At 38.8% G+C, this 576,716-nt stretch overlaps 20 protein-coding genes, 3 long non-coding RNA genes, 1 other non-coding gene and 2 pseudogenes across 51 annotated transcripts; 15 read left to right on the plus strand and 11 right to left on the minus strand.

Annotated features, from left to right (window-relative positions):
* The first annotated feature begins 21,026 nt into the window (after window positions 1-21,026).
* LOC148870899 (pentatricopeptide repeat-containing protein At5g66520 pseudogene) lies at window positions 21,027-41,483 on the plus strand (annotated as a pseudogene). Of its 2 annotated transcripts, XR_016106525.1 has the most exons (3): window positions 21,027-23,199; window positions 40,751-41,042; window positions 41,132-41,483. The product of XR_016106525.1 is annotated as a pentatricopeptide repeat-containing protein At5g66520 pseudogene, transcript variant X1 (transcript). The 2 variants fall into 2 exon arrangements; XR_016106526.1 differs by having other exon boundaries at window positions 40,751-41,483.
* A 5,234-nt stretch (window positions 41,484-46,717) lies between these two features.
* On the plus strand, window positions 46,718-57,667 carry LOC148870900 (uncharacterized). Of its 2 annotated transcripts, none has more exons than XM_088967428.1 (5): window positions 46,718-46,907; window positions 47,091-47,256; window positions 47,374-47,482; window positions 47,603-47,665; window positions 57,412-57,667. In XM_088967428.1, exons 2-5 carry the CDS (start codon window positions 47,172-47,174, stop codon window positions 57,512-57,514), a joined length of 360 nt encoding a protein of 119 aa, XP_088823554.1. In that variant the 5' UTR covers window positions 46,718-46,907; window positions 47,091-47,171; the 3' UTR covers window positions 57,515-57,667. The 2 variants fall into 2 exon arrangements, with proteins under 2 accessions (XP_088823554.1, XP_088823555.1); XM_088967429.1 differs by having other exon boundaries at window positions 46,903-46,960.
* A 2,143-nt stretch (window positions 57,668-59,810) lies between these two features.
* LOC148870901 (ABC transporter B family member 1) lies at window positions 59,811-68,238 on the minus strand. Of its 2 annotated transcripts, XM_088969513.1 has the most exons (11): window positions 68,186-68,238; window positions 66,069-66,730; window positions 65,879-65,933; window positions 65,610-65,785; window positions 65,320-65,520; window positions 64,935-65,194; window positions 64,514-64,830; window positions 64,125-64,348; window positions 62,914-63,287; window positions 62,020-62,734; window positions 59,811-61,935 (listed from the first exon to the last, which is right to left on the minus strand). In XM_088969513.1, the coding sequence occupies exons 2-11, from the start codon at window positions 66,507-66,509 to the stop codon at window positions 60,628-60,630; spliced, it is 4,071 nt and encodes a 1,356-aa protein (XP_088825639.1). In that variant the 5' UTR covers window positions 66,510-66,730; window positions 68,186-68,238; the 3' UTR covers window positions 59,811-60,627. The 2 variants fall into 2 exon arrangements, with proteins under 2 accessions (XP_088825639.1, XP_088825638.1); XM_088969512.1 differs by lacking the exon at window positions 68,186-68,238 and having other exon boundaries at window positions 66,069-66,872.
* A 23,919-nt stretch (window positions 68,239-92,157) lies between these two features.
* Window positions 92,158-105,687, plus strand: LOC148870902 (glycerol-3-phosphate dehydrogenase SDP6, mitochondrial-like). Its single transcript, XM_088967430.1, has 4 exons — window positions 92,158-92,399; window positions 98,173-98,464; window positions 105,314-105,458; window positions 105,539-105,687. Exons 1-4 carry the CDS (start codon window positions 92,325-92,327, stop codon window positions 105,657-105,659), a joined length of 633 nt encoding a protein of 210 aa, XP_088823556.1. The 5' UTR covers window positions 92,158-92,324; the 3' UTR covers window positions 105,660-105,687.
* Window positions 105,688-114,434: 8,747 nt separating this feature from the next.
* LOC148870903 (uncharacterized) lies at window positions 114,435-133,977 on the plus strand. The gene is made up of 7 exons (XM_088967431.1): window positions 114,435-115,162; window positions 115,328-115,608; window positions 115,720-116,034; window positions 131,580-131,906; window positions 131,978-132,190; window positions 132,324-132,576; window positions 133,467-133,977. The coding sequence occupies exons 1-6, from the start codon at window positions 114,922-114,924 to the stop codon at window positions 132,564-132,566; spliced, it is 1,620 nt and encodes a 539-aa protein (XP_088823557.1). The 5' UTR covers window positions 114,435-114,921; the 3' UTR covers window positions 132,567-132,576; window positions 133,467-133,977.
* A 4,551-nt stretch (window positions 133,978-138,528) lies between these two features.
* LOC148870904 (uncharacterized) lies at window positions 138,529-140,498 on the minus strand. The gene is made up of 3 exons (XM_088967432.1): window positions 140,123-140,498; window positions 139,857-139,986; window positions 138,529-139,471 (listed from the first exon to the last, which is right to left on the minus strand). Exons 1-3 carry the CDS (start codon window positions 140,256-140,258, stop codon window positions 138,742-138,744), a joined length of 996 nt encoding a protein of 331 aa, XP_088823558.1. The 5' UTR covers window positions 140,259-140,498; the 3' UTR covers window positions 138,529-138,741.
* Window positions 140,499-168,082: 27,584 nt separating this feature from the next.
* On the plus strand, window positions 168,083-171,353 carry FUC1 (alpha-L-fucosidase 1). Its single transcript, XM_088967355.1, has 3 exons — window positions 168,083-169,081; window positions 169,315-169,551; window positions 170,209-171,353. Exons 1-3 carry the CDS (start codon window positions 168,312-168,314, stop codon window positions 170,969-170,971), a joined length of 1,770 nt encoding a protein of 589 aa, XP_088823481.1. The 5' UTR covers window positions 168,083-168,311; the 3' UTR covers window positions 170,972-171,353.
* An 11,656-nt stretch (window positions 171,354-183,009) lies between these two features.
* LOC148870906 (translation initiation factor) lies at window positions 183,010-188,410 on the plus strand. The gene is made up of 6 exons (XM_088972106.1): window positions 183,010-183,483; window positions 183,608-183,705; window positions 186,062-186,133; window positions 186,252-186,376; window positions 187,790-187,862; window positions 188,081-188,410. The coding sequence occupies exons 1-6, from the start codon at window positions 183,171-183,173 to the stop codon at window positions 188,183-188,185; spliced, it is 786 nt and encodes a 261-aa protein (XP_088828232.1). The 5' UTR covers window positions 183,010-183,170; the 3' UTR covers window positions 188,186-188,410.
* A 4,022-nt stretch (window positions 188,411-192,432) lies between these two features.
* Window positions 192,433-195,650, plus strand: LOC148870907 (S-adenosylmethionine synthase 1-like). The gene is made up of 2 exons (XM_088967538.1): window positions 192,433-192,643; window positions 194,079-195,650. The coding sequence occupies exon 2, from the start codon at window positions 194,081-194,083 to the stop codon at window positions 195,254-195,256; it is 1,176 nt and encodes a 391-aa protein (XP_088823664.1). The 5' UTR covers window positions 192,433-192,643; window positions 194,079-194,080; the 3' UTR covers window positions 195,257-195,650.
* A 5,870-nt stretch (window positions 195,651-201,520) lies between these two features.
* Window positions 201,521-206,161, plus strand: LOC148870908 (pentatricopeptide repeat-containing protein At2g29760, chloroplastic pseudogene; annotated as a pseudogene). 8 transcript variants are annotated; one of them, XR_016106819.1, is made up of 8 exons: window positions 201,521-201,767; window positions 202,349-202,470; window positions 202,614-202,687; window positions 202,840-202,865; window positions 202,941-202,978; window positions 203,064-203,105; window positions 203,302-203,404; window positions 203,553-206,161. The product of XR_016106819.1 is annotated as a pentatricopeptide repeat-containing protein At2g29760, chloroplastic pseudogene, transcript variant X6 (transcript). The 8 variants fall into 8 exon arrangements; XR_016106816.1 differs by having other exon boundaries at window positions 203,299-206,161; XR_016106814.1 differs by having other exon boundaries at window positions 203,302-206,161.
* A 4,490-nt stretch (window positions 206,162-210,651) lies between these two features.
* LOC148870909 (bifunctional cytosolic FAD synthase/FAD diphosphatase-like) lies at window positions 210,652-264,856 on the minus strand. 9 transcript variants are annotated; one of them, XR_016107562.1, is made up of 18 exons: window positions 264,603-264,838; window positions 264,356-264,469; window positions 262,966-263,011; window positions 262,705-262,874; window positions 262,493-262,610; window positions 262,236-262,318; window positions 257,903-257,962; window positions 257,448-257,708; window positions 256,269-256,365; window positions 253,057-253,107; window positions 252,843-252,923; window positions 215,101-215,172; window positions 214,052-214,114; window positions 212,923-213,075; window positions 212,676-212,733; window positions 211,511-211,568; window positions 211,317-211,369; window positions 210,652-211,226 (listed from the first exon to the last, which is right to left on the minus strand). XR_016107562.1 is itself a non-coding variant. In XM_088971401.1 (17 exons), the coding sequence occupies exons 2-17, from the start codon at window positions 264,454-264,456 to the stop codon at window positions 211,143-211,145; spliced, it is 1,509 nt and encodes a 502-aa protein (XP_088827527.1). In that variant the 5' UTR covers window positions 264,457-264,469; window positions 264,603-264,856; the 3' UTR covers window positions 210,652-211,142. The 9 variants fall into 9 exon arrangements, 6 of the variants coding, with proteins under 6 accessions (XP_088827527.1, XP_088827524.1, XP_088827526.1 ...); XR_016107561.1 differs by having other exon boundaries at window positions 210,652-211,184; window positions 264,356-264,526; window positions 264,603-264,738; XR_016107560.1 differs by having other exon boundaries at window positions 264,356-264,526; window positions 264,603-264,738.
* Window positions 264,857-277,720: 12,864 nt separating this feature from the next.
* U11/U12-31K (RNA recognition motif and CCHC-type zinc finger domains containing protein) lies at window positions 277,721-284,305 on the minus strand. Its single transcript, XM_088972646.1, has 2 exons — window positions 283,393-284,305; window positions 277,721-278,093 (listed from the first exon to the last, which is right to left on the minus strand). Exon 1 carries the CDS (start codon window positions 284,191-284,193, stop codon window positions 283,423-283,425), a length of 771 nt encoding a protein of 256 aa, XP_088828772.1. The 5' UTR covers window positions 284,194-284,305; the 3' UTR covers window positions 277,721-278,093; window positions 283,393-283,422.
* A 3,262-nt stretch (window positions 284,306-287,567) lies between these two features.
* Window positions 287,568-302,097, minus strand: LOC148870911 (serine carboxypeptidase-like). Its single transcript, XM_088972645.1, has 10 exons — window positions 301,718-302,097; window positions 301,158-301,566; window positions 300,476-300,644; window positions 296,487-296,606; window positions 289,236-289,379; window positions 288,993-289,143; window positions 288,681-288,769; window positions 288,317-288,575; window positions 288,093-288,226; window positions 287,568-287,990 (listed from the first exon to the last, which is right to left on the minus strand). Exons 2-10 carry the CDS (start codon window positions 301,466-301,468, stop codon window positions 287,871-287,873), a joined length of 1,497 nt encoding a protein of 498 aa, XP_088828771.1. The 5' UTR covers window positions 301,469-301,566; window positions 301,718-302,097; the 3' UTR covers window positions 287,568-287,870.
* Window positions 291,537-292,083, minus strand: LOC148870912 (uncharacterized). The gene is made up of 3 exons (XR_016107867.1): window positions 291,961-292,083; window positions 291,755-291,868; window positions 291,537-291,667 (listed from the first exon to the last, which is right to left on the minus strand). It is a non-coding gene; the product is annotated as an uncharacterized LOC148870912 (long non-coding RNA).
* Window positions 302,098-307,242: 5,145 nt separating the features above from the next.
* LOC148870913 (vacuolar protein sorting-associated protein 24 homolog 1-like) lies at window positions 307,243-329,288 on the minus strand. Its single transcript, XM_088972647.1, has 7 exons — window positions 329,040-329,288; window positions 328,759-328,876; window positions 328,457-328,533; window positions 326,030-326,132; window positions 310,072-310,193; window positions 307,640-307,834; window positions 307,243-307,544 (listed from the first exon to the last, which is right to left on the minus strand). The coding sequence occupies exons 1-7, from the start codon at window positions 329,103-329,105 to the stop codon at window positions 307,467-307,469; spliced, it is 759 nt and encodes a 252-aa protein (XP_088828773.1). The 5' UTR covers window positions 329,106-329,288; the 3' UTR covers window positions 307,243-307,466.
* Window positions 329,289-332,005: 2,717 nt separating this feature from the next.
* Window positions 332,006-349,873, minus strand: LOC148870914 (zinc finger protein). Of its 3 annotated transcripts, none has more exons than XM_088971402.1 (5): window positions 349,594-349,873; window positions 344,397-344,662; window positions 341,434-341,521; window positions 332,620-332,686; window positions 332,006-332,531 (listed from the first exon to the last, which is right to left on the minus strand). In XM_088971402.1, exons 2-5 carry the CDS (start codon window positions 344,518-344,520, stop codon window positions 332,478-332,480), a joined length of 333 nt encoding a protein of 110 aa, XP_088827528.1. In that variant the 5' UTR covers window positions 344,521-344,662; window positions 349,594-349,873; the 3' UTR covers window positions 332,006-332,477. The 3 variants fall into 3 exon arrangements, with proteins under 3 accessions (XP_088827528.1, XP_088827529.1, XP_088827530.1); XM_088971403.1 differs by having other exon boundaries at window positions 344,397-344,657; window positions 349,594-349,739; XM_088971404.1 differs by having other exon boundaries at window positions 344,397-344,692; window positions 349,594-349,712.
* An 11,347-nt stretch (window positions 349,874-361,220) lies between these two features.
* On the plus strand, window positions 361,221-369,809 carry XTH32 (xyloglucan endotransglucosylase/hydrolase 32). Of its 5 annotated transcripts, none has more exons than XM_088970631.1 (5): window positions 361,225-361,528; window positions 361,642-361,742; window positions 361,983-362,200; window positions 365,878-365,982; window positions 369,535-369,809. In XM_088970631.1, the coding sequence occupies exons 1-5, from the start codon at window positions 361,333-361,335 to the stop codon at window positions 369,536-369,538; spliced, it is 624 nt and encodes a 207-aa protein (XP_088826757.1). In that variant the 5' UTR covers window positions 361,225-361,332; the 3' UTR covers window positions 369,539-369,809. The 5 variants fall into 5 exon arrangements, with proteins under 5 accessions (XP_088826755.1, XP_088826759.1, XP_088826757.1 ...); XM_088970630.1 differs by lacking the exon at window positions 369,535-369,809 and adding an exon at window positions 366,628-366,887; XM_088970629.1 differs by lacking the exons at window positions 365,878-365,982; window positions 369,535-369,809 and adding an exon at window positions 362,950-363,733 and having other exon boundaries at window positions 361,221-361,528.
* A 2,337-nt stretch (window positions 369,810-372,146) lies between these two features.
* Window positions 372,147-372,239, plus strand: TRNAH-GUG (transfer RNA histidin (anticodon GUG)). The gene is made up of 2 exons: window positions 372,147-372,183; window positions 372,204-372,239. It is a non-coding gene; the product is annotated as a tRNA-His (tRNA).
* A 2,074-nt stretch (window positions 372,240-374,313) lies between these two features.
* Window positions 374,314-447,229, minus strand: LOC148870917 (uncharacterized). Its single transcript, XM_088972431.1, has 14 exons — window positions 446,626-447,229; window positions 442,476-442,554; window positions 442,293-442,373; window positions 442,111-442,176; window positions 428,270-428,308; window positions 420,319-420,418; window positions 403,676-403,737; window positions 402,779-402,889; window positions 402,516-402,655; window positions 402,379-402,418; window positions 397,089-397,151; window positions 393,781-393,974; window positions 374,876-375,357; window positions 374,314-374,706 (listed from the first exon to the last, which is right to left on the minus strand). Exons 1-13 carry the CDS (start codon window positions 447,102-447,104, stop codon window positions 374,880-374,882), a joined length of 1,932 nt encoding a protein of 643 aa, XP_088828557.1. The 5' UTR covers window positions 447,105-447,229; the 3' UTR covers window positions 374,314-374,706; window positions 374,876-374,879.
* Window positions 447,230-457,444: 10,215 nt separating this feature from the next.
* LOC148870918 (uncharacterized) lies at window positions 457,445-461,187 on the plus strand. Its single transcript, XM_088969735.1, has 4 exons — window positions 457,445-457,714; window positions 457,832-457,909; window positions 458,141-458,236; window positions 460,809-461,187. The coding sequence occupies exons 1-4, from the start codon at window positions 457,712-457,714 to the stop codon at window positions 460,878-460,880; spliced, it is 249 nt and encodes an 82-aa protein (XP_088825861.1). The 5' UTR covers window positions 457,445-457,711; the 3' UTR covers window positions 460,881-461,187.
* Window positions 461,188-461,947: 760 nt separating this feature from the next.
* LOC148870919 (uncharacterized) lies at window positions 461,948-465,343 on the plus strand. The gene is made up of 4 exons (XR_016107230.1): window positions 461,948-462,805; window positions 462,919-463,055; window positions 463,173-463,422; window positions 463,506-465,343. It is a non-coding gene; the product is annotated as an uncharacterized LOC148870919 (long non-coding RNA).
* A 1,041-nt stretch (window positions 465,344-466,384) lies between these two features.
* On the plus strand, window positions 466,385-471,181 carry GAF1 (Polymerase/histidinol phosphatase-like protein). 2 transcript variants are annotated; one of them, XM_088967722.1, is made up of 6 exons: window positions 466,385-466,967; window positions 467,085-467,158; window positions 467,258-467,338; window positions 469,125-469,279; window positions 469,374-470,539; window positions 470,891-471,181. In XM_088967722.1, exons 2-6 carry the CDS (start codon window positions 467,138-467,140, stop codon window positions 471,019-471,021), a joined length of 1,554 nt encoding a protein of 517 aa, XP_088823848.1. In that variant the 5' UTR covers window positions 466,385-466,967; window positions 467,085-467,137; the 3' UTR covers window positions 471,022-471,181. The 2 variants fall into 2 exon arrangements, with proteins under 2 accessions (XP_088823848.1, XP_088823847.1); XM_088967721.1 differs by having other exon boundaries at window positions 466,411-466,967; window positions 467,081-467,158.
* A 12,937-nt stretch (window positions 471,182-484,118) lies between these two features.
* On the minus strand, window positions 484,119-485,797 carry LOC148870921 (Papain family cysteine protease). The gene is made up of 4 exons (XM_088970389.1): window positions 485,275-485,797; window positions 485,067-485,186; window positions 484,703-484,946; window positions 484,119-484,560 (listed from the first exon to the last, which is right to left on the minus strand). The coding sequence occupies exons 1-4, from the start codon at window positions 485,752-485,754 to the stop codon at window positions 484,292-484,294; spliced, it is 1,113 nt and encodes a 370-aa protein (XP_088826515.1). The 5' UTR covers window positions 485,755-485,797; the 3' UTR covers window positions 484,119-484,291.
* Window positions 485,798-495,269: 9,472 nt separating this feature from the next.
* LOC148870922 (uncharacterized) lies at window positions 495,270-496,000 on the plus strand. The gene is made up of 2 exons (XR_016107954.1): window positions 495,270-495,353; window positions 495,477-496,000. It is a non-coding gene; the product is annotated as an uncharacterized LOC148870922 (long non-coding RNA).
* A 37,586-nt stretch (window positions 496,001-533,586) lies between these two features.
* Window positions 533,587-550,316, plus strand: LOC148870923 (ACT domain-containing protein ACR10-like). Its single transcript, XM_088973442.1, has 6 exons — window positions 533,587-534,202; window positions 534,323-534,532; window positions 534,850-534,955; window positions 536,791-537,124; window positions 549,440-549,724; window positions 549,841-550,316. The coding sequence occupies exons 1-6, from the start codon at window positions 534,049-534,051 to the stop codon at window positions 549,976-549,978; spliced, it is 1,227 nt and encodes a 408-aa protein (XP_088829568.1). The 5' UTR covers window positions 533,587-534,048; the 3' UTR covers window positions 549,979-550,316.
* A 9,240-nt stretch (window positions 550,317-559,556) lies between these two features.
* LOC148870924 (putative glucuronoxylan glucuronosyltransferase IRX7) lies at window positions 559,557-562,260 on the minus strand. Its single transcript, XM_088967185.1, has 4 exons — window positions 561,520-562,260; window positions 561,072-561,433; window positions 560,687-560,937; window positions 559,557-560,438 (listed from the first exon to the last, which is right to left on the minus strand). The coding sequence occupies exons 1-4, from the start codon at window positions 561,830-561,832 to the stop codon at window positions 559,979-559,981; spliced, it is 1,386 nt and encodes a 461-aa protein (XP_088823311.1). The 5' UTR covers window positions 561,833-562,260; the 3' UTR covers window positions 559,557-559,978.
* Between the last annotated feature and the right edge of the window lie 14,456 nt (window positions 562,261-576,716).

The following is a 576,716-nucleotide window of genomic DNA, read 5'->3' on the forward strand; positions in this document are numbered from 1 at the left end:
GTTGATACGTATTATATTGGGAGTTTCCCGATACACCCCTACAGAGGATGTATTGAGGTTTTGACTGATTTAGGGGTACATGGACCTTAAACTGGCCCCTCTAAACAAGGTTTAAAATAAAAAAAATCTATCAATACAGTCTAATACACCTCTACTGACGCATCGATTTATCAATATTTTGAACCTTAATTAAAACATATAAATAATAAAAAACATAAATATATGCATGCATACATATATACCGAATATGTTAATCCAGCCCTATTATAATTGTCAATGGAGTTCTATTTCGTTACTAACCCCTTCCAAAGTATGATGACCCAATATAATCTGAATCAATTAAATTCAATGCATCCCGAATCGATTTAGTACACTACGTGAGCAAGCTAGATAATTATTAAAGTAGAGGGAATGATGTTGGTACTGTATTTTGGAATGATGTTGAATGAAAAAGAAAATGCTAACTTGTGGGAGCATTTTTCAGATATTGAACTACAAGCCTACAACCCCTTGTATTGACATGTATGCCACTTTATGACCCCGGGTCCTATTTTATGACATCAGCTAGGAATGGCAATGGGTTGGGAATTATATTTTCCATTCCTAACCCTGATTTTGGAATAAATTCCCATTTTTAATCCTAATTTCCGTCTTAGATAAAATTGTCCTCCATCCCCAATTTCCAAGGGGGATGGGTTCATCATGGGGATCCAAATCCTCAAAAATTTTTTAGTTAATATTTTTTGAAAAAATCATTTACTTAAAATAAATAAAAAATTTAAAATATAAATAATATTTTAAATGTATTTTGATACACATACATACATACATATATAAGAATATAATATAATATAATATGAATAATATCACATATATATATTATATATTTAACATATATAATCAGGGTCGGGTGGGGTAGAGACCTCATTCCCCATCCCGAACCTCAACCCCAGTGAGGGATCCCTATTAATCTCCATCCTCGTCCCTGCCCTGCCAAAGCAATCCATATTCCCAACTTTATGGGGTGGGGGAAGTTGGGTACCCATTAAGGATGGGGAAAATTACTATCCCCTAATTTGAACAATCATGAAATAAGAGGCTGAGGTGTTTAGTGCTCCACCACATTAATACACCCCTAAAAGAAAATTCTAGAATAAAATAATTGGAGCAAGTTTTAATAAGTACAAGTATGGTGCACTTCAAAAATTTTACAGCATTTGTATTAAAGGAGTCACATGGCTTACATAATTTTTATTGGTAAAAATATCACTGTGACACTTCACTTTCACTGGATCATTCAGTTTGAGTTATATTGCAATAATTTAGATAGAATGCACCATAGATTTTGCTCATTTTATATGTTTATAGTTGTATTTGTTATTATTTTATTTTAATAAGAAAGAAAACACCACCTACCAAAACTCTCTTTGTTGTTGTAGTTGATCTATTGGATGGTTATTCGATTATCTAATTCAATCTAATGATACTTTTCTTAAATCCAATCCAATTTGATGAATTTAATGGATGCCCAAATCCAACATGATTAGATAGGATCAATTCAAATTTATCAAGTGGATCTGAACCAAAGATGTAATTTGGATGGTTCAAGTTGAACATTTGCTAAAATTTGAATGCATCCAATACTTTTTTCAAGTTGTATAAAATGCTCATCTGGAATGTATTCAATCCATGTTAGGTAAAAATTCAGAAAGGTTGACAAAAAAAAAGACTTACATGAGCCAAGAAATTGACTTGGTAGTGAAGCTATCATTGTTGACTCCGATCTCTTGTTCATGAAAATTCTATCCATGCCCACCCATAAAACATCTCTCCATGCATAATAATATGTAAGAGGATGAAATGTTGCTCATGTGTGACTGTAATGTTATATGAATAATTGCGTTGCCGTGAATAGGAAATCTGGACTCATCATAGCTAACTTGTTCGAAGCAGCACAGTAGGGTTCTCTGAAATGGGCTTTCAAACGAGAACCACTTATGGAACATGACTCTTTTTGTATTTGTAAGAAAAAGAGCAATAGATATAGTAGGGTTCTCGTGGACCATTCAAAAAGAGTCTTACCATATTATCTTCCCTTCTGTAAAGAAAAAAGACCTTTATCATTGTACCTTGCCTTGTTAGTTATAATGGCTTTCTATCACAAAATCAGCCTTTTTTTATCCTAAGGTCAGAACTGATGCACATACTCAACGAAGACGAGAAGGAAAAGGATAAATGATGGTTACAACCTTCTTGATAAAGATGAATAAATTTGGCCAGCAAGTCAGCAAATGATATTTTAATTTATTTATTTTAAAAGAAAACATTTATGCACATTTTTGTTTCTATGAATGTGTTGTGTGGTTACGTAAATTTCGATAGTAAAAAGATGGAAAAAACTGAGGCAACTAGCACTTATTTATGCGAAAAGAGGAAATATTGGCCTGTCATAAAATATTATCAACACAAATTTCGTGTATAAATCCAAACGTACAAAAATGTGGAAGCAGATTCAAATAAATTAATTTTTTATATTTGAAATAATTGGGACACAAATTCTTTGCTTGTGAAACTTTCTTATAAAAGAGATAGCCTATAATTCTCTCTTGATGATTTGCTTCAACTTAAACATTTTGTATGAATTGAAGTCAAGGGTCGTATGATGTGTTCTTGTACTACAGAGATTGGTGGAGATTGATTCCTTTAATTAGGCATTGAAAGCTTGATCAAAAGAGGATCATAGAAAAAACTCTAGGAGTATTGTGACTTTGCTCTTGAGAAGATGGTGGCCTATATACTCCCCTCTTATCTAAGAGTCTCCTTTTTTTACTAATTTTTTAACCAAAATATCCCCTCCCTCATTTCTTTATAGGGGAGCCTCCATTTAGGGAGAATGACGGTTCAGCTCAGGGTCAAAATTTTTAGGCCCAAAGTACAGTTGGGGTGGGTGTCAAATCGGAATTGATGCCAATTCACCAGTGGGCATTGGTGTATAAAATGGGGGTTTTTGACATTATAATCCTTACCATTCATAGAGGGAATGATGTTTCATCCATTATTCTTTCTTTAATCATTGATTAATTTCCATCTATCGGAAGGTATAAGCATTGAGTAAAGATGTGGTTGCCTCTAATTACCTCTTATGGATGAGAATATTGGCAAATTGCCATTTATGGATAGAATGGTCTTCCATTAAGTATTCTCTTTTCATTTGTTAATCAAATTTCCACACATGGGATGTGAGATGTGTCGAGAATATTGGCAAATTGCCATTTATGGAGAGAATGGTCTTCCATTAATTAAAATTCTATCAATCATTCTCTCTTTCATCTCTAATTATATTTCCATCGGTAGAAAATGAGAGGGGCTGGATTTAAAATCCACTGGGATCAGAATGGAATGGCCTATTCCCCTTGCCTATTTGGTTCTTATTAGACCTGTTCATGAGCCGGATCAGGCTTTCACATGTTATCAATGCAATATATTAAGGTCCGAGCCCGAGTCTGGCTTGACCATTGGGCCTACATCTTAAGCCCGAGCCCGGCCCTCATAAAAACCTGAGGCTCGAGGATAAAGCCCAACATTAGTTTAAGATCTGAGTTCACTGCAAGGTTGGAAAAGATTTGAGTTCACTGCAAGGTTGGCGTACGAGAGAGAGAGAGAGACCTGATGTCGCTGCACTATAAATGCCGTTGACCTGATGTTGGAACTTGGAAGTGTTTGGAGCAGGGTAGAGCTCAAAGAAATGGGGACTGGTTGCTAGCTTGCCGCTATGAGGACAGAGCTCACAGAGATGTCGTCGCCACCACTATAAAGGGGATTAGTTCGTACGAAGTTCAAACAAAAAAGAATGAGTTTGAATGAAAAATTGGGCTAGGGTTAGAAATATTATATTTTTAATAATATATATTATTAATATTTTTATTATATAAAATATTGTCAGGTCGGGCTGGGCTTTTTTGCGAAATCCCGAGACCGGCCCAAAATCAGGTCATTCTTAGATAAGAGGGCTCGATCCCAATCCCACGGGCCTAATAATATGCTCAAGCCCACCGCGGTGCCCAGGCTAGGCTGTCAAGCTACCTGGCCCATGAACAGGCTTAGTTCTGACGAGAATTGGAATCAAAATCAGCTGTAATTATTCTCATTTCCAAGGGAGGGGGAGGTAATGTTCATTGCCTCAAATGGGGGAATGCCATTCCACCAGGAATGGAAATGGGGTTCTTATTCTATCCAACCAAACATTTGGAATTTGAATGGGCAATTCCAATTCTGATTCTAAAACTTTATTCCTTTTAACAAAATGGACCCTAAGGCCTCGTTTGATAACCTTTTTTAAAGGTCTGAACTCTGAATTATCTACTTTTCAAATGGCCAGTCTCGTTTGTGTTGCATCTGAATGGGCGATCTGAAATGCTTTTTCAGATCTAAAAGCCATAGACATTGGCCTGGCTCTTAATGTGCTCAGACACATTTAAGAGGTGGCCAAAAGACATAAATACCCCAACATTTTTTAGAAAAGACATGGTATGCCCCATTTTAAACCAAACCCTAAACATCTGTGTTCTTCTCTGCTCTAGGTATGTCTCAAATGCAAGCTCTCATCATTTTCTCCATTTTTTTTATGGTTTTATGACAATCACAAAGAGTTGCATTTGGGACCATTGATACGAGTTCCTCTCACCGTTCTTCCTACTCTTTGGTGCTTCTGTCTCTCTTTCTGTTAGTGCCGCTAGGGAGATGAAAGTACCAATTATCCCTCCTTTACCTTGCCAAGATTCAATTTTCCTATTTCGAGTTCACAAGGAAGAAAGAATGTGGCCTCTTCGATTACATTCAGCAGAATCCAGTTTCCTCAGACCATGATTTCTCCTAGAATTTATAAATTTTCTCCATTTGAATCAAATGGGTATTGATTATTTTCTTTTTTGAATGCTTCTCTAGTCAACCCAATTGAAGATACGAGTCTTTCAAATCCAAGGTCGATGATGGAAATTCCCAAACTTGAAGTACGGAGAAGGTGCTTTATTATTGTACTCGTTTACAGCGATTTCATCATTAAAATATTCAATTTTCTTTGCACTCTTGGTTTTTCTTGTTATCAAATTTGGTTCAAAATTACTACTTGATTGTGCATACAGTTATACCAATTTGTATTATATTCTGATAGAATTATTTTAAGGAGAATGGGAGAAGAATAATAGACCTGACACATTGAAAATCATACTTGTAATCGTCAACTTCAATTGTTAATTTACTAGTTTGTTCGAGTAGAACTGTGAAATGGAGAATAGGAATAGCTTTATGTTAATAAGATGATTGTATTGCAACTTGTAAAGAGAAATTACAATATCAATTGTGGAAATTACAATATATTAATTATTAATTACCAATTATTTTTTTGTAATTATTATTTATTTTATTAATTTTTTGTATGATTTCAATATTATTTTGAATTTGATAAGTTATTTTATATGAAATAGTACAAATTGAGCTCAAATTTACCAAATAGTCTATTTTGGGGGTAAAATAATAAAATCAATACATTTCAGATGTTAAGGGTTTGGTCAAATACAAACAAGTTTAAGTATTCAAAGCCTAACTAATATATATATATATATATATATATATATATATATAAACAAGCTTAATTAAAAAACAAACAAACAAACAAGTCTAAGTATTTAGAGCCTTTAAAAAGTAGAAAAGTAGCAATGCATCTTTTTTAGATTTCAAACACTTTTAATATCTTTTTAACTTTTCAAATTTCAGATTTAAGATTTATCAAACGCCACCTAAGACTTGAAATTTGAAATTGAATTTAAATGACTTTAAGGTGTATTCCAAATGGACTCTCCTCTTCTATTAATGGATTTGTAAAGGCAAGGCTCAAATAGAAAGAACCCACAATAAGATCCATGTACAAATTTGATTTATCTCTAGCTGAAATTTACCCTATCATCATCATCTTCTAAGCCTTATTCCAATTATATGGGGTTATATACATAAATCCTGTTGTGATATTCCAATCTCTTTAGTATTGAAATAGTGCCATATCCATCATTAAAATTTACACCATATTGTGTATAGAAAAAACAAGTTTATAAATAAAATATTACTGGTTTCTCTATTATCTCGTTAAACTGATAAATTAATGCAGTAGATTCACCCTTGAAAAGATATGCCATGCATACATTCCTTATTTAGTTATTTTCACTCTACTTTTCTTTATTTTTTGTTATTACGTTGTTAACTTGTATTTATTTCAATAATAATTGAAATATTAAATTATGGATACTAACCCCCCCCCAAAAAAAAAAAGAAAACTAAGATAGTAAGATTAAATATTAAATTCTTAGTTTTGCAGTGCAATTTCATTTAAACTAGTGCAAAAGTATGGGGTGCAATTTCTGCTGTATTTTTGTTTTAGGTTTTACTCTGTTTTATTTCTTTGTGGTGAAGATGAAGTAATATAAAAGGTAAACCAATGTAAAGTAAAGCCTGAAGCAAAATTTTGTTCATTTTGTCCCCCGTGAATTTACACTAATACAAATGAAATTTTACTGCAGACCAATAAAAAAAAAGGATATCCATCATGAACTGGACAACAATCTACCCATTGTAGTCACGGCCCATGCCTAGCTTGAATTGAATCTCATATGTCACATTACCGATCGTTATAGACAATGATCATACAATACCTAATTGCATCGAATCATAATATATCACGTTGCAGAGAAATTTAGTTCACAAAAATAATTCTATCATGTCAGTGTTGGTGACACGTGCGCACTAAAGTAGATATTTTCTTTGGATTAGATATCTGTCATAAAAATTAAGTTCAAGTACCTAATATTATATGTGGTTAATATTTAACTAATTGCACGGTATAGCATGTATTCTTATATAGTAAATTTTTAAAGTAAACAATTGTTTCGATTGGACAATTTATTATATTATTTAATTTTCATATTTTATTTCCCTTTCCTATTTCATGTTCACTTGTCACACAACCCACCAACGGTTCAATTCAAGTGAATGGGTGAAACTTATTTTCTGAAAAATGGTTTAAAGATAGACAAGTGACGGGGGCATTTATGAGGTATTGAAAATCGAACTAAAGTTTTAAGATAGGATTATTTATGGGTTGGGTTGGGTCGGTTTAATAGATTTTTTTTTAATTGATTTGACTTAATCGGGTTACTTAAAAAGAAAATCGAAAGCAAACTGCCATTAAGCAAAATTGACCCAAACATGAAGGGTAGGTTTGGTATTGTTTGTGAAAAGTCTTATTTTAGTGTAAAATTTTCTACTCAAAAAAGGAAAACAATCTTAAAGACAAAAGTAATTCCCATTTAACTAATATTTTATTGTTCTTTAATGTAAAAAATAAGTAACTAACTAGAAAGAAGAAATTAAGATAGGGATTACCTAGTTAGAGAAAGACGAAGAAATCAGAAACTAACTAACTCCCAATTCGGTTTGGTTCAGTTGGATTTCAGTTTTGGTTTTCATCCAAACCGGATTACCGATTTCTCCCTCTTCACAACCTAAAACCAATCGGTGATGAAAAAAAAAAACCGATCAAATCAGGTTGGATCGGGCTGGTTTAATCAGTTTGACATTATTTGTGAATTGCCCTAGTTTAAGATTAAGAGGAAGTTAGAAAAGTGAAGGGGAGTTTCATACATATTGTTTATCAATCATCAACATAAAAGCCACTGATTTTATTTGATTCCCAAAGGTTCAGCTTGTTTGCAGATTAGTGTAAATGCACGGAAGCACGGAAGTGCAAATAGGGTGAGTGTAAATTTTGGTTTTTTGTTTTGTATTTGATTTTGTCTTATTTATTTGTAAAAAATAAAATAAAGTAGGATGAAGTTAAGAATTGAATTATTTGTTTGGAAATGAGGTAAGAAGCAAGGTGATGTGATCCTTACATTATATAAGAGAGGATTGAAGGAGGTGGTGCAAATTCTGTATCAGTTTTTGAGATATAAAATTTGCACTGCCAATAAATGCAAATAATTCAAACTGAGCCTTATAACCATTTACCCAAAAAAATCAGAGGAATTTTTTGTCAGGTTTAAGTTCAGTAGATGGCTAAGTTTTTATCAGTAAACCCAGTGAAAGTTTAAGGCATTTGACCCAAAAAAAGGAGAATTTGGGGTTTGATTTTAATGACCAATGACCCAGTAATTCAATTGACCAATGGCCTAGTACTCTGCCAGTCTGCCAGAGCTAATCCACTAACCCCCTAACTGGGTCTGGCATATAGATATAGCACTTTGCCTTTGTGGGGGACAAAGCCATCTGGTGTGCCAAAAGAATAATGTTCATCATACTGTGACCCAACAAGTTTTTCAGTTTTTCTGTCCACTTCGAGTCTCATAGCATTTGATGAAAAGAGAAAGAAAGAGGAAAGGTTAGAATTTAGGCAATTTATTCTTCAACCAATAATCTATTCAAGTGCACCTGTTACACCAGTTGCAGCCTTCTGATTTGAATTGATAATAGCTTAGATGTTGTTGATTTTTTTTTTACTCAGTAAATTGTGTATCATAATGAAAATCACATCTATATATCTTATATATATCTTTGGGGTTTTGGGTCGATGATGTGATCATTCAATTCGAACGAACGGTCCATTCTATAATAAAAATTATAGGGAAAAAATTGTGTGAGATCCATTAAGTAGTATCATACGTGTTATGTCATTTGAGTGCATGACTCATACGACCCAAAAAGGAAACCATTGTGGCCATCGTTTTTTGGGGTTGACGGTTCAACCACTTGGGTCAATGGGTCATTAACCAATTCAATGGTTTTTTTCCAGGGATCCAAATTGGATTAAAATGGAACCGGTTGCCTGGACGGTTCCCAATTAAAAAAAAAGTGGTTCGACCGTCTAGTTCGAACGAACGACCCATTCTGACAACAAAAATTATAAACGAAAAATTGAGTGTGTGAGGTCCATTAAGCAGTATCATACGTGTTATGTCATTCGAGCTATGATTCATACGACTTGAAAATGGAATTGTTTTGGCCACCGGTTTTTGGGTTGACGGTTCAACCACCCGGTTCAAACGAATGGCCCATTCTAACAACAAAAATTAAAAAATAAAAAAAATGATTAAACAGGCCAACGGATTAATGGCTCGACTGCACAGGTCAATGGGCCAGAGACTGAGATTGGGATAAAATGAAACCGGTTGCCTGGACAGTTCCCAATTAAAAAATAAAAAACAGCGGTCAAAAACCATTGAACTGGTCGACAGTTCAACTGCACGGGTCAAGGGGTCATTGACCGATTCAACGGTTTTTGTCCAAGGACCGTGATTGGGGTAAAATGAAATCGATTGCCTAGACGGTTCCTAGGTCGAAAACCCCATTCATCTGGGTCAATGACAGTTCGAAAACAATGGTTTTTTATATTTTTGATTTTCACTATTCAAAGGTTTCTTCTATTGTTGGCTTTATTCAAGCGTGTGCAATATGTTCCTTTTTTTCATTTTTTGCTTTTTTTTTTTATATTTGGTCTTCATCTTCAAAATCCTCCAAAACAAGGGTTTACCATCATTTTATTTTTTCCCTTTGGTTTTTTCTTTGGGTTTCTTGTGCAATGTTTTTTTTTTTTTCTTACAAGATGATTTTCTTTGTTTCTTTCTTTGATTGCATGTATGTTTAGCTCCGTCTTAAAGCGAAATTTTGGACTCAATTTTTTTTTCCTTAGTAATTTTTTTCTGTGTTTAAGGTCACTTTGAATTTATCTTTCAAGGTTTTGAAATCCCTTGCAATGTCCACCCTTCTCATAACTATGACTACAAAGTTATTTCGTTTAATTATTGACATCTAGAAAAAATGACCTAGAAATGGAACTGTTTTGGCCATCGGTTTCCAGAACGGATGGCCCGTTCTGAAAACAAAAATTAAAAAAATAAAAAAAAGGCCAAAAACTGTTGAAAGGGTCAACGGGTCAATAGATTGTTAACTAATTCAACGATTTTTTTCCTAGGACTGGGTTTGGGGTAAAACAGAATTGGTTGCCTAGATGGTTCCCTGGCCAAACGGTCCTACTATCTAGGTCAACTAGGAGTTCTTGGTGTGAAACAAAGGTCAGCTATGAAGTACAAAAGTAGAACTTAGAACTATGACTGTATGATCATATTCTTTTATATGAGATACTTTGCTGAAACAATATTTAAAAAATGAATACATGATGATCTCTTTTAAGTCTTTATATAAACTTCAAGACTTAAAGTACTTATAATTACAAGTTTCTTATTTAGAAATCATTATCTTTTTTAATATAACAAATAACAATGTTGTAATTTCATTCCAGCCCCTGCGAAGCAAGGCCCTCTGCTAGTTTAACTTTATTGTCATTGGATATTGACTCCAGTTCTCAGGTCCTCCATCGATCAGGTAATTGCAGCAGGGAGAGTCTACAACCAATTGGCACGGTTGCACTGCTTGTTGGACTTGGACCCGGTAGTCTATCACATGCCCAAACTTGGGCTTTGTTGCGACAAAAGCCCATCAGTGTTGGGACCGCTTCATATTTATTTGGCATGTCTTAACTAAACTTATCCCCTAATCTCCAACAGGTGATAAAATGAGGTTAAGACATCCAAAAAAGAATATCCACAGAACTAGTAAGAAGAATCAGAGGCAGACAAAAACGGACATTGATTGAAGTATGGGTGTCAATGGATCCATTGAACGGATTAGACAGATTTATAAGACATATTGAATTGGATTAGACTTAATAGTCCATCTGCATTGGATTTATATTGGATTTAGTCAGATTGGATCAATATCTAAACCAATATCTGATCCACTCATAGAAAACAAGAATACAAGTGTCAATGAATCTGGTTTATAGTGGAATAAATGTAAATTAAAACCAATTTGAACAGATTGGACAGTCCAGACATTGAATAGGATCAATCCAAAATGGTCCAAAGTATTCATTGGACTGAATTGAACCTGATCAATTTGTAATAAAATCATACTGGACTGGATCAGATTAAACCAAATCCGGTCCAATTGATGCCCCAAAGTTGAAGTAGTGATAATGGATATGGCACTGAATAGATTGGAATGACAAAGTTAGGAAAACCTATCCTAACTTTCCTTTCTTTTCCCTATTGTTTCCTTCAAACCAAACATAGCATAAGGATCGCATCTCTACTCGTAATGTCAATAAATCTACACCCATGCGTGCATACACACATGTATAACCAATGAGGTGGTATTCATCAAAATTCAGAGGAGGTTTTGATGGGTCAAACCTTCTCCAGAAATACCCATATTTACATTGGTTTCATTGCAAAATTATCACATTATAAATACATTTTTACCCTTTTATACGTGGATGACAACTTGACATGTGCCCTTAAAAAAAGGGATTTTTATACTGCACTCTACCTCAGAATTCTGATTTGAATTGCAGATCTACAATAATTCAAAATTATAAACAGCTCCACCAATAATATCCATACCTGTCCATAAATTGGCATCAATTCCGAACTGACACTTACCCCACCTGTATGGTGGAGCTAGGAAAATAATAAACATATCACTATTACTTGGAAAAAAAGAGAAGAAGAAGAAGAACAACAACAACAAAATATTGTATACATTTTTTTTATTAAATAAAATACATTTTTATTGTTTTATATATAGTATCAAGTCGAATTTACACTTGAGTCGGGTTTTTTTGAGAAAGCCCGAGCCCAACCCAAAAAATAAGTCGAGCATAGTGCTTTAGGCCCGAGCCTAAGCCCACGGGCCTAAAATTATGACCAAGCCCGACTTCTAACGGGCCGAGCCAGACCAGCACATCAGGCTACCCGACCCATGAACAAGTCTATTTCCTACCAACACAAATGGACCGAATGATATTACTCTGGTACCACTTCAACATATCAAATTATATCTATTATATAAACAAACGGTGATGTTTTCTATCATATCCAAACAAGAGTGCAAGTCAAGCCAGATTAAGTCTAAGTTGAGGTCAATCATAACCCGATTAATCTAGAATTCCTCAACGGCACACAACTCTAACATGCCAATTCTGACCATGTTTTGACATTAACTCTAATTCAAGCTACCCGAATCAAGGTTCAAAATTTCAATACGTATTGAATTGTATCAGTCGATACATATTATATCATGGGCTTCCCAATACACCCCCTACAAGGGGTGTTTCAGGGTCTAAGCCGGTTTAGGGGTAGACGGGCCTTAAACTGACCCCTCTGGCAGCATCTTTGGTTTCATATTCAGGATATAATAAGTTCATCTGTAATCTTTAACACCAGCTTTGAATCCAACACTTGCTTTAGTCTTTGTTTGTGGTGACATAAGTTCCTACCAACAACTCATGAATTAAGAATTCTCACAACAACAAAGCTTACTCGACATGGATTAGGTGTTAATGGAACCTTTCACAGGAATCTTTCATAAAAAGTCAACTAATATTATCAATTAATCCAAATTGTTATTAGACCATGGTATTTGATTCGCCAAATACATCATTATTGTATACTCTTTCATATGTATTAGCGCAACCCAATCCTTATTCTTCAAGTTTCTAATCCCTTACTTTTTTGAATCTAATATGAGATTCACTCTTGACAATGATATGTGTTGTATATGTAAATCCTAGATGTGAAAATATGCAGAATTCATTTATGAAAAGGTATAAGAATAGAGAGAAATCAATATGTTGAAATAAGAAAGGCCAATGAGAGAAAAATAATGAATCACAAATAGAGTTCAGGTTCAAATTCCATAGATAATATAGATGGGATTGTCTATAATACAGTCCAATACACCATTAAGGGCATATCGTACTATATCGATACTTTGAACCTTGCACAATAGAACACATTTGCGCACCTTTGATGCATAAGACCTCGAATATGTGCTGGTAATTTGGACAAAGCCACCAACATAATTTATGAACTATATGAGGCTGGTTTGCTTTAGTAAAAAATTTGGCCATTTATTTTAAAAAATATATTAATAAATTTAATATAAGAATGATAAAATATTAACACAAGATAACAAAATGATTAAAATTTTATCAAACTAGGTGTCAGCACAATCAATTTCAACCAAACAAATGAGAGACTAAGTAGAAGAACGGACTTACCGCTCATGGACTCCATTGCCTCCAGCCTCATGGCTTGTGTCAAGATGCCGCGGAGAAGTTGCTCGGGCACACCCTCTATTTTGAGCTCATCTTCAAAACGGTTGTTCCACTATGGCATGTGGAGAGAAGGATTGCTGCCTTTTGGCGCGTTCACTCGTGGGGAAGGGGGGATGGCCTGGGTACCCTCCTTCGGGTCGACCACCACGACCTCTTCCTCGGACCGTTGCCGAACTCTCCTCTGCTGTCAGGAAGCCCTCTTGGCAGCACCGCCTCAGACTGGGGCTGGGCCCTCTAAGCACTTCGGTTGCGCCTGTCCAGCCCAGCCCTCATCCGCGAAGGATGTCCTCTTGACTTGCCATCTCAACACCTACACCAAAATAAGCATCCAATTAGTACAAATCATTAGCTCGAAAAAAGAAAGAGATCTAAAAATAAAGAACCAAAGCGATGAAACAGACTGGCCTCCTCGCTTATTGGCCCAACATAGATCAACATCGAGAAGGACATGTAGCGCATCACGTTGATCTCCTCAATCATGCCTATCGCCGTCCTCTCCTCCTTAGTAAGTCAGGCCCAAGCAAGCTGCGAACCTTAGTCCTCGACACCTGGAGTGCGGTCGACAAAGGCGAGCCCCCAGGACAACACACAAAGAAGAATATCTCCTTCCAATGCTTCATCGAAGATGAGGTCCCGACCAGCACCTTAATGCGCTGCCTAGCCAAGAAATAGTAGTACCCTTACTGGTGATGCTTCAGTTGCAAGAAGTAGGTAACCATCGTAAGGGTGAGCTCGATATCGTAGATAAAGTAGTAAGACATAAGGCCAATCAAGAACTTAAAGAGTTCAGCATCAGTTGCACCAAAAATACTTGGTACCACTCAAACACCCCGACTACCCTACCGTGCAAAGGGAACTTCAGCCCGGACTCTAGACTTTTCTCATACACACAGAGCTTGCCTGATCGAGCATGTGTGGGCCTCTCACCATCCCTTGGACACCTCAGCTCGTATTCCTTGGGGATGCAATACAAAACCCGGATCCAAGCCATGTCCCCAGGGTTCAAATGACATAGAGTGGTCCCAAATCAGTGACCAGCCCGCGCAAGAAGCTCGACCTCCATAGTCAATAGCCCCGCATCAGCCTCCTCAGCCTCAACAACCCTAGCAGAATCCACTCCCTCAAAGTCTTCGGCCTCGGCCCCCTGGCCATCAGCCTTAGGAACATCGACAACGGCAACCTCGATGAAAGACCTCAGCTCAGACTCATAATAGGAAGAAGGGAAATTAGAAGAAGATAAAATAGAGGAAGAGGAAGAACGGAAGGACGGAGAAGACATCTTATTGAGTTTTGTGGGCTAAGGTCGCGAAACTAAAGCAAACACCGAGCACCAAAGTCTAGTCCTCGTTGAGCTCTCCAAGTGACTTCTTTTGCAAATGGCAAAGGGGAAATGCTCTTCCTCCCTATTTATAGAATTCTCAACAATCCAGATCAAAGCAAGATCGATGGCAAAGATCAAGCACCGCTCTAACAAGCTCGGGAAGGCCAATTAGCACTACCGCCCTTCGCACACATAGAACCTCGGGAAGAAAAATGATGCATCTAACAACCCATTTCAGAAATGGGACATGCCTTGAACCAACCGGTTCATCCAAAAAAGCTGGTCTGACCTTGAGCCACGTAGTCCGAATTAAATACTCAACCAAACTTCAACTTCAAGTTCCTCAGTCGAGAACCAAAGAACTCTTCCATGCCACACCGTGGCCGAGCACTTCACTCCTCGACTTCGGAACTGGGGGAGTGGTGTTCGGGTTATGGTTGAGCTGGCTCCAGATGCCACGTGTCACCTACATGGCCACCTTATCTCTTCGGCCACGTCAGCACCACGTCACCTTTGCGGCCCAACTTATCTCCTCGACCACGTCAGCATCGCGTCACCACGGCTCCACCTTATCTCTTCAACAACATCGGCGCCACGCCATGTGGATAAGCGCGACCAAGATAGGAGATCATCACGTGATTGGGGACAACTCCGTTGGGGATTAGGTCTTATCCCGAAGACCTCGGCGGGTAACCTCATCCTAACAACCCCAAAAGACTCATCCAATCAGGACACGGATTATCGACTATAAAAAGGTATCTCTCGCTCAAGGTAAAGGGTCCAACTTTTGACTCCCATACTATTACTCTACTCGGACCAATATCATTCTCTAATTGCTCCGCCCAATCACCCAATGCTTTCCACTAACTTGAGCGTCAGAGTATCTACCTGAGGATAACTCCTTGGGCCTCTGACCTTTTCTTGGTTTTAGGTCTCATTGCATGGCTTCATCCTTCCACCTCAACTCCGCCCAGTTGGCAAGGATTATTTGAGTATGACCTTGATTCTTGCACTACTTAGGATCAAGCAACATCAGTTATAAATTTTGCTTTTTCAATTTTATTTAAAGGTTGTTACTTATTTGTTATTTTAACAGTACCATTGTAAATTTTTACTTTTAATTTTACTATATTATTTTTTGTATCTTATTCTAATTTTCAATATCCCATTGTATTTTAAATTTATTTATTTTTTACTCTATATTCATTAAATCCAAATAAAATTAAACTTTTAATATTTTCTTTACAATTCGTTGTCTATTTTGTATTTTGTTAAGTATTTTTTAATTAAAATTTTATTTTCCCCATCTTTAGGCTAAGTTGGGAGTGCTTAAAGGGCCAGGACCACACCAATAAGCACTTCTTTGCATTTAGGAAATAAGCCCAAAATAAGTGCTTCTTTTGAGAATAAACACTTATTTGAGAAGCTCAAAATTTGGGCTTGTTTTTAAGTTCTTATTTCCTTTTTGGCTTATCTTGGCCCATCACATCATTTTAAAAGTATCTATACTACCCCTATTTAAAATAAGTGTTTTTTCACTAAACACTCATGATGTAGTGCGATCTGGTCACTCCCTACTGGAAGGCAGCTCGGATGTCGGACTATTACATGTCTGGGTCAAACCGCAAGAAAGAGAGATCAGAGGTTCTTGGGTACTTTACCCGATGTAGGCACTCCGATGCTTAAGTTATCGTGGGAGATTTGTGAGAGAGTTGATAGCTTAGAATAGCAAATTTCTAGAGCTAAATCGCGCATACCTTATGAAGCTAAAGGTGATGTCTTTATATAGGTGATCTACCATAGGCCTCACGAGATGTGCCCGAGATCACCAGCTCGTCTAATTTGGAGTCCATTCCACACCCGAAGATGGATCCACGTAAGCTGATAAGGCTTATCAAGGTCCATTTGATTTGGGCGAGATAGAGATAAGACTCGTTGGTTTGCAGCATGATCTCGAGGAGATTGGAGACAATTGGCTCGCTTCTAGAAGAAGGCTATGTGGCACATTGACAGGTTGAGTGTGGCGAGCTACTTGGACCACGGTGCTAGCTAAGTGACCCGAGGTGCCTGAGGTGACTTGGACTGCTAAGGTGTCCAAGGGTGCTGAGATGTCACCAAGTCGATGGGTTGCTCCATGTGTCATCATGTCATTGGTCAGGCCAAATTATCCCTCATCAATTGCCCCCCACTCCTGAGCCCAAGGTTATTGACTCCAGGCAGGAGTTTTCGATAAGATGGATGGATTTAGCCTGGTCTCTGGTTCCTATTTGGCCCTATCTCTGGTTTAGTCGAGGTCCAACCAATAGGTCATGATGAGGGGCATTTTGGTCACCCCACACAATTATTGACATGTGGATGTTGTTGGCAACACATCGTCCAACACAGCAAGATAGCTCGACAAGCAGACACGTGGCAGTCAACAGCAAGTATGCGGCTTAGCTAGGGGGAGCTCGGTCCGTTGACAACTCTAGCTCACCCAAAATGGTCCCGCGGGTTGCACTCGCATAAGCACCATTACCGTAACTATGGGAACAGCTCATCGAACCATACGACACAAGACCCATGGGTGACTTGTAACCACCACGCGAATCTAGCAACTGATAGTCCAACATGCCCTAAACTGTGGAAATAGCTCCTTAGAAGACTCAGAGACGTTGCCTGATGGCAACTAAACCGTAGATAGATATAAAAGATCCCAAAATCACTATGAAAGGTATGCGCATATAAGCTCTCACACTCTCTCACATATTCTCACTTAGACCTACTTACTGACTTAAGCATCGAAGTGTATCCCTAGGTAAACCTACCCAGGCTCTCTTACTTTTCTTTCCTTATAGCTACTCTTAGCTCGACATTGTTAGGTTGGAACCCAGTTCGAGCCATATCACTAGACACGAGGGAGCGAGCAGATTATGCATCATCAAGTCAGACTGAAACAAACCAACTAGCTCGACCTTATGGGGCAAGGTCGCATTTTGGGTACACATGGACGTCAGACGATCTATAAATTCTGTGGACATAAAAAATGCACTCAACCAATTTCATCCTCGGAATACGAACAGTCGCACCCTTGGGAGTCATTGGATCCATTCGATCTAGATTGTCAGTGGTTGGTTAAGGCGGCTATAAATAGGGCCCTTGGGAACCCATTTTTCTTCGTCCCATTTTGAGCTCTCGTGCATTCAAAGGTCATGGAGCATGCTGTCGTTGGTGTCTTCGATGTCATCAGGTTTGTCTTTCTCTCTTCTTGGTAAGTCGTCTTCCTTGCTCATTTCATTTCTCTTTGCTTTTCTTTTCGGTATGTCAGGTAACGAGTCTAGTGGGGAGAGGGTTTAGTCTAGTCAGGCCGAGGAGGGCACCTCGGTCCAGGACCAACGTGGCTCCCATAAAAGGGCCTCAACATTCCATCGGGCTTCTAAGTCTAGATTGTCGGACCACTTCAGTCCCACCCAGCTAACTATCGACAACATCTACGGTTTGGAAACTCGATATAGAATTTCAGACCCCTTTGATTATTCCCTTCCATTCGTGTGGTTTCCTTGAGAGAATGAGGAGAATGAGGTAGCGGTCTTTGAAGAGGCCCTGAAGGTTGGTCTCCGCTTCCCACTTCACCCCTTCATCCCTAACATTCTAAACTTTTATGATATCACCCTTAATCAATTGCATCCGAACTCTATAAGTACCCTAATAAGTATGATTCCCCTTTTCTTCCACCTCGGCCTTTCTCTTGACATCACAACCTTCAACAGCCTCTGCCAAATCAAACAAAACCCTACTAGCAGCTCGTACAAGTTTAGCTACTACTTGTCTTATCGGCTTAGATACAAACTTCTTCATGGGTTTCCCTCTAAAGTCCCAGCTTGGAAAAGCAAATATTTCTTTATCACCCTAGGTGGCCTTTCCTGACGCATTGGAGAAAGGGAATCAAAGACGTTAGGGAAGAGTTGAGTGAGCAAATGCAAGACAGGATGCGAGACCTGGTAGAGTGCGAGTTGAAGCTGGACAAATTTTTAGCCGAGGAGAAGCTAATTAGGTCGGGTTGAGTCCTCCTGATAGGTCATCGTCTCGAGTTCGAGTACTCAATTTCTTTTCTTCATATTGATTAGACTAACTCTCGGTTTTCTTGTATAGGTGACATGTCGAGTGTCGTGACTTCGAAGTTCCTCTTTGACATGAGGAAGAAAAAGAAGAGGGAGATGTCTCACAAGGACATGCCTCAGGTATCCATTCCTTAGCCTATTGCACCAGTCGCAGTAGAGGAGGTCCCGATGGTCGACCTTGTTGAGGAAGATTGGGTGGAAGGGCCTGCACAAGAGACCGAGGTGGCCCATTTGTTTGAAGCTTGCCCTCTGCAACTTAGGGCTCCAACTGCGAGGAGGCTCCTGAGGAGAGGCGGTCCATCATGGACTTCAGGATTGCCTTGATCAAAAGCGAGGTGGCCATATTTCCCAAGGAGGTCTTTGATATGACCAAGATGCCTCATGGTGGTAAGCTTTTGAACTCTTCACTATGTTGTTCCCGAGTTGCTTCCTTGTACTTAGCCAATTTCTTCTTCTTTACAGACGAACCCCGTGGTCCATTCTCTTGTAAAGCAGTTTGAGCATCATTTAGCAAGGGGCTAATAATGCCAAGGCAGCAGCAAATGAATATAAGTCCTGAGTGGAGCAGGCTGTTGACATCATCGATGAGTTGAAAGATGAGTTAGTGACTGAGAGGAACCACATCAAGGAACTTGAACTTGACAACGCGAAGCTCAAGAAGGATCTTCAAGAGAAGGAAGCTCAATTCGCTGAATGCTAGGTTCAATTTCTTGATGAGGTCGAGGCTTCTAAGGTTCATGCTATCGAGGAGTTCAAGGTCTCGCTAGGCTGGTTGCAGAAGAAGCAGGAGTTCGACACCGGGGCCTTCTGTTAGGGCTTCAAACCCTCCAAATGCTAGTGACGTCGGTGTACCCCGAGCTCGACCTTGCGCCCATTAAGTCCTCGACTTGCACCAATGAAATGTCCGATCAGGTCAATTTGGAGTCAGATTCTAAGGAGGAGGAGGAAGATGGGGTTCACGAGGTGCAACAGAGGAAGAGGTCAACGTGGAGGCTGCCGATGAGGTCGCCATCGAGGAAGAAGCCGCCTAGGAGGACGTTGTTGTGTTTGCTGCATCATAATTGTAAATTTCTCCTCCCACGTCTGCATTTGCAAATTCATACTGCGGACGTATTGCACCAACTCGTGAAATTGGCACACATCAATCCCCACGAGAACCATAGAGGGATCTATGAGGGGAGAGGTGCGTTCACTTGGGGCAATGGGAAGGTTGGGTTTGGTAGTGCTGAGATACCAAGCAGAGCTAGGGGCACTATGAACTACCCAATGGTCACTGAGGGTACTTCAGGATGGGTGGCGGGCTGTTCTTGCTCCCCAACGACTTGTATGTTATTGTTGTTGGTGGGATGATTGTTGCTTGATGAGGCCATTTGATTAGTGAGTAAGCAAGGAAATAGTGATATCACAACTTTTTGTTTCGTTTCCCACAGACAGGTCCAATTGATGTTGCGTAATCTGCTCGTTCCCTGCTGGAAGGCAGCTCGAATGTCGGACTGCTATGTGGCCAGGTCGAACTACAAGAAAGAGAGATTAGAGGTCCCTGGGTACTTTACCCGGTGTGGGCACTCTGATGCTTAAGTTAGCATGGGAGATTTGTGAGAGAGCTAATAGCTTAGAATAGCAAATTGCGAGAGCTAAATCGCACATACCTTGTGAGGCCGGAGGTGACACCTTTATATAGGGATCTGCCGTAGGCCTCACGAGACGTGTCTGAGATCACCAGGCCATCTAATCCAGAGCCCGTTCCACACCCGAAGATGGACTCCACGTAAGCTGATAAGGCTTATCTAGGTCCGTCCGATTCAGGGGGGGATAGAGATAAGACTCGTTGGCTCGTGACATGATCTCGAGGAGATCAGAGACAGTTGGCTTGCTTTTAGAAGGAGGCTATGTGGCACCTTGGCAGGTCAGTGAGTGTGGTGAGCTGCTCGGACCCCGATGCTAGCTAAGTGACCCAAGGTGACCTGGACTGCTGATATGTTCGAGAGTGCTAAGATGTCACCAAGTCGATGGGTCGCTCCATGTGTCATCATGTCACTAGTTGGGCAAAATTATCCATCAACTCATACGCAACTCATAAGTTCTTATTAGAATAAGCTCTTATTTTTAAGCGCTTATTCAATAAACATTTATTTTTCAAATAAGCACTAAAAATGGAAAAAAATTGGCCTTAGACTTTGCTTAGTAAAAAAGGAAAACAAAGAGTAGCCTGGCTCGGCCCAGCCCACGGTCCGGCACAAATCTACTTGGGCTAGTGTCAGGGCCGTGCCGGGCCTGACCTTTTAGGGGTTCCGAGTCAGTCAGTGGCACGGGTGGTCCGCAAAATCGTGAACGGTACGGCCCACTTTACCAACTAGGCCTTGTTGGTTTGATGACAGGAGTTACTGGCTTGAGGCCGGTGAGTTCGTTCATTCGAGTCTTCTTCAACAAGGAGAGCTATAATGCCTATTGCAGTTGCTCCGGGAGGCACATATTTTAATTCAACTTTGGTTCTGACATAATGAGAAAGTGAAGGTAGAGGCCTGCACCACGAGGAAGCCCAGACTCTTCTTCTTCGTTATGTACTCGATAACCGTATTAACCAACACCCAATCGTAGTCGTAGCTCCCCTGTCAAGGAGGAAGAGGGAAAACTGGGGAACGGAGAAAACAGGAGAGAACACGGCCAGAAAACAGACCATACAAATGCTGGTCAATGCAGGTAAAGACACCAACAAGCCTCCAAAGGACTCTTCGTTCTCTCCTGCAACTGTCCTCTACTGTAAACCACTTGAAGCAAATCCACTGTCGCCTTCTCGTCCTTGACCTCCACCAAGACCAATTCCTCATAACCAATCTCATTACTGTCCTCTCCCAACGCTTTCGAGCTATCAATTATTCCTTCTCCATCTTCACCCACACCCACAATCCTAACACTTTCCTTTTCAACGCCATGATTCAAGCTTTGTCTGAAACACCCGGGTTTCAAAGCAATGCCATTCAACTTTATATCCTCCAAATGCGCTACGGAACTGAACCCACGAGAAGACCCAACCGCTTCACATTCCCCCCATTACTTAAGGCTTGTGTTGCCACCTTCCGTTTGGTAAAACCCATACAGGAAATACATGCTCAAGTAACCAAGTTCGGAACTTACTCAGATGTCTATGTTGGAACCACTTTGCTGGATTCATATTCTAGATATAGTGAGGTTGAGTTCGCACGAAGGGTGTTTGATGAGATGCCGATTAGAAATATAGTATCTTGGAATTCCATGGTTTCGGGGTTGGCAAGGTGTGGGGAAGTATGTACTGCGAAGCAACTATTTGAAAGGATGCCCGATAAGAATTTGGTTTCTTGGACAAGCATGATCTCAGGCTATGCACAAAATGGGTATTTCAATGAGACCTTGGCAATGTTCGATGACATGGTTGCTTCAGGCGTGAAGCCAAATGAGATTACTTTGGTAAGTGTCTTATCGGCTTGTGCAAATCTAGGTGCGCTTGGGCTTGGGAAGAGGATACATTCATTCTTGGAGGATAATGGTTATGGGTTGGATTTGTTTCTGGGAAGTGCTCTAATAGACATGTATTCAAAGTGTGGTATGACAACTGAGGCTCTTCAAGTATTTGATAGGATGCCAGAGAGGAACGTGGTTGCTTTCAGTGCAGTGATTGTGGGGTTGGCAATGAATGGTAGGGGGCTGGAGGCTATTAGGATCTTTGAGGATATGAGGTTCCAAGGAATGTTACCCAACGATATTACCTTCATTGGTGTGTTATGTGCTTGCTGTCATGTGGGTTTGGTGGATAAGGGGCAATATTATTTTCATAGCATGACAAGGGAGTATTCTATAGTTCCCAAGCTCCAACACTATGCATGTATGGTTGATCTCCTTGGTCGAGCTGGCCTTCTTGATCAAGCTTACCAATTCATCACAGAGATGCCTATCAAGCCAGATGTTGTGGCATGGGGAGCTTTGCTTGGTGCTTGTAGGATCCATCGTAACTTTGAACTGGGTGTACATGCTGCACACAAGATTTTAGAGCTAGATCCCCAACATTCTGGAGGTTTTGTTTTTTTGTCCAGTGCATATGCTAGGAGTGGAGATTGGGATGCTGTGAAAAAGGTGAGAATGATGATGGAAAAATCAGGGATGAAGAAAACACCTGGGAGAAGTTGGATTGAAATAAACAACGTTGTCCATCAGTTCTTTGCAGGAGATAAGTCCCATCCCCTTAGTGACAAGATTTATATGAAGTTGGATGAGTTGGCCAGGCTGATGGAGTTTGAAGGTTATACACCTAATGTGGAGTCTGTATTTTATGACATAGAAGAGGAAGAGAAAGAACAATCATTAAATGTTCATAGTGAGAAACTAGCTATTGCCTTTGGGCTGCTCAATAGTCCTGAAGGAACCCTCATTAGAATTGTGAAAAATCTCCGGGTTTGTGATGATTGCCATTTTGCTATAAAACTGATCTCAAAGATTGTAAGGAGGGATATAATATTAAGAGATAGCAACCGTTTTCATCATTTCACTGGAGGGACATGTTCTTGCCAAGACTATTGGTGATAAAGGTCTAAGAACCAGTAAAATTAGTTACTTTTGGCTATGGCCAAATAGATTACTTCTTTCTGTGTCTTTTATGGTTCAATTATTGCTTTGCTGATTTGGATTTTACTCTTCTTTTAGTGTGTTGTTATAACACCTACTGATCATTGATTGAGGTTTTTATTCTAAATGAGGAATGATAGCCAGTAGTCAGCAGCCGAAACTTTAACCTCTGATTGGTCGAATTATTAGTTTTATGATTTAAATTATTAGTTTATTTTTGCTTAACTAGTTATTTTGATGTTAGTAAATCTGCAATACAAATTTGATATTAAAGGAAAGAGAACAACTTTGGTTTTAGTTTCTCATATAAAGTAATATCTATTGGTTAAGTCTGTTATTGTTCTTCTAATTTTATTTTTTTATCAGGTGTTAAGCAAGGATGAATTAGAAATCTTTCTGGAATTTGAAAAGGGTTTTGCTTTTCCATTTTTTTATTTACCTTTCTTATACTTGGATATGCTGGTGTGAAAATTTTAATAAGTTCTCATGCAACATAATTCACTCAATCAAGTGATTGAGTTTTTATTATTTTGGGTAAGGTCCATTCAGGGAATCATACGGATTGTTCCCCTTAATTACATCTCCACAAGAAAGTAAAGAACACCTTTTGATTCTGACTTGGAGAAATGAACGCATAGAACAAAAGAAAAGAACAATAGGGTACTTAAAAAGAACTTTTCATTTGCTTTTCTTTTACATCAAGTGTACAAGAATGAGAAGAAAGAAGAAGAAAATACAATTGAGAAACTATACAGCAGCTATACATTTCTCTTTTCTTTTTAATACAAAGAAAATTTCCTTTTCACTCATTTCTTCACAATAAACTGTAGTCAATCAGATGAAATTCTGATTGTAGACAGCCTTAATCCTTGGAATTTTGCATACAAAAAGGGAACTGTAGTCAAATCAAATTGAATATTTGATTGTAGATGATTTTCATCCCTCTGCTCTTCATTTGCATTTGAAGAGAACCATAATCAGCCTTTGAGAATTAGACTGTAGATGGTTTAATCCCCAACTTTGTCTTGAAAGAGGGACCATAATCAACCAAGTAGAGGCACCTGGTTGTAGATGGTTTATGACTTTATTCCTCTCTATTTCCTTTCTCAAAAGTAAAAACAAAAGAGAGAGAAAGAAGGATACATACCAGAAGACATAAACAGGAAGTATTCACAGAGAGGACTTTCCTTTTTCTACCTATATTAGTGAGACACAGAGACTTTTCCTTCCTTGCCTTCCCTTGAGTACTTCTCTTTTCTTCTCTCCTTATCTTTGCTTTTCTTGAGAATCTCGTGAAAATTTTCTCGAAGAGTCTCTCCATGTGTTTCTAGCTTTCCCTTAAATAAGGGATGGGTTAGTTATGTAACTACCTCCTTCTCTTAGGTGAAGGACACCTGTCCCTCCCACTTAAAGAGAGGGAAATCCCATACGGAATACTTTTTTATAGTTTTAATGATTTGGCTAGCAGACTAGCCAACCCACTTATTTGAGTTCTAGTCTATTTAAATATTATTTGGATTAAAAAAATTGCCTTCAACAGGATACTGTAACTGGAGTAACATGTTGGTGGATCTAGGATTTGGGTTGAGATTGAGCTTGTAGGATTCTGGTCCGTTCTTTCTTGGTTTTTTAATCTTGTTGTGGTAGGAGTGTGGTGTTTGGGGTGTGAGGTGTGAAGTGGGGTCTTCTTTGCTTTCATCTTTTTCGACTGCTTATTTATCATCTAAGAGTGTATTATTCTCTTTTTTAATAAATTTCTTGTTTACAGTGGTGAAAGACTGTGAAATAAATTTAAAAATGACAGAATATATAATATAACAAAAATAAATCAACAAATTGCTTTACTTAATTGGAAGCCATGATACTGGATGCTTAAACATGCTTGGCTTATCATTATGTTGAGACAACATAATGATATAGGTCGGGTAGGGGAAGCCCCTTTCTATCCAGCAATGATGGACTAGAAGTATGGGTAAAGAAGATTTCGGATGTGAGAAAGGATTATGACCTGGACCGGACACTGTAGATTTGAATCTGGGTTTCATATCTGATCTCTTGCAAGTAAAATTCAAGAAAAATTACAAGGCAGCAGCTAATAGGAAAGGACGAGGATTTGTGGGTTAAAGAAGATTAGGGATCTGCACTCTGCAGTAGAGAAGAGTGCAGCAAGAGAAAAAATATGGAATAAAGGAAGAAAAGAAAGAGGGGAGAGAGAAGGCATACATGCCAAAGCAGTACTCAAATAGACACTTTATTTCATGTTCAAATATGAAATCTTGATAAAATAAAATGGTCCTACAGAAACATGCAGTGTCAGCCCGCTTTTGTTCTAGTCCAAAGTCTAAACTCTAAACCTGATTACTGAATTTTATTAATTAATAAAACGTGAGTACAACAAAGTAGGGATCCCAAATAGGGAGGCTGGCCTTGGCTAACCTCCTTACATGAAGACAACAGCCCCTAGCCAACTTGACCCCATTACAACTGATCCCTTGATATCCCTTGCTTTGCTAATTCATATACCAATACATTGGATGCCCTTGGAATCCAAAATCCAAATCGCTTTTGCTTGCCGCTCCTCTATAATTCTTTGTAGCTCCCTAAAGATAAATCTATAATTTCAAGCTAACTTCTGTTCATTCTTTAACCACCCAATGGCTATTTTTGAATCCTTTTCAACATCAACTTCTTTTGTATTCCTTGCTTTTTTTGAGGGAAATAAGGTGTTATATTAAGTATCAAAAACATGTACAAAATGAGCACCCAAAGAAAAATCAGGGTGCTGTTGCTGCTAGAGAAGTGTGCTCTATTTACACAAGATTTTTCCAACATATCTGCATAAGAATTGAATTCTTTGGGAATCCAAGTAATTGAGACTTGCAACTGGAGTGCAAGATCTCTTGCTTCAGCTTGGAAATGATCATATAAAGCCAAGGGCCTCCCTGTTCATTTTAATCCATCCAATGGTGTTGGCTGAGTCTTCGGCAACTGTTATTGGAGAAAGACCTAAGTGTTTAGCAATGTGGAGACCAGTGAGGACTGCTAAGATCTCTGCTTTCACAGAGTTACTATCTCCAATTGGACCGTTGTAAACCCAGATGATGTCACCTCTGTTTGTCAACAAAAGACCACCAATACCAGCAGGACCAGGATTTCCCATGCAGCAGCCATCAAATTTTAAAATAAAATCACTTGTAAAAAGGGGAGAAGCTCTGGGAGGGGTTTGAGCCTGAAGCTTTGTTGTTGTAGAGGAGTGAAGTATCTACAATAAATTCCTGTGTAAGTTATCCAAAGAGATGCCAGCAAATTCCTTGCTTTTGCTCTCCTTAATCCTGCAAGTGCGGCCCAAATCTCTGCCCCTATTGAGGTTCCTGTTCCTAGGGTCCAAAAAAGAACTCAAGGACGTTTCCATTTTCATCCCTGAAAATTCCACCTGTACTTGAAGGCCTAGGATTACCCAAGCTACAGGCCTACAACCATCAAAATTAACTGGCCCAAAGATGGTGGAACCCAACTGACCAAAGGCTTAATCTTCCAAGGACAAGAGCTTGCCATTTGCCTCCAATTTCCGATAATGTCATCTACTATGAAATCAAAATATAAGTGTGCACCACTTTGATTGAGAGGTTGTCGATGATTTCTTCTATACCTCTTTCCTTGTCCTTGAAGAGACATGCATTCCTTTCTTCCCACATGCACCAAAGTATAACTGCCTTGGTACATCTCCAAAGCACCTTCCCTCTTCTCTTTAGATGTAAATCAGTCTTCTAAATCTGATGTAAACTTGGGAAAATTAGAGAGAAAAGAGGAAGAAAATAAGAGAACAGCAGTGCAAGAAAAGGAAGACAGAGAAAAGAGGAGGAGGAATAAGAAGAATTCGAATATGTCTTCCCTCCCTTCTCTAATCCTTTTTACTAAACTTCAATTTGAACATAATTACAAGTATACCCTTAAGTGGGCAGCCAGCTAGGCAGTAACATAAAGAGAACTAGCAAAAGAAATAACAGGCCCATTAGCTAACAAATAAATAAAACATACTACAAGAAAAGATACTAGGGCCCATTCAGCCTAGTCTCTTTACACTTCCCCTCAAGCTGAGCATAGATGTTAATCATGCCCAGATTGCTTATATAGTGTGTTAGCTTCCCTCTTGGAACTCCCTTGGTCAAAATATCAGCCAACTGCTCTTCTGAGGTGATGAATGGCAAGCAAACTTCTCTTGAGGAAACTCTTTCCCGTTTAAAATGTCTATCAACCTCAATGTGCTTAGTTCTATCATGTTGAGCAGGATTATGTACAATATTAATACTTGCTTGGTTGTCACAGTAGAGCATTATTGGCTTTTCATAGTCAACTCCCAATTCTTCTAAAAGGGATCGTAGCCATTCTGACACACCATGTTCCATAGCCCTATATTCGGCTTCAATAGAGGATCTGACAGCAACAAACTATTTCTTACTCCTCCATGAAACAATATTCCCTGCCACCAAAGCACAATAACCTGAGGTGGATCTCCTATCATCAATACATCCTGCCCAATCAGCATCAGTGTATGCTTCCAGCTTCATGTGTCATGTTTGGCAAATAGAATACCTTTCCCTGGAGTACCTTTCAAGTAACACAGAACTCTTTCTGTAGCAGCTAAATGAGTATCTTCAGGAGAATGCATAAATTGACTAATAACACTCACTGCATAGGAAATGTCCGATCGAGTCATGCAAAGGTATAACAACTTCTCAAGCAGTCTCTGAAACACTCCCTTATCAAATAAAAGTTCACCATCTATAGCAAAAAGCTTGTGATTGGGATCAATAGGAGTGGATGCTAGTTTAACACCAAGTTTGCTAGTCTCAGCAAGGAGGTCAAGGACATATTTGCGCTGAGAAATGAAGATATCATCTTTAGATCTAGCAACTTCAATGCCCCAAAAATATCGGAGATCTCCTAAATCCTTGATCTCAAATTCAGAGTTAAGAAATCTTTTGAGTTTACTAACCTCTTGGGTGTCATTACTCGTGACCACAATATCATCAACATAGACTATCCAAAAGGACACCAGAGAGCCACTTCTTTTCAAGAACAAGGTATGATCCGATTGAGTTTGTGTGTAACCAAATGAGACAAGAACAACCTTGAACCTCTCAAACCAAGCCCAAGGAGACTATTTGAGACCGTAAAGAGATTTTTGTAGTTTACACACCTTCCCTTGCATTTCCTTTCCATACACCCCCAGAGGCAAAGACATATAACCTCTTCATGTAGATCGCCATTTAAGAAGGCATTTTAACATCAAACTGGTGGAGAGGCCAATCAAAAGTAGCAGCCAGATATAACAAAACCCGGACTGAGGTCATCTTAGCCACATGAGCAAATGTCTCAAGATAGTCAATACCATACATTTGAGTGTAGCCTTTAGCAACCAACCTGGCCTTAAACCTCTCAATAGAGCCATCAGAGTGATATTTAATGGCAAATACCCATTTGCAACCCATTGGTTTCTTCCCTTTAGGCAAGTCAACAATATCCCAGGTATGGTTCTTATGCAAAGCATCCAGTTCAACCATCATAGCATCCCTCCATTCAGGTTTATATAAGGCTTCTGGTACAGACCTGGGTATCACATGGGAAGAAACAAAAGCAAAAAAGAGTAGTAGGTAGGAGATAGAAGGTTATAAGATAGGTGTTTGGAGATACAATGGGCTGTACACTTCCGCTTGCCCTTGCGGAGAGCAATAGGAAGATCAAGGTCTGGGAAAGATGTAGATGGGTCAGAGGAAGGCTGACCTGTTACCTTAGTAATGATGGAAGGAACAAGAGGCTCTTCTGTAGGAGTGGAAACAACTTGCCCATGTCTGAATTTGTGCCTTTGATACCACCTTTGAAGAACAGGATGAGGAGGAATTATAGGAGGATGAGGTGGAGGAGGAGGAACAGAAATATTGGAGGTAGGCCTAGTGGAAGAAGTGGACACCTCATGAGATAACTCAAAAGGAATAGGAAGAAGTATTGCTGGAGACATAGCAAAGGGTTCCTCTAATTTCTCCCCCTTAGGAGGAATACTAAAGAAAGGAGTAGACTCAACAAATGTGACATCACGAGATACAATATGAGTGCCATTAACTGGATTAAAACAACAATATCCCTTCTGTATGGGGGCATATCCCAGGAAAACACATTTACGAGCCTTAGGTTCAAATTTGTGCCTTTGATGGCTATGAACATGCACATAGCAAGTGCACCCAAAAACACGGAGAGGAAGAGAAAAGAGATCATCATCCGGAAAGAGAAGGCTAAAGGGGGTTTTAAAGCCAAGAACCCGGGAAGGCATACGGTTAATTAAAAAGGTAGCAATAAGGACAACATCTTCCCAAAATTTTATAGGAACATGGGATGTAAAAAGGAGGGATCTGGTAACTTCAACCACATGTCGGTTCTTCCTTTCCGCCACTCCATTCTGTCGTGGAGTGTAGGAACAAGAACTTCGATGAATAACCCCAAAAGTTTCAAGATAGGCTGAGAGGGTTTTTCTCAAAATACTCCTTAGCATTATCAGAACGGAATATTTTGATCCGGGTGTTAAACTGGGTAAGAATGAGTTCATGAAACTTGTGCACAGTAGTTGGTACTTCATCCCTGGATTTCATGAGATAAATCCAAGTGTAACGAGAGTAATCATCAATAAAAAGGATAAAGTACCTGTAACCCCCCATAGTAGGCAAATGATATGGCCCCCACACATTAGAGTGAATAATTTGAAAAGGATAAATAGATTTTTTATTGCTTACTAAATAAGATCGTCTACAATGCTTTGCCAGTTCACGCGATTCACAATGAAGACTTGATAAAGACACTCCCTTAAACATATTTGGAAATAAATGACTCAAAGCAGAAAAAGACAAATGACCAAACCGAAAGTAACATAACATGACTTTGTCAACAGACTCTAACAAGACTGACTCCAAGGCAACTCCATTAGGTGGTCCAAGAGCACAATTAGGTGTGTCCAACAAGTATATTCCGTTCACCTTATGGCCACTCCCAATCATCCTCGGAGACTGTAGGTCTTGAAAAGTACAATGAGTGGGAAAGAAGGTTATGCTACAGTTCATGGATTTAGTCAATCTACTGACAGATAAAAGATTTGTATTAAGTTTAGGGACATGAAGGACAGAGGATAAATAAAGGGTGTCAAAGGTTTTTATATTCCCTTTGCTAGAAATGGGAGCAAGGGACCCATCAGCAATGGATATTTTCTCTTTACCAGAGAGAAGGTGGTATGAACAAAAAAGGTTAGACAAGCTAGTCATATGGTCTGATGCACTAGAGTCAATGATCCAAGGGATTTTATTATTACCTGAAACTGAAGCATGGTTTGCAGAAGCACAAATACCTGAGTGAGCAAATGCTGCTGCTGATGATGTGTTGCCTGAAGAGTAGGATGTAGAAACAGTAGCCTCCAAGTGACTTAACAACCTACCATACTTTTCAAAATTTGCCTCCATTGCTGCCAACTGTTCAATGGTGGACTTCTCTTCACTCTCCTTACTTCCTTCTTCTGGTATTGTGGCAACACTAGCTGTCTTCGACTTTCCTATCTGACTGTCCTTCTTAAAATTGTTGTTATTCTTAAACTGGTCAGGAAGAAGATCAGGATGAAGCTTCCAACAAGTGTCCTTCGTATGCTTCGGTTTCTTGCAATATCCACATACCTGCTCCTTCTTCTCAGTTGGACCCTTCGGCTTTATTCCTTTATGTGCAAAGTGTCCCATAGATGGACTCTGTAACTGAACCTGCCGCCTACTCTCCTCACTACTCACCATAGCATATGCCTGGGCAAGAGTAACATCATCTTTGGCTAGAATATTCTACCTAATGATGTCAAACTCAAGGTTGAGTCCAGTAGAAATTCAAACACCATGTTTCTTTCCACCAACTTCCTAAACATTTCTGAATCATTTTTAGTCTCCCATGCAACTGTCTCCATAACATCAATTTCCTGCCATAAGGATTACAGTATAGAATAGTAGATTGCCACACTCTTCTCCCCCTTTCTTAGATTCTTCACATCACTTTTGAGCTTGTAGACTCTAGCCACATTCAACTTCTGTGAATAAGTTTTAGTAACACTGTCCCAGATCTCCTTGGCAGAGGACATCCAGAGATAGTGCCGACTTATATGAGGCTACATAGAGTTGACTAACCATCCTATGACAGTATAGTTTTCCTGTATCCATTTTTCATATTTAGGATCTATCTCTTCGGGTTTCACTTTACTGCCTGTGAGGTACCCTAATTTTCCTCTACTACAAACATAAATCCTTATAGATTGTGCCCAAGCAAGATAATTTGTCCCATCTAGCTTGATTGTGGTCACACCAATCAAAACGGAATCTACCAAGCCAAGCCCGGAAACTGGCACCTGCTTGAACTCACTTCCGTATTTCTCCATTAATCAAACAAAAATAAAAAAACCAGAATTTTGGTCCTTATAAACTTACTTGAAGTCAAACTAGTACCCAGATGCTTGAAAACTAGGGTTTCACTGCGTCCGACAGTTGGGGAGAAAGAGAGAAGATGCAGCCGCTCCTACCAGAGCTTCCCAATCTCTTCTAAACCTGAACCGCCCTCTTTTAGGAGTCAAAAGACACCTCCCAAGCACAAAGTGCCACACCCAAAGCTTCACTTTTACTTGTAACTTCGAAAATCTCTAATCGGCTAGGGTTTTGGGCAGAAACAGTACAACACCACTTCTTGGCAATATCCGACCAGATTTACACTCTCCAAACCCTCTACCAACTAGGCCAAAGATCCTCTAAACTATAGAGAACCTATCTCTCCATACACTCTTTTAATCGAAAGGTGTATAGGAAAAGAGAAAGAAGAAAAGAAGGAAGAAAGAAACCTGCTCTGATACCAAGATGTAAATCAGTCATCTAAATCTGATGTAAACTTGGGAAAAAATAGAGAGAAAAGAGGAAGAAAAGAAGAGAACAACAGTGCAAGAGAAGGAAGATGGAGAAAAGAGGAGGAAGAAGAAGAAGAGTTCGAATATCTCTTCCCTCCCTTCACTAATCCTTTTTACTAAACTTCAATCCGAACATAATTACAAGTATACCCTTAAGTGGGCGGTCAGCTAGGCAGTAACATAAAGAGAACTAGCAAAAAAAATAACATGCCCATTAAGATAGGCCCGTTAGCTAACAAATAAATAAAACATACTACAAGAAAAGATATTAGGGCCCATTCAACTCAGTCTCTTTACATCTTTGACGGAGAGAATGAGTTGAGGAATAAGCTCAATCCACCAAAGGAACCTAGTGTTGAGGGCCCGGGAATAGGATCTCATCACGGGTCGGTCCATAGGGAAAACCTCCTGTTTTCCCTTGTTCCTTCCTGCTCTTGATGAACCTATCTTGGCGCCTCTTGGTGATTTGTTCAAGAGATCACCAACTCCTAACTCACTTCAACTGAATATTCAATATCTCATTCGATAATGGGGTCTCCTTAAATAGGAGATTACAAGAGTCCTAATCAAAGGGAGTCTCCTTGCTGAATAGGGAGACTTCCAGTTCTATCTTGCTAAGGATAAGATAAGCTAATCCTAATCTGATAAGCTACTAACGAGATAAGATAAGAGATAAGAACAATAAGATAAGAACAAGCAAAATGAGCTAATCTAATCTAGATAAGGCTGCTGTTGCCGAACTGGGTAGGATGAGCATCACTGAATCACTGCTGCTACTGGCGGTGGGTCAGGTTCCTGTTGCTGCCGGCAGCAATGGTACGTCTTCTCGAGGAAGGCGTCCATAACATTACTCCCCTCCTGGACTACGAGCTTGTCCTCAAGCTCAAACTCTGGATATGTGGCTTGGAACTCTGCCAATGGGATCCATGTGGCTTCTGTTGATGGTAAATTACACCATTCCACCAAGACTTCAAGGATTCCACGATTGAAACGAGAACGGGTGACAACTTTAGGTTGGGGGACCAGCTTGCCATCTTTCAAGGGTGGCAGGGAGGGAACTTGGTCCGGGGGAACATCTGTAAATGGCTTCAGCAAGGAGATGTGGAAGACATCATGAATCCGGCTGGTCTTAGGCAATTCCAGCTGGTAGGCCACACTGCCAATCCGTCGTAGAACCTTGTAGGGCCCATAGAACTTAGAGGCCAGCTTCAGGGCAGCCTTGTGGCGCAAGGAGCGTTGCCGGTAGGGCTGGAGTTTCAACCAAACAAATTGTCCTGGATCGAATGACAATTCCTGGTGGTGCTTGTCATAGTGGAGCTTCATGCGGAGCTGGGCCTGCTGTAAGCGAAGGCGGACGTCGGTTAGGAGGGTGTCGCGTTCTTGTAAGGAGTGATCAATTGCTTCCAAACGAGTGGAACCCGGCTCGTAGGACAGCAAGCGGGGAGGATCCCTGCCATAAACGACACGAAAGGGAGTCATGTCGCGGGAAGAATGGTAGGTTGTGTTGTAGCAGTACTCAGCCCAAGGGAGCCAATCCACCCACCGTCGTGGTTGATCGCCTACGAAACAGCGGAGATACATCTCGATTGTGCGGTTAACCACTTCCGTCTGACCGTCGGTTTGTGGCCGGTAAGCTGATGAGTAGGCCAGGGTGGTGCCTTGTAGCCGGAATAACTCTTTCCAGAAGGCACTAGTGAAAACCGAGTCTCTATCGCTGACTATGGATTCTGGTAACCCATGTAAGCGAAAGACATGTGTAAAGAAGGCGAGGGCAACCGAAGTGGCACTATACGGGTGTGATAGAAGAATGAAGTGGGCGTATTTAGAGAAGCGGTCGACTACCACGAAGAGAACTGATTTGCCACCTACCTTGGGTAGTCCCTCAATGAAGTCCATGGAGATGTCGGCCCAGATCTGTGTCGGGATGGAAAGGGGCTGAAGGAGGCTTGCCGGGTGTAGGTTTTCCCTTTTGTGCTGTTGGCATGTGGAGCAATTCTGGACAAAATCTCGAATAGAAGTCTTCATACCTCGCCAATGGAAATCAGTCCGGACGCGGTGTAGTGTTTTTTGAATGCCCTCGTGGGTGGAGTTATGGATGCTGGTGATGATGGTGGGGATCAACGGGCAGTCTGGTGGAAGATGGACTCGTCCCTTATACAGTACCAACCCGTCTTGAAGTGACCAATTGGGGTCGGCGGTGCCAGACTGGATCTTCTGTAGCAAGAGCGACCATTCCGGGGACTATGGTGCTGCCCTCCTAATGTCGTCAAACAGAGAGATCCGAGGTTGGGAAATGCTACATAGAACCATCGCGTCTTCATCTCGCCTAGACAAGGCATCAGTTGTGCGATTTGAGGATCCTGCCTTATATTCCACCCGGAAGTCAAACCCGAGCAGTTTGCTAACCCAATGCTGCTGAGGGGAAGTGGTGAGACGCTGCTCTAACAGGTATTTGAGGCTGTAATGATCAATTTTGACGACGAACGACCGCCCCCACAAATATGGCCTCTAGTGCTGGATGGCTCGGGCTAGGCCAATTAGTTCGCACTCATAGGCTGGAAGCTTCAGGTGCCGGTCGGCCAGTCTGCAGCTGAAGAAAGCAATCGGGTGCCCTTGCTGCTATAGTACGACCCCGATACCCATTCTGGAAGCATCGCACTCGACTGTAAATTCGAGGGCGAAATTAGGTAATTGCAAGACAAGGGTGGAAGACAGGGCATTTCTCAGTGTTAGGAAAGCTTCATCTGCTGCGTCGTCCCACCGGAAGGAATTTTTCTTCAACAGGTTGGTTAACGGGGCTGCCAACACTCCATAGTTCTGTACAAATTTGTGGTAGTAACCCGTTAAACCGAGGAGCCCGCGTAAGGCCTTGGCTGATTGAGGTTTGGGCCATTCTTTTATAGCCTGAATCTTGGAACTATCAACTGTCACACCCTGCCCATGGATGACGTGGCCGAGATAAAGAACCTGTCGCTCTCCGAAGGAGCACTTGGACCGTTTTAGGAATAATTTGTGTTGGCGTAGGAGCTCGAAAACGGTCCTCAGATGGTGGACATGTTCTACCCATGAACTGTCGCTGATATTTAGCCACTGTGCCGGTCTGTTTAAGGTTAATCAGCTCACCCAGTGGGTTGCTGGTCAGTGGGGGTCCGAACCTAAGAAGGCAATGGGACTTAAACTGGGGCCAACTGAGCCCGGGTTCTTCTTGCTCTAACCGATAAAACCAAAGTTGTGCTTCCTCTGTTAAGCGAAAGGCAGCTAGACTTACCTTATCCCGGTCATCTGTCCGGTGGTTCCGAAAAAATTGCTCGCAGCGATACAGCCAGCCTAAGGGGTCTCCGTTGCCGTTGTACGATGGGAATTCCAGCCTGCTGTACTTGGGGACGATTGCGGTTCTTTGGCTAATGGACTGCTGCTCGCCGGAAGACTCTGGCAGATCTGGTCGGCGGCCATTGGCGGCTGTCCCTCCTTTAGAGTTCCCTTCCTTGCTAGAAAGGATTAGCTCCATCAGGCGTCGCAGTTCCCTCACTTCGTCTTTGATCTCACGGACTTCGGTGGTCTCCACGAGTTGGTGCTCGAGGTCGTGGACCCTGGATGGTAGCTGCTCCAGATCACCCATGATGCCTTGTTCTGATACCAAGTTGTTGAGGGCCCGGGAATAGGATCTCGTCACGGGTCGGTCCACGGGGAAAACCTCCTGTTTTCCCTTGTTCCTTCCTGCTCTTGATGAACCTATCTCGGCGCCTCTTGGTGATTTGTTCAAGAGATCACCAACTCTCCTAACTCACTTCTTCAACTGAATATTCGATATCTCATTCAATAATGGGGTCTCCTTAAATAGGAGATTACAAGAGTCCTAATCAAAGGGAGTCTCCTTGCTGAATAGGGAGACTTCCAGTTCTATCTTGCTGAGGATAAGATAAGCTAATCCTAATCTGATAAGCTACTAACAAGATAAGATAAGAGATAAGAACAATAAGATAAGAACAAGCAAAATGAGCTAATCTAATCTAGATAAGGCTGCTGTTGCCGAACTGGGTAGGATGAGCATCACTGAATCACTGCTGCTGCTGGCGGTGGGTCAGGTGCCTGTTGCTGCCGGCAGCGATGGTACGTCTTCCCGAGGAAGGCGTCCATAACACCCAGCTGATTCCAAAAGGATCATAAGGTTTAAGAAATAGAAAGGCTTAAAACCTAAGAGGCTAAGACTTTATTTGGTTAGTGGATCCCACTTAAAAGCAAATCTAGAAAATAAACAAAAATCAACCCAGATTCAAACTGACCCAAAATGACCAAACAACCCCCACATTAAAGATGCTAGAAGGTTCTGAGTGTCTCTTTAGGTTCTGAATATTTGGGGGGTCTGCTTCAGCCACACCTTCTATTAGAGGTCCCTCTAGGGGGCAACTGGACCTGTGTACCCATGGTCAAAACCCCCATTTTCTGAGATTTCTCCAAATTGTGGATAAACTTTTTCCTTCTTTTTCCTTCTCCTCCAGTCCTGCATCAATACAATACTGGTACTGACACTATATACAACATTAATACTATCAGAGTATATTTGTTGTTTTATTTTCATAGGAAATGCTTTGTCACCTAATTCCTTAATGTTATTTCAACAAGAATATGGATACCACACTTTTAGAACTTCATGAATACCAGGGGTTATTAGGGGATTTTTATAACAGAAGAAATAGCTGAACTGAATGATTTTGCTTTGTCTTTTAATGAATTAATTATTACGGACGTTGTGAGCTCCTTAATGGCTGAAGCTGAACTTGGGTTGGTTATGATACATTTGAATATTTTGTTATTTAATTAATTTATTCACTAAAAGAAAAAAAAAACAATAAGTCATTCAGTTAAGCCACTTCAGCTGCTATCACATGACCCCTAAGTATTGAGAGAGGTAGCTAATTTATAAAACTAAGCATAAAATAAAAAGTTCTTGGCACATTGGACTGAAAGATCATATCTTATCCTTGTCCTGGATTTTGAGAAGCTAGGGATCATGCCCCATTTCCCATGTAAGTGTTCACATTTGAATCCATATATGGCTTCATAGATGATAGATTGGAAGCATATTGTTGAATCTATAAGGCAGAACTGGTTGAATAACCACAGATTTCCTTAGTTGTGTACATGTGTAGTCATATTCATAAGATCCCAGACAGGGAATTCATTTTTCACATTAAACAATGTGGAATGTGAAAACTTACATTATGGACTTATGGAACATTCTGAGGCTCCAATTAGTTTTTTTATCAATAAGAGGCTCCAAGTAGTTAAAAGCTTAGACTACATCTTACACATGTTATTCTCACAGTGATTTTATCCCATGTTACCAAGATAACTGTACATGCATAGAGTATTGATATGAAACATGAGAAATACTCAGTTCAACACTGTCTACTGCATGGACAATTCTAGATATACTTAATAGTGTTAACTTTAAAAATATATAAATGCTATGCTATGTTTTAACAAATTATACTATACAAATTCTGTATACACTATGCATTTAGTTAAAATCGGTGAAACATAAGCCTTGAAAAGTCAAATTAGGCTGTATTTGTTTCAATGTAAAAAAAATGAAATAGAATTTTTTTTTCAGGCTGACATATTTGTCATATATTTTCATCCCTTTTACAATTAAAACTTTTGTTTTGCTTGTCATTTACATCAGAACAAACATTGAAGGGGTGGAAAATGAAACTTTTGTTACAAAAGAGGCAGAAGCAATAGTTGAACTATTTCAGTATGAACACTGAAATATTTTACATAGAAACAAATAAAGACTTAGCTTCAAAAACTGGTTAGAAAAGTAGAATATTAGCATATTGATATATTATATGAGATGCCTGTACCTGAATCTGTGTCTAGGATTTTAGGAAATGGAGTCTTACCTTCATTTCAAGCACCCATAGTCCATGTAAGTACCATGTCATGGTATCATTGATTTTATCTATCAGTAAATTTCCTGGTGCTATACAATTTTTTTTTTTCTCCATGTTCACATGTTTGATCAATTAGAAAATCTTTCACTAGATGTAGTTCTAATTTTTGCTGGCATATTCAGTTAATCAGTTCTGGGATGTCATCCCAGATTGTCTTGTGAGGCTAATTACTGCTTCATGACAGTTTACAATTTACTGTAGCAGTGAGATAGATAACAGTCTTTAGAATTTAGAGAAACTGGACCTTATATAGTTCTTTTGGATAGAGTTTTCTCTTTTTCCTTCAGTACTTGATTTCTGCTAAACTTTGCTAGGGGTTCACCACTTGGAAGAAGCTGTCTTTATCTTTAACTTTGACTATGGGCAACTGAAACTGGTTTTCCATGCACATGAGGAACATAAACAGGTACCTAGGGACATAAACTGGTTTTCAAAGTTAAACTTGAACTAGGGGTTGAACTTGGGCAAGCCTGATCTGAACTTCTGTATGGGCTGTTCTTAGATCATCAGGCTTCAGGATTGATCTTAGGCCTGCAAAGTTGGGCCTGACAGTTGGGATTGAGCCTCAACTTGAGCAGACGTGACATTTTCTGATAGATGGACCACTATCTCTATGTGTGCAATACATATTTAGGTCATGCATATCTATGTAGATTATGTACTTGCTCACTAGTTTAACTCCTAAAATATATTTACACTATATACAGCATTAGGCCTAAGCCCATGTATGAACATGGACGTGCACCATGAGCATTATGTGTAAATTTGTGTGTGGTAATAGTTTTATGTATTTTATTTTACTTTCCAAATTGGACTGCAGAGCCAAAATGGAATTATTAACCTGACCAACCTACTCAGGTCCAAGCCCATACCGAGTTCTGCATGGATTTAATTCAGGTGGACTTTGACCAACCAGCTTGGGTTTTACCTCATATGGAGCTGGGCGTTGGGTTAGGACCTAGTTAGGGTTGGGCTTGGGTTGGCTCTAAAACCTGCTTGCCCCAAACCCAATCTATTGGGATGGGTGGAAAATGGTAAAGGTTAGGATAGGGTTGAGGCATCAAATATCCTGATTCGACTGTAATATAACATGTTATATTGTGGTTGGTAAGGTCTCGTGCTGGTTGTAGCGGACACTTGGGATTGAATCCCACCTGCACCTGGGTTGGGGGATAGGCTATCCCCCGTTGTGCTTCAAAAGATATAAAAAAATGTTATATTTTCAGTCATATATCTTTTAAATCTTTGTTTGTACATGAGGGGGAAGATAGAGAAGGGTTCTGTCAGGTAGTTTGTAAAATATTACATTTATCTACTGTTAGTATATTATTCTTGTGTATATAATATGTGTCTTTGCATGTCGTGGTGTGTGATTTAATCCAACCAGTTTAGTATCATAACTGGGTTGGGTTAGGATCAAGAATGCTGGGCCGAAAATCAGGTCAGTTAGGGTTTGGGTTGAGGTTACGTGTTAGGCCAAGATACCACAACCAAATCCAATGCATCTCAAGTTGCATCCCTAACCATATGGTTGTTCATGTGGCATCCTTTATCCATCTGTTAAAGCATATGATCTTCAATCATCTTCTTCTCTGATTAATACCTTTGCTCCAGTGTACAAGTAAGTTCTAATTTTATTATTAATGTATATATTTCTGCTGAAGTCATTTTACCATGGTCAACATGTCTGGCATATTAAATGTGCTAGCAGTTTTTAGTTGTGCTTGAGTATTGGAGCATAAACTGTTTCTTTTACCTTTTCCTTTCTTCTTTATTGGTTAATGTTTCCACAATATTAGGCATGGAACCTAATGTGCTTGCTAGATTTTTATTTATTTATTTTTAGGACTTGCCCTGCTTTTTCCCCCATTTCTTGTATCCTTAAATGATCACAAGCTGTTTCTGTTCTTGCCAAGGATTTGTTTTGGGGTGCTGGGGTTTTGCTAGGGTTTTGTCGTATTTTGCTTTTCTTTTGTTAATGAAACATTATTGAATTGAAAGTTTGACAAAACCCTAGCAATTCATTGGCAAAAATATGACAAAACCCTAAAAGGATTTGGTCAGTCAAATCTAGCTCTAGGCAGGTCTTGTTTAGTGACCAGTCTTGTATAGACAGAAAAAAGATGGAAAAATAGCAAGTAGGAGATGGTTCATGGGTCTTTACAGGGAGGGATAGTTTGCTACATGTCAATAATATGTTTGCCAGAGTTTTGAGTATAGCTTACTATGTCATGATAAATTTAAGTGCAAGTTACATAAAAATGTTGGCACTTTATCATTAGAATTTCCAATGATAAATTGAGTTTTACATGTAAAAGTGCCATGTATAGAAGGGTTGTACTATTTTAGCAAGACAATAATTGTTGAGTTCAATATAGACTGTCTTAATACATCTCATCAAATTTTAGTCCAGTTTGTTTTGTTCTTAAACCTAATTTTTGTTTTCCTGAGGTAAAAGAAAAATTGCAATTTTCTTGGGTTAAATAATTTTGTCAGTAATGGGTTTATCTTTCTTAATAATCCAGGAGTTTGGGATCTAATGATTTTCACGACCTAGTTTCATTTACCCTTTTCTCTTTTTTGAATCTCCAGAATGAAAATCTTTGTGAGCGACTTGCCCACGGATACCTTTTTTTAGAAGCAGAGGTTGCATATTGTGCTTGGCATGAGTTCTGTGAGTCTGCTGTGGATTTCATTGCTAGGAGATCCAGACTTGCTTTTCTTGATACTGATGCAGCAGGCTTGCCACATGTAATTCAAATATTGGCTGCTGAGCACAAGCGTGACAAATCAAGGCAGAAGCAAGAGCTACAGAAGGCAAGGCAATTCTTGGAAGCTTTTAAGTCATGTAAGAATACTCAATTCCATGATGGAAAGCATACAGGTCAGACTACTACTTTTCATATTAATTTGACCAGTTTCCCATTTTACATTTCTGTCATCTCATGGGTCACTTGTTACTCAATTTGGCAGGGCTGTAAATTGAAATATAATGGTCTTTTTGGGAAGCTTAGTTTTTCCATGCCTGTAAACAGTGGTTCCCATGCACAAGAGATTATTAAAAAAATTCCTTACTGTTGATGTGAGGAATGAATCAGTTGTTTTAATTTACCTTGCCATTTCCACAAGTTTGATTCAATGGGTTGGGTTGGTGCCAGCACTGCACTTTCTATATTCCTCGTAATTTACCTGTCTTTGTTGAGGCATTTGATCCTCCTGAAATTGTAAATTTTATACAAATCTGTCAAAACATTATTTTCCATTTCCTGGGTTTCATTTCATTGTTTTCTGTAATTATCTCTTGATGTTTGCTGGATTTTTGGGATACCCTTCTCTTTTTCTTCGTTTTGGGGTGGGGTGGGGGCACTGTTTCATTGTTCCTAATGATTAGAATGGGCAATCGTCTGATTCAGCTTCTGTTCCTTGTGGGCTTTTAATTTTTCTGCATAAATGTGTTGTAATTAAGGGGGTGTTCTTTACGGTAGATGTTCTTTGAATTGCTTGGTTGCAAAACTCACCACACCCATAAAAAAGCATTCTTTTAGGGGTGTGGGCATGTGGCCGAAACCATTTATGAATGGTTTTGAAATGCAATCTATCACAATTTCTCTTCCACAAAGGTAAGGTGAGTGATTAACATATATAATGTAATAAATGACTGAAATGTACATACATCCACACCACAGTGCAAAATACCTTAGTCTCAGTTTGGTAGGAGTACAAGTACAAATATGTAGAGTGCAAAACCTTATATTTTGTATTATTCTGTATGTATTTGTACTGTACATATTTGTATTTGTATTTACACTGTACAAAATACAAGGTTTTACACTCTACATATTTGTATTTGTACTCCTGCCAAACTGAGCCTTAGGGATTGTGGTGTGATTCAAACCATGTAATTTCAACCGCACCACAGTAGGGTCCAATAGATTCAAAGATACAACACCTTATAGAGACCACATTTCTAACTCTACATTTGTTGTTATTTTTAGCTAACTAGTTCTTACTTTTAGGACAACCACACATTTATGCCCGAGATAAGGAGTGATCAAGCATGAACTTGATTGTTATTACGTTCTCATTTTTTATTGGTTGTTGCATTATCTGAGATTAGTGTAAGAGAATGGTTACTGTGGAAGGAAATCATATAAAAAAATGCTTGTAGTTCATAAGTTCTCCCTTGACCCAGTTTGTTGCATCTATTCTCAATATTTTGTTAAGCATAAACACAAAATTTCCCAGTCTAAGTGGATCTAAAATTCATTAAAAATGGCTGTGTTTCTATTACTTTATTAGTCATTCTAAGAAGAAGAAGAAGAAGAAGAAGAAGGGAGTGGAGATGAGCCCACCATCTGTATCACAGTTGCAAACGAGTATAAACACAAGCATTGATATCCCTTGAGCCAAGAATTGAACTTGCAGGCCTAAAAGAATGAAGATATGAAAGAGACTAGCCAACCGGAGGGTACCAGAAATTTGGTTCAAAGTAGAATTCAAGAGCAGAGTTGAAGGAAGAGTTCTCTATACAATCCCAATGATGGGATGGTGTCACGGGGGTAGTTCTGCAGCAGAAGAAACCTGTGCGGCGTCCAGGCCAAGGCAGGTCGGGACATGCCTTTTGTATGTTTAGGGCTAGGAATTGTCCAATGATGGCTCCACCAAGGTCAGTAGCATTGGATCATGACCTCAAGTCGGATGGTCGGGGCTCTTGATTGGCTCTTGCCGGTCCATGGGAGGCGCCTCTTAAATGCTAAAGGGGGAAGGCCATGATGTGAGGCGACTTGGCGCTGATGTGAAGGGTCTCCTATATGTCGATGATGTAGGCACCCGATGTGCCATTGATGATAGGCAACCGCTGGGCTGGAACACACCCGTGCGTTAGGGGTAACGGGATAACACATTCAGCTTAGGCAAGGGGCTGGCGTGGTGAAGGGTCATGCTTAGGCCAGGCCCGCATGCCAAGCCTCCCTTGAGTGTCGGTGGTGCAATGCCGATCCATGCACTGTCCCCATGAAGAACCCTGGTAGTCATGCTAGCCATTAACTAGGGCTGCCCTGCAAGGGATGTTGGTCAATGAGTGCTAAGGTAAAGCACCCAAGGAGGTCAATCACCCCTCCTCAAAGAGTATGTTAAACTTTTGGTGGTTTGCTTGAAAATGACATAAGATTTTCCAATAATCTCACTGACAAAAATGACGATGATGTCTCTTAACATAAAGCCTGCCAAGTATAGACAAGGCTAAGTCTGTGTTAGACCATAACAATGGAGTGCTTCCGATCCATCCTATCGCCAGAAAAATTGTAGACAAAGCAATGGCATTACATGGGTTGGTGAATCAAACTCCAATGATGACAGTTTGCAGAAGCTCATTTGCCATTTTTATGCATATAGTATTTAGTTAATGGAAATGGGACTCAACTTAACTTTTGGCTGCCGGCATCTGCTGCATTAATTACTTGGTTTTGCATTTGCATCGATGCTTACAATATACCGTGGACTGGACACCAATGAAGAAGTCATCGAATTGAAGACCACGTTGCAGTGGTTGTGGTTCAGATCATCTCCAACTTATTAGAGCCAGCTACCCTTTATAGATATCGAGGGTTTTGCTACTGTCGCACTGTATTGAGTATTGAGAAGGTGTGGTATGTTTTTGAAAATTTGAAGAATAATAAAGGGTAAATTTGACATTTTCATATATATATGTTAGTGTTCAGTTATGAAATAAATTAAGGGTATGGGTTATTTAAGGAATTTGTGCAAATTGTATGAATAGTTGAAATTTCCCCTTTTTTTAAGGATAAATTTCTTAAAATATCTTTATGGTTTAGTTAATTGATTAATTTTACCTTTACTATTTATTCATTAACGTATCTTTAGGTTTTTTTGACAATCGACTAAGTCCTTGTCATTAACGTCTGTTAACAGAAAAATGAAAAAGATTATTTTACCCATTATTATTTATTTAATTTTAAAAACGAGACATTAACATTAGTGAATTAAAACCTTTGTAGTTGGACAACATCGACTAATGGAATCGTTGCAGCTGTCGCCAATTACGTCCATCAAGTTGAGAACAGAATCACATCCCTGAATATGAATGGATTGATAGACCTTCAACCCATTGGATTCGCCCTCATCAGATGCAGGTTCAAGTACGGGTCCCATGGCAATAGTCATAGTTGGACCATGAGCGTGTGTCATCTCATCTGTAGCGGGGGCTTCAGTATTATGACTGGAGGTGGGCGTTACTTGCAGATCTTCGGGTGGAGTGATCAACGGGACATGTGCTTTGGTGGAAACGTTTGGAGCAGTGAGGTCCAATCCGGAATTGCTTTGGAATGAGCCATAGATGCATGGGCTGGTAAATGCGTTTGGGTGATTTTTGGCATGGCAGCAGCTGTAGGCCTCACAGATTCGTAGGTTGGTAGATGCCTTGGGGTGAATGACAAATTCTAGGCGTTGGTGAACACGAGAATCTCGTTTAGGAGAGAACGATGGGTGACCTGCGATAAGTGTTCAAATTCCACTATGCAGGGAGAGGAGCTGGTAGCATTTGGCAAGGAGACTGGTTCTGTTCCTCACATGCACATTCTATCATGCATTGAGAACATTTCTCGTACTTATTAGATATAATTCACAGGAGATGTTTCATCTCCCAATGCACGGTGGATGTTACTGTAAGGTGCCCATTTGTGAGAATAAGATCCCATCATGCCAGGAAGGGGGGAGTTGAATCATGTCGACTCAACTACAGGCCCCTTCCTCTTTGATTCTACTTCTTCCACTTCTGGAGCTGCTCTTGCCTCTTCCCTTCATTTCTTTGTTCAACCTGTAACTGGTGCCGACGTTCAGCCTGTAATCAGTTGAATGAAAATCCACCTCACTCCTCAAACCAGGAGAATATAGATGCCATTGTGGAACTAGGAGCAAGGCGCATTTGAACTCGAATCACCACCACTGTCATAATCTGAGGACTTGTGCGACCGGGGGAGAACCAAAATGAGAGATGAGAGAGAAGAACCATAGTTGCAGCAATGTCAATGGCTTCATTTAACGGTCCATTGTGTGCGAAAGAGATATTTTTGAAAAAATATCAATCACGTGATGTAATGTCACATGTGACCGAGTGTAACGAAAAGTTAACAATTGAAGAGGTTTTAAACAATTGTTAGAAAACTTAAGGTCTGTTTGGTTTGAGGGAATAGGACCCTGGAATCGGAATCGGAATGAGTCATTCCATTTCCAGATGTTTGATTGACCAGAATGGAATAGATAGGCGGAATGTGGCCATTCCCGACCCCCTCCCCCCATAATGTGATTCCCATTTCTTTTTCACTTTTTGGACGTGCAATTCAAAAGGAAGATGCCGGGTACACCAGGGTTCCACCTTGGCAAAGAATCTCCCCAATTCCAGATGTTTGATTGGCCAGAATGGAATAGATAGGCGGAATGTGGCCATTCCCGACCCCCTCCCCCATAATGTGATTCCCATTTCTTTTTCACTTTTTGGACGTGCAATTCAAAAGGAAGATGCCGGGTACACCAGGGTTCCACCTTGGCAAAGAATCTCCCCAAATTTGCCATTCGTGCCTTTGTCGAGAATCATACATCCTCTATGATCTCCACCACCACCGTGGCCCAACTTCACCATCATCATCTTCTGCTATTGCTAGCCACCACTACGCATCACTCCTCCAGTCTCTTTTTGAGGGAAAAGCAATCGAGCCCGAGAAGCAAATCCGCGCGCACCTCCTCGTTACGGGCATCGGTTTGAGCACCATTGTAGCCACCAAACTTGTTAATCTCTACTCGGTTTGCAACCATTTACCCCATGCCCACTGCTTGTTCGACAGAATTCCTAAAGACAACGTCTTCCTTTGGAACGTTCTCATTCAAGGCTATGCTTGGAATCGACCCCATCAAGCCACTCTCTCCCTTTACCACCAAATGTTTGATTATGGTCTCCACCCTGACAACTTGCTTTCCCCTTCGTCCTCAAGGCATGCTTCGCCCTCCCTACGCTACAACAAGGGAGAGAGATCCATTGTCACGTCATACGGGCAGGATGGGAATGGGACGTCTTTGTAGGGGCTGCGCTTATTGACATGTATGCCAAGTGTGGATGTGTAATGACTGCATGTTGAGTCTTTGACAACATTCTGGTAAGAGATGTGGTCTTCAGGAATTCCATGCTCGTTGCTTACTCCCAAAATGGGCACCCAGATGAGGCCCTTTGTCTATGTCAAGTGTTGCAACTCTCGTCACCGTCATCTCGACGTCGGCTGACATTGCGGCTCTCCCTCAAGGGAGGGAACTCCGTGGGTTTAGTTGGAGGCATGAGCGAGTATGGGTGGATTAACGATGAGACGGGGGAGATATTTGAAGAAGCGGTGGATACAAGCAAAATTTTTTAATTTGCTACAAAGTTTTCATGCACTTTTTTTTTGAATTTGCTATAAAATTATTGTAATTTTTGCATTTCCTGCAAAATTTTCGGTGTTTTTATGTATTTTTTATTTTTTTATTTTTATTAGAGGTAAAATTGAAAATCATGGCTGATTCCGATTCTAGTCTCTTAATGAACCAAACAGCATCAATCGGAATCCAATTCCTATTTGAATCGAAAGAGAATAGACCATTTCGATTCTGATTTTAAGAGATTCTTATTTCGATTCCGATCACGAATCAAACGGACCCTCCCTTATAATTACTCTAAAACAATAGTAAACAGTAATATTAGAAGGTAAAGAAAACTATACTCTCTTTCCTATTTTTTTCGTTTCTCTACAATCCAAGGTAAAATTCATCAATTAGCTAAATTATAAGGGTAGTTTTAAAAATTTTACGCTAACGAAAATGCACGCATCGAGATTTTGTTTTTCCCTCTCCCACTAAAAACCTTCTATTCTTGTCCGTGTGTTTCTAGTGTTTAAACGCAAGAGACAGAATTCGGTTTCTCGGCTTCAGAGTAATTGAGGGAGAGAGAGAGAGGGGCAAAGAACCAAGCATGGGTGGTAAATGCCCTCATCGGAAAGTGAAGAAGAGAAGGCTTTCTCACAAATCTGCTCGCCGGACCAAGTTCCTTGTCAAAGATATCCTTTTCTCTGTAGAATTTTGTCAATGCCCTCGAATGTTTTCTTGGTCTATGCTTCGGGTCTATGCTTCTTTTACCTAATTCGAAAATTTTTCTAACTAATTGATTCCATCACGCGATGATATGGTTTATGAGGAGCTTCGGAAGCCAGATGGGGAGAAGAAGCCGCTTCCCCTGGATGAAGATCTTCCTGGGATGGGTCAGTACTACTGCTTGCACTGCGAGTAAGACTCGTTTACCCTTTTCTTTCCCGACTTTGTGATATGGGTTTTATTTTCTGGCTCCTTTTTTTCCTCTCTTTCTCTCTCTATTTCTTTTTATTAATGTTGTCTCTTTTTCCTCAGTCGATATTTTTCGAATGTGTCCGTGGGGGACGAGCATTTCAGAACGAAACGCCACAAGAAACGGTAAGCAAGTGGCTTTCTTTTGTATTTTCATTTTAATTATTGGCTCTAACTAGGTCTTGATTGTTCTTTATTATCATTTTCGAGTAAACAAGTCATTGTTACTGGAGGGTCCATATATTAGGACTTATAGTTGGTGGTGCAGTGGAGGATCAGTAACCAAAGAAAGATCTCAATTCTCAAGCGGGATATCCAAAGAGTTGAGGCAAATTTCTCCTGCAGTCTGTGCAGTTGAGAAGCAAATATGTGAATTGGAATGTCTCAGGGCTTCTTGGATAAGAACAATTTTCGTATTAGGTTGGAAACTGATAATTTTATGTCTATATTTTGTTGGGCCCTTATTACTACCCCGGAAATTAGATCATAGCTCTGTCTTGGGTTAGATTGCATGGTCAATTCTATCATCTGCTTGGTATTCAAGGACTCTGGGAATGTAGGATATATTTATCTTTGAAGAGGTGTCCTCTTCTTCCATGAATAGTGGACTTATTATTCTTTTTAATTATTTTCTTATTCTATGCAGGAATGTTATCATTCACTTGTAAATCCTGGTACCAAACACTGTATAGTGAATAATGTATGTCTGTACATATGGTAGATATCCGTGTTCATACCATGTAGTAATATGTGTCTATTAATGGTACTCTACTCTGCATATTCTATTTTGGTTATGGAAGTACTTACATCTTGTTAAGTTGTATTTAGTTTCCATGGCCAAAGCTAGTGATGACTGAAATGTATTTACCTTGAAAGTTATTCCAGGTATTTTAGTTGATATAGTAGCATTATTAATTTATTTGAGGATTTTTTGGAGCAATGTTTGTAGAATGTGGAGGGGGTGTGAGGCATAGTTCAGAACATAAGAGGTGTAAGCCTCCCGAGCACAAGGAGGCATAAGCCTCCTTAAGAGGAGGGGGATGAGGAGGAAGAAGAGTAAGGGGGATTTCATCTTTTTATTTTTATTTTTTGTTTCATTTTCTTTCTTTTCTCCTTTTTCTTTTCTTTCTTTCCCTTTCCTTTTCTTTCTTCCTACCTTTTTCTATGAGGTGTACACCTCCAGCATGCCTCATGCAAAAGGTGTATGAGGCGTGTACCTCATGGACCTGAGGTATGTGCCTCAGAGGCATCACTGCCTCTGGCATACACCTTAGGGCATTTTGGAGGCACCTTGCCTAGAGGTGTGCCTCCAGGTGTATGCCTCCCATGCCTTTTAAAACATTGGTGGCAACACAATTCCAGTGTACACCTAGAGGCGTGCCTCCAGTCCCTAATAATTTTTTGTAATACCTAAAAATACCCCCATGTGACGGTTATACTTTTTTCTCCATTCATTCGAACATCTCTTTTACCAGGTAGCGGCGCACTAGTTGTAGGTCCACCAGCGACCATCGGCGGTGACGAAAAGTGGCCGGCGGACCTGTCATTTGGCCACTTTCTTCTATTTTCTGAAGTTATTTTTCTCATTTAATCATTTTTTTTAGTTTTTTTTTTTCTAACTTGAACTCTCTGTTCTTCGTAGATCTACTTGAATTGTCTGTTTTTTAGCAGATCTACACTTGAACTAACCAACGACAAAAGGTTAATTTTTTTCTGGGTTTCGCAGATCTACATGAAGTTACTTTCTAGTTTTTTTTTTTTTTTTTTTTTTTTAACTTGAAACTCCACAAAGGTCGAATACACTGCCACAGAGATCGAACTCAGGGATCGAAACCCAAATTTGGTTGCTGGTATACAGCCTTGCCACTCACCATTCCTGTTTTTCTTCCTTAGTCCTCAGTCTTGCCATTCGAACTCTGGGATCGCAAATCTGTTTTTTCTTCCTCAGCCATCGTTCTTGTTCAACACCGCCACTCACCACTGTTACTAGTTTGAACTCGCCGCTGCAACGATGATGAAGAACAGGGAAAGGGAAAGAGTGAAGACTAGGGAGAAGAAGAAAAAAAGAAGAGAGATGGTGTGGGAGAAAAAAGAGAGATGAGAGATTGGAGGTGGAGATCGGAATGGATTCACCGTTACTGTTGGTTCTGTGTTGTAAGGAAGATGATGAATAGTGGATTTCGGGGGGGGTGTTCTGAAGAAGAAAAGGAAGAAGTATGAGATGGAGAGGGAGGCCAGAGTATTTATTATTTATTATTTATTAGGATTATTTATAATTGTTATTTATTATTATTATTATTGTTATTATTATTATTGTTATTGTTATTGTTATTTGGTTTACATGGCGATTCACGTGTGGGTCCATGTGGACTCTTAGTTAAAATGTATAGCATAACATGTGAAAAGCATTGTATATATGTATGAGCAAAGTGAGGGTTAAAATTGTCATTTGTGTCAATATAAGCACTTTTCTTTTAACAAGTCCTTAATCATCAAACAGGGCCTTAGGAGAGTTATTCTTGCTCACGTTGATGCTTGATTTGGTTCTAAGGTGGTTGGTTCCATAGATGATGCTGATTCTACTAAAGTTGAGGTCCTAGTGCTACTTGTTACTTGTTATTGCTTCTATTTTTTTTTTTTTTGCTTCAAAGTTAGTGCTTCTATTATCATAAGATTAAGGTTGCCCTCTCTTTTTGGTAGGGGTGCATCATGGATGGGCTCAGGTTGGCCTTTTGTCAAGATTTTTGGGCCCGGCCCAAAGGTTCAAACCCGAAGCAGTGTAAAATGCTAACTTGGGCAAACTCGAGTTGCACCCCTACTCGTTGGAGGCTTTGCAAATTTAACTAACTAGGGGGGGGGGGGGTAGGGGGATTAGCAAGTGTCCTTGGAAGCAGGTGGAAGATTTGTGTTTCCATTTCTGTCCAGGTTAGATGGATATTGTGAGAACTAAATTGGATGGCTGACAGCCTTGCTAGATCAGAAAAAGCTGTATGTGCTGATATTTTTTTGTTTGCTGAGGGATGTGGGCATTATAGCTATAGTCATAGAATTTTGTACATCCTCCCAGCTCCCATGTACATTTTTTGCTTCTCTCTCTCTCTCTCTGAGAAGAGGTAACTCATATCATTCAATAAAATCAAAAAGAGAGGGGATGTACAAGCAGAGCACAAAAACAAACCCAAAAAGACCAACCAAATTACATAGGCATTGAACTTGCAATAAAGCCCAATAACCCTTGCTTTAGCTAGAAAATCAGCCTTGGAATTCAGATCCCTTGGTATCCATCTATGAAAACAAGAAAAGGAGGAAGATAAGTCTTGGATCCCATTAAGAAGATAGAGCCTCCAAGGGTCCTTCTCTTCATGGACTGCCCGGCCAATAGCATTCCTAGAGTCCCCCTTGACCACAAGAGATTTGATTTGGATTGATTTAGCAATTCTCAAGCTAGTCAGCCAAGCCCTAACATCAGCTTCAGATGCATTGGCAGAAGCATTTGCTTAGGTATCTTTCTACAAGGCAGTGACACAAACACAAAAGAGGTGGATGTAAGCAATCTTGATCCTATAGCAAGATATCTGGAGAAGTTGATGGGAGTTGAGGTGATTTCGTGCAAAAGCAAGGGACTAAAGTGACAATCTTGGAGGTGTGGTCCCCTAGGCAAGGTGAAATGAACGTAGGTGACTGTGATAGAAATCCATGGCTTGTGTTGGAAGATGGGAGAATTGTGAATGATTTGCATTTTCCAAGGAAGAAGAACATTTCGGTTGAGAAGTTCATGTTGAGCAAGAAAAGGAAGGTTCTCTGGAAGCTGATTCCATTTGTGGTTATCTGGTGCATCTGGACTGAGGAATAGAAGGGTATTTAATGACAAGTCTCTTAGTCTGGAGGATCTATCTCAGAAGTTGGTGGGCAAGTTGTTTTTGTGGCTGCCTGTGACTGCTGAATTTAGAAATTGTAATGTATCAGATGTGTTATTTTCTGTTTCTTGATGGCTCATGTAATTGCTGTTTTAGATCAGTCAGCCATTTCTGGGACTGATCTCAGCCTCCTGTGTGTATCTTTTTCTTAATAATTATTACTTTACCTTTTCCAAAAAAAAAGTTCATGTCGGATGAAGAGGTATGTGATTCGGTAAGAGCAGAACTCCTAGCAGCAGTCTTTGGGGTTGAGAAAGTCAAGGAATTAGGAGTGAGTAGGCTGATCAGTGAAGGTGATTGTAATTTGAAGATAGTAGTGGAATGACTGAAAAAAGGTATAGGGTAGATTTGGCAGCTGAGGAATGAGTTCAGGTGCTTTAAATGGCTTTCAAAAGATATGAACGTTCAAATTAGATGGGTCAGAAGATCTGCTAACAGCTTGGCAGACACTTTAGCTAAGCAAAGGGTTCAGAGACAACAGATATTCTGGGCACACTTGTAATATAGTTGGGGGGTTAACTATGTAATGGTTTTGCTTTTTTCTACAACTTGTATTCTGTTTCTTTCTAATCTTGGTAAAATTCTGATTTCTGTGTTATTGATCAAAATTAAAGAAAAAAAAAAGAATTATAGAACATGGCCTTTGGTTGATAGTGCTAAGAGTTAAGATGAGGGAGGAGATGAGGATGGACTTGCAGAGGAGGTGGTCTTAGATGAAACTCACTAGGTTGTTGAATCTATTGACATGGAAACTGTTGTGAATACAGAGATCAAAGTCAGCAAAACTTTGGAGTTTTTCTTGGGTGGGGAAGAATTTCCAAGGAAAGTTTTCATGGAGTTGGAAGAAAAAGAGTTGGAGAAAAGAGTTGGAAAGGGATAATGAAGAACTATTCTGTTTTAGTGGATGGGATTTCAATTAAGGTTGGTAATGGTAATAGAACTAAGTTTTTTTTGATGATCAAAAAAAAAAAAAAAAGAACTTGTGAGACGGGGCATTCAGATATTGATTCTATCTTGTGGTCTTTGTGGGAGTGTTTCTGAATCTACAGACCATCTGTGCATTCACTGCCCATTTTCTTCTCAGTTGTGGGACTATTTTCTCAGAGCCATGAACATCAGCTGGACTATGCCAATATTGGTAAAAGAGCTCCTCCGTTGCTGGAATATCAAGGGTCTAAGCAAGAAAAGGAAGTTAGTGTGGAGGTATTCCTAGTGCTGTCTTGTGGTGCATTTGGGCTGAGAGGAACAGTAGTTTTTTTCTTTAATAAGGCTAAGAGTCCAGAAGACTTCATTCAGAAAGCTGTGGGCAAGTTAATCTCTTGGGTGTCAGCTTCTGAGGAGTTTAGAACTTGGATTTGTCTGTTGTATTTTCGTTCTAACTCCTGGTGGAGTATGTAATTGCTGTGTTTATCAGGTTGCCTTTCTGGGTCTGATCACAGCTTGTATGTGTTGCTTTGAATAAATATTACTTTACCTTTTTCCTAAAAAAAAGTTGGGAGAAAAATAAAGATGATTTAGTGACTTGTGAAGAGAAGGGTTATAATGCAAGGAAAAAAGATTCATAATTTATCCATAATTTCATAGTACTGCTTTAGCTCATACGAAGTCACAGGGGAGGTTGCAGAGAGGGCGGAGAGGATGTTGCAAATCAAACCTTTACTAAGAATGTGATTCTAGAGGATCGTAGCTAGTTTGAAGGAGATGAATGAACTTGAAAAAAATTCCTAATGCTGTAGATGTTTCAGAAGGCAGAAGAGTTATTGAACTATTCTGGTTTCAAAAGTCTTTGCTAGGTTGAAAGGGGGTTTATTTGAAGTTGGGCCTAACAAAAAGGTAAGAAATTAAAAATGGTTTTAAGAGGAGTAGAGTGGTTTCTGTTCAAACTGCTAATGCTGAATAGGCAGGTTTTGTCCTGTGCGGTGTTAAGTTGGTGTTTGGTAGCCTGCAGTTGTAAGTGTTTGGTAGCTAGCTTGGGATTGGGTGGTGTTGGTGTTGGATGGTTTGGTGAACTGTTGTAAGCTTTAGATTGATGTGTTTTCTTGAAGTTTTTCTTTTGGAGGCATTTTTAAGGCCATAAGGGTTTCAAGTTGGTTTTGGTTGTTTGTTGGGTTTTATTTTTCTCTTTTCTCTTAGGTGATTTTTTGGCACCTTTCTTGTGTTGTTCTTTTTTGGTTAATAAATTTTATTTTACTTACAAAAATGTACTATTACTTTTGTAGAATGTAGACATAGCTCAAGTTTCCTCAAGGTCAACTTAGCATACAGCTGCATGGAGCATTACTATTTTGAATAAATTTGGTTCATTAATTTTATTACTTTTGTTGAGATTGACAATCATGGAGATTGCACAACCAAACAGCATATAATCAGATTTTTTTTTTTCTTAATTGCCGGTGAGGGGGGATTGGGGACGGTAAGGAAAAAGGCTTTCTAGATAGTGAAGAACATTTTATTTGAAGGTGTCTAGGTGGAAGGAAATTTAAATGGACGACTTTTGACCATGTTGTACCTTGGGCGCTAAGATTTCTGGTAAGGGAAACAATGGCAGTGGCTGCTAATGAACTGCTCATTCAGGTGGGATCTCAAGATTGGTAAACAGCCTGGGTGACAGTTTAGCCAACGGCTGGAGTAAACAAGGACAACCTGGAATGAGGTAATCCAGGGCTGGGGGACCAGTGTAAAGAATATCTTTGTATGTGCTCTGGAGGTTTGGCCTGCTATATATATACTGTCTTTGTATTGTACACAAGGTTTAAAATTTTGATACGATACGCAAACAGATACGGGATATGCATGGAAATTAGACATCTCGTCTTTTTTTCATGCATATCGGACCTGTATAAGACCGTATCAGGGCGTATCGTAGGTGTATCAGGGGTATATCGGGGCGTATCGGTAGCGTATCAACGAAAAAGATACGACCAAAAACTGAAAAAAAAAGGAGAAAAGCAAACTTATTTTCCTTGAAATAAACCTTCTTTCACCCCCAAATGACTCTAAAACTCCAAACCTCATTCCTAGAGTGCTAAATTTGCAAACAACAAGTGTGAATCATAAATTTTATTTTGAAAAATTTTCAAATTTTGAAAAAATATGGAAAAAATAGGTAAGTTTTTTCAATTTTTTATAATATCTTGTGATTTCTTTTTTTCTTGAATGTTTAAATTTATGTTGATCTACATTTCTTACATTCAAAATCACATTTTTCTGTGCTATTAATAAATTTATGGAAATTTCATGGAGATATTTAGGCAAAATATAAATTAATAAAAAATTTGAAAATGTAATTTTTCTCTGCCTATAAAGACTAAATATGTTTTAGATCTATGAATTTATCTATCATATCCATTGAGCAATTGAAATTTCTTCTTTAGTATTTTTTATATTTTTAGAAATAAAAAATAAATAATAATTAATTATATTTTATCATTTGATCACAACAATTGAATATATTATAATTCTATAGATGATCTATCATTTCCACGGACCAATTGAAATTTCTTATCTAATAATTATTTTTTTTATTTTTGTATTTTTAGAATTAAAAAATAAACAAATAATTAATTATATTTTATCATTTGATCACAATGATTGAATATATTATAATTCTATAGAAGATCTATCATATCCACAAAGCAATTGAAATTTCTTTTTTAATAATTATTTTTTGAATCTATTATATAATGTTTATTTATTTATTATAATTTTTGGAAATAAATAATAAATAACTATTGGTTATATTTTCACTTAGAAGTTGTGCCAATGCTTATGGTTGGATAAGAGAGTTGGGTTTTTCCCATGCCATAAAACATTAAAATTTAAGAATTATAATTTATAAATTATAGTTAAGCATAGGATTTTTAATGAAATTATAATTAACTACAATATATTTCTTCATAAAACCATTAAAGTATATTAGTTTATTGTATATACACCTCATTGAGGTCTTATATTTAGTATTATTGATGTATTTTTATGATTTATTAAAGTATTTATAGTGTTTCCAAGCGTTTCTATGTTTATCTTAGTTTTTCTTCGATACGCATGTGTATCCAAAGTGTATCCCGATACGTCTCTTAAAATTGTCTTTCCGATACACTTGGCGCTTCTGATATTTTGAACCTTGATTGTACAATCCGCTGTTGTGGAGGGGGATCTTGTTTTTCAATCTAATAAATACATTTACTTGGTATGGATATAAAATTAAGTAATTTTGTTTGTTTGTTTTACTAATGAGTGAATTTCATTTTTTGTATTGGGAACTCAGAACCTATTTGGTACAGTTTGAGGCATGTCCTTGACTCCCACTTGTGGTATGATACATGGACTAGGATAACAGGCAATCCAGTGTTTTAAAAGGTGTGTGAGGCATATGCCTGGTTGGTACCTCTGAGGCATATGCCTCATGCACACCTCATACAAAAAGACAAAAAAAAAAGAAAGAAAGGAAATGAAAGGAAAAGAAAGGGAAGAAAGAAAGAGAAGAAAACAAGAGAACAGAAAGAAAAGAAAAAGGGAAAGAAAGTGGGCTGGGGGCTTCACCCCCCAGAGCCCCCAACCCCTTTTCAATGCAGCCCTTTTTTTGTGCTAGGGGGTCTGGATCACTCACCTCCACTTCAACAAGACCCCTCCCCCTTCGGCTAGCGTCACACATATTCATTCTTTTAAATATAGAAGATTTTTTTTAAAAAATAAAGGAAAATGGTATCCTCCTTCCACTTCTTCCTCCTCCTCCCCCTCCTCTTAAGGAGGCTTACACTTCTTTCGTTTTGAACTATACCTCATGCCTCTAGGTAGTGGAATGCCTCGCATCACACCTCCGCATTTTAAAACATTGAGGCAATCACCATCACCATTTCCTGAGCAGGTTGCTTTTAGCCTCCACCACATGGTCATGCAGTAAAAATGGTACTAGGGAAACCATAAAGGAAATCATCTTGGATCAAGGTTCAGGTTGTCCTTTAAGGACAAAATTTCAATCTTAAACTCATGCCATTTCTGATTTGCACTTTTTGCAAGTTGACCTGTCCATTTTGATTCCTTGGTTTGGGTTTTGTTGTAATTATCATACCCACTATTGTGCTTTTGATGATCAGGTAGGGGTCTTAGCTGGAGAGGAAAAATTAGTGGGCCACAGTGGCTCATGCCCTAAAGTGGGGTGTTTGGGAAGAAAGAAATATTCGAGTTTTTGATGACAAGGCCAGACCTATTGAATATTTGATTTCCCATTTTGCTTACCTTTGTAACATGAGGGCTGTAAACTCTGAGGTGTTTAGAGGAATATCTGTGAGTGACGACCTGCAGAGGAATGTTGTCAATTTTCTTTACTCCCAAAATTCTGGCCATCCCCCAGGGTCCTTCCTCTTAGCAGGAGAGGGTTTTGAAATTAAACTTTGATGGCAGTGCTTTAGGGAACTTGGGCAATTCTGGTATAGGTAGTGTGATCAGGGGGAGGGTTGGAAGTCTCTGTTGGGTTTTCTATGGCCCAATAAGGACTGTTAACTCTACTAACACTAAAGTGCTGGTGACCCTTACTGGGATTTGAAATGACAGAGCTTGGGTTTCTTGAGTTTAACCATTGAAGTTGATTCTGCAAACACAGTTAAATGGTTAGGAGAAAAGGATGGTCCTTGGAGGCTGGCTCACTACTTGAACAAGGCTATATACATAGGTCAAATTTTGTTTGGATTCTTAGGGGGTTAAATTCAATTGCTGATGGTCTAGCAAATTCAAATTTTGTTTGGATTCCTTGTAATTCAGTGTGCATCCTTTGTTTTCCATGCTTTATAGCATCTCATATGCACACTTTTTGTTTAATGAAGTATCAGTTATTCTTTCTTCAAAAAAAAAAAAAGAAAAGAAAAAAGGCTTTTCATATATAGGATCTTCATATTACGATACCAGCAATAATGACCAATTTATATCAACTATTAACCTGCTTTCATGATGATACAGACTGAAGCAAATGATGGGACCTGCACCCCATACTCAACTGGATGCTGATTTAGCTGCCGGGATGGGGATGCCTGACAATGGGCCAAAGCTGATGTCTATGTGAGGAGCCCAATTTTTTGTTTTAGTTTGAGATATCTGATTCTCTTGTTGAAGATTCCTTACTAGATTGAAATGGTTTGCTTTTATCCTTCTGCCAATTTGAGATCAACAATAGTAAAACTCAATAGAAGCTGTTCTCTTTTCTTTTTCCCTGTTATTAACAGTTCCAAAGGAACCTATGAGGAGCTCAAGTAGTTGTGATAAAATTAGAAAAAGTAGATTAAGATGGTCGTATGCTTAGAATACCATTTATAGCATGCATAAGAAGTGATCTGTTATAAATTGAAGGGACTAAAAGGACTAAGGGCAGACCAAAATGGACATGACTTGTAGTAAGAAGTTACTGCTCATAATATAACAATGGATAGGGTACTAGACAGAATAGAGTGGCAAAACAGGATTCATGTAGCCGACCCCATGTAGTGGGGACATGGCTTAAATGATGATAATAATGATAACAGTGAGCCATTATTTTACGAAGCTCAATGTATTGGTATCTTTTTTTGCTTGCTGGAGCCCTTTGTATCCTATCCTTTGTTGTGTCCTTGTCAATCAGCTTTGTTTGATCCAAACTTTATTCATCAGACAACACAGTCCAGACAACAATAAAGTAATGCATTAAGAAGTATGAGCGGAAGGAGTGGAACATTTAATTGATTTACCAAGTATGAGATAATTGTGGCATATGGTATCCTTGAGAATCCATCAATGTGATTTGTTTTGAAGAGTTTTTACTTAAAGGAATTCGGACGCGCTTGATGGAAAAATTAAACGAACGATTCTTTCTGGAATTGGTAGTTGGGGTTCAACTACTCTGATTGAATTCCGAAACTATTCTCATGGGAAACTTTATTGCATGTGAAATTATGAACCCCGGAGCCAGAAGGGTGAAAATTTGAAAAATATTAAGTGATCCCGTCTTGGGGTTGGGTTGACTGCCTATCTTTTTGCTTTTTTAAATCAGGAGGACCACTTCCATTCCATGGTTCTAAATTACTGAATGATAAATTGGTAATCAAGACAAAGAAACATGCCACGTTTTCTCATTAAGACCAAGGGTTTTGTCATCCACAAAGACTAAAGCAGAGATCAAAACGAGGATGAAATTTAAAACGTTATCCACAACTGCAGGATTAAACATCTAGACCCATTATTTTATCTCTAAGTGTTGTTTGCTTAAATTTTACTGAGCACCAGAAGTTACTCAACCAATGACTTTTTTTTTCTCTTTCAATTAAAAAAGCATACCCGCAACATGCAGAACATGTGTATGCTCGGCTCCAGATAGGTTTTCTTGTTTTTTTCTTTCTGGTAAAGGAGTATATATGATGGTGGGGTTCATTCCAAATTTTGTTTTCGTAGAGTATCTTTTCTTGGGTTCCATCGTGTCTGTAGGCGAGCCGGCCAGCTATCCCAAAGGTTGCATAAATCCAGTGATCCAAGAGTTGCATCCAATGTATGGTGGAGTTTATATTTGGGAACAGTGCCTCAGATATAATCAATCAGCCTCCACCCTCCCTGCAGTAATCCAAGTAAGAAAAATTGCTCCAACTCTACTCATCTCAGACCCTGACCCAACAAAGATTGAAATAAGCAAACTCAAAAAAGAAGATTTGGAGTTGGGAGCAAAGGAGCCGCAGGGTACGCGTACGCCTCCCCCCTTTGTAATGGGCTTGTATTTCCAATGTTTATTTCACACGCATTGTGACCAGGAGGAGTGGAGGACCAACACCCCACCACCGAGGCCAGGTACGAACCCCAGTCACCACTTGTAGTTCTTGGAGTCCTTGATCATGTCATGTGTGCATTCTCCCTGCTTTTACTCAACACGTTCCCCTATCTGGGAGGTTAAACATGTGCTAGCGGGTCAACCACCACATGACCCAAGCTAATGCTGTCTCCTCATCTTATTCCCACTACATATATAAATCCTCATTATTCCTAGCCTAGCCAAACTCAAGGGCACTACCTACGCTACGATTGGTGCGTCTGGATCCAACCTGGACCCTGTGTGCACTCTCAGAGGGTAATTGTGTATGTGCAAAGCAATCACATGTCTGCCACTTCTAGTTGTTCTCCTTTTCTAAATGGAAAAATGAAAGCCACCCCACTGGCCACTCTCACACGATCTTATGAGTCAAGTGAAGCCAACCCCAAGCTACAGTCTCATCTCCCTAGGCCTAGCTAGTTGTCATGGGCCCACCTCCAGCTGGGTTCCCCTTCAGGATTCAAAACTAGATAGGTGTTTTTGGGTAGAGGATAAATAAAGCACACTCCAAGTAGAGTAGAGAGATGAGAGATGTGGGTTACCCGTTTCTCTTCATAGTTCACCAAATAATAATTGCTTACAATAATTACACTGAGAGATAGAGAGAGATCCAAAATTCCTTCCAAATGCCCAAAATATACAGAACCCGCACCAGACAGACACTACTACTAGGCATAGGCAGTGATGCTCAGTCCCTACTGGGCTACTCCCAAGTCCCAACATTAGGATCAGAAAATGATGGGACAGACAGTTTACACGGTTGATGCCATGGCCACAGGCCCACAGTCCACAGAGTTGGAATCACATCACATGTGGTGGATCACTTTCAGCCAAGGTATCTCCATCACAATTCCAATGGCATCATTGAATACGAAAGGGAAATGGGTCCCATGCCCATCCTTGTGATAATTTTGGAAGTAGCAGATGGTGATGGAGTGGACCCGGCACCGATCTTCGGCGATCCTTCCTTTGAATACCCATTACATGGCGGCAGGACAAACTACATACACGAGGGGTGCCTGCTCTCCTTGTCTTCTTGACTTCCAACTTCCAATTCCCAATCGATGTATTGTTATTTTTCCCTTCCGCCAATTTCTTTATATATAATACCAGAACAAAACAAAACAACGCTTCTAGCCTTCTACTTTCTAGCTCTATCTATCTCTCTCTACAGTCTAGTCTCTACTAGGGTACAAAACCAAAAACAAAAGACTATATTACATTACATATCACCAACATATGTTAATATTGTAAAACCCATGCCATGAGCCCAGGAAGGAAAAATTTTGACAGTATTCCAGTCTCCTCCCCTTTCTTTCAAGTTTCAGCGATGTGAAAAGTGAAACTAATTATTTCACTTGGCTTCTCTCTCTCTCATCGTCGTCCTTGGCACGTGCCGAAGAAGTTGAGCCTGGTGCTGGTGCCATTCCTATGGCCTGCCCAGCGTGTGAAAACCTCTGCAACTGGATCATTCGGGCGTAACAACCATCCGGGAAATGATTGAGCAAATGCGAGTGTGACCCTTGTTCTGCCACCTTCCCATCGTCGATCACGGCGATGACATGAGCGTTCCTTATTGTTGACAGCCGGTGCGCCACCACAATGGTTGTCCTTCCGGCACATGCACGCTCCAGGGCCTCCTGGACGCATTTCTCCGACTCGGCGTCCAGCGCGCTGGTGGCCTCGTCAAGCAGCATGATCTCTGCTTTCCTTATAAAAGCCCGGGCTATGGCTACCCTTTGCCTTTGCCCGCCCGACAACTGGACACCCCTCTCGCCCACCCAGGTTCGATAGCCGTCCGGCAGCGATGAGATGAACTTATGGGCATTTGCCAATGTTGCAGCCTCGATCACTTCGGCCTCTGTGGCGGACTCCCGTCCGTATGCAATGTTGTCATGTATGGTGGCCGCGAACAGGCAAGGCTCTTGTGGCACCATTGCCATATGCCTTCTCACTGACTTGAGGTTGTATTTCCTTATGTCCTTCCCATCAATCAGCACCCTGCCTGATGATGGCTCGTAGAATCGCTGCACCAGTGCAATGACAGAGCTCTTGCCGCACCCACTCGGGCCAACGAGGGCGAGCGTTTTGCCCGCTCGGGCACGTAGAGTGAGGTCTCGGAAGATTTGCACGTCGGGGCGAGATGGGTAGCTGAAGTCGATGTGCTTGAGTTCTACGTCCCCTTTTAGGCGGTCAGGGACGGGAGTCGAGTCGGGATCGTCGGGCTCAATTTCAGTCCTGCGGTCGAGGAGGTCAAAGACTGAGCGCATGGCTCGACCTCCCTTGATGAAGTCAGGAGCAAGGGTCAGTGTCTCGGCAGCGCCATTGGCGGACACCATGAGTACCATGAAGACTCTGATGGTTTTTGAGAAATCAGAGATGTCATGCTTTACGAGCCAAGCTGCATACCACAGCCCAAGGGCGTAGGAGGCATAGAGTAAGAATTGTGCTACTCCAAAGCCACTTCCAGCAATCTGTCCCTTCCAAAAGCAGCGACGCAGGGGTGACTCAAGGTTGGAGGAGAAGAGGCTGACGATTTTCGCCTCTGAATTGAATGCAGCCACAGTTCTGACATTTGACACAGCCTCGCCTGCTAGCTGTGTTGCCTTGGCGTGGGCAGCTTCTAAGTCACCGGAGAAGCCATTCATGAACATTTTCTGCAAGGCGGGAAAAACAAGTCGGAACAATTTTTGCTTTGCCAATACAGTGGCATGCATTCACGACAATAAGGAAATCCATACCTGCAGAACGGTGGCAGCAACAACAACAGGGAATACAGCAAGAAGAACCAGAGAAAGGCGCCACTGCAAAACGAACCCTGCAGTGCAAGCAACAAGCATGAGGGCTGAGTTCTGCATGATCACCGAAATCCGATCTCCGATTGCTGATCGGACGTTGTTGGCATCAAGAGATAGCCTGGCTGCAATCCTCGCACTCTCGTTCTCCTCTTGGTCAAACCATGCAATTTCGTTCTTCATTACAGCTTCCAGCATCTTCTCCCTCACCCGCTTCGTGAGATTCTCCCCCACAACATCCCAAAAGAAATGTTGCAGGGTGTTGAAGAGAAGGGCTGCTGATGAAACCCCAATCAAAAGATAGCAATATTTCCCAATCTCTCGACTCATGTAAGCATGGTCTGGGTTATAGTAGACGCTTAGGACAGCACTGAGGACATACGCAAAGAATGCGCTCAGAGAGCCACACACAACCGACCCAACAGAGCCAAACAAGGCGTAGGTCCATTCAGGGGAATTCATCTTGGCAAGGCGCAAGAAGGAATTAGCTTGCTCCTTGAAGGCAAGCTTCTCCATCCGGTAATTGGGATGTGAGGCATCAACTGAGAAACTAAAATCAGAGGTGGAGAAGTCGGAGAGTCGTCGTGAGTAAGGTGATCGGCCATAGGAAGAATTCCGGGCAATAATTGGCGAGCTTACAGAGTTCCTGGCGCTAGAAGGTCTGCCAAAGTAAAACCAAATTTTTACCTAAGAGTTTCAGTAAAATGTAAATCATCTAAACAATATTGGGGAATGACTAAATATATTTGCAGTGAACAAACTACTAAACAGAAACAGAAATTATCGACAAGGAAAAGAAAAAAAATAAAAAAAACACATTGCTGAGTTTGTGGAAATTACCTTGCACTGCTCTTCCTGGCATTGTTAAGAGCAGTCTCATGAGCCATTTCCTGCATGCGGATAAGCTTGGCGTAGACGCTATTTTCACCTTTGGCAATGAGCTCATCATGGGTCCCAATTTCAGAGACACCACCTTGCTGGAGGACAGCAACAAGGTCAGCCTTGCGGATGGTAGAGAGCCGGTGGGCAATGACAAGAGTTGTCCTCCCTATCATGAACCGGTCAAGGGCCTCCTGCACCAGCTTCTCTGACTCTGAATCCAGGGCACTTGTTGCCTCGTCCAGCAGCAGGATTGCTGGGTTCTTCATCATTGCCCTTGCTATGGCAATTCTCTGCTTCTGTCCTCCTGAGAGTTGCAAGCCTCTCTCCCCAACCTGCCATTTTCAAATTATCGTTTCATATAGTTCATACACTTGTTTACTTGTCACCACCATTGATATTCTAGCCTCTAGGAAATCTAGCCTAGCTTCCATTTGGTCTTTCTTTTCTGCAATTTACTTCATGCTTACCATTCCCTCTCAGTAATTAGTACCAAAGATCAAACATTTTTTTCATTTTCTACTGCCGTGTGAACTTTTACTGCTATTTTTAAATGGTCAGTCCAGTCAACTAACGGAATTTAAATTTTTTATTTTATTTTTATTAATTCAACCATTTCAGACTAGTTTAAAACAAGGTCACATCACATGGTTTCAGTCAACAGTACATGTGAATATCAGACGGGGGTTTTATTTATTTCTGCTGAAATGGATACTGAACCAAGTTATTGTCTATTTTAAGAAGGCCTGCCAAAGAGTCATGTCCATGTTCAAGGTTCACCTTCCAAGAATTTGACAAATCTCCCCCTATTAAACAGTACAAAGACTAAGAATGTGCCTAACATATGAAAAAATGATTAAAATCTATTAATTTGAAACTCTAATTTAAGATGGCCATGTATGAGCTCAGAATTTGGATGACCAGACAAGGGGAGAATCCGGACCGCCCAGTTAATCAGGCCAAGTTTAGAAGGAAAACCTAATGCAACCTGACGGCGGTTTAGATCATCAACCAGACTACTTTTACATTTAACCATGATTGATATCAAGGTCTCCATCCTATTCCTGGAAATGTAAACCTGTAAATTATGCTTGTGGAGGTGAGATATTTTAGGTTCTATTGTATTAAGCTATTAAACCTCAACCTAACTCATTGATAAGGTTTGTACTAACCAGAGTGTCATAGCCATCAGGAAGCTTGACTATAAACGAGTGGGCATTAGCAACCCTGGCTGCCTCTTCGATCTCAACTTGGGTTGCTTCTGGCCTACCCAAGAGCATGTTTTCTTTAATTGTGGTCGCAAATAAAGCAGGCTCCTGGCTCACAAGCCCTATCTGTTGCCTCAACCATCTTAATTTGAGTGCCTTTATGTCGTGCCCATCTAGCAGAACTTGCCCTGTGCGGTCCAAAATACCTCTCCATAAGTACGCACATGAAATCCGTGAACAGAATTGGCTTCCATGGCAGAGTAATTAAATTTATTTAATAAAAGGAAGCCTATTTCATTTATTTCATTTACAGTTTTACTGAATTAGAGGAAAAAAAATGGTGTATTAATTACCTGAAGTAGGATCGTAGAATCTTTCAATGAGGGAGACGACTGTGCTCTTACCAGAGCCACTGCTTCCAACCAAGGCTATGGTCTTCCCGGCTGGAACGATTAAGGAGAAGTTCGAGAGGATCTGAATGTCTGGCCTGGAGGGGTACGAGAAATCGACATTCTTCAGCTCCACCTGGCCTGTAACTGATTCCAACTCCAAACCCGACTCACTATTCCTGTCAATACTTGGTTTGTGATCAATGATGCGGAAGATCTTTGCAGCCGCAACTCTTGCCTTTGTGAAGGCTGCCATGCTCGGGGCGGACTGTCCGAGAGCCCTGTGAACCGAATGCTATTCTCATAAAAATAGAAAAGAAAAGTAAACAAATGTAACATTCAAATGGACAAATATGTCAAAGAGGACGCCTGATCGAACACTTACAGTCCACCTATCATAACAGCGAACATGGTGGCAATGGCTAGTCCTCCATTGGTAAAGTGGTGTCTAACGAGATAACCTCCATACCACAAAAGAAGGGCATAGCAACAGAAAACGGTGAAGTATGTAGCTCCAAGTCCTATTCCTTTTGCAAATCCGGTCTTGTAACCAAGCTTCTGAGCAACCCTTAATGCCGATGAGTAAGCTTCTAATGCTCTTGATTCACCAACATAAGACATAACCGTCCGGATTTGAACAATAGTCTGCAGTTTTCCTTGAAATCAGTAATACCCATAAAGAACATCTTCTGTTTCTATTGATTAATGTGCACTATTTTTTAATCCAGTACCCAGAATGCCAAATGGGAAAACTTGCTCTGTTTCTCTACCTGTTCTGCAATGTTTCCGCCTTGGGAAAGAGCTTCCTGACTCTTGGAGGAGAGCTTGGCCAATGTGGTGGTGTGGATGGCTCCAATTAAGGCAATAAGAGGGACGACTGCAAGCGTGACGAGGGCTAGTTGCCATACTGCAGTGAAACCCACCACAAACCCAGAAACGAAGGTTGCAAGGTAATGCAAGAAATTACCCAACTGCAGAAGGAAAGGAAGCAATTGGGTGCAATCAGAGAACAATTGCAGGAAAAGTAACGTAGAATTAGACGTGGGTTTCTCTTTCTTACCTTCTCGCTAATGGCATCTTGGACCAGCACGGCGTCCGTATTAATGGCGAAAATGATATCAGAAGTTCGAACCTCTGTATCAAAGAACTGCACATCCTGATTCAAAGTAGCTTCAAGGTACTTGATCCTCAACTTGGTCGATTGTCTCTCTCCCGTCCACATCCAACATGATATCTCTGCAAGTATTTTCGACTTCTTCCAATTATAATCCAAGTTAAAACAGCAATAAAACTAAAAGCCCAACTACCCAAGAAGATCAAACGAAGAACCTGCCCACGAAGACGCCCAAATTGCTGCTCCTACCACAAGAAAGTAGAATGCGTACTGCAAATTCAAACAGCGAATCAAAGATGGGTTCTCACAATCCATTCAAAGCAAGCCCAATGAACAAACACACACACATACACACACACACACACACTTAATTTCATAAAAACCAGAGCGTTCAGTAATCGTTACCTTGACAACTTCCTGCACCATCTTATCCTGATTGTTAGCATTGGACCCGAATGAATTCACAAGATCGGCGAAGAATCGAAGGAACAGCGGCAACGAGCAGCCATGAACGATAGCACCAGCGGAACCAATCGCCATTAAGACACAATCCAACCCATCTGCAAATCTAAAGAGCTCACCGAACCCTACTGAAGGAGGAGATGAACCGGGCTTCTCCCCGGTATCTTTGTTCCCCTCAGAAGCCTCCATTTTCCCCTTCTCTCCTCTATCCTCACAACCTTGGACTACTCTAGCCTCCAATCTCTGGGCTACTTTCAGTTCTATTTGCGTTGGTTCCACTTCCCCTTTAAATCCTCCCGCCTCAGCTGATGTGAGCTCAACACCCTGCATTTCGGACCATCTCCACTGCTCTACCGTCTTTATCTCCTTAGAATTTTCTGACATTGCAAAATTCTTGCTTTACAAACAGACCCCTCTTTATTTTCTCTCTCCTCTCTCTCTCTCTCTCTCTCTATTTGTCTTTTAAGCAGTACTTCATTTGCAATTTTTCTTTAATCCCTCTTCCTTTTTTTTTAACTTGTTTACTTTCTCCTCTTCTTCTTATTGCACATCTCTCCAAGTGAGTTGGATTTTTACAGTTGACACTCTCCCTCACTTCTTCTCCTCTGTGAATCAGAGAAAACGACAGAAGGTAAGAACACTAGGCGTTTTATAAGAGAAGCAGAGGAACCTTTACCGACAAACATACAGTAAGTGTGAAAGCTTGATAATGGGGTTTTGACCCGAACTAATTACCCTCCCAGAAATCAATTTCTTTTTTCTTGCTGAAGAAGAAAAAACAGTAAAATCATCACGGAAGAAAAGAAATTCAACCCTCCAGCCATACCTCTCTGTCTGTCTCCTACCCTGACTTTCCTTCAAATCCGCTTCTTTTACAGTTGTACTAAGTTGAGTTTAAGAAGCGAACTAACAGACATTAACACAAAAACAACCTCTCTCGGTGAAAAATGCTTTTCTTTTTCCGAGCTTTTCTCTAAAGACCCAGAAAGAACGAAAAAGGAAAAAAAAATCTTTTTATTCACTAACAGAAGAATTTAAGCGAGAAATTGTCTGAAAGAGAATGGATTTTTGTGAGACATTTTATTATTTTCACATATGTTGGCTACAAGGGGAAAGAGATATTGGATTAAAACTTAACCAGAAATTGATGATAATCAAATCGAAGGGGTGTTTTGTTTTTGTTTTTTATGGCTGTTAGTAAAAAAACACGCATAAAACTCCGCTATTTTGTCAGGAAACCGCTGGTTTTAGTGTCTCCGCTAAAAATTACTCTCTCTCCCCACCATTTTTGACTAAAGACCAATCTCTCTTATAAGCTAATTCTTCAATATGCTGCCCCCTGTCAGAATTAATCAAAATAATTGCTCCTCCTGAAACACCGAAGCTCAGCTAATTTAGTCAGCCACGATTTTTGTCGGGAACTCCCGGGATCCAATGAAAACTCGGAGTCAAAATTCCACTGCTTTTATGTCAGAAGAATGAATTCACAGCCTCCATCACCTCCTCAACCACCGCATTTTCCCCTAAAATAAGAACAGCTCTAATCTATCCACAGATCTAACTCAACTCCTTCATTAGTTCCGAAATCCTTTATTTCCATACGTTTTCTGTTCGCGAAAGAGATACGGACTTCCTGATTTCAAATGACAGCGAATTTGTCGGTTTTGATTGAAGTTAGTAAACAATCCGCTCCACGCTCAAGCGGTTTCGAGAGAGGGGAGAAAGTTTGAAGTTTCAGTCAGTCGGAAGACCGTACTGTCAGAACCTAACTAAATTAAGCAGGAAAATCCGAAAATGCTCCACAATGAGAGAGATCTGAAACTCAGATTAGTGGGAGTCTACTTTAATCACGCCTCCGGACTTTTAAAAGCTTTCTATCCAGCTCGTTCTCGCCTAAATTCCGATAGAAAAAATCGAACAAACAAAAAGATCAATACAAGAAAAGCAAACAGACATCTTACTACAAATTCTCCGAAGCTGCAGTAGTTTATACATTCTAACCATTAAAATTACAGTAGAAAATAAAAGAGCAAATGAAGCTAGATTTTCGCTTTATCTACCGTTAGAGATGAAACAAAATTAACTTCTGCGGGGCCTCGTTTTTATCTCCACGCGCTTTCAGTGAGTCAGTGAGTCTCGCGGATAAAAACGGGCGAACTCGACAAAATGACGCTCATGCCTCATCGCCATATAATTACGCTAAGTGCCACCGGATCAACGCGAAATGACAATTCTACCCTCTCTACTGTCGTAGGAGATGTTTGGGATGGATGCTGATTTTTCTTATGAGATTTTTCAAAAAATCATGGATTTCTGATTTCTCATGAATCACAGAAATTGCTTATTTGATATTATTCTTGCCACCTCACTTGATTTCTTAGAAATTGGTTATGAGTTGTTTGGTAGTAATTATGAGTAGTGATTTTTTGTGTTTATAGAAACCATCTTCCCTATTCATTTTAGATACTACATCATCAAAAAATAATCGGAATCAGCTCAATTTTAATAATTAATTTCTGACTGATTTGCCAATTTCTCAAAAATCAGTCAATCGAACAGCAAAATAATCAATGATTCTTGAATCATTGATGTAGTTCTGATGTGATGCCAAGAACTAGTTGGAAGATTAACTGGATACTAGTTGCATAGCGAATTGGACCAAGTTGTAAAACAAAGGATCAAAGAACTCGAGGTGGTTAACCCGACGAGGTCACTCCGATGCTTAAGTCAGTAATGTATTCTAGTTGCAAGCTGAAAGCTTGAATGCAAGTAGGCTAGTGAGCAAGTAATCGTGCCTACCTGGGTCTCAAAGGCTAATGCTCTTATATAGTTGGACTGTCATGGGTCTCACGAAACGTTCCCGGGGTCTTTGGTCCAAGTCGTTGGGGTTTGTTTTGTTCGAAAAGGCAAGAATCGCTAATTGATAGGGATTACCATTTCCCTTTGATTTGGACGGGGTGAAGTTAACCTAACAGTTGCATGGCATGATCTTGAAAGATTCGGGGACAGTTGACAAGCTCCTAGAGATCTGCTCTGTGTCGCTTTGATTAGTCTCAGCTATCCAAGGTGCTCGGAGCTTGATGATGTCCGAGGTGACTGGGACTCCGAAGTAACTAAACTTGTCGAGGTGACTGTGGTGCTGAGTCATCATCTAACTGGTGGGATATATCCACGTGTCCTCTGTTTATCAAGTTGGGCCAAAACGCCCCTCATCACGCATCATCCCAAACACCACTCTAATGGATGTATTCGTTTTTGAGTTTTTGTTTGAAAAACAAAAAATCACATGCATAGACAAACACCCCCTTGGAAACAGTTTTCAGAAAATTCGTTTTAAAATTTTTCAACCCAACTAGAGTGAATATATGAAGCAGCACGTCTGTCACTGTACAAGTGTACGACCTTGTTACTAATGCACAACCATACACGATCGGTGGGGAGCTTCTAGCTTTGGCACTTGGATGTTGTTGTCTACTAAGATGATGTGGACCTACTCTCACCTACATTCAGATGAGATGTAGCATTCTTTTAGGGTGATTTTTTACCCGGTTCTTTTCAATGGTGGGACCCCAATTCGATGCTGGGACCCACAGATCATGGAAAGGTCCTTTTGTGGTTTAGGTTGTAATAAGGCTGTGTTTGGATAAGCTTTAACATTTGTGATTTTTTCAAAACCCAAGCCCAAAAGCATCATGCCCCAATTTGACTTAATAGGTAATTGGCATCCGTGTTGGGACCACCACACCATTTTTTCATAAAAACAGTGCTGGGCATGTATTTTTTGTTTTTAAGCGCTGTTGCTACATACAGCACTAGTTTTATTTGGTACAAGTACTGTAGAACCATTTTCAGCATTGATCATATTATCTAACATGCAAGATGATGCCACATCTTTGCACCACTGACAGCAATGAGCTGTTTCCCAGAAAATGTTAAAATTGGCATTGCTTCAAACCACACATTTCTGATTTTTAAGGCATGGTCTGAAATAGCATTTTTTTTATGGAAAAACTATTTTAAATAATAGTCCATTTTTTAAAGCACCGCTTTTTCTGATGATGTGGTGCCTACATGACACCGTTTTTTCAAAAAACGGCATCGATGCCAAACACCCACTTAATGCTTTGGGACGTGCTTTGTATCTTAAAAATGTTTAGCTTTAGATTGATGTTCCCTTTCAAAGAAATTCTTGCCAAACTTCAAAACACTTTTTAGCTCATTTTTATTTCTTATAACCTAAGCTTAAAAGAAAAGCTTATCCAAATGGAGCCTGATTAGAAAATTAGGCCTTCCCATGCTTCAAAAGCAATAAGTCAGAATAAAAGCCCGTATCTCCTGATAGTAAAAACCATATTAACACTACGAGAGCAAGGCATCTAGCCTCACATTGGGTATTTCTCCTGTAAAGAAGGCTTAAAGTATGATTCCGGATAAAAAACACTTGTAAATAGGTGCATCAGACCCCTAAAGATATATCAGATGTATCATATTAATACTTTGAACCTTACCCATAAATGTATGTTAAATTTATGAAGAAATATTTCCAATGTGCAGCTAGATGTAAGGGTGTCAATGGACCGGTCCGTCCAGTCCAAAATCAATTTGGACGGATTGGACCAATTTGGTCTAAAATATTTATTAGATTGGATTGGACCTGGTCCATTCGTAACAAATTTATATTGGATTGGGTTGGATTAAGCCAATATCTAGTCCATTAATATAAAATAAGAATATATGTCAATAAATCGGGTTTGCGTTGAAACCAATTTAAATCAAAATGAATTTGGACATATTAGATGGTCCAGACATTGAATTGGACCGATTCAAATTAGTCCAAAACATTCATTGGATTGAATTGGAGCTTATGCTCTCAAAGTGTTCTCACGGTTTTTACCAACCATGTCATGCTAAAAAAAATGCCTATAAACCACTAGCCACAGGCTAGTTTACTCCTTGATTCAAGCAGGACATGAGAGAACAAATTAATCTCTTCTTAGTTCAACATTGTTAAGCACATTTAGAAGGTACAAAAAATGATCCATGCATTAAGCTATGTTTGGTTTGAGTTACGGAAGTGAAAGTCATAAGCAAATAAAGGGGGCATGTCATGGTCATAGAAGGAGCCATGTAGAGTCGATTTGCTTACGAAGAATCAAGACTCGTGAGGCTCCATACTCAAGGCTTGGGCATTAAAGTCAAAAGCAAGAAGAAAATGTATTGATTTGGGAAATTAGAACATCTGAAAGTCATCGGAATTAAGTGGTGTAAAGGGCGAACTTCATTCCTTGGTTATCACAAGTTTAGTAAATTAATATTAGGGATGCAATTTTTTCGGATTAGGGTCAACTCAAAATCTCGACCCAAAACAGTGTAAATTGTTAACTCCGGCCAACCTGACTTGCACCTCTAATTAATACACACCAATCTGCCAAATTTGGAAAGTCAAAAAAAGAGAAATCTCTCTCTCTATCTATTTATCTCTATCTCTGAGAAGTTATAATTAGAGAGAGAAATATATATACCTTCCATTCCTTCTTCCATTCTAGCTCTAATGGGGACTAAAATCAAACAGTAAGCACTCAATATACACTCAAATACTTCTCAAAAGTGATGCTCCATGTGACCCTCATTATGCCATTCCATTGTCTTCACCCTGTGGGTGTCTGTTATCTTATTGTTTCTTTTTTCATTAATAAATGTAAGACTATGTAATCTTTCTCATTCTTAGACAATATAAAATGCTGTAACTTCATGTTTCCCAGGTACGACCTTTACTAAGAAATGGTTGTTCTGTGATGGGGTCCAAGTGTCCAAGAACATGTGCCCCTTTATTTCTATTGAGCTGGGATATATCCCACTTCTTTTAACAACAAGATGAATTGAATCCAACCCAGATAAAAAATTATTTCTTTTCTCAACTGGAGCTATCTGATGGTTTCAATGTGTTGATCAGCTATCAGTTCTGAAAGCTACTTCACATGGTTTGATTTGAGTCACAGGACAACATGGATGGTAGCCCACTTCTTTTGGATGTTTACTTGGAAAAAAAATGTGTAAAAATAAATATAACTTTTCTTGGAAGCATTGGGTAATATTTTTATATTAATCAAGGTTCGAAGTATCAATATATATAGTACCATACCATGATATTACTTATTAAAAGCAGTTGAGGAATGCTAATAAAACATTGGGTTTATGCAACTCTTAGATTTCTTTCCTCACAGACATGGTAGGACCCATGAAAAAAACATATTAACCCTAGTTACACTACATCTGGAATCACACTGTTTGAAGGAAAGAATAATGGCCAAGGACTTGTTTGGACCCTCTTGTGAAATGCTATGTTGGTTTCCTTTTCATAAGTAAATTTTATACAATAAAGAGAAATGTTTTCTACTGTGAACAACGACCTTTTCCTATGAAATAGGTATCATTGATCCTCCATAAACAATAAATGAAGTAACCAACTAGATAGTATCTAAAATTTTACCACATAAACTGTGACAAATCTTAGAATGAAGATCCCTAATTTTAGGCACTAAGAAATGAATGAAACATCCAAATTTATAGCAACCAGCTAGCTAGGCCACAGGGATAAAATTTCAGGGGAGATGATGTTACTTTTTCACCTCTCCATTCAGAGAGAGAGAGAGAGTGATTAAAGGGGCCTAATCTACAACACTACACATTCCAACAAAATGGTTATTTGGATGCTATCTCTATAGTCACTACTAATAGACACATAGGCTTTGTTCTAGCACAAATACTAGTATACAGACTACATTTCCAAGGACACTCTATCAAAGAATACTAGAATAGACTGCTATTGCGCTCTAGCATTACTAGGTACCCAAAAGAGTGAAAGTTGCATTTCATGTTTGAACAAAAAGATGTTAGCTTCCTCAGGTTCAGATCTTACTACAATATTGTAACTGATGTTCTATACTAAGGAGCCTGCCTGCCTGCCTCAACTCAGCCAAACACTTCAGTCCCTTGTTTCTTTACATTGGATTGCATCTATTTCCCAGTAAAATGAATGCAAAACTTTTCAGACTGAAAAGTTTCGATTATTATTTTTGCTTTGTTTATAGAATCAAATTTTGTTTTCAACCCTTTTTTAATCTATTTAGAACTCAAAAAGGATAAAAATATGACCCAAATATTTCAGACTGATAAAACTTCCCTCCATTTTCTGTTGGAACAAGTGGAGCTCCAAATTGTCCAACCCACATGGCTTAGGCATCTTCTGATGTGGGTAGCATTTCAATCATTTTATTTATGCCCAAATAAGCTCATGTCCTTGAAATGGTCACTCTATCCCACATCATATGGGCCAACCAGCCAACCCAACTTGCTTGGGTTGGCCAAGTCTAACCTAGTTTAAATCAGAACCACTTTCCAATGGGTAGTTCTCAACTAGAAAACCCTATTTGTCCAGACCCAAGTTGCATTCGAGGGACTAGATTAAAAAATGCCCTATAACCTTCCTTTTTGTACAAGTAAAACTACTGTAGAATGTTGTAAGATCTGCTTGTCCCTTTCACCATAAAGACTTTACTTTCTTCATGTAAAAACCAAACTTTTTTTTTTCATAAAATTGATTCAAATAATTACCAAAAAGTATTTCAATCTGAAAAAAAAAACATCAATTTTACAGAGAAACAAACAAAACAAAGACAGCCTAACCCAATTGAATCAGGGGTCCATGAAAAAATAATTTGGACCAAGACTTTGCAAAAATAAAATAAAACTACAGTTTCATAATTTAATCTAAATAGTGGAGAAAGATGGGGAGGAAATAGAAGGATGTGGAAGAAGAGGAAGTGTGCTTGATGGCAGTTGACCAGAATGGCTAATGACAAAAAGGTTGTGTTGTGTTTTAATGATGATTGATTATTATTCTCATGGTGGAGTTGGTTTCCATGTGTTCATGTGTGTTTAAGTATCTGGTCATTTTTCATCTTCCATTCGGGCCACACCCATTTTGTCCCTTTCATCCATTTTTTTTCAATCTTTTACTTTCCTTTTTCTTCTTTATTTTGGGTTTTTTTGTTTTAATATTAAAAATTTTTTCTCTCTTTTTCTTTTTGTCAAAGCATCTAAGCAATGAAGAACCCTTCCAGTTCTATGAACAGGCAGATGGGGGGACCTCTCTGTCCCTGATGTGACCATTATCTCTGTTAGCTTTAATAATTGAAACCTCACAAAAAGCATGATTAAAAAGAAGTTATTTTTCAACGAGAGCTTTTGGCATTTGGTAAATTCAAGCAAAGGATGCGGCTTTGGAGGCTAACAATTAACTTTAAACAATATAAAACTATGTTTTTTTCCTTTTGAGATCAGCTGTAATCAAATGCTGTGAGCCAAAGCTGTGTTGCTTATCAGCTTTGGACAGCTATTTGGACTAATGGGGATTTGGGGATTCTTAGCACATGTTTAGGGGACAGGTGTCTCACCTTGATTGGCAACATGATATCAGCTTACAGAATTTGTTTATAGAAAATGTATTGACTTCAGATTGTCCATCAAAAACTTGGACTATCAAGACTTTCCCCACCTTAGCCATGTGGAGAGATGACTATGGACAGTTGAACCCATCTGGTGGAAAATCTTCCATTGAATTAGTTAATATACTCAACTCAACTAAGCCTTGTCCAAATTATATATGGCTGGGCTACATGTGTCATTCTGTTTTGTTAAGTGCTACTTCGATAAGCTTAGTAGGTTATAAATCTATTTCGATAACCTTCTGCTTTTTGACTTTGGATTATAGGAAGCAAAAATGAGCCAAACAGTGTTTTCGAACATTTGGTAAGAATTACTTTTAACAACATAACAAATATAACAAACCTAAGATCTTGAGTTGAAAATTTAATTCAGGGCCTACTTGGTTTACAAGCTGGAATTGGAATTGGAATCAAAATGGTCTATTTTCATAGTTTATTTGGTTAAGACAAGAACTGAAATGGGAATTGGAATCAGCTGGAATGGAATTTCATTCTCAAAAAAGGGGAGGGAATAGCCATTCCCTTGAATAGGGGAATGTCATTCCATTAGGAATGGGAATAGGGTTTCAATTCCACCCAATCAAATAGTTGGAATGAAATGACTGACTAACCAACGGCCATTTTGGGCTCTCCAAAATAAGGTTCAAAGTATCAACACGTATTCGTATCATACCGATATCTTCCTGATACACCCCTACAGGGATTGTATCGGGTTAGCCACTGATTCAGAGAGTAACTGGGCCTTAAACCGGCCCCTTTGAACTGATTTCAAAAAACAAAATAAGTAAAATATAAAAAAAAAAGTACCGACATAGGATCGATATTTAGAACTTTGCTCGAGAGTTTTCACCCAGCATAACTTGTAGGAACGCTCCATGTGGGGTTCATCTCAAAAAGCACTAAATTGGGGCTTTGCATGTGCTTTGGGGCTTTAAAAGCAGAAATCATGAAACTTATCCAAACACAATCTAAATCATCCTAGCATGGATAGATATTGGACATCTAGCTTTGTTGATGACGAATCGATTCCTTACTTTTTGTTAATCTCTTAACTCAAGTGGGAAAAACCATGTAATGTCCAGACCAAGGTGGAAGGATATGACACATGAATGGTTGCGACTATTTGAAGCTCTTTCACACCGCCACATAAGCTGCCACCTCTACTTCCAAATCATCTTTGTTCCTTTTTTTCAAGACACCCATACAAGTAAACCCATCCTATTATAATGTAGACATAAACAAAAATATATTGGGAAAAGGTTTCCTAATTAGATGAAATAGGGAGTTCATCTTTTCTACATGACCTACAGTATTTTAGCCACAAGGAGGAATCTTGCAAAGACAATTCAGATTGTTCAACAAAGAGGAGACTCTTTGAATGGAACTTTATTCAGTTAATTATAGTCATCTAATTTTAACTTCTAATTTAAAAATTGCCCATAAAAATGAGCTCATCCAGAGCATGTGGCAAGTATTTTGAGATGAATTTTTTCTTTTGACTTTTGAGTTCGGGCCATGTGGCAAATTCAAGTCTAGAGAATTTTCACAAGGGGTTGTGCACCCATATGTATACTTTTGTTTTTTAAAATGAATAAAAAAAAGCTACATCAACAAAATCTTATTGTTTCTTTTTTCTGATGTTGCAGTTGTTTTTTATTTAAAAAAAATAACTTCATACATATTGGGGAACACCCCATAATGGCCCAACTAGCAAACCTGCCCTTTTTTGCAACTAGAAAACCTGTTTGAACATAAATTTGCATGATTCTTATTTCTACATTTTATGAGTTAGATAAAATTAAAATATTGGAAACTATAATGGCTAATTGGTCGAAAGTCACACACCAATTGTGAAATAATGGCTATTTTTTTAAAGTGTGAAATTTAGATCCATGAATGGGATAAGATAGGACTAAAAGCATATCGATTGTTAGGTCATCCCTTATGAAAAAGCAAAAAAAAAAAAAAAGTGGTTCAGTCCTCTCTATCACACACTACCCTTGAAGCAACTTGGGTCTTCAAATATTCCCTTACAATAACTGTTTACAATTATAATTGTTTGAAAGTTGAAGTACAATGCAAAAGATTGATGATAAAATGGAGGGCCAAAAGTATATCAGCCTTTCAAATTCTCCATCTCTACAGTCTACCCCTCTTGTGCCTTGAAAATTTTCTATTGGCATGATAGCATACAACAATAATTGTTGGAAAGTTGAAGTACAATAAATGTAGAGAATTATGCTAACAGTAAAGTATTTTCAACACAATAGAATGTAAACTGCTTATTTAAGGTATCTAGTAAGGAGTCTCATGGGTCACTGATTTTTTTTTTAAGCTTATGGGGTGTTTGGTACAGCGGCATCGCGTAGCATGTTGAGTTGATCGATACAAATTAATTTGGATTGCCACATCATATATGAATGTCATTTCAACTAAAAAAAATGCATGCATATAAGAAACATAAGTATAAAAAAATGCTTTGGTAATCGCACAAATTTGTATTGATCAACTCAAAATGTGGCAATGCAACATCACTACCAAAACACCCCTTAACTAGTCTACTTGAATTAAAATCTGTTTTATTTAAGATGATGACACATGATGAATATACACTTATGCTTGATATGCCCACTACAAGTATAGTTTGACTAAATAAGAAGTCATTTGGATGTGTGTATGTGTATGTATTGAGGGCGAGCATTCGATATTGAGCGAGCGAGAGAGAGATGCTAAAATATCATGTAACCTAACAATCTGTGGCTTTAACTTCCACTATTCCCTTGTATGTTTGATTTGATAATTATTGCCGACACAAACCCTGGAATGCCGATACCATATCTATTGAAACATCACAATATCAAAGATCCTACAAGGAAACTAGAGGAGGATGTTGTTAAAATTTGACAGTAATACTGTCAAGGAAAGGAGTAAAAAACATCCAAGTTCAACTCATCAGACAACAAGCCTGCCTCTTCATGTGCACAACATGGGCGAAAATATGACCCACAATTTGGTATTCTCTGAAGCCAGAAAACATAGATCATGCATAAAGAAGAATAAAGAGTTCAATAAGTGCAAGGAAAGTTTCATGGAGAAAGTGATGGATAGGTATAGGCGAGAAGGAGGCAATCCTTTACAGGTGATATGATGGGTATAGGCAAAACGACACCCAAATTGTGTCCTAGCAATCACAATTGCTTGATGAAATTTTGGATCTTTACATTGCCAAAGGGTCACCTTAATTCCCCTTTCCCATCCCCAGTGGGATGTCTTCTTCTAGTCTGTTTTTTTGTAGAAATTGGGTTGATGGTGATCAAATAATAGACCATCTGTCATTCTTACGGTTACTCCTGTGAATGGAAGACTAGTTGTTTCCTTCAATATCTCCACTGTGGCCTCAAGTTGCTTAAGGATATGATCCTTGAGTGGATCCATGAGAGGCAGCACTAACTAGCTACCAGACCTTTTCTATATATCCCATGAGAAACTCAAAGCTTCAGCTCTCCTGCATTCAGTCTCTCTTAGGCTCCATTTGGAAGGAGTACAAATACAAATATATACAGTACAAGCAAATATAAGCAGAATAATACAAAATACAAGGTTTTGCACTCTATATATTTGCGTTCATATTCCTTCCAAACCAAACCTTAGAAAGAGCACAAATGCAATCATGTACAGTGCAAATACATAAAAATAATACAACATATAAGGTTTTGCACTCTACGTAGAACACAGACTATAAGTCTCCTTCTAAACTGAGACTTAGCAATGAAACTACGAGATTGAAAAATATCAAAATAGTTCTCGAGAGGGATATTAGATGGACCAAGAAAAAGAGGGATAAGTGATTTTTAGAACAAACAAACAACACTGAAAATCCATACTATGGAAACCTAGAACACAGACTATAAGGATAGCTGGACCAAGAAAAAGAGGGATCAGTAGCTTGTACAAGAAACAATAACAACAAGAGTGAAAGATCCATACTATGAAAGCATACGCACTAGGACTAGGTGGGTGTTTGGTATGGCTGCATTTGAGGTTGAGGCCTTTCAACCTCAAAACCTCCACATGACACCTATTGTTTTGTTTCTGTTGCAACCATAAACCTGTTTGGTTGTGAAAACTGAAAACAGCTGGCTAGACAGTTTCTGCATTATTTTCCCCAGAAATCAAGGTTGGGCATTTATAAAAGTACAAATTGATTGGTTTACCTCGCTACTGCCATGATGTCATATAGCCCCTCAAAGGCATATGGTATTGCTGTTTGAGGAAACTTAAAAAATTGGCTTCCACAAATAGGCATATTCACAGAAGCAGAACCCGAGGCATTGTGCTGTGTCAAACGTTGCAGCTTTCACCATGGATAGGCCATACCAAACAGGTTTCTCTTTTTATATACAGTTGAGGTCTAATTGCTGATGTATCACTGATATAGCAGCATCCAGACCTTAGATGGAAACAAAATCCAATCATAATATCGAATTAGCTGAACACAATAACTGTTTAGCAGGCTGTAGAACCAATGATAACTCTCTACACCAGTCACCCGTCGTAAAATACATAAGGCCCACAACCACCCATTCTCTCGCTTAGCATTTATGACAGGCATGGAGCATTATCATTGGTTCCACAGTCCTCTACACAGCCATGGTGTTGGGCGAATCCCGATTACCAAACATCACCTAGAATATGTGGCAGTTCTTGATGACCCAACCCACCAACATCTCTAGGACACCCCCTTACATGAATTCAGCTAAGATTCAAATTGGGCATTCTTCCAACATTACACCACTGATCTGAATAAACCCACCCAATTCTCCTCGTGGTCTGGTTCAGGATCCAACCGAGTCTGTAATCCCCCTGACCCACCCCAAGTAAAGCTAAGATGATCACAGACTTAGGCAAATCTTGGACATCATCAACATGGATCCTTAAGAGGAATCAAACCATGAAATGGGTCCCTATCGGATGAATGAGGAACGAAAGGTTGTTATCACAGCCAAAGAAGTTACCTCAATCAAAATCAGTTTCAGGCACCAACATAACCGCTCCATATGGCAGTGAATTATTGAGTATCGATGTTATCCAATAAATAAACCCTTCTTTTTCTCTTTGAACTTGGAGTGTTTAATTCTTGATAATGTTTCGATTTTAATTAGCACTCACTCCATAATAAAGTGAAGAAGTGGGCTGATATTCAGCATCATCTTCCGTGGAAAGACCTTTTGCGCTTGTGAAGCTGTTTCATTTATGACTTGTACTACGGTTGTTAGAACAGGAAAAGTGAAAGAAACAAAGCAATTCCAGACAGCAGAGACAGAGAAAGTAATAGAAATTGATGGCCACGACTGGTAGGCCCTTTACAGTGACCAGGAGATATGAGTGAAGATGCTTCTTCTTCCATATCTTCTTCTTCTTCTTCTCGTTTTGCTGTTTAGAACTACCAGTGGTGTAAGCAGCGGTGAGTGGGTGAGTGGGTGAGTGAGTCTGGGTGGGGTGCTCACAAAAGGAGGGGCACTCACTCATGAAAGCTGGTTTTGTTCGCCAACAGTCGGCAGCTTTTTTCTTGAACGTGTTCAATCCGTATCTGATTCCATCTGAGAAAGTTGCCTGAGAGGGGGAAAGTGTCTGCCTTGGAAGAAATGTCAGGAAAATAGAGAAGAAACCTGTGAGGAAATGAACATATGCTAAGCTGCTAATTTTATGTCTCGTTTCATGAGAAAGTGTTAGGGTTTGGGTGATGGAATGGAGCAATAAAATTTCTCACAGAAACTCAAAACCCAAGTCCCAAAAGATTGTTGTCAGTCTTGGAGAGGTGGATCCATGCGTTGAGAGTGGCACCACTTAGGTGCAGAAGCCATTTGATCACCTTTGTGTCTGATCATGTGAAGAGAAGAAAAGAAATGAGAATTTGTTGGGTTGATTTTGAAAGGACAGGAAAAGCCCCCAGATGTTTTACTGTAGAGAAGGATTAGTCTCTCTGCTGCCATGAGCATCCCCAGGAACCCAACTTTGTGATACATCCTCTGCATGTACCTATCTGGGGGGAGCACTTCCTTTTTTCTTTTTTCCTTTCCTCTTTTGGTTCTTTGGTTAGGGACCCAGCTGAGTGATGAAGTGGGATTTGTGGGAGGAGAAATGATTTCGTTTTGTCAGATTGGATGGAATACGCTCAGCTCATCAGCTGCCTCGGCACCCGTTGCCCAATGGTCCGTTTATGAATGAAAGGGAAAATTCTCTATTATCACCCTGGGCCTAGTATCACCTTGGTCTCAGAATTTTAAAACCGGCCATTTAATACCCCAATTTTTAAAATATGTCATTCCAGTACTTATTATTAATCAATCTGCTAAACAATAGTTAAGTATCATTTGAAAAGGCATAAATATCCTTTGAGTATCATCTAATTTTCTTTATCAATCATCTACATGTTGATAATAAACAAATAATCTCAAATTATTTCTTCTTCTATGCAAAAAATATAGGATTACATCTCAATGGACATTCTAGTGATCCCAATTTTCTTGAACAAAAGAGGCAAGGATTTGAGACTGTTCATTCATTTTTTTGTCAATGTTTGAATGATTGATAAAGAGAATTAGATGACACTAGAAGGATACAAAAGAGACAAGGATTTGAGACTGTTCATTCATTTTTTTATCAACGTTTGGATGATTGATAAAGAGAATTAGATGACACTAGAAGGATATTTGTGTCTTTTCAAATGACACTTAGCTAGAAGGTTAAGACTCAGGAGTAGATATTAGTAAGTGTACGACATTTTCTACAAAACAATGTTTTTTAAAAAATTGTCGTGTGAGCCTAGAAAACAAAACAAAAATGGAACACATTTCAACCAGCAGCAAAGTAGCTGGCACCTTCAGACTTAGTTATTTCGGGTTGTTTTGTTTGATAAGGGGTGTTCTTTAATGTGAACATTTTTCTTTTCATATTTTTTTTTTTACATAGCCACATCGGAAAAAACAAAAAAAAAAAAGATGTTTTTTTGTTTTGAAATTTGAATACGAAGTTGGTTTTGTGTTGAAAAAAAAATACATGTTTTTGGGACCATCAAATTAATGGTTTTCAAAACAAAAACAAATCTTGTAGTGTAGAAATTATATGGTTTATGAAATATGATATTAAATAACCAGATGGAAACGTATTTTTGAAACTAGAAATGCAAAAAACATGTTTTTAGTTCAGTTTTGAAAAAAAAAAACATGCATACACAGCCAAGAACATGTTTCTGTGTTTTTGTTTTGAAAAACAATATATTTTCAAACCAGATTGTTTGATGTCGAATGCCTCTTAAGATGTTGGATGCTTAGAGAAATCATGTTGGATGCTCACGAGCTTCATGAACCAAGCTTCATTGGACTAAAGCTTGGGTAGAAGCTTGAATCAAGCTTTTTTCGAGCCAAACATGAATAAGTTATGAAAAGCTTGATTCGTTTCCACTCCTAGTAGCCCATCCTCCATAAAGCATGATATTAGATCTCTAATCTCCGCTACAACCATCTAGAAATCTTACTGAACCACCATAAGTTGGTAGAAATGTACCAAGTCAATCCAAGCTTAACGCCTCCCAGAGCAAGTTTTCATGGGATTAGGATTCCCTATCCTGGCCTAAATTACCTTCCAATCATCCAATCAGGTAGGGTTATAAATGGATTGGACTCGAATCAGGTATATAGATCCAAATTTGATCTGTTAATATTCAAATTTTATCTGATGGATTTAGATCATGTTCAGAAAATTTATTAAAATATCACATTTGATAAAATGAACTGAGCCCTATATAGGGTTCGACTACGATACTATAAATACACATATAATACCCCCAAAAATTATAACCAATCATCTGGTATCATAAAAACAGTAACCACTCAGGTGGTATTCATCAAAATTCACCAGGGGAGGAGAGGGGGTCAAAGCTCTTCCAGTATCATGTTTTTCCGACATTATATATGTGTGTGTAGAGGCCAAGGGAGGATCAAAAGCTCAAAGTTAAACAAAGTTAAACAGCCCAATTTGCATTACTATCTCTCTTGGTAGAGAAATGATAACAAAGAAGCTAACAGCATCCCATTATAACAGTAACAATGTGGAGAAATGATCACAATCTGAACTGACAATCGTTCATATAGCCGACCCCATATAATTTGGACCAGGTTTAGAGGACAATGATGATATATATTGTGAGTTCAGATTGTGATCATTTCTCTACATTCTAACTGCTATAATGGGGGTGCTGCTGTTAGCTTCTTTGCTATCATTTCTCTACCATAGAGAGACTATAGGAATGGAATGCAAATTGGGCCACTTGGGTTTTAGGTTGGACTTGACTTGAGCCCTCCTGAAGCCCAAGCCTGATCAGCCTAACTGGGCCCTATATGTGTTTGTATGCTTATGCCACCACACATTGACACATAATTGACATATGTTTACTCAAAAAAATAATAGACATAAATGAGTTGTAAAAATATGAAAAGAGTTGTATGTATCATCTCATAATATAAAAAACCAGTTTTTTAATCAACCTTTAAAACGGGGAAACTGATTAACCTAACCAAACTGAGCCTAGCCCAGGTTGCTTAGGGCTTTTTTAAGGCAAGATTTGGGCTGGGTAGATTGGGCTTTAATTGAGTAAACCCAAGTTACACGTCTGATGCATATTTCTGTACCATATCATCCATATTTCTGAACCAGGCATGTTAAAAATAAATAAAAAAATAAAAACAGCTATGAACTCTCCGTGCTTGACACGTTGTGACGTTGATCCATATGAATTCTCTGCAACAGTAACAGTTGAGGTGCTGAAGGCAACGCTGTATGTACTAACGTGTCACTTGGAGAGAGCATGTCAGCAGCAGAGGCTGTCAAAGATGGAGAGCAGGCTCGGGTTGAGTTTTGTCAAAATTTAAATGGGCTGGGCTGAAAGCCCAAACACGAAGCACTATAAACTGTAAAATGCTAACTTAGGCCAATCCAAGATGCGCCCTAAGAATGGCATACCTTGAGTTTATAGCCATGTCTTCTCACATCACTGTTGTGGATTTAAAATTCTTCGTGTAGTTTACAACGTTGGATGCATATGGGTGTCAATTGAATCCATTACAGATGGGCCAGGTCCAGTCCAATTCGATGAATACCTTGGACCATTTTGGGCCAGTCCAATTCGATGTCTGGACCAGCCAATCTTTTCAAATTGGTTTTAATTTAGATTGGTTCCAACTTCTAATCCAAACCTGGTCCATTAACATCCATATTCTTATCTTCTATCAATGGATCAGATATTGGTTCAATCCAATATAAATCCATTATGAATGGACCAGATCCAATCCAATCCAGTCTGAACTGGTCCAATTCAATATCTTATTAGTCTATTCAATCAGTCCAAATTGATTTTGAAGTAACTATGGGGGTCTTAGGTATCAGTGATCCATTATTAAAATATTATGGAAGTAACTATGAGATTCATCAGATTTTATTAAATAATTACTGCATTAAATTTGAATAATGAATCATTGCTAACTAAGGGGGTCTTAGGTATCAGTGATCCATTGTGCCTCACTATAGTGTGGTTGAAATCACACCATTTAGATCATACAACATTTTTTGTATCGTTCTGCACCGTGGTGTGAAAGATGTGGATGCCTTGTCAGCAAAAAAAAAAAATCATTTATTGCAAAATTTTATAAGAATGTTTGAATATATTATGATGTAAACTGATCCATAATATTTAAGTGTGAATGAGAAATTGTAAGATAGTGTTGACTATGGATCGGTTTCATGGTATAGTCTCAGAGAATGCTAATAAAGGTGTGGCATGGACGAAACAAGCCATCCATGGCTTCGCCCACAGTATTGAACACTCCCTAAATGATTACTAATTGAAATCATCATCATCTGAGACTTGTCCAACTATATGGGGTTGGTTACATGAATCCTATTTTTGGCTCCTAACTTTTTAACATTTTTCACACAAAGTGGCCATCCTCGGACTTCAACCCCATTCTCACACATAAGGGTGTCAATGGACTGGTTTTGGGTTGGACCCCATACAGTCCAAAATCAATTTGAACGGATTGGATAGACTAACAAGACATATTGGATTGGACCAATCCGGTCCAAAATATTTATTAGATTGGATTGGACTTAGTCCATCTGTAACAAATTTATGTTGGATTAAGCCAATATTTGGTTGATATAAGATAAGAATATATGTGCCAATGGATCAGGTTTTAGTTGAAACCAATCTAAATCAAAATAAATTTGAACAGATTGAGCAGTCCAAACATTAAATTGGACCGGTTCAAATTTATCCAAAACATTCATTGGATTGGATTGGACCTGGGTCACATTGGACTGGATCGGATTGGACCAAATCCAGTCCAATTGACACCCCTACTCACACACACTTGTCACCAAAGATTTTAACATTAACATGGCCCCCACTAAGGAAAATCCAACAAATAAGGGGTTGGGTGCATAAATCCTATTTTACCATTCCGTTCTGTTTTATACCATATTCATTATTGCTCTCTGTGTACTTTACTCAAATGATTTTTAAAAAGAAAAAAGAAAAGAAAATCTGATCAGTTATCAATCAGAGAAAATGGATAAATCAAGACAGAACGAAAAAAAAGACTAGTTTTACTTTTCATCAAATTGGGTCCTGGAACCCATATTTGATCACCTAGCTGATTAGGAGGAAGAGGCTTCAATGTGTCTGCACTGATAACTTGGGACGCAATTCCTGGGACAAGGGTTCCAGTTGAACCAGTGAGGCGAGCTCCTACTTATGGATTCTCCATTGAGACAATCCTATAAGCAACCTTTTTCATCTCAAGCTTTGAGTTTGTACAAGGGCAACATATGTTGGAACCAAAAAAGGCTGTCAAAAAGCCAATACTTGCACGATTCTTTGTTAAACCATAGCCCTGCCAAAAGCCCAATGACTGCATATCTTAAATCACTCCAAACTATTTTTCAGAAACACCATGGTGTTTGTGCTTGGAAACACCAATTAATGCAGAAAGCTGTGCAAGGGCAACTTTCCAAAAGTGAAGCTTCCACTCTCTCTCTCTCTCATGTTCATGGATCAAGATATCTCTCTCATTCATGATCATGTATCAAAGATATGATACGTGAAAGTAATTTCCAAACTTCTAAATATTTTAAAATACTTTCTGAACATAAGATACAACATGACATGGAGTGTATCATATTGATATTTTAGAAGAAACATCCTTTTGACGTTTCTTTTGTTGTATATTCACTTTAGTTCATAGGGTGCCTAATGACACTTATAAGAAAACGTAATAAATAATTATTACATCACATTTCACACTCACACTATGGCAGTGTTTGGTATGACTTTCTGTATTTTGATAAACGGTGTTATGTCATCACCAAATTGGCATTTATCCCATTATGTCGATTTGTATGCATAGATATTTATAAAAGTTGGTCTTGATTTATGTTTGCGCCAACCGTTGGGGGAAGCTTCATTTTAATGGTTCCCCCCAACGGTTAAGTCTTAATTTAATGTTCCACTGATGTGGTGCCTAATTGTGCCTAATGGCATTTAGTTGTCAATAAATTCCAGAAAAATGTTTACCAACCACTTTTTCTTGATTTTAAAAACAAATCAAGTACAAATGTTTATTTAATAAACGGAATTCATGCCAAACATATACTATTTTTTCTCTAGGGAGCACAACCTTAGGTTGAATCCCCTCAAGTGTACCTTCAGGGTAGAATCAAGAAAATTCTTATTGTACCAAGTTGATAAAGAGGAAATACATCCAGAATGATGCAAAGGTCAGAGCAATGTTAGAGTTAACTTACTCCCAAGAACAAATCACAATTAAAGACGTTTTTAGGAAAGGTTTCCTATCTTAGGAGGTTCATCCCGAGGTTGACTCCAGCCATAATTCCGTTATTTACGGTGACAAAAAAGGCCACCTCATTCAAATGGATTGCTGAATATGAAGAGTCCTTTGAATAGATTAGGCAAGCCCTAGCAAGAGCAGCCACCACGTTTCCACCACTAGAGGGAAAAGAGTTTAGGCGCTATGTCGTAAACCAATGAGGAGGCAATGCCATGGGATGTCTTATAAGTTATAACATAGGAATAGGGTTGGCTTAACCCATTTGACCCACCCAATCTATTGGAGGGTCAATATGGGTCGAGTAACCCATTAGGGTCAGTGGAAAAGAGTCCGGGTGGGTTAGGTTGACGGCACCCATTAGGGTCAGGATGGGTTGGGTCAAAATCAACTCTATTTATACTCGTCAAATCTCAAAAAAACAATAATTAAAGTGACTCAAAATCAAGCCTTTGAGCCATCCACATCTCATTACAATTCCAAACCACTATGCAACATCTCATTTTGTAATTAAAAGTGAAATAAAATAGCTTTTATTAACTTTCGTGTTCATATGCAATTTTACACAAAAGCACTTTTACAAAGGCAATTTTATAAAATAATTTTATGAAAAGGACTTACAAAAGAACTTTTACACGAAAGCACTTTATGAAAGTATTTTTATGAAAACACTTTTATGAATGCATAAAAGCATTTTTATAAAAGTACTTTTATGAAAGCACTTTTACAAAAGTACTTTACACAAAAGCACTTTTATGAAAGTACTTTTACAAAAATACTTTTATGAAAGCACAAAAGCATTTTTATAAAAGTACTTTTATGAAAACATAAAAGCACTTTTATAAAATTTATGCATTTTTTGCATTTTCTACACTTTTTTTTGCTATTTCTACATTTTTGTATTTTTTTTTGCATTTTTTGTAATTTTCTGGTTTTTTTTTTTTTGCATTTTCTTCAATTTTTTGCTATTCTCTACATTTTCTGTAACTTTTTGGTATTCTCTGCATTTTTTGCAATTTTTTGCTATTTTCTACATTTTTTGAATTTTTTTTGTATTTTCTATAATTTTTTGTAGGGGTGTTCACGGGTCGGGTTGGGTCGGTTTATTGGGGTTTTCCCAACCGACCCGACCTGGTCAGGTTACCTGAGGTGGAAATCGAAACCAACCCACTGATAGGCCAAACCGACCTGGTCGGTTTGAGTTGGTTTGGGTTGGTTTCGGTTTTGCTCCTGTACAAAAGGACACCTAATTGAATTCTAATTGTAATTGCCTAATGGGTTGCCTATTTGGTTAAAAGATTATAGAAAGTTAGAAACTATGATAGATTGCCTATTCTAATTGTAATTGCCTAATGGGTTGCCTATTTGGTTAAAAGATTATAGAAAGTTAGAAACTAGGATATATTGCCTATTCTAATTGTAATTGCCTAATGGGCCTTCTAATTATAGTAGAAAACTAGTTATAGTTAAGTAGGAAACTACTCAAACTAGGAACTACTGAACTAGTAGAAGACTAGTTCGGTTCGAGTCGAGAAAACCGAAACCGACCCGATATATCGGTTTATATATTTTCCCAACCCGAAACCGACTGGTACTGATGAAAACCCGGTCAACTCAGGTTGGTCGGTTTGGTCGGGTTGGGCATTCTTATGAACAACCCAAATTTTTTGTGCTTTTCTACATAGTTTTTGCATTTATTTCCGGTGTTTTCATGCATTTCCTACAATTTTTTGGTATTTTTTTTGCATATTTTCTGATTTGTTCTACAAAAGTTCTGGTTTTTTTGTATTTTTCGTAATTTTCTGGTATTTTTTGTATTATTTTTTTTGAATTTCTGCAATTTTTTAGTATTGTTTACATTTTCTACTATTTTCTGCATTTATCTACAATTTTTACATTTTCAGGTATACGGTTTGACTTGACTCGTTTTTGTCACGTGGTAGTCTTGAGAGAGATGATTCTCTCAAAAATGTTTTTTTTTGGATATACGGGTCGACCCAACCTATTTCTGTCACATGGCAATCTTAAGATAGATTATTTTCTCAAAATTGTTTTTTTTTTTTCGGGTATACATGTTGACTCGTCTTGATTCTTTCACATCTCATCTTTGAAAGAGATTATTCTCTCAAAAATTATTATTTTGGGTATACGGGCTATCCCAACCCATTTTTGTATTTATAGGTGAGGGTAGGTGGATTAGCATGGGTGAGGGTGGTTAACGATCGATATGGATGGGTCAGAGTGGGTTAGGATTAGGGTGGGTTATAACCCTTTAATAAGGATTGATGATGGGTCATGGTGAGTTGGTAGGTCAATATGGGTGGATTGGTATTCAACCCAACCCAATCCACCCCACCCATTTGCCACCCCTACATAGGAAGGTCCAGACGGGCAAAAACACATCATCTATTATGTTACTTGGACATTGAAAGCATTGAAAAGAACTATTCATTGATAAAACAACAATGTCTGGCATTGATGTTTGCTGCTTAGAAGTTCAAACACTACACCATCGATCAGAAGATCATCCTAAAACACCACGATACCAAACATCACCAAGGATGATATTCAATATTAACGTCACTTACAAAATTTTACCAAACCACATCATAAAATAACAAACAATAGCAAGATGAAATATATACTTGAGTAAATATTAATTCGAGAGTGTGTGCAGATGAAGCAAATCTTAGGGCCTTCATGGGATGATAATAATTGAGAGGTTTGAAATGAAAGCTTAACAAAAAAATTAGTTTTATAGATGGAACAAATCTTAGTGTGGTTTGGATTGGTTTTTAACGTAACTTAGAAAAACCTTTCTCACTTCCTTCTATGACTGGTCTATATTTTGGTTTGGAAAATGCGCTTTGGCAGGGGTGTTTATTCGGGCAATTAAGTTCAGTTCAGTTTGGAAATGTAACCAAATTCGAGCATGATAAGTCACCAAAAGTAAAAGTCGATTAGAATTGAAACTGTTTATGTTCGATCTTCCGGTTTGAATGGACGTTTCATTCTAATCTAAAAATAAAAATGATAAAAACTGTTGAACGGGTTAAACAAGTCAACAGTTTGAGTGTCTGAGTCAGTGGGTTATTGACCAAATCAACAATTTTTGGCCACATAATAAATTAAGGATGAAACAGAACCAATTGCTTAAACGATTCTCGGGCCAAACATTCCAATTGTCCGAATCAATGGCAATTCAGAAATGCTGACTTATACCATCGAGGTCATGTTTTAGCAGTCTACTCCAGTCCCTGCAGAGACCATTGCTTGCTTAAATGGTTTTGAAGTTATCAGAAAGTGTAATATAGAATCGGTTGTGATGGAAGGTGACTTCCAGGTTTTAATTCAAGTTTTAAAGGATGGTGATGCTGAAAAGGCGTTGGATGATTTCTTTTTTTTCTTTTTGCTTTCTGAATCTTTGTTTTTAACCTTCGTCTATGTAAATAAGTTTTGTAATGAGCTTAAATCTCCTGCCCATAAACTGTTCCCACATTCATGTCCACAGGACATTACAAGTGTAAGCCAACTGACCATAGTGGCTTGGTAGGATTTTTGATTCATTGGACTGGAGACGGATCAAATCCCGCTATCACCAGGGTTAGGGGGTCAAAGGGAGGGGGATTTCTATTTGTATTAACTCATTAGTTAGCTTAAAAGGGGTCTATAAGAGGAGCCCGGATGTCCTATTCATGTCTCACTATAGTTGTACATTGAGAACATCTTTAGTATTTGAATGTTAACGTTCATGGAGAGATGTTCCCAATGTACAACTGTAGCGTCATGTGGGTATGTGTAGGTAGGGTTGGACCAGTTGAATTAAGAATTAGCCAGGCAACTAATTCCATTTCACCCTAAAACTACTTTTTGATCCAAAACTGTTGATTTGGTCAGCAATCTACTAATTCAAGCAGTCAAACCATTGACCTGTCGACCCAAACAATATTTTTTGTCTTTATTTATTTATTTATTAAGTCAAAATAGGTCATTCATTCAAACTGGATGGTCGGACCGTTCAACCCAATAACTGGTCCCATAATGGTTCCGTGTCCAGTCTGGTTTTTAAAACCTTGTGTAGGAATTCTGAATTGCTATGAGAGTCCATGCTATTTACAGATGGTGTGCTTGAATGGATTTAATTTGGGGGTCAAGCTTTTACTTGTATAGACATTCTTTCTTTTTTTTTCGTGTGTCTTTGTGTTCTCTGTCAATATATTTCCTTTCTGCCAAAAATTTAAAAATAAAACATGCATAATTTAGTATTTGGCACGGTAGTTTGAAGTGTAAAAAAATTTCAATGTTCACTCTCGGTACAGGAATTTATTCATCATTTAAGAACTTTTACCAAATCACGTTCACAAACTGGATATTCTCTTCAAATAGCACTCCTTGTACCAACTGCACACTACATTGCACTGGCATACAATTAAATATCTCTTGTGCTTATATATTGTCATTCATGGTGAGATGTTCTCAATGCACGACTTCAATGTGCTATGTGGTTGGTGCAAGGAGCGCTGAAATGTCTGAATTCCTTCCATGCTGTGGTATTTGCTGGGTTGGGATGATTTAATGTGAAAAAGAAAAAAAGGCTATTTGGGAAGTGAGAACATTTTGATTAAACCACATCCGTACTTTAGGCTCAGTTTGGAAGGAGTATAAATGTAAATATGTAGAGTGCAAAAACCTTGTATTTTGTGTTTATTTATATTCTTTCCAAACTGAGCCTTAGTTTTTGCACTCTATATATTTATATTTATACTCCTTCCAAACTGAGCCTACAATACGGATGTGGTTTAAGAAAAATGTTCTCACATTTTAGAATGAATAGTTTATTATATTTTTTATATTTGTACTCCTTCCATAGCCTAAGGCTTAATTTGGAAGGAATATAAATGCAATTATGTAGAGTATAAAACCTTGCATTTTGTATTATTTTACTTATATTTGTATTGTACAAATTTACATTTGTATTCCTTCCAAACTGAACTTAAAGTACGGATGTGATTGACAATAGTGGCAAGTGAGTAATTTATTACAAGACAATACATTCATAAAATCGATAAAAATTTATGAGGGGTCAAACTATAAATTTCCCTAATTTTCGAATGGGAAAAAAATCACATTTGAAAAGTTAAAAAAAAAAACATCTAGGCCACATTGGGGGCTCTTCTTCAGTGGGGCTTTTGTGCTTTTCACGTTGGAGGACTGGAGAAGCCAAAACCCAGTCAATGAGTCAATAAATCATTTGGCAAAAAAGCACAGAAATGGGCTTCTTGCTTCAAAAAGCCCGAACAAAAAACTCTATTCAGCTTTTTTTTTTTTTTTTTTTATTTTTTTTTACATTTGCAAGAAACTATTTTGATTAAAAAAAGGTGATCAGCCACACTAAAAAAGTGCTTTTTAAAAAGACCAATTCAAAAACTGGCATTTTTTTAACAAGCCCGCCTAGGACAAATCCCAAACACGGCTTAGTTCTTAGTGTTCACAAAAAAACCATTCTGTACAAAAAGCTAGGAATCAACCAAATACTAAAGCATCTCTCGGAGGACAAAAACATAGTCGGTCCCACTTCCACGTATATAAGATCGGTGGTCCGATAACCGATTCCTCTCTCTCTCTCTCTCTCTCTCTCTCTAATTTGGCGGAGTCTCCTGCTCTTTGTTTCTCCGCCTTCCCTTCAGAGAAGCCTCTGCATCTGTCAAATTGTCCTTTTTCTTCATTTGGAAAATTCTCCTTTCTTCGTCGGCAATCCTCTCGTCTCGTCCGGTTTGGTGCGAAAGATTCCAATGCCGGCGACTTCCTTGGGGATGATTCATTCGGTTTATACCCTTGGGAGTCTCCAATTCGCGACGGTGGTGGCGGTTAGTTGTTGATTTCATCACTTTCTCTTTTCTATTTCAATTGATTTCTTTTTGCCATTTTATTACTCTGTTGATTGGTTGAATTCATTGGCGAGTTACAGAGTTTGATGTTTAATGGTTTTGATTCTATTGTTTAATCCGGATAACTTTCAACCGGCTAGTTTGAAGCTGCACATTTGTTTAATCGTCCACAGTATCTTGTATATCCATGGAAATTTGAAATTTTATTTTGTTTTGTTTTCTTCTTCTTGTTTGCCCATTCTTTTTTTTTTTTTTTTAAGCCATAAGTCAAAGCTTTATTTAATTTTCAACTAGAAGTTTACATCTCATCCAAAATAATAGAGGACCAAGTAAACGTTCAGCTTTGTCTTAGAACAAATTGGGCAAGCCCATGGGCTGCTCTATTACAGGACCAAGGGGTGTGATACCAAGCACAAGATGAGAAGGATCTTGAGATGGTTTTATAATCTAAGGCAACTAACAGCGATCTCCAAGGAGGTTCTGGATCCAAAGAGAGAACTTGGATAGTAACTTTCGCATCACTTTCTATGATAATTGGGTCCATGATGAAAGATTTTGTTAATCGAAAATCCTCTAGAATTGCTTTGAATTCAAATTCAATGGGAGAAGAATTCTTCACCAACAAGGCTCTGGCAACCAGGAGAGATCCAAATTCATCTCGAGCAATGACACTGACTGCAATTTTTTATGGAGTCCATGCTCCATCACTATTGATTTTGATGTGTAGATGAGGAGGTTTGTTCCAAACCGTTGAGGTCCATTAAAGAGAAGAATGAGAACGGCTGAATGAGTGAATGGCTTCCCATTAAAATAGGTTTGACACCTAGCTTTCCAAATTTACTACATTAGAATAGTGCCTCTAGCAAATAAGGAGAGAAACCTTTTAACGTGTTGAATCTCAAGCGTTTTAACGGGCCAGTCTCCAAGGCATTAGATAAAATCTAAGAAAGAATTTCCAAATAGATGATGAAAAGATAGGATTAAAGTGGACACCCTGTCTTAAGCCCCTCTCAGGAGAGAAACCATAGCTTGGCTTTCCATTAATCAAGATTTTCATAGAGTTAGAGGAAATGCATGCCTTAATTAATTTGCAAACAGATTCAGAAAAAACCCAATAGATTCAAATACTGAATGAGGAAAGGCCATTCCACTCATTTGCAAACAGATTCAGAAAAAATAATTTCTATAGCATTACTAATGGAGTTGAACCAAAAACCGGAGAAGTTCGCTTTGAATGTTGCCTTCGAATCAGAATTCAGAGCCACGATGTTGATGTTGGATAGATAACTGAATGTGTATGAATGGAATACCAGGGGATCATGGTTGGTTCATCGATGGTGGGGCCTTTCCAATCGTCATGAAGCCTGAAACGGGTTACCAACTAGAGCCGAGATGTTAATCTTCCCAGTTGACACCTTGGATTCTCATCGGTTACAGAAATTGGCCATAGATAAAGGAGCCTTGGAGGGGTGTGCTCTGTCTAGGTTGTTGCAGCGGTGAATAGAGAGGGGGAATGTAAGAAAAAGAAAAGGAAGAGAATGGAGTGAGGGAGAGAAGGTCCAGGTGAATGAGAGACAGAGGAGAAGATGAGGGAAATTGAGGAAGAGGTGACGGACTGGTTAAGTTCTGAAAATCCAATCGCTGTTGCGGTAGCGGCGGCTTCACAGGGGAATAGAAGGAAAAAGAAAACAGTTAAAAAAATTACAAAGAATAAAAAGAATAGAGAAGGGGGATTTCCGGTGGGGAGATGAGTTGCAGTTTAGTGATGATCTGTATTAGAAGGGGAAGAACTTGGGAAGAAGCTTGCCGCCACTCTCTTAGTGTCGAGAACTTGAAGACGAACAGTGCGTGGGTTCTGGCCGGTGAGAAAGAGAGAGAGAGGGAGAATGAGAGGAAGAGAGACAAAGGAAATGACAGAGGGGAGAAAATGAGAGAAGGGATAACGAGAGAGGTGGCCGGTCAAGGGAATGCCTCCGTTGCTAGAAGTTGCAGCGGCGGTGATCGTGGAACAAAAGATACAGAGAGAGAGAGAGTTGGGGAGGAAGAGATAGAGGAGAGGAGAAGCCAGAGAGGGAAAAAAGAAACTACCGCTGTTGTGCTACAGCGGTGGTGGAGCAGAGGAGGGTGACACCAAAAATGAAGAAGAAGAATTTCTAAGAATATTGGGGGAGGAGAAGAAGAGAGGAAGAAAGAGGGAGAGAGTTGCCGCCGCTAGGTTGCAGAGCTTGAAGGAGATCCCCGGTGAACCGTAGTCCTCGGGCCGATTCCAGAGTAATGGCAATTTCGTAATTTTGTGAAATATAAGGATATTTTGGTCGATTCAATCGGGAAAGGGGTAAATGGAGATACTTTTGGATGAAATTTGACAGCATAGATTTTTTGGGCATTCCGGATCAATTGGTGGAGTCAGGATAATTGGAGGTGCTTGGATGAAGGGAATTTGAAGTACAAGCATTCTGAATGATGAAAAAGCTCAAAATGGAAACTTTGTTTGATGGAGGGGTAAACCGAGAAATTTTAAATTGAAATTTAATAGTTTGAACTTGTTGAGGTGACTGGGCGAATTTGCAGAGTTTGCTCGGCTCGGAAGTGCTCAGACCGGGGGAATCAAAGGTATGGGTGATCTCACCAATAAGGGTGTTCAAAATGGAATCTTTACTGGATGGATGAATTTTGAGCTGAAATTTAACATGATGGTGTTTCTAATGGGTTTGGACAAATTGGCGAGGTTTGATCGGTTCAAAAGTGTTCTGATTGAGGGAATTTGAGGTACGAGCAATCCGACGTACGAGAAAGCCCAAAATAAAATCCTTGTTCGATAGATGGACAGATCGAGGAATTTTGAGTTAAAATTTTGTAGGATTGAATTTCTGAATGTCTTGGATGGATTTATAAGATTTTATCGGTTCAAATGTGTTCAGGTCGAGGGAATTTGAAATACGGGTGGCTCGGCCAATGAAAAAGGCTTAAAATCAGAATTTTTTTCGTAGGAGGGGCGGAATGGGAGTTTTAGGTCTGAAATTCGGTAGATGGGTGATTGGAAAGTTAAGGAAGCTTTTGGTAAGGTTTGCGGGCCTTGAAAGAAGTGTCATTATGTAGATCTTTGATTTTGGAGTAACGAGTGATGAAAGGGCTCAAATTGGAATCTTTTTTATGAAAGGGGTAGAATGGGGATTTTATGCATGAAATTCAGTAGATAGATAATCGAGGGGTTGATAGAGGTTTTGATGGGTTTAGAGGTGTTGGATTTTATGTTACGATGGAAATCTTGAATTTAGAGAGTGGTGACCAATAATTCATCGAACACAAGGAGGTCCCAGATTGTCTTGTGAGGCTAATTACTGCTTCATGACAGTTTACACTCTACTGTAGCAGTGAGATAGTTAACAGTCTTTAGAATTTAGAGAAACTGGACCTTATATAGTTCTTTTGGATAGAGTTTTCTCTTTTTCCTTCAGTACATGATTTCTGCTATACTTTGCTAGGGGTTCACTACTTGGAAGAAGCTGTCTTTATCTTTAACTTTGACTATGGGCAACTGAAACTGGTTTTCCATGCACATGAGGAACATAAACAGGTATCTAGGGACATAAACTGGTATTCAAAGTTAAACTTGAACTAGGGGTTGAACTTGGGCAAGCCTGATCTGAACTTCTGTATGGGCTGTTCTTAGATCTTCAGGCTTCAGGATTGGTCTTAGGCCTGCAAAGTTGGGCCTGACAGTTGGGATTGAGCCTCAACTTGAGTAGTTGTGACATTTTCTGATAGATGGACCACTATCTTTATGTGTGCAATACATATTTAGGTCATGCATATCTATGTAGATTATGTACTTGCACACTTGAACTCCTAAAATATATTTACACTATATACAGCATTAGGCCTAAGCCCATGTATGAACATGGACGTGCACCATGAGCATTATGTGTAAATTTGTGTGTGGTAATAGTTTTATGTATTTTATTTTATTTTCCAAATTGGACTACAGAGCCAAAATGGAATTATTAACCTGACCAACCTACTAAGGTCCAAGCCCATACCGAGTTCTGCATGGATTTAATTCAGGTGGACTTTGATCAACCAGCTTGGGTTTTGCCTCATATGGAGCTGGGCGTTGGGTTAGGACCTAGTTAGGGTTGGCTCTAAAACCTGCTTGCCCCAAACCCAATTATTGGGTTGGGTGGAAAATGGTAAAGGTTAGGATAGGGTTGAGGCATCAAATATCCCGATTCGCCCGTAATATAGCATGTTATATTATGGTTGGTAAGGTCTCGTACTGATTGTAGCGGACACTTGGGATTGAATCCCACCTACACCTGGGTTGGGGGATAGGTTATCCCCCGTTGCGCTTCAAAAGATATAGAAAAAATGTTATATTTTCAGTCATATATCTTTTAAATCTTTGTTTGTACATGAGGGGGAAGATAGAGAAGGGTTCTGTCAGGTAGTTTTGTAAAATATTACATTTATCTACTGTTAGTATATTATTCTTGTGTATATAATGTGTCTTTGCATGTCGTAGTGTGTGATTTAATCCAACCAGTTTAGTATCATAACTAGGTTGGGTTAGGATCAAGAATGCTGGGCCGAAAATCAGGTCAGTTAGGGTTTGGGTTGAGGTTACGTGTTAGGCCAAGATACCACAACCAAATCCAATGCATCTCAAGTTGCATCCCTAACCATACGGTTGTTCATGTGGCATCCTTTATCCATCTGTTAAAGCATATGATCTTCAATCATCTTCTTCTCTGATTAATACCTTTGTTCCAGTGTACAAGTAAGTTCTAATTTTATTATCAATGTATATATTTCTGCTGAAGTCATTTTACCATGGTCAACATGTCTGTCATATTAAATGTGCTAGCAGTTTTTAGTTGTGCTTGAGTATTGGAGCATAAACTGTTTCTTTTACCTTTTCCTTTCTTCTTTATTGGTTAATGTTTCCACAATATTAGGCATGGAACCTAATATGCTTGCTAGATTTTTATTTATTTATTTTTTCAGGACTTGCCCTGCTTTTTCCCCCATTTATTGGATCCTTAAATGATCACAAGCTGTTTCTGTTCTTGCCAAGGATTTGTTTTGGGGTGCTGGGGTTTTGCTAGGGTTTTGTCGTATTTTGCTTTTCTTTTGTTAATGAAACATTATTGAATTGAAAGTTTGACAAAAACCCTAGCAATTCATTGGCAAAAATATGACAAAACCCTAAAAGGATTAGGTCAGTCAAATCTAGCTCTAGGCAGGTCTTGTTTAGTGACCAGTCTTGTATAGACAGAAAAAAGATGGAAAAATAGCAAGTAGGAGATGGTTCATGGGTCTTTACAGGGAGGGATAATTTACTACATGTCAATAATATGTTTCCCAGAGTTTTGAGTATAGCTTACTATGTCACGATAAATTTAAGTGCAAGTTACATAAAAATGTTGGCACTTTATCATTAGAATTTCCAATGATAAGTTGAGTTTTACATGTAAAAGTGCCATGTATAGAAGGGTTGTACTATTTTAGCAAGACAATAATTGTTGAGTTCAATATAGACTGTCTTAATACATCCCATCAAATTTTAGTCCAGTTTGTTTTGTTCTTAACCCTAATTTTTGTTTTCCTGGGGTAAAAGAAAAATTGCAATTTTCTTGGGTTAAACAATTTTTGTCAGTAATGGGTTTATCTCTATTAGTAATCCAGGAGTTTGGGATCTAATGATTTTCACGACCTAGTTTCATTTACCCTTTTTTCGTTTTTGAATCTCCAGAATGAAAATCTTTGTGAGCGACTTGCCCATGGATACCCTTTTTTAGAAGCAGAGGTTGCACATTGTGCTTGGCATGAGTTCTGTGAGTCTGCTGTGGATTTCATTGCTAGGAGATCCAGACTTGCTTTTCTTGATACTGATGCAGCAGGCTTGCCACATGTAATTCAAGTATTGGCTGCTGAGCACAAGCGTGACAAATCAAGGCTGAAGCAGGAGCTACAGAAGGCAAGGCAATTCTTGGAAGCTTTTAAGTCATGTAAGAATACTCAATTCCGTGATGGAAAGCATACAGGTCAGACTACTTCTTTTCATATTAATTTGACTAGTTTCCCATTTTACATTTCTGCCATCTCATGGGTCACTTGTTACTCAATTTGGCAGGGCTGTAAATTGAAATATAATGGTTTTTTTAGGAAGCTTAGTTTTTAGATGCCTGTAAACAGTGGTTCCCATGCACAAGAGATTATTAAAAAAATTCCTTACTGTTGATGTGAGGAATGAATAAGTTGTTTTAATTTACCTTGCCATTTCCACAAGTTTGATTCAATGGGTTGGGTAGGGTTGGTGCCAGCATTGCACTTTCTATATTCCTCGTAATTTACCTGTCTTTGTTGAGGCATTTGATCCTCCTGAAATTGTAAATTTTATACAAATCTGTCAAAACATTATTTCCCATTTCCTGGGTTTCATTTCATTGTTTTCTGTAATTATCTCTTGATGTTTGCTGGATTTTTTGGGATACCCTTCTCTTTTTCTTCGTTTTGGGGTGGTTTCGGGGCACTATTTCATTGTTCCTAATGATTAGAATGGGCAATCGTCTGATTCAGCTTCTGTTCCTTGTGGGCTTTTAATTTTTCGGCATAAATGTGTTATAATTAAGGAGGTGTTCTGTACGGTAGATGTTTTTTGGATTGCTTGATTGCAAAACTCACCACACCCATAAAAAAACATTCTTTTAGGGGTGTGGGCATGTGGCCGAAACCATTTATGAATGGTTTTGAAATGCAATCTATCACAATTTTTCTTCCACAAAGGTAAGGTAAGTGATTAACATATATAACGTAATAAATGACTGAAATGAACATACATCCACACCACGGTGCAAAATACCTTAGTCTCAGTTTGGTAGGAATACAAGTACAAATATGTAGAGTGCAAAACCTTATATTTTATATGTATTTATATTATATATATTTGTATTTGTATTTACACTGTACAAAATATAAGGTTTTGTACTCTATATATTTGTATTTGTACGCCTGCCAAACTGAGCCTTAGGGATTGAGGTGTAGTTCAAACCATGTAATTTCAACCGCACCACAGTAGGGTCAAATAGATTCAAAGATACAACACCTTATAGAGACCACATTACTAACTCTACATTTGTTGTTATTTTTAGCTAACTAGTTCTTACTTTTAGGACAACCACACATTTATGCCCGAGATAAGAAGAGTGATCAAGCATGAACTTGATTGTTATCACGTTCTCATTTTTTATTGGTTGTTGCATTATCTGAGATTAGTGTAAGAGAATGATTACTGTGCAAGGAAATCATATAAAAAATGCTTGTAGTTCATAAGTTCTCCCTTTACCCAGTTTGTTGCATCTAGTCTCAATATTTTGTTAAGCATAAGCACAAAATTCCCCAGTCTAATTGGATCTAAGATTCATTAAAAATGGCTGTGTTTCTATTACTTTATTAGTCATTCTAAGAAGAAGAAGAAGAAAAAGAAGAAGGGAGTGGAAATTAGCAACACCACCAACATCTGTATCACAGTTGCAAGCGACTATAAACACAAGCATTGATATCCCTTGAGCCAAGAATTGAACTTGCAGGCCTAAAAGGATGAAGATATGAAAGACTAACCAACCGGAGGGTACTAGAGATGTAAATCAGTCCTTTAATATCAAGATTAAACTTAGTGATTAGCAGAATAAAACAGGTCGGAATGACTATATAGGAGAAGAAGATTGCGAAGAGAAGAGGTAAGAGAAGGAGTCGAATAATTCTCCATTCTCCTCTAACCCTATTTTATTAAGATTTAAAAATTTGATGATGACAAGAATGCTCTTAAGTGGGCAACTAACTTAGCAGTTACATAAAGAAAAATAAAACAAGAATAAATAACAGACCCATTAAGTGTGGCCCATCAACATAAAATAAAAGATATTACAAGAGATTGTTAGGGCCCATTCGGCCAAATCTCTTTACACTCCCCCTCAAGCTGAGCATAGGTGTCAATCATGTCCAGGTTGCTTATATAGTGTGTCAATTTCCCCCTCAAGGGGAGTGTACAAGTTTCAGTTATTGCTTCCAAACCGTTCAAATTCAATGTCCCTTCCGGTAAGATGTTGTTCAGATTCCAATAAGAATCCAATGTAGGGGGGGCCTGATGAAAGGTCTTGTGTCTTTCGGCCAGCTTCAGGGCGGGGCTGATTCTGAGCTCGTAAGTCCTTGGATATTTTGTCCACCAACATCGCTTCAAATTTAGCCTTAATTTCTTGGTTAGAACAATCTTCAATCGCTATTTGCAGCCTATGTTTTGTTTTACAACCCATTGCTTCATGTCCAATTCTAGCACAAAAAACACAGAATCTAGGGAGACGTTCGTATTGAACGCCAATAGAAATTGTTTTGCCATTTAACAGAGTAAAAGGAGCTTCTTGCACTAGTTGATCAAAAACATTGATTGAAACTTTAACTCTAGCAAATTGACTCCACTTCGGAATATCCTTCGGATCGGGTTACCTATCTCCGATGCAACCTTTTTAACTGCATTTGCTGAGAGATACTCAATAGGGAAGCCATATAGATGCACCCAGAAATCTGCACGATCTAGAATGTAGGCTGTAGGACTCTTGTTTGGTTGCATAGTGATGAGGTCATTTTTGAATAGCCATGGGCCCCGATCCACTATTTGATCACGTTCAAAACTGCTTGGAAAAATTCACTCTTAAAGTATTTGATGTAAACTTTGAAATAGCTAATGGTTTGATTTGCCAAGCTTTTGAAACCATATCCTTTAGACCTGCAGGTTTAATAGGACGGTCGGAGAGGACCCTAAAAACTAACAATCGTCTCCAAGCTTCGTTGGGAAGAGCATCGTCCAAGTTAGCCTCAACTGCATGATTGGATCTAAGGAGAAGAATACGAGATAGATATTTTAATAGATCCTCGTCAGCCATACTAATGAACTGAGGGGAATCGAGGGTATAAAAGTACGGAGAAGCCTGTGCGAAGACAGGAGGGAAGGTGCAAAAACATGTCAATGCACCTAAATTTTGCCCCTGTCCGCCCATTCATGATTTGAAATCTTACTACTTGTAGATTTTCTTATAGAATAATTATAAATGAATTAGTATACAATGAAGAATATAAGCCTTAATTAAGGGGAAATTACGAGACATCGATTGCAAAAACGTATGCAAACAGGGAGATTCATTAGAAGAATTTCACGACGGGAGAGTGCTTATGGCGACTAAAATTTGATTATGTATGAAACTATCTTAAATCTTAATGCTCCTACTTCCGAGCTTCAGGTTTGAATAAACTCCTACTTGGCGTCCACATCTTGAGTATAATCAACCTTTCCATTGCCTTAGGGAAACCTTGTTAACTTTTCAACATCGGTTTTCGAAGAATAGATATTAAGAAGATAAAAAGGATAAATCTGCCCTTAATATACAATAGTATTGTACAAAACAATCTATTGTAGAAAGAGTAAAAGTACAAAAATAGCCCTCGGTTAATTTTCTTTATCTCTACACTCCCCCTCAAACTTAATGTCTATTTGTCTATGAGAAATATATGTCAGTGTTCGAGTCATCATCTTCGTCAATAGATCAGCCAATTGGAGGTCCGAGGACACTTGTAGAAGAGAAATAGTGCTAGAAAGGAGATTGCAAAAGAAGTGGCAATCAATTTCGATGTACTTGGTGTGTTCATGGAATACAGGGTTGGATGCAGTTTTGATTGCACTTACCACTTACATTATCTGCAAAGAGAAGATGCAGTTTTGATTTCACTATTGATGGGCTCATTCAAATAGGAGGCTCCACGGTCCCTCGTCCAGTCTCTTCTTGCTGTCTTTTTCTCATGTCTCAATTTCAGTCTTTAAACGTGGTTTTATAAATGTATCTTGAAATATCACTTTAGTTTATAACTAGAGAATGACCACTCTGTACTAAGTACAACGAGTATAGCTGTAAAGTGGGCCGTGTCGCCCTCCCCGGTGAAAAATCTGGGGGTCGGCCCTACATGGCCCACGGCCCAGGCCCGTGCCATAGGCTTGGGTCGAGGTAGGCTACAAGCCGTGCCGGACTGGGCCACAGGGCGGGCCTTGGGCCTAGGCCGAAGCCCGAACCAAGCTAGACTGAATGGATTATGAATTTACGAATTACAATTACCTAAAAAATAAATAAATAAAACAATTCAAATAGGAATTGTATTTTATTTAAATTTGAATGAATAATGATACAAATTACAAAGAATACAATGATACAAATATTGAAATATACAATGGTTGGATACATCATACTTCAAGACATACTTGGATGAATGAAATATGAAAATGGAATAAATTAATAAATATAAAAAATACAATATAGTTATAAATTGAAAATACCAAAATACATTAATAGCAAATAAATTAAATAAAATTAAAACAAAATTTAGAATAATTTGAAAAAAAATAAAAAATTATATACAACTAGTCAATTATTGTTCATGAATCATGACTTTCATCATATGCTTTAGGTGAAATATACGATGTATGTGGTAGTATCATGCCCTCCTTTGTCTTGTAATTGTAAAGTTGTAATCTATATTTTGCATCATGACTGCATCTAGCCAACCCTGGTACAGTGGTACCTGCACTAAAAGTCTAAAACAACTAAACAAGACTCCAATGGAACTATAGCTTGTAGTCTGTAGACACTAGAGGGGTTAGTAGATCACAGATCATGTGCCATGGCGATTGGCGACGAGAAATGTTCTCCTGCTTTTCCCAATATTTTTAAAATTTATTTTTCATTATTTCAACAATTCATTTAAATTATGGGTTATTTCTTCTTCCTTCTCATGTTTGAGAAAATGTCTACTCAAATGGCCAATACAACCCTTGCTACAATAGCTAAAGTCTTTTCTACATTTTTGACAAACTGTTCTTTTCCCCTTCCCCTCAATATCCTCTATTTTAAATATTTTTCAAATCGGGCTACTAAACTTGGGGTTTTGTGAAGAGCCGACCATTTTTTTAATTCTAAAAAAATAAAATTAATTTAATTGGACTTACCCCGGATTTCCGGTTTAGAATCCCAAATTGCTAACTTGGAGAATCAGCCAATCAACCAATTAAATATCAGAGTTCACTCAGATTGTAGAGAGAAAGTATGAGAGAAACTGAGAAAGGGAAGAGATTAAGAGAATAAGAGAATTGTTGAATATTGATTGTTGAATTGGTGTGATGAGAAAAATGGTGGAGGATAGGATCCCCTCCACAAGCAAAATACATAAATACCCCCTATATAGCTGTTAGGGGGGTATTTATGTAAAAACCTCCCAAAAAAGCTGAAACTAGCCATTTGGGGGGGGGGGGGGGGATGGCTAGTTTTCGGATGGACTGTGCGGGTCGTGTCGTGCCCACCTGTGACGGGTCGTGCCATAAGTTGGGCTGTGTTGACATGCGGGCCGCGGGCGGCACGACAGTCGTGCCGACCTGTGGACTGTGAACCCCCAGCCCAGCACGACATGGATCATCGTGCCAGGCCTAGCATGGCCCATGGGCTGTCGTGCCAAGCCAATCCAATTTCGTGTCAAGCCGTATGCGGCGTGACCCGATTTACACCTCTAAAGGTTGGTATTTTGATCAATTCTGTTTGACACCCATTATTTGTATTGTAAATTTAGGTTAGTTTTAATGTTATATATAGATTTGTTGTTTAATTTAAGAGATTAAATCAATCAAATTTTATTTGTAAACATTTGAAATGAGTTTTTCTAAGTGGATGTAACTAGCGTTGACCTTTCAGAGTGTGGAGGTAACTGCCACTTGGAGCTCATATTTCTTTTTCGTGTGGGTAGATACATGTTTTAAAAAATAATGTTTCTATTTGAGAGTAGAAATATACTCTATTAAAAAATATGATGCCACTTGTCTAAAGTAGAAGCCCTCAGGTCTACCTATCATCTGTGGTGTGGCCATATCAAATAAATCATCCACGGTGTGCTCATATCAAATTAAATCACCCATGCCCATGGTGTATCCATGTCAAATTAAATTGCCCATGTGGTGTGTCCAAATCATTTTTGTGTCAAAACTCAAATAATTTTTAAAGATGTTTCTCATGGAGTCATAACACCATAACGAGAAGTAAAGTGAATGTGCAAAATAAAATAGAAATTATTAATATTAATAATTACTATCATAATTAATATTTATTATAAGAAAATTTTATTATATTGTATTCCTTAGTATGGTCACTATGCAAGATTGTTTGTGTTCTCTGAATCTGACATTAAAACTTAGAAGGCTGCATTTCATTTCAATGACTAGTTTCTCACAGTTTCTTACTTAATCCGTATTTGTTAGAACTATTATCATGATACTTTCTACAGAAAGAATTCAATAAAAAATTGCAAATTAAGTAATAACTTGGGTAAAACTTTCTAGGTTACAGGTTTGTTAGAAAGCATGGAAGCTAATAAAGATTCTCTTCGATTTGTGAACGTCCAAGATTGTCACATATTAGTGAATTTCATTTCATGAACACCCGAGATCACTGTTGTCATTGTAAAAGTTGTAGTTTATAGCATTTCTAAAAAAAGAAATTTTCAAAAAAACAAAAGAAAAAAAGAAAAAAAAAATATGCTTGACAACCTTACTTTAATATAAAGATATAAATTTTGATTTAATGGAACAAGAGATGCTACAAAACATTGAATATTGGAGAGAAGACTCTAGAGGGGTTTTCATTTTTTTATGATTTAATTGTGAGAAACGAGAGGAGGTCTGTGTGAGCTTTGTGGTGAGAGGACGCCTCACCTTCCCTCTCTCCTCTTTCTATATATATAATTTTGCTCTGACTTTCATTTGCATTCATCCCTCTTTTACAAATTGATTTCTTGAATCTCAAACTCAGATGGACATTTCTTCTCAAACATGTGTAGAAGAACCAAGGGAGATCAAAGGCCTCTCAAATATTTCAGCGATTTCAAGAGAGTAATTACATGGATCCCAATCAGGGTTTATGCCATGGTGCACTTTTTGATATTGCAGCAACCAACGTAAGTGATTAGTTTACTTTATTATAAGGGATCATCAAGTCTTGCTTCAATCAATCATTTTAGGGACTTGATATGGGCAGAAGACTCTGTATCTTTGGATTTTGCCGCCCAACTGAGATGCCAAGTGATGTTGTGGAAGACACTGTCCTGGAGCATGGTGGAGAAGTTATTGCATGCCAGTGTGCTATAGAACTATTTTAATGTTTCAATTATTTTAGTTTAGTGATCATGAACTAGTACCGTATAAACCTTATATAGGTTTTGACAAGCAAAACAGGGGCATCTAATGAAAAAACATGACAAGAATTTCTTGGTAACAGGATCAAACATTAGGCTATGTTTGATTTTAGGGAAAATGCAAGAAAAGGCAGGGAAAGATAGGAAAATCTTTACAAACCTTGTATAGGTTTTCTTATCTTTCCCTTCCTTTCCCTATCTTTTCCTTCAAACCAAACATAGCCTAAGAGCTTGGGGATTGTCCCAAAGTTATCTGGCCAAGTATTTGTTATCGAACTGGTTACAGTGATGCTTTAGAATTAATTTATGTGCTGTGCTACAATATAATGGTTATTGTGAACATCAAAAGGTTGGGTCCAGATGTAGTAGGCATGTTAGGTAAGCACAATGAGTGAGCACCTAATAGTTGTGCGACACCTGTTCCAGCTAATGTGCTTTTCATCTATACATTTTTGTTCTGTTAGACAAGGAATTATCTATTATTTTATTATTTTTCTTCTACCATTCATTGTCTTCTCCCTTTGAAGGAAAACCAGTGGCAGTCGCCTTGAACTTCTCCTTGGTGATCCATTTTCTCTCATCCTCTCCATCTCTTTCCCTCATTCTTTTCTTCCCTTATCTTTTCTATTTTTTTTTTTCTTTCCTTTTCCTCCTCCTCCCATGAGCCACAATCGCAGTACGTTCTACATGTTCGTCATTCCCCATCAACAAGAATAGATGACTAACGGAGATGCAATCCTTCTCAGATTCCCCATTCGATTTTAACAGAAACCCAACCTCTTCTGGTCCCATTTACTTCCCTAGTTTTCATTCTTATCATCCCACTGCCGTTGCTCTGTCATTCCAATCATCAATCGAGCTCTTGCTCTGTGAACTCTGTTGTTCGAACTGGTGGCTATCCCAACCGAAATCCAAGAAAATCATCACTAGTCGAGTGCTAGCAATCCCAAATCGGATCAGATTAAAAGTCTCTTGCAGCATCGTTGCTCAAGCCAAAATTTTGATTCAGGTACATCTCTTTTCCTCTATGAATTCCCCTTTTTCGTTTTTTACTTATTAATTCTAACGGAACAAAAACGTTTAAATAAAAAACATATTAATTGGGACATGTGTCACATGGCTATTAAGTGCTCACTCATTGTGCTTACCTAACGTGCCTACTACATCCAGACCCCAAAAAGTCACCTATGATCAAAATCCTTCGTGTGGAAATACTTTTTGGAATTTCACTGGTATATCCATATTGTGATGTTACATCACATTTCCTGCAAGAAGGTTGCATTTTTTTTTTCTATTCTAAGGTATTAGAATTAACCTGACATGATCTGTGATTCTAGCATTACAGTTTGATATGCTATACCATCCTGTTTGGTACCACAACACGTCAAATCATTTTAGTTTAGTTTGTCACGGTATTTGAATCCATGATTCCCATCATAAGCTTGCACGAATAGGGGTGTTCATGAAAAACCGAAAAATCAAATCAAACTGAGAAATTCGAATCATAAAATGCGGTTAATCGAACCGATTGATTTGGTTTCGGTTCAGAATTTTTGAAAAACCGAAGGATCAGTTTGGTTTTGGTTCAGAATTTTTGAAAAACTGAAGGACCAGTTCAGTTTTCGATTTACCTTTAAAAAAACCGACGGTTAATCGAACTGACCGGTATATATATTTACTTGCATATTTTACAAATATTTTTAATATATGTCACATATTTTCTATGTATTTTATATAAACATTTATTCATTATATATAATATATACTTATATTATATTTATAATGATCTATTTACAAATATATTATATATTTTTAAAATATTTATAATATATATATATCATTTATTATTTATAATATAATATTATACATATATTTATATAATATATATTATAAATATAAAAAACTGAAAAACCGAAGAACCGAAGAACCGAACCGATCAAAAATCAAAACTGCCAGACCAATTAACCGGTGGTACCGGTTCAGTTTTGGTTTGGCAAAATGAAAAAACCAGTACTATCAATTTGATTTACAAAAAAGGGCCATGGTTCGGTTAATCGAACCATGGACACCCCTATGCACGAACACCATTTGAGGTAAGACTGTAAAAGGTATTGGGCTCATCGGGTATAAATAACCTCCTAAATATCCATTCATAAGCCAGAAATTTGGTAATAACATTGTAAATTCCTATGTACATGCATGTATGATAACTAGTAGGGTCACGTTTTATCAAGCTGGATAGGGGTAGAACTGTTGACTTGACCCATCAAATCTGGGTTCTGTTCTAGACCCTAAGTAATAGGATTGGATGGGTTTGGGGTAGGAATGACAACGGAGCGGGGCATCCCACCTCCCCATCCCCACCCACCCGCCTCTAAGGTAACCATATCAAACCTAAGATGTATTTTAGAAATGGGATTATAGGAATTTGGAGATATTTTAGAAATGGGGTTATGGGTTCTTAGGGTTTTAAGAATTTGGGGGGAATGGGATTATAGAATCAATTCTATGCAAGGTTTTAAAAATCAAATTGGAATCGGAACTGTTCTGGCCATCGATTTTTGGGTCAATGGTTCGACCGTCTGATTGGAATGGATGGCAAGTTTCAACTAAAAAATCAAAAGAATTAAAAAATATTTAAAATAAAAAACAATCAAAAACCATTGAACAGATTGACAGTTCAATTACCGAGGTCAACAAGTAGCTAACCAAATCAATGATTTTTTGCCAAAGACCGGGTTGAGAGTAAAACGGAATTGGTTGCCTAGACAGTTCCTAGGTCAAGTGGGTCCAACCGTCCGAGTCAACTGCGGTTTGAATACACTGGTCCTATGTCACTTCATATACTCAAGGATATTTTAATAGTTGACCATTAGGTTTGGGGATTATATATTGACCTTGTCCCGCCTCGTTTTTGGTTTGGAGCAAAAAGAATTTCTGTCCTCACCCTATGATACGGAAAAATATGGTATGGTTCTAATTGACCATGTATTTTGATAAATAACACCTTATTGGCTATCACATTTATGATTCTAATTGACTGGTCAGAAGTTTTTCAGATATCATATCTTTTCTATATCATAGTCGAACACCCCACCCCCCACCCCCCATTTATGATCAGGAAATCAGTTTATTCTTAAAACCCGGATTGACCTAACAACAGGAACCGTTTTATTTTTACGTCCAAGCTGGTTTCTATCAATCTGACCAGGTTGTAGAGGCAGCAGTGGAGGTTTGCAAGAAAAACTAACAATGACAGTTTCTGTGCCACTTCTTTGAGGTGTTCCTCCGGCATCAGAAACACTTCACCTTGCCGTCCGAAGTGGTGGAGGGATCGTTGAGAAGATCTTTTGGCAGTGGGACATCATCTGACATAATCCATATATTTTATAGCCACCCTCTTCTCGATACGGTTGTTCAGTATAGGTTTTCAGGCACTTATCTCCTGATTCAAAGGTGCGATACTGCTTTAATTCCATTTCAAGGAGTTCGGATCTGCTCCTTATACCGACCTCGCATCACGTTACAGCCGCACATCAGGAATATCTCCCTAATTTGCATATTGTTACTTTCAAAGACCGGAAGATGCTTACAATGCATATGGTGGGATGTGCTATAAGGAGCAAATCTCCATTCCATTTCAAAATTTTATATTTAGAAAATTGGAACTGATACTGAGAGGGGGTGTTTGGAGAACATGGGTTTTGCTTTTGAAAACAAAAGCAAATGCCATGGCAGCAAAAACGATATAATTGATTGTCGAACGCCTCCTAACTTTACCTAATGTAAAAAACCGATACATATCGGTGGCCGGTGGCCGGTGGGTGTTTTGAGCCATGTCTCATCTCATGTATATTCTCTACATAATATCTGGTGCCTAATCAACTGGACTGGTATTGTAATGTTTGTACGTAATTGTCCATATCTCATTACGTTTTTCTTTTTCGCAGATAAAAAATAAAAATTATTGATAATTTGAAAGTACATGAATAGACCTGTTCATGGGCCGGGCTTTTACTCTTCATAAATATGATTTTGTTAGGATCGAGTTCGAGCCCGGCTCGACCAACAAGCCTATAACATGGGCCCAAGCCCGAAGCCCAACCTAACAGAAGAAAGAACTCATTGCCGATGACTATGTTTGTTGGTGTTGAGTTCGCGTCTTAGAGAGAGAGAGAGAGGATTCACGAGACGATGCTCAGTTTGTGGTGAGACGATTTTGATAATGAAAAGAGGAGTTGGTTCACGTCAGAGAGAGAGAGAGAAAGAGAGAAGACTCACCGCCAGTCTACCGGAGTTGTTGCGCCGGTGAATGTCAGTTTTGCAGCTGCTTGAGAGTGTGAGGAGGATGTGAAGAGAAGAGAGGTTTGGCACTAGGTAGTTCAGCTAACAGAAAATGTGGAAAGAGATGAATGAGAAGGGTTACTTAGGACATTGGGGTTTTTTGGTTTAGTCTATAGGTCAGGCCGGGCCAGGCTATTTTGACAAATCCCAAACCCGGCTTAAATTTATTGTAGATCGGGCTTTTTGGCCCAATGTCAATCCCGAGGGCTCATTTGTGTGTTTAAGCCCGTCTGGGGGTCGGGTCGGGCCACCCGACCCATGAACAAGTCTATACATGAAGCCCACAAGAGTCATATATAATATTTACATCAAACTTGCTAAGAATAGTAGGCAAAGAGATGAGCTAAAATATTCTGATCTCTAGGGATATGTTTTGCTTGAAAGTTCTCAAATTTAGTGATATTGTGCATTATTGTTCTGATATGCATTTGAATTATCCAATTGCCAATGTTTGTTCTTTCCTGAATAGCCTGTATAACCTGCGCATCAGAGAAGAGAGATATATATATTTATAACTTTCTTGATTTGCTTTCTCCAGTCCCTTAACAACTGCCTTGAATTCAGCATCTTGACTTCCTTAAAGTGCAGTGAGAGTTCCTGATGCAAATAGTAAATAATTATCATGAGTGGCTATGGCAAAAGCTGCACTTGCACGATTTGATAATGGATTAAATGATCCACCAGAATAAATTTTGAGATGTTGGGAATCTATGGGTACCAACTCTCTTTGCAGGTTTTTTGATCCCATGGAATCTTAGGTCCATATCTCATTACTAATTCATTAATTGTTCAGCTCTTTTATTATGTTCCAAGGGGTTGTTTGGCTACAAATCAAATTATATGCGTAATATGCTGCTCATATAGCCAATTAAATATTAATTTGTATTTGGAGTTAGAAAAATGACAGCATCATATTCATACCCACCAGAAGATGCGTTACAGAAACTAGACTAGAGCGGAGCCACCTATAAGCTTATGCTTATACCCACTTTTTTTCCTGAAACTTCATAATTAATACAGATGTTATATTTATGGTCTGCCAATTCAGCTGTCAGTGAATTGGGCATTACCATTGATTTCATCTCCAAGCCCAAGCCCAAGCCCAATGTCAGCTATCAAGTCAAACGTGTAAGTGTAAGTGTGTCACTGTGTAAAGCTTAAACAGGTGTTAGGGGCCGTTTGATTTGATAATGGCTGAAACGGATGATTTGTCTTTTGGTGGATAAAACATTAAAGCCTGAAAGGATATAGTAACAATCCGATTTCAGTTTCAGCTTCAGCTTCTGCTATCAAGTGGCTCACAAGTCACAACCTCCTTGGTAGCTTTATTCACATGAAGACAGACAGTGCAATAAGTGATTCAGTTCATCTCTAAGACAGACAATGCAATAACTCATTCAGTTCAGCTACTACAGGCTACAGCTATTGTCATACCATGATGTCTTAATCCTTCCTCTCCCTCTCTCTGTCTTGGGTGTGAATGCAAGCCAAGCCATCGAATATCTGACTATTTGAGCTTGGTTGTTGGTTCACAAAAAAAACCATATTCGTGGGTTCGAACTTAATTGTGAGCCAAACTTCCTATAAAAAAAATTACATTTAATATCTTTAAGTTTTGAGAAATTGACTTACACTGCCTCTATTATATATAAATTGTCTTAAAATACCTCATCCCCAAGTTTTTTAACAATTGATTAGATCTTCTCTTTTGGCTATCATCTATTATCAAAATATTAAAAAAGATTATTTTATTCATCATTCTTCTTTAAATTTTTAAAATGAAACATTTGAATAAACTTATATCATATATGAATGAAGCTCTCTCAACAGCAAAACTGCAACACCCTACTTAGAAGTTTCCCCTTTCTATCTATATTCTGGAATGAAGAGAAGCCGAGAGACATTTGTTGTTAAATTACCTTGTTTTAAACAATTTCATTTCTAGTTGACGTTGGAGGTGTAACAAACAATTTATAGTGTGGAAATGAATCAACATTGCAGACTCTAGAGAGATGTATTACTATACTGAGAATAAGATAACACAATGCCCCTAGTATTGTTTATTTGGTAATGGTATTCAGACATTACATTTGATAAACCGGTAATAACAAGATTTTTAAAACTGGACCCAACAGGAACCATTTTATGGTCTGGTTCCTAGGTTGAACGATCCAAATGAATGATCCACTCTGATAGAAAAAATAAAAAAATAAAAAACAAAAAAAATTGTTGTCCAGATCGATGATTTGACCACCCGATTAATAATTTATTGACCAAATCAATGGTATTTGGTCAAAAAATCGATTTTGGAGTAAAACAGAACCGGTCCCTATTTTTTCTAGTCCGACCGTTCAATCTGGTCCGATTTTAAAAACGATGGACAAAATTATGGTTGGTTGTTGTTATTTCACTTTTTTTAAGTAATTCTATGGGTTACCTATGGGTAGTATTATCATGTTCTAACTGTGGGGTGGGAATTGAAAAATAAATCAAACAGCTCCGATGAGAGGATAGAGAAAGAGCTTTTACATTATGGGCCTTTGGATCAACAAAGCTGAAATCCCAAAAAACAAAAACATGTTTTGCAGATTCTAGTTGGTTGCAACCACGAAGAGGTGGGGGGAGAGAACTTCCTTTATTGACCTATTGAGCTTCGTTTTGAAAATTTGAAGAATAATAGAGGCAAAATCAACCACAAAAAGGGTAATATTGGGATTTAATGTCATGCATCACATGTTAGCAGATTGTGATAGAATATTAACAAACGTTAATGGCAAGGGAGGGTTTAGTCAATTATGAAAAAGCATAAGGATACCTTAAGACAATTTCTAAACAATAGGGGTAGAGTAAATCAATTTCCTAGGAATGATTTAGGAGATTTGTCCTTTTAATTATGAGACTGTTTAGTTGTGTTTGGAATCAGTGTAAAACGTCATCGGTGTAACATTGAACCATGAAAGTGAGCGTTGCTTTTTGAAAATAGCGATGGATGGAAGAGTGTAAAGTTTTATATCGATAAAATTGATGCAGCTTTTACATCAAATATCAATGTAAAACTTTAGAGGTGATGATGTTTTACATTGATTATCGACATAAAACTCCACTCCATCCAAACGCACGCAAAACTGAATCAGAGTGGAGTTTTATGTTGATAATAATTACACCCTTTTCCAAATGCCTACAAAACCGAACTGATGTAAACGTTTTATTAGGAATGACAACAAGGCGGGGATTATATTCCCCGTCATCCCTAATGGAGGTAGGTTTCTCATGGGGACTTGAGTCCCTAAACTTTTTTAATTAACAATATATTTTTTAAAAATAAATTTACTTAAAATAATGAAAAAATTTAAAATTAAATAATATTTTAAATATATATGACAATTGGACACTATTAGATGCTATTAGGTGCCACATAAGCTAAATAATAAAGGAACATAAAAAAATGAGTTTCTCCCAATAGATAACTTTCACACAAATGGGAACAACATTTATTTGGCCAATGTTTGGAACCAATGCCCTTTTATTAAAGAAACAATGTCACATATAAAATCCATTTTTTTGGACTACGCATTGGAAATTGTGAAAATGTATGATTTGAGAAACTTTTTGGTGTTTTCTCATTTTTTACTATTGATAGCAACAACATGCTACGTGACATCGAAAACAAAAGACTATATGGCAAGTTCACATTAGTGCCCCACAATGCCCCATAGCACATCCCGACCTTGTATTGAGAACATCTCCCGATAATAAGTACGGGAGATGATGAGACATCATCGGGAGATGTTCCCATTTCCCAATACAAGGTCGGGATGTCTGTGGGGCGCTGATGTCAACTCCTATATGGCAGCAACATGAACGATCCCAAAAAGAAGCATTTTATGAGAAAACGACGTGCCAATTTATCACACCCTTTTCCCAAAAAAACAATTCTAAACAAATGATTTTAATTGTGTTTGGAATCGTAGACATTTATTGAATAAATATTGTCACAGGCGCCACTTCATCATTTCCCCCATTATGTGAATCCGTATGCATAGGGACATGCAAAAGTAGACTTCGGTTTATATGTATGCCCATGATTGAGAGAAGCTTCATTTTAACACTTCTCTCAACAAGTACGTATTTATTCTCGTTTGCTGGTGTAGTGACTAATGACACTTAAATGTCAATAAAAGGATTTATCATTACTTTTTTCAATGATATAGAAAGAGTTTTGGTCGATCACACCCAAGATAAATAACACCAGATTCACTACCTGTTTGTCATTCCGATTGATTGGTCAAACGTTTCAGATATCATGACTTTTCCACATCATAGTCGAACCAAAAATTTTAATCAATAAACCTCCTCGACTCCAAACACATAATTTGATTTAAAACATATCCTTCGTGTTAAACAATATTTCAAACTCATCGCGAAAACACTAATGTGGCGCTGAACTATCACCATTTTTTTAATAAAACCGAACACCATCTATTTATCTTTTTTATATATTTTTAGCTTTAAAAGTTGGATTAGTTATTGTCTGAGCAGTGAAAATATGCGCTCGGATTTGGTATCTGGTTGACCCTTCAGAAGGAATTCAACCTCTGATATGAAAGTCTGAGGATTGTTGTGGGAGTGGACTGTATTGTATATAATATAAACTGCTAAAATTGGGAATTGGGGAGGTCCTCCTCGGTCCTCGTTGAAATGTGGTTCACTGTGTTGGGATATGAAGCCAAGTGGCGCCTTTAGTCTTGCGTGTGTGGGATACGAATTATCATTTTTGATTTCCACTGTCTTCTATGTTTGTTCTGTTTATCTGAAATTTGTTAGATTCTCCAAGATAGGCTCGTACATAGATAGATAGATAGACAGAGGTTGCGTGGGGGTGATGGATGCGGCGGTGTCGGAGTCACCTCCTTGTGTTGCAGACGACAACCATGGAGGTTGCCATGGAGATCGACGAAGATGGCCGGCAAGGTCCTCTTGGCCTCCAGGTTTCAGATTCCACCCCACCGATGAGGAGCTCCTTCTCTATTATCTCAAGAGGAAACTCTGTCGCCGCCGCTGCCTCAACCTCAACCTCATCGCCGAGACCGACCTTTACAAGTGGGATCCTGAGGATTTGCCCGGTACCGACCCCTTTTACTCAAAACTTAATCTTTTACTTCTTAGCTGCTCAAAATCAGAACTTTTTCCCCTGAATTTTCACATTTTAGATGAAAGCAAACCCTTGAAGTTTTTGGGTTTCTTCTGTTCAATTGAATGAATGGATGGGTGGTTGCTGGAAAATGTAGGGCAATCCATGTTGAAGAGTAGGGATAGACAGTGGTACTTCTTCAGCCGTAGAGACAAAAAGTACCTGAACGGTCCGAGATCCAATCGGGCGACTGTGAATGGTTACTGGAAAGTAACAGGGAAGGTGCGCAACATTATTTGGAACTCCCGGACTGTAGGCATGAAAAAGATCCTGGTTTTCCACAAGGGTCGGGCTCCGACCGGCCAACGAACCGACTGGGTGATGCACGAATATACCATGGACGATGAGGAGCTCAGGAAATGCCAGGCGTACTCTGAGGTTTTTACTTTTTACATCACCCTAAGTTTACACTTTTGTTCTGGTTGGGAGCTCTTATTTTGCTTCTTTTACCTTTCCAAACTCCGATTGTTCTTCTCTTTTTGGTTGCAGGAATCTTATGCTATCTGTAAGGTTTACAAGAAGAGTGGACGTGGCCCAAAAGTATGCGAGCAGTATGGGGCGCCGTTCATGGAGGAGGAATGGGACGATGACGACGACGACGACGAAGATGATGATTCTAATAACCCAGTTGATGAAAACCCCACCAACCGAGAGGGTGTGGGGTGCCAATTGAATGAAATTCCTTCTGTTAATAGCCCTCCAGTATATAATCAATGCCAGGACGAGAATTTTAGCCAATTATCATACGAGGCTGAAGAAACAGAACCTGGGCAAGCCAATGGTATTGCTCAAGAACCCACTCAGGTAGGTCAATCAACTAGTATAAGTGCTTGCATGTGTGGTGTTTTGTTAAATCTAACTTATTTCTATTATTTGTTGAAAAAAAAGAGAGTATTCCAACTTGTACACAGTACTTGTATTTAGACCAATTAAGTTGTCAAAAGTTATTTTAGATCTGCTGCCATTTCAATGTCAGGTAAGTAGAAGACATTGATCCAGTTCAGTTCTGTTTTATATGCTCAATAAATAGTGTTATGCTAGTAAAGAGGGGCAATGTCAACGGAGTTGTAAATTTTCTAGTCAGCGTATCCTGAGGATTATTGGTTGCATTGGAATTTCTACAAATTAAGATAAATTAACACCAAAAGAGATTACAATACTTAGACACTATGTTGCAATTACAACACCCTGATTACCAGTACCATTACATGTCAAAGAGAGAGAACGGACAAGACATATGGAAAGAAAATGCATACTATTTATGAGAGTTCAAATGTTATCTCCTCTAAATTTTTAGTGTTTATTTCTATTTCTTATTAAACAGTAACCTTATATGCTCTGCAAAGGGAGCTTCTGCACCCTCACCATTTTATCCAGTATTTGGTTATATCTTTTATAGGATCTATCTTCTTCATCCACATCTTTTTGGTTCTGCTACTGCAAAGTGATCTCAAGGAGATTGATTCCATTGTTGCTAGTATAGGATTGTTATGGTTGCTTTCTGATGTTTGCTGTTGAATTGGTAACATCTGAAAAACTATTGCCACCATTCAATGTGCTATTTCCATGATCAGAACTTCACAAGATACCTTCTGAACTTGCGGTGGCTGCGGTCATAGACTAAAATGTTATATTTAGATCCCATGGCCTCTTCCAGTAAATGTTGTAACCAAGCAAATGCTCATACCCAAGTTTGGCTGCACTGGTGCTTTGTTGTGAGTTCTCTTTGCTGATATGGAGTTGGGTGTCTACTTCTTTGGTGGAGATAGTAGCACTGTGGACCCACTATACAACCATTCAGGTTTACCATGGGCTCTTTAGATAAGTGGAGAGGTTAGCAAAGTATAAAACGTTTTGGAAGGATCCTTGGTGTAATGACTCACCACTGGGAGTTCTATTCCCGGACCTGTACCAGGTTGCTTGCTAGTAACAAGGAGGCAACTGTAGCTGAATCTTACACTATAGCAGGTGATTGTCCTGTTTGGGCACCTGCATTTAGGAGGAATTTTAATGATTGAGAACTGAAACAGATTTCTGGGCTGCTTTCTCTGGTTTAGGCCCAGAATGCCAACCCTCATGGGCTGGATTTGAGGGAGTGGAAGTGGCATAGCTTTGCTGTCTTTTCAGTTACGTCATTGTACAAAAGTTTGGTCAAAGGTGGAACCCGTGATTTCCCTCACAAAGAAATCTGGAGTACAGTGGCTCCCTCAAAAGTGAAATTCTTCATCTGGCTGGTGGTGCTGGATAAGTGCCTCACCAAGATTAATATGCTGAAAATGGGTATAGCAGTGGACAATTCCTTATGTCTTTTACGTGAAAAGGAGCAAGAATTAGCCTGTCATTTGTTTATTCATTGTGATTATACCACCAGGGTTTGGTCTCACTTTATGAAGGCTATTCAGCAGTCAGGATACCGTCCTTCTTCTGTTCTTGACCTGTTGAGGGGTTGGCATGTGAAGGATATGGACGATGTAGGCAAGGCAATATGGGCTGTGGTACCAGCAGCTGTTATTTGGGCCACTTGGTTTGAGAGAAATGGATGGATCTTTGAGCAGAGAAAGAACCCAGCAGAAGATAAAATCAAACTCTCTTTTGGCTTAACCAAGGACCGGCTTTTGGTTAGCAGGATTTGTATTGGAGAGTTCAATCAGTTGTTTTTGTCATATAGATTTTTTCGGCTGTTTTCAAGGGGTAATGTATGGAATCTCTTTGTATTTGGCTCTTTATAGTTATTTTGATATGTATTACAAACAATACAATGCCTTACCTTCTTAAAGTAAAGAAAAAGAAAATCATTTTTCTCCAACTTACATGTAATTGTATTGTGTATTGTGCTCATGCTGATAATTTGTATTGTCTGCAAATACCTTGGAGAAGAGACATTTCTCAAATTCCTAAAGTAGTTCTATTTGCTGTCAATTCATAAACTCCTATGAGCACTGTTGAATATGAAACTAATTAACATGAGCCAAAGATTGTTGCTGAACTTGGTAAGCACCAATTTTATGCCTTGCAGCACAGCATGCCAGCTGTACTTTCTTTTCTATTCCACTTTGTTTCTTGCTTTGTTTTATTTTTCAAAATTGAAGCTTTGCATCACATCACACATGGAGCTTTGGTGTCCACCCATAAAACATGCTGGCGTATTGTCCAGTTGTGTAGAACATTGGGTCTCAATTATGAATGACGCTGATAATAAACTGGACAAGGTTATCACCCAGGATATGTGACACCTAATAATCAAACATTAGTGGCATGCAGGGGTCATCACCTCTCCTCGTGGTGTCTGTGTATATTGTTTCCCAGAACTGCAAACTGGACTGTCCACACAGTTCCTAGTAATTCAAGTTCAGCTATGATTTTATTATATAACTGATAAAAAAATGATTTTATTATATAACTGATAAAAAAATGATTTTGTTATATAATGACAGTCAAGGAGTCCCTCAATTTAGTTAACTGTTAACAGGCTGAGTTCAAGGTGATTTTTACATGATCAAACTGTTAGGGCATATGCCTAGTAACTAGTCCATTTTGGAATAATCTGAGCCTAATGTATGAACAAAAAGTGAACTTGCATCAATCAACCCATGGACCACATAGGTCCAAGCCCTGGAGCTGGTGGTACCCATGCTTCAATATGACCAAGTTCTATGAGAAAGATGTTTTAGAACAGATTAAGAAGTAAGTATCAATATCACTTTTCTTCAGTTAATAAGAAGGTTAACACTCACCACTTGCTAGAATTCAGAAAAGAATATGTTGGTTAATGATCTTCCTTTATGTTTGCAATGACTCAAAGAAAGCGGTTGCTTTATGATCTCTATGTTTAACTTGTTTTTGGCAGAGGGTGGAATCAGTATACCATCTCTTCATTCGTTTTTATCTAGTTAATGGTTTTTTGGAATTACTTATTCAATTGCCCCTTGTGATGTGTGTGACTTAGCATGTTGTTGGTTCATTGCTTAACCTTTCAAGAGGTGGGAAAACAAATAGTGACATGTTAGTTTATCCATTCTCTGAAGGAGGATTGGAGGAATTGATTTCTAGTTTCTTCTAGGGCTGCTGTTTTTGGGATATGATCTCATTAAGCTAATTATATCAGATTTTCCCGTCAGATGACTGTTTTGGATGACTCCAAAAGGGATCACAATAGATTTAATTGATTCAGAGATGTTCATTCCCTGATGTCCAGATTGGCTAACTCATTAAACTGGTTGCTTGGGTCAGTTAGTTCTTTGGCTGATGACTTTACCAAATCTGGGGTTGTATTTGTGCACATGGGCCTCTTCCTTTTTAGGCTTTATCTATTGTCTGGCTGTTGGGTTAGATGTCTTGTAAGCCTATCACCACAGGAAATACCTTCTTCGATTTTTAATAAAAATCTCTGTTGCTGATAATAAAAACTGAAAAAAGAAAAGAAAGAATTACAGAAGAGAGTGAACCTTATATAAAGATTCTTTATGCAACTTGTTGGGCCTGTATGAAGGTAATGGAACAACCAAGGGTTTAAGGACATACAACAACTGTAAGAAGAAGCAATCTGTTGCAAGTTGAAGGGGATAGAAGCGCTAGGGGTAGACCAAAAAGGACATGGTTGAAGTAGCAAGAAACAATTTAAGTGCTGATAATTTAACAATGGACATGGCACTAAACAGACGGAATGGAAAAACAGGATTCATGTAGCCAACCCCATATAGTTGGGACAAGGCTTAAGGACAGAGAACTCAGACGAGTTGGTGATCAACAGAACATGGCTGATTCAATAATGGACTTTGATTATAAGGGAGCATGGATTCTTTCCCCAATGTTTGTCCCCATCATCCAGGGTCTTGATAGGGGTGGGTTGGATATGGGCCTAGCCTTTGTTGTTTTTTTGCACAAAGTAGCCACTCTTAGACTTAGGTGGTGTTCGGTAGCGCTGAATGGAGCTCCAAACACAGAATTTTTTGCTTTTTAGTGCTTGCGGTCGTTCGGTTGAACCTCCAAACTGATCATCCGAACACTGAAATTTCCTCCAAACTGTTAAGACGTTGATCTACCTCTGAGCGCATTCGGAGGCAGCAGACGAAAATGGTTTTCCACCCATGCCCTTTGATAAAAAACCCAACTATTCATCTTCTTCGTTTCGAACCATTAAAAAAATTAGAGGAATACAAACTGTGACTGGTGACCAGAGATTAGCAACCAAAATTGCAAATCAGATTGAAAACAATGAGCTTCCGGTGACTGGCAACTGACAACTGACAACAAAAATAACAGATTGGATTAAAGACGATGGGCTTCCGATGACTGGAAACCAAAATCATAGATTATTAGACTGACGATTATGGGCTTCTGATGATTGATGATCGGCAACTAGCAGCAAAAATCGTAGATTACTAGACTGAAGATGATGGGCTTTCGGTGACTGACAACTAGCAACCAAAATCACAGACCAGATTGAAAACGATGAGCTTTTGGTTACTGGTGACTGGCAACTGGCAACCAGAAACACAGATTGGTTTGAAGATGATGGGCTTCCGATGACCGGACTGACAACTGGCAACCAAAAATGCAGATTAGATTGAAGACAATGGGCTTCCGATGGCCAGCGGCTGACAACTGGCAACCAAAATCATAGATTATTAGACTGACGGCGATGGGCTTCTGATGATCAGTGACTGGCAACTAGCAATGAAAATCATAGACGGTGGCTCTCTCCTCTGTTTCAACCTCTCTGCCACCAACTTTAGCATACCTTATCTAAGAACCCCTACCAGTACCTGATCAGCAACCAAATCCGTCGTCTTGGTTAAAGACAACCTTAACATCAATGTCTAAGCACCTTTGTTTCAAGTGTCAAGAGGTTGAAGACAACCTCTTATATCATTAATATCATTTTATAATGTTTTATAAAATATTATAATAATTGTTCAATTAATATTTTATATAAACATTATTTTATAATATTTTATATATAATATTATAATATTTCAATTATTTTGGTTTATTATTATTTAAATAACAATTTGATGGGTAAATTTGTAAAATACAACTTTTTCAGATACCACAACATTTAGATAACCGAACAACTCCACTGTATTCAGATATCTGCAAAATCAGAAAAGTAAATTCTCCACTAAATGTTTTCAGAGCTTTTTCAGAGGTGTTTTTTTGCTTTTCAGACTTTGGACTTCAGATTTACCGAACACCGCCTTAGTCTTGCATTTTTGCAGTGGTCTGCCCAAGATTTCAACATTGCACTAAACAATGACCAATATAGATCCTTTCATGATAGGTGGATCCTTTGTTTTTTTTTTGTTTTTTTTGGTAGATGGTAGAAGTATAAATTACGTATGTATTCCTTTCACTAGGACTGAAAAGGAAAACCACCTATGCAAAATATACAAGTTAGTCAACATATATGAGAAATCAGCTATAAATAGTAAATACACTACATGGAAAAATGGGATTTTATTTAATGTTCCATAATTGATGCCTGAAAGTGCCAAACCTCACTACCATAAAAATGGAAGGTCGTTAATAGAAAAATGTTAGTATTCTTTTTTAAATTCTCATCCTTAGCTTACTCTAGCTTTGATACTGAAAGATGAGAAGCAATTCTCTCCAGTAAACCAGATCAAAGGAAAAGAGAACAGATTCTGAAGAATTCTATGCTTAATTCAGAAAGATCAAATGGAAAGTGCAAAATCAATTTAGTAATACCCCATGGTGTGACTTTATTAACATCAGATCATTACAGAGAAGTGAGAAGCAATGCATTGGAACACAAGGGACTGGTTCTTTGTTTTCATTGCACAGATCACACATATTTGAGATGTTTATTCTTAAAATCAGATGACATATTGTAAGTTAGCAAGATAAGCAGTGTGCATCTATCCCTCCCCAGACCCCGCATTGGCAGGAGCATCATACACTGAGATGCCCATATATCAAGATAAGTAGCCATACAAATCTTGGTTGGATGTTCAGGAGTCCATATGTAGGAGTACAGGAGGAAAGTCTTTTATCTGTCAAGAAGAAAGCACAAACAAAAGACCATGTAGAGAATAGAGATGGCCAGTAGGGTCAGATCTCTTCTCCCGTTTATCCTTCCTTCAAGAGAGAGGTTTATTTGGGGCTGCTATCATACATATGGTGATACCTTATCACCGTATTCTGTACACCTTTTTTATTTTAACAAAATTCTCTTTATTCTTAAAAAAATGCCAAAAATCCGACAAGTCCACTTCCCAATTCTTGACATTTCTTCCAAACCTGAGGACCTGAATTGCATGGCCATCCATTAAAAGCATCTTCTTATCACCTGCTCATATGTATAGCTGAACAGTAGAAATTAAGGATAAATTGTCAGTTATAGTAGAAGTCTTAATCAGGGTGGTTGTATATTTTTTGGGGCTATACTGTATATCTTTATATTGGACAATGATGGGTAAGTTTCTCTTTTCCTATTTCATAATTGCCTTATAAAAAATTCCCTATTTCACAAATTAGTAAAATTACCTAATTATTGAAAAGGAAAAAAAATTACTTTTAGGAGAACTAGAGCTTTCATAACAAATGTTATAGCATTATTTCAATATCCAATAATTCCAGGGTGATGAAACAGAACAGGCAAATCATGGTTGGAATTTGGAACAGGAGGATTTTTGAACAGATGCACTTCCAAGGAGAAAAGATAATTAACCTAATTGTCGAGGATTTTAGGGGCTGGTTAAACATGAATATTCTTTTTAAAGAGGATGTTTTATCTTCAACTATTTTGAAAGTTGATTTTTTTTTGAGGGTTCTTAAGGGTGGTCATTTGTACAGTGAATGGACATACTTGGTTACCTTTGTTTTGATTAATTCAATTTTTACCTTACCTGTTCAAAAAAAGTTCAATAACCTTAGTTTCGTCCAGGAAACTTTAGGATGATAAGATTCATAGCTTGGAATAGATTTGACAGTAAGAGAATTATCAATGCTGGAAGATGTAGAAATACCAAAATTTCAATTTTCAAGAGAACATTTGTTCCAAAACCAAACTGATACAACAAGATACAAGGTTGAGTCTTGCTTGTTAATTGTAGGGTTGAAAGGTATCTTGTGCAGTAATGGAGTTATCAATGCTGGAAGATGTAGAAATACCAAAATTTCAATTTTCAAGAGAAAATTTGTTCCGAAATTAAACCGATACAACAAGATAGAAGACTTTGAGACTCACTCATAAATTGCAGGGTTTAAAAGTATCTTGTGCAATTAGAAAGCTCAACCAATGCCACTCTACTTTATCATCTTGATAAGTGTCATTTATGGGGCTGATTTCTTATTGTTTCCATTGAATGTGTATCTATGTGGACCCATTTTCACTCTCTTGAAATTAACTAGATGAAACATCAAATGTGCATGGGTTAAAAACCACATCAAGGGTAGGGTGCCAAATTTAAAATTTTCATCAGGTTGTCTAGTTTTAGCGCATTCATGGTTGTTAAGGTGATACTTGCCAAAAAAAATAGTTGTCAAGGCAATTTTGGGTGTTATTAGGGTGCCTATGTGATAAGAATTTTATAAAATAAAGAACTAAATTATTGCGAGGTCCGTCATGTTATATACCATTCAGCATGCATTTTAATTGAAAGAATAGCAATTGTCTTTATTAAGAACATTAAATTTCCTCCCAAAACATGGCAAATCATCATATCTAAAAGATAAAAGTATTTTAAATATATTAATTTCAATATTCTCAAAAATAATACTAATATAATAAGTGTTTAATAGAGCAATTTCATATCAATTAGCAATTAAAGAAGGCTATAATTTTATATGGTAAAAATTTAAGATAGAAAGTAAAAGAGAAAGAACAAGTGGTGGAGCTACCTTTTTTGTTTAATGTGGGAGAGATAAAGAATAAGAAAAAAAGAAATCTCTTTATACTTTTAATTTTTTCTTTATTTTTCTCTTCTCAAAAGCCTTCGATCTTTTAGTTTTCAATAATAAAACTTTAAAACAAAGTATAAATGATACATATAGGATATAATAGAAAATTAACACATATTAGTAAAATTAATGTTTTAAAACGTGGAGGCTTGACACGAGGTGTTCCAATACCTAGAGGCATGAGGTGTAGTTCAGAACGTAAGAGGCGTAAGCCTCTTGAAGGACCCGAACACAAGGAGGCGTAAGCCTCCTCAAGAGGAGGGGGTTAGAAGGAAGAAGGGGAGGGAGAAGAAGGGGAAGGGGAGGATGAAGGGGGAAGAAGAGGAAGGAGGTATCTCATTTTTTCTTTATTTTTAATAAAAATCTTTTATATTAAGAAGAATAAAGATGCATAGCACTAGTTGAAAGGGGGCAGGGGTGGGGGGTTTTGGGGGCGAAGCCCCTTAGCTGATGGGGCCGAGGGCATACCACTTTCTTTCCCCTTATCTTTTCTTCCCTTCCCTTCCCTTTTCTCTCTTTTTTTTTTTCCTTCTCTTTCTTTCTTTTTCTTTCCCTTCCCTTTCCTTTCTTTTATTTTCCTTTCCTTTATTTCCTTTTTTCTTTTTCTTTTTCAATCTTTTTATATGATGTGTGCATGAGGCGTACGGCTTTTGCACTTGAGGCATACACCTCAGAGGTGTCAGCGCCTCTGGCAAATGCCTCAGGGCATTTTGGGTGTGCCTTGCCTGGAGGCGTTCCTCCAAGCGTATGCCTCCCACGCCTTTTAAAACACTGGTAAAATGTAGTGCTATGAATGATATTGTAATAATGTTATTTTTGTTGCCTAGGATGGCATCTTATCGCCTAGCACTTTATTGCTTTAAGTCAAGGTATTTAGGTGATGCACCCAGCCAACGGTGCCTAGGTGACAACTTGACAACCATGGGGGCATGATTTATGCATTATATTTGCAACAAGAATACTATAGATAACTAGTCTTTGTGGTTTTTCACTAGGAAAGGCATAGATGGCAAGTGAAATGTGATAGTTGAGAGTGGTTATTTGTGAGGGAGGTGGTAGGCAGGTAGAATAACCCTAAATTATAAGCAAGAGAAACTTTAATTTGTTAACATACATAAATATGTCCATACTTGGTCTGCAACATTGTGATTACCATCTGAGCTACTTATCTAAGGAGCATTATTACACCGAAGGAAAACTCTAACATGGTTTACAAGGCACCAAGATGAAGCTAGGCAACAGGGTGACACCTTGTCACCCAGGCGCCTTCTAGACGATGAGTTTTTATGATAAAAAAACAAAAATCATATGGTAGTTCCCTAGATCTCATAGCAATCAGTAGTGCACTTTAATGAATAATTACCATAATCATATCAAAACATAGAGAATCAACATTTTATGGGAAGAAAAAGTATAAACCTCATATCAGAACATATAAGAAGTTCTAAGACTACGTCACCAACATGTCAGTTGAACCCAAACAAATAAGAAAATATTTTAAACCCACAAAATGAATAGTTTAATTCAATACTATCTATTGTAATATTATTATATCATAAAATAATCTATTGTAATATTATTATATTATAAAATAAAGTATAAAAATATTATGTGTGCCTTACAAAAATATGTAGTCAATTAGGTGAGGCGACCCTCCAAGGGTTCCTTGTTTACCTGTGTGTCACCTTGACAATTATGAACTCTAAGAATGCATATTCTAGCCAATTTCACTCTTGAACCTTTTATTTCCCAGTTAGAGCAAGCAGCTTTAGCCAAATTTGACAAGTAAGATTACAGTAACATATCAGGCCCATGACCACTTGGAAGTATTTGGAGAAATGGACTCATTGGAAGGGCCTTATGTCTTACCATTCAGTGAGACTGAGATCTACCCAAGGAATTTTATGATACGAGTCAAAAGTAAAATGAATGGATGAATTGCAAACACGTGGTTTCTTGACATATTCTCTAAATACCATAGATTAGTTCCTGTGATCTTCATGACTCAAAACTCAAAAAGTAGAATAGATGGATGGATGGCAACCTGGTCTTCTGCAAAGGATATTAGATGTCCTTAATCAAGTATGCAGAAACCTCTTTTCCTATTTAAAACAAAGCTATAGTAGGAAATTATTGGGCAGTGAATCATGGTGGAAAACCTTGACTATGAAGGTTGCCCATTCAGGAACTTGTCATTTTATAATGGAAGTCAATGGTAACGGGAAGAGCTTATGATTAACTTCGTCAATTCGTATGAAATTTGTGGGACGATTGGCTTTGTGGTAGGGAAGATATCCTTGGTGCAAATCAAAACAATTGTGCTAGAAGGGTTTCATTGAGAACATTAAACATAGTTTCAAGAGTAATTTTGCTTTAAATCAATATATATGTTATGCAGTATTGGTTTCCCAATCTGCCCTATCCCTACAAGTTGCAGATTTTATTAGGGGCTTTGCATATTAATATGAAAGAAAGTAAATAGAAGAACAGAAATGGAAGGGAAGATAATGTATATTTTCTTCTTTATCGACCTTAAAAAAAATATATATTTCACTACTTTGCCCTAGACTTTGGTTGGAGTCTCAAATAACCAAGGAGGGAAGCAATAGGGTCCTACAACCATTTACAAGGAGCTATGGTACTTGGACCCTATACTGAAAGTACCATGCCAGGTTATAACTCTATATTCTGCATCCATTAAGTCTTTATGACACTACATGAATGTGGTTTATAACTTTATATGCTGGATCCATGAAATCTTTGTCCATTTATTCAAATCCCAAAAATGACTATGGAAGAAATGCAAATGTGGAGATGGATGAGGTGAAAAACTAGGACATGGTCATAAATGAACTCATTCTAAGGAACCTAGGAGCAGCTTCAATAGGTTATAAAATGAGGGAGAGTAGACTAAGATGTTTTGATCACGTGCATAGAAGATCATCTAGAACACCATAGGAAGTGATCTGTTGCATGTGGAAGAGGCTGGAAGAGCTAGGAGTAGACAAAAAAGGACATGGGTTGAGGTAGTAAGAAATGATTTAAGGGCTCATAATTTAACAAAGGATTTGGCACTTAACAGAATGGAACGGTGAAGTAGGATTCATGTAGTCAACCCTATAATAGTCAAGACAAGGCTTAGATGATGACGATGATGGTTACATGTCTAATTAAGTCAGTATAAACTCCATTTTTTTTGGTTTTTTTGATATTATTATCAAAAGAAAATGAATGGAATATGTATCAACTTAATGAGACATGTAACCAACATAGATACTAATTACTACGAAATAATATTGCAATTAGAAGTTGATATTTGCATATGTATAATTCCCAATTAGGAATGCTATTTAACCTCATGCTTCCATGCTACATGGACTTCGAATACGAAATACATGTTAAATTCTTTAATTGTCATGGTACAAGTTGATTTATGCATTCTTTATTTGTTGAGATTTTCGTTTTTATATATTCCAATAATGGAGTGAGTATTAAAATAGCTTTGGGGCACAATTGTAATCAAATATTTCTTCTTAAATGCACAATGTATCCATATATTTGTAAGAATTTCTTGACCAGTCTTAGCCATGCCCCCATATCCCAAGACTTTGGGATTAGATGGATCCTACTTCCAGCCAAATGCCTGCTTTAACAGCCATTAACACAGGAGTAGTACACTATCAAGATCATGTTCTCTGGAGCTGTAGAACTAATCCATCTTAATTGATACATGAAAAAGTTTGTAGCAATTTGTAAGACTTGGAGTGGACAGATAAAAACTGGGGGTGAGTTTGATCCCCCCCAATTCAACCATTTGACTATTCAAATAAAAGTTTTAAGTTTTTAAGGTGTAAGAGGAATGGTGTTATTTTAGGTAGAAAAATTATTTTCAGGAACTTTAATATAATATCAACCACATTGAGGGGTCTTTCTTGTAATTTTTAGAAAATTTTAATATTATAGATAAAACTTCTCAGTACAGAGAGAGAGAGAGAGAGGCATGTTGTATTGTTAGACCCAAGACTTTCCTTGTTCTTTCTTCTCTTTTATCTTTCCCTTCTCTCTATCTTATTATCCACAATAAGATTGTATTGGATTGAAAAGAAGAATTTATTGGTGACAATGAAGTCAGTAGTGATTGGATCTACTAATCAACTTAAGATCTGTTAGCTAAATTCCTTTTGTGTCTTGAAAATTTATTCTTCTGCTACAGTTCATTATTTGTTGTGTTTGTTTTCTTTCAATCACTTCATGTCTTTTTGGTATTTTGGGATTTCTACAAGTTTTTTTAGTTTGGTCTTCATATACTTAATCTCAGCTTTTCTTCTTGTGGTTCTTGTTATCACAGCTGCTTTTACTATAAATAGGAAGATGTGATTCTACCATAAATAGTAATTACAAATATTACTTTAAATAGTAAGTTTGAAGTTCAGTATAAATAGTAATTTCATTTTACTAATTTTTCCTTCACAAATAATAGCTATTAGCTACACCATTCTTTGATCACCTTATTTTTTATTGATTTTTGGAGATTTTCAGGCAATTTTTATGCCTAAATAAGAGTTCTAAAGATATCTCCCCAAAAAGTCAACAAAGTCAAAAATTTTGATTTTTTTTTTTTGTCTGGTTGATGCTTCCCTGTCTATGTCTAACATGCTGTTTAGGATTTTTTCTGATCTTATAAGTTTCTAGGTCCAACAGTTCAAGTTTTGTGCCCTTCTGAAAAATTGAGTGCCCCCTATTTCTCATTCTCTATATTGGTGCCAGGATAGATTTTAAATATAGAATTTGTTGTGAGTGAATACTTGGCAACTATTAGTGTTGGACAGCTGTCCAGCTCATAGATACCTGAGTCATTAATCTGTTTTTGGTTTGCAGTTAACAATCCATGTCTTTGAAAGAACCCGGGTTTTCTAGGGATAGATAAATACACACAGACACATAAGGTAAAACATGATAAAAGTAACTTAAGTTATTCTACAACTCATTTAAGTTAATCCACAATAGCTTTTGCTATTATCATTATCATCATCATCTTCTAAGCGTTATTCCAACTATATGGGGTTGGCTACATGGATCTTGTTTGGCCATTCTGTTCTGTTCAGTGCCATATCCATAATTATGGTATGGACACTTAAATCATTTCTTCTTGCTTTCACCCAAGTCCTTTTCGGTCTATCCCTATCTCCTCTTGCCCCTTCAACTTGTAACAGATAACTTTTCCTAATAGGTGTTGTAGATGGCCTTCTATGCATGCAACTAAAATCATCTTGATCTGCTTTCTCTCATTTTATCACCCATTGGTGCTATTCCTAGATTCCTTTGTATGACTTCATTTCTATCCCTGTCCTTTCTAGTTTTACTACTTATCCATATCTAAGCATTCACACTAATTCTTTAGACATGCTGTGTCTTTAACTGCTCAATACTCTGCCCCATGCAGCACACCTGGCCTTACAACAGTTTTATAGAATTTTCCTTTTGGCCGAAGGGTATTCACCTACCACATAAGACTCCGGATGCACCCCTCCATTTTGCCCATCCTGCTCTATTTCTATAAGTGACATCCTCCTCAATCTCTCCTATGTTATGAATTATTGAACCAAAGTAATTGAAGAGGTAACATTGAGTTATCTCCTGGCCTCCAGTCCTAAGCATACCCTGATATGCTCTCCTATCATTATTAAATTTACATTGCATATATTGCCTATTATTATTAAAAAGCTTTCGCTGTATATGTATCATTAATATTTGTTTAATGATGTAATTAGTTTACTTTTTATTGGGTGCAATATATAAAGTTTTAAGGATATAGCATTGTTGCTATTTCATGTTCATTTTTTTTGACTGGTAACTGTAAACTTTATTATTTCATGTTCATTTTGATTCTTATCCTCACCTAATGGTGTTAATGGAGTATGGGTTGTATACTTAGAACTGCCTTTGCACCCCTAAAATGTATAGATATCAGTAACAAATAGGATTATTGTTTCATTTAGTCAATTACTAAGATGTCTTCTTGCATGTATATGGTGGATAACCATAAAATTGGCTGCACATTGTCAATCCAAGAAAGCCAATTAGTGATTACTTTTGAGTCCCTTCTTGACATGTACTTGTGATCACTTATATGTCTTGTATACGCACTCACTTCTCATATAGACTTGTAACTAGGCAAAGCTTCTCATTCCCCATTGTTAGCATTCCAAGTTTTATTTGTTAGTCTTGACCATTCTCCAAAACATTTACTCATGAATAAGCAATATATCAATTTGATTCACCCTCAATGGACAACCTTCTTGTGTCTTGAAATTTTGTAGAATCATTACTGCATTGCTTCTGCTGCCTTCTATTCTTTATTAGACTTACAGCATGCGAAATTATAAGAAGCAGGTTATACTTTTCACATAGTTTTCTATCTTAGTCCTTTAAATTCATTCTCACCAAGGTTCTCCTGTACCCTAATTGGTAGGACATATGCAAATAGAAGATACGTTTCTTATTATACATATAAGAATCAAATGGGGATAATCAATAAAAATTTAAATGGGGATATGAAATTTAAGTTATTAATGTTAACATGGGAAACAAAAGGATCTGTTTGGTTCGAGGTTGGAATTAGAATCGGAATCGGATTGGTCTATTCCTCCTGCCTGTTTGGTTGAGATGAGAATTGAAATTGGAATTGAAATAAGCTGGAAAGGATTCTCATTCCCAAGGGAGGGGGAGGGAATGGCCATTCCCTTGGATGAATGCTATTCCACCAGGAATGGGAATGGGATTTCAATTCCTCTCAACCAAATGGTTGGAATCAGAATGGATCATTCTGATTCTGATTCCAGACCCCTATTCCCACGAACCAAACGGACCCTAATTGGAGCAGTAGAAACGAAGTAAACACATGAACTGATACTAGGCTATTTGGTAATATGGTGTTCATGGGGGTAACAAAAGACAGAAACAAGGAATTTATTGAATGATAGAAAGTTAGAAACAAAGCCTTCTCTCAATGGAGGGGTATATAAATGTGTGCTTATATCTATTATATAAGTACTATAGTATCTTTTTAATATGACATACTATGTACGTTTTATTTAATAAAATTGTTTCTTTTATTGTGACATACTATCTACTTAACATGGTAACATTTGAATCCTTCCAGAGTTCTGTGTCCAACCTAATTTAAGTATTGATGCCCTTATGTCAAGTCATGCTTTTTACTGGATTGTAGGAACTCTATTATGTATGAAGCTTTTAATTGCTTAATGACTGAGGGCTAATTCTTTCTCAATTTAAGGCATATTTCTCAAATTTGTAATAAGAACCCGTTAACCAAAGTTGGGGTTCATAGCTAATTATGTTACTATTATATTTTATTACAATTATGAAATAATAATCTCAACATCTGGAATGCAACTGAAATGCAGTTGAAAAGGAAGTTAAACCAAATGGAGGGAAAAGTGTCAAGATTGAAATATGAAGAAGGTAATGAAATTTGTGAGTTTCAGAAGAAGATAGAGTCCCTGAGTAAGCAACTGCAAGAGAAAGCAGATGGAATTTGTGAACTTCAAAAGAAGATCGAGTCAGAAGGTAATGAAATTCGTCGACTTCAAAAGGAGGTGGGGTCCCAAAGGAAACAATTGCAAGAGAAAGCAGATGAAATGGAGCATCTGGAAATCCTGAATCGAACTCTTATTGTCAGAGAGCACAAAAGCAACCAGGAGCTTCAGGAAGCACGTAAAGAATTGATTAATGTAAGCATCTCTTGTCTTATCCAACCAAAGAAATCTTTTAGGGCATGCAGCTTACTTACCTTGATATACAGGGTCTGCAAAACTTCATTAATGGTCATTCTGTAATTGGGATCAAACGACTAGGGGAGCTCAATGAAAAACCATTTCGAGATGTGTGCCTGCAGAAACTTCCATCTGGAGGCTGGGAGATCAAATTTTCTGAGCTATGCTCATTGTGGCAGGAAAATATTAGAGATTCAGAATGGCATCCATTTAGAAAAATCAGCGTAAATGGAAAACTTCAAGTAGGTATCCAGTTTGAAAACTTGTTAAGTTATGCCATCACCATTCAAATTTGAGAAAATGGATATTTATGAATTTTGGATGTATTTGTTTATAATATCCTGTATCTGTTGAGGGTAACTTCTGAGCATGCAGGAAATAATAGATCTTAGTGACAAGAAACTTACAGAGCTGAGGGATGAGTGGGGTGAAGCAGTATGTGAAGCTGTGGTTACAGCATTGTTGGAGATAAATGAATGCAACCCAAGTGGGAGGTATGCAGTTTGTGAACTTTGGAACTATAAAGAAGAGAGGAGAGCTAGTTTGAAGGAGGTCATCCAGTACATCCTGAAGCAGTTGAAAAATCTCAAGGGAAATGATAAGCATCAAAGGGAATGACAAAATCTAGGTGAGTATTCTTATCTTGCATTCTGTTTTTGCAAACCCCAAGATGACCTAAACAAGCAGCTAAATAGCTTTAAGTTATAGAACTGCGTACTAACTGTTAATTTCTTTTTTCATGCTCTTTCTTTCCTTTGGCTTTTTCTTTGGCGTTCAATTTGACCTCTGTTTTAGTTTCATATGTAAACAATATAATCATCGGCAAAATAGGCTTGAAATTTACTGGCATAAAAAAGATTGAGGAGATAAAGGTATATGCTAGAAGGCACTCTAAGGTGGTATTTGATGATACTGAACTCTGATATCTGAAAAGCACAAAAGTTCTGAGAACATTCTGATCACTCTATGGTGGCCTTCGTTGCATTGCAATTCATTCAAGTTGGCTTCATTGTTAAGGTGCTTCTTGATTAGGATGAATAGGGATAAAGCACAATAAGAGGGATCTTTGCATGTACTTGAGAATGGCATGTATGGTGCTGCAATGCATCCAACTTATTTGTTTTGCCTGAAGAGTAGTTGGTTCTTAGGTGTTTTTGTGGGAAGAAAAACCATTTTGGTAGGTTTCTTGTCTTTCCATATTTTAGTTGCCTAGGAAAAAGGGAAGCATGGCTAATCCACTTGGTTAGCTTTTCCTTTTCTCTTTTGCATTTATAATTGTATATAACCCTTTCATATATCACAGTGTAAAGTGTACAGGGCACAATTTAAGGTATAGGCAAAAATTGGTTCAGCCTTGGATACATGCAGAGACCCAACCCATGAAAGTATATAAATATTGAACTGCTGGTGTGTTGGATTATATTTCATTTCTTTTTGAAAGTGTAACTAAATATTACCTTTCCCTACCTTGTAATCTATGTGGTTTGCTTTATCACTTAACTGCTGCATTTTAATCAGAAAAGAGGAGCCTGAGGTGTATTGCTTGGCATCTTCCTTATTGGATGTTTGAAGGAAAAACTGCTAGTTGAAAATGGATGTCAGATTCTGAGCCATAACTGCGAAGTGCTGAAAGGGAAAGAACTTGCCAATTTATAGAAATGTGGAACTTCAGACCAGCTTTACAGAATGAGCACATGCAAGGAAAGAATACATCCAGCACCACCAAGCTAAAATATAGTTGATTTTTTTCCTGGGAAATCATCACCTGTTGTACGTTTTAGACTTCAAGAGTAATCTAACTTCCCTACTGAATTGGTGGGGATACCATTGCTGATTCTTGTGTTTGTTTCCACAAGGTCCTTCCCCTGTAAAGGTTGTGAGGACTGAAGACGAGCGTTTTCTTCTCAGGTGTCTTGTGCAATTAAAGGACAGCCAAGGTCCTGTTTTCTTGTTTATGAGGGGTTGTCAGATTGTCACTGTGAAACAATATTGTGGAAATAAATTTGGAGTAATCTAATTGGAAGTAAAACGGTCATCTCCTTGCCAATCCTGACAGAATACCGTCCACTTTCTCTGGTCGCATCTTCAGTCATCTTAAATTCTTAATAAACCCATATGTCATTAATGTAACAAGGCATGATTTCTGGGGGTTAATCCTCAAAGTTGCATGAGATCTCCCTAGAGAATTTTCAGGATCAAAAGTGAACTTGAATGGATGAAGGCCGCTGTTACATATTTTGACCAATGGGATAATGAAGAAAGGATCACCTTTGCCTCTTTAAAATATGGTCATCGTAGAGGCCACCTTATCCCCCAGGTAGGCATGGAAGGCTATTCTTTGGTTTGGAACTCTTCAATTGTTGGTTTGATAGAAGAATACAATTGGGTTTACAAGGAATTTCATGGATCAAAAGGTTGGGGGATCTTCTTTATCTACCTTGTCTGTTTCTGGTGTCGATCTTGCCTTTTCGAATTCCTGCCCACCCACACATGATCCGATCCAAGGTGCATTAGGCTTTATGGCCTTGTCCTGGTGTGATCTGCGTCCCTTGGTTGTAAAGTAAATGATTATGTTTTGATATTTTCTTCCTTTTCTGAGCTCAAGGCACAACTCTCCAACAGTCAAGAGACACACACGGAAAAAAAAGTTGGCAAAATTGGCACAACGTTCTCTTTTTTTGTTGTTACTTTTGGGCGATAGAGTTGCTTTGAGAGCTTTGAATTGCTTGTTTGGGCCGTTCTACATATGAAATTGGCCTTTGAAGGTTTGAATCGCTTCTGAGAGCACTTCTACAGTAAAGTGAGTAAACAAAATAAATGATGAGTCAGCCCTTTTACTGGGTCAAGTGATCAAAACATGCCTTTCAGTTTAGTATTTACATATTGACTGTTGAGCAACGTTAGAAAAGCATACCAACGGATCAACCTGAATTTAACCATCCATTCGAATTTAATCGGCGAGTTATTGTAGTAAACGGTGCGTTGGCCGAGACAGCTAGTTCATCAGCAGGAGAACATTGTAGGTGTTTGGCATCGGTGTTGGGAACATTGCATCGTTTTTTGAGAAAAGCGGTGTTGGGCATATTGAGTTGTAAGCACAACTTTATGAGAAAACGATACCAAGGTGAAGTTTGGAGCAATGTTTTTTCTGGAAAAATGGTACTAAGCAAGAGAGCGTTGTTTGAAGCACTGCTCTCTCTGATGTGGTGCCACATTTTCTCAGAAAAAGGCATCGATGCCAAACACCCACATTGATGCTGTTACATTTAAACCTGTTCTTAGTTTTCCATACATGGTTGAAAGTTCAACAATTCATGGTGTAATCCTTTTGATCTCAGTAATTAGATTGGACTCTACAAAGAACCATTCTACTGTGTCATCTTTCTCGATTTTGTAACAAAACCTCATCTATAGGAATGACAATTTTTCCCATAAAACCAGGGCCCTGATCCACCCCGAGCAGGGTAGGGCCAGAGTCTGTTGATAAATACCCCTAAGCTTAATATTAATTTCTAAAATATCCTTGAATGTATAAGGTGTTGAACATATAGGGCAACAGGATTTACACAATCCCATTTCTCCCAAATTTCTAAAACCTTAGGATCTCATAACCCCATTTCTAAAATACCCTCAAATTCCCATAGCCCCGTTATTAAAATACACCCTAGGTTTGATGTTTTTTAGGTAATTGCTTCAGGACGAGGAGAAGTTGGGGATTCCGGTGAGGTTGGGGATGGGGGTTGAATCCCTGTCCCGCCCTAGCTTGCCACTGAGGATGGGGTGGGGGCGGGGTAGGAGATTTGCTATGGGGCAGGGAGGGGCTCTCCCTCATTGGCGTTTCTACTTATCTAGTAATCTCTGCTAGGTACAAGGGTCCATCTAGACTGTTTAATCTTCAGCACAACCATAGGACTCTGCCAATGCGAGTTTGTCTTACACTGCAGGTCCCACGTCTTAATATAAAAGGAGGGTTGCATGAGATTGGCAGTTGGCTAAAATTTTTATCAAACTCTCATGCCCATAGATCCTTGTGACAATACTAGGCTATCACTGAAGTTCATAAATTCCAAGAATACAAATACAACACCAGGTGTTGTTTCAAACTAGCATAAGCTTTCAAAACTATGTCTACATCCTCATGTTATTTTCTTTTTCAGCTAATCAATTTTGAAGATGAGCGTCAATCCAGGTGCAATGCAAAAGTGCCAACCAGCTGATTGGTAAGGTCTCCTGCTGGTCATAGTGGAGACTTGGGATTGAATCCCGCCTGCACCTGGATTGGAGAGGTTATGGGTTGAAGGATGGGCTACCCCCATTGTGTAACCCTTTAAAAGAAATTAATAAAAAAACTATGGGAAATGTGAAACTTATTCACATGGGGTAGGATTAGGTATATATCCATTATTGTTATTACTTGGGAAAGAATCAAAGAATATTGCCAAAGCATGTTTTTGTGCCATGATACTATGTTAACTTTATCATATTAATCTGGTTGTTTCTTAGGTGTTTTAATTATAATAAAGCTCTACTATTAAAATATATAAAAGGATAGACAGGGATGCCAGTGGGTCTAAGTTAAGTGGTAAATCCTCACTGACCCAACCTTATTGGGTTATTGTCGGGTCAGCCTTGATCGGGTGTTGGGTTGAATTCGGTTTGTGCCAAACCCGATCTCTGGGCTTGTTTGGGTATAGATGCTGAGATGCATTATATATTGACGGGTCAAGTTATGTTTGATGGTCCCTTCCCATTTAATTGGGCCGGGTCGGGTTCAAGTTGAGTCTAACCTTAATCTGTACCGGATCCGATCCAATAGACATCCCTTGTTAGACCTAGGAATAAAACCAAGAATGCAACCCTTTGGATTTTACCTTTTTTTTTAATAATAATAATAATATTGCACATATACTAATATGGATAAAATTTCCTAATAAAAAGTGCAATTCAATGGTTCATTTATAGGGTAAAATGCCACTTTCGACATATGGGACATATCTCCTTTGGAAAGACAAGAATACCCTTTTTGTGATAATGGCAAAAGTGATACAAAGAGGGTAGATTTGTCTTTTTGGTCTAGATAAAAAATATCAATATCCCCCCACATAAAAATAATTCACTCACTGCATATATTAAAAGCTGTGGCAACTGTACTATATAAATACCAGTCAAATCTACATCTTTTTATCTTCTTTTATGCACCTCTTGAATGACTAATCGCTGGTTACAATAAAAAATAAATGAATCTATCGAATCCCTGTAAGTCACAAAAAGAAAAGTGAAACAATGACAAACTTTGATTTTACTTTATTTAGTTCAAATACCAAGCAAATTTGAACCATTAATGGGGCCTCCTCCAGAGCTCTCGAAAGCCTCAATGTCTGTAACAAATAATTACATTAACACCATGATTGCCCATTATAGTTGCTGAATGTTGATGGAAGATTAGATTTACACGGCAATGGTCAATTTCAGACTCCATTAATCAGATGACATTACCAATTAAATCACACTACTCGAGGTCCACTGGTTGGATCTTCATCAAAATCTACACAGAGCCAGCTTCTACCTCCCAGCAAAGAAACACAAATACAAAAAAAAAAAAAGAATGATACCTCTCTCCATGCAAACGTCCAAAGTTTCATCTGTTCATCCTCTTTTTGTTTAGAAAACGTGCATCAGACTTGAAGAAGTAGCCAAAAGAAATAGAAAATTATTTCCGGTTACAGTGGGCTCTTCACCTTTTAACCCTCCTCTTCACTCGAAAAGACATTCCCAGAAACAACTTTCCTCCCCTAGCTTTAGACAATTTCATTTATTAATGATAAATAATTGTGTTTATCTTATTTTATACAGCAATAGCTGGCAAACCCCAGATAAAATAATTTAATTAAATCTAGTATTGAACCCATTATCCCATAGAAGATGCAAACAAAAAGGCTGACGAGAGACAAGGTCAATGGATAGAGGAGAGTGGATACATCTTCCAATATTGATTTTTTATTCAAAGAAAAAGAAAACCCAGAAAAAGCTGTCTCAACCATACAACAAAAGCCATCAACCAATGACCTTCTCAAGGCATCAAAATCCTGCAATCATACATTTTTGGAGCCCTAGGCTGCTTCCCAAGAAGGATTCTCTGTGACTTGCATTCAAGACTTCCTTCATCACCCTTTTTTAAATTATTGGTTCCCCTAGTGGGATTAGTTTAACCCATTTAATTTGTTTTCAAATCAATCTTGGATTCTTGGCCCAATGGTGGGGGCCACGCTTTGGTAGGCATATATCAGCCCTTAGGATTGAAAGATCAAAACAAATTCCTGTTTTGCATTCCTCGAGTGTCACAGTAGTAATGGATTTAGAATCAAAATTAAATTAAATTTTCCTTCTGAGACGATTGAGATCATGATTATCATTTTCCTCGTTGTTTAAGCTTCAATTCCCACGAAATCCAAGGCTTCTACAATGGGCTTGATCAGGTTGAATTTTTTAGAGAAAAAAAAAATGGAACCAAAATAACAGAGTGAATAAAATAATAAATGATAAAAACAGTGCATGCTTGGTTTTGATTCTTGAATGATGATGGCTTCTCTAGTTTCTATGACATTTATTTCTGAAGAAAAACTGTACGAGCACATACATCATTTCCCAAAAAGAAATGCACAAAGGTAACTTTACCATGTACTGTCAAAAGTATTTCACCACAAACATAATCCCTTCCTCACAAATATGGGTCTAAATCTGAATCTGCAACCACCTTACTCCTAAAATCTTCTGATTTTACTTACAGTCAGTGTCAATAGTACACGACCCTCCCTTGTGTCTTGTTTTCATCAAAGAAGCAGCTGTTACAGGCATTACTGGTAATGAATTGCTTAATCTCCTCCAGACCATAATCTAATGGAGTTTCCTCCCACACCCCATTTGGCTTCTGAGTCCACCCATCAACGCCACAGCCACCATTGTTACCCTCAGCCATGAATTTCTGGTCTTCGGAAACACCATTGTAGAAAAAGCTCTCCAAATCCATTTGCTCACTGTTGGTAACACCACCTCGGCCGCCACAGTATTCATACTCCATATCTTTGCCATAGCTGATCTGATTGCAGCTTCCATCAGAAGAGCTGCAACTGGGTTCGCCTCCAAACATGAGGAGACCCTCATTTACTGGATACCCATTATGCATGGAACTCATGAAGCTCTCCTGGGTCTGAAGAAGAGTACTGATTGGTGTTGTTGTGTGAGTATTGGTGCCACTCAGAAGATTTGATGGGATTGAAATGGGTTCAAGCCCTGTGAGAGATCTGCCTGGGTTGTAGTAAGTACCGCTACCTTCATAAGATGATGAAGAAGATGGAAGTGAGGGTGATGATGATGCCGTTTGGAGATGAGTTGGTAAGGCTGGCTGAGATGGTTTCCTCTGAGAAGGAACCATTCCCATGAGTTTCTTCTTCAGCTTCGTGTTCCAGTAATTCTTGATATCATTGTCAGTCCTGCCTGGCAACTGAGCAGCGATTATTGACCACCTGCACCCAGAAGGAATAAGTTCCATAAGAAGAAGAAATGTCTGAGCTTTCTCTTGAAAAAGCTGTACAGTAATATTCATGAGAGATCCAGACTCGGCATGCATGCAGAAGAATTATCTAAAAATAGCAGAATCTTTGAACCATGCATGTTTCCCAGAAAAAAAAGCGATCTACTAAATGCTCTTCTGTTTTTTTTTTTTTCAATTTTGTTTCCTCATCTTTTTCCTTCTTTGATATATGAATTTCGTTAACTTCCACAAAGGAAGAGAAGGGAAAGAGAATAGGGACGATCAGACCAGTTTTGGAAAAAAGATTAAAAATATATAAATAAAAGATCTAGAACTGCACATTTTGAAGCAAGAAGAAAAAATAGAAATGAAGCTACCTGCTTCCAATGCTTGCATACAGACTGCAGATTATCCTATCTTCATCATCAGAAAATTCTCCATGCTTTATGTTGGGCCTTAAATAGTTAAGCCATCTCAATCTGCAACTCTTCCCACACCTCTTCAGACCTGACACAAAGCAACCAATTAGATATATTACAAACAACCCAAAGAGAGAGAGAGAGAGATGGAGAGAGAAGAAAATCAAAATCTTCTAACTGATGAAAAGGGTTTCTTTTTTTTTTTTTTTCTGGTATAATCTTACCAGCTTTATGTGGGAGAGCAATCCAATTCCCACCAGTCCCATGTTTCTCTATGAACTCCTTGAGCTTTGTATCTTCTTCAGGTGACCATGGTCCTTTCTTCACGTTTGCTTTGTCACAGCAAGGAGCCCTCCCCATTTCTCTGCTGAAACTCTTCTGAACCTTTGCTTCTCCTTCAGACCCTCTGAGCAACCAATCTTCCTCTCCAAATGGGTCTTAGTGGATTGGGTGCCTTTCTTTGGAAGACCTAGGTTTTGGACAGTGAGGATATATTTATTGACAGACGCAAGAAGTCAAAAGGATGGGCCTTGTCAAAATTTTATCTACTTCTAACTCATTTCTTATTTCTATTAGAACTTTCCATCATAATTCATAAATAAATCCCTCCCCCATACATTGGAACCCTACATCTAAGCCTTACTTTGGTTTCTTCTTCCTTCTCTCTCCTCCTCTCCCAAAGAATCCAAAGACTAACGATCAGTTGATAAGGATGCCTAGCTCTGTAGGGCCCAGTCATTGGCCAAGGCCAACTATTATTGTTAAGTCCTAGATACACTTGAATATACCCGCATACGTATAAATATACTACTCTATACATGGTCAAAGTTCCATTTCAGTCTAATGGGTGACTGGGTCCCCCCCTTTATATTTAATGTGGCACAATAGTGATTGATGGCTTGATGCTGATTAGGGGATCAAACCCGGTCCGAGTTCCAAATGCCAACCCGGGTTAATGGGTGTTTCATGTTTGTGCAGGTGAGAGAGGGGAGAAAGAGAGAAAAAAGAATTGTAAGGTGGATTGAGTCAAGGATTGCCACGACGACAGACCTAACCTAAAAAGAGACGGGCCCATCGATTGTAAACCATTTGCGCCTAATCGGTAGTTCAGATGTTCCCAACTGTCTAGGCCCATGGCTACTTTTGTGAGTCTGTGACTCTCCCCAACGTCATGGCTACTGTCAAATCAATCATGAGTTAACACCTACGGACAGTGGGGAAACCATTATACCTTATATGGTTGTTGTAATACATTGGATCATTTTGTCTTTCCTGGTGGTCCCTTTTTCTTATACAATTGATATATCAGAAGTGGGGCCCAATGTGACAAATCGTATGGACCTCCTTGTGGAAGATCTCGGTTCCAGAAAAAACCAATCAGACCCTGAATTAAAAAAATCAATCAATCAATGCCATGGTCCCAACCAGCCTATAAGTTGACTTTTTGCTTATCTACTGTAGGAGCAAATACCACCATATCATAATCACCCTTTTATATATCTTGGCTGGATTACTATTTTATTCATTCTAGACTAAGAAAACTCAACAAATGTGGGTTTTCAGTTGCTTGAATCAAACCAAAGTTCCAAACTCTGAAGATGATTCACAAATTAGGTCCTTAATTACTACATCTTTTCACCATAAAATGGTCTGGTTTAGTGAGATCCGGTTCTGTTGGTTCTATTGTTTTACCCAGTTCAGTTCATCATCCGGGTCAAGGTGGATGTAGGTCCAGGTCCAGCCTTGACTCAGGAATTTGCATGGGCGCCCCACAGAGTGTATTCCATGGACACCCCACAGCACATATCAACCGTGTTTTGAGTATATCTCTCCATGACAAATATGGAAGATGTTTCCGATGCACTCTGACAACTTGAGAAGTGCAATGTTGATGGCCCAATAAGGCTTAAGAACATTGGTTTGGAAGTTTGAGTCGACTCAGTCCCATCGTTTCCACCTTATCTTTGATCTGGGCATTGGCCAGACATGTTTCTTTATTGTTGTTTGTCAGTTTCCTTCTTTGCAGTCTCTGTGAGTCTATGGAAAATGCATCTGGGCAGTGGCCATGTTAGGCTTTAGCCCAATGGTGGGTCCATTTGAAAAGGCTAAAAAGGCAGGTTTCAATGAGCTACTAAGACTGGACCCATTAAGGCCACAAGAGCAGGAAGTGGGAACACTAGCCCTACTAGCTTTGCTAGACTAGACAAAACAACATACTCACAGTCTAACAGGGAGAATTGTCTGTAAAAGATGTTGTTGCAACTGGCATCCAACGACCCCTAATGGTCATACATGCCCATCCATCCAAGAGATGGGCCACCAACCACAAAACCCATGTTGGTCATAGTGGGCCACGCATCCTGTATAGTGTATACTGTGTATCCAATTGCATTGCAGTGCCAATCACCCCTGTGTTTAGGGGCTGTTTGAAAACAGTTCAAGTGGCTGAATTGGATGGCTTATTCGCCTAAGCCTGTGTTTGGCGTTTGATTGCGGTGCAAATGAGAAAAATCCGAAAATGCATGAGTGTACAAACAGGCTGAATTCAAATTATATTTGGCTTACTTTTTGTTCTTATTTGTTTGTAAGAAGTAAAATGATGTAGTTTCCACCTTATAAGCAAGGGAATGGAGTTAGGAGGAAGGTTATTTGTTTGGGAGTGAGATGATATGGTTCCCACTTTATATGAGAGAGAAATGAGGTTAGAAGAAGCTGGGACAAATTTTACAGCAGTTCATGAAATGCAAAATTTACAGGTAAATGAGACAAAAAGTGCAAATTAATTTTTGTATCATAGAGATGTAAAACTGGATCAAGTGCAAAATTTGTATTTGATTCAGATTTGCAATGCAAACAAATGGAAAGCAATTAATGGCTGCATAGTTGATGTTGGGTTAATCACTATACCTTCACGTACTTTATTATTTATTTTTTTATTACATGATAAGGTTAAAATTGGCACAATCATCTTTAATAAAGATGGGTCACCAATCGTTTGTAATTTATAATTTATATTGATTCATGGCTTTTGATGGGGGAAGTTAATGGTTTTCCCCACCTCATAAATTTTATTTACTCAAACCCCTACTTATGAAAGATTTCCCATTTGTCATTGTTTTCATGTATAAATCAATAAAAAATTATGTGGCCGAGAAATCAATAAAAGACCCTTCAATTTATTTTTGGTATTCAGTGTTATGCACCTCATAATTTCCTCTTACCCCTTTTTCTCCAAAGTGTCGATTGCAAGATTGGATTCTGCATATATGTTTGGCATCGATGCTGCATAAAATACCGTTTTCTGAAAAAACAGTATTTCTTTTTTGTTTGAAAATATTGCTGTCAATTAGGAAGTTTTTTGGGGCAACAGCAACACTTTCTGTTTGGTACTACTGCTTTATATCTGTTTTTAGTACTAGTACCCATTATATGGAGTCCATGTCACTGCCACATCATGTTCTCGCAGCAACAAGCTCCAAATTGAGAAAACATTGAATTCAGCATTTCTCCAAACTATGCCTTCTCAATTTCTAAAGTGTGGTTTAGAACACTATTTTTTATGGAAAAATGGTTCCAAACATGTTACCGTTTTTTGAAATACCGATTTTTCCAATGTAACACATTAGTATCACCGTTTTCTGGAGCAACAACATTGACGCCAAACATCGCCTGCATCAACGCTGGAACAAATCAGCTAACAAACCAATGAACCAGCCCAGGCTTGGTTAAAAACCCCTCAATGTGGGACAATAAAAGTCACTCAATTCATTGAATTTTAGTCATGAAAACTAAAAAGAAAAGTCCCGTCTAAATATTTATTTAGAGGGCTTTCACACAATAGCTTCTTGCTGAGAAACCTGATTGAGCCATGTTTGATAAAAATAAAAATAAAAAACTAGAAAGCCGGAAGAAAAAGGCTTACATAAACCGAAAAGAGGCTGTATATCGTTAAGTAACTTCCCAGTTATTCCGAAATGGATCAATAAACGCTAATTCATTCAATGCAGAAATTAACCCTCCCAAACGGTTCCTAATAAATGACCAATTATGAAGTTCCAACCACAGAAGAAAACATCGATGTTTCTTGAGACTTGTGGATCAGATGAGGAGTTAGACCCCACCCATCTTGTATGTGTGATACGCTAATGATTTGTATTGATTTTGATCAAATATATATGTGAAATCGAAGCTTCTAGGGAGGAAAGTAATGTGAACGAAAGGAACACAACACACCATCACCCTGACTGGGTCCCTCCCATCTATTTCCATCATATCATCATCTCATCTACTCACCGTCTTTCTTTCCATTTGCTTTCATTTTTTATTTTTCTATTTATGAAAAATTTCATGTCTAACGCACAATTCAACCATGACGTTTAAGTGGTCTTAATTTTTTTTTTTTTTTTGGCAAGACGTTTACGTGGTCTAGGGTGGCTTTAATTCACTATGTTTCATTTTCAACTCGTGACTGAAAAAAACTTTTAGGCAGCCAAGCAATTCAATTGAGGTGATGTTCGATTTGGGGCCCACAGTTTGTAAGGTGTTCAATTTTGGTAAATATACTTTATTCTTTTTTTCTGAAATTTTCATTAAATATTTTTTAGCATATGAAATTATCCACTTATAACCATATAAGAAAAGAGTCCTTACATAAAAGTTCATGGGATTAAAAAGAGAAATAACACCTACAACCTCCACACTTTCTCATCAATAGATAGATAAGACTTAAATAAACACAGTAAATGCATGAAAGTATGAAACAAAACAAATCTATCTTCACTGAAGGCACTGTAAAAAAACCTTAAAGAAATGATATGGGTATCCATTAATACCATCTAAATGGGTTTCATTTTGGAGGTTCTGTAAAGCCAAAAACCAAGTAAAAAACTATATGCAATTATAAGATTTGATCCTTCTATGTAGCAAGTTATGAGAGCCTCAAACCGCAGATAATTATGACAGTGATTTTAGCCACGTGTAAAACAAATAATAATAATAATAATAATAATAATAATAATAATAATAATAATAAAAGGAAAAAATTATGACAGTGATTTTAGCCACGTGTAAAACAAATAATAATAATAATAATAATAATAATAATAATAATAATAATAATAAAAGGAAAAAATTGCATGGAGAGAAAGAAGTAGGTAATGATGTTACAAATTAAGAGACTGAAGGAGTTTTCCATTGATTTGACATAGAGAAGTCGATATAGAAAGATGTAAATGCATTTAAGACAATCAGGAAACAAACCCACGAACAGTGGGCCTTCTCAATATGAATTGTAAAGATTCGGTTTTGTCTTATTTAGGCTGTGCTTTTGGTTTGTCAGAATATAAAGAAAATAAAAAGCTGATGAAAAGTTATTAAAAAATTTTATGGCACAGTTTGAAAAAGTATAAATACAAATATAGAAGGTTATGCACTCTACATATTTGTATTTATACTCCTTTTAAAACTAAATACAGCTTAATAATTGGTTTCTTGTAATTTGTATCAACTTGGGAAGAGTGTAAATATGCACAGTGAAAATACCAATTTGTACATTGTACAGTGCAAATACAACTATGCAAGGTTTTGCACTGAACATATACTTATATATGCACTTTTACTGTATTTTTAAACCTTGTATTTGCAATATATAATGTACAATACGTATTTATATTTGCACTCTTTCCAGAAGCTTCATTTGGGAAGAGTGCGAATGCAAATATGTACAGTACAAATAAATCTTATATGGACTATTTCTAGACCTTGTATTTGTACTGTACTGTATATATCAACATTTGTACTCTTTCCAAACTGAGCATTGAAAATTTGGGTGATTTCCCTATTACATTGCATGTTCATGTCATCTCTAGTGACCCACAATTGATTTATTAATGAGTAATTCACGATTCAATTCAAAGAAACAAATAAACAATTTGACATGTTATGAATAAAAGTTAAGCAGCTTGACGTGTTTCAACAATTATGGGGTTGTGTTGGATTAGTTTCGTAAATGGCAATTTGTATTAGATTAATCCTGCATCTCCGGCTCAAATCATGAAAAAGGGCTATTTGGAGCAAGTTGAATCAAAAGAGGCAATACTATTTCCATAATTTTATGGTATTGAGAATATTTTCGCCGGTTTAAAATGAAACAAATGGAGCCTAATAAATAACTAATTTCAAAGGTGTAAGAAGATTGAGGAGATTATTTTGAGGGTGTTTGGCTCCATAGCGTTTCACAAGCGTTTTATTTCATAAACCTTCTTGATTTACAAGTATTTCGTTTCACCTGTTTTATGAAAACACAAAATAAATAAAAACATCATCATGTTGGAGATATAAACTAACAAGGTGTTTAAAGTATTTTGATTTATCATTATAATAAGTTTAATTATAATACCAATTATGTATGCATTTGGAACCGTGGTCGTTTATTGAATAAATGTTGACACATAGGCATCATCACTTCAGGATTTTTCCCATTATGCAGATTCCTATACAAAGAGACTTACAAAAGCAGACCTTGATTTATATGCGTGCCTACCGTTGGGGGAAGCTTCATATTAGTGCTTCCCCCAACGGGTAGGCGTTTATTCACTGTTTTACCGATGTTGTGCCTAATGGCACCTAATATATCACGTAAATGTCAATAAACGGGTTCATTATTGTTTTTATTGGTTTTGCAAATAAATCAAGTATAAATGTTTAGTGAATAAACATCCACATTTCCAAACACATATTATATGACATCTCAAAGAAAGTATCAGTTTTTTTCAGATTTCAATATGTCATATCTTGAATCACCATGTTGGTTCGAGAATGGAGAATTCTCATTTACACTCACCTCACAAATTATTTATTTTATTGCACAATTGGGAACAGTGGTAATGGGGAATTGATGCTAATATATACAACTGGGTTGGTACCATAAATGAGGTTATTGAAAGTTTTAAATTATTGCAAATGTATGATAAAATTAAAATTTATGGAATGGGTTTCAGTGAGATTTTCCTATTTTATTTTAATCAGGGTTCAATTATAATATCAAAAAAAATTACGGTCAATCAATCAGTATCATAAAAGAGATGACGAAACAGGTGGTATTAATCAAAATTTGCAGAAGTACTTTGATTGATCAAAGATCTTGAAACTAAACATTACTGTAATGCTTTTTTTTTTCTTTCTTTCCGAAAAACAACACACTAAACATGGGTTTCTAGCGTTTCCATTTTTTCTGATGAGGCAAACTTGTAAAAGGAAACATTTATGAAACGCTACAGTGCCAAACACCCACTTTGTGATTCTACTTCTACAGCACTGTTTTTCTCCTATAAAATAATCAGTGCAATTATATTTGCTGAACCACTTGGTAGACATAACTCACTTTTAGGTGAACCATATATATCAGTATATGCCATTCAGTGTATTAAATTTATTTCAGATCATATTGTATTCTTTTCTTGACTAAATCATATTAATACACATTAGCTACTTAGAGATTTCAGACAAGTAGCATCAAATTAAGGCCCTTAAGTAGACAAAGCCTAGTGAGTCCCCAACAAATCTAACTTACGTAATCAGGGATGTCACAGATTCCTTTAAAAACAATTACTGGTTGGATTGGGATGAAGTTGATCATTCAAGAACTTGGAGTTACTAATTTTGAGTAGCGAATTTTTTTATCTCAGTTATTCTGATATGAAATGAACGTCATAGATTGGCATTTGGGTTTCCTTACTGTTCCTATAGTGGTTAGAGCAATAACCATGGAGAGGAGTTGTCAAAATACTCAAACTTTCAGTTTGTTAATGGCTAGATCTTGTGACAATCAAGGACACCTAGCAATTGGGTCAGGTCTGAGTTGGGTCGAGGAATTTTGAGTCACTTTGGGTCGGGCTAGGTTGTCAAAAGCGAGACCCTTACCCCCTAAATATTCATGTTAAGGTTGACCAATGGTTCAGGCACCTGGGTCGGTTGATCTTTAACAAAGTCAATGATTTTAACCCAAAAAATATATAGGTTTAACCATCCAGTTCGAATGGTTTGAACAGTTCAATTGTCTAAGTCAATGCCAATTTGAAAATATTGGTTTAAAAAGAGGTGACCCAATGGTGACCTGTGATCAATCCAACCCAATCGGGTCATGTCACCTTTTAGTTTGGACCGCTAGATAGGGGGCCCATAGATTTGGTCAACTTTTGCTAAGCTAATCAAGGGGATGTTTGGAACCATGGTTGTTTTTCAAAAAATGGTATCATGTCAGATTCACATAGGTGTTTCCATGTATCTCATTGTTTGGTTCAGCCGATTATTAAAAAATCGGGTATGCCTAAAAAATCGAGACCCCACCAGTGCATGAAACACTAAGTATTTTATGTGGTGCTTACCTGTCAGCATATACATGAAAAACGATGATGAAAATCACCTTACCAAACAGTATAGTATTGCTCACTGCCTATGTGGCAGAAACGTTTTTTTTTGTGAAAAATGGATCTTAAAAGCATAGACATTTTTTCTTGAAAATCAATCCCAAAAAACGCCCACACTTCCAAACACCATACAAGGTGTTAATTTTTGCCACTTGTTATCAATCCTTCCAACTAAACTCTACTTGAAGTAATGCAAGGGGAGGACAAATGATAAGACGTAAAAAAAGCTGTTAATAAGGGAATACTCTAGGTTTAAGCTCCTATAAAATTGTAACTATTAAATATATAAATTATAATAATTATTATTGTGCAAATATTTGCAGCTTAGAGAGAGGATGGGCCTTTGCACGAATTTACAACCTGGGTGACCCGAGTTGAAATATTGGCAACAACCTCCCTGTATGTACAGGGGTAAGACTGCATGTTTCCCTTCATAATGATTCTTCCCACTAAAATTAAAACCCATTTTATCAATATTCTCATTATTTTAAGCGACAATAATTGTGTTCATTAAGGCCTTTTTTTCTCAAAATTTTTAGTCTCAAACCTTGGGATACTTTAGGCATTCAAGTTAAATCCATTACCCATAGTATATGAACCGTACATATATATGTATGCATGCATACATACATGGGTTGTGAAAATTGATTAAGATCAAAGGGATGTTGTTTGTACAATCTATTGGAACAGGGTGCATTACATGATGGTTCTATAACTAATTGACCATATATTATATATTTTCTCATTTATAGGCTTATCTATGTCTACATGTGTCTTTGTATCGCCAAGTGGGCTGACCTGAATGTTGGTACAATCTGTTGAAACAGGCTGAAACGACTGCTTTACAGATGAGAAAGTGGGAAGAATCTGAAGCTCAATCCTTTACAGTTGCTTTTGAGTAAAGATAACTTATAATATAAAGGGCATTTGCCCTAAGACAGATTGGTACCGAAAATTGTGAAAATATAGTTGAGTAGGGTTCTCTAGCTGCAGAAGCACAGTTTTGTTTCTTCTCTTCTTGGCCTCAGAATCTTCAAATTCGACACGAAGTTGTAACTAGAAAAAAAAAAATCATTTAATTGAAGTCCAACAAAAAGACAAGAATGGGTTCTCTTTCATGGACTCTGCATAGAGTGGAAGACGTGTAGAGTTTCATTTTTCTCAGTGGTTGGCAAACCAACTGAAAGAGAATTGACAGACTGCATTAATAAATAACAACTGAAGTTGAACTAAAAAAAACTAAATTCCAGAAGCAAATTCTGAGTGCTTAATATGCTTTCATATACAATAACTCCATGTCTCATTGTATCAGTACCATCCATATATTCACATCAATCTCGATCACACCTACACCCATGCTTGAATTAACATAAACACTTGTACCAAACAGAGCGTATGGATCAGTGATTGGTAGCTTTATAGACTTCAGAGAGCTTTCAGACTGTTGAATCAATGTCTTTGATATAATATGGTTGGGAAATAACCCGGTTCAGTCCACCTCAGTAGGACCATTGGGGCCAAGAAATCAATGAAACCAGTTTACTTACAGAACACAAATGGAAACAGTCTATCTTCATTGATTGGGTGGCCTTATGGATTCATCAATAGATGGATTTGATGGTTCAACCCAATGAAGTTGACACCATGAGTCATGGCACTTGATCAGCTCAGTTTAAGGGAGGGAGTTCTGAACTTTTAATAATCTGTCATTGCTCTAGACCAGAAAGCTGCTAGGGTTAGGGGTTCGGGGGGCTTTAAATTGAGCTCAAAAAGTGAAGAAAATAGTAATGTGTCCATTACTGGGATAACTGGGCAAAGTCAAGAGACTTGCTTAATATGGACAGAGACAAAATTGGTGGAGAGTGTATGGCTGCTTCTTGAAAGGAAGAGATTGATGTATTGATCTGGTCCCAGTCTGATGATGAGTAGCCCTAACCCTAATCTCCTGTGTCGTTTTGTTGAAAAGGATGCCCAGGGCTGTAAATGCTTGGACTTGATTCTTGATTCTCTTTCAATACAGCTGGTCTGAATCTTCCATCTTCCATCTTTTGTAGGAAAATAAGCCAAGGGAAAAGAAAAAAAAAAAAGAAAAAAAGATACAATGGATCTATCCATCTGCATCAAATACAGATATCCAATCTGGTCGTAATTTTGGGCCAGTATCCACCTGAATTAATTAAGGCTGTGTTTGGTAATCTTCTATAGGTGTATTTTGGGCTTTTGAAAGATTAAGGATTAATGGGCTATTTGGGAAAGTGTTTTTTAAGTAGATCTTTCGATAGCCCAACAAAGCAAATGACGTACTAAGATTTTTGGAGCTTGCTTTTAAAGACCAAGACTTTGTTTAGTATCAAGGTTTTAAAAACCGACCCGGAATTAGAATTGTTATGGCCACTGGTTTTTAGGTTGATGTTTCGACGTCTGATTTGAATGGATGGTCCATTCCAACTAAAAAGATAAAAAATAATAAAAATAAAAAATGGCCAAAACCGTTGAATTGACTGATTAGGTCAATAGATCACTGACCAATTCAATAGTTTTTGGCAAAAAGACTGGATTTCAGGTAAAATGAAACTGATTGCCTAAATGGTTCCTGGGCCGAATGGTCTGATCATCCGAGTCAACAGCAGTTCAAAAACACTGGTTAGTATTATGATGTACTGGGCTGTTAAAAACAGAGTGGAAGGGTAATTTAGGTGCAAAAAGACCAAAAAATTCTTTTGAAATTTTTCGATTTTAGCTGTTTTAGACTTCTGCGAGTTTTTTGGGAGTGGGTCTTTCTGACTTTTCATCCTTTATTATCAAAATGGAAAAAGATCAAAATTTTATCTTTTAATTTTTGAAAACCTCAAAACACCTGTGAAAAAACTTACCAAACGGCCCTCAAATTTTGATATTTCTCTCTTTCTTTTTCTTGTTTGGCAATAAATAGGGCAGATAGAAAGAGCCCCCAGCTAAAAAGCTCAAAGACCCAAGAATAGGAAAAATAGGAAGCCCCACCCAAGGAAATGGTCTCCACCTTTAAAGATCAATTCGCAAAAGCTCCACGGGTCTTTGAAATATCTATCAATTTAGGAAAAAGTAAATAGCATCCTAAATTTGCCAAACCAAACGCAACCCAATTGAAACCCGATTGAAAGGAATGGAATGGTGAATCAAGGTCTGAATTGATGTCAAAGTAGACCAGTGACGTGGCAACATAAGCTTGCTCCGGATGACTGACTGGGACTGGCCCAAAACTAACGCAAGTCCAATCAGAGATCAAACACAGTGTCAGTCGGTTCAGACTTGTGATATACTAATATTATATACACCGTGAGCGGGTGGCACTGTCGAGTGTCGACTTATTTCCTCTGGTCTCAAAGTGAGAATAACACTATTCTCCGGTCGGGTTGAAATTGAAGGGGGTGATGGCGTCAGATGTTGCGTGCCGGAGTGCGAGACCTGAGACCTCCACCACTCCAGTCCAGGCTCAACGCTCGACGCTCCAGGCTTTGCTTTGGAAAATCGTTATTTGAAACCGCGCCGAGTAGAGAGTATCAGAGTACTACCACTGGAGGAGGGAGAGTAGTGGACGGTCGAAACGTGGCGGAGGCAATAGATCTCGTGATTGATTTGGTGGGTCCCGCCCCCTCCTCTTCCTGAAAGTTAGGTGGGGTGGGCTTTGTGTTTGTGATTGGATTTTCTGGTGGTTTCTTGGTTCCATCAATCAATCTCAACAACAACGTACGGCACCCCCTCTCCCTCCCGAATTAATTAATTGGTCCGTCGGATTAAAGAATTACGATGATATTTTGTTGATTGTCTCAGGCTTTCAGCTCTCAAATTCAATGTCTCATCTCATCCATCCGCTTTCCGCTTCGGTCTTCGCCTCTTCGGCCCAATAAACAAATGCAGCTATCTGGCATCTGCTTCCATATGGGGGTGGGGGGCATGTGGGCGTCAATCATGGCCTTTTATTGGGTGGACCAGAGTCATCGGACCATCACGCATTGACCCCTCCGACAAACGTTACAGCTTCCAGCTCATCTCTTCCCCAATAAAGGAAGGAAGAGAAGGAAGAACTGAAGTCTGCATTGAAGGTTGAACGGGATGCCACAGCTAATGGGTAGAGGCAGAAAATTAGTTATTTGTCAATGTTTGGTTTCTGTGCAACTATTTCTTTGACAATCTCAACCCAGTTCCTCTGATTTTCCTCTCTCCCTATGGCATCAAACGGATTGTATCCCTTGACCCGGTTATCATGTTAGTGGATCTACATTTGACTCATCATCATCATTATCAACGCATATATTTTATTTTATTTTATTTTATTTTTTGTTTTTACAAAAACACGAGAGATTAGTCGATACAACACAAATAGGGATACAAACGGAACGAATCAGATTCGGATAAGATCTAAAATACTGTAGGTCTAATAAGAAGATTCAATCGGATTTTATAAATATTGATTTAAACTCGAATTCAATCAAGATGTTGGATATTCGAATATGATCATATGATCTGATCTGAATTATTTTTTTAAATAATAAATAATTAAAAGAAAAATAAAATATAACTATTTAAATAAGGAAAAACAAAAAATACAAATATTTTTTATCAATATATATATATACATGTTTTTATAGAAAAATAAATAGTATAATCTGAATTTGTTTCAACCTCACCTAGTGTATTTTTTTCTAAAGCTAGTTTTAAACAAAATGGTTATACTTGTGTTTCCATCTTTTTATGTCCTGGTTTTGATGAAAGTAAGTTCAAGTAAAAATGCTTTTTTTGTGCTTAGGAACAATAAACAAATGGGTTTTGGTTTATATGCACAACCCAATAAATCTAAGCTAAACCTAATTCCAATGTATAACATCCTAAATCTGAATATTAACAAATCAATTTTAGATTGAGGTTATCCAATTCGATTTGATGTATTTGTGGTCCTAATATTATCAACAGTAGTGAGGTTTGACAAAGGCCCAAAGAAGCCTTTTCTTTTAGTTAAAGAAAAATTAGTAGAATCTGGAGAATCTGATTGCACCACCATATTCATATTAATAGCAAAATCAGCAGCAGCCAAAAACATAGCCTTCAATTTTGCTTACAATTCCTCAGAGACAAAATAGTACACGATGAGCTTGGCTATCATCGATCACGAGTGTTAACTGTACGCTCCATCTGTACGGAATTCTGACGTGTTCACTCTTAATAGGTAACTCAGCTCGGTGTGCATGATTTTGCCTCCAGCAAATCGGGGCTTGAAATCCCTCCTCATTCTTACCACTACAGCACCACAAAATAAATTGCCCAGACCAGTACATTTTTTGCAATTTTATTCTTTCCAAGATTCCATCGATCAAAACATGAATGGGCCAATTTGGTAAATTTACCCTCATCATAACGTCGGTTAACGTATCAAATAAACCCCTTTTCATTGAAGTCATTATTAGTCACTCTATCAATTTTACCAATTCCTTCTTGAATTGGTGAGTTAGTGCTTGAATTTTCTTCTTTTAAAAAATTAAATGGAGATGATTTCAATAAAGTCTTTTTCAGAAAATTATTAATCCTTAATTTTTTTGTTTTCATTTCTTTGTACTAGAGCTGAAATATCAAGTAGAGCAGCTTAACATGCAGTAGCAAATGCAAGTATAGCCATGGGTGCAATAGGGAGACTGAGAATTCCATTAAATCCCAATGCAAAACCTGAATAGAATACAACTTTTTTAGATTTAAAATAGGTAAAACTACTTTGGTTACTAGCTCTTCATTGGTATGAGGTGACCACAGATGTGACCTTTCATAGAAAAAAAAAATATGGTGAATTACACTACACTCCATCGCAGAAATTCCACCTGTACACCGGGACTAACAATTCTGACATTTAGCTGAACAGTTGTTTTCCCAAAAAAAAAAAAAAAAATTAATCACAATAATTTCAGGGTCATATTTCTTTGATAATAAGTTTAACAATTAATTCATAAGAATGCTCATCCCAGTTGAGTCAAGGAAGATGTCTAATCAACACAGACGATACAACTACTTTACTTCGGCAATGAATGGACAATGTTTTTAATATACTTTTCAGTGATAATAACGTATGAAATATTCAAAGTCTAACTTGGTGTTTATGTGAGCAAATCAAGCTTATTATTCTTTTAGTTCAGTCTCTTTGTCAACTCGTTATCTTCTAAAAAGGATTAAGTAGTTACATCTATACCATATTCTAAAATGCAGTTGTCCACATCGGATTCGTCGTATTGCTTCTTAACCCTTTTAGGTTTTTGTAAGAGTTCTTTAAATTCTAAAATTATAAAATTAAATATAGGGTTACTTAAGCTCACCCATAACTAATTCAGTTAAGCTTGGGCTTCTTTCGATATTAGATCCTTTGCATCACAAGGGTCTCCGCTAGTTTATATATTATGTTCTGGAATTAGAGTCTTATGTCATGCACGGGCTTTGTTAAATAGAATTAAAGTACAAAAACCTATTTTACATTCACAATTAAGCAAAATCCGTCCAACTGCAACTCAAAGCAGTATTTTTATAAATTATTACTAATTTCCTATTCTTACTATAAATTTTTTATTATTTTTTAAATGAAATTTCTGTGGATTTTAATTTTTATTAATTTTGTCAAGCAAATTTGGAACAGAAAGAGCCTATGACGTTCCCAACTAAGCTGAACTGGTCCAAGTCCAATGCAAGAAATATAACTTTTGTTATAGAATCTTATAATAAATTTGTTAATACAAGTATAATAACTATTATAAGATTATCTAATTAATTATAATTATTATAATAATTATCACGTCACCTTATTTCCTACTTCATTCCCAAACAAATAACACGCCTACCTCCATTTTCACAAACAAATAAAGTGGGAAATCACTTCATTTTACTTCTCACAAACAAATAAAACAAAGTCAAATGGCAAGTGAAAGAAAATCCAATTTTACATTCAGAATATTTGTAATCCCAATACAAATGAACTTTCAAATGCATCTTAAGGCTTAGTTTGGAAAGAGTACAAATACAAATATGTAGAGTGTAAAACCTTGTATTTTGTATTATTTATACTGCACATATTTGTACTTGAACTCTTTCCAAACTGAGCCCAAGGATGTATTTGGTTGCAGTGCAATTTTATTTGCACTAGTACAAATGTATGAGAGTGCAAAATAAAAAAAAAATTAAGATAAAATTTTACTTCATTTTTAATGCAATCAAACAAATTAAGATAAAATTTGAAACAAAAATAAATCAAAACTTTCACCCAAATAATTTGCACTACCATAATTTTGCATCAGCACAAATGAATGTGCACTGCAACCAAACACAACCTAAAAAAATTTTTAGTGTAAACAAACAACCCTCGAAGAGAATAAATGCTTACCTTTGTAACCTAAAATAGAAGATCCCATGACAAAACCACCACTTGCTCTATGCCTCCATTGTACCATCTAATTCTCACTTGTACAAAGTATAATCTCCAACTGCATCAAAGTTCATTCCATAGTTTTCCATATTTACAAGGTCCTTAATTCCTTATCATCCCAACCTCCCAGGAAGCGCTCTCTCAACATATGGCACATTGTACCAAGTAGCAACTATGGCTCCTCAAATGGTACCTGTGACTAAACCTGTAGTTGTACTTTTAATTAACCTTCTTCATTGTTGAATTATCCTTAATCTTCCAAATATCAAGGTTCAAAATATCGATACAATTATTGGTCTGTATAGAGGTTTGTTTTTATTTTATTTTTTATTTTTTAAATTAGTTCAGAGAGATCGATTTACAGCCTATCTACCTCCTAATAAACCAGGTCAGGTCAGACCCCAAAACACCTATTGTAGGGGACAGTATCCAGAGGCCACTGATATAATATATATAGATCGGTCGATACAATTCAATATGTTTCAATATTTTAAACCTTTTCAAATACCTACATTTAATGGGTCCATGGTTCTCTTAGAATCAAAACTGATTGCAATAGGCGGATTCCTGATATAGTTCCATTCTTCCACAAGGTCGATGCACATGAACAACAGAAAAGCCAGAGGTAATTAAGATTCCAATCCATAATCCATATCTAAGCTAAATTTGTCACTTCACCACCCTTGTTTTCCATCCTATGGAAATGAAATTTAATAAAATAAAATAAAATTATTTAATCATTTGAAAAAAAATAAAATTTATTTATGAAAAATAAAATTATTTGGTATCATTTTAGTAATTCAAGGTATGAGACACATTTAATCCTTTGAAATTCTAAGACAATCCTTACAGTTTCAATTAACTACTTGTTCATTGAGAAAATGTTGCCAACAGACTGGCATATCCTCTTTATGGTAAAGAAGATACACTTGCCACAAAACTCCTTAACGCTGAGTTTGGAAGGAGTACAAATACAAACATGTAGAGTGCAAAAGCTTACATATTTTGTATATATTTATACTCTACATATTTGTATTTGTACTAATACAAAATACAAAGTTTTACACTATATATTTGTATTTTTAGTATAATTACATATAAAATAATACAAAATATAAAGTTTTGCACTTCACATATTTGTATTTGTACTCTTTTCAAACTGAACCTAACAAAATTTCGCTTGATTTGAAATTGAAATTTTTGAAAGTTTTGAATTGAATGAAAAAGAGGAAAAGGAAACAGTGGGAAAAACTCAAAGGCTTTCACTTTCAAGAGCTCTTGGATTTCTCTTTCTCTTAGAAAGTTACTAAATTTTTATTGAACTTTCCTTCCTAAGATGCACTTATGTTTTTTTTTTTTTTTTGCTTCAGAAAATTGGTTAATTACTTAGAAAATTTTGAATACAAAGTGGTGAGTTCGAAACCCATTCATCTTCAATGTTCGACCCATAGCACCATGCAGCCAAGGCATGAGCTAATCCATTAAATTGTCTCTTAACATGAGAGAAAGAAACATATGGTAAACCCGATACTATTTGCCGGGCATCCAAAAGAAGATGGTTCCATCGCCTTGGAGCAATTGGATCTTTTGACTTCATAAGATTGATGATGGATAGACAATTGCCCTGAATAAGCACATTTCCTGATCGAATCCGATTAAACACCTTCAGAGCTAATAACATCCCTTCCATCTCCACCATCTCTGCATCCCCTCCAAGCACTAAAGATGCACTTATGTTTTGAACTCTTCATTTCTGTTTTATGCGAGTGAAAGTCTCTAATTCATCTATGTTAGGAGAGAGAACTCAGGAATATGGGAGGTGGGGTAAGATGGATGGAGATATTTTAGTGGGGTGGAGATAGATTTTAAGAGAGTTTTTAGTAAGGAGAGACATAGGTGATATTTGGCATTGAAATTAGTGATTTTTGAAAAATCATAAAAAATTGTTATTTGGTATCATTTATGCCATATAAGATGATTTTTGAGAAATTGGCTTTGAGTCTATTTGGTACTGATTTTCAAGGGCCGATTATTTTGTATTAGATTTATTAGTCAATGTCATGTTGAATGCCAAATATTAGATTATTTTGTATTAGATTTATTAGTCAATGTCTATTTGGTACTAATTTTGAGAAATTGGCTTTGAGTCTATTTGGTACTGATCTTCAAAGAATGGAATTAGTTAAAAATCAGCAAATTACTAGAAAAGGTAATCCCTAAAAAGGGATGATTTTAATAATCGATTTTTGGCTGATTTCTCAAAAAATTGGTATAATCGACCAACCAAGCAAGAAAAAATCACTGAATATTAAAATTCTGATGTGGATCCTACATGGCGCTGATTTATGGGAAATCATCACTGATGCCAAACATCACAATAATCTTTGGAAACTTTCCTTGTGTCTCTACATTCAACCAGAAGGGAGTGGAATGGAGAGAGAGAGTGCTGACTTGAATTAATGGGAGGGATGATCAGAAGGGGAAAGGAGAGAGAGTTAAAGAGGAAATAGAAAATAGGGTTTGGAGAGAGGAGAGGCATGCTGACATGGAGTACTTTGCTTTATATATAGTCATTATTGACATCAGATTACTCATATTGCTTCCCAATCCTTAAAATTTTGTTGTTGTTTGAATGTTTAAAAATAATAATAAAAAAAGTAAATTACAAAGACCCCTTGTACTATGGGGTCAGTAACAAATATCCCCTCAACCTTCATTTGTGACAGAAACCCCTAGCCATTAAGTCAAATGACGAAATGCATTAAATTAACTAATTCTCACCTAAATTTTACTTATTTTTTTCCTCACCCTTTTCTCTTAAACTCTAATTGACCAAAAATACCTCCATTTCTCCAAATGAAACCAGCTAAAATAACAAGAATCATCACTACATAGTAAAAGAATTTTTTTTTTTAATTCTTGATTAATTTCATTGACATGAATTTTTGTTTTCATCTTAAAATGTAAAAATTATCCACTCCTTTCTCCAAAAAATCAAGAAAAACCATAAATCTATATCTATTAGAAAGAAACCTCTACCTTTTCATTTGAATTTTGAGTCCAACCAAATATCTACAAGGATCTATTGGAGCAACTAAGAGGACTTCAATGTTATATTTAAAGAATTAATCGAGTCATAAATCATTCAAATAAATAAGGAAAGTGATGAGGGCGGATTTGGCCCTCTAGTGAAATTGTGACACCTGGCACCTCATGCAAGTCAAGGGCATCCTCTTGACATCTGGGCAATTCGGGCAGCTCGGCATAGCTCCCCACAGGCAGTTCGGCAGAGCCTGCCATAGCTCTCCACAGGCACCTCAGCAGAGCTCGCTACAAGCAGCTCAACAGAGCTCGACATAGGCAGCTTGACAGAGCTCGCCACAAGCAGCTCGGCATAGTTCCCCCCCCAGGCAGCTCGCCACTTGTAGGGTAGCTCGGTACAGAAGTGCAGCACGGCATATCGCAGGAAGATCTCCTGCCTGACAACCGTACCTGACAGATTCGGAGACCTGCACCCACGTCTGTTGTCAGGCGGCGCTGTGCCTGCCAGCCCTGAGAGCTGTCCCTTGCCTGGCAGAGCCGTACTTTGCAACAACTGCCTGCACCCACCACCTCAGCTCTGGCAGTAACGACTATGGCAAAGAGACAAAGGCGGTTATGCCTGACTTGGTAGAGGTTGTTACGCTTGATTTGACAGGACACCACTATATAAGGACTCCGACCCCCAAAGACAAAAGAGAATGAAAAAATGGAGGTAATCCCTGCTCTCTAGCTCTCTCATTCCTCTAATATCATCTTCATGCTCCCGACAATCAGAGTGCTAACTTAGGCATCGGAGAGTCCCCACCGGGTAAATACCCCTGGGTCCCCTAGTTCAGTTCTAGCAGGTTCCTCAGCTCCCACCGCCTACAAAGAGGAGGAAAGATGGAGTTCTTGTAGGTTCCTCAGCTCCGCCGCCTACAAAGAAGAGGAAAGATGGAGTTCTCGTAGGTTCCTCAGCTCCCGCCGCCTACAAAGAGGAGGAAAGATGGAGTTCTCGTAGGTTCCTCAGCTCCCGCCGCCTACAAAGAGGAGGAAAAGATGGAGTTCTCGCAAATCCCTCAGCTCCCGCCGCCTACAAAGAGGAGGAAAGATGGAGTTCTTGTAGGTTCCTCAGCTCCGCCGCCTACAAAGAAGAGGAAAGATGGAGTTCTCGTAGGTTCCTCAGCTCTCGCCGCCTACAAAGAGGAGGAAAGATGGAGTTCTCGTAGGTTCCTCAGCTCCCGCCGCCTACAAAGAGGAGGAAAAGATGGAGTTCTCGCAAATCCCTCAGCTCCCGCCGCCTATAAAGGAGAGGAGATCACCTCATGCAGAGGGCAGTCGGGTTGCGCTACACCAGGGAGCTCCACCATCCTCTAAGTTATAGGTCACCTAGGAGCAGGTCAAATGATGAATCCACTAAGGTAGCTCACCACTAGGGAGCTCAACACAGCTCTCCCCCAGGCAGTTCGCCATCAGGGAGCTCGACATAGCTCTCCCCAGCTCGGCATAGCTCGGGCAGCTCGGCATAGCTCTCCCCCAGGCAATTCTCCATCAAGGAGCTTGGCATAGCTCTCCCCAGCTCGGCATAGCTCTCCCCCAGACAGTTCACCACCAGGGAGCTCCACCATCATCTCTTGGGAGCAGGACAAATGATGAGGTACTTAGCCAAAAGAATTGATACACCACAAAAAATTGGTACGTGACCAGAAACGATTACATCAGAAAGGATAGGTTGGGGATTTAAAAATAAATAAATGGCTAATTTAAAATCATTTTCAAAATCAACTAATAGAACTCTAACTAAGGGGGTAGGTATTTGTTGCAAAGTGAAAGTTCAAGTGGTCTTTGTGACAAATAAAAATTCAGAGGAATATTTATCATTGACCCCATAGTGTAGGGGGTCTTTGTAATTTAACAAAAAAAATTAAATATAACTCTATTTAAGCTCACCCCACAACCAAATCAGCTATGAAACTAAATGTAACATAGGCATCTTTTTAACACCAACCCATAAATCGCATGGATCTCCTCTAGATTTAACCATATTGAACTTCAAAGGAAAATGCAAGATTATGAAATAAAGTAAAAGAAACAGGATTAACATTTCATTTTATGAAGTACATTAGTTTGATTCCCAAGAAAAATTCAGACAAATTGACAAAAATAAGACTGTACTCTCTCTCTCTCTCTCTCTCTCTAATATTTTTGATATGTTTCTAAATTTCACCGTACCTAATGGACTTTTCCGGTGTCTATTGAATGTCTGTTTTTATAAAGAAACTAATTTGTGGGGCTCGTTTTTAATATACCTATTGCTAGGTCGAAATGATTTATCTTTTGAATTATACCTCCCTATGGTGATAGCCCCATTTAAATTAAATTATTGGAGAAGTACGGGCAGGCCCAATGCAGATTTCTGAATTCCACTGAAGAGTTATAAACATTCAAAATATCAAAAACTCCTATTCTATATATCAATGCCCGCCCATGAATTAGCATCAATTCCGAGTTGGCACATACCCATCTGTACTTTGAGCCTAAAAATTCCAACCCTGGGCTGAACCGTCATTCTCCCTTTAATTCTTCATGAATTGACCAACAACAAGACCCCAACACACTATGGTTAGAAGAGTCCCAATAAATGGATCTTGATAATTGGGCACAACTGAACAGGAACCAGGATTCAATCCTCAGTCTAAGATAATAAATTTCAAAAACTTTACTTTTTACACATTAAATGCATCTTCAACACTTAAGCATAATATGAAGTGCTGGGATCAAAATCAGGTAAAAGAAAAGTCACTAACTTCAACACTTAAACATAAACCTGATTAATGTTCATACCATATAATCTATAATTAGTGATGATAACAAATCCATTGTTGAATAAAATTCTTTTTTATCAATAATAGTAGTCCTATTCTAAAGATTCAAAATTTTGCAACGTATTCACTTCCATTGACCGATATATATTATATCGATAGGCTATCGCAACATGTGAAATATGAACCTTTTGGAATTTTTATCTATTCACAGGGTAGGCAGGCCTAAGACATATCCTATTTTTGAAATAAAAAAGAATTAAAAGAAAGCGATATATGTGGTACAAAGTACCGAATCTACCGATACATCCCTTCGTCGTGTTGGGGTGTATGGTACTTTGCTTATTACTTCGAAATACAATATTAAAAAATGCAACAGACATTCTCTCCACAAACACAGAGTTACATAAGAAGAACACAGAAAAGGCACCAAACCCTGTGATTGATGATCTAATGTGTAAACCATGCATCTGATGATTCTTTGATATATTCTGCCTTCGGATGCATGGTTGGCAAGTCGGTACGAGAATGCCATCTATTTTTCATTTTCCTTGTATACAAGAAAGCTATCCTCTCTGGTCTCTAGGTTCATATTCGTCCTAAAATTGTCTGCATCCCACCAAATGCCGCAGCCCCCAAGGAATAAGTGAATATCCAATTTTCATCTCAACACTCCCTTTTTTTACTTTTTATTATTATGGGTAAGTAGGGTGCACATGAGGTCCACTGGCCATACCACGGAGGACCTGCAGTTCCACGTGTTTGATCCCATACCTCTTGTTGGGAGGGTGTTAAGTAATCGCCTCAACAACTGGATCATCGGCCATCTGTACTAGTTGGAGTCGAATTGGGATCTGCTCCTCAGTCACAGTCACATCCCACCATACATTAAACAATAACACATAAGTATGGAAGATGCTCCCAATACATGGTGAGATCGTTGTGAGGCGCCCAATGTGAGAACCGGATCAGGTCTCCTTGGAGTCTGGTTGTGATGCCAAGCGTATTGGCCAGTTTGACTAACACATCTGCGGATACTTGCGTTGGCTTTACATCAAATCAGAATGTTTTTCATCTTTTTTATTTGTACCTGCACATATGCTCTTTTATTAGTCGTTATAAAAAAAAATAAGGGTGCAAATTGGATGGGTATAGATTGGAGTTTTATCAAAATTTGAATGAAACTAGCCCGAAGGCCCGTGCCCGAGCATTGGACATACCCATTTCATCATCTAAAACCGAAATAGAAGACAAAAATTTATCAGAAGATGAATACAGAAATTTAATTCAAATATTTTATGAAAATGTTGATAAGTTTCAGGCTTTCAAGATTAAAATATGTTGACAAGTTCTTCTTCAATCAACCCAACTTGGGTTATTGAAATTTGACCATCCCATGCAGAAGGCCTTGTATCAATTAAATTATCCTGAGTAAGCGGGTAGGGATACAAAATAGACCAAATTTGGCTCGGGAATTCTAAGAGAGGGCCCAAGCCCAGATCTATGATCTTTGACAAAGCCCTTGTGGAATTTGAATTATAAGCATTAAAAATGAATTACATCATTGGTCCCAATCATCTCCCCATCCTGGCCTATCTGATAAATAAGCTTCAAAGTTCAAAACTGCCCCCGGTGATCTGAGCTTATGTGCAATTTGGGCCATCGAGGCCCATATAAATGAAGCTGCTGAAGTAGTGGACTAGTGGGAGATGGAGAAAGTAGGAAGAACTTGAAGCTGAGTAAAAGAAATTAACTACATATGGAGTTTTCAGTGAAACGAAGTATCCAGAAAAAATACCCAGAAGTCAATTACGGTTTGGGTTTAAACTGCAAACAAAACAAATCAAGTCAGGACAATACTTGTTGATTGCTCCCTTTCGCTTCACTTTTGTAAGGCAATGCTTCTTTGTAGCGAATTCGTGTTGTACCTCTCAAAGTGGGCCTTTTACACACACAAGGGCTACAACTTTGGATTGGGTTGGGTTGAGATTTTGTCAAAATTTTGATGGATCTGAATCCTAAGCTAAGCCCAATTGGACAACCCAGACTTGCAGCCGCTTGCTTTGGTTGCCAATCCACCTTTAGCCACGTGGCCATTGCCCATTGGCATGGGTCTTGGGTTCAAGAGAATGGATGGTGAAGTCCCTTCGTCTCTCTTTAGAGAAGTGGTAGGAAGCAATAACATTATAAAACCATTGCATACTAGGGGTGAGGATGGGTGGTTTGGTTCAGTTTTAAGGCAAAAGGTGGAACCTATCCTGTAGTGGTTAATTCCAGGTTTTCGGAACGGAAACCTAGATCGGTTCCAATGTCGGTTTTAGGGTCTACCCAATAAACCAATTCCATTCCACAGTTCAAATCCATGCAGTCCTTCAATCTTAGAGAAAATAAAACATGGTCCACAAATAACCTAAATAATATCACATAATCATCACTAATCCTTAATCCAACTCCACACACATAATTCACCATTCAAACCCATACGCTAAGGTCAAATCGTACATAGGCCGGTTCTACCAAGGCCGATCAAGGCCGGTTCTTCAGATTGGTTCAGGTAGGCCAAATCCCCCTAAAACCTTGGAACTAGTCTGAGTGAGGGTTGGTTCCAAGAACCGAATGGACCAAAGCCGGTTCAAAATTGATTACAATTGGTTTTGGGTGGAATTGATCAATTTGATCACCCTTATTGGATGCATCGCCTTGTAGGCATGGTTGGTCCTAAATTAGATATTAGTTTCTGAGTCCAAATACGAAATGATTAACAATGACATCCACTCCAAAGATGTAATGAGTAATGACTAAAGAGGTCCATCCAGCAATACCAATTTTGATGCAAACCAATTTGTGGGACAAGACTGGACTTTTTGAAAGATATACTATGAGAAAAGTTGTGAAAAAATAAACTTCACAAGGATAAAGAGTTGGGTTTGCTGGTCCAGCTGATATTTTTGCTTTTTCTCTCTAATTTTTTTTCCTACCATATAACCAATCACACCAATTCACCTCTCTCTTAACTTTTTTAATTGCTTGAATTCTTTGTATTTAGGCCGTGTTTGGCATTGATGTCGTTTCAGAAAATGGTTATATATCAGCATCACATGGAAAAATCGGTGTCCTAAACCACATCTTGGAAATCAATAAGGCATGGTCTAGACATGATGTGACAATGACGTGGACTTCCTATAATGGGTACTAGTGCTGAAAACAGATATAGAGTACTGGTACCAAACAGAAGGTATTGTTGTTGCCCCAGGAAACGTCTTACCTGACAGCAACGTTTCCAAACAAAAAAATAAAACACTATTTTTCTGAGAAAATGGTGCTTTATATGCAGCGTTGATGCCAAACATATATCTAGTTTCTTTCACTTCATGGTTCATAATTGTTTTTCCTCAAGTATGTGATTGGTTTGAAGAAAAAGTTGGGGAAACCCCTACCTTTCCCTTCCTTTCTTTACTTTATTTTATTTTATTTTATTTTTTATTTTTTTTGAAGGACTACACAATGGGATAACCCATCCCTCAACTCATAAACCCCCAACCCAGGTGCAGGCTGGATTCGACCCAAGTCTCCGTTACAACCAATAGGAAACCTTATCAAATACTGCTTAAAATTCTGAGACCGGATCCTCTACCCACGAGAACCCTGTCCACACCTACGCACAATACACCACCCCCCCGTGAATTGGGAACATCTCCCCTTGCATAATACTATGCAGAGGATGAGATGTTCTCCATGTGTGACTGCGATATACGTGGGCAGGAGATCTAGAGTCTAAAATTCTCTCTCCGATCTCTATTCCTTTTCCTCACCTCTAAACCCTGCCAACTTATGTCGTTGGAATTTTTTTTTTTTTTTTTGACTTTTTGTTTATCACACCTCTGCCTGCACCCTTTCAAATGCATGGCTTTCTTGCTTAGTCTATATAGTTCTGCTTATGTTTTCTGTATGCCCATTGAATGGTTTAAAGTTTAAACCCAAGTCACCTAAGAATACCCAAGGTCTAAATATACTCGTTAACCACTAAGCTATCTTAGTTCTTTTGTTAAGGAGTGAAATAAAATAACTTTTATTAACTCAGTGTCTATATGCAATCCAAATAAATAATACATATTTATGTTTAATAATTTCAAATTAAAATTAAAAAGAATAATATTTAAATTTAGTATTTTATAAATTAATGAATATGCGATATATCAATCCACGTTATCAAAAGATAATTTTAATATCAAGAAATATATACAAATAAAATATTAATAATAGAATAATTATTTTACTACTTAAAATTTATAAATTTTCACATGATATGTATCTTAAAATTAATATATATATATATATATATATATATATATATATATATATATATATATATATATATATACAACAAATTTATTATTTACAAAACATTCAAGAATATAATATTAAATTTAATCTATCAAATCTACTAATGTACATTTATATCAAACATTATAAAAACAAAAATGTTAATAATGGAATGATTATTTTAGTAATTAAAACTTAGAATTTGCATATGATGTGTATCTTAGAAAATTTATCAGATTTGATATATTTTAAGTTGAGATTATATATTTTTATAAATTATTAATTGATATTTTAATTTGTATTTGAGAATTTAATATTTGATTGACTTTTTGTGTTTGTAAAAAAGTAAAGATATTAAAATAGAAAATAATTGATATAATAATTAAAATATAATAGATGCATATGTTTTGTATCTTGGACTTTTGATTGATGTATTATTAATAAAATTGTATGATATTTATGCATCTTGTGGTATTAATTGTAATATGTTTTTTCATATACACCATTAGAATATATTTTATATCTTTATATATTATTTTTAAAGATTAGACCTTAAATTTAGTAGTATTAATATATTTATAGAATTTATATGTATTTCTCTGATATAATCAAGCATTTCCATTGGTGAAGGTTATTGTTTAATATACGAATTATCACATCCAGATGCAGACTTGGCAAAGAAGACTTTTGAAGTCACATCTGCCCCCATAGAATGCGCCCCAAAAAAGTCCCACAACACATCCTAACCGTGTATTGGGAACATCTCCCAATGACAAGTACGGGAGATGTTCTCAGTGCACATTGAGAATTGAAAACATTAATTCTATGGAGACCGGATCTGCTCCTCACACCTGGCGCCTCACACGCACATCCTATCATGCATTGGGAACATCTACCGTACTTATTGGTTATTATTTTTGGGAGATGTTCCCAATGCATGGTGGATGTGCCTGTGAGGCGCCCATGTGTGAGGAACAGATCCCATTCCCCAGACTTCTTAGGGAATTGGGATATGCTCCTCACACAGGGCACTCACAATGACTTTACAAGCACATCTCACTATGCATTGGAAGCATCCCCATAAATAATAACACATAAGGTTGCGTTCGGTAGAGGTGTAAATGAGAATCGGGATAAACTTTACACCCCGGTTTGATTTTGTAGGCATTTGGTAGAGGTGTTAATATACCTCATCAATGGGTGTAAAAGTCCATTCTTGTCAGTATTATTCATCGAAGATTAGTGGAAAGTCTACATTGATAAAATCGATGTAAAACTTTACCTTCCTCTTCCTCTCCAATGGTTACTTCGCGTCTCCTTTGTCCAACGACTGCATCTCTTTGTTTGATTGAAGAAGAGAGTGAACCAGCTCTGGCGTATCAGTGAGCGGTGAGCGTATAAGAGTTCGATCGAAGAAGAGAGTATCAATGAATGGTGAGCAGTGACAACATATTAGAGTTCCGTCCAGACATAGTTCCGACGTATCAGAGTTCTGGCGGTGGTGAGCGGCATATCAGCATATGATCGTGTAAATTTACACCTTAGAAAACCAAACATGACTAACCGATGTAAATTTTCAAAATCAATCGGCCCTAATTTCCATCATTACTAAACCAGTTCACATTTTTCGATGGTGTAACCTCAAGTACAATTAAGTACGGGAGATATTCCCAATGGACGGTAGGATGTGCCTGTGACATTTGTGCGAGGCGCAGATCTGGATATGCTGCCAGTGTATCATGAATGATGAAACTTGACAATAACCCCCTTTGGCCTTCACCCTCCCGAATTCATATATGCGCCTCAGCATGTCTCAAGTCCCAACCATGTACGGGAGAGTGGGAGATGTTCCTAATGCACGCTGAAATGTGCATGTCGAGTGCTTGTGAGGGGCAAATGTGGATATCGGATTACTTACCAATAAAACACATCCCAACCCTCTACCAATAACATTTACCACCCCACATGTCATATATGGCGCGGGTCTCACTTCGGTGTGAGATGAAGTTGGTAGTTGATAGAGGGTTGGAACGTGATGGGATCTGCTTCTCATATTTACTGTGTACCAGATCAGATCTGTTCCTTACATCTGGCGCTTCACTGGCGCCTCACAGACACATCCACCCTGTGACTATAGGAAGGGCAGACCGGCAGAGGGCTATTCCATATTTACTGTGTACTTGTATCGGCTAAAGCTAAGCTACCCCTCCAGCCCTCCTGCTCTTGAAGTCTTGAACAGAGAGCACCCAGTCCAGACAGCCAAAGTCTTTTTTTTTTCTTTCGTTACCTTGCTTGTCTGATCTCCCGTTGGTCCTTCAATTACACCCCTGGCTATAATGTAAAAAAGGATTCTCTTTCTTAAAAGCCACTCACTCTCAGTCACTTGTTGATGCTGATGCTCGAACAACGCTGCAAGCATCCTTTCTCCCTTCCTCTTTCTCCTTTGTGCATGAGCATATCCCTGTCTAATTCAGCCCCAATTACCATGAAGAAAGGCAGTATTGGAGAACCCATCGTCCAAATCTGCAAAATTAGAGAACCCATCTCCGAATATATTCATCTCATGCTCTTCTTCCTGCTATTTACCTTCCTCGCAGTCACAGTGGCCACAACCACGACCACGATGACCACCACCGCCACAACAACAACGACGACGACGACGACAAGTGCTCCTTTTTCTTCTTCTGACAAAAGATACCTTCCTCCTCCTCTTCCTATTTTGCCCATCCCCTCGGCTCCCCAGCTTTCATGGCAACTGGGGGACATGGCTCTCTTCCTCCATTTTGGCACCAACACTTTCACTGATTCTGAATGGGGTACCGGCCACGCTGATCCCTCCATCTTCAACCCAACCCGCCTCGACGCCCGCCAATGGGTCCGCGTCGCCAAGGATGCTGGCTTCTCCCGCGTTATTCTCACTGCCAAGCACCATGATGGCTTCTGTCTCTGGCCCTCCTCCTACACCGATTACTCTGTTCGGTCCAGCCCCTGGAAGAACGGCACCGGTGACGTTCTGGCTGAATTAGCTGACGCCGCGAGGGAAGCAGGTATTGGATTGGGCGTCTATCTCTCGCCCTGGGATCGTCACGAGGCATCTTACGGGAAGACTTTGGATTACAACGAATTTTATATGGGGCAGATGTCTGAATTACTCACCAGGTAAGGAGGATTATTGTTTAATTGTGAATTATGTAAAATGGTTTCCTTTAAAGGAGTTATTTGGTTCAATCTGTTTTCAACCGATGTCATTTGGTTGACTTTACTTTTGGAGAACTATTCATCTTGATCACTTTAGTCCTCTAGATTCCGGATTATTTCATTTAATTCGTAGACATTTTGAAATTACTTGTTTTGGAAAAGCATAAGCATAACTAATGTCGAGATTGATTCAGATATGGGGAGATTAAGGAAGTGTGGTTGGATGGTGCTAAAGGGGAAGGAGAGAAGGACATGGAATACTTATTCGATTGTTGGTTTAGCTTCATTCATCAACTCCAGCCTGGGGCTGTCATATTCTCTGATGCTGGTCCTGACACCAGGTGGGTTGGGGATGAGGCTGGTGTTGCTGGTTCTACTTGCTGGTCCCTATTCAATCGAAGTTCTGCCAAGATTGGTGACACTGATCCCCAGTGAGTTCTGTTTTTTTCTTTTTTCATACTTGGCATTCTCATGTTCTCAAGGTAGAAATTGTTTGGTTTTCTTTGCACTTGAACATAAGATAATTTATTTCTGACAATATAGGCTGGAAGACCATGATAACCTTATAATTTATAACTATATTAGTTTTCTTTGGATCCTTCAATATAAGTCTCATATGCTGGTAGCCAGACTTTACTTCCATATCTGACTGCAGAAGTTCTTTTGATATGTACATTATGATCACAACACTAGTCTCAAAAGTTTATTCAACCCCAGAACGATAGCTTGGCTTGGGGACAGTTTATCCATATGATTAATCTGGTGCTTTAATTCACTAGTTTCATAAAACAAAGTTTGAGAACATAGTGTCTTTGATATCTAAGTTTCATTTGAGAAAGCATTATGTGGCTTTACTTTTTTTAGTTTTGGAACTCCACCTCCTTTCAGATCTCAGTGGTATCTGATAAATTAGCACTAGTTTTATAGGGTTGCAATTAAGCAAGGATTGTCCTTGAGATGTCAATAATTCAGAAATTATTCTCTGTTGGTTGTGTTCATTCAGGAAGTTAAAATCTTTGGTTGATTAACAAGTCATTTTGAAACAATAGGAGCTTGAGTTTGTTACCATTACATTATATGTTCAACAGGTATTTACGTGGAGGAGATCCATTTGGGCATGATTGGGTTCCTGCAGAGTGTGATGTGTCTATCAGGCCTGGTTGGTTTTGGCATGCTTCAGAGGTCCCAAAATCTGCAATTACTTTGCTTGACATTTACTACAAGTCTGTAGGACGGAATTGTCTCTGGTTATTAAATATCCCACCAAATTCATCAGGCTTGATATCAGATGAAGATGTTCAAGTGCTTCAAGAATTTAACAGACTACGACAAACCATATTCTCCCATAACTTAGCTAAGAATGCTATTGTTAATGCCAGTAGCACCCGGGGAAGTTTTGGTGATTCTCGGTTTGGTCCACTCCATGTTCTTGAAGAAAGTATTTACACTTACTGGGCTCCTGAGGAAGACCGTTCTGATTGGATAATATACCTTGACTTGGGGGAAATAGTACCATTCAGCATGATCCAAGTTCAGGAGCCAATTCACATGGGCCAGCGGATAATGGCATTCCATCTTGATGTTCAGACTGGAGAAGGGGAGTGGCAGACATTAATAAATGGCACTACCGTGGGATATCGGAGGCTGCTTCTGTTTCCAAGAGTTCAATCACAGTGGCTGAGGTTTGTCATTGATAAGTCCCGGGCAGAGCCACTGATTTCGTTTCTGGGGATTTACCTAGACCCGTTTTCGGTTGTGAATGATGCATCTAATACAAGCTCACCACCATTCAATGGTAGCCATGTTGTTCAATTGACAGCTTACAATCATTCTCTCATTTCCACAACTTAGCTTCCGAGTTGAAAGTTCCCTTGAACATGGGAAATCCCAAATAGAATGCTTGTTTTTGCCAATCATCATATAGACTGGATGGCTGTTTCCTCATGATGTCAGAAAATGATAGTTTTCTTTGCTCTCGGGTGAATATGGATTAATATTACTTGATTCCAAACCATTAGTTGCAGCAAGGTTGCGTTGCTATCTGTTCATTGCTCAGAGGTTGTGAATTTGTACAGACATTTGTTGATCATTCCTGGGAAGGCAGTACCCTTGTAGTAGTATTTGTTCTTTTCTAATTAAAAAAAAAAAAATCCTCAGCACACTGTAAATAGAACCAAATTTCTGTTCCTCTTGCTTATTACCTTTTTCCAGTAATTTTCCTAGCTTATAGACACTTATTCTGCTAAGTTTATCTATGGTTATCGTTTAGCTTTCTTTCAGCAGCACGTGGCCAGTCATCTTTGAGGATTTCTGAATATTTTTTTTTTTCATCTTTGGTTTGGGTAACTTTGAATTCTTAATTGTGAGTTCTAAGCAAGGTTCAAAGTATCGATATCGTATCAGTACTTAAAAATGGTCAAAATTTTATTTTTTTTAGTTTTTTTTTCACATTTTTGTTTTTTGGGAAGCTTTTAGCATGCTTTTTATTATTAAAAAAATTGGGTTTTTAACATTCTTTGAACCATGGTTCTAAGTTCATGGTCTAACCAACTTCGGCCAAATGTTTGCATATTGGGCTCTATTTGTTTCTCTTCAAGGGTTTGTAACAGAAATTTTTTCAATGTTCAAAGTGCCAGCATAACACTTTTGGCCTTTCTATGGCCAAAACTATGTTTCTTTCTATCCCTTCTGACTGGTTATAAATGTAGACTTGTGTTTCCCCCAGATTACTCAATCTTGTCGGCATTCAACAATGTGAATATACACTTACATAAGATGTTTATATGTGCATCAGCACTGCTTTCATAGCAAATTTTCCATACAAGCTACAAGGTATCCGTCGATTCCAGATCAGCCCTATGGTCCTCCAGATTTATTGCCAGAAAAAGGTGCCGGTCAAGTAAAACATTTGAGAGATAACAGTTTTTTTTTTTTTTTTTTTCTTCTTGAGGGCAACTTTATAGATGACATTAATGAAAGTGTTCGACAGGACAAAAAGCAATCATAGAAATGCTGACCTCTGAAAGTATCAGGTACCAATGGATTGAAACCAGTCACGCATTATTCTATAAAAATTTTTGGGAAATTTTCTGATTAATACTCTATTCTTCTGGCTCAGTGATAATTTGTTTTCTAAACATTGACAATATAGACCTTGCCAGTAGTTAAATGACATTTGAAAAGTCAAAAATGCACTAAGAATGTCATTGTCAATTATCTAAACATTGACAATAAAAGGAACAATATCAAATTTTAGATTCTTCTAAACAATCACCAATGTTTTTGAATAGAAGAAGATAGAATTTGAGACTATTCATTTTATTGTCAATGTTTGAATGGTTGATAAAGAGAATTAGATGACATCTTAGGGCAATTTTTTATTTTTCAAATGTCACTTAACGACTGATTAATGAATTGGTTAACGGATTGTCACATTTTGAAAGTTTAGGTATAGATTATCATATTTTGAAAGTTTGGATACTGAATTGTCGCATTTTAAAGTTCAAAGACCAAATTGTCACTCGAGTCAAAGTACAGAGTATTGATCGGGAATTTTCCCAAAATGTTTAGAGTATTATGGGCCCAATGGTGATCTAAGTAGTAAAGCTTTCTTTCACTCTAGATAAATGCTAATAAATATACATAATACTTTTTTACCCTCTTTATAATAGTAAAAGAAAATAAATCCCTAAAGCCTGGATCAATTTAGACCAATAGGTCTTTAAGACGTGCTATACATAATTATTGTAAGAATTTTAGTGGAGAGGATCGAATTGAGAGAAACAGATGGGTATCTCCATTCTAAAGTGTCTTTGTCGTGGGACATCAAATTTAAGATAACATTCTAACTGCTCATGAAATAAATAATGCAATGGAAAGGAAAAAAAAAGTGTATTTTGTTAAAATGTAGATAAAGAGAAAGCCCACATTAGGTTGAAATGGGGGTTTAAAATAAAATGATAAATTAGATAATAAAATGTTTACCAAAGTTATATATCAAGTTCTAGTAAATGAATCTTTTATGAACCCTTTAACTCAATTTAGGGAATTAGGCAAGAAGACTCCTTACCTACATTTTGTAATTTGTGCGGAGACCCTAACGAGAAGGGGAAACTCATATGAGTGAAAATATAAAAAAGGGATTAGAATTCCAATTTTGCAATAGATGACTATCCATTGCTAAGGCAGCTCTCCTAAATTACAATAAATCAATCCTAAGAAATACTGTACAAATGCCCCACATAAATGTTCAAAGATGTTATCGAGGTGAATTAAAATTCTTTTAGGAACACCAAGGACACATATTTGGGGCCACCTTTGAAGATGTGTTGATAAAGGTAAGAGAAAGACTAGTGGGTTGGAAAGCTAAATCTCTGTCCATGGCTGATAATATTAATAAAATTGGTTACAAGTGCAATACCTCAATACTTAATGAGATGCAACTCCCCAATAAAAATAAAGGAAAAAGTATGGAAATCTTTACAAATTTTATATAAGTTTCCCTACATTTTCCTTCCTTTCCCTATATTTATCTTCAAATTAAACATAGCCTTAGACTCAGTTTGGGATCCGGTGGTAGAAAAGATAAAGTGTAAACTTGCAAGCTAGAAGAAGGCTACTTGTCAAAAGGAAAAAAGATCACCTTTGTCAAGACTGTTTTATGATATCAAACCTTCTGACATATTTTATGTCTCTATTTAAAGCCCTAGCTTCTGTTTAAGCAACATAGAAAATCTTAGAAGGGATTTTCTTTGGGGAGGTAAGAAGGTAGAGAGGAAGTTTCATCTGGTTGTTGGGATGAATTTGTAAGCCTAAACACCAAGGGGATTGGTATAAGTAGGGCTGTCAATTGGACAGGATTTGGTCCAATCCAATCCAGTCCAATGCGAGTGCATTACAAATGGATCAGGTCCAATCCAATCTAATGTATTGGACCGGTTTAATTCAATGTATGGACTGCCCAATCTGTTCAAGTTTGTTTTAATTTAGATTGGTTCTACCCCAAACTTGGTCCATTGAAACCTATATATTTATCTTCTATTAATGAGCCAGATATTGGCTCAATCCAACCCAATCCAATATAAATTTATAATAGATGGACTAGGTTCAATCCAATCCAATAAATACTTTGGTCCATTAATCATGGACTGGTCCGATTCAATATGTTTTATTGGCCTGTTTAATCCATCCAAATTGATTTTGGTTTGGATGGGGTCCAATCCAAAACCGGTCCATTGACACCCCTAAAGCAGGTTAATGTGGCTCTTATATTTTTCCAAATGGCTTTGGAGGTTTTCTATTGAAAGCGAGTAGCTTTAGAGGATTTTGATTAAAAATAAATATGGGGAATCAGGCCAACCCATAGAACACTATGGGCATAGGTTTGTGGAAAGAAATCATGCATAACAGGGAATTGTTTTTCAAGCATTGCTCTGGTGAAAGAACCCCTGTTCGAGAAAGACCATTTGTGGAGAGTGGAGACAATCCCTTGTAAATCTCTTTCCCTACTAGTTTTGCTTTGGCTGAGAACAAGAATGCCCAAGTTTGTGGTTATTTTGAGGAGGGGGAAAACTAGATAATCTAGATTTTGAGGCTTAGAAGAAGTGTAAATGATTGTGATATTGATTTCTTAACAACCTTGTTGCAATCTTTGGAGCAGATTAAGCCCCAACTAAGGCTAGAAAACAGGATTTGGTGGCCCTATACTAATACTGGAACTTTTACAGTCAAATCTATGGCCCATAACCTGTTGAGAGTGGATGTAGCATGGTTTTAAAAAACGACCCAGAAATGGAATCGTTCTGGCCACCAGTTTTCGGGTCGGCAGTTCGATCATTTGGTTTGAACAGATGGCCCGTCTTGACAAAAAAAAGTTAAAAATAATTCAAAATAAAAAATGGTCAAAACTGTTGAACAGATAGACAGTTTGATCACCCGGATCAATGAATCATTGACTGATTCAACGGTTTTGGTCAGAAATCGGGTTTGGGATAAAACGGAACCAGTTGCCCAAATAATTCCCAAGCTGAACGATCCTACCGGCCGAACCAACGACTGTTCTAAAACCATGGGATCCGCCGTCCGGATCAACGGCAGTTCTGGATTTGGATTTGAAAGTAGAAAATCCCTTAAAATGTGACTTTCTTCATTTGGATAGCTATCAAAGGAAAAAGTCCCTAATATAGATGTTCTGAGAAGGAAAAGCATGTGTATTGTTAATTAGTATTGTTGATGTGACATGGATGAGGAGAATATTCAACCCCTGTTGAACTGTTCTTTCGCGGCTTGTGACCTAGGTGGCTCCCCCTGACGTTGAGGCCCTAATAACTTTTTGGAAGTTATAAGCTTTCAGTAATTTGTAATTAGTTAGGGCTTGTGGCAAGAAAGGAATGGTTGAACCTTTGTAATTGTACTCCTTCCAAACTGAGCTTATGTGTTGACGACAATCTTCTGCATCACCATGCGCTGATATTGCAAGTCCATCATCTTACAACAATAAGATTGAAAAAACCCTCTCAAAAAATCAGAGCAATGTGTAATTTTCGTACATGTTTTCCTTTGTACCCCTATTTCATTATGAATCTTAATGAAATTACCACCTTTCAAAAAAGAAAAAAAACCAAATATATACAGTGCAGATACAAGGTTTGAAAATATGGTATACAAGGTTTCGTATTTTACATATTTGTGTTTGTGCTCTTCCCAAATTAACAGTTTTGACCCTAACATCTGTTTGAACAAATTTAATTAAAAGAAAATAAAATAGAAATATCATTTTTGCCATGGCAAAATGTGGGCATCCACTCCATTTGTTCAGTTTTGTTCTCCATTTAATGGAAGTGATAGGGGGCTTTTGGAATAAACAACCATGGGCCCATGTCCCATGTCCTTAAACATTTTTCCATTTGGTTTAGATGGTCAGTATGACCATTTCAGAGGGAGAATACAAACGGTTTTTACCATAAGGTCAATTAAGTAAATCAGTTACAAACTATAGTGGGTGTTTTAGTTTTGGTAAATTAATGAAGTTATGATTGTGTTTTGATAAAGGGTTCAACTATGATATGGAAAATATATGATATCCGAAAAACTTCTGACCAGTCAATTGGAATCATAAAAGTGGTAGTCAATCAGATGTTATTTATCAAAATTCATGATTGGTCAAAACTCTTCCCATACCATATCTTTTCCGCATTATAGATTTTCCCTTTGATAAATATCCCTAAAAATAAATACCTCGCCATAAATATATTTTTTTCAAGCTCAACTAAAAAGGAAATGCATCATGGCTGTGAGGGAATCTTTAAGGTTGTGTTTGGTTTGAAGAAAAAAAGTAAGGAAAGGAAGGAAAAGGTGAAGAACCAAACTTAGCCTAAAAGAAGAAAGTAACATCTAAAAGGGGTTGAATGGCCCATAGGATAGGGAGAAGAAATAAACTCATAAGCTGCTCATTCTAGAGATAGATAGCAAAGAAGTGATGTAAACATGGATCTTAACATTAAAGAGTTAATAGACGAAAATAATAAAAAAATGGAATGAAAATATGGTGCTAAGAGATCTAGGTGATGTTTAGCATCGATGTTGATTTCCCATAAATCAGTGCCACATCGGATCTGATGTAACCGTTTTCGGCCATGTACCAATGTTTTGTTATGTAAAATTTTTTGGCAAAGTACCTCGTTATTCGACCCGGGGGTAGCGTACCTTAGTGACGAGCTACTTGGCGAACTGCCTGGTGGCGAACTCCTTGGTGGCGAACTCCTTGGTGGCGAACTGCCTGGGGGCGAAAAGCCTGGTGGCGAACTCCCTGGTGGCAAACTGCCTGGGGGCGAACTGCCTGGTGGCGAACTCCCTGGGGGCGAACTGCCTTGGAGGCTAACTCCCTAGTGGCGAATTGCCTGGGGGCGAACTGCCTTGGGGCGAACTGCCTTGGAGGCTAACTCCCTGGTGCCTTAGTGATGAGCTACTTGGCGAACTGCCTGGGGGCGAACTGCCTGGTGGCAAACTCCCTGGTGGCGAACTGCCTGGGGGCGAACTGCCTTGGGGCGAACTGCCTGGGGGCGAACTCCCTGGTGGCGAACTGCCTGGGGAAGAACTCCCTGGTGGCGAATTGCCTGGGGGCGAACTGCCTTGGTGCGAACTGCCTTGGAGGCTAACTCCCTGGTGCCCTAGTGACGAGCTACTTGGCGAACTGCCTCGTGGCGAACTCCTTGGAGGCTAACTCCCTGGTGCGGCGCAATCCGACTGCCCTCAGCATGAGGCGGTCTTCTTTCCTTTGTAGGCTGCGGGAGATGAGGGACCTGCGAGAACTTCATCTTTTCCTCCTCTTTGTAGGTGGCGGGAGCTGAGAGACCTACGAGAAATCCATCTTTTCCTCCTCTTTGTAGGTGGCGGGAGCTAAGGGACCTCCGAGAACTCCATCTTTTCCTCCTCTTTGTAGGTGGCAGGAGTTGAGGGACTTCCGAGAACTGCATCTTTTCCTCCTCTTCGTAGGCGGCGGGAGCTGAAGGACCTGCGAGAACTGAATCAGAGGTCCCGGGGGTACTTTCCCGGTGGGGGCTCTCCGATGCTTAAGTTAGCACTCTTATTGTAGAGAGCTTTGAAGATAATATGAGAGATCTAGAGAGCAGGGTTACTTACCTTTCATTTTTTCCCCCTCCCCCTTTGGGGGGTGAGGTCTTTATATACCGGAGTCTTCGCGGTTAGGTGGGTGAAAAGCCTCCAAACGGTAAGACTCATTGCATCCGGTCAGAACCGGGGTACGGTGGTGAACTCCTCGAGGTCGTCAGGCTGGCGCTTGTGTCAGGCGGCCAGGTCGGCGCCTGGGCCGGGTTGTCAGAGGGGTGCCTGCGTCAGTCGGCGGGTCAGTGTTTAGGCCAGGTCGTCATGTTGATGTCTGTGTCAGTCGGCGGGACAATGCCTAGATCAGGTCGTCAAGCTGGCGCTTGTGTCAGTTGGCGGGTCAGTGTCTAGATCAGGTTGGCAAGCTGGCGCCTTGGCTGGATCATGCGCTAGACTGGTCCAGGTCGGCCAGGTCGCGCAGGCCGTGCACAGTTTGCGCAGGCCGCGCGCTAGGCCGCGCGTGCACCGTGCAGTTCGTGCGCGCCGCGCAAGCGCGCGTCAGGCCACGCGCAGGTCATGCCAGGCCGGCCAGACAAGTGCTCGGGTGGGTCACCAACTTCGTAAGTTTGTTCGCTGGGTGTTTTCCTAGCTGTCACGAGGTGCCACGTGTCATAATTTTACTGGAGGGCCAAATCTGCTCTCATCAATAGCCCCCCACTCCCGAGCTGATAGTAACTCAGCGAAGGGAGTAGATTTCTTTTGGCCCGTAAGTCGATGAGCTAGTAAGTGCTGATCCAATTGCTAGTATGGTCCCGTAGGCTTTGGGAGCGACTCGTAGTCTATTCTTTTTTGACTATGCCCGTGCCGAAGAGGCGACCGGGTCTTGAGCAGTAATGTAGCCCGTAGGCTTTTGGGAACGACTCGTAGTCTACTCTCTCTTTTTTTTTACTTTTTCCCGTGCTGGAGAGGCAACCGGGCCTTAAGCAGTAATGTGGCCCGTAGGCTTTTGGGAGTGACTTGTAGTCTACTCTCTCTTTTTTTACTTTTGCCCGTGCCGGAGAGGCAACCGGGCCTTAAGCAGTAATGTGGCCCGTAGGCTTTTGGGAGTGACTCGTAGTCTACTCCTTTTTTACTTTGGCCCATGCCAGAGAGGCAACCGGGTCTTAAGTAGTGAGGTGGCCCGTAGGCTTGGCTTGCATCAGCTTCGTAATGCCGGTCACCTACTCCTACAAGAAGCTACTAGGGGCTCGACCTTCGGGGGCAACACCACTAACTTTAGGTTGCCAGCTCACACGGGAGCCTTGGAAGGCTCGACCAGTAAGGGCGCCTATGTAGTTAGTTGGCCACCAACAACCGCGGAAGCCACGAAGAGCTCATCTTTGTAGGGGGACCTTGCGGAGAGGACTGATGTGGCATTATCTGAATTGAAAGTAAGGTTGGTAGAGCTACTTAGTCCGTTAGCTCCCTGCACAGTCTCTGAGTTCATAAAAAATGTAAATTATAAAGCGATAGCTTCAATTTCTAAAAAGTGAGGATTTAGTTTTGGCAAGATGAGAACTTAGCTTTGGTAGGATGAGAACTTAGCTTTTTGTAGCGGGTTCCCACAGACGGCGCCAATTGATGTAACCGTTTTCGGCCACATACCAATGTTTTGTGATGTAAAATTTTTTGGCAAAGTACCTCGTTATTCGACCCGGGGGTGGCGTACCTTAGTGATGAGCTACTTGGCGAACTGCCTGGTGGCGAACTCCTTGGTGGCGAACTCCTTGGTGGCGAACTGCCTGGGGGCGAACTGCCTGGTGGCGAACTCCCTGGTGGCAAACTGCCTGGGGGTGAACTGCTTGGGGGCGAACTGCCTTGGAGGCTAACTCCCTGGTGGCGAACTGCCTGGGGGCGAACTGCCTGGGGGCGAACTGCCTTGGAGGCTAACTCCCTGGTGCCTTAGTGATGAGCTACTTGGCGAACTGCCTGGTGGCAAACTCCTTGGTGGCGAACTGCCTGGGGGCGAACTGCCTGGTGGCGGACTCCCTGGTGGCGAACTGCCTGGGGGCGAACTGCCTTGGGGCGAACTGCCTGGGGGCGAACTCCCTGGTGGCGAACTGCCTGGGGGCGAACTGCCTTGGAGGCTAACTCCTTGGTGCCTTAGTGACGAGCTACTTAGCGAACTGCCTGGTGGCGAACTCCTTGGAGGCTAACTCCCTGGTGCAGCGCAATCCGACTGCCCTCAGCATGAGGCGGTCTTCTTTCCTTTGTAGGCTGCGGGAGATGAGGGACCTGCGAGAACTTCATCTTTTCCTCCTCTTTGTAGGTGGCGGGAGCTGAGAGACCTACGAGAAATCCATCTTTTCCTCCTCTTTGTAGGTGGCGGGAGCTAAGGGACCTCCGAGAACTCCATCTTTTCCTCCTCCTTGTAGGTGGCGGGAGTTGAGGGACTTCCGAGAACTGCATCTTTTCCTCCTCTTCGTAGGCGGCGGGAGCTGAAGGACCTGCGAGAACTGAATCAGAGGTCCCGGGGGTACTTTCCCGGTGGGGGCTCTCCGATGCTTAAGTTAGCACTCTTATTGTAGAGAGCTTTGAAGATAATATGAGAGATCTAGAGAGCAGGGTTACTTCCCTTTCATTTTTCCCCCTCCCCCTTTGGGGGGTGAGGTCTTTATATACCGGAGTCTTCGCGGGTTAGGTGGGTGAAAAGCCTCCAAACGGTAAGACTCGTCGCATCCGGTCAGAACCGGGGTACGGTGGTGAACTCCTCGAGGTCGTCAGGCTTGCGCTTGTGTCAGGCGGCCAGGTTGGCGCCTGGGCCGGGTTGTCAGAGGGGTGCCTGCGTCAGTCGGCGGGTCAGTGTTTAGGCCAGGTCGTCATGTCGGCGTCTGTGTCAGTCGGCGGGACAGTGCCTAGATCAGGTCGTCAAGCAGGCGCTTGTGTCAGTCGGCGGGTCAGTGTCTAGACCAGGTCGCGCAGGCCGTGCACAGTTTGCACAGGCCGCGCGCTAGGCCGCGCGTGCAGGTCGCGCCAGGCCGGCCAGACAGGTGCCCGGGTGGGTCACCAACTTCGTAAGTTTGTTGGCTGGGTGTTTTCCTAGCTGTCACGAGGTGCCACGTGTCATAATTTTACTGGAGGGCCAAATCTGCCCTCATCAGGATCCACATCAGAAATTGAAGAATCAGTGATTTTTTTTCTTGTTTGATTGATTGATTATGCCATTTTCTAGGAAATCAGCAAAAAACCGATCCCTGAAATCCGCTTGGGCAAGGAACCACCACATTCAGTGATTCCCCAATTTTTAGGCGATTCCGATTTTTGTTGGATGAGGGATGGCATCCTATGTGGCAGGGGCGAGAACCAAATTTAATTAAATAAGCATTTGTGAATATTTCATATTGGACGTTTGGTTCTCTAATAAGCACTTAAATAAGGTATGAGGAACAAAACTGTATATAGGATGCCATCCCTATCACTGAATGATATCAAAACTGTATATTCCCCAGTTTGGTTCGGCTGACATGGAGGAAATGATACCAAATAACAAAAAAAGAGTGATTTGAGTGATTTTTTGAAAAACCACTGATTTTAGTACTTATTGATTTTCACAAAATCAGGTATGAGCAATCATCACCAATGCCAAACATCACCCTAATCCCTTTAACATATTCAAGGTCAAATATTAGCCATCCCAATAGGTAAGTTAATTTTGTGGTTCATCTAAGGCCATGTTTGGGACTGCTTAAAAATAAGTGCTTATTTGAGTTTGGACCACACCATTAATCATTTATTGGTGTTTGGGAAATAAGTACTTATTTTAAAAATAATGGCTTATTTTTTAAGCCCAAATTTTCAGCTTTTTTACTTCAGTTTTTTTTTTTTCCTTCAGAATTATCCTTAGTTGAATTTTAAAATACCATTAATTATCCCTAGTTGAATTTTATAAAAATTTCTTTTATTAAAGTGTTTTCATAAAAGTACTTTCATTAAAGCGCTTTTGTAAAAGTATTTTTATAAAATACTTTCATAAGGGTATATTTTGAAAAAAGAAAAAGAATGACAAAATATTCACAAATGCTTATTTAAGTGCTTATCAGAGAACCAAACGTCCAATATGAAATAAATGCTTATTTTTTAAAATAAGCACTCGAAAAAATTAGATGCCAAATATAAATAAGTGATTATTCAAATAAACACTTGTTTTTAAGCACTTATTTTTAATATAAACACTCCCAAATATGGCCTAAGCCTTATTTCAGCATTCTAAATTTTTTACCAAACATAAGTTGCAGTGTTTCAGGTTTCCTCAATCCACATAAGGCCAGAAGCTACTGCATGAAAGACCACCCAAATGAGCACCTAAGCTCAGTTCGAAAGGAATACAAATACAAATATATACAGTCAAAATACATACAAAATACAAAGTTTTGCACTCTACTATTTGTATTTGTACTCCTTCCAAACTTGGCCTAAATAACAATGTGGACAAATAAATCCAGGAGAAACTAACCTTTATTTTTTGATTGAGAGAATAAGAATAAAAAAAAGCGGATATTATAGATCATGTATGGTATATAGTTGAATGTGAGAGTGTCAATGGACCAGTTTTGGATTGGACCCCATCCGGTCCAAAATCAATTTGGATGGATTGGGCAGACCAACAAAACATATTGGATTGGACTAATCCGGTCTAAAATATTTATTAGATTGGATTGGACCTGATCCATCCATTACAAATTTATATTGGATTGAATTGGATTAAGCCAATATCTTATCAATTGATATAAGATAAAAATATATATGTCAATGGACTGGGTTTAGGTTGAAACCAATTTAAATCAAAATGAATTTGAAAAGATTGGATGGTCCAGACATTGAATTGGACCGGTTCAAATTGGTTCAAAACATTCATTGAATTGGACCCGATCCGACTGGATCGGATTGACCAAATCCAGTCCAATTGACACCCCTAAATTTGAATACTCTCTCGTTTCAATGATTTTCCTTTAATCAAAACAAAAAAAAGGAAAGAAAAGAAAGAAAAAAAAACCTTCAATGGTATATAATTTGATCCAAATGGACCAATTCGGATCTTTTATAATTTGATATGATCCAATTACATATTTATGTGTGTTTTTGTATTATTGCTTTACGAACGAATTGTTAAGTTTAAGAGAATTTTGTATCTTTTATGTTTATTTTATGAATGAATTAGTTCTTTTTTAGGGGAAACGAATTGGTTATCTGAATCGGGTGGATTTGGGAACCGGATTTTTGACCGGTCCGACCCATTTGTAGCCCTAAGAGCGAGCGTGTTGAGAACACGTGGAAGTAGGTTAACATCGGACTGTCGTGTCCTCTTTCTCGCCCTCCCTGTTTGCTCTCTGTTTCAAACCTTTATCAATTTATCTCCCGAACCATCAACTCCCACCCTCTCTCTCTCTCTGCAACCAATTCTCTCCAAACCCTAAATCACAAACAACAGAAAGGGAAGATAAAAAGCAAAATGGCAATGCTTAATGCGGCTCCGTCCTTCAGTCTGCGTGCACAGGCCACTCTTCATCCTCCAACGCGCTTGCCCTACTTTCCTCATTCCACATTTCCTTCAAGAATTCCTTCCACATCCTGGCCTTGCCCGTTCATTGCAACAAGAAGAGTGCTTCTGAGTCCGTCATACTCAACGACGAAGAAGGAAATTTGCGAAGCAGTGGAGTCGCAGGTCCAAGAAGAAGAAATAACGAAGGAGCACAGCAGCGAGACGCTCTTGTACTCCTTCTCTCCCTTGCTTTGCCTTCTATTGTTGGGCACTCTACCCGGAGGTAATAACTCTGCTTCTTTTCCAAATCACGAACAATTCTAGTTTGAATTAAGAGAGAATGAATAGCCATGGATTAAGAGATTGTAGCTCAAACTCTGGTTTTGTGAACCCTTTGACAATCGCAGCTGCAACTGTGAGGTCTTTGATCGGGCCCTTCATTGAACTCGTTAAGAGCTGGAATCTTCCCGATTGGCTGGTCCACTGGGGTCATCCGGGCAACATGGTAATTCAGTAATTCTCCAATTCTCCTTTCTTCTCTTTCATTTTTCTGTTGCTCTGGTGCTTTTGACCCGGGGAATCAAACACGGGTTGTTCTTCCTTCCAACCCGAATTAGTTCAACCTGACCCAACCCATTTTGGCGTCTGGTCTCGTCTGGTCCGGCCGGCTGCCCCAACTCCATCCATTGCTGCCACTCTTTGTCATAGCATTGCACCTTATCTCTATAACCCGACGATGTTAATTATCAGGGCCAAATATCCATGTGCATGGTCCGGGCCAAAGCGGCCGGCCCAACTCGATCCACTGCTGCCACTCTTTGGGGCATTAATTGGTAGGATTCGGATCAGTTCCAGCCACATCCAAATTCGACCCAAAATTTAATTGCACTTCTCTGATCAGATTTTGATCTTGTCAGACTTCTAGATTTTTGGATTTAATCCAGATCTGCTTAATCATTTTTGGAATAAAGAAAAAAATCAAAAAAAAAAAAAACTAATCAATTTTTGACTTATAGATATAGAATAAATTTATATAAATACAAAATAATGATTTCATCAATTATAAACTTCATATAATTACAAATTATATAGGATAAAATTTTTAAACTACCAAAGCTTATACACACCACCGATGTCAACGGTTTTGAATCAAGCCAAGTTATGCAACTTTTATTCTCTTCCCACAGACTATTACTAGACGAAACGGAATGTGAGGAATCTCTAAATTTTGTTAGAGAAAAAAAAAAGAATGATAATGTTTTTCATTCGATCAGAATTTATAGATAAATAACAAGTTGCTCATGCCAGCTGTAAGTGATTCAACAAACAGAGTAACCACCTAACCAACTAAATCCCACGTGGAGAATTGCTTCTCCCAATATACATATGTGGAGAATTGCTTCTCCTAATAGAATCTGCAAGCTGGGATGAGTGCATGGAGAGGTCTGGTTGTATACAATTTCGAAGATTTCAGATGATACAATGGAGTTGAGAATTTTATTAAAAAATGAATCCATCAAATCAGATTGTCATCAATCTAAGGCACATAGATGTATGAAGGATCTCCTGCGGTAGTTTCTCGGAGGTGTGAACCACACAAGCTCAACGGAAGAGAAAAAAACTAAAACCTTAAAGAAGGAATACAGAAGCCACAGAAATGAGTATAATTTCCTTTTTCTTTAATTTTTGAGAAAAGTTAAGCTTTAGGCAAAGGCATCCCTATCAATATCAGGCCTTCTTTCATATGCCTTTTAAGAAAAAGAAGTCGAATTGACAGACGAAGCCAGTATTGGGACTTACTCCTTCCACCTGCATCTGATGACAAAGTGCCATCGCACTTCTTGGCTTCTTGCATAATCGTTCAGTACATAAGCTCCAATCATGGTAGTCCATGACACCACATCCCGTTGAGCCATCTCTTCAATTGGAGACCCCTTCGGGCGCTTCTTCTGAAGCATACCCATCCTATGAGTTTCGCATCAGGCAGCTGGTTTGGGATCGAACTGTAGCCTTTACATCGATTGGCTTCTATAGAAGGAATGGGTTTCGTGTTCCAGTAGCAGATCTGGGAATTGCAATGAGAAAAAGCCGGGAATCATAAAAGATACTTTTGAATTCAGAAATGGAATATTAATGACGGGAAATCTTCTTCACGAAGCAATGGTTCCGGGGAGTTCTTTCACTGCTTTTCTCGGACTTCCGGGAGTTCTCTCTCTTTCTCTATGGGGAAAAGTCACCCATAATTTGGGTCTCCGAGCAGGATCGGCTTCTGATCTCAGTCTCAGAAGCCTAACCTGAAATAACGAGGGCAAGTTTGAAGAAGAAGGAGAACCGGAAGAAAGGGAAAGATGGAGGGAAGAGAGAAAGAGGTCGGAGGAGGAAGGGGAAGAGGGTGATATTGGGTTTTAAAAAATTTTAAACTTCATGTGGTGTCAACGGTTCGGTGAGGATAGAGCTAGTCAATTGTAAAAAACGGTTAAGGGTAACATTAGAATAGTCAAATAGTAACTAAATCATAAGTGTAGTTTAAGAAATTTACCCTATTATTATCTAGTGCATAATTATGCATATTTACATTTATAATATATATACATATTTATAGAATTTAACTGGGCTCAAATCTCAAATGCATTAAATCCTAATAAGATTATCAGATTTAGATCTTGGACTTCAGGACTCCACTGACAGCCCTAAAAAATAAGACTAAAGAGGTTCCTAGTCTGCTCTATGCATGGACCTGAAGCTGGGTGTATTGTTGATCTAATCCAAAACCTTGAACCTAGATTATCCTGGAGCCAGGTAGATCAGGATCGGGTACTCATTGACAACTCTAATACCTTCTTTCTCTTCTAATATTGCAGGCAGTTGTGCTCTTCGCAATGGGTGGTTATGGAACATATTTGGGTTTCCGAATTCGATTCTCAGATGATGTGGTAAGCTTTTTTTACTGAAACTTGTGATCTCAATTAAAGCATTTGACCGGTTAAGAAAGGATTATGCACCTCACTTATTTTACTGTCCATAATATCTGTTTCTCTTTTATCATTTCAGGAGGAGAAGGCCATGGCAAAAGACTTGCATCCAAAGCTACTGGCTGGAATGTTCTTCTTCTTTGCTCTGGGTGCAACTGGTGGAATCACATCTCTCCTAACCTCTGATAGACCCATCTTTGAGAGGTAGTCCCCCAAAATTGGATTTCTGTGATGCCAATAAATAGTTTAGGTCATCTTGAATCACAACATCCTGGGATTGGACTTTATTTAATGAATCAAGATCTGCTCCTCACAGAGAGCATCTCACATGGATCTCACAGTCCCGTCCCATCCTGTATTGGGAACATCTCCCTATAATAACACACAAGTACAGGAGATGCTTCCAATACACGGTGGGATGGGGCTGTGAGGTGCACTCAGTGAGGAGCAGATCCGCACTCTTATTTAATACCTATGTTATTCACCATTATTGGAGTGAATCTCCTCCCACATCAGTACTCTTGGAAATCCATTGGTTTAAACAAGTGATCATTCTTAGCACAATAGAAAGGCCTGGCCCATCCATCCCACAAATTTTCAGGTCTGAGCCTAGATTTTTGATCCAGGCCTATCCCAGCTTGGAATTATTTTATAGTCCAAGAAAGCCGAGATAACCTTGGCTGTTGGTGGTCAACAGCATATTGAGAGAATTTTTGGGGTGGGCACCTTCACTTATTCACGCCCATGTCTTTCATTTTGGTCAAAATAAAATAGGAGACAGTTACTAATTTACCCACTATCATGGTAACGTGGCATTCCCAGAAACACTCTCAGCAGCATAGGCTGTTGGCCCCCAACAGCCAAAGTTTTTCCCAGAAAGCTTGGGTACCCAGGCCTATGTAGAGCGGAGGCTAGGGTGAGGACCAGGCCAGGTCAGGGCCTACATGAGGCCCACTTATACTAGGCCTGGCCATAAGCACCCCTAATTTAAACCTCAACTAAGGAAAATATATTGGAAGACAAAACGATTCAGTTCTTTACTATGAATGAGAATGGAGAAAATGTGAAAGGTTTTGTGATATTACTCATGTCTAGTCCTGAAGCTTTGTACATCCACTCTTTCTTTCCTCTCTTATACACTAGGGAGCACATCTCAAAGCCAGAAGCGTTGGGCAAAAAGCACATTCTACTAAATACATCTCTCTTGGCTACCTCTATATATGATGACTCAAAAGAGCACCTTTCCAAAAGAAAAATGTTTGGTCTCCTTTGGGAATATACCAACCAACCCAACCTTTTCCTTATATAAACCACAAGCTTCCAAATAAGACAAATTCTATCAAATGCAATGCCTTTTCTTTTTCATTTTTTTTTGGGGGGGGGGGTAAGAAAAATAAATTTATTAGAACTAAAAAAGCAAAGTACAAAGCAGAGTGACCAGAAGTCACTCGAGAGAGAAAAGAAAATGAAAAATGAAAAAGAAAAAGAGAAGAAAATCTAAAAGAGAATCGTTTTCATTAGTTTGATGGACAAGGGAAAACAAAGATAAAATGAATAGGAAGGTAAATTTTCTCTCTTAACAGTTAGAGTGTATTTAACTAATATCTCTACTTGCAGTCCTCATGCTGTTACAGGTTTCATTGGCCTTGCTCTCTTGACAATCCAGACCATTTTGCCTGCACTATTTGAGGTAAATGAGATATAGAGCTTGCTTGCTTTGATATACTGATTATTACTTGGTGTTAAGCTGATCTCCACTGCCCAGGATGGGTCTAGGAGATTTCAATGAATTCAAGTAATGATACTATGGTTTTCCTTGATAGATCCCACATATAAAATAAAATTGAATTAATATGCTTCTTTTGTCTCACTATACTCGTGCCTGGTTTTAAATATTTTTTTTTGTAGGGGAATCCTGGACTACGGAATGTTCATGGGATCTTGGGTAGTGGGATAATGACTCTGTTTCTTATCCATGCTGCACTTGGACTTCAACTTGGCCTAAGTTATTGACCTTTTCTTTTTCTACTGTATTTGCAATTCTTTAATGAAATTATTTTATGCTTACTATAAAACAGTCCTCATATAAGCAACGAGGAGTAAAAGAATGATCAGCAATTCATATGATGTAGGTTTTTTTGCAATGATTTTGTTATGGAATTCATCACTAGCATGTGAGACATTGTAACTATGTATCATAATTTGAATCGGTGCAAATAAATTCAAGATTTTCTGCAAGTGCATATAACCCCCAACTATATTTACTATATAATGACAAAACTTGCAGACAGCTTCCTGTCAATGCGACCACCAATGTCTTTTGCAAGCTGTATAAAACCCTAATCAATATTTTCCCATTTGTTCAATACATGTGGCTCTTCACTAGTCACACTAAGTAGGTATTCGGTAGAGTGGAAATTTGGTGAATTAAGTGTCCACTAACACAACACAACACCAATTATATATTTGTTTGAGGCATGGTTCAAACTTCGATGCATCAATACATCAATTATGTTTGTTTGGTTAGGGGTCAGTCTTACGCCTGACTTATCCATTATTATTCACGAGAGATGTTTCCAATGCACGGCGGTGGAGATGCCCATTTGTAAGGAACAGATCCCGTCTCTGCCTGCCTACCCCTGAGACCGGTCAGAAGCCCAAAAAATCTTATTTAAAGAATCAGTGACATATCGATATGATAAATATTGGTCGGATTGGTTCATGTGAAATTTTGACCCTTGATTTGAGGGTTCAACTCTAAATAATAGTTTATTGCTAAAGCTTGGATTCATCCATCCAACCGTGGTGCAGATTCATCAACCACACCATACTTGAGTACGCCTCAATAGCATGGAGATGCTGGAATTGATCAGATAACTTGGTCAGATTAGGACTAGGGTTCATGATATGGAACCTAACCCTTGATAGGTTGAGAGTGCAACATCCCAAACACACTACACCCAAAAATTTATGAAGGGATTTCTTGTTCTTTGGGAGAACCTTATGTCACTCGGAAAATGAAATCTTTGTCTTGAAATATAGTTTGGTTGTTTGTAAAAACTTTCACTTAATAAAAAATCATGGCTATAGGAAATAGGAAATGTCAACTCTTTTGTATATAGTAAAAATATATATAAAATAATATAAAATACAAGGTTTTACACTCTACATATTTACATTTATACTCCTAGCCTTTACAAGGGAAGATGGCCACTGATCAAGGGGATGTCTAGCGTTGTGGGCCAAGAATTATATATCTTGCCACAAAATGATTAGTAATTATGTTGCAATAATTTTTATAAAATTTGCCAAGATTTAAACATATTATATATTTATCACACGGCATTGATGGTTCACATCTCTGCTCTATAATGGCCTACTGTACATCTCCGCTGTGTATTGGGAACATCTCCCGATGATGACATTGTCGGTTCTGAAACTATCATCGGGAGATGTTCTCAATACACGGCAAAGATGTGATGTGGGGTGGAAATGTTAACTCTTTAATAGCACAGCTTCGAGGGTTTCATTGATCACACCTTTTATAGGGAATGTTTGGAACTGCAGCCGTTTTTCAAAAAAAAAAATGGTGCCACGTCAAATCCACATAAGCATTTCAACAAATGCCCATGTGTCTCATTGTTTAGTTCAGCCGATTATTAAAAAATTGGGCATGCCTCGAAAATCAGGACCCCACCGATGCATGATCGGTGAACCATTTCCTCTAGCGGTTGACCGATGTATATCCTATATGGTGCTTACCTGTCAGCACATATATAAAAAACGATGATGAAAATCACCTTACAAAACAGCATAGTATTGCTCACTGCCTACATGACAGAAGCGTTTTTTTTTTTTTTTTGTGAAAAATGAGTCTTGAAAGCATGAACGTTTTTTCTTGAAAATCAGTCCTAAAAAGCACTTATGCTTCCAAACACCATGCTAGTCTTTTCTAGTTAACTAGCAAATGTGCAAGTGTGCTTTATATGTGGTGTGTCACTTGTGAGTCCCATGTGTAGGGGATATTGACATGTTCACTTGTGATTGCTTATGTGTCCCATATTACAAATTTATGTTCACACCAGATCTGAACCCTACATCATGAGAGATACTTAAAAAGGCTTTGACCTTTGAGAGCCAAAAATGATGTTGTAGAAATGGGGGTGCCAACGGACTGGATTTGGGTTGGATCCCATCTAAATCAAAACTAATTTGGATGGGTTGCATGGACGAATAAAACATTAAATTGAACCAGTGCAGACTTAATGGTCCGAAAAATTTAGTGGATTGGGTTGGACCTAATCCATTCATAATGGATTTAAATTGGACTGAGTTAGACAAAATATAAGAGTACAGGTTTCAATGGACCATGTTTGTGCTGGACCCAATCTAAATTGAAATCAATTTGAACAGATTGAATAGTTCAGACATGAAATTGGATTGGTCCAAAATATTCATTAGATTGGATTGGACCTAGTCCATCTGTAATGGAATCATAGTGGACTGGATCGGATTGGACCAATATCCAGTCTATTGACAGCCCTAGTGAAATACTAAAAATAAGAATAGAAATTAAAAACATTAAATCAATGTTATATCATGGCGATAATAGAATTAGAAAGACATTTATGGTAAAAAAACTGCATGTGAAGTAAAAAAAAAAAAAGTAAATTGGTGATAAAATGAGATATTACAAATGATAGAGTTCGATTATGATGCTGGAAAAACATGATACCAAAAAAACTTACAACCAATCAACCAGCATCATAAAACTAGGAACCAATTAAGTGGGTTTTCACAAAAATTCATGGGGACTGTGATTGGTCAAAGCCTTTCCGGTATGATGTCTTTCCCGCATCATAGATTTTAACATTTTTAATGTGATTACTTTTTTTTATTTTTTTATTACAGATGTTGTTTTACGTTGTAGTTGAACTCAATTAAAATTTAAAAATCTACATCTACAAAATAAATCAAATGAATCCGGTGATAGAGTGAGATATTACAAGTAATACTAAAATCTCTAGGTTGATTTGTTTTCGGTGTAAATATTTGATGATGCAAAAGCACATCGACACCGATTGGTTTAAATGAGTGAACTGTTGTAAAGTGAAAAGAATGTAAATAATACATTGATTTTATTGATGTTGTCTTTATATCGATTAACAATGCAAAACTCTACCATGAATGAAATTAATTTACATCGATTTTTAACATAAAACTACATTCAAAACAAACACCAACAAAATATAGACCAAAAATGGAGTTTTACACTACAACAAAAACAAACGCAGCCTTAAGAATAAACATGCCATTTTTTAAACGTGATGCACATGCTCTACAACATAGTTGACTCGGTTAAATTTTAAAAATCTATAAGATTATTTTCCGATGGGGCCCAACTACTCTTATTATATATGTGTTTGGTACTGTTTATGTTTATTGAATTAACATTTGTATTTTATATGTTGGTAAAATCGAGAAATACAAATTGCAACCGTTTATGACAACTGGGCGCCATTAGACACTATTTCAGCCTAACAGTGAATAAATACGTCGTCGTTTGTAGAAGTTTAAAAAAATTTCTATAACGATAATATGCACATAGACCAAAGTTCACTTTTTACGTTTTCAATGTATGCACGAAACAAGAGAAAATGATGAAATGACACATAAGTGGCACCATCAATAAACATGTTTAGCACCATTTACTTTATTAAATAAATATTTGTATTATATTTGTTGATAAAACCGAGAAATGCAATAATTGCAACCGTCTATAACAATTGAGCGCTTAGTGACACGACTTCAGCGTGAGCATCACCTAAATAATGGGTAACAGTGAGCATCACCTAAGTAACACGACTTCAAAAAATAAATAGCTGGCATGCATATAAACCAAAGTTCACTTTAAAATGCTAAGATACGAGGCCTACATGACAACGTCAATAAACGAAAACGGTAGTGAGCATCACCTAAGTAATGCGTAAGTGGTAAAAATGCAATAGGCGGCAAGTTATAGACGTTAGATCGCAACCACACATCCTGGGCCCACCACGTCCAAGACACTCCAATAGATAGGACGACCCATGATGAGTGAGTAAATAGAAGTGGCGTAGTGCTGCTACGATGAGGACGCCCTCATTGTAACATAGCTGAGATACAATCACGCCAAGCCAACAAAGCGATGGGGGCACATTAGATGACGTGGCGTTGAGGTGGAGGTGAGCAGTGAGCAGTGAGAAGCTTGTCTCGGAAAGGACGGGAGGGGGGACGGACTACGGAGCGAGTCTGACGAGATTGGGTCTCAGTTCAGAGCCCAGCCCACCAGTCCACCACCTTCTTCTTCGGCCTCCTATAAGCATATTCCTCCCTCTCGACTTTCTCGTTCTCTCCGCAGCTCCCTTCCTTCTTTCCTTTTCTTTCTTCTTCAATCTCCAATTTCTTCACTGTCAATAGACAAAAACAGAGGTACGTGCTACAGTGGTCTCTCTCTTTCTCTCTTTTCTTCTCTCCTGATCATCATCCGAACAAGTGTGGATTTCGTTATATGTTTCGGATGGATTTGAATATGAAAATTGTTCAATTCTTATTGCATTTGTTCGTAAGTTTCAGTCTGTAATGTTTTGATCTGATAGTTGATGATCGGGTTGGATCTCATTGGTTTGTTGTTATTGTTTTCATTGTTTACTTAGCTTGCTTGTTTGATTGGATGCTATGACTCGAAGAATTCTTTTTCGTTTCCAAATGATTTTAGTTGTATTCTCCATACTATTTAACTACTGACAAGAATATAGTCGCTTCTCTGCCATTTTAATTACGTCTGAATTCTTTTTTCTCCGGATCGTTTCATAAATCTATGTTTTAATTGTATTTATCCATTCGTGTTTTTTGCTTCTTCAGATGTTCCTTAGTTCCTCACAGTCACAGCAGTTGTTTAATTCTTCAGATGTAATCAGTTTCGCAGATCAGATCTAGGGTCTTTCCTGTTTGAATTCCAGATTTTTTTTTTTCATTTACTTACAGTTACAGAACCTACTGTCATCGGTCTAAAAGAATGTATATCATAACAATGTGCATTTGTCATAAATTTTATTAGATTAATCTGTTACCAATCGTCGCTCGTGTACCGTGGATAAATAGTAAGTAAGATCGTCTTTAATCCTTTATTGCTCTGGGTAAGGTCCAAATTCTTTGAGCTCATTTGGAGAAAAATTAGCCTTTCCATTCCGGAAGCTTTATGAATCGGATTCTCCCAATGCGTTTCTTCAAGTGCAGGTTAATAAAGTGGAACTGAACATAATTTGGAATCAATCAAACAACGAACCATTTAACAGTGTTGGTAGTTCAATAGGTCTAAACATGGAGATTTTCATGGGAAATTTAATTTAATGTCACTTCATACTGCTCTATCCCTAGGAATTAGCTCTCCAATATTTTTTCTCAGTGGCTGAATAGATGCCCTTCTAGAACTAGAGATCGGGATTAGATTTTGTGGAGGGGATAATCATAGAATAAAACAAATAAACCATTTGTCGAAAGTTAATAAATGGTTAATCCTATGTTATTTTGGCATCAATAGAATCTTTAGTTTGACCACAATCAAAGTGGTATCTCAAATCAATAATGGTATCTCTTTCAATCCAAACTGGGCAAATATGATTCTTCTATCCAATTGGAAAAGTTAGAAAAATGTAATCTGCAAATAGATGGTATTTATTTTGTTAGGCTTTCTATGTTGGGATTTCATGTCCTTATTTAGTGCAGAAAATACATTGAGTGCTCTACACATGTTCTGTCATCTATATCTCTTTTTTCCTCTTCTAATGGATAGTATTTATTTTATTAATACTTTTTCATACCTTTCTAATGTACTGCAGAAGATCTAACATCTGTTCTAATGCAGAAATGGACACCTTCCTGTTCACATCCGAATCCGTCAATGAGGGCCACTCTGACAAGCTGTGCGACCAAGTCTCCGATGCCATCCTTGATGCCTGCCTAGAACAAGACCCTGAAAGCAAGGTTGCCTGTGAAACCTGCACCAAGACCAACATGGTTATGGTCTTTGGTGAGATCACCACAAAGGCCACTGTCAATTACGAGAAGATTGTCCGTGACACCTGCAGAGGCATTGGATTTGTGTCATCTGATGTAGGTCTCGATGCTGACAAATGCAAAGTTCTTGTTAACATCGAACAGCAGAGCCCTGACATTGCCCAGGGTGTTCATGGTCACCTCACAAAGAAGCCTGAGGAAATTGGAGCTGGTGACCAAGGTCACATGTTCGGCTATGCAACAGATGAAACCCCGGAGTTGATGCCTCTCACCCACGTCCTTGCCACCAAGCTTGGCGCCAGGCTCACTGAGGTGAGGAAGAACGGAACTTGCCCATGGCTGAGGCCTGATGGCAAGACCCAAGTGACTATGGAGTACAGAAATGATGGTGGTTCCATGGTTCCTATCAGGGTCCACACTCTACTCATCTCTACTCAACATGATGAGACTGTAACCAACGATCAGATTGCAAAGGAGCTGAAGGACCATGTGATCAAGCCAGTTATCCCATCCCAGTACCTTGATGAGAATACCATATTCCACCTCAACCCTTCAGGTCGCTTTGTCATTGGTGGCCCCCATGGTGATGCAGGGCTCACTGGCAGGAAGATCATCATTGACACCTATGGTGGATGGGGTGCTCACGGTGGAGGTGCTTTCTCTGGCAAGGATCCAACCAAGGTGGACCGTAGTGGTGCTTACATTGTTAGACAGGCTGCCAAGAGTGTAGTGGCATCAGGGCTTGCTCGTCGCTGCATTGTGCAAGTTTCTTATGCAATTGGTGTGCCAGAGCCATTGTCTGTGTTCGTAGACACATACCAGACTGGGAAGATTCCAGACAAGGACATCTTGGCTCTTATCAAGGAAAACTTTGATTTCAGACCAGGAATGATTGCGGTTAACCTAGACCTCAAAAGAGGAGGTAACTTCAGGTACCAGAAGACTGCAGCCTATGGGCATTTTGGCCGTGATGACCCAGATTTCACATGGGAGACTGTCAAACCTCTCAAGTATGATAAAGCTTGAGCCAGTACTGTTTTTTATGGTTTGGCTACTCCTCTCCTCTGAGGGAAAAAGATAAAGCATCCACAAGTTAACTTGTGCTATCGGATTAATGTTCAACTTCAACCATCTAGTTCATAGAAACTGAAAAAGAAGAGCAGCAAGATAGAAGACAAGTCCTAGCTTGCAATTAAGCAGTAGTAGATTAGGGGTTATAGAATCCATTTCACCCATCTCTTGTCTTTGTTTTCCTCACTTTGGGATGTAGGCTTTTCTGCCAACAACACGTTAGTTGTTGCTGGGGTTTTTCAAAAACAAACTCTACCATTGATAAATTTTCAGTACATAAAATTGCATGCCTCTGTCTCCCCCACGGGGATGCTGTTGAAGAATGAAATCATGAAAGATGTCTTTTATATGGTTATCGTTTTTTTTTTCGAAGCTACAAGGCAAAGAATTCCATTCATCAACATCATTACATCTTGCTCAGTGTGAGACCAGGTCATGGAGTCATTGTGAGATAAAGCATAATGGGATACTCCACGGACCATCCTATTACAATTTTACAAGAACTAGACGTATGTTGCACAATGTAAGAGGAAAAGGTCAAAAGAGATCTTTGACAGTCCAAAATGCTAAAGAATCATCTTCTTCAGGTGAAGAACAATTGAATACTGAAGGCTCTCCCCACCATAAAAGTACCAATGTCATCTCTGATAACCATATTTAAGGAAGGGGGAGCAGTATCTGTTTGAAGAACTAGTGGACTGTACCATCACTAGACTGATATAGAATTCATTGATTGATGCAAGTAGGGGTGTCAATTGGACTGGATTTGGTCCAACCCAATGCAGTCCAATGTGAGTCCGTTATAAATGGACCAGGTCCAATCCAGTCCAATGACTGTTTTGGACCAATTTGGACCAGTCCAATTTAATGTCTAGACCGTCCAATCTGTTCAAATTTATTTTGATTTAGATTGGTTTCAACCCAAACCCAGTCCATTGACAATATATTCTTATCTTATATCAATGGACCAGATATTGACTTAACCCAACCCAATCCAATATAAATTTATTACGGACGGACCAGGTCCAATCCTATCTAATAAATATTTTGGAATGGATTAATCCAATCCAATATATCTTATTGGTCCGTCCAAAATGATTTTGAACTGGATGGGATCCAATCTAAAAGTGGTCCATTGACACCCTTAGATGCAAGAATGTGACTGTGAGGTGAAAGGTTTGCTGATTTGCTCTCAAAGAAAACCATATTTCACATCTTCCATACAAACTACATTGTTATTATACCTCTAATCAGCATAATTAAAGATGGGATAAGCTTCACCAGAAAACCTGTCAATACGAAGCCATTCGCATAAGTCAAAGTTGTTGTGTTGATCAGTTCCGGAGACCCATATGAAGGATCAATATATATGAACAGTTCCATACTGGTACTGCTCCCATACTGCAACGCCATAGAAAAATTGATACGAGGAATTAGCGGCTCTAACTTCCAGAAGTTAAATTCATATAGAAGTAATGGAGTTTACATCGTCTGTCCCCTTGGTACGTACAGAAAATTTTCTGTGCCACATCATTTAAAAAAGTCACTTTAATTTCGAAATGGGAAAACAGGCTGGTATGGCAGATTAATATTGATCAATTTTCTGTACCAGCGGATGAATTCGAAGTAATGTGCTTATGAATTGAAAGCCTTTCTACAATATGTTAAGACTAACTCCCCATATTATACAAAAAACCATGTCGGGCTGGATTCCCATTTGCAAGGCTATTTGGCTATGGAAATCATATCCCCCCTACTATCCATTAGTACTGTTCACGGGTCGGGTTGGGTTGGTTTACTGTAGTTTTTCCAACTGACTCGACCTGGTCGGGTTACCTAACATAGAAATCGAAACCGACCCGGTGTTAAGTAAAACCGACCTGATTGGTTTGTGCCAGGTTAAGTCGGTTTGGGTCGGTTTCAGTTCTAAGTTCATCCCTGTGATAAAATCTTGCTAATTTTAAAAACAATCATAAATTAAACATCATTTCAGCCATCTCTTATGATAAAATTTAAATGAAAAGTTAATCACAAAAGTTGTTCATTAATCACTATTCACTAATCCAAAGTTTCTTGCAACCATTCAAAAATTAGGTGGCCTAATGGGCTTTGGAACTTCATGTTTGAACTAAGAACTAAGTCGGTTCGGTTCGGTTCGGGTTGGTTTCGGTTTTCTTGTATGAAAACCAAAACTGACCCGAATCATCGGTTTAGGAATTTGCACAACCCAAAGTCGACCCGTGCTAATGAAAACCCGACCAACTCGGATTGGGTCGGTTTGATCGGGTTGGGCCTTCTTATGAACAACCTTAGTATCCATTTTATCTGGAAATTCAGTCTTGCTAAACACTTAGTATTTCATTCATGGTTTTCAAAACCGGACCGGACTGGATGGTTGGATTAGAAAAATTAGGAATCGGTCAGGTGACCGGTTCCATTTTTGTCCAAAACCTGATTTTTGCCAAAAAATGTTGATTTGGTTAGCAAACCGTTGACTCGGGTAGTTGAACTGTTTGAAGCGTTCAATAGTTTTGATCATTTTTTTAAATTTTTTTTTATTTTTGGTCAGAACTGTTCAACCATTCGATATCGAATGATTATACCATTTGACCCGGGAACCAGACCCTTGACCAGTTTGTTGTCCGAGTCGGGTTTAAAAACCTTGATTTCATTTAATAAGTGCTTTAGGTGCCATGTTCCAAAGCCCACTCCTTCACACCATTGGATGGCAATTGCCAATTCTCCTCCATTGGCCATCCATTTAAATAGTACGTGTCACACAACATATGGTATTTTGAAATCCACTTAAATAAAGGGAATTGCCACTAGTAAGTGTGCACATGTGACAATTTTTTATGATAATGGTGATAGTAAATAATATGTTTCTAAAATTTTTTATAATTTTTTATATTTTTATGTCTATAAAAATTATTTTTATTTGTCACATTTATTTTTGTTTAATATGATGAAATATACAATATTAGATATGTGTCCAAATATTTTCTACATTTTTCATATTTTTATACTTTTGTGTGTTTTCATCTTTTTTAGTTATTATTATTATTATTATTATTATTATTATTATTTAATTATGACATTAAAAGGGTTGGGACATTTGCCCCAATAGGTTGAATTGTTGACTCACCACCAAACCGGAAAACAACTCCATATCTAGGTTAGTTTTAAATTTGTATGTTATTTTTAAAAACAAATTTTATTTGTCATATTTATTTTTCTTTAGGCTGCATTTGGTTGCAATGCAAATAAATTTGCACTGATGCAAAACCATGGCAGTGCAAATGATTTGAGTGTAAATCTAACATGTTTTTGTTTCAAATTTTAGCTTATTTTGTTTGATTGCAGTACAAATGAAGTAAATTAAGACGTGAAGCAGAATAAAGTAAAATACAAAGCAAAATTGAACAAGAATTTGCATTTTTTACATTTTGCACTCCCATGCATTTGTATTAGTGCAAATAAAGTTGCACTGCAACCAAACACAATCTTAATATAGTTAATTAATATAGGATTCTATGAAAAAAATGAGAGTTAATACCCTAAATATAAGACTTAAGGTTGTGTTTGGAAACGATGCAAATGGAGTGTAAGTCCCGATTCAAGGTAAATTTGCACTCTGGTTCACTTTTGCCTGTGTTTGGCAACATTACATTTATGCATTAGCAAATAACAAACCAATGCATATTTACATTGATAATAAGATATAAAAGTACATCAATAAAAAAGAAGTATATTTGCATTCAAGTGGGCTTTTGATAACAAAAAGCATATTCTTTATAGGAACTTGTGTTTGCATCCATTACAGCTAAAAGTTTGTTTGATAAGAAGGTAAAATTGTTAGTGCAAAACTAACCCAACTTTGCAATTTATATGGACTGTTTTACACTCTACATATTTGCATTGTTTCCAAATGCAGCCTAATGAGAGAGAATTGAAAGAGGATAAATGTAATAGTTCAAATTATTCTCATAATTGGAGAGGGACCAAAATAAAAAATAAGGGTATTCTAGTCAATAATATAATTTAATGAATGTTAATGGGAGTTAGTGAGTTAATGAGAGGGTATTGAATAAGGGTATTCTAATAATAATAATAATGATACATCCAAAATTTTATGTATTTTTATTTCATTTTTTATTATTAATCAAATGCATATTACAAAATTCAAATTTGATTACAAAAACACATCATCCAAATATGTGATAATTAGATTGAATTATGAAGTTTCAAGTATTATTAACATGCCTACCTATTTGGCTAGATTCTTCTTTTTGTAGTATTTTATCTTTTCCCTTTTGTTCATTTATCAAAAAAATGTAAGATTTAAATAGAGGAAATGAGGCAAAAAGTAGTAATTCAATTTACAATTTAAGCCATTATATTAAATAGGGACTAAATTAAAAAATGAGTATTTTGGTCATTGTTTTAAAAATCATACCAAACTGAACGGTCATACCATTTTGGCTCGAGAATCAGTCAAGTCACTAGTTCCATTTTGGCCCTGAACCATTATTTTACAAAAAAAAAATGTTGAAATGGTCAGAGAACCACTAACTCATTTGTTTGACCCGATTAATTGTTCTTGGATTGCTTTTAAACCAAATCTAATTTATTTATTTTTAAAATAGAATTTAGAAAATAAAAAATAAAAAAAAATCAAATCTCATAATCTTGTTCAATTTTTACCGGATGGCCAAAATTAGTTAGGGTTTTTAATTTCTTTTTTATTTTGATTTTGAGTTTTTTTCATTTTTGTGATTCTTTTTAAGTTGTAATAGCAAAAAAAATTGTAACTCCATTAAAGAAATTGAAAAATCGATGCAAGAGATGAGAGACTAAATACCGATCTTATATTAAAATCAGAGATACACCAAATCACTAATGAAGCAAACAATTTGAGATTTGAAAGAGATTTATAGAGATGAGAGTGTTGTAAGAAGAGGGCAAATGGTGTTGTAGTGGCTATGATGATGAACATTGAGATAAGACTTAATGAGAAGGGATTAAATGAGGTGGAAAGTAATAATTGAAGTTACATTTTCAATCTTTATAATTAGAGATGGATTAAATACACAAATATGGTCATTATATTAGTCACTAAAATGGGTATTAAAACTATAATAAAATGACTTTTATACTCTTTCTCAAACAAAGAAAGATAGGATAATTTTAGTCCAAAAAAAGTTATACACTGCATTCACACTTTTATATATAGTATAGATAGATAGATAGATTTTGATAAAACTTTATTCTAATAAGGTTCTTTAATTATGAAAGGTTTTTAAATGATTTACGTTTAATGTCGATAGTGTTTTTCAGAGAAATGATGCCACTCAGCACCATGTAGGCATTTAATAAAATAAAAATGTTGAATTTATTATTTGGTTGGGATGTTTATCATATAAATGTTTCTCTCAATTTATGTGAGAATCATTTATCATTCATTTTCAAGAGCATTCTTTTTACTGTTTAGCATGCCTAAATGAGTAATAACATCGAATACTACTAGTGGCATTGAGCTGTTAAAAAATGTTTAAAACAGATTTTGTCCTGACTTTTGATTGTACAAAATGTTTATTAAGTAAACACCAACAATTTTTTATATTAATTAACACAAATCAACAAAAGGAGTGGTTGGTTGTAGGGTGAGCATTGTTCAGTTAAAAACCAAACTGAAAATTTCAATTTCGGCGTTCATGATTAAAACTTTGGTTCATTGAAAAAATAGAATTAACCAAAATTTATTATATATATATATACATATACTATAATATATTATTTCACTAATATAATATATATATATATATATTTATATATATATAATATTATATATTATTTGTATTAGTATAGTATTAATGAAATTTGGTTTTAGCCGACATAACAAAAAGTTGAATAAAAAGTTTTGATTTTGGGTTCTTGGCTCTTTAATAATTCAGTTTTGGTTCGGTTTTTAAAAATTCTATTTATCGATTCAGTTTTTTAACCGAATAAACCAAATTGGTTGGGGGTTTATGGGTTTGGGGATGGGCCACCCCATTTTTCTAGCCCTTTGGAACAATAAATAAATAAATAGAAGGGTGCGTTTGTCTGTTCATTTGAAATATGAAAGGAGATTTATGCAGAGGTTAAAATAGGGGGGAGGTTATTCAATAAAACATTTAGAGAATACTGGGGTGTTTAAGTTTTTGTCAGAAAAATACAGGGAGTGTTTGGTAACATTCCATTTCCAGTTTTATCTGAGACGGAGACTGAGAGGGCGGGCTTGTTCACTTGTCCTTGAAGAAAATACACAGTTGATTACCAAAAAGAAGAAGAATATACACAGTCAATCTCCTGCCTTAGCCTTTTGCTAATCGTTGTTTCTCTTCACCTTCAAATCCCACATGCCCGTCTGTAGTCTCGCGAAGGGCGACTATTTTGTCAGTAATGTCCAGAGCATCTTATGATGGTGTGTTTTCATTTCTTAAATCATCCATCATTTCTCATTACTTTGTGGACACGATGTATATTTCTGATGCGAGGCATTTCCAATGCCTCTACTCTTGAATTTGTTTGCTTTATGATGGCGAATTAATTTGATAGTAAGGTGTTTTAAGATAACTTGTATCAACAGGAGGGAAGCTAGCTTCTTTCAGGAAAAATGTTACTCATTTTTGTATTGCTTTGATATAAGAAATTGTCTTAATGTATAGATAGAAAAGAACTGTGGGTATTCGGGGAATTGTATGGAGTGAGAGCAAAAAAAAAATGTTTGCTCATGTTGCATCCAGTTTTTGCAGTCTTATCTTGTGTTGTTCCTTGAAGGGAATTGTGGTCTTGGTAATTCATATTGCATAGACACTTAAACTGTATAAATAGGGGTCCGCCATAAACTACTATTAGGGAGGGGAGGGGGGGGGTGTATTATAATTACCTATAAATGTTCCTCTATGCTTTTGAGCTTCAAAATGCAGGAATATACAAAGTGAAATTATCTTTCTCCTCTTTCCAAGTTATTATTTGAGACTTTCTTATCTTCTCAATTGCTAGTATTCTCTTCTCTGGCAATGGCATTGGAAAGTCATTAGAATCTTACCAGAAGTCCAGCTGACAAGAGCTTAGAGCTATTACATTACAACACCATGGAACTTGATGGGGTTCTTCAATTCTCCGTATGTACTCTTTTGTATTTCTTTGTGTTGTAACATATTGCACAGGTTCCCTCTGAGTGAATTACTTAACAGTTCTTTTCTGCAAAGTTCTTTATGCTTTTTCTTTGAAAGATTGTAATTTTCCTTGTTATATCATGGTGCAGGAGTTCTGGAAGAATTAATTGAAGATTCAAAGTTTGCTCCTCTAAATGTTGATATTCCTAGATATGGACCATCTGTAAGATCATTATTTTTACTCTTATTTTATATATTTACGTCTATAAACTCTCTGTCATTACCTTCTCAATCATGCTTATGTGCTTGCCCTATCTCCGTAATTTTCTTTTTGCAAAATGAACTGAGCCACAATAGTTATTATTTCTTTTACAGGCTTTGTTGCCGCTGGGACAGTGCAGGTAATTGCTAATGTTCTATTAATACTTGCTTTTCTCCTATCCATAGACAAGTTACATCTACTTTTGTTGGTCCAGAACTTCTTTTCTGTATGGTGTTGAGCAACTGGTATCAGGTAATTGCACCATTAGATTATTAATCTACTTCTTAGATACTCTTTATCTGATCAGTTTTCATTGAATGTCTCCCTATATTTTCAGATACAGAAACTTCTAAAGGAGTTGGATAATGAGTGTCTCAAGGTAACTTGTAACCAGTATTACTGTGATGTTTTGTAACGTTCATAATTTCCATTTCTTTTCTCCCTCATCTCTTATTATCTTAAGTTCTTTTGTCTGGGAAAATATTGTTGTATGACAACAAGACCTCTATATGTCTTTGCTTCATTGAACTTGGTTATCAAGCAAAACTTGTATCTAACTTTTCATTTTTCAGCAGGTTATTCTTATTCATTGCACTGAAGACATGCTTTCTAGCTTGCTTTCGGAAGCAATGCATACTCAACAGTTCAATTTGCACCTGAAGAATATATTTTTGTGCGGTGTGTACAGTGTAGTTTTCTCAACTTGATCCAGCTTTCTTTTCCAAACAAATCTTCTCTACATCCCTTTGTAGAAAAAGAAGATGCAGAATCATGATCTTATGCAGTTTTTCAGTAATGAAGTTCAAACATCAAAACTTTTCTGCAGTGCCAAAAGTAAGCACAAAATGTATCTGGGAAGCCAGATAAAGGGCTGCATCACTTTGAGCAATTATAACTTGCTCTTCTTGTTGCTTGATACCTAAAAGCAACAATGAGACTGACTTCCATCACAAAACTACTCAAACTAAGACGTCCGCATGAATTCCTGATGGAACATTGTTCAGACATGAAAGAATTGATGAAGTTTCATTGCCAAATTATTACAAATGGCCTTTCCACTGAAACCATCTTTCTCAGCACCCTTCTATCCTTTTGTGCAAGCCCCACTTCTGGGAACCTGGGTTATGCTCGATTGATTTTCAGTCAGATAGATATGCCCAATGTGTTCATGTTCAATACCATGATCAGATGTTATGCTTGGAGCTTTAATCCTAAAGAAGCCATCTCTGTTTACATTCACATGCTCCGTTCTGGGTTATTTCCCAATAAGTACACATTTCCCTTTGTGATCAAAGCCTTATCAAGGGTTACCCACTCCACAAATGGTGAAGCCATCCACAGTTCCATCATTAAGTTTGGGCATGACTTGGATATTTTTGTCTCAAATTCCCTTATGCACATGTATGAGAACTTTGGATTCACAGAAGCTATCTTCAAATTGTTCAATGGAATCAGTAAACCAGATCTAGTCTCATGGAATATTGTTATTGGCAACTTTTCTCAATATGGTTGCCCTAGTGATGCATTAATTGCATTTGGTGAGATGTGTTCTAGTGGAGTTAAACCCAGTGCAGTTACACTTCTTGCTCTTCTCTCTGCTTGTTCCAAATTAGGGGATCTGCATCTTGGAAAATCAATTCATTTATATATAATAAAGAAGGACATGCAGATGAGTGTAAATCTTGAAAATAGTCTACTTGATATGTATGCAAAACTTGGAGACTTGGTTTCTGCAGGAAAATTGTTCTGTAGAATGTCTGTGAAAACGGTTATCTCGTGGACCTCTATGGTTGATGGTCTTGTTCGAATTGGGGAGGTTGAACGTGCATCTTTACTTTTCAATCAGATGCCATGTAGGGATACAACATCTTGGAATGCAATGCTTAATGGGTTTATAGTGGCAAGGGACATGGATTCTGCTAATCAGCACTTCAAGGCAACTCCCGAAAGGGATTTGGTTTCATGGAACAGTATGATTGTTGGATATGCTCAGAACAAGAAATTTGTGAAAGCCTTGGAGTTCTTTAGGGAAATGCAAATTTCAGGTGTAAAGCCAGATCAGATCACTCTTGCAAGTGTGTTGACTGTCTGTGGTTTTATTGGTGCTCTTGATCATGGAGAGATTACTCACTCTTGCATAGAGAAACAGAATATAAAGGGTGAAGAGGTTGAGATAGCTCTAATGGATATGTACTGCAAGTGTGGGGCTCCAAGGAAAGCTCTAAAAGTATTTGATGAAATGTTTAGGAAGTCCGTTTTGGCCTGGAGTGCCATGATTGTTGGATTTGCCATGAATGGTCTTGCTAAGAGTGCTCTTTTGTTCTTCTCCAGAATGCAGGTTGCCGGAATAAGACCAAATGAGATAACATTCCTTGGTGTTCTATGTGCCTGTAGTTATGCTGGTCTAGTCAAAGAGGGTCAAACATTCTTCAATGCAATGAAGCAGGTGTATGACATCCAACCAAGGTCTGAACATTATGGGTGCATGGTTGACATTCTTGGTCGTGCAGGCCTCTTATACGAGGCAGAGAGCTTTATTCAAAACATGCCCATCAAACCTGATGCAGGTGTTTGGGGGGCCCTACTTGGTGCATGTAAAATGCATGATGAAGTTCATATGGGTGAGAATGTGGCAAAGATTTTAACCGATATGGACCCAAATGATTCAGGTCGTTATGTCCTCCTCTCCAACATTTATGCTGCACAGAAGAGATGGCCTGATGTAGAAAGAGTGAGAAAATTGATGAGAGCACATGGAGTGCGGAAGACGCCTGGTGTGAGTTTGATTGAGCTGCGAGGTGAGATGCACCAATTTTTGGCTGGAGACACATCACACCCTGACACCCAAGAGATATACTTGACACTGGAAGAGATCACCAGAAGACTAAAAGGGGCAGGGTATGAACCTGATGGAGCTCAAGTGTTATTTGACATCGATAATGAAGATAAGGAACATGCCATCTTCTATCATAGTGAGAAATTGGCCATTGCTTATGGGATCTTGAAGGCTGCTCCAGGGACTGCCATAAGAGTCATGACAAATCTTCGTGTTTGTGGTGATTGTCATTCTGCTGCAAAGTCAATCTCAAAGGTCTTTAATCGCAAAATAATCATTAGAGATAGGAATAGGTTTCATCATTTCAGAAAGGGTGAGTGTTCATGTTTAGGTTAGGGATGAAAGGAATCAGTGGAATATCAAACAAGGTATTTGAGAATCATCCTCGCCATTTGGAATAGAAACAAAGACACACACGGTCTGCAAAGAAGCATTGAATTTGAATGTTTTTTCTCTTGGGTTGGAAGGATGGATCCACCTCAAAGGACTGAGGTAAATACTTTACTTGGGCCTGGGGTTGCCATTTTGGTTATACTTGGTTCATCCAATTATTTATTTATTTATCAAAACAATCCCAAGGATTTCATGTTGGTGGATTACAGTCCTCACTAAAAACATACAAATTTATAGCTCTATGTTAATAACAACAATACACACACACACATATGCCTTACAAATGCACTGCATGCCACACATCCCATAGCGAACATTCTTCTTTTCTATTTGTAGAGGTGGATCCCAAACACAGTATCACATATGCATTGGACCTTTAACCACTCTGATATCTTCCTCCTCATCATCATCCATTCCTTATCCCAACTATATGGGTTGGCTACATAAACCTGTAAATGATGAACCTATGCAACTCTTTGGGCACCTCACCCACCAGACAAGGTGAGTACCATAGTTAAGAGTTTTTGTTTTTTTTTTTTTTTTTTTTTTACGCTTTTTTTGGGAAACAAGGTATCCAAGGGTTGTATAAATAAACTTGTTTAGTCAGCACTTCAAGGAGGCCAAGAAATGCAATGTAATAGTGAGAAAACTCAGCACCGAAGGGTAGATACCAAAAAATAGTTGCTAAAGAGAAGTACTCCACAAAACAAATTTAATAATACGCTCAATCTTATGGGCCATTTGATAACAGCTGCTTTGGCTGTACTGAATGGCTTATTGCTTTGTCTTTTAGTGAATAAGTTACAGGTTATGAGCTCTTACTGGCTAGAAGCTGAAGTTGGGTTGATTATTATACTCCCTAATATTTAGTCATTTAATTGTTTTATCCACTGAAGGACAAGACAATAAGTTATTCAGTTCAGCCACTTGAACCAAATTGCTTTGGTCAAGCTTAGGCACCTTTCTTTCAATGTCAAATAGGCAGAAAGTTTTTGAGACTGAAATGTATCATGTTTTGCCCCCTTTCAGTGAAAGCTTAATTTTCTTTGGCATTTACATCAAAACAAATTTGAGGGGGTATAAATAAGTTTTTTTTTTCATTTTTTTTTGTAAAAATGGCAGAAATAAAAGCTCAAATATTTTCATTTGAAATATGGTGATCATCATCCAAGCCTTATACCAACTATATGGGGTCAGCTGCATGAATCCTGTTTCGCCATTCCTTTCTCTTTAATGCCATGTTTATTGTTAAATTATGGACGCTTAAATCATTTCTAACTACTTTGACCCATGACGTCGTTTTTGGTTTACAGATCTTTTTTTTTTTTTAATTATTATAAGTGTTGTTGATGGTCTTCTATGCACATCACGAAAAATTTTTCTGTTGTATCTAAATAAAATTTATATCAATAGAAGTGCCTTTTCATCTTCAACTTACATAACTTTGTTTAAAGAAAAAAAAAATGAAAACCATGACCTGATAAACTGTGTTCTAACTGCCAAACAGGCATTCTATTTTTGATTGATCACCAAGTGCGAAAGAAGATTATAATACTAAAATTTGACAAACAAGGACATAGAATGGAAGAATGAAATTAATAAATTATTTGCAGTTCAAGATCAGAACAAATAAACACTATAGCTCATGGGAGACTTGTATTAATTACTCATTGAGCTGACATTATCACCATCCAGATCAAAACTTATCTGGATTTAGTATACAAATTTCTGCAATTCCACCTTATTTCTAGATTTCTATCATTGTTCAAGCATAGTTTGTGCCAAGGTTCAGAGGTTTTATGTTTTATTTTTTTTTCAAAACCGGTTCAGAGGGGTCGGTTTAAGTCCCGGCTACCCTCTGAACCATGATCTGACCCAATACAACTCCTGTAAGGGCATATCGGGAAGCTCCTGGCACAATACGGGTTAATATGTATTGATACTTTGAACCTTGGTTTGTGCTGAGTATAGTGAGTAATTAGTCTAATCAAAGTCAAAGGTATAAGTAATCTATAGAATTTATGACCCACTTCCACTTTTTTTCAAAGCCTTACATGGGAAAATTTTGGGACCTTTTAATTTTTCACTAGTTTGTTTCATTTAGGATAAAATTATCATCTTCATTAAATTGCAGACGCAATGCATAGGACTTCTTTCAATGGTTTCCATTTTCCTTGTGCCCCTTCCAATCTAGATCCACATAGTGGCCATCTTACATTTATCGCTAGAAAGGGTTGTAGTTTGCACAAGCAGTGCTTCTGTCAAGTGGGTTCCTCATTATCAACAGTTCCAGGGGTTGGCAGGCACTATTGTAAAAGAGCAAACTACAGTTAAAACTTCTAGCACATTGTTTTGTTTGGGTAGAAGACTTCAGTTCTACAACTAAACTTCATTTTTTTTTTGAGACTCCTAGAATGAATTTGAATACAATACAACAACTTATTTTGATGCGTAAAATGATTTCTTTTCTTGATAACCTTGTTATGTACCCTGGATTTGAGAGAACCATTTGGATGATATAAAAAGATGAGTTTAATTGTATTCGTGGGTTTTCTTCATTATCGTTTTTGCATGAATAATATATAAAAACAAAATCTTGGTAAATTCCAGCATGATATTTGTGCTTATTCTTACAAAGTCATCTTTCTATTACAATTCAAGCTTTATGAATGAAACAATATTCTTGTGGAGTAATGGTGTAAGCCATGTAGAGTAGTGGCCGGACTATTTATGCCAGACCATCAGGTGAGGAACTCTGTGGATCAATTGTGAATCTTCTTTCCTTTTCTTTCTGCTATTAACCCATAAGTTTGTTTCTTATCATCTTTATTTTAAGCATGGTTTGTAATTTTGATATTGATGGACACTTTGCCATACACTGATGGAGATATCTTGAAGATATTTTGCAAATTTCGCTAAGATGTTTGGAAAATATAAAAAATCAGGAATGTTTTTTAAAAACATGGAATTGGTTAATAAACCTTTATGGAACTATTAGAAGAAATATAATTGCAAATTTAAGGCTCAAAAACCATAGAAAAAACTGTATAAATCAAATAAGAGTAAATTAAGTGACTTTCATAGGTATATTTCTCTTTCTTTCTTTTAGCCTTTTAGTCATCTTCTTTTTATAAAGTACGTTTTACTTGTCATTTTGACTTCTATCTTTTTTTTGTTACTATATGCTTTGATTAGATTGAGAATAGTCTTTTGTAGTTATATGCATTTTTCTTCTTTTGAATTGTAATGACTAAGTGAATCATATAAAAAGAGTAAGCCAATTATCCAATCACCAATTCTCCAATGGTTCTTTTAGGAAAATACTTATAAAAAATTATGATGATTTTAAAAAAATATCAAAAGTTTTTAATAATATTCTAAAATTTTAAACCTTAAATATATAGTTTATCAATGAAATTTGAAATATCGCCAGCATATCGATAAAACATCAGGGATATTTGGAAAAATATATTCTTGAAAAGCTTCATTTTGCCACTTAGAAAAATGGGATATATTGGGGATATTTCCCTGAATATCACTGACACTGCGAACCATAATTTTTAAATGCGATCATTTTCCTAATCCATGTCAGCTCCATATCCTGTAGTTCGTTAGAATTCTCCCTGGAAGTGAAATTTTGTTTTTTAGAACTCTCCCTGCTATATTCCATGGTGTTTGGATTTTAGGTGACAACAGATCAGAACCCATGTGCTTGGGCAAAACAAAACAGAAAAAAAAAAAGATCAGATCCACACAGGCATTAATACTCAATTGAGAAGCCTGAGAGGTAGAATTTTAAGTTAGGGAAAACCTATACTGCTGGAAAGACGTACTCGAAGAGCTTTGACCAATCAATCCCTCCTATGAATTTTGATACATACCACCTGATTGGTTACCATTTTTATGATTACTGTTAATTGGTTAGTTAACATATATAGTCTTAAATTTAAATTAATAATTTCAATTGAAAATTCAAAAAGATAATTGAATTATATGTGACAATCATTAGACAATACAGAAGGTAAAAAGTATAGAATCAAAGTCCAAGTATGACAAAGAGAAGAAATTGAAAAACTATGCCTGGCCATCACATGAGCTACATTATTCCCAGAAATGGCATGTAGAGTGTATGACCATCCTGAAAGGTCTTAGGTCTCTCAGAAGTTGAGCTGTGTTTGGTTTCAAAGAAAAGAAAGGGAAATTAAGTCAATTAAGGAAGAGACTTCCCTTCCTTACCTTTCAAACCAAACACAGCTTTAGAGTGTGGTTAAGTTGAAGATAAGAAAGCTAGTGATGGTGTTCTTTGTAGTCTATTTTTGGATGTTATGGGTACTGGTAGCAATAGTCGTTCTCTTTGGAAAGATACGGGCCCACTAGTATTTCTTGGGAAGCTCATCCCATGGCCATGGCTGACCGCTCAGCTTGGCTACAGAATTATCTTTCTTTTTCTTTTTTTATTTGTTATTTATTAGCCTTTTACTTTAGAAATAGAAATAAAGATAAACTGCCAACAATGTTGGGATTCATCAGAATAATTTTATGACTGCACCAGAAGCACAGCAATTCTGCCATAAACATAGTCTAGGTGCAGATTTGCAATATTAGATGAAGACTACTTGCAAAATTTGATGATACCAGATAAGATCACCATACTGAAAATCCTATAAAAAGCATTCAAAAAAACCTTGGAACAGACTTTTAAGATCCATGAGCAATTGAGCATTACCGTATTGGGTTTACATTAATTGATCTAGTTAAAAATTGATCTAGTATATATAATCCGAGAGATTGCACACCTTAGTTACATAAAGCAGAAGTGAAATATAAACAATCATTTTTTTCTTAATAATTAGTCACATGTTGTATACTTCAACCTTGACTTGAGAAAGCTGTGAGCCCAAACCATTCCAAGAATTATATGGAAAATTCTGGGGCTTTTGACCAGTTTATTCCCAATAGCTATATGAATATGCTCCATAAATTATAAAGGTATTGTCTAGGATCCTAATTCCTAAGAATAGTTTTCACTTGGCCAGTTTTCCTTCAACAAAGCACAAACCCAGGGAATCTTCTTTCAATCCAGACGTGGAACCACATTTTAGGTTGGGTAAGCAGTGCCACCATCAAATAGGGATCCTCAAGAGGGGTCCAGAAAGTGACAAGGAGTCCCATTAAACAAGAGAAGAATCACCCACAGTTGACTTCAGAGAATGCTCCTGGATGAAATTTCTGACATAATACTTGTTTAGCCAACTCTATTCTAGCTTGGTCCTACAACAAATAGTGTTACTATGAATTGAGTAGATCATTTTATGATGTAAAATGACTTAAATTGCTTAATAGCTTTTTTAGTTTATATACCTTCCCCACAAAACTAATGATAAGGGGTCCAACTCTGGATTTGTGAAAACCACCTGAATAATTCAAACTAGTGATCATAACTAAAAACTCAAAACAAAAAAAAAAAAAACATAAAATTTGACATTTAGATGTCAGGTCCATGACAGTATGACGCATCTTGGAAAATGTAGACCTAAGTTTCTGAATATTCTTACCAATGTAAAGATCTGGAAATTCAAGACAGAGTTCTGATAGAGGTTGAGCAGTTTCCACCTGATGTTGCACCAAAAAAAAAACATTAGACATGTGATATAAATTTAAGGTATTACATATTTACAGTTGTTTATACCACAAGAATACATCTGGGAATAGCTTCATTTTAGTTTTATCTGCCTTGAAGTATTCTTATTTTCAGGATTCCATGCAATAAGCATACTCCATTTTCCAAAATTTGGCCATGCTAGACACTTCCAACATTTGGACAACTTTTTCTAACCATACCACTCAGGTCTTGATAAGTTACATAAATATCATTTATACAATCTAATGTGAAATTAGCTCATTCAAGTATATGCCTTTATTGTTGCATACTGAATGTGTACTGATCAAATACAACTATACATGCTATATATACTATATTTTGATAACCACATGCTATGTATACTTTTACCATTTTAAGTATATAAAGGTGGCACTTGCATAAACTTTCTCCCAAGTAAATTACTCCATAGTGATGAAAGTTTGGTTGGGTCAACCTGAATGTGGCCCACACTTTGGGTTTGGAAAGACTGGTATTTTACGACCTAGGGTTAGGCCCGGTTGAGGTACTGGCAAACCTAACTTAAGCGGGGTCTAGAAAACATACAAATATATCATTTATGTATAATAAAATCATGGATTTCAATACTCAGTTTAGTGATTATGGAGTTGAATTGTTTTTAAAATAACATGGTTCCAGCCCATCTAGAACAATGTAGGTGTTTCCATACTTGAAAGTTTTCATTTAAAACTGAACCTGACCTAACCCAGCCAACCAACTCAACCGGATCAGTCAGAGTTATACTATAGTTGATGAATTTTCATGTCAGGTTGGCCCTAGGAGTGCAAATCAGGTACCTCATTTGAAGAATTTACACAGCAAGCCAAGGTCCTCAGGCTGGGTGGGCCCATTCAGTTTTTAACAAATCTTCAACCCAAGAACACCCAAGTTGCACCTAGTTGGCTCAAAATCCAATCATACCCACGCAAGTTGCACCCTTCATGATAATCAACGCCCACCAATGGAAAGGCATGCATTTTTATGTCTCTACGTATATAGATAACAATGTTTCTACCTCCTCTCTATGAAATCATGCTTATGGATAGGATATGATGGTTTACCAGTCCCAATAGAATAATGAACTTCTCCACGTTGTAGATAAAAGATTTCATGGAAGAGCTGATAAACCAAGTAAAATGTAATCATACATAACCAACCAAAAGAAAAAAAAATGCTCAAAACTTCTACCTGAGGTTAACGAATGAAACATACAAAGAAAAACACCAATCAAAAGGATAAACCTTTCCTAAGCAACAACTTTTAGAAAATGATTTCACAGAAGAATGAAGTAATAAGATTAACACATACATCTGTAAGAGTTGTAGCCAATTGCTTCGACAAAAATGGTTCCATCAAAACTAGCAGGCCAGTAGAGCTGGTTAATTCAATTAAACAGTCCCATTGCTTGTCCAGCTCAGTAATATTTGTTGCAGTAAGAATAATCACATTTCGGCATTTGATCTATAAGAAACACAGAATACATGTTTTGTAAAACACAATAGTAAGAAAAAAGAAAATAAGGAAAGGGCTTCAAAAATGAGTTGACTACCTCAATAATGATTTAGTAATTACCATGATATGTTAGGAGGCTTTCCATATTCTACCAAGATGAATGACACTAGGTACTTTATCAAGAAGAAATGAGGGTGTAATTAGTAGCACCCGTATTTCAGGCTGTTCTGCCAGTAATCTACTTCAAGCCAGCATATTCAAGTATTCAAAGGGATGTGTACTCATGCATGGGTAAAACTTAGAAGCAGAGTCTTCATGGCCATGTTTTTGGAATTATGTTTCTCCATTTTGTGCCTCATCAAGTTATAAATGTAAAAAGGAAAAAAAAAGAAGAGCAAGTAAAATGAGCTTATCTCAGTCAATAATTAGAGGCTAATAAAAGATTGAAGGAAACAAAAACTTCCATTTTATATCTTTAAAGTGCTAAAGTTCGGATGGTCAAATTTTAGGATTTCCCCCTTTTATGATCAGCAACAATCAAAAGAATTTTAATGATCTGTTTAAAGAATAGATTTACAAAGAATTGTGCCAATCATCTCATTGTAGGTTAGCAAAGGCTACCTACTCCACATCAAATTCCCTTATCTGTTTCCATTTCTATTTTAGGATTTATTAATAAAGTAAATAGCTGAAAAAATATTGACAACTTCCCTAATTTTCCAGTTTGAGAATGTGAAATGAAGGGTGACCAAAATGTAGGTGCATAAAAATAATATATGATAAGTTTACATTTTTAGTGCTACCACAGGGAACAGAATATGGTTATTTAATGCATTTATATACATATTTATAGCTTCCACAGGAAAATTCACATAAAATGTGATATGGCAAATTGACATAGAAGCTCTGAAGAAAAATATCAAAATTAAGGTTCTAGATTTACATCAAATAACATAATTAAATATGGTAGCTACTAGTCACATACCAAAGGCACTGGTAGCATTTCATGGTGCAGTAACTCAGTGATACCCTCAGGCAATAGAGCCAACTGAAACATAAAGGCAAAGTAAAAAATAAATAAATAAATGAATCAATAATACTGCAGCCTGCAGGACACTTCAAATATACACTGGTATACTGAGAAGCCAGATATAATATGCAGAAGCACATTTCGAGTTTGAACATCTTTATGTACTTTTAGCAGCATCCATCTACTACTAAAATTTATAGAATTGATCTAATCCTTAAGGCTCCGTTTGGGAAGAGTGCAAATAGACTACAATTACAAATATGTAGAGTGCATTCTGGTCCATGCAATGCAAAGTTGGTTTAGTTTTGCATTGATAAATTTTACTTTCTTGCCAAATGATTTTTAGTTGTAATGGGTGTAAACATGAATCCTGAGATTGAAATATTCCTTTTTAACATTGATCAACTTTGAGTGCAAAGTTTGCATCCATTTTTTCGATGCAATTTTTGCTCTCATTTGGGATGCAAACATGCCTTGGAATTTGTAAAAGCTGTCATTTTCAGTACTTAAATGCATTCTTACCAAACCATCAAAACTGAACCAGAGTGCATATATGCACTGAACCAGCATTGCACTCATCCCAAACAGAGCATAAAGGAAGATAATGCTAGAGAAGCATTTGAACATATAGTGCTTACATTTGCATAAACATGAAAAAATAAATGCCAATGTCCAAAATTTTCTTTGATCAATAAAAAACCCCAAAATATGTTTCTTGTTTAATACAGGTAGAGTACATAAAACATTTAAGATATAAAATACATACAGAATGAAAACCTGTGTTGCATAGGCATTGCAAGGACAATGCATGGACAACAAGGTGTAGCTCATGGAATTTACACTAAAAATTGAAATATCTGGTATGGACAAGGCACACATTATGAGGTGTCCATGCAGGCATTCAACCAAAAAAGGAAAGAAAGAAAGAAAGAAATGTCGATGTGAAAGATTCATAACTGTTAATTAAAGATAATGCACATCATAATATCTTGAGATTGAATTACCTCATTCCTATCACCTGTACATTGATCACTTATTAGATGCCTAAGATACTCTTCAAACTCTTCATCAGGAGCCTGAAACTCAAAAAAAAAAAAAAAGCAATCCCTATGAGATAAGTTTGGAAGAAATCATCCAAACTAAGAGAATACAAAAGAATATGTCAATCAATGTCATTACAATACATGAACGTATTATTTGAGAAGGTTGAATAGTTTTGGTACCTCTGTGGATACTAACTTTGGATCTGTTTAGACAGTTCTCCTTTGATGATATTTCGAGGAACTGGCTATCAGTGGCTTCTAGTTCAGTACAGAAGACTAAAACAAGGTTGATATGGGCACCTCCCAGTGAAGGTTTTTTGAAATTAAATTTTGATGGAATTAGGCAAGGCAATACAGGTCCTTCTGGAATTGGAGGAATCATAAGAGATAGGGAGAGGAATCTAGTAGCGTTGTTTTCAGGACCGGTCGGGAATGGAGACTCCATAAGGGTTGAACTGTTTGCAGTCCTACAAGGTGTTCAGATTGCAAAAGAGAAGAACTTGGAAAACCTGGTGATTGAAGGGAACTCCAACTCCAAGGTGGTGGTGGGCTGGATAAAAGATCCGGACTCAGTGATATAGTGCTATCGAGACAAAATGAAGAAATTCAGATGGTTAACACAACAGATGAGCTTGATTATACAATGGATGGGGAGGGAGGCTAATACTATGGTTGATTCTTTAGCTAAGCAAGGGGTAAATAGTGATCAATTGTTTTGGGCTCAATTGTAATTTTTGTGCTGTCCTTTCTTTATGAGTAAGGCTGCATCTCGTGCCTCCATTGGGGAAGCTTGTAACAGTTGCTTATCTTTACTGACAAAATTTTAAATAATCTTTTACTTATCAAAAAAAAAAGTTTTGGTACCTCTGCTTGGAAACATTTTTCTATAGGCTCCTCCACTTGAAAACATCAAATGGAAAGGAATATGAAGCACATAGACTGTACAGGAAAAAGAATAAAAAAAGTAATAACTCTCTTCTTTTGTTTTTTTTTCAATTTAACATTAGTTAAGTTTTTGTAACCTGCTTGTTTACTTTTTTGCTAGTGTTTAAAGCATTGATAAAGGTCATAAAGAGAATCAATCGCATTAGCAGAAGCTTTCTTTGGATAACTGGGGAATCCAAGAAAAAAACCATTTCATTAATTAGGATTCAGTGTACAAAATTAAACAAGGGGCCACATGCATCCAGGAAGAGTCAGGAGAGAAATGCTTCCTATTGGTTGTGGGAATCCATTGTCAAATGGAGACTTGTAAGTCATTTTCTCTTTCCCCCCTTGAGTGAAACTAATTCCAGTTGCTCCCCATGTCTTTCTAGTCTTTGTTGAAGTTCAGTTTCTTAGAGGTCTTCAGTTTCCTGAATGGCAGACTTTTTGTCTATTGACATAAGGTCCATTCTTCTGAATTCATTTGGTTGTCCTTTTCTTTTTTCTCTTCAAAGTTCCATGCAATAATACCTCTAACCAAGACCTATTCTCATTGTAAGATGTAACATGTTTTCTTTCATTGTTTTTTGGTGGCAAGTAAAGATATTTTTTAAGAAAAATAAAGAAAAGAACATTACAGTTAAAGAAATGCCAGCCACAAGACACCACCTGCCACTACAAAAAGGAAATACAGGAGCTCCTCACACAGTTGAATTCTACCAAATATAGCAGAAACAGCCCAAACCCAACATTATATTATAAAATTATAAAAGGTGTAAACTGTTCATGTTATCTCCCCAATTGTGTTATGTCATGGAAAACATAGAGCCAATAAGTCATTTGTTTACAAATCCCCTCTTTACAATTGTTGGCTCGTACTGATTCTTAGTCATCTTTGACACTTAACGGTTTCTTCCTAATAATACGACTGACCCTCTTATCCATTATGGCATATGGGATATAAAGAATTATCAGATATTTCAGGGCCGACACCATCCTCAAGAGGTCATTGACATGGACATGATAAACATGGCTCCCCATTTTGGACATTTGAGGGCAATCAGTTGGTTCAGTTGTAGGAGAATAGTTTTCAGGTTCCAGACCTTCCCATCATGTGTGTTGTCAGTTGTTTATGTATTCAGGTTTAGTACCATAAGGGTACTGTTGTAACTTCTCCTCTGTTTATATTGTTCGACTGTACTAGTATAAATAATAATATATCATTCTTTCGCCCCCTAAGTTCTGAAGGGGCTTTCAGTCCTCTCGGCTCTCCTCTCCCCTCTCCCTCTCTTCTCTCCTCTCTTCTCTTCTCTTCTCCTGCTCTTGCTCAACATGGTATCAGAGCAAGTCATCCAGGCCTGAAGGGTGGTGTCAAGCAAACCTGTTGTTTAATGTCGAGCAGATAGTCTCTTCATCTCCCAGAGCTGTATCCATCGAACTGCTAATCAGTTGTATTCAGTTCGACCCAGAAGTTATAGAGACTTTTCATCTTCCAGCCCAAAAGTTGTATTCATTGTCTGTTCGACTGTAGAGAGGCCATCATCTGAGGTTCGTAGAGGGAGTTCTGGTTTACAGAGAGGCTATCATCTGAAGTTAAAAGAGGTACTGTTCATTTACTGTTTGGCTGCCCTACGGATTGACTGTTTATTGATTGACTATTCAGCCGATTGATGGACTGTATTTCTTTAACAAAGCAGCTGTATTCGACAATTTTTTTTTGTATTTCTTTACCCCTTTGATGGACTGTTGATGCCCTAAAGCAGATGTTGTATTGATCTCAGTCATTGACTGTTCGGCTACCAGGCCTGCCGATTAGGGGTGAGGTGAACTTCACCTTGTATTTTCCATTCTGTTGGGGGGTCATATGACCTCTGTACAATTGTAGGTCATACAGACCTGGTTATGTACTGCAACTGCAGTGTTGTTTTTTGGATTCCTACAAGACCGTAGGTTATACAGACCTGTTCCAATACTGCAACAGCAGTGTTCAGTCTTTCCTCCTAGTGAAACCGTAGGTCATGACCTGTTTCTATAATTGCCTTGTACGGAAGTACCCCTTTGGTTGCTGTTTTTTTCTTAAACCCGAAATCATGAGTAGTGAAGATTCAGCCACATCTGGAGTTTCCTCAATGCTGAATGGAATGGGTGGGGGTGACCTATCCTTTCCTATGGCTGTTGTCCCTCTTGATGGTTTAAATTACCTAGAGTGGTCAAGAGGGATCAAGTTATACATCACTGCAAGGGGGAAGATAGGCTATATTAATGGGAGGATAAAAGAACCATCCTCTGGGAGTGCTGAATATGATAGATGGAATCAGGAGAACAGTATTGTTATGTCCTGTCTCTTGGTTTCCATGCAACCTCAAATCAGGAAGAATTTCATGTGGGCTGAAACTGCGAATGAAATCTGGGAACAAGCAAAGTCTACATATTCAAAATTGCGACACTATGCCAAAATTTATCAACTGCAGGCAGCATCTTCTACTTGTAAACAGGGGGAGAGGTGTTTATCGGTCTATTACTCTGACTTAACATCTGCCTGGAAGGAGTTGGGTCACTACCAGAGTGTGGATTGGAAGTGTGATGAGGATGCTAAGAAGTACAAACAGCTTGTCTCCCAGCAAAGGGTGTTTGCATTCTTACATGGTCTGAATCCTATGTATGAATCTATCAGGATTCAGATTCTCATCTCTAAGGATCTCCCTTTTGTTCAGGAAATCTATGCTCTTGTACAATCTGAAGAAAGCAGGAGAAATTTGATGAACAGCCCTGGTGGGGATGCTGTTGTGTTAGTTGCAAAAGGGGGTGTATCTACTGGTGTGGGATCCTCTTCCCGGAAAGGAGATCTCCAGAAAAAAAACAGAAGATAAGTAAAAATTGTGGTGCACTCATTGCTAGAAACCCTGACACACCAAAGATACTTGTTGGGATCTTCATGGGTGTTAAGAGGTGCCGAATAGGGGTAGTTTAGTCTTCTTCTGTTTATTAAGTAACTTGCTTATGTGGCAGTGTTATTAGAGTTACTCTGCCCCACACTTAAGTAAGGTCATTTCTGTCTTTGTAACTATGATTAGAACCTAATATAGATTAAGGGGGTCGACTGAATGGGTAACCCATCAGATTTTCGACAGACCCTTCTTCTTCTTCACTTCTTCTTCTTCTTCTTCTTCTTCTTCTTCTTCTTGTTCGGACTACTGTAGCAACAGTCGAAACATGGTATCAGAGCAATGCTCCTGACCTAAGTCAGTTGGTAAAGCAACTCAGCACTGTTCGTGACTCTTCACCTTCGTCTCTGATCAGTCGATGGAGAGAACTAGTTCGCCCTAGGTTAGAAACAGTACAACTTGTCTCTCTACTACGCATAACCTTCTTCAACAAGGAAAGTGACTTCAGTAGTGAATGGTTGATTGATATTCTCAAAGGAAGGTCGGTTCTTTCTTCTTCTAGTGTTACTTATATTTCTGGGTAGAAACCCTACAAGAAGCTGTTGTACTGAGTAGAACCTAGAGAACTAGGTTCATTGTTGCCCTAGGAAGGGCTGTGTGTGCAGTAGCCGAATGTGTAGGGCTGCTATAAGTTGTTGTGTAATAGCCGAATGTGTAGGGCTGTTGTAAGTTGTTGGGCTGCTGTAAGTTGTTGTGTAATGCCCTCTTGATATGGTATAAGGTAGAATGCAGTAAGTTGTTGTAGGGCAGTAGCCGAGTGGTATAAGGTAGAATGCAGTGACCTTGCCGAACACCTTGTGGTTGTGTAATGCCCTCTTAAGTGTGTTAAATAAGTCTGAACTGGGTGCAGCAGATTTGGCTGTGTTGTGGTGCTTGAGTGGTTGTAAGAAGGCCTCTACTTGTGATTAGTGAATGGTAAACCGATGCTTATGTGGGACATAAGTGTGTGAAGTCAGTAGTAGTGTGAATAAGAACAAGTGTGTGAAGTCAGCAGTGGTGCTTAGAGGCTGCAATAGGGGCTGAAATATCAAACTGTGAACAACATCAATCAGCTTGTAGCTGAGAAGTAAAGTTAAAGACAACCGTGAAAAGGCACAATGGCAGCAATAGGAGATGGCTACAATGATCAGAAACCTAGTGTAGTAATTTATTCCGACTACCTAGGAGTACAAATGACCTCAATTAAGCTAAATGGGGAGAACTATGTTCCATGGGCTAAAGCCGTGGAAGTTTTTCTCAAGGCAAAGAAGAAAGCAAAGCATGTTAGAGATGAGAAGCCACCGGTTGACTCCCCAGGGTTTGATGATTGGGAACAAGAAGATGCTCAAATCATGACTTGGCTGTGGAATAGTATGGAACCCAAAATCAGTGCCAACTTCATGTTCCTTGATATGGCTAAGGATATATGGGAGCATGCTAAGAAGCTATATTCTGGACAAGATAACACAACAAGAGTATATCAGCTGTATCAGGAGTACTTTGATTTACAACAAGGAACCAAAACACTAGAAGAGTACTATGCCTGCATGAAGAATATAAGGAATGAACTCAATGTCTATCATCCCCTTACTCCAGATATTCAAGTTCAGCAACAGCAAAGGGGGCAGCTAGATGTTACAAGATTTTTAGTGGGGCTGAAGTCGGAATATGAACCAGTTAGAGCTCAAATATTGGGGGGCTCTACTCTTCCTACACTTGAGGAAGTATTCTCAAGACTTCATAGAATCTCTTTGGGCTAAACAGAGAACCCCACACAGTATGATAGATCAGCATTTGTGACAGCTAGAGGTGGTGGACATAGTACAAGAGGGGGAGGTCATTCCAGAGGGGGCCGTGGCAATCCCATGATTGGTAGGGGTGGCCGTGACTCAGGGGGAGGTCGTGGTAGAGGAAAAAATAACTCTACAAGGAAGTGTACTCAGTGTGGTAGGGATGGACACTCAGTGAATTTCTGTTATGATCTACATGGCCCTCCCTCTAAATGGGCTAATCATGCTGTAGCAGGCGAGGTTGCTATTAGTGATAGTAAACTGGCAGACCTAACTCCTTCCACATCTACATCTACTTTTGGGAGGGAGATGGTGAGTGTTTCGCGTGATGAGTATGAACGGTTCATTCAAACTACTTCACAGCATACCACTGCCACATATGCCCAATCAGGTATCGCTTGCATGTCATCTAAAACTCCTTCCTAGATTATTGACTCTGGAGCCTCAGATCATATGACCGGGACTCCAGGTGTTTTCTCTTCTCTTGCTGAAACCTCCACACCACAAACTGTTACACTTGCCAATGGGTCCTCATCTCCCATCTGTGGTGTTGGTAATGTTGACTTGGCTTCTGTCCCTTTATCATCTGTTTTATACGTACTTAAGTTTCCTTTCAATCTTATTTCTGTTAGTAAAATAACCAAAGCTCTTAACTGTTCTGTTACCTTCTTTCCTTCCACTTGTGTTTTTCAGGATCTCAAGACGAGGAAGAAGATTGGTGGGGAGCATGAAGCTGGTGGATTGTATTACCTTGACGGCGGTGGATCTTCAATTGCACTTCAGACTTCCCTTACTCTACAATGGCATTGCCGACTAGGACATCCATCTCTCAAGGTCCTCAAGATGTTGGTTCCATCATTGAGTCAGTTGTCAATTTTACAATGTGATTCATGTCAGTTTGGTAAACACCGTCGTGTGTCTTTCAGTCCAAGAGTTGAGAGTTGTATGTTGAGTCCTTTTTCTTTGGTTCACTCAGATGTTTGGGGTCCGATCAAAATAGAGTCTTATAATGGGTACAAGTATTTTGTCTCCTTTATTGATGATTGTTCAAGAATGACATGGATTTACTTAATGAAAGAAAGAAGTGAATTATTTTCCATTTTTCAAAAATTCCATGCTGAAATACGCACACAATTTGGTGTTCCAATCAAAGTTCTCCGTTCAGATAATGGTCGTGAATACTTTCTTACTGCATTTCAACAGTATTTAGAACAACATGGCATTATTCATCAGACCTTGTGTGCTTTCACCCCTCAACAAAATGGGGTGGCTGAACGGAAGAATTGTCATCTTCTTGAAATTGCTCGGCCTATGCTTCACCACATGCATGTTCCTAAACGGTTTTGGAGTGATGTTGTACTCACTGTATGTTTTCTCATTAATCAGATGCCGTCTTTTATTCTTCATGGTCGGTCCCCCTTTTCCATCTTGTTTCCCACTTTATCTCCGTTTCCATTAACTCCTCGTGTCTTTGGTTGTGTGTGCTTTGTTCATAATCCGAGTCCTGGAATAGACAAGCTAGATGCACGCTCAATTAAATGTGTCTTCCTTGGCTACTCTCGGACTCAAAAAGGGTACAAGTGTTACAATCCTATTGCCTGAAAGTGCTATGTCTGCCCTGATGTCACATTTTTTGAGTTTGTCCCCTTCTTCTCCAGTCATGAAGCACCCTTGTCCTCACCCTTACCGCCTTCCTCTTCCTGTCAGTGATTCAGTTCCAGAGGTTGTTGTTGGAGTAGACTCATCTCCTCATCCAGTGCAGGTCACCACTGAACGACCACCGATCCGACAAGTGTATACACGTCGAACGACACCGGCCCCTCCTCCAGCTTCTACCTCATCTGCGGATCCTCCCATGGCTCCTATTGCTGAACCTTCAGATCTTGACCTACCATTGCCTTACGGAAAGGTAAACGTAGTTCCACACTCCATCCCATTTCCAATTTTGTTTCATTATCTCGTCTTTCTGCACCACATCGCCAGTTTGTTTCACTTTTGTCTTCTATTTCCCTACCTAACAATGTTCAAGCTCTTAGTTCACCTGGATGGCGGCGGGCAATGGAGGAGGAACTTTCTGCTCTTCAACATACTCAAACGTGGGAACTTACTACTCTTCCACCTGGGAAGCATGCTGTGGGCTGTAAATGGGTGTATACTATGAAATACTTGCCAGATGGTAGTGTGGAGCGTCTGAAGGCCAGACTTGCTGCTAAAGGTTACTCACAGGTTTATGGTGTGGACTATATGGAGACATTCTCACCGGTGGCTAAAATTGGTTCTGTTCGTGTCCTAATTTCCTTGGCAGTTATGTATGATTGGCCTCTCCTTCAACTTGACATAAAGAATGCCTTCCTCCATGGTGATCTAGTGGAGGAGGTATATATGGAGCAACCACCTAGGTTTGTTGCTCAGGGGGAGGGTGGTAAGGTGTGCAGGCTGAAGAAAGCAATTTATGGGTTGAAGCAATCTCCACGTGCTTGGTTTGGGAAGTTCAGCGAAGTGGTGAAGAGTTTTGGAATGAAGCAATGCCAGGTTGATCACTCAGTGTTCAGCTATGACTCAGAAGCTGGGAAGATTTTATTAGTGGTCTATGTGGATGATGTTGTCATCACTGGTAGTGATAAATTGGGGATTGGCAAACTAAAGGTGTTTCTGCAAAATCATTTTCAAACAAAGGACCTTGGAACATTAAAGTATTTCTTGGGAATAGAGGTTTCCAGGTCAAAACAAGGTATGAATCTGTGCCAAAGAAAATATGTCCTTGATCTATTGGAAGAAACAGGACTGTTAGGTGCAAAACCGGCTGAAACCCCTGTGGAACCAAATGTTAAGTTGAGTAGTGATACAGGAGAAGTATTTGAAGATCCTAGAAGGTATAGACAACTAGTGGGAAAGCTGAATTATCTGACTATCACGAGACCCGACATCTCCTTTGCAGTCACTGTGGTGAGCCAATTCATGCAGAACCCTTGTATACCTCACTGGGATGCAGTCCTTAGAATTGTGAGGTATCTGAAAGGTGCTCCAGGCCGTGGGCTATTGTATAAACCAGGAGGAAAACTTGAAGTAGTTGGGTATACAGATGCAGACTGGGCAGGCTCAGTGAGTGACAAAAGATCTACTACAGGCTATTGCACATTTCTAGGAGGAAATCTTGTGACATGGAAGAATAAAAAGCAAACGGTTGTAGCCAGAAGCAATGTTGAAGCCGAATATAGGGCCATGGCTCACACTACCTGTGAATTAGTGTGGCTGAGGAATCTCCTACAAGAAATTGGGTTTCACATGGATAAACCTATGAAATTGTACTATGACAATCAAGCTGCACTACATATCTCATCCAATCCTATCTTTTAGGAGAGAACAAAGCACATAGAGGTTGATTGCCACTTTATGAGAGAGAAGGTTCTTGCTAGAGAGATAAATACAGAGCATGTGGGCTCCAATGACCAGTGGGCAGATTTGTTTACAAAAGCTCTAAACTTGGGGAAGGTGAACTATCTATGTAACAAGCTGGGATTATATGACATATATTCTCCAGCTTGACGGGGAGTGTTAAGAGGTGCCGAATAGGGTAGTTTAGTCTTCTTCTGTTTATTAAGTAACTTGCTTATGTGGCAGTGTTATTAGAGTTACTCTGCCCCACACTTAAGTAAGGTCATTTCTGTCTTTGTAACTATGATTAGAACCTAATATAGATTAAGGGGGCCGACTGAATGGGTAACCCATCAAATTTTCGACAGACCCTTCTCCTCTTCCTGTTCGGACTACTGTAGCAACAGTCGAAACAATGGAAAACCAAAATGGGCTCAAGATCTGACTAAGAAGCAAGGTTCAAAGGTGAATAAGAAGTACGAACAGCAAAGTACAAAGAAACATCACATGGCCAACATGGCTACTCGGGAGCATCAGCCCCCCATTTCTACTGTGACTCAGACACATCTCACTGGACCTGACCCGAGGGAGGACATTATGAATTCCTTTCGTGACCATTTAGAGCTCTATGGTAGAGCAATTCGTCAGATGGATACTCCTCCCTCAACCTCATTTGCATCTACGTCAAGTAACCCTGCCACTGCTTTCCATGTTGCTTCTCACACCCCTGACTCTCCATGGATCATTGATTCTGGAACATCAAAACATATGACTGGTGCGTCCTCTTACTTTCAAACCTATCACCCTCTTTCTGGAAGAGACAAGGTGAGACTAGCCGATGGATCATACTCTTCCATAGCTGGTCAAGGAACACTCTCTCTCTTCCTCTTGGCCTTACCCTTTCTGATGTTCTTCATGTTCCAAATTTTTCCATTAATTTGTTCTCTGTTAGTAGTGTTACTAATTCCTTGAATTGCTCAGTGACTTTTTTTCCCTTCTCACTGTGTGATTCAAGATCTGGCCTCAGGGAGGACGATTGGTAGGAGGGTCGTATGGCTGATGGACTTTACATGCTGGAGAATAAGGCTGGTTTTCATGTTACAGAGTCTATGAGTCAGTCCTGTAAGAAAAAAGTCTATTTATGGCATTGTCGTTTTGGTCATTTGTCTTTTGAGTCTTTGAAAGTTGTATTCCCAGAACTGTTTACGTCAATGTCTGTTTCTGATTTTTCTTGTCAAACATGTCAGTTGAGTAAGCATTGTAGAACTCATTTTCTTCAAAGATATAGTAAATCTGAATCTCCATTTCACATTGTTCATTCTGATGTGTGGGGCCCTATTACTTTACCATCTGAGAGTGGCTACAAGTATTTCATTACCCTCATTGATGATTATTCTAGATTTACTTGGGTATACCCGATGCGAACCAAGGAAGAAGTACCAAAAATCATTCAAGATTTCCAGCGGATGGTCTTCACTCAATTTCAAACTGAAATCCAAATTTTCCAATCAGATAATGCAAAAAAATTTTTTCATAGTGACCTCACGGAATTTTTTGCTTCGCATGGTTCCCTTCATCGTAGCTCTTGTGCCCGCACACCACAACAAAATGGTGTGGCCGAACGGAAGAACCGACATCTCCTTGAAGTGGCTTGAGGTTTACTACTTCATATGAATGTTCCCAAACGGTTTTGGCTTGAAGCTGTTCTTTGTTCCACTTACCTTATAAACCGTATGCCCTCTTGTCGGTTAGAGTACAAAGCCCCACATCAACTTTTCTTTCCTAAGGCTCCCCTTCTTTCTATTCCTCCTCGTGTCTTTGGTTGCCGGTGTTTTGTCCAAAATCTGTCTCCCACCCGTGGAAAATTGGATTCTCGTGCTATACCTTGCATATTTTTTGGTTACTCCTTCACTCAAAAGGGATACCGTGTTTTTGATCCTGTTTCTCGTAAATTCTATGTCTCCATGGATGTTTCTTTCTTTGAAGATGAGCCTTTCTATCCTGTTTCTCCTCAGGGGGAGTGTAGACATGAGGAGAAATTGGTTCAGCTTACCTCTCTCCCTGACCCTTCACCTTTTCATGTTTTTTCTCGTCGTTGCAAAGGCCAGCCAAATCCAAGAGCTGTAGAGAATCCGGAAGCTGTACCTCCAGTGCCACCGGACTCCTCGAGGGAGGATCATACTCACTCAAGTATTTTGGCTCCCAATGATGTCCTTGAATCTATTGAAAATGATTCCTCTACTGCTAATGATCTTGACCGTCCTATTGCTCACAGGAAGGGTGTTAGATTGTGCACCACTAAACATCCCATTTCCAACTTTGTCTCCTATGAGAACATTTCATCCTCATTCCGTGCCTTCCTTACCTCTATTGATAGTGTCCCTATCCCTAAGAATGTGGCAGAAGCTCTTTCAGTTCCTGAATAGACAAATGCCATGAGGGAAGAAATTAATGCCCTTCACAAAAATGGCACATGAGAACTTGTTGACCTTCCTAAGGGAAAGGTTCTAGTTGGATGTAAATGGATGCTCACAGTCAAGCATAAGGCTGATGGAACAGTGGAAAGGTATAAAGCTCACTTAGTGGCAAAGGAATTTACTCAAGTGTATGGAGTTGATTATGCAGAAACTTTTGCCCCCGTTGCCAAGATGAATTCCATTAGAGTCCTTTTCTCTCTTGTGGCCAATCTGGATTGGGTTTACACCAGCTGGACATCAAGAATGCATTCTTGAATGGTGACCTTGAAGAGGAAGTGTACATGATTCAACCTCCTGGGTTTCTAGCCCAAGGCAATGAACAGAAAGTGTGCAAGTTGAAGAAGTCCTTATACAGGCTGAAACAATCACCAAGAGCTTGGAATTGAAGTTGCCCGATCAAAGAAGGTTATCTTCATTTCTCAAAGGAAATATGTCCTAGATTTACTTCAGGACAGTGGAAAGATGGGGGTGAAGCCAGTTGACTCTCCCATTGACCCCAACCATAAATTAGGTGACAACTGTGGTGAATCGCTCAAGGATGTGAAACAATTTCAGAGGCTTGTAGGGAGATTGTTATACCTTTCTATGACTCGCCCAGACATTGCATATGTTGTTGGTGTCCTCAGTCAATTCATGCATGCTCCTAGGTCTTCTCATCTTGAAGCAGCAGAGAGAATCCTCCGATATCTGAAGAAGTATCCGGGTACTGGTTTGTTGTTTCAAAAGCACGGACATTTGAAAGTTGAAGTTTATACAAATGCAGATTGGGCTGGATCCCAAAGTGACAGAAAGTCTACCAGTGGCTACTGCACCTTTATAGGAGGGAACCTTGTTACATGGAGAAGTAAAAAGCAAAATGTGGTAGTTAGATCCAGTGTTGAAGCTGAATATCGTGCTATGGCCCACGGGGTTGCTGAAGGCATGTGGATAAAGAATTTGTTGGGGGAGTTGGGTTTTCCAGTGACCAAACCTATAACTCTATTTTGTGATAACAAAGCAGCTATAAGCATTGCTGCCAATCCGGTACTACATGATAGAACAAAGCACATCGAAGTTGACAAGCATTTTATCAGAGAGAAAGTTATCACAAGCGAAGTGTGTACCCCCTATGTCACTTCTGAGAACCAGCTTGCAAACATCTTTACAAAGGGTTTAAACCTTTTCAGACATCATGATCTTTGTGACAAGTTGGGCATGATTGATATCTATGCTCCAACTTGAGAGGGAGTGTTGTCAGATGTTTATGTATTCAGGTTTAGTACCATATGGGTACTATTGTAATTTCTCCTCTGTTTATATTGTTCGACTGTACTAGTATAAATAATAATATATCATTCTTTCGCCCCCTAAGTTCTGAAGGGGCTTTCAGTCCTCTCGGCTCTCCTCTCCTCTCTCTCCTCTCTTCTCTTCTCTTCTCTTGCACTTGCTCAACAATGTGAAAACTTCTTACTCTTAGTTCCCAATGTCAAACCACTTCATGCCTAAGTTTGATGGTGGGAGTATATGGAGCAGGATTAAAAAAGAAAGAAAGAAAGATAAAGAAAGTTACCCATATGAGACGAGATTTCTATATTAGACAATGGGCATGATGAGAAAATGGATAATAAGTTGAGCTTTTCATCAGTTGGATTGTTTGGTTTCAGGATGTTTTTGATGTGTATCTTATGGCAGGATTTGGGTTCTGGGATATTTAGTCTATTGTGTTTGTTTTAGGGGTTGGTGATAGGGTCCTCTGTCATTTTGTTGTGGTATTTGTATTTGGATATGGGTTTGTTTCTTCAGGTGCTTTGGTATATCTGTACGTATTTTTCTCTGTTTTTAGGGGATTTGTTAGGGTGGGTCTGTTGTTTTTTTGGGTCTGCTATTGCTGGGTGATTACTTATCACCCTGCTGTAATTTCCTTTCCTTTTTCTCTAATAAAGTTTATTTTTTATTTATTTTATTTATCTTCAAAAAGAAGTTTGATGGTTATTTCATTGGAATTAAGAAGCATTTGGGAACTAGTTGAGTCATCAAGCACAACAATGGTTCGCAATTTCAATATCGATGGACATTCTGCCATGCAAAAATGGGGAAATTTCAGGGATATTTCAATAAGATATTTGGAAAATCTTAAAAGTAGGGAGATTTTATAAAAAAAAAAAAAGAATTAGTTAATAAACCTTCAAGGAATCATTGGTATAAGTATAATTGCACATTTTCACATTTAAGGCTCAGAAAACTACAGAAAAATAACAGTATATATCAAATAAGAGAAGACTAGGAGACTTCAGCTTTCTCTCTATCTCCCTTTTAGTCTTTTAGCTTTCTTCTCTTCATTATGTATGTTATTTACTTGACGTTTTGACTTTTGCCTTTTTTACACTATACATTTTGATTAGATTGAGAACCCTCATTTGTAGTTGTGTGCCTTTTTCTTTTAAACTATAGTGGCCTAGGAAGCAGATCATATTAGAGCAGTATGCCAATCATCCGATCACTAACTCCAATTTATTCTTTTAGGAAAAGATTTTTAAAGTATTTTGATGGTTTTTATGAAAGATTAGAAAGTTTCAGATGATATTCTAAAATTTTAAACCTTTTTTTTATCAGTAACAACAATTTCATTAATCAATCGGAAAAAAAAATGGTACAAAGAAAGGAGCTAAACTTTCTGAACTCCCCGTGCCGAGGCTAGAGTCCCCATAAAGAAAAAATTACAGTTACAACTGAGCCTAGAACATAGATTCCCTAGCCACCCTTTACTTGGCTAACTCATCAGCAAATGAGTTAGCAGATCTTTTCACCCAACTGAGCTTAATTTCCATGTCCTTAACCAACCACCTGAACTTTTTCCTTTCATTGCTGTATACCCATAACCCAGTCTTGTCTTCCTTCAGCCACTATACTACCACCTCTGAGTTCCCTTCAATTATAAGTCTTCTAATGTTCATTTCCTTTGCTCTTTGGACACCTTCCACAACTGCAGAGATCTCAGCTCTGAGAGAATCACCCTTTCCAATTGGGCTTGAGAACAAAGCTGAAACAGTCCCATTCTCATCCCTAAACACACCCCCAATACCTGAGTGCCCAGGGTTCCCTCTACTACTACCATCAAAGTTCAGTTTTATAAAACCAGGGGGGAGGAGTCCAGGACAAACTCAGGCATGTTTTGACCTGGGTACACTTAGCAATCTCTCCCCAATTTCTCAGCAGATCTGTGAACAACTCTAAAGATTTCAACCACTGTACCACCCTCAAAGTAATCAAATCTATCAGGTTTTCAGCCCTTCTCTCTTTTTCAGAGAAAACCTTGAGTTCCTTTCTTCCCACAATGACCAGCATACAGCGGCCCCTAGACATCTCCACATAGTCCTACCCCTTTCAGCTGCCACCTGAAGAAGGAAGAAGAAAATAGGCTCTGCAAGTTCAGAGGAGTCCAGCTGCGCCCGAGAAGGGAAAATGCCCATTCCCAAATAGTTCTTGCAAACTGACATGAAACCAATAGGTGAAAAATAGTCACCTCATCAGCTTTACAAAGAACACACTAGTGAGGGGATAAGCATGTCTTGGGTCTCCTTTTTTTTGAAGCAGATCACTAGTGTTGATTTTTTCTAGAAAAGTTTCCCAACAAAAACTCCCAACCCTAAGAGGAATTGTCTTACACCAAATCTCTTTTACAAGGAAAAGAGAGCCTATGGGACTGGAAGGCTGAGTTAAGACTTTAAAGAAAGAGGCACAAGAGAAAGAGCTCGAAGGGGTGGGGGTCCAGATTCTAGTGTCTTCCTTTGCGGGGTACAAGAAAATATTTTCAAGACCAAGGAGAGTGGAAATACTATTCAGGTCTGTGTTTCTAACAGCCCTTCTCAACCCCAAATTCCACCCAAACTGAGAGTTTGAAGATGATGGAACAAGAAAGGATGAAATTGGCTCATTTTCCAAGTTGGAGAAGGCATATAATGATGGAAATTGATCCTTCCAAGGGGCATTCCCCACCCAAGTTTGTTCCCAAAATTTTATGAGGTTGCCTGAATTTAAATCATACCTAACCAAAGGGGAGAAGGCTGGTAACAGATCATGGGACAGCTTTCCAAGGTGAGGCACCTGTAGTCCTTGCCAAAATTCCAGAATCCCATCCATTGCCCTCCAGTCCATGAATGCTAGCCACTATCTTAGCCCACAATTTCTCCATCTCTAAAGAGAACCTCTACAACCATTTCCCCAATAAAGCCTCGTTCCTTTTTCTAATGTTCCCAAGTCCCAACCCTCCTAACTTCTTACTCCCACACACCACCTCCCAACCCACCCTATGGTCCCTTTTCTCCTCTCATAGCTCCCACAAAAAGTCTCTCATTAGCTTTTCCAATCTATTGGACATCTTTGCTGGAATCTTGAACACTGGCAAGAAGTATATGGGTAAATTGGCTAAAGTGTAATGAGTGTAATCTGTTGAGTTGGGCCAATTTCTAGTTATTGGGCCCAGTTATTTATTTCTTATTTTTAAGTTGTTATGTTAGGAAGTTGTTGGGCTTTAGGCCCATTAGTTTAAGTTTTTAAGTTGTAACTGTTCAGCTACTTAAGTAGCCGCCCTACTAAGGGCATTCTTGTAATCTCTTATTCTTTCAAGTTGAGTATATAATACAAAGAGGGCTGGCAGCCAGAACTAATTCAATTCTGGTTGACACCCTACTCCTTTTCTTCTCCTCTTTTCTTCTCTACCGCTGAAACTCTTCATCTTCTTCTTCTTTCTCTTCACAAGGAATTTATCTAAAACTACAATCAATGATTTCTACTTGGTATCAGAGCAGGCCAAAGGTTCCTTGAGTTGTTTTATCATGCGACCCTAGATCAGCCGACTACATGGTGATTTAAGAGGTTGATCGAAGATATCAGGTAAGCCCAGTTTTTGGATTTTTTGGTGGATCTGTTTTGCCCTGTAACTGGTCTAGGGTTTCCCATCAAAATCAGGAAAAACTAGAGAAAGGGGGAGAGTCTTGTTTCTGTTGGACTCTTCAATTTTGACCTAGGAAGTGGTGCCCTAATTTTTTAGGGTTCCTTGGAGTTTTCTGAGGGGGGTGGTTCAAGTCCTGCCTGTTTTGGAGGTTTTTGGAGAGAGCGGTTACCTCTTCTCCCGTCCTGCAAAAAAGGAATCTTGTGGGAAGACCATCTAGGGCACCAAAAGGGTGTCGTTGGTACCAAAAGTGATTTATTTGATATTCTTGCATATTACAGTAACCTTCTACCCCCTTTTGATAATTATGGAGGGTAACGGAGTTGAAAAAAAGCCCGGGAGTGAAATGGGACTAGTAGGAGGAGGTATTGGAGACCTTTTTGGGGTTTGAACCATTACTACAGTTAAGTTGGATGGCTCAAATTACTTAGAATGGTCACAATCTGCAAAGATGGTCATTGGTGCTCATGGGAAGTTAGGGTATATCACTGGTGAAGAGGTGAAACCCGAAACTAATAGCTCCCGGTGGGTACAGGAAAACTATATGGTGATGACTTGGCTGTGTAATTCGATGCTGCCACAGGGACCCCGAAACTATATGGTGGGTACAGGAAAACTATAGGGTTTTTGAATTTCTTGTTGGCCTTAATCTCGAGTATGATATTGCAAGATAGCATATTCTTTCCAGGGATAGTGTTACTCTCTCCCAGGCATATGCCTTTGTGTCAGGGGGAAGAGAGCAGGAGAAATGTGATGATGAAAATTTCTGGTTTTGATCAAACAGCCATGGTTAGCACTGTGAGACTTAAACAAAGTGGAGATCGAGGTCGTAGTGAAATCAATAAGGAAGTCAAAAAGGATTTGATTTGTGACTACTTTAAGAAGCCTAAACACACAAGAGATACCTGCTGGAAACATGACAGTCACTGGTGACATACTGGCCCCTCCCACTATAGCTACTCTAGAGTCTGTTGCAGCTGCTGCAATGAGGGCCAAACTTGAGAGATATAGGCAGTTCCTGAATCAGTAGGATATAGTCAGTTCTAATTCAGTAACAGGTGGACAGCTAGGTACAGGTGGTTCTGGTGGAGCACACTCTATTTCCTTTGCTCAGACATGTAGTTCACATGCCACTGCAAATTATGTTTCTACTATAGGTAAGGAGGGACCTCCTTGGATTATAGATTCTGGAGCCTCAGAGCACATGACCCATAGTTCCCTATCTTTTCCTCTTGCTAACTCTGTTCTGGCAGAGACAAAGTCTCCATAGCTGATGGATCTCATGTTCCCATTGCTGGGAAGGGGTCTGTCAAGATTAATGATTCCATTTCCCTTCCTCTGTCCTTCATGTTCCCAAATTGAGTTTCAGAACTTCTCTGGATCTATTCCTTGTTAGGCGAGATTGGTGTAAAGGAAGAAGAACCTGTGATAATCAGGTAGCAATTAACATTGCCCATAACCTAGTTCAGCATGACTGGACAAAGCACATTGAAATGGATAGACACTTCATCAGAGAAAGGGTGACTTCTGGGGAAGTTTGTCTCCCTTTCATTGCTTCTGATCTGCAGCTTGCTGATGTTCTCACAATAAGTGTTGCAAGAAACAAGAGGGAGCATGATCTACGCAAGTTGGGAATGTGACATTTACTCCCAACTTGAGGGGGAGTGTTGAGTTAGGCTAATTTCTAATTATTGGGCCCAGTTATTTATTTCTTATTTTTAAGTTGTTATGTTAGGAAGTTGTTGGGCTTTAGGCCCATTAGTTTATGTTTTTAAGTTGTAATTGTTCAGCTACTTAAGTAGCCGCCCTACTAAGAGCATTCTTGTAATCTCTTATTCTTTTAAGTTGAGTATAAAATACAAAGAGGGGTTGGCGGCCAAAACTAATTCAATTCTGGTTGACACCCTACTCCTTTTCTTGTCCTCTTTTCTTCTCTACTGCTGAAACTCTTCATCTTCTTCTTCTTTCTCTTCACAAGGAATTTATCTAAAACTGCAATCAATGATTTCTACTTAATCCTCCCACCAAGAGAAAGGTAATTCTTTTTTCAAAAGATAAGTCTCTTTTCAAATCTTTCCACCACCAAATTCCAAAAACTATCAATGAAATTTGAAATATTACCAAAATATTAGGGATATTAGGGAAAAAATATTCTTGGAATATTTCACATTACCCCTAGAAAAATGGGGAAATTTCATGCATATCATATTTCACAAAATATTGCCGATACTGTGAACCATGGGCACAACAATTGCGTGATACTTGATTTTTTTTTTTTTAGTTCTACGAGGGAGACTTTGTTGAGGCAAAGGCCCTTCTCTTTTCAAATCTTTCCAAAAACTATCAATGAAATTTGAAATATTACCAAAATATTAGGGATATTAGGGAAAAAATATTCTTGGAATATTTCACATTACCCCTAGAAAAATGGGGAAATTTCATGCATATCATATTTCACAAAATATTGCCGATACTGTGAACCATGGGCACAACAATTGCGTGATACTTGATTTTTTTTTTTTTTTAGTTCTACGAGGGAGACTTTGTTGAGGCAAAGGCCCTTCTCTTTCACAATTGCCTTAATTCAGAGTGCTCCCTGGGTTTTTACATGTTCATGGGCTGATTGACTATGGTTCAGTGTACAAGAGGGTCATTTAGTGGTCAATTCATTTATCATGCAATCTTCAGGATGCTCAATTTATTGTAGACAAGTTGATCATCCCATTCATCTAGCACATAATTTTGTTTACTATAGCTGGCACTCTCCTTGGAAATGGAGTTCCCAAATGCAATTTAGGTTAAGAATCTTCAAATCATCGAACCTTCTCTTTTGTGGCCCTTGGTTTCCAATATACCAACCTAGGAGGCTGCTACATCTAGAATTTTCTTCTTCTTTCCCCTTTTCTTCTCAATAAATAGCTTTCATTATCAATAAAACAAAGAAATAAATAATGGAAATTTTCAAGAAATAGAACTTTGTAGAGACTTGTCCTTTTTATCCTTTTCTAATACAATTTATAGTTAATAAAATATTCCATAAAATAATAAAAATGAAATGTCTTTAAATAAAAAGCTATTACCCAATGCTGGTCACAATTACTGGGGTCTTAGGAGAAGTGGACTAGATTTTTTTTTTCGGAAAAAGGTGAAGTATTGAATTGTATCAAGAGTGAGTCAAATACATCAGCCCATGTACAATGAGAGCCTGTACATTGGGAATATACAAAAACTCATAAAAAAAAAGGTCCACCTTGCAAAAAAAGATAAAAGCTGGACACCATTGAAAGCCCTTCGTACTCTTAACCAAGAACACAAAAAGCCTATAACTATGTTTCTAACTGAAGCTAAATCAGAATAATTGTTATCAAAGATTCGGCTGTTTCTTTCCTTTCAAAGAGCCCACAGGATGGCAGTTGGAAAATCCTTCAAAGCAACTTGCTCCTAGCATTCAAACCTTGAGGGTCCACCCTTGCAGAAGCAGGACTGATTCAGGTAGGCAGGACTAAATATAAAAGCAAGACCAATCCATTCCCCACTATTGGAGAGAAAAACTGCAGTGGATAAAAAGGTGATCGGAGGATTCAGGAGCCTCATTGCACAAGGGGCACAAGATATTAGGAAGATGCATCCCCATTCTAAGCAACCGATCTGAAGTAAGGAATTTACCAAGAGCCGCAGTTCAAATCAGGAAGGCAACCTTTGAGGGAGCATGAGAATTCCAGATCAAAGCCCAAGTGAAATCAATGTCCTCACAAGACACCAGGTTGTTGTAGGACTGAGATGAAAACTTGCCTGAAGAGTCCCAGAACCAGAATCTTTCATCATCAAACAGGATTAGACAACATGCTTTGAACAAGGCTTAACAGCTCAGTCAGTGGGCCAATTTCCCAACCATTGAGGTTCCTTCAAAATATGGACCCCAAACAATCTCCCCATTCACAGATGTTGACCTAACCTTAGTCATTTTAGTACAAAGTGGCCACTAATTGTAAGGAAGATCTTCTAAGAAAGAAAATGGGAGAAATGGCACCTTGCTTAAACCAAGTGTAATGGTATGCAGGAAAGAGGTGTCTAGGTGCCACCTCAGTGCTACAGTGTTTTAAAAAATAAGACATATAACTTATAGAACATTATCCATGTTGACACGTCTGTTGAGTTGGGCCTAGTTGTTTTTATTCTTATTTTTAAGTTATTTAGTTAGGAACTTGTTGGGCTTTAGGCCCATTAGTTTCTGTTTTTAAATTGTGACTGTTCAGCTACATTAGTAGCCACCCTACTAAGCGCATCCTTGTAATATCTCATCCTTTAAGTTAAGTATAAATATAATGAGGGGTTGGCGGCTAGGGTTTATCTAAGAATCCTGATTGACTTCCTATTCTTTTCTCCTCCTCTTTTCTTCTCTACTGCTGAAATCATCATCTTCCTCCTCTTTCCCTTCACAAAAAATTCAACTAAATCTGCAATCAGTGATTTCTACTTGGTATCAGAGCAGGCCGAATGTTCCTTGAGTTGTTTTCTCATGCAGCCCTAGATAAGCCCAGTTTTTGGATTTTTTGGTGGATTTGTTTGCCCCGTAGCTGGTCTAGGGCTTCTCACCAAAATCAGAAAAAACTGGAGAAAGGGGAAGAGTCTTGTTTCTGTTGGACTCTTCAATTTTGACCTAGGAACTGGTGCCCTAATTTTTTAGGGTTCCTTGGAGTTTTCTGTAAGGGGTGGTTCAAGTCCTGCCTGATTTGGAGGCTTCTAGAAAGAGCAGCTGCCTCTTCGCCCTCTTCTCCCATCCTGCAGAAAAGGAACCTTTTGTGTGAAGACAGTCTAGGACACCAGAAAGGTGTTGTTGATTCTAGAAGTGTTTCGTTTGATCTTCTTGCATATTTCAGTTATTTTCTTTACACTTTTTGAGAAGCATGGAGGGTCACGGAGTTGAAAATAAGCTCGGGAGTGAAATGAGACCAGTGGAAGGAGATGCTGGTGAAGGGATAGGATATCCATCACATGGACGCCCAAATCTTGCAAAATGGACTAGGCGAATTTCAAAAATTTCTCCCATCTTTGCAAGGAATCGAATTCCTTATTTTAGAAAAACATATTTTTCAATGATCAATCTTGAACCATTAACCAAACCAGATCTGAACCAAAAGGAGTAAGAGGGAGGATGTACCTGATACAGAGAAACAGTATCTCCCAATAGAGATGTTCACACCCAAGGAAGGATCCAAAATCTGCTCCCACTGAAAATGGCGCAGTGCAGGATGGAGCAAAATCAGCAATGTTCTTCCAAAAGAACTTGACCCTTCGCAAGAATCAACAGGATGGCTTGTGAATACAGCTCCAATCAATCTTTTCCCCAAAAGATTGGTATCAAGATCAAATCTTGATTACTCCTGTAGAGAGTAGGAGATCAAACTACTAGAGGTGGCGGCTGTAGGAAGAAGGCGGCAAGAGAGCATTCGTAGGGTGCAGAATTCTCTCTTCTTGTGATTTCAGCTCTGAAGACAAGAGTTTTTGGGTTGCATGTCTAAAGGCTGCCGCCCCCTCCTTTTATAATCTTAAAGGGATCAGCTCCTAATCCCATTAGGAGTTGCTGATCCAAATCATATTTGGATTAGAAGTCCCTTTAAGTGATAAGGGAAAACCCTTATCTTATCTGTATATCAGATCAGCCATCTCCTAATCTAATTAGGAAGCTTCCAGATCTAAATCTTATTTAGATCTTGGACTCTCTAAGTGGATAGGGTCTAGGCCCAATCCTATTAGCTGATCCATCTCAGAATTCGCCCCTTTTAACTGACTGATCAAATCAGCCCAGTTCAAAATGGGCTTAAGGCCCATTTAAGGTTATGTACTCACTTAACCTTCCAAACTGCTGCTCAGTTGGGCTTCCTTGTATGGCATGGGACCCAAACATTGATCTACACAACAGCCACATGGGTTCAGCCCAGCCTTTGTTACAAGGCCTGGCCGAATACACTGTTATGGACAGTGCACCCCCGAAACCCATCTTATGGGCTCTATGGGCCCAACACTTACCCTAAGTGGTCCCTAGGCCAAGCCACCTTGTAACACCCAGGGACTGTGGGCAGATGCAAGATTAGCCCATCAGGTATTATCCTCAATGGTTTTACACTTAACCTCTCAGCCCATAATGATCACACACTGCCCGACAAGAGAGGACCTCTCCCTCGACTGCAAGGAATAGTGTTGCTCTCTCAAATATGGATCCCGGGAATTAAAACCTTTTGCAAATCATTTCGAAACCATAATATATATACTTTTTTATCTCATACAAAATATATTTTGCAAAACAAATCTCAACGATTGAAATCGGCTACCGGCAGTCTTGGTTTCCATCAGTGAGAGTGCATCCCCGATCATTACCTTTGTCCGACAAAGGGGCTGATCCTGTCACTATGATCACCCACTCAGATGAATTCTCAGACTGTCCCAACATACCCAGGTTTTGACCCCCGCTAAGGATCTCACTGATTGGTATATCAAAGACAACTCAATCCGACACCTAGTGTAGTATCATAATCGAGTCTAGGGGTCAGGTGTAACTTTCTGCCCATCAATCTCCAAGGTCCAGGGCAATACTGGAAATCTGGTCCAGTTCATAGATTCAATTAATCCTACACTGTATGTGCCTAGGGTCTCACCCTGGCAGCTGAGACAGGCCACCCCAACCAACTTGGTGGCACCACAATGTCAGTCTTGTCAGGATAGGTCTCCTCAGACCAACCCACTGGCTGTGAACATTCTAAACTAACACGAGTCTCATTAAGTGTCCAGTTTGTAATCTGAAGAGCTATACTCGAAGTAGCAAGGAGGAGAAGAGAACCACAGAACTGAAGAGAATTTCGAACTGTTCTATCCAGTCGACCAGTCCTTTATTTATAGATGAATATAGTACAAGGTACAAGAAATTACTGGGATGCCCCTGATTAGTGATGGGACACCCAGATGACTTAAGTCATTAAACAGGATTAGGCCCAGGCCCATTAACATAAGCCCAATTACAAGATAAGTTAAACATAAGAATGGGCTAATAAGAACTCTTATCAGTCGAACATCACTCTAACATTCTAACACTCCCCCTCAAGCTAAGCATCAATATCAATCATGTTTAGCTTGCCAAGTATGTCCCTGAACTTCGTTGATGCCAGCCCTTTAGTTAATACATCTGCAATCTGCATCTCTGATGGAGTATAAGGCACACAAAGTTCTCTTGAAATAATTCTCTCTCTGACAAAGTGTCGATCAATTTCAATATGTTTTGTCCTGTCATGCTACACAGGATTGTTGGCAATGTTGATAGCAACTTTATTATCACAATATAGCTTGAGAGGACCCTCAGTCTTGATACCAAGCTCATTAAGGAGAGTCCTGAGCCATAAGAGTTCAGCAACCCCGTGTGCCATAGCCCGGTATTCTGCTTCTGCACTTGATCTAGCCACAACATTCTGCTTCTTACTACGCCATGTGACTAGGTTTCCTCCCAAGAATGTACAGTAACCTGAGGTTGATTTTCTGTCTCCAACGGACCCAGCCCAATCAGCATCAGTGTAGCCTTCAATTTCAAGTCTGCTGTTTTTTCTGAATAGAATTCTTTTCCCTGGGCAAGTTTTCAAGTATCTGAGGATTCTTTCCACTGCTCTCATATGAGGGGCCTTTGGTGAGTGCATGAATTGACTGACAACATGCACTGCATAGGCAATATCTGGCCGAGTAAGGGATAAGTATATCAGTTTTCCTACCAACTTTTGGTACCTTTCCTTATCACAGTATTCCTCACCCATTGATTCTTGTAATCCATGGCTTGGTTCTATTGGAGTGTCTGCTGGCCTGCACCCCATCATGCCTGTTTCTTCTAGGAGATCTAGCACATACTTTCTTTGACATATGTAGATTCCTTCTCTTGATCTAGCAACTTCAATTCCAAGAAAGTATCTCAGATTTCCCAGGTCTTTGATCTCAAATTCTGAGGCTAAGAACTCCTTCAGCCTCTTCATCTCTTTCACATCATTTCCAGTAATCACCATATCATCCACATACACAATGAGTGTTGTAAGTTTGTCATCCTGTCTCCTTGTAAACAATGTATGATCTGCACTGCTCTGAGTGTACCCTACTTTCTTCATGGCCAAACAAAGTCTCTCAAACCATGCCCGGGGAGATTGCTTCAAACCATATAATGCTTTCCTTAGTTTACATACCTTCTTTCCAACATCATATCCAGGTGGGGGTTCCATGAATACCTCTTCATGAAGATCACCATTTAGGAAGGCATTCTTCACATCCAGCTGATGAAGTTCCCAAGAGAATTTTGCTGCTAGTGACAGTAGAACCCTGATTGTGTTGAGCTTTGCTACTGGGGCAAAAGTTTCCTTGTAGTCAATTCCTTCCTTTTGTGTAAATCCCTTTGCCACAAGTCTGGCCTTGTACCTCTCAATTGACCCATCTTCCCTGTGCTTTACTGTGAATACCCACTTGCACCCAACAGTGCCTTTCCCTTCTGGCAGGTCCACCAATTCCCATGTCCTTGCTTTCATTAGGGCTTTCATCTCCTCATTCATGGCTTCTTTCCACCTCGGATCAGATGCCGCCTCTGAATACCTGGAAGGGACACATACAGAGGAAAGGGCAGACACAAAGGAATGATAGGCAGGGGATAAGTGTGAGTAAGAAACATAATCGGCTATGGGATGCCGAGTGGTACAAGAACGAACAGGCTTGCGGAGAGCAATAGGAAGATCCAAATCTGAATTGAGTGAATCAGAATTACCTTGGATTACAGAGACAGATTGATCTAAGTTCAACTGGTTGCAGTCATGAGGTTGAGGGGCCTTCTTCCTTCTACTGTATGTAAGTATCTCTTTTTCTTGTTTACTGGAACCTTCAGGAGCATCAGCCGAATCTGGAGAAGCAACTGGCATAGTGGAAGTCTCACTAGGTTGACCCGGAATGTTACAGCTAGTAGTAGTGGAAGGTGATGAAATGGGAACAAAAAAGAAGGGAGAATGAGAATCCTCTTCCAACCCACTACTCTCCCCTTGAAGAGGATTCTGAGAAGACTGGAAATAGGGTTGAGACTCAAAAAAGACTACATCCCTAGTGACATATTTTTTCTTGGAGATAGGATCATAACACTTATACCCCTTCTGCGTAGGAGAGTACCCCAAAAATATTCCCTTTGTAGCCTTAGGATCCAGCTTGGTCTTCTTTGGATCTTTCACATGTATGAAGCATGTACAACCAAAAACCCGCGGGGGAAGAGGAAATTCTGGAAGAGTGGGACACAAAACAGAGAAAGGGGTCTTCATACCCAGTACCTTAGATGGCATCCGATTTATCAGGTAAGATGCAGTAAGAACGGCTTGAGACCAATATTGCTTGGGCACATTGTGCTGGAAAAGAAGGGCTCGAGCTGTCTCCAATAGATGCCTGTTCTTGCGCTCAGCGACCCCATTTTGCTGAGGGGTGTAAGCACATGATGATTGATGTAACATGCCTGCATCTTCCATGAATGAGTTCAGGGATCTTTCAAAGTATTCAGCTGCATTGTCTGAACGGAATTGCTTGATCTTTTTATCAAATTGTGTTTCAACCATCTTGCAAAACATCATAGTTATCCGGGGAACTTCTTCACGTCCTTTCAACAGATAAATCCAAGTGCACCGAGAATAATGGTCAATAAAACAGATAGAGTAACGGAAGCCATCAATGGAAACAATGGGTGAAGGACCCCAAACATCAGAATGAACCAAATCAAAAGGGGCTTGAATTTCATTACTAGAGAAATTGGATACATTGATCTACATTGTTTTGACATTTGACACACATCACAAATTAAACTCTGACTCAGAATGCCCTTACATAATTCGGGAAACAATGCTAAGGAAGAAAAAGACAAATGACCTAGCCTAGCATGCCACAAGTGCAGCCTAGCTATTGACTCCACACTTTCCGGACTAGTAGTAGAAGCTTGCAAGGCTGAGCTGACATCTTCATCAAAATAGTAGAGGCCCCTATACTCATGACCACTCCCAATCGTTCTCCTCGTCAATCTGTCCTGGAAGACACAATGAGAAGGAAAGAAAGTTATACTACAGTTCAAGTTTTTTGTAAGCTTTGAAACAGACAACAGATTTGAGGTAAAACTAGGAACATGTAGGACTGATTTAAGAGAGAGATCCTTGCTTAGGTCAACCACCCCCTTTCCAGAGATGGTGGAGAGGGACCCATCAGCTACTCTCATCTTATCCTGGCCAGACAACAGATGATATGTGGAGAATAAGGAGGACATATGTGTCATATGGTCAGTGGCTCCTGAATCGATCACCCAAGAGGTAGAATTAATGGAACTAGATGCACTAAATGCAGAGGTTGTACCTGATTTGGCAAGAGAGGTGGAAGCTAAAGAATTGTTCTTCAGACGGGCTAATGCCCAGTTGAGAACCTCTACCTCACTAGCTGTGAAGCCCAAAGTACTTGGTCCAGAGGAGTCGGCAGCCTGCCTTGCAGTGGAAGATGACACTGTCTGAATACTCTGTGAGTTGTCACTACTGTTGTTGGTGGCAAGATTCCCACTTGCTGTGTGACCCTTATGTTGCCTTTTGTCCTTTCTCAGAGCAGCTGGCTTCAGATGAGGGTACAGAACCCAACATTTCTCCTTTGTGTGTTTCTCACCACCACAATGTGTACACTTGAGGGACTTCTTGTCTGAAAACCTATTCCCCTTAGTGGAGACTAAGGTTGAATGTTCTCCAGGTAGTTCTGTTGACTGTGTCTGGAAGTCAACTTGCATCTCCTTTCTCCTTACTTCTTCATTCCTCACCAGGTAGTAGACATGGTGAAGCTCAGGTAATTCATCTCTCCCTAGAATCTGTGACCTTATACCTTCATATACAGGGTCAAGACCCACCAGAAACTTGAAGGCTCTGCCCTCCTCAATCTGCTTATCATGCCTCCCCTTATCATTAGCATTTTCCCAATCCAAGATCAAATGGTGGTCAAGCTCTTCCCAGAGGCCTTCCAGTGTTGCAAAGTAGGTTGCCACGGACATGTCTCCTTGCCTTAGGGCTGCAATGTCTTGGTTCACGGACATGTCTCCTTGCCTTAGGGCTGCAATGTCTTGGTTCAGCCTGTAAATTCTAGCATTGTTCTTTTTCTGGCCATATGTCTTAGATACTTTCTCCCAAATTTTAGCAGCTGTGGGGAAGTGATGAACAGTTCTGGCCACCCTAGGAGTCATAGAGGCCAGCAACCAAGACATGACTGTGGCATTTTCCTTGCGCCACACGGTGTATTCAGGACTGCCAATTTCTGGTTGTTTCTTGTCTCCATCCAAATAGCCTGTGAGGTCACGAGAGGTAATGAACAGCATTGCTGAGACAGACCACTCTTTGAAGTTATACTCATCTAGCAGCACACTTGTAATCTGCAAGCTGTGCAGATTAGGGTTTTCCAGGTTTGAGGACCTTGTAACAGGTCTGTTATCTCTAGAGGAAACTTCACCGGATAGTGAGGACATCCTGACTTCAGTCCAAGAGTTGTTCACAGTACTATAGGTGATTCTGTTAAGGACTGGCCAAATTGGTCACTGTGTTCACAATACGGGTACAGTAGCAAGTAGAGGTCTGTAACTGAACCAGTTCACAGTGTTGGTAAAAGTTTAAGGCTGCAACTGTGTGGTGCAAAAGTTGCCGCAGTTCTGGTAAAAGGTAAAGGTCTGTAACTGAACCAGTTCAGTCCAAGAGTAGGGCTGATAACCGACCTGAAGAAAATCTGTAACTGAAGTTGTCGCAGTTCTGTAAGAGTCTTGCTGATGCACTAAGACTGCAACTGTAGAAGCTGATGCACCGAAACTGCAACTGAAGCTGAAGGAGCTAAGTCTTTACCACTTGTTCTGATGCACCAAGACTGCAACTGAAGTTGAAGGAGCTAAGTCTTTACCACTTGTTCTGCACAAGTCTTGCTGGAGCACAAAGCTGCAACTGTAGAGGAAGTTCTCCCCCTCTCGGCTAGTGCTAGGACTGCTGAATCAGCCCTCAACCAGGTCTGTCCTATACAGACCTCTCTTAGTAGCCCAATAGCTACTACTTGCTGGTGTAATCTAGTAGGACATCTACTTCTGGGTCTTACTTCCCTTGAGTCCTACAACCAAGAGAAACCCTAGGTTCAAACTTGCTTTACTCTCTTACACTCCTAGGTCTTCACTGCAGCAACCCAGAAAAGGAAGAGAGAAGATGAAAGGACAGCAAGAGAAAAGAGTGCGCCTGCTGAAACCAGGAAGGAGCTAATGCTCTGATACCATGTAATCTGAAGAGCTATACTCGAAGTAGCAAGGAGGAGAAGAGAACCACAGAACTGAAGAGAATGTCGAACTGTTCTATCCAGTCGACCAGTCCTTTATTTATAGATGAATATGGTACAAGGTACAAGAAATTACTGGGATGCCCCTGATTAGTGATGGGACACCCAGATGACTTAAGTCATTAAACAGGATTAGGCCCAGGCCCATTAACACAAGCCCAGTTACAAGATAAGTTAAACATAAGAATGGGCTAATAAGAACTCTTATCATCCGAACATCACTCTAACATTCTAACACAGTTTAAGGGTATTACACAGAAACATACCAAGGCAACATGAATCAAATATGCACTTTTATTCATTTACAATAAACTCATAAAGTACATCATCTTGATTGAAGCTAAGGGCATACAAAACTATCTAACAGCTAGAAACCTTTTCGGGACTGAGACCATTACTATAGTTAGGTTGGATGGTGCAAATTACTTAGAATGGTCACAATCTGCAAAGATGGCCATTGGTGCTCATGGGAAATTAGGGTATATCACTGGTGAAGAAGTGAAACCCGAAACTAGTAACTCCCGGTGGGTACAAGAGAATTATATGGTGATGACTCGATTGTGTAATTCCATGTTGTCCCATATAAGTATAATTTTTTTATGGGCAAATACAACTAAGGAAATATGGCATGGGGTTGCAGAAACCTATTCACAGAGGGAGAATGTTGCTAGTGCTTATCAGTTGAGAAATCAGATTATTTCTACAAGGCAGGGAGATAGACCTGTTGCAGCCTATTTTTTAGCCCTTAAAACCCTGTGGCAGGAGATTGACCATTTAGAGACATTTGCTTGGGAAACCACTAAGGATGCATCTACCTATCAGAAACATCTAGAGAAGAATAGGGTGTTTGAATTTCTTGTTGGCCTTAATCATGAGTATGATATTGCAAGACAACATCTTCTTTCCAGGGACAGTGTTACCCTCTCCCAGGCATATGCCTTTGTGTTAGGGGAGGAGAGCAGGAGAGATGTGATGATGAAAAATCTTGTTTCTGATCAATCTGCCATGGTGAGTACTGTGAAACCTAAACAAAGTGGAGATCGGGGTGGCAGTGAAATCAAGAAGGAAGATAAAAGAGATTTGATCTGTGACTACTGTATGAAGCCTAAACACACAAGAGATACTTGTTGGAAACTTCACCTGCATCTTGTGCCGACTAGACTGAAAAATAAGAAGGGAAATGCTCACATGGCAGTTACTGGTGACATTCCAACCCCTCCTACTACAGCTGCTTTGGAGTTTGTTGCAGCTGCGGCAGTAAGGGCCGAACTTGAGAGGTATGGGCAACTTCTGAACCAACGAGATATAGCCAGTTCCAGTTCAGTAGCAAGCGGACAACAAGGTACAGGCGGTATTGGTGGAGTCCACTCTACTTACTTTGCTCACACAAGTAGTTCACACGCCACTGCAAATTATGTTTCTACTTCAGTTCAAGAGGGACCTCCTTGGATTATAGATTCTGGAACCTCAGAGGATATGACCCATAGCTCTACTATTTTTTCTTCTTACCAGCTCTGTTCTGGCAAAGATAGGGTCTCCATAGCTGATGAATCCCATGTTCCCATTGTTGGGAAGGGATCTATCAAGATTAGTGATTCTATTTCTCTACCCTCTGTCCTTCATGTTCCCAGATTAAGCACTAATTTGTTACCTGTTAGTAGTTTGATTAAGAACTTAAACTACTCAGTATTTTTTTTCTCTTGGTCATTGTATTTTGCAGGATCTGGATTCAAAGAGGACGATTGGAAGTGGTTGTGAAGTGAATGGGATCTACCTCCTGGATGTGCTTCCTCCTCATCAGAGTCATCATGTCAGCAGGATAGTGAGTCAGGGTCTGTGGGTCAAATTATGCTTTGGCATAATCGCTTGGGCCATTTACCTTTTTCTTCTTTGAGTCTTTTGTTTCCAAAACTTTTTTATTCTATTAGTTTGTCAAGTCAGGAGTGTGAAGGTCGCCAACTTGGAAAGCATTGTAGACATTCATTTAAACCTAGTAATAAAAGGTGTTCTTCTTTTGATGTTATTCATTCTGATGTGTGGGGACCTACCATGTTCCTTCTATGGGAGGCTATCGATATTTTCTCTTATTTGTGGATGATTTCTCACAATACCCTTGGATTTATCTGATGAGATCCTACGATGAATTTCATCCTTGGTGAGGCAATTTCATCAGGTGGTGCTAACACAGTTTGGAACAAAAATAAAGGTGTTCAGATCAAAAAATGCCAGGGAATATTTTGAAAAACACCTTGCCTCGTATCTATTAGAATATGGTGTTGTCCATCAGAGCAGTTGTCCCTACAATCCACAGCAGAATGGTGTTGCAGAAAGGAAGAACAGACACATTGTTGAGATTGCAAGAAGCATGATGATCACATCTACAGTTCCAATTCGGTTTTAGGGTGATGCAGCTCTCACAGCAGTATATCTGATTAATAGGGTGCCCTCTCGTATACTTGGATTCAGCACCCCATTTAGTCTCCTTTTTTCCTGAGGGAGAGATGTTTCATATTCCTCTCAGGGTGTTTGGGTGTGTCTGCTTTGCACATATCCTTGGCCCTCACCGCTCGAAGCTTGATCCCAAGACAAAGAAATGTTCCTTGGATATACAAAAAATCAGAAAGGGTACTGCTGCTATGATCCAGTCTCTAGAAGCCGGTATGTTACCATGGATGTCACCTTTTTTGAATCCACATACTTCTTCTCAAAGAATCCTTTTCAAGGGGAGTGTTTTGAGGAAGTGATTCAGCAGTCTATTCCTCTCCCAATTCTAGTCCCTATGTCTACTCCTGTGCTTGACCCTCATGTGTCACCTACCTTACCACTTCCTATGTCACCTACCTTACCACCTCCTTTGCGTCCTGCTTCTCAGCATTACTTACGACAGAGACTTCACAAGGATGTTGATTCCACTACAACAGAACTCACATCACTTCCTGTCGGTTCCTTGCAGACTCCAGATTCAGCTGACATGGATTCAGCTATTCATCTTGGTCCCGCTACTGTTTCAATTTCCAATGATTCTATTAACCCTGTTACAAATAACCTTGACCTTCCTATTTCTCTCAAAAAAGGGAAGAGAAAGTGTACTGTTCATTGTATTTCACAATATTTATCCCATAGTGGACTTTCTCCTTCCTACCATGCTTTTCTTTCATCTCTTGACTCTATGTCCATACCCAAGGGTGTTAGTGAGGCTCTCTCCAAACCTGAGTGGAAGACAGCTATGCAGGAAGAGATGGCAGCTTTGATTAAGAATCAGGCAATGGGATATTGTGGATCAACCAAAAGGCAAGGAAACAATTGGATGCAGATGGGTTTACACGGTAAAATATAAGGCAGATGGAAGTATAGAAAGGTACAAGGCAAGACTTGTTGCAAAAGGGTACACACAAACCTATGGCATTAATTACTTAGAGACCTTTGCACCAGTTGCAAAGATGACCTCTGTTCGGATACTTCTTTCTCTTGCTGCCTCATACTCTTAGCCCTTGTTTCAACTTGGTGTGAAAAATGCTTTCCTAAATGGGGATCTGCAAGAGGAAGTGTATATGGATCTTCCCGCTGGCTTCTACAGTGATGCTGAAAAGGGAAAGGTATGCAGGCTTAAGAAGTCACTTTATGGCTTGAAACAATCTCACAGAGCATGGTTTAACAGATTTAGAAAGGCCTTAAATGCTTTTGGCTACACTCAGACTCAATCCGATCATACCTTGTTTGTGAAGCGAAGGGGATCTTTGGTGTCAATCCTAATTGTTTATGTGGATAATATTGTTGTCATGGGGAATGACCTAAGTGAGATTGATTGTCTGAAAAGGAATCTACATAAAGAATTTGAAATTAAGGATCTTGGAGAACTAAGATACTTCTTAGGCATTAAAGTTGCAAGATCAAAACATGGAATTTTTATCTCTCAAAGGAAATATGTCTTGGATCTTCTTCAAGAGATAGGGAAGCTTGGAACGAAGGCAATCAGTACCCCTATTGATCAGAACCATAGAATCAATGCATCAGAAGGTGAGCCAGTAAAGGACATTGGGAGATATCAGAGACTTGTGGGTCGGATGCTATACTTGTGTATGACAAGACCAGACATTTCCTATGCAATAAGTGTGGTAAGTCAATACATGCATGCTCCATGAGTCCAACATTGGAAGGCAGTTGATTGGATCTTCCATGAGTCCAGAATTTTTATCTCTCAAAGGAAATATGTCTTGGATCTTCTTCAAGAGATAGGGAAGCTTGGATTGAAGGCAATCAGTACCCCTATTGATCAGAACCATAGAATCAATGCATCAGAAGGTGAGCCAGTAAAGGACATTGGGAGATATCAGAGACTTGTGGGTTGGATGCTATACTTGTGTATGACAAGACCAGACATTTCCTATGCAATAAGTGTGGTAAGTCAATACATGCATGCTCCATGAGTCCAGCATTGGAAGGCAGTTGATTGGATTCTTGCTTATCTGAAGGGACACCTGGGCAGAGGCATATTGTTTGATCATGGACAGTTGAAACTAGAGGCTTATACAGATGCAGATTGGGCAAGATGCCTTGATGACAGGAGATCAACTTCAGGAGTGTGCACCCTTGGGTAACCTTGTCTCGTGGAATAGTAAGAAACAAACAGTGGTGGCAAGATCAAGTGCTGAAGCTGAATACAGGGCCATGGCACATGGAGTTTCAGAACTTCTCTGGATCCGTTCCCTATTAGAAGAAATTGGTGTACAGGCAGAAGAACCTATGATGTTGTACTGTGATAACTAGGTAGCAATTAACATTGCCCATAACCCAGTCCAGCATGACCGAACTAAACACATTGAAGTGGATAGACATTTTATTAGAGAAAGAGTGACTTCTGGAGAAGTTTGTCTTCCATACATTGCTTTTGATCTGCAGCTCGCTGATGTTCTCACAAAAGGTGCTGCAAAGAACAAGCTGGAGCATGATCTACACAAGTTGGGAATGTGTGGCATTTACTCCCAACTTGAGGGGGAGTGTTGAGTTGGGCCTAGTTGTTTTTATTCTTATTTTAAGTTATTTAGTTAGGAAGTTGTTGAGCTTTAGGCCCATTAGTTTATGTTTTTAAGTTGTGACTGTTCAGCTACATTAGTAGCCGCCCTACTAAGGGCATCCTTGTAATATCTCATCCTTTAAGTTAAGTATAAATATAATGAGGGGTTGGCGGCTAGGGTTTATCTAAGAATCCTGGTTGACCTCCTATTCTTTTCTCCTCCTCTTTTCTTCTCTACTACTGAAATCTTCATCTTCCTCCTCTTTCCCTTCACACGAAATTCAACTAAATCTGCAATCAATGATTTCTACTAAGTCCAATAATTTTAATTTCTTATCCAGAGTTTTGAGTATGACTAGGAGTCTTTTAATTTATGCCCATATATATGTAGCCTTGGGGGCTGATAGAAAATATTTCTGTTTTTTCTTAATTTTCAGGAAAATTTTTCGAGAACCCTTCTTGAGCAACGACTAAGCTTCAGTTAATTCTTCAAAAACCATCTAAAATCAGGCAATCTAAAAAGAAATGATCAGCTACTTCAAAACACCATGCAGCTTTCTGGTCCTAAGAATGTATGAGTTTTTTTATCCAGGAGAGCATTGAACAAGACCAAGACTTGTGTCTCTGATACCAACTTAGCCATTGTGCATCCCCCCATCCCATGTCTGCTTTCTTTGCCTGAACAATGGAGATTGGAGAGTCAGCTGAGCACCTTCTTCATTGTTCAGAAACTAGGAAAATCTGGAGCCAAGTCTTAAATTTTTTCGGCTACAACTAGGTGTTTCCTAAAAGCATCAAAAAATTTGTGGCAATGGCAAGGGAGAGGGCTAGGTCAAAGGGGAGAACTCTATTGGAACACAGTGGCCCAAGCAGTTATGTGGGGTGTTTGCAAAGAACGAAACAATCACATTTTTAACAATAAAGCTAGAGCCATGGAATACCTAAGCTCTCATATCTCTCACTTGTGCAAATTGTGGGTGCTGAATTCAGAGATGTACAAAGATTTCTCTCTAAACATGCTTCAGCAGAATTTAGTGGAACTGCTGTTCTCTTCACCTAGTGCCTTAAGAACTACCAGCCTTTCCCAATCAAGAGAAGAGGTGACCTTGTACTTTGATGGAAGTGCTCTAGGGAACCCGGGTTTAGCTAGATTTCGTGGTGTGTTTAAGAGGAGGGGTGATAGTCCTTTGTGGTTCTTTAGTGTAACAACAGGGACTGCAGACTCTACAATGGCTGAGGTCCTAGCAGTGCTAAATGGCCTCCGTATCACAAGAACTCTAGGCTTTACCAACCTGGTGGTCAAAGGTGACTCTAGAAACACGATAAAGTGGCTCGGGGCGAAGGAAGGTGGACCTTGGAGACTGGCTCACTACCTGGATGAGGCTAGAGATCTGTTGTACTCTTTGAATGCAACTTTAATCTGGATTCCCAGGACTCTAAACTCTGTAGCAGATAGTTTATCAAAGTCTGGTGGACACAGGGAAAACCTTTATGTGATAGTATTATGCCTTTGTACCGTGTGAGGCTAGCCTTATTTATACATCATCTCATGTACTCTTTCTTTCTCTTTAATAAAGTTACTCTTTTTCTCAAAAAATTAAAGTGAGAGGTAGAAGAGGAAAAGAGAGAAGAACAAATTATAATTAGGCATAGAAACCCTTTCCATTACATACCACCCAACAATACAAAGAAAATGACCAGTATACCCTGGTTCCGCTCATCCCTATAACAGCACTAATAAGCAAAGAAAATGACAAGTCTTTGCTTTTTAGGGTAAATTTCAGATAGGTACTCTATATTTTGGGGTATCCTTATTGTCTGAACTTTCAAATGTGCCACTTTACTACCTGAACTTCCAGAAATATACATTTAAATCCAACTCCGTTAAACTAACGTTACGGTAAGGGGTAAAATTATGAAAATGCCATGATCTGACTTTTTTTTTGCTATTTTTCTTCTACCTTTGGGATTTGGATACTGTTGTACAGGAAGAGAGAAAGGGAGAGACGAGATGACTGAGAGCCCAAAAAGATACTGCAGGCGGTGCATTATGTTATATTTATACTAGGGCGACAACAACTAAACATAAAGAAAGGAAAAGTACAATAATACCCCCGCGGTACTATACATATATAAAATAACATCTGTTAACACTCCCCCTCAAGTTGGAGCATAGATATCAATCATGCCCAACTTGTCACATAGATCATGATGTCTTGAATGGTGTAGTCCTTTTGTAAAGATATCTGCAAGTGATGTACAGCTTGATCCCTCTTGACCACTCTAAATAATTTAAACCATCAAAAGGGACAACAGCCATGGGAAAGGATAGGTCCACACCCCCCACTCATTCCATTCAGCGTTGAGGAAACTCCGGATGTAGCAGAATCTTCACCACTCATGATTTCAGATTCAAAAACAACACCCAAAAGATGAACACCCTCAAAAAGTTGTTACAGAAGGTACCAGCCACTTCCAGACCTTCAGTCCACCAAAAAGCTGCTGTTGCAGCACATAAAACAAGGTCCTTACGACCTACAGTTTCACAGGGATCCAAAAATCTTCTGTTGCGGCACATAAACAAGGTCCTTATGACCTACAGTTCCACAGGGATCAAACGACCCCACAAAAAAGGAAAAAGAAAGAGGTGCAGCTCACTCACATCCAATCGGCAGACCTAGTACAGGTCCAGCACAGGCACACGACCAGAAAGGAAAAGAGAGTAAACAAAAGATACTTCAGTCGAACATCAGGACAGCCGAACAGCAGATGAGAACAAAGTAAAAGAAGGTTACTTCAGTCGAACATCAGGGCAGCCGAACAGCAGAGGAACAGCAGATGATAACTTCTGAAAGCTTCAGTCGAACATCAGGGCAGCCGAACAGCAGATGGACAGCAGATGATAACTTCTGAAAGTCTGTCACCCTTGAAACAAAGTCTTCTACATGCTGGAAGAGGAAAAGACAGACTGCTCGACTTCACCCTTCAGACCTGGACGTCCCGCTCTGATACCATGTTGTACAGGAAGAAGAGAGAAAGGGAGAGAGGAGAGGAGAGATGAGAGGACTGAGAGCCCAAAAAGATACTGCAGGCGGTGCAGTATGTTATATTTATACTAGGGCGACAACAACTAAACATAAAAGAAAGGAAAAGTACAATAGTACCCCTGCGGTACTATACATATATAAAATAGCATCTGTTAACAGATACAAACCAACAGTGGTAAAGTAAGCACTTGAAAGTGAGACTAACCCCAATGAACAGACTGGGGTGAGCTTACTTTGCTGCTGTTGGTTTGTGTCAAAGTCCAAAGGTAGAAGAACATGAAAAGTGAAAAAAGAGAATCAGATTCATGGGCATTTTCATAATTTTTCCCCTCATTGTAACATTAGTTTAATGAAGTTGGCTATAAATGTATATTTCTGGAAGTTTAGGTACTAAAGTGGCATATTTGAAAGTTCAGGCCCTAAAATGAGACCACCACCAAAGTACAGGGTACCTATTTCCAATTTACCCTTAAGAGTGCCTAACCATTTGATGCGGTCCCATTGACCTAAAAAAACTCCTATATTCTTATTTTATGCCTTATTTCTATTTTATACAGTCCTAACCTTTGACATTTTTCACAAAAAGTGGCTGCTCTGATACTCAAACCCGTGTTCTCATACTTGACAGCCCAAGGCCATTACAGCAAGTAAAAGCATACATATAACAAAATAAAAGTATATATAACATTTATTCTAAATAGTTAAGGATAAAAAACTGAAAATGATCCAAACATAAATACAATCAGAAAATCCAAAACATAGAACCCTTAGATATGATAGAATAATATGAAACGATTTAGCATATGAATTTTCTTTTTTTTTTCTTTTTTTGCGAAGTACTGAAACTCACCAAACGAACTCCAAATGCTTTTGCAACTCCTGCAACTGAAACATCTGAGTGCAAAGGGCCTACACCTCCATATATAAATATCTGCAACAACAAACAAAGTTGTGGCCCATAGAACGAGACAAAGTTCGGAAAGATTCCCTCACATCACTTTTTTTATTATTTTTTTGGGGGCACACAAAAACAGAGCACTTAAGAAGAATTTTATTAAACCTACCATATCATTGATCAAATTCCTCTTTTCAACTTCTTCAGCCACAGAATCAATCTACATTTGAGGAGAAAAAGAACTACCTTAGATGTATGTTGCACTTGCTTACAACACGATATAATTTATTTACTATGACATGAAACAAACTTTGAAAATGAAAAGCAAATGCAGATCCTTAAGTTTCGAACTAACACTACATCCACCATTCCAGGACATAATCCATTTCTGACAAAATAAGCTGACCAACTTAGTCCAGCTAATTGGAAATTTTAAAAGAAACTTAAGTATGTATATGTACATAAAGAAAACTACTGTATCTTATGCGAACTGACTAGTTAGGAGAACAAATTGATTTTTAGAAATTAACAAGAATATACCGACCTTCCCTAATGTGCCAGACAAGATTAGAGTTGATCAACAATACAATTTTAATCCAAGCATAAAGGTTTGTAGAAAGGCCAAAGCATTTTCCCCATTTGTTTCTTTTTTCAACTTTTATGAGTATAAAAAGACAAAAATAACCACTGCTCATATGTCAATATGAAGTATGAAGATAAGATAACACAGACCATTACTCAACCCTCCCAAGCCAAAATTCTGAACCAACAAAATGAAATAACCAATATACAAAAACTCCTGAAAATAAGGATCAAGGAGATGTGGATATTCCTGCTTCTAACCACAAGATGGTTAAAAATTAAGCCATGTAAAAAAAAGTCATTTCTTTCATTCCTCCTTTGGTAAGTAAAAAAGGAGTTACACTGAAAGAGATACAAATAAACTGGTTCAATTAGAGACTTCGCATATAGAAGTTGTCTATCTTAAATGGTTCCATAAAAAAATAAAAAAAATAAATAAATAAACTGATAAATCTTGGCATTATATTTTTCAATGCAATCTTTGCATTTGACGTACATGACAAAAAAAATCAAGTTTCTCCTGCCTGTCCTCAACTTCCTAATATGAAATTATGCATTATAATTCAATAAAATTTAGCAATTGGAAAAACTTCAATGACCATTTAACATTGTAATGCCTGAGAAAACTGCATTTGAAGTTTTTTTCTACTATCATAGAATGCAAGGGAAATTTGTAGAGTTTACAAGAACTTGCATTGAATTTCTTCCATGAAGAACATCCTATAGTACCAGGAAATACGTAGGCCACACCGCATTGAGAAGCATAGTAGAGCCATGATGGAACAACCAAACTGATATGGTTGGGCATTTAAAAGCAGAAGCTAACAGCATATATAGAGAGAGAATCTCTTTGACAACTCTTCAGTAATCACATAAATAAGAATCTAGTAGGTTCATAAGATTCATACAGACTGGACTCTAAAAATCCAAATCCAAAAGCCTGTATGTGCCGATCATCATTATCATATAAGCCTAGTCCCAACTATATGGGTTGGCTACATGAATCCTGTTCCATCATTCCATCCTGTTCAGTACCATATCTATTTTTAAATTTCAGGCCCTTAAATCATTGATCACCTCTTCAACTTATTATAGATGACTAAGCCTTGTTCCATCTATATGAGGTCAACTCTATGAATCCTGTTCCACCATTCCATCCTGTCCAGTACAGGTGGATATTGAGATTGATGGAACACATACAGTGCAGCAAACAGATGATCTGGAGAAAGTGATTGAGACAGAGGTAAAGGTTAGTAAAGTGTTTGGTTTTGCAAGGAAAGCTTTCAGGGAGGTTGAAGAAGAGATTGAAAAGGAAGAAGGAAAGAAACCTGAACAGCACGGGGAGAAGACTGAGTACTGGAGAGCAAAGAGAAAAAAATAAAAGACAAAATAAAAATAAAAAAGAAGAGAAGAAAAGAAAGAAAAGGGGGAAGATAATGAGAATTGGTTTAGAAAGTAAGAGGATTCAGGAATTCAAAAAGAAGAGAAGTGATCAAGAATATTGTCAGGAATTTCAAAATTGAATTTTTTAAGGATACAAAAATTAAAATCGGAGGAGGCTGATTGGAGGATCATAAGTGAAAGCCGGGTCTCAAGAAATTGGGATTGGGTGGTGTTGGAAGTAGGTCTGTCAGGAGGATTGATCTCTATTTGGGATTCATGGGTAGGGAGCAGATGTGGAGGAGATGGAGGTGTTTCATGATGCAGGGTTCAACCCGCAGCTGATGGAAGGGGGAGGGATTGAAGGGATGTCTGGGGCCATGTGGGGCTTCGGAAAGTTTATGCTGTGATCTTTGGTAGCTGGTCTTTTTTTTTTTTTGAAAGTAAAAAAGAAATTTTCATTAAAAGGAAGTACAATCTGGATAGGTGATACGGTAGCACCTAAACCGCTGAGACTACAACAGAATTGGAGCAGAAAAATTTCCAGATTACAAATTGAACTACAGAACCTCCCAATGACAAATACTAAAACCTTCTCTCATCACTGAGAGCATTGGCAGCAAAAAACCAACAGCGATGAAATTTCCACAGCCACCCCCAACTTCTACCAACTCCAGGGACCTTCACACTCAAGATAGCCAGGCTAATCCTTCCTCCCCCTCCCCTAAACTACTTAAACTTCCATCTTCCTTTCCCTCCCCTTCGTCCCAAATCTCACCTCCCTCCCCCATCCTTGGGAGTTGAGATTTCTATAGCAAAATTTTATTTGAAGTTGCATCCTCTGTGCAGTGTACTGGGAGATTTTGGAAGGAAAGATCAGAAGAATTTTCAAAGGATAATTGAATAGAATCAAAGATATTGGATCATTAGTCAGTTCAAAGTTAATTGGATGGGTTTTAGTACTTCCAGAATTTGAAAGCCTCAGCAAAGAACCCTTTGGAGTGGAATGTTGGAGTTCCTGGAATCTTTTAGTCTTTTTTGTATCTTGAATTAGTGATCTTCTTCAAAGGAAAATGGCTGGCTGTACACATGCTGACATCATCTATACAGCCTACTACAATGGCAAGTCTCTTAGGTTGACACCATCAGTAGGATCTAAATTAAAACTTTTCCTTAGCTTTGATACCAAGTAGAAATTAAATTTGATTTTGAATATAGAGAGAGAAACAGAGAAGAGTGTGGAGACCAAGAGATTAGAAAGAATATATTAACCTTATGTACTTAATAGTAAAGAAGGGTGGAAGTACAAAAATATCCCCACTTGTAACTCTATGTTACTAGAATATGTTATGCAAGATTATCGGCAGCATCAGATCAACCCTACTTTCATTTCTACATGTAATGCTAAAAGAAACTCACATCATTCCTAACCACAGTAGCACGTGATACAGTCCAACCTATAGAATGAAGCTTCCTACACAATGATGGACCCAGTTGGTCCTCAGTGGTTCCAAACCTGAGCTATGAAACAAGTAGAAGAGAATATATCAGAAAATTAAATTCATAATTAACGGGAAAGTTGATAAAGTAAACAAAAAAATGACATTTGTGAGTACAGAATTAGGATGATTTAGTCATACAGATTGGTCAAACCTGTCTTTGAATATGGTATGCTGATTTAAGTGGATTTGGTGCATCATGTGCAGTCCAGTAACCATCAGCTTTGGATATAACCACTACACTCAACATGATGAAACAAATCCACAGTGTTCAAGACAATGAATTTAAAGGTTGGCTTGATCAACCTGCATGCACAGGAGCATAGCACTGCTCATAAAGTTAACATAAACGCAACCAAGTTGAACTCGAACCTAACAACCTTTATTAGCAGACATGGGAACAACCAAACAGGCAGCTCCTTTGAATAAATCATCATCAACTAAGACTTTAGAATTGGCTAATCAAATTCTTGGGCAATGGGTGTTGTTCAACCATATCTTTAAATCATTCCTCAGCACCTCAAACAATATGCCTTTTGATCTTTCCCTAACCAGTTTAGAGCCTGCAACTTGCACCAAAATACTCCTTAGTGGTGCCATAATTGTTCAACCATACTTTCCTTTTACCTTTATTTTTTGATGGTAGCACTGGACACTTTCTATTTTTTGTCCTTGAGAACTTGTTACTAGGCCATCTCAACATTTCCCTCTTAGGTACACTTGTTGAACCTTCAATTTTTTGTTTTCATTTTACATGCATACAAATTTCAAAAGCTCCAACTTTTGAAGAGCATCGGCAAGAGTGTGGTTATGTTTGTGACTTCGTGTGCCTTAAAACCTATAGAATCTACCAAAGACACAATAATCTTGATATTTTATTCCATCAGCTGGTAATTTATGCTACACAAACTATGATTATATAATTAGGGGGAAGAGGTGGGCTGTTGTCAAATGAAAGAGATTATTTTTTCTTGGGGGAGGGGGTTTATTGGAGACAGAGAGAAGGTGGATGGTTTTGGAAAAGATTAAACAAAAAGTACAGGATAACCAACAATAAAAAATCCAAACAAAACTTATATAATAAAAACAAGGGACTTACAGAATCTCATCACCTACAGCAATAACTGAAGCAGTAAGCATGCTGCTTACATGCAAGTCTGTACTCTTCAGACCATTGCTCACACCAGGATCACTTCTACTGACCATAGGTGAAAGTTTTTTTGCCCGACCTGCTCTTTCTAATCTTCCATCTGAAAGCAGGTATGCAGGTTTAAAGTTCTCTTTTCTTCCGGAGGAAGAGGCAATGGTTGACAATAATGCATTTGGACGTGTGTCATATATGCTCCCAATGGAAGTATAACTGTAAAATACAAGAATACTAAATCTCAAAGAAGAAAAGTGTTCAAGATGAGATCAACAATCCTATAGTTCAAAATGAAGACGTTTAACATGCATCAATGACCAAAATTAACACAAAGTTATTTTCATAACCTGTCTTATTAAAGTTAACAAGCCCAAAGATATACTTAAGACAATCAAAAAGGGAAAATTTACCCTCTATCGTAAAGACTGCAGTATTGGACTTTGCATGTTAGAAGAAAGGCCCATACATCCCTGTCACATAAATAGTGGCATTAGAACTTCATTTGCATTTAAAACAAAATCCAAATATAGCAGAATAGTATTTTTACTCTTCATAAGCTACACCCATAAGCATGCCATAAAATTTTTCTTGTTTATTTTTTCCTTTTAATTTTTTTTTTTTCTTTTTGATTGGAAATGGTAACTTTCGTTGATAAATTAATAAGAAATACTGAACAAACACCCCAAAAAGGAGTGCTGAACCCCACATAGCAGTCTCCTATTACAATGTTGCCTAAAATAAATCGACCCTGGTTGACCCTTGTTCTAAACCATCAACAAAGCCATTGGCTGACCTTATAACCCAATTAAATTTACATCAATTTCCCTGATCAGCCACCATATTTCTCTCATGGCTTGTCTATGTGTCCACACCCCAAAATTTCCTTCCTGCATCCATCCTATTACCAATGCTGAGTCCCCTTCTGCTTCATTCTAATGGAGACCCAGTTATTTTCCCAACCCCAGCCCATGAAGGAGGGCCAAGACATCAGCCCTTAGTGACTCTCCCACCAATTGGCCCCGAATATAGGGCTAAGAGTATTCCATCTCCATCTCTTAGAGCTCCTCCTACTCCCAGTGGCCCCGGATTACCAAGTGAGCTCCCATCAAAATTCAGCTTAATTCTTTGTTGTGTAAAAGGTGCCCAACTCTCCTGAACTAAAGATTTAGACCTTGAAGAAATTGCTAAGGCATTCCTTAAACAAATCCATTATTGTAACTCAAATGTGCTACCTTGATGGTTATGCTGTCAATCAATTCCTCCTTTGACTTTTCTTTCCCTTGAAAGATCCAGTTGTTTCTTTCTTCCCAAACCACTCATAAAACTGCTGCCCTTGCTACTTTCCATAGAGTTCTTTCAGCTGTCTAAAGAAGATTGCATCAAAGAAGCATGCCACACTAGGAGGATAAATCCACCTGCAACCAAAGAGAGATGAAAACCACTCCCAAATACTAGAGACAAAAGAGCAGGAAATTAGTAGGTGTTCATCTGTCTCATCGCAACCATAGCATAGAACACATACATGAGGAGAAAGGCACCAATTTGGCCTTCTTTGTTGAAGTACATCACACATGTTAATCCTATTGTAAACCACTTCCCGACAAAAAAAAAAAAAAAACCAACTTTAAGAGGCATCGGGCTGCACCAAACTTCTTCAGCTAGAAAATGCACTGCCAAATTAGAGGATTGAAGGAGTACATTGAAAAAGGAGGAGCATGAAAATAAACCTTAAGGGGAGGCTGACCAAATCTTGCTATCCTCACAAGATGGGTCTAGAAAGGCCAAGTTCAAAAGGGGGAGATGCTCATCAACTACCCCCATTTCAACCTTTCTTAGCCCTCTCCTCAGTCCCAAGTCCCAAGAATCCCCATGACAATGGATAGAAGAAATTACTTTTCACTTGTTCAAAGATGTGGAGTATAAGGACAGGAATCCATCCATGAGAGCTGAAACCCCTAACCACACATCTTCCTAGAATAATACTTTACTACCAAAACAAACATCATACCTAAAAAGAGGAAGGATAGAGAAGAGAGTACCATGCATGGCCTTCCAAGGAGAAGAACATGTTGCCTAAAGATGAAAACCAGCATCCAAGCCATTTGTTGCCCTCATGAATACTCACAATCACCTTATGCCAAGTCTATCCTGCTTTAAAGGCCATCTCCAAATCCACTTTGCTAGTGTCTCTTTCTTAATATTTCCAATGCATAAACCCCCTTGCTCTCTACTGCTAGACCCCACTACCCACTTTACTAAATAATAGACCAGAGAGTTAGATAAAGTGGATTTCATCAACATTATTTTTCACCCAAGGAAGATATAATTTCTTTTCCACCCAGCTAGTTTCTTTTCAAATCTTTCCAGGACTGGGGACCAAAATTCTTGGATTCCCTCCAAAAGGTAGGCCCAAATATTTCATAGGCCAATCACTTCACAACCTAGAACTTCAGCCAGGTTACTCACATCCTCTTTCCCCTTAGAACAAGGTGTAGCATCTGCTACTAGTGTGAACAGAAAAGGAGAGATAGGATCCCCTTCTCTAAGGCCTTTTTTTCCCAGAAAGAAAACCTTAGTCACACTATTTGCCAAGATGGAGTATTGACAATTGAGATACATCCTTTAATCCATTTACACCACCTTTCACCAAAACCCTTTCACCTTAAGACTTCTAGAAGAAACTCTAAATCCACCATATCATAAGCATTTTTCTTTTTTTTTTTTTTGATAAATATCTTTTTAATTTTTTGATAAGCCATAAACTAAAGATACTAAATTACTAATATATAAGTTCTTTAAGTAAAAGGCCATTATCTAATGTTGGTCCCAACTATCTAGGGTCTTGTGAACTGGATATGGACCTAACCTTCAGCATTTATTCTTTGAACAAAGTGGATGCTCTCAGACTCAAAGCTACATACTCAAAATTGTCGGCATGAGATTTTACAATTACACTAAGCAATAGCCCCTAGAAGTTATACAAGTGTTAATATGAAATACCAAGTACAGCCCCTGAGGGATCAAAAAATCATCAAGGAAAACCCTAGCCCTCCAAGGGTCTCCTTGTATAATAGAATGATGGAAAGAATAAGAAGATTTAGGTTGGCATGTTAGGACCCCATAAAGCTTACTTTGTATCATATCCCCTATTGCTAAGTTGTTAGTTACCAAACTGCTAGATCTTGCAACTCTCTTTCATCCTATAGCCAATCCTCTAGGACCTTATGGAACTCCCATCCATTTATTCAATGGAAATCTATGAGAGTCCCTCTATGGTAAGTTCCTCATAACCTATAATACCTAGATATTTGTAAATAGATGAATTTTTTGAGCTAGTTTCATATCTGACACATTGTTCGTCCATGTCCTTGGCATATGTAAAATAGCTCATAACTCATTGAGATAGATGTTTGGTGCCCCTAAAGGAGAAGTAGTGGTTTTGCTTCAACCAAGCATATATAATCCATGCTTTTAATCAATGTTTTAAAAGACCAAGGCATGAAGTAAGGCAATAGGACCTCCATATGAATGGGGCAAAAATCTCAATGATAAGAGGCTTAGGCCTGATCAGAGCTCATTTTTTCTGGTGAATGCATAAATTAAAATGAGAAAAAGTACAAAAATACTCATTGGAGATTGGTTTCAAAGGTGTATGTAGCAGTGTTTTGATATTAGTTCATCATCTCAAGGTTTAAAGTATCGATACACCTTTGTGTATCGGCAGGGGTGTATCAATACTTTTTTGTCAATGATTTTTACTTTTTTTAGTTTTTTTTACAAAATGTCATTTTTATAAAGGTTTTTATATTATTTAATCAATGAAAACACCTGTAAACAGGTGTACTGGACACCCAAAGATACGATATGATATGCCTGATACAGGGTGTATTGTATTGATACTTCGAACCTTGCACCATCTCAACGAGATTAAAGAGATTTTGGCAGCTAGTACTTCCCAGGCTATCCAAAGGGTTTTAAAGAAGCCTAACAAATGATAATCAAAATTTTAGCATATACTAACAGAGAATTAACACTGAGCATATACTAACAGAGAATTACTACAACTCATAAGGTTGTATACGTTTCAAAATTCAGGTGCAACAAATGACAGCAAGAAAATATGGAAGAAAGTACAAGTTACATTCCTACAGACCCAATAATCTAGTATAGAAGCCTTGAGTCTAAAAGTAAAATAAACCAAAAATGAGTTTTATAGAACACTAAACAAGTGTTAATATATATTAATTGAAAATTGAGATGGAGAAAAAAAGTCACAGTGCAAGACGCACATCAAGATGTGAGCCTTGTACCTTAGAGATTGAAAAGGTGTGAAAGGCACCTTTCTTCAGTCTCACATTGATGTGAGCCTCAGGGCAATATAAGCCTTGAAGGGATACTAGATTTTAACTACTGGTGATGGCAAGGAATATCTACAATGAATGATGTTCTTAATGCAATTTTCATGTAGATTAATGATTAAAAAGATAACAAGAATAATGAAGATACAGTAATAAAACTGACTGGTTATGTATAGGAAAATATTTCTTATTTGTTTCCATGAAATTTTCCTTAGCTTCTTACACTCCAGCTAGATGTCCGAGTAGGTAACTATGAGCATAAATGGTTCTGACAACTCATCTACCATTGCCACCTACCATTTCAACCACCATGATAAGTGCATGCATGTATGTTGTGGGTCTTTGTTTGTGCATGTGTATGTGTACACAGTTTAGTTCATTGGACCTGTATGACCAGTCAAGAATGGGATTCACTCTCATGAAAGGAGGCCATCCAGGAGAACTAGGAGAGAATTGTTCTTGGCCAACCTGCACATCAAGCAATACAACTATAAATTGTGATAATGTGTTCCACTAAGCTTTAAAGATAGTTATGATTTGAGAAGAATTTCAGAAGATAATCTAGAAGATTAAAGCAATGTTGCATCTGATAGAAGGGAATTGATCTCTTGTGGACAAAGCATAAAAAATTCACTAGTTTACCGCATTAGGATCACCAATTCTGGTTCCAAGAAAAATAGCCCTGATTGGTTTTTCCCTAAGCAGAGCCTCCAAACCAGACTTGAAATCGAGGCGAATTATTTCCATTTGCAATTCATAACTGCTCCAAAGGGGAAGGTCCAAAATTAAGTTTTGATCAACAAAGAACAGTTTTCAGATTAAACAAATGATAGTAAACAAAAAAGAGAACTCACTCAGTGGCCGTTTCATAAGTGAATGAATTGATTTCAGGAAAAGCATCAGGGCTTTCAAAATAGATGGTTCGTACAGGGAAATTCATTTCACAATCTGTTTGGTTCCCATTACAAGACTTGCACTTCTCTTTATGCAAGAAGTAACCAGCTCTAAGCAGATGCAGCAAAACCTGCAGAATTGGGATTTGTATAAATATCCACGTGGAAGAATTGTGTTTTATTGAACGAATAAAAATTTAGGAAACATGTAGAAGAAGTTACAGTTGAGTCCTTCCCTCCATTAAAGCTGAAAGCAACCTCCTCAAACCTGTTGAAGAAAGTATTAGGCCAACTGACTTTGGTTTACTATAATTTTTATGTCTATCAAAACATCATGGTTTCATGCCAAAAGCCATGTACAGATAGAATCTCTGCCATTAGTTCTTAACTTCTTATGTACTTTGAAGAACTGTAACAATGTCTTGATTTGAAAGCAAATAGACAAGATTAATACAAGGAATGTATAACTATATATCTTTACCTTTCCTTGGCTTTGACTTGGCACAAACAAGGAAAGCAATATGGATATTTAGCACAAACAAGCAATATTGCGACCAATTAAGATTTATCTCAACTATTCAGAGTTGACCACACAAATCTTGTCAACATTCTACAGTATCTAGGATTATGCCTTCTGTTGTAGTTTGGATCTTTGACTATTTGTGAGTATCTCTATGCACTTGAAGCATTTCCCTTGCCATTTAGAATTTGCATGACAACTTTGTTTTTCATTGGTTCCATCAATGACCCTCACCATAGAGATCAAGCCATCTTAGCTGGTTCTTATCTATTCTATCACCTACTGGAGCTATTCCTAGGATCATTTAGAACCTCAGATGCATTCCTTTCCATCATTCTCTTTACTTGTTTTCTCATCCATCTCTTCATTTGCTACTTTTTTCCCCTGTGAACATTTTGTTCATTGATTACCCAGCATACTGCATTTGGCCTTTTCTCCCTATCATAATCAGGTGCAAGAGTTAGGTTGAGAATTCTGTCCACAATATCTTACTTCTGGTTTCTGTGGATTTGATTTTTTTATAGAGAATAGTTTTGCATTAAACTTCTGAAGCAATAAGAATTCAGTCTCCAACCCTTTCTATCCTATGATCATGTAATTGTTGAAACTACTCACATAAGGAGAAAGAAAAAGGAAAAGATAAAGCGCATTTGAATTCATTTCTGGTTAAAATTTAAATATTTGAAATGGGAAATATAGCAAGATCAAAACATGGGTTAAAACACATTATTGAATTCTGACAAAATAGAGTGTAGTTTATGAAATAAAAAGAAAAAAAGGAATGCCACATTTAATAAACATTTAAAGGGAAAAACTTGGTTCCCGAAGTTGACAAGGTTAACCGCCCACTCATAAGCTATTAATCCAAAGAACAATCAAATGAAGAAAAAAAAAAAAAAAAAACCCAGTCACAGAAACTCATGGATCGACAAACGAAACCCAACTCTTACAAAGGAACGAAAACAAAAACAGACCAAAAATTGATGGCTTTTTGCTGGGAAAGAAACAACCCAGATGCTCAAGCTCTGAAAATTCAGAGAATCAAACAGACAAAACACGCGACAACATCGAAGGGAGAGGATAAAAACTTACGCATATAATGCGAAAGCTCTCTGTATGACGTAGACTGCATTGGTGTACTTGGTTTTCAACCTTCGATCGTCGCTTTCTCTAATTGCTTTGTCGATCTCCATATGTTTTTCCTCTCTATGAAAGAAAGCCGAAAGAGAAGAAGAGACCAAACAGATAAAAATGAACATCAAACTGGATCAAATCAAATGGGTTAGAACTTAAAACAATCAGAAGAGATTTAGATGTTAAAACAATTAAACATCTGCACCTTCCGATGGGTCTGCTCTGTTGCGAACAGAGTCACTGGGAGGAGGTTGGAAATGTGAAGTTTTTTCTTCCTTCTTTCTTGTTTGTTTGCTTCTTTTCGTTATTTTTGCTTCTTGGAATCGGAATAAGAGTCGAAGATTCTTAATATTAAACGCGAGATGTCATCTTTGGACGCCACAGATTCTTTATCTCAGTGTGGTCGGAACAGGTTTTGGACTTCCCCGAATTAAAATGACTGAAGATACTTACCAGGCCATTCTATTCTCTTAACAGAAAATTACCTAAAAACGAATACTATTAAACGACTTTTCTTTCGCTAAACAGTAAACAACGACTCGTGCAACTCTTTTATACAGGCTACGTTCAGAGAGAGAGAGAGAGAGAGTTGAGGGGAAGGTTCTTAACAAATTTGGTGAGATTCCTCGAAAACTTTCCGTCAACTTTCTGTTTCTTTCTCTATTTTCAATAACACAGCGTTAGCCGTTAGGTGAAGTTTCAACTTTCAAGGGCTGCGTAAGGAATTCAGGCTATTCAGCAACTCGCCTTTCCACCCGGTGAACGAGTTCATGCCACTCTCTAGTTCATCGCCCTACAGACGTAATGGTAGAAGTAGAACTTAATGAATTTCTCTTGAGGGGTGTTTGGATCGTTTTAGATAAAAAACAATATTTTCCTGATATCAACTGACCATGTGTGAAAAAGTATAGAAATAATTAAATAAATTTGATTTTCCATAAATGAAAGTTTCATGAAACAACTTTGATGAGTGAGGTTAGGTAAAAAGAAGAAAAAAAAAAAAAAAAGGAAAAACTCACTTATAACTGATGATAAATATCTTATGTAAGGGTGCAACTTGCATGGTCCCAACCTGAGCCTGGACTAATCTTATATCTAGTCCGTAATTTTATACTCGGTCCTCGAGTTGGGCCTAGTCCTAAAAAGTTTGGGTTTTTTATCTTCTGGGTTAGATTCGGGTCTAACAATCTAAAAGTCAGTTTGACTTTATCCCAACTCAAGCCCAATCTTATTATATACGTGTATATATGCATATGTAGATACAAATTTGCATGTATACATGCATATATGCATAATACATATTCACATGTATAAATGTATATATGTATTTATAAATACATATTCACATGTATATATATACATACATACATATATATAATATCGATTTTTAGTATGGGTTGTTTGGCCCATCCAATGATGTGACGACACGTGGAGCGACAGGATGATATGGCAACACTTTAGCAATTATGGACACCTCAGCGGTCCTAGTCACTTCGGGCACCTCGGGTCACCCAGCTAGATTGAGGCCCAAACAGCTCACTACATCCACTGACCTACTAAGGTGCCACATAGCCTCCTAGAAGCAAGTCAGCTATCTCCAATCTCCTCAGAATCATTCCGTACATCAATGGAACTTATCTTCTCACCGCCCAAATCGGATGGACCTAAATAAGCCTTATCAACTTACTCGAGGTCCATCTTTGGATGCGAAGCCAACTCCAGGATAAACGGACTGACGATCTTGGACATGCATCGTGAGACCCACGGTATCTTGCCTATATAAAGGCTTCGCCTCCAACCTCACAAGGTATGCGCTATTTAGCTCTCTCATCCCTTTATTTTCAAACAATTAGCTCTCTCAAAACCTCCATCACTAAATTAAGCACCGGAGTGCCTACACCAGGTAAAGCACCCCAAAACACTTTGATTCTCTTGTCTTGCAGCTCAACCCAGCCACATCACTAGTCCGACATCTGAACTGTTTTTTAACAAGAAGCATCCAAGTCACACATCATCGAGTTGGTTGTCCAACCCAAGTTTGACCTGGGCGTGAACCCAACCTGAGTGTATCAAATTTTAGTATAGGGGCGAGCTGGCTGGGCTTGGGTTGCAAAATTTGGGTTTGACCTTAGTCTTGGGCCAAGCCTGGGTTTTAGACCCAATACCTAGAAAAATCTATGCTGCCAAGAAAACCAAAACCAGAAGGACCAACAACCAAGGCAGTTGAAAAATGCTCTTCGGCATGATATATTACCACAGGTTGGATTAAAAGAGTAATTGCACTCAATATTCTTTTATTCTTTTGACCTAAAAAACGAATAGATGGAGGTTTACCCCGTGCCCCACAGTACATCCCAACCGCGTACCGGGAATATCTTCCATTGGGGTGCTGCCTTAGTGAAAAGGTTATTGATTACTAATATACCTTTTATTTATTTATTTATTAGTTCCATGGAGCTCCAGAAACGGGGTAGCTCCCATTCTAACTTTGAGTGAGGACCCTTTTCTTGTATGCAGTTGAATTTTCCCCTTTGGGGAAGGCTTAAGCTTTGATTGAAGTGTATTGATTAAATCATTTTGAAGAAACTATTAAAATTAGTTTCGCAAGTCTCATAGCTGATTAAAGTATACTTGGGCTTTTTAGGTTTTTCACCAATCATCAACATAACTTCTAGTCTTTTTGTGTGGAGCCCATCTTACAAAGCCATAAGTTAGCCACTGCATGAAATAAGCCCTCCCAAACAGGCGGCACCTAATGTAAAGCACTTTGATGTAAAATATCTTATTATTGTGGTCATTAAGAGGAACCAGTCAAAGGCCTGAATGGATGTATGAGCAGAAGTGAATTCAGCAAAATCCATAAAGTCATATCTTGTTTAGACTCAAGTTTCCTCTGACGTAAAATCATCACATTGATCATATTAGTAACTTTAACAATGGTGAAATTAGTTAGGGATGGTTTGGTGACACTGAAATAGCTAAATTAAATGACTTGTTACTTTCCTTTATGATAAATAAGCTTTTACAGATGATTAGCTCCTTACTAGCTGAAGCTGAAGTCGGGTTGAATATAATATCATGGAACAACCCAGTCCTATGACCCATGAAACAACACATGAGTTCCTGCTTATTGGTAGGGCGTAGAAAACTAAGAGTTGCATTGTTTACTTAAATTTTAAGCCGAAGTATGGGCATTTAGTAGCATTAAACTGATTTTTACTAGCGGGGACCTGTGTGATGTACGGAATTTATCAAGGAAAGTGAAATAACTAAAATGTTTAAAATAATTAAATCTTTATTTTAACAATTTGTTACAAAAATGTTTTATTAATTTAGTAATTTGAATGAATTATATTAATATTCTTAACAAAAAAATAAATTATTGATAATTACTTAATAAAATAATCATTTTTTTCATATTATTTGTTAGTGATCTATTTTATTTATTTTACTTTATTAATAATTAAAATTTTCAATTGTTTGTAAATATCACTTAAATATTTAAAATATTTAAATATCAATAAATATATAAAATTAGGCTATAGTCATAATTAAATTAATCTAAGCCTAAACTTAAGGTTTAAGACTGGATTAGGCTTGGATTGATCCTCATCCTAATCCAGCCCACCCAAGTTGCATGCACCGTAACATTCGTAATTTGACTGAACCAAACCAAGTCCAACCCATGCATGCATTGTTTTGGGGTTTTTTTAACTATTTTTAGATAACATTGAAGCTAAAGTAGGTATGAAGGATGGGCTACCCCTATTGTGTATCCCAATGAACCAAAATTTTAAAAATCCTAGGCTAAATTTTGATAGTGCATTAGTAGTTTTTAAGGTTGCTTGGCCTAGCCCAGTCCACACCTTAAGTGTAATAATATTTGTCTATGCCTAGAGGTTTGCTCGTGTTAATTATAAAACTATATGTTTTACATTTCTACATATATTAATATAAAATTTGTTATCTAAATAATAATATTTACCATATGTGCATATAACTTCCACATTGTGCTTATTACAAGTTGTTTAGGCCAAGGCTATCATTGGACTTTGAAAGTTCGATATTCAATTAGACTTTGAATCCGATTATCCTAGATTTGGATGTTATAACTTGCATCTGGTTAATAATTCGATTGGATGTGGATTTAACCCCATCCAATTTTATTAAAATACACGTCTAATAAAAATTATTGTTTTGTATATGTAGTGTAATTATTATATACACATAGATATTAATATATGCATTTATACTTTAAAATTCAAAACCCAACATAATAATAATTAGATGTGGATGCAAATCTAGAAATTTCATAATCGGATGTTGATGTGGATGTAGTTGGATTTGATTTGAATACGATCCATTTACAACCCTATTACCAACATTATGTGTGGGCTTGGTGCATCTTTGAGCTAGACCTAACTCAAAAAAAAAAAAAAAGTTGCTTGAGCATGGAAATTTATAAATCTACTTAGGTTAGGCTAAATTATAAACGATTTGTTACTTTTTATTATTAATTTCAATTATCCTATCAATACTAATTTTTATTAATTTTAAGTCTTATTAATTTTACAACAATACTACCTGGATTATTTGCTTGAGCCCAAGGTTGGGCTAAGTTATAAATGGTCATTTCTAAGTAGGAGTCTTATGACATAATTAATTTTTATATGGAATGCAATGGTTTACTTTTATTATTTTTTCATAATTGTTTACTTTTTATTGTTAATTTTAAATTATCCTAACTTTTTATTATTAATTTTAATTATCTTATTAATATTAATTATATACAAATAGAATTAAATTGTATTTTAGTTTTTTAATTTATGAACTACTCATCTTTATTAATTTTTTAACTTTTAATAGTTACTAGATAAAAACTTGTTAAATTTTAATATTTTTATTAACTTTAGTAATTTTTTATTAATTATACTTATTAAGTTTCAAATTATTATTATTATTATTATTATTATTATTATTATTATTATTATTATTATTATAGGTTTTAGAGAATTGAAAAGGGAAAGCAGAAAAGCAAATTTTTACAAAGAATTACCAAACACCACCCTACTGATGATAAACACTAAACACTGATCCCAGCCAATATTAAACACTTTTTTGTAAGATCTCAATCATTAAACTGAAAACACTTAATTCTCTCCACCATTAGTGAACTCCCTTAATCGTTTCAGCTATCCAACCTCAAACTGTCAGCCATTTGACAAGCACCTAATTAGTTCCTTAGATGGGTTACAGTTCAATTAAATAAATCCTTATTCCAATGATTTGAGAGGTTCAATTACACTAATCTTGCTTCATAATTGCGATCTATGAAGGGACATACATGAATCAACAAGTGCTTTCTTAGCACGTACGTGATAGTTTTAGATGATAATGATAATATATATAATTTTCTATACTTTTTTTTTTTATATTTTTATGTATATGAAAATAATTTTTGTTCATCATATTTTCAAAGGAATATCTTAGGCTCCGTTTGGTTTGCAGGAATAGGGGTTCAGAATTGGAATCGGAATTGGAATGGATTATTCTGATTCCAACTGTTTGGTTGAGCGGAATTAGAATCCCATTCCCATTCTTGTTGGAATGGCATTCCCCCATTTGAGGGAATGGTCATTCCTTGCCTCTCCCTTAGGTTGTGTTTGGTTTGAAGGAAAAAGTAGGAAAAGGTAAGGAAACCTTTACAAACCTTGTATAGGTTTACCTTACTTTTTTTTTCAAACCAAACATAGTTTTATGAATGAAATCTCATGCTAGTTGATTCCAATTCTCATTCTTATTCCTGTCTGAACCAAACAGATTATGGGAATAGACCATTACGATTCCAATTTCAAAGAATTTCGATTCTGATTCCTATTGTATCAATGCAATCACTAAAAAGGTTAAAAAGGTTAGATGTCAAGGCAAGTATCTGTTTTCGTTACTTGCTCATGATAGGATTCCTAGCAAGGTTTAAAGGAATTAACATAAAGGTGGGTTGTTGAGAGAGAGAGAGAAGAATGCTTGTTGAGACTTGAGAGAGTAGATGCACATACAGAAAATTATTGGGAAAAAAACTGCTTTTCTCCTTTGTGCTATTGGAAGTGTCGTAATTATTGATAGAATTTTCAATGGCAAATTGTCTTCTCCACAAATTATTGGTAAAGCATGGTGCATGTACACTGAGTTTATGAATGTGGATATTAGCTTGAAGAAAGACCATCCAATGGGTCAAGTGGGAACCTCCTTCAAACCATGCCATCAAAGTTAACTTTGATGCTTCAAAAGGACTTGATGCAAGGATCAAGTTAGGTGGACTTATCAGGTAGAGGGCAAGGCAAGTTGGCGATATCACCATCAATGTTGCTGAAGCTCTTACAGTGAGGGATTTTATCCTTTTGGTTGGCGATTGTGATTCAGGCAATGTGTAGATTGAAGGAGATTCGAAGCTCGTGGTTGATTGTCTTGCTACGAAGGTTACTGCTCCGTAGAGCATCTCCAATATAATAAAAGATTGTTCAAAGGATTGAGTTTAAATTTCTTGCATGATTTTAGAGAGGCTAATAGCTAGGGCTGCTTACTGGTTGGCTAACAAAGTTATAGTAGAGTGGGTTGGGTCCCCCCAATTCTTTGTTGTTCTTGTCTTTTTGGGTTGGGATTCCTGTGGTCCATGTGCCTTGGCTTGTGTAGTTTCTTTCTCTTTTTACCAAAAGAAAATATATTTACTTGCGCACATGCATGATACATATTTTTACAGTATGTTATAAAAAGTAAAGTAAAGTAGTGATAAAGGCCACACAACTAAGATATTAGGAATTTAATAATTTATGCACATTTTGTTCTGGGCCCATTAATTTTTAATAAATACTCAACCCGAATCTGCCCAAGTTGCACCTATACCAACCACCATGCACCGTTGAAGATGCAAAGAAGCTTCCAAAAGTCCACTATTTTAAAATATGACTTTGAACATTCAATCAATATACTCCTCTTTGGCTGTCATGACTTGGTTGACTGGTTACCTGAAACCCAAATCTCTTTATTGGATCCCAATTCCAGTCTTCAGTTTCTAAGCTTTTGGTTGATTCTCATCCTTACTATATAATGCCAATACTTGTTTGGACTCTCTCTCTCTCTCTTTCTCTCTCTCGCTCTCTCTCTCTCTCTATATACATATCTATATATTGAAGCCTATTTGGATAAATCATCGTCATCCAAACAACTAATTATCCTCATCCAAAAACTGGATGGCACTTTCACATTTCTCTATCTCTAGTCAAATTTTGGTGATCTACTTACTCTCTTGTCTTTTCTTCTATTACTTGATAACTCTGATTTAGAAGAAAGATTTTAGGAAGAAATAAAATATGGGCCAACTTTTCATATCTATTTAATTATGGTTCAACTTTAAATAATAAAAAATTGTCATCTTTTAATATCTACTTCTAACTTGGTGCAAATGGTACGTAGACATGGTAAATACACTCCTCAAGTTTCTAACAATCATAAAAATCTTTCTTATAGTTTCATTTTAACAAAAACCTCCTCTAAACTTTTAAAATATTGACGCAAACCTCCCTTCCGTTACTAATTTAGACAGAAAACGTTTACGGATGCATAATTTTTTTCAAATACCCATTTTACCCTTATCCAAATTAATTTGCATATATTTTTACTAAAATACCCCAAACAACATATTATCATCTTTAAACTCACGGGAGCTTTAATTTTCGTGGCTGAATTGGCTCCTATCACCGGATTTCTTCCACATCGGCGACCTTCTCGATTTCTCTAATGATGACCTCTTCTCCTCCTCTCCTTCACCCCGACCCCGGCCACCTCCCTCCATTAAAAAATTACACAGGGGGGAGATCCATTCTCTAGCATATTCGAAACAGGTTCACATGATATATATAGCATCCAATGAAAGAACAATGGTGAGACTGGGTGGTGCCGAAGCTTTCATAGGAAACTAAATCAGCAGCCGCTCCATTACCAACTCCAACAACCACCGAGAAAGTTCGTCATTCCATCGAGGAAGCCAAGAAAATGTAGAAACAACCCGTAGGGAAATATGGATTGAATAGGATTTACCTGATTGGGTTTTGGCCTGCACTTGGTCAATAAAACAGGGGAACATCAAAAGATGATGCTTTGACTTCAAACCAATAGCAAGATAGTATGTTGAGCTACCACTGCTACTCTGTCTTGAGAGCTCTGTTCACCTCCGCTACCTAGATGAAGAAGACGAACAACCAATCGGGGATTCTCATCGGGGGAGTGAGGGAAAGAATGAGGAAGAAAGAGTGAAAAACAAAACAAATAAAGTGACTGGAGGAGAGAGAGAGAGAGAGAAGAGATCAGGGAAGGAGAGGTTGTCGCTGAGTTCGGATCCGCCATTGCAACGGCGGTGATGAGATGGGAAAGAGATAGAGAACGAAAGGGGGAGGATAATGGGATCAGAGAGAGAGAGAGAGACCGAAATGAAGAAGAAGATAGACTCGGAGGGAGAGATGGCAAATCGCCGCTGCTAAGAATTGAAGTGGCAGTGATTGGGGGGAAGAAACAGGGGCGGTGACAGTGGTGGGGAGTGGAACGAAGAAGAAGAAAGAGAAAAAAAAGTAGAGGGAAAGAGGGAGAAGGAGAGAGGATAAGAGCGAGTTGGAGGGGGTCGTCGTTGTTACTTTGTGTTGGAAAATGTACTCGCCATCGCTCTCTCAACAAAGAAGATGAATAGTGAAACTTTTGAATTGATTAGAGCCCATCTCCCTGAATGAAAACATTAGATAGATTTCGTAACTACAGGAGAGGTTTTTGTAACGAAGCCAACAAGGATAGCAAAAATGCTTTCCAAGTTTTCGTAAAGCAAGAGATTTCCAAGGAGAATAAAGTTGCTTCTAAAATTTAACAGAGTTGGATACTTAAGTGGCGAAATTCACACGTGGCTCATGGTGGCTAATATGGCAAAATTTTGCATTTGGACACCTTGAACATGAGTTATTTTACAAAAGGGTAAAATGAATATTTAAAAAAATTATGCATCAGTTTGACGTTTTTTGTCTGGATCAATAAGGGAATGAGGTTTTTGTCGAATTTTTTAAAAGTCTAAGGCAGATTTTTGTTAAAGTGAAACTATAGGGGATGTTTTTATGATTGTCAAAAATTTTAAGAGAGGCTTTTGTAGTTTACTTTATTTTTTAAATCAATTGTAAAGAATTTGAGGAATATGTACCCTTCTATCTCAAATTAGAACTATTTGTTGAAATTTGACATCTTCATATATATATATATATATATATATATATATATATATATATATATATATATATATATATTTGGATTTTATTTCATTATCCTCAATGGGAACTAGACATGAAAAGCTTGGTCCATACGTCATCCGCATCATCATCATCACCAAAGCTTCAACCCAACTATATGGGATCAGCTATATAAATCCTATTTTTCCATTTTGTTGTGGCTAGTGCTATATTTACTATTAATGTTAGATAGTGTAAGTACTTAACTCCAATTAAATTGATGTACAAATACATTTATTGTAAATGAATAAAAGTATATTATTGTTTTATGCTGATATTGGTATGTTTTTAGTTAATTACCCTTTAAACTAAACACTTATGAGACTCATGTTAGTTTGAAATGTTCTTAGCCGTTGAATAGACTTGGGAAGTTTATACTATCAAGGCTGGCACTGATGTATTACCAAAGAAGTTGGAGCAGTTTGTCTCAGCTGTTAGGGTTAGATCCAAAGCACATGTAGTGTGTCTAGATGAAACATTGAACTTGAACCATTTTCCAGTTATGCATTGGACCTTGGAGATTGACGAGCAAAATTGGAAAATTATACATAACCCTTAGACTTGATTATGGTACTGCATTAGGTGTTAGATTGGGTTATCTTTGATATATTAATCAATGAGATCCATCAAGGGTCAAAACCTGGGTATGTTGGGGAAGGTGAGCCTGAAAATTGTGTTGCTGAATCAACTTCACCTATACACTGCACCATGTTCAATGGAAACTGGTTTTATGACTGATTTGGGTGTGAACTTCCACCTTGGGATCTGCGTTTGTGATATCCAGATCAAGTATAAATCTCCTTTTCTGTTTGGTTTCAAGTCTAGTCCGATTCAACGCAAGACCAATTCTGAAAAGTACAGTTTTTCAAAATATAGAGAATTCGATTTCCAAAAAGATTAGAAAATTTTTGAAATTTCGCCCAACCATCTAACATGGTTTGGCCATCCATATAATGAATGCTAACCCTTTCAACAGTTAAACTATAAGCAATTAATTATTTTTTAGTATTTCAACCATTGAACTTTAATATCAAGATAGGATTAGCTAAAGGCAATAACTATATTAGCAAGTTGCATGTGGAACCAGTTTTAATGCCCTACACCATTCATAAAATACATAGGGCCTATAATCACTCAACCTCTCGCTATGGGGCCCCATGTATTTTATGACTGTCATGAGGTATTACCATTGGTTCCACAGCTGTTTAGCTAATCTGAGTTAGTAGTTAGAAATATTCTTTGACAAAAAAGTATCATTATAAATAAGAGCTTGCTTGGTACCGTTCCTCTTTTAGGTTGAAACGCTTTCTCATAAGTAATTTATTTAGCTATAGGGGCATTCTCCACTGTGAATTGTTTTTCTTATTGTGATTTCTGAAAATAAATCAAAACCATTTGGTTTGAACACAAATTGGTTCTTCTTAAGGATTTGTCACAAAACCACGCTTTGTAAGGGTTTAAAAGTGTTTCAGCTTCACGTTGTTATATTTTTAAAAGTAACTGTTACCAAATGCTCAAAACATTTATTGGTTCGTCTTTGTTTCTGATGATGTAAAGATCAAAGACTAAAAGGATTAATGAGATATTTAAGAGAAAAGGAGGGATTTAATAGGGGAGTGGAGATGTAACATGTCAAAACAACTATCTTTGAAAATAAATAACGACATGTATTTAGACCATACAGTGTTTAGATTATACTCCATGCTTCATGTCAAAACAGCTCGTTCTCTGTTTCCAATGTACTTAAAACACTGCAATTCAAGCTGAAACGATTCAGACTGAACCACCAAAGTATCAAATACCATCTAAGTGTACCTAGGTCTCAAGAATTAAATGAACATTTGTTTTACAGATCATATACCCTTCGGAGATGCCATATTCCCATGAACTACCCAATGGCAATGAAGGGATGCTAGTACGATGACAAATATGCAGATTTGAAAGTGTAGGTCCACCAGATTGGCATATTAGGCTGGTTTGGAAGGAGTACAAATGCAAATATGTAGAGTGTAAAATCATATATTTTGTATTATTTTGTATGTATTTATTCTGTACATATTTCCATTTGTACTTTTTTCAAACCGAGCCTTATGAGTTTATGATTGGTGGGGTCCATGTTTAATTATTTTTATATATAATTATTTAATGCATATTGTAGCAACCCTATAACACATGAGAGAGAGATTTTGGGGCATGCTCCTCGGGGTCGCCCTAGCTCCTTTGCTGTAAATTCACCCCCCCCCCCCCACACACACACATACACCAACAGAAAGAAATTTGATAGTATATGTGGAGATTATAGGGTTGTATTTGAGCTGAGCCGAACCAACAGAAAGAAACATGAAGCTCAAGTTTGAACTCAATTTAGTTTCACTCAAAAGTTGATATGTTCGAGCTTGGTTTGGCTTGAGCTCAATTATGAACCAAACTTTTTAAAAAAATGTTTATATATAATATAATATAGGTCCGATTAGATATGTGAACCTCGTGAATGGATGTTTATCAAGCTTGAGCTCGGTTCATAACTCAATTTGGATTAAACCAAATCAGCTTTATAACTTGAGAAAAGTTCAATTCGCATCCATGATCCACCGCTGGAGACTTTGTAGTTCAAAGTTTAGGAGAATAATTAATAGTCATAAAGTGAGAAGGTGATTACCATATACGAGAAAGATAATTTAAAAAGAAAGAAAGAAAGACAAGTAATGAAGGTGCCAATTGGCTTAATTTGTATTTAATAAAATCTGTGGCCGGTAAGCTACCCCAATTGTCCATTACCATTTACCAATGTGTCATGTGTGGTGTGGTAGGTGTGGGTAGTAGATCCAAACACTTGCATGACACAACGCTAGGGATCTATTGCTTGCACCGCTGTGTATCATGGGCTATACAATCAACCACAAGCCAACATGCCAATATTTTCTACACCGGAAGGGTTTCAGCAAATGATCTAGGCTCACTGTATAGTCCCATCACCTAAGGAATAGTGAATGTTTACTTTGGATTCTATGTAGATTATTAAAGTTGAATTCAAATACCATATTTTATATATAATTAAGGTTCAAAATATCGATACATCCAATATATTGATTGGGATGTATCGGACGAATTGATACAGCATTTTGTACTTGTTTTTGTTATATTATTTTACAATCTGTTTAGGGGTGCCGGTTTAGGACGACTCCACCCCTTGAACCGGTCAGACCCCCAATACACCCACTAAGTATCAGCCAATACAGATTGATACTTGTATATAGTTAATATTTAATTGAAGTGTAATAATTAAAGAAAAGAAAGACACAAGCAACGATTAGATCAGGGCTCTAAATATTGTTAGTAAACTTTAAAATCTTTTAGAGTGAAATTCAGGTAAATGCTACTGGTAATAAAACCAACATCTATAAAATCATTCGTAAGTGCTTTTATGATACTATATGCCTATATGGTATTAGAGGGGACGGATCAATGACTACTACCCGCAAACATTTCCAATAGGCCTCCCAACAGTACACAAAAGCTGCAAATCGGGAATATCTCCTCGTGAATGACAGCGGAGATGTTCCCATGCAGTTATAGTGGCTGGTTGGGAGCAGATCCAATTTCCAATTGGAGTTAGTGGTGGTTCTTAACAAATTTTATGTCTCCTGTATTTGACAATCAGGCCTCAAGCTTGATGGGTTCAATAAATAGTTAGTGGTTGAAGGCTTTAAGGACGTTCGGATTTCCTCTTCACAGAATGTCCTCATGAAATCGGATTTGCTCCTTACAGAGCGTGCCTCACACCAACCATACTGCGCTTTCAGTCGTGTATTGAAAACATTTCCTGCAAGGAGCATTGAAGATGTTCTCAATGCACAGCTGCGATATCATGTTAGGTTGGTGTGAGGCGCGCCCTGTGATAAGCAAATCCAGATTCGATCCTCACACCCACCTCACAGTCCTTGCAGCTGTACATTGGGAGCATCTTATAAATGACTCAAATGAAGCGCAAACAATTGAAACAGTGTGAAAAAGAAAAGCAATATCTCAAATATGGCACCAAATGACCAAAACAAGCTATACAATAACACATTAGATTCTTTTTGAAGCAGGAACCCTTGGCCTTTGGGAATTGAGAATACATGGTTGAATACTTGAATTGGCAAAAAGAAAGCAGCGTATCTTCTTCCCTATCTCGTATACATTTTGGCGACTGGCAAAGCAAGATTCATGCAGCCGACCCCATATAGTTGGAACAAGGCTCAGATGATAATGACAGTAATTCTCATTATCACCCACCCCCACCCCCTCTCAGCCTCTCTCAAGGTTGAACTCGGCTTCAATTCTGGAGATGGTCCCAGTACCTTTACATTAATCCTCTTCTCCTTCTAACATTATTCCTGTCCAAGATAAACAAATCTCAGAAAAATGTAATAAGAAGTCAGATTATTTCTAAACAAAATATCAATCATAAACTACCATTTATCCATCCCTAAAAAAAAAAACTAAAACAGTGTACAAAAGGGTAACTTGTGCCAATGAAGCATCACATATATCCTCTCTATGCAATAGCAAACAAGGCATTGTTTCTAGCAGTCTAACCAGAGTTTATGTGATGGATCTAGAAGAAATTAATATCAATAAAGAGAACTTTAAAATATTAAAAACTACCATGATGTGATTGATAATTGATGACTTTGGCTTAGTTTGGAAAGACAAATAAAAATATGTACAACACAAATAAAGGTTTTGCAATGTACATATTTGTATTTGTACTCTTTCCAAACTGAGCCTTCATCAAAAAAGGAAAAAAAGAAAAAAAACGATTGCAATTAAAAGCAACAATCAATTCAATCTTCACTGACAGACTGCACGAGAACAATGTACCAGGATCTCACAGAGAGAGAGAGAGAGAGAGAGAGAGAGAGTTCTACTTAAACAAGAGTAGGCTACTTCATATTGAGAATTGAGAAACAAAGACAACAGGTTGCAAGACAGTGATATGCACTAGTCATTGCAAAGCAAGTCATCCACAACTACAACACTACAAACTAAACTGTAACGGCACATTCTCTTTCCAACATACAATGAATAAATAATTTCATAGTACAAAGTACAATCCAAAGACCCTGTCTCAGGAAGTCAGGAAGGAATGCTGCACTGGAGATGATTATCGCCGTGTTACCTTAGTATGACAGATCTCCAGATGGAGGTTATTGATTGGTCGGTCCAATGTGCCTTGGGCTGACAAGCAAGTCTGAGAGCTGCCACTTTGTGCAAAAAAAAGGCCAAAAGTTTAGGTCTGTATACAGTTCACTCCTCCCAAGACCTCGTAGAGCTGGGACCATCATTGATTATGGTCCTTGTGCAATCTGACAAGAAAGTCTGAGAGCTGCCACTTTGTGCAAAAAAAAAAAGCCAAAAGTTTAGGCCTGTATACAGTTCACTCCTCCCAAGACCTCGTAGAGCTGGGACCATCATTGATTATGGTCCTTGTGCAATCTGACAAGAAAGTCTGAGAGCTGCCACTTTGTGCAAAAAGCTTTCAAGGATTAGATCTGTATCCAGTCCACCCCACCCAAGACTTTGGAGAGGTGGGACCATCATTGATGGTGGCCCTTATGCAACTCTAAGTCCAGATTAGCGACCTGTTCGGCAGGGTTCTGAGATCAGCCATCTCATTAGAAGATGAACTAGCAAGGCGAGGAAGGTTCCTTAATTGGGGAATGGAGTCAATGGACTTGCTGGGGTAATCACTCTATTCAGCAAATTGTTATTTTGGTCAGCCAGTCCATATGGGGCCCTCAAGTGAAGTCAATAAAACCTCAATTTCAACCCTTTGGTGTAAGCTACATGAATCAATTTTTTTTTTTTTTTGAAAAAAGGTGAAGTATGATTGTATTAATAAAAGGTCCTGTGTACAATGAGAAGCTGTACAAAATGAAGGACCTCAAAAGAAGGCCATCGTCCAAAAATATAATCAGAAATACTATCTCTAAAAACAGTATGTATAGATATCCAGCTTCTCAAAACCTCTACTGCCCAGTTAATAACCTCAGCTTCAGTAGCAGATTTTTTCTCAAAAATCCTATTGTTCCTTTCTAACCACACAGCCCATAGAATTGCCAGAGGAATGGAACCATCTATGATGGAACCGTAGGAAGCCTGCACAGCTTTTTGATTGATTCTTTTTTTTTATGCCTATCTTGTCCATCAACCATCATCCTTAAGTAATACTTTTACTATTTTTTTTTGATAAATGAGTAAAATTTTATTAAACCAGCAAATAAGAGTTACATGCAAGAGATGCGACCTTTCCTTTAAAGTTAGTTGCGGAGTTATAAGTACAAAAGAAATTACACAGAAGCCCAAAATAAGGTATCCCGGTTTTCCTATCTTTTTTTTTATCAATAACAGGAAGTATTTCATTAATAATAAGAGGTTAAAATACAAAGGAGGGGAGATAAAAATATCTTAGCTCCCCGAGGGATCAGAATAAACATTCAAAGGAAAGAAAAAAAAAAAAAAGTTACAAAAGAACCTAGAAAATAGAATCCCTACGCACTCCTTGCCTAGTTAATCCATCGGTGAGGGAATTGGCACTTCTCTTTAGCCAAATCAATGTCCTTAATCAACCACACAAACTTTCTCTTCTCATTGTTGTAGTTCCAGAACCCAATCTTGTCTTCCTTTAACCATCCCACTACTATCTCAGAATCTCCTTCTACGACCAGCTTATTGATATTCAGGTCCCTAGCTCTTTTTACCCCTTCCATGGCCGCCATTACCTCAGCCCTAAGGGAGTCTCCCACTCCAATTGGACCAGAAAACATGGCCATCATATTCCCTTGTTCATTCCTTAGAACTCCCCCAATGCTAGAAGGCCCTAGATTTCCCGAACTGCTACCATTGAAATTCAGCTTGATGAAGTCATAAGAAGGAGGACTCCATAAGAGACTTGAAGTCATATAGTTGGGACTGACTTCGCAATTTCCTTCCAGTTTCCTAGCAGATCATCTACTGAAAAGTCTACAAAACACCTCCAATGATTTCTGCCAATGTATTGCCCTTATGTGGATCACTTCCATCACACTTTCTAGGCTTCTCTCCTTGTCAGAAAATATTCTTGAGTTTCTTTCCTTCCAAAGAGACCAGCACACAGCAGCCCTAACACATCTCCACATAATCCTTCCTCTTTTCGTTGACCAGCTGAAGGAAGAAGAAGCAGATAAGCTTTGCACATTCAGAGGGAGATTCCAACTGTACCCAAACAAAGAAGTAAACCATTCCCAAATACTTTTTTGCAAAATGGCAGGAAATTAAAAAATGGTAACCAGACTCACCATCAGCCTAACAGATAACACACCAATGAGGAAATAAACACCTATTGGGTTTCTTTCTTTGAAGCAAATCACTTGTGTTGAGTCTTTCCAAAAATGCTTCCCAACAAAAACTCCCAACCTTTGGAGGGATAGGCTGACACCAGAATTCTTTAACAAGGAATGACAAGCCAAAAAGGTTAACTGGTTGAGTAAGGGCCTTAAGAAAAGGAGACACAAGTGAAGGAACTGGAGGGTGAGGGGGTCCAAATTCTACTATCTATCTGTGTGGGGTCCAGAAAGATCTCATCAAGGATGCCCAAGAGAGTTAAGGTACTTTTATTATCAATCACATTAGCCATTACTTCCCTTCAATAAAATGTCGAGTAGTTCCAACAGACATTTCTCTTCCCCCCTTTTGGTTTGTGATACCAGTAAACCCCATCCTAGATGCGTAGACCTTTTACTCACCAACCAAATGGTCTTTCTGCTCCTTTACGACACCTGTAAGACCCATAGTAGATAATGACACCTGTAAGACCCATAGTAGATAATGTAAACCTTTTACTAACAAATCGAATGGTCTTTCTGCTCCTTTATGATTTGGAAGTCAAGTTGAAAGCTGTGTTGAAAGGTGATTTATACAAGAAGCACATATCTTCTTTAACGCCTATCTTGCAGCCAAAAATGTTTCTTTTTGACGTGCCATTGTTCCAAGAACAAAAAGAGGACCATCTGGACCCAAAGTTCCAGTAACATGACCTAAAATAATATTACTTTCCAACCTCAAGACCCTAAATATACATGTATGGTCCCTTGTACAAAGAAAGTAAAGTATATTTTATTAACTGAAAACAAAGATATACAATGTATGGTCCCTTGTACAAAGAATTTCAGTACATTTACCCAACCTTTAAGGACCTCCCCCCCCCCCCCCCCCAAAAAAAAAAAAAAAAAAAAAACTATATTTAGAAAAGGGTATGATAGTTCAATTCCACTAATGTAACAGTAGATAACCAATTTTTTATCATGTCCACTGCATAGTTGATAACCACCTCCTCCAGGCTGCACTTTTGTTCAAAAATTCTACTATTCCTTTCATTCCAGATTGCCCACAAAAATGCCAGGGACACCACTGCCTAGAATGCCTTGCCTCACTTGGACATCTGAGCTTGCCAGGTAGCAAACAAAGCCTTTACCAAAGAAGGAAAGCAACATACACAAGGACTGCTTTACTGAAATGATGCCACACTCTGTAAGAGAAGTTGCAAAATAGGAAGGTGGGTCAAAGACTCCATCTCCCCTTTACACAAAGGAAACTCAAAGTCTGGTGGGTTGACCCCCTTTCTAATCAGCAGATACTTAATTAAACACCTTTCCCATGTCACCACCCATCAAAAAATTGACCTATGATGGCGCTGCTATTCCCCAGATGGCCTTATGGGGGGGAAAGATCTGTCCTACTCTAATCATCCATAATAGAAGGACCTGACTGAGAACAAACCTGAATTGGACCACTTCCACTTCCTAGAGTCCTGCCCTTGCAATTCCCTGATCTTGTTAACTACATCTGAATAGTGAGCAAAGGACATAACATAGAAGAACTTGCAACTATGGTTAAAGTAATTTTTTGGTGATAAAAAAGAGAAACCCATTAAAATAGAAAAAGATTACATAAATTGGGTGATGAGGAATCGCTAGCCAAATGACATCAACAACAAAAGAAACACAAAAAATAAATAGATAAATATAAGATCCCAAACATTCCAAACAATTTAAGTAATTTCATCCATGGAGTTTTAGACTTTGAGACAGACCCTTTTCGGTTGCCTCTTATTGAAAAGTAGATTAAAATCATTAAACAGTCTAGGGTTCCCATATCTTGTTATTTCAAAATAAGCCCAGCTTTTCTTTTATTTTATTCACTTTTCTTTTTCCTTTCACTTTGACATGCATCTGCCACTTAAATGTAGGAAGATGGATTCTCCAAGGAACGTATAACTAGAGAATGGAGTCTACAATTGTATCATTCAACTAAAAAAATCTTCAGTAAACAATTTCTTCACCATTTTCATGCAATTGCCTCTATGACAAGTACAAGAAGCAACCAGTTTATTAAGGAATACAAAATTGTATTTATACCCTTCATGTAGTGTTCTAAAGTCTAAACACCAACCAGCATTTCTCTTAGCTCTACCTAACTGATTTTTTTTTTCTTTTGGTAACGAAGCACAAAGAAGCAAAGTCGGAACAGCAAATTAATCTACTGACCCATATTTCAACCAAAAGGTGAGTTCAAATAATATTGAATCAGCAAGCACGAATTACACAAACCAATGCGTGACAAACTGAAAGAAAATATGAAGTAAAAACTTGATACCTTCAAAGTTAATGAAAGCCGAAATCCAAATTAATCATCCTCATCACTTTCATCGCTAAAATAGCTTGTTTTCTTCTCCTTCTTCATCATCTTCTTCTCAGCGATCCTTTCATTTTCTTTGATCAACCTATCGCCAGCCCCTCTTGTATCAACCACAGACGCCCAATTGTCATCCTCAAACCTCTCCCCACCATCTGATTCGTCATCACCATCGTCATGCCCCATACCCCCTCTCCCTGATCCACTCCCATCCTGCGCCCTCCGTAACCGCTTCGGCGCGGGCCTCTCCCTCGGCCCAAGTTGGTTCCTCGGGCACTCATAAGACAAATGACCTTCCTCCCGGCACTCGTAGCACCTGCTCTTATCTTTGTAAACCCTCCTCCGTATGAACTCGGCGGCTCGGCCGTTGTCCGCGGCAATCGAGACGGTGAGGGTCCTCTTGTTCAAGACCTTGCCTTGCATCTCACGGACAGCACGGAGGGCATCATCTTTGGAAACGAAGAGGACGAAAGCAACTCCACGACTGCGTCGGGAAACGCGGTCCTTGAGGACGGTGACTTTGACAACCTTACCGAAGGTGGAGAATATGGTAAATATGTCGGAATTGGTGAGGTTGTAGTCAAGATTGCTCACGTATACAGTTGATTTTGATGGGACAAGACCTCCGCTTCCGACTGATTTCTTTGTAGTGGTAGAGGAAAGGGATGCGGCTGAGGCGGAAGAAGACGAGGGAGGAGCGTAAGCGTAGCGGTAGAAGAAGGTGTCATCCTCGTCACTGTCGCTGTTCTTCTCCGCTACCATCTCTCTGTCTCTGTTGTGAACAGTTCCGCTGCTTAGTCTGACTCCGGCGTCTTTGCAAAGGAGGAGGAAATGGCGCTCGATAGATGGGACGGATGGAAAGGAGTCTGGATCACTAGACAACAAAACACGTTCCAACCCTGTTAGATGAAGTTGCTAGAGGATTGAAACGTATCGAATCCGATTCGATTCGAAATTCGATCCGTTAATAACCGGATTCGGATCCGTGTTTGTTCTAACAAATGGGATTGAATCGAAAAAATAATTAACGGATCGAATTTGAATATATCCCCATCCTTAGCTATGAAATATTATATATTATATATAATAATTATATTATTTATATAATTATTATATTATATCATCAAGTTTTATTTATTATAATCCAAATCCAATCAGATATATGATGAGACATTTGAATCATAATCTTGGGAATCCAATGGATTTTTATCAATAATCAGATCCCATAAATTTTTTATCAAATTGGAACAGATATACCCCTTACCAAATTGATCCGATCCATTTGCAGCCCCAGTGAAAGAATTCATAAATGGTAGAGGGTTGCTATTGTAACCCAATAAGAGGCGAAACTGTTAACAACACACACCGTGTGCCCCTCTTTCTCTGGCTCTCTCACTCAGCCATTCAAACCTAAAAATCATTAGTCTGTGCTGGTGTTGCCCTGAAGCTAGAACAAAACGTTGCCTATCGGCCAAACCAGATGTCTCCGACTCCGACCACTTGTCTGTGTTGATGCCGTTACAACAGTGCTTCTATGGATTTATTTGGAGGGTTGTTGCAACCAGCTACCACCAACCATCAGGATTCATTCAGGCACCACCACCGGTTCTCCACTCGGGGTTGCAAGCAACTATACTCTGTAATTCTATCTTTTTAAGTCTTATACTCTTCACTGGCCTGTTCATGGGCCGGTTTTGGGCTTGGCTTTTGTCAAAATTTGAATGGCCCATACCTGCAATAATGTAAAGTTGGACTAAAAGCCCGGCCCGTGAACATGCATACTCTTCTTCAATATAGGGCAGAGTACAGCAAGCAACTTTGTGAAAATTTTGAGTTGGTTGAAAATTCTCAATGGGTCAAAAGGTCTGAATGAATTACAACTTGCAATTTCCCCCATTTTGGTTTTTTTTTTTTTTTGGTATTGAATCATTCACCTTTGTCCCATAGAGGTTGTATTTCAAATTTTCCTTTACATAGTACAATCTTTTTTCTAATAACACTAATAAATCTTCTCAAAGGTGATGAAAACCGATAGTGAGGCTCGAAATCGCATCTCACCTGAGACTACCCAGATTATATGCCAAGTTGCCAACCGAGCTACCACTCAATTGGCATTCTGTAGCTTGTTTGGTATCATGTTATTTCTATTTTTCCATATATGCGGCAATATCATGCCTATATTTGGGAGTTTGAAGTTTCAAACTTTCTTACTTCATTCCACTACTCCAACAAACCTTCACCTTCATTTGACCTAGGATTCATCTAATCTAAATTCTAAAGCAAGCCACACTTGCTTTGCAATCGATCATTTAACATAGATGTGGTATCTGTCATCCTCCTCTTCATGGTAGGGGCGAGCATTATTCATTATTTGGTTTAAAATTTTGGATTTGGTTCTTTTGGTTTAGTTTTTCTTTTATTTTTGGTTAATTCAATTTCAGTTTCAGTTTTTAGAATTAAAAATTCAGTTAATCGAATTTTGTTACATAATATGTAATATGTAATATAATATATGATATAATACATTATAATGAAATTTTGGTTTCAGATATTTCAATTCATTCAGTTCGGTTTTTAAAAGGATAAACTGAATGCTCACCCCTACTTCATTCTTATCCTTCTCAATCTATTTGCTTAGGATTCTACCCTTTAATACTAGATCTAAGAACATCCAGATTTTAGGAGGGAATTTAAGGTGATGTTCGGCATCAATGATGGTTCCTCCTTGCCGATTATCCTGGAATCATTAATTTTTTAAAAAACATCAAAAATTGTTGTTTGGTATCATTTATGCCATGTAAACCTATTTTTGAGAAATTGACTTTTAGTCTGTTTGGTACTGATTCTCAAGGGTTAATTATTTTTGTGTTATAGTTAATTCAATGCCATATCATCCTAAAAAAAAATAGGAATAAGCAAGAAATCAGGAAATCATCAAAAAAGGTAATCCCTGAAAAGGGCTGATTTTAAGAATCGATATTTTACTGATTTCCTAAAAATCACCAAAATCGACTAACCAAACAAAAAATTCAGCACCAAGTCCTCTAATGCTGACATGACTCCGACATGACAGTGATTTTCAAGAAATCATCATCAAAACCAAACATCACCTGAGCTTCCATATTTTCCTTATGATGATTTTTTTATGAGTCCTCTCCATTTTCATAAGCCAAGAGAAATTAAGCCGATTTAATAGTATAATCTCCTTTTGACTCCATTTTCCATTCCACATTATCTTCTCTATTATCTGTTGTGATAGGCTTCTCCAAGTTTATGTTGGAACTAAACTTTGAACCATGGTCATTCCTAGAAGTTGATTAGCTATCATTTATAATTTTATAGCATGTGGAAAGGGCCCATACAGCTGCAGCAGTATATGGTCGTGGTTTTGAAACTGTTTGTTCTAGGTACCATAGAAATTACACCCATAAATCTCTCTAATTGAAGCAAAGGGATCAAATGTGCAGAGGAGGAATTTATTTGTTAATTTGACAGGGTGGGCTGTGACATGAACCCGAGACCTGACCAACCCTGTGATTTCATTAGAGTAGGATTCAAAACATCGAGTGGAAGTTGGTTTGGGTTATGACGTTATGGTATGGACGTATGCATGGTTGAGGTTCTTAACAGGACAGGGTTAGATCTGGCAAAAAATTGATTCAATCCGCGAATCCAACCCAATCCGAAAAAACAGGATTAGGGTTTCATATTTAGCTACCCGAATGTGAAAATGACCCAACCCAACAAAAACTGAGTTGGGTTGGGCCATGGATCAATCCACTAACCCAATTGTCAAGTCTAATTGGGATTATTTATACATTGTTAAAAGTTTCCGCTCTTTAATTTTTTCTATTTAGTCTTTACTTTTTATTGTTTAGTCTTTAAATTGTTAAATGCTCAAATTTTTTAATTTATATTTAAAACTTTAAGGCTAATTTTTTAATTTTGACATTTTTCATGTAAATTTTCCTTAGCTTTTTTAATTTCAATTATTTTTGGGATGACCCGAACCAAAACATTTAGGGTTAGGGTCTAGCATTTAACAACCCGACCCGAAATCAACACAACGTACCTTGACCCAACCCAATTGCCAGGTCTAGACAGGGCGAATAATTATCAAATGTAAGTACCAGAAGTGTGAAATCAGCAAAGTTTGCCAGCCTTACTCATTCCAGTGTAACAGGATAGAAACTACAAGTATTGGACCATCACACTCTTTATACCCTATTGAATTATAATCCTTTAAAACCAGCTAACTTCCCCGGCAGACCGCAGCCACAGAAGAAGATCAGATACCCTAGTGTTTTGGGCAAAATATTCACAAGCCCTTTGAGAGGAGGAGCAAATATGACGCTTGCATCCAGACAAGCCATACAGAAGACGCCAACATTAAAAAGAGGCACTAATGGCAGCAACTATCATGGTTGAGGTCATGGGCATCACATGTCAGCAACCCCATTCTCTGGTGCCTCAGAAAGGTTGTCCTGCATCCACCTCTTCAGCATCATCAATGCAGCCTTGGGTTGATCCATAGGAACCATATGACCGGCATCATGAACCTGTTTTCAGACAACCCCAATGAATTCAGTATTGATACGTTCATACATGGTTAACTGACAGAAACTTGTAAAAACTATCTGATGAAGAGGTGTGGATTGGACCTTGAGGAAACTGAGAGGCCCGTAGCTCTTCAATTGGCCTGCTTCTGTACCATTGACCAAAAATGGAACAGTTGGGGATGCTACAAAAGCTTTCTGACCAGACCATTCCATGGCATGGACCCACCTAGAGTTCCCTGCCCAATAAAAATGAACACCCAATACAGGTAAGTAGCATTCTCAACGAATAAAAATGGAGACATTTGAGTTGAAGCCTAGAAACTTACCAAGCCAGTTGCATATCAGATCATACTCTCCGGCATATACAAGTAACTTCACTCCATCCTCCAGAAGAGCAGGGATACCAATTTCTAGATTTCTCATCCAGTCCATCAACATTGCCTGGTATACGGTAGGGCTACATGAGACAAATTCAATGTCCCCAACTCCAAGGGAATCCCTTACAGACTTCTGGTTCAGGAATTTCTCCATGTTTGAGAAATCATAGCAGAGGCTCCCCTCACACTTTTTTCTGATATCATAATACTGCAGATTAAAGACATAACAGAGTCATTGCCATAGACATGGTCAATACTTCTTCAATGCCCGGTCTCTAATATAGACATGGAATGGATATATGGTCTTTCTTACATTTGTATCACCAGCGAGCCCCATGATCTTACTGAATATGGTATTGCAAACAAGATATGATGCCATGCACGAGATTTTACCATTGGTGCCTGAAACAATATTTCCACTATAAGAAAATTAGATGGATCTGTGCAGTATTGGCCAACCAAAAATATTTTAACAGTCCTTAATATTCATATACAAGTAAATCAATTCAAAAATGGCTTTTGACGAGCAATCTACATGGACACTTATGTTGAAATAGAGCAAGATAAGGGAGTTATGATGAATATAAAATAATTTGGTGAGGTCTCTAAAATTAAGAATAAGTACCGCAAAGCTTTATTGCCAGTTCACATGCTGGTAGCATCTTGTTAATATTCTTGTAGTCAGCTTCCTTAATAATTCCCATTTCCAAAGCATAATCTGTGTATGCTTGGTACTGGATTGCAGGATCAGTAAGTCCGTTTCCAATGGCAAATCCCTGTTTAACCATTTCCAATTTGCATAAGTCAAAGAAAGCAAGCTGAATAAAGCACATATAACTCCAATCCAGAAAAAGAAAAGGAGTTGTACCTTCAGATTAATATGGATCCCTTCTTTTGCTTTGTTTCCTTGGTGAACTCGAGAAGCAAAAGCAGGAATGTAGTGCCCAGCATATGATTCTCCAGTTATGTAAAAGTCATTCTTCACAAACTCAGGATGCTCAGAAAAGAATGCCTAGCATCACGCATAAGAATCCTTTGTCAAGCCAAGTACTTTTTCGGAAGATAATCAAAAAGGTATCATTTCAATTCTTTATGCCACTTAAGGATAGTGCTCAAAAACTGCTTGCACTAATTCTCCTTGTGTTTAAAGTTATGCTCACCAAGGCCTAAAGCTAGTGCAAACCCCATTTTGTATTAATTCAATATTTTATGAGTAAGAACAAAAAATAAAAATATTCCTTTATTATTCTTTCTCCCTATTATTACGTATAGAACTAAACCTTTTAGAATCATGTTGTCCAATATCCAAATAGATTAGTGATTAATTAAATAAAACAAAGATGAAAAATGAAAATAAAAGAAAGAAAATACATTTTGATTTTGAAAAAAAAAGAACAAAAATAAAGAAAAATTACGTCTTTGGTTAGGTTCTCCTAAACAATAATAACAATAAATAGTGTAGAGAACACTGAAGTGGGCCCCACAGCTACGGTCCCACTGTGTTCGTAGGGTAGAAGATATTCTAGTCTGCCTAGGGTTAGCTATTGGTCATTTAGTTGTTTCAGTTGTGATTTATTTCAGTCTTTGTTTTACTCTATTTGTTATGTAGAGACTAAGGGCAGATCTATCCTTTTCATGTAATGAGCATAACCTATAAATATTAATTAAAGTGGCGGCGGCAGAACATGAAGCTTCTGCTCCTTTCAACCCTTGTGTTCTAATGCTTCTTCTCCCTCTTTCTCTTCTCTCCTCTTTCTTTCTGCTTATCTTCGATCCTGAGATTCATTAGGGTTCAAGACTAATAACAGTCCTGAACTTCTAGTTGGTATCAGAGCTAGGTTCTCTCATGTGAGTCTAGTCCAGCCGACCACATGGGAACCATTTAAGGCTGGAAGACTGAGAAAGCAGAGTTCGTTGACTGGTTCTTGGAGATCTCCAGAGGATTAGCAGCTGTTTGAAGAAGTATCACAGTTGTAGCAAGTTGGTGGTCAGGAAGAATCAGAGAAGGCTAGGGTTCGGGTAACCTTGGTAGGCAGCGAACTGCATTCTACTGTAAGTTTTTTACTTTCTAAGAGAAGTAACATCAGAAAAGATAGGTTGGACCTATCCAGTAAGGGTGGCCGAACTACTCTAGGGTTTTATCTCTCTATTCTCTAGGGTTTCTCTAGGGTTTTGTCCTATCCCTACGGCAAACCCTAGTATTAGGCCGAAACTTGTGATGTTATTCCTGCGGCAGACCCTAGAATTCTCCTCAACATTGATTAGTTTTAGGGTTTCATATTAACCCTAATACAAACCTTATCAGTAAGGCTCTTAGGACTGATTAAAACCTCGAATTCGCTTCAGCATATCAGATTGCCCTTCAAACTGTGTTTCAGTCTTCTTTTGGGGTTTCAAACACTTTTGAAGGGGTGAAAACAGTTCGGACTGTTGCTGTTGTGTGTGGTTATTGATTTCAGATCAGTCTTATATATATTTCATGCACATCTATCGTGAGTACAGATTGGTTCTCTACTGATTTTGTGACTGTTGTTGGGACTTCTAGTGCTGGTTTTGACTGTAGTAACCATAATCTTTGATACTTCTGGTTCTTGACTGAAATGGAGCTTAAGAATCAGGCAGAAGGCAGTTTTGGGAACAGCAGTTATGGTGGTGGTTCTGATACAGGTTTTCAGATTACAACCGTAAAGTTTGATGGATCAAACTACTTGGAATGGGCCCAATCAGCCATGATGGCTATTGGGGGAAGGGGCAAAGTAGGGTATCTCTTGGGAGATGTAGCAAAACCTTCCAAGGGAGACCCTACGTATACCAAGTGGGTCCAAGAAAACTACTTGGTTATGACATGACTCTGTAATTCAATGCAGCCCCATATAAGCCGAAATTACTTATGGGCAAAGACATCCAAGGAGATATGGAATGTGATAAAAGAGACTTACTCCCAACCCCTTAATGTTGCCAGAGCATATGAGTTGAAATGTGAGGTGAATGCCCTTAAACAATGAGAGAAACCGGTGTCGGTCTATTTCTCTAACTTGCAGTCCCTGTGGCATGAGATTGATCACTTAGAGGCTCTTGAGTGGGAGAGTCCCAAAGATGCTCAGATACATAGAAAGCACATTGAGACAAACAGAGTGTTTGAGTTTCTGGCAGGACTGAATTCAGAATATGATATTGTGAGGCAACAGATCTTGACCAGAGATAGTGTGACCCTCTCTCAGGCATACCCCTTAGTGCACAGTGAAGAGACCAGGAGGAAAGTCATGATGCAACCTCAGCCGCTTACACCTGCCTTGGTAGCTGTCAAACCCAAAACAGAGGGTGATTCAGAGAGGGATAGAAAGAAGGAAGATAAAAGGGATGTAGTGTGTGAGCATTGCAAGAAACCTAAACACACAAAAGAAACATGTTGGAAGCTGCATCCACATTTGGTCCCGGAAAAGTTGAAAAATAAAAGGAGTAATGCTCATGTGGCTACGACTACTGATTCAGCATCCTCATCTGGCACGAGAGCACACCATTAGAGACCTTAGCTGCAGTTCGGGCAGCTCTAATACAATTGGAGAAGGAAGTTGGCAGTTCAGCTCAGTTACCGCAATCATCATCAGCTCCAGCTACATCGGCCTTTGCACACTCAGGTACTCGAGCCTCAGCCTACCATGCCTCCGCTCCAGGTACTACTGAACCGTGTTGGGTAATAGATTCAGGTGCATCTGACCATATGACCAGCTTGCCCTTTCTGTTTACTACTTATCACTTATCTTCTGGTAGGGATAAAGTATCTATAGCTGATGGCTCTCTTGTCCCTATTTCTGGCAAGGGTGACATCAAACTGTCAGATACTATATCCTTGTCCTCTGTTTTGCATGTTCCTAAACTGGATACTAACCTCCTTTCCGTCAGTAGCATTACCAAACATTTGAACTGCTCAGTAACTTTCTTTCCTGACCGATGTGTTTTTCAGGACATGGAGACGAAGAAGGTGATTGGGACTGGCTGTGAGACGAATGGGATCTATCTGCTCGGGGAGAGTTCTCGTCGGGAAGAGTCAGTGAATAAGAAGTTACTTGTTTCTCAAGTTGTGAGTCCGGTTATGTTGTGGCATAACCGATTGGGTCATTTATCTTTTCGGTCCTTGAAGAGTCTGTTTCCTACTTTGTTTGAGTCTGTTGAGTCATCTCAGTTGAAGTGTGAAAGTTGTGAGTTGGCTAAACATTGTAGAAACTCTTATTCACTGAGTAATAAAAGGAGTAATAGTTCTTTTGATATTGTGCATACTGATGTTTGGGGGCCATACCACATTCCTTCTATGGGGGGGTACAGGTATTTTTTGCTATTTGTTGATGACCACACCCGTTTTTCATGGGTTTATCTTATGCGATCACGAGATGAGGTGCCTGTCCTGACCCAAAACTTCCACCAAATGATTCTAACACAATTTGATGTCAGGATAAAAGTACTTAGATCTGATAATGCAAATGAATACTTTGCTAAGCCATTGGCATCATACCTCCTTAATCATGGGGTTATCCACCAGAGCACGTGTCCTCATACACCTCAGCAGAATGGGGTTGCAGAGAGGAAGAATAGGCACATCTTGGAGGTGGCTAGAAGTATTATGTTTACCTCCAATGTCCATATTCGCTTCTAGGGTGATGCTATCCTTACGGCGGTATATCTTATTAATCGGATTCCTTCTCGTTTTTCATGGGTTTATCTTATGCGATCACGAGATGAGGTGCCTGTCCTGACCCAAAACTTCCACCAAATGATTCTAACACAATTTGATGTCAAGATAAAAGTACTTAGATCTGATAATGCAAATGAATACTTTGCTAAGCCATTGGCATCATACCTCCTTAATCATGGGGTTATCCACCAGAGCACGTGTCCTCATACACCTCAACAGAATGGGGTTGCAGAGAGGAAGAATAGGCACATCTTGGAGGTGGCTAGAAGTATTATGTTTACCTCCAATGTCCATATTCGCTTCTGGGGTGATGCTATCCTTACGGCGGTATATCTTATTAATCGGATTCATTCTCGGGTTCTTGATATGAAACCTCATTTTTCCCTTCTATACCCCAATGAGGAGTTGTTCACTATTCCCCTCAAGACATTTGGTTGTACCTGTTTTGTTCAGCTTGGTCCCAATCACTCCAAGTTTCAACCCAAGGCCTCCAAATGCATCTTTCTTGGTTATGCACAAACTCAAAAGGGTTATTATTGTTATGATCCTGTCTCAGGGAAGAAGTTTGTATCCATGGATGTCACTTTCTTTGAGGAGACACCCTACTATTCTCGGGTCTCTCATCAGGGGGAGAGTAGTGAGCGTGGACATTTGGGTCTTTTTCTTCAGGGGGAGGAGGAGTGCAGTGAGGACAGGGTTAATACCTTTGGGGCTGTTCCCTTACCTATTCCAGTTGATGATGAGGGTTGTAGTAGCGAGGGTGGTCAAAGGGATCGGGAGTTGAGAGTCTATCATAGGCGATGCAGGCAGATTGATCCTGGTCATCAATAGTCCCAGCCAGCTACAATCTCTTCTGCGGCTCCAAGTCCAGATATTACAGTCCCAGGGCCCACAGAGACTCCTTCCATTGTTGCTACCTCACCCTCTGCAGATGACCTTGACCTTCCCATTGCCCTCCGTAAAGGAAAACGGCATTGCACCACATCTATAGCCCACTGCATCTCCCAGTTTTTGTCCTATGATCGCCTATCTCCCTCCTACAGGTCCTATCTCACCTCTGTTGCTGATGTCCCTATTCCAAGAACAGTGCAAGAAGCCCTATCAGTCCCGGAGTGGAGAGGTGCAATGCAAGTTGAAATGGAAGCCCTGTTGAAAAATAATACATGGGAGCTAGTTGACTTGCCCAAAGGAAAGAAACCAGTTGGATGCGGGTGGGTATTTACTGTGAAGCATAATGCGGATGGTTCCATTGAGAGGTACAAAGCTCGGCTAGTTGCAAAGGGGTTCACTCAAACTTATGGTATAGATTACTTTGAGACATTTGCCCCGGTAGCCAAGATGACCACTATTCGGGTTCTATTATCTCTTGCAGCAAGCTACACTTGGCCTTTGTACCAAATGGATGTTAAGAATGCTTTCCTGAACGGGGACTTGCAAGAAGAGATCTACATGCAGTTGCCTCCTGGATTCTATGATACAGGGGCAGGTAAGAAAGTTTGTCGGCTCAATAAGGCTTTGTATGGTTTGAAGCAGTCACCTAGAGCTTGGTTCGACAGACTCAGACTAGCCCTTGGGAAGTTCGGTTATGTACAGGCCCAGTCAGATCATACATTATTCATCAAGAGGGTAGAGTCGTCACTGACACTACTTGCAGTTTATGTTGATGATATTGTGATCACAGGAAACGACAACCATGAGATTAAGTCCCTCAAACAGCTTCTTCATCAAGAGTTTGAGGTGAAAGATCTGGGTACACTACGATATTTTTTGAGTATTGAGGTTGCTAGATCTAAGCAGGGGATCTTTGTCTCTTAGAGGAAATATGTGTTAGATCTCTTGGCTGAAACTGGAAAGCTAGGTGTCAAACCTGCAGATACACCTATTGAACAGAACCACAGGATTAATGCAGAAAGTGGGGAGCTGCTTGAAGACAAAGTTATGTTCCAGCGATTAGTGGGAAAGCTCCTATATCTATGCCTTACCCGACCAGACATCAATTATGCCGTTAGTGTTATCAGTCAGTACATGCATTCTCCTAGAAACACACACCTTCTAGCAGCAGAAAGAATACTAGCATATTTGAAGAGATGCCCAGATAGAAGTATACTGTTCAAGAACAATGACCACATGAAGGTGGAAGTCTATACAGATGCCGATTGGGCTGGGAGTGTTGATGACAGAAGGTCTACCTCTGGATATTGTGCTCTTGTGGGAGGTAACCTGGTTTCTTGGCGGAGTAAGAAACAAAGTATTGTCTCTCGATCCAGTGCTGAAGCTGAGTATAGGTCAATGGCTAATGGAGTGGCTGAAATTCTTTGGCTGAGATCACTACTTGAGGAGTTGGGTGTTGAATATGAGAAGCCCCTAATGCTGTATTGTGATAATCAAGCGGCTATTAATATAACACACAACCCAGTGCAGCATGACAGGACTAAACATATTGAAGTTGATCGACACTTTGTACGAGAGAGGGTCTCATCACAAGAAGTATGTCTCCCATACATCACCTCCAATATGCAGCTGGCAGATATCCTCACTAAAGCTGTATCACGGAAGAAGCTAGAGGCAGATCTATCCAAGTTGGGAATGATAAACATTTATTCCCAACTTGAGGGGGAGTGTAGAGAACACTGAAGTGGGCCCCACAGCTACGGTCCCACTGTGTTCGTAGGGTAGAAGATATTCTAGTCTGCCTAGGGTTAGCTATTGGTCATTTAGTTGTTTCAGTTGTGATTTATTTCAGTCTTTGTTTTACTCTATTTGTTATGTAGAGACTAAGGGCAGATCTGTCCTTTTCATGTAATGAGCATAACCTATAAATATTAATTAAAGTGGCGGTGGCAGAACATGAAGCTTCTGCTCCTCCTTTCAACCCTTGTGTTCTACTGCTTCTTCTCCCTCTTTCTCTTCTCTCCTTTTTCTTTCTGCTTATCTTCGATCCTGAGATTCATTAAGGTTCAAGACTGATAACAGTCCTGAACTTCTAGTAATAGAAAAGCTATTGGATGTCTAACTAAAAAGCCATTTCAGAAGTGGCTGGAAAGAGGTTGAATCTAAAAGAGGACCTAGTTGGCACAAGTTTTCATTGGAGGAAAATTTTCACAAAGATTTTATTCCATAATTGTTAATTGTAAGTCCTTATCAGTAATTTCTCATCAAATTTTGTAACCTAATGAGCTTTTTCCATCTGAGAATACTATTTTTCCTTCTATATTTTGTTTTTCCTACATCTATTTTTTTTTCTTTTTTTTTTTTTCGTTTTTTGGGAAGGGGGATTTCATTTTAGGTTAAACCAATTAAAATTGAACAATAAGGAGTTTTCTGTTCTTTGTTTCAGACATGGTACCTGTGGTTGGAGAGAAGACATAAACAACACATCAAATATATGTTTAAGAGAGAGTAACATATCAGGAGAAAAAAAACACACACCTGCATGAAATCATATAGATCGTTGCTTACACCCTCTTCATTGTGGCGGAGGTCACGTTTATCAGAACTATAACTAAAACCAGTTCCAGTAGGCTGATCAACATATAGAAGGTTTGATGTCTGCAGAGTGACAATGAAAGGTATCTTAAAGCTGCCATAACAATCAATCAAAATGCATTTCATGTTTATGTATGAATAAGTTATACATAAAGCAAACTTTCACATACATATGGCTAATATAATTCTAAACTATAACAAAGAAATAGACTGACTAGCTTGCTACCCTCTACAAGCCGTGCAAGGCATACAATCTGTATACTTTCTTTCTCTCAATCAATAAAATGACCAGTTTCTGATTAAAAAATAAAAACAAGCAATATAATTGCAAATTACAATGCCCCACAACATTCAACAGTATCATATTTCAAATGCATCCTTGATAAACCTAGCATTGCCTGCACCTCCATAAATTGCAGTAAAGCAAACTGCTGCTTCATTGCTCCTTCACTTGTATTTAATGTTCCAGAAGAAGCTTGTACATTCAGAAAAAGGAGCAGATTAGCTTGCTTTTCCTAGAAGTCAAATGCAATGAGACACTAGGTGCATGCAAACCCAGAGAAGTCAAATGGTTTAGAGAAAAGAGGATTCATGAGGAATTGCCCAGGATCTATGGAATAAGGTTCTGCCAGGCAAGCCCCTATGAGATGGTACATGTGCAACTCAACTAAGCCTCATCCAACCAAATGGGATCAGTTTCATGACTCCTGTTGCACCATTCAACTCTGTTAAGTGCCATGTCCATTGTTGAATCATGGGCCCTCAAATCATTTCCCACTACTTCAACCCATGTCCTTTTTGGCTCGTCCCTAGCTCTTCTAGATCCTTCAACTTGCAACAATGCCATATCCATTGTTAAATTCTGCACATAACTTTTTTTTTGAGGTAAGTGACTATATATTATGAACAAAAAAAGTACACGAGGGGGATGTACATATGTAACTAAAGCATCTTAGTCTATTTTCAATCATATTTTCACCTATTGGGGATTCTCCTAGGTTCCCATAAATATGTTCATTTTTTATTCTGTCATTTCTGAATTTCCCACTCATCCATCTTGACATTTGCATTTCTGCTAAACTCATTTTTTGGACATGATGTTTCTTGATTGCCCAACACTCTGTTCTATAAAATACTGTTGTTCTTTTAACTGATGACAAATGTACATATACGAAAAAGGCAGCTGAAGTAATTTAAAAGAAATGAAGCATCTCCAAGCTGCATTGAAGCTCACTAGATTGCATTTTGCTTCCATAATATGGCAAATGACCAATTTCGAGGAGTCAAGAAAGAAATTAGAAAGCACTGGTGGTTATTGTTATCAATTTTCATAACAGCATTATGCCATGAATCATCTTCATGTTGGCCATAGTTTGCAACTCTCTACAAATATAGGTAGTAATAGCTAATGGGCTCAAATAAAATCCAAAATTAAGATGATAATGCCATATGCAATGTTTTGAAAATCGTAATTGTATCGTAAATCATAGAGAAATTTGAATTGAATCGTAAATCGTAAGATTATTTCTATTTTATACAAACTTGTCAAAAAAATTAAATGTAGATATATTAAAAGGCTAAATATTATATAGGAAAGTGATTTTACCCTATTTTTTATCTATATCTACCATATATGTACTTAAAACAATAGAATTTATCACTTATACAATAGAAGCCTAAGATTATATAATCATGTTTGACTTGAAAATCAAACAAATCTAAATACAATGGCCCTTTAACTTACATATGATAGAAAATAAACTCAATTTCTAGTCTTGAATAATGTAAATACGTAATTTTCTAAAAAAAGTCTCCCATGGAAAAATTAAACATAAACAAAAAAAGAAACAAAGTAGAGAACTAATTCTTAATTGAATTTATTTGAATCATAGTGAATCATAAAAATCATAAGATTTATGAATCAAACCGTAGGATTCAAACAAAAATCGTAAGATTTTTGTAGAAAAGGACTTAGACATAAGATTCAAATCGAAACCCTTGGGATTCATGATTCAAATCATGAATCGTATTGTAAATTGTAAGATTTTGACAACATTGGCCATGTGTTTATTTCATAAAATCATGACAGCAACACTGGTCAATGGCATTGACTTAGTGTGATTGTGTCAAGAGTTTGGTTCTACAAGATATCTTGGACTCATGTGCAAGTATTTTCTCCTGAAAATAAATTTGACTCTTAGACTTAGTATTCACTCTAATTGACAAGTGGATTTACTATCAAGGTATAGTGAACTGGGTGGTTGCATCCATGGGATATGACAACTGTCCTCATTCTGTTGCAATCAAATTCTTGAAAAGGAAAATGAAAGATAGACAATAGAAAGGAATATTGGAAATGCAGAGCTAACTAATTAGCTCAGGAGGAAGCACAACAGAAGTTATTCTTGGACTAGTATCAGTACCACCAGACAAGTTCCACTTCCTTCAAACTTTGAAACTACTATACATAGACAAGCATAAACATAAGCATCTCTTCCTTTTTTGGACCAATATGTACCTCACATCAATAGTTGTCAAGGAGCGAGGCAAGGCTAAGCAACAAGGGAGGGCCTTGTCACCTAGGACTAGACACCCGCCCAAGCATTACTCGTGATTTTTTATACTAGCTTCTTTTGCTAGTTTGTTTCCCTAGTTGAAGTAGCAACTATGGACTAGTAAACAACTAAACATTAGAGGCTATTTAGCATAAACACTAAAAGTAGAACAAAAGCTATATTAAGTAATTGATGATAAAACTAATGTGTGGAGTGCTATTTTGTTAATGGAAGGAGATACTAAGAGAATAATTATATGCAAGTGATATAATTCAAAGAATGGAGAAGAAAAAGCTAAGAAATTGAGCCCCTATTATGATAAATACCATAAAGAATAAAAAGGTGATAGGCACATATATGTTAATTGTAGAGAAAAGATAAGAAATAAATGAAGAAGTAAAGGCTGCAAACGGATCGAACTGAATCAGATATAGGTAGGTCCAAATTTGATTCATTTATATTTAAATTAGAATCACATTTATCTAGCGGATTCAAATCAAATTCGGATTATAATTGGATATTAAATAGTATAAATAAATTAGATTAAAAATGACCAAACTATTATGTGTTATTAATAAAATGAACTAAAAATGACTTCAATGTTATATTTTATGAACAAAATGAATTGAAAATTGCTTGTATGTAACTTGAACTTATGACAATTTAGTGAAAATGCAACACCCAAACCAACTTTACTGATAGATATAATATAAATTTTTAAGTATATATGAACATCTATATTTAAATTGAATCGAATTGGATATGAGTGGAGCCATATTTTGATCCAATTATAACAAATTGAATTCAGATCACCCTTTATAGGATTGGATTTGAATTCGAATTTGGACAATCGGATACCTTTGCAGCCCTAGAAGCAGTGCAGCTGTTATTCTAGTACTAGAAAGATTGAGAGGGGAGTTACAATTGAGAAGAAAAGGAACAAATGAAGGGGAAGAGCCCTTGATCTGCCATAATCATAAAAATTAAAAGAAATGGAAGTAGAACAAGTATCTTGAAGCATCTTGCAAGGAAGACTACCAGTTGAAGCCCTATTGCAACACATCGTTATCATGGCTCTCAAAATTGAAGATTAGTTTACCAAGATGACCTTTCAACTCTTTTACAAGATTTACTTAAACAACACCTAAATTGGTTGGTAGGCCTTCCTTAAAAATAAATAAATAAATAAATAAACATCACAGCAAGGAGCAAGGTAACCCAAAAAGAAAGGCTTTATCACCTAAATAACACTACTAACCCCCCCCCCTCCCCGGGTGAAAAAAAAAAGTATGGGTTTTTTAAAAGCATCGTGTTAGAATGAAAAGCCCTATTCAACTCAGCATAAAAAGGAAACCAGACAGAAAAAACAATACATACCTTGTCCCAGCCATACTCATTCCAGACAAGTGACAAGTTCTTTGCAATGGTGAAAGGCCCATTTTCATAGAAAACAGCCAATTCACTGCTACAACCTGGCCCTCCAGTCAACCATATGACAACAGGATCTTTCTTGCTGTTCCTCGACTCGAAGAAAAGGTAGAACATCCTAAAAAAGTGGATGAAAGAATTCAGAACAATTACGTAGAAACAGAATAATAATTTGCATCTGGGAAGCAATGAACTAAGCAAAAATATCAATGCAAGCATCTGTTAGCAAATACAAACAAAGAAAAAAGATATTTACATGGCGTTTACAAATATTCTCCTTTAAGCTACTTGATCATGAGAATCAACCTTAGCATGTGCACGCATTTATTTACCAAACAGGCATCCATGTCTAACACAACCCGTACTAAATTGGACAATTATGCATATACGAGTTAATTAGCTATTTAGGTTGGCATCATATCATCGGTACAACTGCATGCAAGCAAATTCAGTTGAAGGCTTAAACTTTCAAGTAATTGGCATCAAATTCCAATGCAAAGTACCAATTTTCTTTGTTCAATTCCCATTTGAGCCCCGAATTTTCATATTAATAACCAAAATTCCATAGAGAACTGATCCCTCCCCATCGTGATTCATTTTTGGATTAACAATTCTAGGGTTTAACTAATACCTGGCGGCGTGAGAGTGCTGAAGCCGATAGTATCCAGCATGGTGACCGAGATCGTCCAAGGAAACGCTAGGGTCTGCAAGATTTGGGAAGCTAAACCTTCTCTCGACGAGCTTCGGAGCAACCGAAGAGTCACCAACCACGTCAACGGCATCCTTAGGGAAGAGGTTAAGATCCCGGATTAACTTTTCTGCTTGTATTGTTGGGAACTTTGCAGTGGAAGGAAGGCGAAGATCATTCGGAACCGATGCAAAAGAGAGGGAAGAATGAAGAAGGAGAAGAGAGAGAAACATAAAAGAGAGATTTCTCCCCATTTCTTTTGGTTTTTTGTTTTCTTGTTGGGATTTGGACAGAGAGATAAAATGAGAGAAGGTTCAGTGGGAGCTCTTATAAGCGATGAAAACCGACCTGTCTGATAAAGCGGAAGGAATAATAGACTAGTAAATACGATTAAAGTATATTTAAAGAAAAAGTGCTTAGAGATTAAAGAAACTTCACCGGAAACGACTAACGAAACGTGCAAGCGAGAGAGAGAGAGAGAGAGAAAGAGAGAGAGAGATTACTTGGCTTTTCCAACTAACATTCTCTGGTCCAGGCAGGAAGTAGTAAGGTAGTTACTGGTTAGACTGTTAGAGGAGAACGGGGAGGACAAAGCAGAGAGGGAGTTTTTTAGCGTTGCTTTGCGTGTCAGTCGTCCGTTGAAAACGTATACGCTATCAGAGAGGTTGTCCAACGCAGCAATGGAATTTCTGTGGGATCCACCATGGCAGATGGGGTCCACATGAATGTTAAATCTGGTGGTCAGGATCTGATCCTCTTGGTAACGATCATCCTGATTGATGAATTGCGTGATATTTGTGTGGTTTATTTCTTTCTTGTGTTTTTTTTTTTGGGTAGGCAGTAGGACCTGGAACCTGAAGGGCACATGAGTTGCATGGTGGTCGACTGGTCGTCTGGAGTTAAGCTTTGTGTAGATGTTTTTTGGGGTTCCCTCCCGCGAAAGTAAGGTATCTAGTAGTTAATCCCTAGTTTTCTGCAGTATTAAGGGGAGAGAGAGGGTGGGTAAAAGAAAATAAATGAATTAAAACTAGTTAATCCCTAGTTTTCAATTGATTTGCAATTAGAATCCCAATTGAAATCTTTTGAAATGGTATATTTTTATAGTCTGTTTGATTCATACAGAAATGGAAATGAAAATTAAAATCAGTAGGAATGAAATTCCATTCTCCCCCAAAAAAAAGGGAATGACTGGAAAATATGGGATTCCAATTCTGACCAACCAAATAATTGAATAACTTACTCTGATTACAATTCCAGCCCCTATTCTTATTAACCAAGCGGGGCCTAAAATTTTGGGATGGTGGTTATCTTTGACGTGAAGTCGAGGGAAATATCAAATATGATTGTAATTCACATGTTAAATTAGACATGTATATTATGGGAGCAAATTGAGCGGGCCCAACCAAGTACGGGCGGTCCCAGTCTACCAAATTTATATGGACTGGGATTGGGATTGGATTTTTAGTCCTTGGACTGAGTTTTATTTTATTTTATTATTATTTTTTTAATTTTATGCTAAATCCGGGCTTAGTAATGATGGTAATTTCTACCCTACCCCATGGGTACCCACCCCTACCCTCCTTTATCCAGTGGGTTTTTTTGTTTAAAGGACAGGTTTTGGGATTTTACAACCTGTATGGGTATGAGTACTGTATGGTATTAAACTAAATCTAACCCTCTCTAACTTGCATATTGTTAGAAAGCATATAAAATTTATGTATTAGGTTTTGAGTTTAATGATATTTTGAATTTTATGTGATGGATAATTAATAGATTATATGTGTTTTACATGTTTTAATCAAATAATTGAAAATTTTATTGTTTGTTTGTGTTATTTTACTTATTTATTGCTTATATATAACAAGAAATAATAGGAAATTAGATGCAAGTTCTATACCCAATCTATCCTAACCTTAAATGTGGGGAGGGTTTTACATTTTCATGTATGGGGAGGGTTTGGATTTTCAAAATCCAACCCACTATGGGTTTTAAGGCAGGTAAGAGTTGGGAAGTTTAAGGAGGTGGGTAGGGTCTATAATTTACAAAACCCTCCCCCGAACCCACCCTTGTTGCTATCCCTATTTCCTAACACAGTCATATAGACACATTATGTTAAATTTTAATTGATTAACCTGAGCCCAGCCCGGGCTTAAGCCCAATCCAAATGCATCAAATTTTAGTACAAGCAACAACAGTCAAGCTTGACTTCAAGCCTTGATCCCAATTCTTGGGGATGAACTAAAACCTGCCCTAGCCTGCTCAACTTGCACCCCTACAATCACCATTTATCTCTCTCTCAACTACTTGAAACCTTCAGGCTTCTTCTTATATTTTCTTTCACCTTGAATCCATATTGTATTTTTATCTTTTTCTAAAATATAATCTTTGATACTGGAAAGACATGGTACCAAAAGAATTTTGACCAATCAGAACCCCTATGAATTTTGATGAATGCCGCCTGATTGACCACCTCATTTATAATATCAATTAATTGGTTGTAGACCTGTTCATGGGCTGGGCTGGGCTTTGCCTCTATATTGATAGAATATTCAACCCAATCCCATCCAAGAAAATTGGGCAAGAAGATTTTTTTACTCGAATTAAAACTAATTTATTTATATTAAACAAACTCAAGACTAAAAAATACTGAAAGATCTCACTATGGCTTAAGAATAGAGATTAAGAGAAGAGGGATAAACAAAAAAAATATGCATTATATATATTTTTATTATATAAAACATTATCGAGTTGGGCTAATCCCTCGGGCTTGGACTAGGCTTTAAAAAAGCCTAAGCTTGGCCCATAAAAAAGCCGGGCCTAGTATTTTAGGACAAAGTCTGAGCTCAAGCCCACGGACCTAACATCTTGTCTAAGCCTGACCAAGAATGAGTCAGGGTGGACAGGCACATCAATCTACCCGGCCCATAAATAGGTCTAATTGGCTATAAGTTTTTCCAGTATTATGCCTTTCCAATGTCATAGTTGAACCCTTTTTCTAATCAAACTTAGACCACAAGGGCTTTCCCAATTCTAACTGGTATATGCACAAGCAAAGCTTTCGGCTACTTCAAACACAAGGCTTGGCGTCTCGCTTGGAAAAGCAGGGGCTAAATAAATTTGAATTCAAAAAAAAAAAATCCTTATAATTTAGCATTTTAGCATTTCTAACTCAAATAGGAAATCCGTGCTCATCATTTAACAATGAATGTGGTATAAAAGATAGTGGAATGGCGAAATAGAATGACCTGGCAATCGGGTTGGGTGGGTCAGGTTTGGGTTGGGTCAAGGTATTTTGGGTCGGGTTGGATTGTCAAATGGTAGACCCTAACCCTAAATGTTCAGGTTAGGGTTGACCCATGGGTCAAGTCGGGTCATCCCAAAAAATAATTGAAATAAAAAAATCCCAATTAGACTTGATAATCGGGTCATCGGTTTGACCCATGACCCGGCCCAACCCATTTTTGGGTCAGATCGGGTCGTTTTGCATTCAGGTTGCTGCATATGAGACCCTAGTCCTATTTTTTCGGGTTGGGTTGGATCGGGTTCACGGGTTGGGTCAAGTTTTTGATAGGTCTACATGTAACCCACCTCATATAGTTTTCCTGTTTATAAATCACCAACCCCAGTTGAAACAAGGCTTAGATGATGATGGACTCAAATAAATAAAAGGGAAACCTTTGAGTTAAGTCCATCCATGGACTTTTGTTAGTTTTTTGGGTTTTATTTACCAACACCTCCACATGATTCATTACCATTTTTTTGAATTTTGTTACATTCCCCACCTATCACTGTTCCATCTGTAAGGTGGAATGAACAATAAAAAACCCAGCTAAGTCTTTCAGGAATTACGCCAATAGAGATCCCAATATTTTAGACAAAGTGGTGGTGCGGAAGAGGAGACCAAGAAAAATGTCTTCAAGGAAATTTGGTGCATGAAAAGCCCACCCAAAATAAAAACCTTTTTTTGGCTTGCTAAACGATAGGATTCTAGCAAAGGACCAATTAGTTAAAAGAAAAAATTTCCATTGGCTCAGGTGTGGTTAGCTTTGGACTGTATCCACTACTATTGGGATCTTGATGAAACTAATGCCAGGGTCTGAAATCAGAATCAAAATTGGAATCAACTGTTTGGTTGTTTGGTTGAGCGGAATTGAAATCTCATTCCCATTCCTGGTGGAATGGCATTCTCCATTTGAGGGAATGTCCCCTTCCCTTAGGAATGAAATCCCATTCCAGCTGATGCAAATTCTAATTCCGATTTCTGTCTGAACTAAAACAGATTATGGGAATAGAACATTCTGATTTCAATTCTGAAAGATTTTGATTCTGGTTCCGACTGTAAATCAAACTGACCCTAAATCTCAGAAAAGAGAATAAGATTGAACACCTGTGGGAGGTGTTCTATATTAATATTTGGTGGTTCATATGAAAATGTAGAAATGAAAAAAAAAAAAAAGAAACAACGACCCTAGTTAGATTTTAGAAAAGGCTGGAGAGCAATTTGCTGAGTTTGTAGAATCAAATTCCTGTTTAGTGGTGGAAAGTCGTACAAAACAATGGAACTGGATTAGATGGGAGATGCAAACTGAGGCCAAAATAAACTTTGATGCCTAAAAAAATAGAGGCGAATGTGCTATAGGATGCAACGTGAGGAACCACAAGGGCAACATCATAAGAGCAATAGCCAAAAAAAGGAGTTATCATTGATTCAATATAGCTGAAATGTGGGCAGCGAAAGAAGCCCACATCATGGCTACACAGTTTTCAAAAGGATAACCATTGAAGGTGATAAGGGTCGTTATCTACAGCCTCAAAAAGAAAAAATGAAAGCCCATGGAGACTCATTGACATGGTCAAGGACTTGGTTCACGAAGCTCAAGGATTTTCTAGAGAGAGTAATCTTCATTCCAATTGATCCCCTGATCTGTTGAATTTAAATTTAGCTGCCCCCAGGTTGATGTGGTTTTATCTTCTTCCTTTCTATCAAAAAAAAAAGAGTGGGTTGTTCAATTACAAATCAAGATTAATTCAGTAACCTGAATAAAGTAAAAAAAAAAATCCAATCTAAATGCTTCAAACCTTACCATGCCCAAACAAAATATTTAAGCATTGTGGGTTTGGAGACAGGATATGTAGGCAGGTTTGGAGTTTATTAAATTGCAAGCTGTCTGTTGCATCAAGGATTGAATCCCACCATCAAATGGGTTCAAACAGCATTAAGTATTGCCAAAAATCAACATCAATCATATGATACTTAAATTTTATCAATATTTGGAGGGTTTCGCTTCAACATTGGGAGAAACTTTTTTTCCAAAATCCAATTAAATGGAATAAAATAAGATAGTTATAACTTTTTATGCATGCTGCTTTTTAACCCAAACAATCTATTAGGAATGACCAAAGTGCCAAAATAGCTGGAATAAAAAAAAAAATCAGTATTTGGAGGGTTTATCTTCTGTTGGTTGTAGCAAATACTTGGAATTGAATCCTATGATTCCTACCTTCATCAAGGTTGGTTGGGGGAGGGGATTGGGCTATGCTGCTAGCTAGTCTTTGTTGAAAGTTGGATCAGATCAATGTTTGGTTATTAATAAAATCAAATTCAGATAAGGTTTCTAAAGATTATTATGGAATCACATTAGAGCATACCTATACAAAATATATGGCCTTTTTTATTTTTTTCTTTGTGCTTGTAGTGATGCACCATGATTCAGATGTAGGCATTTTCATTTCTTATAAGCAATTTATGTTAAAATTTTTCAAGCAGAAGAAAGAGATAGAACTAGGGAACAGGCACAAAGGAACTAAAACTAGGGCGAAAACCAAATTGCATCAGTTCCTCCCGAGCCAAGATGTAATGATGTATTAAAAGTGTCTTGCTGTGTGGTATCCTTATCTTAGATGAAGACTTTGTAGCTGGGATACATGGTCCTGTCTCCTGTGGAGATGGTCACACTAACGAACCATGTAAATCTTTTATTTCTCTAAGGATTCATGTAGCCAACCAGTGGCAGGACAAGATTCAAAGTAGCCGACCCCAACAGCTTGGGGTTAAGATTGAGTTGTATTAACTAGAATATATGTAGCTTAATCACATCTGAACATGAACTATTATACATCTAATTCTTTTCCCTGATAATTTCAGAAGCTAGGATCAACTGCCTGTTAACAGTTTGGAAAGACATCATCCACCAACTAGGAAACAGCTTGACCCAAGTTAATAAAGTACAAACCTAACATGCATGTAGCCAGCTATGACCTCACTCTAGCCAGCCTTTCCCTTATTTCTTCCAGCTCTTCCTCATCGTCAGCCCCCTCAGCTATAGCTTCCTGCAAATAAGCATAAACCAGTTGTTCCTTAAATGTCTTATAAAGGTTGCAGAAGGGAAAAAATGGGAATTGGAGTGCATTCGTGATAATAATACCTCTTGGGCAGCTCTCGCTGTCTGTGCAGGTTGCTTTATCCTCTCTCTCCTGACTGCTTCTGGGAGTTGTGCAGCAGTCTCACCAGCTATTTCTGTCAAAACTTTGTCAACTTCTTCTTCAGTCTCCTCTTCTATATCTTCTGAATCAAGTGCTGTGTCAACAGCATCATTCACAATCTCTTCAATGACTCCTGCCTACAGCTCATGTACACAAGAAGTCAGCAGTGAATAATTTCAGAAAGAAAAACTGATTCTTTTCTTGCCAGTTGAAGTTACTAATTTTTAATTTAAAAAAAAATATTGCATTTAAAAAAGAATGAGAGGTAAAAAGTTATTGATTAACAAGAGTTCAAATACAAGTCCACAGATTCGGGAAAAAGAAAATTCATGGTAGCAAATCCATAGTCCAAAACTAAAAGACCAAGCTCCATCCTCTAACAAGAAACATCAAAAAGTGAAAAACAGAACCTAGTTCAGCAGAGGATACCAGTAAAAGTCACTTCTATACATATAACTTCTAACAAGGCTATCAGTAGCCTGATAAGATCCAAGATCAAAAGGAAAGGCTCGATGTGGATGACTAAGACTAGGGCTGTCAATGGGTCGGGTCTATGTAGAACCAGTCCTGAACCAATTATTAATCGGGACAAGTCACAGACCCAGAACCATCCCGGTTAATAGTTGGGTCTATTGGGACCTGATAGACCCAATTATACTGAAAACTGTATTTGTTTATTTAAATAATAACTTAGCATTTAAATTTTGATTACATAACCTTAATAAAAATGATAGAAAAATACTAAATTATTTATATGTTAATAAATTAAACATTTTAAATTAATATTATATTACTTATTATCTATCAAATTTACCATTTCAAACATAAAATATGATAAAAAATTATAAGAAAATAAAAAAATCATATATTTAATAAAATAATCGGTTCCAGGTCTGAATTGGTTTGGGACAGGCAAGAACTGGAACCGATCCAATTATTAATTGGGACAAAAGCATGGAACCATAATAGTTATAATCAGTTTGGTCAGTTTAGGTCTGTTGGGTAGACCCAACCCATTGACAGCCCTACCTAAGACATCACATTGGAAACCTTTCTCTAGGTATAATATTTTAAAAAGTCTGAGGCATACACCTTGGAAACCTTTCTCTAGGCAAGGCTCAAGGAAAATGCCTTGAGGTACTTGGAAGTGCAAGACATGTCTCACACCTTGAGATGATTTATATTAACACGTGCTTCATAGTTTATATATTAACTAAGAGTCCGTTTGGTTCACGTTCGGGATCGGAATTGGAATATCCTAGAATTGGAATGGAAATCCCATTCCAAGGGGAGAGCCTGGAATGGCCATGCCCCCTTTATGGGGGAATCCTATTCCGCCAGGAATGGTAATTGGAATCCCATTCCAACAAAACAAACAATTGGCATTGTAATGGCCATTCTGATTTCGATTCCAGGTACCAATTCCAGGGAACCAAATGGACCCTAAGTTTTCACATCAGAATAACGAGTTAAAAGACCAGTTCTAGGTTTTCAATGTGTGTGCTTCTGTGTGTAATTTGCTTAGAGTTTAGACTGACAATTTATTTATTACTCTTAACATGTTATGGGTTTTTAAGACCCCATGAGGTGTTGGTCTACATCAAGAGTTCTCTAATGAGATATTCAGAGTTTGTAAGAGTGTCTATCATTCATTTTAGTTTTTAAGCTTTTAATGTTCTTATAGACCTTCATCGTGTGCATAATTCAATATATCATTTTAATTCATGCTTTAATTTAAAAAATGAGATCTCACTAGGCTTAAGCCTCAGGCAAGGCAGGATAGAATTATATTCTTAAGCACTGTTTCCTAGACTTGGGTTTTAGAATTATATTCTTTAAGCTCTAATTTTGGTCCTGCACATCAATCAAAAGCTTGTCCTATATCATCTGTCAACATACTCATACTCATCCAGCACATCTGAAAAATGAAGAAGTCCAAATTTAATGAATCATGAAATGGAAACACTGCAGGAAGCAATCAAATTCATTGAACAGTTGGTAACTTCTCAGCAATATGCTGCAGTACCATGTAAATTTTATCCAGTGATAAGTCCACCAACAGTCAGATAAATACTTACTTTACCTTCTCAAATAAAAGCAAGAAATATTGATAAAAAAAATAAAAGCAAGAAATAAAAAAAGAAGAAATAATTCTGCTGATGGCCACATTACAGGTAAATTAAGCACACGGAAGGCATGGAAGCAGGGTCGATGATATGGTATTACTTTTTCCAGTGAACATCAGAAATATTAGCACACCTCTCCAAATTTGAATAAAATATGAAACATGAGACTATCAAGTTTTCTTTTTAGTGAAAGCATGGAAGCTTCCTAGATGAGAAAGAAAAGAAAATGAAGACAGAAACAGAGATACCTTGGTCATTTCTTTACTAAATTCTTGCATCGTAGTAGCCATTTCAGGAGCTTTCATGAGGTTATTAACAAGCTTCATGACTTCTGCACTTTTTGATAAATGACCCACTGTTCGAGCAATTGCTGCAAATACAGCCAGAAAAATGAAAAAGAAGGACTAATTATCTGAAAACAAAGATACATGTGAACAACATCTTGGGACCAAAGATCAAACAGATATTGGCAACAAGAGAACCCTAGCTTATTTTCATAAATTAATTCAGATGGTCCAAACCGAATTCTTGAAAAATGGGAATCAAAGTTAAAAATAAAAGTACAAGATCAATATTGATAAAGTGCAAGTAATCAATACAATTTTGTTTCATATTTATCAGTGCTACTCAATAGAGCCTTACCCAACTATATGGGGTCCACATAATTCAACTGTCTGACCATTCTATTCTACAAGTGCTACTACAGTACAGTTGTGTTGTGTCTACAGAAAAATAAGCGAGAGCGAGTGCAACATATAAACAAGGATGCCATGCAAATGGATAGAAGTATAGTCCTTAATGTGATTAGACTTACCCCATCTGCATGATCAATTATTTGCTTTATTACTTTTGCAAATTGAGTATATATAACTGATTGGCTCCAATATTTGTACTGGTTCTAATTCACGAAAGGTTAGGCCCAATGTTCTTTCGAGAATAATATCTGAGTGAAGATTAAAAAATTATTAACCAACATTGATTTCCACAAAATTATCATCCTAAAGATCCATATTTAATCTGGAGCTTCTTTTATCAATAAGTGATTAGAATTTTATAAAACAGATAACACAATGATACAGAGATAATAATACAAAAAGTGATAGCTAAACTGTTGCTTACCCATGTAAACAGTTAAAGATAGAACATTGGTGACAAAGATGCCAAGGACCAGAGCTCCACCTCTCATAACCCAAGGATCTACCCAATTTTATCTGAGACATACCTAATCAAAATCTACCCAGAGAATCCTGAAGAGGTTAATCAAGGATAGGAAGATAGGCCTGGATAAGGAAACCCTGAAAGTTAAAGGGGCTTCAACTAGTTCAGTATATGATCAAGAATTCAGCTAATTCTCATGATCAGCATCACTACTGTTGTTACTACGAGGAATTCTATTTATAGTGTACATAAGAAAATGGCCTTGACTATGTAGTGTATGAATAGATAAAACTCAAAATCATTATATTATAGCACAAAGAAAAGGGGGTGGGATCCCTAACAAATAATTGAGAAGAAATTAGCAAGAATTCAGAAAGAAGAAATCAAGAACTTAAAGACTAAATGAGATTAATCAAGAGTACTCCAAGATTCAGGAAAAAAATGTGTGAAATTAGAGACATAGTAAGAAGAAAGATATTAACAAGAGAGAAGAAAACCCCAAAATACCCGTCCTTGGATCTCACAAGCTTCAATTTATTTCATTACATTCATCTTTTCCAAAAAAATTAATTACACAGATTCAATACAAACTCACTAGAAATTCCTGGTTCTCCCTTCAAAAGTTTCTGATTCAGACTCAATGACTGACCAGAACCAGCTCCTAACTGCTTTAAAACTAAACCTATATAACTTATAAAAGACACTCAAATATGGACTCTAATGCAGTCTATACTGTTAACAGAAAGAATAAAAAGACTATAATAGACATGGAACAGTGAGGTATCTGTTACTCCATTTCAGCTGAAGATTGATTCATACATTGTACATCATGATTAAGGATTCAGCATCCAACTGATATAATTTCTTAGTGTTTCATTGCATTCAGGAGTCAAACAATTCAAATTGGGTATTGCCTTCAATGTAGCACTAGTCCAGCATTTATCTTAATTATGACCATGGTACATCTATGAATAACCGGTTGCCCCATTCAACAAATCAACTAGCTGACCTAACTTAGAGGCAATGTGCTTCTAACATAACAAGTTTGTCAATGGCCAATATAATGAGTTTGGCAATGTGCTTCTAACCCAAACTTCTGTTATAGAAAAATGTAAACTACTTCTACAAATAGACAATGCATATATACTAATAGCAAAATACTAGAGAATACATGAAAGGATGTACCAGAGTTTCACCTAAATTTGTCAATGGCTACTAACATCCAAGAGATGAAGAAAGATACTACGTGATATCTCAAAGCTTCTGACCCAGAAAGGATAGAAAAAAGAAAAATTTCAGAACCTTCCCTAGGGTTCTTTTGAGGAATGAGGAATACTTACCCACCCCCATCAAAACTAGGGGCAACATGACCATGAAAAAGAAAAATTCAGAACCTTGACATAAATCCTGCAAAAAAATAACAAAAAAGAGTAAAATCATCCAAAGAAAAGGAAAAAAGTTCAAAACAAAATTCAAGGAAAAGTCAAATTCACAGACAGTCCATCAAAAACGGTCCAGAACATGTCCCCAACTATCCAGTCACTCAAGTGAGGTTATAAATTCCACTCATAATCCCTCAATTGGCACTAGGTGACACTTTTTTTAAGCCTTTTTATACTCTTTTTTTTCTAACCCAAGTCCTAAGCCATGTTTTGTCCTATGGAAAAGCACCCCCCCAAAGACCCCCTAGACAATGAAAGCCTTAAGTCGAAGGAGCTAAGGAACCCCTCGCTCAAAAGGAAAAAAAAAAAAAAGAAAAAGAAAGAAAAGGGCCATTAGCCTTACAACTCTCAGCAAGGAAGGTGCCCTAGAACCCTCACCTAAACCTTACTATCCTTTATCACAAACCCACAATCCTTCAAAGCAACCCAATATATAATATCCGTTTTGAGCCTTTTTTATCCTTTTCTTTCCTCTCCTGAGTCCCAAACCATATTTTGTCCCCTTTCTAAATCTCATTAAGCTACATAGCACTTGTCATTAATCAATCTCTTATTGAACTATGATGGCTTGATCCCACCTTGAGAATGTAGGCAATCTAGGTCCCTGTTCTATATGCAACCACTCCAAAGAAAGGACATTCTTCTAGTCCACTGAGTTGAAAACCCAAAAGGACAACCTGAGAAAAAATTAGCGCATAAAAAAAGAAAAAAAAAATCCTAGAAGCACTTGGCAGTTCTCAACATCAGCACTTGAAGGATAGTTAGGCTTGAACTAGCCCCTATCATCAGATGGTCCCCCATGATGGCTTCTAACACTAGATCTCTTGGTTAAAACTCCCTTGTTTGGATTTTCTTTGCAAAACCTCTAGCAATTCTCTCTGGGTCGGCTTTTATGTCGCGAAGTGCTTGTAATCTTTTTTCATTAATGTTTAGTAAATCTTCCACTCTGATCTACAACTATTCTTCTTTAAAAGGGCATATTACATCAAAATCCTTCAAGTCAGAATTTGAACCTCAATGAGTACTGGTTCCATCCTGTACACCAACAGGAAGGTGTAATGCTGATGGGAATGTGGGTGGAGACATGATAAGCCCATAGAGCATAGGGGAGCTTTTCGTCACAATCTCTATACGTCTTTGTGGTCTTCTAAGGGTTTCAAATTGGCTTCACCTTCTGACCCTGAGAATAGTCTAAGTGATGAACACAAGGATACAACTGAAGGGCTAACAAAATCATTCAAGTGGCACGAAGAAATGTCCCAATGGACAAGGGGATGGGATAAGACCATCAACATCGGCACTGAAGACAACCCAAAAATAGTCAGGGTAGACAATATCCTTAGCCCCGAGGAAGGAGAAGCTATGGTTGCACTATTGAAAGAATTCAAAAAAATATTTGCTTGGTCATATTAAGACACGTCTGACCTAAGCACAAACATTATGGTGTACAAATTGCCTACCACAGGAGCAAAACCAATGAAGCAGAAGCTTAGGGGACTGAAGCCAAAATGGGCCCTCAAGATCAAAGAAGAAATAAAAAGCAATGTAATGTAGGTTCTCTCCTAGTTTCACACTACCCTAAGTGGCAAATATGGTACCAATGCCCAAGGACAGAAGAGTCAAAATGCAAAATGGGCATAGACTACAAGTACTTGAACAAAGCCAGCCCTAAGGATGACTTTCCTCTCTTTCACATTGGCATCCTAGCAAGCAGCATTGCTTGGAGTTCCCTTCTCTCCTTCACAGATGGCTTCTCAGAGTATAATCATATTCTCATGGAAAAGGAAGACAGGGAGAAAATATCCTTTAGCATACCTCGGGGCACTAATTATTAGAAAGTCATGCCATTCAGTTTTAAGAACTCTATTGCTACTTATCAACAAGCCATGACAACCTTGTTCCATGACATGATGCACAAAGAGATAAAGTATGTGCCAATGACATGATAGCCAAATCTTAGAAAAGGGAATAAGACATTGCCAACCTCAAAAAGGTGTTTAGTAGGCTAAAAGAGTTCAATCTAAGGTTGAATCCTCATAAGTTTGCATTTGATACAACTTCTGTCAAACTCTTGGAGTTCATGACCAATCATTGGAGAATAAAAGTTGATCTTATCAAAGTCAAGGAAATTCTATAGATACCACCTCCCAAGACAGAGAAAGTGATAAAAGGAATTTTGGGAAGGATACATTACATTAGTTGGTTCATCACCCAATTGACTCCCATCTACGAACCAATATTCAAGTTGCTCAAAAAGAATTCTTTCGAGGAATGAACCAAGGAATGTCAAGCAACAATTGACAAGATCAAGGAGTATCTAGTCAACCCTGCAATCCTCATACAATTAGTTCTAGGCCAGCCACCCATCCTATATCACTCGGTGATAGACACATCAATGAAGCATAACTTGGACAACATGATGAGAAAGGAAGAAAAGAAAGATCTATCTACTACATCAACAAGCACTTATCAATATCAGAAGCAAGATAATAAAGACAGGCCTTGCCTCGGTCTAGGCCACCTGAGAGAAGTGAGAGAACTTCAGCTGCTCCCACCAGAGACTTCCAAAAGGCTTCCAACTCCAATCAATCTCTTATAGGGATCAAAAGAAACCTCCCAAGCCCTGAGCGCCATTCTTACATAATCTCCTTGATCCGTAACTTGAAAAGTCTCTAGTTGGCTAGGGTTTTTGGGCAAAAAACGGCAGCGTCAATTTCTTGGCATTCCACTCCCAACTTCTAGATCTCCAACCCTCTACCAACTAGGTACAAACAGCTTAAAGATAATCAGCAACTTATCTCCATACACTCTTCCAATTGAAGGGTGTATGGATTAAAGAAAAAAGAAAAAATGGTAGGAAGGTGCTCTGATATCAGAAAGAATTGAAATTAGAGATATCGGAAAGAAGCAGCAGCAGAAATCAGCAGTAAAAGAAGAAGAGGATGGAAGAAGGGAGAAGGAGAAGAGTTCGATCTAATCTCTCCCCTTACTCCTAATCACATCTATTAACTTAATCTTTGTGATACAATTACAATGATGCCCTTAATGGGGCGGCCAGCTCAACAACAAAACATAAAAGGAGCAAAAAATAGTTGATAAGCCTATATTGGAAGACCCATTAACATAGACACATCTAATAAGAAAATAAAAGAACACTAAGGCTCATTCGACCTAGTCTCTCTACAAGGACAGTCAGGTGGCAATTTCTATTATCAGAATTTGACATCATCTATGCGATACAAAACTCTATCAAAGGTTGAGCCATAACAGAGCATCTCACAGAACCCCCTTCCAGAATACAAGCCTCTAAGAGCAGAATTCCCAAATGATGACATCCTCACCCATGAAGAAGAATCAGAACAAGCAATTAGTTGTTGGAAGATGTATTTTGACAAAACCAAGAATGACGCAAGTAGAGGTATAGGATTCATCCTTGTCTCTCCAGACAAACTACAGGTCCCACTCATTTTCATATCAAGGTTCCCTTGCAGTAACAACATGGAAGAATATGAGGCATGTATCACCAATCATGCTTTGGAAGCAGCATTGATGCTAGATGTCAAAACAATCAAAGCCTATGGTGATTCCCTACTCATCATTAGTCAGGCAAATCAACATTGAGAAGATCAAGAATGAAAGACTCAAGACATATCATGATCACCTATAAAATCTGACCAGACATCTCTTTTCACCATATAGCTAGAGAACAGAAGCACTTAGCCAATGCACTAGCAACCTTGGGTTCACTATTCCAGATGCCTAAAGGGAGCCGCATCCGAACAATTGTGATTGAACAAAAAGAGGAACTAATTTACTATTACACCCATGGTTTAAAATGTCGCAACATTTCGCTTATGTCACCCGACATATGCCAGTGTCGAGACATACCGACATGAACTCTCACTTGAATTAAAAAATTACAAAATGTCGGTCGATATTTCGACCATTCGGTAAATATCGCCTATGTCGTTTAAAAAGACAAAAAAAATACAATATTTCGAAACATTTCATCCAAATGTCGACAAATCAGCATATATTCAAAGTGAAGACAATCAAATTTCATCATAAACAAATAGAGAAAAAGAGAGCACTGCATCTTTGCGTGCTTGTAGAGTCTTTGAAATTTCAGGTTAAGGGTTCGAATGACTAATGGACCCTTAAGCCTAAATGTTTAAACTTATTTTATAACAGACAGCCCACAGTACATGATGGTCTATTTAAGTCTATAGACCATCACAAAAGCAAGCCTTTAAATGGAATCTTTAAAACATAATAACAAGTATGCTATAGAGCAATAGGGTCTATTGTAATACGATAGACCTCCTAATAGAAAACTTATAGTCTTATTACAAGTATATGAAGGTCTATAGTAATATTGTAGACCCTCATTATAAAGCTAACAAAAATTAATAAATAATAAGAAAATTAATATTTAAGATAAAATATAAAATATTCATAAAAATAAATGATTGAACTAACTACTTATTAAAATAAAATAAAGTGCATGAATAATATGTCTTTATAATAATTAAATATTAAATGGTTTGTCTAATTTATATGATTTAATAAATAGCTTATATAGTGATATTGTATACCCTCATTATAAAAGTAAAAAAAATGAAATAAATAATAAGAAAGTTTATATTTGAGATAAAATATTCATAAAAACCAAAAATAGTGAGATATTTTATATAATAATAAAAATATTACTTAAACTAATTACTTATTTAGAATAAAATAAAATAATTTTCTTAATAATAAAATATTAAATGGCTTATATTGTTTATATGATTTAATTCTAATTATTTATTGGAACAAAAAGATATGCATCATGGAAGATAATAGTCTAGAAAGGTGCATTAATGTTTATTTAATCATTTTATAGAATATCATTACATATTTCCACATATTTCATAATATTTCCACAATGTCTATAATTTTTACAATATTTCCATCCGATATTTCTGACATTACCGACATATGTCCTATATTTGGGTAAGCGATATCGACATCGACATTTTAAACTTTGATTACACCATTGGCAACACAACTATAGTGTTAGATGGCAAACCTTGGTTTTATGACATTCAACAATACTTAGAAGACAAGTCTTTTCCAGAAGATGTTTCATATAAAGATGGGGCAACTTAGCAATTAGCCTATTTGTATTATTATAGGGCAAAAAATTGCACAAGAGGGCCCAAGATAAAACTCACCTACTCTGCTTAACTAAGCAAGAACAATTGAGAATTTGAGATAAGACAAGTCCACATGGGTGGCTGTGGACCCCACATGAATGGGCACATACTAGCAAAGAAAATACAATGAATGGGGTATTGCTAGAGCACTATGGTGGGAAGACTACAAGTTTACCAAGAGATGCCACCAATGTGAAATATACGGAGATGTCCTCCATGGTCCATGCACCACCTATCGGTCTTCACAACCTAGTTTGGTTATTCTTATTCTTAGAGTAGGGAATAAGCATCATTAGTAGGATAACTCCTAAAGCATCTAACAATCACAAGTACAACCTCGTGGTGATATAGTACTTTACAAGGAGAGTCGGAGCAACATCCTACAAGAATGTCACCAAAAGCATGTAGCCAAGTTCATCACGAACAACATTATTTACAAATTTGGAGTTCCACATGAAATCATCTTTGACAATGTGCTGAACTTTCACAACCAATACCTTGATACTCTTTGCAAGAAGTACAGAATCAAAAGGCACAAGTCTTCCCCATATAGACCTCAGGCTAAGGGTGTCAATGGACTAGTTTTAGATTGGACCCCGTCCAGTCCAAAATCAATTTGGATGGATTGGACGGCCCAACAAAACATTGGATTGGACCAATCCGGTCCAAAATATTTATTAGATTGGACTGGACCTGGTCCGTCCATAATAAATTTATAATGGATTGGGTTGGATTAAACCAATATCTGGTCCATTGATATAAGATAAGAATAGGTGTCAATGGACCAGGTTTGGGTTGAAACCTATCTAAATCCAAACGAATTTGGACAGATTGGATGGTCTAGACATTGAATTAGATCGGTTCAAAATGGTCCAAAATATTCATTGGATTGGATTGGACCTGATCCATTTATAATGGACTCACATTGGACTGGAGTGGATTGTACCAAATCCAATCCAATTGACACCCCTACCTCAGACCAATGGAGCTATCGAAGCTGCCAACAAGACTATCAATATTGTAGAAGACCATAAGGACATACAGAGGCTGGCATGAAAAGATCCCATATGTCCTATGGGCTTATTGAACCTTCATCCACACTTTGATTAGTGCTACACCTTACTCTTTGGTGTATGGGATGGAACCAATACTCCCCATTGAAGTCCTGATTTTGACTAGAAGGATTTTGGTGGAAGATGCCCTTTCTAAAGAAGAATGACTACAAATTAGAGTGTAAGAGTTATTGAACATTAACGAAAAAAGTTACATGCTTGATGCAACATAAAAGCCTATCAAGAGTCAATTGACAAAGGTTTTGCAAAGACAATTTGACTAAGGGAGTTTCAACCAAGAGATCTAGTGTTGAAAGCCCTCATAGGGTCATCTTGATGCTAGGGAAAAGTTCAACTCTAATTGGGTTCCTTATGTCATCATGAAAGTATTACCTAGTCATGAAGTTCAACTTGTCGACCTTGATGGAAATGAACTCCCAAGGCTTACCAATGCTAACAGGATTAAAAAAATACCTTGCATAGCCCATTGGACAAAAAACCTAAAATGGTGGTCTAGGCAAAAGTTAAGGAAAAAAATAACCTGATAGGTTGAAAACCTGAAAGGGCAGCCCAGAAAAAAGCTAGGGCACCATCATAAAAGAAAAAGAGAAATTCCCTTTCTACTCTCATCAAACCCGAGACTAAGGACAAAGCAACTGATTATGGTTCACTAAAAGAGAGGCCATCTCTAGTTGATTGCTATTCCACTAAGCCACCTATATTTACACATTCACCCCTTGCTACCCATGATTGAGCCTTGGCCTTTCCTTTTGAAAAGTCCCAAAACACACCTAAACCCTTTCCTAGAATGAAAATCTCACCTTGAGCATCTCTTTGGGCAACATGGAAAAAAAGATAAAGAAAAGTAAAAAAATCCAGGAAAAAAAACTAAGCAAAGGTCTCCTAGAGTCTACCACTTGTATCTTAGACAAGGGGTGACGAAAACCTCGAGAGATCCACAAAAGGGGAGGCCATCTTTGTCTGAATATTTATCTCAAGCCACTCACGATCACATCTTAATCCCTTGCAAGCCACTTTGGAGTTGTCCTTTTCTTTCTTAAACCTAAAGAATTAAAAAAAAAAAAGATGACAAAAGCACAAAAATATTTTCACTTTTACCCCAATTAACCTTCCCTAGGGTTCTTTTGAGGAATACTTACCCACCTCCATCCAAATTAGGGGCAACATGATCATGAAGAAGAAAAGTTCAAAATCAAAACATAAATCCTCCAAAACATGAAAAAAAAAAAGAGAAGGAAAAAAAGCAAAATCATCAAAATAAAAGCAAAATTCCAAAATAGAAGTCAAGGAAAAGGCAGTCACAATCAATGTTTTAAAACGCGGAGGCGTGATGCAAGGTGATGAGGGCAGATTTGGCCCTCCAGTGAAATTGTGACACGTGGCACCTCGTGACAACTAGGAAAACACCCAGCCAACAAACTTACGAAGTTGGTGACCCACCCGGGCACCAGTCTGGCCGGCCTGGCGCGACCTGCGCACGACACACTCGACCTGCGCGGCGCACGCGGCCTGCGCGAGCTGCGTGCGGCGTGCGGCCAGCGCGACCTGGACCAACCTAGCGCATGATCCGGCCAAGCCGCCCATAAGGCGCCCACCGACAAACCTGGCCTAGACACTGACCCGCCGACTGACACAGGCGCCGACCTAACGACCTGGCCTAGACACTGACCCGCCGACTGACGCAGGCGCCCCCTAACAACTCGGCCCAGGCGCCGACCTGGCCGCCTGACACAAGCGCCAGCCTGACGACCTCGAGGAGTTCATCACCGTACCCTGGTTATGACAGGATGCGACGAGTCTTACCGTTTGGAGGCTTTTCACCCACCTAACCCGCGAGGACTCCGATATATAAAGACCTCACCCCCCAAAGGGGAGGGGGATGAAAAAAGGGAAGTAACCCTGCTCTCTAGCTCTCTCATATTATCTTCAAAGCTCTCTACAATAAGAGTGCTAACTTAAGCGTCGGAGAGCCCCCACCGGGAAAATACCCCCGGGACCTCTGATTCAGTTCTCGCAGGTCCTTCAGCTCCCGCCGCCTACAAAGAGGAGGAAAAGATGGAGTTCTCGGAGGTCCCTCAGCTCCCGCCACCTACAAAGAGGAGGAAAAATGGAGTTCTCGTAGGTCCCTCAGCTCTCGCCACCTACAAAGAGGAGGAAAAGATGAAGTTCTCGCAGGTCCCTCAGCTCCCGCTGCCTACAAAGAAAGAAGACCACCTCATGCTGAGGGCAGTCGGATTGCGCCGCACCAGGGAGCTCCAGCATTCTCTAAGTCACCGGCCGCCTAGTAGGCAGTTCGCCACCAGGCAATTCGCCACCAAGCAGTTCACCACCAAGCAGCTCGCCACCAGGCAGTTCGCCACCAGGCAGTTCGCCACCAAGCAGTTCGCCACCAGGTAGTTCGCCACCAGGTAGTTCGCTACCAGACAGTTCGCCACCGGGCAGTTCACCACTAGGCAGTTCGCCCCCAGGCAGTTCTCCACCGAGCAGTTCGCCAGTAGGCAGTTCACCACCAAGTAGCTCATCACTAAGGCACGCCACCACCGGGTCAAATAACGAGGTACTTAGCCAAAAAAAAATTACATCACAAAACATTGGTACGTGGCCGAAAACGGTTACATCACAAGGTGTTCCACTACCTAGAGGCGTGAGGCGTGGTTTAGAACACAAGAGGCGTAAGCCTCCCAAACACAAGGAGGAGTAAGCCGCCTTAAGAGGAGGGGGGTTAGGAGGAGGATGAAGAGGAAGGGTGGATCTCATTTTTTCTTTATTTTTAATAAAAATCTTTTATACTAAGAACAATAAAGATGCATAACACTAGTTGAAGGGGGGTTTTGTTGAAGCACAGGCAAGCCTAACTCAAAAAAACAAATTGGGCTGCATCAAAAAGGGGGCAGGGGGTAAAGCCCCACAACCGAAGGGGCAGGGGGCAAACCACTTTCTTTCCCCTTATCTTTTCTTTTCTTCCCTTATCCTTTTCTTTTCTTTCCTTTTCTCTTTTTTTCTTCTCTTTATTTTTCTTTCCCTTCCCTTTCTTTTCTTTTCCTTTCCTTTCCTTTCCTTTCCTTTCCTTTTTTTTCTTTTTTTCTTTTTTTTTTTTCTGTATTTTTATATCAGATGTGCATGAGGCGCATGAGGCATGCACCTCTAGCATGCCTCATGAAAAAAGTGCCTGAGGCATACACCTCTTGCACCTGAGGCGTACGCCTCAAAGGTGTTAGTGCCTCTGGCATACACCTTAGGGCATTTTGGGAGCACCTTGCCTAGAGCTCCCACGCCTTTTAAAACATTGGTCACAATCCATCAAAGAAGATCAAAATCATGTCCCCCAACTATATAGGCACTCAAGCAAGGTGATAAATTCCACTCATAACCCCTCAATTGGCTCCTAGGTGCCACTTTGTTGAGCCATTTTATCCCCTTCTTTTCTAACCAAAGTCTTAAGCCACCTTTTGTCCTATGGAAAAGTCCTCCCTAGACCCCTAGACAATAAAAGCCTCAAGTCAAAGGAGATAGGTGGTACCCCTCTAAAGAGCTCTCACTCACCCAAAATACAATGAAAAGAAAAGCATAGAAGTGATCAAAAGAATGAGAAGGAAAAGGGAGAACTGAATGTTCTTGCTGCCCCAACGATTTGTATTTATAAGAGATTTTATAATGTACAATATGATACCCTACTGCCCTAAAATAAAGACAGAGAAGAGTAAGAACAAATAAACAAGCCCATAAAGTATGCCTCTACCTGGAGTAGACCTCCTATCACCAATGCACCTGGCCTAGTCTACATCATTGTACACTTCAATCTTCATTTGGTCACTATTCTGATAAAGTATGCCTCTACCTGGACACCTCTTCAAGTAAACAAGAATCCTTTTAACAGCTAGAAGATGTATACTCCTAGAATGTGCATATACTGACTAACCAAACTGATAGCAAAAGAAATGTCATCTAATCATACAAAGATATAGAAATTTCCCAACAAACCATTGATACATAGCCTTATCTTCTAGAGGTTCACCACCCTTTGCATTGATCTTGTGATTTAACTCAATAGATGTATCTACCAGTTTAACACCCAATTTTCCTGTTTCTTGGGGAAGATCATGAACATACTTTCTCTGAGACACAAATATGCCGTGTTTAGACCTGACTACTTCAATGCCCAAGAAATATTAGTATTTCAGTTCACACTAGTATTTTGCCTCATACTCCTTATTTAGTAGCTTCTTAGGAGAGACAATTTCTCCCACATTGTTGCCTGTGATCATTATATCATCAACATAAACCACAAGGATAGTCACCAAAGATCTATTTCTTTAAATAGAGTATGATCAGTCTAAGCTTGCATATAACCAAATCTCTCCATTCTCCAAGGAATATATAATTCTGTCAAACCATGCTTTGGGAGACTGTTTCAGCCCACAAGAGAGTATGCCTGAGACAAAGTGTTACTATCTCGCGTAAAATTCTGCTACCAAACTATGTCATAATCTAAGTTCAACCCAGCAAAAAACTTAAAAACTCTATTCCTCTCAACCAATTTCCTCTAAGTAGCGGAATTGTTTCTATTCTTCCAATCAATTGTTTCCCTCATGCTACAATGATTTTAGGGTAGAAAAGTAAATTGACATCAGCTTCTCCCCTTGCTTAAGATTGGTAACTTCACTCCTTAAGTCAGAAGCTCTAGCAACATCAAGGGGCTCAGAACGTGTCTCTACACATAATCCGAAATTTCTTTAGCCATTTTCTTCCATAGGTAATTTGGCTAATATGGGACTGCATAAAGTTGCAGAGCCATGTCATAACCATATATTTTTCTTGAACCCATTTACTATGAGAAGCATCTGTAGTGTCCTGTATATTAGTATCACCAGCCAAATAACCCATCTTTCCTCTTCCTCCGATTGCCATTTTAGAAAACTGAGCCCACTCTAAATAATTGCATCCCATCAAGTTTCACTGTTGCAATCTGAAAACTAATACTTCCTGTCAGACTTCCAGACCCTAACATACCTTCTCAACTAAGTTTAGGTTCACTTCTAGCAGCCTCCATATTGCACACGATTCCAACACTTCAAAATCTGGCCAAAAGAGGAGAAAAAACACCCTTCTGTTAACTTGATTTCACACCTATCTGATAAAAAAAATCTCCCAAATGAAACAATCAATTCAAACAACCTGTTAACAGGTTGAAAACACTCTTTCAGCAACCCAACAAATAAAAACAATCTGAAGTAACCCCTTATGGTTATGATTCAGACTATCTCCTGTAGTAAAACCCTAGGACCAACCCTAGAGAAAGATAAAACAGGTTAGCTACTCCCTCCAGAAGTCCCAAAACCTACTGCTTCAAATCAATCTTAGGGGATAAAGAAAATCTACCCAGAAAACACTGGGTACCACCTTCAATCAAAGGTTTAATGTTTAAACCCTAAAAAGATCTGATCTCTCTGATTCTTCCTGGTTTCTGGGCAGTCTCCAGATCTCCAATCTTGGGCAGGAACTGAATCTCCAAGAAGCCTTCAAGAATCAGGCCAAAACAAACTGAACATCCAGCCCTAAACTTATCTCATGTAACCGGATGGGTCAAGGCAACATGAGATAAAAAAACGAGGGCTTAGACCTGCTCAGATACCAACTTGTTGAGTTGTCAACTAGCAGAACACTATTTTAGTGTTAAGAGAAGGAAAAAAAAAAGGACAGAAAGCTGACAAGGAGAAAGAAGAGAAGAGAAACAGAGAAGAAAATAAAAAGGAAAAGGGAGCAGAATTGACTATTCCTACCACCCCAATGATTTGTATATAAGAGCAATTTTATAGTGTACAATGACCATAATACCCTTCTGCCCTAAAATAAAGACAAATAAGAATAGAACAAATATACATGCCCATAAACAATCTACTGCAGTTCTACACAAAGAAGTCCTTAATATTTTCAGTATAGAATCTATAGATTTTCTCTTTTCTTCCCAAACGCTACATGTAATTGCATGGGAATACCTATGGGTTTACCCTTCCTCCCAAGTCAATGCCTTCTCTAGCAGCAAAATATATGTGACTGTAAAGACATACATATTATCTACATTACCCATATTGATGGGGGCACCACTGGACAAGGTCTTAGAGACAAAATTTATACCAAAAACTGAAATATCTAACATAATAAGGCATCCGTGTACAGGCATCCAGGTATCATAAAATATGATAGCCATGCAAAGTAAGATGCTATACAGTTATTTATCAAACAAAAAAAATGTAAGATGCTATGCAGTTGGACCTATTATTAGGTGCGGAAAAAAACAAACACACGGTTTGCTCTCTATTTATGTGCTTTTATAACAGAGTTATCTTACTAATCAAAGCAAATCAATTTGGACCTAACTTACCTTATAATTCTAATTCTTTCTTGCAAGGTAAAAAAAAAAGGAGGTTAGGGAACAAAAGCAATAATATAAATTAGAAAATTCACTTAAGAACTTATTCAAATATACAGTTTAGTTTCTCAAAAAGAAGGATATATGCAAAAGTAAATCTATAATTTTAGGGAAATTGTCTAAAACTCGCCATGAGTTTTCAACATTTCTCTTAAACTCATCACAACTTTTCAAAATGTCTAAAACTCACCATGTCAGTAAGTTTTTATTTTCTAAAACTCACCTTCCGTTGGTGCACTGTTAATGCTTCTTAACAGATGTGTCCATGTCAGCATAAATAACAATTTTCATGACCAAATTACCCCTGAATGGTGAGTTAGAGAAAAAAATGGTCTTTTTCAGTTTTCAATTTTCTTGTTTTTTTCTTTTTGCATTTTTAGTGTTTTGTTATAATTTCCAATGCTTTGTTATAATTTCTATTTTTTTTACATTTTTCTATTTTCTACAATCTATAAATTTTCCTGTATTTTTGTTATTTATTTACAATTTCTGTGTTTTTCTATAATTTTTGGTGTTTTCTACAATTTTTATTTTCTGATTTTTTTCAATAGTTTCTATAATTTGAAAATAAATTTTTATTTTGTTTGCAATTTCTATAATTTTTTATATTTTTTTAATTTCTATGGTTTTATGTATTTTATATTTGAAAATATTTTTTTGAACATTTTCCTTTTTCATGTCTAAATAATAAAATGGTAATATAATTTATTTAGTATATATTTTATATTTTTCTATGAAGGTTAAAATGGTAATATATTAACACCCGTTAGTCTCTTTAACGTCAAGTTAGTGACATGGTGAGTTTTAGACATTTTGAAAAGTTGTGATGAGTTTAAGAGAAATGCTGAAAACTCGTGGTGAGTTTTAGACAATTTCCCATAATTTTATATAGAGATCTACCATACCAACACTTTCCCCGAGGTGCATTGCAATTGAATTCATCTGTGCCTTATTCTCATGAAGACGGTTCACAGCCTTTCTTGATCTCACAATTTCCTTAGCAAGTGCCTAAAAGCATATTACATGTCATAATGTAAAATATGGGGAAAAAACTTTTGAATGTCAGAAGCATGTAGTAAAACAGAGATTTTGACCATGAAGATTAGTAACAGAAAGGATCGAAAAGGATGAGATTATTAAAAGGTGTCACTAGTTAAAATCCTAAGGTTCTTCATCTTCACTTGAAACATAATAGTACCTGCAGAAAAAAGATCTCCATTTAAATCTACGGATGATGAACTTCAATATGAAATAGTAAACCACATTAAGGTCAGGGTGAAAGGATATGATGCAAGCTCCACTTACCTAAGGCAAGTGGAAGGGGCAAACAAACCTCCATGAGGCCAGTATCTGACTAGGCTATCTGCTTCAAGTTAGCAGACCTCAGAATCCATCAAAATGGTATATGCAATCTAGAAACTGAGACTTAGCCTCCCTCATCAAATGCCTTAGACCTCCATTAGCCATAGGAGCCTCTAGAATCCATTAATGACAACCTAGAAGTCACTCTCTGTCCTACCGATAGGTTCAATTCACTCTTTTCTTGGGAATATTGAATTACATTAAATTTTCTCCTAAGACCTACTGTCCTTCACACAAACACTTCATCATCATCTAAGCCTTATCCCAACTGTATGGGGTCGGCTACATGAATCCTGTTTCACCATTCCATTCTGTGTAATGCCATCCTTTCCACAAACACCTTATGTTGTAAAATTCTCCCAAAATACTGCCCCTTTATTATTCAGTTTCACTAATATCGTGTGCAGTCCTATCATTTCCTCAATGCATTGTCAGAAATCCATGTATCCAAAATCAAGTCTCCTCAGTAATACAATGAATCACTGTAACAATACTGATAAAATGGACCACTCTAGCAGTGACCAGGCCAATAATCTCTTTGTCCTAGACCCCATCAGAAAAGATCTTAGAATTCCCCTCTTCCTAGATAATCCATCAATTGTTTGCTCAAAGAGTCCACATTTTTCTCCTAAACTATTGAGTTTCGATACGCTCTATGGTGGTACATTCCATTTGGGCTTATATCCTTTAGCTGTTTGGGATTCGTTAAGAGCTCAAGATTTCCATGTCCCCTAAAACAATAAATCATTATAATGACTCAAGGAAAGCTATAGACTCCATTTCTAGAAAAGTGCAATCTCTCAAGGAAATTATCTATTTATTTTAAAGAGATCCTTGAGATGACTTCCAAAGTTGAATTTCTCATTCTCTTGGGTGCTTTTTTGTTGATAAATGTTCTTGGGTACTTCAAGTAGGCAATACACTGGTTATCTCTCCAATGAGATTATGAAAAATTAATTCTAGGTGAGTTGACTTATAGATGTTAATTTCCTTTCCTGTTTGCCTTTTAACTCCAAGGTTTAGTTTTTCCCATCTTGCTTTCTTATTTAACAGTGAAGTTCATTCATATATATAATTTATCTTCTTAACCAAAAATATTAGCAACTTCACATTCAATTGTTTTGTGTTTTGGTGTAGGAGACCTAAAAGGTAAGGCCAAATAAATGATGTATGCTGTCACCCCAAACATCTACTAAATGTTCCTGTATAAAGATAAAGAATGTCCTAAGATCTACTTGAAGATGAGGAATCTATATTGGCACAAAAAGAAGCAAGTGAAAAAAGGGCATAGTATAGCTTGAAATCAAAGAAAAACAATTCTAGTCATGGAATCAAGAAAAACAAAGGGAAGAATCAAAGGAATTATGACAACTTTCATGCTAGGGAAAACAATTCTGGTTATTCTTTCAGTATGGCTTGAAATCCTAACCAAAACTAAGAACCCTGAGGAGATGTGAACTGGTACTTAATCATGAAAAGCCTGTATACGTCCAAGAAGTTAGGGTAACTGATATGAGCATTGATAACCAGGCTGATCAAATGGATTTAACACAGTGTATCATATGGGCACTGATGGGATAACCGGGAAACACCAGTAAACGATTTAAAGAGCATTTGCACATATAATACTGTATCTTGTTGGCACATATCTTTTTTTTTTTTGGTGGGAAGCTGGCACTATCATTTGAACCTATATTGTAAGTTAAGGGAGGAGAAACCATCAAATTTCATGAATTTCTGATCAAGATAGTGTCGAGACCATTTACTTCCGTGCTCCATGATTCTTTATGGTCTTCATAATTTTTTCTTTTTTATTTGGTAATCAAAATTCATTCCTTCTAAATCAACTAACAAGCATATAATGCATAAAACATGATACGAGGTGAAAAAAAAAGTTGGAATAAATATCAGAAATATAATAAAATTCAGCAGAATTTTATTTTAGCGAAGAAAACTCAAAAAGGCTATACCTTTGCTGAGACCATGTCGTTTCTCTTGGCAGCTTCTCTAATCGCTTTCTGTACACTCTTCTCCTCTCTCTGCACATCTGGAATAAACAGAAAAGCAACCCATGAAAAATCGTTATTCAAAATCACTAAAACAAGCATCGTATCAGACGATCCCATTGATCAAAATTCCGATCCGTGGAAGGAAACAAGGCTCGAACTGCATCCGTTTTGGAATGAATGATACATATCGGAAACAGAGGCAAAAGAACTTGATAAAAAAAAGAACGACATAATGGGCTGTTGACTGTAAACCGAGAACTGACCTCGGATTTGGCGCTCGATATTGCGGCACTCTTGCTTGAGTCGCCTCTGCCAATCTCTCAATTGCTGCTGTGGATTTGGCTTGGGTTTCAACAGACTTTTCACTTTATCCATCTCTACCTTGTAATACCCAAATAATAGGGGAAAGAAAAGATATAGACGAAGACGAAAAAGTCAAAGAAGAAGGAATGCACTAAGATCGCTTAGGATCTTCGTTTCTGTATTTGTTCTTCCATGGAAAAATACGAATGCTTTCTAAGATGCGCGCGGTGATCAGACATACCAATTCTCGGAGTTGGACGCTGGCGTTGTGCCGCGGCGGCGCCAGCCAACCTCTCCCATCGTCCATGCTCTCGGTTAGATGTGGATATGGACTTTCTCGGGATGTCCATTCTAAACTGGGTTTAGAAATGGGCCACCCACGGCCGTAACCCAACCACAACCTGGCCCATTATGGCATTATCTTCCTTTCATGGCCCAAATCAACAGGCTGAAAGCTCTTCTGGCTCAAACACGGATATTTTTCGTGGCCGTTTGGGAGGGTTTTCACACAGCGGCTTATATCTTTGCAAGGTGGGCCCCACATAAGGATGACAGAAAGCCTAAAGGCTATGTTTGGTTATGGTTGAGCCCAAGAAAGTAACTTTCTGGCAAAGCTATTTTTAGTAGTTTCTTCGGTGAAGGCAGCTTAATCAAAGCCGATGGGATTAATTGAAGGTGTTAGCTGCTCAGCAGGCTGTGGAACCAATAATAACATTCCACACCAATCATAAAATACATGAAGCCCACAACCATTCAACCTCAGCTTTCTCCACATGACACACTATCCAACTTACTTCCTTATTTGTCTTTTTGGTTAAAAGAATATTGATTGCAGATCCTCTTTTACCTCAAGTCCAAGATAATATGTCATGCACATGAAGCTCCCAAACACAGCCCTGGCTGTTTTTTTCCAAACTGCCAAAGTTCCCCATTCATATCTAATTATCTACCACCCACAATACACTACAGCGGCACGTTCAACATGTTTCGTACTTGTATGTTGTCATTGATAGAGGTGTGCAGCTGTAGCATCTTGTGGCTCTGTAGGTAGCATGTGAATAGTGTCTTGTGGGTAGCAGAACCTATCTGGTAAGGGGGATAAGAGATTGAAGCACACCAAAGATTAGAAGGTTTTTGGGGTTCTGTCAAAGTACCGCCCCTCATTATAAGTACTTATTTATCAAATAAGCACTCCCAAAATGGGCTTAGAAACAAATCATGTTGTCACAAGATTTTTTTTTAGGGAGGGGGTATGGGCCATGAGGGATGGGCTAAGTCCCATTGTGTGAGAAAAATAGGGTCAAATAGAGTGACAAACTTGAGGTGCAAATGGAAGAAAATGGAGCAAAAATTTAAAAAGAAAAAAAAAAAGAAAAACAATACCAAACAGTGATTCAAAATGGATCAAAAATTTAAAAAGAAAAAAAGAAAAACAATACCAAACAGTGATTCAAAATGTTTCAACAGTGGCTCTTTTCAAAGCCATCTATACTAAACCTAAATTAAAAGGCCAAATCACCAGGTTTACATGCTGATGTGTTGGTTTTTAAGATTATTGGCACATGGCATGACATGAGTGGAATGGCCAAAACTTCATTTTTCATTTCACAGTATCCGCAGCATTGACACATTGATCAATGTAGACTAATATAGTGAGCACATCGGCCAGATTTTTTTATGAATTCTTGTTAATTTCTATAATTACTTTCTAACTAATTCCCTATATTTAAGGAAACTTTCCAATTTCAAATTTTTTTGCACCCCCAATCTCTTTTCAATAATCTCTTTCAAATTCAGATTTTTTGCACTGATAATCTCTTTTTGGTATATAGCATGTTTGTTATGTTTGAAACTGTATTGCATTGTATTTCTTCCTATATTGTGTGTGTGTGTGTGTATGTTATACATATTTGATGTGGGTTAGTTTGGCCCAGCCCACCACATGACAGTCAGACGTACCTACCAGGGCCTGCTGCCTAACCTCGTACGGCTCTCATTCAAGGCATTCATCTTCACTTACCTCCAGCATGCTCAAGTATAAATAAGAGGTAACTCCACCTTAAAGGGGATCCAGAACAAAAATTCCTAACACAAATTTACTCATTTACTCCCTACACTTACCTTGCCTCCTTAGTATTTACTCTGGGAGATTTGGTGCATTCGAGGACTATTGTCAAGACCTCACTTGCACCCTCTCCTACTTTACACATCATAGAGCCTCTGCCTCGTGTACCCACCCAAGACCTCTGACATTCCCTGTCTTGTAGTATCTCTGGTCACCAAGGACCTCACCTCGACCTACAATCCTCGGAGGGAATACTTTGCCTCGGCCTGCAGTCCTCGACTTTGGCTCACCACTTCCAAGGCCTCGAAGTCCTCAACCAACATTCAAAACCCAGAAATTAAATTTACATCGTTGCCCCCGACCAATCCGTGCGGCAACAATATTATAGAGGAGTGTATATATATATGGCGCTTCTCAAATTTGGAACCCTTAACACTTTGGTAAGCCCAACCCTATGGTCCCAATCTTCAATGCAAAGGCTTTCAGCACTATAATCCAACCTGATCATGTAGGGGGTGTTTCAGTTTTCCATTGCCAATGTATATAAACAATTGCCACATCAGTAAAATCATATTCTTGTTGATGTGGCAATTTGTTCTGTTTCTTAAAACAAAATCATGAGACAACCCAAATGTTGCGAAAAGAACAATTAATAAGCAGGCATCATATTCTCTCCTAGAGAATTTGTACTTATAATTACAATGCTATATCGCCCTACAGAAGAAGACCACTTTTTTCCACCAATTCCCTTTTTAATTGATATATTCCAGAGAGGACTAGTCATTCCATTGCTAATCACTTGTTTGAATGGTCAATGTTTTGAGCACAGGGGCTAGCTAGAGAGTATAGAGGGAGCCAGCACCCAGCATTGGACAAGATGACATTCAGTATTTATCCAGTCAATGTCTTCAATTGGAATCTCTTGCCAACAAAACACGTTCCAACACCCTACCAACTCGATCTGACATGTATGATGAGATGTGCGGTGTCTAATGATGTTGATAGGGTGTTGGAACATATTTTGTTCGCAGGTGCTCAGGACCCCACTGTCGTAATCCTTAACAGGAGCAGCACTTTGACTAAGCTTATTCGGCATTAACCAATAGTATCAACAAACCTAGCTATAAATGGAATATTCAGTATACAAGTCAAATAATTTAGAACCACTATAGGTTACAGTTACAACAACCACTATAGGTTAATGGTAACATGGGCTACTTGTCTAACTGATGCTGTAACCAACATTCACAAAGCACCATGGTGAAAAATTGCCTAACTAAACTACAACCACTCATGCTCAGGAATTAGCGATAAATAAAAAAAAAAAAACACGGTATAGCTGTGGATTGAAGCTAATCTATATCCTCTCTCAACTTACTACATGGCTGCCCTAGACTATCAGTTTGCCTTCTATAAAGATGATGCAAATGTAATCCTCTTTTAAGTTTAGCAAAGAAAGGAACTGTTCTGCCATCAATTTTGTGACCGAGTAAACCAGATATATAACACCAGTATGTCTTGGTTTGTGGTAAGCTGGGCTTGTATACCAAATCTAGTCAATCTCCTTAAATGAAATTCAGTGACATTGTTGCTAGATAAATTCCCTCTGATGACTTAATCATAGAGCCCTTCTTCACTCCAGATATCAACTAAAAAATCTACCATCTCCTGCATAATCAACCAACAAATTATATGATAATAACACTATTACCACAATTATGTAAATAAATGGGATAAAAGTTTTAAAAGAACCTACTGGTAATGGAATTGGCTGGGGAAAAGGCTCATTAGTTGAGAGTAGATCATCATAAGTTGTAGACCAGCTGTCAGAGAAGATTTGGAGTTACTTTATGAAGATGCAATAGATGGATGCTATACAGACATCTGATCGAAGAATATTAAGATAGTTGAAAAGTAAAATGTGAAATAGAATGCATTTTGCAGAAAAATATTGCCTTGCATGCCCCCTGCCTCTTTGCTGGAAGGCTATTGTGTTCACACGTGGTACCTAAAACCAATTTCCAGGTTCTGTTTAGGGTGGAGTTGACTCTATTTTTTTATGAAGGATTATATAAGGATCACCTCCTTGCAACAACTTGTTTGGGGGCCAAAAGAGACCATCCCCTCCTCAAAAGTTCCTCCATAACCATTATTGTTGAGTGTAGTTCAATTATAGTCCTCAGCAATTGATTGGATTGATGGAACTCCACATCAACCTAGTAATACACTTGTACCTTGGACACATGGCCAACAGAGTGCCTTCGATAGATGCACAACATTCTTCTAGTGTTCAACCGTTTATATAGCAAGGGACAAAAGCCAATGTTTTGGGCTGAAAGCCTAGAACCTGGTTAGGTCGTCAGAACTTAATATTTCCAATTTATCTTTGGCTTCTTTCTCTAAAATACTAAAATCTGCCTGGTTAGGTTGTCAGAACCTAATATTTCCAATTTATCTTTGGCTTCTCTCTCTCTAAAATACTAAAATCTGCCTGGCTGGTGAATCCCATCAAGCCCATAAAAGCAACTTCAGAACTTTTTTTTTTTATTCTGTAAGGTAAAGTATTTCATTAAAAACAAAAGGCCAGAATACAATATGTCCCCTGTACAATGAGAGACTGTACAGCGGAATAGACAGTACAACTCAGAAAAGACCGCCTCCAAAAAACACTATGAACTTCTTACAAAAAGGAAACCAAACTTCGGGGAGCTAGGTTAATTTAAACTTTTTACCAAAAAAGAAAATCAATCCAAAACTGTCCTTTAACCCTATTTTGACCTCCACTCTTCTCTGCTATGTTTCACCGAAAAGTCAATCATTTGGTCCCATTGTAGGAGAAGTTTCCGTTTTTTATACTTTCTATAATTAAGTGATAACATCTCAAAAATAATAAATGGTTGCATCAATTAGTTTATTGCCCCCCCCCCCCCCCCCGAAAAAAAAAAGAAAAGAAAAGGATACAAAAAATCAGCCCTTGGACTCACCAGTTGTCAGTTGAGTCAGTTGACTTATGGTCAAACTTGTCAGATCCACATATGTGCAAATTATCGCCTTTCTAAACATATCCTACTAATAGCTTCAGGTCAAATCCTTGTATGGATGATTGGACCCACCATGAGATTTAAAATGGCTCATTTACATAACCAACCAAAATCGGGACACCCATACTTCCATTTGGGTAAGCATTGCTAAAGATTCCAAATTGGACAACCATGACTTCTTACGATTGGAGGCACCCTCCATGGTTAGCCAGCAATGGTTTTTGAATAGATAAGACCAAGCTACCTTTTTGGCCAAGTTGGACTAAGACCTAGGACCCTAACACTTGATGAGGGATATTCCTCATCTAGTAACCTCAATCACTGAAACACCTGTGATTGCAACAGATGATGCTCATGAAAGTTAAAGGGAAGAAAGAAAAAAAAAATAAAGTAAGAAGCCAAAACAGAGAGAGGAAAAAAAAAGTTGAATGGGTGACCCAAGTCAATCTCACTGGCCAAAAAATTAGGTTACTACTAATAATAAAAATTATAATTTTGCTCCTAATTGGTACATCATACTATACTCAATATCTCCATCAACAAAGAATAAATTCATTAATTAATTAAGGAAAGCACGAGCCATCACCTAATACTTAACTTTAGTACTTTATCTACAACAATTGATTATTTCTTGCTGCAAAAAAAAAAAAAACAAAACCAAAAATAAATACCACCAATAAAGGTGTGGTATCCAAAGGTAGATTGTTTGTCATCAATGGATCCAACCCAATTTACTTTTGTAAAAGCCTGTATTCAATCTGCATAGAAGACCGTCCACAGTACCTGTAAGAAGAAGCAATCTATTGCAAGTTGAAGAGGGAAGGGAAATTTTGTCTTATTTTAATTAGTTGCTATTATGTCTATTACGTTTCAGTTTAAATGATATGTCCCATACTTTATTAGGGGCATAACTGTCATTGTATTTTCTATTGGAAACATATAAATACAGACTGGTTGGCTAGGGAGGGAGATAGAATTCTCTCTAGCTGAAACCAGTGCAAATCGAACCAAGAACATGTAATCCCTATAAGAAATATATATTCCCTTCTTTGACCAAGCAATTTCAAATATCAACAACATAACCCAGTGTTTTACAAGCACAAGCAGCAAGAAAAGTGCAAGAGCCTTCTAGTGCAAAAGTGCAAGGCGAGGCATGCATCTTTTCATAGCAAGGCACAGATTTAAAAAAATAGTAAGAAACTGTAATACATAACAATGAAAACATAAATTTAAAAAGGGATTAAATGTTTTAAAAAGCCTTTGAATCAAATAAAAATACATAAGAATAACATATAAAATATATACAAAATGAAAACTTGGAAATAAAAGAAGGCATATATGCATTTCCGCATCCCAACTAGGATAGCAGGGCAGTTAGAGAAATACATGAGAGATTTTCTTTGGGAACCAGGAGAGGAAAAAAGGATCACCTGGTAAGATGGGAACAGGCTAACAAACCTAAGGAAGAAGAGGATTTAGTGTTTAGGGAACATTGTCTTCTGAAACACTGTTTTGCTAGGTAAATGGTTATAGAGATTCCCCTTCATGGGTTGGAAGGCAATGATTGGGATGCTAAAGTTGCTCCCACTCCTCAATGTCTCCTTGGAAAGCAATTCGTGAAGTCTACCCAATCTTTCTTAACTCTATTAGGTATGATGTGGGAAGGGGTGACAAAATACGCTTTTGGGAGGACCTATGGTTGGCAGCAATTCCACTCAAAGACCAATTCCCTGAACTCTTTTCCATCTTTCAATTTAAAGGCAAGACTATATCTAGGATGAGAACACCTCCAATTGGCTTAAATTGGAACTTGGGTTTGGAAGGGGGTTAAGGGAATAGGAGTGTTCTTCCTTGATCCATCTTCTTGAATCTTTAAATTGTGTTCTTCCTTGATCCATCTTCTTGAAACTTTAAATCAAGCTTCTTTGGACTCTTCCCTTGAGGACTCTATAATCTGGTTGACCTCTCTAGACGACCTCTTTAATTGCTCCTCTTTTAAATCCTTGACCTCATCTAACATCCAAGGGGTGGCCTTCCCAGTGAAAGAAATTTGGAGTAAGTGCTATAGTTCATTGATTTGGTTAAACTACTAACAAATAAAAGGTTAGTGCTAAGTTTGGGAACATGAAGGACAGAGGATAATACAAGTGAATCAGAGGCTTTAGTATTCCCCTTGCCAGAGATGGGAGCAAGAGACCCATCGACAAGAGAAATCTTCTCTCTACCCGAGAGGAGCTGGTATGAACAAAAAAGGTTGTGTAGGCTAGTCATATGATTTGATGCACCAGAATCTATAATCCAAGGAATTCTACAATTACCTAAGACTGTAGCATGGTTTGTAGAAGCACGAATACCTGAATGGGAAAAAGCGGATGTAGAGGGGGTGCCTGAGGAGGAAGATGCAATAGTAGACTTCAAGTGATTTATCAACTTCCCATATCTCTCAAATTCTGCCTTCACTGCTGCCAACTGTTCCACAACAGATTTTTCTTCACATTCAAACACTATGGCAACATTTGCATTCTTGGGTTTTCCAAATTGGCCACCCTTCTTAGAGCTGTTGTTGTTCCGAAACCTCTCAGGAAGAAGATCTGGATGAAGCTTCTAACAAGAATCCTTAGTATGTTTCGTCTTCTTGTAGTATTAACATATCATTTCCTTTTTCTCATTCAGCCCCTTTGGTTTTATTCCAGCATGTGCAAAATGTTCTGGAGGAGGTGGGGTCTGTAGTTATACCTGTCGCCTGCTCTCTTCACTACTCACCATAGAGTATGCCTATGCAAGTGACACATCATCCTTGGCCAAGATATTCTGCCTTGTAATATCAAATTCAAGATTGAGTCCTATAAGGAACTCAAACACTCTGTTTCTTTCCACAAATTTCTTGAAAGTTTTGCCATTTTTGGTGCTTTCCCATGCAAATGCTTCCATAACATCCAACTCCTGCCATAGTGACTTCAACATCGAATAATAGACGGCCACACTCTTCTCCCCCTGTCTTAAATTCTTCACATCACTCTTTAGTTTGTAGGCCCTTGCAACATTTAATTTCTGAGAGTATGTCTCTGTCACACTATCCCAAATCTCCTTGGCTGAAGTCATCCACAGATAGTGTCGACTTATATGGGGCTGCATAGAATTTACCAACCACCCAATAAATGTGTAGTTATCCTGCATCCATTTCTCATATGTAGGGTCAGACTCATCTGGCATCGCCTTACTACCTGTTAGAAACCCTAGTTTACCTCTATTACAGACATGGATCTTAATAGATTGTGTCCATGCAAGGTAATTTGTTCCATCAAGATTAATTGTAGTCACTCCTGTTAAAAAGGAATCTACGAGACCAACCCCCGACACCGGGATCTGCTTCGCCTCACTTCCAGATTGCTCCATCAATCAAATGAAAATCAAAAAACAATGTTTTAATCTTTATAGACCTAACTAAGGTCAGTCGAGCACTCAAAAGCTCCAAAACTAGGGTATTGCCATACTTGGCCTCCGATGAGAAAGAGAGAAGAGGTAGCCACTCAAACCAAAGCTATCCAAACCACTTCCAACTGCAACCGCCCACTTTTGGAGATAAAAAGGAAGCCTCCAAGCCTTGAGCGCCACACCCAAATAGCCTCTTCAACCCGTAACTGGAAATTCTCTAGTCAGCTAGGGTTTTGGGAAAAAAAATTGCAATCCCACTTTCTTGGCAATCTTCGACTAGATTCCGACTCTCCAAACCCTCTACCAACTAGGCAAACAAGATCTCTAAATAATCAACAATTTATCTCTCCGTACACCTTTCGATTAGAAAAAAAAGGTGTATGGGAAAAAAAGAAAAAAAGGAAAACGGAAGAGAGATTACTCTGATACCAAGATGTGATTCAAACTAATAAAATCAATAGAATATTTTGGAATAAAGCAAAAGAAATCAGAAGAAGAAGGAGACAGCAAGGAGGAAGATTGAAGAAGAAAGGAGAAAAAAAGGAGTAGGCATCCACATCAGCACTAAACTTAGAAAAACATAAAAAGAGCTAAAGGCCCATAAAAAAAGGGCCCAATAAGAAAACATAACATGAAAGAACTAATAAGAAAGACACTAATGGGCTAGGGCCCATTCGGCCCAGTCTCTCTACACTTGGTAAGGTAAATACTTGTGGCATGCTGTAGAAAAAAAGGCCTTTTATTTACCTCTTTCCTCACATGTGCTTCCTTTGTAGGGGTAGTGGCAAGACACTATTATCCTTTCCTTTTATGCATAGAATTTCAAAGTTTTTTAGTTATCTCTTTGGATGTAGGTGGGACCCCCCGAGATGTGATGGGTCTTTTCAATCCTAACCTCTTGAGGCAACCAAAGAAAAGGGGGGAAGTTCTTTAGAGAGCCACTAAGGCAGCAATTTTTTGGATGGTACGGGAAGAGAGGAATAGCAGAACCTTCATGGGGAAGTGCAGGAATCTGAAGGAGGTGATAGACAGTATAAAAATAAAGGTAGCAATATGGGTAAAGACCTTGGATATCTTCAAAACATTTTCAGTAACTGATTTCTTCAGGGCCTAGACTGAAATAGCATAGTCTTCAGGAACAAAAGACAGAGTTAGGATGGATTGAAACCCCCCCAAAAGGCAACAAAGTAAAAAATGAACTTTGATAGGAGCTCTCTTGGTAACTCTGGTGTGGCTGGAATAGGAGGGGTTATCAGAAATTCCGTGAGGAGAATCTTGGCTATGTTCTTAGGACCAATTGGCTTTGGAAATTCTTTGAAGGCTGAACTGTTGGCTTTATTGCAAGGCCTCAGGTTATCTAAATGGCTGGGATTTAGGATGATTGAGGTGGAAGGAGACTCACAAGTAGTTATATCTTGGGCTAAATCCAAAGGCGTATTCCTTAGTCCCTCCAGTATATGCTAAGGGAAGTTAAAAGGATTGAAAAAGAAATAATGGTTGAATTTAAGTGGATTAGAAGATGTGCACATGGTTTAGATGACTCCCTATCTAAAGAAGGGGTTATGAGGCAACAATTGTTTTGGGCGTCCATGTAATTTGGGGTTTGCAAGTAGGGATTGACACTCTGGTCAAAAAAAGTTGTATTAATTATTTCTACATTACAAATATTATAATAAAATCATTTTTCTGCTGATAAATAAAAAAATAAAGAAAGCATATATGCACATATTAAAAGCTTCAACCATTCAACATTTCAAGTATCCGAAACTTATCTGTTCATTTATCTCCTAGTTGTTTTATTTCAAGTAGCTAGTATATGTTAAATATCTTGTATTCCTAATCCTTGGAAATTGTTTTTGATAAGATATGAAATTTTATTGAAATTCAAGAATAACAGGAGAAAGGTACAAGGTGGAAACTTCAACCACAGAGGCGCGAGTTGCAGCCTCGATGTGCTCAAAATAACTGATTCTTGTGTACCCCTTTGCTTAGCTAAACAATCCACCACCCCATTGGCTGATCCTTGGAAATTGGTCCTTCACCTTCATAAGGGCCCCTTGAAACCCCAAACAAATCTGTGTGTATCAAAGTAATTTGCCCATATATATAAAAGGGGTTATTTTCTGTGATTTTAATCATGACTCATTCTATTTTAGGATTAGGGATCAGATAATAGTTGTATTGTTATTGCTTCTTTAGTGGAAATTTTGCTATTTTAGATCCTACTTACAAGAACTAAGGCTTCAGGTATTTGAAATTAGAAACATATAAGATTACTAGTGAACCTGGCGTGCTGGACTAAACTAGTTAGAAGGGAGTGAAGTCTGGGTTAGATTGAAGCACCTAGGTCCACCAACAAACTTTTTTTATTACCAGTTTACCACCAATGTTTTAAAACCAACCCAAAAACAAAACCATCTTCTCCTCCAGGTCATGGGTCAACAGTCCAACCATTCAGGTTGACGGTTCAACATGTAATTTATTATATAATAACCGTTAGATTAAGAACATGAATATCCTTTAGGTCTAGGTTTACTGGATAGATAAGAAAATACGGGGAGAGAAAGAAGGGAGATCAAAGGGAGAAAGAGATTAAAATAAGGGAGGGAGGAAAAAGGTTCATTAGCCATAGCTAGAAGCTGACAGTGGTTCTTTGGCAGTTGCAATAGCAGCAGGAGTCAGGGAGGAGCATAGGACAGAGAGAGAGAAGAAGCATCAGCCAAGAAGCTCTATGCTTAGAGAGATCTCTGCCCAACTCACGCCAGCAACACCTCTTGTCCTCTCTAGCGATTGTATAACAGCAGAAACAGATCTATGGCAGTTGCATGTCAGTGCTGGCGGCGCATATCAGATCTTCGCTATGGAGGCAATGGCAGTGGCAACAAATCTACATGGTGGGTGAGTATAGTTATTAACTTATTATGAACAGAAATGAGAAAAAAGTGGTTTTTCTAAAAGAAGCAGCAGGTTAGTGCTAGAAGAAGAAGAGGAGGAGGAGAAGGGAAATTAATAAAAAAGAGACTAAACTAGGGTTTTAGACATTATGTTGTGGGTTGAACTGCAACCCATTAGAACAGTTCAAGTGGTTTACTGGCTTGACCATCTGAGTCGACGATTCTTGACTAAAGTCAACGATTTTGTCTCAAATACTGGGTTTAGGATGATAAAGACCCACTTTCTTGCCTGGGTGACAATTTGAATGGTTCAACTAGGCAGGTCAACAATGGGCTAAAAACATTGATTATCACCCCTCTTGTAGTGTTACTTATTGTTGTAAAGGTATTTTTGCTACTTCTCAGTTTTTTTTTATTTATTTTTCATTTATCAAGCATTCAGAGTTGGCAAACATGTAGCTCATATCAACTGAGATCGACTGTCCTTCCCTTCTCATCTACCTTTTATCCTTATCAATTTTAGTATCATATAAGTCAAACAGATTACAAATACTAAGAAGCTACTACAATTTAGAGCTTTAACAATTTTATCTTGGGAAATTCTAAGATGAGACACAAGGCTACTAACCTTACCGGATTATCTTGTTTGTGAATTTCTTTTCATATTGATAAGGGCATAGTTATGGCAAGTTACCTCACTCCAACATTGTTTTCTATCACAACATGGTTCAGTAATTGGTGTTATATTGCAAGACATGCCCCCCTATCCCAGTCCTTTAGATTAATGTCAACTGTTTCTTTCCTCCAACAACATCTCAAAATCAACAAATTTATTTGCTAAGTGTGATGCAAAAGGTTTCTGTTCTCATTATATTCAGATTTTGTAGGTCTTTGAGTTGCAGGTTCATATTGAACTTCAGGACCTATACAAGAACAGAAATGATATTTCCAGGAATAGATATCCAATAATAACAAATATGTTATTCCAAGAAACGGGGATCCATTTATCATTTATAGGACATCGGTAGTTGTTGATTACTGATGGTGTTTTGGGATGACATCTGGAAGATATGATAGTAATAGATTATGGTTATTTCGAAAAAAAAAAAAAAACAAGCATTGAATAACTCAAAGAAGGAGCTTTACTCGAGTCCATTACTATCCAAACTATAAATAATTTATGGAGAAAAAGTAGCATACCTTATAACTGGATCTTTTGGCACTCTGTGTGACTTTTTAGACTGATCCCCTATCCACTCTGTTCTCCTCTGATGCCAAGTTATGGCAGCTAAGGAATAAACAATTCCTTATTAAGCTCAAGAGCCACATTTTTGTGATTTCTAAATATGAGAAAAAATAAAATGTAATGCATGAATGAACATATTGAGAAAGTTATCTCAAGGATACATTCTTAAAACTTTATCACTAGTTCTTTTATAAGGGTTACAAATAAAGTAGTTATGTGTTCATCTGTAAAAAGAAAAGGTAGTGATATGGTCTTCTAACATTCATCTACTTTCTGTAACTCAGGAGGAACCTATTCAGGAGTCTGTGTTTGGACATTAGCATGCTGATTCAAGTTCATGGAGGAAATGAGGACTGATGACTGGGACCATGGTTTGAGAGGATTCAGTGACTCCAGTCATAACTTGTCACTACATTGAGAAAGTTGTGACATGGTGTTTAGGTCTTGACAAGAAAAACCAGCCTTAGCTTTCCATGTTTTTCTTGTATGATAACAAGTGCCAATACATTTTTATCATTTAAAAGGCAAAATACAGAATGTATGCAGTCAATGACAAGAAAAAACAGGGACCAAACAAAAAGAGGGGCTTCCACCAAGAAAAGAAAAAGGAAAAGAAAATAAAAGAGCAACCACACAAAGGGTCCATATAATGCAGGTGAAGGAAAAGAAGAAAAAAGGCCTTACAGGAATTGATAGGAATCGATCAGCATCCTTGAAGACTTATTCTAGAAAGAAGAAGGCCTTACAACAGGTCCTGATATGGCATAGTGATGGTACTTGGGATTTGGACTGAATTGAACACCAAGGGTATTTTTGCCATTTTACAATTTTTCTATAAGGTCCAATAATAGGGTTTGATCGTCTATTTATAGTTTGTTTATGTTTAAAATTTCAGAGTCATTGCATAAATAGGATTAGAGTTATTGAGTTTTCTTTGAATTGAAATAGGATATGACAGCTTAGTTTGAGTCCTACTAGGATTATTGAGTCTAACAGTTTGACTCCTAGGATTATTATGTGTTTAGAGTCTATAAATTCGTATGGACGTTTTACACAAAGGCAATGAAGTTTATTGAGTTTTCTTCAGCTTATGCTAACTATGGTGAGTGATCATGCCCTAGAGTGATTCTAGGCATCCTATGAGTGATTCCAGGTAGATTCTCTCTTCTTTCTCTCCCTATTTTCTCTTTTATTCCTTCAAGAAGCCATTACAGCCAGCAACAACCATAACATTCTGATCAAAGAAGACCATTCAAAGGACTAAAACTGAGCTGGTCCTACATCAGGAATTTTCCAACAACCTGAGAAATCCCAAGGAAAACTGAGATTTTCTTATAATGGTCTATGGGCTCTATTGGGGCCTAACAACTCAACTGACCTCTCTAGGAATCCAAGATGAGTGAAGTTGCTCTTTAGATCCTGATTTTGTTCATTCATTTGAGAAAAATCAGAAATCTCTTAGTTTCCTGAGTTATAGTTACAGATCTACAAATTCTGCCAGTTTTAATTTGGGTTGATTTTTTAATTATTTTAACACTTCCAGTAGATGATAAGCTCTTTATGAGGGGTTTTAAGTTAGAAGTCTTAGGAAGTGTTGACAAGCTGTCATGTGCTGTCCACAAGGTTTTATTTGACCTTAAATTGGAATCTTCTCATTTTTAAGGGTCAAAGCTTATCTGTTTTTATTTCATTTTGATGCCTTTTACAAGGTTTTTCAATTTCCTATTCAATGACCCAAGATGCTGTGAAATCAAAGTGAATTGAGAAATCTATGGCTATTTTCAAAGGCTGGCTGACCCAACCAAATGAGTCTACAAATAAGTCTTCTATCATGCAAGGCTAGTAGTGAATTGAGTATGGAATAAGAAATTGAATTTGGTTTATGGTAAAAGTTTCATCCTCTCTTGTCTTCTTTTCTAATCTGATATTATTTATAGTTTTTCTCTTTATTAACAATACAGGTCTGAAAGTGAACTACTCATTTTTTACAAGATTTGTATCGATTTTTCAGACCTGATTTTTTCATTTACCTTTAGCCCACCAATGCTGAGAGCCTGAGATAGGACCTTCTCATAGCAATCCTACACCACCAAAGTACCCCTTGATACAAAAGAATCTCATAGGAACTTGGAAAATAGTTAAAAAACATAAGATAGGAAAGAGGAAAAACAAATACCACAACCAAAAAAACATAACCTTGCTTCAACCAAGCATGAACAACCCATCTGCTTGCCAAGATGGGAGAGCTAATACCCCTTCCAAATCCCAATCCAATCCCTCCACAGTAGATGCCCTTCCCACCAACCATAACTGTACAGTCTTTCATATCCAAAATTCAGATACTATCCCCAATCTATAAAGTTAACCTCTCCCTTCCATTGCAAGGTTAATACAAAGAATAACAAACTATAAGAAATTAAGCATAATTATTTGATATGCCGACTCTGGAATATAATAAAGTATAAATCTTGAATGTAGAGAAGTTTATCTTGTATATCACATGATACATAAGTATATCAAAGTGCCATTAGATGTAATAACTAAACTAGTTAACTCCATGTTCTGTTTTCTGTGGTGTAAACTAAATTGGATTACTGATATTGACAGTAATATTCAGTACAATATCCTTTATTTGCCTCTCAGTTTTATTCCAGTTAGCATAGCCAATCCTGAATTCACAAAATAGATCAACAATATGTCCATTTTCCAGTTATGTCTCCATTAGAGTCCAAGACAGAAAAGCATGTCGACGATGATCACCTTGATTAGTGGACTCCAGTGTTCTTCTAATGGTACTAGTAGGTCCAAACATTGTTCATAGTTAAAGGAAAGGCCATATATGAGGCACAAAGAGGGATTTCATAAAGAAAACAGGCATCTGCTTCTTGGACATGCAGAACTCTTAATAGATACACACCTTGGTTGATAAATGCAGGTGCATTAACATCTTTCTCCATGGGCTTCTTTTCTCCATTGGCTGATGTGGAACCCACTGGAGGTATCTTTTCATGGGGCTGTGAATTGCTAACACTCTTTTCCATTATCCCCAGACTGGATTACCATTGCCTTTCCTTATCACCTGAGAGAAACTAACCTTTGTTCTTCCAGAGTGATCTCCTCAATGTTCCCTTAAACAAGTGCTGGCAGTTGGAATTTGGCTAGACCCCCAACACAACTGCTGCTCTATACAAGATATAAGAAGATTGAGTAGATCTGGTAGCAAGAAAAGGGTTTGCTTGATACATTATTCAATGTATGTATGCTTATATATAGTCGTGAAGTCTCTATTAAAACCATTACTAAAATGTAAGGCAGGAGAAAATCTTAACTTTGTATGCTATTAAACAACTCTGGAAAAACTAACCATTGATTATGATAAAAATAACACTATTAGACAAGAGGACAAGTAGATAATTGTCCAGAAACCATTGTTCAGACACATTACTAGTAATCATCCACCTCATAATTCCCGGTCACCCTGAGTCTGCATATTGGTCCAAATCATCATGGACAATGTAACAGTAAAGTACGGTTAAGACAAAAAGGGAAACTTTAGATTGCTTGTGCGATAAATAGTCCAACAATACTTAATTAGTTATTTGAGAGGACAAACAGTAGTACCAGTAAAGTATCATCATGGACAATGTAACAGTAAAGTATGGTTAAGACAAAAGGGAAACTTTAGATTGCTTCTGTGTAATAAATATTCCAACAAATCGTCATGGACAATGTAACAGTAAAGTTAAGACAAAAAGGGAAACTTTAGATTGCTTTGGTGTGATAAATAGTCCAACAGATCATCATGGACAATGTAACAGTAAAGTAAGGTTAAGAAAAAAGGGGAAACTTTAGATTGCTTCTGTGTGACAAATAGTCCAACAATACTTAGTTATTTGAGAGGACAAACAGTAGTACCATGCAAGCACTCAGATCTCCCTAACAAAAGTTTCATAATTTTATTGATCAATATATTGGAAAACACAATCGAAGTGATTGCCTTGGTCACCACCAGAGTCTATTTGGTTGAAGACTAGAGTCAGATTCCACCTTCTTATTGCATTGATCATCAGTGAAAATCTCCAATGCCCTGGGGATTTTCTCCGGTCTTGCTCCAATTATTCGGATTCTAACTGCTCGAAGGTTTTGTGTGCAGAACAATTCCAGAATACTGCCACATGTCACTGTTATTTTGTGGAATAGGCTTTCCTTCCATAGATAGCCTGAGGATTTTGATAATGAAGGTGTTCTGTAGGAGTTCCTTTTCATTGCAGGGGTCAACCAGTTTTCTATCATAATCTGGCCAAACTTTGTTTCTAGAGTCCTTGCCTCGAGTTGAGTTTTGCCCACGTTTAGGATTGCCTTTTGTTCATCAAACAGAAGGAGGATCACCTTTTGTTTTAAGTGGAGTTTCTCCATAAATTCTTCTAAAACTTCTTTCCAATCCTTTACTTTGCTTCCCAGCTTAATGGTTTTCTTTTCTCTCTGGTCCAACCTTCCACCGCTTTGAGCAGAGAATAGAACAGTATTCCCATTCTGATCAGTTCTTTTTCATCAGTTTTTGTTTTCATACATTCACCTATCACCTTCTTCAAGAGTTATCCTCTCTTTCTCCAAAACTATGTGCTCTGTTTTCTGAGGCTCTCAACTCTCAAGTGAGGCTTCCTCCAGTGTCGCAGCAAGCAGCTTCCAACTCCGCTTTGCCTTTCCTTCCAGTAAACAAATCATCTGCTTCCTTCCTTCACCAAAGAATTCAGTTAGAGTGATGAACCAACCATTTTTTTCCTTCTGTTTTCCACCAAGAATCTTTTGCCACCACTGTAGAGAACAGTGATGTGGTCCCCACTGTGTTCGTGTGATTGTAGTTAGCAGTTGGTAGTTTACTTCAGTTTATAGTTTTTAGTTCTTTTATTATTTTTCCATGTCAGCAGTAAGGGTAATTCAGCCCTTTTACTTTTATTTGAGTATTAATATAAATTGTAGAGTGGGGCGACAGTTGGTTAACTCTCTCTATCTCTTCTGAATTCTCCTCTTCGAGTTCTTCTTCTCCTCTTCTCTTCTCTTCATCTTATTCTCTCTTCTCAATCTTTCCTTTGTTTATTTCACATTGAACCTAGGACTGATTGCAGTCCTATTCGACTACTACCACTAGCAATCTCATTCCTCCAGCTTTGGGTTTTCTCAACAAAGATTAGGTCATCTACAAAAGCTTTGAACCAGCCTAACCCTTCCCTTTCCATTACAATCATCGCTCAATTATCCTCCCTTATCTTCAGATATCTCTTCCCTCTAGCTTTTGACTCCTCGATAAGGACCCTTTTCTTCTCCATCTTGAGCACTCTTCTCCATTTAGTTGCCTGAATGAACTTCTCCATTTAGTTGCCTGAATGAACTTCTCCATTTAGTTGCCTGAATGAAGTTCTCCATTTTGGTCTTTCTTTCAGAAAAGTAAAATCCAATATGGGGACCTAATTCACAACTTTGATGGTGGTCTTGTCTAGGATGTAGTTGGTGTGTAGAATAAGGTGTACAACTGCACACAATCCACAAATAGCATGCAGTGACACCATATTTTTCATCCTACATGATTGCGAGAGAAATTGCTCAAGGAACAAAAAAGATAAAGTAATGGTGGATACCATAGAAGGAAAAGTGATATAATTAGGAAAATAGGAATGTAAACCATTATAGTATGATCAAAAGTTCAGGAATCACTGAATGCCATAAGCTTTAAAGTTCAGTAAAAGATCTCCACAGCTAGAAGAGTTATCTCTTTCTTTCACTCCCCTAAAGCCCAAACCACTATTTAGTCAAGTTTTATAGATGGTTAGTTAATTGGTTTAGACCTATTATCTGGTTTCCCAATGTTCCCAAAGAAAAGCCCCCGAATTCCGTATATTATTTCCAGAACCCTAGTTGGGGCTCTGAAGATCATGGCTACCTAATGAACAGGTTAGGGAAGTCAAATCTGAAAATTTTTGTCCTTTATCTCAGGGTATGCAGTTCTCTCAAGAAGCCAATACTTTAAATAACTTGTCCTGAGATGCAAGAAAAAGCTAATAAACCCACTTGTACATTAATCCTTGTGAGCCAGGTTTAGTTAAAGTTTCAGAAGAAAATACTAATTGATTAGAGATCATGAGCTCTTCACAATCAGACTAACAAAATAAAATAAGGAATCATTACCAATCTGGTTTTGAAAACCTCAATTTCTTCAGAACCACTCTGAAGCCCCTAATTAAATTTAAATTGATGCCCTATTCGCTAACCTTCTAAGAATGCAGTGCATAGTAACAAAGAAGAAAGGGAGGAGGGTGGTTGTGGGAGCAAATGTCCCTTCCTAGGTAGCTTTCTTCACGTGGACAGCCAATCTTGACAAGATCTTGATGGTCAATATTCTTAGTTCCACGGGAAGGAACTTAGAGAATTCTTGCAGCCTGTGCAAGGTAACTGTGGAATCAGTCCTGAACCTGTTTGTACACTATCAATATCCCTAATTCCCTACCACATCTAGGATTACTTTCTGTAGTTATAAAAAGGTTTTTTGTCATGCCCAAGAACCACCAGATGCTTGTATCATTATGGCATGCAGATGGCTTCAACCCAAGAAGGTACATTCTATGGAATTTGCTTCTTCTGGCATTGCTCTAGTGTATTTGGAAGGAGCACAACACACATGAACTCCCCCACTGAGGCAAAAATGAGAAGAATCAAGATAACACTTGTCAGCTGGACTTTTATTCTGAAAGACTTTTTTTATTTGAAATATGAGCAGTTCAAAAATCAATAGGAGATCATATTTAATGAATCCTTTAATGTATAACCTGGGTTTTTGTCTTACATCTTACTTGTAAAGGGTGCATAGTTTATACTCATCAACCATGTATAGGGTGTATTACATCTTTGTCTTACATCTTACCTGGATCTTTATCTTCGCTATTTTAAAAATATATAAACAAAAAAGAAATGGAGGAGGCAATACCCTTGCCTAATAGGGTCAGGCCACGTTAATCACTTTTAAGAAAAGGCCTTGCACCAGTGAGCTTATAAAAAGAACCATTGCAACTAAAACAATCCAATTTATTTGGATTTGTACACTAGAAAAGCCTTCTTATTGCCTTTGAATAGGAAAGTGAACCTCTCAATCAACTAAAGTGTGCTATCTCTACCTTAATAACATTACTTGAATTAGTTGTTTTTCTTGCAAATTAAGGACTTAGGATCTCTAACTAAATACAAAGTTGGGTTCTCGTTCCCAATAACTTTCATTTAGATCACTATGTAATGCTCAGGTATTAAACTTGAAGCATGTACTTAAAAAGCAGTTTTTATTTGATCATTTGATCATGGGAAGTGCTTCTCTGAACAATCTGCAATTAATCCTTAAGGGGTTGCCATCATAAACAAATTTGCTCAACTCTTGGCTTCCTTTCTTTTTTTTTTTTTTCTCACCCCTCCCCAAGAAAATAAATGACCATATTAGATGTTTAAACATTTGGAGATTCTTTTATAAGCCAGAATGTTCTATTTCTTTTCCCAACAAGTTCTGATAAAAATAACTTCGAAGATCTTTTCCATTCCTCCAGCACATGAACTAAAAAATTAGAAAATTCTACATGCCTCATGCTTACCGTTATCAAGATTAATTGTGTATTTGTATTTATTATTTTTTCAAGGATTTAAAATACGATAAGTTAATAACTCAATCTGCATACAACATTGAATAAAATCCTGTCTCCCTTTTTATTTTTAACTTATTCCTTTTTCTGGCATATATAATAATCAAATTTACTAACAAAAGCACCTCCCCAAAAAGGGAACAAGAAACACTGAAACAGAATCACATCAAATAAGCATTACAATCAAGGAACTGAATTAATTAAAAAGAAAAAGAAAAAGTAATGAAGTAAAAACCAAAGCAGGCAGCATTTCCATAACATAACAAAAGAACAGAGAAATCCCACGAAAACCCATCAATTTTTTTGTGATCACTTGAACATCAAAACTTGGAAGTAACACGATTAGAAAGAAAACCATTATGGCAATCAAGAAGATATGAAGAAATAAGACTTTCACAGAAAAGAAACGCAAGAGAAAATTAGGAGTTGAGCTCATACCCTGTGTCAACAACCTGGAACACGTTCAGAAGATACGAGAAGAACTCCCGAGGGGAGGAGACGGCAGCAGCAGAAGAGAAAGAAAATGGACCGTGGTTGGTCACTTGGTCGAACAAAACAACTGTCTCTTTCCCTGCATTTCCTTCGTTTTTTCTTTTTCTTTTTTTTTTTTTCTAATTTCACCCATGTGGCTATATGGCCACATGAAATTCAGATTTTCGCCCCACAAACGCTCCATAGAATATTCCAACCGTGTATTTGGAACATCTCCACTGACAACATCGGGAGATGTTCTCAATGCACGCTTAAATGTGCATGTGAGGGGTTTGTGGGGCGCAGATGTGATCTCGCCCACATGAACTTGTCTTGACGTGGATCGATGAACGGAAATTGAAAATGGGATAATAAGCTATCACTTAATGAAGCCGGCAGAAGCCCGAAATGACCAAAATACCCTCAACTGTTTCAACATCAAAGGACTGTCCGAATGTCTTGTTTTGGTATTTTCTTCACACGTTGAGGGTATTTTAGTAAAAACATTTATGTGATTAATGCAACTTTTCCCGGGAAAATGATGGATAAGTCATGAGTGAGTGCTAGAAAACCCATTATTGACTTATCACATTGATTGGGCAGTTAAGACCCAGTCCATGTCCATCCAAGGCCCGGAGGAGAGTACTGGATACGAGAACAGTGTTAGTTGGGGATGGGCCCAATTTTAAAGCCCATGCCAGAAAATGTGAGGCGAAGGTTGGCTGACACTTGAGTTTCATTAATTGCGTATATTTATTGTAATAAATGGGATTTGATAATCCTACCAAGAATAGGGTAAAAAGGAATCTGACTTCTGGATGATATAATAAATATCAAATGTACACGTGGACTCTTCTTGAGTTCCGTTGTATTTAAATCAGAGGTATCTCAATTAAGCCCATAGAGTTTGGGGGTTGGGAGCTTTATAGATCAATCTGTTACATAAGGGAAAGGAACATGACTAGTTAAGCTCTAGTCCTTTGTTGAGTTCAATTTCAACTTTACTGATATATAATTAATCTGATCAATTGTATTAGTTTAATATCACTAAAGGTCCGTTTGGTTTGTACGAATAGGGGTCTGGAATTGGAATTTGAATGGGCTATTCCGATTCCAACTGTTTGGTTGGACGGAATTTTGAATCTCATTCTCATTCCTGCTGGAATGGCATTCTCCCATTTGAGGGAATGGTTATTCTCTGCCTCTCCCTTGGGAATGAAATCCCATTCCTGCTGATTTTAATTCCCATTTCCATTTCTGTCTGAACCAAACAGATTATGGGAATGGACCATTTCGATTCTGATTCCGGAGAATTTCGATTCCGATTTTGACTACGAACCAAATGGACCATAAATTCCGGATTTTGTTCTCATAACATTTGCAGTCATACATTAGGAACATCTTCCCATTAATGAAAACGTACAAGTACGGAGATATTTCCAATGCATGGCTGCAAGTGTTGTGAGAACCAATTTTTGTGAGGAGTAAATCCATATTCCAATGTGAATAAACATTCTTTGTTTAGTCTAATCCCATTAGCAGAGTTATAGTAAAGATGTTTTTTTTTTTTTGTTAGAGAATAAATACCTATTTAGATAGTAAGAAATGGTTTAGGGGCTCATAATTTAATAATGGAAATAAAACTAAACAAAATTCATGTAGCCAATCCTATACAAGTTTATTTTTTTGAATGAACAATGTCGCCAACTTTCTTTGCCTATATTGTTCAATCGACCAAAGGCTTTTTCACCTTGGATCTGCTTGCTCGATTGGTACAAAGCTCATATGAACATGATGATAATTATGGATGGTTTCAAATGGGAAACTAAGAAATCACCAGTTTTGAAATCTTTGACAAAATAAATTGAATTTTACCACCTAAAAACACATTAGGCTAACCAACCGAGGGCTGACTCGTTGGTGTGCTAGCCGGTTTGTTCCAGCGTTGACGCAGAATCAAATCCCGCAACCAGAACTTTGGGGAAAAAAAGGGTTTGGGGAAATTTATTACAAATACAAAAAAAAAAAAAACACATTAGGCTCAAATACAGCTACAATGAGATCTGATTCTTCACAAACAACTTCAGTTTTCAAGAATATTTGGTATGTTTATACCTGATAGCCTTGATCCTAGAATAATTTTCTTTTAAGGGGAAATGGGGTAGACCATAATGAAGCTCCCTTGATTGGATTATGCATGCAACCCCCAAAATTATCCCGTGGATGGATGGTTCTACTGATCACATATATTGCAATGTTGTTAAGACCTAGAAGTAATTTGGATAGTTTAAACATGGGTTGGGTGTTACATATACAGGCTTGGGCTTTTATACATGCCATAGGAAGACAATGATGTTTAACTCCAACCCAACACAAGCCCATTCTGTCAAATTCCACCATTGTAATGCCTTTGCACCTTTGATTGTAATGCCTATAAAAGTTGGTGGAATTTCCAGCTACCCTTTGATTGTAATGCCTCGCCTAATAAAACTCCACCAACTTTTATAGGTAAAAGAGTAACATCATTATGATGGAAAGCCATTAAGAAGTTGGCCAACTTTACCCTGATTGAACATTTTACAATTTTCAGCTCCCTTTCCTTGAGTTATTTATTTGCACCAGTGCAAATGCATGGGAGTGTCGATGAGAAAATCACAAACATTGGTTTGTTTTTGCTTCCTTTTACTTCAGGTTTTAGTTTACTTTGATCTGCATGCAAACAAACAAAACAAAGTAAAACTTAAACAAACAAATGAAGTTATGCCAGAAAAAATGGCTGTTCTCTCTCTCTCTCTCTTTCTGTGACATGTTAGTTCACATGGACTATATATATATGACAATGATTGTTCTAGATGCAAGGCTTGTGGACTTACGAGTGACAAGGAGAGAGCCTGTGGACAGCCAAAATATTCTCTTTTCTATCACTCTAACACCCTAACATTTTAGACACGTGGCAAACAATTCCAAGCGACTCTTTAAGCATCTTGTAATGATTATTGAGAGGGCGGGCACATGGAATGCTTTGAGTTCCATTATTAATGAAGTGAATTTAGTTTTGTCTTTTGATAATGATGTCTATTTTGAATTCCATCCGATAGTTTCTATGCTGATGCAGAAGAAAGTTACTTCTCAAAGGGCTTATAGAGAGAGAGAAAAGTGTTTGATTTCATCGATCGATCGAACACATGGCACTAAGGCCTTGGACATTCATTCAACACCACAACTAGTGCAACCCTGGTTTCTCCAACAGCAGGCAATCATTCTGTTCTAATAAAGAGAAGGTATTTTGTTCAGTTTGTCAATTGGACAGTATCACAACCTGTCATTTCCCTACTCATTTTGGCATTTTGGCTCGCCATGAAGTGGTATATATACTCTACTCCAAATGTATGGGGTCCATCACCTACAACTATAATGTTCTGCTTATTTTTCTTGGATTTTCCCAGTGTTTCATAATTCTTAGCCACTTGAATAATTTATGTTAAAGAAGAATGTTGATTTAATATTTCTATTATAATTAAGAAGAATGTCAAGAATTCATCAAATGCCATATTGAGTACTTTCAAATCAACATGGTGAGCAATTTGTCAAGCGCACGAAATCGCTAGACAATCGTAGAATCATACATCGCTTATCTTGCCCACATACTCAAGAACAAAATGAACTGACAAAAAGAAACGGTCGACTCTCCATATTTTTTGATGTAAATGTTTCTCTCATCTTTGACCCTACATGTCTCATAAGCTTGAATTCCAGTCCAATCTTGTGTATTCGTCGATGGCAAAAATGTATACATCATTGTTTATACCTCCCTACAAAATAGCTTTATATATCTTGTCATGTCACATTTTATGAGGCTAATTTCTTTTGCCACATGCTGAATTAGGTTTTTTAAAATTTTCAATTCTTTTACAACCGAAAATAAAACATATAAGTCGAATGATGATGATGATGAGAATGAAACATATAACTAGGTTCCACAACTAAGACCATGGATCCTAGAGTAATCAAACTTTCCAACCTTTCTAAGCCCCAAAGGGTGGCTCCCAAATGCTATAGTACATATCAATTGGTCTATATATGTTTTGTGTTTTCAGCTTGATAATTGAGAAACATGCAAATGAGGATGTCTTCTACCTAATTCTCATTATTTCACATTTTGATGAACTTTGGTTCTAATACAATATTTATGATACAATGCGATACGTATCGATACTTTAAACCTTGGTGGCTTCAAGGTTGAATTATTTGTGAATCAAGTTAAACTGGTTTAATTAATTAATCATAAACCTTAAGTATTAAAACTAAAAAAAAAAAATCAAATAACGCTTATCATTGAAGCAACCAAGTAATTTTCACCATCATTGCCATTTCTTGTTTGGTACATGCATTATGGCCCCATTGTCTGCCTAGCAAAAAGTTCTTGGCCCTGATTGAGGACATAGCCATCATGACTTCTCTGCCTGTCTGGCAAATGGTCCTTATTAGGGGTAGGGGTGATCACGAGTTGGGCCTTAGCATGTGGTATATGGGCTTATATGTAAGCTCCGGCCTGATTGGGCTGGATAGACCAAATCCAAAACAATAAAAATTTGGATCTGGAAATTAGGCATCGGCCGAAGCAACGGGCTTAAAATGTGCCAAGGTTCTTCCAAAGGTTTTCATCAGTTCCACATATCACCTCTCCTCATATGGTACCTTTCAGCCCATTAATATTCTGCCATGTGGCTACATAAAGCCACTTTCTTGTATGATCAATATCCGAAAGAACACCTATCAATTAGGCTGGTCATAGAATCAATTGCTAAAGCTAAAATGTTGATAATGAAATCAAACAATCATGGAAAACGATCAAAATGTAGGTATATTTGTCTGTATGTTTGTGTGCATGTATATCTTGTAGGTGGCTTATAATTTGAGGGTATAGATTGAATAACATTAGAATTGTGTTTGGATAAATTTCATAATTTGTGCTTTTTAAGCCTAAAAGCACAAATCACCAATTTTAGATTCTATGTTTTAGGGCTTAAAAGTGTTTTCGCTTTAAATTGTCATGTCTTTGAAATGAACTCTTATCAAACATTCAAAACACTTTTTTGGCATTTACCAAAAAAAAAACACTTTTTGACTCATTTTTATTTCTCAGCCTAAAGCTTAAAAGCAAAAGCTTATCCACAGGTTAAACAATGTCATTTTAAATCAGCTTCTGCTCAGGCAGATATAGTCCTCACACTCCAACATCAAGTCCTCCTGTCTATTCCTTTCTTTGCTTTTTCTATAAACAGGAGGAATGCATGTCACAAATTGCATGAAATCTAGAACTGGAAAAGTCCTTGAAGTTCTAAAGTTGAGGCTCAGTGTCAGTAGGGTAGCTGCGATAGCATTATGCATTGAAAAGGAATTAGGTGTCCAGAGATAGTAGTTGACTCATACCTAAGGTTGTGTTTGGATACACTTCAGGATTTATGCTTTTGAAGCCCAAAAGTACAGAAGAAAGAGGGTAGAAATTGGATTCTCTCTTCTCATCCTTGCTTCCTTTCATGGGTTAATGTCAAATTTCTTATTCAATCAATTCAAAGCTTTGATATGTCAAGGCCTATGTATGGACTACAGAGAATCCAAGGACTGTTCAAGACAAAAATAATACAAGCTGACAAGATTCCACTGATCAATTAAGCATCTTCCCTACATAGCTAGTTTCTTTCCTGTATTCCTTTTCTTCTTTTTCCCTTTGCCTGCCATTTCTCCTGATTTTTTTTGTAAGTCAAGTTGAGAGACTTAATTTACATTTGGGAGGGCTTTCGGGTTGGGTTGCGACTTCTTCGAGTTGGGTCTCTAAAGTTGTGTTTGGTGAAAACCCAGAAGCCAACATGGGTGTTCTGAATGCTAGGTATTCAATCAAAACAGCTCAATTAACACAACTCGCCCCAAATGCAAAAGCTGTAGCAAATGGGGCTTTAGTTCTATTTATCATCAAACCAACTCTCTATGGTTATTATCCTAGAGAGGAAATTAATAACTCATAACTGTACTTTTCCTTAGACCTTAGCTAATCAAAGACGTGTCTGTGGTTGGTTTTGTCTACGACACGGCTTTTGCCAAGCAAGCAGCTGCAGCAGTGAAACCCTGCAGCTTCCTTGAGTCAGGAACGCGGCAGAAACAAGGGAACATGTCTCCTAATTTTATTGCATTTTAACTAACACCAGCCTTGCATGGTTGGGGTTGCATGAATACAAGGAAGCTGCAGCTCTTGTCCGACTCTACTGGACAAAAAAGCCACCCTTATTTCTGATTTATTCACCGTCCAATAGTATCGAACCGTTGCTCTTTTCTCTCAGTGCCCTTAATCCCAATGAGCTCTATTAGCTCATAAGTTAAATTAATAGTTTTGGCCAAGGTCGAAAATTTTGATATTGAGCCTTATGGGCTGATTTATATTCCTGTATCAGTATTTTGAACCTTGGCTTTGGCAAAAGCTTTAATAAAGTTATACTTTACTGTGTTTTGTCTAAATCTAAACCAGTTGATCATAATTTTCAAATTGCCGTTGATCAGGATGGTTAGACCATTTGGCCTGGGAATCGTTCAGGCAATTGGTTCCGTTTTATCTCAAATCCAGTCCTTGGTAAAAAAACATTGAATCGGTTAACAATCTATTGACTTAGGTGGTCAAACCATTGACTTGTTCAACGGCTTTGATCATTTTTTATTTTAATTTTTGTCAAAATGGGTCATCTATTCAAACCGAACAATCAAATCGTTGGCCAAAAAATCAATAGCCAAAACGATTCCAATTCCAGGTCATTTTTTAAAACATTGCAGCTGATAAAGCAAAAGCCCCCATGTTTGACGCTTAGTGTGTAAAAGGTCAATAACTCAAAATATTGTAGAAATGAAAGGGTATCTGAGTGCTGTTAATGAATTAATGAAACCAGTACAAAATGAATTATTTTGATTAGGAGTGAAAGCAATGTTTGTAAATTTGACACAAAAAGGATGAAGACGACTTTACTACTTGAATATATATATAAATCAAAATCTGTATGTTTATCCTGTTTGGTACCTCAATAGTATGGGTTAGATCGTTAGAGGGTCAGTAGATATTAGTAGAGACTTTGGGGTACCGTTGTGAACGGGTCAGGTCTGATTTAGGTCAGGATAGGCTCGATCATAAACCAATGATAGACCCAAAACTGACCCAATTATTAATTAAGACTATCGGGTTTGACCCGATAAGATCCATATGACCTAATATAATTGATTTGTGTAGAACAATCAAAATTGATCCCAACCTAATTATAATCGGCAGAACCAAAACCCATATATAGATGGATATATATATATATATATGGATTAAAGGGTAAGTAGATATTTTTGGGGAATAGATAGATAAATAGATAGAATAAAAACATCAATTATAATTTCTTTTTCTTTCTATCTATCTATCTATCTATCTATCTATATGTTTTGAAACACAATCATTGTACTTTATATCTATCTATCTATCTATCTATATATATATATTTAGATGCACCATTATTGTATATTGAAAGTATTGAACAAAACAGAGCTCATAAGGTGATATATCAAAGATTATAGGTTGCTAAGAAAAAATGTTCAGTAAAAAGTGATATATCAAAGTCGGTGATCCCTCCCAAAATGGAGGCATGGGGTCAAAGCCGCGTAACTGTAGGCTCTCCATGTTAAAGGACAATGGACCTCACACGCACCTTGCTCTAATGTGTACACATTTGGAAATTTCACACATTTCGTTTGCTAAAAAAATTGTAATTGCTTCTGAAAATCTTTGTTTGGGCCTTATGGCATACCAATTTTGAAATTTGAATTACAAATTTGTAATTGCTTTTGGCTTCTTGCAATTCAAATATATAATAACTAATAGCAAAATACCCACTATGGAATATAATGCTCTAAATGAAAACGTCATTATGATAAAGCTTATTGCCATACATAATTGTGATTTTTCTGATTTGGAGGATCGTCATGAACCAACCCGTATCTTGTCTCTCTCTTTTCAGAGATCCTTCTGACATCAAAAGATAGAACAAAATAGAGAAAAAAAATTTATGGGCTAACGATTGGATACGAATTTGGGTTTCATCCATTCAATATTGAGCTTCAAATAATAGGAATCCTGTGGCACATAACTTGGGTGGTTGCCCACATGGGCCATCCCTAAATGGACTTTTTGAAAATTTTTTACTCACGTAAACGTCATATGAGTTTCTAAATTGTCGGCCCATCCGGCCCATTCAGATCATCAATTGTCGTCATATGGGCAATACTGCAGTAGCCGACACTACAGTACAATCCATCCTGTCCAAATTTGGTCTACAAAAGAGGCTCTCTTTACAAGTTCCTAGCATCTAGTTTTCACAGGAAAGTATTTCAAGAGGACGAAAACAAACCACTAACCTCTCTCTCTCTAAAATGACCAAATTTGGATTCCCTAACACCCAAATTATTGGTGGCACGAATGTCTTTTCCAAAGGTTGCTAGGAGTTTCCAAATGGGCAGCAGTTGCAGAGTTCTCTGTTCAACTACAACTCTACTGGATGATGAAAAGGGACTTATTTGGGCAGGGTCCATTTTTGGTTAACAGGGCAATTCCCTAGTGTGAAAATACAAATGAATCATTGTTTGTGAATGGGGTTGTTTTTGTTCTACTCATGGAGTCATGGTTAGGGGTGAGCCCCCTTGTTAAAAATGGGAAGTAACCAAATCAATAATATAATAAACAAGAAAAGGGAAGAAAGCAATGGAATTCAGAGTCATGGGTGAAAATACAAAAACAACCCCATTTGCCATGTTCCATTTTTTGGTTAACAGGACAAATCCCTAGTGTGAAAATACAAATGAATCATTGTTTGTAAATGGGATTGTTTTTGTTCTACTCATGGAGCCATGGTTAGGGGTGAGCCCCCTTTTCAAAAATGGGAAGTGCCCAAATCAATAAGATAATAAACAAGAAAAAAGGAAGAAAGCAATGGAATTCAGAATCATGGGCTCATGGGTGGTCATGGCCTACAAAATCAATATATATATATTCCCTCAATGGCAGTGGTTGAGACACCTTGTACGGTATGATAACCTATTACAACCAAAACATGGGTGAATCCTCTTGTACCTTATAGTGGGAAGAGCAGAGCAGGTAAAAGACTCATTTTTTAGAGTAATTAAGTAAAGCTTTCACTGAGTTTTCTCAATCAAAAGAAGTCCTACACTGATAGTTAGGGTTTATGTGTACCCTTGTATTGTCCCCCTGTTAGAGGGACAAATAATCTGATTCCAGGTTATGGAAGATCTAGTGGTTAAGAGCTAGATCAAATATTGGGTCAAGATTTTAGAGACATAGAAAGAGGAAGAAGATTGTATATGTAAAGAAGAATGGATTTCCTTCGGCCAGGCAAGAGATAAAAGAGACAAAACTCCAGGTAAGTTGTTGGGTAGCATCAACTAAAAAGAAGAAAATCAATGTACATCATCTATAGTTCCATACATTAATTAGATCATCAATGAGAGTGTAGTGTAGATCTGACTGTTTACCAATCAATCATGCAAGATATAGCCTTATAGGGGGCCCACAGCCCAGGGAAAGAACCAGTGTTTTTGATGATCCTCATTGCTATTTTTCAGAAGAACCTAAGGGGTTGAATTCTGTTTACTCTTAGGAACAAAAACCACCCATTCTGGAAAATTCATACTTTCTCATCAATGTACTATTTTGTGGGCTTTCACTATTTGTTTTTTCTAGGACAACATACGGGTTTTTGTCAACCAATCAGCTTAGATTTTGCATAGGGGACCCATCTGAACATGGGTACTGTTTACAAGAACCTGTACCACAAATGCAGCTATTGGTTCTGGTAGTAGATTTTCCTCAGTCCCACAGATTCACAATTTGAAAATCTATAGGTGATTATTATCTCATTCTGTTTGTGATGTGCTGAGCCTCTGTTAAATGAAAATTGTGGGATACATAAACTACGAATCAACAGAGCTACTGGGTTAATTAGTTAACCCCCTTCTAAGCATTCTGTCTATGGTTTTTTTTTTTTTTTCAGTTTTTGGTAAACTGTGTCTGTGGTTTGGGGGGTATGGATAGATAGATACCAATTGATATCTAGGAAGAGCATGAGTTCTCTAGATGATCGATATTCTATATTTTAGATGATATTAATTTGTTAGTATATACAAACCTATTCTAATTATAAATAAATAAGATTGTAGGGCATCAGTGAATTATTAATTAGAGATATTAGGTGTTAGTAGTTATGAATAATATGGATCAAATTAGTTCTTCAAAAGATTCTTCAACATTGGTGGCTATCTCCTTGTTTGAATGATATGTTTAAGAGGGTCGACTGTATATGATTAAAATCTGGTTGACCTAACATATTCGGACTAGTCAATAATAATGTCATTTGATCCAAAACTGTTGGGTTTCAGCAGAATCCATCCAACGGATCAACACTTCATTTATTTGTTTAATCCTCAGGCAGTTGGAGGAAAATGGGTTTGATTAATGGATGGTAAGTCAATTCAATTGAAATTTACAATTGATAAAGTAACGACTTACCGAGTAACGTTGAAAATGGGTTTGATTAATGGATGGTAAGTCAATTCAATTGCAATATACAATTGATAAAGTAATGACTTACCGAGTAACGTTAATTTCTCATCAAAAGAAAAAAGCAAAAACAAAACCACATCTTCATGAGCTCTGCAAGAGACAACTTATCAAACAAAACAGGCTATATTTTACTGTATCACAGACACAACCCAACTACTAATGCATCTGAAGTTTCAGACACCATTGATACACATTACAGTGCTGAATTGCAGATGACTCCATTGCAGTTATGATACCGATCATCATCGGAATCTGACCCATATGTGACCAGCGGCAAACGCAATATATCTGTCAGTTCACCGATTTCTGTTGCACCAAACATGAAGGTGCGATATGGCAAAACCCTGATGGGTAACCAGTACTGTGGCATTAATGGTTCAGACAGAAATGCAAAGGTGGTCTGATAAGGTCAATTTCAGCAGAAAGTCCAATTTCCTGTGTAGTCACAGAAAACACACATGCAACACTTACATAAAGGCACACCCACCTTTTCCTTTCTGTGTTCATGCCTCCATGGTGGTGCACCCGTGAGATCTACTTGAGCACCAAGAGAGTCCAACTCACTGTGGAGTCACAGAAACGCATAGAACACATTAAAGAGACACTCATCCACCTCTCTGTGTCTCCTCTTCTTTTCCTCCCAGCCAAGCAACCGTGTCTTAACAAAGTTCTGTAATAAAGAGGAAGAAAATTCACTGTGCTGGAGGATTTGAGATAAAAAAGCAAACTAGCCCAAGTACTTATTACTTTGCCAATGAATTTGGAGAGAGAGAGAGAGAGGGATGGAGACCCAGATTTCTTTTTGACTCTGTTTTTATTATCAGTAATTTGCCCGTTTGATTTTGTCTTCATGCATAACTCCCTATCGACCCCCTTATCACCTCCATTGAATGGTGGGTCCTGTAATCTCCTTATTTATACCGACTGTACTGCTCTACTTTTTCATGTACAACTTTGCTTTTGGTCTCTCTCTCTCTCTCTCTCTCTCTCTCACTACTCTCTTCATTTAAGCTTATTTCTCAATAGTTTCTCCCCATCTGGCTTTCTTCTTCATGGAGCTACTTCTCTCTCTTCTCCTCATCCTCATGGTTCCCTCAATCAATGCTCAGTGGCCACCTTCACCTGGCTACTACCCAAGTCATAGATTCAGGACTATGCGCTTTTATGATGGCTTTCGAAACCTCTGGGGTCCTCAGCACATGAGAATAGACCAGAACACATTGACAATTTGGCTTGATAGTAGCTCAGGTCACTTGGTTTCTCTGTTCATTATCCAGCTTTTTCTGAGTTAGCTCTTGACATTTCTTACTGGGTTTCTGAGATTTCTTCCTTTTTCTTTCTTGCTTGATGCCCGGAAACAGGAAGCGGGTTCAAGTCAGTTCGTCCATTTCGATCAGGTTATTTCGGTGCCTCCATCAAGCTCCAACCTGGTTACACTGCAGGAGTCATAACATCCTTCTATGTAAGAACTGGAATACTACAGCTACAGAGATTAATGCGCCATTTCGGATCCTTCTCTTTTCCTTTTTGTGTTTTGCCCGGCCATCTGCGATCATTCTTTTACTGTTTACCAACTTTACTCTCTTTCTGTTTCTCTCTTCCTGACACAGACACAGAAAAACCACCCACACGCATAGAACTAAATGTACATGTATACTATCTGTAGCTAATCCCTTTCTGCTGGTGAATCTGGGAATGGCAGCTATCAAACAACGAAGCCCATCCCGGCTTCCATGACGAAGTCGACATAGAATTCCTGGGAACGACGTTTGGGAAGCCTTACACATTGCAGACTAATGTCTACATTAGAGGGAGTGGAGATGGGAGGATTATAGGAAGAGAGATGAAGTTTCATCTATGGTTTGATCCAACCCAAGATTTTCATCATTATGCCATACTGTGGAGCCCCAAAGACATCATGTAAGTAGCGCCCCACTCACTATCTGCATCCATTGAGTAGTACTGACTAGTGGAACCTGGTGTGAACAGAGCATAAATTTACTGCAGCTTTGGGTTTGGTTTAATTCGTCTGCAAAACACAGTTAATAATCACCATGACAAGGACTCTTACACCAATTAAGAGCAGAGACTAATTATTGAAGTATAAACTATAAAGCATAAAGTATAGACCTCTCAGTCAATTCTTATTTTCTTGAAATTTCTGTGTTTGGGAGTTGGGACCTTTAAGGGGTAAAATAACAGAGGAAAATAAATGAATGATCTTTTCATAGAAAAAAATTTAGGTACATTACATCTCTTGTTTGATTTATTAAAAAAAAATAATATATCAGTTTGTCTGCTGGTACTGAAAAAGAAAAAGAGAAATAAGATGTCCACCATCCAATGCAAAACACGTGGCAGGCAACCCTAGGTTACGCGTTGGGTAGGTGGGGATTGGAATTTGGGAAGGGCACACAAAACGATAAAGCTCCCAGGTTTCCACCTGCTCAACAGGTAAAACTGAAGATGGTCCACCATGTGTTTGATGTAAGAGCAAGTAGTAACTTTTACAGCCACTAGTTGATTGTAGGGTTAGCAACCACCCAGCAGGCAGCAGCATTTCTCCGATCTGCACAGACCCAGCACAGACCCAGAAAATAAAATAATGGTGGGTTGGGTAGGTGGCTAATCAGTACTTGTGTCGATTGATGATTGTGTGGGTTGTTCAGATTCTTTGTGGACGATGTGCCCATCAGAAGGTACCCGAGGAAGAGCGACGCAACGTTCCCATTGAGACCAATGTGGCTGTATGGGTCCATATGGGACGCCTCGTCGTGGGCCACGGAGGATGGGAAATACAAGGCAGATTATCACTACCAACCCTTCGTCGGTTGGTACACCAATTTCAAAGCCAACGGTTGCTCCGCCTACGCCCCGGCCCGGTGCCGCCCAGTCTCGGCCTCGCCCTACCCCTCCGGTGGCCTGAGCCGTCGACAGTACTGGGCTATGAGATGGGTCCAGAGGTACCACCTGGTGTATGACTACTGCAAGGACCCAAAGAGAGACGACTCTCTCACACCTGAGTGTTATCTTTGATTTTGATTCATCATTTCATCATCAACCGATCAACTTCCCAGCTGCAGCACTACTTGTCCGGTCTCTGCCAACACAGAGACAGACCACACACATACACAAGTCACTCAATTTTTACTACCTCTTTAGTCTAAGTTCTTGGGGTGTCTTGAGATGGGTCCCACTTGCCAACCTTGGATGGATGTAAGGGTAGCTGAGCGTCCAAGTCTCCAAGATTTCAAACTTTTGTTATTGTTTTTTCTTTCTGTTGTTGTACATTAGATAGAATTCATCATGGTGTGTTACTGTGGAGAGAGAAAAGAGAGAGAGAGAGTAAGAGAGAATAAGGGAGAAGGGGTGATGCCATTAAAGAGATGGGGTTGAGTGAATGTATTTGCTTGTCATTTTCTAAATTAAATAAGTCTCATTATTATTATTTTATGTTGTGTTTGTTTTTTTGTTGCAAAAAAAGATAGTTTTTTCTTTTGATAATTTCCATGAAAGAAGGTTGGTTCAGCTCCCTGGGGAACATGGCTTGACCCTTCTATGGTCGAAGGCAATAGAATAGGCATGGCCATGATATCAGTTTCTGACGAATTTCTCACCAAATACTCCTTCGAAGAACAAATTCAGTGTTTGTAAATGATCTGTAGGTCAGTCCGTTGCATTTAAATTATCAAAAACAAAGTTACCCAATTCAAGTTTTGTACCACAACCTTCATAATGTTCATTTCTTTTCCTACCCGACTTGCTCTTTTGATGTATTATTCTTTGTTAAAACTTAAGAGCTAACATGTTTGTCAATTAATGTTTAATTGGAAACTATCAATCTCATCTAAATATCTGTAAAACATGCCACCAAATCGATCTAATCAATCAACACAACCCTGAGAACTTCTGTATTAGTTCTGTCATATGCTTAGTTGTTGAATTTCAATAACCCCCAAAATTGCAATAATATGTTATATTCACTTTCAACATATAAGGTTAATTCTGTTTTAAGTCCAGAAACAGATAGTTAAGATTAAGGCTCTGTTCATTTTTTGGGAAGTTATTTATCCAGTTAAATGTATTTACCCAAGTAAGTGTTTTATGGGAATCACTTATCCGGATAAGTGCATTTACCCATGTTCTTTTATTTTCCAGGTTAATAATACAATGACTGTTTTAGCCATGAAAATTTATTATTAAAAAGGGTAAATTTGTCCCATCCAAGTATTGACAACTTTCCCCCTAAGTGGAAAAGCTACTTACCACCTAAGTATACCTAGGGAAAATAAATTTTCCATGAACCCCACATAAATTTGAAAAAAGAACATGGGTATTTTGGTCAATGGGAACCAAAATCCCATTGATCAACTTCCCCCCTCTCAAAAAAAAAAAAAAAGAAAAAAAATGAATGCCCCCTAACAGGTAATGACCTTTTTAATTTTTTGCATGACCGGCATTAAATAAAAAGATTGCAGCTTCAACTTGTCTTAAGGCCCAGTTCATGTTTAAGTGTCCATTTGGGAGGATTGAAGCACAAACTTATGGATTTTTGAGGTGGACCTTATATGAACAACCTTCCAGCTATTTTTTGGTTAAAAATTGGGAGTCCAAGTTGACTGTCAATCAGTCATTTTCTGGGCTATCCACTTCGAGATGGGACCTTCACCTCATAGAGTGATCCTCACACCAACCTCACAGCCACATCGCACCGTGTATTAGGAACATCTCTATGAATAATAACGTACAAGTATTGAAGATGTTCCCAATATGCAGCTGAAACATTCTATAAGGTTGGTGTGAGGAACCCGGACTCATCCACTTCAGCATCTTTTAATAGCTTATTTGGAGCACCTCAAAGCAACTAAACCAGCTTGGCTGAATATTCAGCTTGACCCTTCCAAACAGACCCTAAATTCATAGTTGAAAAACCTGGCCTCCACCCAGGTGATGACTTACAATTAAAGGGAAAAAAATAATTAACCTGGTTAAGAGTCGTAGATAACAAGGAAAAAATAGTTAACCATAAATATCATACTTATACTATACATTAAAATTAAGACTCCGGTTGCCTCTCCGGTCAACTCGTCCGAGTCAAGCTTTTATATGCCATTGAGTAACAAAATACTACTTCTCCATGGGTTATCTAGGCTGAGTGATGATATTGGGCCTGTTTTGGTCCACATTTTTTCAAGACCTTAAAGCCTATCCAAACTCTTAAGTCCAAGGTCTATTTAGCAATAAACTTTGCAATCAATATTTATACATTTAGGCCCTGTTTGGCAATGTTCTACGAGAACGTTTTGTGTGTTTCTAGTGTTTTCATGAAGCAAAAATGTGTTTGGTACAAGAAAAAAAAAAGGTGTTCTCATGTGAGAACAACATTCAAAAAATGAGTTCTTTGGGAGTGAAAAACCTTTGCTCCCAAAGAACGTGCTCCTAGGGAATGCACGGTTCCCACAACGTTAACCCCCATTAATGAACACGTGTTAATGATTCCCATGTGAGAGAAGGAGTATTTTGGATATTTCATACTAAATGTTAGAAAGAAGCCCTACCAAACATTTTTGTTCATAGTGAACTCCTCCAACCTGTAGCTACAAATCTCAGAGGAAGAAGGAGGGACTCCCTTGGCTCCAATCGGGCAATGAGCGAATGATAAAAAGCATTGACGACATTTCTGGCCAGGAACACATCAATAGGTATATTGTCTCGTCATCGTACCTGGTTTTGTATCATGTGCTCTATTTTAAATTCACCTTTTCTTCGGCTAAATTCACCTGAAATCGTTTTTGCTCCCACTGCAAAGATGAATTTTAAACAACCTCTAAATGGTGCAATCTGAAATCGTTTTTCTTATATTATTTTGTTTGCATTTGTTATATGTTATGGCGAATGGGTGTGGTTTATTTTCTAATCCCATCGATGGTTATATGTTATGCCGAATGGGTGGTGTTTCTTCTCTAATCCCATCGTTATATTTTGTTATGTCTTTTGTTATATGTTGAATATCATGAAGATTATCCTTTCTTATGTGTTATGAACATTTGTCCATGTGGTGGATTGTTATGGCTTTTGTTAGTATTAGCATATCTATATGAATAAAATAAGAAAGGAATTAGCATATCTATATGAATGAAAACATAGGGAAACTATTGGAGTGGTACATCAATGCCCAATTTGTGCTTGTGGATGTGGCCGAATGCATATGTTTATGAAAACAATGGAAAGAAATTATGGACAGTGGTTCTATCGATGCCCTATTGGAGTGGTACATCTCTTATCAGTTATATGTTTTTGTTATGAAATATCTTAGGTTTTTAATAATAGTTTTTTTTTTTAAGCAGGCACACGAAAATGATTTCATTTGGGTAGACCAATTCATATCCCGTGATGGTGGCATACATGTTAAAGTGCAAAAAGAACCGATTGCACGAAATAGGGATCAATTTGTAGCCATTACTGCTTGCGGGTGTTGTTGCATCATGGCATGTTGCGCTTTTATTTTATTGCCTGTATGTTTTGTTTTGATCCTCAAGTAATCAAGGATTAGGTGGTGACAACATGAAACATCACTATGACAATGACACATGCTTTTTATGGTTAATTTCAGGCTTAATGTGGGTGAATTTGCAAAACTAATGTTAAAAGATAGTTTCATTATCCAAACGCTATTTCTGTTCCTAAAGAACAAAAAATTCGTTCTTGAAGAACAATTTGTCAAACGTATCTATTACTCTTGAAGAGAAAGAAAAAAATTCTTGTTCTGGAACAAGAATTTCTAAAAGAACAATAACAAATGGAAACATTGCCAAATAGGGCCTTAGCTTTCTCTTTTTTTGGTACAATGAACGAGAGGAATCACTAATACAATGGAGGAGTGGTGTAGCCCCACAGATCCTCTGGTCTATGCCTCTCAATATCACAATTAAAGCCTTCAACTCTAACCCAACTCATCAGTGGTGTGCCCCATGTTTGCCTGGAAGCCTGTGATCACATTTGCCTCTCTAAAGATGTGTTAAAGAACTTCGGATCTCCTGCCCAGCCTACCCACAATTCACTACCCCACGTGAATTGGGAACATCTCCCCCTACATAATATTATGCAGAGGATGAGATGTTCTCCATGTGTGGCTATGATAAACGTGGGCAGAGTTAAAGTAGGCAAGAGATCTGGACTCGTGTTAAAGCACTCGGGATCTGCTACCCACAAGTTGTTCCCACATCCCAACTCATAGAGCACCACCACTGTGTGTTAGGAACATCGTCTCTCCATGAATGAGATGGGGTAGCAGATCGTGGATAGAGATGTGGGAACAACTCATGGGTAGCATATTCGAGCCAGTGTTAAAGTAATTGCTTTGTGCTACTCAAAGGGGAACCAGATGTCCCTAATGATATGTGCAATCATCCAAGGTGGTCTTATTGTTTTGTTGATGCAGTCCACTACTAGCTTTGAGTCTCCTTCAATAACAGTCTCATCTTTGTAGTTGAGTTCGATCGCCATTGCCATTGCCTCCTTTGTAGACCAAGCTTCCGCTACACTAATGGCGTTGGTGCCAATCCTCCTAGTACCAATTGTTGGGGAAGATGGGGTCACTGTAACTTTGGAGGAGAAGCTCTGAGGCGCGTCTAAAGACGCTGTCTTTAGAACGTTATTTGCCCCCATTCAGTTTTATTGAGTTTGTTGTTGGGTTACAAGCAAATTTGTTCCCAGGATACAACAAAGCATTGGGAGAGAATCTGCAACCAGCAAAGTTAAAGAGTCTCCAAAGAAACCTTCTGTGAGGCTGTAGTAGACTAGATTGAGAGAAAGAAAGAAAGTGAAGTTTGAAATTGTGTGATTTGGAGTTTGATTCATGCTCCTTAAATAATTTGTAAAGAGGTATGAGGAAAAGGTAGGTGCTAGTTTAGAGAAGGCACCTTGAACAGTCACAATGTTTGAAGTGACTGTTTAAAAAGTAGTTAACAGTTAGTGACTGTTAACTTTGAATTGTGCCTCTTGATCACACCCGATCGAATCATGACCGTTGATCTCATCAACAGTGATCAACGGTCAGCAACGCACCAAAACCAAAGCCGCCCATCGCGAGTGCGAGCAAAATGCACCTCTAAAGCGCCTCATTGCGCACACACGCACGCGCATGTTGCGCAGTATCAAATCCCCATACTCTCCTCTACTAATTCTAAGAAGTGTAAATCAGCTCCTATTGAAATACTGAAAACAAAATTTATAATTTTCCAATGTGGGACAAGTTCAAAACTGTGTTTTGTAAAAAAAAATTTGATTTTTCAATCAAGTGTGCAGGTGCAATTTCTCATGTAATTGACCAATCAAATCCAACACCAATTACCAAACTTGATGAAGTTACCATCTGGTTACTTATTCATCATCTTTGGGACCAATGGAGTCTTGGTCAATTAAGCTCTAAACTTGTTTGCCACCAAGCATGAGTTTACATTTCATCATCAATTTGACAACAAATTCCACCCTCTATCACTCATCCTTCAATAGTAATCTCATCATAGTTGAGTTCAATCGCCATTGTTGCTGCTTCCTTTGCATCCCACACCTCCACTACTCTGATATGGTGTTGGTGCCAACCTCCTCCCACCAAACTTGATGAAGTTACCATCTGGTTACGTTTTCATTTTCCTTGGGATACCGATAGAGTTAAGTCTTGGTCAATAAAGCTCCAAACTTGTTTGGCTACCAATCTACCATGCAATGTATGAAGAGATGAATTTCCATTTCATCATCAATTCAACAACAAGGGCAAGGGGGGTCAATCTTCCACCCTCCATCACTCAATTTTTTCCTTCTGAGAAGTTTTCTCTTGAAGAACAACCAAAAAAAAATTTGATTTTTGGCTGAACATCAAGATTTCCCACAATTTTCTTTTCTGTATTGGAGAGATGATTTGTCATCCAATACTACAAATCATAGTATTGATAGTAATAAAACACACACACACACCCCTAGTAGATAGTAGAGCATTATTGAGCAAGCCCATTGTGAACTGAAAGGAGCCCAGCACCAGCCTAAAGAACAAAAGGAAAGTGCCCAACTATTCCCCCATTATTGTTTCTTTAAGAGAAATTATTGTACGGCACCACATTAAACCAATTAACTTCATATTTATTCTCATCTTCAGACCCTGAGTTCAGTGCAAGAATTGGTTCTAATAGGTGATCCTAGATCTCCATTAATTGGTGAATTATTCAGTGTACTTTGTACCTAATGCAACACTGCAGGTGATTGGATGGCCATGAACTGATTGATGCAGTTTTCTGCTGCTGCAATGATTGAATGCTTCAAAGCTGGAGATTCAAAAAAGAAAAGCGTTCTGAAATTTGTATACAGAAGCAACTCAAGTTTGTTTCTGCACTTTTTCAAAAGTTTCAGTCCTTTCAAAGCAACTTATCTTCAAAGTAAATAGTTGATTGATGACAGGGTTTCCGTTTGATGTTATACGATGACAGACCACTAACAGAAAAGTAAATATCCAGCTTCTTCTCCGATACCAAAACTGTTTGATGATCCGAAACAAGAGTTTGAATTCAATTGAGCCCATAAACTGAATATAGATCGGCATGGATCGCAACTTAATGCAAAACCCATCTGAGTTCTGTGTCATAAGTTGGAGGGTTAGACAGAATCATGCTTAGTTGAAAGTCTATTTGAGTTGAATTTTCAGAGTTTGTTGCAATACAGGTAAGCAAGCTAATGAAGATAACGTTGTCCACCTAAGAGATAATGGATCTCACTGTACATGGCAAATTTGTACAGAAAAACAAGTAATTATGCACCTTTAATAGATTTCAAAGCTAATAATTAAACAATGGATATCGAATCAAACAGAATGGAATGACAAAACAGGATTCGTGTAGCCCACTCCCATATAGTTTGGGATAAGGCTCAGATGATGATGATAGACCTTTGATAGCTAAGAATATAATAGAGATGAGAGAAGCAAATTTATAATTACAATAAGTTTTTTCACCAAGGTTCAGCACTTGGTCTATATTTATTTGCATTAGTTATAGATAGGTTGACCAAACATATTCAAGAGGAGGTACCATGGAGGGTTTGATGATGGTATAATATTAATTGATGAAACTAATAAAAGATCAAATGTAAAATTAGGTTTTAAAGAATTGCATTAGAAACAAGAGGTTTAAAAACAGGGAAAACTAAAATAGAATACATGCAGTATAAATTTAATAATAATAAGAGTGCAAACCAGGGCAGACCTGTGGTTGAAGATCAAGAGATAAATCAATGTGGCCTCCTCCATTGCCTTGGTTCAATAATTCATAAGGTAAGATTGAAGAGGATGTCACTCATAGATTAAAGCAGGATGGACAAAATGGAATGGCACATATGGAATCTTATGTAATAAGCGAATGCCACTTCGAGTAAAGGGAAAATTTTATAAAGCAATTGCAAAACCAGCTATGTTGTATGGAGCAAAAATGTAGACCAATTAAGAAATAGCATGTCCAAAAAAGAAGGGTGTGGCAGAAATGTGAATTCTTAGATAAATGACTAATTAAATTAAAAAAGATAGATTAGAAATGAAATTATATGAAGGGACCTAGGAATAGTTCCAATATGTGAAAAATGAGAAAAAGTAGATTGAGAGGATTTAGTCATGTGCATAGATGAAAAGACTAGAAGAGTTGGAAGCATATGGGAAATGATTTGGATGGAAGTAATAAGAAATAATTAAATAACTTGCGTGGAAGTAATAAGAGATGATTAATTTAATGATGAAAATGACACTAAATAGAATACGAAAAGGAGGAGAGGAGCAAATTATTATTTTTTCTCTATCAAGGTGACCTTTGAATGTGATTGAGTGATGCTTTAGCACTCAATAATGCAAAGGCAAATAAGCCGATGCATGCCCCAAAGAAAATAATGGGTCTTTGACGCCTTTTATGAGTTGGAGTGAATGTTTCCAAAAACTAAATAGATATGATTGCTTCCTCTCACAATCTCACTCTACCTTTCCCCCTTTTTAATTTCTGATTCTGGCAGGTTATGGATTTGGTTATGCAATGTTTTGATTGATCATGTGAAAAGATAACCCGCTCCGCTCCATTTGGCATGTTTATCTGCATGGGCCATTGGCTGTTTATAAACCTGGCAGTCCACGTTTTGATCTTTTCTGATTTGGTTGGAAGAAGACTTAATCGCTGAAATATTATGCTCTAAAAAGACATAAGAAACCTATTTTAGACTAAATTCGAGAAGTTCCAATTAAAATTTTCCAATTTTTTTAGTTTCATTTTTAAGTAGAAAAATGCACCGAAAGATGAACTACTAAGATCTTTATGTACAAATCCACAAGTCAGAACTTTCATAAGGTCTTTAAAAAAGACTTCCCAAATTAGTTCATGTGATCAATCGTTAATCATAATTCATTAACTTCCTAGACTTACATGTTGTATGTCATGATCCACACATGTGGCAATATATCATGATGAATTGGATAAGTGGGCCATGATGGACCATAAAATATGCCGACTTGTTGAACTGAAATGAAACAATAAACCTCTCAATTCAGCCATCAAAGAGAACTATCTTGAAAAATGAGATGAGCCTATACTGTTTGCGCTGGTATTTGGTTAGATGAGATGAGATGACGCTCTCTGACACCACTTCAAAGGTTGAAAAATGACCCTTCACGTGGGACTCTTATTGAATCTGGGCCAAGATTATATTGCTGTTTTTCCTTGTTACGGAACGTTGGACAATTGGATGTGGTCAAACGTCTCATCTGATTAGATTATTCATAAAAACCATGTCCTTGGAACCCTTTCTATTTTATATATAATTAAATTTCTGAATATTGCTCAAACCAACCTTAGCTCAGTTGGTAGAGCGGAGGACTGTGGTTGGATTTGACCTAATAGGCATCCTTAGGTCGCTGGTTCGAATCCGGCAGGTCGGAATGGTTTTATTTATACAAATATGTAAATTTCTTTTTATTTTTCATGTACACAAATTTAACATTTTTTTGAAATCTTAAAATACAAAACTTAGAATTTCTCTTGAATTTAGCTATTCACCATTAAATTAAATAATTTCCTGAGCACAAAATCCATTCCCCCACAATTACCCTCTTATTTGTATACATTAATTAAAGGACACAAATGTGCACCATTATCCCACTTGATCTAAGTGCTGAAAGGCAGGATGAGTTTTATAAACAGGACAGGTCTGTTCAATCCGGTCACCGACTCTTCCGTCACTTCTGATCCATTTGCTGACATGGTTGTAAGGGGGGGGGGGGGATTTCACCCATACATAAATTTGATTTTCAGATTTTCTACATTTTTTTTCATTTATTTTCTGATGTTGCATTAGTCTATACTCTATAGATTGGCTGCATCTGTGCCCGTCATTTTTTAAAGTATCCCTAAATTGTAATTTCAGATTACAAACAGACAAAGTTACCTTTAAATCTAAAGTTGGAAAAAAATGCATAAATTTGAATTTCAGGCAGTTTTGCTTTTCCCACATCATGATTTAAATTTGAAGTTTTAAGTTGATTTTAGCAAAAAACAAAAATGAAGTCGAAATCAGTAAACACATGATGAATTACTCCAAACTGCTAAAGCTAGTGTCATTTATCCATCATCTGATTTTAGTAAAATCTGGGAATTAGTCAAAAAATCATGTTGACCCATTCAATCTGGTGACCAAATGACAGGTTGCACACTAAGGGTCTGGTTGATTCACAGTCAAAATTGGAATTCCTTGAAATTGGAACCGGAATGATCTATTCCCATAGTCTGTTCGGTTCAGACAGGAATAAGAATAGGAATTGGTGTCAGCTGGAATGAGATTTCATTCCCAAAGAGAGGAGGGATTAGCCATTCCCTTAAATGGAGGAAAGCTATTCCACCGGGACTGGGAATGAGATTCCAATTCTACCCAACCAAACAGTTAGAATCGGAATAACCCATTCCAAATTCAATTCCAATTCCAAACCTCCATTCCCACAAACCAAATACACTTAAATGCATATACAAACTTCCAGAGGCCATAACTTTGTGCTATGATGTTTGATAATAGTGATTTTTTTTGTTATCTTTTTAAGAAAAATCCTTTTGATCTAAAATTATAATTTTTAATATTTTTATAAATAAAAAATTAAATTTAAATTAAAAATATATATAAATTAAATATACCAATGACCCAGGGCAAAAACGGTGTAGCCTCTAGGTCAGTTTTTAAAACATTGAAACATGAGGACATGGACGCAAAGAGCATAAAACCCTTAAAACAGCACTATCATTGAACAGAATCTGATGGGCTACTACAGTCTCCGCTTCATTAACTGTTTGATTTACCGTATGTTAAAAATCTGAAACCAACAAATAGCCTAATCCAGTCTCGTCTCAACCTGGTCAGATAAGCACACACATTACACAGAACTTGAGGTTACATTCATCTAAGTTCATAAATCATGGATGGCGAATCGGCTATCCATGGTAACATTGTCCTGCATTCTTTTATAAATCATCATAGAGTTTCCCTCTAGAATTATCAGTAACAAATAAAACCCAAACTTACAATTTTCTTAGTGTGTGGGTGTGGGTGGGGGGGCTTGCTTTTAACCATGGTTTTTAAAACCGACCCGGTGACCGGTTACCGGGTCAAACGGTCCAACCATTCGATCCAAATGCTTGGCACGTTCTGACAGAAAAATAAAAAATAAAAAAAAATCAGAAATATAAAAAACGGTCAAAACCGTTCGAACAGTTCAACAATTCGCTGACCAAAATCAACCGCTTTGGGGGGGAATCCAGTTTTTGGGGAAAACAGAACCGGTCAGGTGACCAGTTCCCGGTTTTCCGGTCCCGTCCGGTTCTGAAAACCATGGTTTTAACTTTTAAGTTATCTGTGAACTCTGGTGTTGATAATTGATATATGCCATAAATAACGCCAGTGAGTTGGAAACCAACCCAAACTCTGATTTTATCGTTTCACTTTCACAACTAAATGAAAAAGCAAAGATGGAAGATGCAAGGGATTATTTTTCTTACCTTAATTTTTTTCTAACAGAACATTATTGCCATATATGACATATCTATTATAAAGTCAAATATTTACATAGATACATGTATATATGGATACAAGGTTGTATGGATGCATCTGGTTGACCGACCAATGACTTGTCAAAAGTTGCAACTTACTTTCCCCGCCAAAAAGTGAATTCCCAAGAGTCTTCTGACAGAACTGAGTGAGATGAGTAGATGACCATGTTGCAGAGGACCAAATATATCACAAAGTGGTACAAGTCATGGAACATAAATAGACGATTAAGGAAGATTCTTTCAAGTGTCCTTGAAACTTGTAACAGTTTTCTTAATTTTTTTTCTTCATAAGCACCGGCAGTCCGCACTGTGTCTCTGTATGGAGCAGGAAACGATTAAGCAAGTAATTATAGGTTTTACGAGTGAGAAAGAGAAATGGAAATACTAGAATCAACTGAAAGGCAGTTCTTTTCTTTTCTTTTTCTTTTTTTTTCCATGGTTTTAACTGAAGTGAGGCAGACACAATCCATGATAATAAAGCTACCTTTTCAAGAAACCCTTGCAGAGAAAAGCTGTAATTTATCCTCACTCATGCAACCAAGCAGACCTGGGCCAGAGGAATGTGCATACTTCACATCAAGGATGGGATACTGATGTGGCTGCAATTTCTGAATAACCCTTAAAGATGGCAACTCCCGCAAGCATAGTTCACGGTTTATGTCATCCCCATACGCAAACAATGTGGTGCAAGCGCCAACTTTTACAATTGTAGACCTTGGTATTCGAATTTTACTTACAGTGGCAGAAGTAGAACCCAAGTTCTGGTAACCACTGCTACCAATTCTTTTGACAAGAACATGAGAACCCTGTATTCCTTGTCCCAGGGCAGTGGGTGAAGGAGAAGGTGAAAGTTGAGAATCAGTGCTCCCATCAGGACGAAAGGAAGCAACAATATCATCAGTTGATGAACAATAAGCAAGTGACATACAGACCCCTTGGTTCTCCAATTCAGGAACAAGAAATGGCCTTCAATGATAGTTAAAGAAATATCAGTGCAACTCAACAAGTAAATCATGTGAAGCTTCAAATGTTACTATTCTCAAAAGCATCATTACCTAAGAGCCTTAGAAAAACAAGATATGTTTAAGTTTAAAATATTGCAGAATAATGCACCTATGTTTTGCCTCAGATGCCATTTTCTGTGAATAACCAAAATTATATTAAAGAATAAATGAATGTATAAAGATACAAACATACACAAGAGGATCGCCCTAACAAGAGGACTACAGGGAAGCAGCCAACCCTATCTTCAAAATCCCCATCAACCAAAACAATTATAGTAGAACAAAAAAAAAAAAAAAGAATCATTTTCAAATAATCGTAGGTTACTATTCTTCCTGAAGACCCCAATCTGCCACTGTCAAATTTATATAGGGTGTTGGCACATCTTGAGCAAAACAGTAAACACCATTTAACTTTTTTTTGAAATAAGAATTAACCGATTGTATTAATAAAAAGAAAGGTACATGAGGAGATGTACATACTACAGCAAAACCAGCAAAAAGAAATTACAGAAGCAGATTTCTTTCACCATAAAGAATTTCCCTAAAGGTACCCGATTTAGCTAAACCATCAGCTGCAGTATCTAGTTCTCTGGGAATCCAGATTAAATTTACAGTCATGGTGTTCAAAATGTCTCTGGCCTCAGCCAAGTAATGAGCTAGTCTCCAAGGGCCTCCCTCCTTCTCCCCTAACCATCTTATTGTGTTAGCAGAGTCTCCTTTAAGAGTTAGAAAGACCAGCCCTTCTCTTTAGCAATTCGAAGACCTGTGAGTGCAGCCAGGATTTCTGCTTTTGATGAATCAGCAACCCCGATAGGGCCACTAAATGCCCACATAATGCTTTCCTCCCATCCTCAAAGAACTCCACCAATCCCAGCAACTCCAGGGTTTCCCAAAGCACTGCCATCAAAATTTAAAGTCAGCTCTGATACCAACCTTGCAGGAATACCAATTGACCTGCAAGAAGGTCCTGGTAAGAACAGAATTTCCCCCAAACTTCTTTGCAAATCAAAGTAATGTGGGAGAGTAAATCTTCAAAAGATCTGGTTTTGTTTTCAAAGAGGCAATTGTTTCTGTTTGTGGATCGATTGACACTAGTTCAGAAATAAGAAAGGAGAGAAGAAGAAGAGAAGAGAGGAAGAAAGGGTTCAGCTTCGGCCAGTGAGAAAAATCACTCTCTCAGCCGACCCACCTTGGATTTATAACTTATGCATTAGAATACAAAAGACAACTATGTCCCTCATTAAGTATGGGACACAACTTAAACACAGACAAAATAGACAACTCACTTCTAATTATATGACAAAATGACCAAGCTATCCCTTATTCTGCCGACCCCAGCACTCTCCCTCAGTCTGGTGAGTATACATCATACAATCTCAGCTTGTTACATACATAGTTGTCAAGGCGACAAGGCGCCCTTTGAGGCTCGCCTCACCTAATCGCCAAACAGTTTTTATTATGTATTATAAAATACTTTTTTATTCATTATTTTTTGACATTATAATTTATAAAATAGGCACTATTAAACTAAAATATTCATTTTGTGTGTTTATATACTAATTTCTTTTTATTAATTTCTTATTTAATAGGGTTTAATCAATATAAACATTGCTAAACGCTATATTGAACCCCCAAAGACTTTAAAAAGGAAGAAGTTAAAAATTTTGTCTAATCAACACATTTTCTTTTCTTCTTTTCCTATAACAAATTCAGCCCCTATATTTTTTGAAAATTCTCTTCCTTCTTTTTCTTCTTATGAATATGTTGATTTTCTGTACTTTAACATGAACTCTACACTTTTCTTATGAAAACTATGAATACTTATTAAGGAAATATGGTTATGGTACCTAGGGCATTACCCTAGGATCTATGTTTTCTATATAAAAATTATCCATCGCCTAGGCAACAAGGTGCCCCCCTGTCACCTAGCCTCGCCTTGGTGCCTTGAAAACTATGGTTATATAAGTAATCCACTCTCCCACAACAAAACCCTTTTGTAAACATATCTGCCCACTAATTTCCTGAGCTTACATGTGTTGTACTTATCACCCCATTGATCACCTTTTCTCCCACAAAGTGACAATCAACTTCAATATACTTTGTTCTCTCATGAAAGACAGGATTGGAAGAGATGTGGACTATGGCTTGGTTATCACAATACGACTTCATCAGCTTGTCAACTGAGAACCCCATCTCTTGCAAGAGATTTTTCAGCCTCACTAGTTCACATGTAGTATGTGCCATGACCTTGTATTCAACTTTAGCATTGCTTCTTGCTAATACAGTTTGTTTCTTGCTCTTCCAAGTCACCAAATTTCCCCCAAGGAAGGTACAATACCCTGTAGTGGATCTCCTGTTAGAAATAGTACCGGCCCAATTAGCATCCGTGTATCCCACTATCTCAAGAGTTCCTCCACTCTTGTATAACAACCCACGACCTGGAGCCCCCTGTAAGTATCTAACAATCCTCAGAACTGCATGCCAATGTGGAACCCAAGGATGCTGCATAAACTGACTCACCACACTCACTACAAATGATATGTCTGACCAAGTAATAGTCAGATAGTTTAACTTGCCCACCAACCTCCTGTACCTCCCAGGATCTTCAAACTCTTCACCTGCATCAGTACTCAACTTGACATTTGGTTCCATAGGTCTTTTAGCTGCTTTGGCACCTAGTAACCCTATCTCTTCAAGTAAATCAAGGATATACTTTCTTTGGCACAAGTTAATACCATTTCTCGATCTTGTAACTTCTATTCCCAAAAAATATTTCAGCTTACTCAAGTATTTTGTTTGGAAGTGTTCATGCAGAAAAGTCTTCAACATGGCAATCCCACTAGTATCACTACCAGTGATAACAATGTCATCTACATACACCACTAACAAAATCTTTCCAGCCTTTGATTCATAGTTGAACACAGAATGGTCGACTTGGCACTGCTTCATGCCAAAGTCCCTTACCACTTCACTAAATCTAACAAACCACGCACGTAGAGACTATTTCAGCCCATAGATCACATTCTTAAGTCTAGAAACCTTACCATCCTCCCCCTGAACAACAAACCCTAGTGGTTGCTCCATATATACTTCTTCAAGGATATCACCATATAAGAAGGCATTTTTAATATCAAGTTGAAAGAGAGGCCAATCATAAATTGTTGCTAAAGAGATCAACACCCAAACTGAACAATCTTAGCTATGGAAGCAAATGTTTCCATGTAGTCAATACCATACAATTGAGAGTACCCTTTTACCACCAACCGAGCCTTCAACGTTTCAACTCTTCCATCTAGAAGATGCTTCACTGTATACACCCACTTACATGTGACAACATGCTTACTAAGAGGGAGAGTGGTAAGTCCCACGTGTGATTACTTGCCAGTGTAGAAAACTCCTCTTCCATTGCTTGGCACCACCCTAGGGAGGTAAGGGTTTCCTGGACATTCTTAGGAATAGAACAGAAGATAAGAAAAATATAAACTATCGATGGGAAGCAAGAAGGTGAGTGGCAGAAACATAATGGGAAATAGGATGAGAAGTACAACTACGTTAACCTTTCCACAATGCAATGAGAAGATCAATAACAGAAGGAGAGGGCACAACTTCTGGATCCAACAACAAGGAATGAACTAGAGGAGGAGTCGATGCCCTTCTGCGAATACCACTTGTGTGATTGGTGCTAACCTGCATTGGAGGAGATGATGATGGAGAAACAACAGGAATTGTAGGAATGGGGTCCTCAATTGGAACAGGAAGAGGAGGCATAGGAGGATGATGAAAATCAACACTAGTGAAGAAGGGGACAGACTTAAAGAAAGTAACATCCAAACACACAAAAGAACGATAAGAGTTAGAGTTATAACATTTATACCCTTTTTGGGTTCTGGAATAGCCAAGGAAGATGCATTTTGTAGCATGTGCGTCTAACTTATCCAGTCCAGGCCCTAGATTATGAACAAAACAAACACAACCAAAAACCCTAGGAGGAAAAGGAAATTAAGATAGAATAGGAAACAAGACTGAAAAAATGTGACTAACTTCCAAGGATAGACATGAGCATTTGATTGATGAGAAAACATGATGTAAGAACAACATCACTCCAAAAACGCTTGGGAACATTCATATCATGCAAAATAGACCAAGCAATTTCTAGTGTCGGTTCTTCCGTCCAATCACGCCATTCTGTTGCGAGGTATAAGAACAAGTTTGGTTAATCACCCCGTATTGTTCTAAGTATTGCTAAAATGGTGTTGAGTTGTACTCTTTTGCATTATACAAATGGAGAATCTTGATGTGTTAAAATAATTTAGTTGCTTATGCTAGGGCATGTTTGGCTAATTAAAGTGTTTTTTATTTCGTTTTTTCTTTCTATTATGTCTGTTATTGTACTCAGGGGCACAAGGGTCTATTCCCTTATTATTTCTGCCGCCCTATATATATTAAAATAAAGGTTGGCGCCGCCAACACTGTTACATTGCAAAACCCTTCTTTCTTCCCTCCTCTCTTCTCTTCTCTTCCTCTTATTTCTGGCCGGCCATACTATCAAGATGGTATCAAAGCGGGAATACTGATTAAAGAGAATAGATCAAACAACCCTATTGAGAAGAACAAATCAAACAGACTAGCAAAACCTGAGCGGAACAGAAATGTGGTTCGGGACTGAAAAAGAACAGCTACAACTGGTATAGTTCTCCTTGTTTCTCTCTTCTTTACCCTCCTTGGTCATGTGCCGAGTGAAAACCCTATGAGTCTGGACAGTTGAATGCTGACGAATCTGTGTACCCCCCTTTTTTTTGGATCGTGTGATCCTGTACATGTGTTAAGACAACTGTAGGTCAAGGATGACCTGTCTTCTCAATGGTTTGAGTTGACTATAAGTAAGAAGGATCTCTCCTTCTTATTAGTGGTTGTTGGACATTCTGGAATTCTGGTAGGTTGGGACTATTAAAACTATACAGGTCTAAAATCTGCCAAATATTACCTCTGTTTTGTCCAAAATTTGGTACTATTTGTGCTCAACCTGGTTGTTAAACCCAAGTGTGTGGGTGTAAACTGAGTGGAGCATTGTTTTGTGGAGTAAGGACAGGTCCTAAGTCCGGTGTTTGGGACTGATTTACTGTGTGACCATGCCAACTGAGAATTCTGCTACTTTAGAGATTTCAGGGAGCCACAATGGAGTGAGTGGGGGAACGGATATGAGCTTTCCCATGGTGGTTATTCCCTTTGATGGTCTGAATTACCTTGAGTGGCCTAGGGGAATAAAACTCTACATCACTACTAGGGGGAAAATAGGATACATCAATGAGAGAGTGAAGGAACCGAAGTATGGAAGTGCTGAGCATGATAGGTGGAACCAAGAGAATAGTATGGTGATGTCTTGGCCCTTGGTTTCAATGCTGCCACAAGTAAGGAAGACTTTTATGTGGGCTGAAACCGCTTGTGAGATATGGGAACAAGCGGAGTCCACCTATTCAGAGCAGAGACACTATGCCAAGATATATCAACTACAAGTGGAATCCTCTACTTGCAAGCAGGGGGAGAGGAGTCTCTCAATGTACTATTCTGATTTGACATCAATATGGAAAGAACTTGATCACTATCAAAATGTGAATTGGTAGTGTGATGAAGATGCAAAGGCCTATAAGTCACTTGTATCTCAGCAACAAGTGTTTGCCTTCCTCCTAGGGCTGAATCCGTCATATGAGTTCATCAGGGTGCAAATCTTGGGTACTAAAGACTTGCCATCAATTCAGGAGGTTTATGCCTTGGTGCAGTCAGAAGAAAGCAGAAGAAGTGCGATGAATGGTGTAAAAGGGGAGTCAGTTGCCCTAGCTGTCCGGGGAAATTCAGATACAAATGTCGGAGGTGGTTTTAAAAAGGGTGACACTCAGAAAAAATCAGATGATAAGAGCAAGCTTTGGTGCACTCACTGCCAGAAGACACGACACACGAAAGATACATGTTGGGATCTCCATGGAAAACCTAAATGGGCACAGGATTTGGGTAATGTAGAGAAGATGGGCCGAATGGCCCATAGGTTGTTTATTCTTTCTTGTTATTTATGTTTCTTTTCTGTAATGGGCCTTATTCTGGGCCCATCCTGTCTATATTAAGTTCTTTGTAAATTCTTGCCCAACTAAGGGCCTCCTTGTAATTATTCAAATATATCTTAATAAAAGAGTGTTAGGGTGCTGAGAGAGGTGAGGTTCGAAACTCTCATTCTCAGACCCTCATTGTTGAACTCTCAAGCTCTCCTCTCTTCAGTTTTCTTCATGGTATCAGAGCATATCTGAACTTGAATATCCTAGGGCTGGAAGCTTAGTCACGTACTACCTGATTCTTGGAGGTCATTGGAGGAGCCCAAGACTAGAATCTCTTGGTGAAGTGGTTCGTTGGCCAGGAAGAATCAGAGAAAGAAAGATGGGAAGAGGAACAACTCGGTTCTATTTTGAAGCTCGACTGTGTTTGGACTGTTGGAGTTCGAACTGTAAGTTGTGCTCAGTTTTTTGGTAATTCTGTTTTTGAAGCTCGACTGTGTTTGGACTGTTGAAGCTTGAACTGTAAATTGTGCTCAGTTTTTCTGGTTGTTCTGTATTATCTTCGACTGTGTTTGGACTGTTGAAGTGTCCGAAAATCCTAGTTGTTCTGTACTACCTTCGACTGCATTAAATCTGGTTAAACCCAGAAATTTCTGGGCTGTTTTTTCTCTTCTTCTTGGACTGTTAAAACCTGCCGAAACACCCTTGTAACAAGGTTGTGTATTGTTACTCATATTTTGGCTGTTTTAGGGGGCTGTACGAACTGTTTTTGGGGTCTTTTCTCTTCCTTGACAGTGGGGTTGTCTCTATTGCCCACACTATGTTTGTGAAAAAAGCCTGTTCAACAATACCAGTTGGTATTTACTCTTCTTGGCTGAGTGCACAGCTTTGAAAAGGTACTTCGGTTGAGTGCACAGTGCCTAGAGTTTTTGATTACTTCTTGAAGGCTGAACTCAGTATATTGTCTTCTTGTGGTCGGCTGAACTCTGTTATTGCTTGTCCTCATTCAGTATACTTGTATAAGCCATCTGAAATCATATTTAGATTGTGTACATGATGTACTCCTCAAAGTTTGAAAACAAAAATAGTGTTGAATATGGACTGGTTCAGGGAACTCCGAGTGATTCCTTATTGACTGTGACCACAGTTAAACTAGATGGAACTAATTATCTAGCATAGTCACAATCAGTAAAGATTCATGTTTGTAGTAGAGGAAAGTGGGAATTCATTTCCGGGAATAAGAAGGCTCCCCCAGAAGATGATCCATCCTACGAGAAGTGGATGCAAGAAAATTACACTATCATTAGGTGACTTGTGAACTCAATGCAGCCACAAATCAGCCAACACTACCTATAGATGAATTCAACAAAAGAAATTTGGGACAGTGTTACAGAAACCTATTCACAAAAACTCAATGTGGCCCGGGCATATAAATTGAGAAGTGATGTAAAGAATTTAAGACAAGGGGAGAAACCTCTTGTTGTATATTTCTCAACCCTGAAGTCCCTATGGCAAGAGATTGACCTAATAGAAGCTGTAAATTGGGACACCACCAATGATGCAGAGACCTACAGAAAATTGGTGGAAAGGAACAGGGTATTTGAGTTCTTAACTGGACTAAACCCAGAATACGATATCACAACAGAATATTCTTTCCAAGGAGTGTCTCTTTGTCACAAGCTTATGCATTGGTGAGTAGTGAAGAGAGCAGAAGGGTTGTTCAGGTTCAAGGGGTTGATATTAATGATCACTTTGCCAATATGGGGATTAAACCCAAAGGGAATGCTGGAACTTCTGGTGGCATAGGAAAGAAAGAAGTTATATGTAAGTACTGTAAGAAGCCGAAGCACACCAAAGACAAGTGCTGGAAATTACATCCTAATCTTGTTCCCAGTCGGTTTCAGAAAGGGCATGATAGTAAAAGATCAAGAAGTGCAAATGTAGCTAACGGGCCAGATAGTGAAGAAATGTCTGCTTCTGCACAGTTGGCAGCCATTAGAGCAGAATATGAAAAGTTTGGGAAGATGATCAGTCAGCTGAGTGATGTGACCTCTTCTTCCAACCCTTCAGGCAATTTTTTTGTTGCTTCAGCATTTGTTCATTCAGGTAAGGGCTCCTGTCAGTCATGCTACCACTTCAGGTAATCTCAAGGTCCCTTGGATTATTGACTCAGGTGCTTCTGACCATATGACCAATATCTCTACCTTATTTGTTTCATATGACTTGCTTCCTGGACGTGATAAAATCACTCTAGTTGATGGTTCACTTGCCCCTATCTCTGGTAAGGGAACCATCAAGGCTACGGATTCCTTGTTCCTACCTTATGCCCTTCATGTACCTAAACTAAATACAAATTTGTTGTCTGTAAGCAGTTTAACCAAGTCACTAAACTGTTGTGTAACATTCTTTCCTTCCTACTGTGCTTTTCAGGATCTGGAGTCTCAGAAGGTGATTGGGAGTGGCCATGAGGCGAACGGAATATACCTGCTTGATACCCCGGAACAATGCACTGATCATCTTGGGAATGCTGCTCTTAGATCTGTTTTTTCAGAGTCTGTTAGTCGGATTATGTTGTGTCATCATCGTTTTGGTCATCCGTCTTTTTCTGTCTTGAGTCGTCTTTTCCCTGAACTGTTTAAGGGAATTAGTTTGTCTAGTCTTCATTGTGAGTCTTGTGAATTGTCAAAGCATTATAGAAACAATTATCCTTTGAGTAATAAAAGATCTTCCTTTCCTTTTAATATTGTGCACTCTGATGTGTGGGGGCCTTACCACTTACCTTCCATGGGTGGCTATAAATATTTTATCCTGTTTATTGATGATTTTTCTCGGTTCACTTGGATATTCCTGATGAAATCCCATGATGAAGTTCCAAGACTTGAAAGACAATTCCATGAATTTGTTCTAACCCAATTTGATACCAGGATTAAAATCTTCAGATCTGACAACGCAAAAGAATACTTTGAGAAAAACCTATCCTGCTATCTCTCTGACATGGGGGTCATTCATCAAAGCTCATGTGCTAGGACCCCAGAACAGAATGGGGTTGCTGAGAGGAAAAACGGGCATATTGTTGAAGTTGCAAAAGTATCTTATTTGCCTCACAAGTTCCTACCAGGGTTTTGGGGTTTAAGTCTCCCTTCAATCTTCTTCATCCAGACAAGGACCTTTTTCCTATTCCTATTCGTGTCTTTGGCTGCACCTGTTATGTACATGTTCCAAGTGTCCAAAGGAATAAATTTGAACCCAAAGCTCAAAAGTGTATCATCCTTGGTTATTCCCCCACACAGAAGGGTATCTTCCTTGATGAGCTTTCCCCCTTTTATGGTTCCTCTCTAGAAGGACATTGTCCACAAGGGGAGAATTTGTCACAAGTGTTTGCTCTTCTTCTTCCTGTCCCTGTTGAGTCTCTTGATGTGTCTGCTTCTCCTTGTCCCAATACTCTACCTCCTGGTCGTATCCTCAATCCCAAGGTGTATCAAAGTCAAAGATCCAGAAATGTGCAGGTTGTTTCTCCTACAACACATGAGCCTCATACACTTCCAGTCATAGAAGAGACAACAGGTACTGTTTCAGCACCTTTGGATTCATCCTTCTCTGACCTTGATATTCCCTTTGCTGTTAGGAAAGGAAAACGGGAGTGCACTGCACACTGCATTTCCCAGCACCTTTCTTACAGTTTGGTTTCACCTCCATACTTTGCCTATCTCTCTTAAGATTCCAGAGTGGAGGGATGCTATGAGATCTGAAATCGATGCCCTATACAAGAATGACACATGGGAAGTGGTGGATTTGCCTGAAGGGAAGGATCCAGTCGGTTGCAAGTGGGTGTTTACTATCAAATACCGAGCTGATGGCACCATTGAAAGGTACAAGGCCAGGTTGGTTGCAAAAGGCTATACACAGACATATGGGATTGATTATTTAGAGACCTTTGCACCTGTTGCCAAGATGACATCTATGAGGGTTCTTCTATCTTTAGCTACTCACTTTGACTGGCCTCTTTATCAATTGGATGTGAAGAATGCATTTTTGAATGGTGAATTACATGAGGAGGTTTATATGTCTCTTCCTCCAGGGATGTATGGAACTGATATGAAAGGGAAGGTATGCAGGCTGAAGAAATCTCTTTATGGACTGAAACAGTCCCCTAGAGAATGGTTTGAGAGATTTAGAACAACGCTTGTTAACTTTTGTTATGTGCAGACACAGTCCGATCATACTCTTTTTGTGAAGAGGAGTGGACCTCTGGCAGTATACCTCATTGTGTATGTAGATGATATTGTAGTGACTGGTAATGATGATATTGTAGTGACTGGTAATGATGTTTTAGGAATTCATGATCTAAAATATTTTCTCCATACAGAGTTTGAGATTAAAGATTTGGGGGACTTGAGATATTTTCTTGGTATATAAGTGGCTCGATCCAAGGATGGGATTCTTATCTCCCAAAGGAAGTATGTTCTTGACCTACTCTCCGAGACTGGAAAGATGGGTGCTAGACCAGTTGCTACTCCTATTGATATGAGTCATAAACTCTCAGCCTTAGAAGGGAAATTGTTAGAAGACAAAGTAATCTTTCAGAGACTTTTTGGGAAACTTTTGTACCTATGCATGACTCGGCCAGATATTGCATATGCAATCAATTGCATTAGCCAATTCATGCATGCTCCCCGAGACACTCATATGGCAGCAACAGAGAGAATCCTATGTTATTTGAAGGGCTCCCCAGGAAAGGGTATTCTGTTTACCAAGCATGGTCATCTGAAATTTGAAGCCTACACCGATGCTGGCTGGGCCGGAAACATTGATGACAGAAGATCTACTTCTAGGTATTGCAGCTTGGTGGTTGGTAATGTTGTTTCTTGGAGAAGCAAGAAACAATCGGTTGTTGCTCGGTCTTTGGCTGAAGCAGAATATAGGGCCATGGCACATGGAGTTTCTGAATTATTATGGCTAAAATCATTGATGGAAGAACAGCTCTCCTCTCTTCAGTTTTCTTCAGGTAAGAAGTCTAATTTGTTTTAGACCGGTAAGTCTAAAATTACATGACCGATGAGTCTAATTTGTTTCAGACATATAACCTTCTCTCTGGGAGAGATAAGGTAAGACTGGCTGATGGTTCTTTTTCTACCATAGTTGGCTGAGGCACCATACCTCTCCCACTTGGCCTTACTCTTCCTAATGTACTGCACGTTCTGGAATTACATATTAATTTTCTGTCCATTAGTAGTCTGACTCACTCCTTGAACTGCTCAATCACTTTTTTTCTGTCTTCATGTGTGTTTCAGGATTTGACCTCGGGGAAGACAATTGATAGAGGAAGCATAGTGGATGGTCTCTACGTGTTGGAGAATAATGCTGGTCTGGTGGCAACAGAGTCCACGAGTTCGTCAAGTGAGAGTCAAGCCTATTTATGGCATAGTCGTTTAGGTCATCTTTCTTTTGAGTCGTTAAAAGTTATGTTTCCAAAGTTGTTTGAGTCCTTGTTAGTGAGTCAGTTACAATGTCAAACTTGTTAGTTGAGTAAGCATTGTAGAAGTTCTTTACCTTTACGAAATAAAAGATTTGAACTTCCATTTCATATTGTTTATTCTGATGTTTGGGGCCCTGTTACTCTATCTACTGCGGCTGGCTAAAAGTACTTCGTTACTTTGATTGATGATTATTCTAGATACACTTGGGTTTACCCTATGAGATCATGAGATGAAGTGCCACAAATTGTGAAAGATTTTCAACGCATGGTGTTCACTCAGTTCCAAACGAAAATCCATTTCTTCCAACCGGACAATGCGAAGAAATATTTTCATAGTGATCTCACGAAGTTTTTTGCTTCGAGTGGGTCACTTCAGCAAAGCTCTTGTGCCAAGACACCCCAACAAAATGGTGTGATTTAACGGAAGAACCATCACCTTCTCGAAGTCACTCGTGGTTTGTTGATTCATATGAATGTGCCAAAACAGTTCTGGATGGATGCAGTCTTGTGTGCGACATATATCATCAATCGCATGCCCTCTCGGCTACTAGAGTATAAGGCCCCACATCAGCTCTTGTTCCCTACAGCCCCGCTGTCCACCATTCTGATGCGTGTTTTTGGGTGTCGTTGTTTTGTCCGTAACATGTCCCCTACTCGTGGTAAGCTTGATCATCGGGCTATTCCTTGTGTTTTTCTTGGTTATCCTTTATCTCAAAAAGGGTATCGTTGCTATGATCCCATTGCTCGCAAGTACTATGTTTCCACTGATGTCTCATTCTTTGAGAATCAATCTTTTTTCTCGGTTTCTCCTTAGGAGGAGAGTAGGTTTGAGGAGAAACAGGCGACGACTCAAATTCAACTACCTCCTTTACCCGATCCAACTCCATTCCGGGTTTTTCATCGTCGTCATAAGAGCCAATAGAGTTCAAGAGACATGGAGCCTGACACTATGCAACCAACATCATCGGATTAACCCGAGGCAGATCCGTCTCATCAGCCAGGTACACTTGCTCCCATTGATATATCTGCTCCTTTAAATGTTGATTCACCTGTCACCAATGATCTTAATATTCCTATTGCTAAGAGGAAGGGTGTTAGGTCTTGTACCACTAATCATCTTATCTCTAATTTTGTGTCCTATGAGCATGTTTCGCCTTCGTATCGTGCCTTTCTCTCTTCCAAGGATAGTGTCCCCATTCCTAAGACTGTAGCAGAAGCTTTGTCAAAACCTTAATGGATAGATGCAATGCAGGAAGAAATTGATGCTTTACACAAAAATGGCACTTGGGAGTTGGTAGACCTTCCTGAAGGGAAGGAACCAGTGGGGTGCAAGTGGGTGTTCACAGTGAAACACAAGGCTGATGGAACTGTTGAAAGGTACAAGGCTAGACTGGTAGCAAGAGGCTTCACACAGGTATATGGAGTGGACTATGTAGAGACTTTTGCTCCGGTAGCCAAGATGAACTCTATCAGGATTCTTCTTTCCTTGACAGCAAATCTTGACTAGGATCTTCACCAATTGGACATCAAAAATGCTTCCTTGAATGGTGACTTGGAAGAGGAAGTGTACATGACCCAACCCCCAGGGTTCTGTGCCAAAGGCAGTGAACAAAAGGTGTGCAGGTTAAAAAAATCTCTATATGGGTTGAAACAATCACCTCGGGCTTGGTTTAGTAAGTTCCATTTAGCAATTCAACAAATGGGGTTCAAACAATGCCAGTCGGATCATACTTTGTTTGTGAAAAGAGGTGAAGGTAAAATTGCAGCTCTTGTTGTGTATGTGGATGAATAGTGATCACAGGAGATTGGGAGGCTGAAATCCAGAGACTGAAAAAATTCTTAGCCACTAAATTTGAAGTGAAGGATCTAGGCCCCTTACAATACTTTCTTGGAATTGAAGTTGCCCGCTCTCACAAGGGCATCTTTATTTCCCAACGGAAGTATGTACTAGATCTAATAGAGGATACAGGCAAGTTGGGGGTAAAGCCATTTGATTCACCTATTGAACCTAATCACCATCTGGGAGACGGTCAGGGAGAGTTTTTGAAAGATGTAAAGATGTTCCAGAGACTCGTGGGGAAACTTTTGTATTTGTCTATGACCAGGCCTGATATTGCCTATGCAGTGGGTGTCCTTAGTCAATTCATGCACAACCCTAGGACAACTCACTTTGAGGCTACAGAGAGGATCTTGAGATATCTCAAGAAGTTTCCTAGAGCTGGTTTGTTGTTCCAAAAACACAGTCAATTAAAAGTGGAAGTATATACTAATGCAGATTGGGCAAGAGCAGTCAATGACCGAAAGTCTACCAGTGGGTATTGTGCCTTTGTAGGAGGAAACCTTGTCACATGGAGAAGCAAAAAATAAAGTGTGGTGGCTAGATCCAGTGCTGAAGCAGAGTATAGAGCGATGGCTCATGGGGTTGCGGAAATCATGTGGATAAGAAATCCGTTAGGTGAACTGGGTTTCGCATTAAGCAATCCTATGTCACTCTACTGTGACAATAAAGTTGCCATCAATATTGCTGCTAATCCAGTTTGGCATGACAGGACGAAACACATTGAAGTGGAAAAGCATTTTATTAGAGAGAAACTTGAAAGTGGAGAAGTGTGTACACCATATGTCAGCTCAGAAGAACAACTTGTAGATATCTTCACCAAAGGTCTCCATCATGTGCGGCACAAAGATTTGTGTGACAAGTTGGGCATGATTGACATCTATGCTCCAACTTGAGGGGGAGTGTTAAAATAATGTTAAAATAATTTAGTTGCTGATGTTAAGGCCTGTTTGGCTAATTAAAGTGTTTTTTTATTTCGTTTTTTCTTTCTGTTATGTCTATTATTGTACTCAGGAGCACAAGGGTCTTTTCCTTTGTTATTTCTGCCACCCTATATAATATTAAAATAAAGGTTGGCACTGCCAGCACTGTTACATTGCAAAACCCTTATTTCTTCCCTCCTCTCTTCTCTTCTTTTCTTCTCCTCTTCTCTTTTCTTCTCTTCTCTCCCTCTTATTTCTGGTCGCCCATACTGTCAAGAATATGAACACCAAATTGGGTACGAATTTCAGTATGAAATTTTTGGAAAATAGAGGATAAAGATAAAGATGTGAGGTCATCCTTGAATAATCATCAACAAAATTTATAAAGTATTTGTAGCCGTTGTACAACACTACTTTATTTGGACCCTAAACATCTGAATGAACTAATGAAAAAGGAACCAAAACACAACTATCAAACCTAGGACTGAGAAAGACTCTGGTGTTTTCCAAAATGACATGACTCACAATCCAAATAAGAAAGATGACTTGATAATGGAACAAGTAACTTCAGAGCCTTGAGAGACAGATGACGAAGTCTGTAGTGCCACTGGAGAGGAGTAGGAGAAGATTGAAGTGCTACTTACAGGCCACCACCATCAAGGTAATACAATCCACCTACTTCATGCCCTTCACCAATCTTCATCCCCACCTTAGATCCTAAAACACACAAGAAAATGGGTAAAAGGTTGTAGAACAATTAACAGATTTAGTCAACCTACTAACTGACATAAGGTTAAAAGGAAATTTGGGTACATAAGACAGAGGATAATGATAAAGATGTGAGGTCAACATCACCAACACCACAAATGGGAGAAGTAGACCATTAGCAAGTGTCAGTGTTTGAGATGTCAAAGACTGGGAAAAGAGAGGAAAACACACATGGAGTTCCAATCATATGATCAGAGGCTCCAGAGTCAATAATCCAATGTGAAGGTTTAGATGCCAAGCAAGCCATACCTGAATGAGCAAGAGTGACTATATTCTATTGAGAGGATGGCTGAAGAAATTTTTCATATTCATCACACAGACACTCACCATTTCCTTCCCAAAAGCACTTGTAGATGTGGGGGGTGTTTGATCAACATGTTGGTTTTCACTAACTGTGCCACCATCGCTAGTCACAACATGATTGGCCCGAGTGCTAGGCGAACCATGTAAGTCATAAGAGAAATTAACAGTATGTCCTAATCCACAATGTGTGCACCTCCAAGGACCATTACTCCACCCTCTACCATGACCTCCACCTCGATCACTAGTATGATTAAACATAGGACCACCTTGGCTCCTTGGAAATCCACGTCCACGTCCACCTCCACCACCTCTATTTCCACAACCTCCCCTCTCGCCACCATAAAAATAGACCTGTCCAAGAGAGTGGAATGCTCCAAAGGTTCAATAGAAATCCTTCGGAGTTGGGCAAACACCTCCTCAAGAGAGGGAAGAGCATATCCACCTAGTATTTCTATCCTCACAGATTCACATTCAAATTTCAATCCCACCAAAAATCTTGTCATTTTAAGTTATTCCCATTGCTGTTGTTGAATTTTAACATCAGAAGTCAAAGGGTCATACGCATTAAGCTCATTACAAAGGTTTCTTATACTAGCATAATACTCCTCTAGGCTCTGATTTCCTTGCTTCAAGTTAAAGTACTACTGATACAATTGGTATACTCTAGTGGTGTTATCTTGGCCAGAATAAAGTTTCTTAGCATGATCTCATATTTCCTTGGTTGTATCCAAGAACATAAAGTTCACACTAATTTTCGGTTCCATGCTATTCCACAACTAGGTCATAATTTGTGCATCCTCCTATTCCCACTCACTATACCCTTGAGATTCAGACGAGGGTTTCTCCTCCTTGGCATGTTTCACCTTTTTCTTGGCTCTCAAAAACACTTCCATTGACTTAGCCCACGACACACACCATTTAATTTGATAGAGGTCATTTGTGCATTTAGATAATCAAAGGAAATCATTTACAACACCACAATTAAGCAACTGTTGCTGAAAAAATCACTGTCATAGGGTTCAACACTAAAAGCCCTACTGCTGTCACACACATTCAGATATAAATAGGAAACAAACACAGTTCCTACACAAACCCATCAATCAGCACTGCCACATAGTTCAAACCCAGTCCAAAATAGAGAGAAAATACCATGCTATCAGCTGACCATAGACTTCTATTCACACCTGTCCACGAACCAGCCCTCTTCAAGTCATCGAGTAGAGGGTTTCTAGTACACCACCAAGACAAACATCACCACAACAACTGGAGGCATAGTTACCTCCTAGGAAAAACGATGACTCATTTTTGGCCCCTTATCGATCCTCCAACTGATTGATGAGAACTTTCAAAAAAAAAAACTCAAATCTGATATGGCGATGCAAGGAGAAAAGAAAGGAAGGAAGCAAACTGATTTCCAGTGATGTGATACCATGTTTGTGGATCGATTGATACTAGTTCAGTCCTAGTTCAGAAATAAGAAAGGAGAGAAGAGAAGAAGAAGAAGAAGAGGAAGAAGAAGAAGAAGAGAGGAGAGAAAGAAAGGGTTTGGCTAGTGCGAAGAATCACTCTCTTTCAGCCGACCCACCTTGTATTTATAACTTACGCATTAGAATACAAAAGACAACTATGTCCCTAATTAAGTATGGGACACAACTTAAACACAGACAAAATAGACAACTCACTTCTAATTATATGACAAAATGACCAGACTGCCCCTTATTCTGCCGACTCTAACAGTTTCTTTCTTCTCAAACACACCATAATACTGCTTGGGCAATTGTGCACCAATAAATTTTCCCCCTGCTTCTGACCATTGCCCCTCCCTTGCCAGATGAAATCGATTAAATTTCTAGGAAAGACCCAGCTGTGCCTTACAAGATTAAGGAAGTAGAACCAGAGTTTCCTTGTTTCTAGGCAGCGAAGAAAGAGGTGATCAGTGGATTCACCTTCTTTCAGACATTAAGGGAAAGAATGGGGGGAGGTAAACAATCTGCCTTTGTTCTTCTTCTGAACCAAGTCATAGGTGTTGATTTTGTGAAGGCAGGCCTCCCAAACAAAGAAAGAGACCCTAGGGGGAATGTCGGAGCACCAGACCCTCTTGTGAGGAAATTAGAATAGGGGGATTCTGTAACCAAGGCTCTAAAGAAGGACTTAACTGAGCACTTGCCATCAGGTTGAAGTGTCCAAATGCGTTGGTCTGGGTTTGCTGAGGAAATGTAAACCTCACTTAGAGAACTCGAAAGATTCGCTGTCTCATCAATCTCTAAGTTCTTAAAGGTCTTCTGAAATTTAGGTTCCAGTTAAAACCAGAGAGCGAGGACTGCATACTGGAATTAACAGTGGCATCTTTGGATGACATTGATTGAATCAAATTGTTGATTCAAGCATTTTATCACATACAATGCAAGAAAAAGAGTGCAAAGAAGCGAATTATTGAATCCAAGAAAAGAAGTACTGCAACAATAATCTAAGAAAATTAGTAAAAATGAACATTACAGAGGAATATCAAAAAACAATTAATAAGACACTATGAAATTTATGAATCAATTCTTTAGGTATTGAACTTGCATTGAAACCTTGAATAAAAAATTAAAGATATATCATCAATGATCAATATATAATTTGACTCTATGCACCTCAATGTACAAAAAAAAAGACATGCATACACACAACCTCAATATGTAATACAAGGCATCTGCCTTACCAATTGCCTCACCTAGGTGGGTGCGTAAGCAGCACTGGCAAAGGCAGGTGCTTAATATTTGTGAAAAAATAGTGGGTCTATAGATCACTAACCATATACTACTTGGTTTCCCAGGTGATAACTAGGCGCCTGCCTAGGCAACATCTTGTTAACTTTGTGAACCACAAATATAAAATCAGCAAATAAGAAAAATAAAAGAATAATTTTAAATGCATCAGAAAATATCCAAAAGGAAGAAAAATAGAACTCAATATGAACTGGAAGCCAATCAAAGCAGATTGTTAACTAATAAAAACAAGCATCAATGTATATATCACACGTATATAAACTAACCTTACTCCAGAATCACCAACATTCCACACACAAGGGCCAGCTGCTGATGTGCTTAGTACTGTTCTAGTACCGGAAGGAGGAGCAGAGTCATTTACAAGAGAGTAAATGGCATGAACAGGTCTTTCAATAATTCCATTTAAAGATTCCATAGGCCTTGAGGTTTGGCGCATATCAAACATTAAAAGCATGCCATTCTGCAAAAAATATAAGTAAAGTGTTGTGAGTTGTGACATATTATTATTGTGATTACAGCACATCATATCATAATAAAGGGCTTTACTCTCTTTCTAGTTCTTCATTGTTTAGCATTAACAACTTTGTATCAGATTGCTCAAAGGCCCTTGATCTGAACACTCTTGTCAATGCAAGACTTTCCAATAAAAGCTACTTGGCTTGGCCTGTCCCCACAAAAAATCCAAGCTTTTTGCTGGGGAATGATTCAAATGAGAACCAATGAACAAAACCATGAAGTTAAACACCTCATATACATGCTGAGGTCAGTGTTATGATTATCCATCACATCTTCATTATTTCAAATTTTGCCACTAGGACTGGGATCCTCTCCACATCTCATTTTGGTTCCAAATTGGAAGCCTCCTATGGACATCCTGAATTTGTTTTGAGAGTTGAAACCTAGCCTTTTCTCCCTTCCCTTCCACCAGAAGAGGAATATTTATGTGGAGTCCATGCATGAATTTATAGAGCATTTAGGAGGAGAGTAATGGTGGAATCTTTACTCACGAGTAACCAACTGAAAAACTATTGATTTAATCGACATAATTTACCCACTAGACCAAACCTAAAAAAAATTCTAAGGTATTTGGCAGACAGTTTAACTGGAAGATTGAGGGCAGTGAAGTTCATCATTCATAAATGGAATGTAGTACAGAGATGGTTTCTCTTAGCAGAAAAAATCCAATGTTGATGGGTGCTCCCTTGGGAATCCAGGCAACCAGAAGTTTGTGGAACTTTTAGAAGACATGATGCTGAAGCCATACTAGTCTATTCAGGTCCAAAGGCTAAATGACTAAGAGAAAGTAGAGATGAAAGGAATCTTATATTGTTTTAACATCTTATTAGATATGCTAGATCTTTTGGCTTCCAAGGTAAATATCTCATTCATATGTACACAAGATTAGCCAACTTTTTAATAGATAGCCTTGCCAATGATGTTGTTGGGAGGAAAGTCATATTGGGGGATAGTTCATCCAGGAGCCAGTTACTCTGTTATCTCTCCTTAAAAAGGTTTAAAAAAGTGCCAGAGTGGGGAATAGATGACTAACTGATCTAAGATAGGATAAGGTCTTACAAATTTCAGATCTGGTGGCAGGTGAACTTTATTAATATATGAAAAACAATGAATATGTACAGAGTGCCAAGCACCCCAAAGAAATGAGTGTAAGGCACTCTATTGAGGCATTTCCTCACCCTATAGTTAATTCCTTACAACAGTTACCTCAGCCCCTTGATTATCCATTGCATTAGCTGGTCCATAAGATGATCTGTAAGTCCAAGTGAAACTTGCATTTACATCAGAAGCCAAGATTCTCAGCTCCTTCAATTGGTACCAATATAGCTATGGACCTTTTTTGCTTTTTTGCAGCCATTACAGCACAACCTCTGAGTCACCCTCTACTATAATATTCCTCAAACTCAGAGTCCTTGTCATTCTTAGTCCATGCAGAAATGTTAACAGTTAAGCCCCGATTGAGTTCCCTAACTCTATGGGCCCATAAAATTGTGCCATGATGCTTCTATTTTGATCTTTAACGGAACCTCCTATTCCGGATGCTCTTGGGTTGCCCAATCTGTAACCATCAAAGTTTAATTTAACTCCACCAGCTGCTAGAGAGACGAATATAGTGAGACTCTCTTTGAGGGGGAATGACTCCTATTACACCCTAACTTCTTAGCAGGTAATCAACTGGATTCTTCGAAGAGCCTCATTTTTTTATCCAATGAAATCTCCTCATCAACCAAACCCCTCAATTATAGCCTACAGACTACCTCAAGGAAACAATCCACCATTCAATAAAAACAGGATACCTTAACAACTAATGCAATAAAAGTTTAGAAAAAAACTAATAAAACACTCAAACCACATGGACTGCAATCCCCCCTTTCCCCAAGAATCAATCAATTCTAAGCACTTGACTAATACTTAACAGAGATATGCACCATAAAAAATAATCACTTCCCAAGCCAACTCCAAAAGCCATCCCCCTTTCCCATCCTCCATAATGCCCCACAACCTGCATGTTTGCAGATCCAGAATTTTTAGCGCTCTCATATAGGCTGAAATGCTGAATTTTATAACTTGTAACAGTGCAAAAAACGTTAATGCAAAATTGTTCATAGAGAAGCATGCAAACCCGGTTTAGTTTTGCACCAAGAAAAACTGAACATGCTGTTCATGCTTGAATCCTCTTGTCTTCAAATGGTCTACTGTCAACACATTGTCCATAGCCATCAGCCAAGCAAAAGCTTCCACCCGAGGTGGAAGTAATCAAGGGATTTACTTCTCAAGAAGCGTGTTTGCCTTTCATGACAATTGGGAACCAATTGACAGATTTTCCTACTAAGGCAATGTGAAAACCAAGTTTGAAATCTCAGAAAACAAAGCATGGTGAGTGTTGAGATTGTGCTGATAACATCCTTTGTTTTTATTTATAATGTTTAGTTACAGTTATTAGGCCCAAGGCCCATTAGTTTATCTTTTGTTTTATTTATAATGTTTAGTTAGAGTTATCAGGCCCAAGGTCCATTGGTTTATGTTTAGTTGATAGTATGCTCTTATGTTTTAATAGTGGCCGACTTACTAAGGGTATACTTGTCATTGTATCCCTTTTTTAGTTTGAGTATATAAGACAATGAAAGGGGCAGCCAGACCTAATTCTGTTTTGGCTTCTCCCCATTCTCTTCAATGTTTCTCTTCTTCTCTTCTCTGCACAATCTTTTTCTTTTCTTTTCTATACAGTTTTTAAATCAGATCAGTTTTTTGCACTTTCTACTTGGTGAGAATAGCTCAATGGGGAGCTGTGTATCATAATCAAGGTATTTATTGTCTCTGTACATCTTTTACATAAACAATGGCTCTACAAGGGTAATCAGCTGCTAACCTTTCTCCCAAAATTGTTCTTTTCTCTCCTAGTTTTTTCCTTTTCTAATTTTTTGTTATTTTCACATCAATGACCAAGGGGGATATAGAAGTTTTATTTATGCACAAACTGTGATCTAAATTATAAAGCAAACATCTAACACAAACAAATCAGTATCCTGACAACAGAGAAAAGTGTCAAAAATCCAACCTGTAATCCAGCGTATATATGATGTGGACTATTGAGATCCCACGAACATGACCATGCAGAGACCTAGAAATACCATGTTTATTCAGAAAATATTTATACAGAGTTAAGTGGTACCAAAAAAATACGAAAACAAAGATAAAGATAGAAGTACACCAGTTTTCCTGGGGTTCATAAACGAGACCAAAAATAAATAAAGAAACAAAATAGAACTAGGGGATGGAGTTATGCAGAAAGTATTTTGATTTTCCCTTTCCTGTTGCCATGCTGTATTATATATACTTAGGCATAACATTGTTTCAAGTACACAAAAAATTAATTTCCATTTCTCTCTACAATTCAATCCACCCCTTCAAATTGCATTTAACTAATCCTCCTCAACCAACAATGGTCTCTAAAAATAAACCTTGGAGATTTAAAGACAGTTGGAAAGATCCAAGTAAAGAAAACCAATAATAAGACCAACAACAATAAAAAGTGTTAAAAATAACATTTTTTTTATTGTTGTGTTAGAAGTAATATTACTCATATTAGAATGGGTAGCAGAAGCTGTTTTGTAATTTAGAGTAGGAAGCAGGGCAATTTTGTCCTTCTACTTTAAAATTACTAAAAGAGGGTTTTTTTTGGTAACTTCATGTATTCAACAATCCTAACATATCTTCTGTAGGCAATCACAGATAAAAGAGGCCAGGTGACTTGGCTGAAGAGAGATGGAGCGTAGGCTCGTGGAGGTAGGGCGATGGAGAAGAGATTTGAAGGTTGAAGCTAAGAATTTCTGGTTCGAGGAAGTTGGAGTCCAAGGTAAGATGAGCTTAAAGATAAGGGAAGGGAGGAGGGCTATGGTTCTGGTGACTGGGGTAGAAGTAGTAAGGCAAGCAAAGCAACAAACAAGAGGTTGGAACAAAGGAAGGTAAGACTTACATGGTCAAAAGCAGGAAGAATACTAAGGGATGTTATCTGACTTTGATTGAGTTCTTTGGAAAAGGAAAGAAACAGATGGTATGCTTCCCGGAAGGAAGACAGAAACAAGGATGGAAGGATGTTAGCAGGGTATTTGAGGAGTTTTTATGCCGTGGAGGAACAGTTACGAATGAGAGTCCAGTAAGAGAGGAGGTGGAAATTCAGGGGGCTACCTTGTCTGGAAACTTAGAACAGGAGCCTGTGGTTATAGTGAAAGCCAACAAACAGTGTAGACTGTTGGATTACCCGATTAAGGAAGAATGGGAAAGTAAGTTTATAATCCAAACAGGGATACAGGTTACGGATTGGAGGAAAGTTGCAGATCTATTAACGTTGAAGCTAAGACTGAAAAATGTGTTCATTGTAACCCCATTTGATAAATGCAAAGCTTTAGTGGACTTTTGAGAGAAAAAAGTAGATCTCTCGGCTATTAATTTTCAGACGAATTAGGAGCTTTTACAATCTTCATATGGAATCCTCTCTCTAACTCTAAGGATTACGTTGTTGAAGATGGGGTACTGGTGCCTTTTCATCTTCGGAGGCAAGAAGTAGCAGAATCCATTGCACTGATGTGTGGAGGGCGACTAGGCAGTGCTTATTAGGGAGATTCTGAGGTAGAGTCCTGAAAAGAAAAAAAAAAAAGAAAAGAAAAGAAAAGAAAAAGAAAGGTAATTAAGAAAGGAAGACTAAAAGGATTAAAATCCTCTCCTGGAATGTTAGGGGATTGAGGGAGGATAAGAGAAGGATGGTGGTGAGAGAGTTGATTAGAAGGCTTAAGCCAGATGTGGTCTGCCTTCAAGAAACTAAACTGGAGGAGTTGGGTTACGAGAGAAGTCTGAAATCTGGGGTTCAGGTGTTGGGGAATGGTTGGATATGAATGCAGTAGGGCTTTCAGGGGGCTTGGTCATGATCTGGGACCCAAATGTGCTCTTGAAGGTAGGGGAGAAGGTGGAAGAATTTCCGGTGTCGGTCTGTCTCAAATCAGCGCAGGGAGGTGAGTGGAGTTGGGGAGTCACCAATGTCTATGGCCCGAATGAGGAAGGTAGGAGGGAGGAGTACTAGGAGGAGCTAGAAGAAGTTAGACGATCTTGGGGGAGGAAGCTCTGAAAAGAATTTCAGGAGACTATGCCCCGGGCCCGGATGGGTTTAACTTTGCATTTATTAAACACTGCTGGTCTATGCCAGAAAACGAGTTCATGTCAATGTTTAAAGAGCTGTTTGACTCAAAGTACCTTGATAAGCTAACAAATGCCTCATTTATTTCTTTGGTTCCTAAAAAGGGTGGGGCCTTGGACATTAAAGACTTCAGACCCATAAGTTTAATTGGCAGTGAAGTCTTATCGTGGAGGTTGAAGAGAGTGCTTCATGAAGTGGTGGGAGAGTCTCAAATGGCTTTGTGGAGGGAAGACAAATTCTGGATGGAGTTCTTGTAGCAAGCGAATGTATTGACTCCAGGATCAGGTCTGGTAGGCTGGGGCTGGTGTGTAAAATCGACATTGAGAAGGCATATGACCATGTGGAATGGGGTTTCTTGGAGGAAATTCAAAGATTGATGGGTTTCAGGTAAAATGGAGGAGATGGATTTACGCTTGTGCGTTTACGGTTTCTTTCTCAATGCTGTTGAACAGAGTTTGTTCAGAGTTCTTTCAAGCATCCAGGGGCCTGCGGCAGGGAGATCCCCTGTCCCCTCTCCTCTTTGTATTGGTAATGGAGGTTCTTAACTTGCTGCTTGCTAAAGGGGTCCAATATGGATTTATTGAGGGATTCAAAGCCGGGTCTGATGGTCCGTGTATACCACAGCTGCAATATGCTGACAACACGCTGATTTTCTTAGATGCTTCTATTGACCAAGTCCTTAGCCTGAGAGCAATTCTGGCGAACGTTGAGATGTTGACAGGTCTAAAAGTGAATCTAGCAAAGAGCCCTATCATTGGGATAGGGGAAGTGGAGAGAGAAGTATTGTTGAACTGTGCTGCTCTGTTCAAATGTCAAGTTGGATATGTGGAAGGCTGGTTGGTGCCAAATCTTCCGCTTTATCTATTTAGAGGCCAATAATTGAGAGAGTGGAGAGGAAGCTGGATATGTGGAAGGCTAAGTATTTATCCTTGGGAGGCAGAATTACCTTGGTTAGAAGCGTTCTGTCTAGCTTTCTAACGTATTATATTTCTCTCTTAAGAATTCCAGCTGAGGTGGCTAAGAAAATTGATAGGCTGCAGAGGGAGTTTCTCTGGGAAGGGGTGGGAGGTCCTAAGAAGTTTCACTTAGTGAGTTGGGATTTGGTTTGCAGACCAAAGAAGAATGAGGGGTTGGGAATTAGAAGGCTGAAAGTGTTTAATAGGGCTTTACTGGGTAAGGGGTTGTGGAGTTGGATTAGAAAAGAAGAAGGATTCTCTATGGAGGAGGGTGGTGGCTGGTAAGTAAGGGGTGGTTGGCTTCGGTTGGGAGTCTAGAGAGGTTTCAGCATCTTTTGGGGTGAAGGTCTGGAAAGGTATCATGAAGTTCAACCAAGATTTCAGAGATCTTACCTGTTTCTTAGTCGGGGATGGATCTAGAATTAAATTTTGGGAGGATAACTGGTGTGGAGTGGGGAGGTTGTGTGAGGTTTGTCCCAAACTTTACAGGCTGGTTGACCATGATGTTTCAATCAGTCATTGCTATGAGAAGCGGGGGGACAAGGTGATCTGGTGCCCGAAGTTTAGGAGACCTCTATGGGAAAGGGAGGTGAAGGAATGTGTAAAGCTTCTGGAAGCTTTGGAGGATTCAAAGGTTTCTAGTTCCTCAAGGAACGAACTGTGGTGGAAGGAGTGTAAGAATGAAGTTCACAGTGAAGTCATTCTATTTAGCTCTGGGAAGAAACCAGCTGGGGGAAGAGAGTTGTAACGGTGTGTGGGGTAACCCTGTTCCACCTAGGGTGGAGGCATTTGCATGGTTGGTGGCTATGGATAGTGTCCTTACCACTGATCATCTGAAGTCAAGAGGATTTCACATGGCAAACATTTGCCATATGTGTAAAGAACGTGAGTAACCAATTCTCCACTTGTTCCTCTGGTGCTCAATGGATAAGACATGCTGGAGTTATTATTCAGATTTGTTTGGTATGCAGCTTTTCCTCCTTGAGTCTCCGGAAGAGATCTTTTCCAAATGGCCTTCCTACAAGGACAGCAAAAAAGCAAGAGTAGTGTGGAGCTGCATTCCTTTTGCTGTGTGTTCGTCTATCTGGAGAGAAACAAACAGAAGAGTATTCAAGGATAGTCAACGAGAGTTAGAGAAGGTGGTGGAATCTATTGGAAGTTTAATAGCTTTACTGTGAATTGTGAGTTGAAGGAAAGGTTGATCAAAGTCCCTTAAAAGAGTCTGGCCCATGTGACCCTTTAAACAGTCACATGGGTGGTAGGAACCATAACACAATGGGGGACGTTAGCTCAGGTCTATCATCTTCTTCAACATGGACTAACAGTAGCCCCGAAGCCAAATCTGGATAGAGAACCTCTATGCAATGGGTTCCCCTCAAAAGAGAGAAAGAACAGGGCTGTGGGAAGGGGCAAGCTACAGAGCTTTGGAAGGAAACCGCAAGTAGATTCTTTCCTAAAAAATTGTTCTCAGCAGAACCAACCTAGCAAAGACTGTGACCCTCCTTGCACCCAGGAAAAGAACGATAGGGGGGGTGAATGGGGAGAAGGATTTGGGACCTAATTGAACAGTCACTAGAAGACCTAAAGAGGAAGGAGATGGAGAAAGACAAAACCACTAATAATGAGAATAGCAATGAGAAAGTAACTCCAGGTTCGAGAGAAGACAGTATTGGTAGAGGATAAGGAAGGGAGGGTGAAAAAAACGAAGAAGACTAAGTGGCAGGGTTTGTGGAGCAGTTGGGGTGTAAGGATTTGGGACTCGATGGCTTTTTGTAAAATGGCAAGTTAGAGGTTGACCTGAACCAGTTTTGTAATTTCTACCTAAAAAAAAAAAAAGAAGAACCAGTATTGTAACTGGTCACAGGTCTGAACGCCCAGGTACAGGTTGAAAACACTGCTTAAAACTTAAACTGTAGGGATAGCCAAAAGTTCATTATATCAAACAGCTCCAACATGTCCCGGATCGGTATGCAATGTAAACATTTCATTCATATAAAGCATAGATTATCAGAAAACCATGACAGAGATGCAAATGTTGGCATACAAGATAAAACTCTACGTTGCTCATCATTTTCCTTGAGATACATAAAAATATAATAAATGGAATATTCTAAAAAGATGGTTTAGAGCATGCAATTTTTAACGTAGAAGTTCTTTTATTTAGGGAAATGAGTATCACACAACAGAGATTAAAGCCTTACCGGTAAATCATATGAGAGGACAATATTATTGCTTTCCATGCTGAAACAAATAGAACAAACCAAGTCAAATACTTCCAAAACAGACATTAGTAGCACTGCAATAACAGAAAGAATCATCTATTTAGTGAGAAGTGTACCTGAGAACTGATAATTTCTTCCCCAGGAAAGCTAGAAGTGATAATCTACCAGAAGAAGGGGACAAATGCAAATCTTTCACAGCTCTGGTGCTGGGAGGAAGCTGTATATCTTCATTTTCATGTGGATACATCAGGCCAATCTATAAAATATGAGATTTTCAACCCAATCATTCTAGAAGTATCATAGCAAAGTTCAAAAAACAATCAAAGAGATTACATTGTTGTTAAATCAATATATTAGGCTTGCCATTAAAAAACAGTACTTTTGTGAGCACATGTGCTCCACCCATTCCAGAAAGTCTCCGTGCAAGAATCAAAATTTGGCTAGAAGTATCAATATCAAAAATCCGCGCACCAGCGAGACCCAATTCTTCCTGCAGAGACTAAAACTCTTAGAAGCAATATATTTGCAATGACTAAAACTGATAAGGTCAAATATTCAGTTTTTTTATCAATAATTGGTTATGCTTTTTGGACACGAAATATGTGCAACAATGATATAAAAGTTGTATGTGTGTGTGATCGGACATAAAAAAGTAAACAACAGATGTGCCCTTGATTATGAAAGAGAAGCGATATGAGAAGAAGAATGAAAGAACTAAGGCTGAAAACAGAGGAAATCAAACTCAACTGTCAACCTCTAACTGCCACCCTCTTTTATTAATATTATATTAAATTGCAAAATTACATATGTTCCCTTGATTAATAATGAGAAAACTTTGGTTCTTGTATTTCAGAAATTATACTTCAGGTTCAACTTCAGACCATTGATCTTTCTCATAGAGGAGTTATTCAGCTTGATACCTGAAAACTTTGGTTTGCTCCAATACCCCTTTGCCCGGTTCTGTGGTTCAAGGCTGATTTGAGGTTCAGCTTATTTCTTGGATGCAGTACTCCATTTCGCACCTATATTTAGAGATTCCATTTTCCCCACGATATGATTTTCTTTCCACTCCTCTTATCTTCCTCTCATTATTCTCTCTTTTCAGCTCTCTTCTTGTTTTAACACCAGAATTTATTTATTTCTTTGATTTTTGTTTTTGAATTGTTCAACAAGAGTACTTTATATTTCAATTTTTAAGTTCCTCTAGTAACAAGCATCTATATATAATGATTAAAAAACAAGTATCTATGTACATAACAAATAACCAATGCAGCACCTTTAATACAAAGTGGCAAGGTGGAGACCCCCATTGTCCGATATTTGAGGAAAGACTCTGTCCTGAAAAGATATTTTGCAAGAATTGCATTAGCACTAGTTTAAAATAAATGTTGACAGTTATGGACTCTCAATATAACACCACCAACCAAATTGTACTAGCCAACATCGTATGCAAAAGTCTTAGGTTTTATCAATTGAAATATTGTACACACCAAGTGCATTTTTTTTACAAGTAAACAAAGAATATATTAAAAAGCAAAGAGAATAGGCATTACAAGCATCCCACAGGGAGGCAAGAGGTGTTACCTCTCACTTAAACTTTATAGAAGATAGAATCAAATCAATTACAACTGTGTCCAATACAAACTGTCCCTATTAACCCCTTTTTTAGCTAAGCCATCTGCCATAGCATTATCTGTTCTCCTAATCCAAGAGATTTTCAGGTTCATGTTTCTGGTTATCCATTCAAACTTTATCATTACATCCCTAAAACACCATATTATAGACTCCAGATCCTTGAGCCACCCTATCACCAGTTCTGAGTCCCACCCTATCACCAGTTCTGAGTCCCCTTCAATCTCCACATTTGTTAGGCCCATCTCATTTGCAATCCAAAGCTCTCTCATAGACACAAGCAGCTCCACCCTGATGAAATCCCCAACACAAGCAGTCAAGATTGCCTTGACTGCTCCCATCAAAATTTAGTTTCACGAAGTCCGCAACTGGGGATTTCCATAACATCTTTTCCTTTTTCTTTTCTGGAAGAACTTCTGGACACTACACCCCAATTTCTCCAAACGTCATCAAAGGACCAAGAGAAAAAAGAATCCAGGGTCCGCGGCCAAGGTATCACGTCTATCACCCTTACCAAAATACAGTCACTTGCCACTTCTACGCACCTCTCCTTTCCTGAGAAAATTCTGTTATTTCTTTGTTTTTTTTTTTTTTTTTTGAAAGGTAAGGTAAAATTTTATTTCATAGAAAAAACACAAGGTACAACAGATTCCAAGACAATAGAAAGACTAGTCCAGAATCAAAGATAGATTACAGACTCCAAATGGACTGAGATCTGAACAACTCAGGCACATTCAGGTGCTTGAATTCATCAGTTATAGACACCCAGGAGATCAGATTTCTGACCGCCTGCTGCACTACCTCATCAGAGCTCTTTGGCTTGTTACAAAAGACTATTGTTTCTTTCTGACCACAGGGACCAAAGAATAGCTGCAGGAATTGTTTTCCCGACTAATTTTCCTTTTTTCTTCAAGCCTGAAAGTTTCCAGCTAAACAGGAGGTTTTTGACTGATCTCGACATGACCCAGCAGACTCCAACAGATTTAAGAAAATGCTCCCACACTCTTGAAGAGACCAAGCAATGGATGCTTAGGTGATCTGTAGATTCAGGCAACAGTTCACATACCCCACAAGAGAGGTTTGAGAGCTGCAGACTCCTCTCCAAGCTGACTTTAGAAAGCTATTTGTTAAGCACCATAGTCCACACCAGGAAGTTGGATTTGGAAGGAGAAACTGCATTCCTGATTTGTTTACAGGGAAAATTAACAAGCCCTGTGCTGCCAAGCTTAGAGGTCAAGGACTTGACTGAGAAGTAGTCATCCCTACTCCATTTCCAGATCCACTTGTCCTCACTAATTACATCAATACTCTGACCCTGTAATAGTTCCAACAGATCCAACACCCCATTTACCTCCCAATCAGACAGGGCTCTTCTAAACTGGGGATTCCAAGTTACTGTGCTGTTGGAGAAGACATAGGACTCAGCCACTGAAACATAAACACCAGGGATCCCTCCAAAATTTTACTCTGACACCTCTGCCCACCTTGAACCCCACACATTTCAAGAAAACAGGTTGGCTTTTTATGTCTTTCCAAACTCAGCAGTCCCAACTTGAGAAGGGGTCTTGAGGTTTCCAATTACCCCAGTCCACCCCATACTTGGAGGCAATTAAGTTTCACCACCAGGAGTGTCTTTCAGCAGCAAATCTCCAGCACCACTTACCGAGCAAAGCAGAATTTATCACCTTCAGCTTCCTAATACCTAGACCCCCTTCCTCTCTAGGTAAGCATACTTTATCCCAGTTGACAAGATAAATTTTCATCTCTTCTTCCCAATCCCTCCAAAAAAAGTTTCTCTGCAGGCTTTCAATTTTTTTGGCAACTTTGGCTGGGATAGGAAAGAGGGACAGGAAATAGGTGGGGAGGTTGGACAGAGTGCTCTTGATGAGGGTCACTCTACCCCCAGCTGAAAGGTATTTAGCCTTCCAAGAAGATAACTTTTTCTCTGATTTCTCAATGACTGGATCCCATATAGCAGAAGAGGAGCACTTTGCCTCAAGAGAAAGCCCCAAGTACTTCGCAGGGAAGAAATCCACCTGGCAAGCCAAAACCCTTGCACACTCCTCCAAATTTGAGATATGCCCTACCGGAATGATTTTACTTTAATGCAGATTAACTTTAAGGCTTGACACCACCTCAAACCAATAAAGGATCCCTAATAAGATTTCCAACTGATCTGTTAAGGCATCTAGGAAACAGAGCGCGTCATCAGCAAACTGCAGGATGTTAACTTTTTTTTCTTGAGGAGCAATTGCGAAGCCTTCCCAAAGCCCATTCTCTGCAGCCTTTAGGGAGAACTGAGAAAGAATCTCCATTAGGCAAATAAAGAGAAGGGGGAAGAGGGGATCTCCCTGTCACAGGCCTCTAGAGCTTTCAAAGAACCCAGTAGATTGACCATTTATTAGAACTGAGAACTTAGGGGAGGAAACACACACTTCGATCCAATTTCTTCATTTCTGACCAAATTTCATTTTCTCCAGCACCAAATCCAAACATCTCTAATTTATGTGATCATAGGATTTTTCAATGTCTAGTTTACACACCAGTCCAGGTGTCCCCTCAATTTGTCTCGAGTCAATGAGCTCATTTGCCACAGGAACTGAATCAAGCATTTGTCTCCCCAGGACAAAAGCACACTGATTGCTTGAGATCACACCACTCGGCACCACTTTCATTCTTTCAGCCAACACTTACCAGAATTGTGTAGAAATTGTTCAGGAGATTAATAGGTCTGAAGTCCCTAAGGTTTGTGGCCCCCTCAATCTTCAGAATCAGTGTCACAAAAGTGGCATTAAGGCTTCTTTGCAAGGAAGCATTACTGAGAAAATCCTGAAAGATCTTCAGAAGATCTCGTTTAATAACACCCAAGCATTTGATGTAGAAGAGATTAGATAGACCATCCGGTCCAAGGATTTCTCTCCATCCATCTTAAGGATTGCTAACTTGATTTCCTCTTCGGTAAAAGGTCTCTCAAGAAACAGAGATTTTTCACGACTTAGCTGCTTGAAAGGAAGGTCCAAAGGGAAAGGTCTTCTGGCCCATTTTCCTTTATAAAGGTTTTTATAGAAAGAAGTAGCTAGCACTTTTATTTCAGTCATTGACTCCCCCACCCTTCCATCCCATTCCAACTTGCTAATTGAGGAAGCCATCATCCTTGCATTAGCCATTTTGTGAAAGAAGCATGTGTTTTTATCACCCAACCTCAACCAAGCCACTTTTTCTCTGTCTCCATTTGATTTCTTCCTTTTCTGCCAACTTATCATAATTAGCCTTTGCCTGGATTCTTTTTTGTCTCAAATCTGCCTAGATTGGACTTACCTCTTCAGCCCTATCTATTTCTTCAATAACATTCAGACAATCTTTTTTCCCAGTTTCCAACCCAAGACTATTTTCAAGCTTCCAGATTTTGACCTTTTCTTTAATTTCCCCCATTTTCTTTGCAAGGATGTAAGAACTAGTACCCTCTACCTGCATCCCACTCCAAACTGAATTCAGCAAAGAAATAAAATTTTCTTCTTCAAACCAAGCATTCTCAAATTTGAAGGGAGTCTTGGTTTTCTCGCAAAAAGATTCATCCCAGTTTGAAGAAACTAGGAATCGATTCGACCTTAGGGGACTCCTGGTTGTTTGTCCATGCGCATTGAGCACCTACTAGAAAATTATTTATGAATTCAGCAAACAGGTTCATCACCCATGTTCTTCTACCTCTTGAGTTTTTTTCCCTTAGTGGATAAAATAGCATTGAAGTCACCCCCAATAACCGACAGGTAAGTGAAGGTAACTCTCTTTATCAGCCAATTCCTCCCAAAAAGAATTTGCAAGCTAGCAACTATTGAACCATACACATTCATTATTTTACACCGCTTCCCATCCAAAAGTTCCAAAATCACTGAGACTGAGAACAGCCCAATTCTGTGGGAGAGGATTTTACAACCCACAGGATTCCAAAGAGTTAACAGACCCCCAGCACTGCCTGCAGCGTGCTTAGCCCTCCGCTTAACTTGACCTTCCCCCCAAATACCCTAAACAACACCCGCATCCATTTTTTCCAGCTTAGTTTCTTGCAACAAAACGATTTGAGAGTTTGATCTTTTAAAAGCATCACACACCACCAGCCTTCTTCTTCCCAACCCTAAACCCCTAACATTCCAAGATAAAATTTTTAGATCCACTAAGACTAAAGAAAAGAAAGGGTAAACACTTTGTTTTGCTCATAATTCACAAAAAAAAAATAATAATAACTTGAGTAGAATTAGGGTTTCCCTATTCAGGGTATATAAGTATGCACTATGTCTGCAAAAACCCCTTAACTATATTCCTTAGAGGAAATACCCTTTGATTTTGATTTTATGTGAAAGAGTTACTTTGTAAGGGTTAAACCCAATAACAGGTATAAGCAGGTCCATCAGCTTGGACTCTTAATGGGTTATACCCATGAGTGGGCCCCACAATCGGTGAAAGGTCATGGGACCCACCCACTATTGGGTACTTATCCATTATGCTGATTTAATGGTGGGCATGGACCATTTAAGTATTTCACAATGGGTCATATTGACAAGTGGCACCCACTATACTGATTTAATAGTGAGCATGGCCCATTTTAATATTTTAACAGTGAGCCCGCTAATAAATGGGACCCATTATGCTAATCTGACAGTGGATATGGCCCACTTTGATATTTTAAACAATTATTTTAACAGTAGGCCCCGCTGATGGGTGGGGCCCATTATGATGACTTGATAGTTTTAAACTTGAATATTGTAACAGTAGGCCCTGCTAACAAATAGGTCCCATTATGTTGATTTGATAGTGGGCATGGCCCACTTTGGTGTTTTCCATTTGAATATTTTAAGAATGGGCCCTGTTGACCAATGGGACTCGTTATGTTGATTTGATAGTGGGCATAGCCCACTTTGACATTTTAAACTTGAATATTTTAATAGTGAGCCCTGCTGATAAGTGGAACCCACTATGTTGATTTGATAGTGGGCATAGCCCACTTTGACATTTTAAACTTGAATATTTTAACAATGAGCCCCGTTGATAAGTGGGACCCACTATGTTGATTAAATAGTGGGCATGGCCCACTTTAATATTTTAAGCTTAAATGTTCTAACAATGGGACCCACTATACTGATTTGATAGTAGGACTCACTATGTTGCATGGGTCCCACCAAGTCAAGTTACTTAAAACCTGTTATAGGTATGGCCCACTACAGCATTAACTCATTATTAAACTTTACGTTTATATATGGTGAGTGGGACCCACCAAGCCAAAAACAATTCAGAATTTTGTAACAGTGGATTATTCACTGCCAATTTTCCTTTGAAATGGATAAAATCTACCAAATATTACAATCTATTATTAAATCTTATTTGGGTTTATAGTGGGTGGGACCCACCAAACCAGCAATTATAACAATGAGTCCACTATGTTGATTTCAACAATGAGTGACAACCCCCCAATCAATTTATATTTAGCTTTGAATGTGGTGAACAGGATCCACCGATTGCAACACTATGATCTACTATTGCAAGGTAATTTGATAGGAACCCACCAATTCATGACAGTTCACAGTTGTCAACAGTGGGGTCAAATTATATTTTATATATCTTTTTATGACAGAGGAGTGAGTCTTAACTTACATATTTTAGTTTGTTTATATGTGGTGGTATAATTTTATCCTTTCAAGGTGGATAAGATCCACCTTGAATTGCCGCCCATTCTCAAACTTCTTCTCTTCTCTTCTCTTCTCTTCTCTTCCTCTTCTACTGCTGTACTTCAGCAAACATGGTATCAGAGCTCCATTCAGCCTGACTGATTGCAGCAAGTTTCTTTCTTCTTTCCCTCTTCTCTGTTCTTTTTTTCTTTTCTCTTAGCTCTGCTACTGTGAAGAAACCCTAGGACAGATCGTTGACAACAAAAAGGTCTGTGTCTAGGGTTTCTCTTGGCTGTAGGGCCCAAGGGGAGTTTTTCCCAGAAGCTTATGCCCTACTAGTGGTTCTGCAGCAGTTAGTAGCCATTTGGCTACTAGAGAGATCTGTGTAGAACAGATCTAGCTAGAAGGACTGAGTGGACAGTCCTAGTTGTCTGGGAGATTGAACAGTTCGCAGGGGGTGGTCACAGCCCACATTCGACTTCCAGAAGCGGTGTTTTTTGACCTTTGGAACTACTCTCAGCCCAGAACTGATTACAGAGAGTGCTTCAGTCCAGTTACAGAGGGTGTTTTCAGCTTAGTAACAGCTCCGGTGAGTCTGAAATCTTGTTCCTCTTGTTGAGATTACAGTTGTGGTTACTGTAAGAGGAAGAATATGTCTTCAATATCAGGAGAAGTGACTTCTAAGGACAATAGGACTGGTGGAAGGTCTTCAAACCTGGAAAACCCAAATATGTATAGCTTGCATATCACCGGTGTATTGTTAGATGAATAACTCTTCAGAGAATGGTCTGTTTCAGCCAAGCTTTTCATTACTTCCCAGTACCTTATGGGTTATTTATATGGACAGAAGAAGGAACCTAAAGAGGATGATGCTGATTACTCAATTTGGTGTAAGGAAAATGCTACTGTTATGCCCTGGCTGCTTGCCTCAATGACTCCAAAAGTGGTTAGGACTGTTCAACACTTCCCTATTGCCTCTAAGAGTTGAGAGAAGGTGTATAAAACCTATGGACAGCGGAAGAACAATGCAAGAATTTAATAGCCTTACCCAATATATTGTTGCATTGAGACAAGGGGGTATGTCTATTGCAACTTACTTTGCAACTTTAGAAGGACTATGGGAAGAACTTGACCACCACCTTGTACTTGATTGGGAAAATACAAGAGATAAGAAGAGGCATGATAAACAAATTGAAGAAGGCAGAGCTTTTAAGTTCTTGGGTGGTCTAGACCCAACGTATGAGAGCATAAGATCCCAAATCTTGAGAAGGGGTGAAATTCCAGTTTACATCATGTTTACCATCTTGTAGGGAAAGAAGAGGTTAGAAGGAAAGAGATGCAAGTTGACACCCGAATACAGCCTATTGAGCATTCAGCCTTGATTTCTTCAACCCAAAAAGGGGACAAGCATTCAAACAAGAGGCATCTCAAGTGCTCTCATTGCGGAGGTGGCAGACATTTGAAAGAGACTTGTTGGATTCTTTATCCTCACCTGAAACCAGCTGCATTAAGGAAAGACAAGAAGCCTCAAAAGAGTCAAACAGCAAGTGGGAATGTTGTCATAAGTAACAATGGTGAAAGCCCAAAGAACACACCTACAGTTGCACCTCCTCCTATGAGACAAACTACTAATTTCTGCACATCAGGGTCCTTTATTTCACTACTGATGAGGTAGAAATCCTTAGTCGAGCCAATGGCTCGTCTATGGAACAATTCCCTTGCCTCCACCTCTCTTGCCAAATCAAGTATTGTCTTTGCTCACAATGTGACTAGTCCTATAGTGTCTAATTCTTGGATTATTGACTCAAGTTCTACTGACCACATGACACACATGTCTTCTTTATTTTCTTCTTATCATTTGATGTTTGGCCAAGATAAAATGAGAGTTGTTGACGGTTCCCTCTCCACCATCTCTGGGAAAGGGGAGGTTGACCTAAGCAAGGATCTCTCTCTTAAATTTGTTCTACATGTTCCCAATCTTGCTTCCAACCTCTTATCTGTTTCTAAGCTTACCAAAAATTTAAACCATAGCATAACATTCTTTCCTACTCACTATGTCTTTCAGGACAGATTGACGAAGAGAATGATTGGGAGCGGTCATGAGTCTGGATGTCTCTATTATTTTGATGCAGACATCAATTCAGCCTTACAATCATCTGCTGTTAGTTTTCGGGATAATGAGGAGGCAACATCTAGGTTACATTTGTGGCATGCTAGCCTAGGTCATTTACCTTTTTCTTCAATGCAAGGGTTGTTTCCTGAGTTGTTCAAGTGTGTTTCAAATCAAAGTTTGGTTTGCGAAGTGTGTTAGTTGTCAAAACAATGTAGAACTCTTTATCCAACTTCAATTAATGAAATTCAAGCTCTGTTTGCTTTAGTTCATTCTGATGTATGGGGCCCTTCACCTCTTATCTCTTATAGATGGCTTCCGTTACTTTATCAGTTTTATTGATCACTATTCACAATGCACATGGATCTACTTGTTAAAAGGGTGTGATGAAGTACCACGGATAACCATGCCATTTTGTAAAATGATTGAAACTCAATTTGGCAAGAAAATTAAGCAATTCCGTTCAGATAATGTTGTTGAATATTTTGAATGCTCCTTGAATTTGTTCATGGAGGATGTAGGCATGTTACATCATCCATCTCGTGCTAGTACCCCTCAACAGAATGGGGTTGCTGAGTGCAAAAATAGACATTTATTGGAGACAAGTCGAGCCTTACTATTTCAGCTAGGGGTAAGTACAATTCGGTTAAAACTGAACCGAAATTTTGGTTTCAATTGAATCGGTTCGGCTTATTCGGTTGTTCGGTCGGGTTCGGTTTTCTATTCGGTTTCTTTATTTTTCGGTTTTTGGTTTTGGTTACCATGTTTGCTAAATCGATTAACCGAATTAACCAAATTAGTTTTATAATAATATATTGTTTATATTATTTATATTTTAATTTATTGTTTTATATTAATATTTAATAAATTAATAAATATACAATACACATCGAACTTCGAATTCGAATTGGGCTATATGCCAAATTTCCTTATAAAGCAATAACATAAAAGACTCAAATTTTCTTATGAGTCACAAAAACAATGGAAAACAAAACAGGAAAGAGTAAATGAGTAATACTTCGACTTTGACTCTTCGTCTTCTTCCACACTCTACGTCCTGAGTCTCCTGAGTCCTGACATCCACAGTCCACACAGAGTAGGCTTCGCCACTTCGGGCCTTCGGCACTTACAGCTACAGAGTACAGAGATTCTTCAGCAGTTCGCCAGTTCAATTCTTCTTCACCGACTCATCAACACTGACGCCAGTTCTTCTTGTTCTTCTCTATCAAGTCTCGACTTCTATCGGTTATAGCGTCCATTTTTATTTTCTACATTAGAAATCTTCTTCGTCAGAACAGAGACTCTTCTTTGTTCTTATTTTCTTACAATTACAGAATACAAAGACTCTTCTCCATCAACACATCCTCAAAGATCGGGGACTTGATCTCTCTTTTTCTTTTGATAAACTGAAACTCTCTCTCTCTCTCTCTCTCTCTCTCTCTCTCTCTCTCTCTCGGTTTTAAACCAAACAAACAGTTTGCTCACCCCTAATTTCAGCACAAGGTTCCCAAGCACTATTGGTCTCAAGCAGTCCTTACAACATCGTATCTGATAAATCGAATGCCATCTAGGGTGTTGGGTATGAGAACTCCTTTCTCTATCCTTTGTCCTAGCCTTCCAGATTTCCCTCTTCCTCCTAGAGTCTTTGGTTGTGTGTGTTTCATTCATGTCAAGGATCCTAAGAAGACTATGTTGGATCCTAGGGCGACAAAAGGGGTCTTTCTAGGGTACTCTCCTACACAAAAAGGTTATAAGTGCTATGATTTAGTTACCAAGAAAAAATGTCACCAAGGATGTGGTGTTATTTAAGCCTCAGTCCTATTTTCAGTCCTCCAGGAATCCTCTTCAAGGGGAGACTAGTAGGATGGGAGAGGATTCTTCTTCTCCCTCCTTTGTGCCTCTTTCAACCTTGGGCCTTCCATCTTCTCCTCCTGATCCTCCCAGTTTTAGCTGCCCAGGTGAATCTAGTGAGACTCCCACTGAACTTGTTACTACTCCTGACTACCCAAGTGAATCTAGTGGGACTCCCACTAAACCCGTTATTGCTCCAGATGTTGAGGATGTGACTGATAACACTAAAAGGCAGCAAAAAGATATGAGAATTCCCCACAGAAAAAGAAAAAAAGATCCTCCAACTTATGGCAACAACCAATCAAACTCGAACCAATCTGTCTCAATGGCTCCAGGCAATCCTATCACTCATACTTTTGTTTGGATCTTCCCATTGCTCTTCGTAAGCCTACCTGTTCTTGTACTACCCGAGACCCCATTGTTGAATATGTTTCTTATTCATGTTTATCTCCTCGTAATTATTCCTTTGTTTTTTATCTTTCTTCTGTTCATGTCCCTGCTAGGTACTCAGAGGCAGTGTCTGGCCCAAGACCGAGAGAGGCTATGAATGAAGATATGAAAGTCTTAATGAAGGTCAGGACATGGGAATTAATGGATCTACCAGAAGAGAAGAGCATTGTGGGATGTAAGTGGGTGTTCACTGTGAAGCATAAGGAAGGCAGGTCTATTGAAAGATATAAGGCCAGGCTAGTGGAGAAAGGGTTTACTCAAAAGGAAGGGATTGATTACAATGAGACTTTTGCTCCAGTTGCAAAGCTTAACAAAATCCGGGTTCTACTGTCATTAACTGCAAATTTCTCATGGGAGCTACATTAGTTGGACGTGAAGAACGCTTTCCTAAATGGTGATCTACATGAGGAGGTATTCATGAATCCTCCACCTGGTTATAATTTTGATAGGAAGGTATGTAGGCTAAGGAAAGCATTATATGGACTTAAGCAATCCCCTCGAGCTTGATTTGAAAGGCTCTATGGGGCCATTAAGAAAGTGGGATACACTCAGAGTGGTGCAAACCATGCCTTGTTCATAAGGAAACAGGATAGCAGGCTTACAACACTTACAGTCTATGTGGATGATATGGTGATTACAGGAGATGATCCAGAAGAGATAAAAAGATTGAAGGAGTTATTGGCATCTGAATTTGAGATCAAAGTTTTAGGCCATCTGAGATACTTCCTTGGAATTGAAGTTGTAAGGTCACAAGAAGGCATTTATATATGTCAAAGGAAGTATTCCTTGATCTTCTAGAGGAGACAGGTATGACGGGGAGTAGACCAGCAGATACTCCAATAGAGCAGAATCATTGTCTCTTGGAATCGGTTGGAGAGGAATACCCTGATAAAGAAAGATACCAAAAGTTGGTGGGAAAATTAATATATCTATCTCTTATTCGACCTGATATAGCTTATGCAATACATGTTGTCATCCAATTCATGCATTCTCCAAAGATTCCTCATATGAAAGTAATGGAAAGGATTCTCAGGTATTTAAAGACATGTATGGGAAAAGGAATTTTGTTCAAAAAGTACATTAAAATTGAAATTGAGGTGTTTACTGATGCAGATTGGGTTGGATCAGTTGGAGATAGGAAGTCTACTTCTGGATATTGTACATTTGTTGGGGGTAATTTGGTTACTTGAAGTAAAAAGCAAAATGTGGTTGCAAGATCTAGTGCAAAAGCTGAATATCGGGCTATGGCACATGGTGTTGCAGAACTATTGTGGCTTAGGGCTCTCCTTGGTGAGCTTGGGGTGAAGGTTGATGGTCCTCTGAAGTATTGTGACAACAAGGCTGCCATCAACATTGCAAATAACCCAGTACAACATGATAGGACTAAGCATATTGAGAATGACTGACACTTTGTAAGAGAGAGAATTGTCTCGGGTGAACTTTGCATTCTTTATACTCCCTCTGAGATGCAAGTTGCTAATGTTTTGACAAAAGGACTATCTTCAATGAAGTTCCTAGGCTTACTTGGCAAGCTAAACATGACTGAATCCATGCTTAGCTTGAGGGAGAGTGTTGGTTTGAGTGGTTAATTGTTGGTGGGCTTAATTTATCTTTTATGTTTAAGTTCTTTAGTCAGTTATGGGCCTTTAGTTATTGAGCCTAAACCTGTTTTATTTTACTACATTATGTCTAGGTGTCCCATCACTAATCAGAGGCATTCTAGTCTATTTCTGTAACTTCTTATTATAAATATATATATTGGTTCTAGGGCCGGCTAAGATTGAATTGCCGCCCATTCTCAAACTTATTTTCTTCTCTTCTCTTCTCTCCTCTTCTTCCTCATCTACTGTTGTACTTCAACAAACACCTTCCTCTCCAAGAACCATCGTTCTAGAGATCTCCGACCCTTTGGCACTTTTATGGTGGCCTCCTCCTGGGATTTCTTGCTTCCATCTACAAGCTAACAACAGCTTTTCCGACCAAATCCTGACTGACTTATATGCAAATCCTGACACTATGCAACCAACATCATCGGATTCACTAGAGGTAGATCCGTCTCATCAGCCAGGTACACTTGCTCCTATTGATATGCATGTTCCTCTAAATGTTGATTCACCTGTCATCAATGATCTTGATATTCCTATTGCTAAGAGAAAGGGTGATAGATCTTGTACCACTAATAATCATATCTCTAATTTTGTGTCCTATGATCATGTTTCACCTTCATTCTGTGCATTCCTCTCTTCTGTAGACAGTGTCCCCGTTCCTAAGAATGTGGCAAAAGCTTTATCTAAACCTGAATTGACAAATGCAATGCAGGAAGAAATTGATGCATTACACAAAAATGGCACTTGGGAGTTGGTGGACCTTCCTGAAGGAACCAGTGGGAAATGGGAAGTGGGTGAAACACAAGGCTGATGGAACTGTTGAAAGGTACAAGGCTAGACTGGTGGAAAGAGGCTTTACACAGGTATATGGAGTGGACTATGCAGAGACTTTTGCTCCAGTGGCCAAGATAAACTCTATCAGGATCCTTCTTTCCTTGACGCAAATCTTGACTGGGAACTTCACCAATTGGACATCAAAAATGCTTTCTTGAATGGTGACTTGGAAGAGGAGGTGTACATGATCCAACCTCCAGGTTTCTGTGCCAAAAGCAGTGAACAAAAGGTGTGTAGGTTAAAAAAATCTTTATATGGGTTGAAACAATCACCTCGGCCTTGGTTCAGTAAGTTCCATTTAGCAGTCCAACAGATGGGGTTCAAACAATGCCAGTCAGATCACACTCTAATTGTGAAAAGAGGTGAAGGGAAAATTGCAGCTCTTAATGTGTATGTGGATGACATAGTGATCACAGGAGATTGGGAGGCTGAAATGCAGAGACTAAAAAAATTCTTAGCCACTAAATTTGAGGTGAAAGATCTAGACCCCTTACGTTATTTCCTTGGAATTGAAGTTGCCCGCTCTCACAAGGGCATCTTTATTTCCCAACGGAAATATGTACTAGATCTACTAGAAGATACAGGCAAGTTGGGGGTTAAACCAATTGACTCGCCAATTGAATCTAATCATCGTCTGGGAGACAGTCAGGGAGAGTTTTTGAAAGATGTGAAGAAGTTCTAGAGACTCGTAGGGAGACTTGTATTTGTCTATGACCAGGCCTGATATTGCTTATGCAGTGGTGTCCTTAGTCAGTTCATGCACAATCCTACGACAACTCACTTTGAAGCAACAAAGAGGATCCTTAGATACCTCAAGAAGTTTCCCAGAGCTGGTTTGTTGTTCCAGAAACATGATCACTTAAAGGTGGAAGTATATACTGATGTTGATTGGGCAGGAACAGTCAATGACCGAAAGTCTACCAGTGGGTATTGCGCCTTCGTAGGAGGAAACCGGGTCACATGGAGAAGTAAAAAGCAAAGCTTGGTGGCTAGATCTAGTGCTGAAGCAGAATATAGAGCGATGTCTCATGGGGTTGCTGAAATCATGTGGATAAGAAATCCGTTAGGTGAGCTGGGTTTTGCAATGAGCAATCCTATGTCACTCTACTGTGACAATAAAGCTGCCATCAATATTGCTACTAATCCAGTCCTACACGATAGGACGAAACACATTGAAGTGGACAAGCATTTTATTAGAGAGAAACTTGTAAATGGAGAAGTGTATACTCCATATGTCAGCTCAGAAGAACTTGCAGATATCTTCACCAAAAGTCTTCATCATGTGCGGCACAATGATCTGTGTGACAAGTTGGGCATGATTGACATCTATGCTCCAACTTGAGGGGGTGTTGAAATAATTTAGTTATTTGTGTTAGGGTCTGTTTGGCTAGTTAAGGCGTTTTTTATTTCAATTTTTTATTTCTGTTATGTCTGTTATTGTACTCACTTACAGCAGGGGCACAAGGGTCTTTTCCCTACTTATTTCTGCCGCCCTATATAATATAATAAAGCTGGCGCCGCCAGCACGGTTCCATTGTCAATCTCTTCTCTTCTCTCCTTCCTCTCTTCTCTTCTCCTTCTCTTATTTCTGGCCGCTCTCACTGTCAAGAAAAACAAAAAGAGAGATACGAGGAAGGTGATAAGCAATCACCCAAAAGGAAAGGCCAACTCAAACTCAACCCCAATGAGACAGAAACAAACCCAAATCAACCAAAACCAGAAACAAGCTAAAAAGACCCTTCTAACAAAAGCCCCTTACCCATACACAATACAATACAAAACAGGAGACAAAAGAAAACCAGAATATCAAAACCAGCCCAATGCCCAAAAAAGCCCAAGCCATACACCCAAACCCCAACAAGCAGCTTTAAACTTTCTCAGTTTTTGGTGTACAAATTTGTTGTCGTTTCTTGACCGTTCCTTTGGGTTTTTTGACAACCTTGTTAGGTCCCATTACCACCTTTTAACCTCGTGAAGACCTTAGAGACTGGGATCTGTTGTTGTAATTTTTTGTGCTTGAGTTCTGACTCTTCTAACTGCATTTAGCCTTCCCACTGCTGTTTCAGAATTCCCCACTAATTTCTGATCCCTGTCTTCGCCCATCACCCCCTCGACCTCTTCTCCTGGCTCCTCTATGAAGTCCCCGCAACCTCCAGCACTCACTTCCACCTCTTGCCTTGTTGAATTATTGCAGTTAGGATGAACAACTGTATCTATCAGACCTTTCTTCCCAAATGTTTCCTCCACAGATCTAAAGGTTTCTTTCACTCCCCTATTCACCACTTCCTTGATGTTAACAGACTTTTCTACCATATGGGTCTCACCAATCATCGGTTCAGACTCATTTTCCTCCCATGAATCCCCTTCCATCCCCTCTTCTCCATTCTCCTTTAGTGGGAAAGTTCTGTTTCTTCTTCACCTTCACCTCCCTCACCCTCAATCCTTCTTTCCTCCTCTTCCACACATATGTCCCCTCCTCCACATCTATTCCCCCACTTCTCTTCAAAACTCCTTTTTCCTTTGCCCCTTCAGTCCTGGTTCCCTCATCTCCCTTTCTGTCCCCCCCCCCCCGTCTTCAGTGGCTCTGCTTTCATTACTTCCTGGCAAGGTAAGAATGATCTCTTCCTCGTTCTTTTCTTCCACAACCACTTCTTGCCGTCCCCTATCCACTCCCTCTATCCTTTCCAGACCTTCTTTCTTGCCCTCCTTGGGGACCAAAAAGTCTTCCTCATCCTCCTCTTTTTCCTGTTGAACAAATCTAATCTCAGATTCCGTCTGCACACCTTTCTTTTCTTCTGCCCACCCTTCTTGCTCCCCTTCTATCTTCTCTAGGATTGCTCAAGTATTCTTCTTTTTGATAGAATATCTTATCGTTCTCCATACAAAACCTTCGACATCACCAGTTGCCTCTTCTGTAACTTCCTTCTCTATCAGACATCTCCCATCAATGGGATATCTCGTTGGTTGCCATCACATCTCCCATCTTTTGTTGTCTCTCTCCTCAGAGCCGATCTCTTCAACTCACAAAAATTAAAGCCATCACCTGGTTCGACCCCTGCAGACATATTATTCTGATCAAACCATTCTTCGTAACTGGGCCCACTCTTCGACCCAGGCCCAAAGACTTGTGACTTCTGGGCTCACCACTTAAAACCTGTCCAAAGCCAATCTGTTTCCCACCCCTCTCACACTCCTCTTTTTCACCCATGTGCTCCCCAAGAGAAACACGTGCTGGGCAGCAGAAAGTTACTTGGGGGTGGAAACCATTTTGCTGTGGTATGTTGGACCAAAACTGTATCTATTGTTGATGTGTACTCTATTGAGGATATCACAAAGGGGATGGCAATAACTGCTCTCATACATCTCCAGTTCTCCAGTCCTCTTAGTTAGCAGAAGAACAAACAGTTTAGCCAGCTACATTTCATCTTTCATCTTTAAATCTGCATCTCCTTTTTTTGGTCAGCAATCTACATCTCAAATTTATTCTACTCAATCTTTATTCTCATTCTCTCTGCTTCTAAATAGGTCTGCTATCAATTAGGCAATCATACAACAGTTTCTCTCATCAAGCAGAAGCCCAAAACTACAAGTATAAAATTAAGTAATTCCCAGTGTGAAAAAAAATATATATAGAACAAGGGAACCAGCAATAGAAAGCAAGAGAGATTATATGCCTTTTTTATGTTTCACTTTACCATATATATTTTTTATCAATAACACAATTCATTAATTTTCAAAATAAGAATTACAAAGAGGAAGTTATGTTTCACTTTACCATATATACATTCTTCTTGATAGCTTTCCCTCATTGCAATAAATTCAGATGGTTCCTCTTGAGACTGTCCAAGTGACGCATTTTTCAAGCGAGCCACCTCCTACAAAGCCAAAATAAAGAAAAAAAAAAACTCAAAATTTGAAGTGAAGTAGTTCTTTTTCCCTTTAGAGGGGGCAGGGAATGGTATGGAGAGAGAGTTGCTAGATGAAGAGAAAAGTAAAAGTCCAACATTTTAAACAATATTAGTTAGAAAATCAATGGTTCAAATCATTGCTAATTGGGCTAAGAAGAACCTGGCATGCTTGCCTCTTCGGCCTCTATTTATGGAAAAACCACAACCATGTGTCCAAAAGAATCCCCTTTATACTGTCTGGAAACATTGTGAAATATGTGAGAATATAGAAATGGCCATTGTCTAAGAACAGTGGAATGGGAGGGTGTTAGTTGCAGTTGCAGTTGCAGTTGAAGGCAGTTGAAGAAACATGAATAGACACGAATCAGTTTGAGTTGGAAAGGAAAGCTGGGAGATGGAAAGGAGATTTATGATAGTTGGTTCAAAGTCCTTTGAAATCAGACGAAGTCTCAACCATGGAGACGATTTTGCATCAACGGAAAGGGGCAAGGGAGTTTGGACACGAATAGTCCTTTCTCAAGAGGACATCTTCTGGACCAGAACTTATATTCAAGAAACTTTGGAAAACAAGTGAAAATATTTAGCAGACCGTAAAAGAGCTAACAAGGGAAGAATCCTATGCCTACAGCTCAAAGAAAATACCTGGGGGAGATTCATTCATCTCAGCAGATGGGAAAAATCAGACAAGGCTAGATCTATTTGCATCCTAGAAGAACCAGCTACTGGAGGCTGGAACTCCTTCATCAAGTTCTTGGATTGTGTTTGTAATCCCAGAGTGAATCGCAGTCCTGAAAATTTGAAGCAAGATCACTTTCCCTCGTTTGAAGCCAAAAGTAGGATAATTAAGACTGGAGCCTCTGTGTTCCTGTCTATAGTCCATCAAGATAAACCATTTGGTAACTGGAAATTGGCTTTTGTCTGCTCGAAATCACCTTCGTTGAACTGGGAAGAAGTTGAGCTAGGACTGTCTGAAAATCTTCACTCAAAATCCTTACTGAAGCTGTGCCCCTTTGAACAAAACAAAGCAGTGGGTTTTGCCCCTTCGGAAGAACTGATTTTATCCTGGACCAAGATTAAATCTTTCTTTGTCCTCGGCGGCTGGGTTCAAATTGAACACTGGTGGCCAAAGATAAATGCAGTCCCAGAACAGTTGAGCTTCAGAGGCTGGCTAAAGCTGTGGGGTTTACCCTTCCACCTCTGGACGAAGGAAACATTTTCCCTGATAGGAGACCTTTGTGGAGGCCTTGAAGAAATAGACCCCAGGACTCTAAACCTCTCCGAGTTAGACTTTGCCAGAATCAAGGTAAAGAATCACGGTAATCATGCCATTCCCCGAGCAATCCCCGTTCTGGACAGAAAAGTGTGGTTTTACCTCTCAGTGGAGGTGGAGAAGACGAACGAGTCACCTCCCTCTCACTCCGAATTGACTCACCCTAACGGCACCTATCCACATGGCAAGTCTACCTTCGATGCTCAGGAATCAAATCGGACAAGAGGTTGTCGTAGGGGAAATGAAAAGTCGGTGGCGGGAGTCCAAGCAGCAGTGCAGGAGCTTTCATTCCCCATAAAACATAAAGCTCTCGAAGAAGCCAAAAGGAACAAGAAAGGCGGACAACTCCCCCCCCCCCCCCCCGCCTAAAGAAGTTTCTCAAATTTCAAAATACCCCACCAAAATCCGACTTTTCAAAAATAAACCACCTTCTAACCGGTTTGAAATTTTGGGCGGACACTCTCAAACCCAAGGCCCAGTTTTAGGCCCAAACACTTCAAGCCCACCAGCAACCCCCTCCTCTAGTCAGCCCATTCCTGAAACTCCTCCCAGCTCGGGCCGACACTCAGGAAACGTTTTCAAGACTCCAACTCCTTCTGTAAGGTCAGATTCCCCTCCTGCTAGTGAAGAAGAAGACACAGAGGAAGACTTCAGCTCATATGCAACAGAAGCAGAACCAGAACATCGAGATTTAGCTCTTGAAAGAGCAAAAAACCTGTTCGCTGGGAAAGAGTTTTGGGGAAGTGTGGGGATACTTGAACATACTCACTTGGTTGATGCAGATTATGGAGCAATCTGAGATCAGACTCCCCTGTTCATAGACAAGGAAGAGATTCGCCAACCCCTTCTCCCATCTCCAGTCAAATTCCTAATTGGCATTCAGGGAGACATTCCGCCCCTCTTTCTTCTGTGTCTAAATTTCAACCTCCCGTCACTTCTGCTAACTCTCATTGTATTTTATCTTCTTCTCCATTCTCAGGTTCAAATGTATTGTCATCCCACCCAAAGCAAAAAGATTCTCAGACAGCTACTTCATCAAGCATTGATAGGAAGACGGGGGTGAATTTGAGAAATGGTAACATAGCCACATAGCTGAAGCCTTGGGAATTAAAAGAAGAGTTGAAGAAGATGAAAAACAAACAACTCCTGAGAAAGAGAAGATCAAATCCGGAAAGAGTCAGGAGAAAAGTAAGAAAAAAGGTCCCAAAAAAGAACTAAAGAGACTTCAGTGGGGATTATTGGATCGCATCTCAAACGGAAAGTACGACAAACAAGGGGAATTCTGGTAGAGTGACTAAATGAAGATATTAAGCTGGAATGTCAGGGGTTTGGGAGGGCAGATCAAAAGAAGCTTAGTGAAAGAAACTTTGAAAAGAGAAAACTCAGATATAATTATTCTGCAGGAATCTAAAAAAGAAGTTATTGACAGGAAACTTATGAAAGAAATTTGGGGAATAAGGGGTAGAAAATGAACTGCTGTTCCAGCGGTGGGTTCCAGTGGGGGAATCATCCTAGCTTGGAAGGAATATGAAATCTCAAGTTTGGAGATCGACAAAGGTGAGTTCTCAGTCTCGGTCTTGTCCACAAATTTAAAAGATGATTTCAGCTGGATTCTTACCGGCGTATATGGCCCCAACTCTCCCTCAGAGAGAGAGAGAGAGATTCTGGGAAGAACTGGATTCCTTGCATAAGGAGCAGGATATCCCATGGTGCTTAGCTGGATGTTTCAACATCACAAGATTCAGTTCAGAACATTCCAATGGTAGAGCCCCAACAGGAAGTATGAGGAACTTCTCAAAATCTATCTCCAGGCATAACTTGTGTGGCCTCCCCCTTACAATGGACTCTTCACCTGGTCAAATATGCAAGAAAATGTCATAAGTTGCAGACTTGATAGATTTCTGCTTTCTCAGGAGTGGCTGAAAAGATTTGCCAACCTATGACAAGAACTTCGTCCCAGATGTACTTCAGACCACTGGCCTATTCTGCTAAACACTGAAAGAATCATCAGAAGAAGGACCCCTTTTTGACTGGAAAAATTTTGGTTATCTCACTAAGACTTCAATAAAAAAGGTTGCAGAATGGTGGGAAGAACGCAAAGTAGAGGGTTGGGCTGGCTTTAGGCTCCTACAGAAATTAAGAGCTCTAAAGAGAAACCTGAAAGTTTGGGGGAGAGAGGTATTCAAAACTGTTGAAGAAGAGAAGAAAAGAGTTCTTACAGAGTTAGAGGAGCTAGATAGCAGAGAACAAATTGAGACCCTAGATGCTCTAAACAGAAGTAGAAGTGCATATTTGAAAAAGGAATGGGAACAACTGGTCAGAAGAAAAGAAATTTACTGGAGACAAAGATCAAGAGTGAAATGGTTGAAAGAAGGAGACAATAACTCCAGATTTTTTCACACTTATGCCTTGGGAAGGAGTAGGAAAAACTTCATCTCCAAGCTGAAAGTGAGCCAGAGGGAAGAGGAGAATCCCGAGGAAATTAAGGAAGCCTTCCTCTCCTTTTTCAATAACCTTTACTCCAAGGATAGTAACAACCAATTTACATTGAATAGATGGGAAGGCACAATTTTATCAGCTGAAAAAAGGGTTTGGTTGGAAAGAAGCATTGAAGAGGAAGAAGTTAAAAATTCTATCTTCAGCATGGATGGAGATAGGGCTCTAGGACTGGATGGTTTTCCCATCTTTTTCTTCCAACAGTGTTGGGAAATAGTAAAGTCAAATCTTATGGATTTTTTCAGGGAATTCCACTCTTCGTCCATTGTTAACAAAGGCCTTAACTCAACCTTTCTCTGTCTCATCCCAAAGAAAGGGGGAGTCTTGGAAGCAAAAGACTTTAGGCCAATAAGTTTGATAGGGAGAATCTATAAAATTTTGGCTAAAGTCTTGGCCAATAAACTTAAAGAAGTCCTTGAAGAGCTAATTTCCCCAAATCAATTTGCCTTTGTTAAAGGGAGGCAGATTGTGGACAGCATTCTAATTGCAAACGAGTGTGTGGAAGACAGATAATCTACTGGGAATCCGAGGGTCCTAGTGAAATTAGATCTAGGAAAGGCGTATGATAAAGTGGATTGGGACCGTATCCTCGATTGCCTAAAGATGAGAGGTTTTGGTAGCAGATGGATCAGATAGATTAAGGGTTGCATTGGTTCCTCATGGTTTTCAGTGTTGATAAATGGTGAAGCAAAAGGCTACTTTAAGGCTAGTAGGGGTCTCAGACAAGGTTGCCCGCTCTCCCCCTTTCTGTTCACTTTAGTAATGGATATCTTTAGCTACCTTTTCAATAAGGCAATGCTCCTTAACTTGGTGAAAGGTTTCGAAGTGGGAAGAAACAAGATTCATATCTCACATTTACAATTTGCTGATGACATAATTTTGTTCTTGGATGCCTCCATAACCAACATCACGAACACTAAAAGGTTAATTGAATGCTTTGGAATTGTCACTGGTTTGAGGGTTAACTTCTGCAAAAGTTCTATAGTTGCTCTAAACTCGGTGGAAGTGGAACTCTTGGAGAGCTTCAAATCTTTGTTGGAGTGTAAAGAGGAGAGCCTTCCTATCTCACATCTAGGGGTGCCTCTTGGAGGGAATCCAAAATCTCTCAATTTCTAGAGACCAGTGGTGGAAAAATGTGAGAAGAAACTTTCAGCTTGGAAGAAGTGCAATCTCTCAAAAGGGGGAAGACTTACTCTCTTGAAGGCCTCCTTAGCAAATATGCCCGTCTACTTCCTTTCAACTTTCCGGGTTCCAACCAAAATCAAAAATCAGATTGAGAAGCTTCAAAGGAACTTTCTTTGAGAAGGAGGTGGGGAAAAGAGGAGTCACTTAGTCAGTTGGAAACAAGTTTGCAAGCCGAAAGAGGAAGGTGGCTTGAGAATTGGGCACTTAAAAGAGAAAAATTCTTCTATCTTAGGTAAATGGCTGTGGAGGTTCCCTAAAGAACCAAATGCTCTTTGGACTGCTGTCATCTCAAGCAAATACGGATCAAATGTAAACGGGTGGAATAGCAATCTCCATTTGAACAGGATAAAATCCACAAATCCATGGAAAGGTATCACCTCCACCTATTCTTCCTTCTTTCCTTTTACAAGATATAAAACAGAAAATGCCTCAAAAATAAAATTCTGGAAAGACCTTTGGTGGGGGGGAATCTACCCTTGCTGCCTCCTTCCTTAGACTTTTTACCCTTACCCTTGACCAATAAGCCACTATTTCTGCTTGCCTTCCAGACCAAACTGTTGAGAACACCCTAAACCTTCAACCCAGAAGACCCCCAAGGGATTTGGAAATTGCTGAACTAATAACATTAATTCAGACCCTTAAAGAAGCTTACATCTCCCCCTCCAAGTCTAACACCCGAATCTGGACCCTGCACCCCACTGGTGAATTCTCTTTTAAGTCTATGTTCAAGGCTTTGATTACTGATGATCATCATCCCCCCTTTCCTTTTAAGAAGATCTGGTGCAGACACATTCCCTCAAGAGTTTGTTTCTTTGTCTGGGAAGCTTTCCTCCAGAAAGTTAACACTTGTGATCTCTTGCAAAAAATGTTTTTGGGTAGACTGCTTATCTCCCCTCATGTTTGTTTTTTATGCCTCAGTGAAAGAGAATCAGCAGATCACATTTTCCTTCACTGCAAATTCACCCAAAAGATATGGTTCCATTTTTTGAAAATGCCAGGTTACAGTTGGGCAAGCATGTTAAGAACTTTCTACATCAGTGGCAAGGAACAGGTTTAAGAGGGGTAAAATTTACTGACAATCAGTGTTACACGCAGTGTTGTGGAGTGTTTGGGATGAAAGAAACAAAAGACATTTTGACAACAAATCAAGGCCCCAGGAGGAGTTAATTTCAGATATCTCTTACCTGTGCAACCTCTGGACGGTGAATTCAGATCTTCTCAGAGAAGTCTCAGTCAATGACCTCAATAGAGATGCTTACCTTTTCTTATTTCTCCCTCACCTCCATCAACCACCCTTGAGACTTCCTGAACCCATCAGTGAAGGTGTGATGATCTTAAACTTTGATGGAAGTGCTTTAGGTAATCCCGGATTAGCTGGTATTGGAGGAACATTAAGGGATGAAAGGGGCAACATCTGTTAGACTTTCAGCGGTCCAATTGGCGTGGCAGATTCCACAAAGACTGAAGTAATGGCTGCCCTCATAGGAATCAGAATAAAAGTTTGGGAATTCAAAATATAACCATTGCAGGTGATTCAGCAAATGCCATAAAATGGTTAAGAGACAAAGACGGGGAACCTTGGAGATAAGTCACTATTTAGAAGAGGCCAGGGACTCTTTTTTTTTTTGAAAAGGTAAGGTAAATTTATTAAAATTTACTCATAAAAGTACAGAACAAAACCTGCCCACAAACAGACAGGTCTGAAGGACTCTCACTATAAACACCAGATTGACTGAGTTTTCAATAGATGAGTTACATTTGAGTTTCTGAATTCATGAGTGATTGAGATCCAAGAAAGCAGTTTACCAACAGCCAGCTGAACTATATCCTCTGCCCCTCTCACTTTTTGATTAAAAATTCTGTTGTTTCTCTCAGACCAAATGGCCCAAATCACAGCTGCCGGAATAGTGGTCCAAACCACTTTCCCTCTTTTCTTCAAATTGCTGATTTTCAGCAGCACAGTAACTCCTTAGTTGATTTAGGCATGACCCAACAAATCCCCACCGTCTTCAAGAAATGATGCCACACCTGAGTAGAAAACGGGCAATGAATGCATAAATGGTCCATAGTTTCCAGATGATCATCACAAAGGACACAAGACTTATCCTGAATCTGCAGCCCTCTTCTTTCAAGATTGGTACGGGACAGACTTTTGTCCAAAGCCATTGCCCAGATAAGAAAATTAACTTAGAAGGGCAGGTACGATTCCAAATCTGTTTTGCAGGAAACCTTCCGCTGCCACTCTGCTACCAAGCCTATTAGCCATTGCTTTGACTGAAAAAACACCATCCTTGGACCAAGTCCAAATCCACTGGTCATCCTGATTATGATCAAAGATTTGAGCCTGTAGAGTTTCCAACAGATTCCAAAGAGGCCAGGGACTCTTTGGAATGCCTAAATGTAAAGTTAGTTTGGATTCCTAGGGAATACAATCATAGAGCAGATGGCTTAGCAAAATGTGGTGTTTTCTTAGAGCAACTATATAGCAACAAACTTCCTCCTTTGTAATTTGTAGGGGTTCTCCCCCTGCTTTGCACATCTTCTCATGTACTGCTTTTTTTTTATTAATGAATATTGGTTAACTTTTTTCAAAAAATATCAATATGCCATGAATAAGAAGATTTTGACGTAATGCAAGCTATGTTACCCAGATACAGCAAGAAGACAGCTGGACATGGTGTCAGGTACAGAATTTTACACTAAAATTTAAAGTAGCCAACACAATACAGCACCCTTGTAGAGTATGGATATCATAGTTTGCAAGAACCATTATTAAGAGGCAATAATGAAACCAGTAATAAGGTAATAAGCAGACAAATCGCGTCCAAATTTTGTAAGAATAAAAGAAAATTTTAGACATAGCATACCGCCTTTAGTTGATTAGTTTCCATGTCTCTACTAGCAAGCTGCAAATTACAATTGTGGAACATCAATAAATTGTATTATTTTCTATCAAGGACTAATCATATTTCATAACTAGAATTAAAATTTCAAACAGTAATCTTGTTTTCGCTTTATCAATAATGATAAAGTTTCCTAGTAGAATACCAAAACAGGTACAAAAACAAAAATGCATAAATGGTCCAAACAGAAACTGCGAAGTATGATGGAGTGCTATCCTCTTCCTTCAGCAATTCGGCCACAAAATCATTAGCTAACCTCAGAATGAGTGAGAACAAGATAGCATTTCTGATGTTTGATAAACAGGGTATCTAAAAAAACTTTCCAAGAAGCATAACCAATAATATCACAAGACTTTCACACAACAGCCACTCCCCATAAGCTTAAGTGATGAAGGAGACAAAGAGTCAATGTATGAATTTTTCTGTTTTTTTATGCATTTCCATATTTTTGTATAGTAGGGGTATTTTGGTCATTTTAACACATGCCAGTGGGATCCAGCCAAATAATTTGATTTTGTAGAGATCGTATATCATAAACTTGGGAGTATGGTTAGATCTTGTATTATATGCAGTCTGTCCAGTTTACCAACTTACCATCTTTCTTTGCCAAGTGTCCCCCTAAAGAAGTGGCTATGAAATTTGAGAAAATTCGAAGAGATTTTCTATGGGAAGGGGTAGGGGATCCAAAAAATTTCACATGGTCAAGTGGGAGAAGGTGTGTAGGTCAAAGGAGGGGAGAGGTTTAGGGCTGAGATGGGTAAAGTTATTCAGCAAAGCACTGCTAGGGAAATGATTGTGGAGATTTAGGCAAGAGAGAGAGAGAGAGGGAGGCTTTATGGAGGAGGGTGGTGGTTGAAAAATATGCAGTGGAAAGGTTTAGGTGGGAATCAAGGGAAGTAAGAAGTTCTTATGGAGTAAGTGTTGGAAACAAATCATGAGTTTCAATCAAGAGTTTAGAAGTTTGGTCAAGTTCAAAGTAAGGGATGTCTCTAGGGTGATGTTTTGGGAAGATGAGTGGCTTAGGGTAGGGAAACTTTGTGATGTTTGCCCAAGATTATACAAGTTGACAGAACAACAAGTTTCAATAGGCCAGTGTTATGAGTGGAGAGGGGAGCAATTGATTTGGAATCTGAAATTCCGAAGACCTCTATTGGACCCATGGTTTCAAATGTCGCCAAATGTCGCTAATGTCGCCCAACATATGTCGATGTCGAGGCTCACCGACATGAAATGGATGGTAATATAGAAATTACATTATGTCAGTCGACATTTCCTATATTTTGGAAATGTCAACCAAATTGGTCCAAATAACCAACAAAAAAATACGGTTTTTCCTATTATGTCGACAAGATGTCGAATAATGTACATTAAAAATATAATATATTAAAATATTATCTTAATATAATACAGTATATTAATATAGATTATTCCATTAATATTTCTATTTAATATTTCAAGTAAAATATTTATAAAAATAATTAACAAAATATAAAAACAAAAGAATAAATTAATTACTTTATAATATAAAACATAAAATATTTTTCAAGTAATAAAATATTAACTAGTTAGTATTTTTTAAATATTTATTAAAATCAAAAAAATGTTTATTAAATTTTATAATAAACCATATTCTACATTTAATATAAAAAATCAGAATAAATTTAATAAATTTTATACTAAATCATAATTTATTATAAATTTAGTATTAAAAATCATAATAAATTCATTAATTTTTATAAGAAATCAGAATTTATCATAATCTTAATACTACAAAAAGGAGAATCAGTTTATTAAATTTATAATAAAACATAATGTATTATAACTTTAATATTTAAAAAATCAGAATAAATGTATTTCTATTTACTAGTGTGAAATAAATATATTAGAATTTATAATAAAATCAGAACTAAAAATAAGAAAAAAACATATCAGGTAACCTTGTAAAAACATCAAAATGCATAATAAATCAGTAAATTGTCATTTACTAATTTGTTATTGATCTTAGTTTCTTAGCTTTATATAATGGTTGGGAATAAGATAATAGTCTAGAAATATGTATTAATGCTTCTTTTATCATTTTACAAAATATCTTTGCATATTTCCACATATTTCATAATATTTCCACAATGTCTCTAATTTTTACAATATTTCCCCTCGACATTTCCAACGTTTCCGACATATGCCCTATATTTTCGTAAGCGACATTTCCATCGACATCGACATTTTAAACCTTGATTGGACCAAAAAGTGGAAGAATGTATTCTGTTATTGGAAAAATTAGAAGGTACAACATTTTTAGATCTACAGAAGGTGGCTTATGGTGGAAAGAATGCAGAGAAGGTAGATTCTCTGTTAAGTCATTCTACAAGGCACTAACAAGAGAAGGAATGGAGTCAGAGTGTTAGACCAGATAAAAGGAGTGTGGGGTAACCCGGTACCCCCAAGGGTAGAAGCCTTTACTTGGCTAGTGGTGCATGACAGTATCCTTACTTCTGACCACCTTAAGTCTAGGGGATTACAGTTGGCAAGCTGCTTTTACTTATACAACCAGGAGGAAGAAACAGTCCTTCACTTGTTCTTCTCATGCAATATAGCAAACTTCATTTGGAAATTCTCCTTCTTGTTCGAAGTGTCTTTCAACCATTGTTTCCAGCAGAGATCTTCTCCAAATGGCCCAAACTTAGAGGAAGCAACAAAGCTAGAATTCTTTGGAAATGTATTTTGTTTGCAGTATGCTGGTCTATATGGAAAGAGACAAATAGAAGGGTTTTTGAGGACAAGTCAAAAAGTATTGAATACCTGGTAGCAACAGTGGGCAACCTGATTCCAGACCGGGCTCTTAGACTTCTAGATTTTGATCAAGTACTTGTCTAGTAAGACTGCAACAAGTCCTAGTTTTAATGTAAAATAAACAAGAAAGAAAGCTGAGAAGAAAAGAAGAAGAGAAGAAAAGGAGAAGGAGAAGAGAGAATAAGAAGAGGAGAAAATCGAAGAAGAGTGTGGGTCATAACTAAGATTGTCGCCCCACTCAACTATTTATATTAATGGTTTAAAACAGGGAAAAAACCAGAATTACCCCTACTGCTTACATAAGCTAAAAGATAACAGAAAACAACTACCAACTAAGCAACATAAATGGGCATACAGCATGTGGACCACACCCTCAAGTTGGGAAATGATATTAGTCATTCCCAACTTGCATAAGTCTATCTCCAACTTTGCCTTTGTAACTGCCTTAGTGAAGAGATCTGCAAGCTGCATGTTAGAGGTGATATATGGAAGGCACACTTCTTGGGAAGCAACTCTCTCTCTAATAAAGTGTCGATCCACTTTGATATGCTTAGATCTGTCATACTGTATCGGATTATGGACAATGTTAATAACAGCATCACAATACAGCATCAAGGGCTTCTCATAAGCAATACCCAACTCTTCAAATAGGGATCTCAACCATAACACTTCAACCACATCATTCGCCATAGACCTATATTCAACTTCAGCATTGGAGCGAGCAACAACACTTTGTTTCTTATTTCTCCAAGAAACAATGATTCCCCCTATAAAAGCACAATACCCAGAGGTAGACATCCTATCATCAACACACCCAACCCAATCGACATCTGTGTAAACTTTTATTTTCATGTGACCACTATCTTTGAAGAGTATACCTCTGCCTGGACACCTCTTCAAATAAGCCAATATCCTCTCAACTACAAGTAGGTGAGTGGTTCTGGGGGAATGCATATATTGGCTAACAACACTGACTACATAAGAAATGTTTGATCATGTGAGGCAAAGGTAGAGAAGTTTCCCAACCAACCGTTGAAACATAACTTTGTCTTCAAAAGGCTCTCCACCTTCTACATTGATCTTATGATTTTGTTCAATAGGTGTGTCAGCAATTTAACACCTAGCTTCTCAATTTCTTTCAACAGATCAAAAACATACTTCCTTTGAGAAACAAAGATCCCCTGTTTAGACTGTGCTACCTCAATACCTAGGAAATAACATAGCTCTCCTAAGTCTTTGACCTCAAATTCTTGGTAAAGGAGTTGCTTAAGAGAGTCAATCTCACAGGTATCACTCCCTGTCACCACAATATCATCCACATCTACAGCAAGTAGGGTTAGGGAGGAATCTACTTTCTTAATAAAAGGGTGTGATCAGATTGGGCTTGCACATAGCCGAATTTTTCAAGAGCCTGTCTAAATCTATAAAACCAGTCTCTAGGAGACTGTTTCAATCCATATAAGGCCTTATTAAGCCAGAAAACCTTTTTTCCTACTTCTGCACTATAGAACCCAGGAGGTAAATGCATGTACACCTCTTCTTGCAAATCACCACTGAGGAAGGCATTTTTAACATTCATCTGAAACAATGGCCACGAGAAATTGGTTGCAAAAGATAGTAAGACTCTGATAGTGTTCATCTTTGCTACTGGTGCAAATGTCTTCAAGTAGTTTATGCCATATGTCTGTGTAAACCCCTTTACAACTAATGCCTTATATCTTTCAATGGAACCATCAGCATTATGTTTCACTATAAACACCCAACTGGTTTCTTCCCTTTAGGTTGATCAACTAACTCCTATGTATTATTCTTTAGAAGAGAATCCATTTCTACCTTCATTGCATCCTTCCACTCAAGTATTAACAAGGCTTCCTACACTGTTCTAGGAATGGAAATAGTAGCAATGGATGCCAAGAAAGACTTGTATGATGGAGACAATTGATCATAAGATAGAAACTGAGAAATACAATGAGCTGTAGATGAGGTGCAACGGCGCTTCCCTTTACAGATTGCAATTGGAAGATCAAGATCATCCAATGGAGGAGAAGGCTCAACAGTGGAAGGTATTTCATCTGTAGTTGAAGATAAAGGAACTGGGGTACCTAGATTTGGATCCGCAGAGGGAATTGGAATTGACCTAAACTACTGATGACCGAAATCAACCTGCCTCCACCGCCTGTGATATACCCTCAAATCCCGGCACCTTTGACACCCCTCCTCACTACACTCTTCTTCAGTGATTGGGACAGGTAATGGAATTTCTGATGAATGAGCCCCCACCTTACTACTCTCCTCCTGAGAAGAAACTCTAGGATAATAGAATACATCCTCAAAGAAAGTGGCATCCATAGAAACAAATCGTTTCCCTGGAATAAGTTCATAGTAGCAATATCCCTTTTAAGTTTGTGCATACCCAAGAAAAATGTATAGGTACAAGAATTTGAAATGATGAGGTCCAAGAATTTGAACAAATTTAGTACATCCAAAAGTCTTAAGGGGAATAGTAAACAACTCCTTATCAAGATATAATAGGGTGAACGGAACTTTCATGTCTAGAACCCGTTAAGGAATTCGGTTAATGAGATACACAGTTGTATGAATAGCATCTCCCATAAATGTATAGGTACATTGGAGTTAAGCATAATGCTTCTAGCCACCTCCAATATATGCATATTCTTCCTCTCACCAACCTCATTTTGCTAAGGTATATGGGGACAGGTGCTCTAGTGGATAATTCCATGGTCAAGGAAATATAAAGACAATGGTTATGCAAAATACTCTTTAGCATTATTAGATCTAAAAATTTTGATTTTGACCCCAAACTGGGTCGAAACCATCTGATGGAAGATCCAGGTCAAGGTAGGAACCTCATCTCGAGAACATATAAGGTAAACCCATGAAAAACGAGTATAGTCATCAACAAACAACAAGAAATATCTATATCCCCCCATAGTAGTGATATGATATGTGGTCCCCAAGCATCAGTATGCACAATTTCAAAAGGAACACTACTTCTTTTATTGATCAAAAGATAGGTTGTTCTGCAATGCTTTGCAAGTTCACAACTTTCACATTTCAAACTAGACATCTAAACTGACTCAAACAAACTAGGAAACAAACTCTTCAAAGACCTAAAGTCTTCAAGTAAGAAGAAATTTTATGTGGGCTGAAACAACTTATGCGATTTGGGGACAAGCAAACTCAACCTATTCTGAATTGTGCCACTATGCAAATATCTATCAATTACAAGCGGAATCATCTATTTGCAAATAGAGGGAAAGGAGTCTATCTGTGTACTATTCAGACTTGACCTCCATCTAGAAGGAGTTAAATCACTATCAGAGTGTGGACTAGAAGTGTAATGAAGATGCAAAAGCATACAAGTCCCTTGTTTCCCAACAGCGCGTATTTTCATTTCTCCATGGATTGAACCCCGTGTGTGAATCCATTAGAGTCCAGATCCTAGGCAGCAAGGATCTTCCATCTGTCCAAGAGATATATGCATTAGTACAGAGGAAAGTACAAGAAATTTGATGAATAATTCTGGGGGGATGCAGTTGTATTGGCAGCAAAAGGGAATGTTGTTACAAGTGGGGGAAATCCCTTTAAGAAGGGGGACTTTCAAAAAAGGGTGGATGAGAAAGACAAACTATGGTGCACCCATTGCCAAAAGTCTCGACATACCCATGATACATGCTAGGAACTTCATGGGAAGCCAAAATGCGCTCAGGAATTGAGTAAGAAGCAAGGTTCACATCTGAATAAGAATCAGGACAGCAAGGTCCGACAAAGCTCACTACAGCAAACATGGCTACTTAGGAGAATCAGCCCCCCTACTACTACTATAACTCAGATACACACCTCTGATTCTGACCCTAGGAAGGATATCATTAATTCCTTTCGTGACCATTTAGAACTCTATGCTAGGGCAATTCGTCAGATGGATGCTCCTCCTCCCCCAACCTCATTTGTGTCTACATCAAGTAATTTTGCCACAACTTTCCATGTATCATCTCATTCCCCTGACTCTCCTTGGATAATTGATTCTAGAGCGTCAAAACATATGACCGGTAAGTCCACTTACTTTTAGACCTGTCATCTTCTCTCTGGAAGAGACAAGGTGAGACTTGTTGATGGGTCATACACTACCATAACTAGTCAAGGAACCATTTCTCTTCCCTTTGGTCTTACCCTTTCTAATGTTTTACATATTTCAAAATTCCCTATTAGTAGTATCACTATTCCATTAAATTGCTTTGTGACTTTTTTCCCTTCTTATTGTGTGATCCAGGATTTGGCATCGAGGAAGACGATTGTTAGAGGACATATGGTGGATGGACTCTATATGCTAGAGAATAAGGCTAGTCACAGAGTCTAAGAGTCAATCCTGTAAGAGTAAGGTTATTTATGGCACAGTCATCTTGGTCATTTATCTTTTGAGTCTTTGAAATTGGTATTCCCAAAGTTGTTTAAGTTAGTGTCTGAATCAGAGTTTACGTGTCAAACGTGTCAATTGAGTAAACATTGTAAAACTCTTTTTTCTTCGAAAATAATAAACCTGAATTTCCTTTCTGATGTAACCGTTTTCGGCCACGTACCAATGTTTTGTGATGTAAAATTTTTTGGCTAAGTACCTCGTCATTTGACCTGGTGGTGGCGTGCCTTAGTGATGAGCTACTTGGTGGTGAACTGCCTACTGGCGAACTGCTTGGTGGAGAACTGCCTCGAGGCAAACTGCCTGGTGGCGAACTGCCCGATGGCGAATTGTCTGGTGGCGAACTGCCTGGTGGCGAACTGCCCGGTGGCGAACTGCCTGGTGGCGAACTGCCCGGTGGCGAACTCCCTACTAGGCGGCCGGTGACTTAGAGAATGGTGCTCCCTAGTGCGGCGTAATCCGACTGCCCTCAGCATGAGGTGGTCTTCTTTGTAAGCAGTGGGAGCTGAGGGACCTGTGAGAACTCCATCTCTTCCTCCTCTTTGTAGGTGGCGGGAGCTGAGGGACCTACGAGAACTCCATCTTTTCCTCCTCTTCGTAGGTGGCTGAGGGACCTACGAGAACTCCATCTTTTCCTTCTCTTTGTAGGCGGCGGGAGCTGAGGGACCTGCGAGAACTGAATCAGAGGTCCCGGGGGTATTTTCCCGGCGGGGGCTCTCCGACGCTTAAGTTAGCACTCCTATTGTAGAGAGCTTTGAAGATAATATGAGAGAGCTAGAGAGCAGGGGTTACATCCCTTTTTTCCATCCTCCTCCCCTTTGGGGGGTGAGGTCTTTATATACCGGAGTCCTCGCGGGTTAGGTGGGTGAAAAGCCTCCAAACGGTAAGACTCGTCGCATCTTGTCAGAACCGGGGTATGGTGGTGAACTCCTTGAGGTCGTCAGGCTGGCGCTTGTGTCAGGCGGCCAGGTCGGCGCCTGGGCCGGGTTGTCAGGGGGGCGCCTGCGTCAGTCGGCAGGTCAGTGTCTGGGCCAGGTCGCCAGGTTGGCGCCTGTGTCAGCCGGCGGGTCAGTGTCTAGGCCAGGTTTGTCGGTGGGTGCCTTATGGGCGACTTGGCCGGATCATGTGCTAGGCTGGTCCAGGTTGGCCAGGTCGCGCAGGCCGCGTGCCAAGCTGTGCGCAGTTCGCGCAGGTCGCGCAAGCGCGCGTCAGGCCGCGCGTAGGTCGCGTCAGGCCGGCCAGACTAGTGCCCGGGTGGGTCGCCAACTTCGCAAGTTTGTTGGCTGGGTGTTTACCTAGTTGTCACGAGGTGCCACGTGTCACAATTTCACTGGAGGGCCAAATTTGCTCTCATCAATAGCCCCCCACTCCCGAGTTGATAGTAACTTCAGCGAAGGGAGTAGATTTCTTTTGGCCCGTAAGTCGATGAGCTAGTAAGTGCTGATCCAATTACTAGTGTGGCCCGTAGGCTTTGGGAGCGACTCATAGTCTACTCTTCTTTGACTTTTGCCTGTGTCGGAGAGGCGACCGGGTCTTAAGTAGTAATGTGGCCCATAGGCTTTGGGAGTGACCAGTGGTCTACTCTTTTCTAACTTTGCCCGTGCCGGAGAGGCGACCGGGTCTTAAGTAGTAATGTGGCCCGTAGGCTTGGCCTGCATCAGCTTCGTATGTCGGTCACCTACTCCTACAAGAAGCTACTAAGAGCTCGACCTTCGGGGGCAGCACTACTAACTTTAGGTTGCCAGCTCACATGGGAGCCTTGGAAGTCTCGACCGGTAAGGGCGCCTATGTAGTCAGTTGGCTGCCAACTCCCACAGAAGCCACGAAGAGCTCATCTTTGTAGGGGGGACCTTGCGGAGAGGACTGATGTGGCATTATCTGAATTGAAAGTAAGGTTGGTAGAGCTACTTAGTCCGTTAGCTCCCTGCATAGTCTTTGAGTTCATAAAAAATGTAAACTATAAAGCGATAGCTAAAAAGTGAGGACTTAGCTCTGGTAAGATGAGAACTTAGCTTTTGTAGGATGAGAACTTAGCTTTTTGTAGCGTGTTCCCACAAACGGCGCCAATTGATGTAACCGTTTTCGGCCACGTACCAATGTTTTGTGATGTAAAATTTTTTGGCTAAGTACCTCGTCATTTGACCTGGCGGTGGCGTGCCTTAGTGATGAGCTACTTGGTGGTGAACTGCCTACTGGCGAACTGCTTGGTGGAGAACTACCTGGGGGAGAACTGCCTAGTGGCGAACTGCCCGATGGCGAATTGTCTGGTGGCGAACTACCTGGGGGAGAATTGTCTAGTGGCGAACTGTCTGGTGGCGAACTGCCTGGTAGCGAACTCCCTGGTGGCGAACTGCCCGGTGGTGAACTGCCTGGTGGCGAGCTGCCTGGTGGCGAACTGCCCGGTGGCGAACTGCCTGGTGGCGAGCTGCTCGGTGGCGAACTGCTTGGTGGCAAACTGCCCGGTGGTGAACTCCCTACTAGGCGGCCGGTGACTTAGAGAATGGTAGAGCTCCCTGGTGCGGCGCAATCCGACTGCCCTCAGCATGAGGTGGCCTTCTTTCCTTTGTAGGCAGTGGGAGCTGAGGGACCTGCGAGAACTCCATCTCTTCCTCCTCTTTGTAGGTGGCGGGAGCTAAGGGACCTGCGAGAACTCCATCTTTTCCTCCTCTTTGTAGGTGGCTGAGGGACCTGCGAGAACTCCATCTTTTCCTTCTCTTTGTAGGCGGCGGGAGCTGAGGGACCTGCGAGAACTGAATCAGAGGTCCCAGGGGTATTTTCCCGGCGGGGGCTCTCCGACGCTTAAGTTAGCACTCCTATTGTAGAGAGCTTTGAAGATAATATGAGAGAGCTAGAGAGCAGGGGTTACTTCCCTTTTTTCCATCCTCCTCCCCTTTGGGGGGTGAGGTCTTTATATACCGGAGTCATCGCGGGTTAGGTGGGTGAAAAGCCTCCAAACGGTAAAACTCATCGCATCCTGTCAGAACCGGGTCGGCGCCTAGGCCGGGTTGTCAGGGGGGCACCTGCGTCAGTCGACGGGTCAGTGTCTGGGCCAAGTCGCCAGGTTGGCGCCTGTGTCAGTCGGCGAGTCAGTGTCTAGGCCAGGTTTGTCGGTGGGCGCCTTATGGGCGGCTTGGCCGGATCATGTGCTAGGCTGGTCCAGGTCGGCCAGGTCGCACAGGCCGCATGCCAAGCCGCGCGCAGGCCGCGTGCCAAGCCGTGCGCAGTTCGCGCAGGCCACGCGCCAGGCAGCGCGCAGGTCGCGCCAGGCCGGCCAGACTAGTGCCTAGGTGGGTCACCAACTTCGTAAGTTTGTTGGCTAGGTGTTTACCTAGTTGTCACAAGGTGCCACGTGTCACAATTTCACTGGAGGGCCAAATCTGCCCTCATCACTTTCCATATTGCTCACTCTAATGTTTGGGGCCATGTTACTTTACCATCTGAGAGTGGCTACAAGTATTTTATTACCTTTATTGATGATTACTCCAGATACACATGGGTGTATCCCATGCAAACTAGGAATCAAGTACCAAAAATTATCCAAACTTTCCAACGAATGATCTTCACCCAATTTCAAACTGAAATCCAAGTCTTCCAATCCAATAATGCCAAAGAATACTTTCATAATGATCTCACAGAGTTCTTTGCTTTGCTTGAATCACTTCACCATAGCTCATGTGCCCAAACACCCCCAACAAAATGGTGTTGTTGAAAGAAAAAACCGACATCTTCTTGAAGTGGCTAGGGGGTCACTGATTCATATGAATGTCCCAAAACTTTTTTGGCTTGAGGTTGTCCTTTGTATTGCTTATCTCATTAATTGTATGCCCTCTCGCTAGTTAGAGTTCAAAGCCCCACATCATCTCCTTTTTTCCCAAAGCTCCTTTCTATTCTTCCACGTATGTTTGGTTGTCATTGCTTGCTCAAAACCTATGACCCACCCGTGGAAAATTGGATTCTCATGCTATTCCTTGCATCTTCTTGGGGTACTCCACAACTCAAAAGCGGTACCGGTGCTTTAATCCAGTCTATCGAAAATATTACATTTCTATGAATGTCTCTTTCTTTGAGAGTGAGCCTTTCTTCCCTGTTTCTCTTCAGGGGGAGTGTAGGAATGAGGAAAAACAGGTTCAGCTCCCTCCTCTTCCTTGTCCTCCTCCCTTTCGTGTTTACTTTCGTCGTCACAAAGGCCAACCATGTTCAGGAGTTGTGGAGCACCTAGAAGTTGTACCACCAATGCCATCAAGTTTTCTTGGGGTGGATCCTACCCAACCAAGTACCTTGGTTCCTTGATGTTTCTGACCCTATTGCTATTAATACATCCATTGTTGATGACCTTGACCTTCCTATTACTCACCGGAAGGGTGTTAGGTCTTGCACCAATAAACATCTCATTTCTCATTTTGTTTCCTATAAGAACATTTCACCTTCCTTCCGAGCCTTTCTTTCTTCCATTGACAATGTCCATATTCCTAAGAATGTGCAGAAGCTTTGTTGGTGCCTGAATGGACAGATGTAATGAAGGAATAAATTAATGTTTTGAATAAAAAATGGTACATAGGAATTGGTGGATCTTCCTAAGGGGAATGAACCAATTGGATGTAAATGGATTTTTGCAGTAAAACATAGGGTTGATGGCACAATGGAGCGGTATAAAGCTCATTTAGTGGCAAAAGGGTTTACACAAGTGTATGGAATGGATTATGCAGAAACCTTTGCACCAGTTTCTAAGATGAATTCCATTAAGAGTCATCTTCTCTTTAGCCATTAATCTTGATTGAGACCTTCATCAACTAGATATCATGAATGCATTTATAAATAGTAATCTTGAAGAAGAAATGTACATGGTACAATCCCCTAGTTTTCGGGCTCAAGGTTATGAACAGAAAGTATGTAGATTAAAAAAGTCATTATATGGCTTGAAACAATCACCAAGAGCCTAGTTCAACAAGTTTCATGTAGCTCAACAAATAGGCTACAAGTAGTGTCAATCTAATCACACGTTTGTGAAAAGAGGGGAAGGAAAAACTGCAACCCTAATAGTGTATGTTGTTGATATAGTTATCACTAGTGATTGGAAAAATGAAATTCAAAAGTTCAAAGGATTTCTTACTACTCAATTTGAGGTGAAAGATCTAGGTCCTTTAAGGTACTTCCTTGGAAAAAATCTTCATTTCCCAAAGAAAGTATGTCTTAGATCTACTCCAAGATACAAGAAAATTGGGAGTGAAACCTATTGATTCTCCCATTGATCCTAATCACAAATTAGGTGATTGCAAGGTGAATTCATCAAAGATGTGAAACAATTTCATAGGCTTGTAGGAATATTGCTATATCTATCCATGACTCAACCAGACATTGCTTATGTAGTGGATGTTCTTAGTCAATTCATGCATGCCCATAAGACCACCCATCTTGAAGCAGCTGAAAGAATCCTCAGATATCTTAAGAAATTTCCAAGTGCATTTGAATGTTGAAGTGTATACTGAAGGATCCCTGAGTGATAGGAAATCTACAAGCGGCTACTATACTTTTGTAGGAGGGAACCTAGTCACAGGGAAAAGCAAAAAACAGAATGTGGTGGCTAGGTCCAGTGCTAAAGCTGAATATAGGGCAATGTCTCATGGAGTGGCCAAAATTATGTGGCTAAAAAACTTGTTGAGTGAGTTGGGATGAACATATGACCTTATATTGTGATAACAAAGCAGCCATAAACATTGTTGCTAATCCAATGTTGCATGATAGAACTAAACACATCAAAGTCGACAAACATTTTATCAAAGAAAAGGTTGTCAAAGGGGAAGCATATGTCAATTCTGAAGACCAACTTGCAGACATCTTCACAAAGGGGTTACATCACTTGTGACATCATGATTTATGTGACAAGTTGGGCATGATTGATATCTATGTCCCAACTTGAGGGGGAGCGTTAAAAGTCTGTTAGTATACTCAAATTAGTACCACAGGGGTATTGTTGTAATTTCTCCCTTTCTTTTATTTGTTTATGTCGCCCCAGTATAAATACTAAAAGCTAGCACTGTCTGCCTAACTTTTTGGCTCTCAAATCTTTTTCTCTCTTCCTTTTCTTCTTCTTCTCATCTTTTGGACAATAAAAACATTCCCTCACTTCCACCCCAAGAGGTTTGACCGTCACCCTTCTCCTTGCCCCTTAGGCTATGTTAGGTTTGACCGTCACCCTTCTCCTTTCCTTTCCTTTCCCTACTATTTCCTTCAAACCAAACGCAGCCTTAAATCTTTCATTATGGCAACATCCTCCTCAATACACAATATAGCTAACAATGGCATACCCTTTGTCTCATACATTATACATGCAAATATCAGCAATGAAAAATTTTCCAACTTAAGGGCTAGTATTTCTTTTTCATGAGCCCCTCCTTTAGACGGGTAGAAGAAAAACTATTGTAAATAAAAGAGATCTTGAGAAAAAGAAAGTGAAAAAGAGAAGAGACACTAAGGTACTAATTGTGTCATGTGAAACCCTCTAGCATTTTGGAAAAGAAACATAAAATCAAAAATACAGAATACAAAGAAAATTTGGAATTTCTTTTCCAGGAAGTTTTACCGTAAACTTGTAATATTCAAGTTCGGACTCAAGAGATTTAATTCTAGCTTCATGAGATTCTATCATCTGCAGACAACCAGAGCCCATCGTGATTATCATCAATGTTGTAATTAGTATAGCAGGTGCAGGTGCAGTAAAAAATTACTTTTTTTTATGAAAGAACCCATGAAATACAAACTGACCGTTTGATCAACAACAACAATTGGTGGTGGATAAAGCAATATGATTTCTTTTAATGTACACCTCCTATTGCATTGAGGACACTGTAAAAAAACAAAGCTTAAGTGAAAAGATAACAGGAAGCAATTGTATCTCTTCTAGAAATAAGATAAAAATTAACAGAGTACTATTCAGACAGAAAGTACCTTCCCACAATGTCTTCCACATTGTCGAATCCATCGTTCAATGCATGACTTACCATAGACATGTCCACAAGGAAGACAACTGCAATTCTTGAAATGTGATAACCATGTAAAAAAAAATGAATGCTACAGAAGTAATGAATTTTGGAATGAAAATTAATTGTGTTCAAGCTTCTTACTGGTCAAAATGTTAAATTCAAGCAATTAGCAATGCATACGTGCTTTAGGTGGACCTATCAACTTCAACCTCAATTTTGCAGAGAACTTCAACAATGAATAATTAACGTAACAAAACACAAGCAGATTTTACATAGTTTGGCATCAAAGCCTACATCCAGATGAGCAAATCAAGCTTGTACTTCATTATAGCAGAGAACAAAAAACGATGAATGATTTCCTGTAGTTTTTACGCAAAACCCTAGACCCTTACAAGGTTCTCTTTCAAAACCTTTGAAGAACCTCTATTCTATACCACCATTACCTTTTTTCAACTAATTGGCCATTTAGTTCATATGTGGGAACAAATAACTGGTTTCCACTCATAGATGTAAGAGTGCTTCTGAAAAACCTTACAACCATAAGATTCGAAGTCAGTCCAATGGTAATCTTATTTAACCCAAGTTTTTTTCAGGCAACCGAAGAGGCATCATAGAGTCATGTGGAGAGCAACAAGAGCAGCTGTTCTCTGGTCAGTTTGGGAAAAAAAGAAATAATAGAATCCTCAATGGAGTGGAGAAATCTACGGAGGAAACTATTGAAAGAATGTCCATCAGGGTCACACATTGGCTAAAATCAATTGACCCGTTTAAGGATTTCTCAGCTGAGGACATTTATAGAGACTGGAAAAGGTTGCAGCCCAGAGACTTAAGCGGGTGCCTCAGCGACTAGGCGGCCACCTACATTCATCTAACAATTTTTTAATTTGTAATTTTGATATTTTATTAGATGTTTTATTCTTTAAAAATAACGGTTACATACTATCATTATTTTATTATTAAGACAACAATACAAAGCCTTTTTCTTCTTCTTCAGTTACATGCATAAGGGTTTTTTCGATTCGATTGGAGAGGGAGGAGAACCGAAGACTTCTTCTTCTTCTTCTTCTTCTTCCGCCCCTGATTGTTCTCAGTCGCTAGTCCTAGTCTCCGTCCCTTTTTAGGGACTCCGCCCCTGACTGTTCTCAGTCGATAGTCTCAGACTCTCAGTCCTTTAAAAAAAAAAAAAAAAAGGGTTCTACACTCCTCCCTGCCCCTAATCCCCTATACTTCTTCTTCTTCCTCTTCTTCTTCCGCCCCTATACTCCTCTCCTCCCTTCCTAGTTTCTGCACTTTTTTTTTCAGTTAATAGTTAGTGCACATGCTTGCTAGTTAGTGTACTGTGTTCATGCTTGCTAGTTATATGAAATTTATAGCTTATACTCATTTGAATGATTTATAGAGTTAATAGTTAGTGTACATGCTTGCTAGTTAGCACACAAAACCAATAAAATAGCTTAGAAAAGCATAGATAAAGTAAAAACCCAAGAAAATTAATATTTTAAAATTCCAACGCCTAGGTGCCTGGGCGCCCGTGGTCGCCTAGCCTCGCCTTAACACCCTGAAAACTATGAGACCACCAACATAACAAAGGAGATTGGGACTTCTTTCAAATGGACTAGAAGATCAGCTAATGGACTAGCTGATACTTTAGCAAAACAGGGGATATTGAGGGAAAGGCTATTCCAGGCAGAATTCTAAAAAAGGTCTTTTGGAGTCAACACCTATTCTGGGGCTGACAGTTGTACATGAAATTTCCTAATTTGCTTAATGAAGTTATCGTTTCCAATCAAAAAAAAAGTCAGTCCAATGGTTATGACTTATAATAAGACTATAAGAAATAGGGATGGTATTGCATATCCTTACTGTTTCGATGCAGTGCGGCTGTGCGAGGATTTTAAGAATCCACAGATGAAGACAAAGAAATAGAAGAGGAAGATGAAGACAAGCATTCTCCTCAACTCCTCATCTTCTATTTTTTTCCTTGTTTACCCTTATTTTTCATGGTTATTCACTGTGAGAGGGAAATAGGGATGGTATTGCATACCTGAATCAAGATGAGACTTGAGAGTGAGATGAGAGCAATTTCTTTTGGAGTTTTACATGTCCAATGTCCTGCGTCTTGTTCCAATAAGGTATTTCAGCGCAAGACCGAGGGTAGAAGCCACTCCTGTGCCTATTCGAGCATGAAGTTGTAGTTCGTCCGGCTTCAGGTAAGTAAACTGAAAACTTCTTTTTTCCCATTTAATCTTCATCATTTTCTCTTTTTGCTTATGATGAAATTTGATTGTCTTCACTTTGAATAATATGCTGCTGATTTGTTGACATTTGGATGAAATGTTTCGATATATTGTATTTTTTTTGTTTTTTTTAAACGACATAGGTGATATTTACCAAAATGGTTGAAATATCAACCGACATTTTGTTTTCTTTTTTTTAATTCAAGTCAGTATGTCTCGACACCAACATAAGTCGGGCGACATTAGCGAAATGTCATGACATTTTAAACCATGGAAAAATCTAGCAATGTGGTAAAGCAAATCGGCTTAAAGCGGTGTAGTGTGGACCATTCTGTGCTTAGCAAAGACATACCAATCGAAAAAATTATCTTGGCAGTTTATGGTGATGATATAATCATTACAGGCAATGATGGTGAGGGAATTAGGGAGTTGAAACAGTTTTTGCAACAACAATTTCAGACTAAGGATTTGGAACACCTCAAATATTTTTTGGGTATTGAAGTTGCTAGATCCAAATTTGAAATCTCCCTTTTCCAACGTAAGTATGTTCTAGACTTATTGGAGGAGACAGTATTACTAGGAGCTAAACCAATTAAAACTCCAATTGATCCAAATGTGGAGATTTCATATGGTGAGGAGGAGCCCTTGGATGATCCACAAAGGTACAAAAGACTAGTTGGCAAGCTCATTTACCTCACCATTATGAGACCATACATTCATTTAGTGTGGGTGTGGTTAGTCAGTCCATGCGAAACTCCAGAACCAGCCACTGGTAAGCAATTGTAAGGATATTGAGATATGTGAAAGGTACTCCTAGCCGAGGGTTGTTATATAAGAAGGGAGGTGAGTTATCCTTAGAAAGGTATTCAGATGCAAACTGGGCAAGGTCCAACACAAATAGGAGGTCCACCACAGGTTATGACACCTTCCTTAGGAGTAATTTAATTTCTTAGAAAAGCAAGAAGCAAATTGTAGTTGCTAGAAGTACTGGAGAAGCAGAGTATATAGCCATGGCTCATACTACTTGTGAGTTGGTGTGGTTTAAGCGCTTATTATAAGAAATTGGGATAGATGTACCCTCTCCTATTAAGTTGTTTTGTGATAATCAAGTTGCCACCCACATATCCACTAACCCAGTATTCCATGAGATGACCAAACACATAGAAGTGGATTACCATTTTGTGAGAATAAAATGTAGCAAGTGGAGAAGTTGTTACACACTATGTGAAGTCAGAAGATCAGTTAGCCAACTTTTTCACTAAAGGTGTAAATCGTGCAAGAATGAGTTATATTTGTAACAAGTTGGAATTCTATGATATTTATGCTCCAACTTGACGGCGAGTGTTGAAATGTCTTTATTTATCTTTTTTTCTGTTTATGGGTGGCAGGGGATTAGTTGAGATTACACATTATGTTTTGTTATTTTTCTCTCCTTTCTTAGTCAGGGGTAAAGCGGTCATTTATTATTTATTTAGTAAATGAATAAAAGTGAGCGGCAGCTAGACAGACAAACAGACTCGATCTCCACAGCTTTCAGCTCTAGTTCTTCTCATATCTCTCTGTGCCTTTCTCTTTCAGGCCGAGACTAATAGGGAAGATTTCTACCGGTTTCCCCTCTTATTTTATTCTACTTTTATTTAACTTGAAGATTCACAAACCAAATAATTTCCATGTTAATATGGCACTTATCAGAAACATAAATCTTCAAACTAAACCTTCAGAAACTAAATAATTAACCAAAGCAATACCAATGCATAATTTCCATGTTAATGTCTCTATACCAAACTGAAATTGAAGTACTCTTCAGAATATAATTGCAAAAAAAACGGATAGAGAAATCTAAAAGAGGTTTAAGGTAAGGGAAATGGGATTTCGAACCTGGATTGATGTGTACCGTCAGAGGTCCAACATTCCATGCAAATAGGACAGCTTGTACCAACCACATCGTTCAGATTCGGTTGTGCCGTGGTATTATTTTCTTCACATTCTACTACTCTCTTTGATGATGAAGACGATGCTTCTCCTTGTTCTCTTCTTCTTCTTCGATCCTCTTCTTGTTCTTCTTCATCTTCTACTTCGATGATTTGTGGTGCTGCATTTGCCGGAACCTGAGGAACGAACCCGTCTGCGTCTTGCTCTTGCAGTTCGTTTTCCATGGAAGCGTGTTGAACAAAATCTGAAAGTGGGTTTTGTGGAACAATGTCTATCCCTGTAGGTGGAACATAATCTTCGTCATCATCGTCTTCTTCTTCGTCTTCGTCTTCGCCTTCGCCTTCGTCTTCGCCTTCGCCTTCGTCTTCAAGTTCATTCTCTGTTTCATCGTCTTCGGGAAGATAAGAGAGATGGCTGTTCGACATGTGATGCAGAAAGGCAGGGAGAGTATACTTCTGTGAGAAGGAAAAGCGTTTCAAAAGGAAGGGTAGGGGGAGGCGACTCTGACGCTGTTGTAGTCCGCAGGTAAAAAGGAGAGGTTTTCCTGCGATTTTCAACCGTTTTATCGCCTGTATTTACAATTACTTCAGTGACTCGAGTGTCCTGTTTCGACCGAGCTAGATGATTGAAGGATCAATTACTTATATACCCCTATAGTTTTACGTGGCAAATTTTTTGTTTACTAGATAATATTAGCATGATTGGAGCCGGCGGGTTCATTGGGTCTCACCTCTACAATAAGTTAATGGCCAAGACTATCCACAAAGTCTTGGTGATTGACGTTAGGGCTGGCAATTATGGCTGTAACTTGGGCCGCGTTGACCCGAACCCAATCCTGTGGGATTGATGCTCTAGTTAGGGTTAGGATTGAAATTTTTGAATCCGACTTTATTTTGGGTTAGATTAGGATTGATCCATTGGGCAACCGGATTCAACCTGACTCTATAGTATATGTCATATATAAATATATGTTATATATTATATATATTACATTGATTTTTTAGATGTACAATAATTGTATAGCCCTCACTACATATTATCATGTCTTTCTTTAAAGATATTACTAAATGAAGAGACTAAAATCTTAATAACATATTTAATAATTTTTGAATATTTTATTCTTTATCTCCTCTTTAACGTTTGGTGCCTATACAAGATCTATCAGAAGCCATAACTCATAGTAAATTATAATCATTTCAAACACTTCTTTTTTTATTTTGTACTAAAATAACTAATAAAAATATCAACAAACAAATACTAATAAAACATAGAATTAATATATATAGTGAAAAGTGAGTTAACATTCGAGATTAAATAGTTTTATGAGATTTTAAGGGGGAAGAATGTTGGGTTGGGCCTAACCCAAGCCCAGCCCAACCCAAAGTCAACTTTGGATTGGATTAGAGTTGAAGGAATTTAATTAGAGTTAGGGTTAGGGTTAGGGTTGAGTAGATTGGGTTGAAGGTCGAGTTGGGTTAGAGTTAGTGTTGGGGGTTTGGAACTTACAATTGGGCTAGGGTTGGCCTTAACCTAGCCTAACTTGGCCTGACTTGCAGCCCTGTCGGCAATCTTGTCCCCAATCCCATTTGACCCACCCAACCCACTTGTCTATACCCACCCAATCTATTGGCAAGTCAATATGGGTCGAGTAACCCATTAGGGTTAGCGTGGATTAGGTCAAGGGTACCCATTAAGGTTAGGATGGGTTGGGTCAAAGTCAACTCTATCTATACTCACCAAATCTCAAAAAAAGGTGAAGTGACTCAAACTCAGGCTTCCTAGCGGCACCCCACACTTCATTGCAATTCCAAACCACCATACCACACTTCATTTTGAGATTAAATGTGAAATAAAATAGAATTTATTAATTGTCATGTTCACATGCAATTTTGCATAAAAATAATTTTATAAAGTACATTTATGAAAAGGATTTTTACAAAAGCACTTTTATAAAAGTACTTTTACATGAAAGCACTTTTATAAAAAATACTTTTATGAAAGCAATTTTACAAAAGTACTTTTACACAAAATCACTTTTATGAAAGTACTTTATGAAAGCATAAATGCTCTTTTATAAAAGTACTTTTATGAAAGCACTTTTTAAAAGCATAAAAGCACTTTATGAAAGTACTTTTGTATGAAATAACTTTTATGGAAGTACTTTTATAAAAGTACTTTTGTGAAAGCACTTTTATAAAAGTTATGCATTTGCATTTCCTACAATTTCTGCTATTTTTGGTAATTTTCTTCATTCTTTGTAATTTTCTGGTATTTTTCTACACTTTCTATAATTTTTTGGTATTTTTCTTCATTTTCTACAAAATTTTTGTGTTTTTTTTTCTGCATATTTTTTGCATTTTCTAGTGTTTTCATGCATTTTCTGGTATTGTTTGAAATTTTTCTACGAAAAGTTCTAAAATTTCTACAATTTTTAATTTTGCATTTTTTTTTGTAATTTAATGGTTTGTTTTTTTTTTCATTTTCTACAAAATTTCTACTATTTTTTCTGCATTTATCTACAATTTTTGCATTTTTTGGTATACGGGTTGACAAAACTCCTTTTTGTCACATGGCAATCTTGAAAAAGAGATCATTCACTCAAAAGTTATTATTTTGGGTATACAGGGCGTCTGACCCATTTTTGTATTTATAGGTGAGGGTAAGTGGGTTAGTATGGTTTAGGGTGGTTAAGGGTTAATGGGTCAAGTGGATCAATATGGGTGGGTTATGACTCTTTAACAATGATTGGTGATGGGTCATGGTGGGTTGGTGGATCAATATGGGTGGGTTGGTATTCAACCCTTACCCAATCCAAACCACCCATTTGCCACCCCTATTGATGTCTACAATGACAAGATTGGCATCGGTAGGTTCATCAAGTCTCACCTATGAGAGAAACTGATGGCTGAAGCTCCCCACAAAGTCTTGGCAACTAGCAATGGTTGAATTTGAGAAACTCTCATCATATTTCAAAGTAACAACTACAAATTGAAAACACGCAAAATTTGGAAAATAAGTCAATTTTAGGAAAGAGTTTGGAAGGGTTTGAAGTAGCCATTTTGATTAAAAATAAGTGCATGGGTATTTTGAACATTCCATGCCTCTTTTTAGAGGATTCTAATAGAGGGGGTCTACTTGCAACTATGTCAGGAAGCTCAGGGCAGATGGTTGTAATTACCAAACACCAAAGGAGGTTTTAGCAAAAACTAGAAATTTCAAAGGAGGTTTCATCAATTTACCCTTATTAAATCTACCCTCTTTTTAAGTAACATGCTCGAACTCTAAGCATCGGGCTTGACTATTTTTTCGGCAAAGGTTAGGTTTTCTCAAATAAGCTTAGCCGAGCCCGAACCCAATCCAGTGATATTACATATAATAAAAATATATATAAATAATATATAATATTAAATTATTACAAAATTCATATAATATTAGTTTATTAAATTATTGTAGGTAGTAGCTTTTATTTTTAAATTGGACTTCAAACTTTACATAAGGATAGGGCTTGGGCTTGAGTTTGACAAATTATGTTAATAGAAAAGCAAAGCCCAACCTTAATTGAAGTTTCTTCTATATTGTTGCTCGAGTGTGATCCACTTTGTGTCCTATTGTATCATTTGAATAGTATCTTATAAATTGTTTAATTTATGGCAGCTTTTTTAAACAACCCCTACATTTAGGAAATTAATTAACTATACTCCTATTATTTCAATATTGTCTCAAAGTATCCTTACTATCTGAGAGTTGTCTAAAACTTCCCTGGACCATTAACTTTCTGTCACACTCAATCACATATGACATACGTGACTTTTTTCAAAATTCCAAAAATACCATTTAGAATCTTTATCTTTCTCACTCACTCTATCCTCAGCTCCTTCACACATGGTGGAAACACCCCTACAACCATAGGTGGTGGTTCTTCTCTCACCTTGTAAAAGGATGACACAAGGTGTATGCAATGAAGACATCGGGTGTGGTGTTGGTGGGTTCAAAATAAATCCAAACTACAAAGTAAAAAACAAAGGAAAAGAAAGAAAAAAAGAACTCGACGATGGTGGACTTACCTGCATATATGGTTTGAGAACGACTGATGCAGCAAAAGGGGATTTCAACGAGCTTCTCACCTCATGTTGCTTGCCTTTGCACAGGGATGGACTCAACGACTAGCAATGGGAAGGCCAGTAAGAGCAAGACAAATCATTGTTGTGGTAATCCGTCTAGTTCAAACGGCAGAACTTACAGGAGGTTGGGGTTCTCATTAGATTAGGGTGATCGGACCAAGCAGGTTGGAATAATGCCGGTCCAAGCTGAAGAGATAATTTAGAGATATTCAGAGTGTTCTTCCAAAATGTCCCTTACCTCGAGCGGGGAATACCTATTTATAATTGGGTGTCTGTGTTCTAGATGGATAGGACTTTCGGGGTTGTCGGGATGAGGTCATATGTCGAGGTCTTTGGGAGGTTTCCTCTTCCCCGATGGAGTCCACTTCCTTGTCCATTTAGGACACTCATTCTTAGTCGTGCTCTTCGATTACACGTGGTGTCGATGTGGCTAGAGAGAGAGGACGACCATAGAAGTTGCCATGTGGAATCCTTAGCCAACTCAACCATCACCCGAACACCACTCCCCCAATCCCGAAGTCGAGGAGTGTAGTGCTCGGCTACGACTAGACGTAGAATAGCACTATAGTCATCAAATAAGGAACTTTAATTTATTTGAGTTGACTAGCCCAGAGTTAGACCGGTTTGTTGGGCGAATCGGATGGTTCAATGACAATGCCATTTTCGAGGCAGGTCGACAGAAGTGTTGTTTCGTCTTCTCAATGTCACGCACTTGCAAAGGTCGGTGTCGTTGATCTGGTTTGGTCTGAACCATTAGTTGCTTTTATAAAAAGAGGGTAGGTGAGGCATTTCACTTTGTCATTTGAGAAGAGTCTAAACTATGCTTTGAGAAAAGTCTTTCACTTCATCTTCCTTGTCTTTCCATTTTACTAGGTATACTTTGGGGGTGAGAGCGATGGTAGTCCTCGACGCGAGGCGGCCGAGGTTAGGGCGTCGGAGACTGGTGCCAATTTGGTCGAGGTTGGTGACGAGGGTGGCATTGAGGTCCAAGAGATCGGTGCTAATGAGGCAGCCGAGGCCAATGTGGAGCCTCAAGAGCAGTTTGCCTCGGCTTCATGTAGCCTTTCCCCGATCGACCTAGCTCGGATTTGGGAAGTGTATCATATTCCCGATGACTACATACTGAGGTGTCTTGGGATTGGGGAGAGGGCCACTTTGGCTCAACTCAAGGAGATTTGTGTATATGTCCATAGTTTGTTAACCGGCCTTAGGTTCCCTTTAGATACCGGGGTAGTGGCCATCCTGAGGTGGTATTAGGTCCTACCTATTTAGTTGATGTCGAACTCGTTTCAGTACCTGGTCGGGCTACTCTGTTATTGCACTCTCAAGGGCATCGCGGTTACCCTACCGATGTTTAGATATTTTCTCCACTTGAAGAAGCATAAGCAGGGTGCTACTATTTGTCGGCAAGACCTAACACCAAGGTGCTTATTGGGGTAGATAAAGTAAACTTTTATAATTTTTATTTTTTATTGGAAAATTGGGAGAATTTAATCTTAAATTATTTATTTTACCTTTATAATTATAACTTTATTTCAATTTTTATAACTATAATTTTAAATTTTATTAATTTTGTTGGAAAAGTTTATTTATTTAGTATTTTTATACAAATAATAACTCTACTTTGTCAAATAATAAACATGTTTACATTTTTATATAAAATAAAACACACAAACCATTTAAGGTAGATAAAATAAATCATTTTTATAACTTTCAATTCTTATTAAATTTTTGGGAAAAATTAAATCTTAATTATTTATTTCAATTTTTATAATTATAAATTTTAATTTATTTATGTAGAGAACATTGATGTGGGCCCCATAGCTATGGTTCCACTCAGTCCGTAAGGTAGAATGTATCTAGTTACAACTGTGGTTATTTTTCTATTCTATTATTTCTAGTTTCAGTTCTATATTGTTTGTTATTTATTAGCAGTTATGATGTAAACACCAAGGATAGATATGTCCTTTCATGTAACTAGCATAACCTATATATATTAACATAAAGTGGCGGCGGCAGAATATTGACATTCTGTTCTTCTCCTCAAAAGTTGTGTTCTATTGCTCTTTCACCACTATTTCTTCTGCTTCTTCTTCACTTTCTCTTTCATCGAACTTGAAATCTCTTAGTGGTCAATACTGAATAGCAGTCTTGAAAACCTACATGGTATCAGAGCCAAGTTAGGGTTTTTCATGTGAGTCTAATACCAACCGACCACATGAGAATCTCCTAGGACTGAAAGCTTAAAAGGAGGAGTTTGCAGACTGATTCTTGGAGATCGCCAGAGGTGCTAGCAACTGTTGGAAACTTGCTAGGGTTGCAGAGTGTTGGTGGTCAGGAAGGATCAGAGAAGACTATGGTTCAGGTAACCCTAGAAGGCAGCGAACTATTTTTTCCTTGTAAGTTGTTTATTTTTTAAGATAAGTTCTTTCAAGAGAAGATAGGTTGGACCTATCTAGAGGGGAAGGTCGAACCATTCTAGCTCTTTCTTTCTTCGATTCACTAGGGTTTTACAGCAAACCCTGGATCAAACTATGTTTCTCTCTACTCTAGGGTTTGAAAGTGATCTACGGCAAGCCCTAGTGTTTGACTGAACCCTGTGATCTACCTAGAGCTACTCTTAAGTTGATTGGTAGGTCCGATCAGATTCTAGGGTTTCTTATTAACCCTACTGCAAACTCATCTATACAATTTGGACTGTGCGACTGAATTACTTCCTTTCAAAATTGATTAAAACCCTACTGCAAGCTCATCTATATAGTTTGGACTGTGCGACTGAATTGCTTCCTTTCAGGACTGATTAAACCCTAGCTTTCCCTAGCATATCAGTTTTTTTTTAAAAGTTGTTCTCAGAGTTCTAAGGGGGGTAGAGATCTACGGACAGCTACTACTGTGTTGGCTAGTTGGTTTCAGATCATAATTATTTCGGTTTTGTGCACATACACTGAGAATACAAATCATGCCTATGTTGTTTTGATTGTGATTGGTGATTCAAGTGTTGTTTTGAGACTTGACAGAAATGGAGTCTAAAATTCAGGCAGAAGGCAGTCTTGGGAACATCATTTATGGTGGTATTTCTGAGATGGGTGGTCAGATTACGACCGTAAAGTTTGATGGATCAAACTATTTGGAATGGGCCCAATCAGCCATGATGGCTATTGGTGGAATAGGTAAATTAGGGTACCTCCGGGGAGATATGAAAGAACTTTCCAAGGGAGACCCGACATATACCAAGTGGATGCAAGAAAACTACTTGGTTATGACATGGCTATGTAATTCTATGCAGCCTCATATTAGCTAGAATTATTTGTGGGCAAAGACAGCTAAGGAGATATGGGATGTTATGAAAGAAACTTACTCCCAACCCCTTAATGTTGCCAGAGCATATGAATTGAAATGTGAAGTGAACACCCTTAAACAATGAGAGAAATCGGTGTCAGTCTACTTCTCTACCTTGAAGTCTCAGTGGCATGAGATTGATCACTTAGAGACTCTTGAGTGGGAGAGTCTCAAAGATACTCAGATCCATAGAAAGCACATCAAGACAAACAAAGTGTTTGAGTTCCTGGCGGGACTGAACTCATAATATGATATTGTGAGGCATCAGATTTTGACTACTGACAATGTGACTCTCTCTCAGGCTTACTCATTTGTACATAGTGAAGAGACCATAATGAAGGTTATGATGCAACCCACATCAGCCTTTGTAGCGGTTATACCCAAATCAGAGGGTGATTCAGAGAAGGACAGGAGGAAGGAAGACAAGAAGGATGTAGTATGTGAACATTGTAAGAAACCCAAACATACAAAAGTGACATGTTGGAAACTGCATCCCCACTTGGTTCATGTGAAGTTAAGAAATAAGAAGGGCACTGCTCATGTAGCCATGAACACTGAGTCAGCATCCTCATATGGCACAAAGGAACATCTTTGGAGACCTTAGCTGCGGTTTGGGCTGCCCTAATATAGCTAGAAAAGGAGGTTGGAAATTCAGCTCAGCCACCGCAGCCTCCATCAGCCCCTGTCACATCTGCCTTCGCCCATTTAGGTACTCGAGCTTCAGTCTATCATGCCTCAGCTCCAGGTACTATTGAACCTTGTTGGGTAATAGACTCAGGTGCATCTAATCACATGACTAGTTTGCCTTCATTGTTTACTACTTACCATTTGTCTTCTGGTAGGGATAAGGTATATATTACTGATGGTTCCCTGGTTCCTATTTATGGGAAGGGTGACATCAAGCTTTCAGATACTATCTCCCTATCATCTGTTTTGCATGTTCCTAAGCTTGATACTAGCATTCTTTCAGTCAGTAGTATTATCAAGCATATGAACTGTTCAGTAACCTTCTTCCTTGACTGATGTGCTTTTCAAGACTTGGAGACGCAAAAGGTGATTGGGACTGGCCGTGAGACGAATGGGATTTATCTGCTCGGGGAGCGGTTCTGTCAGGGAGAGTCAGTAGAGAATTTGTCTTTTGTTTCTCAGTGTGAGTCCGGTTATGCTTTGGCATAACTGATTAGGTCATTTGTCTTTTCGATCTTTACAGAGTTTGTTTCTTACTTTATTTGAGTCTATTGAGTTGTCTCAGCTATAGTGTGGAAGTTGTGAGTTTGCTAAGCATTGTAGAAAGCCTTATTTATTGAGTAATAAAGGGAGTGATAATTCTTTTGATATTGTGCATACTAACGTTTGGGGGCCTTATCATATCTCTTCCATGGGTGGGTACTGATATTTTTTGTTATTTGTTGATGACCATACCCGTTTTTCTTTGGTTTATCTCATGCGTTCACGAGATGAGGTATTTTCCCTGACCCAAAATTTTTACCAAATGATCCTAACCCAATTTGATGCCAAGATCAAAGTTCTCTGATCTGATAACGCAAATGAATACTTTGCTAAATCATTGTCATCTTATATTCTTCATTATGGGATTATCCACCAGAGATCTTGCCCCCATACACCTCAACAGAATAGAGTTGCCGAGAGGAAGAATAGGCACATTTTGGAAGTGGTTAGAAGCCTCATGTTTACTTCCAATGTCCCTATTCCCCTATGGGGGGATGTTATCCTCACGACGGTATAACTTATTAATCGGGTCCCTTCCAGGGTCCTTGATATGCGATCTCCTTTTTCGCTTCTACACCAATGTGAGGACTTGTTTTCTATTCCCCTTAAGACATTCGATTGCACTTGCTTTGTTTAGTTTCTTGGACCCCATCCCTCCAAGTTCAAACCCAAAGCCTCCAAATGCATATTCCTTGGTTATGCACAAACTCAAAAGGGTTATTGCTGTTATAATCCTGTCTTCAGGAGGATGTTTGTCTCCATGGATGTCACTTTCTTTGAGGGGACACCCTATTATCCTCGGGTTGCCCATTAGGGGAGAGTAGTGAGAGTGGGGGTTTGAATTCTTGTCTTCAGTGGGAGAGCGGTGAGAGTGGGGCAATCCTTTACCTATTCCATTGGGTTATGAGAGCTGCAATGGTGAGGGTGGTCAGAGGGATCAGGAGTTGAGGGTTTATCACAGGCGGTGCAAGCAAGTTGATCCTGATCATCAGCAGTGTTGATGAGAGCCACATGAAGGTGGAGGTCTATACTGATGCAGATTGGGCTGGGAGTGTTGATGACAAAAGGTCTACCTCAGGATATTGTGCCATTGTGGGAGGAAACCTTGTATCTTGGAGAAGTAAGAAACAAAGTGTTGTCTCCCGGACAAGTGCTGAAGCAGAATACATGTCCATGGCCAATGGAGTGGCTAAAATCCTATGGCTAAGATATGTATTTGAGGAGTTGGGTATTGAGTATGAGAAGCCCATGATGTTGTACTGTGATAATCAAGCCACCATTAATATAGCACATAATCCACTACAGCATAACATAACCAAACACATTGAAGTTGACTGCCATTTTGTGCGAGAAAGGGTCTCATCTCAAGAAGTATGCTTCCCTTACATCACATCCAGTATGCAACTAGCAGCCATCCTCACTAAAGCCGTATTAAGAAAGAAGCTAGATGCGGATCTATACAAGTTGGGAATGATGAACATATACTCCCAACTTGAGGGGGAGTGTAGAGAACATTGATGTGGGCCCCACAACTGTGGTCCCACTCTGTCCGTAGGATAGAATGTATCTAGTCACAGTTGTGGTTATTTTACTATTCTGTTATTTATAGTTTCAGATCTATATTGTTTGTTATTTGTTAGCAGCTATGATGTAAACACCAAGGGCAGACATGTCCTTTCATGTAACTAGCATAACCTATATATATTAACTTAAAATGGGGGCGGCATCCTATAGACATTCTACTTTTCTTCACTTTTTCTTCTATTGAACCTTAAATCTCTTAGTGGTCAAGATTGAATAGGAATCTTGAAAACTTACAATTTAAAATTCAAAAACATTCAATATATAATTTCATCAAACTAGGCACCAATTATTTCCATATCTGTATCGGACGGTATTCACCGATACAATGTAATACGACGACCAGATTCAGAGACATATTGTGCCGATACGTTATACGTACCACTCTTGGTATACGTAGTCCATCTCAAGACTCAATAGCTTCAAACCCGAAACAAACGGTTCGGATTCGAATTCAAATCGAAGCAATATCCCACTCCTGTGCTGTGAAGCCTATGAATTAGAAGTCATCGTCAGAACTCAGAACACTCGGAAGATGAAGATCACGTCACACACACAGTGTCACAGGTCAGCGGAACGCGCGCGTGTGCGTAAAAAACAAGTAAGAAAAAATGAAGATTTGATTTTACTTTGTCAGGCAAGAAGAAAACGAAGAATTCTCGGTTGTTCGTCGATTTTGTTGTAGAATTTTCCGCCCGCGGGAGAATATAGAATAGAGCGAGAGAAGAAGAAAAGTACAGAGTCAGAAAAACGTCGTGAAGATGGTAAATCTAACCGGATTTTTGTTATGTTTTGCATTAATTCCTTCCTTATATCTCCATGATGGTTGAAGTGTTTATAGTTTCCCAGGTTTTGATCTTTATTTGTGTGGTTCCTTCCAGGTTTGCTTGGCTTGTTTGTTGCCGCTCTTCCTCGTCCCTATTGTCAACGTCTTGCCATTGCTATTTGATTTCATTATGGTTGCATGTTTTTTTATCCTCGTTTCGCATCTGGGTTTTCTTCCTTCCTTTCATCCCTTTTCTGAGCTTAGATGATTTCCCCCTTCACTTTTGTCTGTTTTGATTATCTTATTTGATTTTAGTCGTATTGTTTTTTCCACTACCCGTCTTCCCCCATAAGCACGATTCTCTATCTACTTCGCAATTCGCTTTATTGCTTTCTTCTTTTGCTTAATTTCCCCTGTTTTGCAGGCAAAAGTGTATCGTCTTTTAGGTTGGGAATACAGGAAGCCAGAAAGGGCTCCACCAGCTTGTCCGTACAAACCCGTAGCGAAGAAGGATGATAAAGTAAGCCTTATTCATAGATTCCTGCTGTGAAAAAAAGAAGAAATTTATGCCCCATCCTTCTTTTTAACTTGTCTGTTAGTTTTTCATATAATCCGCAAACTGCCTAGGACCATAAAATAGAGAAATGCATGGACATAATCTTGAAACTGTTCTTAAATTGATATCGTTGAGTTTAAAGAGGAAAGTGTTGTTACAAATATTTCGATGGTTTAGATGTGATACTGTATAGATTATGGAATAACCCAATATTAATAAGGCCTGCACAAGAAGGCCGGGACAGTATCAAGGCCATGGATATGCTGGATAAGGTAGTATCTGAAGGAAGAGAAAGTTGGGGTTTGGTGAGTATAATTTGGAACTGGTTTGTTAAAGAGTAGGTTCATAGTAGAAAATTGCACCTACTGTTGGGTACTAATAGAACAATGATGCCGTCAAACATTGATTGCCTGTTTTTTTGTGGAGAAAGAACCAGTAAGCTCTACTATGGACCTGGACCCCTGAAAAGAATCTGATGTACAAAATAACTACTGCTACTACTACTACTACTACTTTTTTTCTTGTAATGATGTTTTTATTCGTTTTAGAAGGTACTGTTTTTACTGAATGAAGTTTACTGCTATATACTAAGTCATATGTTCATTGTTTATAGTAATTTTCTTTCTTTTGATTTCTAATAAGTTATGAAATGTTTAATAAGTCTATAGCTATTATTTCTTCTTTCCTTGTCATATATTCTATATAGACTTCTTGTGAGTTTAGTTTTTAACTTGGAGCTATATTGGGTTTCTGTATAACTGGTGTGGCTTCTGGTTCTTTGTTGCCCTTTTGGTTATCCTTGTTATAGGAACTACCTTCTCTCCTTTCTTGAAGATCAGGATCAGTAATTGCACCATATTATATATATATATATATATATATATATATATATATATATATATATATGTATGTATGTATGTATGTATATACATACACACAAAATATATGGATTTTTTTTTTTGTGCTGGGGTAAAGCTACATGCATCTGTAGCTTAAAATATATAGATTTTGTTGTTATGATTTATGAATAAAAGAAATAAAAATAAAGGATGTGGTGCCTATACTTATTACTTGCTGTTAACTATACCGGGCAGTTCTCTCTTTCTCTGAGTATACCTGTACTTCATTTTCTATTTTCACTTGCCTACTTTTAATTTGCTGTATTGTGTCATTAATTCTCTATACTTTGGACCAATTTGTGAGGAATCTGTGGTCATCCTCTAGCCACATGGGAACCATTTTTGTATGCCCTCTCTGCATAGTCTTCCTTCTCTTGACGCTTCATCATTCTCTTGTCTAGAATTAGGTGGTTGCTCTCTATTTCTAACTAGAATATCTATATCTAAAAGAAACGTAATGCAACCAAATTTTCTTGAGTCTGGAGCTGTGGCTGAGGTTCTGCATTCCGTTTGTAGGTTCTCTGTTGATCATTGAACCTTGATTTCTGCAATGTGCACCAAGTTGATGAAGTAGCAAATGGATTCTAGGTTTAACCATGATTCTCACTCATTAAATGGTCATTGTTAACCAACTCTGTGATGTCTCGCTTGAATTTTCAATGTATTGCAAGGTTGTGCTCACCTTGTTCTAACATTCAACTCTCATGTTTTAGATATCTATGAACAAGGTTTTCAAACTACATAGGGAATCTGGGGCATAGTGTTTTGGAGATGGTTTAGGAGCTATTATCTTAAGTTATTGAAGGCTGGTTAGGACTTGGAATTAGAAACTCTTTAGGGGCCAATCAATTATCATGCCATATTTTTTTTTTCTGTTTTTTTCTATAAATTTCTTTTAATATTATTGAGGGCTTGGATGATGGTGATGATGATATCCCAACTGACATACTGGGTAATCCAGTTATGCTCTTGCTTTCCGTTTTCTTTTAGCTAGTTGCCTTTGGTATAAGTCTGGCAAGTGGGTCAGGATAACCAAACTCTCCAGCTAGCAAATAGCTATGAATTTAAGTTATTTATAAAATTTACCATTGAGAGCAACTTAGCAATCACTTTGTGCAAGAAAATGCCAAAGGTTAAGTTGCTTGGGTCCTGGTAGAGATTTATGGCCATGGTATTCTGGCATATATAATGGTCATTGTATATGTGATACATGATAATTATAATATATGCTTATACATAATCTCTATAGATGATTCTTCTTAGTATAATGCTATCTTGTCTACAAATCATATCCATCCTGTACCATACTCCATATGTATTTTGAATGGTCCAAAAGAACAACCAATTGTGGAAGCATTTGGAAACAAATCATCCAATTGTTTTTGTTATTTTGATTTGACACCTGCCTCTTAATTGCCTATGGATCTTATTTCACAGATAAGAGTTTTTGTCCGACACAACCTGTAGCAATTATACCTTGTGCCACGGATATCTTTTCCTTGTTTCTCCATAAACACCCTTTCAACATAATGCTTTATGTTCTAAGTAAATGCATAATGTTTCAGTCCATGCTGCGGTAATCCTTTACAGCTTTGTGCAGCATGCGAATGTAACCTGGCAATCCTTGTTCTATGCAGGTGGAGGAGCAAGCCACATTACCCCACTTCATCACACCAACTGTGGGTTTAGATGATAAGAAACAGGACTGATTGAAAGTTGAAGCTTTACCCTTTACAACTAAACAAAACTTGCATTCCTAAATGCTTTTTCTTTCAGAGGTTAATATGATTTCATATATATATATATATATATATATATATATATATATGAGAGAGAGAGAGAGAGAGAGAGAGAGAGAGAGAGAGAGGGGAACATTTTTCTGTTCAATAAAAATGCCCATTGTTACTGGACTTTAGGGATTTTTGTGAATTGCAGACGTGTGTGGAGTGCAATCCATTGTACAACTACTCTAATACTGATTGTAGCAAAAAAGATGACGAAACGTTGGAGGATTCATCTTGTTGTTTGACAGGCGGTGAAATTTTGGGAGTTTGGATCTGCTGACCACAACACATTGCCGGCCACGCTCACCCAGCCGCATATATCAGTTGTCTTGTGATCCACGATATTATCAACGTGTGGCTGGATGAGCATGGACAGCAATGTGATGTCAGCATATCCGAACTCAATATTGGATTAGCCTTTGATTGCAGTTAATTCTTGGAAAGTACACGGGGGTGAAAAGTCATACAAAGAATGGATGGAAAATGTCTCGCCTCACTTGACAAATAGATCAATTTCAGCACCTGAAGGAGCTGTTCATTGTATGACACTTGAAGGGTCTTTTAGTAATGGAAATGGAATTTATTAGTTGAGTAAACTCCGGATAAGATTTGATTCAAATCTGAATATTGATAATCAAATAGGGATCAAGGTACACCCAGTTCAATCCCATAGGTTTGGTAGGGTTGCAAACAGTATCCGATTGTCCGTATTCTATCCCATTTAAGGTGGTCCCCATTCGATCCATTTGTAATTGTATCATACCCCTTTCCGAGATAATATAATCCTTGGTTTGAATGTTGTGTTTTTATCAAAATTTAAGTTTCTTTCAAGCATTTTTCAATTCATTTTTCTCATGAAAATACAATATTAGAGTCATTTCTAATTTATTTTTATTTTTCACTTTAATTTATTTTACTAATAATATATAATATGTTGCAAGGTTCAAAATATCGATACGCCGGTAGGGGAGTATCAGGCGATATTGAAAGTGTTTTTTTTTTTTTTTTTTTGCAAAACTGGTTCAGGGGGATCGGTTTAAGGCTCCTCCACCCCTTGAACCAGTCAGAACCCCGATACACCCTCTGTAGGGGCATATTGGGAAGCCACCGGCACGATACGTATTGATACTTTGAACCTTGATATGTTGATCATTTTAGTTTAAGTTATTTATACCATTGAATGCTTGATTGCAATCTGAATTCAATTCAATCAGTTTGCAGTCCTATTTATGCTGATGGATGATGGAAGTGGCTCTCCTCTTTGAACAAATGAATGTATTCATCCTCATGAACTTCAAAAAGAGTCCATGTTTTGGGTTTTGAAGTATATAGGTCTAGGTTGCATTGCTCTAATTTCTGTACCAATGCAACAATATTTATTTGGTGTTGCTGGAGCCTGGAGGTAAATTGATACAACATATTCAATCTATGACATTTGAGAACGTGGTACACCAGGAAATTAGTTGGTTTGATGAACCTGCATCAGATTCAAGGTAGATTAACCAATTTCTAGCTAACCCCCGAAGTTCCCTCTATACATAGAATTTTCTAGGGGTTTTTACTGTTTAGTCCACCCTCTGAAATCCTAGTTCCACTGTACAGTTGGGGGTAGGTGCCAGCTCAGAATTGATGCCAATTCACAGGCAGGTATTGGTGTTATAGGTGGAGGTGTTTATAATTTTGAATTATTATAGGTTTGCAGTTTAAGTCAGAATTCTGAGGTGGAGTGCAGTTTACTTATCCCATTTTTTTTTTCTAATATATTAAGACAAGAAAGTTCTGATTCCATTTCAGTGGGGCTATTGGTGCAAGGTTATCTGCCCATGCTTCAAATGTGCAGTGTCTTGTAGGTGATGCCTTGACCTTGATGGTTCAGATCATATCAACACTCATAGCAGGACTTATTATAGCATCTTTGGCTAATTGGAGATTGGCACTAATAGTTTTGGTTTTGTTACCATAGGTGGGTCTGCAAGGATATGCTCAAATGAAGTTTCTGCAGGAGGGATTTAGTGCAGATGTCAAGGCTATTTCCCTTACTCTATTGTTAGGTTGATGCATTGAAAGAATTAGATGATGGGGTTTCCAAAAACACACATGGTAATTTTGATTAACACTAATTATAGATTTCAGCAGTAATGGTTGTAATGTGATTTCCAAATAATATGCATTGCAGAAATTGTTGGGCTGCTAAGAAAATTATAAAATCTCTTGCAGGTAATGTATGAAGAAGCAAGTCAAGTTGCAAATGATGCACTAGGTAGTATTAGAATAGTTGCACCATTCTGTGCAGAGTCTAAGCCATAAAAAATGTGATGCTCCAATGAAACACTGAATCCAACTTGGAGTCGCAGGCAGCAGAGGATATGGTTCTCCTTGTGCTTTTTTGCACTAGTGCTTTATACTTCTACTTTGGAGCTATTCTTGTGCAACATGTTTTCATGCAACATTTGGACAAGTTTTCAAGGTAATGGAACTGTGATGATTTGTTTTCTTGTTCCTATTTCTCAGTAGTGTTTGTTTTCGTTTCTAATGGCCTGACTTTTGCAGGTTTTCTTTGCCTTTGACAATATCAGCATCTGGAATTTCACAAACTAGTGCAACAGCTCCTTTTTTTTTTTTGATAAATTGCAAAGGCTCTATATACGAACAATCCAAAAGATTCAACTACTTCTGTTTTCAACATTCTAGACAGAAAATTTAGTCTGCGTTTGGAAACGATGCAAATAAGTGTGAATGCAAATATGTAGTGTAAAGTGGTTCATGTAAATTGTAAAGTTGGGTTAATTTTGCATTGACAAATTTACCTTTTTACCAAACAGACTTTTCGCTATAATGGATGCAAACACAAATTCCAATAAAACCTATGTCTTTTTTTATCAAAAGCTCACTTGAATGCAAATTCACTTATTTTTTATTAATGTACTTTTACATCTTATCGTCAATGTAAATATGTATTGGAAAATGCATTTTCTGTCATTTGTCAATATATAAATGTCATGTTGCCAAAAACATGCAAAAGTGAACTAGACTACTAGAGTGCAAATTTATCCTGAACCGGGATTTACACTCCATTTGCATCATTTCCAAGCACGGCCTTAAGATTGATTCAAGCAGTGAAGAAGGTATGTCCCTGGCTAGTGTCGAAAAGGTCATATTGACCTCAAACCAGTGTTTTAACAGCACAAGGTGAAAAAAAATCTCACTATTAGCTCAAATTTAAATACATAAAAATAACATATAAAACATACTCAAAGTGACAATTACGAAGATAAAGTAAAAAAAATAATAGCATACAAAACATATTCAAGCATGTTAAACTTTTGATTTCTTTATTTCTTTCTCAATTGCATTATTTCAAATAGTTGATGTGGTATTAGTGTATTATATCTTTCATTCCTATTTCTACAAGCTGCCTTTATACCAAGCCCCTTGAGGCAAGTCTAAACAAGTCCATGTTAGGATTTTAAAATTATCCATCCCTAAAAAATGATATTATCTTTTATTATGATGACTGAATGAGTCCAGCATTTTCTAATGTTATTCATTCATTCATTCATCATGATAAAAGATATTTCTAAAAGATAATTAAAATTATAAAAATCATTATTTAGGGATTAAAAATTTTAAGATTTTAATATGAACTTGTTTGAACTTGCTTCAAGGACTTAGTCAAGGCCTCGAGGGTCCAGGCCCAGCCACCATGCTTAAAATACACCAAAAAGTGAAACAAATATTAAAAAAGGCAAATACCTGGGTTGAGGTGCAAGGACTACCAGGGTGCATGCCTTTTGAAAGTGGTGCATCTAGGACCTAGGCCATGCGCCTTGCATGCCTTTTAAATCATTGCTTCAAACATATTAGCATAAGATACCTAACACGTTCAGATGTACAGATCTTGGGAGAATAACATTTTCATATATAGGATCCAAAGATCTTTTGCTCAATAAGGCTACAAGTGCATTGGATGCAAAATCAGAGTGTGTGGTGCACTGTGCATGAAGCATTAGAGAGAGTGACAGAAAATAGAGCTGCTGTTGTTGCTCATCGTCTCTTTACAATGAAGGGGGCTGATAATAATTGAAGTTGCGAAGAATGGTGTCATTGCCGATAAGGCGAGAATGGAACACATGAGGTGCTCATGATGATACCAGATGGTGCCTATGCCTCTCTAGTAGCACCCCCCGGTGGCCTCATTCTTTCACATACGTCGAAATAATATTTTCAAACCAGCAAGCCTCAACTTTTCCATGAAGTATCTTTCACAAAAATTCTCTTGTTGCAGTTAAGTTCTATTTCCTTTTCTTGTTTGAGTTCATCTTGTACACTGAATGTCCCATTATCCTTTGAGCAATTTTTCCATCATGTATGTGTTTGGTTTGGTTTAAGTTTTTTCATTCAATGTTTGTGTTTTATTTGTTTGCAAAGTCAAGAAAAATAATAATTACAATTGTTTATGACAATTAAGTGTCATTAAGTGCCATTAGGCATCACATCAGTGTAACAGTGAAAAATGTCTAATCATTAGTAGAAGCTTTAAAAAATAATTTCCTCAAACACCATGAAACCAAACACCCTCCATATTTACCACTTGGTGCCGAATTAGTTTTTTTTGTTCATTTAGTTGAGTCCCAACTATTGATGTTTGCAATGTATCAATCCCCTGTCAATAACCTTGTTAGAAACTCATTGCCACTCTCTTCTAATCATTGTTCCATCTTGTAACCATCATTATAATTGTCATGAATCATTGCAACTAGATAAAAAGCCGAAACTCATCACCACCTCTTTGTCTTGGCTGTTGTAAATAGTCCATGAGTTGCCCGACATTAAAAAGATGCTACCCCAAAATAAAATTAGTAGTTAATGCTTGGCATCTCTTTAAGAGTTGCTTCTTGTAACTCTACATTTAGTTTTGGTTTGTAAAACAAAAATAACCATTAGTGGTTGACCACTGGCCGACGTGGAACATTATATTCATTCAATTTTCAGATAAAATAGAGAAATATGTCAAAAAATCATAAAAAAAGAATAGATCATGAATTTAGTATATATATATACAAAAGAAAAAAAAGAAAAGTAAATTGTAAAAGGGATGTTCATGATTGTTTAGTAATTTAGGCTATCAACGGATCGGGTGAATTGGATTCAAGTACAATCAAAACTGACTAACAAAAAATATTAAAGATTTATAATTTTAGATTCAATACTAACTGATTTTAGACAATGCCACATCAATACATCAAATTAATCTTACCCTGATCCAAACAACTGGATACAAATATATAAAATGCAAAATTTTATATTTTGTATTATTTTATATATATATATATATATTTATATTTATGTCTCAATTTAGAAAGAATTCAAATATAAATATAAACAATACAAATACATATAAAATAGAAGTTTTTGCCCTCCACATATTTGTATTTATACTCTTCAGTCGAAAAACCCCAATTTTAAAAGCAAAACCCAAAACCCATAAACGTAAAGAGCCTGTGCCGCCGCCTAGCTCTGGTTCGCGCGGGTCTCTGCAGTTGGTGAGGTAACAAGTGAAGAGAAAGAGGAATGGGGTTCTTCGACCTCAACGTGCCTTACCTGGAGGGAGGAGGATCAGAAAAACATGTACCCAATAAGAGCAGCAAGAAGGACACGAGACTAAAGATTGTAGTGAAGGCAATGGAACTCGGCTACACTGGAGTCGCTTTTAATCGTTCCATCAAAGGCGTCATGTCTAATTCCGATCGATGCACCATCTCTCTCTTTCCTCTCTCTTCTCTTCTCAAAGTCGCCCCCTCTCTCTCCACCTCCGTTAAGTTTCACAGAGAGCTCTTGGGACTTCCTTCATCCTCTCCCTTCCGTCAGTATACTCGTTTGACGGTCATTGTCGACAGCTCTCTTCAGATTCGCGCCTTGAATTCCGGAAATCCTGTGCTCAAGACTTACGATTTGGTTGCTGTTCGCCCTCTGAATCAGGTTACGTTTGAAGAAGCCTGCAAGGTTTCTGAGGTTTGTGGGGCACAGATCTTTCTTTTTTGCTTTTTACAATTTGTTTCTTTCAATACTATCGTGAATCATCAATGTAAAGTGGACCTTATCTTCGCTTCAAACTTCCGACGTAGGTAGATTTGATTGCAATAGATTTCTCTCAGAACCTACCATTTCGTTTGAAGCTACCCATGGTCAAAGCTGCAATAGAGGTTTCTTCTTCACTTCTCAAAGGTTTTTATTTTATTTTTCTTATTCTTTTTTATTGAAGAATGAATCCAATAAACTTTTACTTGCATATCAATGTGCAGCGCGGGATATATTTCGAGATTACCTACTCTCCCCTTATCTCTGACATTCAAGCTAGGAGGCAAATGATTTCAAATGCAAAGGTGCGAAATCATGTATAATTGGATATAAATATTCGCTGCTTGTTGTGTCTCAAATTGTTAGTTGTTTCTTTTTTTTGATAAATAGTCTCAAACTGTTAATTGTTGCTCATATTAATAACTTTCCTTGTATTGTTTTCATATAAAATAATATCTTCTATATAGATTAGTGTCATAAAATGAGGAAAATTTTCCTCTCTGCAGTTATGCTTCTCAGGCTAGTTCTGCACTTTTTTACTGAAATAAAACAGAAACAAATGAAGCAAAAGATAAAAGAAATTTTGTACATGTCCAATGCCAAATCAAAATCCTTCATGTTGTTTGTGTGCTGCTGGTAAGGCACGTCAATGCTCTTTTATTTCTGGATAAAAAGGTGGGAAGTGAACCATTTTCTCAAAAGCTGACTCCCAAACCCAATGTGATTTTATGAAGCTGGGCTTGTATTGCTACTTTCCTTTTTCTTATGCAATCACCTTGGTGATTGTTGCATCTTTTTCTTTGTTCTTGTAGCCAGCCTCCTTGCTAAGGTCTGGTGCTCTATCTTTTTTCTGACAATATTGTATTGTTATCTATTGAAAAACGAGTTTATATTGAGACTACACTACATACACACAATTGTGGTCTATTATCCCACATTTTGAACAGGTAGTTTATTGATATTCATCTTTTTTTTTTTGCGGCTTGAGTTATTGAACATATTCTTAAAAGGTAATATCTTCGTTTAGGGTCTACACAGCCATAGAATGGTCTAGGCTTGTTATAACTCATAACTATTCAGGTGTCTCATTTTCTGATGGTCAATCCAACCATTAAATAAATGCAATAACTATATAGAGAGCCATGATGGGGAGGAGCCTATACTTTAAAGCAAAAATGTGTGGTCAGATACGAAATATACATTCAGACAACAATCAAACCATAAAGGAAAAGATAGTGGCCTAGGCATTACAAAATTGAGAGAACATCAGACCATCAAATTTCTTTATCTGGAAGACCAGCAAAAGACTTTGCTCTTCCACCTTTCCCATGACCAAGCTCGCTCTGAGATTTCTTTCTTTCTAGATGTCCCAGTAGATAGAGAAGGGCACAAAATTCTGTAAGATATGACTTTGCTTGCTAAACAATTGACCAACCAAGATAAGATCAGTAATGAAATCCTACTAGGAATAAATCAGTTAAATTGACACATGAAAGATATTGGGTGACAATAGGAAAAACTGTCCTCTGAACATTTATCTTACCATATTATCATTTGATAATATCAAAAGGAAAATTAACTATGAGTTTATCAATTGAATTGGACATCTACAGAGGGTATCTCTTGCTTTGTTACTTGAGAAAACGAGCAGGTATGCTAGTAATAGGACTGAGCAAGAAATGCTTGTATTGGGAAGTATATCATCATTTCCAGTATGGGCTCTAGTATAGAAAAATCAAAAGTTGCATCCACATTCAGTTGTGAATTATTATGTAACACTTTCTTGGAAGATTCAATAGGAGCAGTTGGTATTCGTTATTCAGAAAATTTGAACAAAATAAATACATTTGATAAAAAAATATGGGCATTTTGTGTTTATTGATCTCAATGAGTGATTTTTTTTGGGACATTGATGTGGAGTTTCAATTTGACAAGATTTGGTGGCACAACAAGGAATAGCTGGATTCATTTATTTAAATCTCCATGTGTATCTTGTGCATGCTGTACTTTGTCATTTAGAGTGAGCATTAATTTACTCATCTAATATATAATCTACAACCTAACAATCAAAAACACGTATACAACCTTCAGTTGCTGGTGGACTGGACACGAGGGAAAAATCTCATTTTCTCAAGTGCTTCCCCTACCGTAAATGAACTTAGAGGGCCATATGACGTTGCAAATTTATCATCATTGTTTGGCCTTTCTATGGAACGAGCTAAAGCAGCTATTTCCAAGAACTGCAGGTATGCTAAATTGCAGAATTGCTGGTGTTCCTTTTCTTTTAAGAAATAGAACTTGGATTTTTAGATTCTCTATCTTCTATTTTATATTTTGCAGGACCCTGATAGCTGGTTCTTTGAAGAAGAAGAAATATTTCAAGGAGGCCATAAAAATTGAAAAAATTTCATCTGGGGAACAGATGGAGTCGGAGCCTTGGTTTGTGGAATGTCATAATTGGGATCAAATTTCTAGTGGTGATGGTGATCTTTTGTTAGATGATATTTCCAAGATGTTCTCTTCATCTGCTGAAGACCCTAAGATTTTAAAAGCCATTGATTTTACTTCAATCTCAGAAGGAACACTGTTAAACAATATGCAATTAATGGATTCAGTGTATGGCACTGGAGCTGAATTGCAGGCACCAGATAATACTTTAGACCTGTTACATGCAGCCAAGAATCCTGAGGGATTAGCTGCTGTTGTTGAAGTGTCCAATCAATCAAATTGCATCAATGAAGCTCCTAATGAAAATTGGACATCTCCGTTAAAGCATCAAACCTCTGGTTCTGAAGGTTTTCTGGAGCCTGTGACACCAAATGATACTTCAGCAGTTTTCATTTGTTCCCAGAAAGAGACTCCTAAACCATGGGATGGGGAGCTTAGGAGTTCAAATAGTTGTGACCCCATTTTGGCTACAGTTGGAACAGAACTGCATGATATAGCGTCCAGAGATCTCATGACTACCTCTGAAAATCTTGAATTTCCAGGTGATACCACTATAGTTCCTGCTTCTGATGCATGCAATGAGCCTATGGAGTCTGGTATGTTGGATGTGGTTTCACCATCAAAGGATTGTATTTCTCCTATTGAAGGCGATCTGGTATCATCGGTTGATACTCTGGAACACTCTACTCCTTCCATGGACATTGGGTGTTTGCAAAAAAATGTTGATGCAGTTTCAGGTGTCCAGGATATTAGAATTAAGTCAGTCATAGCTGAGAGAGTAGACCAGGAGCAAAGTGACTTTCATTTGAGTGTATCTAATGTGCCTCTGCAAGATGGTTTTGCAAAAGCAGAAGGGATTGAGGAGCATGGAGATGGTGTAGTTCCTCTTGTAGGTGAGATGCCGTTCCCAGAATCTTATGATGAGATGAAAGGAGATGCAGACTTGATCTTAGACGATGAGCCACTAAAGGAGGTTTTAATTGAAACAGAAGAGAAAAAAGGAGTTAACTGTCAAAAGACTCAAAACAAGACCATGACATTGGACAAGTCTAAATTGGGTAAGGGCACCTTGATTTAAACTTCATTCCATAAGATTAAAATTCTATGGTTTTACTTTAGGACTTGGTGCCTGCAGTATTATTTGAAAGAATATTGCCTTTTATCTGAAATGTCTTGATGCTTGGGCTTGCTAAGTATTGTTTAACAAAAATTTCACTTTATTGTCAAATATTAAGTTTCATCAGTGAAATAGACTCATCATTTCTGCTTATCTGATTCTTAAAATTTGTTTGAGTTGGGATTTGGGATCATCAATTTATCCTCTCCTAATATGAGTTAGCGCTGTAATTATTTTTTACTTACATATTATTTCAGTGATTACTTATTGCTTCCTGTTCTGTCTTGTGCAGGTAAAAGTAGATTACGAAGGATAAGTTATAGGCCTTCGCCATTTCCTTTCAAGTGTTTGTTGAAACATGTTCTATTCAAGAAATCTCGAAAAATAAAAGACAGGATAAGGATCCCCTCTCATATTTGTTAATTTCTTATTTTTATCTGCAGTAGTAAAGAGTAGCTGTTGATGTATTTCTTTACCTAGCTAATTTTCATGTGTAGCAGTTATATTTTTTTTATAAGTGATATCATTTGATTAATGCCTGAATTTGGTAAGAGAAAATGTTTTGAACATAGAAGATTGACGATATGCTTTGTTATTATCTTGTAGATAGGAGCTTGTATATATTTTGTGCTTTCATTTGGACAAGCGCTTTTAATCGTCATCATCATCATAAATTATCCTTGTTAGAGCTAGCTGAATAAGGGTAGATTAGTCATTTTATTTCTGTTAAGTTATGTGCTTATGTGGCAGTTTTAATAGAGGCTTCCTGTCCCATACTTAAGTGGGGGGCACTTTAGCCTTTGTACAACTAATTAGAGACTATTTCATATTAGGGTCGACTGATAGGGTTTAGGCTATCAGATTCGACTATTCCTTTTCTTCTTCTTCTTCTTCTTCTTCTTCTTTTTCTTCCTCTGGTTTGAACTACTGAAGCCACTGAGATAACATGGTATCAGAGTAGGACATTGCTCTTTAAATCTCTGCTCGTGATTGCTGCTCCTTTTTGTTTGTGACTTCTTTTTCTTCTCTCTGTACTGCAAATGGAGAACACAGACTCGACCTAGGTCTGAGAACACTTCGGCCTCTCTTTCTCTGCTTAGAACTTGGTTGCCTTTCAGGAGAATAACTCCAGAAATAAGTGGATGGTCGACTGAAGCTCTCCATCAAGGTTGGTTATCCTTTTTTTTGTGTTATTGGTGTTTCTGGGTTGGAAAATCCTAAAAAATCTGCTCGGACTGATCAGAACTTAAAGAACTAGGTTATTTGTAGCCTTGGTTCTTGGAAAAAGGCCCAAGCACAAGCTTTGTTTACAATGACCGAATGGTGTAAGGGTTACTGTAGTGGTTGTAGTTGATGTCTTTGGACTGGTAGTGACCTTTAAAAGGGTTAGATAGACCTGTACTATGTGGGACAGAGATGGTTGTGTGGTGATGCTTTTGATTTTCACCCTTTATTGAGCAGCCTCAAGAGGGGTTGTATGTGGTTAGTAAATTGCTGAATTACTGTAGTGGTGATTTATGGCTCTATGTAATTAGTAGTGGTGTGAGCAAGAACAAAAGTTGTTTTTTTTTTGGCTGGAAGGAATGACCACATTGCCTACATCAATTTTCTGCCTTGTTGGTGTTGTCTAAATGTTGGTTTACCTTTTGTTTTTAATCTGAATGGTAGTTTGTGCACAGTGGTGACTGATTGTGACTTGTTGTGAACCTATTACCTGAGTTTAGAGATTGCTGTAGTGTTGCCTTGGCTGCTGTAGTATTTGGTTGGTGACTAAGAGTTCAGCATTAGAGATAGCAGTGAGGGAGACATAATGGCAGCAACGGGAGATGGCTCTAGTGATCAGAAACCGAGTGTGATGATCCCTTCTTATTATTTGGGTGTGCAGATGACCTCCATTAAACTTAATGGTGAGAATTATGTGCCATCGGCCAAGTCAATGGAAGTTTTCCTCAAGGCAAAGAGGAAAGTGAAACACATGAAGGAAGATAAACCATCAACTGACTCTCCAAGGTTTGATGACTGAGAACAGGAAGATGCCCAAATCATGGCATGGTTATGGAATAGTATGGAAGCCAAAATAAGTGCCAACTTTATGTTCTTAGATACAACTAAGAACATATGGGAACATGCCAAGAAGCTTTATTCTGGGTAGGATAATACTACAAGGGTATATCAGTTCTATCAGGAGTATTTCGATCTGTAGCAAGGGAATAAAACCCTAAAAGAGTACTATGCCAGTTTGAAGAACATCAGAAATGAATTCAATGTCTATCATCTCCTCACTCTAGATGTTAAGGTTCAACAACAACAGAGGGAACAACTAGATGCCACTAGGTTCTTAGTGGGGTTGAAATTAGAATATGAACCAGTTAGGGCCCAAATATTGGGAGACTCTACTCTTTCTACACTTAAGGAAGTTTTTGCATGGCTTTGTAGGATTTCTTTGGGATTTACAGAGAATCCCACACAATCTGACAGATCAGCATTTGTGATAGTCAGGGGAGGTGGACGTGGTACTAGAGGGGGAAGACATGCCTCCCGAGGAGGTCGTGGTGGTGGTCGTGACTCAGGGGGAGGCCGTGGTAAAGGAAAAAGTAACTCTACAAGGAAGTGTATCCATTGTGGCAGGGACGGACATTCGGTGAATTTCTGTTATAATCTCCATGGCCCTCCTTCTACATGGGCTAATCATGCAGTAGTTGGTGGGGTTGATATCAGTGATAACCAACAGGTAGATCTAACACTTTCCACATCTACATCTGTTTCCGGGAAGGAGATAGTGAGTGTACCACGCGATGAGTATGAGAGGTTCCTCCAAGCTACTTCACATCATACTACAACCACCCTTGCCCACTCAGGTATAGCTTGTCTGACATCCAAACCCTTTCCCTGGATTATTGACTCTGGAGCCTTTGATCACATGACTAGGACTCCGGGTGTGCTCTCTTCTCTCTCTGAAACTTCCACTTCTCAAACTGTTACCCTTGCCAATGGTTCCTCTTCTCCCATCTGTGGTGTTGGTAATGTTGACACGACTTCTCTTTCTTTATCATTTGTTCTATATGTCTCTAAGTTTCCATTCAATCTTATGTCTGTTAGCAAATTAACCAAGAGTTTTAATTGCTCTATTACATTTTTTCCCAAGACAGGGAAGAAGATTGGTGGGGGGCATGAGGCTAGTGGATTGTATTACCTTGACGGTGGTGGATCGTTAGTTGCACTTCAGACTTCACTCACTTTTCTACAATGGCATTGTCGATTGGGATATCCATCTCTCAAGGCACTCAAGATACTGGTTCCGTCCTTGAGTCATTTGTCTTTATAGTGTGAGTCGTGTCAGTATGGAAAACATCGTCGGGTTCCCTTCAGCCCTAGAGTTGATAGTCGTATGTTGAGTCATTTTGCTTTGGTTCATTCAGATGTTTGGAGTCCGATTAAAATAGAGTCTTATAATGGTTACAAGTATTTTGTCACTTTTATTGATGATTGTTCAAGGATGACATGAATTTATTTAAAAAAAGAAATGAGTGAATTATTTTTCATTTTTCAAAAATTCTTTGTTGAAATACATACACAATTTGGTATTCCAATCAAAGTTCTTCGTTCAGATAACGGTCGTGAATGCTTTCTTACTTCCTTTCAATAGTTTTTAGAACAACATGGCATCATTCATCAAACTTTATGTGCATCAACTTCTCAACAAAATGGGATGGCTGAACGAAAGAACCGTCTTCTCTTTGAAACTGTTCGGTCTATTCCTCATCATATGAGTGTTCCTAAATTATTTTGGAGTGATGCTGTACTTATTGCACGTTTCCTTATTAATCGGGTGCCCTCTTTCATTCTTCATGGTCGGTTTCCCTTTTCTATTTTGTTCCCTACCTTGTCTCCCTTTCCATTAACACCCCACATCTTTGCCTGTGTGTCCTTTGTTTACAATCTGAGTCCTGGGATAGACAAGTTGGATGTATGCTCTATTAATTGTGTCTTTCTTGGTTACTCTCGGACTCAAAAAGGGTATAAGTGTTATAATCCCATTACTCGAAAGTGCTATGTCTGTCCTGATTAGACCTGTTCCAGGCAGGCTTGAACGTGGTTATAGGCTTGCAGGCTCAAATTCGGGCCAAAAAGCCCGGCTTGCAATAAATTCCAGCCGGGCTCGGGTTTTGTCAAAATAACTTGGCCCGAGCTCGGTCCGACCCAACCTAATATTAGACTTAAAGTGAGTGATGTGATTATGTCCATTTGAATAAATTTTTTGATTTAAGAATGTAAAACTATGTTTTAAAATATAAAAGAAAGGGGAAAAAAACCATCTTGTAGGCCCATTGTTCATTTAAATAGGAAAAAAAAACTATCTGAATTTTTAATTCTAATTTGAATAGGGAAAATTGTTTTTTTTATTAGGTCGGGCTTTGGGCTCGGTCTCGGGCTTCGGGCTTTTTATCAGGGTCAGGCTCGGGCCCATGTTATAGGTCCGTTGCTCGGGCCGGGCTCGGGCTCGGGCTCGGGCTCGGGCCTAACATATTTCCCTTAATGACAAGTGAAAGCCCGGCCCGACCCGGCCCATGAACATGTCTAGTCCTGATGTCACATTTTTTGAGTCTGCCCCCTTCTTCTCAGAGGACCTGAAGCATCGGTGTCTCCACCTTTGCTTCCTCTTTTTCTTTTAGTCCGTGATCCCGTTCCGGTTGTTCCAGTTGGGGTTGACCCTTCACCTCCTCCAGTGCAGATCCCTACTAAACGACCATCGATCCGACACGTGTATACTCATCGACAAACACCGGCTTCTCCAGCTTCAATCTTGCCCGTGGATCCTGTTGTTGCTCCTGTCCCAGAACCTTCAGGACTTGATCTTCCCATTGCTTTACGGAAGGGTAAACGTAGTTGTACCTTCTATCCCATTTCCAATTTTGTTTCAGTCTCTCGCATTTCTGCTTCAGCATACTCAAACGTGGGAGCTCACTACTCTTTCTCCTGGTGGTGCCAAAGAAAATATGTTCTTGATCTGCTGGATGAAACAGGACTGTTAGGTGCAAAACTGGCTGAAACTCCCATGGAGCCAAATGCTAAGTTGAGCAGTGATACAGGGGAAATATTTGATGATCTTGGAAGGTATAGATGGTTAATGGGGAAGTTGAACTATTTGACTATCACGAGGCCAAACATCTCCTTTACAGTCAGTGTGGTGAGCCAGTTTATGCAGAACCCTCGGATACCTCACTGGGATGCAGTTCTTAGAATTGTAAGGTACCTGAAGGGAGCTCCAGGCCGTGGGTTATTGTACAAACCAGGAGGAAGACTTGAGGTAATTGGGCAGGCTTTGTGTCTGATAGAAGATCTACTACAGGTTACTGCACATTTCTTGGAGGAAATCTTGTGACATGGAAGAGTAAAAAGCAGATGGTTGTGGCAAGGAGCAGTGCTGAAGCCGAATACAAAGCCATGGCACACTACATGTGAATTAGTATGGCTGAGGAATCTCCTACAAGAAATCGGGTTTTCCATGGATAGACCTATGAAATTGTGTCGTGACAATCAAGCTGCACTCCACATCTCATCTAACCCTGTTTTTCATGAGAGAACAAAGCACATAGAGATTGATTGCCACTTTGTGAGGGAGAAAGTTCTTATTGGAGAGATAAGCATAGAACACGTCGACTTAGGTGATTAATGGGCAGATTTGTTTAGAAAAGGCTTAAGCTCAGGGGAGTGAACTATATATTTGTTTACAAAAGGCTTAAGTGGGGGTAGTTTAGTCTTTGTACAACTAATTAGAGGCTAATTCATATTAGAATTGACTGATAGGGTTTAAGCTATCGGATTCGACTGTTTCTTTTATTCTTCTTCTTCTTCTTCCTCTGGTTCGAACTACTGAAGCCACTGAGATAACAATCCTCTTAGTCTTAGGACCATATGTTTGTTGACCTTTTGGAAGTTTTATATTCTGTGTTCATGGACAAAATGCACATTTTATTGGTCAAAATGGTTATTTATCATTGTTTAGAAAATTGGACCGGAATGGCCGGTCGGACCGATTGAGTTGTAACCCGTGACTTTGGCTGGTTTGGTCATACCCTGATAATCGCTTTGGTTAAAAAACTGGTGAAAACCGGTTGACCATCCAGTTTAATCGGAAAACCAGTGAACAGTCCCAGTTTCATGAAATCGCCCGGGTCCTTAATTAATAGAAAGTTTAAAATGTGCTTAGCAAGATTCGAACCTATGACCTCTTACTTTTATATGTTGCTTAATTACCATTAGTCCATCTCTTAACTTTTGTTAATTAATGACTCTTTATTGTACATACTACTTTATTATGCATGTATTTAAAGAAAATGTAAATTAAGAGACTTGAACCCTAATAATTTGCTTTAAACATTAAGGGACTTTCCATCAATACACCATATTTAAGTATATTAAAAGTTGTAAAATGTATTATATAATATCTATATGACATCTAGTATATTTGTATATGCCATGTCATCATGGTTTGACCTCCGGTTTGACCCAGGTTGAACCTCTGACTCATGAACCTCTCCCCTCTCTGGTTCTATGCCTGGTCTGGTTCTCAGAACATTGTTATTTATCAGTAAGAGAACTCTTAAATGGTTTATTCATAAAAAGTCTTAAATAATTTAATCTTTTGTGTGTAGCCATTCATGTAGGGACCATTGCTTGGTGAGAGGGGAAATTTTCGGGTGGACAAACATAAGAAATTGGGTGAGCCCAAGAGTTTCCACTTTGTGCTAAAAATGTTGGAGTTTAGGTCTATCCGGTTCACTACTTCCAAAACTGCAGTTAGGAATGAAGCTGGTTAATGGCCTTCTCTCATAGGGTGCTCAATATCTTTGCTGGCTACATTCATAAAAAAATGCTGGAAACTCTGCACCCCAACTTCAATCTATTGATATAACTCCAGTTTATATGCTAACGGGGAAAAAGGAAGAAAAACCTCTTGCATATCATGAGTCTATAATATTCTTCTCTTCCTACTGATTTGGCTAAACAAAGGGTCAACAGAATATGTTGGTATTGGGGAATCATTCCTAGGAGAAATGAATGATGATGCAATCTAACAAGGAAGCGAACTTGGTTTAGGTGGCAAGGCTAGCCTAAATATGGGATGGTTGTCTTACTCTTTGTATATATTCACATTTTTTTTGACATAAATTAATAAAAGTTTCAGTTACTGATAAAAGAATCAATTTGCATAGGATTTCTGCAGGTTGGTCATTTTCAGGACCTATCAACACATCTGATGATCATTGTTTCCTTGCTTAGCAGATAGGTCCATAGGAAACTATTTGACATCTTCTTAATAGGGGGACTAATCAAATTGGAAGTATTTTTAGATGAGATTTATAACAGACCTTGTATACCTTAGCATAATATATTCTGACCTGCTTCTAGATTTGTGAAATAGGGTAGTCGATGTATGATCCAATTAGATTCATATTGATTAATCTGGATATGGGTCTAGTTATAATTGAATCAGGTCCATATCCAATCCAATATGGTTAAACTTATTTAGGTGTTGTATTTTTAATTTTTTTGTAGGTTTTGTATATTTAATTAAATTGATTGTTTGTGTCTAATGGAAATTATCTTTAGTTCACTTCATTAATAAAACAGAAGTCGTTGACTAGTATCTAATTCATACTGTCAATGATATTTCATTGGTGATGTATAATGTTCTAATTCAGCCCAAGTTCAATCAGAACCCAATGGTTAAAATTTAATGTCTGTATTGTGATAGGATCTAGGTATATTAGATCCAAATCTGGCCCGTTGACAGCTATGGTTAAACTTCTGTTTTCTAGACCCTAGATCCAATTATTTTCAAAGCTGTCCAGGATACCTTAATACTTCACATTTTGGGTTGAGGGATCCACATTTTGTCTTTGTTTCTTTTAGGTTATTATTCTTTAATCCCCATTAAGTCGTTCTTTCGTCCCAATTCCTAAAAATTTTCCTCTATCCCATTTTAATACCATTTTTCAACAGTCTTCCCTTCTCCCCACTGCCCCAATGCATTCCTGATTCCTTGAGGCATCTGGGGAAGTATAGGCATCACCACCTTATTGTATTCTGATTCTCCATTGGGCTCACAGAACAACACTTCAGTCTTAACAATTATCACCGAGGCTTAACAATTATCACAAAGTAAGCCTCTTCCTTGTGGCTCTATTACCAACTGAACACCAGTAGAAGTCAGCTTTTATCTCATGTTCAAATGAAAACAGCCAACTATAAATTCCTCAACAAGCTGTTCAAGCTGGTACCATTCAATTCCTTGGTCTGCTAAGCAGCAGTCTGTTACGATCCATTTGTCCCATGTTGGTAGTATGGGATGCTAATGTGAGGTATCCCACATTGGTAGTATGGGATGTTAATATTGAGGTATCCCATATAGGTAGTATGGGATGCTGTTGTGGGGTATATATGTGCTTGGGTTCCCTCCCTCCAACAGGGAGTTTTTGGGGTGAATTCTCCTAAGACACAACAGCCATGTATAAGCTCAATGTCAAAAATATCTTGGTGTATATGAAGCAGACTTGACCATGTCATAATTGCTTCCTAGCAATAAGCTGACTTGTGTAAAGCGTAAGGTACCCAAATAAGAATCTTGCATCTAACATCAATTCGATGAAATCAACTCAGCCGTTCTTTTGATTTTCAATCACAAAGATATTGAATACACAGGACAATTTCTTTGTGCCCAGTTTTTCTGATTATTGTGATGGTAGTACTTTAGGTGGATAAGGGTTATTAACTCGTATCCTGATGTCTGTGACTTAACCTGATGTTGTGGTTACAGAAGGTTGCTTTCATCTATAATATTCATGCCTCTTCTTTTTTGATAGATAATATTCATACCTCTTCTGTTCTGGGGTGGTGTTAGAAGTTAGTTACTGACAATATTATCCCCAAAAGTTTCAACTAAATCTCGTATCTTGATGTTGTGGTTACAGAAGGTTGCTTTCGTCTATAATATTCATACCTCTTCCGTTTTTGCGTGTTGTTGGAAGTTACTGACAATAATAATCAAACAATTTCAATTAAAATAACTTTTTTGTTCATAGTCCGAGTCTGACAATTTGTCCATTTGAAAATCTCTACTAGGGCTCCAATATTGCAGTACTAATTAATAGTAATAGACCTGGTAAAATTCGAGTTCACATCTCCGCCCCCACTAGGAGCCGCCTCACAATACCCGGCGGGGATGTACTGTGGGGCATTGTGGGGGCGGAGATGTGATCTTGTATAATCCATGATTTCAACAGTTGCAAGCAAGGTGGATAATGTAAATTCTGCTGTTTATTTAAGGCAATCGCATTCACATCTTCCATTTCCATGCTCTACCTCACACACACATCGAGAACATCTTCCGTACTTATTGATAAATATTCATGAGAGATGCTCCCAATACGCACACGGTGGATGTGCGTGTGAGACGATTTGTGAGGAACAGATCCCGTCACGCTAAAGCATGCTTCATTCATCCTCGTGACATCAAATTACGCCTACACATGATAAGAGGCGTTGAGCCTTTAATTTTCACTGATGCATTTTCATTAGACCTGGTGGATCGGGTTCGGGTTGGGTCTATATTGATTTCAGGTCGGGTTAAATTTGGAGTTGGGCCAACAAATATTAGACCCTAACCCTAAATGTTCGGGTTAGGGTTGACGCACAAGTCAATTTGGATAATTCCCTAAAATAATAATTTTTTTTATAAAATAAATAAAAAATACATAAAGATATCAAAATTAAAGAAATTAACCTTATAAATTCTAAATAAATCTTAAACATAAACGATAAAGAGTAACAATAGTAAAGATGAAAGAGAAAAAGCGTCTAAGAATATACAAATAATCCCAATTAAACCTAATAATTGACCATGACCCAATCCTTTTTTTTTTTTTTTTTTTTTGTGGATCAACTTTTTGTTAGGTCTAACCGTATGTCCTGGTAGACCCTTTTATAACATCTACCATGATTTTCAAAACCGGATTGGATTAGATAGTCAGACCGAAAAAATTGGTAACTGGTCAGGCCCCCAGGTTCGATTATACTAAAAACTGGAAATCTCTAAAAAATGTTGAAAAAGTTAAAAAACTGTTGATTCGGGCGATTGGACCACTAAACCGTTTGACCCGGGCAGTAGTTCATGGGTTCTCTTTTTTATTTCCACTATTTTAATTAAAATAAAAAACAAAAAATAAAATTACTTTAATATCCCCATCCCAAATCGATTAATCAAGTGTAGGGTTAGAACCCCATTTTTGTTCTAACCCTTTGTTCTTCCCTCCTCTCAGCCCCCATGCCCAACCGACCACCTACGACGGCCAACACCTTTGGCATTCGACGGCGATTAACGGTGATCGACAACGACGACCAACGTTTTTTTGCAATTTGCAACACTTTTAGTCTTTGCTGTAGGTGAGTTTGCAGCGGCGGCCATCCCTCACACCCAATTGACCACCTGCATCAGCCAGCACCTCCGGCATTTGACGGTGACACATTGGCCTGCAACGATTAACGACGATCGGTGATGGCGAGTTTGCAGCGGTGGCCAGCGTTTTTTGCAATTTGTAGCACTTGCAGGCTTTTTGTGGCAGGCAAGTTTGCAGCGACGAGCAGTTCTAAAGATTTGGAGATTGATTGTGAGTGTTTTGACACCTGGGAGCTGTTCTAAAAAAATTCTCAAAAATAAAAAAATAAAGAATTTTGAAGTTTTTGCTTGATTGAAGCTTAGGGAGTAGCATTTGGCATGGTGCTTAGGTACAAATTAATGTAATTTTTTGATCAATTAGGTAAAATTAATGTATATTGAAGTTTTTTAGAGATCAATCTAAAGAGATGAGAGATCCATCATATGGACGGTCGAGCCCTACAGGAAAGTTGGGCAAAATTTCAAAAATTTCTCTCATGTGGGAATAACATTCCCTATTTTACAAAACAACATTTTCAAGAATCAATTTTGAACATAAACCAGACCAAGTCTGAAACCAAAAGGGAGTGGATGGATATAACTGATACGAAGTAGTAATAACCTCCAATGAAGGTGTTCAAGCCCAAGGAAAGATCCAAAGACTACTTACACCGAAAGATGATACGGTGCAGGCTGAAGTAGAATTAGCAGGACGACTCTTCAGCAAGAACCGAATTCTTCAGTAAGAATGTGATGGAGGGCTAGTGAGCACGACTTCAAATTACCTTTTCTATCAAAAGGTAATATTAAGAACTTTTCTTGATCGCTCTCACAAGTGGAGATCGAACTCGTACGACAGCAAGAGCAGGAGAGAAGGAGACAGTGCAGTCAAACTGTGTTGTCTCTCTTTGATATTCAACAGTTAGTCAGATGATTTCTGATGTGTACTGAGGGTTCGCCTTGCTCTTCTATTTCTAGCCTTAAAGAGAGGTTCTCTTAATCCCATTAGGAGTTTCCTAATCCAAATCTTGTATTTGGATTTGGATTCTCTTTAAAAGATAAGGATAATCCCTTATCTTATCTGCAGATAAAGATCAACCTTCCTAATCTAATTAGGAGTTTCTTGATCCAAATATTTATTTGGATTTGAATTCTCTTAGTGGACAAAGATAATTCCTTATCTTATCTGTTGATTTAAATCCCAAAAATGCCCACTTTTAATTAATCTCATTAAGCCAGTTTGAATTGGGCTTTAGGCCCATTAAGTCTATATGCTCACTAGCTCCTCAATATGCTGCCCAGTTGGTTATCCTTGTATGGCGTGAGACTCAAACATTGATCTACACATTAGCAACATGGGTTCAGCCTAGCCTCTGTTACAAGTCCTGGCTGAATTCATTGTAGGAGATAGTGAACCCCTGAATCCATCACCATGTGCTCTTAATGGACCCAACATTTACATTAAATGGTCATTGGGTCAAGCCATAGCAGATGCAAGATTAGCCCATTAGGTATTACCCTCAATGGCACTTAACCTTTCCATCAGAGAGAGTGCATTCCCGATCATTCGCTTTGTATAACAAAGGAGTTGATCCTGTTACTATGATCACACACCCAGATGAATTCTCATATTGTCCTAACATACTTAGGCTTTGACCCCCTCTAAAGATCTCACTGATTGGCATATCAAAGACAACCTAATCCGACACCTAGTGTAGTATCATAATCGTGTCTAGGGGTTAGGTGTAACATTCCAATTTTGCCCATCTATCTCAAAGGTCTATGGCAATACTAAAATTCTGGTTCGGTTTAGGGTTTCAAGAAAAACCCACTGCATGTACCTTAAGTCTCACCCTGGCAGCTGAGATAAGCCACCCCGACCAACTTGACGGCACATCAGTGTCAGCCTTGGCAAGATAGATCTCCCTAGATCTATCCAATGGTTATGAAGATTCTAAAGTAACACGAGTCTCATTTGTCCAGTTTAAGGGTATTACACAAAAATGTATATTATTCTGATTGAAGATAAGGGTATGAGATTCTAGAGTGAAATGCTCATATTTCTCCCCTTTTATTTTGGTGCCAGGGAATGCCCCTATGATTCTTGATTTTAGGTCAAGGATTTCTGCATTTTTAGGATTTAGCATTCTAGAGTTTTTTTTTTCTGTATTTTTGCAATTTTCTATTTTATTTTTCTGTATTTTTTGAATTCTTTTATGTTTTTTTCTGTATTTTACTGTATTATTTCTTATTTAGATAGTTTTATTTTCTGTAACTTTTCCTATTTTTTATTTAATTTTATGCTATTTTTTATTTATAAATATTTTTTATTTTAATTTATTTATGACGGCACCCGGTCGGTTGAACCGCTTAACCGAAAATCGGTCCCCTGATCCGTTCTGTTTCAGGTTCATTTTTTAAAACCATAACATCTACATGCAATCATAGGTTTCCTCGGAGATGAAACTCTAGTTTTTTATTTTTTATTTTTCTGTCATCAATGCCACCGTGTTGTTTTCGTTCTAAATAAAAGTTGTTCCCGACTTCAAGAAGTTCATGTTGGTCAGATGGGATTTCTCTCATCTTTTTTATTTTTTTATTTTTTTATAGATAAACAAATTAGAATTAACTAAAAAATTCTGAGTTAAACAACTGATCCTACCAGAGAGATGGATTAGACCACCACACTTGAAGATTTGCTTTCTGGGAGCTAATACCAAGAAGGGCGTGCGGTGTGAAATTGTAGAGGAAGAATAATCCTGGAGGTTTTGTAGTGGGCAGTCCTGTTGGGGATCCAGTGAAATGCAAATAGGTGGTAAACTGGTAACCGCAGATCCGAAACTAAAAACGACACAAAAGCAAAAGAATCGGAGGAAATGTCTCTGGGTTCCCTTTAAGCTTATCCTTCTCCAATTTGAATTTATCAGTTAATAGGTTTCTTTCCCCATGTATATGCTACAAGATCCTACTCGAGAGTTACTTGAATAGACGTTGGAAGAATACAAGAGGATGGACGCTGGAAGCATTCATAAGAAGGGGTGGGTTAACCGAAATTTCATTAGAGAGGCTCATCACATATCTCTTTTGTTTGCAATTAAAGGTGTTTAGCTATATATACATGATGCGAGATCACATCTGCATCACCAAATTTAGTTTACACAGTAGTAATTTTCTTGCCATTTGGCTACAACTTGATGTCTAACTAGCAAGTAGTAACTACACATGTCATGCTTTGAGGAAGTAGAAGCTTATAAACTAGGCCGCAGTTGCCACTGCTGAGACCATGGTGTTGATTCCACAGACGCCATGACCCCTGCAAAGACGGTAGTACCCCTGCTCTCCCCATTCCTTCCCCCATGAATTCTTGATGATCCAGTAGGGCCTGTAGCCAAGCCTGAGAATGGAGAACCCCTTGGCGCCATAACCCACCAGCAACACACCATGATTTAGCCATTTTTTAGGACAAATCAGAGGACAAGAGACTCCACCAATGTAGGTTTGCATGAACGCCGCATTCAGCCCCACTGCATATATAAATTTCATGGCCATCAGACTTACAAACACAAACAGTCGAACACCTGGCATCATATGAGATGATACAGGAAGCTAGCAATGGTGTAAGATCAGTAGTCTCAGAGATCTAAACCAGAAACTTAAAATGCTCACCTGCAAGAGGGCCATGGTGGACTAAATGGGCTGCAATTTGATTCTCATCAAGAGGGATATTTGTGAAGTTGACGACTCTTACAGCCACTTTTTCTGGGTTGAACTTGCATTCACCAGGTTTTCCAGTGTAAGGGTATGTCTCCTCCTCTTCCAAGCCACCGGCCTCCATCAAATACTTGTAGGCATTGGTCATTAGGCCTCCACTGCATCCACTATCACAGGAAGTCCTGTCCGTCTTATCGCACTAAACAAACAAACACAAACATGGAACAAATCATAATCAATTCAAAAAAGAAGTATGAAGCAACATTGCTTCTGAATTCTGATAAATGGAGCTATGGTTAGAGTCATCGAAGCAGTGAACCATGTGATCACAATCCACAAGCTGTTGCTCGCTAAGGCTGACAAGCTTCCCAGTTGCTATAAAGTTGGCCCCTTCGACAGCTCCTGTGGTGCTAAATGCCCAACAAGATCCACAAGTTCCCTACATCATCAATTTCGACGTTTTCAACTTTCCACTGAAATTTCAGAGAAGTGGGAGATGAGAGAGAGAGAGAGAGAGAGCTCCAAACCTGCATCTTGACGTCGGTGACGGCACCCTTCTTTCTCCAGTCGAAATTCCTGGGCAGGCGTTTAACTTCCATGGTGGGTGCAGTAGCAGAGACATCGTTGAAAGGAGATCCACCTCTGAACCCCGTAAACAACCTCTCGAATTCATCTTCCGTGAGATCAGAGAACTTGGTGACTCCATGAACTGCAGTTGGATCAAGAGCCTGGTTCTCGGCAGCTCTGATGATATTCTTGGCGAAAACACCGAGTCGGTAAAGATACTCTTCCCTGGTGGAGTACTTCTTACCGTACTTATTCACGAAGCTTTGGAACTTTCTCTCAGTACCCAGATGCCAATCTCCCCCGAACTTTCTGCTGCTCGGATCATCTGTGACTTGAAATATTCTCGGTTCTTCTATACTGCCCCCGAGAACCGCTGAAACTGTGAGTGTGCAGGTTAAGGCCACAACACCCACCGTGAAAGTTAGAGCACCTCGACCCATCTTCTTTGCCAGAGATAGATGGATGGATGGAGAAGGAGAGCTTCTTTTTAGCAGTTGCAGAGATGGAGTACTTAAGAGTGGACGTGCCTATGCCAAAATTACGTAATTATCCTCGTGAGATAACTAAAAAAATGTAGAATAGCAGGAGACGGAAAATCAGAGGAAGGTTAAAATTGTAAATTGAGGGGCAGCCGTTAGCGTCTAGCGTGGCGACCATGCAGGGTGGACTTTGTTACAAGACAGACACGTCCAGAACTTTCAGTCATGCATGCATCCTTTGAGCTCCCACCTGTTGGGTTACTGATCTCTGGAAGTGGCCACATTTTGACATGATAGATCCAAGCTCATACGCTTGGATTAGAATCTTTTGTTGTGAGGCTAGAGAATCGGACGGCCCATCCTTAGGCCCACAGTGCCCAAAAATACTGGGTTCCTACCACGTTGGAAGACATGCGTCCTACCTACCGTATCCATTTTATACATTGCAGATTTTAGGGGTGTTAAGTTTAGGATTTAAGGGTTTAGAGTTTAGATTAGGTTTGGGTTTTGGGGCTTAAATTTAGAATTTAGATTTTTAGTATCTTAAGATTTAAGATTAGTATTTAAGGTTTAAGATTTTAAGGTTAGGAATTAGAGACTTAAAATTTAAAGATTTAGGATTTAGATTTTAAAATTTAGGATTTAAGAATTTAAGATTCAGATCTAAAAACAGGAGATGGTAGATTTAGGATTTAAACATTTTTTAGATCTAAAAATCAGGAGGTGGTAGAATAGAAGGCATGTCCTCCAACGTTCCCAATATATTATGGAATGAGGTTGACAATTTGGCGAAGATAATTGGGCCAACATTCTTTTTTTTTAATAAATAAAAGGGTGTGGAGTATTCACTATGTTGCCACGTGGTGGATTCCTAGGTTGTTCTGTGAGTTTGTTTAACCACCTGTCGATCAGAGCCGCTCCCATTTGTAGTTGGGTTGGTTTTGGTCGGCCTGACATCTGAATCCCATACTACATAGTTGGGCTGGGTTTACGATCAACACCTCAGGCTGAGTTTGGGCCTGGTTGTAGTCCATTGTCATACTAAGTGGAGCAAGGTGCGCCTGGGCTTATCTTGGCTAGAGCAGTGCTAATCCTGTATTCCATCCAATGTATCCGCAACAAAATTATGACAGTTTGATTTTTTTTTTTTTTGAATTTTAACACTTTACTCCAGGTGAAGGGAGAGCACTTAAAATTTTATTAACCATTATTCAAGGTTTTAAAATCGGATCGGACATAGAACCGATCCGACCATTAGGTTTGAATCGACAGTCTGTTTTGACTTAAAAAATAAAAAAACAAATAACGGTTAAAATCAATGATTTTTGGGTTGATAGTTTGATGATTTGACCATCCGGGTCATCAGGTTATTGATCAAATCAATGATTTTTGGCCAAAAAGCAAGGTGAAACGGAACTTGTTAACTGACCAGTTCTTGGATTTTCCACTCCGGTCTGGTTTTCAAAACAATGCCATTATTAACCATTAGTTGAGCGCTTTAGCTGTGTAGCAGATTGTGGGATCAATTATAATGCCCCACACTAGTAATAAAATAAATGGAGCCCACACTAAGAGGTCGAAAGGTTGTGGGCTTTTATGACTGACTAGGAATGATCCCCCGTATTATGTACGGGATAATTAATCTGAATTGTTTCATTTTTTTTAATTATTTATTTTAGACATTTAGGTTAAGCTTTTTATTGAATTTGAAATTTATTATTTAACTGTAAAAAATTATTAGAAAAATTAACATGGGTCTTACATCTTTGTAATTGACAATCTATTTGACCTATTTTGTTTGAAAATCACTATTAATTTATGTTGTTTTTAATATAATTTAAGAGATTAAATGAGGTCTTATTTGTAAGCAGTAACCCACTTTAATTGGTATTTACTATTTATTTGATAAATTTATTTTTAAAAGCTAAATTAGGTTATTCTTCCAAAAAAACTATTTCATCTAAAAGAATGCAACTCATACCATTTGTATTAATTGTTTAATCACTTTTATGAATGCTATATATCTTTATTTTTATCCATTTAATATTTTGAATATTTTTAAATTAAATTATTTGTTTAATCATTACTTTTGAAATGGTTGTGTTTGAATAAAATTCAGTTACTACCATAACATTTAAACTGGCCACTTTTTAGGGATTAAAATGCTAGGTGTGTAAATTTTAAGAGAGTGGAGTTATCACTTTTTTGTGAGTGAATAGACTTTTTTAGGAGTGAGAGTTTAACCTCTTCTACAATTTTATCTATTGAAATTTACAATGCCACATGTCTGAAGGATGAGGACTGTTGCCTGAAAACGTTCCTTTAATACACACACATACATATATATAATAGATATACACATGCTGAATAACCATTACATTCAGCTAATCCTATCTCAGATAATAAAAGGATATAGAGAATGACGTATCCTGCCTTGACTCATAACCCAAGCTTACAAAGAAATTATGGTAACTTGATTTCTATTATTTTGTGACATAGATTTTATTAAATTTAGAATTGTTTACACTTTTTTATTTCTACACTTTCAATTGATCAGTGATTTTCTTTTCTTAAAAAAAGATCGAAAAGGAATGCAACTTGGGCGGGTTGGGTCAGGTGGGGTCAGTCAGGCCCAACCCTAAGATACAAACTTCGGGCTCAGGTCTAGCCCAACCCGAGGTCAACCTTGAGTTTATTAAATCAGGCCTAACCTGAGCATAACTCAACATAATTCAGATTTGGTTCGGATTCGATTTGGATTGATCCAGGCTTGGTTGGGTTGGTCAGTTTTAAAAGATTTTATGATTATATTTTTTTAAACAATCGTTTTTATTGGGCTTCAAAATTATGTATAAATGCATTTATTTGGACAGGTTCAGATTGGGTTGGGTCAGGCCGGGCTATAACTACCTGATACCACAACCCAAACCCAAAAACTCAGGCCCAATCCATGCAAAATCAGATCGGATTTGGAGTAGGCCCTCCCAACTTGCACCACTATCCTTACCATTTGCTAAATTGCCCAAAATATTGGACTTCCCATTGAAATTGTGATTTCTTCTTGTCCTTCTAAATTCTGATTATTTGTAGTAGAGAGCATATACAAGCATATCCTTCCTTTAGGATGTGTTTGATTGCAATGCAAATAAATTTGTACTGATGCAAAACATGAAACAGTCCATATACTAGTAAAGTAAATTAAAGCATGTTTGATTTCATATTTTATCTTATTTTGTTTGATTGCAATACAAATGAAATAAATTAAAGCACGAAGCAGAACAAAGTGAAATCCAAAACAAAATTAAACAAGAATTTGTATTTTTTACATTTGTACTCCCATACACTTGTACTAGTGCAAATAAATTTGCACTGCAACCAAACACGGCCTTAAGAACTCATTGCTTAATGCTTATGAAACTTAACAAGGAAAAAGGATATTGGATGTTTGGAACCTTGGCAATTGATACCTTTCAATGATTCTGTGTCAATGTTCATTTGCCCTCCCATCACATTTTCACTGAAACACGAAATCTTGCCCAATGTAATTATAAGGGAAAATTTCCGATTAGTACCCTGTACTTTGGGCCTAGTGCCAATTTGGTCTCAAAACTTTAAAATGCGATAATTTCATACTCGAACTTTCAAAACATGACAACCCAATACCTCATGTTAACTAACTATTAACCAACTGTTAAGTGACATTTGAAATAGACACAACTACCCTCCAAGTGTCATCTAATTTTCTTTATCAACAATCCAAACATTGACAAAAAATTAAGAGTCTCAAATCCTTGCTACTTCTATTCAAGAAGTTGGGGTCACCAGAATGCCCACTCAAACGTGACATCAACTTTCTTGAATGGAGAAGGCAAGGATTTGAGATTGTTAATTTTTTGTCAACGTTTAGATGGCTGATAAAGAAAATTAAATAACACTTGAAGGGCATTTGTGTTTTTTTTTTTCAAATGCCACTTAACGCCTGGTTAACAGCTAGTTAACAACAGGTATTGGATTGTCATGTTTTAAAAGTTTGAATATTGAATTGTCGCATTTTAAAGTTTATGGACCAAAGTGGCACTAGGCCCAAAGTACATGGTACTAATCGGGAATTTTTCCCAATTATAAATACATCATTATCTTATCATTTACGCTAAGTCATTTTTACTTTTATTTTATTTTTTATCTTTGAGGAACTCTGTCAAGAAGATCGATTGTTTTGAGGAAGTTATTGTTATTTAGGCTGTGTTTGATTGCAATGCAAATAAATTTGCACTGATACAAAACTATGACAATGCAAATGATTTGAATGTAAAATTTGACCTATTTTTGTTTCAAATTTTAGCTTATCTTGTTTGATTGTAATACAAATGATGTAAATTAAGGCGTGAAGTAGAATAAAGTAAGGAAAAAAAATGACAATTTTCATTTTTTTCATTTACACTCCTATACATTTGTACTAGTGATTTTGTATTTTCTAAACACACATGAATGGGATAGACCACTCCTTAGCTTAGTAGGAGTTGTAGCTAGGGGTGTTCATTATATGGTTTAGATTCTCAAATCTCACCGAATCAAATTGAAAGTGATGGTTTTGTGAGGTTCGGTCTTCAAATGCTTTAGGCTTGTTTTCTAAATTTTAGAAACTAGACCAAATCAGAAACTGAATTATTAATAATATAGGGGTCATTTGGCAAGTTTCTTTTGAAGGATCTTTTGGAATATCTAACAATCAAAAGACGATGTGAGTTTTTGCATCAAGATCTTAACAGTTTGAAAACCATTTGATTAAGGCGCATCTGTTTGTGAGTCTTTTTGCAAGAAGACGAATTGAAAAAAAAGCAAAAAGCTCCATTGGTGTATTTATTAATGTATCACATATATTAATTTAACTGTTCATACATTGCTATTGTTTGTTTCAATTTTTACCTTGTAATTTAATGTGCAAGAAGCAATTTATGTTTGAAAAAGTGCGAATGCATGGTAGTAATAAGTGTAAATTGTTAACATTTCAATTTGATATTTTAATTATATTTCTAATTTATGTAGGTATGAATGTTTTTTAGACTTTTTAATCCGCTGCTTTTGACATTCCTCATTTTAAGGACTTGTCTCCTTAAAATCCTTAAAATAAAGAATGCCAAATGCAACCTAAGTCTTATATAATGGCCCAAATCATAAATCAAATCGTAATAAAATGGTTTGGGCTAATTTGATTTTTATACTAAAATGATTTAATTTAGTTTTAAAATTTATCAAACCTTATTGGTTTGGTGTAAATATTTCTCAAAGTCGAAATCATTAATAGCCATCAAAAGACGGTGGGACCCATTAGAAACAAGCTTCAAAACATGGTCGGGAAATTTTGCTCGCATAACCCTGTTAGGTAGGAAAAACAATAACAATAAATCTTTTAATTGGGTTGGTCAGGTTACTGGTGCTTGAACTTGATCTAAGTTTCTTTTCTCTCTCTCTTTAATCCAGTCTTCAATCTTCATTGAATGGACGTTTTCCTCCTCTATTAGTAGAAAAACTGAACCAAACAGTCCGTTCAATTGCTAACAAGGCTCTTGGCAAGGAGGTTTGGACCAATAGAAGTATATGAAAATTTATATGCTGAAGCATTCCAATAATACAAACTTGACGATTGATTTCATAGAAACCCATTCAAACCAACTTCTTTTGGTCTACAAATTTATAGGAAACTTTATCAACATGTTTCCTTAAAAAAGCATAACAATCTTGTTTTAAAATATCTTATAGAGATTTGGGCTATTATTATTATTATTATTATTATTATTATTATTATTATTATTATTATTACATTTCTTCTTCGTTGTTCCAACTATTTTAGATTTAATATAAAAAAAATAAAAAGTGATCTAATTAGGAGGGGTAAACCCTCTCAGGTCTCGTTCTCACAAGATAAATATTGATAAGAACAATAACATGGTTGTGTCTCCTTCAAGAATAAAATAAATACAATTAGTGACCCTGTAAACACATGCCACATCAATATATACTTGACCCTTCCCTCCCATTATATGACAATGTCAATACTCATGTCCCACTCCCACACCGACCAACTTTTAGCAATTGATTCCCTATTTCTCTCAAAGACTTGATAGCTACTTTTCTCCACAAAGCATGTCACCCTGGATACTAAGGTTCTATTTGGTTTGTAGTGAGAATCAGAATCACCTATTCCTCTATCTGCTTTATTTATATCAGAATTAAAATCAGACTTTATAAGATGTGCACAATTTTCGATGAAGATGGGTGCTAGATAAAGAAAAATAGGTTGAGGGGGTTTTTAAGGAGTATGGATCTCCTGTTCATACAAACTCTGTCCATGTCTACCCACATAACATCGCAGCCATACATAAAAAACAACTCATCTTCCTACATAGTATTATGCATGGGGAGATGTTCTCAATTCACGGGGATAGTGACATAGTGTGTTGTGGGTGGACGTGCATAGAATTTGTGTGGGCAAGAGATCTAGAGTCATTTTTAAGTCACTTGTCCTTTTTCTCTTTTGGCTCAAGGTGAGAGGCCAGAATGGCTATTTCCTCAAATGGGTGAATACCATCCAACTAAGAATAAATACCAAACCCCATGAACCAAATACACCCTAATTCTCTCTCTCTCTCTCTCTCTCTCTCTGACACTAGGGGTGCTCACGGTTCGATGGACTTTTTTTTTTTTATAGTCGAACCAGTACTACTGGTTTTTGGAAAACCAGTAACCAGACCGAACCGAAGCCAATCGATTGACTGGTTCATTTAATCATCGGTTTTTTGATTTTTTAATTTTTACAATATATTATAAAAATATACTAAACAATTGTAAATATATAAAATATTATATTTTAAATAATGAATAATATATCATATATTATAAATATATTTATATATAATACATATTTATTAATTTATAATATATAAAAATAATATATATATATATATATATTATACATAAATATATATAAAATATATGTATACTACTTGGTTTAGTTAACAGCCAATTTTTTATATTAATTAACTGAAACCAAACCGATACCTTCAATTTTTTTTTTAAACACAACCAAAATCGATTGATTTAATTAACCGATTTTTCCGTTCGATTTATGGGTTTTTTTGCTCACCCCTATCTGACACCAACTTTCCTTGAAAATTATGCATATTCATACGTAAGATTCCAATTGTCAAACATCAGTAAACTGAGTTTGTTTTATATTGTTCCACTGTTTTCTCCAAGACTCCAAGTTCTTAGGTACTTAGGGTCATTATTTTAATCGTAAATATATAAATGTATAGTTTCACAAACTCATGTTGCAATTTTCCCCTTCTTGAACGATCAAATCAATGGCCAATTGTAGGTGGATTTATGTGGGGCATGTGACAAGTGGTATCCCTTCTTCTTGTGTGTGCCCAACGGTCAAGAGTCAAGACCTACCTTTCTCCAACGGGTTGGTGCATGTAACATCTGGACCAAGACCCACTCTCCAATTTCAGTGGATTGTGTACTCCTCACCAAAAGTCTATAAGATTAGATTACTTCTAAGCAATTCACATTATTTTTAAATTCCAGTAGTAATTTTCTTCTAATGTATACAACATTGCATAGTAGGAGTCCTCACTTGAAATTTGGCCCAACTGGCTCTTGAATAACATTCCATTTGAACAAATTTTCCTGGTCGGCTTCATATCTGCACAAAAGACTGATTGTGATGAGATTTGAGAGGAATGATGAAATTGTTACTTGTCAAAGTTTGATTTGCTTTAAGAATCGAGCTAAAACAGGAATGCTTTATTAACTCGAGTCAGGCCATCTATATATCTATATCTTTTTTGATAATTTATAGAAATTAAAAAATATATGTATTGAATTGGGTGTTGGTATTTATATTAAAAATGTAATATTTGACATTTCATGCAATGGAGAAATGGTACCAAATATTGTATTGATAAATCAACGCATTTGGTATCGAACACAATCAATCATAATGAGTGGTTGTATTGACCACTCATTCTCACAATATGTCTATTGACCAAGCTAAAAGGAAAGGTTGTAAATAGAAGTGACAATGTTATCAATCAAACACAACCATAATGAGTGGTTTATCATATTAATTTAAGAGATGTTTGGGATCAACGTGATTCTTTGGTGAGATTTTTCAAAAATCACTGATTTATGAGATCACTGGTTTCTTAAAAATCAGAGAATTGATAGTTGGTATCATTTGCAGAAATCGGTTTTGAATTTATTCAGTATTGACTACCAGCAGTGACTTTTGTGTTTATGCTAACTATTTCCTCTATCCATGTCAAATACCAAATTAATTGGCCTAAAAAGAGGTAAAACATTATTGATGATTCCTCTTTTCAGCCCAATTTTAATAGTTGATTTATCAGAAATTGACCAACCAAACAATAAAATAATGGGTAAAATATAAAAATCATCCCTGAAGTTTCTAAAAATCATAAGAACCTACCAATTTTACCCTTTCTCGAATACTGTTCATCTTCTTCCCCGTTCGAACCCAGAAGCAGAGCAGTGGTGACACCCCCTCTAAATCTGATCTCTTCCTCTTCTTTCATCTTCTTTGGCTTTTGTTCTTTTACGTTCTTCTTCTTCTTCTTCTCCTGGCATTGTCCCCTTCCCATCGCCCCTGTTTTCTACCACCGCCGCTGCAACTTTCAGCAGCGGTGGTGCTTCATGCAAAACCTCTCCCTTTCCGCCATTCTCTCCCTCTCAATCTCTCTTTCCTATTTTCCCTCTCCCCCTCAACATAAATCAATCAAAAAGGCACTATTACTCCCCTTCCCTGTTCGAACTCAAAAGCAGATTAGCGGCGGCGGCACCCCCTTTCAGCCACTCCCTTACTCCTCTTCCTTTCTCTCATTTTCTTCTTCTTCTTTAAGTTACTTGGAAATACCCCCTGTTCATCACCTTCCATTTGAGACCGAGCGGGGCAACGGTGACAGTGGCAGCAGAATCGAAGGAATTAGTGATCGTCTTCTTCCTCTCGAGAAGCGACAGATTTGAATTCATCCCTGCAAACCATCAGCGTCTTTTTGCCTTTGGCGGTGGAATTTTCAAACTCCTTCGCATCTCTGAGTTCATATCGGTTATGGGGGAAAACTAACAGAGGTGAAACCGCATCGTCGTCATCCGGTTTTGCAACCATCCAAGGTCCTCGCTCCGTGAACCATATTCCTTTAATTGAACACTGTCGTGAGTCAAGCACCTGGAGGTCGTCGTCCATTAGTTCAAGCTTGTAGGTGGGAGCAGATTCGATCATTCCACCCTTCCATGCCCTCTTTCTCGATTATTGAACACATCGAACTCACTAGAATTCCCGTTGGCAGCATCAAACCATCGATTAGGACATTACTAAGATACTCACCCTGAACCGGATCTTCTCTATATTTCCTTTGACAGGGAGGATTTGAGGTTGGGGAGAAGATCGATGGAATAGGTTCCATCAGATTCTCTCCCGTATGTGTTACTCTCAACCCAGTCCGATCTGAACATTCTTGCCTGTTCTTGTGTGCTAGGTCATTATTTATTTATTTATTTTTCTCTCTTTCCATTATATCTTTGAGATTTTGTTTACTGGGTTAAATGCCATTAATGATTTGGTGTCAGTTCAGTTTTTGCTTTTTCTTTGTTTGCTCTAGAGTTCAGGTTGTTGAAGGTGTAGGATTTAAAGTTCAGTTTGTCATGGATGCGACTATGGTGATGATCAGATAACAGTGATGCAAAGCGATCCGAAAATGGACGCTGATAGGGGAAGGAGAAGAAAGAGAGGGAGCGTAGATGGGGAGAAAGATGGTGGGAGAAGGAGGATCGACGTTGAGTTTGAATCTGCTGCTGCAACCAAAGAAAGGGAAAAAGGGAAGAACAATAAGCCAAATGAGAGAAGAGGAAAAGATTGGATTTAAAGGGGTGCCGCCGCTGCGTTATACTTCTGGGTTCGAACGGGAAAGAAGATAAACAGTGTTGGAGAAATGGTAAAATAGGTATTTTGAAAAAAAAAGATCATCTCTTTAATTAATTTTATATAAAATAAAAGGAAGGTTTATACTAAAATGGATGGTCCTGATCTTCTATTATGTATCTTTATATTTCATTCAAGTTTGTCCAATTAATTATTACTTTTCTTATCAATTATAAAAAGGACCATTACCCAACATTTTTCACTCATATGTAGCCATGGGAGGGGTGGATTAGATGTGAACCTAACCTTTACCGTTTATTTTATTTTCTGTATTAAGTGGATGCTCTAAAATTCGAGCCCGTGTTTCCACACTTATCAGCCCAAGTTTTATTATTACACCTAGAGACTGCTCCCTCAATATGCCATGGTTCTGAGAATCATTCAGCATTGGATTTTCTTGGACAAGGCATGATCTGATTCTAACTTGATTAGAGCTTTCTGGGTTTTGGGTCCTTTTGAGTTATCTATCATTTCTATGGGTTGGAGTTCAGTTGGGTTGTTTATTTTCATTTCTTATGCAAACCGTTTGGATCCAAATCGTAGGGTTTGTTTAAGTTTCCTACTATATGCATGCGACCATAACCATATTTAATAATGGGTGTACCGGAAGTCTGGAACAAATATTGATCCTGGACATAGACTAGTTTGCCACTCACAAGTCACAACCCCATATTTGAATCCAGATCCAGAATCTGACTCAACCATTTGATACGTAAACAGATTTTCAAAACAAAAACATGAAAACATGTTTTTGGTTGTGTATGAGTTTTTTATTTTCAAAACAAAAACCAAGGTTTTTAACCATTGTTAAGCTAGACGGTCAGACCGTTCAGACCAAAAACTGGTCACTCCTATGGTTTTGTTTTTACTCTAAACCGTCATCTAGCTAAAAACTGTTGAAATGGTCAAAAACCTGTTAACCCGGACAATCGAACCATCAACCCATTCGACCCGGGTAATGGGTAGCAGTTTGCCATTTAAATTAATTTTGATTAATTATTTAATTTTAAAATAAAAATAAAACAAATTAAAAAATGTCCAACAAGTCCCAACTAAACTTCTCTCGTTCGATGCCTCTCTGTTTAGGGTTTTGTTTTGCCAAAACGTAACATCTCCTTCAGGCTTCACCGAAGAAGAGAAATGGCGGCAATCAGTGGCCACGATGGAGTGACTGGTTCAGGGTAAAAATCCATACTCCACAGTACAACATCTCTTGAAGAGATGGTGGCATACTGGCACCTACATTTCCGAACAACCAACCGCCAGCGACAACCACTATGGAAGGATTGCAGCCACGATTATCAAGTAAAAAACTTGCTTTTTTGTTTTTTTTCCTATTTTTTTTCTCAGACCTCTGCACATTAGACATCTAGGTTCTCATTTCTTTTTTTAGGGAAAATTCCAGATTAATACATTGTACTTTGGGTCTAGTGCCACTTTGGTCTCCAAACTTTAAAATGCGACAAATTAGTACCCGAACTTTCAAGATGTGTCAATCTAGTACCTGCCGTTAACCAGCTGTTAAGTGCCACTTGAAAAGACAAAAATACCCTTTGAGTGTCATCTAATTCTCTTTATCAACCATCTAAACATTGACAAAAAATGTACAGTCCCAAATCCTTACCTCTTCTATTCAAGAAAATTGGGGTCAGCTGAATGTCCACTGTGATGTAACCCCAACTTTCTTGAATAGAAGAGGCAAGAATTTCAGACTAATCACTTTTATCAACATGTGGATGGTTGTAGATTACACTCAAAGGGCATTTGTGTCTTTTCAAGTATCACTTAACGGCTGGTTAATGGATTGGTTAATGATAGATACTGAATTGACACATTTTGAAAGTTTGAGTACTAAATTGTCGCATTTTAAAGTTTGTGGACTAAAGTGGCACTAGGCCCAAAGTACATGGTACTAATAATTGGAAAATTTCCCTTTTTTTACAACACTGAGAGCTTTATTGCACTGACAACCACCACTTATGCTGACTAGCAAGTATTGAGCAGCAGAAACTCCATTGAACCACTATAAAATCTCATCCTCTATTTTCTACTTTTCTTCTTATTTCCTATTTTCATTAATTTTTTGGTGTTTTCTGTATTTTTTGTACTTTCTATATTTTATTATTTTTATATTTATATATTTTAAAAATTTCATATGATTTTTTTTGTTTTTCTATATTTTATTTAATTTTATGGTACTTTTATTATTTATATTATTGTTTTTAATTTATTTATGATGTCATGGTTCGAATGGTTTGACTGGATGGTTGAACCATTGAACCGAAAAGCGATGCCCAGAACAATTCCATTTCTGGGTCGGTTTTCAAAAGCTTGACTAAAAGAATAAACATGTTCTTGAATGTATGGTTTTAAAAACATATGTTCGCCTATTTATATTTTTACATTATAAAATTTGTTTTTTGTTCTAGAAATCATTATTTTTATAGTTCAAAAACATGTATTGTTTTTTTTTTAACAAAACCAACTTCTTTTTTCTTTTTAAGAAGCAAAAACAAGTTGATTTTGTTTAAAAAAAAATAAAAACAATTCATGTTTTTAAAAAGAGAAATGTTAGAGTACAGGTATGAAAGAAGATGAGATATAATATACGATTTAAAACAAAAACATATTTTTCAAGCACGAAATTCAAGAGAACATTTTTGGTTTCAGTTTAAAAATACAAAACAGATTTCGCAACAAAGAACATGTTTTCCATGTTTCTTGTTTTAAAAAGTTTTCCATATCAGATTATTTGAATTTGTTTGTGAAACTCTCTCTCTTTTGTTTTTTTTTTCCTCTTTCAAATTATAAGAATTCCCCCTCTCTCCTACCAACTCTCTCTATTTCTCTCTTTTGTTTTTTTCTTTCAAATTACAATAATACCACTCTCTCTCTCCTACCAACTCTCTCTCTTTTGTTTCTTTCTTTCAAATTACAAGAATGCCACACTCTCTCTCTCTCATTATAAATTACAAGAATGCCACTCTCCATCTGAGAGAGACCTCAGCTCGGCATCTCGACTGCTAGGGGACCTGCAATCAAAGGTAGTCGAGTTCGAGTCGAGCCGAGCTCGAACTTCTTAGCTTAAGCTCAAGTCTCTAATTCGAATCGAGCTCGAGCTAGACGACACCTCGACCACTGAGGGAGACCTCAGCTCAACACCTCAACCACTAAGGGAGGTCTCGGCTCAACACCTCTACAGCTGAGGGAGACCTTAGCTCATCACCTTGTCAACTAAGGGAGACCTTAGCTCGACACCTCTCTTGCTAGGGAAACCTCAGCTCGGCACTTTAGCAGCTGAGGGAGACCTCAGTTTGGCACATCAACAATTGAGGGAGACTTCGGCTCGAAACCTTGGCTTGACACCTCAGCTGCTTTAGAGGCCTACAATCATAGGTAGTCAAGCTCAAACTTCCGAGCTTTTGACTCGAGCTGAGCTTGAGCTTGAGCCTAATAGTTTATGAGCGAGCCCCTACAACACAGGGCCCCCTCGCTAGTATATATATTAATAGGATTGGGGTGCTCTCTCCATACATGAAATGGAATCTACTCGTCCCACGTGAGAGCAACCCATTTCCTATTAATTATATAAATATTGTTAGATAATTAGATTTGTATAATTATCTAATTATATAAATATAATAGTTATTATAAATATTGTTAATAACTAGATATCAAACCGTTTGAACAGTTTTGACCATTTTTTATTTATTTTTATTTTTTTGTCAAAACAGTCAAACCATTCAATAATTATATAAGATAGTTAGATATATTAAATTATCTAATGATAATTAGATAATTATATAAATATATAATAGTTATTATAAATATTGTTAATAACTAGATATCGAACCATTCGGAGACCATTTTTTTAAATTTTTTTTGTCATAACGGTCCAACCGTTCGATAATTATATAAATATATAATAGTTATTATAAATATTGTTGATAAATATATATTGAACTGTTTGAACGGTTTTAACTTTTTTTTTTTAATTTTTTGTCAGAATTGGTCGACTGTTCGGTTCAAATGGTCAGACCTTTTGACCTGGTAACTGGACCCCTGACCGGTTTGATCTCTGGGTTGGTTTTAAAAACCAGATGTTTTGTCATTCAAGCGTGTGACTCATATGACCAAAAAATGGAACCGTTATGGCCACCGGTTTTCGAGTTGATGGTTTGACCGACCAGTTCAAATGGATGGCCCGTTCTGACAACAAAAATTAAAAAAAATAAAAAATGATCAAAAACCATTGAACGGGTCAACGAGTTGATGGTTCGATGACTCGAGTCAATGGGTTGTTGACCAATTCAACAGTTTTTGGCCAAGGACCGGGATTGGAATAAAATAGAATTGGTTGCCTGGACGGTTCCCAATTAAAAAAAATAAGCAGTACCATACGTGTTATGTCATTCAAGCGTGTGACTCATTCGACATAAAACAGAATCGTTCTGGCCACTGGTTTTTTCGTTCGACTATTTGGTTCGAACGGATGGCTCGTTCTAACAACAAAAATTAAAAACAAAAACCGACCAAAAACCATTGAATTGGTCAATGGTTCAATCTTCCTAGTCAATGGGTCATTGACCGATTCAACAACTTTTGACTAGGGCCCGAGATTAGGATAAAACAGAACGAATTGCTTAGATGGTTCCCAATTAAAAAAAATAAAAAATGGTCAAAAACCATTTTATGGATCAATGGGTGGATGGTTCAACCACTCGGATCAATGAATCGTTGAACAATTCAATGATTTTTGACCAAAAACCAGGTCAATTAATCAACGGTTCCATTCTAACCCCCGATAAGCAGGGCCCCTCTGCTAGTTAAGCTATTAATGACCTGCATCAACGTAGCTGAATTGGGTCCCATCTCCCATGTATTCAAAGTCGGGAAAATCCAATTGGTGGGTTCTGGATCAGCACTATTGATTACACCAAAGGATATAGATGCAGCCCCTCCATTTGTGTTATGGTCATCTTAATTCTTTATAAGGGCCTCCATATTATTACCTCCTATCAACACCAAAAGAAAGAATTAGATCACACAAGAACATCCTTTCAGCAATAGAATAGTTAATTCATGTCCACAAAATGCCAATTGTTGGCCCTATTTGACCTATGGAGCTCACTGTTTCAGTTTCTTTGGTGAAAAAGAAAGGACAATATCTGATATGCATTGTCTAATCTCTCTCTGAAAATATATAATTATTCTCTATTTCTTTACATCCTTCTTAGGGTTTAATTATGTAACTTAAAATTTGAGGTTTCCTTAATTTTGAAACCATCCAATCCAATAGTATAGTATAGATATTAAAATGTTGAGAGAGAGATGCCTTTCGTCTTATTCATATCTCCTCTTCTCTCCGTTTCTTTCTTTTATGCTTTTAACATGGTTTTCTAAATCAGATCAGACCAGAAAAAATGGAAATCAGTCATCTGACTGGTTCTATTTTTTCCCAAAACTGTTGATTTTGGTTAGTAAGTTGCTAAATCGGTCGGTTAATCGTTTGACCAGTTTTGACCATTTTTTATTTTTTTTTTAATTTTTTTATCAGAATGGGCCAGCCGTTTGGATCAAATGGTCAGACCGTTCGAACCAGTAACCAGACCCCTGACCAGTTTGGTTTTAAAAACCATGTGCTTTAATAAGTATCGCTAAGGCCCATCCAAAGCTTATCTTAAAGTTGAAGTTGTTCTGAGGGATAAAGCAAGGAAAGGTGAGAGACATTAAAGCACACATATTAAACCATGTGCTTTAATATGTGTTATGTACAACAGAAATGGTCCAATTCAGATATTTAGGAAAAGTGAAACTGTTGATCCAACCTCTCTCTCTCTCTCCACACACAACACACACACAAAAAAAAAAAACAGTAGACAATCGTTTTCATCCATGCTTAGAAGCAAAGATTAAAAATTAAGTAAAAGATTTCATGGATCTTTGAATGGAATGTTCACACCGGGAATCTACTAACAAGCTTTTTGAATTTTATATTTCATGATCATAAACACCAAATTGGAAAAATCCATTTTTATAAGTTAAAAGGGATAGATTGAAAATGATATGAGCAAAAGTAATAAGAAATGATCTTACATTTTCATTGGTTCATATTTCATAAAGTATATTTTTCACATTTAACAAGAACAGAGACCTAGGATCAAATCCCAATGCCACCAAGGTTTGGGGGATCTGCTACCCCTACCCCATTGTGTGTGAGAGAGATAAGCTTATCATCACGTTCAACCAATCACTTCTTTGCTTAAATTTATTAAATGAGATGACTTTGTGTGGAGGCTTGAAATTGAGAAGCATGGGTAAGATCAAACTTTGTACAAGGCTTGAAATTGTGTGGAGTCCACGTCAGTACAAACGGTGATTTTGGGTCCCACTAGTGACACCCGATCGACAGTGCAACCAGCCAGGAAACAAGGGACCAACTTCAAATTCTACCATCATCTTTACGTTTGGAATTTGGATTTAGTTGGATTTAGTGGCTGGCTGACTAAGGGTAAGGGCAAACCCTCTATGCCACCATGGTGGGTCAATTTTGTAATTGTGGTTATGCATTACTCGTACGAGTCCCCATCTCAATCTGGTTCCATCAATGGGACTCACCCACATTATTTTTTTCAGTCAAAGCAGAGATTATTCCCTTTTAATTTTTCCAAATCGGTGCCAACCGAATCCAGTGAAATCAGGATGGACCCCACCCAAGTAGAGGTGTAAATTGGATTGGATTTGGTTCAACCCGATCCAGTCCAATGTGAGTCTACTTACAAATGGACTGAATTCAATTCAGTTCAAATGTAATACAAATTAAATCAAATCCAATCCATTAAAATGTAAATGGACTGGATTGGATCCGATCCAAACTGAATAAAATATAACAAATTATATAAAAAATAGAACAATATAAAGAATTACAAAAATATATTATAATGAAGAAAATTTGAAAATTACAAAAAATATGCCCTTTAGATATTGAAAAAGTGCTTTCATAAAAATACTTTTATAAAAGTACTTTCGTATAAGTGCTTTTGTAAAAGTACTTTTACAAAATTACTTTGATACAAGTGCTTTTGTAAAAATACTTCCACATAAGTGCTTTCGTAAAAGTATATCCATGGAAGTGCTTTCATAAAAGTACTTTTGTAAAAGTGCTTTTATAAAAATGCTTTCATAAAAATGCATTTGTAAAAATGTTTTTATCAGTGTTTTTGTAAAAGTGCTTTCATAAAATTGATTTTATGCCAACTTCAATTTTGATCAGTTTCAAATTGGACAAGAGTTTAGCTTCATTAACGGATTATTGGAAATTTGGTTTAGGTTCAATTCAGACCAATAATAATATGAAACAATTTATTTTGGATTGGCTCAATCCAATTATTATAATGAACCATCCAAATCCAATTTAATAAGGTTTGAATCAGATTATATCCCGTCCAAAACCGGTTGATTGACTCCCCTACACCCAAATATCAAATGTGGGATTAGGTTATAACTCATATATGTTTTACTATTAGAAAAAATCTACCAGAAGAGTTTTGACCCATTAAAACCTGCCTATCAATTTTCAACCGATTGGTCAGAAGTTTTTTTGATATCATATCTTTCTGATATCATGGTCGAACCCTTCTATTTTAACGACCCACTTTATTTATGACCCACTTTATTTCCATACTAAATGGACACAATTTGGTCAATATGAGTTGTACTGCAACTTGGGTTGGGCCCGGACCCGAGCCTAATATAATTAACATTCCTCAGCTTGCACGATCCGACTTGGATTCCTCAATCATCCAAACTAGAAGGAGATTTCCAATTGTCCACCTCATTTAGGATATCAGATTTCCTTCTCACACCAATTTTAAAATACATTGCACATAGACATCGCAATTGGGTTGGGTGGGTCGGGTTCGGGTTGGGTCAAGACATTTTGGATTGATTTTGAGTTGGGTTGTTAAATGCTAGACCCTAATCTTAAATGTTCAGGTTAGGGTTGACTCATGGGTAAATTTGGGCCACCCTAATAAACAATTGACATTTAAAAGCATAAAGAAAAAATACATAAAAAATGCCAAAATTAAAGAAATTAACCTTAAAATTTCAAATATAAAAAAAAGACTTGAACATTTAACAATTCAAAGAGTAAACAATAAAGAGTAAAGATTAAATAGAAAAAATTAAAGAGTGGAAACTTGTAACAATGCATAAATAGCTCCAATTAGACATGGTACTCGGGTCAGTGGATTGACCCATGACCCAACCCGGCTTTATTCAGGTCAGGTCGGGTCATTCTCCCATTTGTGTAGCTAAATGTGAGACCTAGCCCTGTTTTTTCGGGTTGCGTTGGGTCGGGTTCGCAGGTTGGGTCAACTTTTTGCTAGGTCTAATCATACATTTAACCTATGTTTGGTTTGAAGGAAAAGGTAGGGAAACTTTTACAAATCTTGTATAGGCTTCCCTACCTTTCCCTACTTTTCCCTTCAAACCAATCACAACCTTAGGGATGAATAGACATGTTCATGGGCCGGGTGGCCCGACGGGCCAACTCAGCCCCCGGACGGGCTTGAACATGTTTATAGGCCTGCGGGCTTAAACTCAGTCCAAAAAGCCTGACCCACAATAAATTCGAGCCGGGCTCGGGTTTTGTCAAAATAGCCCGGCCCAAGCCCGACCTGGCCCATCCTAAAATTAGACTTAAAATGGGTTATGTGATTATGTTCATTTGAATAAATTTTTTGATTTAAGAATGTAAAATTGTCTTTTAAAACGTAAAAGAAAGGAAAAAAAAACAATCTTGTAGGCCCATTGTTCATTTAAATAGGAAAAAAACCATATGATTTTTTAATTCTAATTTGAATAGGAAAAATTGTAATTTTTTTATTAGGTCAGGCTTCAGGCTTTTTACCAGGGCCGAGCTCGGGCCTAGCGTATTTCCATTAATGATGAGTAAAAGCCCGGCCTGACCTGGCCCATGAACAGGTGTAGGGATGAACAACCAAACCAAAAATTGAATAAATTAAAAATCAAAATAATTGAACTGAAAATTTTGGTTGGTGAAAACTGAATTTTGATTAATCCATTATATATAATGAAATTCAAATAATTCAATTTTTCATATAAGAGCCAAAATTTTAAATCAAAAAACTGAAATTGAAACTAAGTTAACCCAAGGTTCAAAGTATCGATACGTATCGAGAAGCACTGAAACTAAGTTAACCCAAGGTTCAAAGTATCGATACGTATCGAGAGCTTCCCGATACGCCCCTACAAAGAGTGTATCAGGGTTTTGACTAGTTCGGGGGAGGATGGACCTTAAACCGGTCCCTGGAATTGGATTTGAAATAAAAAACTAAAAAAAACTACCGATACAGCCTGATACACCTCTACCAGCACATCAGACGTATTAATATCTTGAACCTTGAGTTAACAAAAAAACTGAGGGTCTATTTGGTTTACAGTCGGAATCAAAATCAGAATGGTCTATTCCCATAATCTATTTGGTTCAGACAGGAATGAAAATGAAAATGAAAATTGGAATCAACAGAAATAGGATTTCATTCACAATGGAGGGGCAAGAAATGGTCATTCCCTCAAATCGGGGAATGCCATTCCAGCAGAAATGGAAATGGGATTCCAATTTCCACCCAACCAAACAGTTAGAATTGAAATAGCCCATTCCAATTCCAATTCTAAATCCCTATTCCCACAAACCAAATAAAGCCTGAATTAACAAATCTGAAATACTCTAAAATCGAACTAAAAAGACCCAAAACCAAAGTTTTTGGGTGGATTTTTATATTTAGCAAGAAGAGATGGTAGTGGTTTAAAGTTGAGACACATGCCTAACCCAGAGAAGAGACGATGGAGACTAGAGAGTAGAACACGTGGAACTCTTTTAACCCTCCAATCATGCAGCCACGTGTAAGTTTATGTGCCATCTAGGCTTTTAACCCAGATTCTAAACAACCAGTCAAGAAGGTTTGACCAATCCAGTGGACCACCATGTCATGAATGGTTTACATCAACCCTAAGATATTTCCGTCTGGGAGAAATAGTATTTGATTATATAAGGCTGGGATAGGTTGATACCTCTGCTTTTATTTTTAGGCTCCATTCGCTTTGTGTAAGTTATTTATACGGGTATGTGTATTTATCCAGTTATTTTATTTCTCGGTAAATAAATCAATAATCATTTTATCTATAAAATTTCATTATTGAAAGGAGAATTTTTATCCTATCTAAGTATTGGCAATTTTTTCCAAGGTAGGAAAGTTATTTACCCAATTGAGAGATGGTTAGGAAAATAAACTTTCCTGGCCCCCACATAAATTTGAAAAAAAAGAATATAGGTTTCTTGGTCAATGGAATTGTGAATCGAATTGACCAACTTTCTCTCCTCTCAAAATCCAAAAAACGAACGCCCCCTTAGGGTAAAATATACAAACCTCCAACAATCATAATAACCTCCCCTAAAGTTTCATTTTAATAAAAACCTCCCCTATAGACAAAAATTTGCAGTTACCTCCCTATTATTTTGTTGTTGTCAAATCTGGAGCTGAGGGCAGCTTGGTAACTTTCGAGAGTTCAAATCAGCCCCCTACAAGACTGCCCCCCACAATGTTCCACATCTCATTCCTGCCGTGTATTGGGAACATCTCCTAATGATAATACCAGAAATAATGATGTCATCATCGGGAGATGTTTCCAATACATGGCGGGGATGTGCTGTGGGACGTTGTGGGGGGTTGATTTGGTCTCAACTTTCGAGGTCTGAAGGCCAAGGGTCCCACCTGTTAAGAGTGAAAAGACGTCAGAGGCCTTGGGAGTATTCCCAGGGACTTCGACTCCGATGGTCAAGTTAGCCAAGGGCTGGGGGAAAGCCAAGGTGACAACAAGAGAGTAAAGATTAGCTCAAGGGAAATGCCCGATCAATAGAAGAAGAACTGAACCAAAGTCACAGACTGCAGACAATGGGAGTTTTCCTACTAGGGGGCAAGACTAAGGCCGATCTTCAACAATGGCGTGAGTTGTCCCATCCAGCCGAAGCCGATTCAACATGACCTTCTCTTCGTCATTGCCATGTGGCACAATCCTCTTAGCCACCGCGTTTGGGTTCCGCTAACCAAACCTAAAGGACCAACCCTCGGGGCATCTCATGAAGAAAAGTTTATTCATCCAATTATGGACGGACGACAAGTTATCGACTATCTTACCCTGTGAACCCTGGAAGTACCATAGCCCCTCGCCCTCGGGATGCTTCGTTAGAGCAAACAAGTTCCAAAACTGATTCACCATCATTGAACCCTTGATTGTAGGCTACTACTAAGACAACCACAATGGTCCTAACAACATTGGGATGAAGCTGACTAAGGGTAATCCTATAGTGGTTCAACAACTTGGGGATCAGGGGATGTAGTGGAAAGCACAACTCGAACTACAAATAGTGCTTGTGGACACACACCTCACCCTCCTAGCAGAACCATGGCCTATCGCTGACTTGAGGGACTCTTCCTCTATAGTCCCTGAGGATGAAGTATTTCTCGACAAGGTTCCTAATGTCATCCTTGCCGAGGATTCTATTTAAGTTAGAGTGCGTCGGGCGCTTACACTTCTCACCTTGGCCCGGGCCTCTTGCTCCTCCTCACCAACCGGTTCCTTGGCCTCTTCTTCATCTACGACTGTAGGGTGTGCTACCAAGCCATTCCTTAGGGCATCACCCCTAGGAGGCACCACCGTAGGACCTCTAGGGGCATATATTTTGAACATTGGGTCTGAAAGCTCTAAGGAATCGCACAATGGGCAAAAGATGGGGTTCCCCTCTCCTCCTCTCCTTTTTAAAGAAAATTGGACAGTCCAAATCTTCTCCATTCAACAACCACCATCGTGCCACTTCGACCGTCTGCGCTGACGACTAGCATGTGGTGTCAACCTTGAAATATGAAACGACGCTATGAGGTCCAATGCCGATTCTTTCACTACCACTTACCTAATTCCTATCGAATTGGCGTGTACATCCATCCCGGTCATGGCCATCTAATAATAGAGGTAAGCATCTATCCCTATTACGGTCATCTGATAGAGGCACGACTGTCCTAGTAATGAAAACTTCAAAGTTACAAAATTGGGTTTTACTATGATATTGGAAACATATGATATCTGAATTTTTTTAACCAATCAACTGGTATCGTAAATGTCATAGCCAATCAAATGTTATTTATCAAAATTCGTTGGTAGATTTTGATTGGTCAAAATTCTTCTAATACCACCTCTTTCCCGCATCATAGATTATTCTTTTTAATGTTATTTAAAGAATTTTTTAATTAAAATTGAAAATTTCTTTTGAGAGAATTTTAATAAATTTTCATATGAATTGGTAGATATAAGAGTAAAATGAGTACTTTTGAAAAAAAAATAATGCATTTGGGAGTTGGCCTACGTTTTGGTTCAAGAGTCAAGACAATAATAGAAGGGGAGTAAGTGCACATTTTTTTTTAAATATTATAGGTGAGGTTTTATGAAAATAAAACTTTATGATAGGTTTTTATGATTGTAAGAAACCTCAAAAAAGATTTTTTATATTTTATCCTATTTTAAGTCATTAATTAACAATTTACACTAGAAATCTAAGCTATTGAATCCGATTAGTTAGGTCCCACACATTAAAAAATTAGGTTATATTTTAAAAATGCCATTTGGAGATACTGTAATCATCATAGACTCCTGGCAGTCGGTCAGTCTCCGAAAGTTCGGAGATGGCGACAGGAATGAGAGAGGAGGTGGAGAAGAGAGAAGAAAACAGGAGGGAGAGAGAGGGAACCCTAGGTTAGAGAGTTATGATTGTGTTGTCCTTGGGGAAGAATTATTTTCTCCCTTTTATAGGGAAGAAGTTAAGGTTATTAAGGAAGAAGTTCTTTCCTGTTAGGAAAGAGGATATTTTCTGCTAGGAAGGGGGATATTTCCTTTTGATTGAATATTAAGGGATCGTTATTAGAGAATCCTATCCCTTCTGGATTCTCTCTGTATGTGACCCTATTATACTGACGTGGTGTGGGTAATGACATCATTTGGTGGGCGTACTTTCATTAAACTCGCATGCGTAACTTAAAGATGTACGTGTAACCGGTATCTATTCCCATTCTACCGTGATTTCGTGGTTCTGTAATGGTGTCGGGTTCATCACAGCTTTATGCATGTTCAGGTTTATCGCAAATCCGTGTGTGTCTTAGCTTTATTACAGATTCACGTTAGCTGAAGTTCATCGCGACCTATTCTATGTATGAGCTCACCGCAATTGTGGATCTGCGATGAACTCATTGCAATCGTGTGATGAGTTCTGGATTCATCGCATGCGTCCGTGTAGTGTTGGTTTTGACATCTTTTGTACTTTGAGGATCTTATTGACCACTATGTACCTATAGATACAATTTTTTACGCCTATTTGGAGATACAATAATAAATTAGGTTATATTTTTAAAATAAAATAACTATAACTATATTATTATGAATAATAAACAACCACGTAGAAATAGTCTTGAACCGGTTATTTAATTGGGATGAAATCATAAACCTCATTATATTGAAAATAATAGTCAAAATAATACTAATTTATTTTTATGTTAATAAGTTAACATTTTAACTAATATTATCTTATTTATTATTTATCAAATTTACTATTTCAAAAATGAAACATGATAAAAAATACAAGAAAGATAAAAAAATTATGTATTTCATAAAATGTTTAATTCCATAGCTGAATCAATTTTGGACAAGTAAGAATGAGAATCAATCCAATAATTAATCAAGACAAAATCATGGAACCAAAACCATTATAATTATGTTTTGTCAACCTAGCTCGATCAAGATAGACCCAACCCATTGGTTCACTCGTAGTTTTTCTTAAGTAAATAAATAAAAGTATCTTGGGATGGAACTGATATAGGCTTTCTTGAACCGGACCCGACCCGTTGACAACACTAAATATTGGGCTCAAGGGGAGAGTATAATTTATTAGTAAAATATTTCTAAATAAATAAATAATTTAGTAAAATAAATAAATAAATGTTTATTGAATCTCTCTCTTAATGTCATAGACTCACATCTCTTTTATTCTACCAATTTATTTTATTAAAATAAATAATTTATTTAGTTTTATTAAATAAATAAATGTTTATATAATAATAAAAAAAAGAATAAATAAAAGTTGAGATATAGTTTTATTAAATAAATAAATGTTTATATAATAATAAAAAAAAGAATAAATAAAAGTTGAGATATAGAATAGGAGAGAGAGAGAGAATTGAGAAAGAAGAGGAGTGGCATTTTATTTATAGGATGTAATTCTTGTAATTTTCAAGACAGAGATATAGAAGAAAAGAGAGAATGAAGAAGAGAAGGAAGAGAGACATATATCAATAATTTAGAGAACAAAAAACATGTAAATGTCAAAGAAAGGGATTAGACAAACAAAAAACATGTAGATGGTGGTTGGATTTTAACGAGACAAACAAAGGGACGACGTGAGGAAACCCAAATGTCATCTTCCACCAACACATTCGATCACGGGGATTCCTAATGACCGGTGAGAAAACAGAAGTGAGAGTCGGTTATCGATGTGGATTTTGTCTCTATCAGCTCCTCTTCGATCAGACATTTCCACATTATCACACCGTTGACTTATCCTTTAAAACTATAGATGGGATGATACGTGTAAGCAAGCCTACAATTGAGTTGATAGTCTTTTTCTATTTACACAGCCATCTCGAATCCTCGATAGAATCACAAATCGATACTTGATTGTCAATTGAAGCGGGATCTGCTTCTCAGAAATGGGTGCCTCACGGGCACATCCACCGTGCATTGGGAACATCTCTTGTGAATAATAACTAATAAATACAGGAGATGTTCCCAATGCATAGTAGGATGTGCGTGTAAGGTGCCTTAGGTGTGAGGAGCAAATCTAGTCTCTTGTCAATTCTGTATCAAGTGGGATCGTGGGAGTGAGTTGGCAATTGCCCAATTGTGTTGACTATTGTTTTGGATCGCCTACGGGTTACGGTTGTGCTGGTAATATTGAGGTATTGTCCTTGTTTCCGCTAGGGGTGCAATTGAACTGAACCAAACCGAATTTTATATATGTTTTGGCTTGGTTCAATTAAAATACATCTATACTTGATTTCAAATTCTATTTGAATTTTATTTATGCATTGTAGGATGTGCGTGTAAGGCGCCTCAGGTGTGAGGAGCAAATCTGGTCTCTTGTCAATTCTGTATCAGGTGGGATCGTGGGAGTGAGTTGGCAATTGCCCAGTTGTGTTGACTATTGTTTTGGATCGCCTGCGGGTTACGGTTGTGCTGGTAATATTGAGGTATTGTCCTTGTTTCCGCTAGGGGTGCAATCGAACCGAACCAAACCAAATTTTATATATGTTTTGGCTTGGTTCAATTAAAATACATCTATACTTGATTTCAAATTCTATTTGAATTTTATTTATGCATTGTAGGATGTGCGTGTAAGGCGCCTCAGGTGTGAGGAGCAAATCTGGTCTCTTGTCAATTCTGTATCAGGTGGGATCGTGGGAGTGAGTTGGCAATTGCCCAGTTGTGTTGACTATTGTTTTAGGTCGCCTACGGGTTATGGTTGTGCTGGTAATATTGAGGTATTGTCCTTGTTTCCGCTAGGGGTGCAATCGAACCGAACCAAATCGAATTTTATATATGTTTTGGCTTGGTTCAATTAAAATACATCTATACTTGATTTCAAATTCTATTTGAATTTTATTTTATTGTTTGAATTTCGTTCAACTAAAGATGTGAATTCATTGGAACTTCAATTATAGTTCAATTGGATTGCATACCTAGTTTTTTTAATCCTTTGCAAAAGTAAGATTTAAAAAACCGGATTATACACAAAACTGTTTTGGGACTAGTTCCTGGGTCAAACAGTCCAATCATTCGATTTAAATGGATGGTCCATTCTAGTTTAAAATCATAAGAAATTAAAATAAAAGACCAAAAGTTGTTGTTTAGGTTGACAGATCGACAGTTCAAGCCAAAAGCAGTTTTTTGGTGGAATGGAACCGGTTGCCCGACTGGTTCCTGAGTCAACTATTCCCACCATTCAGTCGGGTTTGGTTTTCAAAACCATGTGTAGAAGAAGCCTTAAATGATGTGATAGGTATTGATTGGCAATGTATTGTAATTTTGACAAAGCAAATTGTATAGGATTGAGTGTCCTATTATTAACCACAATAAATGGGCCTCCTCAAGGGATTTAAATGTAAAAGAAGAAGAAAAAAATAGACCCCATAAGATGATCTAATAAGTTGCTTAGGTGGTGGTCCGAATGGTTTAATTGGATGCAAGGAATGAAGAAAAATCGGCGAGGCGATACTCATGCATGATCAATGCTCTGTGAGGGAGCGAGAGTGCTTTGTGAAGGAGAGAAGAAGTGCTCCGAGATGAGCATTTCACGAGTTTGCATCTACAAAGACTGGGGGTTTAGGGTGTCGGCAGAAGTGTGAGAAGGTATTCCAGAACAATGGTCTCGTCAAGTTCAGAAGAACAAGAAAGCGATGAACATCAACAAAGCGGCGGGAACTGGGATGGAGATGATATTAAAGAAGAAGATATGGCACTGCAAAAGTGCAAGGAGAGTATGTTCGAATGGGTGTTGGCGGACAAGAAGCTTAATGCAAAAGGAACAATAGAGAAGGCCAAGAATATGTTCACAATGGGAAGAGGCTACAAGGTAAAATTGCTAAAGGATGGGGTTTTGTGGTTTAGGTTCAAATCGGTTGAGGACAAGAAAATCTTTTTGGACATGGAACCTTGGGTGATCAAGGATTATCCGTTGCTTCCAAAAGAGTGGGATCCTAATTTGTGTATCAAGGAAGCCTTTCCGGATACTATGAAGATTTGGGTGAGAATATTACATCTACCGGTGGAATGCATGACTAAAGCAGTTGGAGAGGTGTTAGGGAAGCAGATTGGAGAAGTTCTTGTGGTAAAGGAATGCAGCTCTAAGGACGTTGGAAATGCTCTTTTGGCGGGGCCTTCTCTAAAGGTATGGATTTTAATCAATGTCTTTAAGCCTTTAACTTGTGTTGTGCATAAACGTTTACCCGATGGAAGAAGGAAGTGGTATGAACTACAATATGAGAAATTGCCAATTTTCTGTGAAAAGTGTGGTAGACTGGGCCATTTTAAAACAAAATTGCTTGGCTTTTTGGGGAGACGATCTGATAGGAAAAGTTATCAACAACCCGAAAAGCCAAAACTTAGCCTTTGGAATGGGTGATAGAGAATTTGGGCCCTGGATGAGGGCTAATGGAGATAAAGGAGATGAGAAATTCATGGCTACTGAACACTCTGTAGATGTGTTCAGAAGGAGGTGGATTCAAGCCAGAGAGCATAAGCAAAATCAGCCGAAACGTTTACTAGAAGGTTAGAGCTCGATGTTGCCGGGACATGAGCAGGTCGAAGCAAGGACAGTGGAAGCCCTGGAAGTGGTTACCGCCGAAGAAGCATTGTAGAGAACTCGCCGAAGATTGTTTGCTGAAGAAATAGGGCAATTGTAGCGACCAGTCCGAAAGGCCTTCCCGATAGGAGCAAGCTTTGAGGTACGGCTGTCACCAGTCAAAACGACGGGAGGAAATCAGGGAACCAGCGATAGGTTTGGGCAGCAGTTGGATGAAGGCTCAAGTCAGACATCAAATTAACTTTTTCAAATTGTTGTGGAGTAGGGTCCGAAAGGATTTGTAGCAAGGCCAACTGGCAATATGGGAAGGAGGTGGATTCAAGCCAGAGAGCATAAGCAAAATCAGCCGAAACGTTTACTAGAAGGTTAGAGCTCGATGTTGCCGGGACATGAGTAGGTTGAAGCAAGGACAGTGGAATCCCTGGAAGTGGTTACCGTCGAAGAAGCAGTGTGGAGAACTCGCCGAAGATTGTTTGCTGAAGAAATAGGGCAGTTGCAGCGACCAGTCCGAAAGGCCTTCCCGATAGGAGCAAGCTTTGAGGTACGGCTGTCACCAGTCAAGACGACGGGAGGAAATCAGGGAACCAGTGATAGGTTTGGGCGGTAGTTGGATGATGGCTCAAGTCAGACATCAAATTAACTTTTTCAAATTGTTGTGGAGTAGGGTCTGAAAGGATTTGTAGCAGGGCCAACTGGCAATATAGGAAGGAGTATGGAAAATCTAGAGATAGGTTCAACTCAAATATTGGAATTTTTTCAAGAAGAGGAGGATGAGGTGGCGCTGAGTCAGAGAAGTGGAAGAAAAGACAAAAGCAACATGGAGGAAACACGTGTAGCTGAGCAAGTGTTGAAATAGGTAAGGGATGGAAATCAATACAGTAAACTCGAAAAGCAGAATCCAAAAACTAGTCAAAGGAAGGATGCAGGATCAGAGTTGAGTAGTGATTTAGACTCTCGTAACAACAAGAAAAGGGCTAGATTGGATTCGAATTCTAGTGGGGTGCAAACAAACTGCAATACCAAATGGAGGAAGGATCAAAATAGAGAAGAAGAGGCAGAAGTAGACTTCGTTCTGGACAAGCAATTGATCCAACTAGATTGGGATCAAGAGGTGGACTTGGGGGAAAAAGCAGTAAATCAAGAGGCTTTGGATGAAGAAATGGAGGTGATGGGGTGGATCAATGACAATTTGTATAACCAGAGCAACGTGTTGAGTGGTGGTAATCTTGTTGGAGCTACAGACATGGATATGGGAGGAGGAAACCCGATTGAATTGGAGGTAAGTTTTACTGATCAAAGCTATACTTTTGATTTTTGGAATTTTAATTTGGGATATACCTTGTTTTCTTTAGAGAAAATTGATGGTAAATGGAAAAAAACAAAAAAGAATATTGAATAGTTTTAATAAATTTATTTTCTATAAAGAAAGGAGGAATTTCAAGGCAAATAAATTTAAAAACCATCTATATTGGAAAAGGAAAAGATGGTTAGGATTAATTCATGGCTGTTGCAAGAATAAGAAGAAAATTTCGATAGGAACACACAGGCTTCACTACTATTGTTCTTGTGGTCTTAATAGGGGTGGAAATGAGAGTTTAGGAAAAAAGTGGTTTAAGGAGAATGAAATTGTAATTGAGGACTAGGCGAATAGACTAGGAAGGGTGTGGGTGGCTGCCCCAAATCTGCCCCCACAGTCAACATGTTGATCCTAAGTTGGAACTGTCAGGGGTTAGGCTCTCCTCTAATAGTTATCCTTTGACAGTTTGAGGGCTTAAAAGAGCTTGTCTAGAGGTAAACCCGAATATTATCTTGCTAATGGAAACAAAATGTTCAGTAGTTCAAAGTAGGAAAAAACTTCCTTGGTTAAATGATTGGGAGTGTTGGGGAACTGATGTAGTAGGACTTGCAGGGGGTTTGGTAGTCCTATGGACTACTGAGGTCAAGATCAAGGTCAAACATACTTGTGAACAAATCATCACCGCAAAAATAGAAGAGGAAAATGATTCAGTGTGGAGAATATCCTTTGTGTATGGAGAATCAAATAAGAAGAAGAAATAAGCTTTTATGAATTTATGGGAAACTATGGCTCAATCCTTTAGAGGACCTTGGGTGAGCATAGGTGACATGAACCTAATTTTCAATAGAGAGGATTAGATAGGTGGAAAACAAGTTCCCATATGTATTTTGAGAAGAAATAGGGGCCGCCTACGAACAATAGGATGCAGAATTATTCCGAGCCATGGCCCAAAATTCACGTGGAATAATAAGAGTGAAGGGCAAGAAAATGTGAGGGAAAGAATTGATCTAGCTCTGGCTAATAGTGAATGGTTGGAAATGTTTCAGGAGGCAATGGTCAAACATCTATCAACTGGTGGGTCAGATCATACTCCAATAGTATTAGAAACAAACCTTGTTCTGATTAGGAAGAGGAGGCCATTCAGGTTTGAAAATATGTGGACTACTAATTAGGATTGCCCAAGAATAGTTGAAAGTGTCTGGACTCAGATTGAGAATAGTGAAGGCCAAAAGGAAATGGTGAAGAAGTGCAAAAAACTTAAAGATGAATTAAGAAAATGGAATAGATTAGTCTTTGGGAAGGTGCAAGAAAGAATCAAGGCAATTCAAGCTGACTTTAGTGATGAACTGAATGCTCCCCAAAGTTTCTATGATCAGTCAAGAGTAAACCAACTTAAACAGGAATTGGACAAGGAACTAAAGAGAGAAAAGATGTTTTGGGTCCAAAAATGTAGGCAGAATTGGTTAAAATTAGGGGATTAAAATGCAAAATTTTTTCATCAATTAACCCTAAATACAAAATCTAGTCAGAGTTTCTACCCAGCCAGAGGATTTAGTCAAGGAGACCCTTTGTCCCTGTACTTATTTCTAATAGTATCCGAGGTTTTATCTTTGGCTATTCATAATGCATACTCACTTGGTAGGTTATTGGGAATTCAAGTTAACCAAAATTGTCCTGCCATTACCCATCTGTTCTTTGCAGATGATTCCTATGTTTTCACAGAAGCAAACATTGAGGAAGGAGGATTGATTCTGGAAATTCTCCAGTAGTATGGCCAGGCTTTAGGTCAATAGGTGAATCTCTCAAAATCTGAAATTTTCTTTAGCCCCAAATTGCATCATGGGCTCTAGAAAATCATTTCCAAAGTAATGGGTGTCAACATGGTTGAATCACCTTCAAGCTATTTAGGCCTGCCTTTCGGGTTAGGAAAATAGTGCTTTAATTGTATATGTGAAAGAATGGAGGCTAAGTCAAATGGGGGGAAAACCAATTTTCTCTCATCTGCAGGGAGGGAAGTGTTGATCAAAGCTGTATTAATGGTGATTCCCTCTTATGCAATGTCAAACTTTCTAATACCGATAGGAATATGTGACAAAATTAAAAAAAAATCCAAAGGCAATTCATGTGGGGTGAAAAAAAGAACAAAAAAAATGTCAATTGGGTGAGCTGGAGTAATATTTGTAAAAGCAAATTTATAGGAAGGTGAGTGTACAAAGACCCTCACCTCTTTAATCTGGCTCTTCTCTCAAAGTTAGCTTGGAGATTTTGTACAAACAAGGAAAGCCTATGGGGAAAAATTATAAGGGCTAGGTACCTTGGGGATAAAAATTTTTTGGAGTATCAAAGCTCCTAAGAGTTGCTCTTTGGGCTTTAGAAGCCATTTGGCTGGGAGGGAAGTGCTAAGGGAAGGAGCCTTTTGGAGTGTGGCCCTAGGAAAGGACTTGTCTATTTGGGAGGACCCTTGGATTGAAGGAATTTCTTACTTCAAACCAATGGGCCCACATCCCCGAGCAAGTGTAAAGGCCAAAGTAGCCAAGCTGATTGATGAGCAATCTAAGTCCTGCAACCCTAGGAAATTGATATTAGCAAAGTGGGATTCTATTGGTGCAGTGCACAGGTTGGCAGCCAGAGTCCAATTTGGCTCTCAGGGCTTCTAGGGTCAACCCCCGCAGTGGATGCTCCCTTTGTTTTGATTAGAGGATTTGTTTCCAGTTTCTGTTCTTTCCGGCAAGGATTTTAATCCTCCTTAACAACTGTGGTTGGTGTTGTGTGTTGTGTGTTTTTACTTTGCTCTGCTTCTATTATCTGTATTTTCTCAACAGAAAGAAAAGGATGCAAGGATCAAATTTTCAATATGATATATTTGATATGGGGCGTATTATATTATATTTTTTTACGAATAGAAGCACAAATTTTAAGGCATTTTAAGAAAACATTTATTTTACTAATTAAATAATATAAAAATGACCTCCCTCTCAAATTTTGAATATATATATATATATATATATATATATATATATAGGGTTTAAAGTATCAATACATCCTTTCCAACGTATCAAGGTGTGTTGATATTTTGAATCTTTGCTAGACAATTAAGACTAATTTGGTTAGCCCAATCCCTTACTGGTTTGACACTCCACTGCTAAGATGGGCTTTGATTTCTATATACAAACTTTTTTCCTTTGATTATTATATGCAAAGTTTCTTTTGGTAGGGATTTTTTAGGTAAGTTGAGGAGGGGAGGGGAGTTGACCAACATTTTCAATTTTGTTTTTCAGATAAATGTGGAATCAACGGTAATGATATTTTTCCAAATAAAGTTTTTAGACACTTGCCTTAGAAACTCTTATTTGAGATAAAAAAAAAGAATATTGTCAAATGCATTTATGATGGATAAACCTAAAAAGCCCTTACTCAGTAGTAAGATAATTGAATTTACTTGGATAAATGATTTACACCATTCTATAAACTACTATGTTGATGCAATTAAGTCTGTGAGAGACATGTATTTTCCAAATTTTGTGGACTAGAAGTAGAGGAATGAAGCCACGTTGAGCACCAAAAACATATTTGTATATATCGGATGGGCCTAGGCCTGCAAGTTGGGCTGGGTTAGGTTGGGTTAAGGCCAACCCTAAGTTCTAAACCCCAACCTTAACCCTAACCCAACCTGACCTTCAACCCGGCTTACCCAACCCTAACCCTAACCCTAACTAGATTCCTTTAACCCTGACCCAACCCAAAGTCAACTTTGGGTTGGGCTGGGATCGGGTTGGGCCCAACCCAACCTTTTTGACATCCCTTAAAATCTTGTAGAACTTCTTAATCTTAGATCTTAACCCAACTTTCATTACATTTATTAATCCTATGTTTTATTAGTATTTGTTTGTTGATGTTTTTATTGGTCCTTTAAGTACAAGATTAAGAAAAAAGTGTTTGAAATGACTATAGTTTATTATGATGACTTATAATAGATCTTTTATAGGCAACAAGCTATATATATATATATATATATATATATATATATATAAGAGAGAGAGAGAGAGAGAGAGAGAGAGAGAGAGAGAGTTGGTTTAGGGTTAGGTTAGGTTGCCCAAGGGGTCAATCCTAACCCAACCTGAAGTAAAGTCGGGTTTATAAATTTCAACCCTAACCTGAGCATCAACCCAACCCAACTTTTTTGTGTTGGGTTCGGGCTAACCCAACCCAAGTTGCAGCCTTAGATGGGCCCCAGTAAACCTTCCTCATTTAAAACCATTCTTCCTCAAGATCTCTTGAACTTCATGAGCTTTGCTTTGTCTTTTCTAATGCTCATAGGCAGGGTGGAGTATAGAAGGAAGCGCTTTTCTTGTTTGGGTTTTAAGGCCTCTTCTCTTGTAATTCACTTTGGGTAAATTTCTTAAATTACCCTTATGGTTTAGCTAATTGACTAAGTGCACCCTTACTGTTTGAAAACTGACTAAGTATACCCTTACTATTTCTAACAATTGATTAAATGTACCCTTAATCGTTAACATGGATGGAAAAGTTCAAATACCCATTTTACCCCTACGTGAAGTTACATTTTTGTCCCTGATTTTAATTAACTCATAATCCCTCTTAGAAACTCGCCCCATTTGTCGAAAGAGAAGAGGGAGGAGCACCATCCATCGATGCGGCCATCGCCAATGAGGGTGGTCGTTGCAAATACCGAACGGCAAAGGTCCGATGAAGGTCGGTGAGTTTATTTTCACCAAGAATAGATCCACGCTTGTTATCTCACCGATGCAAGTTGAGCTGAAGGACTTAGGGCCGGGTTCATCTCTGCCATCGTCATCTACATCAACCCCTCTGGCACCGGCACCTTTGTGGCAAGATCGACGATAGGTTGGAGATTATTTGGAGGACTTGAGCTTGATCTTCACCACCAGAAGAAATGCCACGAAGTCTTTGGAAAAAAAGACAACTGTTCGAGCGATTCATCTCGTCTGCAAATCTTGGCAGGAAGTCGTTGTCGGACCCTACTGTTGGACTTACATTGACGTCAAGCAATGGTGCTGTCGATGTAACCACTCTGATCTCATTGACTCTGTTGTTCGCTTGTACGTCGTAGCAAGGGGAACCTTCGTCGACTCTCCGCTTACAAGCTTGGCATAACTCCTTTTTTTTGCCTCTATTTCATCTCTTGTTCAAAGGGGGCTACCGCCGCCGTCGTCGAGAGGAAGAAGAGAGAGAGAAAGGGAGATAGGATTTCAAAGGGGGTTATCGCCGCCGTTGCCGTCGCATGGAGGAAGAAGAGAGAGAGAGAGAGAGAGAGAGAGAGAGAGAGAGAGAAAGAGATATGGAAGTCCAGAGTGGGTTGTCGTTGCCTTCACCATTGCCCAGAGGAAGAAGAGAGATGGAGGTCTAAAGGGGGTTGTCGCTGCCTTCGCCATCACCCAGAGGAAGAAGAGAGAGAAAGAGAGGTGGAGGTTGCCATTGCCGTCGTCGTCGCCTAGAGGAAGAAAAGAGAGAAAGAGAGGTGGGTTTAGAGGGGGTTGCCACCGCCGCCACCGCCCTTGTTCAGTTTGCTCATACCACTTCTGTTGCTGCTGCCGCTGCCGCTGCCGCTGCCGCCCCTATTTATTTCACTCGTTCTCTGCTTCTTCAACAAAGCACCCCATTGTTGAAGAAGAAAGAGGATGAAGGGTGTGACGGTTCATTCGTTTGTTCTTTGATTTAATTTTCTTTTTATTCTTTATTGTTATTGACCGTGTAAAGATCGACATATGCTTTACAATTTTTTTAGGTTTTTTAGTTGATAGTTGATACGGTGTAGTTCTCTTCGATGAGTTGGTGTTGATGGAGACTGTGGGAGGAAGATAGTGGGAAGAGAGAGAGGACGGAGGAGGAAGGGGATAAGGGTAGAATTGGGTTTTAAAAAAATTTAAACATCATGTGGTGTCACATGTTTATTGATTTTGACGGAATATTAATGGATGTTCGCATAAGGGTAGAGTTAGTCAATTGTTAGAAACATTAAAGATAGTATTAGTAATTTTCAAACAGTAAACACTTAGTCAATTAACTAAACTATAAGGGTAATTTAAGTAATTTACCCATTCAATTTCTATTTAATAATGACCCATCGATAAAAGAATAAAATTCTTAAATGACTGCCCTAACACTTGATTAAATTTTGGGGATAAAAAAATTATTTACATGACAAGATGTCTTTTCAAAGAAAAGCCTAATCCCAACTACCCATAAAACAAATTCCAACCCCTGTAACACCGCACATCTCACTATAAAACTGGGACCGTCGTGAATCATATTGGTACAGGGTGTAACATGTTTTGTTGGTAAGAGATCGGGACTGTTGGATCCCCGCACCTCTTCTCCTGGAGGGATAAATGTTGACCATCCGAACAACCTGGTTAGGTGAAAAAAGGAGATCCATCTAGCGATTAAAACTTGGGGTAGAAAGAAAGGAATAGAAAAACGAAGAAAAGGATGAAAGGATACCAGATTCGGACGGTGTAAAGGTGCAAAGGCTGTTCGAACGGTGATGTACCCACTATCCAATGCAAGGTCGTAAAAGCTGATGATATATCTCCAGCAGATTTCACGCTATTTATGAAAATCATAAAAATATCCCCTTTAATTTCATTTTAATAAAAACCTCTCCTAAATTAAAAAAAAAAATCAATAAAAACTCCCTTTTATCATTGATTATTGATTCAACAGAAAACGTATAAAATTACAAAATTATCCTTAATTAATCGTCAGGGCATCCTACATCCGAAAAGAATTCAAGAAAAGGGAATGACGTTCTTTTGTCGATGATACACTTCTAAACCAAGAAGGAAGAAAAAACAAGAGTCAATATATATCAACAACCATAGTCCATCAAACAATGAAAAAAAGTAGGTGATGAAGAAAGATTTGGCCCGACCTCACAGTAATGCGACACGTGTCAAGGCAACAGTTTGGCACAAAAGCAAGCCTAAGGTGCGAGCATCAAGGGGAGAAACCAGTGGTTAGAACACCCGACTAGGGGCCCGAACTCACCCTTGGCTCAAATCAGAAAAGTAATCCAAACTAGCCTGCATGCAACAGTTCGGGACATACTTCGCCGAACTGGCCTACCTTGTAACAGTTCGGTACATACTTCGCCGAACTGGCCTACCTTAACAGTTCGAGACATCGTTGAACTGGCCTGCCCTAACAGTTCGGGGTACACCTCGCCGAACTGGCCTGCCTTGTAACAGCTCAGGATACACTTCGCTGAACTGGCCTACCGTGTAATAGTTCAGGATATACCTCGCCGAACTGACCTGCCCTATACATAACTCCGAACTCAAGACTCGCCTCGCTCACCACTCCACCACATCGCCCTTAGGGCACCAAAACCAAATAAACCGTACTATGCCTGATACCGAGGAAGTCCGTGCTCGAGGGCGGCACACCAGACTGACTTGGGATTTGACGCTTGACGGCCGCTCTCCAAATGGCCACCTGCCACCGCTTCCTGACACCGCCATCTCCAGTTAGAGAGACGGTTCCGACAAAAGGCAGTGACGGTTCTGTCCCAGCAGAAAGGACGACGCCCGAGTTGACAGATGCAAAGGTAATCATACCTGACCTGACAAGGGCCTCAGAACGAGTGCGCGAAGTGATTATAAAAGGCCCCTACCCCCAACAAACAAGGTATGTGAACTTTGCGCTATCTGGTCTACACTTTGCCTTTAAGAGATTACTGACTTGAGCTTCGGAGTTATCACACCGGGTTCCCCCCGGAGTTCTCTCATCTTTCCCGTTTCAGGCTCCCCGACGCTCCAGCTCAGAAGCGAAATCGTTGACAGCTAAGACCGGCCGGATTGCGCTCATCAATTGGCGTCGTCTGTGGGAACGCTTCTAAAAGCCTCCATCTAAATCACTTTTACCTACCCTTCTTTCAAAAACTCCAACACCCACTCCAACACCAAAATGGCCTCCTCCAACAGTGCCGGACATGGAACCGAAACAACCACTACCGGAGAGCAACACCATGTTCCGGCGATGTGCATTGGGCAGTTCACCATCCCCCTTTCGGTGGATGGGATCCCAAGTTTGAATGTGCCACAGGCGGTGGCACCTCTGAACACTCCCTCGTTGAACATTCCTCTTCCACTCCCCATCGAAACGAACTTTGCGGAACCAACTGTTGTCCCACTAGCAGCCCGCCAAAACCAGCTAGATGATCTGATGCAATGCATGCGGGCAATGCAAGCCCAAATGCAGCAATTCCAGCAACACCAGGTGTTGCACCACCTCTCCCAACACCATTATTAGCAACAGTTCCCTTAGCTACCCTTGAACTAGCCACTGCTCCCCCCCCCCCCCGACACCCTGTTTCAAAGCCGGTCAAAGCCTCCCCTCAAAGTGGGCGACCTCACCAAGGAGAAGCTTCCCGACCACAGAACCCCCCTAACAGTCAGGCCTCATCCCCAGGCCGAAAGCAAAGAAAGATCACCCCCGCCTCACAGCTCGTGGGTGGGTCAAGAACCTCGCCCACGCGGTCACCCTGGTGCTCCAAGCCCGAGTTCCCACTCATGGAGAACCGGTTTAGCGCCTTAGCAGCGGGTCAGCAGTCCGGGCCCATCGAGTTCGGCAACACGGAAGCCAGCAGTGCCAGCACCAGGCCCACTCAAAGAAGGCGCCGACGAAGTCGCCGAACTACTACCCGTGTGATACCCGAGCTCAGAGGTAAGGAAGAAACGAACTCGGGCGAGGTAAAAACCGTCCCCATTCTCTCAGTTCCTTCCCCCCTTTCAACAGAACTTCTGGCAGTCCCCTTGCCTAGAGATTTCAAACTCCCGTCTCTGGACAAATATGATGGGTCCTTTGACCCCAACGACCACGTCGACGCGTGGCCTTCACCACCACCTTTAGAGGGGCGGTCCGCACCTGGTACCGGAACCTAGCTTCCGGGTCAATAAGAAGCTGGCCCCAGTTCGTGCAGACCTTCACTGCGTACTTTGTTACCAACAAAAGGTGCCCCAGAACCGAGGAAAGTATCTTCGGAGTAATCCAAAGAGAGGGAGAACCCATCCGGAGCTACATCAAATGGTTCAATGAAGCATGTTTGCAGATCCCTCGGTTAGACCCCGCAGTACAGCTCGCCGTGGCCAAAAGAGGGGTGATGCACAAAGAGTTCAAATGGCACATGGTGGCCAGCCAGCCAGCAACCATGGCCGACATCCTCAAGCTCATGGACAAGTTTATGAGAACAGAGGAAGAGATCAACTAGAGAAACGAAGGCGGGGTTGAAAAAAGAAAAAGAGAAGGCGAGCCCTCCAACCCCAATGACAGAAGAGGCCAGAACTGAGAGGCGAAGCCAAGCCAACCGTCCCGAGCTCCCCTAGCAATTCAGACGAACTACACGCCATTGAACACAAGGCAGACCGAGATCGTGATGACGATCAAGGATGCCCCTACATAAAGTGGCCACCTCGCCTGAAGAGCAACCCAAACGAGAAGAACAAAAATTTATATTGTAGTTTTCATAAAGATCACGGTCATAGCACCGAGCAATGTAATAATCTCCGCGACGAGATAGAAAGACTCATCCGTCGCGGGTACTTAAGAATTTTTGTACATTATGACAATAGTAATAAAATAGGTCGGCAAGAGGAACACGGGAAGGATGTCCCAGAGCCAAGCAACAGACCAGCCGAAGCCTTGCAGCGACCTCCCCCAGAAGAAAGGTCAGTCCAAGGAACCATCCACGTGATAGTGGAAGGTTCGGTGGTGGCAGGATGCACTTCGGCGGCAGCAAGGACATCAGTTCGCGAAGCAGCCCGAGAGGAGTAGAACCCTCCCAAGAGGCCGAAGACAGAAGAACCGATCTTTTTTACAGAAGATGACGCGCAAGGTGTTCACTACCCCCACGACGATGCGCTCGTCATAAAGCTAAGGATCAGAGACTTCAAAGTCCAGCACGTACTGGTAGACTCAAACAGTTCGGCGGACATTCTATTCAAATCGGCGTTCGACCAATTGCAGTTGCAGAAAAGCGAGTTGAAGCCCGCGCACATTCCTCTGGTGGGCTTCAGCGGAGAGGAAGTCAGGCCTCTGGGGAAGATAATAGTACCTGTGGAAGTCGGCACATGGCCATGCACGGTAAGACTCAACCACGATTTTCTGGTGGTCGCGACCCCCTCCCCATACAACGGCATAATAGGGCGACCAATTACACATATTCTGCGTGCTGTGGTCTCCACCTATTATCTGGCAATGAAGTTCCCAACGGACTTCGGTGTAGGGGTAGCGCGGGGCGACCAACTTGAGTCCTGCAAATGCTATGTTGCCGCCTTAAAGGGAAAAACCAAGGCAGCCGACGACCTCGAATTGGAGCGGCCTGCAGAGCAGGGCGAGGAATGAGCTTCGCCCACTGAGGAAAGAGTCGCAGTCCCGACCTCGACTACAGACCCGGCGCGAACACTACAGATCGGTGTTTCCGTCAAGGAGCCTTTGCGAACTGAACTGACCCATTAGACAGAAGAAACGCAACTTAGCCCCGGAGCGCTGGAGTGCGGTCGACGAAGAAGTCGAAAAGCTCCTCGCAGCGAACTTCATAAGGGAGGTTCATTACCCGAGTTGGGTAGCCAACCCGGTGCTGGTCAAAAAAGCGAACGGCAAGTGGCACATGTGCGTCGACTACACCGACCCGAACCGAGCTTGTCCAAAAGACTGCTTCCCCCTGCCCCGAATAGACCGCCTAGTGGACGCGACCTCGGGACATGAGCTGCTAAGCTTCCTGGATGCATACTCAGGCTACAACCAAATCAAGATGGACCAGTCCGACCAAGAAAAAACCAGCTTCATTACCGAGTTCGGCCTGTACTACTACAAGGTCATGCCCTTCGGGCTAAAGAACGCTGGGGCGACCTTTCAAAGACTTGTAAATAAGCTTTTTCGGCCCTTAATCGGCACAAAAATAAAATGTTATGTAGACGACATGGTCGTCAAAACACAGTTCTCCCATGAATTAATAAAAGACTTGGATTCTGTTTTCCAAATTCTGCGTCAGTACAAAATGAGACTAAATCCAAACAAGTGTGTTTTCGGTGTCACCTCGAGTAAGTTCATAGGGTACATTGTCAACCGGCGCGGTATTGAGGCCAACCCAGACAAAATAAAGGTCATCCTTGATATGAGATCACCTCGGAAAGTAAAAGAAGTTCAAAGGCTAAACGACCGAATAGCCGCTTCATGTCTAAGTCGGCAGACCACAGCTTGCCTTTCTTTAAGGCAATCAAAGGCAAAGGGTTCGAATGGACCCAAGATTGCTAGCTCGCATTCGACGAGCTAAAGACCTACCTCACCACTGTGCCAACCTTAGCCCGACCCGAGGAGGGTGAGGTCTTAGAACTGTACGAGGTGGTCAATTCGGTATTAGTAAAACTAGTAGATCGGGTCCAGCGGCCCGTCTATTATGTTAGTAAAATTCTGCAGGGAGCAGAAATGAGGTACCCGCAGATAGAAAAAATAGCCTACGCACTGGTGAAATTAGCTCGGAAACTCCGCCCGTACTTCCAAGCTCACACCGTCGTCGTCTTAACCGACAAACCCCTAAGACAAGTCTTGCTGAAGCCCGAGGTCTCCGGTAGGCTGACGAAGTGGGCCATCGAACTCAGCGAGTACGATCTCCAATACAAACTGTGGACCGCAATTAAAGCCCAAGCTTTGGCAGATTTTATCGTCGAATGCACTTTCAACTTCGAAGTCCAACAGGTTGAGCCCGAGGTCCCCAGTTCGGGCGAACCCGGAGCTCCTAAGCAAATAGAGTCTAAACCCTGTGAAGTGGCAGCCAGTGTGGCATCTCTCCTGGTCAGGCGAAACGTGAACTGGGATGAGGAGACCTAGATCCTTCACGTAGATGGTTCCTCGAACCAGCAAGGTAGCGGGGCTGGAATAGTCTTATGCGGCCTGGGCGGCACAAAGTTGGAATACACACTACGCTTTGAGTTCGCGGCATCCAACAACGAGGTAGAGTACGAAGCACTGATAGCCGGGCTGAACCTAGCACAAAAGGTAAGAGCAAAGCACTTAGTCATCTACAGCGATTCCCAGGTCGTGGTCAACCAAGTTACGGGCGAGTACAAAGCGCGCGAGCTCTCCATGATCGCGTACTTGGTGAAAGTAAAAGAGGCCCTGCTCAACTTCCATTCACACTTCATCAAACAAATCTCGAGGTCAGAGAACACTGAGGCTGACGCTCTATCCCGGTTAGCCAGCACAAGCCACAACAATATGAGAACCGTGTACATAGAGGACTTACCTCAGCCTAGTATTCTCAGTGGGGCAGAAGTCACTCCCGTCCTCGAAGCAGAGCTGAACTGGATTGACCCACTCGCGAACTTCTTACTAGACGGAACCCTCCCTACAGAACGCAATGCGGCGAAGAGGGTGCAGCGCCAGGCAACCAAATATGTCATAATTGACGAATGGTTGTACCGACGGTCATACATGCTCCCCTACTTACGTTGCCTGCGACCTGCTAAAGCCAAGTTCGTACTCCGCGACACTCATGAAGGTCTGTGCGGTGGACACTTGGGCGGCAGAGCACTCGCCCAGAAAGCACTTCGACAAGGATACTACTGGCCAACGATGAAGGCAGAAGCCGTCGAGCTCGTCAGAAAATGCGACGAGTGTCAGAAGCACGCCAATATCCACCATCAGCCTGCTTCTGACCTCAAATACCTCGCCAGCCCGTGGCCCTTTGCACAATGGGGCATCGACCTCCTGGGGCCATTCCCGCTAGCAACAGGTGGAAGAAAATTCCTTGTTGTTGCAGTAGATTACTTCACGAAGTGGATAGAAGCCGAACCTCTAGCAACTGTTATGGCACGAAACATACAGAACTTCTTTTGGAAGAACATAGTATGTCATTTCGGGTTACCTCGGGTACTAATCTCCGACAACGACAAGCAGTTCGAGGATATCAAGTTCCAAGAGTGGTGCCAGAACATGGGGATTCGGCAGAACTTCACATCAATCGCGCACCCGCAGGCAAATGGTCAGACGGAAGTAATGAACAGAGCCATCCTGCGCGGACTGAAAGCACGTCTAGATCGAGCCAAGGGATTGTGGGCTGAAGAGCTACCAAGTGTCTTGTGGGCTCACCGAACTACAGGAAAAGCCATCACGAGAGAAACCCCCTTCAACCTCACCTACGGCATTGAAGCAGTGATCCCGACGGAAATCGAAGTACCAACATTGTGACTAGAAACATACGACGATCGGACAAACGGAAATGAGTTACGTACCAACCGTGACCTACTGAACGAGGTAAGGGACCTCGCGCACATCCAGACAGTGGCCTACTAGCAGCAGGTAGCTCGCTACTACAATGCGAGAGTAAAGCAGCGAAGCTTCTGGGTCGGCAACCTGGTCCTTCGTAAGATTATGGTGCCCGAACCCGGCGTTGGTAAACTTGGGCCAAACTGAGAAGGGCCCTATAAAGTAAAGAGAGCGCTCGGGGGGGCATACGAGCTCGACACCTTAGAAGGCAAACAAGTACCTCGAGTGTGGAACATTGTTAACTTAAGGCGATACTACCTATAAACCGTCAAGCGAAGTGGACAAAATCGTTACAAGGCCCCAAGGGCCACGACGCAGAGCCAACAAGAGGAACCTTGGCGTAAGCAATCAAAGAAAAGTCGGGCATATTATCAGCTCAACAAAAGATCAGTTCATGACAAGATCCTAGGGACCAAAACAGATTGCGCAAGTACAATAACGGGCAAGTGGCATATTATCAGTTCGACAAAAAATCAGTTCAGGAAAAAGAACTCACCAAAAAAATTGTCTATTCCATTCAAGAAAAAGGAGTACAGTGGCCATAAAAAAAAGTCTACTCCATTACATGCCCAGAGCTACTTCTTCGCCATCAGAAGGCACTTCAACAACACCCGAAGGCCCGGCTTCTCCTTCAGAATCCGGCTCGCCATTGACAGCATTGGCCATCTCCTGAGTTATACGCGAAGTGGATATGGCGCTAACGTCGAGGTCGGGGTACGTATTCCGGATCATCCATCGGCTCAGCTTTAATCCTCTTCAATAAGAATCCACCATCAGGTCGTCAAAACGCGGAGAGCCAATATAGTCTTCGACGGCCTTCTTCTTGGCGTCTTCAATGCCTTGGGAGAAAATTTGCGTTTTCTCCCTGATGTCCTCCTGAAGATATTCGACCTGATGCTGCAGGTCCAACCTCAAGTCTGCCATGTGCTTGACGATTACCCCCATTGCCTCGGCATCCCGCTGAGACATCGCCTACCTAGCCATAGCGATGCGAGCAGCCTCCTCGGCTGCATAAGCGGCTGCCCCAGCAGCTCGGGTATTCGCCTCGGTGGCACGGAAGGCCTCCTCGGCAGCATGAGCAGCCGCCTCAGCAGCTCGCACCTGTCGCAAGCTCCTCTCCACTTGGGCTGCAAAGGCGTGAATAGAAGAATTCACCTACCAAAAGAAGCAAGTGAGCAACAGCAAAAGCGATAGAAAATGAAGAAGGCAGACAAAATCTGACTTACCACCATAGCGTGTGTTACGGCGCGGCAGGCGACCTGATTTAAAGGAAGATCGGTCCATGTCGCGATCTCCTCGGGGAAAGTAGCCTCCCTACTCTTCTGAAGAGCGTAGTCCGGCGTCAACACGCTCCTGAACTCCCTTTGAGCTCCCGAACCAAGGGCCTAGCTCGTGTATGAGCGGACTCAGAGTGGGCAGGAGCGCTGGAGTAAGCAGGAGCACCCGTGTGAGTGGTCTCAGCGTAAGCCACCCCGGCCGCTTCATGCATTGGTGGAGACACCTTGGGCTCCCTGGGCAGATCCTCTGGCGTGTGGCCTGGAGCTTGAGGCTCCTCATCCGGGGGCAGCTCGGTACGAGTTTGCTTGGCGACCTGCTTCCTCCTCTTCATGCCTTGGAACAGGCGCCCCCCATGAGTTCTCTCCGCGCCCATCACACCTACAGAAACGAGTTCGGCATCAGAAAAGAACAAGAGAGCAAAGCAAACAAGAAACCTGAGCTAAGAAACCTATCCGAACTCAGGCTGGCCGCAATAAGCTTGGCCTCCGTCAAGTACTGGTGGCACTTTATACATTGTCGTGCCCATTGCCGGAGGCCCTTTACCATCTCCTTATCGAGAGTGTCACCAGAATCAAGAGCGGCCTCACCCCACCCGGTCTGAAAAGGGCCATCCTTGTGCACTTCGCACACCGAAGCAGTCCCGCTTCCACGCCGGGACCTTATTAGGAAGATCGTACAGAAGCTTAAAGCCCGGGCGAGGAGAAAGGTAATACGTCCGTCTTCCCCCAGGAAGAGAACCCGCTTGCTTCTTGAGCATCAAGATAGAGGAGAAAATCTCCAAGTCTAAAGGGAAGTTCTGTTCACAAAAGAGGGAGACTGTCCCACCAGGTTCCGAATAGAGTTCGGATGAAGCTGGCCAATGGTGACACCGAAGTGGTTTATGACTTCGACGATGGAAAGGCAGTCGCAACCCTGCAGTGAGTTGCTCTCAAAAAATCACGATCTCATCAGGGCTATGTTCCCAAGGAAAGCTACCCGAAGGAATGAAATATGTATACCCCTCAGGCAGATTGTAAGACATAAGTATAGATTGAAGCCCCTCGGGCGACATGGTCGAGGGACCAAACCTGTCTAGCATCCGACCACGGCGAGAGGTAGATGCCAAACTGCCCGAAGTGGCTCGGCCTACGGGTTCATAGTCATCCTCGAGTTCCACCTCAGGATCACTAAGGCAGTCGGGGGATACGACTCGATTTGTAGAACCTACGTCAGTCCTACTTGAAGAGTCGTCTGAGCTATCAAAGCTAGACATCGAGGAAAAGAGGTGGATTCAGGAAGGTACTCACCGGAATAAAGTTTTGAAGGCTCCGGAGACGGAAACAAGCCAAAAACCTTGAAGGCTAAGTAACCAGCCTAGACGCGACCTGAAAAAACTTGGACGTGAGCTGAAAAGTTGGACGCGAGCTCAAGAGGCAAACCGCAGAACTGACAAATCGACTGGGGTCCCCCACTATTTATAGCTACAGTAACCAAGAATCGGCAGTGCAGATCAAAGACGATCCGATGGCTCGCATTCGCGCTGACCGCACGTCCTCTGAGATCGAGACGTGATTGGCGTACGTCTTTCCGAAAAGAGCGAAACGTCAGTGCACGTCTTTTTGAAACCGACGTCGCGCCGGCACACGTCTTTCTAAAATTGACAAACGCGCCACACGTCTCCCTGCAACTGACAACCGCCAGCGCACGTCCCTTTAGAACGGCAGTGGCACGCTTTTTTCAAAATTGAATGACCCGCTGTCTCGTCCCAGCGGCGTGAATTTTTGAAATTTAAAATAAACGCACGCTGCCTCGTCCGTCAACATCTATGAGTAGTAGGTACGTCTCCCGCCTTCTCGGACACTCAAGAAAATCGAAGAACCCTGGCGAAAGCAACTCGCGTAGTCAAGATTCAAAGAACGGGACTAATCCACCTACCACCTCGCAAAACTCCCCGCACCAGGGCAAGACCCTTGTGCGAGGAGTGGGGGGCAATTGATGAAGGAAGATTTGGCCCGACCTCACAGTTATGCGACACGTGGCAAGGCAACAGCTCATCACAAAAGCAAGCCTAAGGCACGAGCTCCAAGGGGAGAAACCAGCGGTCAGAACTCCCTACTAGGGGCCCAAACTCACCCTTGGCCCAAATCAGAAAAGTAATCCAAACTGGCCTGCATGCAACAGTTCGGGACATACTTCGCCGAACTGGCCTGCCTTGTAACAGTTCGGTACATACTTCGCCGAATTGGCCTGCCTTAACAGTTCAAGACATCGCTGAATTGGCCTGCCCTAACAGTTCGGGATACACTTCGCCGAACTGGCCTACCGTGTAACAATTCGGGATATACCTCGCCGAACTGACATGCCCTATGCATAACTCCGAACTCAAGACTCGCCTCGCTCACCACTGCACCACATCGCCCTCAGGGCACCAAAACCAAATAAACCGTACTATGCCTGACACCGAGGAAGTCCGTACCCGAGCGCGGCACACTAGACTGACTTGGGATCTGACGCTTGACAACCGCTCTCCAAACGGCCACCTGCCACCACCTCCTGACACCGCCATCTCCAGTTAGAGAGACGGTTCTGACAAAAGGTAGTGACGGTTCTGTCCCAGCAGAATGGATGACGCCCGAGTTGACAGATGCAAAGGTAATCATACCCGACCTGACAAGGGCCTCGGAGCGAGTGCGCGAAGTGATTATAAAAGGCCCCTACCCCCAACAAACAAGGTATGTGAACTTTGCGCTATCTGATCTACACTTTGCCTTTGAGAGATTACTGACTTGAGCTTCGGAGTTATCACATTGGGTTCCCCCCGGAGTTCTCTCATCTTTCCCGTTTCAGGTTGCTCGACGCTCCAGCTCAGTGGCGAATTCGTTGGCAGCCAAGACCGGCCGGATTGCGCTCCATCAGTAGGAAATTAAAGAAAACTGATGCATATGCCAGTACTAAACTGATGGAATCGAACATCATCCAATCTTTGTCTTCAAAAGAGAAATTGTAATCAATAAGCCAAGGCTTGAAGTAGATGCATGGCGATCCCCATAAGCAGAAGCAACACCAAGCCGATAAAGATGGGGCCTTTCACATACACAGTCATTGGCTATTTGTTTGCTCACTCGCTCCTAAACTCAGAAAGAATCACATGGGAGTCCATCTTAGGCTTCACTTAGCCCCAAGTGAATGGGAAACTACGGATTACATACTAGTGGTGCAATTAAAGAGACAAAGAGAGAGGAGCAGGAGCTTCTATTCAGCAAACGAACTTGAAAATGGCATGTAAACTGTAATGGGCAAACCCTGAATTGAGAAAGAATTTTGGCCCAGTCGATACTCAATACGTGTGTTTATTAGAAGAGCACCTTTGTTACTTTCAGGAAGACGAACAAATGGTAAGAGGCAGTTTTTCAACTTATCATCTAAAATGCAGCGTTGGTCGGACTCTTCGTCTTTGTCTTTTCAAAACCTCCCAACGCAAAGCCTATGAGAACAAAGAACATATGATATATAGCAGGTAAGCATGGCCCACTTGGGGATTTTAGATAGACTTTTTATCCTTGTATCGAAATGAAAGAGCGTATGAGACACTGACTGCTTCCATTTAACAGAAAAAAATTCTACCAGCGGCCGACCGATGGAGGGAGATAGAGAGATGATTGAATTCATTCACATCTGCCATAGCCATAGGCGCAGCGATTCATTGACACGATCCTGTTTGCTTTATATTATTGAAACACCTAGCAATCTGTTTTTTCTTAATCATTTGCGTGTCTGTTTTAAATTTTAGCAATTCTTGGTATTCCAAGCAATGGCGCCACTGCAAGTGTTTAGTGGTGTTATTTTCTTTTGCTCTGAAAAAGAACGGTAACCAATTGTGAAGTGTTCACTCAAATGAGGGCAATTTGGGATGTTAAAAAAATTTAAATGACGCCATGCAGATTAATCATGAGCAATTTCATAAATTTATAATGTTTCTGGTCTGGGTAAATGACGGAAGGGAGGTTTTTATATTTGAATGAAATGTACACCAATGAAGGATAATAATAATTTAAAAAAGAAATGTGTTTCAATAATATTTATTCACATAGTGTTAAATATTTTGTAAGTATTTTTTATAATACACAATACAGATTATGTGAGAGTGATGGTAAATATTACAATGAATTATAAAACAGCTGAATTAATGGAGTCAATTGCTTATTTGTTTTGTTTTCTAGTGGATAAAATAATTAAATAAATAAAACATTCAGAATATATTAACCTATCTAACTTCAGCTAATCAGCTTTAGCCATTAAGGAACCCGCAACCACTTAAAATTCCAAAGATAAAACAATAAGTTTTTCAGTTCAGCCACTTCAGCTGTTATCAAATGATCCCTTTAAAGTAACTTTTCAAATTTGCATCTATATTAATCAATCTTTTGTTACCATTTTGGCTTTACACTGTTGCTGAGTTTACTCGCCCGAGTCACGCTTGCTTCAGGCAGTTGAATCGTCCGCTGAGTTTTCATACCATAAGTGTTGCCGGTATCTCGTTGAAAGATTTTTTGACAGTTATATTAATATCATCCATGTCTCCCAATCGCCATTGACCGGTGTGAGAGAGGGAAAAAAAAGTGGGGAAGACACAGGAAGCAAAACGAGAACCAGAGAAGAACAAGTGAAGGAGAAGCAGAGAGATCCATATCTGCTTTACTGTTTGTTGCCTGATATTCTGTCCAGTCTCTTGGTGGATTGGAGAAGAAAGAAGAAAACTCTTTTCTTTTTGTACTTAAATATGCTCTGATTCCGCTTCTTTCGGAGCTTTTCTGGCCAGTTAGAGAAGAACAGAGCAAAAACAATCGAGCAAGAAGAAGAGAAGAGAGAAAGTCTTTACTTTTCTGAACGATCGAAGAGGAAGAAGAGATGGGTATTCCTTCCGATGACGTGGTTCTCATTAGGGAACCAGAAAAACCAGGTGACCCGAGTGTGATTACTGTCAACTGCCCAGACAAAACAGGCTTAGGATGCGATCTTTGCCGCATAATACTCTTCTTTGGGTTGAGCATTGTGAGAGGAGGTGAGGGAGATTTGTAGAATGAAGAAAAAAACCAAACATGGATGTTCTGTTCCTTCTTCCTTATGAACTATTGGTTGGTATTTTTTGATAATTTGTTTTCTCTTTGATTTCGTGGTCCAGATATTTCGACGGATGGGAAATGGTGTTACATAGTCTTCTGGGTCGTTGGAAGGCCGGCGACAAGGTGGAGTTTGTTGAAGATAAGACTGGCAGAAGCTTGCCCTTCGGCTTCAGGGATATACTATTACAGGGCAGAGTTGCAGCATCCGAAGCCCCCAGACCTTTTCCTGTTGAAATTATGTTGTTATGATCGAACAGGGCTTTTGCACGGTCTCTTTCTCACTCTCTCTCTTCCCTCAAGTTTCTTCAACATTTTTTTTTTGAAAATCATTAGACAGCGGAGTTTACAGTTAAATCTTTGCTTATTATTTAGTTCTCTTACAACCTTTTTTTCTTTCCTTTTGTTCTTTGTGGGTTTTGAGGGTTACAGTTGAACCTTTGCTCGTTATTTTATTTATTTTTGGGACTTTGGGATCTTTATTCTCTAAGTTTTGTTTCTCAGTCTGATGTGAGAATTGTAATTCAAGATATTGCTTGAATTCAGCTTTAGGGGTTGAACAATAAATAATTTTGTGGGGATTTTGCAGATGTCACCAAGGTACTCTGCGAGCTCGAGCTTATAATAAGGAGAGTGAAAGTATCCACCACACCAGACGGGAAGGTGATGGACTTGTTCGTCATCAAAGATACCAGGTTCCATATCTACCTTTCATTATTTTCCTTTCCTTTCCTTAACATATGATATTGCATATCTGCATGGTCTATTTCATGTTCTTTCTTTTTGCCCTGTTTGTTTAATTTCTTGACTTTATTCTAGTTTAGTTCATTTTCATGGTCTTAACTAATCCAAATGGTATTGAGTTAATCACTTGGGATGGTGGATAATTTAAGGAGGCAAATTGATCCCCAATAATGGTCATAATAGTTAAGGGAGAATCTTCAGTTCATATATAGGAATAACAAGTTATACGTGTTTATTCATCTGTACTCCGGCCAGAGACAAAATCCTTGTTCACACCAGTAATTGTGTTAGTTATTAAGTCTGATGGTTCAATAAATTCAATTGATAAAAAATTACAAAATTGTTGAAAGATTCTGCTGAAATTTTTCTAATTACATGGTAAGTATAAGGTTGTTGATTGTGAATTACAAATGGTATTAAATGAGTGGAGACAGAAAAGTCTGTGGAGATGACAGGATATACCTTTCAATGGTAGTGGAGTGTTAGGGAAAAAATAGAAAACTCGATTGTATTTATTTGAATGCTAAAATGACCTCATTTTGAGTTTCTTGTGAGAAAAATGAGCTATGGAGGGACTTCAGCTTCAGCTCTGAACCATTGATTGATTAATATATATATATATATATATATATAGCAGAGATCAGGACCATTCAATGGGTCCCTGCCTGCCAAGAGGTTGTCTGTACTAAAATCAGTGTGATCTGATTTTCTTTTACCATCTGATCTGACACATCTGTATGGTATTTCTAAAGCTTAGTAGCTTACTACTATTAAAATGAGCACACTAGACTTTTCAGTTATAACCATTTGATCAAACTGAATCTTGTTATAGGTAATCACTGTGGCAGGATCCATTAAGTGGCGGGCCATGTTCTTTGTTTTGTACACCCAAACATTCATGTGTTTTTAGGTAGATATAATATATAATGTGTGTATGTACCTCTGATGATGCTTAGGTCAAGCTAAAGGTCCACTACAATAAAAAAAAAAAATACTATTTCTAGGTGGTTTCCAATTAGAACATAGAAATCATACTATTTCTTGATTATAGGGGCTATCTACCCCCTTTTTAACATTTGAACTGTTATTTCTATTTACTTTTCATTTGATTGAACAGGCCTTGCATTCAGATTACTCTTAGGTGAGATTGATTTTTTTATTTTCTATTGTATTTTCTGTGTATGGTTCCCCATCATGTGGCTGTATTGTTTTTCTTGTAAGAACAGTTTTTGGACTTGGTTTATTACATTGAAATTAAGATATGGCCATGTGGCCATTAATTGGATTCATGAAGGCTAGACACCCTGTTAACAGGAACATCTCAGAATTTTGTATAATCCAGACTCTGTAAGAATCCTTTTATATGTGATCTGGTGGGATAGCTCTGTTGGATCACCAGCCTTGACTATTTAGTCCATTTAAATGTAGGTGCTCCTTACATATACTATGCCAAATATCATGGTGGCAACTTTGATCTGGATGATCAGTAATCAGTACCATAAAGAAAATGTAGTGAGCAGAAGCTCATTTCCTAAAAATTAGAGAGGCTTCAGTGTATCAAATTTGCATAATATCCAGAGTTTAGTCAGATTGATAACTGCTTGCCGACATGTAGTATACATGTAACAGACAGAGTGACAAGACCCAGAACTGTGTTCATAGAAATGGGGGAATTTTCTTTCATTCATATGTGCATATCTCTTTTGGCAACAACTTTAAATGTAATTGTAGCTATGTTATTCTTGTTCTCAACTTATGTTCAAATATTTTATGGGGCATTGAACAGGGAACTCCTACATACAAAGAAGAGACAAGAAGATACATGTGAATATTTGAGAGCTGTTCTAGGTGATGCTATGATAAGTTGTGATATTGATTTGGCCGGTTCTGAGATGGTATCATGTCCACAGGGTTCGTCATTTCTCCTATCAGCAATCACAGAAGAAATGTTCAGTCTAGAAATGCCTGAACATAAAAGTGGGTCTTCTGCACAATGCAATGTATCCGTTACAATGGACAACATACTCAGTCCTTCTCACACAGTCATCCAAATCACATGCCAAGATCACAAAGGCCTCCTCTATGACATAATGAGAACTCTGAAGGATTACAATATCCAGGTGAACATTACTGGAACACTAACGCTACTTGAAATACAGTTTAGATCTTGGTATTACAAATATGGTGGCAGAAGGTGATTCTCTAAATGTCATTAAAGCTCTGTTGGAGACAAATTCATCTCCTCATTGGCGACTGCACTTGCTGCTAGCTGATTGCAGAGTTTACCTCTCAAGATTTCAAATGTGCTCAGTACAGTTTGCTCCTAGATTGGCCAACAGTGCTGCTCATCATTTAGCCAAACATGGCCTTACCATTGAGCATACTCAAACATGGTCGCTTTGCCCTGATTTTCTTTTGTCTTGTATTAACAAAGACTCTATTGAGAGTGCATGTTAATTGAATTTCGCCTTTTCAGGCCTCAAAAAAATAATTCCCTTTCTAGATTAATGATGGTGCGCGGTCCAGTCACTCCTAGCTGGCACTTGCGTGGCTCCTGAAAGGTACCTGAGATGGAGAAGACGAGGGATTCCCGGGGGTTTACCCGGCGGGAACACTCCGATGCCTAAGTTAGAGTTTTGTAAAAGATGCAAAGAGAGGAAGAAAGCTAAGAGTGCAGATAGCGCGAGTATTGGGAAGTTACCTCTGTCCTTTGGGATTGGGCTGCTTACAACAGAACTCTGTCAAATCAGGCCCACTTGCCTCTGACAGGGCAAGTATAACCGCCATTGTCGTCCTGCACAGCCATTACAGCCAGGGCTGAGGTGGCACGTGCGGGGTCGTCCTTGTAGGGCACGTACCTGTCAAGTGTAAGACACCTTCTAAAGGTGGCGGGCACGACATTGTCTGACGAGAGACGTGGTTGCAGTCTCCAGGTTTGTCGGGTACGGTGGTCGGCAGGAGGCCTTCCTGTGATGTGCCGAACTGCTCTTTTGCGAGCTACCCTGTACCGAGCTACCCTGCGAGTGGCGAGCTGCCTGTGGCAAACTACCTGTCTAGCCCGAGGTGTCTCTACCTCAGGGTATCTAGAGGCGGATCGTGGTGTTCCCGTTCGGGAGTGGCCTAAAATCCACTGGGAGGAGCTCGGGCATTAGGAAAGGTCAGGGGGCCTCGATCTTGGAGGTAGCTCGGAGTGCCTCAGCCTTGGGAAGGAGGCGCAAGCCAGGCGGCTGTTGGCGAGTAGCCTAACCTGCCGAGTTGTCAGACTAAACTCGGTGAGCCCTTCCCATTGAGTTGCGGTTGCGCTTGTTGTGCTGTCACGCTGAGTCATCGCTTGAGCAAGGTCATGCCCACATGTACCCGTGCTACGAGGTCGGGCCAAATCACCCTCCATCAATTGCCCCCCACTCCCTGTGCTGGCGGTGTTGACCCAGTGCAGGGAGTTCATAACGCGTTGGGTGGATTTGGCTTCGGTACTCATGCCACTTCGTTGTGCGCTTCGCCTAGCTGGATCGGTCTAGTGCCCAGCTCGATCAAAAGAAGCCCGGGTCGCGTTCAATTTACGCGTGGACGTCATGCGATTTGGACTTTGCGGATGTCAAAAAACGTGCTAAACTAATTTCACCTCGAGGAACCCGTAGCCGGTTTCTTTGAGACCCGTTGGATCATCTCAATCTCGATCGTTAGCGTTCGGATGCAGTGGCTATAAATAGTGGGGGACCCTTGGTCATTTCTACGCCACAAAGTCTTCAGCGTCAGTATTGAGCTCACGTTTGAGGTTCCTAGCTCGGGTTTTCTAGTTTGATTATTCCCTTAGTTGAGTTCGCGTGTCCTGCGGTGAGTCCCCGAGCTTCCTTTTCTTTTCTGAACATTCTTTCCTTTCCGTGTTATCATGTCGTCTAGTGTAGATAGCCTTATTGACGAGCCCGAGGTGGGTACCTCGGCTCAGGGTGGCTCTCCTGCCGCCCAGCAGCCTGACGTACGGGTGGCTTCGGGTCATCTGGCATCCACCTCCCACCGAGGTCGGGTGCCAGATCAGTTCGGCCCTTCTACCATGACTCCGGAGAGACTCCAGGACCTCATACAGAGGTTCCACCTTCCTGGGTAGTACTCTTACAGTCTTCCTACCGACGACTTTCCATGGGAGCACGGTCCCGATGAGATCGTGGTCTTCAGGGAGAAATTGGTCGTCGGACTCCGTCTTCCTCTTCACCCTCTGATTGTTGAGGTGTTGGTGCACTTTAACATTACCTTGGACCAGCTTCACCCTAATTCCATACGGAATGCGGTTGGGACCATTTCCCTCTGCTTTGACCGCTCCTTTCCCATTGACCTAGATGTCCTCAGTACCATCTTGGCAATAAAGAAGAGCGCTTCGGGCGCTCTCCCCGGGCACAGGCGGGCTTATTATCTATCCCCTCGCCCGGGTTTTAAATTAATGCATAGGCTCCCAAGTAAATTCCCGGCCTGGAAGCGGGACTACTTCATAGCTCGGAGTAGCACGGGGTGGCCCTTTCCTACTGACTGGAGGGTGGTCGTTCAAGACCCTGGTGTTATCCTCGATGGGAAGACTAAGAAGTCACTTCAGTCGTGGGCTCAACTCGGGTTGAATTACAAGGACTTCACAGGCAAGGAGAAGCTCATCCAGGCCGGCTTGAGTCCGGGTAGGTCTTGTCTTTACTTAGGCTTTTTTGTTTGCAAACTTACTTCAGGGTTACTAACGCCGAGCTTCGCTGCAGGTCCCATGGAGGCAGAAAGGATAGACGGTCAGAGGCTCTTCCGCTAGATGAAGAGGAAGAAGCGCGTAGCCAAGAAGGCGCGCGTCAAGTCCCCACAGGCCTCTACCAAGATTTAGCCTCCACAGGCCTCGGCTCCGGAGCCCGAGCTCCCCGGCACTCAACCTGTCATCGACTTGGAGGGAGACATGACGCCTCAGGGGCCCGAGATGGTGGCAAAGCCCACCATCGAGCCTGTCGGGACTGTTGCCAGGGATGCCACTGAAGCTGCCGCTGAGGCTCGTCCTACAGAGGCTACAGCCGAGGCTTGTCCTGTGGGTGTCGCAGCTGAAGGTTCCAAGGAGTCCACCCATGCGACAGAGATGTTAGTATCCAACTCGGGGAGTCAGGAGGGTCAAAGCATTCTGAACCCCCATTGCAGCCTTCAAAAGAGTAAGGAGGCTGCGTACCCGGAGGAGGTCGCGCCGATCTCACTCCTGGTCAGCTTTTTGCTCGAGCCACTTCTCATACCATGGTGGTGAATTCCCTGTGAAAGATTCCCTTTCTTTCTCTCTCTCTCTCTCTCTCTTTTGACTGGTCTCCTTTTTGTAGGTGAACTCAGCCATGCGTGCCTTGACCTTTCAATCTGATCGGCATTTGAAACAGGCTTTGGAAGCTGAGAAGTCATCCCACGCAGCCCATACCAAATTGAGGGTAGCTCGCGGTCAGATCCACCGCCTGCAGAATGATGCCTCAGCTCAGAAGAGCTTCATCGAGGTGTTGTTGGCAGAGAAGAGCGAGCTGGCCTGAGACAAGGACAGATTGAGGGCCGAGGTGAACGGGTTTAAGGTTGGCCAAGAGGCTTTGAGGCTCGAGATGGACAGCCTCAAGGCAGAGCGGGATGCTCTGAAGCTTGAGGTGCAGGGCCTTAAGGGAGCGAAAGGAAAGCTGGAGCACGAGGTGGAATACCTCAGAGGTGACCTCAAAGAGAAGACCGAGATCTTCGAGGATGCCCTCAAGGAGACCAAGGTCCAGACCGTCATTGACTATGTTAAGTCTTCGAGGTTCGACGGCATGATGACCGAGGCCTACCGCAAAGGTTTCAAGCTCAGTCGGTGGTTAATCAGGCACATCTACCCCGGTCTCGATACAAGCGCCATCACTACTTCGTGGACCACTGATGACATAGTGCGTTAGTCAGCGGATGATCCGGACTTTGAGGATGAAGGCGCCAATGATGATGCAGAGGCCACCGACTCGGTTAATGCCCCTGAGGAGGTCCCTAGTAAAGGCGATGAGCCTCCGAAGTAGTTCAGCCCCTGTACCTGCGAGCTTGATCTTTTTTCTTCTCTTGTAACAAACCTTTTGTAATGAAATATGTGCAATGAAAATACACTTTGCTAAATGCTATGCAATTTACTTTACTTGCTAAAGTGATTATTTTATCCTGAACTGTCAAGCTATCAAGCTAAGTACTCGAAGTGGGGGCTTCTCAATTGTCGTCACCCCGAACTGTCTTCCAGGACTTAGTAGGGGTAACCCCATGTGCACCGAGGTGAGTAACATAGTAGGGTTTATGCCCGACCTGTCTGCACTCGGGTTAAGTTGACATCAATTGTCCTTAATGGGTTCAACCTGTTGCATGCCGGGGCAGGCTATGCATCACAAGGTTCGTACCCGAGTTGTCTGTGCCTTAGGCACTACAAGTACTTAGCCTATGCTGATGAGGCGGCTAGGTCTTATATGGCACTAAGGTCTTTTACTAGCTCGGCGTTTTGGCCCTTAGGCTGGGGGAGCAACTTATGGTCCGCTCTCCTAGAGTTCACCCATGTCGAAGAGGCAACAGGGTCTTATAGTGCCGAGGTCATGTTAGCTCGGCATTCTGGCCCTTAGGCTCTGGGAGTGACTCGTAGTCTACTCAGTTGTTACAGGTAATACTGTCCTAAGTTGATAATATTCCATGCCCGAGGTACCTGTCTCCCTTCGAGGGTTTCGAGCTCGTATGTTCCTTCCCCGAGCACTCATTTCACTCGGTAAGGTCCTTCCCAGTTGAACCCGAGCTTGCCAGCACCGGGCTTAGGTACCATAACTTTACGAAGGACCAAGTCATCGATGCAGAGGTTCCGCTTCTTGACCTTGGCATTATAGTACCGAGCTACTCTTTGCTAGTAAGCTGCAGTCCTGATGTACGCGAGGTCCCTTACTTCGTCGAGTAGATCAAGGTTGGTACGTAGCTCATCCTCATTTGTCTTATCGTTGTATGCTTCCAGTCGCAGCGTAGGTACTTCGATTTTTGTCGAAATAACTGCTTCGGTGCCATAGGTGAGGTTGAAGGGAGTCTCTCCTGTAGCGGTTTTCTCTGTGGTTTGGTAAGCTCATAGGACACTGGGTAGTTCGTTTGCCCACAATCCTTTAGCTCGGTCCAAACGTGCCTTCAGTCCGCGGAGGATGGCTTTGTTTGTGACTTCTGCTTGACCGTTTGCTTGAGGGTGTGCGACCGAAGTGAAATTCTGTCGTATCCCCATATCTTGGCACTAGTTCTGGAATTTGATGTCCTCGAACTACTTGCCATTGTCAGAAATTAGTACCCGAGGTAGCCCGAAGCGGCACAGAATGTTCTTCCAAAAGAAGTTTTGGACGTTTCGGGTTGTGATCGTTACAAGAAGTTCAGTTTCTACCCATTTGGTGAAGTAATCCACTGCTACTACTAAGAACTTTCTCTGGCCTGCCGCTGGCGGGAATGGTCCAAGTATGTCAATGCCCCATAGTGCGAAAGGCCACGGGCTGGTAAGATACTTGAGGTCGGCAGTAGGCTAATGGTGAATGTTGGCATGCTTTTGGCATTTGTCACATTTTCTGATGAGCTCGATGGTGTCTGCCTTCATTGTTGGCCAATAATACCCCTGTCCTAGTGCTTTTTGGACGAGGGCCCTACCCCCCAAGTGTCTACCGCACAGACCCTCATGAGTGTCGTAGAGTACGAGCTCGGCTTCGGTAGGTCACAAGCAACGTAGGTAGGGGAGCGTGTAGGATCTCCGGTACAGCCGTTCGTCTATTATGACGTATTTGCCTGCTGGCGCTCTACCCTTCTGGCCGCATTGTGATCTACAGGGAGGGTCCCATGTAGCAAGAAGCTCGCAAACGGTTCAATCCAGCTCGGCTCTGCTTGAACGACGGGAGTGACCTCCTCTGCCCCCCCCGAGAATGCTAGGCCAAGGCAGGTCCTCTATGTACACGGTTCTCATTGTGATATCGCTGGTGCTGGCTAACCGGGACAGGGCATCGGCCTCAGCGTTCTCCGACCTCGGGATTTGCCTGATGAAGTGTGATTGGAAGTTGAGCAGAGCCTCTCTTACTTTGGCTAAGTAAGCAACCATGGTTGGTTCGCAAGCTTCGTAATCTCCTATGACTTGGTTGACTACGAGTTGGGAATTGCTACAGATGACGATGTGCTTGGCTTTTACTTCTCTGGCTAAAGCTAGTCTAGCTATCAAAGCTTTGTATTCCGTTTCATTGGTGGATACCGCGAACTCGAAGCGTAGTGCATACTCCAATTTTGTGCCCTTGGGCCGTGTAGAACTATTCCGGCTCCGCTACCCTGCTAGTTTGAGGAGCCATCTACGTGAAGGATACAGGGCTCCTCATCCCAGTTTGCGCTTGGCCTAACCAGGAGAGATGCCACACTGGCTTTTACCTCACGGGGCCCGGACTCAACTGGCCTGGGAGCTCCGGCCCACTTCGTCAATCGACTAGAGACCTTGGGCATAAGTAAGACTTGCCTCAGAGGTTTGTCGGTGAGGACAATAACAGTATGAGCCTGGAAGTACGAACAGAGCTTCTGAGCTGCGATGACTAGTGCGCAGGTTAGCTTCTCTATCTCTGGATATCTCGTCTCTGCTCCCTTCAATACTTTACTAACATAGTAGATGGGTCGTTGGACCCGACCTACTTCCTTTATCAGTATCGAGCTGACCACTTCGTCACTTGCCAAGAGGTACAACTCTAAAACATCGCCCTCTTCGGGTTAAGATTGGCACACTAGCGAGGTATTCCTTGAGCTTGTCAAACGAAAGATGGCAGTCTTGGGTCCATTCAAACCTTTTGCTTTTAATTTCCTTAAAGAAAGGCAGACAGCGGTCCGCTGATTTAGACATAAAGCGGCTCAGGGCGGCTACGCGGCCGTTCAACCTCTGAACCTCCTTCAACTTCCAAGGTGGTCTCATATCTATGATGGCCTTAATCTTATCCGGGTTGGCCTCAATGCTGCGCCGATTAACGATGTATCCTAGGAATTTGCCAGATGTGACACCGAAGACACACTTGTTTGGGTTCAACTTCATGTTAAATTGTCGCAGAATTTGAAAGACAGAATGCAAGTCTTGTATTAATTCGTGTGAGAATTAAGTTTTGACGACCATGTCGTTTACATAACACTCTATTTTTCTGCCAATTAATGGCTCAAATAATTTATTTACAAGCCTTTGAAAGGCTGCCCCTGCATTTTTCAACCCAAAGGGCATAACCTTGTAGCAATATAGACCGAACTCTATGATGAAGGCAGTTTTTTCTTCGTCGGCCGAGTCCATCCTGATCTGGTTATAGCCCGAATAGGCGCCTAAGAAACTCAGCAACTCGTGCCCCGAGGTCACATCCACTAAGCGGTCGATTCTGGGGAGGGGTAAGTAGTCTTTTGGGCAGGCTCGGTTTAGGTCGGTGTAGTCAACGCACATGCGCCACTTTCTGTTAGCCTTCTTTACCAGAACAGGGTTCGCTACCCAGCTCGGGTAATGAACTTCTCTTATGAAGTCGGCTGCGAGGAGCTTCGCGACCTTCTCGTTGACTGCTTTCCATCGCTCCAAGGCTAGGTTGTGTTTCTTCTGTCTAACGGGCCTAACTACAGGATCAGTATTGAGCTTGTGAGTTATAAGACTAGGGTCTATGCCAGGCATCTCTTCCGCTGACCATGCAAAAACATCTAAGTTTTGAAGTATGAAACTTACTAGTTCGGATCGCAGGGGTTCCTGGACTGAAGCACCAACCTGAAGTGTCCGAGCTGGGTCTTTTGTTGAAGTTGGAATAACAACTCTCTTCTGTGGGTGTAGCTCATTCTTTGCCTTGCTCCATAGGTCGCTCCAGTTCGAGGTTGTCGGCCACCTTGGGCTTTCCCTTGAGGGCGGCGACATAGCACTTGCGAGACTCAAGTTGGTCGCCCCGCGCTACCCCTACTCCGAAGTCTGTAGGGAACTTCATCGCCAAATGATAAGTGGAGACCATCGCCCGTAGGACATGGGTGATCGGCCGGCCTATTATGGGGTTGTACGGGGAGGGGGTCGCGACCACCAAGAAGTCATGGTTGAGTCTGACTATACTGGGCCATGTGCTGACTTCCACAGGTACTGTTATTTTCCCGAGGGGCCTAACTTCTTCTCCACTGAAGCCCATCAAGGGAGTATTAGCGGGCCTCAAGTCACTTCCCCGCAACTGAAGCTGGTCGAACACGGCTTTGAAGAGGACATCTGCCGAGCTTCCTGAGTCAACGAGGATGCGCCTGACCTCGAAATCATTTGTTGGACAGTTTTGTATGCCCTTAGCTTCAATCCATTTTGATGTACTTTTGACATTTAGTGTAAATTAATAAAGTACATGTTTGATTCATGTTGTTTGGTATAATTCTGTGTAAGGCCCTAAAACTGGACACTTATAGAAACTTGTGTTAGTTTTAAATGTTCACAGCCATTGGATAAGTCTGGGGAGATTTATCCTGCCAAGGCTGATACTGATGTGCCACCAAGTGTTGGGATGGCTTGTTTCGGCCATCAGGGTAAGACCCAAGGCACATGCAGTATGGAATTGCTTGAACCCTTGAACCGGACCAGATTTTTAGTATTGCCCTAGACCTTGGAGATAGATAGGCAAAACTGGAAAGTTACACTTGACCCCTAGACTCGATTATGACACATCGCTAGGTGTTGGAATCATGTGTATATATATGTACGGTTTCAAAAGATTTGCAAAAGGTTTTAATTCCCGGGATCCATGTGAGTAGAGAGTGCGGCACTGTTCCTTGCAGCCGAGGGAGAGGTCTTCTCTTGTCGGGCAGTGCTTGATCATTAAGGGCTGAGAGGTTAAGTGTAAGACCATTTAGGATAATACCTGATGGGCTAATCTTGCACCTACCCACAGTCCCTGGGTTTTTATAAGATGGCTTGGCCCAGGGACCACTTAATGTAAGTGTTGGGCTCATAAGGTCCATGTGATGGGCTCAAGGGGGTCATTGAGTCTTTCAGTGAATTCGGCTGGGCCTTGTAATAAAGGCTGGGCCGAACCCATGTGGCTGGTGTGTAGATCAATGCTTGGGTCCCACACCATACAAAGAAGCCCAACTGGGCAACAGATTGGAAACTAGTTAAACACTGAACACTTAATGGGCCAAAAGACCATTTCGAACTGGGCTGATATGATCACCTGTTCATGGGGCGAATCTGAGATTAATGTTAGTAAAAGGATTGGGTCTTTAACCTTATCCACTCTAAGAGACCAAATTCAAATTAGATTTGAATCTGGTAACCTCCTGATAAGATCAGGAGTTAGCTAATTTAATCTACAGATATGATTAAGATTATCCCCTATCCAAATACTGAGTTGGATTGGGATAACTCCCAAAAAATTGGGAGGTTTCTTAATCAAGAAGAAAGAGGAGAAAACCCTAACAGATATATCAGATTTCGATCTAGGGTTTGTATGCAAGAGATACTTCCTGCGAATAGAGATTTGATCTCTCACAGACTCCAGAGAGAAGAGACACAGTTCAGCCCTCTTCGTCCCTGGATTTCTCCTCCTCCAGCAGCCGCCATACCCTGTTGCAAGATTGGATCTTTGTAGTAGTAGGAAGTCAAGAAATCAGTTCTTGACAATAGTTTTGCAAGAAAGACAAAAAAGATTCGGTGTTCAAGGTTTCTAGAGGATTCTTGCGAAGAATCCAGTGTGTAGGACGCACCCTACTGGTTCCGTTCTATCCACAGCTGTGTCATCTTCAGCAGGAGCGGATCTTGGTTTCTTCTTTGGGTGTGAACACCAACTTTGGGAGATATTGTTTCTCCGGATCAGGTATAATCCTTCCTGTTTCCTTTTGGTTCAGATCTGGTTTGATTATGGTTCAAGTGGAATCCTTGAATATTGTATTCTAAATTTAGGGAATATGATTCCCAGTTGGAAGGTAAGAAATTTTTGAAATTCGCCCACCCATTCCTCACCTTTCATGGCGTCCGTTAGATGGATCTTTACTTTGTGCGTCATCGTGGGGGTAGTGGACCCCGCATGCATCGTCCTCCGTAAAGAAGATCGATTCCTTTGTCTTTGGCCGTTTCAGAGGATTTTGTTCTTCCCTGGCAACTTCACGAACTAATGTCCGAGCTACCGCCGAGGTATAGCCTGCAACGATCGAGCCTCAAACTATCATGTGGATGGTGCCTCGAACTGGCCTCTCTTCCGGAGGCTGCCTCTGTGACTGCTCTGCCGGCCTGCTGCTGGACTCGGGAGTATCCTTACCGTGCTCCCCTTGTCGACTTGCTTTATTATTATTATTATTGTTATTCTGCACAAAATTTCTTAGATATTCGCGACAAATGAGTTCTTCTATTTCGTCGCGGAGATTCTTACAGTTCTCGGTACCATGACCGTGGTCTCTATGAAAACTACAATACAAATTTTTATTTATTTCATTGGGATTCCCCCTCAGGCGGGGTGGCCACATCATGTACGGGGCATCCTTGATTGCCATCAAGATTTCGGCCCGCTTCGCGTTCAGTGGGGTATAGTCAGTTCGGTCCGCTACAAGGGGTCGGAATGACTAACCCATCTTTACCCCCCGAGCTATGTCCTTCTTTCAGCTGTCTCCTTGGCTGGAAGGTTCTCCTTCTCTTTTTCTTTTCTTGGGCGTGCTCTCGCCCTTCTGGTTGATCTCTTCTTTCGTGGCTATGAACCTGTCCGCAAGCTTGAGGAATTCAGTTATGGTCGCCGGCTAGTTGACAACCATGTGCCACTTGAATTCTTTGTGCGCCATGCCCTTCTTGGCTGCTGCAAGGGGCACTACAGGGTCCAGGCACGGTATTTGCATGCATGCATCGTTAAACCGCTTGATATAGCCCGGGATGGACTCTCCCTCTCTCTCGACTATGATGAGAAGGCTTTTCTCAGTTCGCGGGCACCGCTTGCTGGTGACAAAGTGGGACGTGAAGGCTTGCATGAACTATGCCCAACTTCTTATAGATCCGGGTGCAAGGTTCCGATACCACGTGCGGGCCCATCCTCTGAAAGTGTTGGAGAAGGCCACACACATGCAAGACTCACTGGCCCTGCCAGGTGCATCTGTTACTGGATAGCGTCTACATGATCATTCGGGTCGAACGACCAGTCATTCTTGTCGAGAGGGGGGAGCTTGAAGTCTTTGGGCATTGGAACAGCTAGGATCTCGGGAGACAGGGGGGATGGAACAGAAAGGAAGGGAGCTTTAACTTCACCCGAGCTTACCTCTTCCCTACCTCTGATCTCGGGCAGGTTGTGGGTGGTAGTTCGGCGGGCTCGGCAGCGGCGTCTTTGCTTCTTGGCGGGCTCCGCATTGGTGCTGCTCACCTCCGTACTGTCAGGAATAGTTTGCGCAGGAAGCAGCTCGGGCTACTGGTGATCGCTGCGGATAGAGGGGTTCTGTTTAGAGTCTGCAGCTAGGGTCTCGAACCGGTTCTCCAGAAGCGGGGCTTCGGACTTTGATTGTTGAGGTGACGTAGACCTGGCGAGCTGGGGTCCTCCCGACCTGACTACCAGCGGCGAGACCGGAGTGGCTGGTCTTTCCTTTCTGCCGCGAGAGGAGGCTTGGCTCTTAGGGGGGTTCTGGGAAGCCTCTTCTTGGCAAGAAGGGCGTTCATCCTGGCGGCGAGACCTAGCTTGTCGCGAGGCCGGGTGCCGAGGAGGGAGCTGAGGCTGAGGCAGCTGAGGGAACTGTTGCTGATAGTGATATTGAGAGACTTGGTGCAGCACTTGCTGTTGGTAGAGCTGGAACTGCTGCATCTGGGCTTGCATGGCCCGCATGGACTGTCGGAGGGACAACAGTTGGTTCAGCAAAGGTTGTCTCAACCTTGTTATCGGTGTAGCTGCCTGTGGCAAATTACACCGAGGTGTCTCTACCTTGGGGGAGGAGGTCAGGCATTAGGAAAGGTCAGGGGGCCCCGAGCTCGGAGGTAGCTCGGAGTGCCTCAGCATTGGGAAGGAGGCGCAAGCTAGGCTGCTCTCGACGAGTAGCCTAACCCGCCGAGTTGCCAGACTAAACTCAGTGAGCCCTTCCCACCGAGTTGCAGTTGCACTTGCTGTTCTGTCACGCTGAGTCATCGCTTGAGCAAGGTCATGCCCACGTGTACCCGTGCTACGAGGTTGGGCCAAATCACCCTCCAATTACTTGATTGGTTCTCATGCATTAACAATAAAAAACAGTATCACAGCACAAATATGATCCAAATTGTTTGGTTTGGGATTTTTATCAAGTGACTGACCAATTCCTTATTTCCACCAATGATCAATATTTTTGCATGGTATGCTTTGTCATTCAGTATCACAGTATCACCTCTTTTGATGTATAATTTGATATGTTTTTTTTCCAATTTAACTGTTTCAAGAATGAAGAACAGTAAAGTTGTATTCTTTAAACATTGTTTATAAATTTTATTGTGTCAGATTTCTTATGGAAGGTTTTCTGCAAAGCAAAGGGGTAGCTGCGAGGTGGAATTGTTTGTAATGCAATCAGATAGGAAGAAGATAGTTGATCCAAACAAGCAAAATGCATTATCCTCGCGCCTACGGATGGAACTCTTTCATCCTCTCCGAGTAGCTGTTGTAAGCCGAGGTCCTGACACAGAGCTGCTGGTTGTGAACCCTGTAGAATTTTCTGGAAAGGGGCGGCCTCTTGTGTTTTATGACATCACCCTTACTCTCAGGATGCTCAAAATGTGCATTTTCTCGGTACATTTCTATCTTGTCTATTGTATAAATTCAAGTTTTTTTTTTTTTTTCTATGCATGTGTATATCCCTTGTTAACTCAAAACAAATTAATCTGAACATTTTTTCTCTTTCCTAGGCTGAAATTGGTAGGCATGTGATCGGTGATCGGGAATGGGAAGTTTACAGAATCCTTCTTGATGAAGGGGATGGCTCTTCTGTACCAAGGAATGTGATTAAGGACTGTGTTAGGAAAATGTTGATGGTTTGGGAGTGATTATGGCTAAGAATGAGTTCAAATCAGATGACTAGAAGTTCCTTCGCCATATTGTACAGAATACTTCAATTGCTCTCTTCACTTCTCCACCTGTAGTTAGGTATCAGGTATCAAGTGAAAATTATGAGATATATGTTGTGAAAAAGTTTGAGAGCGAACCCCTAGCCTAAGGTCTTCACATAACTTGATTGTACAGATGAAAATGATGATGATGCTGTTAAGTCCGAAGAAGAGGAAGCATATGACTCCCCTGGCATTGTATATTAGTGACCGAATGAGAGATAATCTGTTCATAAATGTTTCTTTCTGCTGATGCACGTTTATCCATTCTAATGGTCTATCTCTGAGTTCGCTTGATAATATATTTCACTGTTGTCTGTAGACGTTCCAAGAGAATCAAGTAACTTCTGCCTTCACAGAAACATGCAGACGTTCTAAGAGGATCAAGTAACTTCCGCCTTCACAGAAACAAAGTTCTCCACACGGGAGTAGCCCTGGTAGAGACATTTTGGTGAAAGTGGGTGTACTCTGACATGGAAAAAGATATATGTACTTAGTTGATTTTTATATATGTGATGGCGCCAAAGGGTTAGACAGAGGAATTTGCCTAGTTGTAAAGTTTGTTGAAAGATGGGTTTGGCTAATGGGTATGTTTAGAATTGCTCTTGCAGCAACTTTGAACAGTCCATGGTTTTAATTTTGTGGGCACTGAACAATCCATGGTTAGAACTCCCAAGAAAATATAGAAAGGCATTGAATCATAATCAGAATTTCAGCAACTTAGCTCATCTGAGCTGAGCCTCGTCCCCAAGTATATGGGGTCGGCTGCATGAATCCTGTTCTACCTGTTATTGCTGTTCCACTCTGTTTAAGTATCAGATTCATTGTTATATTACTTACGGGCTCTCAAATAATTTCTCTACCCCAACCCATGTCTTTTCTGACCTGCTTCCAACTCTTCCTAGACCTTCAAACTTGGAACATATTCTCACTGGTGCTGTTGTAGATGTCTTGTCTAACATCCTGACTTTCAACAACTTACTGTTAATAAATAGAGTAAGATGCAACTGTTTTAGAGAACCAAGGAAGATAGGTTGAAATGATACAACCATATCTCTTTAATCATCAGTCGAAAGGATTATGATTTCTGCCGTTAGTGAATAGCCCAAGCTCACCAGTAGGAATTAGAATTACTCATAACCTGTTGCATCAAAAGTTATCTATAACCCTTCCAGAAATTCCACAAGGTTAAGATTTTATTGCCTATTAGCCCCGAAAGCAAGGTGCTTTGCTAGGCTATCAAGTAGCAATTCCACATCGTCCCATACTAGTTTTCACCCAGTGGCTTAAAAGAAATTGGAGTTGACACGACACCACACACCAGAGAGAAAAAAGATCAGCTTCATACCTTGAAATCTCTTCATTTTTTACTGGAAAATGGAATTAGGCGATGAGCACCCAACCCTTTCTCAGACGGTTCAATTTCCTTACTTCGAAATGGGCCTGGAGAAGAAATTGGGCTTCATTCCAGCTTGGAATTGATTGTCGGTAGTCGGGATTTGGCCTAAGGCCATTCAGAGCCCACAAAAAATTACATAATGTATAGTACAAATCTGTACATTATTGTACTGGATATAGGCCTATATGCTTTTTAATTATATAACGCTTATACTTTACCATGTATATTTAAATTGTATTTATGTAGGATATTCGGCCCATGTTGAGCCCAACCCGACAGCCTGACCCGCTTAAATTGTATCTCAGTAACCTTAGTAGGGGGTGTGTTTGGTATCATTGTGCTGTGTATCTGTTTCTCTATCATATATTTGATTAAATTTTACCAAACCCTAATCCTGTTTGGTTGGGCTGATCAGGTACAAACTTTTTTGTACTGCATTCTATCTTGGGTTATTTGAAAATCACTTTTGGAGGGAACACCTTTTGGATGTTTCCTGCTCAAGGGGGTGTTGTGTAGGCATTTTTTGGTATACTGCTTAGTGGTGTGTTAACGCTTTTTGCCGAGATCGGCTTCTATCAGGGAAAACCTGTGCCTATCCGCTCTAACATCTTTTTGTAATTTTGCATTGGGAATATCTCTCTATAAAATAAAGCATATAAGTACAGAGATATTCTCAATGCAAGACAGTAAAAACTGTTCGAGCGGGCTTTACCCTGACTGAAGTCAAACTCCTTTTCGCCACTCTATATAATCCCGGTTGCTTTGGTTGTATTTGACAAATCTTTCTAGGCAGATCTTTCAACAGCCTAGTAGAAGAAAAGATACATTAAACGTTTGGTATCTTATCTTTAAAGACCAAGACTGTTTGATAAGCATCGTGGTCTATTGGGCTGTTTTCAGTATAGAAAGGACAAATGAAGAATTTCCCAATTTTCATCCTTTTGGTTTTTCCACACACTCGTCTTGTCTTTGGGCTTTATGACTTGGGAAAAATATCTTTTATGCAGGATCCGCCCCAAAACTAGCCAGATGTCATAGTATCAAGGATCAGGAGATATTGACCAGAGAGGAATCAACTTGCACAGATGATCACTTTTAAGTTTTAACTGTGTCAAATTGGATGGCCGAGAAAAGTTTACTTTCAAAGTACAAAATATCTAGCATAAAGTGAGCTCCAATTAGATGGTCAAAAATAAAGTTCTAGATATGACGGTGGGTCATGATGTGTATATGTCAATGGGACACGTGGCAAGCTATGAAAGACCCAAGTTAAGTGCCTTATCAAATCAAATATTTTGATTAGTGTCGCTAGTTTAGTGCTAAATAATACAAAAGACGAAGTAAAATTTTGTTCTGATTAGGCTGTGTTTGGTTGCAGTGCAATTGTATTTGTATCAGTAGAAATGCATGGGAGTGCAAATGAAAAGAATGCAAATTCTTATTTAAATTTTTTTTTATATATTTTACTTTATTCTCTTCAGGTTTTAAGTTTTAATGTCTTTCTTTTGTACTAAAATCAAACAAAATAAGTTAAAATTTAAAACAATACTAAATCAGAATTTACACTCAAATCATTTGCACTATAATAATTTTGCATCAATGCAAATAATCAAACGCAGCCTTAAGGGCACTAATGATAAGAGCATGAAATATTAATACCATGGTTTTTAAAAACGAACTGGAAACAGAACTGGTCAGGGGACTGGTTTCCGGTTAAGCGGTTCAACAGTTTGGGTCAAACGGTTCGAACCATGACATCATAAATAAATTAAAAATAAAAAAAATATGGATAAATAATAAAAATAGCATAAATTAAATAAAAAACAGAAAATACAGAAAATAAAACTATCTAAATAAAAAATAGTACAGTACAAAATACATAGAAAATATAATAATAATAAACAGAAAAATTCTAAAAAATACATAAAAAACACAAAAAAAAATAAAAAGTACAGAAAAATAAAGCTATCTAAATACAAAAATAACAAAGTAAATAACAAATAGAAAATATAAAAAAAAGTACAGAAAATATGGAAAGAATACAGAAAACAGAAAAATAAAACAGAAAATTGCAAAATAAATACAGAAAAATACTGAAAAAACACAGAAAACAAAACAGAAAATTGCAAGTTCTTCCTTTCAAGGTCATACAAGTTTTTAATCCTCGTCATGCTGCATATTAAGATTTTAATTATAGAGAACCAAACAAATAACAAATTGTCAGCACAACTGCATAAGTAAAATAATAGCTTCTGTATTATTGAGTTTGTAGAAAATACAAAAACCATATTTTGCAAAAAATAAAAAAATCCAAAAAAAGAGATTTTAATATTTTATCATTCCTTGACATCATTTGATCATCATCATCACCATTCACATAGCAAATAAGCATCGAATTGAAAAAAAAAATAATTAAGCCAATGTGATAATGTGAATCTCTATAATTAATTTATTAAAGGGTTCAGAAAAAAAATTATTAAGCAAGATTAATTAAACAAATAATTAAGCAAAAAAATCAGAGAATCAATTAAATTCAGAAAAAAATTATACCTTCAGGTCCTTCACGGTTTCACTATCGGTAACGGTGGTGTGATAGTGGGCTTGGGCTTGGTTGCAAGCAAATTTCCACTACAAGTGCTGCTGCAACTCGCAAAATCGCCAATGGTGGTGTTTCCAAACTCCCCACCCACAGTTGCAAACTCATCGGACAACCACTGCAAATTCGCCTGCTGCAAAGCCTAGAAGTGCTGCAAATTGCAAAAAACATTGGCCACCGCTGCAAACTTGCTGTCGGTTGGTATGTGTCGCCATCGAACGTTGGAGGTGCTAGCCGCCGCAGGTGGTCGATTGGGTGTGAGGGATGGCCGTTGCTGCAAACTTGCCTGTCGCAAAGCCTGGAAGTGCTGCAAATTTCAAAAAACGTTGGCTGCCACTGCAAACTCCCCGTCGCCGATCACCGTTAATCGCCATCGATCGGGGTGTGTGTGTGTGTGTGTGTGTGTCACCGTCGAACGCCGAAGGTGTTGGCTGCCGCAAGTTGTCAATTGGGTGTGAGGACTGAGAGGAGGGAAGAATGAAGGGTTAGAACGAAAATGGGGTATTGGGGTTCTAACCCTACATTCGATTAATCGATTTGAGTTGGGGATATTAAAGTAATTTTATTTTTTGTTTTTTCTATTTTTATTTAAAACAATGAAAATAAAAAAGAGAACCCACGAACCGCTGCCTGGGTTGAATTGTTTAGTGGTCCCACTGCCTGGATCAACGATTTTTTGACTTTTTCAACATCTTTTAGAGATTTCCGATTTTTAACTAGACCCGGGGGCCTGACCGGTTAACGGTTTTTCCGGTCCAGTCCGGTTTTGAAAACCATGATTTATACCCTTCCACTTTGTTGTTTTGATCCAAGGATTAAAAGAGGAAGTACGTCATTGTAGCTTTAATCAAATGTAAAATACACCTCTTGTAAGGGGCGCCTTATCCCACCATACATTTTAGTTTTAAACGGAGAACCATGGATTTTTTTTAAACATGATAAGGTGGAATTCATTCAGTAATGCTCAGTTACAATTCAACATTCATACCCAGGTGGCACTATAGGTATATTGGGAATATCCCTCTTTGTCATTCATGAAGAAATTTTCCCAACACACACTAGTAGTGCCTTGTGGGTATGGAGACGGAGCAGTTGGTAGGTATATAAGAGATCCAGAATGAAATACATGTAGCAATAAAAGACTAAAAAATCAAATATGTCTGAACATGACAATACAGAATATTTCACTAGGGGTGGATTTAAGCCAAGCCGAGTTGAATACTTGGCTATTCAAATTTGGCTCGTAGGAATAGTATCAAGCTCGAGCTCGAACTCAAACTTGATTTGATCTTGAGATTTGAACTCGAGCTCAACTCGATTCATAGCTTGTAAGTTTGAGTTCGACTACAAGTTAGGTTTTTTTTGAAAAATAAAAAATTATATGTATAAAATTATTATTTTTTAAACAAAAAAAAATTAAAAATTATACAAATTTAATTACTATTATACATAAAAAATAAAATATTATTATATATAATAAAATTATTATATATATATATATATATATTTATTATATATGTATGTATGTATATATATAATAAAATTATTTATTTAATATTAAGCTCGCAAGTCTCATAAGAAAAACCTTTCATGAGATACTAAAGCTCGGAACGGTTTAACTATTGATATGGTTGAAGTGGTTAAACTTAATGACTGACGTATTGTCTCTTAGTAGATAAAACAATTAATTAATAAATCATCGAGGGTACGTATAATAATCAACCCAACTTCAGCTCCATTCAGTCAAAAAGCAAAATTTTCAAACTTATATTCAAGATTCGAGAGTACAAGTGGTCTTTCAATTCAGCCATTTGACCACCGCTACCAGAGGTGCTCTCATAAACAGCTTAAGTGGTTGACAACAGTGAGATGCTATACCAATTCTAGACATACCCTACTGAAATCTATATCTTTTCTGTTGATCAACAGTAAAAGAAAGAAAAAGGTGATCGATGCTTAAATTTTTAAAAATAGAAGTTTTAATCGTTCAAGGTGGAATATCATAATTCCTAACTGAAACTACTAGAGTCTATAAGATGGCAAGCCCAGTTACTTATTTCAGTTTTCCTTTTTTTAATGACAATAAGTAGAAGCATGATATAATGAGGACATTCTCATCAAAATACCAATATAATCCAAACTATTATGAGGTTTATAAGTTCTTAGACCCAAAATTCAGCACGCCCTAATGATTCTAATTATGTATATTTGGATAGAAAACTACATTTTTATCTAATAATGATGAATTGCCTAATTCTCTTTTAATTCTTTAGTATGGACGATACTTTTTTAACCTTCATAGAGGTCAATCAGTTAGGGGTTATATACACGATTTAATTAGTAGGCCAATAGGATTAATGACAAGATGTACATAGGACCCATTGATTCATAATGGGAGGAGCCGAAGAGATTGACTTTCATGATATAAACCCACGACTCATCAATACAAGAGATGCCTTATGACCAACTTGGCAGTTGGCACCAAGTGGTCTGGTTGATAGGAAGAGGACACCCTCAATGTGGGCTGGTTGAAAATTGAAAGTAGTAGTAACAATGAAAAGTAGCAATAAATTCATATTCAAACTAAGGGAGTAATATAACCCACTAGCAACAAACCAGAATAGGCATTTGCATTAAAGCAAATAAAATCGCACTGCAAAAAAAAGCATGAAAATGTTCAAAATACCCATATAGTTATTATTGAAACTGGTTTCTACCGGAAGAAAATAATACAAACTTTATGAACAACAAAAATAAAGAGAATTTAAAGTTGTACATTTATCCTTGAGTGATTAATATGAAGAGAAATTTTAAAAAATAAATCAATTTCAGAAAAGAAATTAAAAAATTTTGAAAGAATAATTAATATGAAGAAAAATTTTAAAATATAAGCATTTTTATTGAAAATAACTAAATGGACATTTTAGACATTTTCATTCCATTTTTTAGAAAGTGGGAGGTTTAAGCCATTTACCCTTAATATAATATGCAAAACGGCATCCGTGAGTTCATAATTGTTATAATCATGGATGGTGCCTTGTTGATTGTTTGAGCTAGTACAAATTAAAATAATGGCGTCACAAAATGCAATACAGTTACTTATAGGCGTGATGAAATATGAATGCAAATATCAAGACCCCACCGGTCACCAGTACGTGGGGCTGGGATGTGCTATTATTGCCTCGGGCTGTATGGTGATTGTTGATTGTTATGCATGGCTCCCTCATTAATACCTTCCCTTCTCCTGTACTACTGCTATTATTGTTATTATATTACCCTAATCCTTCAACTTCTTCTATTTCCTTTTACCAAAAAAAAAGTTTTTCTATTTCCTATGTGTCCTTTACACATTAATACATTATACACATTAGAGATAAGATGTGATAAGGACACGGAAGAAATTGAGTTCACATCTCCGCCCTACAGTATATCATTGCCGTGTATTAAAAGCATCTCTCAATGATAATATCAGAACCAATGATATTATTATTGGGGGATGTTCTCAATACACGGCAGATGTGAATACTTGACCTCCTCAAATTGTATTTTGCAATAAATCCCTAGTTTCATTTACTTATTTTACAAGGGCAATTTTTGAGTCTTAATATCAATAAAATTAATTTTTTTTAATATAATTTCTAGAATAGTAATTTTTTTAAATGTCGAAAAAGGGTAAAATCAATATTCATCTCTTTCCTCCTTCAAACCACGGAACAAATCTCGCCACATCATGTCTCTATCTTTCTCTTTCCCCTTCCTCCTCTTCTTCTTTCTTCTTCTTCTCCGCATCTGAATTTGAAGCAGAGCTGCTATGAGTTTTTTTGAAATAGTTAGAAGAACACATGGAACAATATACCAAGTACAAGAATTGATAGTTTGGTTCTAGCTAATAAGCCTGTTAGAGGTATCTGAAACAGTTCTGATTTCTAAACACCATTAAAGCCTGGAAATTGGGATTGGAAGAGGTTTGCGAGTATGTTAAGTGGAGAAGCAAGGTGCATAGAATAAAATACAAAAAAATGCAAGAATGGGCTTCACCATTTTTACTTGTAGCAAACTAACAAGTACAAGGGTGAACAAAAAAGTAGAGATTTATGATCAATATTTATTAATTTTGAGAGAATTTATTCAATGATTTGGAGGAAGAGGAAGAAGATGAACAACATTTTTGCCCTTATTTAATATATTTTTAAAAATATTATTTTTATTGATATTAGAGCCCAAAAGTTACAAGCTATAACCCCTTTTCACAAAACAATTAAATCGCTAACTCATTCTATGAATCTTCCTCCAATGGATAGTTTAATAATTTTACCTTTGCTCTCAGCCTCATTGTCATTGGGGGGTAGGGAAGAAGTGCTAAAATCCAAAATTTCAAGGGTTAAATATCACTACCCCTAAATACAGGTGGAAGTCTGTAATTTACACTGAAGAAACATTGTGTGAGGAGCGGATCCGTTCCGTGAAGATGAAAGACCTATGGGCCCACCTTAAAAGTCAATAATTGGATTACTGCAACCGTTCAAGGTTTCACAACAAGTGGCAAGCTGCTACAGCCCACCCACGCGTCTAAAAGGTTGGATTGGGTTGGGTTGGGTAGCGCTGACAAGAGTTAAGATCAGCTACCAACACACGGTCCCAAGCATATTGTTGATATTTGATAATATATCTCTACCTGGACTGTGTGAATAGAGTCTAAATTCGGTATCCGATCTGACATCGGATCCCATTAGTCGGATTTGAGTTCAGATCAGCTACTATACTCTAATACATAGTCCCAACCACGTCCAAATAAGCCATTGCAGCCATAGATTGGGAACATCTCCCCGTAGGATTGTTGGAGCATTTTGGTGAAAGTGTATCCCTACCTAGACTGTCAATGGATTCCAAAAATTCAATGTCCGATCTGACATCAGATCCCATTACTCGGATTTTAATGTTAAGACCTGTATCCGTAATGACCGGATCCCTTGCGGATTTGACCCGTCCGATCAGATAAGAGTATTATACTCATATATCGTATATAGATATTTAATATTATATACTCGTTAAATATAATTAACTTTGTTTATTTACTTCAACGATAATATAGCGGAGTCGGAGTAATCTGATCCGAATCCAATATTTCGGATAGGATTTCAGTGTTTCGAATTTCAACAAACCAGAAGTCCAACCCGATTACAGCCCCATGTTTGTTTCAGCATGTGAATGTGTGATGCCCTGATGGGAGAGGTCAGACCTCATTTTACACGGCCACGGCGGCCACGGCCACAGGGCCCAACGCCCAAGTTGGTGTCCACACTTACCGCCCTGGTGTACAAGGACAAGCAGGCAAATACACAAAATGGGGAGAACACATTACGCAACAGAGACAAAGTCCACGTTTGCTGCCCACAAATTGATTCCGTGACCACCACCAAAAAGACAAGCAAACACGCAAAAGTATTTAAAGCTTTCTGACACTTCAGCTGGCAACCAGCCCACTTCCCTTTTGCCATTAAAGATTCTGTCCTAGCCCAGCTGTAAATTTATCCATTTCCGTTTTTTTATTCTTTTCAAAAATAAATAATAAACAATAAACAATATTTCCTCTCTCTCTCTCTCCACATACATGACCAATTCCATTATTTTATTCCTCTTCTCTTTGTCAAAGCCTTTTTTATTTTATTTTATCCTGTAGCGCTGAGACCATTGTAGATCCGGTCTCATCGTAGTTCCCGCACTACGGATCATCCAGCCAACCAGATGTCCCCATCTCCAATGTACATACACGTGTCCCCACCAGGGCTCCCGCGAATTCGAAGCAGTCCAACAGAAACACAGCTGTCGTCCATTATTTTGCCTGCATCAGCACCCACGTTGGGAAAAGCGGCACATTCTGCCCTGGTCCAAGTCCAACTTCTATACATACAATCACCACGCGCCACGTATCCCGCTTTCACTCGCTACGAAGTGGCCCGTCTCCGGTACGACCTCTGAAGCTTCTTTGACAGTTCTTGTATCACTTGCCAGGTGGCATCTCCTTCTTGGACTTGATCGTTGAACAGTAGGGCCCGCCTATTGGCTGGGTCCCACAAGTTCCTTTGGATGGTCGACAGGTTAGTTGAAGCAACGTGGTCGAGTATTTTGTCGAGGCTCCCGACGTCCCTTTGCGCAACGGAGAGCGATATCTCCGGCCACCGGACGGCACCCGAGAATGGCAACCGAATGCCGTCCGCAATGATGATCGGAACACAGCCGAGGGCCACCGATTCGACCAGTCGAGGGCTCCACGGGGCCCAGCCAAGTGGGCAGAGGCAAAAGACCGACCGTACAATCTCTGACTGATAACCGGCAAACCTATGCCGCTTCAAGTAAAACTTCCGGTGCCGGTTGTATTTCTCCCAAATCACCGTCCGTACTCGCCTACAAAAATTAAGGGAATTATCTCAGAAAGTTAAATTCTAGACATCGTGTCGTTCGTTTTTACAGAAATACCCTAGTAAATCCCGCCCGCTTTGTCAGACAACTCTTTATTGTTAGTTCTTCGGATTGACCAAAGAGTCATATACATCCCCTGATTTTCGCCGCAGGCGATCCTCTTTGTAAGGGGTATTTCTGTGATTTAAGATTTTTTTGGGATTTTGGTTGACAGGGGATAACTAAGTAATTACTTGCTGTAAAACCGTCCGCTGATGTTCTTGGGATGAACTTCCATCTTGCCTCTGAAAAACGCCCATATGTCCCTTTTGCCGTTCTCCGGCGCCGTTTCCAGCGTCGACCGTATACTCTCCGGCGAAACGTAGGGCGGTATCAACACATTTTCGACGTCTTGACAGGGATGCCGGAAACTGACACCAAATGTTTGCAGTATGATCGATTTCTTCAAGAACGGAGGAATCCCGTCTGCGATAGCTACTTCCTCCTTCACGAAATTACAAAGAAGACAAAAGATTAAAATAAGTAAAACCCTTGGTTCTTCGAGCAGCCCATTTTGAGTAAACTGGAAAACCTGCACCGGAGAAGACAACAAAGGAAAATGAAGAATCTTTGACTCACCATAGCGTTAAAACAAGCTCCGTAATCGTGGGAAGCGACAAAGACGTGATCGGACCCGCCGCTTCGGTTCCAGAACGGCATTTCCAAAGAGATGAGCTGCACAGCTGACGCTAGAAGAGGCCGCGCGTGACCGAGCGACGGGAAGCCATTAACGGTGCTGAAGTTACAGGACACGTAAACGGGAACAAAGAAGAAATCGGCTTCCCATGGGTTTAGCGTCCGGACGTCACTATCCATTAATGCCTTGTGTATGGCTACTTCGGCTGCAAAGAGATGGTTGCTGCATCGCTCGTTTGCTAACCAGTCTGCGTTGTACCTCGAAGGGAGATCGTAGATATAAACCTTCAAATTGTCGAACGACCCTAAAGAAAACGAAAGAAAATCGAATGAGATGGATGAGTAACCAGAGTTATGAAGCAGGAAGCGAAACAGATCAAATTTATCGAACCTCGAGACAACTCAGACAAGTGTATTTGTTTGGTTCTACTGGGTTGTTGTGAAAGAGTTGTATTGGACTCGAACAAGGCTCGAGAGACAAAGCTGGTCTTTGAAACTGAGACGGTGGTTTTAGGGAGCAAGGTGGGTTTGCTGGAGCTACTAATGAGGTAATAGCTGAAGAAATAGAGGGATAAAGAAACCCAGACAACCCATCTGAAATATCTGTAGAAGGAGCTCTTCTCTTGTCTTCCATGTCTGTTGTGCAAGAGCTTCATCCTGACATAGAACCCCCTGCTCTTGGTGGTTCTCTGCAGTTCCACCATGCCACCGGGGATTTGAAGAATAACCAAATAAGAGAGCTTGGAGAGAGGTTCAGTAGTTGAGATGGGGCTTTCGTTTTAGGTTGGAGAAGAAGTGAAGGCGAAGACACAAAGATTAAAGAGATGGGTAGTTGGTAGTTCGTTTTTTCATCGTTTCTTTAAGAAATGAAGTCGATTTTCTTGGTTGGTTCGGTTGGGATTTCGATGTTCAGTCCTCTTTCTTTCTTGAATTTCTTTTTTATCTCTGAGTGTGATTCTTTCTTTGAAGAACAGAGGGAGAAGAAGGAGAGAGAGAGAGACAGAGAGACAGAGAGAGAGAGAGAGGGAATTGGGATGGGCGTTTTCAGGAAGTCACATGGAGGAGTAGCACAGATGTGACCGTGCCGCGAGTCTCCGTTATCGGCTTCTTTTGTCTTTAGGAATGAGAGGATGAAATGGCTAAAATATCCTCAATGTTTTCAAAATGGAGTATTCCAGGTTTTCGGTACTACAGTCTTTTTATGGTATTATCCAACCAAATTGGAGTGTTCTACTGATCTTCTTACCTCGGTGTAACGTATCGGCTCCGGATGCAACTTGCAACGAAACGTATCGGTTTTGGATAAACGGAGTCATGTTTTCGTGTCCTTCGAAGTTCAAAGTATGGGAACTCCAAGATAAAATCTGACATTACCTAATTAATTAATGAATTATTATATATTAATTGGCATTATGTCATTATGGAGCTAATAAAGAAACACAAATCACATGGTAGACATGTGCCCAATGAACTGATCGAACGTTTCCCCAAATCCCAAGAACTGATGGAATACCCGGCTGACCCTACGATTCAGTCAACAAAACATGTTACAACCCTCTACTAAGTTGATCTAACACCGCACATGTTGGTCGAGAGGCGGGACGTGTTTTATTGTCAAGGTGAACCGGACTCTATTCCACCATGAGGTGGAGGTGGTATGGTGCGGGAAGGATGATATATTAAGGTTCTGTTTGTTCGTCGGTATCTTGTCGCGTAAGTTGGTCATCTGGATAATTGATAATTTCTCTGCATTCGTGCATCAGTATAATGAGTTTTACAGAAAATGAATACTTTAGAAACTATCAGTTTTTCAGGCAATTGGTGCTTTTCTTGGAGGCTGAATAAATTGCTTATCATACACTAAAAACGTTAATCATTTTCTGCCTTTATTATTATTAAAAAATGTAAAACCCGATCAAACATTGGCACTTAAGCAATTCCTGCCAGTTTATCACGTTACCTGGATACTGAAAAACGAACCAGGCATGTTTGGTTTGAATGAAAATGTAGGGAAAGGTAGGAAAACCTTTACAAATTTTGTACTGGTTTCCCTGTCTTTCCCTTCCTTTCCCTACCTTTTCCTTCAAACCAAACATAGATGGCCGGGATTCTTGGGGACCAATACTGTAATACCCAAAAAAACCCACTAAGGTTAATAATGGGAGAGTGGGTGTTGTAGGAGAGGGCTACTTGGAATTTCTTTTTAAGGGAGGATTTCTTAGCAAAAAGGAATTCTTTAGCTAATGCAAGAATTATTTCCTCCTTTTTTCTCTTCAAAGCTAAGAGAAGGTGAAAACAATCCATCATTAGAGAATCAAGTTGGGGATTTATCTCAGTGATTTTTGGCACCAAACCACTCTTTAAGTAAATCTTTTTCTCCCTTAGATTTTCTGGAGTATCTATCAGACCTAAAGGAAAGATAACTCTACCGGCCACTATAATGACCAAACCTTGTCAAGTCTCTCGGATGATTGTGTTCTTGGTCGTGAAGATATGCTCACCTTATAACGTTATCATAGGAAGGTTGACCCTTCATGCAGTCAAGGCGGTCATCTCATCTTACCACCTAGCCACGAAGTTCCCCATAGATCATGGCGTAGGGGTAGTTAGGGAAAACCAGCAAGCTGCCAGACAGTGCTATGCTGTGATGCTAAAAGGCAAGACCAATGAAGCCCTACCACTAGAGGGGCTCGACTTCAAGGATGAACCATCAAGCCAAGGCTAGTCGACCGAGGACCTCATTTCAGTTCTCCTAGACAAAACCAAGCCCGAGAAAATAGTAAGACTCGAGTCTCGCCTCCTTCAAGACAAACTTTCCGAACTGGTAAGTTTCCTCAAAACTAATACCGACATGTTTGCTTGGTCCGTAGTTGATATGCTAGGAATTGACCCCTCGGTCATTACTCACAAGCTGAGCATAGACCCAAACTGTAGGCTAGTTTGGCAAAAGAAGATGAACTTTGCACCGAAGCACTAGAAAGCCATCAGAGATGAGGTGGACAATCTACTCGGCACTGCTTCATAAGAGAGATACACTACCCTAAATGGCGATCTAATATACTCGTGGTTAAGAAAACTAATGGGAAATTGTGTATATGCATTGACTTCACATATCTCAACAAGGCTTGCCCCAAAGATAGCAAACCTCATTCATCACAAAGCACGTCACCTACTACTATAAGATGATGCCTTTTGGACAAAAAAACGGTGGGGCCACTTACCAAAGACCGGTGAACAAGATTTTTAAAAGGTGAACGGGGAGGAACGTTGAGGCCTACATCGACGACATGGTTATGAAGAGTCTTAGGACTAGCCAACACACCTCAGACCTTGGTGAGACATTTGGGCTATTGAGACAATACAACATGAAGTTGGACCCCACCAAATGGGCCTTCAGGGTCATCTCAGGAAATTTCTAGGGTTTTGTAGTCACCCAACGAGGCATAGAGGCCAACCTTGAGAAGATACAAACCATACCGAACATGGAGCCCCCTCGGTCAATTAAAGAAACCCAAAGGCTCATTGACCAGGTCGCAACCCTTAACCGATTCATGTTGAAGTCGGTCAATTGGTGCATATCCTTATTCTAGGCCATTAAGAAGTTGAAGGATTTATAATGGATAAAAGATTGTTAGGAAGTCTTCGAAGAGTTAAAGTCTTACCTCACATCACCACCTTTACTCACGCGGCCCATCCTCGGAGAAACCTTGTTCTTATACCTCTCAATTGGAGACGAGACAGTCAGCTTAGTGCTGGTTCGAAAAGATAAGGGAATTCAAATGTTGATTTATTATGTCAACAAGGTCCTTCATGAGACTGAGACTAGATGCCCTGAAGTAGAGAAAATAGCCTTTGCACCAATGGTCTCGGCCAGGAAGTTGAGCCCTTACTTTCAAACCCACAACATCTCGGTGTTAACCAACCAACCCCTTAAGTCAGTGCTCACAAAGCCTGTGACCTCAGGTCGGCTAACCAAGTGGACTATCAAACTGTCAAAATTCAACTTACACTGTCAGTCGAGGCTTGCAATAAAGGCACAAGCATTGATAGACTTCTTGGTTGAATGCACCATCATCCACGGCCATAGGCAAGCCCCAAAAATGAGGAGCCTTGGTCGACCTGGACCTTATTTGTAAATGGATCCTCCAACGCCAAAGGAAGCGAATCTGGCCTCATAATTCTCATCCTAGATGATAAGGAACTGGAGTATGCACTATGGTTCGATTTCCCTGACTCCAACAACGATGCTAAGTACGAGACCTCACTTGCGGGCCTCCAGGCAAAAGACCTTGGAGCCAAGCACATTGAAGTCTTTAGCGACTCGCAATTAGTTATGAACCAGTTGAATGGGGAATATGAGGCCAGGGAGCCAAATATATCCAAATACTTCGGCAAAGTCCGAGAGTTAAATAGTCACTTCTAGCGCTTCGCTTTACACCAAGTCCCACGGGCCAAGAATGCTCGAGCCGACGCCCTATCAAAACCTGCAAGCTATTCAATATTGGCCCTCGCCTACACTTTGCACCTCAAGAAGATAACATATCCCATCATCAAAGAGAGGCAAGTGTATCCCGTCCAAGCTTAACCCTACTGGATGGATCCCATTCTAGCATATTTGCAACATGAGCAGCTGCCATCCGACAAGAATGAGGCAAGGAAGATCTGACGGAAGTCAACATGGTACACCATACTTGAGGGCAAGTTGTACAAGCCCTATCTTAGATGCCTTCGCTGAGAGGAGGGCGAGTATGTGTTAAGAAAAATCCAGAAAGGCATATGTGGAAAACATCTAAGGGGTAGGGCCTTGGCACAAAAGACACTCAGACAAAGATATTTTTTACCGACCATCCAGAATGAATCTATCGGGTTGGTACAGAAGTGCGACCAATGCCAAACACACTCCAACATCCTCCATCGGCCTACGACCACCCTCTCGGCCATCAGCAGCCCCATGCTCTTTTCAAAATGGGGAATGGACCTCCCTGGGCCTTTCCCCTTAGCCACAAGGAATAGGAGATACCTCGTTGTGGCAGTAGACTATTTCACTAAGTGGGTTGAAGTTGAGGCCTTGGCAATCATTACGACTAAGACGATTCAAAACTTCTTCTAAAATAATATCATTTGTCGATTTGGTATGTCATACATGCTCATCACCGACAACGGCTGACAGTTCAATGGCACCAAGTTTAGAGAATGGTGTAGAAGCCTAGGAATAAGGCAACAACACACATCGGTCGACTACCCTCAAACTAATGGGCTAGCCGAGGTCACCAATAGAATGATCCAAGATGAACTGAAGGCAAGATTAGATAGAGCCAAATGGCTTTGGGCAAACGAGCTGTACAACATCTTATGGGCCTACTAAACAACACCTCAGACTGCCATGGGTGAAACACCCTTCAACTTGACATACGAGATAGAGGTTGTTATCCCAACAGAGATTGGCCAGTTGACACTTTGGACCGAGGCATACCAGGAAGCTGAGAATAATGAAAAGTTGAGCAACAACCTTAACCTATGGAAAGGTGTTCAAGATCAAGCCCAAATCAATGTAGCGACCTATCAGCAAAGAGTTGCAAGATATTACAACTCTTGAGTATGAGATTGTCACTTCAAGGAAAGTGACCTCGTCCTCGAAAAGGTCATGGTTTCTAAGCTCGACATCAGAAAGCTTGGCCCAAACTAGGAAGGGACCTACAAAGTTAAGCAAGTAGTATGACCCAACACACCTTTCAGCTAGAATAATGGGTGGAAGACTGGTGCCTCACACCTGGAATCTGAAAACCTCTAAATGTACTATCAATAGAGTTGTAAATACTTTGGTTGAAATTGTATATGAAAAGTGCAAGTTCCTTAGAGAGCGCTAATACAAATTTTCTTTACATTAGAACTTGTCGTAGGCTTTATCAGTTAGATTTTAGATTTATTTCTTTTTTCTTTTTTGTAAACAAGAGTTTTCATTAAAATCTTAGGCATTTAATGGAACTCAAATTATTAAAGATTATGTAATTTTACATTTAATTTATGATTAATTTGTTTCGATTTAAAGTTATTGTTAGAATTTTGGATTTGATTGTGAACAATTAAAACCTTAGAGTAAGCATGTAATGTTGTCTCATGACTAACCTTGGTTGAGGACGTGACAAGGGAAATTGTCTAGAACTCACCATGAGTTTTCAACATTTCTCTTAAACTCACCACAACTTTTCAAAATGTCTAAAACACACCATGTCACTAACTTGACGTGAAATAGACCAACGGGTGTTAATATAGTACCATTTTAACCTTCACAAAAAAATATAAAATATATGCAAAATAATTTAATGGGTGTTAATATATTACCATTTTAATATTTAAACATGAGAAAAATGAAAAAGGTCAAAAATATTTTTAAATATAAAATACATAAAAACATAGAAATTACAAAAAAAAATATAAAAAATATAGAAATTGCAAACAAAATAAAAAATATATATATTTTCAGAGTATAGAAACTATAGAAATTGAAAAAAAAAATCATAAAATAAAAATTATAGAAAACCACAGAAATTACAAATAAATAACAAAAAATACATGAAAAATTATAGATTGTAGAAAATAGAAAATGTGAAAAAAAAACAGAAAATATAAAAACACTAGAAATTATAACAAAACACTAAAAATACAAAAGAACAACAAAATTGAAAACCAAAAAAGACCATTTTTCCTTTAACTCGCCATTCAAGGCTAATTTGGTCATGAAAATTGTTATTTATGCTGACATGGACACCTCTGTTAAAAAACATTAACATGAAATGAGGGAATGTGAGTTTTGGTAAATAAAAACTTCATAACATGGTGAGTTTTAGACATTTTGAAATGTTGTGGTGAGTTTAAGGGAAATGTTGGAAACTCATGGTGAGTTTTAAACAATTTCCCGGCGTGACAAATACAAAGTAGGCCCACATAATTGATTGAATTCATATAGTGGGGTATCAACCCAAAAGCTGGATTAAGTAAGATATATTGCTCACAAACTTGGTCATAACAGGACTGGTTATAGGTATTAGGCACAACGTTTTCAAACTGTCGTTGACCCATATGGTTGGACCGTTTGGCCTGGGAACTGTCCAAGCAACCAGTTCCGTTTTACCCCAAACCCGGAATCTAGTAAAAAAATTTGAAAAAGTCAACAAACCATTGATCTAGGTGGTTGAACCGTGAAACGGTTTTTGACCTTTTTATATTTTTTTAATTATTTTTAATTTTACTGTCAAAATGAACTATCCATTCGAACCGGATGGCCGGACCGATTGAACCGTTGACCGAATGACTGATGGCTAAAACGGTTCCATTTCCGTGTCGTTTTTTAAAACGTTGATTAGGCATGTGAAACGAAAGTGATGTTTATTTACTGTTGAGGAGGAAAGTGAGAGGTTGGTTATCTGCCGGAGTCCCGTGAAGGGCAAGCGAGGGGACGGAGTTGTTTCAATGGACGCGTATGAAATAAATGAAGGAATTAATGAAAAGTCCAAGCGTGAAGCGTGAACCAACCTAACCGTATCTCCATCTCCATGGCGCTGAAGCCCAAAATGGTAAGATTTTTTTGTTAATTGATGTTATTAGTAATAATAAATAAGGATTAGTGAGTCTATTATGATCAGGGTTAGTATTTAAGTAGAGCGTGATTATTAGTATTAGTAATAATAAACAAGTCGCATAGGGACTTGTAAAAATAGGCATCGGTTTATGTGTATATTTATCGTTGGGGTAAGTTTTATTTTAACAATTTCCCGTTGGGGGTAAGTGTTTATTCGTTATTTTGCTGAAGTAGTATCTAATGGCGCCTAAGTGTTAATAAATAAGTTTATTATTGATTTTTTTAATTTTTTTAAATAAATCAAATATAAAACGTTTAGTCAATAAACGTCTATGGTTTCAAATGCATACCATATATAATCTTTTTAATTTTTATATGTATAATCAAAGTTTCAAAAACCGGATTGGACACTGAACCATTTCGACCACCAGTTCTCAAGTCAAATTTGAAGGAAAGGCCTATTCTAATTTAAAAAATAAAAAGACCAAAAATTATTGTTCCATTCGCCAATTTGACTGCCAAAGTCTATGGATTGCTAACCAAATCAATGGCTTTTGGCTCAAGAATTATTTTAATGTTAAACAGAACCGATTGCCCGACTGATTCCCAGGTCAACCGGTCTGACCGTCCGATTTGATCCAATATATAAGCTTTTACGTTATGCTGATTTTGAAATCATGTTTTTAATTGTAATTGAGCTTGAGAGTGAACTCTAACCTCATATTTTAATACCAAATTGAATTTAAATAGAAAAATGTTCGTGTGGTCTCGGCCGGAATCCTGAATCCCATCCCTATCAACATTCCTTTCAACCTACGTCCTCCCCACGTATGTATTTGCATGATTGGGCTTTCAAGTTTGGAACCTTTTCAGTGGCATGTAACGGATAACTACCAAAGTATGGAGCCCACAATGCGGAGAATGGGCCAGGCTCTTATAATGGACCATGATGGGCATAAGTAGCCTGTAGCCGGCCTGTCTTCGTTCAACGGTGAGTAAGTTGATGCAGACACTAGTTGGGAGTGGGGACCACTGGGTGCCACTGCCATATCTCTTCTCCGTTCTGTGAGGAAACCCATCGATACCCTAAAAAACGCACATCCTTGAACTCAAACCATCGGGGCCCACATAGTGTCAACTGTTTGAGTCAACAACATAACCCACTGGCCAGTTGAAGAAACGACATCAAAAGGGTCGGATCTCGGTGGATCCAGTCAAACCCGGATCCGTTTTCAGGGAAATCCCAAACATATTCGTTGGGGTGGATCCATACCTCACCCACTTACTCATTTGGGCCGGACCATTCCCTCAACCCTATCAGAACAAACAAACCCTAAAGCCTAATCTAATGCTCCATTTTCAAGGCATGTTCAAAAAGCAAAGTTTATATATTCAAGAAAAGGATGTAAATTTTTCACTCGAAGTTGATAAATATTAAATCAAAAATGTATATTTCAATATCAGGATTCGTGTTTGCACTTAGAGGTGTGATCGCCACGGCTCATATATTTATATATATAATAATATATAATATATTATATAAATTATAATTATATAATAATATATAGTATATAATATGTTAATAAAATAAATAATTATTTTTAATTTTATTATACTATTTTGTTTGATTATTGTATATATAAACAATTGTAGACACCAAAATTCATATAAAATAAAAAGTTTAAGATTTTTTTTAAATAAATAACTTTAGCCTAATCCATGGTCCGGCCTGGCCTAAGACTTGGTCCATGGACCAGTCCGACCTGTGTCACGGCATGGGCCCGCACAGGCTTGAACCATGGGCCGTGCCAGGCCAATCCCCTAAAGTATTCTAGGGGAGGGAGGCATGGCCCAGCACGACCCGCTTTACAGTTCTATTTGCACCCATTGCAACTAAAAGTTGTTTGGCAAGAAAGTATAATTTATCAAATGCAAAACTAAACCAACTTTGCATTTGCATGAACCAGATTTGAACTTTGAAATTGATAATTTTGTTTAGATTTTCGAGAAGAGTAAAGCTTGTGCCACCCCTCCACCCGGGGTAAAGTAAAAAAATTAAGAATGGATTTAATTACCAGCCATTGTTCAACTTACTGAATACATGCATATCAGTTTTTCAGGGCGGGCAATAAGTAAAATACTGCAAATTTGAGAGAATGAAGATGTTCAAAGCTTAAGATTCATAAGAAAGGATGAAGATGTCAAACCTTGTCCTGAAATATTTTCATTTTTTGAGAGTATCAAAGTTCAGAATCGGGCAATACACAATTTTTGTATTGGTACTATGAACCATGCTACCAGCAGATGGAGTAGCATGCAAACAGACCTTAGGTCACGGACTAAGCAGTAAGCAATCCCTGTGAAGTCATTTTTTTCTATGCTTTTATTAGTTGGAAGAAAAGGCCAGGACCATTGGTCCATTGCCCATTTGTGAAAGGTGACACACTTCGGTAGGGAGTGTAGTACCTTACACATCAGTAATCTGGAACTTCTCTGTTAGTGTCAATGTTTTAAAAAATGACCCAGAACCGGAATTGTTCTGGACACTGGTTTTTGATCGATAGTTTGACTGTTTGGTCTGAATGGGCAGTTCGTTTTAATAATAAAATTAAAAATAATTAAAATAAAAAATGGTCAAAATCATTGAATGGGTCAAACGGGTCAATTGTTCGACCACTTGAATCAATGAATCATTGACCGATTCGATGATTTATGGCCAAAAAATGGGTTTGCGGTAAAATGGAATTGGCTCCTGAGCCGAACAGCCCAACGGACCGAGCCAACAACAAATCGAAAACATTGATTAATATTGTCAGAAGATCTCTCTCACATAAATGATGAAACAACCTTTTTAAAACCATAAAGAATACCCTTCTAGCAAGGGAAAGGATACACCCTGCCAAAGAGGAAAAACCAGTGGCGGATTGATGGATATAAAGTCTTGGCCTATGAGAGACATGGAGGTCCATGTGCCTGCTTCATTTGGACCATTGAATGGAAGTTGGCACTGAACAGACTGGATCAAAACACTAACACGCCATGTTCATCCATCCAATTCCTTAAAATGGGTACCACTCCCAACAATTCAAACGAGGTGGGCATGGCCCCACATCCCTTCCGGCCCACAGAAGGGCTCTAAAAAGACATGGACACATAGCAGAGGTAGTAGGGCCCACGACCGTGGAGGGCCCAAAAGAATATGTTCAACTTTTCAAAGTAGTGATCCAAGTGTCATTGGTGAAGAACAGAGAATTATTGAGAGAGAGATGCCTTTGTCACGGGGAACAGGAAGAAAACAAATCGCCATGTTTCCATGTGCATGTGAGAAGGAACAAATCAACAGCAGTCGCTAAGGTCTTCATTTATATAGGTGTTTGGACTGTATTTGGAGAGTGGAGGTGTGCAGTGGGCCTGGAATGTGAGTATCCGTAGAACATTAGTTGGGTGCAATTTAGACTCTATTGACTAATATAGACAATTGTGGCCTGTGGGATACTGGGCTGTGGTCTGTGGAGCAGTGGAGGTGTCCAGTCCACCATTGAATAGTTCCCTCCAATTGCGCAATGTTGTCACATACTCACATGGCTATTTGATGATCTCAATCATCTCCATTAGGGCTGCATTTGATTGATATATCCTTTGTTGCAGTTAAAATGTTCCTTGTGAATACTGAGTTTTTAACTGCAAAAAGAAAATAAGTTCTTAAATAAAATAATAAAGAATATCAAATGAAGCCTTAATTATGCCACATATTACACATAAATGAGAGCAGACTGGGTCGCTGATATAGGTAGATTCATTTCGAAGCGTGTTAAACGGGCCCAATAACCCTTAATCAATGTGTATAAATGAATTTTAGCTGAAGAAATCAATTCACTTATGGGGTGTTTGGTACATTGGAATTGGGTTGATTAATACAAATTTGTGAAAAAAAAAGTGTTTTCTACTTGAAATATTCTGAGTTGTTCAATAGTTATTTCTACCTAAAACGTCAAAGTTGATATTTGTTATATACATGTATTTTTCTAATTGAAACGACACTTATAACACATACACACACATGATGTATTATGTGTGTGTGTGTATGGCAACACATATTTCTCACAGATTCATATAGATCAACCCAAAACACAAACCACTGTACCATATACCTCTAATTTAAAACAACTGTTTGGTTTCACTATTTATCAAATAAATGGTAGAAAACTGTAATGTTTTGATTTTTATGCATGGGACATTTGGGGAAACATCAAATTCTTATTTCCCCCAATGCCCAATGTTTCTTAAAACTAAATGCTGATGTGACACACTTTAATAGATGTTAATTTGAGGTGGAGAGTAAAAAACATTTAAGGTAAAGCCCAACCAAACAATAAAAACAAGAAACATTTATAGTGAAAAAGTATAAATAAATGTTTAAAGTGAAAAAATACAAATAAACAATCTATCCATAAACTTCCACAGAACCAAACACATACTTATACACTGCCACATAGGTGCCCCATCAGCAAAGGCCTCATTAATTGCATCCATGTATATCAATGTTTGCAAAAGCAAACATCGATTTCTGTGTGTCTCAACCATTTCAGGAAACTTCATTTTGGAACTTACTAAAACGGGTATATTGACACTTTATTGATGTGATGACTAATGATGCCTATATGTCATAAACACCCTCATTAATTGTTTTACTCATAAATATAAACTGAACCAAACACCCTCTTAATGTTTCTCGATTCTGTTTGTTTGAAGCAATTTCATTTGAACTGGTAGAAAAATAAATGAGAATAATACAACATTTGGTTGGCTTTTGATTTGTACCATGCATTGTTTTTTTGGTACCATCATTGTTTTTACTTGATTTTGAATTAATCAATACAAATTGGTGAGAGATGTATTGTTTTTGTCACATCACATCACAAAAAGAATCATCAATTTAATGTTTCTACAAATAATCCGGAGCTATTAAGTTTAAACTCTAAAGAGCCTCAAATTATAGTTTAGTAATTTATATTAACCAACGTTTCAAATAAAAACAGCAACGATGCCAAACACAAATAACCCAAAACGGTAATCAAATATTCTTTTGCACCCGCCATGATATAAAGTCCATAGAATATAATTCCAGCTGCAGATGCTGAGGTACAAAAATAATGGGTAAAAAACAAAAAACAATAACTTTTTTAAGTTTGCATTGTTTGGGCCATAAGTGGTCCAGACTAAGTGTATCAGAGTACTGCCATTCCAGAAATCAATCAATTCAAACAAGGAAACCCACCATTTGTTCTGAAGAATAATCCCTGAGAAACATAAAATCAGTCCCAAGCGTATCCATTAATTGCTTGGGCCTCTCTGGATGATCCTCGCAAAGAAGAATACAGTTGAATCATCCATCATGAGTTTCATGTATAAGACAATTCATGTTTTAGATTATAGAAACATATAGAGTTTCCATAGAGAAGGCTAGGTTATTATTTGCACAAGGCATTTATTTGTATCAGTGATTGATCCATTACTGGTTCACAGTCTAGATGGAGATTGTACTTAGAAGCTGATTTTTGTTGAAACAGATAATATTCCCTTACAATAAAAAACTATTTTAGAAGATAAATCATTTTTATGCTCTATTTACAGTACAAATATGAACTAGATACAAAATTTGCACCGGGTTCAGCTTTGCATCCATTTGTGTGTGACTATGCTTTGCACTTGTACCTGGCATGGAATTTGCACTTTTGTCTCATTTGCACTCATTGGCACCATGCAAATTTTGCATGTAAGGCTGCATTTGGAAACGTTGCAAATGGAGTGTAAATCTCGGTTTAAGGTAAATTTGCACTCTGATTCATTTTTGCCTGTGTTTGGCAATACTACATTTATGCATTGACAAATGACAGAAAACACATTTTTCAATGCATATTTACATTGATAATAAGATGTAAAGAAGTAAATTTGCATTCAAGTGGGATTTTGATAAAAAAAAAAGTCATATGCTTTATTGGAATTTGTGTTTGCATCCATTATAACTAAAAATATGTTTGGTAAGAAGCAAGGATTAAGGTATCGATATGATTCTCCCAATACGGAGCGTATCGCATCCGTATGTATGATCATGGATACAAGATACGCTATGACTGGGTACGTAACCCACAAATCGTGTGTATCAATATAGTACACCTCCGTATTGGGTTGTATCGTATTGTATCGGTGGATATGGTTCAATACACACCAACATGGAGACATATTTGTGTCTAGTTTGACAAAAGTGTACATTGACTATTTTTGAATTGTTTTTCACCTTAAAAAAATAGTATTATGAAAACTGAAATAAATAATTTAATATTTAAATTTTCCAAAAATTTTAATAAAAACTAAAAATTATAAAAATAATATATTTCATCTACCTTAGATGATTTATATATTTTATTTTATATATAATTATATGTTAAAAATGAATACATAGTTATTATTTGAAAAAAATAGAGTTATTATATAAAAATACTAAATAAATAAAATTTCCCAAAAAATAATAAAAACTGAAAATTAAATATAATTTATTTTATCTATCTTTAATGGTTTATTTGTTTTATTTTACAATTATGTGTAAAATAAAAACATTACATGTTAAAAATGAAAACATATTTATTATTTAAAAAATAGTTGTTATTTAAATAAAATACTAAATTAATAAATATTCCAAAAAATTAATAAAAAACGAAAATTATAATTATAAAATTGAAAGAGTGATAATTATTGTGCAATATTTGAATGTTCTAGAGTCCCTATATTATTTATTGTAATATTTCTCTTCATATAATCTATTGAAGTATGCATTTCTCATGTATTTATATCTTATTCATAGATAATTCAGCTTTTGGTTTAGTGTTATTAATGTATTTATGTGATTTGTATGCATTTCCCTAGTGTATCAAAGTGTTTTTATATCTTTCGTTTGTATCCATGCATTTCCAAGGCGTATCCGTATCTAGATACGTATCCAACTTACCCAATACCGATACTTTGATCTTTGGTAAGAAGGTAAATTTGTAAGTACAAAATTAGCCCAACTTTACAATTTATATGGACCATTTTACACTCTACATATTTGCATCGTTTTCAAACACAGCCTAAAAAACTGATACAAAATTTGTACCACATTCCCCCTACTTTGATTCCATCTCATAAAGTGGGGAGTACATCATTTTGCCTCTTAGCTACCATATTCCTCAAAGTCTTAAACAAATAACCTTGTCTAGCTCCCTCAAACTTGGGAACTTATTTCATTCAGTGTGATGGGAGAGTAAACTATGGAAACAAAGGAACCTTCAGGTTTTACATGTATGTTATGCAGAGGAATTTTGATTGGCTGCGGGTGAGAACTTAGGATTACTGAAAGATCCAATTGAAGTTGAACTAGGGAGATTTCTTAAGCAATTCCTTTTGCTCCGGCTCAAAGATGAAGAGATTTAATAGTACTTCAGATTCATAAAAAAATGTGGTGGATGCACTTCGGGGAAATGTATAACAGGTGGCTGAGGCCATGGCTTTTGCTTCATTTGCAGCTACTGTTGTATCATTATACATGAATTCTATTTCGCAAATTCATTCTAAGTCATGTTTATTAGTGCTTAAATCACTTTTTACTACTACCCATGTCCTTATTTTGATCTACCCTAAGAGCTATCTCTCTCCCCCCTCCCTCTCTCTCTCTCTCATTTCATCCTTTCTAATTTTTACACTCATCCAAAGATTTCGGATGACTGCCGATACAAGTTCACTTTTAGTGGCGTAGAGAGCAATGAAGCTGCCCCACCTGGTTACCAAGTTTGATCTTGTTTCAGCAGAATCAGTGCTTGGTTGATTATGTACCTTCGGGCTGTTTTAGTGTGCTTAATGGCTGAATAGAGAAGTGATGTGTGTTTATCTGATTTTGTGGTTTTTTCTTGTATCTTTTTCTGTTAGTTGGTCTATTGGTGACAGGTGAGTTGAGCCTAATCTCTCTGTTTATC

This window comes from Nelumbo lutea, chromosome 2, assembly GCF_056320005.1.
Source record: "Nelumbo lutea isolate HS-2025 chromosome 2, American lotus-T2T, whole genome shotgun sequence".
Lineage (NCBI taxonomy): Eukaryota > Viridiplantae > Streptophyta > Magnoliopsida > Proteales > Nelumbonaceae > Nelumbo > Nelumbo lutea.

Coding starts and splice junctions, on each gene's coding strand:
- LOC148870917 (XM_088972431.1), bottom strand. CDS start 447,104: ATGTCGAACAGCCATCTCTCTTATCTTCCCGAAGACGATGAAACAGAG. Junction 442,555..446,625: donor GACGGTACACATCAATCCAG/GTTCGAAATCCC, acceptor CAAGAATTGCAG/TTGTCTTCCTTGTGGACATG. Junction 393,975..397,088: donor ATATATACGCTGGATTACAG/GTTGGATTTTTG, acceptor TATTTTTTGCAG/AATGGCATGCTTTTAATGTT.
- FUC1 (XM_088967355.1), top strand. CDS start 168,312: ATGCTGATGCTCGAACAACGCTGCAAGCATCCTTTCTCCCTTCCTCTT. Junction 169,082..169,314: donor ATGTCTGAATTACTCACCAG/GTAAGGAGGATT, acceptor AGATTGATTCAG/ATATGGGGAGATTAAGGAAG. Junction 169,552..170,208: donor ATTGGTGACACTGATCCCCA/GTGAGTTCTGTT, acceptor TATGTTCAACAG/GTATTTACGTGGAGGAGATC.
- LOC148870924 (XM_088967185.1), bottom strand. CDS start 561,832: ATGGTGGAACTGCAGAGAACCACCAAGAGCAGGGGGTTCTATGTCAGG. Junction 561,434..561,519: donor CTTGTCTGAGTTGTCTCGAG/GTTCGATAAATT, acceptor CGTTTTCTTTAG/GGTCGTTCGACAATTTGAAG. Junction 560,938..561,071: donor GAGCTTGTTTTAACGCTATG/GTGAGTCAAAGA, acceptor AATTTCGTGAAG/GAGGAAGTAGCTATCGCAGA.
- LOC148870907 (XM_088967538.1), top strand. CDS start 194,081: ATGGACACCTTCCTGTTCACATCCGAATCCGTCAATGAGGGCCACTCT.
- LOC148870902 (XM_088967430.1), top strand. CDS start 92,325: ATGCCGGCGACTTCCTTGGGGATGATTCATTCGGTTTATACCCTTGGG. Junction 92,400..98,172: donor AATTCGCGACGGTGGTGGCG/GTTAGTTGTTGA, acceptor TTGAATCTCCAG/AATGAAAATCTTTGTGAGCG. Junction 105,459..105,538: donor TTGATATTGCAGCAACCAAC/GTAAGTGATTAG, acceptor TGATATGGGCAG/AAGACTCTGTATCTTTGGAT.
- LOC148870901 (XM_088969513.1), bottom strand. CDS start 66,509: ATGTCAGAAAATTCTAAGGAGATAAAGACGGTAGAGCAGTGGAGATGG. Junction 65,786..65,878: donor TTGGGCGTCTTCGTGGGCAG/GTTCTTCGTTTG, acceptor AAATACTTGCAG/AGATATCATGTTGGATGTGG. Junction 63,288..64,124: donor CTGATGGCTATGACACTCTG/GTTAGTACAAAC, acceptor TGAAAATGGCAG/GTTGGGGAGAGAGGCTTGCA.
- XTH32 (XM_088970629.1), top strand. CDS start 361,333: ATGGAGCTACTTCTCTCTCTTCTCCTCATCCTCATGGTTCCCTCAATC. Junction 361,529..361,641: donor TTGGCTTGATAGTAGCTCAG/GTCACTTGGTTT, acceptor GCCCGGAAACAG/GAAGCGGGTTCAAGTCAGTT. Junction 362,201..362,949: donor TGGAGCCCCAAAGACATCAT/GTAAGTAGCGCC, acceptor TGGGTTGTTCAG/ATTCTTTGTGGACGATGTGC.
- LOC148870900 (XM_088967428.1), top strand. CDS start 47,172: ATGGGTGGTAAATGCCCTCATCGGAAAGTGAAGAAGAGAAGGCTTTCT. Junction 47,483..47,602: donor TACTACTGCTTGCACTGCGA/GTAAGACTCGTT, acceptor CTTTTTCCTCAG/TCGATATTTTTCGAATGTGT. Junction 47,666..57,411: donor ACGAAACGCCACAAGAAACG/GTAAGCAAGTGG, acceptor ATGATGATACAG/ACTGAAGCAAATGATGGGAC.
- LOC148870923 (XM_088973442.1), top strand. CDS start 534,049: ATGGGTATTCCTTCCGATGACGTGGTTCTCATTAGGGAACCAGAAAAA. Junction 534,203..534,322: donor GTTGAGCATTGTGAGAGGAG/GTGAGGGAGATT, acceptor TTCGTGGTCCAG/ATATTTCGACGGATGGGAAA. Junction 534,956..536,790: donor TTCGTCATCAAAGATACCAG/GTTCCATATCTA, acceptor GGCATTGAACAG/GGAACTCCTACATACAAAGA.
- LOC148870913 (XM_088972647.1), bottom strand. CDS start 329,105: ATGGACGATGGGAGAGGTTGGCTGGCGCCGCCGCGGCACAACGCCAGC. Junction 326,133..328,456: donor ACGACATGGTCTCAGCAAAG/GTATAGCCTTTT, acceptor ATATGCTTTTAG/GCACTTGCTAAGGAAATTGT. Junction 310,194..326,029: donor GCACCTCGGGGAAAGTGTTG/GTATGGTAGATC, acceptor CTGTATTTGCAG/CAATTGCTCGAACAGTGGGT.
- LOC148870904 (XM_088967432.1), bottom strand. CDS start 140,258: ATGGGGAGGGCTCCTTGCTGTGACAAAGCAAACGTGAAGAAAGGACCA. Junction 139,987..140,122: donor TGCTCTCCCACATAAAGCTG/GTAAGATTATAC, acceptor GCTTTGTGTCAG/GTCTGAAGAGGTGTGGGAAG. Junction 139,472..139,856: donor TATGCAAGCATTGGAAGCAG/GTAGCTTCATTT, acceptor TTCTGGGTGCAG/GTGGTCAATAATCGCTGCTC.
- LOC148870911 (XM_088972645.1), bottom strand. CDS start 301,468: ATGGGGAGAAATCTCTCTTTTATGTTTCTCTCTCTTCTCCTTCTTCAT. Junction 288,770..288,992: donor ACTGGCAATAAAGCTTTGCG/GTACTTATTCTT, acceptor ATATTGTTTCAG/GCACCAATGGTAAAATCTCG. Junction 288,227..288,316: donor TCTGATATGCAACTGGCTTG/GTAAGTTTCTAG, acceptor TTTATTGGGCAG/GGAACTCTAGGTGGGTCCAT.
- LOC148870914 (XM_088971402.1), bottom strand. CDS start 344,520: ATGGAAAAGAGTGTTAGCAATTCACAGCCCCATGAAAAGATACCTCCA. Junction 341,522..344,396: donor ACCTGCATTTATCAACCAAG/GTGTGTATCTAT, acceptor TTTATTCCTTAG/CTGCCATAACTTGGCATCAG. Junction 332,687..341,433: donor CCAAAAGATCCAGTTATAAG/GTATGCTACTTT, acceptor CTTCTCTGACAG/CTGGTCTACAACTTATGATG.
- LOC148870909 (XM_088971399.1), bottom strand. CDS start 264,522: ATGTTCATTTTTATCTGTTTGGTCTCTTCTTCTCTTTCGGCTTTCTTT. Junction 262,875..262,965: donor ATGGAGGGAAGGACTCAACT/GTAACTTCTTCT, acceptor CCAATTCTGCAG/GTTTTGCTGCATCTGCTTAG. Junction 256,366..257,447: donor GCTGTAGGTGATGAGATTCT/GTAAGTCCCTTG, acceptor TTCATAGCTCAG/GTTTGGAACCACTGAGGACC.
- LOC148870903 (XM_088967431.1), top strand. CDS start 114,922: ATGGATGCGGCGGTGTCGGAGTCACCTCCTTGTGTTGCAGACGACAAC. Junction 116,035..131,579: donor TTGCTCAAGAACCCACTCAG/GTAGGTCAATCA, acceptor ACTGAAATGCAG/TTGAAAAGGAAGTTAAACCA. Junction 131,907..131,977: donor CACGTAAAGAATTGATTAAT/GTAAGCATCTCT, acceptor CTTGATATACAG/GGTCTGCAAAACTTCATTAA.
- GAF1 (XM_088967721.1), top strand. CDS start 466,527: ATGGGGTTCTTCGACCTCAACGTGCCTTACCTGGAGGGAGGAGGATCA. Junction 467,339..469,124: donor AAATGATTTCAAATGCAAAG/GTGCGAAATCAT, acceptor TACAACCTTCAG/TTGCTGGTGGACTGGACACG. Junction 469,280..469,373: donor GCTATTTCCAAGAACTGCAG/GTATGCTAAATT, acceptor TATATTTTGCAG/GACCCTGATAGCTGGTTCTT.
- LOC148870921 (XM_088970389.1), bottom strand. CDS start 485,754: ATGGGTCGAGGTGCTCTAACTTTCACGGTGGGTGTTGTGGCCTTAACC. Junction 485,187..485,274: donor TCACCGACGTCAAGATGCAG/GTTTGGAGCTCT, acceptor TTGATGATGTAG/GGAACTTGTGGATCTTGTTG. Junction 484,561..484,702: donor CCACCATGGCCCTCTTGCAG/GTGAGCATTTTA, acceptor TTATATATGCAG/TGGGGCTGAATGCGGCGTTC.
- U11/U12-31K (XM_088972646.1), bottom strand. CDS start 284,193: ATGGTAGCGGAGAAGAACAGCGACAGTGACGAGGATGACACCTTCTTC.
- LOC148870906 (XM_088972106.1), top strand. CDS start 183,171: ATGGCAATGCTTAATGCGGCTCCGTCCTTCAGTCTGCGTGCACAGGCC. Junction 183,484..183,607: donor GTTGGGCACTCTACCCGGAG/GTAATAACTCTG, acceptor TGACAATCGCAG/CTGCAACTGTGAGGTCTTTG. Junction 187,863..188,080: donor TTTTGCCTGCACTATTTGAG/GTAAATGAGATA, acceptor TTTTTTTTGTAG/GGGAATCCTGGACTACGGAA.
- LOC148870918 (XM_088969735.1), top strand. Junction 457,910..458,140: donor TGCTATTTGATTTCATTATG/GTTGCATGTTTT, acceptor CCTGTTTTGCAG/GCAAAAGTGTATCGTCTTTT. Junction 458,237..460,808: donor TAGCGAAGAAGGATGATAAA/GTAAGCCTTATT, acceptor TGTTCTATGCAG/GTGGAGGAGCAAGCCACATT.